The sequence below is a fragment of the Nycticebus coucang genome, chromosome 15, assembly GCF_027406575.1.
Source record: "Nycticebus coucang isolate mNycCou1 chromosome 15, mNycCou1.pri, whole genome shotgun sequence".
Classification (NCBI taxonomy): domain Eukaryota; kingdom Metazoa; phylum Chordata; class Mammalia; order Primates; family Lorisidae; genus Nycticebus; species Nycticebus coucang.
Genome location: NC_069794.1, coordinates 53073722 through 53650437, shown reverse-complemented (window position 1 = coordinate 53650437; position 576716 = coordinate 53073722). Strand labels below are relative to the sequence as shown.

The 576716-nt window shown below is 35.1% G+C and overlaps 1 non-coding gene and 1 pseudogene across 2 annotated transcripts; one reads left to right on the top strand and one right to left on the bottom strand.

Moving 5' to 3' along the window:
* Positions 1-19719: 19719 nt before the first annotated feature.
* Positions 19720-19855, bottom strand: LOC128567109 (small nucleolar RNA SNORA42/SNORA80 family). The gene has a single exon (XR_008374772.1). It is a non-coding gene; the product is annotated as a small nucleolar RNA SNORA42/SNORA80 family (small nucleolar RNA).
* A 476246-nt stretch (positions 19856-496101) lies between these two features.
* On the top strand, positions 496102-497041 carry LOC128566585 (60S ribosomal protein L7-like; annotated as a pseudogene). Its single transcript, XR_008374593.1, has 2 exons — positions 496102-496456; positions 496579-497041. The product of XR_008374593.1 is annotated as a 60S ribosomal protein L7-like (transcript).
* Positions 497042-576716: the final 79675 nt, after the last annotated feature.

Here is a 576716-nt window from a genome sequence, read left to right as displayed (position 1 = left end):
CAAAAAGCTTTCATTTGAATTTAAATTAGCATCATGTGACTAATATTCACTTGTAGAAAATGTTAGAGATAGAGGAATAGATTAAAAAAAAACCATAAGGAAACAATCAGATAAATCTAGCTTATAGGATATTTAAAGGTAACTGGCCTTTGCGCTTTAAAATTCAGTATCTTTCTTAAAAAAAATAATAAAATACAGTGTGATTGTTCCATCAAAAAGAGGCCAAAGAGAGAAAATAACCAAATGCACTGCAACTATTTTTTAGAACTTAATATGTATTTAGGGTTAAATATTAAGATGTCTGCAACTTATTAGGAATAGTTAATGTAGATGGGTAAGCAGGTAGGTAGATATTAGGAAAATAAGATATAATTTTAATTACTAAATGTAGGGATATGGGTGCTGAATATATATAATATTATATGAAATCTTCCAAATTAAATGCTTCAAAAACTTTTAAATTAAAAGTGGGAGGGAAAAGAGTAGATGGTAAGAAAATCAAAGATGATGTGCAAATATTCTCTCCCATTCTGAAGTTGTCTCTTCACTGGGTTTTTTTCTTTGCTGTGCAGAAGCTTTTTAGTTTGATGTACTTCTGAGGTCAAATTTAGAAAATTATTCCTCAGCCAATGTTAATGGAACTTTTCCATAAGTTTTCTTCTAGTAGTTTCATAGTTTTAGGTCTTACATTTACATCTTTAATCCATTTTGAGTTGATTTTTTGTATCTGGTGAGAGATAAGATTCTAATTTAATTCTTCTGATTGTGGATATTTAGTTATCCTAATACCAGTTATTGAAGTGCCTGCCCTTTCCCCATTTTGTGTTCTTGATTCCTTCTTCAAAAATTAGTTGGTTGGCTATAAATGTATGGATTTATGGCTGCACTATCTATTCCAAGTTCCATTGACATATGAGTCTGTTTATGATGCCAAAAAAAACCCCATACAATTTATATGTAAATTTTAAAAGTAAATACATAAATTTGAAAAATAAAACTGGACATAAGAAATTAGGTTAGTCAAATAATATGTGCAAGTCATGACTGGATGTTCCTTACTTGGTACTTTAATTTTTATGTATACAACCTTCTTTTATATTTATTTCATGAATAAGAAAAATTTTCTTCCTATTCTTTACAGAAACCATCAACCTTGGGAACTTGTATAGAAAGACAAAAAAAAAAAAAGCTGTAATTTTTGCTTTTTAAATGGATTTTGGAGAAATGGTGAGTTGAGTAAAAAAATAACTTGGTAAATACAAACAGTTTATTATTTAACAAAATACTTATATTATTCACTTTCCATAAAAATAAATCTTTGAAAGTATTTGGAAGAATAAAAAAGATGCATATTTATGCCACTAAAGTGGTGATTTAAAAAGGAACATTAGGTGCTAATGCTTTCTAGGGTATTGAGAATAATTGGTATTTTTGGAAAAAAAAATTCATAGCATTTAAGTTTTATAACTGGTTTCTTACATGCATCTATTTTTTAAAATAGAACAGACATAATGATTAACATGCTTTAAGCCTAGTAATCTTATAATATTATAATATAAACTATTTGTCCTCACAAACCCACTAGCTGTCTAGGTATACTGCATTGGAACTTCTGTTTCTTAAGTATTATGATAGAAAATAGAAAATGCTAAGCAAGGGATTACTACCGGCTATGTTAAAAGTTTTCTTTTTTTTACTTTTTACCTATGTAAGCCCCACAATATTCTTATATAGTTATGTATTATTTTTATTTTATTTGTACAGATGAGGAAACCGAAGTTCAGAGGTGCAATAACTTGCTCATGGATATACAGACAGCAAAGATGGAACCACAATCCAATCCTACCAGTGAGACTGTAGGTCATGCCCTTCATCACTGTACACTCACCACTTTTATGGAAGGAGAGACAATATAAGATTTACTTCATAATAACTATTTTAGACGAACCGGCAAATCAAAGGAAATGCTATATAATTTGGAAGATTTTTGGAATTTGGAAGAGATTTCTATCAGATTCTGTGCTTGTAGCAACAGTGGAGAATAAGAATGAAGTTGGGCAATTAAGCAAAGGTGCGGAGGACAGCGCAGCAGGGCCTCTGAACTCAGTAGGGGGAGCTGCCAAGTCTGGTACCATTGCATTATCGTCTGATGTGAATGACCCATGTCACCTACATTCAAAAGTTTATTGTGCAATTTCACATCAGAAGGGTAAATTTTTCTGCCCTTGAAGAACCGAGCCTCAAAGGCAATCCTTAAAGTAACTGCCTTGAACAGTGCAGTAGCAAGAGGACAGCAGGACCCACAGAGGAGCCGTCCACAAATTGTTATTTTTCACAACCTCTTGGTTTTCCATATGCAATTGATATTTAGAGTTGTGTTACTTTAAGATTAGCTGTGAAGTAGCATCCGAAATACTCTTCACTTTATCCTCCTTTCTTTCATTGAGATAAATGTAACACATAATAAGATTCAGCAAAGGTCAATTAACATTTTCTGACTTGTAATATTTTTGCTTTAAAATACTACAGGGATGTATTATCTGAAACAGCCAAATGTTGAAGCTAGTCTGAATAGTTCAGGTTAACCAGACTACCTTTCTTTAACAGCAGAATGTGTGTCAGCTATTTCTAATTTTGCAACAATCACTTCACCTCCACTTTGTGTATACACAGCCAGCATTAACTTTTATGGAGTGTGAAATCAAGCAAACTGGAACTAATTTAAATATTAGTCAACACTGTACTCAAGTTAAATAAAGCAAGATTAATATAGCTCAGGTAGTAATTGAGAGACACATCTCATTCCAGATAATCTCATCTTCAAGATAATCAACATATTTCTATATCATACCTAAGACATGAGGCAACTCTGCATATCTATCCATTGTGTACCTAATATATCTATTACATATAATTCTACAGATATACATTCATGTATGTACAAATGTAATAGCTAAAAAAATCTCATAACTACACCATAAGTCTGTCTATAATGCTATAGATAAGCAGTATTAACTATTATTAAATATGGATTTTTGAGTCAGACAAAATTGGGTTCAAATCTTAACTGTATGATTTCTGGTGATTTATTGTCTGCAAAACAGATATTAATATCTAATTTTTTTTTTTTTTTTTTTTTTGCGATAGAGCCTTACTCTGTTGCCCCAAGCTAGAGTGCAGTGGTGTAATATCTCACAGCAACATCCAACTCCTGGGCTGAAGTGATCCTCTTGCCACAGCCCCCTGAATAGGTGAGACTGCAGGTGCCCATCACAATACTCAGCTAATTTTTCTATTTTTAGTAGAAAGGGAATCTCACTGTTGCTCAAACTGGTCTCGAACTCCTGAGCTCAAGCAATCCACCTGCATCAGCCTCCCAGAGTGCTAGGATTACAATCATGAGCAGCCACACCCAGCCAGTGATACTGATTTTAGTGCTTAAAAAATTCTATGAATCAGTTAAAACAATGTCCAGACTAGACTTGAACTCAATAAATGGTGCCACATTAAGGAAGTAAAGAAATGACTCATAAAGTATGCAGTGTGGTATCTACAAAAACATCTTCAGTTATTCTACCTATCTTACTTCATTTTCTCATTTCCTTGTAGGCTGATCAATGAATTCTCAATAGTGGAAGATTGATTTTACTTTCCCGGGGGCATTTAGCAATGCTATTTTGCCTTGTCATGACTTCAGGGAGAGGAGTTGCTACTGGCATCTAGTGGGCAGAGGCCAGCAATGCTACTGAACATCGTCCAACTCACAGGACACTGACATGCAACAAACAATCATCCAGTCTAAAATGTCAGTACTGCAGATTTTGAGAAAACCTGGGCTAATCCTTTCATATTTGGAATTTATCATGATCATATTTAGTGCCAATTAATTATTCCTCCACCATATTTCTGTCTGTCTGAGTGCTGCAAATACCATGTGTCTACTTGTGCTGCTATCCTTTTCTTTCTTTCTTTCTTTCTTTCTTTCTTTCTTTCTTTCTTTCTTTCTTTCTTTCTTTCTTTCTTTCTTTCTTTCTTTCTACCTTTTGTTTGTTTGTTTGTTTGTTGCAGTTTGGCCCAGTGCTGGGTTTGAACCCACCACCCTCGGTATATGGGGCTGGCGCCCTACTCACTGAGCCACAGGCGCCACCTGCTGCTATTCTTTTCAGTGTCCCTCTCCCACCCTCAAATGCTGTTTCCACACAAGTTATAACCATATTATCAGAATATATGAAGGAGGATACCAGAAAAAAGTAAAGTCTAAAAAACAAAAACAATGGCTTTTCAGAAAAGCACAAGGACACTCCTGCAAGGTCCTGCCCAGGGTAAGCCAGCCATTTAGAATGTGTAAACTTAGCTTCCAGGTCCTTGAAACCAGTGTTTGGCACTTGCTTCCGCTTCTATAAACCTGCACATGATTGGACACCTCCAGGGAGGGTTATATGGTAATTCTGTTGTCTATCTACTTGAGAGTCCAACAAAAGGATGAGGACAGAGCGGATCAGGAAGCTCTGCCATTTTGGAATCCAGTCTGTGGTGGCTCCGCCAGCTGAAATAAAACCCCTTCCTCTTCCATCTCTGGTGTTCAGGTGACTCTTTTCCCCCACTAGGGTAAATTCCTGAAACATACCCACTAAGCCATTTGTGACTTCTCTAATCGTTACTGATCTTCTCTTTTCCAAATGTCCACAGTAATCGTTGTTGTATCACGCACTTTAGTATCTACTTACAAACAACACCGATGGTTCACCCACTGCCTTATGTGTACCAGTTTCATCTCCACAATTAAATTGTAATCAGGAATCACAGTGATTTCCCAAAATGCTTATTTACTGATTAATTTTCCTAACAAGCATAAAGTCTTCATTCAGACACTTTGATGTGTAACTTTCTTCTTCCTCTAACTCAAGTTAACTGTTTACCATGAACCATTTTATCTGGTGATGAAAAACTGGTGTCATCAGTTTAGGATAAACTCAGTAGCTTGAGGGTTTCTTTAGTTGTTCCAGGACAAATTTGATCGATGGTGGCTGCACATTCTCCCAACCTTTCTCTAGAAAGCCATCTAGGCTGGGGAACATTTATGTGGCCTGGGGAGTAGATATCTGAATGCCTCAAGGTTACTTTATCTTATCTGAAAGGACATTTACAGTTGCTAGCTCAGGCCACATTTAGAGGCCAAAAGGGCTCCATCATTCTCCCATGCAGGAGCAAATCACATGAGGCCATCCTAAGCCAGCCTCCACTCCCCTCCACTGTGCTGCGCCAGGCCTGCCTCTCAGCCAGGGGCGGTGGGCATGTGGGGTCTGCTTGGGGGCACTAAGCAGCACTTATCTACATTGCACACTTTACTTTCCACTTTAATTCTCTCACGATTTGAAAGGATTTTCATACAGTCTCCTTATGTCTTTTGTGTGTGTGTGTGTGTGTTGAGGAAGCAGGAAAGAAGGTATAGAAAAGGGGATTGGTAGCAAATGTTTGTTCTGCCTGATGATTTTCAAGTCTTTTCCTATACCTCAAATGTCACTTTTGAAAGCCAAGTTTTTCTCTACACCTGAAATGCCACTTTTAAAATCTAAAGTCCAAAAATGTACATATAGTGGGTCTGATTTGACAGTCTGCCTCTGAGTAAGTGAGTGAACCCAGTGTAATGAGAAGGATGAGGAAGATTGTATCTTTATATACCCCACTCCAGCCCCCTGCAGCACCTGGAGCCCGACAAAGCAACTTTATTATAGTTATTTCCAACGCCATCCCTCGTTTCTGATTATTCACCCAATTATTCTCTATGTTTTACCTTTGTAATATTCTGCATGCCTGGAATTTTTAGTTTGTCTTCTTTCCTGTAGACATTTTCTTTTTTCAAAACTTATTACAATGCACATTTCTTTATGCAGGAAATTACACATAAATATTCCACATCTAATAGAAACAATTGATAATTTTCCATCTAAAGCAAAAGCCTTACTTAGTTTCATTGTTTTCTCAGATTATAAATTTCTGAAATCAGAGCTCTTTATCTAACTGTAGAGTAGCAGTTAGCACACTGTGGGAATACACTAATCAATTGCATTTATGGTTATATATGCAATATATACAGGCATTTGTATTTCTAATATAGCCTGTTCTGTGAAACGGGAAAACACTTGAATTAATTTAATACACAAATTTAATACAGCTTGAGCAATATTGTAGTTTCTGCGTAAATATCCAGTACAAAAATAAAGTGGAATATGAAAGATGCAAGATAACAACATTTCTCTTATTTGAATATGTACTTTATGAGCATTCCATATTCTGCATCCTCACTACACCCACATAATGGTGTCATAAATATTTCAGTACTAATCTGAATCTGTTCATCCCTTTGTACAAGCAATTTCATTTTCCTTTGCTTCCTGGGATAGCACCAATTGCCCGTCTTTGCACCTTCAAACAAAAGCAATCCAATCTCCCACAATTTTTCACCTGATGCTAGTAATAAGCAGCCAGAAAAATGGGATCTTCCTGTTAATGTCATCATTTGCATAGCTATTAGTATTCTAGCGCAACATTGCATCAGAGACTGGGAGAAAAAGTAACATTGTACGTTATTCAATCAAGAAACAATCCGTGTCAGAAGCCTGATGTCCAAACCTAACCTTTTAATTATAGTTTCCTTCCATATGGGATTGTACTGCGAGGTACAAAGGCTTATCCTTCAATAAAAACAAGGAGAGCTTGCACTATACAGGAGAAATCCACAACAGTATAACAGTTGAATACAAGAATAGAAATTAGGTGCATGTTTCTCCAGGGAAACTTAGGTCCTGCACACTCCTGAAATCCAATATTTCTATGAGTATTCACTGAGGATGCGATTGCCTGTCTTACTGCTAGATTAGGTCAATGCTGCCATTGCAATCTGGTATCACTTCACCAGCAAGGCAATTTCCCGCAATTAATTTCCTTCGTTAAAGGAAGCAATAAAGGACAGGCAATTGGAAACCTCACAACTTATAACTAATATCCGATAGTAACTAGTGCACATGTTTACAAGTGCAATCATCCCTCTTAGTGTACAGTTAAACACACAGGTACATTCAATTTTTAAATGACAATGGGGTTTACGCAACCACCGTGAACTTTTTGCCAAGATGAAACAATGCTGTCCAAAGCAGAGAGCACAGGCTGACCAGACATCAGACACCTCTGAGTATTTCTGCTCACTTTGGGGATCTTAAGAGTGCAGTAGTGACTTCCCTCTTATGAAATGCAGAAAGGAGAGCACCAGAAAGTAACATTGTGTGAAGATAGAATCTCATATCTAATTTGGAGAGCTTGGCCAACATTGGATACATTGATTTCATAATTATTTTCCTTTTTTAAAGTTAAAAGTCCATTTAAAGTGCTGTAAGAATAACATAAGCTCTCTTTTTCTTGTGTGGACATACTTTGCTTTTGGACATCCTTTTACTGTCAATACTTACATCTGTTGTTTAAAAAGCTATTCGTGGTGCAATTGCTTTTTAAATGCAAACCCATATGTGTGATCTCTAGAGGAACTGGTAAATTTCACCAAATGGGCATTCCTAAATTACATGCCATCTGTAGCTAGTGAAGAGAGGACTGAACCTGCTCAGCTGTGATTTTGCACCAATGTTTCCATCATTTTGATTGGCTCTAGGGAAATCATCCGCTTTTGGCATGAACTTTCTAACCTCAACAGGTTATTATGGTCTGCTTGAGTTGTATTGGTACAACAATTATTATATATTTTTGGCAAATGTTAGAACCCATTTGGCTTTTTAATTTCTTTCTATACCACATTTTACCATGAGGGCCTAAATTCTTTTTTAAGCTTTCAAACTAATGAGGAAATGGTAAAGGTAACTCTATTAACTAAATAGAATTCTTTAAACTGCTGAAATAAATATAAATAAGACCCCAGACTGCACATTCTGAGAGACGAATTACCTTAGTAAAAAATATCTCATTACACAACTGAGGCTAAACAATCATGTTCGAAAAAAATGTAAGGCACAGGGTAAATCTTCAGGACAGAATTTGCTTGGTCCTTTACTAGAAATAAAAAAGGAGAGTACTCACTTTTTTCTTTCAGTTTACAAATGCAATTCCTCACACTGAATTTCTTTCTACCTATAGACTGTTTAAGGCTCATGTACGAACTGTGAATAAACTTCCAAAACATTAATGTACAGTAAAACACTCAACAGACATTCAAGTTATTTTTTTGTCTATTTTTTAAAATTATAAAACAATTCAAAGTTGAAGAATGCTGTCATATAGAGTTCATTACAACACTCTCATTCTTCTCTTGCTTTTAGCGAAGCCTAATACTTTTGTAAAAATGCTGAAACATGAACAAAATCAAACATTAACAAAATGAATGTTATAAGTGCATATCGCAGTCATAGGCATGATTCTCACAATAATTTCCTACTCTTTTCTTTCATCGTTCAATTATTTTTTTCTTGGCTCATCTCAAATTGGAACAGATGACTGATAGTTTCATGAAGGGGAAACAGAGGTCTGTGATGGAGGATTCAGGTGGTGTGGGAAGCTCAACTTGGAACAGAATGAGGAATGTCCACAACAGAACGTGGAAAATGAACCGATCGGGACTTGTGCATATAATCTCTGTGGCAAGATAACAATGAAGAGGAAAGTAGCAAACAGAAATGACTTTATGCATGAAGAGTTAAGAAATAAGAAGTACCATCAAGGACCATGACAAATATAGCTGTGAGATTCAACACTAACAGATCAAGTATTTATTTATTTATGCATGTATGTATGTATTTACTTATTTTATTGTTGGGGATTCTTTGAAGGTACAAGGAATCAGATTTCACTGATTGCATTTATTAGGTAAAGTCCCTCTTATAATTGTGACCCATCCCAAAGAAGTGTAACCTTGTGACCCCTCTGCCCCCTCCCTCCTTCCCTCACCCTGAACCCCCCCACCATACCCCACACCTGTACTAGGTCATCAATTGTCCTCATAACAAAATTAAATACATAGGATTCTTGCTTCTCCATTCTTGTAATGCTTTACTAAGAATAATGTGTTCTACTGCTATTCAGTTTACTACAAAGTCTGTAAATTCTCCATTTTTTAATGGCTGAATAGTATTCCATGATATACATATACCACAACTTGTTAATCCATTCTTAGTTCGGTGGGCAATTAGGCTGCTTCCACATTTTGGTGATTGTAAATTAAGCTACAATAAACAGTCTAGTGCAAATTTCCTTATGATAAAAGGAATTTTTTTCTTCTGGGTAGATGCCTAATGATAGATCAAATGGATCTAATGGATCCAAATAATGGATCCTAATTACAGGATCAAATGGAAGGTCTAGTTTAAGTTCTTTGAGGTTTCTCCATATTTCCTTCTGAAAAGGTTGTATTAGTTTGCAGTCTGTCTACCCCTCCTCTTGCCACTTTTACTTTCGGTTTTAAAAAGATCATCATGTAGGATCAGTTCAGAGGACTGGCTCACCAGAACTGTAGGAGAATAACATGGCATATGAAGAAAAAGCAAGCAGAGTCTCCTACTTCAAAAACCAACATTGAGAGCATGAATAGTACCAGAAATGTTCGGCAAGGTACATTTGGATCTTTCCAACTTTACTAGAATAGCATCACTACATGATATATAATACCGCTGTTCATATGTTTAATTCATGATATACAGGGCATAGACTGTTTTGATAGACTTTTGATTGAAAACTGGCAGTAGGAGAAACCACATTTTTACAAGATGTGCCAGAAACAGAGTAAAATTTTGAACCAAGACCTTTTTCCCTTAGGTATCAGTAATGGGTCAAAGACAGGGTCACTTTTCAGTCTGGAAATCTTGGATTCATAATGTACTCCAAACCCCTTTAATTTTTATTAAGAATTTAAGATCTTTTAGCAATGAGTAGCAAACCTCGCAATTTTGATTTGACACATGTATTACTCATTTTGTCAATGGAAAGCTCACACTGAATATTGTCTATGTATTGAGCAGAAAACCTCAGGTAAGGAAATGAACAGAGGATTTTTTCAATGGTTCCTGAATTATTATCCACACAGTTTTATTAAAAAGACGCTTGTTAGCCATTTTTCCTTATATACATTCACACCTGTGCACAAGGGGAATAGTATAGTAACACTATAGTATCCTATCTGATTTAAATACTGACGAAGCAATATAGAAGCTAGATACTCATGGCTAATGGAAAATAGAATAGGGAAATATGTAGAGGGAGAGTGTAATTGAGTGAAGATTCCCAAGGGAGAAATTCAGGAAGGAGATAGAAGCAGGATATTGCCCCTTCATCACATGTCATGTATCTGACTTCTCCGGAGCGTAACCAAAGGGGAAAACAAAAGAGGAAAAGAGCATGACGGTTTGGGGGGAACTTCTGAAATATGATATTTAGATTCTGTAACACAAGAACATTGACGAGTACTTTGTGTGGGTCTGCTTTATAATCTCTGCTAAATTACAGGCAGAGACCCCAAATGGCCTCATGTATATAAATAAGCAGTAAGAGACAAAATTGCTAGCTAGGATAGAGGAGGCGAAGTCACCAGCTTATTTTCTTGCTAAAGGAAATCATGGGCATAGTTGTAATCATTTAAATGTGTTTGCTATTCTTTGGGAAGGTTCATGGATGATTAATATTTGCAATGATAACACTGAAAAACAAGGATCTAAAAAAAGAAAAAAAGGAAAAACAGTAATCTAAGTAAAAGAACACCCATTCTTCTTTATATTTTTTTGTACCTATCTGCCATTATTTCTTTGGTTTGATTCTCTGGCCATTTTTATTATTAGAAAGCCCTAAGTTCAGTATAAAAGGGAACAGTTTACATGCGGTGCTAGAAATTTAAAAACATGCAAATATAAGTTATTGTGTGCAGTGTGTATGTGTGTGTGTGTGTGTGTGTATGTGTGAATATATTTGTGAGGTGTGGTCTTAAAATGCACTTTGACGACTAATAGTCTTTTTTAAGCTGAATGCTAGAATTCGTCTACAATAAATAGGATATAAGTCATTTTCTAATCTCCAGTGGCAAGACTATATCTGGGAAGTTATTTTCAGTCTGGACACAAACCATTAAAAATAATGTCAAAAATTGGAAAGCATCAAGAGGAAAATATTAAGGATGTTTCAGGAAAATAAAACTGTTTTTCAGAGTAATGTCTGAAGAAAGTGGGTACAGAAAGATGAGGAAAGATTAAATAACATCAAACTATTCTAACTTTTTGAAGAATTTAGACTAAAAACATTGTTTTATGTTGCCCCATTGGATAAAAATGAGAAAAACATAAGATCATATATAGACATGTATTTTAGTTCATTAAATGGAAGACATTTCTGACACTCAGAATTATTCAAGATAGAATGAAAGCTGAAGGTGAACGGAGGCATTTCAAACATAGAAATCTATTCATTGAATTTTTTAAAAATATGAAATGAATGGATATAATAAGCTAAATGTAAGACCCTTTTTAGGCCTGGGAAACTATAATATCATGAAACTGCATAAACCAGCATCATTCTGGAGGGTTCGTTTTTCATATCTTCAGTCCTGTACAATTACATCTTATCATACAAAAGACTTATTGAAGGAAGTAAATGTGACAGGGCTATAACTGAAAGCGTCTGGTCTATTAATTTGCTATATCTCATGTATTACAGAAATATTTGAGAGATTGTACTTGAATCATAAAACGGAAAAAAAAATTATAAAATTCACAGCCAGAATTTCATGAGCAGTGAAGTTTTTTCTTTAAGATTTTGCTAAACGTAGCATAATTTCTTTCCTTTTAAGAAAATGAGTAGAGTTCAATATTAAATTATTTTCTAAGCAATGTAATTTTTATCTAGGCCATTTTTACGTATGTGAAGACAATCCCTTGCAACTGATTTTCCAAGGAATACCCATCCCCCCCACCCCGTGTGTTAGCATGATGATATACACGATGATTCTCAGAGAGTTTTGTCCCATTATTTTTTGCTTATTATCCTTACAGAAATGTTTATCATTGATGTTTAGGATTCTTATTATCTGCAGCTGCAGGCTCCTAGTGATTGACATTTTCAGGCTATTTCATAGCACTACCACTTAAAATATACGGAATTTGAGATCAAAATTAAAAATACATTAGCTTAAAATGAGAACTTTACAAATAATTATTGTAATATATATATAATACCAAACATAGACCCTTTATAGTAGGCTCACACTTGTTTGCACCAGCTGGTAATAGCCGATTTTGCACATTTCTTGCAAGTTGCATGCACAATGACATCATATTGATAGCTTGACATCAATCACTGTGGGAGCATTTACTCAATGAAAATTGACCAGTGGTACAAATCAGGACTTTCTTCACTCCTGGAAAGCTAGTTGTTAAACATTTAATAAACATGCCACTAGTAAAATCTAATCTTATCAGGAAAGATGCATATATATTTTGAAGTTTCAATCCCAGGCAATAATATTGTCTCATTTTAATTAATATGTCTTCTTGTTAGTAACAGCATATTATCTATTTGAAAGTTGAGTGGTTATATAATTTATCTAAATTGTTGAAGAAAGTGTTTAATAATTCTTCTGTTTATTCACTAGATTATATTTGTAATGCTTTTAAAATTATATACAATACTATCAGAAAAAATCAACTGAAAGAAGTGAGATCACCTGGACAAAGCTTGGGTTCAATAGAAAATAACAGGGTAAAACCAGTCAGTTCTGGTAACACTCTGGAGACAGACACTATTTCCTAGTAAAAAGAATAAATATTTGAAGAAGATATAAATGGCCATATATTTAGTTGAAAGAACGATCATCATATTTATTTAAGAAATCTAACACCTTAGCTGTTTGTAGTAAAGAATCCAAGCTGTGCCCACCAAAGCAAATCCAAAGTGCCTATTCTTGTCTTAAGGATTTATAGAGTATACTACCCAGAAGTCCTTTTGCATTTCTCCAACTCCAAGAAAAAAGATTCCTAAAGCCAAGAGGCTAGGTAGAAAAGCTAGCAGAGTAACAAAAGGCATTCATCAAAAAGGATTGATTCTAAACATAGCTTGGTGTATCTGGCACTCAACTTGTATTTGGGCCCATGGCTGGGTCCTAAGACATCAGGAAAATCTGAGAAAGTAGTTCCTGGAATTCCAAAGTAGTGGAGCGCATGGGAGGACAGCTGCATTTATCCTCTAAGTTAGTGTATCATAAAAAGGAAACCATTTCCCCCTCTTCAGCACAATAATAAAAATCTGAAACTGGGATGACGTGTTTGCATTAATCACAGAGAGCATCCACTGAACAGGTGGTAAGTAAATGCACTTTCCTGGAAGCAAATTTGAAACCTCTGCTGAATCCCAGAGATTCCCCAAATCACACACAGGATTTGACAAGGAAGTTAGAGCCCCACAGGAATAAGTGAGGAAGAGCCCCTGAACAAGGGTCACAACAGCATAGCAACACATACTACCAGCTTAATGAAAATATTCATTCACATTTTTTAGCAATTTTCCAATTTTATTCGTTAATATTGTGGCTATATAAACAGAAATGTTCATTTTTACTTGATTAAATCACTAAGTCAAAACAACTAAGCCAGCTAAATAAAAAATAAATGTTAAAAAAATCAGAAACAAAATATATATATTTAAATTTACTGAGTTTTTCATCATTTAACTAGAGCCTATACATTCTATGAGTAAGGACAAATTAGGCAATGGCTAACTGCTCCTTTACAGGGCATAAAGATTATTATCACTGTGTTTATGGCTAAAGCTCCAAACCAACCAAAAATTGGGTGTGTATGTGTGTGCATTTGTTCATAGGAATATTGGTTTCATAATTCTTTACATGATCAAACTTGTATGTCTGAGTAAATATCAGCATCCCTAATGAAATTTTAAAACCCCACATATAAATACATAAACTATATATACATAAATGTATTACATAGATAGATAAAATATAACTAAACATATTATATTTGGAATAATTTACTAGAAGATCATTATTTGATGATATTATGGATGAGAAGAGGTTTTGCCTTATATTTTTGTGTAGACCTTCTTTGGAAGGAAGAAAGAGTCAAAGTTGAAAACCTCATATTTCTGTCTCTCTGGTTGTCCTTTGAGACTGAGGCAAAAGGAGGTGATACAAACAACATTTTTATTTTACCAAAGAAGAATTTACAAGCCTTATTTTGTAATCTGAAAAACTGGTAAGACACCAGTGTATAATAAAACAAGGATAATCATATTATGAAGGATTTTATGATATGTTATCTTTTGACTTTTTCTCTTAATTATTATGTGTACCAGGGTCCATGCACTGTGTGTGTGTATGTGTGTGTGTGTTTTGTTTTCCTTTTCATCATGGGGACCATCAGGAAGAATAACATCTGTACAACACAGTGCATACAAACACAAAGATACATATATAATATGTTTTCTCCCTTCTTGTCCCATGTGGAATAAGAGCTGTTCCTCAGAGATATTCTCTACCTGGTTTTCTCAATCCAGTGTAAAAAAAGGTAATTCTTCACCACACTGCTGAACTTAAAATCTGAGAATCTGCTGAATCGTGCTTTGTTCTTCTAGATGTTAGACCCACACAGTACTTCCAAAGGTATCTCCGGCTTGAAGCTTAAGATGATCTCACACTTACTGAATTATTATATCTATGGTTAAAATATACTTCAAATTTTATGTTTCTTTTTACTTTCTTCAGGTCTAGGATTTTAAATCACCTTAAATAATGAGTGATCCACATTTTATTCACACTCAAACTAAAGTAAGACTTACATTAAAGTGATAAAAAATTAGACTGGAGATGTTAGTAGAATTTTATTTCTGCTAATAACATGAGACTATATTAAGATATTTTGCAGGGAAAAAGATCCTTGTACAAAATATAGTTAAAATTTAAATCTCAAATAATTAGCCAGGTAGTTTGGTTTCATAATAACAAGTACCAGATTTGAATAACTTGAAATGTCTGTACATTTAAACTTTAATAATTTTTCATATTTATGTCAATGTAGGAGAATGATTGAAAAAAGGCTATTGAAAACTTAGTTACTTATAGCATATGTATAAACTTCACAGCTTTATAAAAAATATATAAATAAAATTTTCCTAAAAGATGAAGACTTGACCAGAAATTTATGATTAGATTCTCAAATTTTTCAAGATCACGTAGATTCAATATTTGCATTTTCTTGGTTTGTTCTTTCATTTCGACTTTCTTGATCCATTCTTTTTTTTTTAATTTATTTATTATCAAATCATAGCTGTGTACATTAATGTAATAATGGGGCACCATACACTGATTTTATATACTTTTCGACATATTTTCATCATACTGGTTAACATAGCCTTCCTGGCATTTTCTTAGTTATTGTGTTGAGACATTTACACTCTACATCCAGTTAGTTTCACATGTACCCTTGTAAGATGCACCGCAGGTGTAATCCCACCAATCACCCTCCCTCTGCCCATCCTTCTTTCTCTCCTCCCTTCCCTCTCCCCCTTACCCATATTCTTAGGTTATAACTGGGTTATAGCTTTCATAAGAAAGCCATAAATTAGTTTCATAGTAGGGCTGAGTACATTGGATACTTTTTCTTCCATTCTTGAGATACTTTGCTAAGAAGAATCTGTTCCAGCTCCATCCATGTAAACATGAAAAAGGTAAAGTCTCCATTTTTCTTTAAGATTGCATAATATTCCATGGTGTACATATACCACAATTCATTAATCTTGTGTGCAATTATAAGTCCTTCAGTTTAACAAATACAGAAAAAACTTGCCACCTAGCCTAATATTTTTGAATATTTGAGCAATAAGAGGCATTCATTAAGTAGAGAGGGTGGGAGGTCACAAACACATGCTTTTTTGTATTATGATTATCTGCTTCTTAAGATAAATCAAGTATAAGACATGATTTATATTTTATCCAACGATTGTTTTCTTAGAAAGTCCATCTAAATCCTGAAACAGTTATTAATATCTTCGTTTTTCCTGATTAGAAAAGAGTACATGTGCATTTTGAAAAGTTTGGGGCGGCGCCTGTGGCTCAGTGAGTAAGGGTGCCGGCCCCATATACCGAGGGTGGCGGGTTCAAACCCAGCTCCGGCCAAACTGCAACAAAAAAATAGCCGGGCGTTGTGGCGGGCGCCTGTAGTCCCAGCTGCTCAGGAGGCCGAGGCAAGAGAATCACATAAGCCCAAGAGCTGGAGGTTGCTGTGAGCCGTGTGACGCCACGGCACTCTACCGAGGGCAGTAAAGTGAGACTCTGTCTCTACAAAAAAAAAAAGAAAAGTTTGCAGCGTGAAAAATTATTATCTTAGGCTTTATGTTGTTATAAAGTTAAGGTTGCAAAAGTATTACAAGGTGTTAGAAGGTCTTTCATAATCTAGTCTAATATTGAAATTTATGGACTCAGATTTCACAGTTTTCAATCAAGTATGTTTCGTCCCAGTCTTATTACACTTCCAGGGAATGATTTTTTTTCTGACACCATTATTTTCCACCTTTTTATTCAGTGAATCATGGTTGCCATTATATCCTAGTCTATTGTAGAGTGTCTCATACAAAGGAAAATTTTGGTCTGTCATAGAAAATTTACTTCATAAATATCTGTGAAATGACTAAAAGTAACATAATGCTCCTGAAGAGTCTCCTATCTCCCAAAGTAAAGTAGATCTCAGATGTTATTATACAATGTTACTTCCCTTAAATCCCCATTACAGAACTTATTATGTTTTATTATAATCATGATGTTCTTTTTCAATCTCTAATAATAATTTGAGTTATTTAATTCAAGGACTATAAGAGATGGCAAAGTCATGAGTTAGTGAGTTAAGTAGAGTGAGGATAGGGAACACTTGATGAAATCTAGAGATAGTAAATAAAACTGGCGTGATTTGGTGAGTAGTTAGATATACAGAAAATCATCTAGGAGAATTTCCTGGCTTTTATCCTTCCGTGACCATCATTGACAAAGAAAATTTAGGAAGATAACCATGGTTGCAGTAATAAAATCACCACATCAATTAGGTAAATAATAGGTTTGAAGCTCATATTAGGTATTTGTATTTGTGTTTGAAATTCAATAGAGGAATGTTGATTAGGAATTAATATTCATCTAAAGTGCAGTTGATAGCTGAAGCCATAAAATTAAAAAAAGGGCAGTAGGGAGCAAGTAGCCTGAGATTACAAATGATCCCTGAATACTAACACCATTTGAAAGACAGGAATAAGATGACTAAAGGAAGAAGGATTTACCAAAAAAGCCATTCTTTTATTTATTTATTTATTTAATTTTTTTTTTTTTTTTTTAGATAGTTTCACTGTGTCGCCCTTGCTAGAGTGCTATTGCATCATAGCTCACAAAAACCTCAAACTCTTGGGCATAAAGCGATTCTCTCGCGTCAGCCTCCCAAGTAGCTAGGACTACATACCCCACCACAACGCCCAGCTACTTTTTTTGTTGAAATTGTCTTTGTTTAGCAGGCCTGAGCCATGTTCCAACCTGCCTGCCTTGGTGTATGTCACAGGTGCCCTAACCACTGAGCTATGGTCACTGAGCCCAAAGAAGCAAATTTTATATAAATATTTTTTAAAATTTGAAACCAGGTAATCTTTTATGGGAGTTGATTTTGTCTTTGTGAGAGATTAGTCTAAGCAACTGGAAATTCAACCCTGCTGTGTAGAGAAAAGTAGAAAACCTGTGACCAGTATCGCTGACTGCAAGAGGTCTCTCTTATCACCAAACATTCAGATTGCTGTCTTTTACAAACAAAATTTTCCTCACTCTTGCACAAAGAAAATAAGCCAGATTTTCCAACCAGGGATGGCAGCAAGCTCAAAGTGCTCAGTGTTCAACATCTCTGTTAATGTATGTGTTTTTATCAGGGATGATGTACAACAGTCTCTAAATAATCCCTTAAGAATTATAAAGAAAAAGGCAAGTGGTCCATCTCACAATGGTTAAATATAGGACAATCACAATGAGAGCTCATGCACAGAAAGGAGACCAGGAAACACACAATAGCAATCCTAGTTCTAAGACCCTGCAAGGAAGATGATGCGAGGGCCCCTACTCTGGAGAAGCTGGACGCTTTCTGACTATAGCCAATTCCTGGGAAGGGTGGTTCTCATTTCATTTTTGGGGGACGGTCTTCATCTCCTATTACTCTCCTTGATGACCACAACTGAATTGAATGTTGGGGATTGTACCCTCACGGAGAACCAAACATCCTTTTGGCTATTGAATGCTGAAGGCCCAATAATCGCTTTACTGTAAAAATTCACAATCTTTTAGCTTGGGCTAGTGCTCTTTTGATGGAATGATTGTCTAAAACACTTTTTTCACTTCTTATCTACTTAATTCAAGGCAGGTCTTGTAACAATTACTACATCCTGATTTTTATTGATATGCTTAATACATTTGCTATCAGTTTCTTGCATTTTCCCCTTACTGTTCTGCAAACTCTCATTCTCATGCTCCCAAAATAATTGTGGGTATTTATGTCCTGTTTAGCTTTGGGGGGCGAGGCATGGCCTTTGTCTTTGTACCTAGAACCACTTTGTCCACATGAAAAGATTTGCTTTATACGTTACCGCTAAGATTCTATTTTCCAACCTCTTTCCTTAGATCAACATTCTTTACCTTAAAAATTTTGATGGGGAATTATGTGACTAATGGTTCCACCACTGCATAGATGTGCTAGATGCCTTTATTTCTAGATTTCTACATCAGCTTCCTTGTCACCCTAAGCAAACGGTACATATTTTACATTTTGCTTGGCAATATCATATATCTGCATAGAAATTTTTTTATACCAATCACCTCAGGCCTATTAGGCTATAGTTTAAAAACAATTAGAGTCTTCTGACAACAATAACTCAAATTATGGGCAACAAATCATTTGTGTAAGTCAAGGGGTTTCCTACTTTTCATTATAAACAAAATTAAAGAAGGAGCAAGCAACTTAAGTTACCAGGTAATAGATCATTTAAAATGATGTTTAAAGACAGGTCACTACATATTTTATGGAAAATATTCAAAAGTATTTCATAGCATGCTAATTTATAGTCAAACCTTCCTTCTAAATGAGAATATAACTTCAGAGAGAGGAACAAAGTCAATCTAGGTCCACAGTGTAACTGTTACTAATGTGAACGTAACTCATGAAATTGATTAAGTAACATGACTACCTGAATACACTCCAAATTATATACTAATTGTGGATGCTACGAAGCATATCAAATAGTAACATTATTTTTGCTTGGAAGAATGTTCACAAATTTAACCTTGAAAAAATTAATACCTTCATAGTCTTCTATCGTCCATTTTACCTTCTAGAATAGGTTAATAATGCTAAAAATTAATAGCGATGGGAATTTTAATGTATATTTCCAGTCTTGTTCCTATTTCATTTGCATTTATACACTGAGCTTGAATAAAGATCAATGATACCTGAAGATAAATAGCGTCTTTATATGTGGCATTATAAACCTAGCCTCTTGATGAACTAACCTGGTAGGGAAAAAATGTGCCTTGGTAAAATCACCCAAAATAATGTCATGCAATGATTATGCTAATTATTATTTGTTTATAATGTCTGCTAGGTGCCTACCAGTACTCAAATGTCATTTATAACACACTTTCTTTTTTTTTTTTTTTTCCTCTGTGCAACCCACTTCAGTGCCAGCAGCCTATGGACACGGAGGCCAGGCAATGGTTCAGGGCCACAGTTTGCTCTGGCATGGGGCACTATGAGAGGCCCAGGGGAACGGGCCTGCCATAAATCCAAACCCATGCATTATAACACACTTTCAAAAATCACCTAATGAAGACACTTTACCTTTTCATAGTTGTTTGACTTTCAACGCTGCTTCTCATAGGTAATTTTCTCTACACTCATAAGAGTCTCATGAGATGTACGGACATTTAGCTACATTACTTATCTGAATGGTGATAAGGCTGAAGTACAATGAAATCCCAAAGATGATCCAAGGCCATTCAGGTGTTTGAAAGAAAATATTCTCCTCTTGCAACTTTGTTCTTTATGATAGATTAAACTTTTTTTAAATATAGGCTTACTCAATAAGCCAAAATACAGTTGTAAAAAAAATATATATATATGTGTGAAACATATACACACTTATGACTGCACTAAATTTTTGTCATTAACTTGTGACTCTACTATTGATGATACATTAGTTAAATATTACTGCATTAGAAAACTCCTACTTTACCCCAATACTCTGGTTGAAAACAACACACACTTACCATCTTACAGTTCCTCAAGAACAGAAATGTGATCTTCGCATTTCTCCAAAACTTAGTTTGGTCCCTTTAGCTGAAGGACTCTCAAGAGGTGGTAGTCAAGTTGTTGGGTCTTCAATTAAATACAATGCCGAGTAATATAATCACTTAATGGTGGATTAATCAGGCATATATCACTAGATCAAATGATACAAAGTAACATTTACCCAAAATGCCTCTTGATATAATACTCTGAGCATAATTTCTGTAGTATTTCTTTTTTTTTTTTGTAGAGACAGAGTCTCTACAAAAGAGAGACTCTTTTTGTTATTTTTTTAATTTTCTGACTTTTAAAAACTCTTTACCTATTTCAAGCTCTAACTATATTGTGTACTCAAGCAGTTCACTGCTTTTAACTCTACATGTATTCTACTATAAGCATCTAAAATCATTTTTAATCCATTCTTCTAGTGATGGACAACTAGGTTGCCTTCAATTTTCAATTGATATAGAAAAATCTGTGATGTGTGGGAGTTTCAAAGATTGGGATCCCTGAATTATAAGATGCAATATATACGTTATTTCTAAATATTAACAAACTATTTTTCCAAAATAGATATAACAACAATCTCTTGTTGGTTTTAAAGTTGCTGATATGGGGGAGTGGGGTGGGGGTGGGAGGGTGAGGAGGGGAGCAAAAAAAAAAAATTGCTGATATCTTCTTATATGTCAACCTTGTCTATAATGTACTACATTATACTGATACGTGATTTCTATATTTATATCAATTAACTTTAAACTTTTAAAGTAAATGTGGACTTTCTTTAGGTAACATTTCTTTTTTTAAGTTACAAAGCATTATTCTGTACTTTTTTCATTTTAAATTATTAGTATTTACAATAATACCTTAAATAATTCGGAATACTCATTTATATGCAATGAAAGTTAGGGATTCAAATTCAGATATTTTCATCACCATCCCAGAAACTCAACAGATTTCAAATAAAAAGTACCATAGGACTTATCAACACAAACTAAAAATGGATATATTTTAGCAAAATGTTAATTAAAAGATCAATGAGGGGCTGGCGCTGTGGCTCATGCCTGTAATCCTAGCACTCTGGAAGGCTGAGGAGGGTGGATTGCCTGTGTTCACAGGTTTGAGACCAGGCTGAGCCACAGAGCAAGATCTTGTCTCTAAAAAAAAAATAATTGGGTGCTGTGGCAGGCATCTGTAGACCTAACTACTTGGGAGATTGAGGACAAAGACTCGCTTGAGCCCAAAAGTTTGAGGTTGCTGTGAGCAATGAAGCCACAGCACTCTACCGAGTGTGGCAGAGTGAGACTGTCTCAAAAAAAGAAAAGAAAAAAAAATAAATAACTATAGCTTGCAGCTGGCTATTGTGCTCATCTGTGCTGGCGGATGTCACAAAAATTATACCTGGTCCTATGTTTGCTTAACAGCATTCATGAGTGTTTGTGTACTTAATGTTTGACCCAAGACCGCTTTTAGACAAGCATTAATAGCTAACCAGGGGCCCCAGTTGGTAGATCATGGTAGAACTTGGAAACAATGACATAAGATAAAAATTAAATATTATAACAAGAATAAATATTTAATAAGAAGAAAAGTTACTCAGCTTCGATATGGTTTACACATAGAATATCTAATGATAATTAAAAATCTATTGAAACAAAAAATAGTATTACCAGACATAAAATAAATTTATAAAACCATCAGCTTTATTTATGTTAACAAAAGGCAGCAGTGGTGATAAAAAAATCCTTGGCAAATTAGAGGAGAAATTAAGAAATACACATATGTAATTACTTAGAGTTAGTCAATCCACCATATATTAATACATATGTACTTCAAAACAATATATTTTGTATTGTAAATACATATAATTTTATCTTTCATTTAAAAAATAATAATGACCTATATGAAAAAATTCACTTTTAAAGCACCATATTTAAATTCATTTCTGTTTTAATATTACCTTCATTTTTAAGAACATTGGAGATTTTTAACAGTTCTTATTTTATTTAACCATTTTAATCTTTCATACTTCATTTCACTGTAGTTTGAGTATCACAACTATATGGTAAGTTTAAAAATTTAACAAACGTCTATATCTTTGTTTTCTTTATCTCTAAATTCACCAATTTGCCAAATTTTAGACATAAAGATATACTGCACATTTGTGGTCAGTATAACCATAAGGCCATTCCATTTGTACTTTCTTCCCCTCTTGTGTCATTTTCCACACTAGTTAGCCCTTTCAAATAGCTCCTACAGATACGCATTGGATTCATTCTGTAGATACTTTAACATTCCTTTTGCTTGTGTGAGGGAAGCAGATCCAAAAATACTGGAATAAATGTGCCCTGTGTTGTCTCTTATTTTCAGCTTTTAAGGGAGTAACAACTTTTATGAAAGCAATAATAATTGTTGCTTCATTTATGCAACAGATTATTTTTAGGAATTGCCGGAAGAACTATTGTCAAGTTACTTGTTCAACGTCATCACATCTTGTGTGAAATTTGTGTATAGTGATACATTTTTTAAAAGATTTTTTAACATATTATGGATATCAATTTACAGCTATGAAGTATGGAATATATTTGAAAGATGTTTTAATTAATACTATTTGTTGTGTTAATGTAGGCAGCACATTTTAACTGAAAATCTATTTGCAAAGTTCTGACCTAAAAAGAGACCCCTTAAAATTATTTACTATGGATTTCTTACAGAATTAAACACTCTTCTTTTCTGCCCTTGCCATCAATTTCTTTTCAGATTAGATTCAAAAATTTTATCTTGATTCTTTAAGGTTTGAATGAGGTAGATAGCTAGTTCCACCCTTTATTAAATTCTGCTTTTTACACGGCAGATCTTTTAAAAACAAACAAACACACAATTGTAGATATTTTTAAGTAATAAAAGTAGATGAATAATTCTTCTATTAAAATCTAATTTTATAACTTCATAGAAGCTTGCATAATTGTGACTTCTTACACTGTCTGATACGAAAGTATTCTGCTTTGTCATAAGAAACTGCATAACATTTCCTTACACCTTTTTTTTTTCCTTACTATTTGGGATTCATTGAGGGTACAAAGAATTAAGTTACACTGATTGAATTTGTTAATTAAAATCCCTCTTATAATTGTGTCCTGCCCCCAGAGGTGTGCCATACACTGGGACACCCATCCCCCCTCTCCCTGCTTCTTCACTCCTCTGCCAACCTTTTTTTTTTTTTTTTTGTAGAGACAGAGTCTCACTTTATGGCCCTCGGTAGAGTGCCGTGGCCTCACACAGCTCACAGCAACCTCCAACTCCTGGGCTTAAGCGATTCTCTTGCCTCAGCCTCCCGAGTAGCTGGGACTACAGGCGCCCGCCACAACGCCCGGCTATTTTTTGGTTGCAGTTTGGCCGGGGCCGGGTTTGAACCCGCCACCCTCGGTATATGGGGCCGGCGCCTTACCGACTGAGCCACAGGCGCTGCCCAGCCAACCCTTTTTATTAACTCATCTAAGTACATCGGATTCTTGCTTCTCCATTCTTGTGATACTTTACTAAGAAGAATGTGTTCCACCTTAATCCAGCTGAATACAGATGCTGTAAAGCCTCCATCTTTTTTAATGGCTGAATAGCATTCCATGGTGTACATATACCACAGCTTGTTAATCCTTTCCTGGGTTGGTGGGCATTTAGGCTGTTTCCACATTTCAGCAATTGTAAATTGACCTGCGATAAACAATCTAGTGCAAATGTCCTTGTGACCTTACACCTCAGTAATTTAATTTTAGCATAGCATTTTATGGATTTCAAAGTGCTTTAAACATACATCATTTCATTTTATAAATTATAAATTATCATTTCCTAAAACAACCTTAAATCTTCGGGAGGATTCCAAATCATTTTGACTAAAGTAAAACTGTGCTCCTTTAACTATATTTGTGCTCCTTTAGAGTCAGACTGACTCCATCAGGTGCTCTATATGAATACATATATTCTTGTCCTGTGGAGATCAAATGAAAAGTGAGAGCCACATCTTCATTAAAGCTCTCTATCATGTGCCCTAGATTACATAAAAGTGAGAGTCCATAAAATGCTACTACGATAACTCAAAATAATCAAATTGCATTCACAAAATCAAATAATTCCTTATGACCTGCACAAACATGTAATTGGAGGGGTAAAAGGACTTGAAGGCCCTTATTGAAAAATTATTAAGAATTTCAAGATAGTGACAACAAAACATTAAGTCGAGCATGCTATGGTTCCCTATGTGACTGCATAGCTCACAAACCCATGAAGCTGGTCTTCCTCACAACAGTGGATATGCCATAAATTAACAGTAATTAATAAAGGAAATGTAAAAACCACTCTCTGCCAGGCACATTGTTTGGCCCTTCTGCTTTGTATACATTTTAACTTCCAGAAAACTGGAATTGTGAGGACTACTGTTGTCCCATTCTAGGGAGGAAAATACATAGGCTAGAATTTTGCAAATTCACCCCGTCTTCTGAAATGTAAAATGTTTCTGGCCTTTTATTTTACCAGAGAGGAATTTTTAATTAATTATTGCATGGCTTGGTGCCTGTAGTTTAGCGGCCTGATGCCAGCCACATACACTGGATCTGACAGATCAAACCCAGCCCGGGCCTGCCAGACCACAATGACATCTACAATCAAAAAATAGCTGGGCGTTGTAGCGGGCATCTCTAGACCCAGCTACTTGGGTGGCTGAGGCAATCACTTAAGCCCAGGAGTTGGATGGCCTGTGATACCACCATACTCTACCCAGGGCGAAATAGTGAGACTCTGTCTAAAAAAAAAAAAAAAAAAAAAGTATATATATATATCAAATTATCATGGGCTAGAACTTAAAAGCACATAATCAAATCATAAAATTTCAACACTACACTAAGTTCAACTGAGAGGAAGATTTCTCTAGTTGAGCTTTCTACTCTGAGTATCAGGCTTGAGTTTATGGTATTCTTACATGATTCTTTGTCATCATTTTGGATATTTCCACAAGGTGGAACATTTTTCTTTTGCTTTCAAGCTTGAAGATTCTTTTGCTCTGTCTTTAGGTAGCACATGGTTAGACATACACTATGTAAATATTTTTTTTTTTAAATCTCTGAACCCAGGGCTTGGATGTGGGCCCAGTTTTCACTTCTTTCACATCTTTATTTTCATTTTTATATATTTTTTAGAGGTGAGGTCTCACTCTATCTGTTGCCCAGGCTGAAGTCCAGTGGCCAGAACATAGCTCATGGCAGCTTTAAATTCCCAAGCTCAAGAGATTTGTTTACTTCAGCCTTCACAGGTGCACACCACCACAGCTGGCTAATTAAAAAAAAAAGGTACAAGTGAGTTCTTGCTATGTTGCTCGGGCTGGTCTCAAACTTGTGGCATCAAGTCTTCCAAGGAGCTGGGATTACAGGTGTGAGCAGCCACTGCTGGCCCACATCTCCTACAAAGGCTTCTGAATTCTAGTGACAAAAGAAAAAGTGTTCTAAATAAGAAAGATGTTTCAATGTGAAGAAGACCTTACTTACACAAGTGTTGTCCAAATGGAGTCATTAGACCTGGTATAGAAACCTCAGTGTTAACACTTGTTTTACTTTTCAGCTTCATTTAAGCAATCAAATCATCTACACATCTACTACTCATTTTTGCTCATTACATACTAGGAAGCCATTATTCTTACCTATGATAAAACATGTTGCCAATCCCAGGGTCAGATTTTTAAATTATTTTTTGTAATCTGGATACTAAGTATCTGAAAAATCATTGTAAAGTTTTTATTTCAGTGAAGATTTAAATGAATGTTTATGCATACATTTTAGTCTTCCTAAGAATTATCTCACTGAATAAAATCTCAAAAAAGAAATTTGTGCTGAAAGTTTACTTACTTTACTATAGTAAACTTTAAACTATATTCTTGAGTATAAGAAGATTAAAGTTTTTTTAGGTGATTAAAAAATATATGACATAAGCTTAAACATCATCCCAATTACAATAAACAAAATTTTATTGTTAAAATTTTAGTCTTAAATTTTGGGCACATATGTATTTAGTCTTATCTCCCTGTCTCTCTCTCTCTCATCTGTCTGCTTGTGCAGGTATTATTGTATTTGAAATGTTTATTATGTTAATACTTTACATAAAGTTGTATATTGTGCTTTTAACAATTTAGCATTAGCTTTTCTTAGGACAATAAAAATATTCCTAAATAATAATTTTTAATATCTTTGCACTATTCCAGGAAAGGAATATACTGTCTATATTATAGACAGTGAAAGGATTATACTGTCTTTCTACCACTTAACCATTTACTCATCATTAAGATTTAATTTCATGATTGTGCTCATATAAGTAATGCTGTGATTAATATAATTTATGACTGTTTATGTCAAATTTTAAACAAATTATATACCAGATCAATATGTACTACCTTATTTTTGTTTTAATGTTGCCAGATAACTGCATAATTGCTGGTCTAATTGACACTCCCAACTAGAGTGTATGAGATTGTCTATTTTACTGTGACCTTTAGAATTCAGTGAGTTTTAAACCATTACCAATTCAATTTAGTATAAATAATTTCTCATTGTTTGTACTTGCTTGTCTTTGATTATGAGTGAATTTGAACAAGTGTTCATATGCCTATCAGCCATTTCGTTGCCAGTTATCTAGTGGGAGTTTGTAATTTTTTGAATGAACTCAGAGTATTTATATATTTATTTATTTATTTTTATAGCCTTCACCTCACTTATTAATTGTTGTGTTAAGACATTTATACTCTACTATTAACAAATTTGACATGTACACTTAGAATGTGCACAATAGGTTAGTATTTGTTGTTAAGTTAAAGACATTAAAATATTTAAAATATTCTACAGGTGTTTTCCTCTTATGTTAGCCAATTATTTTTAGATGTATGTGTTTATTTATTTATTTATTTTTTAGGCCAATGTCAGGCATTTTTTTTAGATGTTGAATTTTTTCTTTATTAAATCATAACTGTGAACATTGATGCATTTATGGGGTACAGTGTACTGATTTGATACACAATGTGAAATGCTTACATCAAACTGATTAACACATTCATCACCTCACTTAATTATTTGTTGTGGTAGGACAATTATACTCTTTTCTTAATAGTTTTGAAATGTACCATTGCATTATGCACATTAGGTGAGGTCCCTCCCAACCTCCCTTCTCCCCTTCCTTCTCTTTCCTCTTCCCTCTTATTTTCTGGACTATAGTTATGTTTTACTATTTATATGAATGTGTGGGTGATTACATATTGATTTCATAGTACTGTTGAGTACATTGGATACTCTTTTCACATTCTTGAGATACTTTACTAAGAAGAATATGTTCCAGCTCCATCAGGTAAACATAAAAGATGGGAACTCTCCATCTCTTTTTATGGCTGCATTGTTTTCCATAGTGTATATCACCACAATTTGTTAAACCATTCATGGATTGATGGGCACTTGGGCTGTTTCCATGTCTTGGCAATTATGCATTGGGCTCAATAAAAACATTCTGGTGCAAATGTCTTTGTCATAAAATTATTTTTGATCATCTGGGTATATATCTAGTAGAAGAATTGCAGGATCGAATGGCAGGTATATTTTTATTTTGTTCGGTTTTCTCCAAACTTCTTTCCAAAAAGGCCATATTAACTAGCATTTCCACCAGCAGTGTAGAAATGTTCCCTTCTCTTGTTTATTTATTTGTTTTAAGATCTTCAACTTACAGAAATTGGAAAGAAGTCAGGGAAAAACAACATATTTCTAGATGGATCTGAGCCTTGGCATCACCTACTAGACAAATTGATTGAAGATGGACCATTGATGAGAGGGTGTTACTTGAGTGGAAAAGAGTATTAACATTAAATTGAAGCGTTCACTCTCAGCTCTGCACTTTTCTGTTTTCTTTCCATCTTTCTGTTTTTTCTTCACTAAAGTGATAATGCCTAATTACTACCATTAATTCATCTTATTTTCTACCCATTTGATTCTGTTGTAGTTTTAAATAAAAATTATGGGGTTTGCTATTCATCAAATGTATTTTTGGCATTTCTGCAGAAAACCATATGGTTTTTCCACCTTTGACTCACTAGCACAGTGATTATATTGCCAGATTTTCTAGAATAAAGTTAAATAATTGAATGAAATTCTATTGGTTACACCTCGTATATTTTGGCTAGATTTCCCTGTAGTTTATTTAGAATACTTATAAAATTAGTGAGATTAGTGTTTCATTTTGCACTTTTTTTTTGTCTTTTTGATCATAGCCATTCTAACTGGAATGAGATAACAGATAATTGTGGTTTTGATTTTCCTTTCCCTATTGATTAATGATATTAAACATTTTTTCATATATTTGTTGACCATTTTCGTGTCTTTTGAGAAATGTCTGCTCAATTCAATTGTCCAGTTTTTAATCATTTTTTTTATTATTGAGATATTTGAATTCCTTGTATATTCTGGGATATAAATCCCTTCGTATATGAGTAATTTTCAAATATTTTCTCCCATTCTGTAGGTTTTCTTTTCACTCTGTTCATTGTTTCTTTTAATGCATAAAAGGTTTTAATTTGGTATAATTCCATTTGTTTCTTTTTGCTCTCCCAGAACCATTTTTTGAAGAGCCCATCCTTTTCCCAGTGAGTACTCTTACAACTTTTTCAAAAGAGAACTACTCATGAATATGCCTGATGAACAGAAGTGCACAAATCCTCAATATAATACTAGCAAACCAAATCAACAGCACTTCAAAAAGATAATACAACATAAGCAATTGGGTTTTATCCCAGGCATACAAGGATGGTTCAATATATGCAGTTAAATAAATGGTCTTATATAGAAAAATATAAAATAGAATAAATAGAATTGAAAAGAAAAAAAACATATGATTATCTCAATAGAAGCACAGAAAGTATTTGATAAAATTTAGAAAGTGAATTATCTCTGCTTGCTGGTGATATAATCATGTATATAGAAATCCCTATATGTTTCAACAAAAGACTCCTTAGATTTGATAAATGAATTCAGTAAAGTGTCATGTTACCAAATCAACCTACCCAAACCACTAGTATTTCTATATACTGGTAAAGATGCAGCTTGAAACCAAATAAAGAACTCAATCTTATTTACAATAGCTGCAAAACACACACACAAATGCACAGACACACACACATACACATACCTGGGAGTATGTGTAGCCAAGGAGGTGAAAGCTCTGTATTAGAAAAATTGTAGAACACTGAATAAAGAAATTACATATGATGCAGACAAATAAAAAAACATACTATGTGTTTAGTTTGGAAGAACCAACACCACGCTGTTAAAATATTACTGCTGAAAGTGATTGAGAAATTCAATGCAATTCCTATGAAAATACCAATTTTTTGAGACTTTGGAAAAAAAATAATAAGTTAATTGATGACTCCATACTGAACCTCAGAATCAAAACATTCTATAACAGACATACTCTTATTTGACAATGTGATTGTTACTTTCTTTGCATTAAACTATTACTATTGCTTAATATTTCATTGCAGCAATCGTCTGATTTCTTTTCTGAATGTATTTATCTTTGTTCGTTCTTTACGAGGTTTTTGTTTCTAGTCCTTATCTTAAACATTGTTATTGTTGTTAAATTTTAAGCCTTTTTAATTTTGTCAAGGCAAAAGTGGAAACTTAATAAACACATGTATATGTAAAAAAAACAAAATACCAAAGTCATTTGTCACAGACCTCTCTTCTGAGCATGACTGTTCAAGATGTCAGGCTTATCCAAAGGGATTTATGTTCAAGATGTCAGGTTTATTTAAAGGGATTTAAAATTTGTACTTTTATACAGTTTATGATTGTATAAACAATATGTACAGCAAGCAATAATAAACAATGTTTTTGCTTAGCCTTATCATTTACATTAGCCTTTTCCAAGGCCAACCTCCCCTTATTCTACTTACTTATTTTATGTTACTTATTCTAAAAATAACATTAGTGAAGTTTTGCCTTGCTTAGTCTCTGCCTGGATGTACCACAAAACTAATTCTCAGTACTTAATATTAAGAACTGCTTGCACATTTAAATACTCAGTTCAGTGATCCAAGAAACTGAGCAGTGAGAACAAGGATCCTAACATAACAAGATACATTTATTCCAGCATTACTGTCACAGTGATGCTGTGAGATAGATTTTAAAAATCCATTTAAATCTATTTTCAATTTAGTCGAGGCTCTCCTATAAAAACTTTTGCCTGATTCTACTTTCTTCTGTTTAACAGAAGTGATGATAACCTCGGAGAAAGGACCCACCACCTCTTCTCTTCATGTGGTTGATAGAAATTTTGGGAATTCTCCTGAAGCTGTTACCAAAAGCTTTTTTTTTTTTCTTACTGGGAAATGGATTCCAAATGGAGATTCTATTTGTCCAATGACCATTCCAATTTCAGTCACTTATGTCACAAAATTGGGAAAGGGGCTGGTGTGATTCTGCTATACTTTAGTTTTAAAAGCTCCTTATAGATTTCCATTTAAAAATTATAAAATAATACATTTGTTAAGGATGTAAGTAATTTTTAGTTCATCTATATAAAAAACTAATCTTATTTTTAGGCACTTGTTCAGCACAGCACAATCCTCTTTGGTATTTTTTCTTATTCCCCTAAGACTTATGTCTATTTCTGATGCTGTTCTCTAAGCCCTCTGTGAGAATAGAAAGCCAATGAACTCATTTGATTTTTGTTTTAGCAATGCCTGTCTTTTCAGTCAGTAAATTGCTCTGACCATCTGTAAGAAACTCCACTCTTTCTGTCACTGACCTTTTGTTCCTTCTATGTTTGAAAAATGTCTTATTATTTGTTTTTACGTCTTCTGCAATCTCCTTTTCGTTTGTCACCTTTCCTGTTCTTACTGTATTTTACTTTTACATGTCAAGCTTCAAAATCATTTCTGTATTCATATATTTTGCATGAGTTTTTCTTTCCCTGATAGTACTTATTGTGTTTGGTATTGCTAGTGCAAAAATTGCCTCAGTGTTTCTGTGTTCTTATGCAGTACTTTACTATGGTGATTCAATATGAATGTAAGAAGCTTGATTACTTTTAGCTTTTCTTTATTTCTATTTTAACTTCAAAATGAAGTACTAAAAACAGTACTTTTTTACTACTTCACTTAATCAGTCATTAAACACATTATACTAAATACGTAGTGTCCTATAAAATAGTTATAATTTGTCTTAACTTCCATTTAAGAAAAAGTGCACACACATACACCTTTCCTGGTTCTCAATACAATGTATTTTGATTTGTTTTTACTTAAGTTTCAGTACTTTGGGATGCATATAGAGTTTAAAAATATGTTAAAATCTAAGACCCCCCCAACTCAAGGTTCTCTATGCGAGATGCTTCTGCTTTTGAATACATTATATTCAAAAATGATAAATGGCATAGTTTTTTAAAACATCCAAAAACTTTCCCAATGCCATCTGTTTGCACAAGGGATTTTTTTCAATTATAAAGGTTCTATAATGACTTTGTACATGACAACATGTGTTCATTGGTGCAGTGCTGGTTGAGATAGGACCAGGGAAGGTCAGGTTTTCTGCTCCCTCCAGAAAGGGTATGAACTCAGAAATGTACTATGTTTAAAACATGCTTATATGATATGATGTTTATAGAAGATCAAGACCAAATAAGCAAACCATGAGTTTAAAGTCAAATAAATGTAGAATTCTGCCTTGGGACAAATAAAGGACAGAGAGATTCTGTTTCCTGAGGTCTACTCCCAAGTCAAACATGCCCAACATTTAACAAAAGACTATAAGAAGGGATATGGGAGGTCTGAGCCAGGACCAGAGCATAAACAGCAGGACTCTACTGTTCCCCCAGCAGTCCAATAAAGGGCCACAAGACCCTCATTCCAGAGAGCGTCCTGCCCCCATACCTTGAACGCTAATCAAATTTTCACACGTTTGCTCATAAAAACCCAAGACAACTGAATTCAGAGAACTAAACACCTCAGGGGGTGGCAGAAAAAAATGTATCATGAGGTCATACTTAAAATTTTTTTAACATGGTGTGTATATATTACACACCACAAATGGAAAAAGGAGAAACTAATGTATACATTGAGTTGTCATTATTTGTTTATAATTAATTTTCCCCTAATTGTATTTACCCATTATACTTTAAGATATCTACTTTTCCATGTTTGTAGAAATAGTCAAATACTTTTTGATTAATCCTGTTTTCCATAGGAGATAGTAATCTTCTTTTTTAAAAGTAGACTCTTCTTTCTAATCAGAGTGATGAAATGTATTCTCATAATGTTCTTTGAGAAAATAATGCAAAATATTTAAAGAAGAAAGTAGCAAAACAGTTGTAGCTTCATTCTTTTTTATTCATTATTTTTAGATTTTCGGATGTTGGCTCTCCTATGACATTACTTATGAAGAATACATGGTAATTTGCTTTCTAGTTACACATGAGTAAACTATCAGACCTAACCATTGTGCTGCTAAAGTAATCTAGCTTGTTCCTGTTAAGCATAAATTAGGCAGGCCCAGGTAATTGGGCAATTAACATTAAGGAAAATGTGGCTTAAAGAGATCCTCCAATTCAATTCAAATCAGCATAAAATATTGTTAATTCAACATTAAATTGTACTTATGTTTTATATATACTAGGCTTTGTATTGATCCTTGGTGGTTCTAGGGCTCATTTTTCTTTATATCTTTCTAAAAATTTTTTTTGTTTAGATGAAACCACATTAAATGTTAAGTTTTGGTTACTTTATCTACAGCTAACATTTCTAATTATAACAAGAATTTATAACAACAGCCTAGAAAATATGAAAATCCAAAACAGATCCTAGGCACTGGAGAAAATGAAATTATTTTCATGAAGATTTTATAAACTTTGACTAATTTCTCCACTATTGTAATGTGGTGCTTTTATTATATGATTGATCTTTTTTAGTGGTACATTAAATCTGAATTGTTTATGCATGATTCATGTTATTCTGATACTTAAAATAATAGGCATATAAATGTATACCTACAGTGTATATTATTTTCTATGTGTAATTTTCTGATTCTGTAACTTTAAAAGAAACAATTCTGTTGTATTTAACTAACCTTAGGAAACATCCCTAACCTGTTTGTTTTCCCATTTTTATGTTTTATTTTTGTGTTCTTCCTCCCTCTGTCCTTCTAGCTAGAGCATTCACCGTTGGTACCTCTGATACATTGTCCAAGGCTAAAGACTCATTCATTGGTAGTAAACAACTGAAGTAATTCTGCATATCTCTATTCCTGGCAATGAGTACATGATATCTTCATAAGCAATTACTTTGATATTCTAAAGACAGAACCTTTCATTTCCTGGGATCATTCAATTTAAAGTGACAGTAGTATGGATCACATTTGGTGTTGTGGGTTTCTGCATTGTATTACTATTGGAATCTTCTATTCTGTGTTTGAAAGACCTCATCACACTGGGTAAGAATATTGCTCTGTTTAGGACTTCAAAGGCAATGGAAAAGATAAATCAAGGACAGAGAAGAAAGAGAACTTATCATTTGCTTGGAAGTTTGACTTCACTATTTTTGTACTTTTCTAAATATGAAGATGGTGTTTTAATTGTTGAAAGGCTAGCAATTACAATCAGTGTGTGAGTTCATATAATTTCGCTTTGTGTACTACCCCATAATCCGTATTTGTCTGTATATCACACTTGCTGGCTTTCTTTAGTTTATGCAGACATTTTCATGATATTCTTGATCCTGTTGGTAGAGATGATACATTTTGTGATCCAGTAAGAGAAGCCAATGCAGGAAAACATTATTGCTGGGAATATGCAGTCATCAACATTTTCTATGTAACCATGGAAAAGATAAGAAAATATCAAACTACTGATTACCAAAATAGTTTATATATATGGAGAAGGGACAGAGGAAGGGGCTCTGAGGGGATGAAAGTAAAACCTGGCCTGAATAAGGAAGTCTGGAGGGACCATAGAAATACTCTGGGAACACCATGATGAGTGCTCAGCAATTCTTGCCAAAAAAGAGAAATGAATGTGGATATGAGGTAACCTAGATAATCAATGACCAGTAGAAAAGGGTAATAATCAATGACCAGTAGGAAAGGGCAAAGGTGCCTGAAGGAGCAGAGACACCAATGAAAGAGTTACCAACAATTGAAAATGGAGAGAAAGAGGATATTTATACTGCCTTTGTATCTCAATCTCTCTCTTCTCACTCATGAGAGGAACCCACTTCCAACTCACTCTTTGGAAATGCTCTAAGTTTTGTCTTTGTTCTTAAATAAATTTCTCACTGTTATACTAAAGCCTGTGTGGAGTTACTTTTGCTTTCTGTTCACACTGCCTGTGCTGCTCCAGTATGACTTTGTGTGCTGTGCTTTGATTTCACTTTCAATCTGTGCTGTGCCTTGGTTGAACTTCCTAGTTCCACTAAGTAATCAAACCAGGTCAACTAGATTCAGGGAACTGGAAACCTCAGCCCCCAGTACCTGTCATAAGTTTTGGACAATTGACTTTGACCGACTTTTTAGTGTGAAGGCACACATTTAATAAGCATGAGGAATGCATGTGGCAATCTCAACCAAAAAAGTAGCAAATCCAGTGTTGAAAGTATTTTGTAAATATGGATCTGAAATTTAATGCTAAACTGAAAATTAAGCATTACATTATTCAATGATAACTAAAGATGTTTGGAACCAAAAGTTGTTCCCATAGCTTTTTGCAAAGGTGATGGAGGCTCACATCAAATGACAAGCTAATAATTTATACTATGAAGGCTTCATGCTTAACTTCTTTCATGTCACTGTTATTAGTTCATTCTTTTTAATGTGATCTCTAGTGGAAAGACAAAATAGAGAGAAAGTGTCTGAAGGCAGAATTAGATAAAAGCCAGGGTTTTGGTCAAAACTCTCCTCTACACATGTGCTGATGCAGATATCAGAGCATAGTATCGAAGTGAAGCAATGTGCAATATCATATACTTAACTGAACATTTTTAGTGACAAGTAAAGATCAGCAGCAACTAAGATTTAAAACATTGCTATGAAATGTGTGGCTGATGGATCAACAGTGAGAAAAACAAAATAGTTCATAGCAGTCTGAGCTATGTGAACTATGCAGAATTTATTAGGCCCAGAGAGATCTCAATGTGGAACTTCAGTCAGGGCCCCAATCACCTATGTCTGGGGGCAATGGTTTGTTCCTGATGAGCTACTTCACTTATTATCTTTGTTTTTCTGGAATATGTGACACAAAGAACAGTGGATAGCCCATCAACAGCTTATGTTATTTTAATGTAAGTTACTGATAAATTAACTCAGAAACTGTCTCTTCTTTTCCTTTAAAAACATACTTCCACCTGCTACTACTCAAAGTGTATGCTTAGGTCAACTTGAATCTATGCTCCAGATTTCCACTCTTCAAAATTGGCTCAAATGAACTCTCTACTTATATTAATTATGCTTCAGCTTCTCCCCTTTTAGTAGACAACAGCATCAACATTATATACCTGGGAACAACAAAGAAATGTAAAATCTTAGGCACTGCCATCAACCTGCTGACTCAGAATTTGCATTTTAGAAGCCCGTCAGGTGATTTGTGTGTACAGTGAACTTTAATTGCACTTGTCTAAAATACCCTTAGTTTACCACAAGTACTTTTAATCGTCACCCAATATTGCTGCTTTCTCTGGGTTCCAAGAAAATGATAAAGGGCATATCAGTGAGATACCCAACTAGCATGGCCTGGCACCTGTCCCCCAAACCCCACACAAAGGGACAATAACAATGAATAAACAACTGTATATGTATTTCAATTGGAGTGGCTGAGGAAATACTTTGGATAGTACCACGGTACTGATGAAATCTCTGTGGAACATGGCAGCCAAAGACAGCAGGAGTAGCTATCCTTTTATCAGATAAAATGAACTCTAATTCCAAAATGCTAAGAAAGAGACAAAGAAGGTAGTTATATAATGACAAATGGATTGATTCAAGAAGAGGATATAACATTGCAAATGTGTATCTGCCAATAAAGGAGTACTCAGATAAACACAGCAAATGTGATGAGACTTAAAGGGAGAGAGAGAATAAAATACAATTATAGTAGGAGTCTTCAATTCCTCACTTCTATTTTTTTATTTTTTGAGATAGAGTTTCACTTTGTTACCTTTGGTAGAGTGCCATAGCCTCATAGCTCACAGCAACCTCAAACACTTGGGCTCAAACAATTCTCTTGCCTCAGCCTCCTGAGTAGCTGGGACTACAGGTACCCACCATAGAGACCAGCTATTTTTTATTTTTATTTATTTATTTGTTTGTTTTTATTGTTTGGAATTCATTGTGGTTACAAAGAATTAGGTTACACTGATTGCATTTCTTAGGGAAAAGTCCTCTTATAATTGTGTCTTGCTCCCAATTGTGTATTGCTTGCCATACATTGTGATCACCCCATTTCTCTCCCTTCTCCCATCTCCCCGCTCCCTCATTCCCCTACCTCCCACCTTGTATTAGATCATCTACTACCTTCATATTAGAATTGAGCACATTGGATTCTTGCTTCTCCATTCTTGTGATGCTTTACTATGAAGAATGTGTTCTACCTCCAACCAGGGTAATATAAAAGATGTAAAGTCTCCATCTTTTTTAGTGGCTGAATAGTAGTCCATGGTATATACATACCACAGCTTGTTAGTCCATTCCTGAGTTGGTGGGCATTTAGGTTGTTTGCCCATTTTGGCAATTGTAGATTGAGCTGCAATAAACAGTCTAGTGCAAATATCCTTATGACAAAATAAGTTTTATTCTTCTGAGCAGATGCCCAGTAATGGGATTGCAGGATCAAATGGGAGGTCTAATTTGAGTTCTTTGATGATTCACCATACTTCCTTCCAAAAAGGTTGCATTAGTTTGCAGTCCCACTGGCTATTTTTTAGAGATGAGGTTTTGCTTTTGCTCAGGCTGGTCTCAAATTCATGAACTCATGTTGATCAACCCACCTCGGCCTCATAGAGTGCTGGGTTTACAGGCATGAGCCACTGCACCCGGCCAATTCCCCACTTAAAACAATGAATAGATTGAGATGATCCTCTACTACTTTTCTTTCCTTTTTTGGGGGTGGGAGGAGGCAAAGTCTCACTATATGGCCCTTGGTAGAGTGCTGTGGCATCACAGTTCACAGCAACCTCCTATTCTTGGGCTTAAGTGATTCTTTTATCTCAGCCTCCTGAGTAGCTGGGACCACAAGTGCCCACCACAATGCCTGGCTACTTTTTGGTTCACTTGTCATTTTTGTATAGCAGGCCCTGGCCGGGCTCAGACCCACCAGCCTCTGTATATATGGCTGGCGCCCTACTCACTGAGCTATGGACACAAGCCCTCTACTACTTTTCTTAATAGACAGAGAATCAACCAAGAAATATTAGACTTAAATGGAACCATAGGCCAAATGAAACTAACAGAATATTCCATTCAACCACTGTCAAATGCATATTCTTCTGAACTGCACATGAAACATTCTCTGGGATAGGTGATAGGTGAGGCCACAAAACAAGTCTTACCAAATTTAAGAACATCAGCATCATATCAAGTACCTTTTCTGAACATAGTGCTATAAAACTAAAAATCAAAACCAACAAAAACTTCAGAAATTTTACACATACATGAAATTGCATAGCATGCTCCTAAACAATGAATAGATCTATGGAGAAATTAAGATGGAAATAGTAAAAATTTACTGAGATAAATGAAAATGTAAAGACATGATAGCGAAGCCTATAGAACATAGCAAAGGAAATTCTAAGAGGGAAGTTTATAGCAATAAACATCTGCACCAGAATTAGTGTGTTTAATAAACAGCCTAATGATGTACCTCAAAACAGTAGAAAAACAAAAAACAACTCAACTCACATTTGGTAGAAGAAAATAATAAAGCTTAGACCAAAAATAAAATAAATTTAAAATATCAATGACACAATTCTGTTGTACAGACATATCTATCTGGTCTTCGCAGTTTTTTTTTTTTTTTTTGGCTGGGGTTGGGTTTGAACCCGCCACCTCCAGTATATGGGGCCAGTGCCCTACTCTTTTGAGCCATAGGAACCACCCTCTGTCTGGTCTTATTCATCTTACTAATAACTCTAACCCTGCACTGTTCAACAACAAAAAATACACCTTTGCAATTTAATATTTTCTGGTAATTATATTAAAAAATTAATTTATTGTCACATATCTAATTTAACCCAATATTTTGGTTCAGAATTCAATTTTCAACATGTAATCAATAAATAAAAAGTATAGATGATTTTTTTAAAAAACATCAGTGAAACAAATAATTGGTTTTTACATAATCAACAAACATTTAGTTAGACTTAATAGAAAAAAGAAGGCTACAATCAATAAAGTCAGATAATAAAAAAGAGGCATTACTAACACCATAGAAATACAAAGCAATACAAGAGACTATGATGAAGAATTATACATTAATAAATTTGATAACGTAGGAAAAGTAAATTCCCAGACACATTACAGACTACTAACATTAAATTATGAAGAAATAGAAAATCTTAGTAAAATAATAACAAGAGATAAAATTGAATCAGGAATAAAAGTCTTATATTAAAGAAAATCTCAAATCCTGATTACTTTTCTACTGAATTCTACCAAACATTTAAAGCATAACTAATATCAATTCGAACCATATTCCAGAAATTTGAAGGGGAAGCATACATTACAAGGCTAGCAATACATTGATTTCAAAATTGAACAAGCCTCCAACAACAACATAAAAACTATAAGCCAGTACCCCTGATGAATATAAACATAAAAATTCACAATAAAATACTAACCAACCACATTCAAATGGATATTAAAAAGATCATTCATCATGATCAAGAGGGATTGATTCTAGGGAGGAAAGGATGATTTAACACATCCAAATCAATTAATATGATGTACTACATTAACAGAAAGACAAAACCCATATGATCAATTCAATAGAAGCTGATAAAGTATTTGACAAAATTTAGCATCCCTTCATAAAAAAAGCCTTCAAAAATTATGGAAAGAAAACATGTATCACAGCACACTAAAAACTATATATAAAAACTTATAGCTAACATCACACAGAATGGGGAAAAATTGAAAACATTTCTTCTAAGATCTGGAACAAGGCAACGATGTCCATTTTTGCCACTTGTAATCAACATAGTGCGGTAAGCACTGACCAGAATAATTAGGTAGGAGAATGAACTAAAAGGCATTAAAATTAAAAATGCATAGTCAACGTGTCCTAATTTGTAGACAATACGATCTTATATATGAAAATCTTTCTAAGGACTTCATTAAAACATAAAAAAGTTAGAATTAATAAATAAATTTTGTAGTTGCACACTACAAAATCAGCATATAAAAATTAGTACTGTTTCTGTAACCTAACACTTTTTTTTTTCTTTTTTTTGAGACAGAGTCTCACTATGTTGCTCTCAGTAGAGTACTGTAGTGTCACAGCTCACAGAAACCTCAAACTCCTGGGCTCAAGCCATTCTCTTGCCTCAGCCTCCCAAGTATGTGGGACAACAAGTGCCCACCACAAAGTCTGGCCATTTTTTGTTGCAGTTTTCATTGTTGTTTAGCTGGCCTGGTTGATTTTGAACCCACCACCCTTGGTGTATGTGGCTGGTGCCGTAACCATTGTGCTTTGGGTGCCAAACCTGTAACCTAACATCTTAAAAAAAAAAAAAATCAATGAAATAATTCCATTTTCAATAGCTACCAAAAAAACACAAATACTTAGCAATAAACTTAACCAGAAAGATGTAAGTTCTCTACATTGAAAACTACAAACCACTGGGGAAAGAAATTGAGGACACAAATAAATGGAAAGTTACCTCTTATTTATAGATTGCAGGAATTAACCATATTAAATGGTTATACTACTCAAATCAATCTACAGATTCAGTGTAACTCCCTATCAAAATACCAATGGCATTGTTCACAGAAATTTAGAAAAATGTAAAATTCACATGAAACCAGACCTGACTATCTAAAGAAGAACTGAGAAAAAAGAACAAAGCTGGAAGCATCACACCACCTGACTTCAAAATATACTGAAAGGTTATAGGGAGGCTCCTGAGGCTCAAAGGTAGGACGCCGGCCCCATATGCCGGAGGGGGCAGCTTCAAACCTAGCCATGGCCAAAAACTGCAAAGAAAAAAAAGGTTATCGTGACCAATGCAGCAGCATGGCGCTGGCTAAAAAATAGACAAATAAACCAATGAAATAGAATAGAGAGCCTAGAAATAAATTTGCCTAAAATATAGATCTTTAGGTGTGCAGCCAACTGATTTTGACAAAGGTGCCAAGAACACACATTGAGGAGTAGATAAGAAATAGATAGTCTCTTTTATAAATGGTTCTGGGAAAATTGAGTACCCACATGGCGGAAGAATGAGGTGAGATGCCTACCTCTGACCATGTATAAGAATCTACTTGAAATTGATTATAGTGTTAAATGTAAACCCCAAAACTAAGAACATATAGGAAATACTTCATAATGTGTGGCTGGGCAAGGATTTTTTTAATAAAATCTCAAAAGCACAGGCAACAAAAGCAAAAATAGACAAATGTGATGATTCCAAACTCATAATCTTTTGTACAGCAAAGGAGACTATCAACAAAGTGGAGGCAACCTACAAAATGAGGGAGACTATTTGCCAGCTATCCATCTGATAAGGGATTTATTTACAGAATAAAGAACTTAATAGCAAAAAAATTAAAACAATTGGATTAAAAATTGTCAAAAGATTTTAGTAGATATTTATCAAAAGAAGACATATAAATGTTCAATACATATATGAAAAAATACCCAACAGCACTAATCAGCAAGGAAATAAAAATCAAAACTATGATAAGATACCACATCACTCTTGTTATAATGGGTGTTATCAGAAAGAAAAAAGAAAACAATTATTGGTGAGGATGTGGAGAAAAGTGAATACTTGCACACTGGTGAGATGTAAACATAAAGACATCATGGAAAACAGTATGAAGTTTCCTCAAAAAATTAAAAATAGAACTACCATGTGCTCTCACCATCCCACTGCAGGGGATATATCGCAAGGAAATAAAATCAGGAAGTTGAAGACATGCTGCACTTCCATGTTCATTGCAGCACTATTTACGGTAGCCAAGGGATGGAACTAAGTCTCCCAAAATAGATGAATGAATAAACAAAATGTGCTACATATATTCAATCATAAAAAAAGAATAAAATCTCTTCATTTGTGGTACATAGATGTACCTGGAGGACATTACATTAAGTTTAAGCTAGGCATAGAAATAAAAATATCATAAGATCTTATTCACATATAGAGTAAATACATTGAAGAAATAGAGGGTAAGACAGTGGTTACCAGAGTTGGAGAAGGAGGAGGAAGGAGTGAGAAACAGTAAGATGGGGAGGAGTTAAGCCAATGTATATAATGTTACAATTAGGTAGAAGGAAAATTTTCTGAGGTTCTATTACACACTAAGTGACTAACCATGAAGTATTGCATATTACAAAATGCGTGGTAGGTAGAAAAGAAGCTTTTGAATGTTCTTACCCCCAAAGAATGAGAAGTGTATGAATGTACTAACGGCAATCCTTGGATCATCATACAACACATATATGCATTGAATCATCGAATTTGCCCCCACAAATGTGTACAATTACAATGCATCGATTAAATAATTGACATTGTAAAAGAGCTGCAAAAGCAAAAGTCACAAATATTACATAAGGGCCTGAAGTATAGCCACAGAACATAAGTAGATGAGAAGACATATGTTATGGCTTCACACTTCAAAGTTCTAACTTCTATAACAGGAATATGGAGTTCTTGGAGAAGTACCACAGAGGATATATATCAACTGTAGTAATTAGTTCACTGGAAGGACCTAGTGTTAGCTTGTACAGAATTTTAAAAAGTTATTTTGTTGTATAATATTTTTAATTGTTATAGTACAATTAAAAGATTGTACTGGGGCGGTGCCTGTGGCTCAAGGAGTAGGGCACTGGTCCCATATGCCGGAGGTGGCGGGTTCAAAACTAGCCCCGGCCAAAAACCAAAAAAAAAAAAATAAAAATAAAAAAAAAAATAAAAGATTGTACTATAAATCTTACCTTCATCTAAAAGATGAGCCTAAAGCTTTAATAATTGTTACATAAAATGAGTCTGTCATCATTTTCTGTTATCTAAAGCACTTTAAAAATATTTATATCAAGTATTTTCCCAAGTGATTTATTGTTATTACCTTATTGCATACAAATATTTCCATGCTTAAGATAGTTCTTTGGGTATGCTTGTTTTTTACGTTCATAAATATAGGTTTTCTTTAAAAGGTTTTTTTTTTTTCCAAATGTTATTGAATTTAGAATTTCCTTTGCTCGTGTATTCTAACTGGCATCAGTCCTTTAAAAATTCCCCTTGGACATTAATTCATAGTGTTCATTTCTGTTTTTGAAAGCAAGTGTATATTTATGCCTTGCTGACGTATTAAGCCATGTTACCATTACAAGTCAAAATCAGATTTTTTCCCAGGTTTTAGTGACACCCAAAGGTCAGTATTAATAAGAAAAAAAAAATTGTTTTCTTATTTTTTAGGGGTTTCAGGGAACTGTGAAACTCACACCACAAAATTATTTGCAGTTCTTGGAAACAAAGTGTATTACAAATACAAAAGATGATATTGGAATTTTCCAGACTTAAACATTTAAATTTCTGCCATTTTCATGAGAATTAAATGAGGGGGATAAGATGCTTCACTTGGTCTCTAAGTTGTTTTGAATTATATTAATTCTTGTTATGGTATTTCATGATGATCTGGATATTGTCTGGCAAAGATATATTTGAGATACTGCAAGATGATTCTGCAGGAGGTCAAAAGAATTAATGACAGAAAGAGTTCATTTTATTTCTAAAAGAGCCTTATGGAGCTAGAAAGTAGCTGAGACTACTGGGATAATCTGAGTCAATTATACTGAATTCACATAGGGTGATTATGTAGTTCTCAGCGCTTCCCTTTACCAGATGTTCTTAATCAGTCCTGATTCCTTTCTTCAACTAATGCCCCCTACAATGCTGACTCTGGGTTGCTCAAGCAAGACTCCTTAATAATTGCTCACTCATTTGGATCAATCTCCTCCATCACTGGCCTTTTTACTTTTTGCTTCCTCTCAGTTATTTCTGACTTCTTTACATTAAATATTAATGATTTCTTATTGTTTTCCTTTGCCAGAACTTCACATAAAATGTGAAATTCACAATGCCCAACTGATATTTTTAAATAGCAGAGTGAAAGTTTAGAGAAGTGTAAGAGCTTTCTTTATTCAAAAGCTATGGCTAATTGCTGGACCTAAAAACATTAAAAAGCAGGCATGTATATTTCCATTTTATAATAATTTCTGGAACTTTATCTGTCATCTGTGATAGTGTCTGTTTACCCAGCTGTCTTAAAGGTTAGTTAGAATTGAGTGTGATTCGTTAACTATGGAAATGAAAGAATTTATTTATAACTATCATATTTTGACTTTTGCTAGCATCAAATTTTAGAGAATCATTGAAAACCAGAACTGACTCTTACATCTTCTGAAATCCCATTCCTACCATTTGCATAGTACTTTAAAATGAGTCAGACAATGTTTAACAATTGTATGGAGGGAGATTTCTTTATTAATCATGAAATTTAAAATTGCTATAAATTATGCCTCCATAAATAATATTACAAATTATTAATATTTGTGTATAAAATATAAACTATAAATACAATGGTGTCTCCTTAGAAATAAATGAAACCCACCTCTAGAAGCTGAATCCTCAAGGCATCCTAACAGCAAGTCCAAGTTAGAGACTGCCATCTTTAAAGCCAAGTGTTTTAGAAACTTAATTCAATTCTTATAGTAATATATTTTCAGCATCAAAACCTGCAAAATATGTTTGATTTTCAGTATATAGTTAAAATATTCAACACCAAATTCATGAGTAGGATTGTCCCAGAATTAATTATTCTGGACTTCCACTTTGGGAACTAAATAAGTCCTTCTTCATTAGTTTGATTTCTTGCTGTTCTGACCTTCCCAGCTGTTTTAGCATCGCATAAGTAAAGTGTTCATATCCAACATGCTAACCACAGTCTTTATTTATCCATTACTATGTCTATAGTTTCCTCATTACTCCAGCGATCCAGTCTCGTTCACATAGATATTTCTATACGTTTCAATATTTCTTTCTTCTCCCCATCTGCAAAACCTCATATTTTAGTGAGAAACTTAAAGGAGTTACCAGGGAAGCAAAATATGCAATTAATAATTTTATGCTAATGTATTAATAATTCATTTAAGTTGATGTGTTTCTCTTCCCAAGAGTAACAACATTTAGAGAGGAAATAAAAATCCTATACTTATTCTAAGCCACTTCCAATAATGGCATTTCCAATGATGAGACAGTACCTCTCGGTGAGCGCAATTTTCTTCCATTTTTATTGCAGGTATCCGTGAGGAATGGTATTCTGGATCTGGCTAAACAACTTTTTGAGAACCGATCATTAATGGTAAAAAACATTGTCCCGATCTCTCTTGCATTTCAGTGAATAACAACAAAAAATCCTAACCAAAAAATGTTAAAACAAGAAACATGTGTAAAATATATTTTAAAGAGATGACTAGAGAAATTCTCATTGAGAAGGTGACATGTGAATTGAGACTTAAAGGAAGAACACAGGGGATATCTAGGCCAGAGCATTCCCAGGAAAGAATGGCGAGTGCAAAGACCCTCTGGCAGGAGTACACCTTGTGTGCCTGAGTAAAGTCAGGGTTGTGTTGCTAAAGCCAATTTAGGGTTGGGTAAGGAGACAGAAATGAGAGTAGAAAAATAAGAAGCAAGCCAGTTCATGGAAGGCCATGTGGTTATAGCAAGGACTGTGGCTTTTAATCTGGGTGAAAGAAGGTGGCTTTCAAGCATTTTGAGTAAAGTAGTGACATATAAACTTGTTTATAAGTGGGAGGTGTTGCTTCCTATGATGAGTATAGATTGTGGGAAAACAGAGAAAATGCAAGAAAGCTCTCTGAAAGTTATAATATCCATGTGACTTGGACTACCAAGGTTGCAGTAGTGATGGTTAAAACCAAGTGCTATTATTTGATAATGTAGGCCAAAAGAGATCTTGTTTATGGGAGAAAGGAGTTTAGAATGAGTCTAAGATATTTGTCTGAGCAGCTAGATATGTAGACCTTTACAGAAAGAAAACATTTGGAAGAAATCAGGAACTAAGATAGTGGCTGAGTAGCAGCTTCTAAGCGGCTGGGTGCAGTGAGAGTGGGGAGAGAAGACTCCAGGCATCTCTGCCCAGTAGGTTTTGCCCAGAGGCTTCCCTTTGGTGACACAGGAAGTCAATGGGAGACTTCCGGACCCCATGAGGAGGACAGAAGCAGTGCAAAACTGGCAAGTGATGGGTATGTTTGTTCAGTTGGAGGCTGCCCTCAGCTGTAACCATTGCAACAGCAAGGCTGTAAGCAGGAAAAGCTTTACTTGTGGGGTGTTTTGGGTTTTTGGACTTGGGCACTCCATTGAACTGTCCTGGGAGATCTTGGGCAGGTGTGCAGATGACTTTGGGCGTTGTCTGGGGCCCTGGGCTGAGCTGCTGAGCCAGAGGGGAGCTAATATTATTCAGCTGTGGGCTGCCTGCACAGTTACTGTGAGGGAGCTGCCCCTGCATGTGCAGCTTAGGGGCCAGGAGACCTTGGCTGAGCAATTTGGTGACTGAGCTGCTCAAAGGCTGGGACTGAGATGCTGGGGAAGATCCAAGTGTTTAGCAGATTAACAGCCTCGACTCTCAGGGGCATAGAGGGAGTCTGGATTTGGTGCACTGGGTAAGTGGGCAGCCACGCCAGGAGAGATCCCAGTGATAAGTGCTCTCCTTGGAAAGCTTCTGCTTGGGCAAGGTTTATAGTTTGCAGTGTCTTTTAAGTGGACTAAGAAGACTTTCTGCTCCCAAGCCTGCAGGGTCTGAGAGACCAGCAGAGGCCTCCAGGCTCCATCTCGAACAGCTGTATTAATATTGCAATCAACATCTCATACCTCAGAAGATCACCTGTTGCCCAGACAATATTCAGCAGGGTATATATACTGTTTGGTTGTTTTGTTTGGGGTATTGTTTTTTTGTTTGTTTGTTTGTTTTGTTTGTTTTCTTCTTCTTAATTTCAACATTTTTCCTTGACACTTTTTTCCTTTTTGCTCTTTTTTCTCCTTTTTCCATTATTCTAGTTTAAATACAATCTTCCATTTTTTGCCTTCTTTAACAATTATAATTTCATTTTTGTCAGTGCTTCTGCCCCTATTATTTGTTTTTTTTCTCTCCAATTTTTTCTCATAAGGATTTTTCCTTATTTGTTTGATTTGATTTATAGTATTTTTGTCTTTCCTCTATACCTGGTGGAGGTGGGGTACTGTGTCTGATTCAGCTGGCAAAGAGCTGTTGACCTAGAGGGAACCACCCATCCTAGCACCCCCCAGAGATTGGAGGTTTTTAAGGTTGGGTCATAGTACCCTACTATACACCTATATTACCCCTGTTTCCTTCTTTCGGTGCCTTTCTTCTTGTTGCTAATATTTCCTTTTATTCACCCCTTTTTCTTTCTCTTTTAAATTTCTGTTTAAAATCTTTTTTCCCTACTTGCTCTTCAATCTTCTTATCCTTCTGGTCCTGTACCAAAAGGACTCATTAAAACTTTAGGCCAGAGGCACAGTAACTTAAAGAGCAAGAAGAAGTGAAAGGAAAGTTAGGCTAAGGAAACAGATACAAGAAAGCACTCATGAAGAAGAATCAGCAGAAAAATCCTGGCAACATGAAATACCAGTCCAGAGTAGCCCCTTCTAGGGATCATGAGGTAGCTACAGCAGAGGATTCCTCCTATAAAGAAATGTTAGAAATGACAGAAGGGGAATAAAATACATATGATGAAAACAATGAAGGAAATCATTGAGAAAGTGGAAAATAACCAAAAGGAAATCCAAAAACAGAATCAAATAAGACATGAACAATATGAGGATTATAGAAAGGACATAGCAGAGCTGAAGGAACTGAAGCAGTCAATTAGGGAACTTAAGGATGCAATAGAAGGTATCAACAATAGATTAGATTATGCAGAAGAAAGAATCTCAGAGGTAGAGGACAAAGCTCTGTAGATTACTCCGATAGTTAAAGAGGCAGAAAAAAAGAGAGATAAAGCAGAACATTCACTGACAGAATTATGGTACTCTGAATGTTTCATTTCAAAAAAAAGAAAGAAAGAAAGAAAGAAACATTCAAATATAGGAGTTATAGGTATCCCTGAGGGGGGAGAGAAAGCCCCAGAGGAATGAGAGTCATTCTAGAGAATATTATAAATGAAAACTTCCCAAATATCACCAAAGATTCTGACATACTCCTTTCAGAGGTATATCGGTTCCCTGGTCACCTCAACTCAAATAGGGCTTCTCCAAGGCACATTGTGATGAAACTATCTAAAGTCAGGACAAAAGAAAAGATTTTGCAAGCTGCCAGGAATAAGTGCCAACTGGCCTACAGGGGCAAATCTATCAGGGTGACCTTGGATTTCTCTAACGAAACTTTTCAAGCCAGAAGACAGTGGTCATCTATCTTTAATTTCCTTAACAGAACAATTTCCAGTCCAGAATTCTATATCCCCCTAAGCTAAGCTTTAAAATTGACAGAGAAATCAAATCTTTTGTTGACATGCAAGCATTGAGAAAATTTTTCACAACAAGACCAGCTTTACAGGAAATTCTTCAACCTGTTCTGCACACTGACCATCACAATGGACCTTCAGTAAAGTAAACATCCAGAAATTAAAAGACAGAACCTAGGGCGGCACCTGTGGCTCAAGGAGTAGGGCGCCGGTCCCACATGCCAGAGGTGGCGGGTTCAAACCCAGCCCTGGCCAAAAACCACACACACACACACACAAAAAAAAGACAGAACCTAGTTTCCACAATGATGCAGAAGAAAAAACTAAGCAATGGACTTTCACAAAATAAGCTGAATGTATCACTACCACACCTATCAATTATCTCAATAAAAGTCAATGGCTTGAATTCCCCACTGACGAGACATAGATTGGCTGACTGGATTAAAAAACACAAGCCATCTATTTGCTGTCTGCAGGAAATACACCTCATATCAAAAGACAATTAAAACTCAGAGTTGGGCAGTGCCTGTGGCTCAACGGAGTATGGCGCCAGCCCCATATGCCAGAGGTGGTGGGTTTAAACCCAGCCCAGCCAAAAACTGCAAAAACAAACAAACAAACAAAAAAATAACAACTCAGAGTTAAGGGTTGGCAGTCAATTTTCAGGCAAATGGAATTCAGAAGAAAAGAGGGGTTTCAATCTTATTTTCAGATACATGTGGATTTAAAGCAACCAAAGTCAAAAAAGACAATGATGGTCACTTCATATTGGTCAAAGGAAAATTACAACAAGAAGACATTTCAATTTTAAGTATTTATGCACCCAATTTAAATGCTCCCAGATTCTTAAAACAGAACTTGCTTAGTCTGAGCAATATGATATCCTATAACATCATAATAACAGGGGACTTTAACACCTCTCTCTCAGGGCTGGACAGATCCTCTAAACAGAAATTAAACAAAGATATTAGAGATTTAAATGAGACCCTAGAACAACTGTGCTTGCTAGACGTATATAGAACACTCCATCTCAAAGATAAAGAATATACATTCTTCTCATTGGCCCATGGAATATTTTCCAAAATTTATCATATCCTAGGACACAAAACAAACCTCAAGAGAATCAAAAGAATTGAAATTCTACCTTGTTTCTTCTCAGATCACAAGACACTAAAAATGGAACTCAACTCCAACAAAAATGTTCAACCTCACACAAAGGCATGGAAGTTAATCAGCCTTATGCTGAATGACAGTTGGGTGTGGGAAGAAATAAAAAAAGAAATCATTAACTTCCTTAAGCATAACAACAATGAAGACACAAGATACCAAAACCTATGGGATACAGCAAAAGGAGTCCTGAGAGGAAAACTTATCGCCTTAGAAGCCTACATTCAAAAAACAGAAAGAGAGCATATCAACAAACTCACAAACCATCCGATGGAACTGGAAAAAGAAAAAAAATCTAAGCCTAAATCCAGCAGAAGAAAAGAATATCCAAAATTAAATCAGAGATTCATGAAATTGAAAACAAAAGAATTGTTCAGAAAATTAATGAAACAAGGAGTTGGTTTTTTGAAAACACGAATAAAATAGATAAACCATTGGCCAGTCTAGCTAGAAATAAAAAGGTAAAATCTCTAGTAACCTCAATCAGAAATGACAAAGGGGAAATAACAACAGATGCCACAGAGATGCAAGATATTATCTCTGAACACTACCAGAAACTTTATGCCCAGAAACTTGACAATGTGAAGGAAATGGATCAATATTTGGAATCACACCCTCTCCCAAGACATAGCCAAAATGAAATAGATCTCCTGAGCAGACCAATTTCAAGCACTAAGATCAAAGAAACAATAAAAAATCTCCCAAGAAAAAAAATGCCCTGGTCCGGATGGCTTCACATCAGAATTTTATCAAACCTTCAAAGAAGAGCTTATTCCTATACTGCAGAAATTATTCAAAAAGATTGAGGAGGAAGGAATCTTCCCCAACATGTTCTATGAAGCAAACATCACCCTGATACCAAAACCAGGAGAAGATCCATCTAAAAAGGAGAATGTCAGACTGATTTTACTACTGAATATGGATGCAAAATATCTCAACAAAATCTTAGCCAATAAATTACAGCTTATCATCAAAAAAATCATACATCATGATCAAGTAGGTTTCATCCCAGGGATGCAAGGCTGGTTTAATATATGCAATTCTATAAATGTTATTCACCTTATCAACAGAAGTAAAACCAAAGACTATACGACCCTCTCAATAGATTCAGAAAAAGCATTTGGTAAAATCCAGCATCCTTTTCTAATTAGAACACTGAGGAGTATAGGCATAGGTGGCACATTTCTGAAACTGATCGAAGCTATCTATGACAAACCCACAGCTAATTTTACTGAATGAAGTAAAACTGAAACCTTTTCCTCTTAGAACTGAAACCAGACAAGGTTGTCCTCTGTCACCATTACTATTCAACATAGTTCTGGAAGTTCTAGCCAATACAATTAGACAAGACAAGAAAATTAAAGGCATCCAAATCAGAGCAGAGGAAGTCAAACTCTCCTTCTTCGCTGTTGATATGATCTTATACTTAGAGAACCCTGAAGACTCAACCACAAGATTCTTGGAAGTCATTAAAAAATATAGTAATGTTTCAGGATATAAAATCAATGTCCACAATTCAGTTGCTTTTGTATATGCCAACAACAGCCAACATGAGAGGTTAATTAAGGACACAACTCCCTTCACCATAGCCCTAATGAGAATGAAATACTTAGGAACATACCTAACAAAAGAGGTGAAGGATCTCTATAAAGAAAATTTTGAAACCCTAAGAAAGGAAATAGTAGAGGACATTAACAAATGGAAGAACATACCATGCTCATGGGTGGGAAGAATCAACATTGTTAAAATGTCTATACTTCCCAGAGCAATTTAACAATTCAATACCTCCCTGTTAAAATACCAACATCCTATTTTCAAGACTTGGCAAAAATGATTCTGCATTTTGTATGGAACCAGAAAAAACCTGTATAGCTAAGGCAGTTCTTAGTAATAAAAACAAAGCCAGGGGTATCACCATACCAGACTTTAGTCTGTATACAAGGCCATAGAGGTCAAGACAGCATGGTACTGGCACAAAAACAGAGACATAGACATTTGGAATAGAACAGAAAACCAGGGAATGAAACCAGCAACTTAAAGCCACCTAACCTTCGATAAACCTAACAAGAACATCCACTGGGCAAAAGACTCTCTATTCAATAAATGGTGCTGGGAGAATTGGATATCCACATGTAAAAGACTGAAACTGGACACTCACCTTTCTCCACTCACAAAAATTGATTCAAGATGGATAAATGACTTAAATATAATGCATGAAACAATAAAAATCCTCAAAGAAAGAATAGGAAAAACACTGAAAGATATCAGCCTGGGGAAAGACTTTATGAAGAAGACAGCCATGGCAATAGCAAAAACAGCAACAATAAACGAATGGGATTTAATTACATTGAAAAGCTTCTGTACAGCCAAGGAGACAACAACCAAAGCAAATAGACAACCTACCCAATGGGAAAGGATATTTGCATATTTTGAATCAGACAAAAGCTTAGTAACTAGTACCTATACAGAACTTCAATTAATCCACAAGAAAAAACCAACAATCACATACATCAATGAGGAAGAGAGATGAATAGAAACTTTTCTAAAGAAGACAGACGAATGGCCAGCAAACACATGAAAAAATGCTCATCATCCCTAATTATTAGAGAAATGCAAATTAAAACCACCCTGAGATATCATCTAACCCCAGTGAGAATGGACTATATCACAAATCTCAAAACTTCAGATGCTGGAGCGGATATGGAGAGAAAGGAACACTTTTACACTGCTAGTGGGACTGCAAACTAATACAACTTTTTTGGAAGGAAGTTTGGAGAAACCCTAAAGAACTCAACCTAGACCTCCCATTTGATCCTGAAATCCCATTACTGGGCATCTATCTAAAAGGAAAAAAAAAAAAAACTTTTATTATAAGGATACTTCTCCTAGGCCCAATTTACAATTGCTAAAATGTGGAAACAGCCTAAATGCCCTTCAACCCAGGAATGGATTGGCAAGCTGTGTTATACGTATACGATGGAATATTATTCAGCTATTAAAGAAAATGGAGATTTTGCAGCATTTGTCCTAACCTGGATGGAGGTGGAACACATTATCCTTAGTGAAGCATCACAGGAATGGAGAAGTATGAATCCTATGTGTTCAACTCTGATATGAGGACAATTAGTAACAATTAATGACATGGTGGGGCATGGGGGAAGGGGCGAGCAGACAGAGAAAGAGGGAGGGGTGTGGGTAAGGAAAAGAAAAAAGAAAAAGAAGAAAGAAAATAGTGATTAATTCTCACATAAATTGGATTAGATTTTGACTAAAGTACATTACTTAAACATTAATTTTTACTCCGACTTGTTAATGTGTTGTTTAGGATACAGGATACTGCATCCTCATTTATAAGTGAATTATGTTTGTAATTTCCCCTTTATAATAATATATTTTTTCTAATTTTAATATCAGGTGTATCCAGATTAAGTAGAATGATTTTGAAGTATTTCTTCTTTTTCTATTGTCTATAAGATTTGGCATGATCTTTTTTTTGAAATTATCTTTTACTTTTATTTATAAATATCATTTGAAATTATCTTTTATCTTTATTTATAAATATTAGTTGTCTGTTCTTTGATACTTTGGGAAAAAAATAATAAGAAGTAGTTAATTGATGACTCCGTACTGAACCTCAGAGTCAAAGCATTCTATAATAGACATACTCTTATTTGACAATGTGAATGTTACTTTCTTTGCATTATTATTATTATTATTGCTTAATACTTCATTACAGCAATCGTCTGATTTCTTTTCTGAATGTATTTATCTTCATTCGTTCTTTGTGAGGTTTTGGTTTCTGGTCCCTATCTTAAACATTCTTATTGTTGTTAATTTTAAGCCTTTTTAATTTTGTGAAGGCAAAAGTGGAAGCCTAATGAACACATGTATATGTGAAAATAAAAAAAACCATTAAAAAATAGGTTAAAAAGGGAAAATATTTGGAAGAGAATCATGTATTTTAATTTTGGACATAATATACTTGAGATGCATGTTAGACTTCTTTTTTTTTTTTTTTTTTTTTTTTGTGGTTTTTGGCCAGGGCTGGGTTTGAACCTGCCACCTCCGGCATATGGGACCCCTGCACTACTCCTTGAGCCATAGACTTCTAAATGGAGATGCTGAGTCAGCAGTTGGATATATGCAAGGCTGAAGTTTGGTGAAGAAATACAGACTACAGCTATAAAATGGGGTATCAGCAGATAATGATATTTAAAATTATGGTGTAGAATGAGATAACTTAATATTGCGATATATTGATAGAAACAAGTCTAATTAATATGACAGACCTTAAGTACACTAGTGTAGTAAAATTGCTACTTACATATTCTTTCTCCTTTCCTCTACCTCTGTACATATATTGCATATAAATTAAACACTTTTTTGTGTGAACTTTATAAAAATACGATGAACTCTTACTAATGATTTAAGGTTGAGTTTATGTATCTCATTCAACATATATATACAAAATGGATCAGTTGTCACTTTAACGAGGAATCATATTATCAAGAATTAATCCCCCTTTAACTTAAACTTCTATACTGATATTGTCTTCTGTACCACTTTTCTCACTTACTATAGCATAAACTTCCTTAAGGAAGAATCACACATTTTCAATACCCAGTACTATACTTGAAAAATTGAAGACAATTAGTATATTAATGAATAAAATAAGACATAATAATAGAGGGGAAGAAGGATAATGACAGTTTTCAGAGTAAGCAGTGGAAAGAGGTGTGGAGGAGGGAGACCAATATTTATTTTATCTAGCATGTAAGCCTGTTTCTAAAAATCTACTACCAATTTTTTAAATACATAGAATTCATACTATATAATTGAAGAGAACATGATTCAATTTTCTCTCCTGTGAAATGAGAGTGTTGATCTAAGTCTTTTTCAGCTTTAAAATGCAAAGGTTTTATGACTCTTGGCTTCCCAAGTGAAATATGATCTGTGATTTGTGTACATTTCTTCTGTCTCGTGTTTGGTCATGTGTAGTGTTCTGAAACCCCCACACTGGTCTTGGATGCCCTCGACATCACTGCTTAGTTTCACTTTCTGGCTTGGTGGATGTCAATTCCCTTATTACATCACATTTTATTATTGCTTGCAAAAGGAAATCATCTGTGATGGCTTTGCAGTATTTGTATTTGCTCTAGATTGCTCTACTTTCCTTCTTTATATAGAGAAAAAAAAATTCCCTGTTTCTCCTTGTTTCTTTGTGTGCATGTGTGTGTTTGATTTTTGACATTAGAAAAGGAAATTATCATTAAATGCTTTCATTTAAAAAGTGTTATGAAAGACATCGGGTGAAAAAAGTTTGACTCTGCAGTGATTGTAATTTATTCACTCTTGGTTCTTCAGAAAAGTTTGCCATTGTTTCCTAGTGCTTCATATTTTGACATGTATCATTAACTATTTGTGAATAAAGACTCATCCTTATCATTTTGCCATTTTTTCTGTTTCATTCAAAAGTCTCTTCTAAAATATGAACACATAGCACAAGCATCATATGGATTTCACTAAAGTGGATCCATTTAATTCTACTTTCAATGGTGGACTGTTTCTGAAATCAGGCACTTTTATATCAAAACCTTCTTCCTCTTCTTATGTTATAGACAATTCCATGGAGAGAATTATTCCTTTTAGAATTTGTTTACAGTGAGTTGAAACAGAACCCTGAGTCTAAAATTCATAAACTAAAACATATTAGGTCAACATTAAATTCTGTCCTTGCTTAGTGCTTAGGAAATATACAGCATGGTGACTATAGCAAATGATGATGTATTGTATTCTTGAAAAGTGGATGTTAAATATTCCTACAACAAAAATGATAGCTATGTGAGGTAAGGCATATTTTATTTAGCTACATTTAACCATTTCACTATGTGCCTATACTTCAAAACATCATGTTTTGATATATAATATTTTATATTATGTTGTACACAGTACATAGACACAATTTTATCTGTCAATTTAAATGAATAAATGAAAAAAAAGAATGCAGGACCATTAGTCACTCTAGTCTTGCCAACTACAGAAGCTGGAACTGATTTTTTCATTAGGAAATAAATTTGAAAACAAGAATAATGCCTGCTTTTTAGTTTTAAATAATTAGAGAAATGATCTTTTACTATGGCAGTTGCCATGACTGTCCCCACCACCACTGTAGCCCAGCATGCGCAGGAGCATCTAAGGTACTGGGCATTAAAGCTCTATCTATACTCCCCAACCCTTAGATCGCCCTCATGGTTACTGAGAAAATTGCTGTCTTCCATGACACTTAGGAACTCACCCCACAGCTTTATCAGTATTTACGGCCACAATTATTGTAAGAATGTAATCTTTTTTTCTAAAATTGGGCCTAATTTTCTATCATTATTTATATGTGTTGAGTGTCATTTCAACCAATCAAAAGTCAGATGCCTAATGAGTTTTCATAATGTGAACAATTCTGTGATTAGTTCTATAGAATAGTAATTCACACTTAAAATTAAGATTCATAGTTTAAAAATTATTTTATATTTTGAACCAATATTCATGTATACTTTGAACAGAAACAAATTTTCAAAAGACAAAACTTATGTTTATATTTGTAAAGTACTCTGATGCAGTCTTTGCTATCTATTCTACTATAACTTATTCTGTTTTTATGTTATTTTACTGTATTTCTTTAAAGAATGTTGATTGGGAACCATGACTGGCAGATGGGAAAAAGCTGTTGTAGAGTACATAAGAACTCTATGTCTTCCAGCTGATTATACCTAAGTCAGGAGGGAAGAATAATATGAAACAAAATATAGTTTAACATGAGTCAGTGAGATTTCATTCAAAGAAGTGAGACTTGAGCCAGATGCTAAGAAAAAGGAAGAAAGTTGCAAATGAAGGTTAAAATAACAAAGGCCAAGAGAAAGAACCCAACCTGGTCTCCCAACACTGAGGACAAGTGCCTGGTTGAAGTGCCACTGTGCTTTTGGGACAAAGAAATTATAAAGGTAGAGAAATCGTCTAATTAGTTGCATAAAAGCTACAAGAATAAAAGTAAAAGCTATACCTAATATTAAAGAAAGCAGAGAACAATTTGAGTGTTTTGATCGTTAAAAATGTGTTGGTGCAATGATATCAAGGAAGGTTATAATATGATAGACATATACAGAATAGATAATGAGAAAATGACCTCAGAGAGAGATCTACTGTTGGTTCTTCCAGTACTTCTGATGCTATGTGACTAGAATCCAGACTGGGTGGTAGCAATAAGGAAATATATGAAATAAAGTCAAAGGAACGGCTTATGAATTCCCTGCTTACTGGTGTGACATATATTATAAATTTGTTATAGGACTGTCCTTTTAAGTTTTACATCTTAACAATGTAATGAAATAGAATAAAATTTAATAGATATTATTCATTCATTAAATAAATTCTTCTTAAGTACCTTTGGTAATAATTAGTGTATTGTTCAGTGTCCCTGTTTTGTAAAACTTACTTTCTAGTGGGGATAGAAACATAATATTTATAAAGAACAAGTAAAATAATTTTAGCTAATTAAATATAATTATGAAGTGTCTAAGAGTTGGTTATTTTATCTACAAGCAAGTAGAGAAAGAAATAGAGCCCATGCCAGGACTTTTAATTTTGTATGTGAACTTTGCAGGACACAATAAAAAATGTATAGACTACATATGTGGACCAAGGACCTAGACCATGAAAGCACAAATGCTCTTTAGATATAACAGTATCACAAAGAGATTACTCAGGATCAGTTTTGTGGTCAGACGAGCTCTCCACCTTCCATTGGCCATGCAATCAGATTGATTCTAAGTCAACTGTTTATAGATCTCTACATGGATATGTAATCAAGAACCATAATGGGTTACATTAGGATTTCTGAGTTTTAATAAAAGTCATAACAGGGAAAATAGAACCAGAATCTCTAGGGATTATTGTTCAAAATACAAATGATTGAATGTCTTTCTGGATTTACTTGATAAAGAAATTCAGGACCTGCTAAGCAATCTGCATTTATAACAAATACTCCAAAGAAGTGCTAAAATTACTAAAACTTTGTAATCACTGAAGTTCTTTTATTTAATAATTGGGTTCATCTGAAGGTTGAAAGATTAAGTGATAGTCATGGTTATTCTATCAGGAATAAAGCTAAAACTAGGATTTCAGTTTTCCATTTATTCTTAAAGAGTATAGTTTTTATATTTCAAAACATATTGGTTTAGTTTTAGTTTTTTTTATGAGTTATGGACCCATAGCACATAGATTAAGTTCTCAGACCTCTTGTTTTTTTGTTTTGTTTTGTTTTTGTTAAATTAGGGACAATTCTACGTACCATAAACATGCTATTTAGGTTGTTTGTAGGATTCAGAATAACTTCTGTTGAGCAACAGCGCCTGGAGTGAAGAGCCTGTATGAGCTATTATCACTGTTCCTGATGTATTGAGGTTAGTAGACCTACTGTTCAATTATGTGAGGTCTGGAGTTACACAACATCTGCTTAGACATCAACCCTGTCATTTACTAGCTGTGTGACTTTGGGAAAGTGTAAACTCATCCTGCTGGGTTCCTTTGGTCCAATGGTGAATGGAGGATAACGTGTTAAAGTGTTGGGATTAAATGAGTTAATACAAATAAAGCACTTTTAACAAGGCACAGAACCTTATGAGTTCTCAATATGCTGTTGTTGATATGTCATTACATGGGGAAAAAAAAAAAGAAAAGAAATAGCCTCAGGCAGGTCAACGCTCATCGAGTATCTGGGATAGTCAGACAATTTTAGTTACAGAAGAACGAATGTGAAATCTGGAGCTTTTAAAAGAAATCAATGTAACCTGAAGAGTCAGGAATGCTTGGATACCTATTTCCCCTGTATATGGAGTTGTCTCCTTGGATATTTCATGTTTAAGTAATGCTGAAAATTTGGGAGAGCACATTCCCCCTGGGTGTCCTTGTTCTCATGTTTACTTTTCTCAACTGTCTTTCTCCTGACTAGTTGTCTTACTTCTTTACTCTCGGTAACTTTGTTTTTAGAGGGGGTAGTGGTTCCAGAAATCTAGTGAAATGAAAATTTGGTTTTTACATTTGAAAATATTTTATAGCTTCATAGGTGTTCAATATTTTATTGAAACTTCCAAGTAAGTTATTATCCCCAAGGAGGAGAAATTAAGCTTGAATTAACATTCTTGCCAATTGAAATGTTTGTGTCACAGCAACTAATTAAGTTGCTTATATAACAAATTAAATAATATAATTAGCTACTTTTATTTTAAAACATACCTTCATTATGAAAGAGTAGGTTAAAAGAGTGAATCATATTTATATAGGAACATAAAAGCAGTCTATCAGTAAGTCTTGATGCTGATGATTATACTTTCAAAGACAATCTCAAACCTATTATCTGTGTGTCATAGATCTTTAATTTTGCTGTAATAATATTATTACAGGCAATTTTTTTCTTTTTATTTATTTGTTTGTTTATTTATTTATTTTTGTAGAGACAGGATCTCACTGTTTCCCACACTGGGCTAAAATTCCTGGCCTTTAGTGATCCTCCCACCTCAGCCTCCCAAAATGCTGGGATTACACCCATGAGGCATCCATCACACGTGACCTATAGGTAGTTCTTTCTAAAGGAATATTGCAATAGCCTTTTGCTTAGGATCCGAAAATATATCCCCATAAACAAACGCAGCAATCTTTTAAAACCTCAAATCTCTTCATATCACTCCTCTGCTTCAAACAATTAGATGGCTTTCTCTTGCTCTGAGGATAAAACAAAAAATCTTCTAAAAGGCCTTCCTGGTTTGGCAGGCATCCCCCTCGTGCTTCATATCTAAGCCCTTTTAATTAGCTCCCTATAGAGTCATGCATCCACCCTCTCCTCAGGCCTTTCCCCTGTCTTTGTCAGCTAGAAAACGCTTGCTCTCCATCTATTACCAACACATGCGGAGCACTTACTCCTTATTCAGATCTTAGGTTTTAAAACTCATTTCTTCAAAAACCACTACCGATTCCATAGACTATTCTACTTTTGACAGTTACATACCATCCTTGCACCCTATGGTATGTTTTTTATGTAATACTACTTATCACAATTGAGGTCAAATAATAAAATAATATGTGTGGTTCGCATTGTGCCTACACCTCATGATGCCAAGGACCATGCAAGTATTATTGAATATTAACATCCCCAGTCTTGGAAAAGTGCCAAGCACAGAGTAATAACCCAGCAAAAATTTTGTAAAGTGAACAAATGCATGTGTGAGTAACATCAAAGATTGAGATTTAAATATTGGAAACATATTTCCTCTAATGAGAGGCACTACCTATAATGACTATGCAGACTTTAATTCTAACAAATATTTAGAGTCGATCACCCAAATATGCACATGCCAACAATGAAGTGATCCTACCTTATTTCTTCTTATTTTCCGAGCATGCTTGCCTTTGCCTTATTGTGATAGACAGGCTTTAGTGGGATGTATGTACAAATTTGAATTAATAAAGAGTTAAGGGACAACTTGAAATATCTTTCATTAGTACTAAATAAAGCTGTGAATATAATTTCCCTCTTTTAGTTTTTAGTCTGCAAAAAAATCATCTTTTAATTCTGATAACATACCTCCTCCATTCACTGGGACTATCAACCAAATGGCCCGAATGACTCTGACTCAGACCTGGGTATCTATCCATCAAGACCTTGCTGTGGATAAATAGTTGCTTGTGGAGTTGGTACAAGATAGGAGCAGCACCAAAGTTGAGTTAGAGTAATTTATATGTACAGTTAGAGAGAGGGTCTTCCTCTTTTTGATATTCTGACTACTTATTCTTGAAAGTTGGTCATCTTTCCTATAAAATAGACAGTTTGCTTAAAAATAAAGCAAGGATAAAGAAATGCAGAGATGACAGAGAAAGAAGCCATCCAGATCTGGCTGTCTTTTGGAATTTAAATTTATGTAATGAAGTAAAGTTGTTTTACTCAAAAAAATGTTTACATTCTAGGTGCACTGATAGTTTATAGAGATAAAGTTTTCTTTGACCCTTCCTTTAATGATATGTGAGTGCAGATAGTGATATAGTTTGAATAATCAGATTTGTGTATATGCCCCCCTAAAAAACAAACATTGGAGGTGAAAGAAATCTAGAATAATAAAAAGATTTTACTCTAAATTTTTGAGTATGGGGAGAGCATTATGCATAGTAATGTGTCCCATATTAAGAAATATCTCTCTAAACTTATGTGTACAGGAGTTATTACAAAAGTTTTGAGATACATGAAAATTAAGATAAGTAAAATCTGTGCAGAGGGAAATAAATGAAGCCCTCCCAGCAGCAGCACCAGCAAGCTGATCAAGTTGAAACTTGCTGGGTGAATCAGAAAGGATGCTGTTGACTGCATTTCTTGGAAATGATATAATGGACCGTAAAACAGTCTGTCTCAAAATTTCTGTAGTGACCTACATACAAAGGAGAAGACACAGAATAACGAGGAATTTAGAAATCATGTGGCATCAACAGAACATCCAACTTAGGGAAGTAAAGACTAAAAGAAAACAGGATTTAGTTTTTCCAGTACATCTATTTCTAGGGTTTTTGTGAACCAGTGGGGCTATACATGTTGCTTTTTTTTTTCTGCTTTAAAGAAAAAGATACACACCACATGTAGTGCATAAAAGATTGAAATACATTAGCGATGCCAAATTCGTAGATCAATATCAGGAATTAACCTAGAAATGTATATAGTACTGGAGAAGTCATTCTTGCAAATAGTTCCCAGACACTGAAATTTTTGAACAAAAGTCAACTAATGTTTATCAGAAATATTGTAGAAAAGATATTAAAGGTGGCAGAATAAAGTTTATGGTTTCTCACTCTATGAACCATTGCTTACAATGATCAGCAAAGTAGTGGCCCAGTGTCGACGTATTAAAAAGAAACTTTAGAAACAAACATTATAATATCATTTTCTTTATCTTTTTACTTTCTTTGCCTCAAGATACTTTTCTTTCATTACCCTTTGTTTTCAATACTTCATTCTAGATAGTCTACAATTATAAAGATTATTTTTCCATTTTACTCAATGTGAAAGTTAATGTGATAAGAGATTATCTGCAAGCAAATCTCAAAGTGTCTAAATCATTTACAGATATGTGCACCATAAACCAACCTCCTGACTCGTAATCACTGAGCTGATACAGAATGCCTGTGAGCGGTATGGCAAGTGTGAAGGGGATAAACTGCACATGGCGCTAAGCTAAGAATGTATAATCTCATTGTGAGTGGAAAAAACAAAACAAAACAAAAAAACAAAACTAACTATAAAGTTGAATACTCATTCTTAAAAATAGAAGAGGGGCCATTAAAAGGTATGTGCATCAAAAACTCATCTCTCCCTGTCTAGAAAAACTGCTCTGTTGTTTGTTTTTAAGCAGCAAAATGCTCAGAATTAAGAATAAAGTGGATAGCCCAAGATATTTGTTGTTTAGTTGCTAATGAGTAAACAGTGCTATTCAATAACATCTGTCTTCTCTTAAAAAATCCTATTAAGAACAATCATTGAATTTAAAGCTGGAAGCAACCTTAGTTATAAAATCTCGTCCAAGTTCTGAGTTTTATAAGTAATGTGAAAAATGAGGCAGATAAAAGTAGTAACAACATTACGAGATACATCACAACTGTCTCGCTTCCCCAAGGGAAAAAGTGTTGAAAATCATAACTGTATTTATTCTGAAAAGCTATAAGCATCAAAATACTTTCACGTAATATAAAAATTTAAAAAGTTAAAAATCATAGGTTATACTCTATCTAATGAATATAATTTTGATGGCAGATTGTGACTCTTCCATCATGAGGCCTTCTATTGACCATGTAAGGTTGTAAGCTGTAAAATGGGGAAGAGATCCTGTATGTCCTATATGTAGTAACTTACATATCTGCTGATACATCTTTTCTGGCAAAGAACCCAGAATAATAGATAATATAATTCTCTCCCTCTACCCCTTCCCTCCCTCCTTTCCTTCCTTCCTTCTCTTCTTTCTTTCTCTCCTTCTTCTCTCTCTCTTTCCCAGAGTTGGTATCTCTCTAAGTTGCTCAGGCTGGATTCAAACTCCTGGGCTCAAGCTGCCTTAGCCTCCCAAAAAGCTGGGAATATCGGTGTGCATCACCAGAATTTCTTATCACAGTATCTAAGACACAGTTAAATTCAATAAACTTTCATTGCTTGTGTATTTTTGAAGTGTCTTGACTACAACTCTAATGCTCTTACCTAGAAATTCACTTATGAAGTGGAAAAACACAAGGTATGCCATGAATCATTAAAATTAATGAAACTATAGAAAATCAAGAAGTAGGTTTTATTTATAAAGTGATGTTATAGTTTGACAGTAAACTAAGCTTATAGCTGAGACAAGCGAAGTTTTTCTTACAGGCCAGATATTAAATATTTTGGTTCTCCAAATCGCATGGTCTATGTGAAAAAAATAGTTACCTTGGACACAGTAGCACAGAAGCAGTCCTAGGAATATATAATTGCATGACAGTGTGAGAACAAAACTTTACTTCTAAAAAAGATGATGGGCTATATTTGACATAAAGTTCACAGTTTGCTAATCAGCGATTTATATCATACTCTTCAATATTACCCTCCAACATACAAACTGTCAAAAATTCTTTCTGTCCTTGCAATGACTATAAAATATTCCTGAATTTTGAACTTATATTGAGGTTATAAACATTTATAGAAGAATTATTATTTTTTTAATCCATGGTCGTCAATTGCAGCAGCCAGAAATATGTTAGACAGAAGATTTTACAACTTTTAAGACGGCTTTAAATATTAACAGTTGAAGCCTAAAAAAACTCAAAACACAAAGATTATCTCACAGACATGTAATAGGAAAAAATGCATTTCTTTTCTTTTCTACCCCAAATTATGTGAGATCTTAATTAAGTAGTAAAACAAAAGATAAAAAATTAGAAGAGACACAATGTATGTGATTGGAATTTAGATCCTGGTTCGTTCCTAAAATGATCTAGTGCCTTACTCTCCTCTTCTGGGTCAACTTCCAAGGCATGTAGAGAACAGGAGAAAACAATCTAAGTTTTAAGTTTCCCGAGACCGTCTTTCTCCATAATACTGGTGAAGTAACTGAGCGCTATGGCTGGTCAGTTGAAGCTTCTTAGTTGAGGAGACGAAGAAGCAAAGTGTGTAAACATAACATGGGAGGACAGTGTGGGGCCAAGAACACCTACAAGTAAAATGATCTCCCAAATGTACAATGCCATAATTATACTTAAATCTCCATCCTAATGTAACCCCCTTGCTAATTAGAAAAAAGAGACAAAGAAAAGGAAGGTGGGAAATCCAGAATTGACTAAATAATTACCAAAGGAAATTCTTTTAAACTGGAAGTAGTTAATTATCAGACTTGATAATCTTAGTATTTCAGCTATAGAAGTCTGAGTCTGGTTGGTCGAGCTAGGCTAAATTAGACATTATAAAGAAATAAATACTCTTTCATCATTTAAAAACCTCTATTCCTGTGGTTGTCTAAGTATGACTCATGAAATATGCCAGATGCCAATACTGTGTAACATAGAATGCACTCGTATTCCACCTTCCTTTAAATACAAGAGAAGAACATCAGAATACTATGGGGAAATGGCAATAATACTTAGGCACAGAGAAAAACAGAAGTTGCTTTTGAACTCTACTCAGGGTCAGTTTTGAAAAAGCGGTAATAGGCACTATTATTTTAGAGATGCTGGGGATGTCTTGAATAACTTTAGGTAGCAATATCTCACCAGCTTTGTGGAAAAAAGACCATCTGGCACTAAAAAGATCGAATCGCAATGGCTACTAAAATTTGTGTAGTCAATTAATACTATCAACTCTTACATTCTTTTATTTAATTAGCACTATATACATGACAGGATAACCATGAATTGACAACCGTGGAACCATGATACCTACCTTTGCTGAATCAAGGATTCTGATGCTCAAACTACTAAATTATTCTGATACAAATAGTACTTGACAAAGTCACAGCATCAAGGTTCATGTTTATTCTTCATAAACTAATGAATGAGTAAACTTAAATAATTTTAAAAACTTTGTGAGAAACCATGGATGACGATAATATTGGATATTTCTGCAGGCATGTAAACCAAACAAAATCATGTTGTAAAGGTCAGCCTAATTTATGTCCTTTCTGTGGTAGCTGTGCTTATTAGTTTGTTTCAGCCTTTCCTTCAATTCTGTGAGCTGGCACATATTCTCTCAATATAATTCTCCTTAGGCAGCTAGAATCAGTTTATATTGCCGCTAAATGAGGCCTACATTATGCAATCATAATGGTGAAATATTAGGAGCCAGTCATACTCCTTGAAGATGCGCTACCAAATGCCATAATTCTTTTTTTTTTAATTTTTCAATTAACATTTAATTAAAAACTAAAATTTAAAATTCTCATGCATAACTAACAAATGCTAAAAAATATGTCGTCTAGATCTCTGTTTAAGAAACACTAGCCTAAATCATTCTGCATTTCATGATGTAATGTTTCTGAGTTTTACGAGTAATTATTTTTCATGCAGCATCCTTAATAAAGGCACACAATTGTGCTTCAACTAATTATTCTATAGGGAAAGTTCTGTAATTCTGAATGTTGAAATTCTGTAAGATTAAAATTCTGAAAAAATAATTCAAGAAGTTACCATAAAGATATTTATGTTCATTTTTAAAAGGAAATTTCTTTGAGGGACATATTAAAACATGACAGAATGCTGCATAGACCACACTACACAATAAAACAGGCAATAATCACAAGCGTATTTTTGCTGGCCTAAACACAAATGACGGTCGTATGGGAATAACAATTACGAGCAGATGGACCATATTCATAAAGAAATAGGTCAAAATGGAGATATATAAATGCATATCACTATGGTTAGCAATTATGCGCACCCTATTTTATAACTGCCATCATCTGAAATACTATGAAGAACATCTTAAGTCTTTTGATGATATTGATTAAAAACCAGGATGAGTCACAACCGTCCAGGCAGTCATCCAAAGAGTCAAGATCTTGAGGTATTTTATTGTTCACAAATGCAAATTTAGAAAAAAGCATCTCTTCACTTGTGGGGGAAGTTTAAACATTTTTTATGTACAAGCATGGTACTTACAAAATCATTATGAAACTGCACTTTTGTGAAGTTGAATTTGCAAAAGATGGATAAAACAAATTAGAACTCTCTAAAAGAGTTTGCACGATTTATACTGCCAGTGTTAGAGATGATGCAAAGAAGAAATACGTAGCACAGTCAATTGTAAAAAATAGTGTTGACAATTTAAAACAAGGGGGGAAATCCTATAAAAAAGAAAAAACTATTAATGAAAAAATTCAACATACGAAAAGTGTTTTACAGGAATAGATTATGAACAACTGTATGGAGGTAGTAAGAAGCGGCTGACTTTCAGAATCATTGACTGTAATTTGATGTTATGATGAATAACCACTTTTTTCTTTTATGACATGCTTCTCCTTGGAGGACACGTTCACATTCATTTTCTACACTTTGCTGCTTTTTAAGAAATTCTTCTGTGATTCAATGTACAGCAACACAAACATTCCCTGCTAAAATTTTCTATCTTCTGTACCATGTTTCTAAGTAGAAATCCAGGCCGCATGCATTGAGAAAGATATTAGAAATTTGTCAGAAACAAAACTGGTGATCAAACAGCAACACTGTTGCCCTGTCGTGTGAGTGTCCTTTTATCCTACCATGCACAAAATTATTTCCTGAACCAATGGCTTCTTCAGGCAAATGCAGCTTAAATTTATTAAAATCTTCTGAAATGTCATCAACGGTAAGGAGTCCCACTGCAGGCAAATGAAATTTTAAATTGAAGTTTTTGTTGTTGCCTTACGGTGTAGCCAAACCCCTCATGTGAATTTTTCTGCCAAAGCAAAAAAGACATTAACAAGGTAATGAATGGTTCCACCTAAATTGATGCAACTGTCCTGTGACTGTGCTTTGAGGGACGTTAGCTGTTTGGTGTTTTAGACTTTAAGGATTTCAATCATTTGGGATTTTAAAAGTTGGGATTATGGACCTCAGGATTACAACTTTTAGGTGTATGATCCAAATCCTAATTATCTATTGTAGGTAATAGTATACGATGGCCTACCAGTTGTGAATGTCAAAACTTGAAACGGATTTTTCCAAGAGCACTCATTAAACTACATTAAATGGAATGCTATTTTACAGTGCAATTATTTACTCTTAGTGTTCAATTTCCCAAGCATTTTGAAACTACAGATTCTAGAAGCCAGCCTGCTAATAGTAGAAAAACTTTGGTCTGGGCACCATGGCTCACGCCTCTATTCCTAGTCTTCTGGGAGGCCAAGTCAGAAGGATCTTTCCAGGTCAGAAATTCAAGATCAGTCTAAATAAAAGTTAGCCTTCCATCTTTACCAAAAAATAGGAAAACTTAGTTGGGCATGGAGTTATATGTCTATAGTCCAGGCTACTTGGGAGGCTGAGGCAGGAGGATCACTTGAGCCCCAGAGTTTGAGATTGCAGTGAGCTATGATGATGTCACTGCACTCTATACTGAGATTTTGCCTCAAAAAAAAAAAAAAAAAGAAAGGAAAAAAGAAAGAAAAAGAAAAGAAAAGTTACTCTCAATCTTTACTTTTTTATTGCTACTCTATAAATAGGCCATTATTCACAAACAGCCATAGAACTAAAAAGCTTCAGAAGACAGCTACCATGTGGCCACATTTCTTCAGTCTCACCCTTTTTCAGGGTCTAAGGACACAGGAGTGAACAAGAGTGCGGTGTGGCCAGTCTGGGTGGAACTTAACATTCAACTAGAAGACAAAAAGGGACAATTACAGGTAGAGAAAAATAAGGTATCTGATAATAATAAGTGCTGTGCAGATAATTGAGACAGGCAATATCACAGTGTGTATTTGGGTAGCTACCTGAGATCAGGTAGAGCCTGGAGAAATTGGAGAAATTACATTCAAGTGGATGCCTTAAAAAGGCCAATGCTATAAAATCAGAAAGAAACCTTTCCAGGCAGATGGAACAGTTTTTGTGAAGATGGTAAATTCAAAAAACAAAGTCATATTATTAAATAAACAGAAAAAAATCAGTGTGACTTAAAAATAGCATTGAAAGGAGAATGATATTGGATAAGGTTGGAAGAAAGGTATAATCCTGGTCTATGAGACTTTGTAGGCAGGGTGAAAAGTCAGGGTTTACGTCAAGTACAGTTAGTCAATGATAAACTTTAAGTAGGGAGTACTTGCATCTGCTTTACATATTTAGAAGATGGCTGTGGATACTATGATTTTGAGAATGTGATGGTGGCAAGTGTTGAAGCAAGTGTTGAAAAGCCAGGTGACAAATATGGACTAGACAATAGAAATAGAGAGGAGAGAAAGAGATGACTTCACTAAATGATTTTGGATATACGAGGTGGCCATAAAATTTGTGTACCACCCTGTAGATTGCACACAAACCTTATGGCCACCCTGTAGTTCAAAATATTTGCTGATGAAGTGTGGTAGAGGACAAAGAAATTATTAAAGATATTCTTTAGATTTTTTATTTAAGCACTAAGAAGGTGGATGGATGATTTCACGGTTCCATAAAATTAGAAAAATTAGGGGGATAAATTGGTGAGGAGACAAAAATCAAATGTTCTTCTGCTCTGCATGATGTTAAGTTTGAGATCACACAAAATTACATGTTTATTACATGAATGACTGAATGATCTCCTTTTATTCAAAAGTCTTGATGTCTAATAACTTTTAGTTGAATTTTGTTGTTGTTTGGAAAGACTATATATCTCTCCCCACATATTACAGACATGTTCATACACGGCATAAGAGTTAAAAAGGAATCATATCAAGATAAATAACATCCTAGGAAGAAAAGATAATAAGAACTCATTTAATCAAATCTTTATTCATTTTTCTAAATGATGAAGTATATGTCCATGGAGATAAGTGATTTCTTTTCACAAGTACAATCAGTGACTTAGAAAGCCAGAGTACATGAGGTTTCTTAACTATCAATCCAGGGCTGTCTTTGTTTCTGGATGCTGTCCCGTTCCTCTCAGATCTTTTCCCTTCTGTATGGAAGATAAAAACCACTTTAGAATACAGTGGCCAAATAAATCATCATCATATGCTCATTATTCATATAATGGGATCTTATGCGACAAAAACTGATGAGGAAAATTTCAATCAAGGATTTAGGATCCAGCATTCTTTGTGATGAATGCTGACATTTATTTACCTCCAGAAACAAATATGAAAATACTGATTTTCCATGTACTATCCACTTGTCCATGTAACTAAAGCATTGACATGGTGTGAAAACAAACTAAAGGAACTCACTTCTTTCTACTGACATTTATTTCATCATTTAGAAAACTGAGTAAAGATTTGATTAAGTAAGCTCTGACAATTTTATGACTCTCTCACATTTGTGCCCCACTGCACTCTCATACTATACTTTAAAATCTGTGTTTTCTCATTCATTCTCTCAGTCTACCACTAAATTCAGGACTCCTATTCCTTGCTACACTAGAAATTCCAAAATTATGTATTTCACCTTAAAATCGCCCAAGTTTGACTAATACTGGAAATCTTATCTACAAAGTTCTGCTGAATATCAGAACCTTTTTGTATTTCGTCTATATATTTTACACTAGAGTGTCGTTGTACACCAACAAAAGATGGGCTTCGATTAACCAACCAATTGATTGTTGGTTAATCCTAGCACTCTTTCTGTCTCTCCCTCTTCCTTTCTTTTTTTTTTTTTTTTGCAATACTTGGCCTCTACTATGGTTTGGGTTTGATTTGTTTGTCCTGACAAAATCTCACATTAAAATTTGATCCCTGAGCTGGCTATGTTGGGAGGTAGGGTACAGTGGAGGTGTTTAGGACATTGGAGCAAGTCCCTTATGCATGGCTAGGTGTCAGTCTAGTGATAGTTGGGGAGTTTTCACTCCTGTGAGAGTGAATTGGTTCTCAGGAGAATGCATTAGTTTTTGAAAGAGCAGGATGTTGTAAAGCCAGGACACATCTTGGATTTGGGCCCTCTTCACGTGTGCTCACCTCCCTCTTTGCCCTTTTCTGCCATGTTGTAATGAAGCACAAAAGCCCTAACCTAAGAAGATGCTGGGGCCATGCTTCCTGTATAACCCGCCAAAGTGTGAGGTAAATAAACCTCAATCGTACAGCCTTGGGTGTCCCCTTATAGCAACAATAAACTAAATAAGACAAATAATTGGTACTGAGGTGTGGAGTATAGTTATAAAAACGCTGAAAATTTGGACACAGCTTTAGAACTGGGTAAGGAAGAGTTTGGAACGCTAAGAAAAAGACAAAAAAAATTAATGAAAGTTTGGAACTTCTAAGACATATGTTAAATAGTCATCTACCAAAATGCTCATAGAAATGTAAAGACTAGACACTTGCACTCAAATGTTTATTACAGCAAAATTCATAATCACAAAGATGTGGAATTAACCCATGTGCCCATGAATCCAAGGGTGGATTAATAAAATGTGGTATATGTACACCATGGAGTACTACTTAGCCATCAAAGAAAATCGTCAACTAACACCTTTTGTAACAACCTGAGTAGAACTAGAGACCATTCTTCTAAGTGAAGTATCACAGAACAGAAAAACAAACACCATATGTACTCAGTATTAAATTGGAAGTAATCAACATCTAAGTTTACATATGATAGTAAAACTCAAAGGAAAGCTAGCTAGGGCAGGTAGAGAGGGGTAAATTCATACCTAAAGGGTACACTGGTCACTACTGGGGTGACAGTCTCACTTATAACTTTGACTCAAACTGTATATTGTCGAAATTTAGAGACTTATTGCCCTACAGTTAATCCACAGTGTTGTGATCAACTTGTGGAACCAGCATAGACTTCCCAACCAATATTTGGTTCAGATATTAAGACTGATTATATCATACCTGAATTTAAAATGGAAGCAAAGATTTAATTCTCTTATAATTTTTTGGAGGATAATAGAGGAGGATGATCTAAAGACCTCTATTTGGATATTGGTCTAAAGATGGCTTGGACACCAATTGGGGATTTTATTGTGGTTTGGGGGTAAGACGGGGGAGGGTTGTTACCCAAAGCTAAAAGTGCATGATTCAATTTTTCCATGGACATCAAAGAAAGGAATATCTGTGATTTTGTGTCTCATCCGGATATGAGAAAGAACAGGAAGAAAGTGATGGTGCTTAAAAAATGTCAATAATGAAATTGTTGACAAAAATTGTCAGACAGGTAGTTTGCAAATACTTTTACAAAATTGATCCAAACAATTATATTGTCCTATCAAAAGAGCAAAGTAAAAAATGCATATGATCATTTCAACTGATGCTGAGAATGTATTCAATAAGGTTCAACATCACATTATTATTAAAAGTCTCAAAGAACTGTCACAGAAGGAACTTATCTTTACATGATAAAAGCCTCATATGACAGACCCAGAGTGGATATCATACTGAATGTGGGAAAAGGAAAGCCTTTCCTCTAAGCTCTGAAACAAGAACTACTTTCACCACTTTTATTTAACATAGTACTCTAAGTCTTATCTAAAGCAGTCAGACAAGAGAAAGAAAAAAAAGGACACCAAAATTTGAAATGAGTAAGTCAAAGTATCCTTCTTTGTAGTCTATATCGTCTTATTTTTAGGGAAACTTAAATACCAAGAAAATGTTAGTACTGATGAACAAATTTAGTGAAGTTGCAAAATACAAAAATCAACACACAAAAATCAGTAACATTTATTTGTGTCACCAGTAAACAATGTGAAAAATGAACCAAGAAAGTAATCCCATTTACGATAGCTAAAAATAAAATAAAATACCTAGGCACAAATTAACCAAAGTAGTGAAAGATCTCTGTAATGAAAACTATAAAACATGGATGAAAAAAGTTAAAAAGGATACAAAAAACAAAAAATATTCCATGCTTATGCATTATGAAGAATTAATATTATTTAAATGACCATATTACCCCAAACAATCTATAGGTGCAATGCAATCCATATTGAAATACCAATGATATTCTTCACAGAAATAGAGAAAATCCCCAAATTTATATGAAACCACAAAAGATCTAGAATTCCCTAAGCCATCCTTAGCAAAAAGAACAAAACTGTATGAATAACAATATTGACTTCAAATTATACTACAGAGCTGTAATAACCAAAACAACCTGGTACTGGCATAAAAACATACACATAGACTGGTGGAACAGAACATAGAATGCAGAAATAAATCTAAAAGTTAACAGTGAACTTATTTTTGACACAGGTGCCAAAAACATATGGTGGGAAAAGGGCAGTCTCTTTAATACTGGGAAAACTGGATATCCATGTGCAGAAGAATGAAACTAAACCCTTATCTCTTGCCATACAAAAAAGTCAAATAAAAAAAGGAATAAAGACTTAAATCTGAGACCTTAAAGTATGAAACTATTAAATGAAAACACTTGGGAAAATGTTTCAGGCTATTAGTTTGGGCAAGGCTTCTTGAGTAATTCCCCTAACATACAAGCAAAATTGGACAAATGGAATGACATCAAGCTAGAGGGCTTCTGCATAGCAAAGGGAGCAATGTGAAATGACAACCCACAGAAGATGAGAAAATACTTGCAAACTACCTGACAAGGGATTAAAAACTAGAAAATGTAAGTGCTTCAACAACTCAATAGAAACATAATCAAATAATTAATTAAAAAACAGGCAAAGGATCTGAATAGACATTTCTCAGAAGAAGATATGCAAAAGGCTAAGAGGTACATTTAAAAAAAACTCTCAACAGCGTAAGTCATCAGAGAAGTGCAAATCAAAACTACAATGAGATGCCATCTTTATCAGTTAAAATGGCTTCTATAAAAAAGACAGGCAGTAACAAGTGTTGGTGAGGATGTGGAGAAAGAGGAATCCCCAGAATACTGTGGGTGGGAATGCACATTAGTGCCACCACCATGGAAAACTCTACAGAGTTTCCTCCAAATACTAAAAATAGAACTATCATATGATCCAGAAATCTCGTGGCTAGGTATATATCCAAAATATGTGTATTCAGTATATTGAAAAGATATCTGCATTCCCATGCGTATTGTAGCACTATTCACAGCAGCCAAGGTATGGAATCAGCCTAAGTGTTCATCATTGGATGAATGGATGAAGAAATTGTGCTACATATACATAATGGAATATTATACATATGTCTAGCCACAAAAAAATGAAATACCGTCACACCCATATCGCAACAATATGGATGGAGCTGAGGAACATTAAGTGAAATAAGCCAACCACTGAAAGTTAAATCTTTCACATATTCTCACGCTTTCACGTGTGGAGCTAAATACTAAAAACAAATGATCTTAAGGAGCAAGAGAACATAATAATGGTTCCTGGTGGCTGGGAACAGTAGTAGGAAAAGTGTGGATAAAGAGGGGATGGTTAACAAGTGCAAAAATATAGTTAGTTTGGTTGGGCACCCATCTCTCAGTGGTTAGGGCGCCAGCCACATACACTGGGACTGGTGGGTTCAAACCTGGCCGGGGCTTGCTAAACAATAATGACAACTACAAAAAAAAAAAAAAAAAAAAGCTGGGCATTGTGGTGGGCACACTGTAGTCCCAGATACTTGGGAGGCTGAGGCAAGACAATCATTTAAACCCAAGAGTTTGATGTTGCTGTGAGCTGTGACTCCATAGCACTCTACCAAAGGTGACATAGTGAGACTTGTGTCTTAAAAAAAAATACACACACACACACACACACATATATGTAGTTAGTTAGAAATAGGAATAATTTGACAACACAATGAAGTGACTATAATCAATGGTAAGTTAAGGTATACTTTAAAATAACTAAGAGAGTTGAATTGGAGTGTTCCTAACCCAAAGAAATGATAAATTCCTGAGGTGACAGATACTCTAATTACTCTGATTTGATGAATTCACATTGTATGGTTGTATCAAAATATCACTTGTACCCTAGAAAGATAAACAAGACTATGTATCCTTTATAATTAAAAATTAAATACAAAACCCCTGAAAATATTGAGTTAAAGTCTTTATTATACACAATTACATCACAGTGCCTATAAAATAAAGGATATTACCAAACAGTGCCACTCAAATCTTGCTTTTGAAACTTCTAGTTATGGGGGGAAATCTTACAAAAATGGAGAATAAATTAAATAGATTTTATTTTTGTTTTTAATTTTCATTTTGGAAGAGAGTTCTTTGAAACTCTTATGGTCCAGTTTTGCTCACTGGCGACAAGCATTCTGATAGTGGAATTTATTCCGATAATGCTAAAGTATAATTGATTTCTGAAGGAAGTGAAATTGTCCAAATAATATAAAACAGGGGGCTATATACCTGTTTCTCCTTTTTCATTACCAAGAGATTGACTTGTTTCTATCTAAATTTGTGGAGCGATCACATGTTAATGATTTATTTTCTTCTTATCTTTTATTTATTTAGTTAGTTTTTTTGAGTCAGGGTCTCACTCTGTAGTCTGGGACAGAATGAAGTGGTGTCATCATGGCTCTCTGCAATGTCAGACTCCTGGTCTCAAACAGTCCTCCTGCCTCAGCCTCCTGAGTAGCTATGTGTACAGGCATGTGGAACCAGGCCTAATTAATTTTTCTACTTTTTATATAGATGGTATCTCATTATGTTGTTCAGGTTTGTCCTGAACGCCCCTGGCCTCAAGTGATCCTCCCACCTTGGCTTCACAAAATGCTAGGATTACAGGTGTGATTCACTACATCCAACCAATTCCATCATTTTGTAAAAATTCTGGTTTGATGTTCATGTTAATCTAGTTGATGATTTTTTGGTAGTGGATGAAAGAGTTTCTGCTCCCTTACTTTGAACATAAAAGATTTTTTTCCCTTGAAAATAACTGTTAGATTCCTGGCAAACAATGAAAGAATGAAGTGCAGAATAATTTTATGAAATATTACAGATTATTGCTATCCAGGCTGGACCAAACTATAATAATAATAAATTAAAATATTTAATAAATATCCCCTAATTTTTCAGCTATGTGCCAGAAACCATGAGGAATACAGAATATTATCAGATTATGTCACATTCATAAAATGTATATTATAAAGGGATAGCAATTCTAAAATGAAATTTATTAATATAGATTATTTGCACTAAATATAATTGACAAATATAATAACAGCAAAGATAACATGACTGCTAGACGTGGGGTTTTCATTTTGGTTGACCTTACATGGAAAGGTAAGTACTGGCTGGTTAAAGGTGAAATTATTTTGGCCTAATGGGGTAAGACTTTAACAGAAATGTGAGACTTGTTTATCATAGAAAAAAAGGGAGATGTATTCTCAGAAAGGCCAAAATCAACAAATACAGGCAAGTGGAAAAACACTACTTATACCATCAATTGGTTAATCATACTTCATGGTTTACCTGAGAGAGTACTGGTTTAATCACATCATTCTAAGACATTGTTAATAACACACTTTTTTTTTTTTTACTTTAAAATGTGGCTATATTTGGAAAATTAATCTTACAGTCATCTAATCTATGGGCATATCAAGGAGACAGATCATTCACTAAGAGTTGAAGAGATGACTGGGATGGGCAAAGAGTTTGTGGAGGAGGTGATCTCTATGGCATGTAATTTTATCTGAATTTTGTTCATGAAGAAGTTAAGACCAAGAGAGGTGAAGTGACTTTTCAGAAATGTCTCAGCAAAGAAAAGGCAAAGTTGACACACAAACCAGGATTAACCTGACTCCCAAGTCCATAATGTTCTAGGGAAACAAAATCAGGACAGTGCCATGGAAGTTAAGGTAGGGCAATTTACAAATGGAATGATGTCTTTAAATATGACTGTGTTCATTGACTACTTTTAAGAAAAAAGAATCCACAACATGACAGTGGGGAAACGTAGATAACTTCTGCTAAGGAATTCATAACTAATCAGATGAAGACATCTTTTAAAAAGTCTTACCTTCTGAGAAAACAGTGTAGCTAGTAAAGCTACAAATTTTGTTTAGAAGCATGACAGGTTTGAGAGACGGGATTTTGCTAATCATTGAAAAGAATGCTGTTAATAATTTGAAGACATAGAAACTAGGATTTTAAAAGTGAGTGATCAAAGTGGGAAAAATCAAAAGGCAGAGAGAGAAAATAATTTCTAGGACAAAGTCCTAGAATAGTTTGCAGGGTTGTGGTAAAATGTACAAGTGAAGGAAATGCAAGTACAAGAGCTATAGGAAGCCAGTGTCCCAAGTAAAATGTTTTACAACATAAATAGCAATGAATGACAATGAAGTTGCAATTGGGTTTACTATGATTTTTTCCATTCGAAAGTGGAAAGGATATTTTTCTTTAAATTGAGAAATTTACTGGCCAAGGCTGACCAAGGTCAAAGTCATTAGTTTAGTCGAAACAGTAGGTGAAAGGATCGAGAGAACTCAGCCCAATGCTGGTATCTAGGAAGCCTAGGTACCTGGAGAAGAATTAATTGGTGACCCAGCACTAATTGGAGAGCAGCACAGACAAGATCATTAAACATCTGATTTTCTGAAATGTATCTATTCCTTCCAATTAACATTACAGAATCTCAGGATTAGTTCCCTGTTGTTCAGAAATGAATGGAGTAAAATTTTTAGTACAATGTTGGACAAAGAAAGATTACAGTGTACTGATTTAAGCAGACATTTTATGTAGATACAACTTAAATACATACATCACAATTAGTCCAAGCAGCCATTAAGTGTTCATGCTGTTTATTTATAGAACAAATATTCGTATAACGTAAACTGCGTACTATATTTTCATTAGATTGGTTGATATTTTCATGTCCATAATAAAATTTAACAGAATTGTTTTAATCAAAGGTAGAATCAGCTTACCATTATGTTCATCAAGTTCTGAACAAGTACGATTTTATTTGAAACTGCTATCTTTTACTACAGACTAAATCTACAAATGTTTATATTTGTGTGGGTTTATTGTGTCCACATATGCTTGTGAATATTCACACATCTGCTCTAAATGGATAAATGTGGGAAGTTGATAACTTCTCAGATATTATTAATTTAAAAGAGCATTCCCATTTACCTCAATGGCTTCATGACCTTCAGTTTGGCAAATACTCCCTGAAATCCTAAATTATCATCAAACAGCAAAATAATCACTTGGTATTTGCCCTATAATATAATTATATAATAACAGTTTTTAGTTCAAGGAGGTAAAATAACTTAGAGAAAACATCAGGACGTTAGAAGATGTTTGTTTAATTCAAAAGAAATTTACAGAATAATAACTATATTCCAGGCCATGTACTAGGCATATATTTAAACAAACAAAAGCATTTCTTCCATCACAGAACTCCCAATCTAGGATGGGAGACAGTCATGTAAACAATTGCACTACAACAGAATATGATAAATAGCCTGTACTGTCCTAATCAGTTGAATTTAGTGCTATAGAATTATAAAAAATGGATAGAGAGATTCAGATTATGGAGGAGAACCAATGAGTTTTTGGCAAGGCCTTCAAAGAAGAGTTGACATTTCAACTAGCCCTTGAAAAAGCATTAGATCAGGCGGCGCCTGTGGCTCAAGGAGTAGGGCGCCGGTCCCATATGCCGGAGGTGGTGGGTTCAAACCCAGCCCCGGCCAAAAAAAATAAATAAATAAAAAAAAATTAAAAAAAAAAGAAAAAGCATTAGATCTCTGCCAGGCTGTGGGTGGAACGTGTGGAAAAGGAAGGCAATGCATTTGCAAAATATGTCATGTGGTTATTTGGGGGATCAGCAAAGCACCCCAGATTCTAGTTAAGGTCCTGATACTGAGAGTATGACCGTGGCACGTTGCCAACCTTAGATATGCTCCCAGTCCTTCAAACATGGTACGGTAGTAAAGAAGGGAATTTAGGTTCAGCAGTGAAGGACATGAGTCTCATCCATAGATCTCCCATCATTTTACAAATGTTCCCTCTGGGAACTATGATCCTTACTTCACAGCTGGAGGGAGTGAAGTGAAGAGAAGAAAAGTGGCTTCCTTAATAGACGTCACAGAACCCAACAGCCACACAGGACCCATGAGCAATGGCCCCCAACTCCTCATTCAGCCCCATCCACTGGACCACACAGTTTTCATAATGGAGTTTGTCCTTTGATAGCAAGAGGGTGAACTAATTTACTAATTGTATTTATATATGCATAGTCAGATTTCTATGAAGATTTATAGAATTATCTTAAAAATATGAAACATGTATAAATGATAGTTATTGTATGTATATTTCTGAATTCTTTAAAGTTTATTTCATAAGTATAGGCTAGCCTAAACTAGACAGAATGCACACATAATATTTATTAAGGATTTATTATGAGATAGTTTAGCTATTTTATATAGTTTTCTCATGTCATAAATAACAACTCCATGAGATAGGGACAGTGATTTTATGTTTATTTCATAGTTAAGAAATATGAAAATCAAAGAGGTAGAGCAATTTGTTCAAAGTTACATCAATGACGTTGTTTGACTATAAAGTCTCTGTTCTTTTCACTAGGTCACAATACTGTAGTCATATTAGTTTAGGTAAAATAACGTAGTTCAAGTCCTTCCATGCCCTTAACATCAAAGGTACGTCCTACTCATTTTCTACATTTAACCTTAGGTTGGTTTAGAAGCAAGTGATGAAATCACCTGGGTGTTAGTGATAAGGGTGGTGATGACAATAGCTTATACTATAGTGAGAACATATACAATATTGTTTTAGATGCTCTTCTAAGCTTTTTATATGGATTAACAAGTTCGATCCTTGTAATAACCCAATGGCTATATAATTCTATTATTCTCATTTTAATGTGAATATAATATAAAAAAAGTTTAAGTAACTTGTCAAAGTTGGCTTGGCTAGTGACTTGAAAATCCAGGCATCCAGCCCCACTGTCTGCACAGTTACATGGTAGTAATATTCTAGTGGTATAGCCAAAATATGAATAAATAAACAATATTATATTGTTTGCCTAACAGGTGCCTGAAACTTGGCTAGGTAAATTTTTCTGTATATCTCAGTTGTTTCTCAGAAAGGCATGGTGTTTAAGCAAAATAGTGCAGTGATTAAGAGCACAGGATATGAAGTAGACTGGGAACACGGAGAAAGCATATATGATTTTTTTATTATCATCATCCTATTTTATGAATTAAAGACAATATCCTAAAATTCAGGGAAGTGGTTGGCACAAAGTAGCACAAGTAGTATGTGCTATAGTCATGATTTGGACAAAGGAACAAGCTATTCACCCATCGTTTCTTTAAAATAAATTTTATTGTATGTATTTGAGGTTTACAACTTGCTGTTATGGGATACATATAGACAGCGTCTTGGTCCATTTATGCTGCTATAAAGGAATACCTGAGGCTAAGACATTTATAAAGAAAAGAGGTTATTTAGATCCTAGTTCTGCAGGCTGCACAGAAAGCAGGAACCAGTTTCTGCTTCTGGCGAGGGACTCAGACTGCTTCCACTCATGGCAAAAGACGAAAGGGAGCCAGCGTGTCCCAAGCCGAGATCACCTAATGAGACAGGGAGTGAGAGAGAGAGGAGGAGATTCCAGGCTCTTTTTAACAACAAAATATGACAGGAAATCACAGTGAGGATTCACTCAGTACTAAAAGAACGGCACCCACTCCTCTCATGACGGATCATCTTTAGCAAACCAATCATCTCACCCCAGGCACCATTTCCAACATGGGAATCAAATTGCAACATAAGATTTGGCAGGGCCAAACAAATCATACCAGGTAGGGTAGTAAATGGTTATAATAGTGAAGCAAATTAACACATTTGTTATGTCACATACTTACTTTTTGTGAGAAGAGCTGCTAAAGTCTGCTTATTTAACAAAAATACCTGATACAATAGAATTTTACTAATTATAGTCCTCACGGTGTACATAGACATTCAGAATCGTTCTTCTTACAGATTTGCTGTTTTTTATGCTTTGAATTACATTTTCCCACTTACCCCCTTCCCTGACCCTAAAAAAGTATAATTTTATTTGCTGTTTGCATATTTGACATTTTAAAAATTTAGATCGCACATATGTGAGATCATGCAGTGATGGTCTTTCCGTGCCTAACTTACTTCATTTAGCATAATGTGTTCCAGGTTCACCCACACTGTAACCCATGGCAATCTCTCTTCTTTTGTAAGCCTAATAACATTCCATTGTATTTGATCCATTGTGAACACTCACACATCACATTTTCTTTGTCCCTTAGTCCATCGATGGACACTTAAGTTGTTTCCGTGTTTTGTCTACTGTGAATAATGCTCAATGAATATGAGAATGCAAATGTCTTTATCAAGTGCTAATTTCATCTCTTTGTGAATATGCTCAGAAGAATTTCTATGTCATATGGTAGTTTTATTTCCAATAGCTTTGTTGGTATTGTTATTTTCTTTTTTCTTAACATACTTTACACAAAGGATTCTTTTCAAGTTCTTTAGGAATCTCCATACAGCTTTGCGTAATGGCTGCACCATTCTACATTCCCACCAACAGTACAGTAGAGCTCTCTTTTCTCCACATCTTTGTCAATATTTGTTATCTCCTGTTCTTTTGATAATAGTCATAGTGATGGATGTAAGGTAATATCTCCTTACATAGGGGTTATTTACTCATAAATTTTAAATACATGGTTTTAGAGCCCAAAAAAGTGATAATTAGGCATGTATTCTTTTTTTCTTATTAAATGTAGACAGACTATGGAAAAAAGTTAAAGTAGGGATAAAAAGGACACTTGAGAGAAGGGTATATCCCACTTTTGGAGATAAAAAAGTAATTTTTATTTTATTATAAAAATGTTCTCAAGTTAATCATCTAAATTATCATGTATATTCTAGTATAGTGCCTGTTGTTTTAGAAATTCAAAATATATGTAAGTTGGATAAATGATTAATGAAGGAAAGGATTAATTAGTAAGTAAATGGATAGATAATTGCAGAACATTTCAAGTTCAAAGTAATTTGAACCCATCATAGCCCAACCTTATTATTAAAAAAAAATAAGAAAATGACCAGGAATGTTCTTTCCTTTTATGTTTTCTGACACCCTTTTAGTAAAGTTCCTTTATGTTCACAAATCCTGAGCTCTTGTTTTTTATAATTAAAGTAGTCATTTATTTTCCAGAAAAAATACCTGAGATTGGTTTCAAGACCCTTGATCTATGGTGCCTAAAGCAGTAGCCACTAGCCATAGGTGATTACTTAAATTTAAATTAATTAATTTAAAAATGGAAATTACTTTCTTGAATATGAAAAGTGACATTTCTAGTGCTTAATAACCTCATGTTTTTTTTTCCTTTTGCGGTTTTTGGCCAGGGCTGGATTTGAACCTGCCACCTCCAACATATGGGGCTGGCGCCCTACTCCTTTGAGCCACAGGTGCCACCCTCAATAACCTCATGTTACTAGTGGCTACCATATCAGACAGTGCAGATACAGAACATTTATATTACTCAGAAAGTTGTAGTTGGGCAGTGCTGTGCTGCAGCAAGGCCATGTAAGTTCTTAAATAACAAGCACAGGCAAAGTAAGTTGGAGCTCAGAAGTAGTTTCCCGGGGTTGTGCCAAGTGGATGCTCTTACTATAAAGTCAATCTGAAGGGCTTCAACAAGATAATAAAATGAAGCTATCATTTAAACACAAAAAAGTAAAACCTGGAAAGAGTTACTAAAGTGTAACAAGTTTGCCTCAGGGACGTGCTACACTTTGTTCATTGGTCACCACAGGACAGAGAATTCTCTTTGTAAAATAAGAATGATTATTCTGTAGAATTGCAGCAGTGCACACCAACAACTTTGGCAATTAGGGAAAGCTTATTGGTGGAATTGGTGCCTGGGTGTTATTATTTAGGATGACAGGAAATATTCAAATAAAAATTGGGAGGAAGAAAGGGAGACAAGAAAATGGGTTTCATTATGGGGGGCTAAAAGTACAAAATCTTAGATGTTTCTTAGAAAAACTCTCTTTACAAAAAGTTAATACAGGGTGGATACAGGTTGAGCAGCCCTAATCCAAAAATCTAAAAAACAAAATGCTCACAATTTTAGAACGTTTTGTGCACCAACATGATACCACACGTGAAAAATTCCACACGTAAATTCTTAACACAAATTTTGCCTCATACACAGTGTTATTTTAAAAATCGCATAAAATTATCTTTAGGCTATGTGTCTAAGGTGTATACGAAATATAAATGAAGTTTATGTTTAGACTTGGTCCCATCCCAAAGATATCTCATTATGTATATGCAAGTATTTAAAAATAGAAAATATCCAAAATCTGCAATATTGCAGGGTCCAAGAATTTCAAATAAAAGACACTAAACCTTTATGGGATATTAGTAGAAGAGTGTTAAAAAGAGGCTCAGAGAAAGAAGCAGCATTCAGATAAGGACTTAAGAAAGAAATCAACACAATTGTAGCACTCCGGTTAAGTGACTTTACATAGACATGAAAACAAGTGACGGATTCCTACTCAGCGTACACTAGGAGAGGAATGAGAGGGTAGAATTTTAGGAGGACACTGAAAAACAACTTTGATGCTCAATAATAGAAAATAAATATCCAATTAGTCAATGTGAACTAAAAGAATAATTCAACTCACAATAACATCTGTAGGAAAAAAATATTAAGGAACATTAGACCAAAGGTAACAAAAACATATTTTGTTCCATGTACCATTTTCCCTACCCAATGAACACCTAAATAGTATACCATCATAGATCTTATAGTTACTTAGAATCTATTTCATGATACCATTGGATACCATTATGTAATTGAATCAACTATATGAACAATTTAGTGAAATTTATCTTAATATCATATACTGAAATAAATAAGGCTAACGATACTGCTTGACATGCTTAGAATTTTTTAAAATCTGGCTTTAATCTTCGAATTTTTTTTTTCTTTTTAAGATTTATCTCCTTTACCTTTCTGTCCTCCTACCTTTCTTTTGTGTGTATCCCTGGGATGATGTTGATGATGATGATGATGCAAAATAACCACGTTGGGGCTACCATAGGTTATCTGCAAAATTTTATGTTTGAGATTCTGGCTCTTTTCATAGTGTCATGTTGGTAAGCTATACTGGAAACATAGTGGCCATGTGCTCCCGATCCTTTCTACATATAAGTTTCATTTTTATTTTAATTTTTAACACCTTACATGAAAATCTTAAAGAAATGGGAAACTAAAACAATTTCCTTAACCTAAATGAAAAAGCCTTTCCCTAACTAGCACTAGAAATCCCCACCTGTTTTGTTAATAACCCTGTTTTGTTAATCTCTCCTTTTGATAATGTGAAACTGCTGTACTTAATATGTACCAGGTCCTCATTTTCTGTTATAGCTAAAGAAATATTAATTCATTTCTAAGAGCTATATTTATATGTTAAACTTATATGCCTGGAAAAAATCCAGATTTTTTTAAAATAATAGACTAAAAATGTATGCATTGTGTTTTATTTTGGCAGGTGTATGAGGCTGACTGTAGTAAATTAGCATACTGAAAAATATTCACATACGTTCAGCAATTGAACAGTCCTATTTGTGGTATTCATTTCAAGATAGAAAATAATCAACATGTGTCAGGGAAGTTATTTTCCCCAAAGGATCCTTTGATCAGTATATTAAAGAAAGAAAAAAAATTATTAAAGCTTCATTCTTAAATATTGTGTCCAGTATTTGGCAGATCTCAAGAAAGATCATTAGTGATGTTTATAATGCTATAGTAATGATCACAAGCAATTTTCTCTGTCAAGGAATGAGTCATTTTTCATCATTGTTTTGAGAATGAGTCAACTTTCAATTCCTATATATTTCCTCGTCAGTAAACTTCTTTAATGGAAATGCAAGTGTAGTCAATAGTTTCTTTAACATTGAAAATCTAGCAATCCAAACAAATAATTTTCATATGCTGCAGTGCTGTCTATTGGAATGAAAAATGCACTTTGATGTTCTTTTAATTAAAGTTTCTGTTAAATTATTTAGTATGCTGTAAAGAGATAATCCTATCAATTCCAGAAAGTTTCAATGACCACTTGGTTCTGTGTTTTCAGTATTTTCACTGTGGCAAGTACAAAACAAACTAGGAAGTGCTGTTTTCTCTTTTAATTCAAAGTTGGCCACAACATTAAATTTTACTTTGTACAGCAGAGTTTAGAGAAATTATAAACACTCAAAGTCTCACCCCAGGAAGTTTTAGAATCCAGCTACAGTGGTTTCTCTTTGATATTCATTTACATTTTTCAAGAAGTAAATGATCTCTTTGAAATAAAAACAAAACATTATTACTTTCCTTTATTAAGACTTATCTGAGCCTATTAATATTTGTGGTAAAAAATAACCATAATGAACTAATATTCTAAAATCTGGGATAGGCTTCTGGCTGTGTTCCTTACTGGTTACAAGATCTTCAGTAAATAGATTTCTTTCTTCGGGTTTCAATTTGCTCATTCACAAATCCAATAAACTGCGATTTTAAAGCATCTGCGAGCCGGGCACTGAGCAGACAATGATTATTGTCTGATGATAAACAAGATACAGGCTGTGTCCCATGGCAGTTCAGCTTGATAAAATGACGTCCACTGTCTCGCTGAACTCTGTAACTGTGTCGGTTTATGAAGACACACACACTAACACACACAAAGGAAAGAAACAATTGTATTGTTACTTGCATAAAGTGACAATTTCCATTTTTAAAACAGAAACGTGTCCTTCAGGTCATCTATAAGTCTAAATAAAGTTAGATTATAATAAAAAAGGAATAAGAGAAAGTCTGAAATTTATAATCATGTTAATATTTCTTCCTTATGAATATTAAAATAATATTTCATATTTGAAGCATTCAGGGGGTAATGGTTAATTACATTTGGAGAAAATAGTTGTCTGGGACACTGAGTATGTTTTTGACTGCCTCAATTATATTGTAGAATATAATTCTTTATAATTATAATTATAAAGACAAATGATATATTTGCTTTGATAAAATTACTCTGAAGTCTACAGTAATACTATGGCCTAACTAAAGAGATTATTTTACCCAAAAAGGAATTTTTTTAATATTTAAAAAATTGTATTTTTTTGTAATTATTTGAAAATATGGAGGGAATTCTAAGATATTCTGAACTCCATCTACTCCATTATGCCAAACACTTCCTAGAATGTCCCTTAGAGTGATCATTTAACACTGTAACACTGTCTCTCATACTGTACCCTGTACTCAAAGAGCGAAGCAATCACCAGAGCAGTGATTATTTAGATTATAACTTAATAACACCAGTACTGAAAGACTAGATTTGAATATTAGGAATTTCACTAACCACTGCTTGTGGTAAGTGACCACAATTGAGTCAGCAGCAAAAATGTCTCTCCTTTTTTTCTTCTGAGACAGAGGTGGGTTTTATGTGTGAAATTATGTACACACTGGTGGTATCTGCTATATTAAAAAATACCTTCATGGAGCTTATGTTCTAGAACTGTTCTGAAAATCTATTTTATATCAGCTCTTTATATCAATGACCAATTATACATCTTCAGTCAATATCATCCATATAAAAAATAAAAAATAATTTAACCAATATTCTCCAGCTTTTACTATGTAAGTCACAGATAAATTTGTGTTAAATATAGTATAGATATCATTGTGATAGAATTCATAATCAGAATAATTATTGAGGACACTAGCTGAAAAGTTTCCCTTGACCGCACAGAATTTTATTTTATGATTTGAAGCATGGAGACTGTTAGAAAACTAAAACCATCAAATACATTCTTCCAGCCTTTCAATAGTGTTGGATCACCTGAGGAACAACAGGAAAGGGAACTATGGGTGGAAATTTACAAAAAAAAATAAAATACAAAAGAGCACTTTGATATAATATTTTAGGATATGTCAAAATATATTCAAATACCACATATGTTTTCAGGTGACTGAATGAAGAAAAACTATTGTATCACCTAGCTTTTGTAAGGAAAAAATGAATATTTTCTCATTATTGGAGAAGGTACTATCTTGAATTTGTTATATTTATAGATAAAGATTATTGTACTCTTCTAAATGTCATTTCTGAATGAACTTGAGTGGTACATATACAGTCATTATGATTTTTAATGACCTGCGGGGATGAAAATCAGATATTGAAGCTAGATAAACTTTTGTTCAATAAGAAATTCTTACTGGAGTTCCTACATTGTCACTTATTACATGGTCTCATATGATGTTTGGCTTCTTTCATCATCAGTAATCTTACCTACAAAGTAGGAAAAATAACATCCTATGAGTTTTGTTAGGATTAATGGAGATAATATTTGTGCAATATTTAGCATAAAGGGAGATAATAGAGAGGGCACCAAAAAAAAAAAAAAGTACACATTTTAAGAAAGGAAAAAACTTTATTAAAATTGTAATACTATAGTCACATTTGACTTCTGCAATTACAAGACATACAATATACAATATATATTTCCTTTCTTAAAATATCTATACTTTTTTGGTCCCCTTCTGTAAATGTTCAATGATTGCACATAATTACTGGAAAATTTAAAGTACTACAGGTGTACCTCACAGATATTGCAGACTGGGTTCTAGAACACTGCAATAAGCAAACCACAAAAAAGTGAGTTACACAATATTTTTATTTCTAGGGCATATGAAAGTTATGTTTACACTATACAGAATTAAGGGTGCAATAGCAAGTCTAAAAACATACATCTTAGTTAAATACATTTTATTCCCAAAGAAATGCTAACTGTTGCCAGCATATTCAGAAAGTCACAATTTTTTGGTCATGGAGTGTTTCACATTGATGTCGGTGGGTGCTGATTAATCAGGGTGGTAGTTACGGAATGTTGGGGTGGCTGTGGCAAAATTTTAAATATGACAACAATAAAGTTTGCTTCATCAATTGACACCCCCTATCAGGAAAGATTTCTATGTAGCATGTGATGCTGTTAGATAGCATTTGACTCAAAGTAAAATTTCTTTCAAAATGAAGTCAATCCTCTCAAAACTTATGACTGCCTTATCAACTAAGTTTTATATAATACTCCAAATCCTTCATTGTCATTTCAAAAATGTTCACAGCATTATTACTAGTACTTGAATCTGTACAAAAAAGACCCATCATCTTTGCTCCTCCAAAAGAAGGAACTTCTCAACCATTTAATTTTATCAACAGATTGCAGCAATTTAGTTCCATCTTTAAACTCCACTTCTAATTCTAGTTTTCCACTCTTCCTACTGCGTCTGCAGTTACTTCCTCTACTGAAGCCTTGACCTCGTCAAGCCACTCATAAAAATCATAGTCAACTTCTTCAAAATCCCAGTTAATCTGTTTTCATGAGTCAGATATGTTCTCAACAGTATCTATAATGATGAATCATTTCCAGATATTTTAAATTTACTTTGCCCAGATCCTTCAGAGGAATTATGATGTATGACAGCTATACCCTTATGAAATAAATTTCTTAAATAGTCAGACTTGAAAGTCAAAATTATTCCTTGATCCATGGACTGCAGAATCAGTATTGTATTAGCAATCGTGAAAACAACATTTGTATATCTCCATCAGAGCTTTTGGGTGACCCAGGTAAATTTCTAATGGCCAGAAATACTTTAAAAGAAAGTTTTTTTTTTTTTCCTGAGAAGTAGGTCTCAACAGCAGGCTTAAAAAATACAGTAATCCATGCTGTAAACAGATGTACTATTATCCAGGTTTGCTGTTTTATTTACAGAAGATAGGGTGATTAGATTTAGCACAAAAAAGGGCCCAAGGGTTTTTAAAATGGTAAATAAATATTGGTTTCAAGTAAAAGTTGCTAGGTGCATTAGCCCCTAAGAGCGTAAGCCTATCCTTTGAAGCTTCAAAGCCAAGTACTGATTTCTCCTCTCTAGTTATGAAAGTCTTAGATGGCATCTTTTTTCAATATAATCCTGTTTTGTCTACATTGATTATCTTCTGTTTAGTGTAGCCATCTTCATCAATTATCTTACCTTGGTATTCAGGATAACATGCTGCAGGTTCTAGATAGGCACTTGTTACTCCACCTACCACTTGTATATTGTGAACACAGCTTCTTTCCTTACACCTCATGAGCCAATCTCTGTTAGCTTCAAACTTCTCTTCTACATCTTTCTTACCTGTTTCAATTTTCGTGCAAGTGAAGAGACTTAGGGCCTCACTCTAGATTAACTAGGTTTTAGCTTAAGGGAGTATTATAGACAAATTGATCTTTCATCTAAGATGATTAAAATTTTCTCCATGTATGAAATAAGTGTGTTTTTGCTTTCTTATCAGTCATGTGGAAGACTTTCTATTTTATTTAAGGACTTTTCCTTTGCATTCACAATTTAGCTGTTCAGCTCAAAAGACCTATCTTTTAGCCAGTCTTGGCTTTCAACATTGCCTGTTTCATAAGCTTAATTGTTTCTAGTTTTCAATTTAAAGTAAGAGTTGAATAACTCTTCCTTTCACTTGAACACTTAGAGACCATTATGATTTCAATATTATTGTATGTCAAGGAACAGAGGGGAATGGTTAAAACACAGACACTTGCCAATTAAATGTATTGTCTTACATGGCACATTTCTTGGCTCTTCAAACAATTGCAACCAAAGGTGACAGATTACTGATAGCAAATTACAATAGCAAATATAATAGGGATAAACAAGTTTGAAATACTGTGAGAATTACCAAAATGTAACACAGAGACATGAAGAGAGCACATATTGTAGGAAAATGGTGTGAATAACTTGCTTGACATAGAGTTGCAAAAAACCTTCAATTAAAAAACAAATACTGCCTTTATGAGGTTGGAAAAAGCAAGCACTATAAAATGAGGTATTCTTTTACCTTATTCTGCTGTATATACCCAACTATTTTTCCTCAGTTTCATTTTCCCCTTTACATTCACAGATATAAGAAAAGTGGAAAAGAAATTTAGTATTCTTACTTTGACTTGAAACACTTAGAAGCAGTGTGTCTTCATATGCACCATAAAATATCCACTCTAGTAAGTAATTCTATAGCACTTATTAAGAATATCTGAGAGAAGACAGATCATTACCTACACTAAGGAGATTTTTTTTTTTTTTTTTTTGAGGAAAAGGAAAAGGAAATCTATTACTCTGCTGGTAAAGAGGAAAAATGGCAGACTGTTCATCTCAGAATTATTTGATTAATCCCATTAGATACTTCAATTTAGTCCATAGTTTCTATAGCCATCATCCTGTGGATTTTACTTCAAACATGATTAGCTTCCTTTAGTATGCAAAATTACTTCCATATAAAATATACCTTGCACCAATTTCTAACTTCAGAGGACTTTTCAAAACTTCTTTGCAACAAAATGTGTCTTTTACTTCTAAGGAATTTGAGCACCAATAAATAATTAAGAAAATAAATTTTTCTTCACTTATACTTCCTTAGTTCTGGTAATAATTATAGGTGATTCACAGCATCTAATTTTATAGAGTTTTTAGTTTTATAAAAATTCTAAACATATCAACAGGTAGCTATAATGTAACTTGGTTTTTTAAAAGATAAATGCACAACCTATTATGCTATATCACAACACAGGAAGGTGAATTACTATCTGTACATGATGAAGCAAGGAAATGATTTTGTTCAATTACTTCACGAAGGATGAGTAGGATATCTTCGAATTAAGAGTAAATGAGGGAATAGTCCAATTATATAATCATGGTTAACATCTGGAATGGCATTGAGTGTTAAAGAATAAAATTAAATCAGGTTAAATAGTTGGATTATTATCAAAGCAAAGTATTAGAAGTATGGAGGATTAGGTCACATTAGAAAAAGGTTAGAAGTAAGAGTAGTAATTAAGAAGGTTTGAAATATCTGGAAAATGAATGGTAATTGTCTTATCTAAGACTTTGACAATGATGATAAGAAATATGGGAGCAATTTGATTAATAATGTAAAATCAAAGGTTTTATTGATAGGAAACGGAGCATAAACATTGTACAGTAGAGGATCCCACATCACTAAGGCAGGTAATGTGGTAGTAATCCTAAGGACAAGGAGACATAGATGGGGTTTTGTGAAAGAACTTGCCAAGCTCGGTTTTAGACATTTTGAGGTAAATGTGTACAATCAAGTACAAGTGTCAGAACAAATCACTTAAAGACGTTGATTTGTTAGTATCTAAAAGATAGTAGAAGTTTGAAAGATAAATACATACAGGACATAAGAATAGCATTTATAAAGCAGTGACAAAGAAGCAGTATTCCTCAAGGGTGGCATAATAAAAATATCTAAAGAATTATTTTAGTCTACCTTTCTAGGAGTTTGAATATTGCCCATATCTACTCCCACATCCAACCTCAGAAAAAATGATATACTTCTGATAACAACTTCTTTTGGCAACTAAGTACCAGGGTAGAAAAAGATATGGAAAACTCTAGAGGAATTTAACAGAAATTAAATTCTGTTGCAAAATTTAATTACAAATAGAATGTGTGATAGACATTTTCTAATATGTTACCTTGCCTCAGTGCTCACATTTGTCACATGACAATGAAATTTTCTACTCCAAAGCCATGTCATGTGGATGAAATAAGATGGTTTATGTAAAATATTTAAAACAATGTCTGTTTTTAAAAATATGAAATATTATTTTCAGTACCTAGGAAAAGTAGCAATGATTGACAACAGCATTGATAAAACAAATCTACACCAAGGTAAGAAGGCACACCAATGGGTGAAGGAAAGTTGTATATATGTAGCAGCAAGGAGGAGAAGTCATGATGATTCCTTCATATAAAGAAGCCAAGAAAGAAATAATAAAGGGCACATTTGGACAGAAAATGAGAGTTAGTAACCCCATCTAGGATGACTCAAACTGATTTCTTTGAGGAATTTGTTTGAACATAGGGCATTTTTATGACTTAGTTTCTGGGCTATTATGAATAAGGTGTGAGACCCTTGGGTTAGTGTTAAGGTTAGGGGTTCATGTTCAGGTGATGGTCGTCATGGTTACGTAGCCAGGTTTGGGGCCTTTGGTCAAGGCTGAAGTTAGGGTTCTGGGTTGGGCAATGGGAAAGATTTGATGGCCGTCGAGGATGAATAAGTTGCAGGGTGTTTGGGTTGTGTTAGGGTTGGGGTTAGGGTTAGAGTTTGTGATTAGGTGATGGTTAGGGGTAGGCAGTCCCTGAGAATTGGGGACTTGGGGACCCTTAGGTTAGGACTAGGGTTAGGGTTCAGCTTGGGGTGATGATCAGGGTTAGGTGGCTCTTGGAGATCAATTGGGTTCAGAGTCCTTGGGTTAGGGTTCAGGTTAGGCTAGGGTTCTAGTGAAGGTAAAGATTAGGTAGCCCTTGGGAATGAATGGGGAGCTTGGGGCTCTTGGGCTACGGCTAGGGGAAGCGTTTGTGTTCAAGTGATATTTAGGTTTAGGAAGCCTTCAAGGAATAAATAGGGTTCAGGACCATTTGGTTAGGGTTTGGGTTCCAGTGATGGTTAGGTTTAGATAGTCTTGAGGATGAATAGGGCTCAGGGCCCTTGGGTTAGAGCTAGGTTAGTGTTTGGGTCCTGATGATGGCTAGGGTTAGGCAGCCCCTGGGGATGAACAGGACTCAGGACCCTTGGGTTAGAGCTAGGTTAGTGTTTGGGTCCTGATGATGGCTAGGGTTAAGGCAGCCCCTGGGGATGAACAGGGCTCAGGGACCTTGTGTTAGGACTAGGGTTAGGTTTCTGGTTTGGGTGATGGTTAAGGTTAGGCAGCTCTTAAGAATAATTAAGACTTAGGACCGTCGGTGCCTGTGGCTCAGTGAGTGGGGTGCCGGCCCCATATGCCGAGGGTGGAGGGTTCGAGCCCAGCCCTGGCCAAACTGCAACAACAACAAAAAATAGCCGGGCGTTGTGGCGGGCGCCTATAGTCCCAGCTACTCGGGAGGCTGAGGCAAGAGAATCATGTAAGCCCAAGAGTTAGAGGTTGCTGTGAGCGGTGTGACGCCACGGCACTCTACCCGAGGGTGGTACAGTGAGACTCTGTCTCTACAAAAAAAAAAAAAAAAAAGACTTAGGACCCTTGGGTTAGGGATAGGATTAATGTCTGCGTTCTGATGATGGTTAGACTAAGGCTTCTCTTGATGGTATATAGTGCTGGGGCTCTTGAATTAGGTCTAGGTTTAGGGTTGGGTTTGTATAATGGTTAAAGTTGGACCAACTATGGGGATAAATAGAGTTCAGGGCCCTTGGGTTAGGGCTGCAGCTATAGTTTGGGTTCAGTGTCTAGAGTTTTGGTTCAGTGTATGGTTAGAGTTAGGCAGCCCTTGGAAATTAGTATGGTTCAGGGCCATGAGCTTGTAGTAGGTTTAGTGTTCAGTTCAGGTGCTGGTTAGCCTTGGGCAGCCCTTCTGTATATATCACGTTCAGGGCCCTTGGGCTAGGACTGGAGTTGAGGTTTGGGTTCAGATGATGGTTAGGTCTAGGAAGCTCTTAGGGATGAAAAGGTTTTGTGGTCCTTGGGTTAGATGTGGATTAGGGTTTGGATTTGAGTGATGGTTAGGATTAATCGGTACTTGGGGATGACTAGAGCTCCAGGCTCTTGGAGTGCGCTAGGTTAAGGTTCGGGTCAGGTGATGTTTAGGTTTAGGCAGGCCATGGGTATGAATGGGGCTCAAGGTCTTCAGGTTAGCATGAGGATTACAGTTCAGGTTCTGGTGTTATTTAGGGTAAGGTGACTCTTAGAGATGAGTAGGATTTGACAAAATTTTTAAGGTGGATTTGCTTTTATTTTTTAGAGAATAAAATTACTAGGTATGAATTTCATGTTTTCACCCAGCAGCACTGGTATCTTGTATTAAACAAACCCCTTTTGTTTATTATTATTATTTTTTATCTTCTACTCAATTTATGGTAGCCTTCGGTGGGACTTGATAAATAAACACACTCAGGTGATGAAGAAAGAGAGTGCAAGATCATAGCAATCATGACACCCAACACCATAAAATGCACCCTCTGGTTAGGGCTGGGTCAAACACTTTTTATGCATGAACTCTCTTAATCTTCTTAGGTTAGGGCTTGGATTACAGTTCAGGTTTAGGTGATGGTTAGGGTTAAGCACCCCTTGGTGATGAATAGGGCTCAGGGCTCTTTCATTTGGACTAGGGTTAGGGTTTGGGTTGGAGCGATGGTTAGGTTTAGGCAGCCCTTAATCATGAATGGAGCTCAGGGCCCTTGGGTTAGACCTATGGTTAGTATTCTAGTTGGGGGGAAGGTCAGGTTAGACCACCCTTAAGAATGGATATAATTCAGGAACCTTGGGTTAGAGCTAGGGTTAGTGTTCACATTCGGGGAATAGGGTGAGCATCCCTTGTGAGGCTTAACACTTGAGTTCAGGTGGTGGTAAGTATTATATGGCCCTTGAGGATGAATAGCTATCAGTTCCTCTTTTTTAGGGCTTGGGTTAGGGTTCAGGTTCAGGTGCTTACAATTAGCCAACACTTGGGAATGAATAGGATTTAGGAAATTAGGTTAGCTCTAGGGTTAGGGTTAGGATTTGAGTGTTTTTTAGGGTGAGGCAGCCCTTAGTGATGAATACCTCTCAGGGCTCTTTTGTTTTGGCTAGGGTTGGGGTTCAGGTATGGGCGACTGGTTTAAGCGGCCCTTAAGTATGAATAGTGCTCATGGTCCTTGGGTTAGACCTAAGATTAGAGTTATAGTTTGGGGGATGGTCAGGGTTAGCCCATCCGTGGGGATGAATATTTCTTGGGGTCCGTGGGTTAGGGATAGAGTCAGGAATCAGGTTTGGGTGATGGGTAGGCCTAGGGCTTTGGGCCCTTGAATTAGAACTAGGGTTAGTGTTTGGGCTTGGGTGATGGTGAGGGTTAGGCTGCTCTTGTGCATGATTAAGACTTGGGACCTTTGACATAGGTCTGGGGTTAGGTGTCAGGTTTCGGTGATGGTTAGGGTTAGGTGACTTTTAGGCATGAGGAGGGCCTTGGTCCTTGGGTTAGGGCTAGTTAGGGTTCAGGTTTGAATGATGCTTAAAGTTAGGGTAGATTTGGTGATGAATGGGACTTGAGACCCTTGGGTTAGTGTTAGGGATAAGGTTCAGGTAGAGGACAGCATTAGGGTGGATGGCCATTGGGGATAAATATGGTTCAGGGCCTTGGGTCAGGGGTAAGATTAGGGTTCAGGTTTGGGTGAAGGTCCGTGTTAGTTGGCCCTTGTGGATGAAGAGATTTCAAGAACCTTGTGTTAGTGCATTAATTAGGGTGCTGTTTCAGGTGATAGTCAGAGTTACACGGCCCATGGAAATGAATAGGATTCAGGGCCCTTAATTTGGGGATAGATATCTAGTTTGGGTTTCTATGATCATTAGTGTTGGGCTGCCCTTTTGTAAATTGAGTTTGGGGATGGTGGGATAGGGGTATGGTTAGAGTTTGGATTCTGGTGATAGAGTTAGGTTACCCTTGGGGCTTGAGGGTTGGGGCTAGGGCTAGAGCTTGGGTTTAAATAATAATTAGGGTTCAGTGGTCCTTAAAAATGAATAGTACTCGGTGCCCTTGACTTAGGCTTAGAGTTAGGGTTTGGATTGACTTGATGTTTGGGTTAAGAGGTTTCAGGGGCTGCATATCACTTGTGGATCTGGGTTAGAGCTTGGATTAGGGTTACAGTTTGTGTTATGGATAGGATTAGTCTGCTTTAGTGGATAAATAGGGATAATGATCTTTGTTTAGGGCCAGGGTGGTGTTCAAGTTTGGGTGATAGTTAGATTTAAGTGTCGCTTGGGGATGAATGGGGCATAGGACCTTTGGGTTAGAGGTAGGGTTAGAGTTCATGATTGGGTCATCATTAGAATTAGGCACCCCTTGCGGATGAATAGGGTGCAGGACCCTTAGGTTAGAGCGAGGATATGTCTCAGGTTTGAGTGATGGGTGGGGTTAGGAGGCCCTTGGAGATGAATGGGGCTCAGAGCCCTTGGGTTAGGGGCTAGTATTAAGGTTCACATTCAGATGATGGTCAGAGTTATGTGGCCTTTGGGGATAAATAGATTTCAGGGCCCCTGGATCAGTGTTACCGTAAGATTCAGGTTTGGGTCATGGTCAGTTTTAGGTGGCCCTTCAGAGTGAATAGAACTTGGGGCTTTGGGGTCTTGGGCTATGGTTGGGGATAGTGTTTGGGTTACAGTGATGATCAGGCTTAGGTGGTCTTTGCAGATGAATAGGGCTTGGAATCCCTGAGTTAGGGCTAACATTAAGGTTTGGGATCAGGTGATGGTTAAAGTCAGGTAATCCTGGGCATGCATGGGCCTCAGGATCCTTGGGTTAAGGCTAGGTACCAGTTTGGTGATGTTTCCGGTTAGAGGGTCCTTGGGGATGAATAAGCCTCAGGATACTTCAGTTATGGCTAGGTTAAAGTTCAGGTCAGGGGATGGATGGAGTTAGGCAGCCCATCTATTTAGGGATGAATAGAATTCAGGGGCCTTGGGTCATGGCTAGGTTTAGGATTCAGGATCAGTTGATAGTGTTAGGCAGCCTTAGTAGACAAATATGGCTCAGGGTCCTTGGGTTAGGGAAAGAGTTAGGGTTCAGCTTAGAGTGATGGTCAGGTTTAGAAGGCTTATGGAAATTAATATGGTTTGGCATCCTTGGGTTAGGGCTAGGTTTAAGATTTGGATTCAGGTAATGGTTAGTATTAGACATCCTTTGGGGACGAATAGGGTCTAGAGCCTTTGAGTTGGTTCTGGGGTTAGCATTATATTTGGGGTTATGTGATGTCTACGGTTAGGCAGCCCTTTGGGAATAAATAGGATTTAGCACCTTGGCCTACGGCGAGGGTTAGTGTTTAGATTTGTGTGATGGTTAGGGTTAATTGGCCCTGGATTAGGACTAGGTTAAGGTTTTGATTTGGGTGATAATTAGTGTGAATACTGAAGTGGGCCTTAGGGATAAATAGGGCTCAAGGTCTTTGGGTTAGCATGTGGTTTAGGGTTCAGGTTTGGTAGTTAGTGCTAGCAGCCTTTGGTGATTAATAGTGTTAGGGTTAGGTTTCAGATTCAGGTGATCATTAGGTTAGGCAGTCTTTGGTGATAAAAAGGGCTTGGTGCTCTTGGGTTAGGGCTAGCGTTAGCATTTGGATTAGCGTGATTGTTAGGATTAGGTAGCCCTTGGGTGATGAATAGGATTTAGGGCCCTTGGGTTAGGTCTAGGATTAGGGCTCAAGGTCAAGTGATGTTAGGATTAGGTGGTTCTTTAGGACTAGTGGGGTTTGGGGCCTTTGGTTTATGGCTAGGGTTAAAGTTTTGGTTTTGGTAATGTTTAGGGTTAGGTGACTTTTGGAAATGAATAGTGCTGGGAACCCTTGAGATAGGGCTAGCATTAAGAATGCCTTGCAGGGGTCCTCGAACTTTTTAAACAGGGGGCCAGTTCACTGTCCCTCAGACCGTTGGAAGGCCAGACTATAATTTTTTTTAAAAAAAACTATGAACAAATTCCTATGCACACTGCACATATCTTATTTTTAAGTAAAAAAAACAGAATGGGAACAAATACAATCACACCGCCTCATGTGGCCGGCGGGCCATAGTTTGAGGACCCCTGCAAGGAAACTCTTCTGCAATTAACATTGAAGAGAAACTAATTTGTGGGTTGATATTTTATGAATACATAAATACAATGAATCAGAAGTATTTATTTAGCTTAATATGTACAACCACTCTATAGTCAGTAGAGATTTTAGAGATATCACTGATTCAATAAATTTAGTATCCCCCATATAAAGTTTGTAGGTGACATACCATTTTCCTTAAAGCTTCATGCTCCTCTTTGTTCAAGTATGTAGACACAAAAAATGAACTTTATTTATTCAGAACCTTTCAGTTCTATTCTTTCCAACTGTGATTGACAATGAACCAATATCATAACTCAGTTGGGCAGGAGTTTTCAAAGCTAGAAAAATGGGACTTAAGCACAGATTTAAAACTACAATACCACCAGGATACAAAATGAGAATGAACAAGTAAATCTTGGAATCTCAACAAATGAAAGCTCTGAAATCAAAAAGCAATCAGCAAGAATTGCTGTCATCAGAAACTACAAGTAAAATTATAATTGTCCCATGATTTTGACTTCCAAATGATGATCATCAAATGTGATTTTCTCTCAGGTAAATGTCATTTTTGTTGTTATAAAAGTTTTCCTGGCTATCCCTAGCAAAGTACGTGATTTTTTTTTTTATGTATAAATTTGTTCTTCATGGACTGTTTAAAGCTGGTTTTCTTTTCTGAATAAGAAAAAGTTCATAAATGTCTCTAAGAGAACATTATAATTTCTCTTGACCTTGAAATAATAGGGCATTCAATTACACTGTTTCAAAGTCAAATGCTATTTTTTTTAGGATAAATGAAAACATAACGTTTCAGACCAGGCCTTGTGGTTCATGCCTATAATTGCAGCACTCTGGGAGGCCATGGTGTGAGAATTACTTGAGCTTAGGAGATTGATACCAGCCTGAGCAAGAGAGAGACCTTGTCTCTACAGAAAAAAATTAGCCAGGCATTTTGGTGGACACCTCTAGTCCCAGCTACTGGGGAAGCTGAGGCAGGAGATTCTCTTGAACCCAGGAGTTTGATGTTGCTATGACTATGAGTTGGGCTAAAGCCATGACACTCCAGTCTGACAATAGATCGAAACTCTGTCTTGGGGAAAAAATATAATATTTCAGCAAGCTTATATTCAAAAGTAATCAAATTAAGCATAACATTGGTTTTTTTTTTCAAGCTTCTGGATTTGCAATGTTGGGAGGATAAGGATATGCTTATACTGATTTTTTTCCCCAATTATCTTTTAAGATAACTAGTATGGTGTCTCCATATTGAGAGCTCTATAGTGAAATATAGATAGGTTTTCTATACATCACATGTGTGACATAAAGTACCATATGTGGAAGTCCCAAGCATGGTGTATTTAATCTTTAAAAAAAGAAAATTATGTTTTAAAAAATAAAATGGTACTAATATTTCTTTCTATGCAGAAAGTTGTGAATTCTTAACACATAGTAGGTGCCTAGTCAGTTTCCTTCTGTTGTTCTTTCTCCTTATTTCCTTCACTTACATATGCACATAAACAAACACTTCACTAATCAACCCTTATTGAAGGAGTTACTGTATTCAAAATATCAAACCCTTGCTCCAGATAAAAGAGTTCTTGACTGCTATGTATTGTACTATACACATTTTATTATTGGAAGTAAGTGGAAGTCCCAGAACAAAACATATGCTGTTGTGAATAGACTCTCCAAATTCTAAATCTCTCTCTCTCTCTTTTTTATATACACATGTGTTTATTTGAATTCCATTTTTTTTTGCCTTCACAAAATTAAAAAGGCTTAAAATTTAATAACAATAACAATGTTTAAGATAAGGACTAGAAACAAAAACCTTGTAAGGAACGAACAAAGATAAATACATTCAGAACAGAAATCAGATGATTGCTACAATAAAATATTGAGCAGTGATAATAATAATAATGATGCAAAAAAGGTAACATTCACCTTGTGACATAAGAGTATGTCTATCATAGAATGGTTTGACTTTTACATTCAATATGGAGTCATCAGTTAACTTGTTCTTATTTTTTTCCAAAGTCTCAAAAAATAGACAACCAATATTTATAAATGAAAATAGAAGATAATTTCAAAAAACATATCATGTCAAATCTTATAGACAATAGAAAAAAGAAGAAATACTTCAAATTCTAAATCTCTTTAAAAATTTTTACAAACAAGAGACTAGTAGTTAGTGAAAGACCTGAAATTTAATGTATTAGGATATTCAATATTATTCTTTTCTATTTAAAAATTTTTACAGCTGCTTTCACATGGCCAATAACTTTTAAGTTTTCTCTTGGACTTTGGTTCATTTTCTGTATTGTGAGAACCATATTCAACATGTCTTCAAGTCATTCCAACATCTGACACTCCAACTGAGGAACCAAGTCTTAATTAATCAGTAATGAATTGCATTTTTCAGCATACATTTTTTCTTCTTTTTCTACTGCTTTTATTATTGGCTTGTAGTTGATAAAATATAAATTATCAATGTTGGGCCTGGAAAAAATAGATTTTGAAATATTTATATAGATTTCATCCCAAAATGATGTTTGATATTAAACAAACTTTCATGGGTTATCATTATTTAAGGATAAGATCAAATGAGTCTTGAAGATAATATGAAAAAATTGATTTTTTTAAATGGATGAAGCAATTCTAGGTTGAATATTACGAACAATGGCAATTTATTATTAAGAGTGAATAATAAATTATTTTTCTCAATGCCCAAGATTTAATGAAGCAATACTGTTTAGTGCTAATCTAGTAAGTTAGTTCTATATAAGCAAATACACGTGAAACATAAGATTAAATGGGTGAAATAACTGGGGGGAAAGTCAGATACTCAAAATCTTATGTCTCAACCTCTCCTTCAAAGTTTACATTACTGTGTTTCAAGTAATGCCCTATGATAATGGAGAAAATGAAGCAATCAAAGTGGATTTATTTCAGTCAATTCGTCATAGGCATTTTTAGTTGTAATGGTAAAAGACAGTAGTGTCTTACTGAATTAAAATAAAGCTTTCTCTTGTTAAATCAGTGAAAAATCATTAAACAGGCTTTAAGAAGTGAATGAAAGCTGGTTTGCTTGTCCAGTTCTAAGTAGTGAAGAGGATAAATGCAAGAGTTTATTTTAAATTTAAAACTTTATCAAATACCCCTCTTTGAGTAGAAATAATACAAATAAAACCTTAAACTCATGGTCATAATGGATCACACTGGTGTTAGTTATTCCCCAGCCGGAACTTCAGCTGTGTTATTTGCATTTAGCCTTTGCTATCAATTCTGCTTATATTCTTGTCAGAGTTATTATACTGCCTTCTGCAAAGAAAGGCAATATCTGTAATTCCAACCTTCTAGAACATAACAAAAGAGAAAATAATTCAGCACAAAGCCTCTTTGAGCTATTTAATTTACGTATTGACAAAAAGGGAGTGACACTGAGTACTGGGCACAGAACAAAAGCATTTTTTATGCCATAAAATACAAATGTTAATTTAATCATTAATAGAAATACCATTGTCATAAATGCAAAAAAATCTTATCCTTTATATTTTTTATACACCTCATACAGCCTTATCCCATGATGTCTTAAACATAAACAAATTATTTTACATAGAAAATGGTGAACAAAAACTTCATTCTAAATTAAACCAGAAGTAAAAGTTAATTCACTACCTTCTTGATAACTTTCTTTTCATTATATATGCCCTTTCATTCCTCTAATTTGAGAAAATATATGAAGATCTTTATTAAAGTTTTCTAATAATACTACTAACTAAATAAATAGATATGAGTAGTTCATAAAATTACTAGATTACCAGGCAATTTGAAATGATCACTCAAGTAGTACATGTAATATATTAATTCCTAAACTGAAAATTACTAAAGGTGAAAATAATATATTTTATATATCACTTAAAATAAATACCAGCTTATAGAAAACCTATGTATTATAAAGGAAACATTATTATTTCCTCTTGATGATGATCTGCTTTGTTTTTTTTTCCTTAAATGTACTTTCTCAGTGTAATATTTTCATAAGAATTCCATAAAATATTAAGTAATACCCTACATCCCAAAAGATTTACAATTTCAGTGACTATAAACATGCAATAGTGAAAGAACCCTCCAAATTTGAAGACGGCTTCACATTTTAAGTCACACCATCTTGTGCAAATCTAGAGTAGATAATCCACGGGCTTTCCGGTTGATTAATGGGACAGTGCCTCCTTTCTTTGTTCATAAACATACACCATGCAAAGGCAATAGCCCCAACATTTCTTGCATCAAAAATACTTGGGATATCCCATCCATATTGTCCTGCATCTCTTTTGACTTACCTTTGTGACCAAAGAAACAACCTTATTCTCAACCTGAAATATGACGGAGATGGATAGTTCCTCTAAATACGTTTTCATCCTTTATACCTGATTCTTCTTTCCTGTAATGCATTATTCGATGCATTTAAAACTGAGCTTACTGTCTTTCCTGTTCGAGTTATGCTTTATTTTTATTTCAAAATATTAAGGGGTTACTAATATTTTTCTTATATGGATTCATCATATAATGCTTAAGTTGGGGCTTTTTAATGTGTCCATCACCAGAATAGTGTACGTTGAAATTGATAGGTAAGTTTTTACCCTTTCTCCTTTTCTTATCTCTCCCTGACCTGTACATTTCTTTGTGTCATGTTTGTGCAGCATTTAGCTCCCAGTTATTGGAGAGTACCTGTGGTTTGTTTTGCTACTCCTGAGCTACTTCACTTAGATAATAGGCTCCATTACATCAAAGTTCCTACAAAAGACATTATTTCATTCCTTTCATACTCTGGGGTAAATGGATATATGTATATATATGTGTGTGTGTATATCACATTTTCTTAATGCACTCACAAATTGATGGGTATTTAGGTTAACTCCCTATCTTTGCAATTGTGAATTGTGCTGCAATAAACATTCAAGTGCAGGTGTCTTTTTTGTAAAATGATTTCTTTTACGTTGGGTATACCCAATAGTGGGATTGCTGAATCAAATGGTAAGTCTGCATTTATTTCTTTGAGGAATTTCCATACTGTTATCCACAGAAGATGGAGTTTGCAGTTCCACCAACAGTGTATAAGGATTCCTTTCTCTCTGCATCCACACCAGCATTTATCGGTTTTGACTTTTTAATACTGGCCCTCCTGATAGAGGTATATCATTGCGATTTCAATTTGCATTTAGCCGATGATTAGTGAGGTTCAGCTTTTTTTTTTCATGTTTGTTAATCATTTCTCCATCTTGTTTTGAATAACTTCTATGTATATATTTTGCCTATTTTTTATGAGGTTGCTCATTGTTTTTCTATCTGATATGTTTGATTTTTTTTTGTAGATTCTGGATACTAACCATTTCCTGGATGTATACGTATAGTTTGTGGATATCTTCCCCCATTCTGTAGATTGTCATTTATTTTGTTGAGTTTTACTATTTCTTTTCTTCTGCTGCCTTTGTGTTGGGTTTGCTCTTCTTTCTCTGGTGCTTTCTCTGGTGCCTTGAGATGTGACATGAGGTTATTAAGATGATATTTGTATTTCTGTGGTATAAGTTGTGATGTCTCCTTTTTTATTTCTGATTAAGCTTACTTGAATCCTTTCTCTTTTATTTTTGAATAACCTAGCCAATGGTCAATTAATTTTTTTTTTACCTTTTCAACCAACCACATATTTGTTTCATTGACCTCTGTATTTTTTATTGTTGTTTCTTTCCCTTTCTTTTAGTTCTGTTCTTGTCTTTGTTATTTCTTCTGATAGCTTTGGGGTAGGTTACTTCTTTTTCTAATTCCTTGAGGTGTGATTTTGGATTGTCAATTTGTGATCTTTCTTTTTCATGTAAGCATTTAAGGCTATGAACTTAAGACTGATTTTTTGTATCTTACAATTTTGATACCTGTGTCTCCTTTGTTATTGAGTTTGGGATATCTTTTGATTTCCATCTTAATTTCATCTTTGAGCCAAGAATCATTCAGTAGTACATTTTTTAATTTCCATGACTTTTTTGCAGAATTGAGTAGTCATCTTGGAATTGATTTTAGTTTTATTCTACCATAATCTGAGAAGATACTACACACAAGGTATGATTTTGATTATTTTTTTCATTTACTGTGACTTATTTTGTGGCTTAAGATATGATCAATCTTGACCAATGTCCCGTGTGGCTATAAGAAGCATGTGTATTTAGTTTTGGGGTAGAATGTTCTGAAAATGTCTGTTAGGTTTATTTGCTCCAGAATCTTATTTAAGTCCAGTGTTTATTTACTGTTTTTTTTTTTGTTTGTTTGTTTGTTTGTTTTTTCCTGATGATTTATCCTAGTTAGTGGGATGTTGACTTTCCTGGCAATTATGATGTTTGTTAACATGAAATTGCATATAATGATTCTTAATAACTTTTAGTCTTTGCATTGTTATTTATTTATTATCACTTCATGGTTTTTGATTAGTTGTGTCATTTTTCTTTTATCTTGCTTTGATCATCTAAAAAATGTGTATTTTATTGATATTTTCAAAGGATCAGTTTTAATTTTACATATTCCATTTTTAAAAGCTCCCTTTATTGACAAATTAGTCATATTATTTATGGAATATAAAGTGATGTTATGATACACACTTATACACACACATATATGGTGTGTGGAATGATTGAATAAGCTAATTAACATATTGATCACCTTCCATAGTTGTCATTATTTCCTTATTTTCCTACCTTTTGGAGAGTAACCCTATCACCTCCACCCCCATCTTCTGTTGACCACCATTCTCCTTTTGCTTCTGTGAGTTTGATTGTTTTGAATTCAAAATATAAATGAGAGTGTGTGTTACTTGTCTTTCTGTGCCTGGCTTATTTCACTTAGCATAATATTCTGCAGTTTCATCCATGATGTCACAATGACAGAATTCTTTTCTTTATATAAGTTGAATAATATTCCATTGTGTATATATACCAGATTTTCTTTATTAATTTAGTGATGAACTCTTAGGTTGATTTCATAACTTTCCACTGTAAATAACGATACTATTGTAGTTCAGATATCTCTTCTACATGCTGATTTCAAATTTGTAGTATATATACCCAGATGCAAGATTGCTGGATAACACTATAATCCTATTTTTTAGATTTTTAAGAAAACTCCGTACAGTTTTCCAGAATGGCTGTACTAATTTATATTTCCTCCAATAGTCTATAGGGGTTACCTTTTATTTACAACCTTACCAACACATGTTATCATTTGCTTTTTTGATAATATTCATTCTGGCAGGTGTAAGGTGATATCTCATTGTGGTTTTAATTTGCATTTCCCTAACAACTATTAATATTGGGCATTTTCTTCATATACCTGTTGTCCATTTGTATGTTTTCTTTTGAGAAATGTTTATTCAGGTCTCCTGTCCATTTTTAAATTTGCTTTTTTGTTTCCTTGCTCTTGAGTTGTTTGAGTACCTTATGTTATTTAGATATCAATTAACCTACCACCAAATTGTATGGCTTGCAATTTTTTCCCATTCTGTAGATTGTTGCTTCACTCTCCTCTTTCTTTTGATGTGCAGAAAAATTTTAGTTAGATCTAATTCTGATACAGGATTCCACCACTCAGGGCTAGACAGGGAGTTCCCCATTCTCTATGCCCAGGTGAACTCAGAGCTCACACCCCCATTTCCAAGCACAAGTAGAGTGCCTTTTTGGGGACACACCCTCTGGACTCTGATAAGATCATGAACAAAGCAGCTTGTGATGGTTTTTTGGGTGGTTTCACCTTGGATAGGAGCACACACCCTAATCCCATCTCAGGGACAAAGACTGTAAAGGACTAACTGCCAGCCAGGTGTAATTCTCTAGACTTAAAACCCTTAGATAAAGAGCCCACGTGGAGACTCCCAAGGGAGTTCTTCAGTTCTTTCCCCCTTCCAGAAGCTCTAGGGCCTTTTACTTCTTCTGTATTCCTTTCTAACTTCTAATAAAAGTCCCATCTTACCACTGATCTGTGGTCTGTGGGTTAATTCTTCGAATCCCCAAGACCAAGGACCTACTCCAGTATCAATTCCATCTGAATATTTTTGCATGTGTTGGCTTTTAATTATCTCTATATTTTATGTAGATATATAATATCTACATAAATGTATGATACTTTATTATTTATAATGGATATATTCCTATATAATATTTTATTATTATATTAATTTTCATCAATGTATACGCTATATATAGTGTATATATATGAATTCTTAAAATTTATTTTTTAAAGTGTTTGTATTATATCTCAGGGATTTTGAACTGATTACAGAATAAAATCCAAACACTTTATGTCACATTCAAGAAAGATTTTAGTCTGATCACAGAGTATTTTCTAGCTTCACTATCAATATGGGGTTTCTTTTGGAAGTTGACTTATTTTCCCAATGATTTCTTGCCTTCTGTTACAAGCCACTGTTACTTCCTTCCTGTATTTATACACTAACTCCTGACTTCTGTGCTTAGAAACTTGTCTCTTGCTTTTGTTTATTCTCAATGTATCTGCTATTGATCCTGATAATACTTAAATCAGTTGATTTTAGTCTTTTGCTTTAAAGTCCTTCAAAGGCTACCATTTTCTTTTATAATAAAACGAAAGTCATCATAAAAGTCTAGAAAGCTAGTTCTTCTGACCCTTCCAACCTCTTTGGCTTTATCCCCTACCAGGCTTCCCAAGTCACTTCCTGCTCAGACTCCAGGAATCTATATGTTGTTTCTCTAACAGAATGTTTTTTAAACTCATATTTCCAGGTACCTAACAGTATTTCCTTGATAATGAACATTTCTTTATAACTTATATAATAATGCCTTGTGCTTCTCCTGTCCCATCCTGCTAGTTCAGAAAATTTTTGAAAATGGAGAACAATATAATGTGTTTTACACTTTGCACCTGGCCCCATTAATATCTGAATGCTAAGACAAATATGTGTCAAATGTGGCAATAATTATATGTTGATTCATAATAAGTCAAATTTGACTCATTTGATTAATTGTGGACAGAAAATGGTATTTTAAAATTCTAATTTCATAAATTTATGTGTTTTTTCTATAAGATTTTTATTTAATAAATAATTTAAATATGCACAGTCTATTTCAATATGTGAATGTAGACCCCAAACTACTACAATTCTTGATATGTCCTCAGCCTTTAATAATTTCCTGACACTTTTAGGTTGAGGATGTATTTATATGTCTATACCAAGCTAAAAAATTACAGAGAATAACAGCCTTCTCTCAGATCATTCTGCTCAGATCTCTGAGTCTGGCAATGTAATGAACAGATACTTAGATCAGTCCTGCTTATACTTTGTGGATAAGCCTGGCATTGATCAGAGTGGCTAAAAAATAAATCTGGGCTGTTTTTATTACTGAACAACACAACTCAAGTCTGTGAGCCTCTATAGGTCATTAATTTCCTGTAGAATGTACCACAGAACAATTTCTGCAAAGGAATATATGTCCAATTGAAGGGTGAATCCAGTTTCGTCACATTGCATGAAAGTACATTTATTTATTTGCATGTTATTTTTAGAAAACATTTCTGCAGAAAATTTAGTAAGCCTTTTTTTTTTTCATTTTTTTCTCTGAAGAGTGAGAATGTTTTGAAAGAAACATTTTGCAAAAATTATTTGGTGCAGTTTTCTTTGATTGGTCTTAAATTGGTCTTTTGGGGCTCCAAATGCAGACAGAAATGCAGACAGAAATGTATCCCCAGTGTTTATTTCAGTTTTAAGGGTTTTATCTTTGCATAATGATAAGTACTTTAGAAAAACTAAGGAAGGATTTGCCTTGGCATGTTTCTCAGAGAGCCCCTCCTTTTAAATATGTCTTTTATGATGGAGAGAGAGAGAAAGAAAAATTCCTGTCTCACATTTTGTGATTTTAGATCTTTACCATAGGTTAGTGGGGTATAGAAACTTCAGCATTAGGAAGCTTTGGTGCCCCAATTCTGCAACTAGCAGTTAGCAAACTGTGTTATCTCCTAGTCAAATTTTCAAATTGTTAGGAAACTGTGTCAGTGCTACATGCCATCCTGTGCAAATTACTTAAACTACAAGAAATTCCATTTTCTTAGAGTTAAAACAGCAATACTAACAACAGCACATCTCTCAAAGCAATGCTGTATTAAGTGAAATTAACATATTTAATAGATTTAGCTCAGGGGCTGGCCTAAAGTAAGGCCTGGTATAAAGTAGGAGACTGATAATTTTGTTTTAAATATTCTCCTGTTTTTAATTCCTCCCTTGCTTCCCCCCACCATCTAATATTATTCACCAAGGGGCAGCTTTACCCCCACAAGGGAACATCTGGTAATGTCTGGGCACATTTTTGGCGGTCACCACTAAGGAAGGATGGCTACTCGCATCTCATGAGTGTCAGTACCATACATTGCACTGGACAACCCCCTCCCCCAAAGGTAAAAATGATACAGACCAAATTGACATCGAGTCTAGATTCAAATATCTGTGTAATGTCGAGAAACTCTGTCCTCATCTGTCTTTCTTTAGCATCTGACTTTTACTTGTCCTTGTTATTTCTCTACTTTCACCTGCATTTTCTTCTTATTATTATATTTTTGTTTCTCTTTCCTCACAGCAATGCTTAAATAAACATTGATACTTGGATTTTATTCCATTTTTCATATCTTCAGAGCACTCCTATAAAAAATGAGCCACATTGCTTGAACACTGCTGTTGACATAGTCCACTATGGGCTCTGAGCACCTGTAAACGTCCTTGCTGAGTGTGCTTGATGACAAGAGCTATCATCCCCCGATACCAAGCAGTTCTAGCAGCTGGACTTGTAAGTAACTATTCAGGTCAAAGTGAACAGGGCACATCAATATTGCAAGGACTTTTTCCAAAGGATAGGTGGACTGGCTTGTTAGCTGCCTTCCACAGAAGATGCTAGACCCTGGGCCCTGTATTTCTTTTTTTTTTTTCCTGTTTATTTATTTATTTTTTTTTTGTAGAGACAGAGTCTCACTGTACCGCCCTCAGGTAGAGTGCCGTGGCGTCACACAGCTCACAGCAACCTCTAACTCTTGGGCTTACGCGATTGTCCTGCCTCAGCCTCCCGAGCAGCTGGGACTACAGGCGCCTGCCACAACGCCCGGCTATTGGCCCTGTATTTCTTAACTGAATATTTTAATCTAGACTTGTTGTCAATTTGGTCCATATCATTTTTACTTTGGGGTGGGTCGTCCAGTGCAATGTATGATACTGCCACTCACTTTCTACACATAGCCAAAAGGTAATTTTATATAATATGCTTAATAATTTGGGGTAGGAAACACATGTGAATATATGTATGCATAAGTATTGATGCCAGGACATAATTGCACCCACAATTATTTCCTTCTTGAGGGCAAGAAGAGTTAGCATTACCATGCCCATACTCAGACCCTTTACTCAACTGTGATGAATAAAAATGCCCTGCTCTCATTCACCAAATCTCATTGTCTGCTTTGGCTCCCTGGGAGTTAGGGCAGGTTACTTCTCCTCGTCAATGGTTGAGATTGAGATTTTCCTCTGGCAAATGCACACCTGGGTATTCCATGCAATTGAGAGTGACTTGTAGCCTCAGTTTGTAAAATTCCTTTTTTCTTTGTTTCTGTTCTCATTCCAGCCCTACAGTTATTTATCCTAACAGGTTCATGTCACCGTCATTATCATCCATCATTAATCATTATCACATAAATCATTATCATCTATGCCAGGATTAGCATAAATATCTCTGCCTCCAGACTCCTGACCCTCTTCTGTTTCAGGTGTGGATCCTTTCATTAAAAGGATCTTCATTCCTTTTAACCCACATACAGAAACATTTTCTAATTTTAGATTTGCTGCTTCCTCTGTCTCGTAATGGTCCTTCCAATATGTAGTTGGGTTTTTACTCTACAGGCATTTCCATTCCTCAGAGTCTGTGTTGGACTCATTTTTGGATTAGTATGCTATAAACTAGAACTACCTCAAACATAGCAAGCTCTTCGTGTTTAGTAAAAATGAAACACGTGTGTATCTTATTCTTAGACTTGTGATCATGTTATCTTTAGACACAGTTTTGATACATACACATTATGATTTTTGTGGCCATGAAAATTAAATAAAATTGTTTCATGGATGGGCGGTGCCTGTGGCTCAAAGGGGTAGGGCGCAAGTCCCATATGCCGGAGGTGGCGGGTTCAAACCCAGCCCCGGCCAGAAACTGCAAAAAACCCCCCAAAACAAAAATTGTTTCATGGATATTATTTGGAATATATCTTAGTAATATATTCTTCCATGAATGCTTGGAATTATCAAGTCTGAGATCCCAGCCTCAACCCCTGTGTTAATAAGGCTGCTGAAAGGACTCATTATCTGTGAGCCATCTCAGAACATACGATATGCTCCTATGCCCAAAGGTTGGTCCTCTCAAAACATGAGGAAAAATAATTAGATGTTTTAATTTTTTTCTTAGGGCTGTTTTGCTAGTTGTAGCCATTATTAAACTCATTTACCTCTTTATTTCATTCTTCGTTTTCATATTTCCCTCACTTTGGCTATAGTATATGAAGTATTTTATTCTTTTTTTTAACTTAAGTATGTTTGACAGCTCATTTGACATTCAACTGCAGTAACGGTGATGTTGCATCACAAACCAAATGGAAAAACAATGTTTTTACTTTGATTGATAGCAGAATTAGTGACTTCCTGTGTGATATTCAAATTCTTCACTTTCTTTAACTCAATGTAACAAGGAAGAACACAGCAGGATCCTAGACCCCATTTCAATGTTGGTGCCATTCTCCAACATAGTTCATACATTAATTCTTTTTAAGAATAAATATTTTGTATTTTTCAGAAGTGAATTTTTTTTTATTAAGACAGTGTGAATTGCTTTACCGCTTTTTAGGGCAAATTCTTGGGCAGTTCTGCTAAATGACCCTTCTATCACAGCTGTGCACTAAACAGCATTTTCTCTGTCTTAACAGGTTGCACAATTTAAATTAATGTCTTTTTTCAAGCTTACAGTTAATTCAGAACCAGAAAGCATGAAATAAATGTTTTAAATAATGTTCCTATTGAAAATCAATATTTTCCAGTTTTTATGAGCACTGTACGTAACATAATGAATGGATTAACATTCACATTACATATTCTTCAAGGACTCTTTATACAGCCACACATAGTATGGAACTAGTTATCTCATATCCTGTTCCCTTACCATAGGTTAAAAAAATTCATATGCAGTATCACATATTTTACAAACAGTGCATTTGCCAAAACACATAAATACCTGGAACAATATAATATTAATTTTAATATGGAAAACAAGCAAATAGAATCAGAGAGTAAATTTATAAATGCTACCTCTGGTTTTTGAATATTGGTGCTACACTTTATCCCCTTTGAATGTTCTACAAATGCATTATCTGGGATCATTGCAGGGCTCTGAAAGCTCTATTGAACTCCTATAATTATCAGGAGCAAAGAGGACTAATGTAAAGCTTCTTCTTTTTCCTGCATTGAATTATGTGCAATGGTTAGACTTCAAGTTATATTTCTCAAACGTTAGAAAACTTTAGGTAATAACTCCGCAGTACAGGAACTCTAATGCTTAAGACATTGGAGAGAACATGGCTATCACAAAAATCTTTAAGCCATACTTTTTTTTCCCTCACTGTCTCTGGCATTGGTTTCCAACTCCCACGCCTCCACCGTGTTTGTTTAACTTGGAGTTTGAAGCCATTAAAATGACTGTATGTGTTCTGCCATGTCTAGTACATTGAGGGATAAATTGGCTCTAATCAGCTGGATTCTTCCAGTGTGCTAATGACTTCCTGGGAAGAAGTTAGCACATGGGGTACTGCATTTACTCTTTCTGATCACTAGAGTATCGTTTAGCAAATTGCTGCTGTAATGGGCTCAATGATACCCCAGTGCTCTGAGAAAGTAAACTGTAGATTCTAAGGTACCTAACTTCCTCCTATGACCTAACTGAAAACAGGAATGTGGGCAATTCAGTTTGCCTCTCAGCACTAACCTGATGATATATTAAGTGCTCTGCACCTCCTAGAACTTCTATGTAAATGATAGGGTTTTTCAGCTTTATTTGCACTTTTACTCTTGGAGGTATCCCCCCAACCACTCAGGGGCAGAAGAGACAAAACTATTTCTCTACTTGTCTCAGTCTTTGGAGAATCTGCCTTTTCCATTGCTGGCAAAGGCTCCCTCTTCCCTTCCTTTCATGATTGAAGAAAGCTGCAGCCAGGTTTGGGAAAGCTCTCACTGTCATCTCAGTTTTGAGGCTGAAATGGGGATTCTATACAGCGCCTTGATTTTTCCATGTCTCCTGAGATTCTTTTAAGCACTTCAGTAAATAAATTCATGGTGCTTACAATCTAGTTAGGGGTGAAGGAAATCAATATGTCCAGTGTCTTTTTCTAACATATTTCTAGAACTAGAACATCCAGTTCAAGGCACAATTGGATTCTTCTGTTGTTTGCTACAGAAAATGAATTTTTAGCAAGGGTAAAGTTCAAATGGAAACAGACCAGACCAGTACTGCTGCCATCTTTCCTGGCTGCCATCCTGGCCTTTGAGAAATGTGAATTAACATTTTCTATTTTAACATAAATTCTTTTCTTCGTTAGACAACATTATGACTCCAGAGCCAAATTCGATGATATAACTGAGATATTGGGGCACAGGGGACAAAATAAGTGAACACTTTTAAAATAACTCAAGCAGGGAAAGAAAGAGCTCCCTGGGACTAGAATGATTATCTACCTCAAACTGGAGAAGCTGGCATGCACCAGAAGCTTCCCCCAACCTTGATCGAAATTATTGTCCTGTTTTCCATTTATGAGAAAGATTACTGCTTTATGAGAACTCTAAAGTAAAATAAATAAATGTAAGTTTTTTTCTGTACATTTTAAAGAAAAAAGGAACATGCGTTATTTTGCAGGAACTTTGGACTCTATATTGCCCATTAATATTTGCTGTGCCTCTGGGATGTGTGAATGTTTAGCCAAAGTATAATTTTAACAGAAATGATTGCCTATTAAAAATTATGGAATTTTGAATTTGCCTCACTTGAAACACTGTGAAAAATAAATTTATTGTGCACATCTAACTATATTAAACAATTGAATACATACTTAGGTATGTACATACATAAATCTTCTATCTATCTATCTATCTATATTGTGTACAGGTAGAACATTCCTTATTCTAATGTTTGAGACCAGCTGTTTTGGATTTTTTTTTTTTATGTTCCAACAAAATTTTATTTATAGACACAGAAATTTGAATTTCATATAATTTTCTTGTGTCACAAAATATTATTCTTTTGATTGTTTTCAACCAGTTAAATGTGTAAGAACTGTTGTCAAAACCACAAGGGGTTTTCGGTGTAGGTCCAGTTGCTCATGGCACAATGATACAATTATTGAGATAAGGAGGATGGCCAAGGAAGAAAAGAACCTTTAATATGACAGATGTCTTGCCAGAAGAATGGGAGAAATTGCCTCAAATCCCTTTCTATGGCTAAGGGAGATCATGGACTTTAAAAAATGTTTTTTTCTTTTTTTTTTTTTTATTAAATCATAGCTGTGTACATTGATAAAATCATGGGGCATCATTTACTAGCTTCACAGACCGTTTACCAAGTTTCACATATAGCCTTGTAAGATGCACCGCTGGTGTAATCCCACCAATCCCCTTCCCTCTACCCATCTCCCCCCTCCCTCACTTCCCTTTTCCCCTTCCCCCTATTCTTAGGTTATAACTGGGTTATAGCTTTCATGTGAAAACCCTAAATTAGTTTCATAGTAGGGCTGAGTACATTGGGTCGGTGCAGACTCTGGGGTACGGCAGCGGAGAGAGGACGGTTGGCCGAAAGGGAGCTACACTGGAGCAGCAGTTGCTTGAGCCATAAAACAGCAGCCCTCTTGCTAGCAATATGGCTCGCTACTGAATATTCTGAAGCCACACCCTCTGTCTCCCTGGGCAACCAGAGACTCTGAGTATAGGATTTGCCTGAGGCTACTCCAGCTTGCAAACCGGGGAAACTCCCAAGGCAGGGCTGACCCAGAGGTCCGCTTTAGTAAACCTAAGATGCACCTGGCCCTCAGGGGATCATCAGCCTATAGACAATACAAGAGCAAAGACAAGCTGATTTGGAACTCAATTCAGCTTCTCTTCTGCAGGGGAACCACAGAGTTGTTCTTTTCTGTTCTGTCAGTAACATTAATTGGGGCGAGACTGGACCTGAGTGAAAACCCCCCAACCTTCATCAAGCGCCCGAGGTTGTCAGGCCTCACCTCCTTCTGCTAGAGAGAGGCAGAGCGCAGCGGCCTGGCAGACTTCCTTGTGATTCAGGCAGGTGCAAACTCCTGGAGTACCGATTCACTACAGGCAACTGGGTCAGCCAACTGCAGGGCTATCAGTGACTGGGCATGACAGTGGTGCAAAGTGGGGAAGGAGGCAGCAACCTTCCCAGACTGATCTGTTGGATTTTGAAATATTGTATCTACATAATGAGATATCTTGGGAATGAGACCCATGTCTAAATACAAAACTCATTTGTTTCATATACATAGTACACTTTCTACACATAGCCTAAAGGTAATTTGATATAGTATTTTCCATAATTTGGGTTAGGAAATGAAGTCTGTGTTAAGTACTTACATGTGGAATTTTCCACTTGTGGTGTGATGTCAGTGCCCAAAAATTTTTCAGATTTTGGAACATTTCAGACTTAATATTTTCGGATTAGTGATGCTCAACTTGTATATATATTCTTATCTGTGTCTATGTGTGAATATATGTACGCATAAGTATTGATGCTGGGAAATCATTGCACCACACAATAACAATGTATACTTCTCAATAAATTCTTTAGCTTAGCTAAATATGTTTATAGGGTGCTTATGATATTTCAGAATTTATTCTTTATTCCTTTTTCTTCTTTAAAGGTATACTCCTTTAAAGAAAGAATCTCTTTTATCTCCTGATTAAAAGGAAATATATTGTGCTACGTTTTGAAAAGAATGAGATCTGTCATTCATTTTTGTATGACTATTGGGAGCCTGTTTTCCTCTCCAAGATTGGTGTTTATAAATCACTTGCTTTCTGAGCAAGCATTTAACTGACATCATATCTCAAAACATCACAATATTCCTGTAATGGTGAAAAGGATCAAATATCATTATTCTCACTGATCTGAATCTGAGGGCTTTGGCTGAACTGACACATGACAATGCCTGGTTCAAATCACACAGTGACCTTAGAGCAAGAATTATGACCAAGGGCACCGTGTTCTCATTGCTGTGGTTGCAACTGTTTCTTCAATGCAGTTGAATATTTTCCTCTTCTAAGAGTGTATGCGAGGTGGAACATTTATGATGAAAGAAGCAGGTATGTAGTTTCTCTAGTGATACCCTTATACGTTAATGTGAATTTCATTTGCATGCAACAATCCACCAATCAGACTGAAGCAGCTCACAGACTAACCAAAAAAAGAAAAACATAAAATTCACCATATTTATGCTTGAATTTTACCTTTTTTTTTTACTATGCTAAGGCCTTCTCTTTCTTTTTTTTTTTTTTTTTTGTAGAGACAGAGTCTCACTGTACCGCCCTCGGGTAGAGTGCAGTGGCGTCACACGGCTCACAGCAACCTCTAACTCTTGGGCTTACGCGATTCTCTTGCCTCAGCCTCCCGACCAGCTGGGACTACAGGCGCCCGCCACAATGCCCGGCTATTTTTTGGTTGCAGTTTGGCCGGGGCTGGGTTTGAACCCACCACCCTCGGCATATGGGGCTGGCGCCCTACTCACTGAGCCACAGGCGCCGCCCAGGCCTTCTCTTTCTATCTGAGTCAGCTGTTTTTTTTTTTTTTTTTTTTTTTTGAGTCAGCTGTTGACAACCAAGATGACAAATTATTTTTCTTTTGTTTGGCTAGAGTCGATATATACCCATAATCATGTACAGAGTTTTTCCAGAACATTATGACATTTCCATGTGATTTGTTTCATAGGTAAAAGAACTCTTTTATTATGAAAAGGGTTACTACCAGGGTTGGCAATATTAATGCATAATTTCACATGTGGTTGTTTGGACATTACAATGAAGGCTTCTTACGGCTGCCCCTGTTGTTTATTGTTGGCTGTGAATTAATCTGCTGTTATAATCTGACATGTTCACTGAAATGGCATGGATCATTGCCTGGTTCAAGGTCTCCTCTAAAACAGTATAAAGTAAATAAAACATAATTCTTCCTACTTTGAAATGTTACTAAGCATTGTCTATATCAAAATAAATGGAGCATTGACTCAAATTCCACTTATTTATTTATTATCATGATATTAATATTTAACACTTGTTAAAGCTTATTGCTAATGACTTCTCCACACTGGGAAGAATGTCATTTTTTTGTACCTTATAAGGCCTGGTATCTAGAGGAAACATTTTTAATGGGATCAGTGTAAAGTCTTTGTATCTTTTCCAGAATTTCATTAAGTTGGAGATAATGTGTGTGAGTGTGCAAGCTTATTTATTTCTATTTATTACTTTAACAAACTCAGCTTACATGTCGGATTTAGCTTGTATCATTAACAATAACACAGGTTATTAGATATAAACATTATTTAAAACATTAGTCTATAATTTGACTCTGAGGCACTCCCTTAGAAATAGGCATGAGCATTAGATGGGGGCAAACGGATTGAGTTCAGTGCTCTCCAGACTTCTTAGGACAATGCTCCCAAAACTCCTTAGGAGGACAAGTTTGACCCTTAATAACACGACCTCATTTATTAAAATTTTATTTGATGAAAGAGCTTTGTGAATATTGGGAGAAAAAAAAATGCAAACTCAGCTCCAGTCACCCTAGCCTGGGATGCTTAATCTTTGTTAAGGCAGTCTGAATAATTTGTATCCAAGTGAGAAATTGCTGTATTTTTATTATAAGACATTCAGGTATGATGAACATATTACTCTGAATGTTGTCAGGATAACCAAATGAGAAAAAAAAAAAAAACCTTTGCAAAGGTCACTATGACTTCATAAGTGTTTGTTATATGAAGATAATTGCTTACTAATAAACTTAGATTATATGGTAGTCATTTGTAAGAATTCTAAAATGCAAATATTTGAACTTACATACTTGATAAAGTAAAATCAGTTAAATTGTAGTAACTCGTTTTCTGAGAACATTTGATCATATAGGTCCTTCACCACAGTACCTTTTCTAAGCTGCGACTTCCCTGTAGGGAGGTGGGAACATATTCACCTCAGGGGTGAATTTGAGTATAAAATGGCACGAAAACAGTGGAGAAAGGAACACAGTGCCTGGTGCAACAAGTAAGCTGAAGTGCTCCATAAATACCTGTTTTGTTACTATTATTGGCACTTGCATTCCTCTTGTAATTCTGTCAGTAGGGTATTATTGCGGAAAATAAGAAAATAATTTGAACAGAGGAGAAGTAAAAAAAAAAAAGACTTTGAAAGGACCCAGTCTTTTTCTTTTTTTGTGGTTTTTGGCCAGGGCTGAGTTTGAACCCACCACCTCCAGCATATGGGACCAGAGCCCTACTCCTTGAGCCATAGGCAAAGCCTGAAAGGACCCACTCTTACTGATACTTTCTCTCTCTCTCTTGCTCTCTCAAACTTCTACTAAGATCATCATAAACTCATCTGATTCGTTATAATTACATGACAAATATGAGATGCTTCCATTGAAATGCCACTGAAAAATCTTAATGCAGCAACCATTATGGTTCTTCCATTGAAATCATAATCATATGTTCTGAAGTCACGCGGTGTCGCATGTCAATGCATTCTAAGGGAGCCCTCGTGCACAGACCATTGACGTGATAGACTATAATGGCTCTTTTCAGAGCTGCCATGGTCCACTGTGTCAATGCATATTGAGGGAGCCTTTAATTCACTGATCTGAGCCTGCAGAGTACTTCTCCACTATATGAAGAGGAGTCATTCTTATGAATGTTTTCATGAACAGCTAGTCGCTTGATTTTCATTCATTTTTAATAAGTCTCACAGTGATACAGTGATTAGTATGCATCAAAATGCTGTAAGTTTCAGGTTTTATTTAAGAATATGTAGTAGTTGTCATGTTCCCAACATGCAAGACAATTTACTCCAAAAAGCAACTGTCTGTATCAAGGACAAGAGCACCTTGTGGGGGGTTCATTGGTACATGCGTCTGTGTAACCTCCCAAGCTAATCATCTCAGAATCATTGCTGATCACTAATGAAAGCCACAGACAGCATCTCCTCATTAGTTCTAAGTGATAAATATGTGCTTGTGATTTACTACAGAGAATTTAACTTATAAAAATAAAATGTTTTTCTAAAATCATTTCTAAATGGGGAATAGAAATTCAGATACATTTGTAGAAAACAGTAAGTGAAAACTTTAAAGAAAAACCGTATGTTCACTTTACTGTCTTAATTATTCATCCATGACCATTTGAATTATTTTCTTCAGTATGGAAGAAAGTAAATGATGGTTTGCATAGATAGTCACTCATATTACGCTGGTTTTTATATTTGCTTGCTTAAATAAAAGCTATAGCTGGCCCCTTTAAGTATTTGCAATTAACAAAATTTATTAAACAATTAGGGAATCTAATTTACAAGATAATTCTAAGAATAAATGTTCCATAAAAGTTAGAAAAATAAATACTCTGTAAATTTTTAACTCTAGTCACTTCTAACTTCTCTTACCAAAATTTTCCACTAACTTCCATTACTTTGTACACACACACACATATATATAATTTTTTTCATTTTCTTCCTCTTCCAGGAAAGTGGAAGATTTTTGTTTACTTGTTTTTCCCTTAGCTGAATGTGAGATCATTTCTTTTAAAGTAGTAGCTGCAGTTATCTATGTATGACTGACTTTGTTACTAACACTTCAAATAATACAGTACTGTTGTATAAAAATAAACTCTTGACTTTAATGACAAATAATTTTTAATCAGGAAAGCTCTTTGTTTTCAACCACACTGAAGAATAAGTTTTATTTTTATTAAAAATTGTGACCATAATATGTTTCATCAGTGATGAAGAAGCAGTAGAAATGAGACTGAAGATAGATTTATAGTAAAATTCATAAAAATAGCTAATCATCTGCCCAAGAAAATCTATTCTGTCCTTTCTCTGCCCTGCTGTGTGTCTTAGTTGCTTGAGGACTAAGACTTTTATTATTTTGGCTTCTTGAGCTGGTTGAAGCCCATAAGTGGCATTAAAAAAAAGTCACAAAGTATGAGAAGGGAGAAATATACTTGGATTTTTGGGATTGGCATTTTCATATACCTGAGGAACATAAAAGGGACCTCTTTGCCGATTGGAAAGTCAGCTATTTCTTTCTCTGTTCCTTAGGTGTTTAAGTGCAACATTTTGACAGTGGCTGCATCCCCCCGAAGGACTAGAGCAGTGATTTTCAACTGTTGTGTGCTGTCCGAGGGTCTTAAGTTCCTGTGAAAAATTTTAAAGATCACTAATTAAATTATTTTCACAAGAAGTTCAATGCGCAGTTAAGTATATTCTTTTTTTAAACTCTTTTTTTTTTTTGATCAACATAATTTAAGTGTGCCATGGAAGTTTAACTATAGGTTTAAGTGTGCCGTGTGATAAAAAATGTTGAAAACACTGCACTAGAGAGTTCACAGCTTCAGCTCTCAGGCTCTAAGAACAATATCTGGCCTATTGGTGAACATGGCTCCTTGCTACTGCTAGTCAGTGGGGTATTCAAACATGGGTTGTTGGTTCCTGCGTTTTGGCACACATACCAGAAAAGGCTCCCATTATTAAGATTTATCTCATTTAAATCCTATAAGTAAAATTATCTTTCCTATCGAGATTATTTATATAATAATGGCACAAGGATGCAAGAAATATACTTGGATTTTTGGGATTGGCATTTTCATATACCTGAGGAACATAAAAGGGACCTCTTTGCCGATTGGTGAGTAGGTAAGTAACAGAATGCCGGAATTCTTAGTAAACTGTGACATCACATTACCCAAAATTTATATGAAAGTTATGACCTGGAATGTATTGTTGGGGGGAGAGCTAGACTGTGGTTATGATCTCTATTATGAAGATGATGAGTACATGGTTATAACAATGGGAGGACAAATTTTGATGGTGGCAAGTGAAAGAAAAAGGTAAGGTTGGTGCCTTAACATTTCAATACATGGCATAAATTAACAAACATAAAATTCTTTGGTACTTGATTAGATGTTTTATTTTAGGTTTCTCCTAAAGAAGACTAAGACAAGGATTTGGATTTAGATAAACTCTTTACTCTTTTATTAGTGATATGTTACCTCTTTTATAGGTAACCCCAGCAAGTACAATAAGAAAGTGTGTTTCCAGGAGTGGTGGGTCACGCCTATAATCCTAGCACTCTGGGAGGCCGAGGTGGGTGAATCACTTCATCTCCTGAGTTCGAGACCAACCTGAACAAGAGCGAGACCTCATCTCTAAAAATAGCCAGGTGTTATGACAGATGCCCGAAGTCCCAGCTACTTGGGAGGCTGAAGCAAAAGAATCACTTGAGCAATAACACTTCAGCACTCAGCCTCAGAGCAACTGAGTAAAACTCTGTATCAAAAAAAAAAAAAAAAAAAGAAGAAGAAGAAGAAAGTGTGAAAGTAACACATATAATAAAAAAATAAATAAAAGGGTATAAAATGTAGGTAAATGAGCAGGTTACCATGTGAACAACTCAGCTTAAATGATTAGGAATTCTGTGGAAAACTGTACAGAATATTATCCATATAATCCAGATAGAATTATCTATCTGAAGAAAAAAGAATTCTGGAAAATTGATCTACATGCTCTCGTCACTTATGCGGGGGGTGTTAAGTTTTCTTTTACTTCTAGTTTACCTCTCATGGAAACCCATTCTAGGGTAGAATGTACTTAATATTTGAGTTAAGAAGTAGCAGGTAAAAGAACTTCCACGGGAGTTGCAGGTAATCTCTGTAATGTGCTCAGAGCAACTAGGGCAGCACCCTGCTAGCATCTGCTGTAGTTAAGTTAAACACAATCTTCATGTAGCCATAAACCAGACTGAAGTAATGATTAGGACCAAGTTTTAATTTTATGGCTTGTAGAGTTATAACTCTAATTAAATACACAATCTACTAAATATTTTGTGCCACTATGAGAGTGCTGGTTGGAAATGAAGGTGATCCCAAGCCACAAACTGCTGGATACATAGGAAGCCTAAACCAGCTTTTTGGGGCGAGAAATAATCTTCTTTTGACAAAAGCTCTTTCAATTACTGTATCTTCACACAACCTACAACCACTACATTTAATTACTTCTAAATCCATAATGAAGTTAAGTGTTAACACTTCTCAGAGAAAACTGTAAAGTCTTTTCCAGAAATGGTTATCTAGGAAAAGTTAGTTTGCCAACTTGTATGGCATGATCTAAAAGAATGTGTGTGGTAATGAGCTCTATGGAGGAGGATTAAATATAACATTCATTTGGTAACTTATCCTATAAGGTTTTATCCATTAGGAATTAGTCATTATTATGCTGGCTTCATGATCACAAAATAGTGCTAATAATTTGCTTTTTTGGTCCCCTAAAACTATACTTTCAAGTATCCTAGCGTCAGTAAGGTTGAAACTCAAGAGTATCCTTGGGAGGCTGTGAAAGAGTAAGGACACTTTGGGCAGGGAGATGGTTCTGAGGATATCATTCTGATTTTATTAAGAGCAACAATCTCAGCCATTGCCTGTGCATACCTGCTGCCACAGGACAGAAATGTTCCTTTCACCAGGTCACCCTAAGAAATGCAATGTTGAGAGAAGCACCAACATATTTTGCCTAACTCTTCCTTGACTGTATTTTGTAAGTTAGAGATGGTGGTGGTATATGCTGCCAGGGAAAGTGCTCTTGATTTCAATAATCAGTTAATAATCAATAATCAGTTCCCTGATAGAGAAGGAGAGAGAGAAAGAGAGTTCAGTCCCCAATAATCAGACACAAGGTGGAGACAATTGCTCCAATAAGCCCTAGGGGTCACATGGCAAAGAACTTTTCAATTCCAGGATCATTGGCAATGACTACTTTATGTCATTGGAGTGAAATTGTTGGTCAACCAGAAAGGTGCTATTTCTTTTCTATAATGAAAATGATTCTTGGTCTGAGTAGAGCTGCAGTAACAAATATTCAGGGACTACTACTTAATTCTTAAACTTCTGGTGGTTCCCAGAAGTAAACTCCTGTCATGGAGAGGGAGGCTAAATCCCTTTAAGAAAGGTCTCTCAAATTAAGCAACTATACCTCATAAATATTAAACCACTAATTTTCTGAAGAATGACTGGTCATTTGTCCAAGATAACCGTACATTGAGTAAAAGGCAATTCCTAGATTTTGTTAGGGTGTCAGATACTGGCCCTGAGTAGATACTGGTCTCCAAAGAACACAACGTGCTACTGTGACGGGTCAGAAAGAAAACTCGTGGTGATCACCAAAAGCTTAAATGGACTCCTGACATTTTTCTCTTTCATGGTAGAACCTATGGATCCCTGTACATTTTCCAAATCACCATCAAAATAGTAAATTAAAAGAAAACATATCACTGAGGGAGGGATGACAGATATTAATGCCACCAATATAGTTATGAAACATGTACCATTGAAAATTCTTTTTTTTTTTCCTATTTTCTTTCTTTTTTTTTTATTGTTGGGGATTCATTGAGGGTACAATAAGCCAGGTTACATAATTTGTTTTTTAGTTTATGAAAAACTGAAATGGGTCTTAGAAAATAGCTGTAAATTATAAACCTAAGCAGACCATGATGATAATTAAAGCTGCTATTTTCAGGTGGGGAATGTGTAATGGGTACCATTGGTGTCCCACTTAGATTCTCTGTACCAGGCCCATGCATCCACAACTGCTTCTCCTTCAAAGAATTCTCCTTTACTGAACATGTCACTTTCTCCTGGGAGCATATGCCTCTCTTTTTATCCTAGGGGTACCATATCATAGGGTTACAAAAGTTTGGCTACCTTACCAAGGGAATAATTCTGTGGCATAATGATCCAGCGCTCTAAGATGGATCACAATGAAGGTAGTAGACTCAAGCTGAGATCAATCCCTACCTAGCTCAGTCCCCCATGTTATCCTATTTGCCTTACTTCTTTTCTCCAAAGAGTACTGGTTTAATTACTCACATGCTCTTGAACCCCTATCTCAGGCTTTGATTTGAGAGAACTTCCCTTAAAACAGTTTGCTTACTGACAAATAAATGTAGACTATTACCTCTATTATAGGAAAGAGTTTTTTTTTGTTTGTTTGTTTGTTTTTTTGTTTGAGGCAGAGTCTCACTCTGTAACCCTGGATAGAGTGCTATGGTGTCATAGCTTACAGCACCCTCAAACTCTTGGGTTTGAGCAATCTTCTTGCCTCAGCCTCCCGAGTAGCTAGCTGGGACTATAGGCACCTGCCACAATGCCTGGATATTTTTTGTTTTGTTTTGTTTCTATTTTTAATAAAGACTGGATCTCACTCTTGCTCAGGCTAGTCTTGAACTCCTGAGCTCAAGGGATGCCCACGCACTGAGGACTCCCAGAGGGCTAGCATTATAGGTGTGAACCATTGGACCCAGCTGAAGGATTTTCTTAGTTCCAGTCAGTAAAGGCAGTTCAAAGCAGTTTGCCTTCACCTTCTAAGAAAAGTACACGTTTACTATCTTACATCACAATAGAGTTCAGAGAGACCTTCAAAAACCAGGTTAAGTACAATATAGCCTTGTCTCCAGCTAAAAAAATCTTATTTTATAGAGGAAGAGGTAGAGCAATAAACTTAAGTTTGTAAAAATCACTAGTCTTGGAATATACCCCATCATGCAAAAGTAGGTGGCTTGAAACATGCTATGATGGTAGAATGTCTAATAAATGATTGGTTATGGTGCCAATTAGGGGAAAAATCTTGTAGAGGTGCTCTTCTATAAGATTCAGAATAGTCTTAAAATTAAAACCAGCACATGATGATATACTTTTCATAGCCAGAGAGCAGAGAGAGCAGAGGTCTGGCAAGCAAGAGATGGAGAGATGCACATGTGTGTGTGTGTGTATATATATATACATATGTGTGTGTGTATATATATATGTGTGTATATATATACATATATAATTTTATATATATATAAAATTTTTTGTGTGTGTGATTTTTGGCCAGGGTGGGGTTTGAACACGCCACCTCTGGCATATGGGACTGGCGCCCTACCCCTTTGAGCCACAGGCACTGCCCAGAGGTATATTTTTATACCATGACACTTACAGAATTCTACTCCTCTCTTTCCATAATCTTAAGTGTGGCAGGTCTGGGAGTCCTAGCAAAGAAAAGTTACTTTCACTAAGGAGCATACTCATGATTCCAGTACATTGGAAGCTAAGATTGTCTCTGGCCATGGAAGCTTCCTTTGCGACTGTACTGCAAATAGAGAAGGTGGCTACTGATTTGACAGGGGTGAATAATCCCTTTGTCAAAAGGAAATTGGGTGATTGCTATAAAAATGGGTCAAAGAGGACTGTCTTTTCAAAGAAGAAAACACTCTGAGGCACATTTTAGCAAACCATGTCCAATAACCATGCCCATAGCACAAATTTGTTGAAATTTTTTCTTGATTCTTTCCTCTGGATTCCCTTGTTCTATATATTGCTAAACTATGTCCTAGTTCCATACCATAATGCAAATTATTGGAGTTTCTTTCTTTATCTCTAGTCTCTGTTTTTCTGTCATTTCTTGTCCCCTCTCTTCTCTTTCATTTTTCATTTTAAATTTTGCATTAGTTTATCTCGCAAGTTATGTTCATTTGCAGAGAGCCATATGCATAAAAGCTAATAGCTAGCATGGATTTACCTAGTTGATTAGGTCTGGACATGTCTGATTGGTTGATTTTTATATATTAACATCTGAAATTGTATGAATAAGATTGTGTGATAAAGTTATCAGTAAGTAGGGAGCATGATATTAAAAACAAAAATGAAATAGTGGAGCTGAGTTAGGAACTGAGAGCACTGAGGTCTACCATCTACCAGGCATACAGCTGTAATTCACCTGTTTCCATCTGTAAAGCCTGCACATGGGCTAACTCTATGTTTCTAAGTGGTTTCCATTTCTCTTGATATCTTATTTTTCTACTGGAGAAATAATGTAATAAAGATCAGCTTTCATATTAACATGTATCCCAACAAAGTAATTTTAACATGTTCAATTAAGTTTGGGGAATAATGCACAATATATTGTTATTCAGTGATTTGCAACCTAGGCAAATTAATATTTATAAAAAAAATTTTAAACTTTGGCAATCTTTTAAACCAAAGAACATTAGTTTACATAGAGAGTCAATGTGTGATGAGTAGTACATTTTCTTTTTTTTTTTTATTAAATCATAGCTGTGTACATTGATATAATCATGGGGCATCATTCGCTAGCTTCACAGACCATTTCCCAAGTTTCACATATACCCTTGTAAGATGCACCGCTGGTGTAATCCCACGAATCCCCTTCCCTCTATCCACCTCCCCCCTCCCTCCCCTCCCTCTCCCCCTTCCCCCTATTCTTGGGTTGTAACTGGGTTATAGCTTTCATGTGAAAACCCTAAATTAGTTTCATAGTAGGGCTGAGTACATTGGGTACTTTTTCTTCCATTCTTGAGATACTTTACTAAGAAGAATATGTTCCAGCTCCATCTATGTAAACATGAAAGAGGTAAAGTCTTCATCATTCTTTAAGGCTGCATAATATTCCATGGTGTATATATACCACAATTTATTAATCCATTCGTGGATCGATGGGCACTTGGGCTTCTTCCATGACTTAGCAATTATGAATTGGGCTGCAATAAACATTCTGGTACAAATATCTTTGTTATAATGTGATTTTTGGTCTTCTGGGTATATGCCCAGTAGAGGGATTACAGGGTTGAATGGCAGATCTATTTTTAGATCTCTAAGTGTTCTCCATATCTCTTTCCAAAAGGAATGTATTAATTTGCATTCCCACCAGCAGTGCAAAATTGTTCCCTTTTCTCCACATCCGCGCCAACATCTCTGGTCTTGGGATTTTGTGATATAGGCTAGTCTCACTGGAGTTAGATGGTATCTCAAAGTAGTTTTGATTTGCATTTCTCTGATGATTAAAGATGATGAGCATTTTTTCATATGTCTGAAGGCCGTGCACCTGTCTTCTTCAGAGAAGTTTCTCTTCAAATCCCTTGCCCAGCCTGCGATGGGATCCCAAAGGACCATGTTGTACTATGATTAAAACCCTCATTGCATATAACACAGAGGGCTATCTGAACACAATATGAACTTGGAAAATTGTAAGAAGACAAAGTCACTATATGAGTAGTGCTTTTAATATCCAGATTATCCCACATAACATTATATTTGTTTTAAAGCAATTCCACAAGGGGCAGAAAACTCGTCACTGTGTAATAATGAAAGTCATAAAACAATTGTTGCTTTTTATGAAAAAATAATGTCATTCAAAAGGTCAATTCTTTTGGCATGAACAAAATCCCTATTTTTAAAGTCTTCTAAAAATCGTGTCTATGTAGGGTTAGGGACAGGCTGAAAACATTTCAGAGAGAAGAAGTGAGTCACAGTAATGCGTTTTTGCTTACTATAGAGTTGAAAATGGTCTGCTCAAACTCATTCTTAGTTGAAGCTAGGGTATCACACAAGCATCTTTTGAAGCTGAATCTCTGCTAAATAATATTCCACGGACAATATCTCTTATACAATACAAATAAAGTAAGCATTAGTGATTGAGATGGATACCCAGTTCTTACTATAAGTAAAGATTGCAATAAGTAAGATTTTGAGACAGGATGAATATTCCAGTATAATTGGGTGTATTTTTTACAAAACTATACAATGACTCATTCAGCATGATTCTAAGATAGGCAGTTGAAGGTGGACTTAAGGAGAGGGACAAGGGAAAAATGTGAGAAGCCTTCCATCACAGAACATCATTTTTTCTCTTTCCTCTGGCAGTCCACTCTTTTCTTTGTTCTTTCTCCAGTTTCACCTTTATCATAATTTCTCCACACCTCACTCTGCTTTTTCTCTGACCTCTTCCCTTAAACATTATTTGATCTTCCTTATTCTCACTCATCCAATTTCCTTTCCAACTCCTTTCTCCTGATCTCTTTTATCTCATTTCCTTTAATTTCTGAAACTTTATTTTGACTACACTTTGGGAAAGACAGGATAAACTTTTTTTTTTTTATTGTTGGGGATTCATTGAGGGTACAATAAGCCAGGTTACACTTATTGCATTTGTTAGATAAAGTCCCTCTTGCAATCATGTTTTGCCCCACAATGCTTTATCTAACTGAGGAATACATTTTTTGTATGGGAAACATATATATTAATGTTCACATTTGTTTCAAATATTATAGGTTTTTACTCAATTAAAGCAAAATCATTTTAAGCTTTTTAACATGAGACCTATCTTTTGAAGTAATTATGTGGCTGTCTAGCTAAAGGGTGGAATGGAGTTTGGTAGGAGAGAGCTGTGCCAAAGATCAAGCTGGCTCATTTCTCAGTATGGCCTTGCCTGAGCAAATTGGCAACTCACAAATGCTTTGGTTGATGATGCGCACAGAAATACGTACATAGGAGGCCAGTAGGCCTGCTGCTATGTGTGGCCAAAGAGTTGCTCTGCCAGCTGTCGAGTCCAGTGGCAGAGTTGCTCCTGGCAAATAGAGGCTTCCTTGGAGCAGGAGATACTGAAAGACTTCCCTGTGCATATGGCAGGGCATGTTGATAACTATTGCTCTAGAAATAAAGAGAGGAACATTTCTAATAAGCTTTCCATTCGGAAACATCAGTGTCTGGGGGGAGAAAAGCATTGATACATATGTCAGGATTTAGAGTGTATCTCCCCGAAGCCCCTCTGCTATACACTTGATCTTAGACAAAAGGCCAAGAAACAATGCACCTCTACTATAGAAATAGTTAAAATACTGAGCAAGGGCGGACCCTGTGGCTCAAAGGAGTTAGGCACTAGCCTCATATGCCGGAGGTGGTGGGTTCAAACCCAGCCCTGGCCAAAAACTGCAAAAAAAAAAAAAAAAATTACTGAGAAAGGAAAGAATAAAGTCAAAGGGAATTTTACAGGTATCGACTCAGAGAGATGTATACGATATATATGTGGGACACCTATGGAAGGATTCTACGGCATTTGTACTGATTTTAGTGTGTATTTGCAGCTTGATTTATGTGTGGAGAAGGTACACATTTAATTTCCAATGTGCCAGTAAGCACTTAGTAACTTATCTACCCTCCGATGAAAATAATAACCCAATTGTCTATACTCTAGATGCAGTTTTGTTTCTTCTTTTCATCCCAGTTCTCATGTTTTTCTTCCTTATCCTTTCCCTGAAGCATTCAAAGCTACTTAATTACACTGAGCATCTGAGGAAGGATGAAGTAGTTCACGAAAGTCTTAACTAGAGAAACAGTTGCAGGGGTTAAAACCCATGTAGTGGAGGCGGGATTGGTTCTGACAAAGAAAACATTTTTTTGATGTGAAAACAATGTCATTGTCTACTTAATAAAGTTAAAACACGTCTTTAATCTTATCAAATATAAAGTATGTAAAAAATTTCCCTGATTTTCCCACAAAAACATTTTTTAAAAAGGTTTATGTGTGTTAGGTTGGCTCTTATATTACTTAAGTCAGATAATTGCAATATATCCCTTAATTAAAGCTGATAATAAAAATAGAATCCTAACATTTTTATAATATTGTGTTTGGTTGAATATTTCTGAATTACTTGCTACGTGATTTGTGCATTAGAAACAATACACTGTTATGTATAATGTGGGAGATATTGATTGAACTTACACAGAAAAGGATTTGGGAGAAAATATAGATATTACGCAAATTATTTTAAGTTTTCAATTCTCAAATATACTTTAAAAGAAAATGTGTATATGTATTTATATAGGTTTATATACATTTAAAACATAAAATGCCATCTCTTATTATTAGAGGCAAAATGGCTAATGGTACATATTAAATATTAAATAATCCAACACTGAATTTAGATGTATATATATATAGAAAGTTATATCAAAAAATACAATGGTGGAGAGATTAAAGATGGTGGCCAAGTAACAGCTTCCCTGCAACTGGGAACAGCGAGTCTGAGGAGACAAGACTCCAGGCATCTCTGGCCGGTGGGATCTGCCTATAATCATCCCTTTGAGGATACAGGGAGCCAGCAAGGGACTTCTGGACCCCAAGAGTAGGACAAAAACAGTGGAAAACTGGCAAGTGGTTGCATGTGTTTGATCGACCTAATCACTCTGGCAACTGTAAGTACAAGCAGCAGTGAGACTGCAAACCGGAAAGGCCTTACCTGTGAACTGTTTCCGTGTTCTTGGACTTGGCACTCAGTTGATCTGCCCTGGGGAGAGCTTGAGCAGGAGTGTGGAGAACTTTGGGCATTGTCTGGGGCCCCAGACTGAGCCACTGAGCTGGGCGCAGGAAGCCATTGTGAAAGAACTGCCCCGGCAAGCTCCGCCCTCAGGGTCTCAGAGCAAGGATTGGGCGGGTCAAAGTAACCTACTGACTGAGCAGCCTAAAGGCGGGGACTGAGCTGCCTTACAGCCTTAATCCTTAGGGGCAGAGGGAGATGGTTTTGGCACACTGGAGCCTTGGGTTGTTGCCCTGGGTAGAGTGCCGTGACATCACAGCTCATAGTAACCTCAAACTCCTGGGCCTGGAGCCACCTTGACCTCCATAAGAGCTGTGCAGTGACCCCCTACCGGTGACCCGCACCCACCGGGCCTCCACATTCCCTGACCAGAAACTGCGGGAGCCATGGAACCCTGCATCCTCCCTCCTGTGTCCTACAGCCTCCACACTAGCCCTGTCATCTGGACAGGGACTCTGGTAGCTGCGTGCCCTTTGGAGGCCTCCCTGCCTCTGTGCAGAGCTCTTCTCCTGGCCAGAGACTGCTGGAGCCTTGGGCTCTCTGTGCCAAAGTCACTGGGTGCCTGGCACTCCCAGAGCTGTGCGCACCACCCCCAGCCCTGTTGATGGATCCGAGGGTGTCACAAACCAGAGCTGCTTCCACAACCAGAACTCCCTAGCTAGAGCAGCCCCAGAGGAACTACACAGGGTCATTCCCTACAAAGATCCAGCAACAAAAGAGTGATCCCGCTGGGGTCTAATCTTGGAGAGACACCTCCCCAACTCTGAGGATGGCCAGAGGCAACGGTGAAAAACAATGATGAGGCAAAACCAACAGAAAAACTCTGGCAATATGAATAATCAGAGTAGATCAACTTCCCCAAGGATCAATGGGGCAGAAACAGCACAAGACCCCATGCACAAACAAATAGCTGAGATGTCAGAAATTGAATTCAGGATCTGGATAGCAAATAAGATCGAATTAGAATTCCAAAAGTTATCTCAAGAATTCAATGGATTCAAAGACCAAATGACCAAAGATTTTGACACATTGAGACAAGAAGTTGCATCCCTCAAAGATCTGAGAAACACAGTAGAATCCCTCAGTAACAGAATGGAGCAAGCAAAAGAAAGGATTTCTGACATTGAAGACAAAGCTTTCGAACGCTCCCAAACCCTCAAAGAAGAAGAGAAATGGAGAGCAAAAACAGACCACTCTTTCAGAGAGCTCTTGGATAATTTGAAGAAAACCAATATTCATCTTATAGGGATCCCCAAAAGTGACGAAGTGGCTTCACAAGGCACAGAGTCTCTTCTCCATGAGATTATGAAGGAGAACTTTCCAGACATGCCAAAAGATTCCGAAATTCAGATAGCAGACAGTTTCAGAACTCCAGCATGACTCAACCCAAATAAAACATCCCCCAGACACATCATAATCAATTTCACTAAAGTTAATATGATGGAGAAAATTCTGAAAGCTGCCAGACGAAAGAAAACCATTACCTACAAGGGGAAGAATATCAGAATAACTGCAGATCTCTCTGCTGAAACCTTTCAAGCTAGAAGAAGATGGTCATCGACTTTTAATCTCCTAAAACAAAATAACTTTCAACCCAGGATCCTGTACCCAGCTAAACGGAGCTTCATTTATGACAGAGAAATAAAATACTTCAACAACATTCACATATTGAGGAAATTTGCCACAACTAAACGAGATCTCCAGGACATTCTTAGACCTATCCTCCATAAAGACCAGCATAATTCTCCACCATAAAAGTAAAGCCACCCAAAAAATTTTTTATCAAATTCCAACTTCCACAGTTGCAAAAGGATTAAAAATGTCCACCAGTCTCTCAAAAGGCCTATCAATACTCTCAATTAATGTGAATGGTTTAAATTGTCCTCTAAAGAGGCATAGGTTGGCGGACTGGATACAAAAACTCAAGCCAGATATCTGCTGCATCCAAGAATCGCATCTTACATTAAAAGACAGATATAGACTCAAGGTGAAGGGATGGTCATCTATATTCCAGGCAAATGGAAAGCAGAAAAAAGCAGGCATTGCAATCCTGTTCGCAGACGCAATAGGCTTTAAACCAACCAAAATAATTAAGGATAAGGATGGACACTTCATATTTGTTAAAGGTAATACTCAATATAATGAGATCTCAATTATTAATATTTATGCACCCAACCATAACGCACCTCAATTTATAAGAGAAACTCTAACAGACATGAGCAACTCGATTTCCTCCACTTCCATAGTAGTTGGAGATTTTAACACCCCTTTAGCAGTCCTGGATAGATCCTCCAAAAAGAAGCTAAGCAAAGAAATTTTAGATTTAAACTCAACCATTCAACATCTGGACTTAACAGACATCTACAGAACATTTCATCCCCAAAAAACTGAATACACATTCTTCTCATCAGCCCACGGAACATACTCCAAAATCGACCACATCCTAGGCCACAAAGCTAACCTCAGCAAATTTAAAAAAATAGAAATTATTCCTTGCATCTTCTCAGACCATCATGGAATAAAAGTTGAACTAAATAACAACAGGAACATGCATACCCATACAAAAACATGGAAGCTAAACAACCTTATGCTGAAGGATACATGGGTTATAGACGAGATTAAGAAGGAAATCACCATATTTTTGGAACAAAACAACAATCAAGACACGAATTACCAGAACCTCTGGGATACTGCAAAGGCAGTCCTAAGAGGGAAATTTATAGCACTGCAAGCCTTCCTCAAGAAAACAGAAAGAGAGGAAGTCAATAACCTAATTTAAAATCTCAAGCAACTGGAGAAAGAAGAACACTTCAACCCCAAATGCAGCAGAAGAAAAGAAATAACCAAAATCAGAGCAGAATTAAACAAAATTGAAATCAAAAGAATTATACAACAGATCAATAAATCCAAAAGCTGGTTTTTAGAAAAGATCAATAAAATAGATAAACCTTTGGCCAACCTAACCAGGAAAAAAAGAGTAAAATCTCTAATTTCGTCAATCAGAAATGGTAATGACGAAATAACAACAGATGCCTCAGAAATTCAAAAAATCCTTAAAGAATACTACAAGAAACTCTATTCTCACAAATATGAAAATCTGAAAGAAATTGACCAATACCTGGAAGCACGCCACCTACCAAGACTTAGCCAGAACGAAGTGGAAATGTTGAGCAGGCCTATATCAAGTTCTGAAATAGCATCAAATATACAAAATCTCCCTAAAAAGAAAAGCCCAGGACCAGATGGCTTTACATCAGAATTCTACCAAACATTTAAAGAAGAACTAGTACCTATGCTACTAAACCTCTTCCAAAATTTAGAAAAAGAAGGAATATTACCCAGCACATTCTATGAAGCAAACATCACCTTGATCCCCAAACCAGGGAAAGACCCAACAAGAAAAGAAAATTATAGACCAATATCACTAATGAATATAGATGCTAAAATACTCAAGAAGATCCTACCGAACAGAATCCAACAACACATCAAAAAAATCATACACCACGACCAAGTTGGATTTATCCCAGGGTCTCAAGGCTGGTTCAATATATGTAAATCTATAAATGTAATTCAACACATAAACAAACTTAAAAATAAAGACCATATGATTCTTTCACTTGATGCAGAAAAAGATTTTGATAATATCCAGCATCCCTTCATGATCAGAACACTTAAGAAAATTGGTATAGAAGGGACATTTCTTAAACTAATAGAAGCCATCTACAGCAAACCCATAGCCAATATTGTATTGAATGGAGTTAAATTGAAATCATTTCCACTTAGATCAGGAACCAGGCAAGGTTGCCCATTGTCTCCATTGCTCTTTAACATTGTAATGGAAGTTTTAGCCACTGCAATTAGGGAAGAAAAGGCAATCAAGGGTATCCACATAGGGTCAGAAGAGATCACACTTTCACTCTTCGCAGATGATATGATCGTGTATCTGGAAAACACTAGGGATTCTACTACAAAACTCTTAGAAGTGATCAAGGAATACAGCAGCGTCTCAGGTTACAAAATCAACATTCTTAAATTGGTAGCCTTTATATATACCAACAATAGTCAAGTTGAAAAAACAGGTAAGGACTCTATCCCATTCACAGTAGTGCCAAAGATGATGAAATATTTGGGAATTTATCTAACAAAGGACGTGAAAGATCTCTATAAAGAGAACTATGAAACTATTTAACAAATGGTGCTGGGTAAACTGGCTGGCAACCTGTAGAAGATTGAAACTGGACCCACACCTTTCACCATTAACTAAGAAAGACTCTCACTGGATAAGAAGATTTAAACTTAAGACATGAAACTATAAAAATACTTGAAGAAAGTGCAGGGAAAACTCTTGAAGGAATCGGCCTGGGTGAATATTTTATGAGGAGGACGCCCCAGGCAATTGAAGCAGTATCAAAAATACACTACTAGGACCTGATCAAACTAAAAAGCTTCTACACAGCCAAGAAAATAGTGAGTAAAGCAAGCAGACAGCCCTCAGAATGGGAGAAAATATTTGCAGGTTATACCTCCGATAAAGGTCTAATAACCAGAATCCACAGAGAACTCAAACGTATTAACAAGAAAAGAACACATGCCCCATCTCAGGGTGGGCAAGGGACTTGAAGAGAAACTTCTCTAAAGAAGACTGACGCAAGATCTACAAACACATGAAAAAAAGCTCATCATCTTTAATCATCAGAGAAATGCAAATCAAAACTACTTTGAGATATCACCTAACCCCAGTAAGAGTAGCCCACATAACAAAATCCCCAAACCAGAAATTTTGGTGTGGATGTGGATGAAAGGGCCCACTTCTACACTGCTGGTGAGAATGCCCACTAATACGTTCCTTCTGGAAAGATGTTTGGAGAATACTTAGAGACCTAAAAATAGACCTGCCATTCGATCCTATAATTCCTTTACTAGGTTTATACCCAGAAGAGCAAAAGTCACAATATAACAAAGACATCTGTACCAGAATGTTTATTGCAGCCCAATTCATAATTGCTAAGTCATGGAAGAAGCCCAAGTGCCCATCGACCCACGAATGGACTAGCAAATTGTGGTACATGTATACCATGGAATAGTATGCAGCCTTAAAGATAGATGGAGACTTTATCTCTTTCATGTTTACATGGATGGAGCTGGAACATATTCTTCTTAGCAAAGTATCTCAGGAATGGAAGAAAAAGTATCCAATGTACTCAGCCCTACTATGAAGCTAAATTATAGCTTTCACATGAAGACTATAACCCAACTATAGCACAAGACTATGGGGAAAGGGCCAAGGAAGGGGAAGGGTAGGGGGAGGTCTTGGTGGAGGGAGGGTAATGGGTGGGGCCACATCTATGGTGCATCTTAGAATGGGTACAGGCAATTGCACTAATGTACACAGGTATGATTTAACAATAAAAAAAAAAGAAAAAAAATAAAATTAAATTAAAGCCAAAAAAAAAAAAATACAGTGGTAACCCTTAGAATAATATAAAACCGATGCAAATATGCAAGAATTTAGGGTTTAGGAAAACTAAAAATAACTCAATTTCATTAATAAATATGTCAACCTAATTATTTTTTTTCTTTTTTATGCAACATAGTCTTTATAACAAAGGCTCTACAATCTCCTTTTCTTCCTAACAATATGGTTTGGTTCATCCCAAAAGAAACCAAAGTGGGATAAGATTAACCATAGAGACTTGATATTGGGTAATGTGAGTGATTCTCAGAATTGTTTTAAAAACAGTTTTGCATGAATCAGTATGACTACCTGAGTTATTAGTTTAGTCCCTTGAAATAAAGAAGTGTGTCATCTAAATTGAATTGGTATAAAATTTCCTCCTGCCATCTCTGAGGGCTATAAAGAATAAAAGTTTGTGTTATTTTTTTTTAAAAAGACATTTTGATCTGAAAAGTCTTGCAACAATCGTTGTAGAGAAAATTTATAAACTTCGTAACCACTACATCATACCATCATTATTAGTTTTATAGTTACTACTATTACTATTAACAGGAGTCAAAGATTATCCTGAGATTAAAATCTAGCAAATTGGGAAAAGATTATTTTAGGAACAGTTATGCTAAGGGTGTATATATACGTCTGTGTATCTTAGTTTGAAATTTGGTCTTCAAATTTTTGAGCTAACAATAAAGCACTTAGGAAATGGCAGCTGGAAAGAGGTAGAAAGAGTCTAATGATTAGTGTAAAGAAGGAACTGGAGATACACTGGCATACAACAAAAATCCTCTCCTGGTGTCCAGTATAGTCGCATGGAAGTACATGACTAATAATGGACCCAACATAGAGCCACGTCACCATAAACAACTTAGTGCAAGAAGAAGCTATGCCATTCCTCTGCATTTTCTTAATAGGAGGTGAAAATAAATATTTTAAAAACACCAAATATACACAGTCTTTTTTCTACATTTAATACAAAAATATTATTACCTTTGATTTTCTTTGATTTTTTTTTTTTTTTTTTTGCTCTGAACTCATATTTAAATCTCTCCAGGACTATATGACATCAGCAAGATGGCAGAATAGAAAGCTATGGACCCTCTTTTCCCTCACAAGTAAACTTTTTCAATAACAGAATACAGACCAATTCCCTTTATGAGAAATAGAAAAACCTACTTGAAAGGCTTCTTAAGCAAGATGAACCTAGCCAAATGGAAATCAGTATAAGCCACCCTCTCACCAAAAGTCCTGTCCTTGGCATAGTACCACAAAAGTTTGATAAAACCACTAGATCCCAACTTCTCTTTGAGGAGGGAAAGAAACGACAGGAACATCTGTGAAATGTCTTAGTTTTCTTTCTCTTGGGCTTCAAGAGGCTTTTTTCTTACCTGTCTTGGATTGCTAATGAGCCATGACATATTATAAATACCCAGGAGCCACTGAGGACAAAGAGGTAGGTTTGAATTATCAAAGAAGTATGAGAGGCCCCCAGAATCTCTGTAGGGGCTCAGTGGTGAGGGCTTTCTCCTGTGCAAGGCCAGTCTATAAAGACTAGGAGAGCTGGATATTTTATCTAATCTGTAGACAAACAGAAAAATATGTTCCAAACAATGAACCAAGGTAAATTCTTCATAACCAACTGTAATGAAACACATAAATGGTTTACCTGAAAAAAATTCACAACAGCCATCATAAAGATGCTCAACAATATTAAGAGGACAATGTGTGAGAAAAGTAAAATTATCAACAGACGGGTGAAACATTAAAAGTACATATAAAACAGCAATCATGAGACTAAAAACTACAATCACTGAACTAAAAAATTAACTGAGATGGTTTCAATAGCAAAGCAGGTGAAACAGAAGAAAAGATGAACAGACTCAAAGCTAGGTCATCATAAATTATCTAATCGTAAGATCAAAAAGAAAAAAAAAGACTAAAAATGATGACATAAACATGGGCACTGACTAGTGGACTAATAATGGGTGCAGAGAAGAAGATAGAAAGAGAAAGGGGCAGAAATTTTATCAAAGAAAAGGTAGATGATCCTGGGTAAGTAATTGACATCCAGATTCAGATAAGCTCAATTAACCCTAAATAACATGAGTTCAAAAATCCACACAGAAATTCATTGTAATTACATTGTCAAAAATAAGATACAAAAATCAAAATTTGAGAGCAGCAAGAAAAATGTCTTGTGATATACAAGGGAAATTTCAGGATATAAATAGCATATTTCTCAGCAGAAATATTATAGATAAGAAGAGGGTTAGACGATACATTCAAAGTGCTGAAAGAAAAAAAAATAAAAGTACCAAGTAAAAATATTACATAAGGCAAAACTGTCCTCCAAAAATGCAAGAGATATAAAGCCTTCCTGAAAACCGAAAGCTTCATCCCTAGATTTGTCTTATGGGAAATACTAAAGGGAGGTTTTCAACTTGAAATGAAATGGCAATGGCAATTTTATCTTCTAATACTAGAAGATAAAATTACTGGTTATAGACACACATAGTATACTGTATTACTGTGATGCTGGTGGGTAAAAGACTTTTAATTCTAGAATAAAAGCTTAAAAAGAAAAACATTAAAAATATATAAAAGATGTTAAGAAATATAAAATATTCAAAAAAATGTAAACTGCAATATTGACAATGTTAAGTTTTGGAAGGTGCAGTAAAAATGTACAGTATTATGTGTGATTGAAGTTGTTATCTGCTTAAATAGCCTTCTGTAACTATTAATTGTTGTATAACAGCCTCATAACAACCCATAACAATCACAAAGAAAATACTTACAGAAGATACACAAAATAAAGGAGGAAGGAATCAAAGTGCATCAATACAAAAAACAATAAAACAAAAAGGAAGATAGAAAGAGAAGGAGAGAGAAACCTAAGAATTACAAGTCAAAAAGAAATGAACAAAATGGCAATAGTAAGGCCTTTTCTATCAATAATTTAATTAAATGTAAATGAATTAAACTCCCCAGACAAAAGACAAAGAATGTCTGAATGGATTTAAGAAAACAAGATCCAAGGAGTACAAGAGACTCCTTTTAGACTTAGGGCACACATAAGCTGATACTGAAGGGATGGATAATGATATTCCATGCAAAAGGTAACCAGCAGAAAACAGAGATGATCACACTCATATTAGGTTCACTCATTTTTTAGGATCTCTAAAAAATTTTGCACTTCCAGAGCACAATTCATAATAACCGAGAAGTTGAAACAACTTACATGCCCTTCAACAGGTGATAGGGTAAAGAAAATATTGTATGTACATTAAAAGAAATGCTATTCAATCTTTAAAAAGACGGAAATCCTGCCTTATGCAACAGCATGGAAGAACATTGGAAATTTTATACTGAGTGAAATAAGACAGTCACAGAAGGACAAACACTATGTGATTTTACTTATATGGGGTATATAAAAGAGTTAAGCACCAAAACGTAGATGGTAAAATGGTTTCTAGGCCATGAAAGGAAGGGAAAATAAGGAATTGCTATTTGGAAAAGATTAAGTTTAGTTACACAAGATGATGAGGTTGGAGAGATCTATTATAGAACATCAGACATGTAGTTAACAGTACTGTACTGCAAACTTAAAAATTTAAGAAAATAGATCAAATGTTAATTGTTTTAACCACAGTAGGAAAACATAATAATTTCTCTATGACTAAAGACCTTTCAGCATTAAGAAAAAAATTATGCCATAATTGGATTACTGCCTCAATTAAATTTGGTTTGCCCATTCAGATGGCTGAGGTTAAATATTGGTCAAAATTTTAATTGAGGCTTGAGATCAAGATAGCTAGATAAATTTTCCTCATGACCCAATTACAGTGTACTAGTCCATAAAAGGTGACTAAATCCAAATCTTGAAAAAACAGAGTTGTAAGTTGACATTTAAGTAGTTATTTAGTAGCTTCCTTCAACTTTCTTGAAATGTCATTATGAATAAAACTCCTTAACACTCCTCAAGTTTGTTTTACATCAGATTGGTTTCAAGTAAGCAATTTATTCCTTTGTTTTGAATTAATTTCATATTCTTTCTCTATTATAGGGAAAACCTGAGAGATCTTTGAATGGATTTTGATCATAACTGCATGATCCTATAAATTTCCTTTTTTGCTTAAGCCAGTTTAAACTCAACTTAAACGTAATTTCTGTAACTTAGAATTAATCGATCCCTCATCCAGGAGAAAGAGCAATCAGTGAAGTGAATTTACAAGAAGAGGTTTTAGCTGTAAGATGAGAACCAGAAAATTATAGTATTTGGGGAGCCAAAGGAAAAATAATACCTTTCTCGACTTTTGCTTTCCTTCTCAACTCCCCTACACAAACATATCTGTAGAATAACATTTTGGAGAAACTTAAAGATTTCATATTTTTATTTATTTCAGGTTAGAGGTTATGATGAAATCTAGTCTCATGATTCCAGAGTAATTTTTAAAAGCAGCCATTAAGCTATGTTTTAGTTAATATTTCACTTCTATGTATGTGTTTCTGGGTTTTTGATTTATCTTTACACTTGTCAGTCAAACGTTTTGTTTTTAGTCCTGATTAGCAATTTGCTTCTTAGCTCAGGACATTTAAGTTATAGTCACAGCAAGTTCTTAACAATTCATCATTGTTTGGAATTAAAAACATAAAAACATGTAATTAGTTTACTGGTTATACATGTACAGACCGAATTTCCAATTACTTTCTTAATTTTAGTCCCATGTTAGCTTTGGTTCGCTTTGCGAGCAGAAAAGGAATCTTTATTGTGCACTTAAAATTTCATTCTTACGAAAAGTGTTTAAAACATTTATTATCTTGCCTTTTAATTTTTTTACTAGCAGTATTGTTAGCCAATAAATATTTCTATAGAAAGAAGAGCCCCAGCCCCCATTTTTCTTTTATAGTAACATTTTCCTTCTAAGTTTTCTGCACTCTGTAGCTTCCAAAAACCTTAAACAGTATCCAACTCCATTTCACAGTATCAAGCACTCAAACCTCAAACCCACTTTTGTTTAGTGATCTCCATAGTTGTTGGTATAGGAATTTTTTAAAATACTATTTATAAAATTATGTTACCTTGTGATAAGTTTATCCAATAATATGTTTTTTTTTTTTTTTTTTTTTTGTAGAGACAGAGTCTCACTGTACCGCCCTCGGATAAAGTGCCGTGGCATCACACGGCTCACAGCAACCTCTAACTCTTGGGCTTACGCGATTCTCTTGCCTCAGCCTCCCGAGCAGCTGGGACTACAGGCGCCCGCCACAACGCCCGGCTATTTTTTTGTTGCAGTTTGGTCGGGGCTGGGTTTGAACCCGCCACCCTCGGCATATGGAGCCAGCGCCCTACTCACTGAGCCACAGGCGCCGCCCATATCTTTTTTCATTTTAAAATATAATTCATAAGATATTATTGAAAAAAGGTACGTTTCAGACTTTTTTTTTCTTTTATTGTTGGGGATTCATTGAGGGTACAATAAGCCAGGTTACACTGATTGCAATTGTTAGGTAAAGTCCCTCTTGCAATCATGTCTTGCCTCCATAAAGTGTGACACACACCAAGGCCCCACCCCCCTCCCTCCGTCCCACGTTTCAGATTTTTAATCATGACAGAGTTATATCACAAGCATGGTTATAAAAATGTTCTATTGGCTAATCTACACAATATATTTTCACTATGAAAAGGTAAAGCATAAAGTGCTTTTCTTGGTGATAGATAACATTTGTCCCCATATTCAGATTTCCCTATTTTCATCTTAGAATCCCAAAAAGCATAGTATTACCACTATATGGCACCAAAATACAATAAATATTTATTTAAGATTGTTTAATGCTTTTTTTTTAATTTCAAAATATTACTGGATACAAATGTTTTTGTTTACATGTATTGTTTTTGTAATCTTTGAGTCATGGCTATGAGTGCCCATCACTCAAATAGTGGTCATTGTATCCATCAGGTAGTTTTTCACCCATCCCCTCCCATTTAATTTCCACTGTGTTTTACTTCCCTATGTGCATTCTCATATGTTAGTTACAAATAATAGCAAGTACGTGTGGTATCAGTTTTTGCTTCCTTGTGATATGTTACTTAGGGTAATGATCTCCAGTTCCAACCAAATTGCTGCAAAAGACATTAATTCATCCATTTTCATGGCTGAGTAGTACTCCATGGCATGTGTGTGCGTGTGTATCATATTTTGTTAATCCAGTAATGAATTAATAGACACTGGATTGATGCTACATCTTTACAATTGTTAATTGTGCTGCAATAATAAATGGTTGTGTGTAGCTGTCTTCTTGGATAAAATGACTTCTTTTCCTTTTGGTATATAGTCAGCAATGAAATTGCTAGATTGAATGGTAAGTCTACTTTTAGTTCTTTGAAGAATATCCATACTGTTTTCCACAGAGTTTGCACTAATAATGTAGTCTCCCACCAATAGTATATACGTGTTCCTTTCTTTCTGCAGTCACATCAAGGTGAAAGTCAAATTAAAGACTCTATCAATCACAATAGCTACAAAGAAAATAATATACTTAGGAATATGCTTATTCTAAGAGGTAAAAGATTTCTATAATGGGAGCTAAAAAACACTGAGGAAAGAAATTGTAGATTACACAACAAATGGAAAAACATATCATGCTCAAGAATTGGTAGGATCAGCACTGCCAAAATACCATGCTATACAAAGTGATTTACAGATTAAATGCAATCCTCATCAGAATACCAAGGACATATTTCACAGACCTAACAAAATAAATTTATACTTCATTTGTAACTAGAAATATCCCAAATAGCCAGAGAAATCTTAACGATGGAGAACTAATCTGGAAGTGTCACAATCCCAGACTTCAAACTGTACTACAAAGCTGCAGTAAACAAAGCAGCATGGTATTGTCATAATAATAGAATTATAGACCAATAGAGAAAAACAGAGAACCCAGATATAAAATTATCCACATGTGGCCAACCGATCTTTGACAAAATAGTCAACAATATACACTGGGAAAAATAAACCTTATTAAATAATTGGTGCTGGGAAAATTGAATAGCTACATGCAGAAGAATGAAATTGCATTCATCTCTCTCACCCCTCACAAAAATTAATTCAAGATGGTTGAAAGACATAAATTAAAATCTTGAAACCATAAGACTTCTAAAAGAAAATATGAAAATAACTTTTTTAGGTATCAGCCTAGGCAAAAAATTTGTGACGAAGACCCCAATGTCAATTAACAGAAACAACAAAAATAAATAAGCAGGATTTGCTTAAATTAAACAGCTTTTTGCACAACTGAGGAAATAATCAACAGAACAAAAGGACAACATGCAGAATGAGAGAAAATATTCACAAACTGTACATTCACTAAAGGGCTAATATACAGAATCTACACAAACTCGAACAGAAAATCAAGAAAAATGAAACAACCCCATTAAAAAGTATGCAGAAGAGATGAACAGAAGCTTTTCAAAAGATAGATGAATGGCCAATAAACATATGAAAAAATGTTCATCATCACCAGTCATGAGGAAAATGTAAGTTAAAACCACAATTAGATGTTTACCTTATCCTTATTAGAATTTTTTAAGTCCATGAATATTTAGTTTAAACAATATTATTTGGTTTAAAATTTGTCAAAGATTTGTGAACACTGTCTTAGGCTGCCTACTGTCTTAGGCTGCCTACTGTCTTAGGCTTAGGCTATAATCAACAAAAATTATTGGGTGAGGATAAGAGGGATATGACTTACATGGAGAGGTAGGTCTCACAGAAGACAAATTTTAATTAAAAACCTTCATTATTAAGTAACTGAGGTCAATCATTTTGAAATAGTTTTATTTTAATAAGAAAATATGACAAATATATGTTCAGTTACATTGTCATTCTTTAAATCATATCAATAGACACCTACAACCAAAAGCAACAATATTTTTGTTCTAGTGTGTGAAAGTATTTCCAGGGGAGATTGCCATGAGAGTCAGTGGACTGAGTGGAAGTCCTTCCTTCAGAATGGATGGGCGCCATCCGAAGAGCTCCAGGCACTGCAGGAACAAAGCCAGGATGAAGGACATTCAGTTTGCTTTGCTTATGTCTCCCCTTTCTACCCCATCCTACTGTCCCCTGGAACAAAATGCTTTTTCTCCTCCCACCCCAGAATCCAGGTTCTTTTGCCTTTGGCCTCTGGGATTTCACTAGTGGCCACCTGGGGTTTTCACTGTGGGATTCCTTGGTTTTGAGACCTTCAGAGTTGCACTAAGCCACACTACTAGCTTCCCTGAGAGACTTGCTACTTCTCTGGGAGCCACACTACTATTTTTTCTCATTCTCCAACTAGCAGATAGCCTGCTGTGGGACTTCACCTTTATAATCATGGGAGCCTATTCCCCTTCATAAATTTCCTTCTGTGCATGAAAAGAAATTGTATATGCATTTGCATATACATATGCAATATATATATATATGAGAAAATTAAGCAAATGGCCAAAATAGATTAATTTTGTACTAATGTAGAAAAAGTTAAAGTTTCTCTAGTTCACCTAAGACCAAATTTTAGGAACATGTTTACATTTTTAATAAAACCATTCCCTATGTGACCATTGTATCATTTCATGTTTCATTTACTATTCATGGTGCTTCAGAAAAGTAACAAAATATCACTTTTTAAATAACATTATAACTCAAATATTTAAAAAATATCAGAGTATCCTAATTATTGATTTGACTTGAACCTTATTTATTCTGAAAATTTTTATTGATTACCTTCATAAATTTTCAATTTTGTGCTAGAGTCTAGTTAAAATTTTCTATGTTTATAATGGCTATATTTTTACCCTAGGTAGTTCTGTGTGTGTGTGTGTGTGAGAGAGAGAGAGAGAGAAACATGAAATACTTGGGATTTCCTGTTTTTATTATCAAAAACTACAATTTATTCGCCAGTCAAATGTTCACAATTTTTTTGTGGAATATAATTATACAATTGTGTCCTTTGTTTGATTTTCAAATAACTGAAGTTATTTAAAAAAATACAACAGACCAGGAGGTAAAATATCAAACAAAGCAGCAAAAGACTCAAGCAATGACAAGTGACGCTCTCATGCTGATAATATCAAACTATTTCAACATGGCCTGGTGGGCAGAACATCTGGTGAAATTAAAGAATCCTAACAGGAATGACAGTGTTTAAATTTTTTTCTTCTTGATATCAATGAACTTGACAATTTGTGGTATTTGTGAATAGAGGAAGCTGTAGTCTTTGTTTCTTAATTTGTATAGGTAATTTTAATAACATTTCACAGATAATTTTTTAACGTTACAGTTGTACTTTCTTTAATATACTTTCAAAAGACAGTTTTTTAGAAATGATCTGTTATAAGTGATCTTTGATGTTACTATTGCTCTTGTTTTGGGGCTCCATGAACCTTTCCCTGTATAATGGCAAACTTACTTGGTTAATGTGGGATGCGTTCTGACTGTACCACTGACCAGCCATTCCTCCGTCTTCTTCTCCTTGAACCTCACTATTCTCTTAGGCACAACAATATTAAAATTAGGCCAAATAACAACCCTCCGGTGGCTATTAAGTATTTAAGTGAAAGAAAGTGTCTCATTTAGCTTTTTAAATCAAAAGCTAAAAATGATAGTTTAGAGAGGAAAGCAATTCTAAAAACCAGGAGAGGTTGAAAGATGTGTCTTTTACATTAAATACCCAAGCTGTGAATTAAAAGAAAAAGTTCTTGAAGGAAATCAAAAGTGCTACTTCAAGGAACACAGGAATGATAAGAAAGTGAAACAGGCTTACTGCTAATATGAAGAAAGACAGATTTAGTGGTCTGGATAGAAAAATCAACTGTCCATGACATTTCCTTAAGTCAAAGCATAATAGAGTGTGAAGTTTTAACTTTTTAAAATTCTATAAGGCTGAGAGAGGCAAGGAAGTTTCAGAGGAGAAGCTTGGATCTAGTAGAAGGCAGTTCATGAGGTTCATCAAAGAAAGATGATGTCCCCCCACCATAAAAGAGTAAGGTGAAACAGCAAGGGCTGATACAAAAGCAGCAGCAAGTTACCTGAAAGATCTAAGATAATTGAGGAAAATGAGTACACTAAATAATAGATTTTCAATGTAGATGAAACAGCTTTATTTTGGAAAATGATACCATTTAGGACTTCCATAGCTAGAGAGAAGTCAAGACATGGCTTGAAAACTTAAAAGGTCAGGCTGACTCTCCAGTCACAGGCTAACATACTCGGAGAGATTAAGTTGAAGCTAATGTTTATTTGCCTTTTTAAAAATCCTTGGGCCTTTAAGAATTATGCTAACTTTACTCATCCTGTGCTTTATAAATAGAACACCAAAGCCTACATAATAGTACATCTACTTACAGCATGGTTACTAAATAAATATTTAAAGCCCACTGTTGAGATCTACTGCTCAGAAGAAAAACAAAAAAAAATTCTTTGAAAGTGTTCCTGGCCAATGGCAATACCCTGAGGGCACTAAAAAACTCTGATGGGGATATACAAGGACAAAAATGTTTTTATGCTCCCTAACTCAACATTGATTCTTTAGCCAAGAATTTTGACTTTTAAGTCTTATTATTTTAGAAATAAATTGTGTAAAGCACAGTGACCGTAAGTAGTGATTTCTCTGATGGATCTGGGCAAGGTAAATTAGAAAATTTCTGGAAAAAATTTACCATTCAAAACATTACAAAATATTCCTTACATGTTGGCCACTTCTTTGTAAAATTTTATAATGAGTGTTTTGTAAAGGTGCATTTAGCTACAATTTCCCATTTTCCCTGCAAATAGTGACTTTTGGGGTAACCTTTCGGACACCCTGTAAATGTCATTAAGAATAGTATCATTAACAGGAATTTGAAAGAAATTGAATCCAACCCTCCTGGATGACTTTGAAAGGCTCAAGACTTCAGTACAGGAAGTAATTGCAGAGATAGTGGGGGCAACAATGAACCCAGACAACTAGTAATAGAAGGGGAACTTAAGTACGTGACTGAATTACTGGAATCTATTAGAATGAGTTGATGAGAAGTTGTTTCTTAAGGATAAGCCAACAAAGTGATTTTATAAGATAGAACCCACACCAGGTGAAGATGCTGTGAACATTGATAAAATCTCAACAAAAATGTTAGAACATTCCAGAAACATATTTGATAAATCAGCAGCAGGGTTTCAGTGATTGAGTAATTTTGAAGGAAGTCCCTTGTGGGTCAAATGCTATCAAACAAAATGCTATCAAACACAATCAGAGAAATCTTTCATGAAAGGAAGAGTCAATTGATGTGGCAAACTTCATTGTTGTCCTATTTTAAAAAATTGCTGTAGCCACCCTACCCTTCAGTTATCACCACCCTGAACAGTCAGCAGCCATCAACACTGAGGCAAGACCCACCACTAACAAAAAGATTATAAGGCCAAGATGACCATCAGCCTTTTAAAACCATAAAGTATTTTTTTTACTTTGTACCTTATTTCTTAGTTACAATGTGATTGCATATTTAATAGTCTATAGTGTAGTATAAACACAACCTTTATAAATACCAGCAAATCAAAAAAAAAATTTGTGTTACTCACTTCATTGGGATATTTCCTTAATTGCTGTGGTATGGAATTTAACTTGCAGTATCTCCAATGTATGCCCCTACATTTTCCCCATTATCGTAATCTGAGAAGAAAAGTATGATCACATTATAGGTACACCATAGGGCTATTATATAAGCAAAGCTTTAGAGAGTTTATTTTCAGATTGTTGCATCAAACTCTTTTGTGTGCTGTTAGATTTCTTAAAATTAATTGGCTAATTGACTGATCAATGATGACTTTAGGTCAGTGAAATGTCTTTCTAAGGGACCTTTGCATAAGAGATGGCTCTTTTTGGTTTGATCAAGTCTCAGTAGTGTATTTTTGAAGCTGCTTCAATTGCCCGGGGGGTCCCCCTCATAAAATACTCGCCCAGACCAATTTCTTCAAGGGTTTTCCCTGCACTCTCTTCTAGTATTTTTATAGTTTCATGTCTTAAGTATAAATATTTAATCCAGTGAGAGTCTATCTTAGTTAATGGTGAAAGGTGTGGGTCAAGTTTCAGTCTTCTACAGGTTGCTAGCCAGTTCACCCAGCACCATTTGTTAAATAGGGAATCATTTCCCCACTGAATGTGTTTAACTGGGTTGTCAAAGATCAAATAACGGTAAGTAGCTGGATTCATCTCTTGGTTCTCTATTCTGTTCCAGACATCTACTTCTCTGCTTTTGTGCCAGTACCATGCTGCTTTGACCACTATGGATTTATGGTATAGTCTGAGGTCTGGTAGCGTGATTCCTCCTGCTTTGTTTTTATTTCTGAGTAATGTCTTGGCTATTCGAGGTTTTTTTCTGATTCCATATAAAATGAAGTATTACTTTTTCAAGATCTTTAAAGCATGACAGTGGAGCTTTAATAGGGATTGCATTAAAAGTGTATATTGCTTTGGGTAGTATGGACATTTTAACAATGTTGATTCTTCCCAGCCATGAGTATGGTATGTTTTTCCATTTGTTAACATCTTCAGCTGTTTCTTTTCTTAGAGTTTCATAGTTCTCTTTTTTAGAGATCTTTCATGTCCTTTGTTAGATAAACTCCCAAATATTTCATCTCCTTTGGCACTACTGTGAATGGAATAGAGTCCTTAACTGTTTTTTCAGCTTGACTATTGTTGGAATATATAAAGGCTACCGATTTATGAATGTTGATTTCATAACCTGAGACACTGCTGTATTCCTTGATCACTTCTAAGAATTTTGTAGTAGAATCCCTCATGTTTTCCAGATATACAATCATATCATCTGCAAAGAGAGAAAGTTTGATCTCTTCTGACCCTATATGGATACCCTTGATCGCCTTTACTTTCCTAATTGTGATGGTTAAAACTTCCTTTACAATGTTAAAGAGCAATGGAGACAATGGGCAGACTTGTCTGGTTCCTGATCTGAGTGGAATGATTGCAATTTAACTCCATTCAATACGGTATTGGCTGTGGGTTTGCTGTAGATGGCCTCTATCAGTTTAGGAAATGTCACCTGCTATACCAATTTTCTTAAGTGTTCTGATCATGAAGGGATGCTGGATATTATCAAAAGGTTTTTCTGCATCAATTGAGAAAATCATATGGTCTTTGTTTTTTAGTTTGTTTATGTGCTGAATTATACTTATAGATTTATGTATATTGAACCAGCCTTGAGAGCCTGGGATAAAACCGACTTGGTCATGATGTATAATTTGTTTGATGTCTTGCTGGATTCTGTTTGTTAGGATCTTGTTGAATATTTTTGCATCAACTTTCCTTAGTGATATTGGTCTATAATTTTCTTTTCTTGTTGGGTCTTTTCCTGGTTTGGGGGATCAGGGTGATGTTTGCTTTGTAGAATGCGTTGGGTAGTCTTCCTTCTTATTTATTTATTTATTTTTTTATTGTTGGGGATTCATTGAGGGTACAATAAGCCAGGTTACACTGATTGCAATTGTTAGGTGAAGTCCCCCTTGCAATCATGTCTTCCCCCATAAAGTGTGACACACACCAAGGCCCCACCCCCCTCCCTCCATCCCTCTTTCTGCTTTTCCTCCCCTCCCCCCATAACCTTAATTGTCATTAATTGTCCTCATATCAAAATTGAGTACATAGGGTTCATGCTTCTCCATTCTTGTGATGCTTTACTAAGAATAATGTCTTCCACTACCATCTAGGTTAATACGAAGGATGTAAAGTCTCCATTTTTTTTTTTAATAGCTGAATAGTATTCCATGGTGTACATATACCACAGCTTGCTAATCCATTCCTGGGTCGGTGGGCATTTAGGCTGTTTCCACATTTTGGCGATTGTAAATTGAGCTGCAATAAACAGTCTAGTACAAGTGTCCTTATGATAATAGGATTTTTTTCCTTCTGGGTAGATGCCAAGTAATGGGATTGCAGGATCAAATGGGAGGTCTAGCTTGAGTGCTTTGAGGTTTCTCCATACTTCCTTCCAGAAAGGTTGTACTAGTTTGCAGTCCCACCAGCAGTGTAAAAGTGTTCCCTTCTCTCCACATTCACGCCAGCATCTGCATTTTAGAGATTTTGTGATGTGGGCCATTCTCACTGAGGTTAGATGATATCTCAGGGTTGTTTTCATTTGCATTTCTCTAATATATAGAGATGATGAACATTTTTTCATGTGTTTGTTAGCCATTCGTCTGTCATCTTTAGAGAAGGTTCTTTTCATGTGGCTTAATTTGAGTTCTCTAAAGATCCTAGTTATCAAGCTTTTGTCTGATTGAAAATATGCAAATATCCTTTCCCATTGTGTAGGTTGTCTCTTTGCTTTGGTTATTGTCTCCTTAGCTGTACAGAAGCTTTTCAGTTTCATGAAGTCCCATTTGTTTATTTTTCTTGTTGTTGCAATTGCCATGGCAGTCTTCTTCATGAAGTCTTTCCCCAGGCCAATATCTTCCAGTGTTTTTCCTATGCTTTCTTGGAGGATTTTTATTGTTTCATGCCTTAAGTTTAAGTCCTTTATCCATCTTGAATCAATTTTTGTGAGTGGGGAAAGGTCTGGGTCCAGTTTCAGTCTTTTACATGTAGACATCCAGTTCTCCCAACACCATTTATTGAATAGGGAGTCTTTCCCCAAGGTATGTTCTTGTTTGGTTTATCGAAGATTAGGTGGTTGTAAAATGTTAGTTTCATTTCTTGGTTTTCAATTCAATTCCAAGTGTCTATGTCTCTTCCAAGTGTCTATTCTTGTGCCAGTACCATCCTGTCTTGACCACTATGGCTTTTTAGTACGGACTAAAATCTGGTATGCTAGTGCCCCCAGCTTTATTTTTATTACTAAGAACTGCCTTAGCTATACGGGGTTTTTTCCAGTTCCATACAAAATGCAGAATCATTTTCTCCAAATCTTGAAAGTACAATGTTGGTATTTTGATAGGAATGGCATTGAATAGGTAGATTGCTTTGGGAAGTATAGACATTTTAACAATGTTGATTCTTCCCATCCATGAGCATGGTATGTTCTTCATTTGTTAATATCCTCTGCTATTTCCTTTCTGAGGATTTCATAGTTTTCTTTATAGAGGTCCTTCACCTCCTTCGTTATGTATATTCCTAGGTATTTCATTTTCTTTGAGACTATGGTGAAGGGAGTTGTGTCCTTAATTAGCTTCTCATCTTGACTGTTATTGGTGTATATAAAGGCTACTGACTTGTGGACATTGATTTTATATCCTGAAACATTACTGTATTTTTTGATGACTTCTAGGAGTCTTGTGGTTGAGTCTTTGGGGTTCTCTAAGTATAAGATCATGTCATCAGCAAAGAGGGAGCATTTGACCTCCTGTGCTCCCATTTCAATTCCCTTTATTTCCTTGTCTTGCCTAATTATATTGGCTAGACCTTCCAACATTATGTTGAATAGTAAAGGTGACAGAGGACAACCTTGTCTGGTTCCAGTTCTAAGAGGAAAAGCTTTCAGTTTTACTCCATTCAGTAAAATATTAGCTGTGGGTTTGTCATAGATAGCTTCAATCAGTTTTAGAAATGTGCCACCTATGCCTATACTCTTCAGTGTTCTAATTAGAAAAGGATGCTGGATTTTATCAAATGCTTTTTCTGCCTCTTTTGAGAGGATCATGTGATCTTTATTTTTGACACTGTTAATATGGTGGATAACGTTTATGGACTTGTGTATGTTCAACCATCCCTGGGATGAAGCCTACTTGATCATGGTGAATGACGTTTTTGATGATAAGCTGTAATCTATTGGCTAGGATTTTGTTGAGAATTTTTCCATCTATATTCATGAGTGAGATTGGTCTGAAATTCTCCTTTTTGTTTGGGTCTTTTCCTGGTTTTTCTATCGTGGTGATGTTTGCTTCATACAATGTGTTGGGGAGGATTCCTTCTTCCTCAACTTTTTGGAATAATTTCTGCAGTACAGGAATAAGCTCTTCCTTGAAGGTTTGCTAGATCTGGTGTGAAGCCATCTGGACCAGGGCATTTTTTGGTAGGAAGCTTTTTTATTGTTTCTTTGATCTCAGTGCTTGAAATTGGTCTGTTCAGGAGCTCTATTTCTTCCTGGCTGAGTCTAGGGAGAGGGTGTGATTCCAAATATTGATCCATTTCCTTCACATTGTCAAATTTCTGGGCATAGAGTTTCTGGTAGTATTCAGAGATGATCTCTTGTATCTCTGTAGGATCAGTTGTTATTTCTCCTTTATCATTTCTGATTGAGGTTACTAGAGATTTTACTTTTCTATTTCTCGTTAGTCTGGCCAATGATTTATCTATTTTATTTATTTATTCAAAAAACCAACTCCTTCTTTCATTAATTTTCTGAATGATTTTTTTGTTTTCAATTTCATTGATCTCTGATTTGATTTTGGATATTTCTTTTCTTCTACTGAGTTTAGGCTTAGATTGCTTTTCTTTTTCCAATTCCATAAGATGGCTTGTGAGATTGTTGATGCTCTCTCTTTCTGTTTTTCGAATGTAGGCATCTAAAGCGATGAATTTTTACCTCAAAACTCCTTTTGCAGTATCCCACAGGTTTTGGTAGCTTGTATCTTCATTGTTGTTATGCTCAAGGAAGTTAATGATTTCCTGTTTCATTTCTTCCTGCACCCATCTGTTATTCAACGGAAGATTGTTTAATTTCCATGCCTTTGTGTGGGGTCGAGCGTTTTTGTTAGAGCTGAGTTCCACCTTTAGTGCCTTATGGTCTGAGAAGATACAAGGTAAAATTTCAATTCTTTTGATTCTGTTGATATTTGTTTTGTGTCCCAGGATATGATCAATTTTGGAGAATGTTCCATGGGTGATGAGAAGAATGTATAATCTTTATTTTTGGGATGGAGTGTTCTATATGCATCTATCAAGCACAGTTGTTCTAGGGTCTCATTTAAATCTCTGATATCTTTGTTTAATTTCTGTTCAGAGGATCTGTCCAACTCTGTACGAGGAGTCTTAAAGTCCCCTGTTATGATGATATTATCAGATATGATATTGCTCAGACTGAGTAAGGTCTGTTTCAAGAATCTGGGAGCATTTACATTGGGTGCATAAATATTTTTGCGCTTACTCTTGGTAGCTTGCAGAATCTTTTCTTTTGCCTTGACTTTGGACAGGTTCATCACAATGTGTCTTGGAGAAGCTTGTTTAAAGTTGAGACAACCTGGCGTCCGATATCCCTCTGAAAGCAGTGTGTCAGAATCTTTGGTGATTTTGGGAAATTTTCTTTTTTTTTTTTTTGTAGAGACAGAGTCTCATTTTATGGCCCTCAGTAGAGTGCCATGGCCTTACACAGCTCACAGCAACCTCCAACTCCTGGGCTTAAGTGATTCTCTTGCCTCAGCCTCCCAAGCAGCTGGGACTACAGGCGCCCGCCACAAGGGAAATTTTCTTTTATAATATTCTCTAGTATGGCTTCCATTCCTCTGGGGCATTCTTCTTCCCCTTCTGGGATTCCTATAAGTTGTATGTTGGAACACTTCATAAAGTCCCATAATTCTGACAGTGAACATTCTGCTTTCTCTCTCTTCTTTTCTGCCTCTTTTACTATCTGAGTTATCTCAAGAACTTTGTTTTCTGCCTCTGAAATTCTTTCTTCTGCATGGTCTAACCTGTTGCTGATACTTTCCATTGCATCTTTAAGTTCCCTAATTGATTGTTTCAGTTCCTTCAGCTCTGCTATATTCTTTTTATATTCTTCATAGCATTCATCTCTTACTTGATTCTGTTTTTGGATTTCCTTTTGGTTATTTTCCACTTTATTAGCAGTTTCCTTCATTGTTTCCATCATGTTTTTCATTGTTATCATCATGTGTATTCTAAATTCCCTTTCTGTCATTCCTAACATTTCTTTATAGGTGGAATCCTCTGCAGTAGCTACCTCATGGTCCCTTGGCGGGGTTGTTCTTGATTGGTTCTTCATGTTGCCTGGAGTTTTCTGCTGATTCTTCTTCATGAGTGATTTCTTTTATCTGTTTCCTTGCCCTAATTTTCCTTTCACTTCCTCTTGCTCTTTAAGTTCTCATGCCTATGGACTAAGGGTTCAGTGAGTCCTTTTGGTACAGGACCAGAAGGGTGAGAAGGTTGAAGAGTAAGAAAGGGATGAAAGAAAGGAGGACCGAGTGAAAAGAAAAAAAAATAGAGAAAGGAGAGGGGGTGGGTAAAAGGAATATTGAAAAAAAGAAGAGAGGCACAGAAAGAGGGAGACAGAGCAATATAGGTGTACAGTAGGGTTCTTTGCCACAACTTTAAAAAAAAAACAGCTTCTGGGGGTGCCCAGTTCGGTGGTTGCCTTGAGGTCAGCAGCTCTTTGCTAACCTGATCAGACACAGTACCCCACCTCCACCAAGACAGGTGGAGGAAAGACAAAAATGCTATAAAACAAACCAAAACAAGCAAACAGAAAACTTTACGGGATAAAATTGGATGAAAAATCAAATAATAGCGGTAGAAACACTAGCAAAAATGAAGTTCTAGTTATTGAAAAAGGCAGCAATGGGAAATTATAATTAAACTAGAAAAATTGAGAAAGAAAAAGATCTGTGTGGAAAAGGTTAAAATGGAAAAACAAAACATCATCAACAACATCAAAATAAACAATAAAAACAACCAAACCAAAAAAAAAAAAAAAAAACCACACACAACCAAAAACAAAGCAGTATGTATATGTTGTTGAATATTGTCTGGGCAACACGTGGTCTTCTGGGGTATGAGATGGTAATCACAGTTCTGATACAACTGGAGGCTGCTGATTTCTCAAATCCCAGCAGGTAGACACCGTAAATCTATCTTCAGCCCACTTAAAAGGCACTTTGAACTTGTAAACTTGCTGAGCACAGGCTTTCCCAGGAAAGTGCTTGTCTCTGGAATCACTGCTGAAGTGGCTATCCACTTACCCAGTGTGCCAAAACCAGTCTCACTCTGCCCCTGAGTGTTAGGGCTGCAAGGCGGCTCAGACCCCACCCTTAGGCTACTCAGTTGCTAGGTTACAAGCTCCCACCCGGATTCTAGCTCTGTGACCCTGAGGGTGGAGCTTGCCGGGACAGATCACTCACAATGGCTTCCTGTGGCCCATAGCCAAACACTATTAGCTCCGTCTGGTTTCAGCAACTCAGACTGGGGCCCTAGACAACGGCCAAAGTTCTCCACACTCCCACTCAGGCTCTCCCCAAGGCAGTTGAACTGAGTGCCAAGTCCAAAGACACCAAAATAGTTCACAGGTAAGGTTTTTTCGGTTTGCAGTCTCACTGCTAATGCATTTACAGTTGCGGGTGGGTTTAGACAGATTGAACATATGCGACCACTTGCCATTTCTCCACTGTTTTAGTTCTCCTCTTGGGGTCCAGAAGTCTCTCGCTGACTACCTGTATCCTCACAGGGATGATGATAGGCAGAACCCACCAGCCAGAGGTGCCTGGAGTCCTGTCTCCCCAGACTCACGGTGCCCAGATGCAAGGAAGCTGTTACTCGGCCACCATCTTGCTCTCTCTCCCGTCCTCCTTCTTTTTCTATATTTTGGAACAGGTTGAGTAATATAGGTACTAGATCTTATTTAAAGGTTTGGTAGAATTCTGACGTGAAGCCATCTGGTCCTGCGCTTTTCTTTTTAGGGAGATTTTGTGTGGTTGATGCTATTTCAGAACTTGATATTGGCCTGTTCAACATTTCCACTTGATTCTGGCTAAGTCTTGGAAGGTAACGTGCTTCCAATATTGGTCAATTTCCTTCAGATTTTCATATTTCTGAGAATAAAGTTTCTTGTAACATTCATTAAGGATTTTTTGAATTTCTGAGGAGTCTGTTGTTATTTCGTCTTAAACACAGTAAGTAAAACAAGCAAACCACCCTCAGAATGGGAGAAGATATTTGCAGGTTATGTCTCCGACAAAGGTTTAATAACCAGAATCCACAGAGAACTCAAACGTATAAGCAAGAAAAGAACAAATGATCCTATCGCAGGCTGGGCAATGTACTTGAAGAGAAACTTCTCTGAAGAAGATAGGCACACGGCCTACAGACATATGAAAAAATGCTCATCATCTTTGATCATTAGAGAAATGCAAATCAAAACTACTTTGAGATATCATCTAATTCCAGTAAGATTAGCCCATATCACAAAATCCCAAGACCAGAGATGTAGGCGTGGATGTGGAGAAAAGGGAATACTTCTACACTGCTGGTGGGAATGCAAATTAATACATTCCTTTTGGAAAGATGTTTGGAGAATACTTAGAGATCTAAAAATAGATCTGCCATTCAATCCTATAATTCCTCTACTAGGTATATACCCAAAAGACCAAAAATCACATTATAACAAAGATATTTGTACAAAAATGTTCATTGCAGCCCAATTCATAATTGCTAAGTCATGGAAAAAGCCCAAGTGCCCATCAATCCACGAATGGATTAATAAATTGTGGTATGCGTACACCATGGAATATTATGCAGCCTTAAAGAAAGATGGAGACTTTACCTCTTTCATGTTTACATGGATGGAGCTGGAACATATTCTTCTTAGTAAAGTATCTCAAGAGTGGAAGAAAAAGTATCTAATGTACTCAGCCCTACTATGAAACTAATCTATGGTTTTCATATGAAAGCCATAACCCAGTATAATCAAAGAATAGGGGGAAGGGGGAGAGGGAGGGGAGGGAGGGGGAGGATAGTGGAGAGAGGGTGTTTGGTGGGATTACAGCTGTGGTGCATCTTACAAGGGTACATGTGAAACTTAGTAAATTTAGAATATAAATGTCTTAACACAATACCTAAGAAAATGCCAGGAAGGCTATGTTAACCAGTGTGATGAAAATGTGTCAAACGGTCTATAAAACCAGTGTATGGTGCCCCATGATCGCATTAATGTCCACAGCTATGATTTAATAATAAAAAAAGAAAAAAAGATATAATATCATATAGAAAAAAAAGAGATGGCTGTTTTTGAAAAGTTCTCTTGATGCTACATAGGGAGTGAATGCTTTCCCCTGAACAGGTAATTGACTTGGAGGGAGAAGGAAGAATGATAGCAATTAGGGTAAAAAATGACCAAGTCTAGACAAGATACATTGCAGATGCCCTTTCAAATAAGAAAGACAACTGACGTACCAGTGTTAGCTGATTTAAGTGAATTCTGAATGAAGAGAAACAAACTCAGCACCAGTCTTGGGGCTCAGGAGAACTGGAACATTCCTTGTGTCTTCGGTGTTCCACTCTGTGAGCTTTCGATCCATCAGTCAGAATTATCATACCCGTTAAATGTTGACTTTCCATTAAGGTCCATCTTCTTCAAACTTAGATGAAGGCTCCTGACAGAAAGTATGATCCACAAAACTCAGGAATATGTTTTCCTAAAAAGGCTATAAGTTAGTAGAAAATGACAGCCATCAACTCAATGACAACACATTCATCTCTCTCACTAAATAAATGTCAATAAAAATTCAATTTTACCTGGCCAGTGTGTGTTAAAAAAGATAAATAATATTGAGCTATTAATTAAAAATAAAAAAATCCAAACTTCTAGACTCCTAAATACCTGCACGGTAAAAATGCTCAGACTTTAATCTTTTTGAAGTGTGCTTTGTAAAACTCTTTTACTTAAAAAAAAATTTTTTTTTTTAAAGGCATGATTAGTATTGCTTGTAGTCTCTGCTTGTTGGGAGGCTTAGGACAGAAGGTTGCTTGAGCTCAAAAGTTCCAATTTGGCCTGGCCAGATAGCAACATCTGTTAACAAAAAGAAAAAGGAGACTCAAACTTTTCCTTTTTAGTTATAATTCTAAACATTCTACGGAGCAAAATTCATGGACATACTCATGATGTACTTGAGAATTTCCTTCTACTGTATGGACATTCATCTCCCAGCTTGCTGAGGGAATTCAGATATTTTATGAACAGGCTTAACATATAATAAGCAATTTTTTTTTTTTTTGTCTCATAATACCAATAAGAAGCTAACAAAGCTCGTAAGTTCGTTCATAATGGAATGAATGACTCTTGTATTATAATTGCAAACAAAGCTGCAGATGCAATTCAAAATTCTTTTTATACTTGCAAATATGTTGCTCATTGTTCCTTGTTTTAGAAACAACCTTATTCTGCACTGAAAATTCTGTTAGCATTGTATTTTTATTAGACCGTGTGTCTTTTAACATGAATCTATTTTTTCCTACTGGTGAATGCCGTTCCTGGGAAAGTATTTACTAAATTCATGAGACCATCACTATTCCTGCTGCCATAATTAAGGTACAGTGCTTATACATAACTCAACCATGAAAATGCTCATTCCAATATCATCTCATGGGCAAATTTTTAGCTTGCAGCAATCCAAAAAAGTTTGGGGGCATATTTTATTTATATATCCATGAGAAATGTGTTCAAGATACTTTTTTTAAGTGTCTTTTTTTCTGGGAGACATAAGGCATTTAATTTTTTTTTCAAAAAAATACTTGTAGGAACAATACCAGAGACCTGATAAATGTATTTTGTTGATGGATTATATTAAAAGTTTGTAATTTTTTTAAATTTTAAATTGTTATGGATGGCTTTTTGTGTAAAATTATAAATCATCATAAGGGAATTTTGAGGAGACATATTAGGCATACTCAAATATTTTTGTATTTTCTTAAATGCATTAGAGATTTGAACAAAATAATATTATTAATAATATTCATATTTTCTTGATCACTTATAATATTTTAGGCGTAGAATTCTTGTTACTTTAACGGTATTAACAAGTATAGTTATCATAATAACCCTCTATGGTGAAGGATATTACTATTTTTAAGATGAGAAAGTGAGACACAGAGATTTATTTACTTGTTCAATGCCATACAGCTAGTGAGTTGTAAAACCACTAGTGGATCCTCTGCTGTTTAAATTTAGAGTTAATATTTCTATAGCAAAATCTAGTCACATTGCTAATTCTGATCAACCCAAAAGATTGATTTTCTCTCCACCATAACTTTCTACTCATTAAAAAGAAAACATGCTTTTCAGATGCAGAATATTCCTGTATGTGATCTTCTAATTCATTGCAAAGGGCCAATTCATATTTTTCAAATATAATTACCACTGTTAATTACAATGAGAAAACTACCTTAAATAATTCAATTAGAAATAATGTCTTTGTGTTTGAAATTAGCACAATATCAGAAAATGATTATGAATCCATCAGTTGAGGGACTTATATATCCCATGATTACCATTTTAAGTTGTCCCAGGGAGAAGGGATTGGAGTCTGCTAACAGATATAGAGAAAAGTAGGAAGTTATTTTTCCAGCCATGTTTCCAAGAGAAACCAAGTGAAACCCATTAAATGCTTTGCTTATAATTACCTTTGGTTGTTTTGGTGGCAGAGCTGAAATGGCAATCAGCTAAAAAAAAAAAAGCAAAATATCCTAGGAATAACAATACGGGAAATCTCTTTATGGTTATAGCCAGAAATTTTTTTAGCACATTTTTTTAGCTCATTTGTGGACTTTTTTAAAGAATGCTAAATTATATACTTCTCTGTTTCAAGCCAGAGGCTGTCCAGTAGATTAACATTCCTTACTGCGGATTCCAGAATTGTAGAATTTTAAAACTGTCTTCAAATCCAGCACCATCCTTCTTTCTTGGTGCTCACCTTCCTAATCCGGCTGCAAGAACTTGTAAAGAAAGCTGAAGGCAGCAATATTCTTGTCGTCTGAGGAATTTGCATGTAGGAAAGCAAGTAAATGCATATTCGCCGTGTGCATAGTTCGTGGAATGATGAGGACAATATGAGCCTCAGAGGGAATGATTGTTTCACAACAAGGAACTCATGCATTTCAAATTGCTCGACACCTGGGCTTGAAATAAGTCCATACTCCTGTTGGTTAATGCTACTGCCGGAGTCCTGGCAAGAAGACTGACAGCTTGAAGGGGCATTCACAAAGTCATACAGCACGTTAATTCTGGGAATGTGTCCTTTTTTCCTGATTGGCATGACTACAAGAAAGAAATTGGCCATATCTTCCCTGTTCCGCATCTGGTTACATGGCACCATGAGAATAGAGACTCTGCATTGAGTTTATGAATTTTAATTCTTATCATTTTTGCTCCTACACGTGTATTTTGCTGAAAATGTATAAAACATTGACTATGTCTGGCTTAGGATTTCTTTTATGTCCCTATAACTGGAGTATTATTCACACCCTTCTTTTTTCTTTTGCCTTTTCTTTGACTCTCCCTAATGCCTGGTCTTTGTCTCATATAGCATTATAGATTGTAGGACAGAGAGGACAAAAATATGACTGCTCTTTGGTCTGTGCCCAAATATGGCTTTAAATTGATTTATTGTTTATATTGAGCATAAACTACTTAAAATAGCATTAAGAATTCTGCTATTTTCATTCTCTGCATTATTATCAATTATACACACAGGTATAATAAGGGTTCACATGGATACACACGGAATATATAGTTCTAGGGCTCTCAGATCCCATTTTCCATCCCAATCATCCTTCTTAGCTTACGCTCTATACACTGTATTTAAGGTTTATTTTGGATTTTTTTAAATTGCAGCTACACACATTGTCTTTATAGCTACTGGAAAAAAGGGGATTGAATCAGCTAATCATAGCTCTGGGAGAAAAAAGAAAAAAAGACAATTGTTCCTCTGAAACCTTAGAGAAAAATGTGACAGCCCTCCCTGTAGTGTGATTCATTTCACTTTTTTGAAAACAAGCCCTGCCTTTAATCTGTTATTTGGTTTCAAACCTGTTTTTAATTCATTATTCACTTTGAAATTCAACCTTTGTTCAAACATTCACTTTAGCCATATATTCTAAAATTGTACCCACAGTTCAGAAAGATGGCATCTGGCAGCAGCATTATTTCCTTAATTCCCTGTATCAGAAATATTACACATACAAACTACCAAATTGCCAACTCCTCTTAGCTGGCTACAGCTCTCAGAAGCAGAATAACTTGGATCTGAATTTTTTTTTTGTATTTTAGTTACAGACATCCATAATGTAAATTAATAACTAACCAAACTTTCAATTAACAGTACAATTCTAAGTGTTTAGCATCGCATCTGAATGAGTTGGTTTGACCTGGTCAGGGCATTAGATAGCACTTTTCTTTACTGCCTGAAAACTATTAGGAAAATAATATAAAACAATGATGTAGACCTGCCAAATAACTGTTTATTACTTAAAATGGCTACGTAGAGGACACAGCATGTGACAGCATGTTGGGCTGCTCCTTAATGACAAGATTGCCCAGTCTTTGGGGGTGCAGGATGGATTCAGACCTCTCTGGTGAGCTGAGGTCATCCTTGGGCCTGGCTTGCCCTGTGGTGTGACTCTGTCCAAGTTTTTCAATCAGTTAATTAACCTTTCTACTTAGAGATAATGTGAATGAAGGGACAAAGAGAAGCCAAAAGTACTGCTGGGAAAAATTCCTCCTCATACGTTCCCGAAGTGGGCAAAAGGTATTTATATTAAACAGTATGAAAAATTACAGTTTGAAAACACATTGCTTTCCTAAATGATTTTACCTCCTCCAATAATCTTTTTTAAATGTTTTATTTGATCAGTGAATGCTTTTTTCAGGGCATGAAAAACTTTAATTTTTAAAGAATTCTTAAAAATTGTGATTACACCTGTTCCAAATCATCTGGTATTGATTCGCAAAGTATCTGTAATAAATACCTGGGTTTTTGGCAAGTGGTGATTAATTCCAAGCTGCTGAAATTGTATTAATACATTTCAATTATAATTCAATTGTCCTCACACAGAAACCACAACCCTTAATATTGTTTTATTTTGAAAAAAAAATTCCTGTTTTATTGGTTCATGATTAACCGTATTTTTGATTAGCCTTCACAGAATTAAACCATTTATAATGGAAGTTTCAGATTTACATAGTAATATGAGATTTAAATTATATTTATTTTTCATAATGTTTATGAATTTTTAACCAAATATTTGAATCTCATTATTTTATACTACATATTTTTGGTACACATTATGAGTCCTAGTATTTATACTCCTTTAAAATATTTACTAAAATTGCTTTTCTCACTTGTTCAAACTTATTTTCTCACTGCCATTTCTGTATGGAGTATCCTGCTTTTTAAAAATGTTTTTTTCTCACAAAATTTTCATTAATGTGTATAATAAATATATAATTCAAGGTTTGGAGCATATTAATTTCTGTAACAGAAAGTATAGCTTAAAGACAACTCACAAGTTATTATTATACTCTTCAGCATCACTATTGAGAAACATGCATTCATGTACAAACTGTTGCTTAATTTCACATCTATCTCTACCAAGTCTGAAGGGTTAATCATTTCAACACGGCTACTACAAGTTCCCTTATGGCTCAGTCTTCTACCCCATTCATCCTGCCAACATCAACTCTTGCTTTCACTCTAACGTTGTTCTTGAGCTTGCAGAAGTTACTTAACCCTCAAGACTGAGTTGACGGATTACCCCTTCAAAGACCTTTTCTACTCCCAGGGTTAGAATTTTTTAATAGCTCTCTTAGACACTTGGTTCAGACGGTTCCTTGCTTGCTGGCTTCGTGTCTCATTTTTCAGAATGAGTAAAGGGACTTTGCCTGCTGGAGAATCAAACTCAGGCCCATTAAATGAAAGAATCTCACTGATTCTTTCCATCTGATAGCATGCGCTCACCATCCTGTCTCCATCTCACACATAACTAGACAACTAATACAATCAGAATTGACAACTAGGTCTTTTCCTATGTTTCTCAATATTTGGAGATATACTTCAAATATACACACATATATATATATACACACATGTATATATATGGATCAAGTACCATAAGAGAAATAGATCACATCTATTATCTATTACATGATATAACATTATTAATGAGTTTAGCATTTCTTTTTTTTTTTTTTTTATTGTTGGGGATTCATTGAGAGTAATATAAGCCAGGTTACACTGATTGCAATCGTTAGGTAAAGTCCCTCTTGCAATCATGTCTTGCCCCCATAAAGTGTGACACACACTAAGGCCCCACCCCCCTCCCTCCATCCCTCTTTCTGCTTCCCCCCCATAACCTTAATTGTCATTAATTGTCCTCATATCAAAATTGAGTACATAGGATTCATGCTTCTCCATTCTTGTGATGCTTTACTAAGAATAATGTCTTCCACTTCCATCCAGGTTAATACGAAGGATGTAAAGTCTCCATTTCTTTTAATGGCTAAATAGTATTCCATGGTATACATATACCACAGCTTGTTAATCCATTCCTGGGTTGGTGGGCATTTAGGCTGTTTCCACATTTTGGCGATTGTAAATTGAGCTGCAATAAACAGTCTAGTACAAGTGTCCTTATGATAAAAGGATTTCTTTCCTTCTGGGTAGATGCCCAGTAATGGGATTGCAGGATCAAATGGGAGGTCTAGCTTGAGTACTTTGAGGTTTCTCCATACTTCCTTCCAGAAAGGTTGTACTAGTTTGCAGTCCCACCAGCAGTGTAAAAGTGTTCCCTTCTCTCCACATCCATGCCAGCATCTGCAGTTTTGAGATTTTGTGATGTGGGCCATTCTCACTGGGGTTAGATGATATCTCAGGGATGTTTTGATTTGCATTTCTCTAATATATAGAGATGATGAACATTTTTTCATGTGTTTGTTAGCCATTCATCTGTCGTCTTTAGAGAAAGTTCTATTCATGTCTCTTGCCCATTGATATAAAGGATTGTTGGCTTTTTTCATATGGATTAATTTGAGTTCTCTATAGATTCTAGTTATCAAGCTTTTGTCTGATTGAAAATATGCAAATATCCTTTCCCATTGTGTAGGTTGTCTCTTTGCTTTGGTTATTGTCTCCTTAGCTGTACAGAAGCTTTTCAGTTTCATGAAGTCCCATTTGTTTATTTTTCTTGTTGTTGCAATTGCCATGGCAGTCTTCTTCATGAAGTCTTTCCCCAGGCCAATATCTTCCAGTGTTTTTCCTATGCTTTCTTGGAGGATTTTTATTGTTTCATGCCTTAAGTTTAAGTCCTTTATCCATCTTGAATCAATTTTTGTGAGTGGGGAAAGGTCTGGGTCCAGTTTCAGTCTTTTACATGTAGACATCCAGTTCTCCCAACACCATTTATTGAATAGGGAGTCTTTCCCCAAGGTATGTTCTTGTTTGGTTTATCGAAGATTAGGTGGTTGTAAAATGTTAGTTTCATTTCTTGGTTTTCAATTCGATTCCAAGTGTCTATGTCTCTGTTTTTGTGCCAGTACCATGCCGTCTTGAGCACTATGGATTTGTAGTACAGACTAAAATCTGGTATGCTGATGCCCCCAGCTTTATTTTTGTTACAGAGAACTGCCTTAGCTATACGGGTTTTTTTCCGGTTCCATACAAAACGCGGAATCATTTTTTCCAAGTCTTGAAAGTACAATGTTGGTATTTTGATAGGAATGGCATTGAATAGGTAGATTGCTTTGGGAAGTATAGACATTTTAACAATGTTGATTCTTCCCATCCATGAGCATGGTATGTTCTTCCATTTGTTAATATCCTCTGCTATTTCCTTTCTGAGGATTTCATAGTTTTCTTTATAGAGGTCCTTCACCTCCTTCGTTATGTATATTCCTAGGTATTTCATTTTCTTTGAGACTATGGTGAAGGGAGTTGTGTCCTTAATTAGCTTCTCATCTTGACTGTTATTGGTGTACACAAAGGCTACTGACTTGTGGACATTGATTTTATATCCTGAAACATACTGTGTTTTTTGATGACTTCTAGGAGTCTTGTGGTTGAGTCTTTGGGGTTCTCTAAGTATAAGATCATGTCCTCAGCAAAGAGGGAGAGTTTGACCTCCTCTGCTCCCATTTGGATTCCCTTTATTTCCTTGTCTTGCCTAGTTGTATTGGCTAGAACTTCCAGCACTACGTTGAATAGTAAAGGTGACAGAGGACAACCTTGTCTGGTTCCAGTTCTAAGAGGAAAAGCTTTCAGTATTACTCCATTCAGTAAAATATTAGCTGTGGGTTTGTCATAGATAGCTTCAATCAGTTTTAGAAATGTGCCCCCTATGCCTATACTCTTCAGTGTTCTAATTAGAAAAGGATGCTGGATTTTGTCAAATGATTTTTCTGCATCTATTGAGAGGATCATGTGATCTTTATTTTTGCCTCTGTTAATATGATGGATAACGTTTATAGACTTGCGTATGTTCAGCCAGCCTTGCATCCCTGGGATGAAGCCTACTTGATCATGATGAATGACTTTTTTGATGATAAGCTGTAATCTATTGGCTAGGATTTTGTTAAGAATTTTTGAGTCTATGTTCATGAGTGAGATTGGTCTGAAATTCTCCTTTTTGTTTGGGTCTTTTCCTGGTTTTGGTATCAGGGTGATGTTTGCTTCATAGAAAGTGTTGGGGAAGATTCCTTCTTCCTCAATTTTTTGGAATAATTTCTGCAGTACAGGAATAAGCTCTTCCTTGAAGGTTTGATAGAATTCTGGAGTGAAGCCATCTGGACTAGGACATTTTTTGGTTGGAAGCTTTTTTATTGTTTCTTTGATCTCAGTTCTTGAAATTGGTCTGTTCAGGAGCTCTATTTCTTCCTGGCTGAGTCTAGGGAGAGGGTGTGATTCCAAATATTGATCCATTTCTTTCACATTGTCAAATTTCTGGGCATAGAGTTTCTGGTAGTATTCAGAGATGATCTCTTGTATCTCTGTGGGATCGGTTGTTATTTCCCCTTTATCATTTCTGATTGAGGTTACTAGAGATTTTACTTTTCTATTCCTCGTTAGTCTGGCCAATGGTTTATCTATTTTATTTATTTTTTCAAAAAACCAACTCCTTGTTTCATTAATTTTCTGAATGATTCTTTTGTTTTCAATTTCATTGATCTCTGATTTGATTTTGGATATTTCTTTTCTTCTACTGAGTTTAGGCTTGGATTGTTCTTCTTTTTCCAATTCCATAAGATCTCTTGTGAGATTGTTGATGTGCTCTCTTTCTGTTTTTCAAATGTAGGCATCTAAAGCGATGAATTTTCCTCTCAAAACTGCTTTTGCAGTATCCCACAGTTTTTGGTAGCTTGTGTCTTCATTGTTGTTATGCTCAAGGAAGTTAATGATTTACTGTTTTATTTCTTCCTTTACCCATCTGTTATTCAACAGAAGATTGTTTAGTTTCCATGCCTTTGGGTGGGGTAGAGACTCCACCCAAAGGCAACTCTCATTTTTGTGAGAGTTGAGTTCCACCTTTAGTGCCTTATGGTCTGAGAAGATACAAGGCAAAATTTCAATTCTTTTGATTCTGTTGATATTTGTTTTGTGTCCCAGGATATGATCAATTTTGGAGAATGTTCCATGGGGTGATGAGAAGAATGTATATTCTTTATCTTTGGGATGGAGTGTTCTATATGCGTCTATCAAGCACAGTTGTTCTAGGGTCTCATTTAAGTCTCTTATATCCTTGCTTAATTTCTGTTTAGAGGATCTGTCCAGCTCTGTAAGAGGAGTGTTAAGGTCCCCTGTTATATGGTATTATCAGATATCATATTGCTCAGACTGGTAAGGTCTGTTTCAAGAATCTGGGAGCATTTAAATTGGGTGCATAGATATTTAGAATTGAAATGTCTTCTTGTTGTATTTTTCCCTTGACTAATATAAAGTGACCATCTTTGTCTTTTTTGACTTTAGTTGCTTTAAATCCACATTTATCTGAAAATAAGATTGCAACTCCTCTTTTCTTCTGAATTCCATTTGCCTGAAAAATTGTCTTCCAACCCTTGACTCAGAGCTTTAATTTGTCTTTTGAAGCCAGGTGTGTTTCTTGCAGACAGCAAATGGATGGCTTGTGTTTTTTAATCCAGTCAACTAATCTATGTCTCTTCAGTGGGGAATTCAAGCCATTAACATTTATTGAGATAATTGATAAGTGTGGTAGTATTCTATTCGTCTTATTTTGTGAGAGTCCATTGCTTAGTTTTATCTTTTGCATCAGTGTGGAGGTTTGGTTCTGTCCTTTAATTTCTGAGTTCTTACTTTGCTGCTGATCCATTGTGGTGGTCAGTGTGCAGAACAGGTTGAAGTATTCCTGTAGACCTGGTCTTGTTGTGGTGAATTTCCTCAATGTTTGTCTATCTGTAAAGGATTTGATTTCTCTGTCAGTTTTGAAGCTTAGCTTAGCAGGGTACAGAATTCTGGGCTGGAAAGTGTTCTGTTTAAGTAGATTAAAGGTAGATGACCATTGTCTTCTTGCTTGAAAGTTTCATTAGTGAAGTCTGCGGTCACTCTGATGGATTTGCCCCTGTAGGTCAACTGGCGCTTACTCCTGGCAGCTTGCAGAATCTTTTCTTTTGTCTTGACTTTGGACAGGTTCATCACAATGTGTCTTGGAGAGGCTCGGTTAGAGTTGAGGCGACCTGGGGTCCGATATCCCTCTGAAAGCAGTGTGTCAGAATCTTTGGTGATATTTGGGAAATTTTCTTTTATAATATTCTCTAGTATGGCTTCCATTCCTCTGGGGCATTCTTCTTCCCCTTCTGGAATTCCTATAACTCGTATGTTGGAACGCTTCATAAAGTCCCATAATTCTGACAGTGAACGTTCTGCTTTCTCTCTCTTCTTTTCTGCCTCTTTTACTATCTGAGTTATCTCAAAAACTTTGTCTTCTACCTCTGAAATTCTTTCTTCTGCATGGTCTAACCTGTTGCTGATACTTTCCATTGCATCTTTAAGTTCCCTGATTGACTGTTTCATTTCCTTCAGCTCTGCTATATTCTTTTTATATTCTTCATATCGTTCATCTCTGATTTGATTCTGTTTTTGGATTTCCTTTTGGTTATTTTCCACTTTATTAGCAGTTTCCTTCATTGTTTCCATCATTTCTTTCATTGTTTTCAACATGTGTATTCTAAATTCCCTTTCTGTCATTCCTAACATTTCTTTACAGGTGGAATCACATGCAGTAGGTACCTCATGGTCCCTTGTTGGGGTTGTTGTAGACTGGTTCTTCATGTTGCCTGGAGTTTTCTGCTGATTCTTCCTCATGGGTGATTTCTTTTATCTGTTTCCTTGCCCTAATTTTCCTTTTACTTCCTCTTGCTCTTTAAGTTCTCGTGCCTGTGGACTAAGGGTTACAGGACCAGAAGGGTGAGAAGTTTTAAGAGCAAAAAAGGGATGAAAGAAAGGAGGACTGAGTGATAAGAAAAAAAAAAAGAAAAATAGAGAAAGGAGAGGGGGTGGGTAAAAGGAATATTGACAAAAAGAAGAGAGGCACAGAAAGAGGGAGACAGAGCAATACAGGTGTACAGTAGGGTACTTTGATACAACCTTAGAAGAAAACCACCTTCTGGGTGTGCCCAGTTGTGTGGTTCCCTTGAGGTCAGCAGCTCTTTGCTAACCTGATCAGACACAGTACCCCACCTCCACCAAGTAGAGAGGAAAGACAAAAATGCTATAAATCAAACCAAAACAAGCAAACAGATAACTTTACGGGATAAAATTGGCTGGAAAAACCAAATAATAGCGGTAGAAACACTAACAAAAATGAAGTTCTAATTATTGAAATAGGCAGCAATGGGAAATTATAATTAAACTAGAAAAATTGAGAAAGAAAAAGGATCTGTATGGAAAAGGTTGAACTTAAAAAAAAAACAACAATCCACAACATCAAAATAAACAAAAAACAACCAAACCAAAAAAAAAAAAAAAAAAAAAAACACAACCAATAACAAAGCAGTTATGTATATGTTATTGAATATTGTCTGGGCAACATGTGGTCTTCTGGGGTATGAGATGTTAATCACAGTTCTGATACAACTGGAGGCTGCTAGTTTCTCAAACCCCAGCAGGTAGACATCCTAAATCTCTCTTCAGCCCACTTAAAAGGCACTTTGAACTTGTTCACTTACTGAGCAGAAGCTTTCTCAGGGAAGTGCTTGTCACTGGAATCACTGCTGAAGTGGCTATCCACTTACCCTATGTGTCAAAACTGGTCTCCCTCTGCCCCCAAGGGTTAGGGCTCCAAGGTGGCTCAGACCCGCCCTTAGGCTACTTGGTCGCTGGGTTACCAGCTCCCACCCAATTCCAGCTCTGCGACCCTGAGGGCGGAGCTTGCCAGGGCAGATCGCTCACAATGTCTGCCTGTGACCCAGAGCCAAACACTATTAGCTCCGTCTGGCTCAGCGGCTCAGACTGGGGCCCTAGACAAAGGCCAAAGTTCTCCGCACTCCCGCTCAGGCTCTCCCCAAGGCAGTTCAGCTGAGTGCCAAGTCCAAAGACACCAAAACAGTTCACAGGTAAGGCCTTTCTGGTTTGCAGTCTCGCTGCTACTGAACTTACAGTTGCGGGCGGGTTTAGATGGATTGAACACACGCGACCACTTGCCGGTTTTCCACTGTTTTAGTCCTCCTCTTGGGGTCCAGAAGTCTCTCGCTGACTCCCTGTATCCTCTCAGGGGTGATGATAGGCAGATCCCACCAGCCAGAGATGCCTGGAGTCCTATATCCCCAGACTCATGGTGCCCAGATGCAAGGAAGCTGTTACTCGGCTGACATCTTGCTCCACCTCCTGAGTTTAGCATTTCAATTGATACCAAGAGAAACCTACATATTTTGTGTAGGTTCCTAGGATTTAATAAATTGCTTTATTTGATGCATTTGTATAATTAGAAACAAAATAACAAAGAAAAGCCTTCTCACTAGGGTACCTTCAGTCAAAGACTTATATTCAAATTCCAATTTTCATTTATCTTTATATAAATTTAGTTTAGAAAGAAATGGATTTATACAAATTTAGTTTAGAAAGAAATGGATTATTCAAATTAAGGAAAACTAAAACCTTTGATACATTAGCTTTGAAAGATAAAGACACATTTATAATCATATAATACAAAAATGACCACTAAGAATTACAATTTAAGAGGAGAAACTTTTAATAAGCTAAGCAGAAAGTTAATGTCTACTCTAATCACTCAGGTACGATTTGATATCAAAATACCCAAAGTAAAATTTTGTTTTCTGTATTTTACAACTATGTTAGTAGATTCAGAAAAAAAAATAAATTTTTATATGGGTTCAGCTGAGAACAGTTGCCCCTTGAAACATTTCCTTGAAGAAACCTGTCTGTTCGTCTTTGGTTGTCTTTACAATTTTTTTGTGTGTATATGTTCTGGAGTTTTAGATGAGTTTATTTTACTGACCCTGTTTGAGATTTCTTGGACTTTTATTGAACATGTGGTTTGATTAAATATGTGCTTTATTGATTGTGGTGATTTATGTCAGTTTTGGAGCATTTTCATTCAATCTTATTTAAATTACTTCTGTTCCTATTTCCTCCCCTTCTACGTCTTTATATTTTGTAAGATGTTCCACTTTATCTTTCAGAATTTTATTTATTTATTTATTTATTTAGACAGAGACACACTTTGTTGGCCTTGGTAGAGTGCTGTGGCATCATAGTTCACAGCAACCTCAAACTCTTGGGCTCAAACGATTCTCTTACTTCAGCCTCCCAAGTAGCCAGGACTACAGGTGACCCACCACAACGCCCAGCTATTTTTAGAGACAAGGTCTCACTCTGGCTCAGGCTGGTCTCAATCTTTCAGAATTTTAAACAGTTCTATTTTCTATCTCATTGTTTCTCTATATTGTATTCTGAATAGTTGCTTCTGACATACTTTCTAGTTCATTAATTCTTTACTCAGCAAAGTCTAATCTGTAGTCAAATAAATCAAATGCTCATATCAGTTAATTTTTATTCCAATTTCTAGAAGTATATGTGTATTATTTTTCAAATCTGCTAAATTTATTAATATTTGTCAATAATTCATTTTAGCAGCTATGAACAAAGTGACGTTATAGATCTTGAAATCCACACATTTTGCAACCATATAAAATGAGATAATTCTTCATCCTTCAAACACTTAATAAATGTGTTATTTTTAAGCTGCTTGTCCAGATCCTATGTGAGGTCGTCATTTATTTCTTATCCAGATGTTCTGTTGAACTATTCCAATTCAGTCATGCCTCTTGCTAGCCTGTGATAATAGTTTCTAAACCTAGCTTTCTAGACCCAGAATTTCTGGTTATCACTTCGTGTTTTTTTCACCAAAACACCTAACATTAATATAAAAAAAATTATTAATAAATTCTCTATCTTTTCTCACACTTTCTTTTTTTTTTTTTCTATTTTGATGAGTGATCATACAACCTAGGGAGAATCTTTAACTGAATCCATGAATTTTCTTTAATTTCCTCAGCTCAATGAATTATTGTAGTATTCTTTTTAAGATATCTCAGGCACATTCTTCCTTTTTGTCCTCTTTGCTATTGCCTCATTTTAGGCTTTTAATTTCTCTGTTCATAATGTCTATAGCGCTAATCCCTCACTGGTCTCCCTAGTTCTATTTTACCTTCTACCAATCTTTTGTCTATTTTGCTTCTGGAAACAATCTTCCTGAAAATGAAATCGCTGCATGAATCTCTTGTTAGTCATTCACTAACAGTTTGCTCATTTCTTACGGAATAAATCTCAAATTTCTTTTCACATAACATAAATTCTTCAGGTTTTGATTTACTCTTTTTGATTCTATTGAATGTTCTGGCCTTTACCCCTTTCCCTTTTCCATCACACCAATGAAATATGGTAAAAACATTACAATTTTCTACTTTTCAGAAAATCACAAAACTTTATATTTTGCTGGGAATATCTACCTTCTTGGCATTTCCTTATTTATTTATTTTTTCAGAACCCAGTTCAAACTTTCATGCCTATTTGAGGACTTGATTACCACACAAATTTACTCATTTCCCCTATCTTCATTTATACATTCTGTACACTTTCCATAATTTTACTTAACACTCAGTACTAATACTATAAGTCTTTACAGATAAATTTATTCTTAAGGAGTGAAGCCATATTTCATTTCCTCATAATTCTAGAACTTATTACATTGTCTAATATATTTTAGGTGATCAACAAGTATTTTGAATATATGTGTAGTCTCATGCTTTGGAGGTTTTTCTTCTTACTGTAAATGCTATCTCTATCAGATGTTCACCCTCTGCAAGAAGTATAAGTCTTAAGTTAGGCTATAAATATATTCAATTAATTTTTTTTCTAACTAATTCATACATGTGTCTCTGATCTCTGGAAGTAGAAGACAAGATGGGAGTGGCAGGTATGCTAATAGACCAACCACTACTCTCATTTACTACAATACATCATCCTCTTTTGGAGAAATGACAATTTGTTATTATTTGGAAAATGATAATAAATAATGTGACCAAATTTTTAAGCTAAAATTTAATTGATATCGTTCTAATTTAAAATAATATTTTCAATTAAGCTAATATTGAAAATTTTCTTAAGACCAATTTATCCATGATAAATCACCACAAATGACTAATGAGCATGAGATGTGATAACATTTTATCTCTGTTCCTTTGACTTGCTGTGTTAGTTATTTTTCTATTTCTGTGTAACATATTAACACAGATTTAGAAACTTAAATCAGCACATACTTATTTTCTCACCATTTCTATGGGCCAAAACCCAGCATGGTTTACTGAGTCTGTTCATTGTCTCACCAGGTGGAAACCACAATCTCAGGAGACACCATGATCTCACTTGTGGCTTGTGGACCTCTTCCATGCTCATTGGTTTGTTATCAAAATTCAGTACCCTGTCATGGTAGGGCTGAGATGGTTGATTCTCATTTTTCATTAACCACCTTCTGGAATTCTCAGATACTACCACAGAACATTCCTTGCAACATGGCCCTCTCCACTGTCTTCAGTTTGCTCCTGTAAGACTAGCAGAAAATCTCTGCTACTACTTCTTGACTTTGTTAAGGGCTTATTAACTCATCTTATTACATTCATATCTACTGCCATACTCAAAGGGAAAGAATTACTGAAGGTGTGTACACAAGAAATATAAATCTCAGAATCTATCACACTTGCTAAATGGTATTGTGTAAATACTTGCAGCCTTAATTTTCAAAATTAAAACATGCAAATATAAAGAATGGTCCTATATAGTGTGTAAGTATAAAATCCATCCAAATCTTAAAATTGGTTATATTGGAAAACACATAAGTATATTCCTCTCTATTTTAGAATTATTTTTTCTTCCAAAAAGCTCAATGTGTAATTTGCCCTCCGTCACGAAGGACATTTGTTGAACTAAACCAGTCAACCCAAAGAACAGACCTCTTTTAAATGAGTAACATATAAGATATACATTTGGGGACCAAAATTATTGCTCCATTAGTGATGAGGACAAAGGAAAAAGTAATAACATTTTGGTATTTTGAAATACAATGCACAATGATAAAAATAAGTTTAAATATAGTATTGTATTCAATTGTCAAGTGATCAGACATCGACTATTACAATCTGTCTGGTTTGACTATTCTGAAATGAATAAAAGAGAAAAATAACTTACAGGGTATGTATAGAAATCAGCAAAGTCAGGCTATTCAATTTTGATCTGTCATGTGAAAAGTATATGATATACTAACTTCTTGACAGGATCTGTCACCTGTAGGATAAAGCCATTCTTGTTTATGGAACTTGTATGCACTCTCTGGAACTCATGATGTCTGTCAAGTCAAATATGAGTAAAGGTAGAATACAGAAGGGTTTAATTTATCACAGAACCATTTTAATCTTGATTATAAAAGAATACAAAAGCTATCATATTTTCTTGTAAAGATACAACTGGGAGGTTTTCTCTGTTTTTCATTAGACTCCTTATGTTGTCAAGAATCTATTCAACTGCTTTTATTAAACCAGCGTAAGAGGTGACTAAGTGTACTTCCATTTTTGTGATTCATTTTATAATTAAATAAAATTCTTTTTTATTTAAACATGTTTTTCATAGATGATATACTTACCAGTATATTTGTCAGTTTCAAACTTAATTTAAGGAACTAATGAGAAGGGAAGAAAAATTCTTTTTTCTTCTGAGATATTTACCAGTTGAATGTTCTTGTACTTATGTAAAACAATAACCATTGTTTCAGAATAATAATAGTTACTTTATAGAGTTTATGTTTAAGCGTAAAATGATCTTTCTGAACACAAGAATATTTTGAAGTTAGTTAACTTTGTCAATCTGTTGTACAGCAGAGGTGTGTATATTTCTGATTTTCTGTTTCTGGTACCAGCAAGTTAGAATATTAGGATTACATCTCCCCCTAAAGAAAGTAATAACTTCAGGATGAAATATATTATTGAATTTCTTAAGAATACTTCAAATTAACAAGTTAATAAGGAAACATCACAAGGAAAAGAAAACTCAGAGAAACAAATGTATTCCAAATCCACTTTTGCCTTCAGGGTGTTTGAGAGTTTCAGGAAATTTAAATTTGCCACTGGTAAGGGTCATCAGATGTGAAGCACAAGACAACTGAAAGTAGTGAATAAAAAAAACAAAGCAAGCCAAGCTGTTGCCACAGTGTGCTGGAATCTTAAAGAATAATACTTTGGGGACAATACTGAGAAATAGAGTATCTCTCTCTCCTACAGAATTTTACTTTGACAATCTAGGAAATCTGAGACTATGAAATTGGTTTGCATATTTTTAGTAGATACAAGTGCCTATATATTCTGAAAGAAAAAAAAAAGAAACCTCAACCTAGGCCTCAAATTATTGCAATAGATAATATGTCAAGTTTTATGTTCATCACATAGTTAATGATAATCGGACACAAAGGAAATAACACTGGGACACTGTGAGTGAGAACTGCAGAAGAAATAAAGAGTAAATAAAAACAGATCATTAAAGGCTTCTTCAATTATTCTATGTAACAAACATGGATAATAAAAAAAACTATGTCTAAGGAAATGCTTATAAAACATCAACAAGCTTGATGATAACTACAAGGAAGATAAAACTATAAGAAGACTCAGAACATTTAAGATAGAAATATCAGCATTCTCAGAGTGAAACTTGTGATAACTGAAAGACTGTAAGAAACAGCTAAAGAAAAAATTAGTAAATGGAACGATGGAATAAAAAAATTATCAGGACCAAGAAAGGAAAATACATAAAGAGATTATTCACCAAGTAATAACAGTGCCATCTATCCAAGACACTTCTCAAATTAGTTAAGAGACAAGATTTTCTTCCCTGCAGTCTTCCAGGATCATAATTCTGTGATCTCAGTGATGGCGACTAAAGAAAGTTACTTAAGTTTTTGTGCCTTAGTTTTCTTATGTATATAATTTATTTCTTAGATGTATTTCTCAAAAGCCTCTTTAATATCAAAAGTCCTATAACATTCGATACTTTTATGTGAATGCTGTTAACATATTTTCAGAAGAAAATTGGGGTTTGATCTCTATAATGAAGCAAATAAAGGAAAAATTATTATCACTACTGGAATAACAAAATTTTCTAGTGGGAATCAACGACTAAATCTTATAATTCCCTTTTTAAAAGACAGAAAAACAAGCTTTATACAAATTTTCTAGTGGACTATAATAGGAACAGTGAAAAGGATTTGTTTGATCATTGAAGAGAGTTAAAAGAGGACTTGGATCTTTTTTCTTTAATACTGGATTTATTTTTTTCTCTGTTGCTAGGCCTATAAAAGCTAAAGGAACAAAGTAGAGATGAGGTTGGATTCCATTTCAATTCAATTCTGAAAATATTCTGTAATAAATAAATTGATGTGAATATGAAAGTCGAAAGAAGTCAATACTATTAACTCATGGAAAGCATAATTATAATCAGGTCAATTCTCACTCAGGAGTATCATTTATTTTGCCACATAAAAGAAATGTAAGACAATTAACAGATTCCAAATTAGCTTGATGGGGGAAAACTTACAATAGAGCAATCCATTACTTGCTAATGAAGTTACATTCCATAAAGGAGTTCCTCCAAGGAATTTCCTTTTGAAATAATATTAATGTACAGTTTAATAGAGGTGAGCATTGATTGCTTATCTCAATTGCAAATTTAGCAAGTTCCCCAGAGGAAAAAGCACACAGATTGTTTGACTGAATTGTTGTGGGTGGTTTAAAATCACAATGAAAGGCAATATATAAATAGAAACCATGTGGGTTCTTTATTTTGCTTGTAAGGAATGCTACTGGTTTATTTTTATATAAAAAGTCAATGAAATCAGAATTTACATTTTGCTTCTAAATTGACAATGAAGAAGGTTAATTAAATAATCAGCTTGTCATATTTATTAGTTATATATTGCTCATTTTAACCCAGTCACGAAATATGAATGCTGACTCCATGGCAGAAAATACTTGATAAAGAGAAATAAATGAGAAAAATGATATAAAAGAATGTGGGTTATTGGCTCTATGTATGCATATGAATTTAGAACAATCAATAAAGATTTAGTTACAATACGTATAACACAGCTAGATTCCTTAAAAAAAAAAAAAAAACAGGAAAACATATACTATCTCTAACTCTAGACACTTACCAATGAAGCTGATGATATAGTTATTTCAAATCCATAATAGCCTATCACTTATTCATACATATGGTAAACAAATTCTAGTACATACTTGATTCTGAAATAAGAAATAATTCTTGACTTCAAGAAATTTACTGTATAATGAGGAAGATAGAACATTAGCATGTAAACAAATAACTTTAGAATGACACATGTATTCTCTGAAGAAATTACATAGAGTTCAGTGATAGATATGAATAGCTGGGGGGTTCTGATTAGCTGGAGAGGGAAATGCACTGCATTTAAGAAGCGGCATAGCTTAAAAAGTGACAACTGTGTAATAAATCCAAATAATGACTTCCAGGCAACGCAAATGGCTTGGGCTGAGGTGGGAAAGGACTTGGTATACTTAAAGGCTGAAAAGAAACCAGTGTGATTGGAACACAGAATATTAGATTTAGAGTTGTTTAAAAAGTGGTCGAAAATGTACATGCAGCCAGGGTTTTCAGGGCATGTGTGGGACTTAGATATTTAAGTCAGTGGAAGAGCTTTGTGAGGTATGACAAGGTCTGATTATGGCTTAAAGAAAAAGAAAAAAAGATGACCAGGACCACTTTATGTTTTAAAGATTATTAGCAGTTGAAATTGTGGAGGGCAATAGTGGAAAAGAGGAAATCAGTAACAATTCAGCCAAGATGTGGCCTGAAATATCATAGCAGCCCTGAAGAGGAAGACAAGGAGATGAATATGAGATTCATTTTGATGGTGGCATTAACAGCACTTCCTGGTATTTTTCATGGAGGTGGATAGAGGAGCAAGATAATAAAGCCCTCCAGAGGTTTTTGCTTGAGAAGCTGTGTGAATGATGGCGTCATTTACTGAGATAAGAAATACATTTAAGTTTCTTTGGGTAAGGAAAGACTGTCATGTGGACTATGGATATGTTACTTTTGCCATTTGTATACACAAGAAAGTTGGCATTAAAATTGGCAGAAAAGAGATCCAGTGAGAAATTTAGGAGTCATTAGCAGCCATAGGAAGACCATGTGGGGAGAAAAGTCCAATGGGTCAAATACCAAGCTGTGGAGGCTCCAATATGAAGCTGTCAGGAAGGTTATTGGAAAGGTTATTAGAAAACCCAAGATAAGATCCATGTTCTTGAAGCTACAAGAGGAGAAAGTTTCCAGAAGAATAGAACACTAAGCTGTGATAAATGCTGCGGAGAAGTCAAATGAGAACAGAAAATGATTACAGAATTTGACAAAAGTAGAGCTTCTAGGGATAAGGACAAAAAACATTTTAATGTACTAAAGGAGAAAGAAGTTAAGCTGTAGAGCAGTAAATGGAAGTGAGAGAGTACAGCCTGTGCAGCTAGTTCTTTCTGAAAGTTTATCTATATAGGGGAGCCTAGAAATGGAGCAGTAACTGGAAAAAATTATGGAGAAGAAGAATTTTTTTTTTTTTTTTGGAGAATATGAAGTATCAAGAATATGAAGCATCAGTATTTTATGCTGTTATAAATATTCAATGAGAGAAGAAGAAAATGATGGTTGAAGAGTGGCGGGAATGGAGTAAGCTATGGGAGAAATAGCTTAAGATAGTAAACAAAACGGTATTTAAAATAAATGTTATGGAACAAGAAGGAGGCACAAACTTTGAATTTAATATAAGGGAAGAGGAATAAAACAAATGCACACTTATGTAGGTTAGAAGTTAAGTATGAATTTTAGGGAATTGTAAATGGATAATTTCTTTATTCCCAATGCGTTGGAGGCAAGTTTATCATCTGAAAGTGACTAATCAGATAGGTGGTTGAAGAACACTAAGGTGTTTGAGAAGAAAAGATAATACATGAAATTATTGTTTTAGGACAGTATATAGCTTTCCACAGAAAGTTTTTTGAATTGCCATAAAATGTTGGGTCCTCTTTACATCTGACATCATAAATTTAACTTACATCTTCACTTTATGTCAACCTAACTGGTTGTGGGACTTTCCTTTTCACCTGTTCATGCTTGCTTTAGAAAAGACCTTGTTAATTCCTTGTAATACTGAGGTTCTTCCAGCTGAGCAGGACAGAAGATGAGTGGACTGGGGGTTAAATATTTTGCAAAAGAGCATTTATTTTTAAGGGTCATGAAATTTAAACTGGATGTAAGAGAAGACAGAGGTATTGTTAGTGAGACAATGGGTTTGATATCTTGGAGATAATGGTGGAGATCTACTTCAAAGGTGAGCAGGAAGAGGAAAAGATTGGCACAAGTGACTGGTATTTGAAATCTTGGTATTAGACATTTTGGAATTGATAAGGTGGGGAGTGTATGATGGAGAAGGAGAGGACAGGCGCCTAGACATATGTACGGGTAAAGAAACAGGTAAGATGTATTTCTGGGAATAATAATAGGAAGTGCAGTAGAATTATAGTCTAAGTCTTCAGTTAGCATTGGAACTGATTAGAAGTTTGAGAAATGATAGTAATATTGAGCATCCTCAATTTTAGTTTTCAGGTATATAATTTAATATCTCTAACAGTGTGTTTTAACTGATACTTATTTGGTTGATTTTAGATAGGGCTGTTTGGCTTCCTGCTGAGGGAAGAAGATGTTGTTGTTCTTAGTTACAGTGAATATAGTTTACCTTGTTTAAAATCTCTCCAAGGTCTCAGAACAGTTTTGTTTCACTAGTGCACCCCAGTAGGCCTTAAAGTGGTTGAATATTGAAATATACCCCAAAGTCCAGCAGCTGTATTAGGTACTAGGTAGATGTGAGTGGGTGTACGACGGATGCCGTCAGGCTATTTTGTACCAGTCTGGGTCAGACTGACCTGGGCTATTGTGGGAAGGAATGAGGCTGATTAAGACCTTGCAGGTGGGTTGTTTTCAAGAGCTTGCAGATGGGGTATTTTGAAGTTTCCTAGACACTTCAAGATGCAGTTGATTCTTCTCAAAGTTGTGTATAAAACCCAGAAGATTGTATATGAAGCCAGCACATTGTACCCCTTGATTGCACTAATGTACACAGCTATGATTTAACAATAAAAAATAATAATAATAAAAATAAAATAAAATAAATAAAAATAAAACCCAGAGGCCATGCTTTCCACAGTGCTGGTAGTGACTAGGACAAGGCCTAACTTGCTCAGCAGATTGTTAATATACTCTCTATCTTTTTTTTTTTTTTTTTTACTGAAACCTTACTTGTTTTCTTCAACTATTTTGGCAACTGCCTCAAGGCACCATGCCACTTTAACTGCTGCGCTGCTTCCCAGGTCTGGGGGTGGGGGAGGAGGAGGTCAGAGAGGGTGAGATGGGGGTGGGGGGGTGTCCTGTGAACACTCCTCCCACATCTGCTGGCACAGAGAGCTTCCAGCACTGTGCTCTAGCACAACACGTGATGTGTAGGCACATGCTGCGTGGTCTAACTAGCTGTGACACTTAAGTTTACTTAAATATACCCTGGTAATAACTTTATTCTAAGTTTCTTGACAGGTCACTGTTCCATTATCAAACAACATATTTTAAATCCTCAGTTTTAAATACCATTCACTATAAAATATCTCTTGATTCTTTCCAGGGTTTTTCAACCTGTGACCCACGGGCTACATTTTGACTTTGTGAGGACTTTTTTGGCTTCTCTGTTAGTGTTGAATGTCGTGAACCTTTTTTTGCTAATCAGCTTTCAGCAGTGTTTGTGTATTTAATATGTGTCCCAAGATAACTTATGTTTTTCCAATGTGCAGCAGAAAAGAAAAAAAATGTTGCATACCCTTGCTCATTATGATTAGCCTTTAGCATCCCTACTCTTCTGCTCACCTGTTTTTCTTTGCCTTTTGTCCTGTCATGTGTAGATCCTACTTTTATTAAGATCATAATATAATATCAATATATCACTAATACAGCATGAAATACTATCCACACAAATCAATGGTCAAAATAGAAAACATTATCTAGTAATTCCTATGGGCCACACTATCCCATATCATGAGAATGATTGGAAAATTACTTATAATTATATTTTTCCCACTTATTTTGGCTAAAGAAGAAAAGGGGATTTGTCTGACTGACTGGTTCTCTATAACATGTTCTCCAGCTGGCATTGGCAAATAGCTTGGTGAGCTAGTTATTACAAAGGGGAAAATTCACTTTGAAAGTTTGCACAGACTATAATTGAGTGAGAAAATGAAATTCAACAATTGCTAGGAAGCCATTCCAATTTTTGTGAAGTCCATCACTCTCCATTCAAATGTGGCCTTTTCTTGGTAGTACATGTATTTTGTTCTTGGATAATGACTTTTTTGGTGCAGTTTCATTCCTCGCCCTGTCTTCTCATCATGTCATCATGTATTTCTCTACTCTCAACAATACTAGATAGACTCTTCAGTCTACTTCTTTCCCAAAGGAAGTGTTATTCAAACTTGCAAAAACAATGATATGGAGAATAACCAGTCTTTCCACCCGCCAGCTAAGACATAAAGGGTACAAACAGAGCTATGTATTTTTGAATTTCACTAGCTTTGTTCCAACCCTTGTACTCCTATTGACCATTTGTCTGAGCTAATTGTAATTATGAATCATGTGTAATTGATTTCCTGCATTTCTCAATCGTATACACATATGCATATTATAGATATGAGATAAGTGTTAGACATGCACACACATATATATGAATATGTCACCATGTATGTGTATATTCCTAAATACCATATAGCATGTTTTTATGTACTAATATGTTTTAAGAGCATCTGTCTGTGCTATATTTTGTTTCAGATCATTCATTTCTGCAGCTGCACAGTATTTTATTCTATGAATTTACCAGAACTTATTTATTCATTCCAAAGTTGAAGTGTGTTTAAGAATTTTCTCTCTCTCTTTTTTTCTCTTTTAAATAATGTTGCAACAGATATTTATGTATGTGGATTTTGAGTCTCAGGAAGGTTCTCATATATATTATTACTATGTTATATATATGAGACTGATTGTTGAGCCATAGCCATATCTTTGATTTTACTAGATACTGCCAAATTACTTACCAAATTGATTTCAACAATTTATATTCTCACCAACCAACTTATTATTGCTACAAATTTTTGCAAGCAGCTGAAGCTGTCAGACATATAAAATCTTCTGAAACGGCTGAATTAGAAATATTTTTGTTGCTCGATTTGCATACGCATGATTTGCAGCATTATTTGAGTTTCCTTTTGCACAAATGTCTTTTTAATATGTAGTCAGATTTCTAGCGAATTCAGTCATTTTTAATTGACTTGTTAAGCAAAATACATAAGAATAAGTATATATTTGATTTTTATACATTCCCAATATACGACTTTTTTTGCACTTACTTAAAGCAGATTTTTGATGGGGAGAAGTTTTTTAAATATAGTTTTTAATATGTAATGCAATTTCTTGAAGGGTTTATGCTTTTTTCTATGTTTCTTAAGGAATCTCCCACTTTGAAGTTAAAAATTTTTCATTGATTTTCTTTTAAAAGTTAAACAATTTTTCATTTCACACTGAATCCCCTAGTATAGATTTTTTGTGACTGAAAGAAATAAGAGCATAATTTTATTTGCTTTTAGAAGATTAATGAGTTAATTCTGACAGCGCTACTTGTTGACCGTTTCCCCAGTGAATTTTACTGTTGCTGTTCTCCGCATGGTCCCGTCTGGTTTTATGGCTATCTTGATTGGCTGCAGAGCTTTCATTGTGAACTTTCTTTTTTATTCCTTGGAATCAGATCCACATCTTTCAGTTTCTTCCTAACAAAGCAAGGGAGAGAAATGAAATATTTTAATCTTTGTATGGCCAAGTCCTACTATCAAGGCAGATCTTGAAAACTATATCTCAGACACGTAGTGGTACGAACTTTGATTCTCGAGGAATATTGCCAAGATTTGTATCCTGGCTCTTCTGCTTACTACCTATGTGGTGATCATGCTAGTCTTCATATTGGGTCCGTGGAAAGCTTAGAATGGGTATGAGAACATAAATAGTTCAAAGGAATTAATTTTTATATTGTCAAACTATGTGTGTATACACACATATACACACACATGCGTATGTATACACACTTACCACAAACATATACACACATAGATACATGTATACACATACCACACATATGTGCACTTTTCCAAAATTTATCTGACCTTGTTTAACCAAGCTTTTGTTCTTCCTCCCTACTTATCTCTTCACAATCACCTTTCTACTGTTTTACCAAAGAAGTATACACCTCAAACTCATCCTCCATCTAGTAACAGTGTACAATCTACTATTCATGGGTAAAATCATTCAGGCAACTAACCACTGGACAATTCACAATATTGTTCATAGGCAATTCTAACAACTGAGTAGTGAAGACTTCTGCAAAATGGGAGCTAAACATTTTGCACATGTAAATTTGAAAATATGCTTTCAACTTAATGGAAAGATGACTTGATCCAGTCATCAGTGGAAAGATCATTAGATGTTAGATTGATATCTGATATTTAGCAAATAATACGGTAAGGGGTCTGGTTCCTAGTTAAAAATCTATGTGAGATTGTTTCATGCCTGACAATATGCGATGCCAAAGGCTTTATCTGGCAGGTTTAGAAGAGAAAGCTGCCCTCCCCACATGAGACTTGTGTCACAGCCAGTGCATTTGCATTGCAATCTCTGAAGGGAACAGCAATCAAGACTCAGGCTCGCCAGGCTGGTCATGTTCCATGTATAATTGAATTTGCTTCTGAAGCCTTGTGCTCTTGTACTTCCCGACACTGCTGAGGCCTCTATGTGGAAGAAGAGTGAAAACCTTAAGGACATCTTTATCCATTCTGTCTCAGTACTAGAGACCTTTCTAATCCTCATCTTCTCCTGTAGCTCTACCTTCTTCCATCCCCAGAGCCGATAAAAATGCCAGAGTCTGTCATTTGGGGTTCCCTCAAGAGTGAGGCAATCCCCACATCTGTATTCATCTACCTGACCTTTTTACAGGCGCACTGGTCCCTGGGAGAGACGGAGCCAGCACTTTCCCTCGTTTGAAGCTCTTCCTACCATCATTACTGTAGGTGATTGAAGCCATAACTCTTTCTTTCTTTGGCTTGTTACTCTAATGGCTACTCCAACATCCAGCCTTTCAGTTCTCTTTCTCTCATTTTGGCTGCCACTTAAGAGTTAACAAACGTGAATAGCATTGATGTAACAAAGTTCTTATTTCCTTAATGGTTAAAGTGAACACATTCTCTCTAAGTTGGAATCTATGAATAAAACAAAAAACTAACATGTCTTAGAATTATTGAGCATAAATTATTTTTCTTTCTATATACAATATACTTATATACAAAATAATCGAGACAAAGAAAACATATTCATTTCATTAATAAATGTATGAAGTAATTAAACATCTTATTTTTTATGCTTAATAATGATTTGTTAAAAGTTGTAATGTATTTTGGTTATTTGCAAAAATTTGAAGTATAAAGGAGAAACAAATTTAACACATAGAGCCTATTAGCATGTTACGTTATATGTGTGTGTGTGTTACACATATAAATACACACACACACATAAATATGTGTATGTATTTTTCTTCAGTGCAGTGTGAAAGGGGAGCTTAAAAGACTTTCATAAATAAAATTATCCTATGTTAAGGTATAACCCTTTGTGGAGAGTAAAATGGAAATCTGAATACAAAGAGAAGAGAAAATTGATGTAAAACTCCCATTTATTGATGATGTTTTTTGCCAGTAAGTTTTAAATTGGATGATGATTATATCAACATGGTTCTGTGGTAATATTGAACATATATCATTGAATGATGTAAAAATACTTCAAAATATCTACAATTTTAGATAGAAATAGAATAGAAATAACCTTTCCATCCATATTTAAATACCAAATATGTTTTAGATGTCAAGCTAAATATGATGTAAAGTACATTGCCTTTGAAAATTATTTGAGGGGTACATGATCAAAATATTTGCTTACCACTTATCAAAGAAATTATAATATTTTGTTACACATGAGAAACAGCCAAGGGGGGGAAAAATCAACTTATCTAGGTACAGTCTCTTTGGGAAAATAAAGCTTACCAAAATAAGACAAAATCTTTGATGGCCTCTTAAACAGATATTCAGGAGGAGTTACAAAATTATATTGGAGACCTAGAGAAAAAAATTAAACATACAACTTCTCAGGAATCTTTTTCAAAATTGCTCAGAGCAAAAGTACAAACTTGTACACTTTAGAAGATTAATCCCCTCAGGGTTATCCCACAATACACTGATCCCTCAGAAGAGTTTACTGTAGAAATAATGGATAGAGCATACATAGGGTACTCTCTTTGTCAGTCAAGGTTCTGGCAGGAAACAGATGGTAAATTCAAACAGGTAACTGAAGAGAATTTAATGAAGGGCTCTTTACCAAAGTGTAGCCAAGGTTAAAGGAGCAAGAAATGATGAAGTGCTAACGCAGATGGGAAGCCTTTGCAGCCAGAGTCTCTTCCAGACCCCACAGAGAGAATCACAGGTATAAAATAGAGGCTGCTTTTTGGCAGCTATGGCCTTAGGCAGAAAAGCACAGCCAAAGTCAAACTGAGATTGACAGGGAAAGAAACAAAGAAACCAATGCCCAGCATCTCTCTCCTTCTTCCTCTGATCACCTATCACTGTCTCTCTCATATTGGCTGAATGAAACTGAAAGCCAGTGGGAGAGGGATCCTGGTGAGGCAGCCTGGGAGAAATCTGACCCCCAGGTGATGGCAGGGAGGAGAAGCTGACAGTGGTAGGGGAAATAGAGACAATCCAATGCAGTTTTTAAAAATATTAGTGACTACTTTTAAGTTAATTCATAGTTTATCAAAAATGTAGTAAACTCTTGCATATTAATTCAAAAGTTAAACCCAATAGAATAGAGATACTATTCATTCAGACTTTATAATGAAATATATGAATGGACAAGATGATGGATAGATAATAGGTTTAAAATATGTACACTTGTCAGCGACTCCATTTAAATGTGTGAGGCTTTCTTTGCCCTATAGATAAATGCATTTGTTCACTCCGAAAAGTGACTGCAATAAGTGTCGCCCATATATTTTAAAATTTATTTAGTTAAGAATGACGTTCAGACATCTCAGGTAGCAAGAATAGTTGTCAGCATGAGAAAATAGCCTCCTAACCAGCACTGATCAATACAAATAGAGTCACACTCACTTAACGGTGGGAATATGTTCTGAGGAATGAGCCATTAGGCACTTAGCTATTGTGTGAGCATCGTGGAACGTACTTACACAAACCTGAATGGGCTAGCCCATTACACAAACCCTTACAGCATGTTACTGTATTGAATACTGTACACATCTGGAGCACAATGATTGATATTTGTGTATCCAAACATAGAAAATATACAGTAATAATACGATATTATAATCTTACAGGACCTCCATCATGTATACAGTCAGCTTTTTATGGAAATATTGTTATGCAGCTCATGCCTGTATCATAGAAGTCACATACCTCATAGGTAATTTTTAATTTTCCAGTAGCCACATTTAAGGAAGGATACATGTATAATGTTTTATTTAATACACTCTATAAAATGTTATCATTTCAATATACTGAATTAAAATTATCCATGAGATATTTTATGTTTCTTATTTTATATTATTTTTAAAAGTCAGTGTATTTATTTACACATATGCTACATTTCAAGTGATTAAGAGCTAGGCATGGGGATTCATGACCATTCTCGTCAGTTTAGTTCTAAAATTCAATTAAAAAGCCCTTGATGGAAACCAAGGGACACTTACTGGTAATAGTGTGAAGAGGCAACTGTATTTGAATAATCTTACTGAATGTATTTTTGTATTTCTACGCAGATAGGCAGGAAAATTATGCATGTGAATTTTATGAGGCTAAAAATCATGTGAATTAAACTCGTTTAAATCCAATAACTGTACCTATCACTTTCCCTCTCTCTGGCTCTCTCTCTTCTTCTAGCATAATTTTGATATCCACTTGGAAATTTAACCCTGGACTGGCAAGAACAATCCATGGCTGAATAGAATAATAAAAAAATTTGTGAATGGCACTTTGTTGAAATAGAATTCACATATTTAACATTTTAAATATACAATTAAGATTAAAGAACATTCACAAAACTATGCAACTATCACCACTGTCAAATTTGAGAACACTTACATGTTTCATTACATGCAAAATAGCAATCATTCCCCCATTTTTCCCTCATCTCAGCCTCTAGTAAACACATCTATTTTGTGTCTCTATGGATTTGCCTGTTATAGACATTGCGTCTAAATTGAATCATATGGCATACAGCTTTTTGTGTTTGAACTCTTAACATTTACTGTAATGATTTCAAGGTTCACAAATGTCGTAGCATATTTAAATACATCATTCACATTTTTCATGGGATAATATTTCATTATATTAATATATCCCACTTTCCTTATCCATTCATCAGTTGATAGACATTTGTGGAATTTTTACATTTTACATTTTGCAAATAATGCTTCTATGAACATTTATGAACAATTTTATGTCACCCTCTGTGTTTTATTCTCTTAGGTGTATATGAGAAATAGAACCACTAAGTCATAGTGTAAACCCATGTTAAACTTCTTGATTAACTGTCACTTTGTTTTCTAAGAAGTTGTACCATTTTACATTTTACCCATGGTTGCATTTTCATCATACTCTTGCCAATAATTTTCACCATCTAATTTTTTTTTTTTTTTTTGTAGAGACAGAGTCTCACTTTATGGCCCTCGGTAGAGTGCCGTGGCCTCACACAGCTCACAGCAACCTCCAACTCCTGGGCTTAAGCGATTCTCTTGCCTCAGCCTCCCAAGTAGCCACCATCTAATTTTTTAATAGTTCTCCTAGTAGGTAAGAAGTGGCATTTTATCATGGTTTTAGGTTACATTTCACTGAAAATTACTTATCTTAAGCATCTTTAAATGCGCTTATTGACCATTTTTATATCTTCTTTGGAGAAATGTTTACTCAACTACATTGGCCATTTTTAAAGTGGGTTATTTCATTTTTAATTGTTGGATTATAATAGTTTGCTTAAAAATAGAGTCTGAGGGTAGTATGTCAGCAGGTAAATGGTTTTCAAATATTCGACCCCATTCCGTACCATAAATTTCACTGTTTTGATGCTGATTCTGTGTCTTTACTGTTGTGAAGAAAGCTGTGGTAACCATCCAATTGCAAATGTCTCTTTGAATACTCATTTCCTTTGGATAGATACCTAGTAGTGGATTTTCTGGATTATATGGTAGTTCTATTTTTAGATTATTGAGAAATTTCCACACTGTTTTCCATAGTGGTGTTACTAATTTACACTTCCACTAATAGTACATGTGTTCCCTTTCCTCCACATGCTTGCCACCATTTGTTATTTGTGTCTTTTTAATAGTAGTCATTCTATTACTAAATAGAAATGTGGAGAGACAATATCTCATGAGGTTTTGATTTGCATTTCTCTAATCATTAGTGTGTTGAGCATTTTCTGTCTCTCTTTTCTTTTATTGATTGGCCTTTGATGTCATATGTAAAAAAAAAAGCTATTGCTTACTCCATATCACAGATTTATACTCGTGTTCTTTAAGGGTTTTATACTTTTGCTTTCCTACATTTAGGTCTTCCATACATTTTGAGTTAACATTTGTACATGATATGAGGTAGGGTCCTGATTCATTCCTTGAGCATGGATATCAGTCGTCCCAAAATCATTTGTTGAGTACTATTATTCTCCCATTTGATTATCTTAGACATACTTGTTGAAAATCAATTGACCATAACATAAGGCTTTATTTTCCTTTCTCTTTTTTTAAATTTCAAAATATTATAGGATACAATTTTTTTTTTGTTATATGCATCAATTTTGTTACACCTGAGTCAGGGTTATAAGTGTGCCCATCACCCAAGCAGTGTTCATTGTACTTATTAGGTACGTTTTCACCCACCCCCTCCTCTCACTTTTGCCTCATATCTGTAGCATTTTACTTCCCTCTGTGTACATGTGTACTCATTTGTTAGTTCCAATTTAATAGCATATACAGGTTGTGTTTGTTTTTCTATTCTTTAGATACTTCCTTTAGGATGATGGTCTCCAGTTGCATCTAAATTATTGCAGAAGGCATTAAGTCATCTTTCTTCATGGCTGAGTAATACTCCACAGTCATATCTAATTTTGTCCATTTGCTTGGAGACTTTGTCTTTATTTTCATTAATTTCCTGGGACTTTTTTTTTACTTCTCATTCCTGGTTTTCCACTTTCCATTCAAGTCCCTCCATTGTGTTTTCCATCCATAATCTGAATTCCATTTCTGTCATTCCACAATTTCTTGATAGTTGGAATGTTCTGCTGTAGCTCCATGGTAATCCTTTGAGGAAGTTGATCTGTTCTGGCTCTTCATGGTATCAGAGTATTTTTGCTGATTTCTCTCATGGGTGGTTTCTTCTTTTTTATTTCCTTACCTTACTTTCTTCTCTCTTTTCCTCCTTCCGCTTGTTCTGCTTTAACTCTTGGCTTTTTTGGTTAAAATTACTTTGTAGTCTGAAGTCCAAAATTTGCAGGATAGGAGGCTGGAGACCCAGTACAAACCTAATGTTTATTTATTTTATTAAATCACAGCTGTGTACATTGATATGATCTTGGGGCCTCATTCACTAGCTTCACAGACCGTTTGACACACTTTCATCACACTGGTTAACATAGCCTTCCTGGCATTCTCTCAGTTACTGTGCCAAGACACTTACATTCCACATTTACCAAGTTTCACACATACCCTTGTAAGATGCCAGGAGAAAGAAAACCATTACCTTCAAAGGGAAAAATATTAGAATGACTGCAGATCTCTCTTCTGAAAATTTTCAAACCTAATGTTTAATCCAACGTCCACACGTGCCTCACTGAGAACCAGTCATTGCATACTCTTTCTCCTCCCTCTCCAGTATTCCTTCTCTGTTGGGCTTATCTGGACATAGCACAGCATTTTACAGCTTTCTCCCTTTGCAATTCCTAGCACCTGCAGGTACAGGGTGACAAGGACTGTTACTGAGTAATCTCATTACTTTTAGAGATGGAACAGTGGAGAAGGACCCCTGACCAGTTTCTTTTTTTTTTTTTATGTATATCAAATTGATAAAATCCAAGTGATTTTGTATGATATATAGATAGATAGATGATTGATAGATCAGTAGATGTTTCACATGCATATATACAGTGAAGGGAACACAAAGTCTGACTCAGACAGAAGATTCTTCTATTTACATATAAGTAGAATTAATGTATGTGTAGAAAGGGTCTGACAATTAAGTTAGCAAATTTATCCTTAAAAAGGTACTACATACTTCATTGATGAATATCACCACAGTCACCTTTGGTACTGCCCCCATGAAGTTATGCACTGATGGCAACACCCAGCCCACCTTTCAAAATGGTTTTGGAAGGTTTTTTATGGAATGCTGTCACAGTTGTTACCATGTTACCCTTGATGTCCTGAATGATCAAATATAGCCCTCTCAGTATTTCCTGACTTGTGACCTCCTTTGGGACCATTTTTGCACATAACTTACTTGGTCTGCTATGCTTCCCACAGTCAGCCAAAGATTTTGACACATAATTTGGTGAATTTTTGCAATGTTTTTGTCAGTTCTGCTCGTTATTAACTGCCATGACCTTTCTTCAGCAGTGCCCTGATGCTTTCTCTCCCCTCAGAAAAATGTTTTATCCATTTATACACTGCTGTTTTCCTCATGGTATTATTTCCGCAAACATGGACCAATGTGTCCCTGATTTTTCTTCCACTGTTGCCAAGTTCAACAAGAAATTTAATGTTTATTTATTCCTCTAATGCAAACTCCAACATTCTCACAATGGCACACAAAAAAGCAACAGTAATGAACACCACTCAGTAAGACACTGCCACACATAGACCCAAACATAGATGTGAGACACTGATATATCAAGGTTATGAACCATTACCCAGTTGTTTGTACAGTGCTGCCAGCATAAGCACATGGTGGCAAGATTATGAACTAAATTGTTTAGATACCATATGTGCTACAACTTCAGGACAATGAATAAGACGCTTAGGCCCTCCAATAAACTGTCATTACTTTCTTGTTGATGATGCCTGAAACTTTGAAATTAATGATTTATTAATTTAGAGTACGATTCCATTACAGTTGAAATTGGTAGTGTAAATTAAGGTGTAAAACCATTTTAGTATAGTGTTAAAATGCTTTATAGTAGATTTTGTTTGCAGTAGAAGGCAATAATGAGAATTCAAGTCATCTTATGGAATAGAGGAGGATCCTAACTAAAAGACAGAGATGCACAGTGTGGAAATGTAAGATGAATGACAAACGACAGACTTTCCCATGAAACAATTCTCCCCAGAATCCAATCTTGTTAGAACAATGAGTAAAATGGTGACATTGATATCCATGAATTGCCAAGGACTGTCAAGTGTATTACTGCTGCAAGTCTGATGTCAGAGCATATTCATCCCCGGGCTTCAACTAATCCTTGCTTAAATGTACCATAGTCAATTTTACCAGTGTGGAGAGAGGAATGAAGAGACACAGGGAATGATCTCAGTAAATTAAACCAAATTGTCATCTACAGTTAGCCTCTGTCATGGCATCATGATTAACATTGTCATGACAATATTTGAAAAAGAGCAAAGATCAAAAGAGATATTCTTTTTGGTTTGAAAGACATTCTGAGAAGAAAAGGATTGGATTGTGAGATAGCTTTTGCAGCCATCTTCAGTTTTAATAACTTATTTTCTAAGTGAGTTTTATTTTTATGAAGTAAGTACTACTCATATGTATCTGTAAGAAACCTAGGAATTATTTTTATTTTATTGAATATTTGTTATATACTAACTATTTGCTCAGGATATGTCATAGACTTAGGAGACATAAAGATGAATTAACCAAATTCCTGGCCTCATGAAACAATCTACACTGGACAATTGTTATCTTTACTGTACAGATAATTATAATGTAATATTATGGTACAGCTACACACAAATTTTTAAGAAAGCGAAGTAGGGACAAAAGACATTAATTCTGCTTGAAAACCAAGCAGTCTTAAAAAATATGGTTTTATAATCGCAATTTTAAGAATAAACAGATTTTTGAATCTGTTAGAATAGCTGAGCTATGTGTGTGATATCAGAAACTTCACTGGAGTTGTTCACACTACGGGTCAAAATAAACATTCTGAAGGATATATGCTGGGAAAACTAATATTTCTATAATGAAGAATGCATAAATGAGATGATTTGGGAAGCATGAAAAATTAGTCAGAGATAAGATTTAATTCTTCTATTTTCCTTTAGGCCCTCTTAACAGTCATTTCACCAATACTTATCAAAATATACTTGATAGGCATCATGTAGAAATCAATTCTCATTATTAGACACCACCATATCACAAATACAGTGGTGTACTCAACAATGTGTATACACAAACAATCCAAGTTTGGTAACTTAGGCAAACGTACGATCAAAGGTTTATTGATATTTTATTAAAAAGTATGGTGAAATGAATTTATATATGTTTTCAGATTACATAGCCATGCTATAGCAGCGTAAAATAAAAAGAGTACTGAAAGAAAGAACACGGTAGCCTGGATCTGTTCTCTGTGTAGGATATTGGAGGTCAGTGAGTACATGAGTTTAAGGAGCTAAATAATGATTGCAAAACTATTCTGTTTTATGCACTTAAAATACATTATACATTATTGTACAAATACATAAACAGTAATTGTCAGTCCTAGCTACATCCAATGCATCTTGGAAAACCAAGAGATAGAGGACAGCAAGAAAGAAAAAATAATAAACAGCAGCATGTCCTAAGGCAGTAGTTCTCAACCTCCCTAATGCTGCCACCCTTTAATGAAGTTCCTGTAGCTCACGATCCACACAAGTTAAGAACCACTGTCCTAAAGAGTATCTTATAACAGCAATGATAATCGGTACAACAAATTATCAGTATCAGAGCACACTAAGGGATCTGAAGGCATGCACTGGCATAAAAATAGTTCACATTTGTATAGACTTTGCAAATTATTTTGACACCTATTTTTACATTTGTTTCTTTCAATAGTTTTTTTGTAGTAGAATGGGTAGGAAGACTTATGTTTATTGTGTAAATGAGAAGACAGAATTATTAAGAGGCTAAGTGGTTTGCCATATTAATGGGAAATCCCTGAAATGTATTCTCTTTATACAGTGTTGTGCCCATCCACATGAGTAAAGTAAATAGAAATAATTATAGCAAGTTTTTAAACTTAAAATTTAGCCAGTCGAGTATTTATTTCAATTACAGGAAGACTTCAGAGTGATTTACCTTGAACTAAGAATGGATTCAACTTATAGTATCATGGTCTCCATTTTTTCTTCTTGTTTTGAATAAATCAGAAGTATCAAGTCTGTTTTAAAAAACAAACAAAACCCTAATTAATCCAATTGACTGTGTGTAAAACACTATCTTACCAAGGTGATGAACCCTAAGGATTAGCCATATTCTTTTGGAAAGAAGATAGATACAAATTAATGCAAAACATTCAAAAATAAAGTTGCTGAATGGTTCAGACAGTTATTACATATTAATAGGAGTTGTTTTCAACAGCTGTAGTCAACAAAGGTTCACAGAGGCCAGAGACTTGGACATATACGATTGAATAGGTGTGACAAATATTTTGTTAAATTTGACAAAAATCATAGAGAAAGTAGGCAAGAGAAACGTTATGATCAATTTAATGAATAAAAAAATGTGGACTAGTATGGAATACTTATCAGGCTAAAAATATAGTTTGTGCTGAGATTGTGAGAAGATTTGAGGGGAACAACTTTACTTGAAATTTGTAGATTAAGAAGGTTATATGGCAGAATAAATTGTAAAGGAAACAATTATTGCAAGAATTAAAATAAGAGTACTCATAAGAGGCTGACAGGCAAGACTAAAAAGGAAGGCCAGGAGTTTTAGACTTTGGTAAGCTAGGAGTAAGAATGCAAAGACACTTTTTAGCATATCAAGATTTTGTAACGAAGAGAATTTCCTTAAAGGACTCTTCCTTAGAGCACATATGTATCTTCCAAAGTTATTTTCTGTGAGAACTCTTCTGTAATTAATACAGAAAAAGTTCTGGGAAGCACATAGGAGATTGCAGATCGGGTGGAAACAAGAGTTTTCTTTAGGATAAATGGTTCATTTGAAAAGGAAACTTTTCATGTGCAAACCTGCAAAAAAGGCCTGTAAGACTTGGGCATATATAGCTTCTACCACTTTCCCTCTAGCATTTGAGATTTTTTTTTTTTTTTTTTAATTCAGTGATTACTCTCAATGTTTCCCAGCATTTCTTTTGCATACCTGTTCTTTCACAAATGCATACATTTTCCTAGAAGGGTAACAGACCCTTTAGTCAGCAAACATTACAAGCTTCCTTTGTACAAAGCACCCATGTTCCTTCATTTCCATGAGAATGGGGAATTACTTTGCTTATTAGGTACAGTGTAATGTCACATGCATTTCTCTCCCTCCTCTCTTCTTAAATTGACATTCAGACAGTAATTATTCACTTTCACAAATTTCTTAACACATACACTCTCCCATCACCCACACCCTTCTTCATTCTTTCATCTTTGTTGCTAAGCTTCCTTGCTGCTTATTTGATGAGTTCTGATAATAGTGCAAAATCTCTATTATTTGGCATATTGTTTCTTTTTGATGTTGATGTACAAAAGCAAAGTTTATTTGGGTGTTCGGAGTGAAATGTTGATCAAAGGGTACAAATTTTCAGTTATAAGATGAATAAGTTCTGAGGATCCAGTGGGCAGCTGGGTGGCAATGGATTAATTAATTTGATTGCAGTAGTTGTTACCCAACATATATGTATATCCGACCACGTCACACAACTTGAATATTTACAGTTGTTTTTTGTCCATTAAATATTTTTCAGAATAAAATAGAAAAATCGCCCTAAAGGCAATATATAAAACAATTAAATTTTTAAAGGAAACTATAGAAAAAAGACAATTATCAGAAGTCAGTGTGATTGTTAAATTTGATTTAATTCTAAAAGATACTTAAAAAGAAGCTTCTTACTTTTATTATGCTGAAGCACCTCTTTCCATGCCACCAATTTTACAGTATATATAGCTTTCACTAAATTTTGCAGACACCACAAAAAACTGTGGAAGTTTTCTGTAAATATAACACTCACATAATTAATTCATATCCAGAGCACACGTCATCATATTCATTCGCCATTTTCATGGTGGTTTGTCCTTTCTACATTTTATTATTCATTTATGATAGCTATTATAGGCCTTTCAGATTCTATATTGCTCTCCTGAGGAATATTTATGACTATTATAGGGCTCTTACGAGGATACCCAAAGATAGTTAATACAGAAACCCTGTGAAATGTTACATCAGTACCAGGATTGGCTAGCAGTAAAAGTTCTTAAGTTATTTCAGAGTCCCCCTTGGTGAAGATCAAAAAGCAGGGGACCCCTAGTAAGACTTCCTTTTCCCCTAAGACAACCAAGTTATTTTTCACATGGATGTTAGAAAGCATAAAGTATTGCCGTTCTACAAATAAGAGTTCTTTTGGAAAGCTCACCAGGAGGAAAACAACAAGGGATTCAGGGGACATATGCAAACGAATTTGTGAATGTAGCTTATTACTCAAATGCAGAATTTATCAGAGAGTATACTAATGGAAAGAGGTGAGGTACATGGAAAAGAAGTGATAACATCTAAGCCAGCAAAAGTAGAGATTTTAGTCTCTCATTAGCCGAACAACATTGCCATACACCTTAGAAGGTAAGCTCCTCACAAAAGGCCTCTTGAACATTCCATTCACGTGTGTATCTTTAAACAGCTAGAACAGTGCTGGGCACCTAATAGACAATGTATTTTCTTTCATTTTAATTTTTTAATTCTTATGGTCACATAATAGTTGTGTGCTGGAGAACATTGTATTAAGTGAAATAAGCCATGCACATTAAGGTAAATCTTTCATGTTCTAACTTATACGTGGGAGTGAAATATTAAAACAATTGATCTTGTGCAGACAGAGTAGGATGATGGTTCTCAAATAATGTTTGATGAATCAATATATGAATATTGGTTAAGGTTATTATTATTTATAGTTAATTATTTTTTTATGTTTTCGAGACAGAGCCTCAAGCTGTCACCCTGGGTAGAGTGCTGTGGCATCAGAGCTCACAGCAATCTCCAACTCCTGGGCTCACGAGATTCTCCTGCCTCTGCCTCCCAAGTAGCTGGGACTACAGGTGCCCACCACAACACCCAGCTATTTTTTGGTTGCAGCCATCGTTGTTTGGCAGCCCCAGGTTGGATTTGAACCCACCAGCTCATGTGTATTTGTTTGGCGCCTTAGCCGCTTGAACCACAGGCAGGGAGCCTAATTATTATTTTAAACTGAAGGGTAATTTTTGTTTTTGTTGCTCATTTGGAAAATTGACTTGTCATAATAGATTGGTATTTATTTTATTCTACACCAAAACACTTATCATTCAAAATATCTCCGATCTCTTACGTAGCCACAGTTGCTTTTATTCTCAAAAGTTATTAAAATGATTTCTATGAAAATAATGTATTCTCTTCATTGCTTTCTCTAAATTCCTGTAACTGATTATATGATCTAAAAAACTAAGAAATTAGTTTAATTCTGGATTCTTCACAAAGTCCTTGGTGTTAAATGTAATGTTCCATAGTCTTCCAGTTAAACAACTTTAATCTTTTTTAATTTCAAAATATGAAGAGGGTACAAATATTTTAGGCTATAATGACATATCACAATAACTCATTTAAAATGAGTTTTATTAAAAATTCTAAAAACAATAAATTCAGTACTATTCAGCAATTCAGTACTACCCTTATGGAAAACAATACAGAAAACTAAAAGTAAACCACTTGAATCTTGATGGAAGGTAACCAAAGGAGATGAGGTATGTCTCAATATATTTCAATCTCCACTTACGTGAAGAAAAGTTTGCATGAAGTTTTCCTATCTATCCTTTTCTTGTGAGCAGTTACAAAGGTGAGACAGGGCTGAATATGGAGACTTAACTCTTATACATAACTTGAAGTCAAATCGCTGCAAGTGTCACATTACTGCCAAAAATGTGTCAACTACACTCGCAATTTTAACTCTATTAAAAATAACTCATAAATAATTCACATGGGTACTAAAGAGGAAAGAATATTGTAGATTTTGACAAAAAGATGAATTCTGCTTGAAACCCATTGCTAATTACTAGCTTTTTAATCTTACTCTAATTTGCCCTAATGTTCCTCATGTGACACAGAAATAAAAAAGAAAACGAATTTGCAGGTTTATTGTGAGAATTAAGTAAAAAATATTAAGGACACAAAGGAAGATGACAGCATTATAGATTTTATTCTAGAATATTTCTGTATTCTGCATTTATATGTGACAAATGCTTTTTGGGAGATAACTACTGTAAAATGGTGTGGCCTATGTACAAAAGGAAGTGGCATAGCTTAGGAGTTGGGAGCAGGTGATTCTTGCCAGTTGTTTGTTTTATGGTCCCGAGATCTTAGACATGCCATTTCCTTTTTTTTTTTTTTTAACTCCAGTCACTTTATTTACAAAACATTGATACTTGTCCATCATACTGAATTCTTGTGAGAACGTCAATAAAGAGTAGATTTCAAAGTCATTTTCACATTATGTAAGTGCTAAATATATATAAAGCATCATTGCAACTAATCAACCATTATGTCTGTGATCCTTCTTTATAATTGGAGATTTTCATGTAATGTTAAAACCATGAAGTGTTTATTTTGCATTATTCCCTGTATGCTCATATGTTTCTGGCCATGTCTTGCTCTCCCGGTATTTTTAGCCATCTGGTCAGTGGCACGTTGCAATGTCCTCAAGGGCAATGAGGAAACAAATGGAACTGACTCCTTAAGGATCACATCACTGTGAACGTCAAAAGACCAAAAGAAAAAAGCAAAACAGACCTAGAAATGAATTTTCTGTGTGATGATGTGTGTGTGAACGCAGAATATTGCTTCTTCCTCTCTCACTTTTCTGTGAGCGCTTACGTTCATTTTGGTTATTGTCAGAGTATTGGCAAAGAAGCTCATCCGTATCCAAGAATACAGGCACCTCATAATGTGCTTGGGGACAGCTGAGTTTTGTTTCTTCTATCTGCTGTTTGTGGATAATATGAGACACAGACAAGGCTTTGGAATTTCATTTCAGCTCAGCACAAAGCTCTCTCTTACACCATGCTTGTTCTGGTGATGTGTTCACTGGCCAGGTATCCAGCAGCTCGTGTCAGTCCTCTTCGTTGTATTAGCTACCTGTAAACGCAGCTCCCTGCAGGATGAAATGACCTGGGACCAATTAATTGAAAATGAAAAAAAAAAAATGTAGGAAATGCCGTTGGGAGTGATTAACAAAACTAGCTATGCATCAATTGCAGATGGTCAGCGATACTACTTGCCAAATGGAGTTGGCTACATAAAAAGGAGAACATATTGTTCAAGCAGCGGGACTTGTGAAAGATGTAGAAATTCCAGCAAAATGGGCATGAACAGATGCAACCTTACCTAGATGCAATGCACGTGAAGTATTCTCTTATTGCTGAGTGCCGTTGCTTCAAATAAGACTGTGTGTGTGTGTGTATGTGTGTGTAAATAATGGGGCCAGGTACATTAAACCTCATATGTAATTTCCTGAAGTCATTAAGCCTAGAGCCTTGTAGAGCTGTTGGCTACCAATCATCCCATTCACTTGGCACTTACAATCTACTTTTCTGGTCATTTTTTAATTAAATAAGAATTTCTCTGATTATAGATATATGGCTAACAATTTAATTTGCCAGCTTTTTCTTTCTTGGTCAATAGTAAGACTTGTTAGTTACTCAAAGACAAACTCAAAGACAAAGAGTTTATATGTGAGAAAACTGTTTTCCGTTCTTTAAATAACGTTTCTTCTCCAAATTGGAAGGGTCTGAATCTATCAATCTTTACCCTTAAAACATTAAATTATGAATTTAAGAATGCGGAAATTCCCTCAATGAGAATACCTGACTTTTAGGGCTTCTGTGAGACTATGAGTGACCCAATATAATGACCTCTGTCCTGGCTTTACAAACTTAACTTTATTGAAGGTTTCTGACAACTTGTTTTTGCTTTTGGATATCCTGTTATGAGGAATTTCTGAATAATGCATCAATGGCCACATGGAATCCATACCTGAACACTGAATTTAGAGACAACCTTTAAGAAGTGAGGACAAGTAGGCCGAAGGTAAAATTTTGAAGAGCAAATAAAACCATCACACACTACTTTTATTTCATTTTTACCACTCAGAACCTGACTATAATCCCCCAAGGTGATTTGCTAATTAGGCCTCAGTTACAAGATCTACTTGTTCATTATGGTTAACAAATAGTTTATGTTACTCAGTGATCATGTTATTTTAAGCCAGTGTCTCTTAATGTTACGAAGTTTAGAATTTTCTGAAATAATTGTTACTAAAATAGTCAGTATTCCTACAGTGACTCAAAGATTGGAAAAATCCACATGGAAATGTATTTTTCAGTTTATCTGGGTTATGCTTTCTGAAACTTACAGGAATGATATGAAAAGATAGTTTATAGAGTTAGCCAGGCGTTGTGGCGGGCGCCTGTAGTCCCAGCTGCTCAGGAGGCTGAGGCAAGAGAATCGCGTAAGCCCAGGAGTTAGAGGTTGCTGTGAGCCTTGTGACGCCACGGCACTCTACCGAGGGCGGTACAGTGAGACTCTGTCTCTACAAAAAAAAAAAAAAAAAAAGATAGTTTATAGAGTTGCAAAATTGTTTTCTGGGATAGTTAATCTAAACTAGCGCTTAACCCTTCCAACCTGATCATGGGACATTCACAAACTACTGGCTGCTTCATGGCAGCTCACAGAAAGACATATACCCCATTGAAAATGGTCATTTGTGTCTAATTTTTCACTATGGGTTGCCAGTTAAAATTTAACTTAGGACAAATGAAATATGCAATCAATATATAGTAATTCCATTTACTATATCAGGTTCCAAAACAAACAAATGTGATACTCCTAAGTCCAAAAAGACTCTATCTATATTCCTTTGAAAAATATGTCTTTGGCAACTTTACATGAAAGAGAGCATACATCTTGATACTATACTAAAATAAAAGGTATCATAACATATGCATGTAAAAATTGAGCGTTGTCTAATTTCTGTGTTAAGGCTCCATCCTATTAAGCTAGTTCAGAAATTAATTTCAAAATTGTCCTGGTTTTCCTCATCAACTTGTGTCATCTTCACGGGGTACTAAATCATTCATTTTGAAGGACTTGGACCCAAACTCCTAGTCTTATTTGTTCATGGGTATTTCTAGAAACATCTATTTTTCTCTTGTAACATTAGCAGTCCAGCAGCTCTCTGTGTTTCTCTGCTACCCCTGGGTTACCAGAATCTTTGTGATAGTGAGTTGATGCACTGCATCACCATCCTGTCAGGAGCCCTTTGCTCTGTTTACTTTGCAGATTTCTGTGTGGTTTTATTGCCTGTCTGTACAGTGAAAAAATGGAGACAGACCTCTTACTTTCGGTCTCGTTTTCTTTTCTTTTTTTTTTTTTTCCCTGACAGGATTATTGCTGTCTAATCTCTTTTAGTAGGTTAAGAATGAGTTAGACACACAATTTTTCCTAATGCTTCTGGGAAAGATATTTTCAATATATGCAAATTCTCTTCTAGCTCTGAGGAATATTTTTAGGCTTTGTCTTATTTCTAACTTCACACATCTCTTTTTTGAGACAATACACAATGAGATGAGAATCTACTTGGTAGTAGGAAGGGAGAAAAGGAACAAGGGAATTAAAAAGGGAAAATGGAATGAGTGAACATTTCTAATTTTTATCTCACTATACCAGTATATTTAGTATTGGTCAACAAATATATATGAAGTATCAGCTAGGTGGAATACACCTATTTAGGTCCAGAATAAAGAGCAAAACAGCCTCTATTCTCAAAACTTTCAGATGGAGGAAAAAACATGAGAGTAAAGTATTTACTATGCTATTAATTATGTGAAGAGTGAAGTGAAAATGAATTTCTGAGAAGAGTTCCAGGGCATTTAGCTTAGTCTGGATGAGGGTGAGGAGTCCAGAAAGGAAGATATTTTAAAGGAAATTAGAAGACATTTTTAATAATAATAATAAAGCTTGAAAGAAGCTACCAAGAGAGACAAATGAAAATACCCATTAGAAAATAAATCTGATAATAACATTTAAATAATTTTTTCTACTTTGCAAAACACTTAAGGATGCATTTGCTATAAAAATTCATGTACGAAATTTTGTGTAACCAATTATCTGTTCCTTTAAATAGTGATACCTAAGAGCAGAATTATAGGGTCACGTAATAAGTATGTTTGAAACTTCATAAGAAACTACCACACATCTCTCATTGTCAACCTTTAGACCAACTGCTTTTGTCAAAAGCGATGCAAGAGAGATTCAGTTATTACATATCCATGCTAATAATTGGTACTTTTAATATTTTAATTATATCATTTAACATGTCAAGAAACAGTTCACTGTGTGTATGAAAATTTCTAGATTTTCTATAATTGTCTATATTTCTATATTATTCTATTCTATGTTGTCTTGATCACTGTAGTTTTAAAATAAAAATTCCTTAATTATGGTAGTGATATCTTCTTTTTCTAAGTTATTTTAAGTGCTTTAGGCTCTTTCCAATTTTGAATATACTTTAAATTCAGATTTTTAATTTATGCAAACAATCTTGCTGAAATTTTCATTTTGATAGTTTTGAATTTGTAAATTACTTTAAAAGGAATTGACATCTTAACAGGATTGAATTTCAAATTCATGAACATTGATTTAAGCTTTATTTAATTTGGTTAGCAATTTTATTTGTTTCCACTGCAAAATTTTTGAGATATTTCATTACATTTATCTATAAGAATTTTATGTTTATGATACTTCTATAAATAATATTATTTATTGAACTTTTGTTTATTCTCATTGTATACACATATAGTTACTTTTGGGATATTAGGCTATATGTTGTGATCTTGCTGATAGTTAATTCTAGTAGATTCTTCTATATATTCCTTATAATAGTCTACAATTTCTCTATTCTAATGATATTTTGTCTATTACTTATAGCATTCTATACCATGTTATCAGCAAACAATGGCAATTTTATTTCTTTTTTTTCAATATGTATAGCTGCAGGTTCTCTTTGGTGATTTTTTTTTTCAAATTCTCATTTTCCTATTTCACTATCAATTTTTATTATTCATGGGCATTGAAATTTTCAATTTTCTTCTTCATCTATGAATATGGTCATATTTGTTATTCCTATTATCTGTGACATATATTCATTTAATTCCATTGACTCCTGGTTAATTGTCATCTTTTCTTGCTTTTCGTCATTTCTAGTAATTTTAGATTGAATACTGGATATTGTGAGCATTACTTTCTTGATGTTTTGATTTATTACTTTTTAAAAGATTCTGGGGCTCCTTTTGACAAGCAGTTAAGTCTCTTACAGACTAGTCTGGTGCTTTTAAGGGTCATTTTTAAGCATAGTTATTGAAGTTTTAAAGTATCCCTTACTCGAAAAATTGTAGATATCCATTTTTAAGGTGTAATCCATCTGATGTCTCTTCCAAATACTTTTTTTTTTATTAAGTCATATATACATAGATCATGAATACATTTATGCCTTTGTGGGATTCAATGTGTTGATTATTTGTACAAATTGGAGTGCTTACAACCCACTAATTAACATAGCTTTCACCTCATTTACTTAATCACAGTGTTGAGACATTTATGTTCAATACTTGATAGATTTGACTTGTACCCGTGCAATATGGTCCCACCATTAACCCTCCCTCTACTGAATCACCCCCCTCCCTTGGCATCTCCTCCCCTTCCCTTCTTCATCCTGGGCTACAGTTGTGATTCATCTCTCATATGAATGTGTGAGTGATTATAAATTGGTTTTATAGTAGTACTGAGCACATTGGATTTTTTTTCCATTCCTGAGATACTTTACTAAGAAGAATATTTTCCAGTTCCATCCATGTAAACATAAAAGAGGTAAAGTCTCCATCATTTTTTGTTTTATTTTTTAAGAACTTTTTATTTGCAGTAATAAAAAAATTATGCATTCCAATAATTAAAATCATTTGAACGAAAAAAAAAGAAGGCACTCAGATTAAACTGCATTTTACAGCCTGCAAGAAACCCTGGGGCCAGCTTAGTTTTAACTATAGATTTCACTGTCGTCCCACCCCAATTCTTTCTTCACCAACATGCAAGTTCTTTTCCTTCCCTGCCAGCCAGACAGGCAGATGGTAGAGGCAGGCGTGGCCTTTGTTGTCAGTAGTTCTGGATACTTTGATGTGAAAGGGGCAGCACAGTCATTTAAACTTGATCCAACCTCTCTGCAGAATGTACAGTGCATATCGGCGGCGCTCGCCTCATTACGACTCGCCCGCTTGCTTCTCCTGTTCAATCCTTTGTTTGGAAGGCAGTGGATTCTTCTCTTGCGTTTCCTCTTCTTCAATTTCGACTTAGCGAATTTCTTGATCTCAGCCGTATCAGGTTTGTCGGACCTGGTAGGGGAGGAAGCGGAGCGAGGTGCCAGAGCTAGAAGAGTCTGATCTGCGCAGTGGCAACCGACGAATCCTGTTTTCATCTTTTTTAATGCTGCATAGTATTCCATGGTATACATATACCACAATTTATTAATCCATTCATGTGTTGATGGGCACTTGGGCTCTGCTAAATGCTTTAAGTGATTACTGAGTATTCTACTCTGCCTGGTAGGAACATAAACAATTCTGAGCCATAGTATTAAGCTTTTGGAATTTTTTTTTAGCTTATAGATCATTTTTTGGCCTGTCTTCCAATTCATCTATGGATTGGCATTTAGCCAATGACTCAAGAGAATCATATGCAGATTTCTTGAGTTTTTTCTTTTCTATGTAGCCCTCTCTTTTTCAGCATTTCAACTTGCAAAATTCCAGACACCTCAACTCAACTAGTTCTATGTTGTCCTCTACTTAGAGAGTCTATCATGCCTTCCGTGAACTTCTCTTTCCTGTACCATTATACAAAAACTGCCAATAGTTAGAAAGGCCAGGAAATTACGAAGCATACCTTTTTTGCTTTTTTCTGTTCTAAGGTTCCTAATTCTGCACTATCATCCCACATCTGAAAACAGGTTTTTCATATATTTTCTTCAGTTTCCCATAAAGGACAAGTCTGGTAATATTTGCTCTTTTACTACAGAGGGAGCAGTATGGTTTTTTGCTTTTTAACCATGGGAGAAAGAGTTTCCAATAACTGGCTTTGGAACAATTGGATATTTAAACAGAAAATATCAACCTTTATCTTTCTTCTTACCCAACGTACACACACAAACACACAAAGATAATGATAATTCAAGATGCATAACAGTCATTGATATGAAAGTTAAATTATATGTATTCTAGCATATAAAATATTATCAAGATTTTGCAAAAACAAATTTGTTTTCCAACTATGACATAAAAACATTACACATGTACATAGCAAACTAATAATTGATGAATTGAACTTTAGGAAAATGCAAAATTTCTGCTTATTAAAGACACTATTGGAAGCTAAAGGAGAAGCCATAAAATAAGAAAATCATTTGCAATATATACATATCAAGAACTTGTACAAAATTATATCAAATTACTAATGCAAATTAATGATAAAACTAAATTTTATTAAATGTGATAAATTTGAAGAGATGCTCATAAAAATGATACATGAATGACTAATAAGCCTATGAAAAATGTTTCTGTTTTTCATTAGCGTCCATCAGACAATTTCATAAATATATTTTGAAGTTACTGTACTCTGGTGCTGGAAAGTGAAATTTTGGTCATGGGAGAATTTGAAGAGGCAGAGAAAGTTTCTTCCTCATCTCAAAACAAATGTTTCATTCCAGAATAGAACATAACAGACAGATTAGCTGACTTGGGGTCTTCCTTGCAAGAATTTTCCTGCAATTTTGAGATTATGATAGAAATATAGTATTATGATAGAAATATTATATATGTACAATTATGATAGAAATGTAATATATATAAATGTATATATAAAAAAATCACAAAATCACAGTTTTATAATTCTATCATTTATTGTCATTATACTGTATCATTATTTAATACAGTAGAATGTGTATTCTAGTAGAACTGTGTCCTTAACAAGTAATTGAATGAAAGTAGCAATGTATTAACTATTGCATGACAACCCATAGAGATAGGATTTTAAGTCTCAGTGAGATCCAAATTAAAAGTTATTGTTATTTACACTGACTTTGGAAACATGATTATAGATATCACTAAATGAAATTTAGAAGTTAGAAATGGTTATATTTATATCACATATAACCATTCTGGCATCTTATTGGCGAGATACGGATAATTTAAAGAGAAGGTTGTACATACTCTTGTTTTAACTTACGGCAACGGAGTAATAACAAGATCCTGGATCTTACAGAAAATATTTACAGGTGAGTACTTGTGCTACATATTCAGAAATGATAAATGCATTGCAATACTGATACCATGTCTTACTTCAGTACATAGCCCACCTTAAAAACGGTTTCTTTCGGGTTCAAAGTCAGAAGGCATAATGCAAAACAGCCTCCTAACAGCTAAGCATCAAGTACAAGTTGAAACTTTAAAAATCTCATAGGCCACCTTGAAGGTAACTGCAAACACGAATCACAGCTATCAAGGAGTGTTCAAAAAGTGTTTTGCACTTAGGATACTATATGCCAATCTGTAAAGATATCTTGTGAAGTCAGATTCCCTCCAGCAAGTGCATTTCTAGTAATATATGAATGTGATCTGCTACCTCGTATGGGATTTTAAATAGCTTTAAATGAAAGACAAAAGAGATAGCATTTTTTAAAGCATTTCTGAAACAGAATGAAACATTAAGTTTGGCTGCATAGAACTCAGCATAGTCTTTTTGGTACACTATACTAATATTACTTGGAATTAACACTGACTTAGTTTAATAGAATACAAAAATATAAAAGTCTTGTTTTAATCTATTGATGTCCCTCCTCCTCATTATTCTGTTATTGCCACAAATTATATTTTATATGTTGAGCGCCCATCAATATAGATTTATAATTTTTGGACATTTGTCTTTTTAATTATTTAGGAAATGAAGGAAGAATGAAGAACACAAAACACACTAATACAGTCTTTATATGTTACAGTTTAGATTTATATCTATGTACTTACCTTTACCGTAGTTCTCTGTTTCCACATGTGTGTCAGGATACTGCCTAGTTTTCTTTTATTCTTTCTGCCTGAAAGATTTCCAATAAGAAAGGACTAGTAACTGACTTGTTTGGCTGTTTTTGTTTATTCTTAATTTTCTTTTTGAAGAATAATTTGACAAGATATGGAAGTCTTGGTGGATAGGATCTTTTATTCAGTATTTTAAAATCATCCCTTTCCTTTACAACTGAAAAAAAATTCTTTCTTTGTCTTTCACCTTTAATAATTTAATTATGATATGACCCTTGGTGTGGATCTCTTTACATGGTCTTCTTTGAGCTTTTTGAGTGCTTAGATTTCTGTCTTTATTCAAATTGGGGGAAATTTTGACCATTATTTCTTCAAATACGGTATTCTTTGATCCCCTTTCTCTGTCTTCTGTTCTGTGATTTCTCTTATGAATTTATTGGTGGGCTTCGTGTCTTCTTTGAGCTTTTGAGTGCTTAGATTTGTGTCTTTATTCAAATTTGGGGAAATTTTGACCATTATTTCTTCAAATATAGTATTCTTTAATCTTTTTCTGTCTTCTGTTCTGTGATTTCTCTTATGAATTTATTGGCGGGCTTGGTGGTGTACCGCAGTCTCTTGAACTCTGTTCTCTCTATATGTTCCTCAGACTGAATAATTTCAATTTGCTTCTCTTCAAATTAACTGATTATTTCTTTACCTGCTCAAACCTGTTATTAAAAACGCTCTAGTGAGTTTTTACTTTAGATTTTATAATTTTTATAAAATTCCAGATTTGTGTTTGGTTTCTTTTTATTATTTCATTTTTTTGTTGATGTTCTTTATTTTTTTTTGTCATTTATAAGTTCTTTAGCTCTCTGAATATATTTAAGATAATTGATTTAAAATCTTTTGCTGACAAGCCCAATATCTGTGCTGTTTCCGTTAAATTCTTCCTTTGATGGGTTAGACTTTCTTGTTGCACGCTTCATAATTTTTTGGTAAAGCCTGCACATTTTGAATATTATAATGTGACAACTGTAGTAATCATATTTTTCCCCCTCTACATGATTTGTTTTTATTGCTTGCTATGGACTGTAACTGTTTACTTAGTGACTTTTCTAAGCTTTTATGTAAGGTCTACTTTATTTGTTACATGAAGTCTCTGAAATCTCTTTAGTTTTTGTGCATCTAGTGTGGTGATTCTCAACCTGGGGGTTGTGACCCCTTATTTATGGAATTTCCTGTGATTTTCATGTACATTGAGTTTACAATATTGACAATAACCTTGTTTGAAATGTTAACGTGCCCTGTTAATGGAATCATTAGGAGAGTTATAAAAAGTCTCAAGGTCAAACAAAGAGCATGGGCAGGGTTTCATTCTAATATGCAGTGATACTCATAATAGAAAATAATTTGGATAGTTTTTGAACTCTGAATTTGAATTGTGTCAGTTTTCAATGGACAAGTACGTTTCTCATGTGAATTTTACAAGTACTGAGTAGTGATGCAAATCAAACTAGAATTCAACAAATGAAGGCTACTGTGAGAACATTTTGAACTTGTCAGTTATGTTCTTGGGTTACATTGTCCTTGAGATGATTAGTCTTTAATGTTACTTTGAACTACAAGGAAGTGTGTATCTCATTTCATGTATTTTTATTGATAAAATTCAGGCAGGGTATGCTGTTCTTGAATAACTATTTAAAGTATATTAAGAGAATAAAGGTCCTAGGAAAAAAAATAGTAATTTCTAAAAACTCAATCATGTAACATATATATATATATGTATTGCTGTCAAGCGATAATTCTTTTGTATTTCTTTTAATTTTCATCTATTTCTTGCCTTCTCATTACTTAATTACATATACATAAGTGCTTCAGAAATATTTTAACTATGTCCTATAGAAATAAATTACTTATGCACCACATAATGACATGTTGGTCAATGATGGACAGAATACACAAAGACGGTCCTATAAGATTTTTTATTTTCTATGTTCAGGTATGTTTAGATACATGAATACTTACCATTGTGTTACAATTGCCTACAATATTCAGTACAGTAATATGTGGTATATGTTTATAGCCTAAAGCAATAGGTTATACCATATAGCCTAAGTGTGCTCTAGACTGTACCATCTAGGCTTGTGTAAGTATGTTCTGATGCTTGCACCAGGACAAAATGACGTCACAATACATTTCTCAGAACATATCCTTTTGTTAAATAACACACGATTATATATGTGTCTTGTGGGGATAAAATTACTACATATGCTTATCTTTTTAAAAAATAAAACTCAAACTATAATTAAATATTAATTCCTACTTAAGGGTAATTGAGCATATTCTTTCTTCCATAAGGTATGTAGGATAAATATTTTTATATGTAAAATATATGGTTTAATTGTCATGAAGCAGTAGTCATTAAAACAATTTTTCATGTAATTTCAATACTGTTTATTAATTTTACCAAACATTACTTTATTGGTTCTGGTAGGGATTATCAAGATTTTAGTTGGCCAAATTAAATAATTCCATATACCAAGCATTTTTGCTCACACTTCTGAGGTTATACATGTATATTGCAGTTAACTTAGGAAGCCTGTCAAAATTAAACATTTTACAGGACCTTAACTGAACCTTTTTAATGGTTTGAGGATAATATACAATTTTAGGAAATTTAGCATTTCTTTTCCTCTTGGACAGTGTTTGGATTCCAATGTGTAGGCATTCTTCTCCAGGCTTTTAGATAGAAGAGTACTGATACGATTATTACTGGCATTAAGGATAAAGGTCTCAGCAAAATAACCAAGAAAATGCTATGAAAGCTATGTTAACCAGTGTGATGAAAATGTGTCAAACGATCTATGAACCAAGGGTATGGTGCCCCATGATCATATTAATGTACACAGCTATGATTTAATAAAAATAAAAAAAAGGGAAAAAAAAGGGATAAGTCGTGATTCACCCCAGTGTTCTAAAGGAATACATACACAAAAGGTGAAAAGTGGTAGGTGCCTAGAATTTTACTAATATCTAAACTAATGCCAGATATTTATAACTTATCTCTTTGGGGTAAATGTAAATTGAGAAAAGAACTTAAGACTCCAAGAAGAAGAGTTTCTGCTTTTCACTCTAAATCAAGCACTACAATAGTCCACTGAGATGCAGGGGCAAATTGGAAGAGTGATGTGGATCACCTGAGGTAAGAGGCTGGTTTCTGAGTCAGTGCAAAGGGGAGATGGAGATTGCTGAATTCGTGCCTATCAGGTGCAGTAGTCTTTGCCATTAATGCAATATTACATCATGAATATTTTTAGCTTTGGCATATTAAAATAGGAATTCCTCTTCATTTTTGTAAGTTAGGAATAGTTGTAGAAATAACCCTTATAGGGAAGGAGGGATTAAAAGAATCTCTCTCTTATTTAATACTGGATGAGAATTTGATCTTTCTCTGAATAAATTACAGTAAAAAAGGCATTTGGAAAAGAATCCATTTCAAAAGAAACAAACCTTATTAATAATTCAGAGTACACATGTCTTTCCATGAATAGCAATAGTTTTAACACCTATTACAAAATGTTAGATTTATAAATTCTAATATTTAAGTTATTCATAACATAATTTCTTTATAATTAAATCAGGCAAACATTTAGAGAAAACCATTCCAGAATAGTATTATAAAAATTCCAGAAGATGGGACATACTATAAATTATTCAAGAAAAGAACACTGCTATGAGAAGAAAAAAAAATTACAGTAATAATATATTTCTTAAGTAGAAGATATATTTTAATATTTAAATCAAGAGGATTAGTGGATTATCAAGAAAAATATTGAAAAGTATAGTACTTAAACACTTACTGATGATTTTGAAGGATGAAGGAAAAAATCCTGCAATATCCATAAAGAAAATTTAATTCCTTATCAATGAATTAAATTTTGTTAACACATATTAGCCTTTTATATTTCATTACTTTAAGGGCAGAGATAGTGCTTAACACTGTCTGACTATTATAATTTTGAGGCCAAAATATTACTAATTAAGAATTATTTGCTTAACTTATTTTTGTTTATAAACAATGACCTGCAAGTTGTACCCCATAGTACTTAAAAAAAATACAAAAAAGAACACCAGCTACTCATATATTCTCTAATAGACTGAAAGGTGACCGATCAGACTATAGAAATCTAATGCAGCAAAGTGATAGCTTAAACAACATGTCGTAAAAAACATGCTGCAGAATTATATCTAGGTAATTTTTGTAAACAGGGTTTAGACAACTTACTAAATGTGCCAAAAATAATTCTTGATACTAGAAAGCAAATAATGAAGTATTTCACTAAATGAGACAAAAGCTAAAAAAGCAAATGGAAAACAACAAAAAAGGGAAAATGTTTTGGTTTGGATTTCAGGTATTAGTATAAACTCATGTGTTTTTTTACTCATGTAGTCTATTTACCTACACAGGTAGGTAAATACATACACACACACACACACACACACACATATATACGCCAGGTCTAGTACATATTGATTGCCTAGCCATATGAGTTAAGAAAGCCTAGAAGCCTCATGTCTCTTGCCCATTGATATATGGGATTGTTGGCTTTTTTCATGTGGATTAATTTGAGTTCTCTATAGATCCTAGTTATCAAGCTTTTGTCTGATTGAAAATATGCAAATATCCTTTCCCATTGTGTAGGTTGTCTCTTTGCTTTGGTTATTGTCTCCTTAGCTGTACAGAAGCTTTTCAGTTTAATGAAGTCCCATTTGTTTATTTTTGTTGTTGTTGCAATTACCATGGCAGTCTTCTTCATGAAGTCTTTCCCCAGGCCAATATCTTCCAGTGTTTTTCCTATGCTTTCTTTGAGGATTTTTATTGTTTCATGCCTTATGGGCAAGAGGCATGAATAGAACCTTCTCTAAAGATGACAGACGAATGGCTAACAAACACATGAAAAAATGTTCATCATCTCTATATATTAGAGAAATGCAAATCAAAACAACCCTGAGATATCATCTAACCCCAGTGAGAATGGCCCACATCACAAAATCTCAAAACTGCAGATGCTGGCGTGGATGTGGAGAGAAGGGAACACTTTTACACTGCTGGTGGGACTGCAAACTAGTACAACCTTTCTGGAAGGAAGTATGGAGAAACCTCAAAGCACTCAAGCTAGACCTCCCATTTGATCCTGCAATCCCATTACTGGGCATCTACCCAGAAGGAAAAAAATCCTATTATCATAAGGACACTTGTACTAGACTGTTTATTGCAGCTCAATTTACAATCGCCAAAATGTGGAAACAGCCTAAATGCCCACTAACCCAGGAATGGATTAACAAGCTGTGGTGTATGTATACCATGGAATACTATTCAGCTATTAAAAAAAATGGACACTTTACATCCTTCGTATTAACTTGGATGGAAGTGGAAGACATTATTCTTAGTAAATCATCACAAGAATGGAGAAGCATGAATCCTATGTACTCAATTTTGATATGAGGACAATTAATGACATTTAAGGTTATGGGGGGAGGAGCAGAAAGAGGGATGGAGGGAGGGGGGTGGAGCCTTGGTGTGTGTCACACTTTATGGGGGCAAGACATGATTGCAAGAGGGACTTTACCTAACAATTGCAATCAGTGTATCCTGGCTTATTGTACCCTCAATGAATCCCCAACAATTAAAAAAAAAAAAAAAAAAAGAAAGCCTAGAAGCCTCCGTGCTCCAGTAGCGATGATTACACCCAACACCCAGATCTTGATTCATAAATATGTCATTCTCTGACAAATGGTAGTAGAGCTCATTAAGGAAATGGGTGGTTGTGGAGTTGAAGCACGTAAAACAAAAGATAAAACTGAACTATCTTAACTGTTTAAGCAACTAAGTGAAAACCACACTGGATTATGACTGTTAACAAAAGGATACCTATATTTATATATCTACATATCAAACCTTCTGGAATATATTTTGGGGACAGTAAAGTTGAGAGATTCATCACAGAATTTCTAGACTTGTTTTCTTCATACTTTTTAAGTGTTTTAGGATTGTTTTCAATTTGTAGATGACTGCCTCACAATAAATAGGATACTTAAACTTATGAACTAAGATTATACCAAAATTTGCAGCAAGTATATAAGAGAAAATTAAATTTAAAAAGTCTTTAACCTTAATTTCAGTGTGTCTGAAATATTTTAGCTAAGTACAAGTAGTATGAAAATATAACATGCACAATTTACATAAAGCTTCATATAATGATTTAATTTAAATTTAATTAAGATAGTTATTGCAGGTTAATTAAATACCACTTGATGATCAAAAGCATATTTATTTAGATTAACAGCTATTAAATGATCTTATCACACCTTTTATAGTTAATTTTGTTTTAAATGTATTTTACATTATTCAGGATTTCAGCTTCCACCCACTTCTCTTTAAAACAGTGCCTTTAAAATTTAAAGTTAAAACCTTTCCCTTTTTAATCAGTCTGTAATCATTGCAAATTAATTTATTATTACTATTAAATAAATAGAAAACATTTACTGTAAGGTAAGTGAGCATGGAGACAGTTAAAAGGATCAACAGACAAAGGAAGGTGAAATGGGTGGAAGTAGATTAATTAGGCAGATTAATTTTTCAATGGAGTATTCTCACTTTTAATACTTTTTAAATTAAGATTCCTTTATAAATTTCAATATTGGCACATTTAATAATAATAATAGCAAATGTTCATTAAGCAAATTTGTGTCTAGTAAGTTTTTAAGAGCATTGCCTTTGAAAAAAATTTCATTTCATATTAAATACAATCCAATTAGATAGGTGTTATTATTATCTTCATTTTTTATATAAGGAAACTCCAGAACAGAGATATTAAACTTTTTTTTTTTTTTTTTTTTTTTTTGGCCAGGGCCGGGTTTGAACCCACCACCTCCGGCATATGGGACCTGCGCCCTACTCCTTGAGCCACAGGCGCCGCCCGAGATATTAAACTTTTTAAAGAGATAGAATTAGGAATTGGCAAACTCAATTCTGTCACCAAACACCACTTTTCTAACCAGTAAGCTATGTGATCTGACTCTAAGGTCGAAATGATCTTTCTGAGAATTTTTTAAATTTTAATTTTGTAATTATAAATTGATAAATTATAGTAATATGTATTTATGGCATACAAAGTGATGTTATGATTATTAATATAATGTGGAATAATTAAATTAAGCTAACAACCTATTTATCACCTCAAATACATGTCTTTTTGTGGTGACAGAATTTGAAATGTATTCTCTTAGTAATTTTGAAATGTAGAAATATTAAATTATTAAGTATGAAATGTTCGATTTTTTTTTTTTTTTTTTTGTGGTTTTTGGCCGGGGCTGGGTTTGAACCAGCCACCTCTGGCATATGGGACCGGCGCCCTACTCCTTGAGCCACAGGGGCCGCCCGATTTTCTTAAGTACTAAGTTTGACATTCCACTTGGACACTGCTTGTTTTACTTTTACTGCGAAGGTGCATCCTTATTTTTTCAAACACACATTTTGGCTTTTGAATATCTTTCAAATTCTTTTTAGAACAATTTTTGTTAAACCATAAATAAAAATTTGTGTTATTTTTGAATATGAGGGTTTTTGTTTTCATTTTTGTTTGTTTGTTTTTGTGGACCCAATGCAGCACAGACAGCTCGAAATATCAATGAAGTGACTGAGAAGGATGTGGCTTAAGAAAGCACAGTCGATGGGTGGTTTGAGAAGTTCCATTATTGTGATAATTTATAGTACATAAAGTGATAAAAGTGCTACCAAAAATAAAATTCCAGGAGCTCTCAGTCACTTTGATAACTAGAAAATTGCTTCTCCAAAATTAAAAACATCTCTCCTAGAAGTTGGATGAAAACAGCAAAGAACGATTGTGAAATGGTGAAATGGATTGTTTTGGAGATGAAGAAATAAATGAGTTAAGAGTTTCTATGACCAATCGTTCATAAACAGGAAAGTCTTTAACTCTTTTTATTGTCCACCATGAGCATATATAAAACAGATTTAGTGGCTATTAGGTCTTTTGGATTCTTCCTTTTTAAGAAATTTTGCTGTGCCTGAAATAAAAAGGATATTGCTCCTTACTTCCCTTGCCTGATTTCACAGTGTGATGGTTTTAAAATCACGGAAGCTATCATTAAACTGCCTGGAATAAATTCTAGTTCTGCTATTTAATAACTGTATGATTTTTTGTGATTTATACTCTCTGGTCTCAGTTTACTTACCTGTAATTTGGGCTAATAATAGCATCACTTTTGTGGAGATTTTGTGAAGATAAAAAGTTATAAATTTTAAAACATTAAACATTTAAAATTGATTGTTAAATTGATTTTACTAATAGTATTTCAAAGTGATTTTAACTTGATGGTTTCATGCATAACTGTTCATTGGTTTTATTAATAAAAACAGAATTGTCACGCAATAGGCTGGCAGGATCATTTCCCATCATTTCAGCCAAGTCATCCATTAATATAAAGAAATGTCATACTAAATTCAGTATGTATTTATTTGGTAGTCATGGCTTATGCTGTTTAAGAAGTCAGCTTCTAAACGTGGCCAATAACCCAGTTATCTCATAGACTCAGTCATAGTGTAATCATTTTTTGACTTACACTATTATTAAATCTAGAAAAAATAAACAGCTTTAAAGTCTAGACTTATGTTTTTGATTAGAGAAAATTGTATAAGTTAGAAGCTTTCCTGGCTCATCACAGTAAAGGATTCCTGTTCATGGCTTACTGTGACCAGTCTCTACTGAAATAAGCCCTCTATTTCCCCCAACTCTGTGTATACGCAGTGTTGGAAAGAGAAATTTATCATTTGCCTGAGTGATATATAAATAATGCAGAAAATTAAATTAACCAGTATATTTTAATAAGCATTTTCAAGCATAAGAATCAGTAATTTAGATAAAAGTAAACACAAAAATACAGTATCTACACTTACATCCTCTTTGGAAAAACCAGGTAACAATGGTTCTGTGATTAATAATGCCATAATACAAACTAATAATTTTATTATGGATTATCAGAAGTGAAGACTTACAGACACTATTTCACATATTGGTTTGGTTTCTCTATCCCTGCTCTGGTCTCCATTCCCTAACCTGCTTTCACCTTTACTAGAGACTATCCTATATATATGAAGAGTTTTCTATTTCATAAATCCCAGCGAACTTGCTCACTGCAATTTTCACATGCACTAATGCAACTTGTTTTCACTATTATAAATAGAAAAATGTTTTAAAAAAAATAGAAACAGTTGATTCTCATTGTATTTTGCTTATGAATAAATACATTTTTTTAAATTTTGAGGTTGGATTGTTTGTTATTTAGCATCTATAGTACGTAAAAGTAAACAGATCCGATGGAAGGTTTCCTCTCTCTCCAGAGGTTAGTTTTAAGTCTACATAACATCTTTTCTCACCAGATTTTTTTTTTTTTTAATTTCAGTGAAGAGTATTGTTTGGCCAAACATGTTTTTCTACTCTGGTATCAGTACTGATAGAAGAGAATTAAAGATAAGGCTGTGTGGGAAAGGAATCCATTGCTTGATTATCAGTAGGCTTGTGCCTGTGAACCTGACCAGGAATGAATCACAGAAGCCATTTCAGCAGAGCTCTCCCAGACATGGTGGAAGGGAATCTTTTGAAATAGTAGTACAATAGAGATAGAAATTTATTCCCACAGTAAGCCTCTAACAACCCAACCTCCATTCCCAAGTAACATTTTATTCCAAATCCAAATTTTTGTTTGTGAAGGTACCATACTAAAACAACATATCTCAATGTACTAGTTCTTATGGTCTAAAAGAAATCAGAATTGGCTACTTTGACATTTTTGAAAAAGATTACAGTAAGTTTGAGAGCACTCTCACACATATGAATAAATTAATACTGAAATTTTCTTTCCCTGATTAGGCTTTATTTTCTCAACTTACAGACACAGACTGTGGAACACAAGAAAGTTCAAGAGGTTGTTCAAAGTGGATATGAGTCTGCGACACACAGGCATTACTGCATTGACTCAAGGAAGTTGAATGTATTCCTACAGGTGTAATTCAATTCTTTCTTCTTTATGACTCAATTTTATATTTTTCCTGTCTCCCCCCCATTTTAAAAGGGAGAGGAACATATATCTTGTTATATTCCATATCATAAAAGGGCAATTGATATTAATTATTTGATTTAATAGGAAGAATTATATCTGAATAAGAAACTGCTAGCAAATATTATTTATTTAAAATAAATTTATTTTAAAATAAATTTTGAACAAGTTATTTAAAAATTTATTGAGTTTCTGCTGTAATAGACATAGGAACAAAAAATTAATCAAAAAAGACATAAAAAATAAAAAAGATTGCCCTCATGGGACTTATATTCAAGTAGAATTAAATCCCAAATTTTTGTATAATACTAATGAGCATAAAGATATTTTATGTATCAGAATAAAATATCAGAAAGATAAAAATACAATATTGTAAATGGTAATATCATATTTTGGTAATTTCAATGAGATTTTTTATTATTATAGTAATAAAATATTCATTAATTTGAAAATAGGGAAAAAAAGAAAACATTGGTTAAATGTGGCTAGTAAAAAAGAAAATTATGACACTAGAGGTCAAAAATATATACCTAAGAAAATTAAAATAAATCTTACTTCAGTATTGAGCTCATGTTACAATAAGTAATCAAATTTATTTTTCCTATTTTATTTATTTTATTTGAGATAGAGTCTAACTATGTTGCCCTGAGTAGAGTGCTGTGGTAACATAGTTCACAGCATCCTCAACCTCTTGGGCTCAAGTGATCCTCTTACCTCAGTCTCCCAAAAAGCTGGTACTATAGGCATCTGCTACAATGCCGGGCTAGTTTTTCCATTTTTAGTAGAGATGGGGTCTTGCCCTTTCTCAAGAGGGTCTCGAACTCCTGAGCTCAATCTACCGTATTGCCTTGGCCTCCCAGAATGCTAGGGTTACAGGCATGACCCTCCACACTCAGTCATATTCAAACATTTTAAAATAGTATTTACAACGTATGTAATATTTTGCTCCTTTAATAGACTGTTTTAAAGTCCATCTCATTTCATATTCATTAGAGAGATGTGATTTTTACATTACTATCAAGCGGAAAATTACTTTTTCTTTCTAAGACCCAATTTTATCATTTATAAAGCTGAATTGATAATGGCATCTACACTACAGGGTGGTCAAAAGTATTAAACAATGAGCTACATAAAGCACTTACCGTCATACCTCACTCTAACCCCCAATAAGTGATAGATAGATATTATTACTATTTTTAGAATCCTATATAGGAGATATTCAAATATGCTTTTATAATTTATGTAAAATGTTCAGAACATGAAATGGATTCTCTTCATAAAATTATACATCATTTATATTCAGAAGCTGGGAAAATACTTGATGCTCTTAATTTAATGGGAACATTTTACTGTATTTTTATATCATTTACACTGAAATCAAAAAAACTTTTTATTATTTTATCTATTGACATGGTCAATATTACAGAATTCAATCCTTTAACTACTTTCCAGGGCCAAGGATGTTTTTTCTTCTCTGCAAACATGTTATAAAACCTGGTCATATGTTTGTTACATACCATTTATTTACAGACGTAAGACTTTTGTTGATCACTAATTTGCTGATCCTTCTAGTTTTGTTTAATTTGGATAAGATTTAAGATTTTTTCCCTAAGGATGTTATACAGATGGTAGATACTGTCAGCCCCTGAAGTGTTATGATTATGTTAAGGTAGAGCCAGCAAGGATGAGAATCAGGATTCTAGCCCACCTGTGTTGTGGGTGCTTCCTGGAGACTTTAACTTCACATTTTGGATGTGAGTTTCACAGATCCAGGACAATCAGGCAATTTAAATAAATCCTGCCTAATAGCAATCCTTATATTTTTGATTGTGTAACCAGCCTCTATTTTGATATTTAGAGAATATTTAGGAAAATAAAAATTGTGTTGTTTTTTATGTTATTTGTTTTTAAATTGATAGATTTTTGAAGATGCTAATATGTTTTAAAATTTTTATTTATTTTTATTTATCTATTTATTTTTTACTTCTGCTTAATATGAGGGTACAGATGATTAGATTATATTGCTTGCTCTTGTCAGGTGAAGTCCAAGTTATAGTTGTGCCCCTCACCCAGGAGGTGTGCCATGAACCCTTACATGGTACCTGTCAGGTGAAAACACACCAATCCCCTTCTCTCCTTCCTCCCCCCTCCACTTGATTTTAATTGTGTTTTTCTCTTGTGTAGGCATGTATTTGTTCATCTACTGGTTTCATTAAAATATTTTTTTAGATACCCAAATGCCACTGATAAAATTGCAGTCAGGTTGACTTCATAGACGTGTGAGACACTGATGGAATTTCTTTGTTCTTACTCTGTTTGTGATCCTTAAAATAAATATTTGGAGAAGAGAACATGTTGCCCATGCCACGCCTGATTGTGTACTATTCTTTTGGATCTGAGATGCTTAAATAATAGATAAGTTACGTTTGTTCTAAATGTGGGTCATTCTACCTGCCCCAAAAAGGAATCCATCACTTCTCGAAGCAGTAGAACTTCTGATTCCCGGAACAGCAATAATGGACAAGCCTTGCAAGACCCTTTTTCTTAAATGAATTTGTAAATGGATGATATCAAAGAGGATTTCATCATAAAAGGAGTTAAGTGACAAAAAATGAGCAATGAAGTTAAGCAAGACAAATAAAAAAAGGCCTAACCCTTAAGGGTCTGGGAGTTTAGCATTAATCTATTAGAAAAACGTAGGAGCAGAATCTTTAATGTATTCTTAAAGAAGTTAGGAGTAAGGACTTGAAGTAAAGGGCTTTAGTTCAAATCCTGGTTTCTACAATTTTCTAAATGTATGATCTTAACTAGACAAATTACATAACCTGCCTGTGACTCATTTTTCCCAACTCTAACATGTTACCTGTCTAAAAGAGTTTTTGAACATTAAATGAGTTGGTATGTGTAAAGCAGTATGTCAGCTTTGAATATTTGTATTGCCATTGTTGTTCTGCAAATAGAACTGCTTTCGAATGATAGGATCCTTTGGGTGTAGGGACACTTGTGTGACTAGTACTGTTTTTCTTGTTTTTCAGACTGCTGAGTTCTATTGTCTTCTTGACATGATCTGTGGAGATCACATCTGCAGCACTCTTGATGCTAGAATGAAATTTTCAGGTCCAGAAGTAGTAACATAGTTCCATGTTTTCATATTCTGTATTACCTTTGATGTGCTATTTATATGTTTATCTTCTGATCATTTGAAATACCCAAGGTTGGTAGTATAATGAATGACACAGGATAAATTCATGGATTATATATGAAAAACATACCCATAATATTGATGAGAACATGAGTACAAACATTTGTATTAGAAAACATGGTAACTGGGAGTTGATAAAAAGAGAGGAAAGTGATTATACCCTTGGTTAAATGAAAAGGGGTGAGTCAAAAGCTCAAGGCCTAGTACTTACATTTCTAGCTAGTGGGGCTGGAAGTCTGGGTGAGTAAGATGTGAATGATAGACTTGGAGCCAGGTCAAAGTCACCATTTAAAAAAGAGTTACCTTGGGCCAAACTATCCTGTACCATCCTGTGAAAAATAAAGAAGAGCTGGAAAAACTTTTGTTTGGCTTTTGAAGTCATCCTTTAATAAAGTTCAAATGGGTTAACAAATGATTATTGTGATATAAATGTGTTCATCCAAAATTCATATGGTAAAATTTTAAACTCTAGGTGATGGTATTAGCAGGTGGGATTTGGGGCGGCGCCTGTGACTCAGTGAGTAGGGCGCCGGCCCCATATGCCGAGGGTGGCGGGTTCAAACCCAGCCCTGGCCAAACTGCAAAATAAAAAAAAATAGCCGGGCATTGTGGCGGGCGCCTGTAGTCCCAGCTTCTTGGGAGGCTGAGGCAAGAGAATCGCTTGGGCCCAGGAGTTGGAGGTTGCTGTGAGCTGTGTGAGGCTACGGCACTCTACCCGAGGGCGCTACAGTGAGACTCTGTCTCTACAAAAAAAAAAAAAAAGGAGGTGGGATTTGGGGAGATGATTAGTTCTCAGGGTGGAGCCCTTTTAAAAAAGGTGAAGAGAATTAGCTCAATCCTTCCAAAAGGTGAGGACACAGCAATAAGACATTATTTCAAGAACCAGAAAGTAAGTTCTCACCAAACAATAAATCTGCATATATGTGTGTGTGTGTGTGTGTGTGTGTGTGTGTGTGTATGTATATACTTTTTCTTTTTTTTTGAGACAGAGTCTCAAGCTGTCACCCTGGGTAGAGTGCCATGGCATCACAGCTCACAGCAACCTCCAACTCTCGGGTTTAAGCGATTCTCTTTCCTCAACCTCCCAAGTAGCTGGGACTACAGGCGCCCGTCACAACACCCAGCTATATTTTTTAGTTGCAGTTGTCATTATTGTTTAGCAGACCCAGACCAGGTTTGAACCCGCCAGCCTTGGTGTATGTGGCCAGCACACTACCCATAGTGAGCTATGGGCACCACTAAATCTGCCAACATTTTGATCTTAAATTTCCCAGTCTCCAGAGCGAGAAATGCAATTCTTTTATTTATAAGCTACCCAGTTTATGGTATTTTGTCATAGTAGACTAAATGGATGAAAACAACTAGTTACCCTAATCAATTTCTACCTTTATCAGAATAATCAAAATACCCTAATCATCTTAACCTGATGATAGATATTTGGATAGGTGATTAATTTACCAGCCACAGAACTATTACAGAGATCACCATTCAACCCAGTCTTTCTCCTTCTCTCTCTCTCTTCTCTCCCTCCCCACACTTCTTTTTTTTTTTTTTTTTTGTAGAGACAGAGTTTCACTTTATTGCCCTCGGTAGAGTGCCGTGGCGTCACACAGCTCACAGCAACCTCCAACTCCTGGGCTTAGACGATTCTCTTGCCTCAGCCTCCCGAGTAGCTGGGACTACAGGCGCCTGCCACAACGCCCGGCTATTTTTTTTTTTGTTGTTGCAGTTTGGCCAGGGCTGGGTTTGAACCCGCCACCCTCGGTATATGGGGCCGGCGCCCTACTCACTGAGCCACAGGGGCCAAAAAAAAAAGGTAAAAGGAAAACTAATAAGTGATCTGATGCCCAGAGGTTTGCATAACCAGGATCTCTCCTCCGTTATTGTCTAGAATACAACTTTGAGAATTTCCAGGTATCTGTTACTTTCACTATACAAAACAGTATGATTTTCTACAATGCTTTTGTGTGACACTTAACTAATATTTTCAAAGCATAATAATAACAAGTGTTAATGCTAATTGTAAAAAATGAGATAAAACGATGAGATTCTCATCTCTTCTGATGATGAGAATAGTTTGGGAATGAAATCACAGAGTGCCAATTTAAAAATTTCACTTATTTTCATTTATATATTTAGTTTAATTTACTTTAATTTTATTTTTCAGGATTTACTCCCACAGCATATGATGAAATCTTAATCAAAATGGTAATAAATATTATTAATTTAGTTCCTGCATTTACATGCCAAGATAGTTTAAGGCTTTTCTCCTTTTAACATGTTTTTATATAATGATTTTATTCCAGTGGCCATAAAAAACATTCATATCATCTTTTGTGTGAAGCCATCATCATTCCTTTCTGAATAAATTTCTCATTAATTGAATTGTATTTTCTATGAAATATTGGTCTAAGTATGACTGCAGAATTCTTCATTTGCTTAGCTATGTTTGAACACTATTATTTTGAGCCCAGTCACACTTTAATAGAGTCTAAAACAAATATAAGAAAATATTTGTAGAATATAGATGGCTTTACATGACTAACATTTCCTTCATATTTGTTATATGCTTGTAATTTTTATAATAATATGTTTGTAAAAGACATGATATAGACACATCCTTGGTGAAGTATGGAATATTCTAGAGCAACAGTATATAAACTAATTTTTACTGGCTCTGGAATGCTTTTTATTGCTACCACTACACATCTTTAAAAACAATGTCAGCATTAGAAACATCAGTGAGTAGGCTCAGCATCTGTAGCTCAAGCGGCTAAGGCACCAGTCACATACACGGGAGCTGGCGGGTTCGAATCCAGCCCAGGCCTGAAAAACAAGGACAACTATACCCCCAAAATAGTGGGCATTGTGGCAGATGCCTGTAGTCCCAGCTACTTTGGAGGCTGAGGCAAGAGAATCACTTAAGCCCAAGATTTGGAGGTTGTTGTGAGCTGTGATGCCACAGCACTCTACCCAGGTGATAGCTTGAGACTCTGTCTCAAAAAAAAAAAAAAAAAAAATCATTGGTGAGTGATATTTTCACTTAAAGCATTTAGTTTGGAATTTAGCAAATAATACATGTAGAATATTTAGATTTATAATACTATTTTCTCTTTGTCACAAAGCGACTTCAGGTAATTTTACTTGGTAGATGTTTAAATTCTTACTGTGTGCCGAGCACAGTGGCTCATTGCAGTGAGGCAGGTGGATTGCTTGAGCTCACGAGTTCAGACCACCCTAAACAAAAGCGAGACCCTGTTTCTACTAAAAAATAGAAAAAACGACTCATGTGTTGTGCAGGCACCGATAATCTCAGCTACTCCAGAGGCTAAGGCACGGGGATTCTCCGAGCCTCAGAGTTTGAGGTTGCTGTAAGCTATAATACCATGGCACTCTACCCAGGGCTACAGAATGAGACTCTGTCCCAAACAAACAAACAAAAACAAATTAAAAAAAAAAAAAAAACTCTTACTGTGTAGGTTTGAATTCAAAATTACCTAAGGGCAAGAGTATGTATATTGGGTATCTATTCTCCAAAATTTAACACGGAACCTAATGTGCCAGATTCTGATCCAGAATTTGTGAAATTTTAATTTGTAGATAAAAATATCTCTTTCCTAATCATGTATCAAGATATTTAATACCTACCATGTTACATGGCATAGAATAGGTACATCATTAAATGCCGGATAATGGAAGAAATAGAGAAACAGGGAGACAGTCAAGAAAGAAAGGAATTAGAGGAGAAGGGTTAGAGGAAGGAGGAATAGCTCTTTGCTTTTATTTGGCTAATGTCTAACTGGGAAAACTAGTTTATTCCCTGCTGTGTATTCCCTCTCAATATAAACTGCTATTAAAAATCAAATTAAAAAAAACAGTTTTATTTCAATTTCTTAATTCTATTTAACAGTCTATGCTTTCCTCATGCTTCATATGTTGTCCTAGATGAGAGAGAAAGGAAGAGTCATCAGTGAGCCAGCATTTGTGCAATACTGGGGTGTACAAGAGAGAGGGCGATTTCAGGAGGAATCCCCAATTAGTGGTGGTGTGAATTGCTTTTTTGACTAGCACGCTAGCAGTGAGTTTCAGTGAACGATTTTAGAACTGATACATTACATATTTTTTGGTGATGTTTAAAAGTATTATTAACAGTTTTCTACCTGCCTTTTCTAATATCTAGTTCCTATAACAATCTATCCTGGCTAAAGTGACCACATTGAAATTTAAGTCAATGCAACCAATTGTGGGAAGTCCCCTTCTATAGGCAATGTGTTTGGACTGCGTGCTATTAAAAAATACAACAGGAAGGAAAAAAGCAAGCTTCTGTTTAGGTTATTATTTTAGAAATTAAATGGTTAAAGAATAATAAAAATAGGACTCAGCACTGGGAATCTTTTATAATAATTAGACAGAAGGACAAGGAAGGGATGGGCATAGCGCGCCTACCTTACTGATAGCCATCTGTGTCCTCAAAATCACTCCTCACCTCCCCACTCCACTGCTCACACAGTTTCTTGTTCTACTTTTGTCATGTTTGTAAAACAAATTAAAATCTTTAGCTGTGAATGCTGTGGTTGGCAGAGTTAGAGCAGTGATAGTTCAAAGAATCCCATCTGGCAAGCAAGCTCTAAAAACAAAAATAAACCTTTTTCCAGCTCATGGAAGTCCGGAGAGAGAGATTAATTAAAGTCAATAGAGAAAAAAATAATACAAAACACTTCCTCGTATTCTGATGTTGGTGATATTTTTCTCTCCCGTTTGCTGACAAAAGTCTTTCTCCTTTACAATAACATTCTTTGATAAAACAACAGTCTCTTCAAGTAAAATTCAAAACCGTATAGTAATTATAAATAAATCTCCTTGCTGAGTCTATATTTTCGGAAGCTTAAAAGAGTTGGTAATAAAGTGGTGCCATATTTACATATGATGATCTGTCTCGTCCACTTTTAACTTCTCACTGTTATTAATCTTTAAGGTTGGGTTTATTTTTATGTAAGGTTACCGTTCTCTTGTTCTCTTCACATGGTGTACCATTTGCTAACCACATTTTACCCTTTGAACTCCTCAAGTCCTTATTTTAAATGGTATGAATAGCTCTAGATTTCTCTTGCACTGCGAGATAATTTGTATAAGCATCCTGAAGAGTCTCTGAAGCTCTCTTGGTGAACACATTTCTCCGGATAATAGGATGCCTGGATGATGGTTTGTCCTTTGAATTCTGACTTTTAGTTGTGGTTTCATGGTCTCTTTAGAAGACCCTGAACTTGCTTTAGGTTTTTGTTTCTGTGAGGAGGAAAAAAAAATACTAAATCAAAGCTTTATAGTGTGCTTTCAATTCTACATTTTAACAGACACTAAAAGCTAAAGAACGAAGCTCTCTCTGAAGCATTGTTGGGTACGATAGCTAGGGAGGAGGAAAAACTGGCTGCTTTGTGGTTAAAAAAAGAAATCCAAGGATTCTTTGTGCTGAATGAGATAACACAGCCATCGCATGCTCTCTTACATAGCTGGTGAAAATGACTTTCTTCCCTATTTCTTTTCCACCTCTTCCCTTACCTCGACTTATTGGCTCATTTACTCAGTAGGAGAAAGAGTAGCTGTTAAGCAAACTGTACAATGTAGTGAGGAGAAATCTTGAAGTTATATTGTATTTTGTAAGGTGATTTTATATCACCAAATGATGCACAACTGGGCAAAATAATTCCAGTCAAAAATGTATTTCTACTGTTCAGTTATAGGAGTTCAGAATACTAATGGTACTTTAACAGCATGTGGGTTAATATATTTATTTCTTGGTTTTATACATTTGTTTTGATTCAGGCTTTATTTTCATTTTAAACTATTAAGATATTGTTGGAGTATTCTTTACCTTTTTATTCCTGTTATTTCCAGCTTAAGTCCTCAGTGGCTATTATAAAACTATAAACATAGTTCAAGTCACAAAGGTGTTTGGTACACCTCAAATTATATACCAGTACTTTAGTGATTTCTGCTAGCACCGAAACATGGATTAAAATCATGGATCAATTAAAGTTCAGCTAACTGCCAAAATATATCATATTAAGACTTTCAAGATGCTTATGATTTTAGGAGAGAGCTAGTAGTTCAGTATAGTTCATCCCTTTGCTTTCTTTTTTCTGATTTCTCAGTTTGAAATTAAACAGACTGCTTTACAGAAGCAAAGTTTATTGTTTTGATAGTTAATGGAATAGAAATGGCATTCTAACACTTGAACTTTATGAAATGTCAAGCTGTTGTATTAGGAAGAACCTAGAATCAAGTTTGAAAAACTACAAAATCTATGAATAACTATGTGTGACTTAAATTAAGTCATATTACCTTTTATCCATTAGTTTCAATATACAGAATATATTACTGTGATTAGGCAGGTAGCTAGATAGGAGCCAGGCAGATGATGTATGTGATTAGGCTAATTTGGATTGGATTGATTTGACCGTTACCCATTGTATTCATGTGTCAGGCTGACTGGGAAGGTAGCTGAGTAAGATCCCTTGCAGATGGGTTGTTTTCAAGACCTTGCAGGCAGGTTGATTAAAGAACAGAGTTAATTAAGACTCTGGGAGACTTCCAAAAAGCAGCTGATACACTTCAGAGTTGTGTATAAACACAAAACTGTGCTTTCCATGGAGCGTAAAGTCCAGTGGTTCTCAACCTTCCAAATGCTGCAATGTATTTTCATTGTTAAAAAGGGGTCGCAACCCACAAGTTGAGAACTGCTGCTGAAGTCACTAGGATGGGCCCAGCTGGCTGAGCAGGTCATTAATAAATGTTCTTTTCCTTGCCAAAACTTTACTTGCTCTTTTGAGTTATTTTGGCAACTACGTTGAACCACTACACCACTCTAACATACTTATACATTTATTTGGAAGAAAGATGGAGCTATTAGTGTTCCATAGTATGGACCCAATGGAATCTCCCATGACACTCACAACAAATCATAAGCACATATGTGCCTGTGTACACACACACACACACACACACACACACACACACACACACACACACACACACATATATATGTTCTTGTTTTAACAGCTTAGGTAAACTACAGTGATCTAAAAAGGTCATGAATTACTCCATTTATCCTGCATGTTAACTAGCTGTAAAGGACTAATAGATAACGTGACAATGAGAAGTAAAAATTAGATATGGTTTCTCTATTAGAATAAAAACGTCTAAGAAATGCTTCAGGAGATTGATCTGAAGAAAGATTTTTTTGAGTGAGAATTTGAAAGCACAGACAATGAGTAAAAATTAAAAAATAAGATTATATCAAGCTAAAATTCTTCTATACAGGAAAGGAAACAACAAAGTGGAGACAACCTACAGAAGGGAGAAAACATTTGAAAACTAGCCATCTGACAAGAGATATCCAGAATATATAAGGAAGTCAATAGTTCAAAAGTAAAAAGAAAATAATCCAAAAAAGTATACAAAAATATGAATAAGTATTTCCCCAAAGAAGACATATAAATGGCCAATAAGAATGTGAAAAAATATTCAGTATTGCTAATCATCAGGAAAATGCAAATCGAAATGACAGCAAGTTATCATTTCACCCTCATTAAAACAGCCGTTCTCAAAAAGGCTAAGTAAAATGACGGATGTTGGTGAAGATGTGGAAAAAGGAGAATGCTCATACACTGTTGGTGGGGATGTAAATTAATACAGCAACTAAAGAAAATAGTCTATAGATGTCTCAAAAAATGTTAAAATTAGAGCTGCTATATGATTCCGCAATCCTTTGGCTCTACCTATGTTGGGTACATATCCAAAGGAAAGGAAATCAGTATGTGCAGTATATGCAAAAATACCTGCATGCTCATGTTTACTGATTACATTACTCACAAGGTCAAAGGTGTGGAATCACCTGTGTCCATCACTGTGAAGAAAATGTGGAATACATACAACAGAATATTAATCAGCCATAAAAAGTGAAATCCTGTTACTTGAGGCAGCATGGACGTAACTGGAGAATCTTTTTTCAAGTGAAATAAGCCAGGCAGAGGAAGACAAATATATTTATATCTCACTCATACATGGGAGTTAAAAAATGATGAACTCATGAAGGTAGTGAGTAAAATGGTCATTACTAGAATAGAGGGGATGGAAGTTGAAGAGAGATTACCTAGTGTATGATACCGAGATTGATTAATTCAATTGATTTTAATATGGTGCCATTAGATATGAATATGGCTTGCAGTATGTAGGAGTCAAGCCTTTTTTTTAAATAAAAATACAATTCTGCATAATTTCTAAAGAGCCCATCGCTATTCTGGGTCAGCTTTATTAATCCAGCAGCCATTCTTTTTTAATTCACAAGTGAAGAGAGTATTTCAGTATAACCTATTGTTACACCTTGGAACAAACATCTGCATATTTTACAAGAATATTATCTTATTACTGGAGGCAAGATCCCAAGTACCTGAGTGTAATCACTAAGTGTTGGCTGAAATGCCAATTTAATTTTCTGAATGTATTAATGTTGCTTTTCTTCGCCTAACTCAATGTAGCTGAGTTTGCAATAAATATATTCCATAAACTCTTCCAGAAGCAACTCTGCATTATTGGGTTTTGTCTTAAAAAAGTGAATTTTTTTTCATAATGTCAACTAATTAACATTCAGTTTAAGTATACACTTTGGTCAATAGAGGACAGAAGCTAATTGAAAACTTATTTCTATGCCATTATATCACTATTATTTTAGTGGCAGTATAGATGTTCATATGAAAATATAATAACCCCTAAAGTATTACAGTTATATCTAAATAAAATATTTAGATGAGTTATTGTGTTAAATACTGTCTAAATTTTTATTTTTCAATTTTTTTTTTCCATTTCGGGTTAACGTGAGGGTACAAACAAGTAGGTTATAATATTTGTTTTGTTAGGTAGAGTTCATCTTGTAGTAGAGTCCCACACCCAAAAAGCTTGCAATATACCCTTACATTGTGCCCATTAAGTGGGAGCACACAATTCCCTCCCCTCCTCCTCCTGCCACCCTTCCTTGTTCCCCTTCCCCCTAACTTGAGATTTTTCTCTTATGTAGACATGAATTAGATCATCTACTGGCTTCATATTAGTATTGAGTTCATTGGATATTTGCTTTTCCATTCCTGTGATACTTTACTTAGAAGAATGTGCTTTAACTCCATCTGGGTTAATACAAAATATATAAAGTTTCCATCTTTTTTTTTTTTTTTTTGTGGTTTTTTGGCCAGGGCTGGGTTTGAACCCGCCACCTCCAGCATATGGGACCGGCGCCCTACTCCTTGAGCCACAGGAGCCGCCCAAGTTTGCATCTTTTTTAATGGCTCACTGGTATTTCACGGTATACACATACCACAGTTTGCTAATCCATTCCTGGATTGATGGGCACTTAAGTTATTTCCACATCTTGGTGATCAAAAATTGAGCTGCAATCAACAATCTAGTGCAAATGTCTTTATGGTGAAATAATTTTTTTTCTTCTGGGTAGATGCCTAATAATGGGATTGTGTGATCAAATGAAAGGTCTAGTTTGAGCTCTTTGAGGATTCTCCAATACTTCCATTCAAAGGGGCTGTATGAGTTTGCAATACCAACAACAGTGTAAAATTGTTCCCCTCTCTCCACATCTGTGCCAACATCTGGAACTCTGGGACTTTGTGATATCAGCTTTTCTCACTGAACTTAGGTGATAACTCAAAAGTGGTTTTGATTTGCATTTCTCTGATGATTAGTCATGAGCAGTTTTTCATATGTTTGTTGGTCATTCATCTGTCTTCCTCTGAGAAGATTCTGTTCAAGTCTCTTTCCCAGTGTTAGAAGGGATTGTTTGCTCTTTTTTCTGTTGATTGATTTTTAGTTCTTTATAGATCATAGTTATCAAGCCTTTATTAAATTCCTAACATTTAAATCTTTTCCAATTCTGAAGGTTGTCTATTTGCTTCAATTCACAGTCCTTAGCTATGAAGAAGGCTAATTTTTTATTTTAAATTTAGCAACTATATCTACTATGACTGGAATTGTTACTATTGTTATTTCTATTATCTTACTTCATACTTAAATTTATCATGAAGAACATGGGAAAAAATTAACACAGAAGTCACAAATGTGTTCATATTGCCTGGGAAACACACTTAGCTAAACACATGTTTGGAACATCTGTTTAATGTCTCTAATAGTTTTTGCTTATAGTAAGCTGTCAATAAAAAGAATCATTCAGAGAAAACATAACCAACATTTACATTTGAATATACTTTGAAAGAATTCAATATATCACATCTAAAAAGCTTTCTCATAATGTAATATTTGCACTTATACTAGAAATGCATAAAATTATAGAACAGACAACTGATGTGGGGGAAAATGTTTCACCTGAAAGGCCATATTTTTATAGTTGAAGTGATTTTCCAATGCAAGTATAATCTTTGCAACTGTCTGTCTAGTAGTCAGAATACTTATGGTATCTTGCTGCAAAATTTCTTCCCTCCTTTAGTTAATTCTTCATTATTTAAATTTCTAAATCTGTGTTGATAATTCTCCTTCATTTCAGTGTTTCCGTATCTTCTACACTTCAATTTCTTATTCATCTCTGGTGTTTCAAGTCACTTTAAAATATTAATGAACACAATAACATAACATAACTGATGTTTAAATATTGACTGTGGACCATATATTAATACTATTTGTCTGAATTCTTGAAATCACAGTTAATCTTCCCAGTATTATAGTTAGTATTTTATTATATTCATTTTATAAATAAGAAAATAGAGGCCTAGAGAGGTGCTGACTTTTCCAAGTTAAAATAAGGGACAAAGGTAGATTTAAATTTTGGTCTCTTTAAGTCAAAGATCATGTCTTTCCATGAAACTACATAATCTCACTCGACTTTTTTGAGGACTAGGTCTTCCTCACATAGATGGAGGGCCAGATATAAGACAGGATTGGTTGCACTAGTGGATTTCTTTCTCTCTCTCCTTGTGTATTGCTAAGTGTTGTAAGTTATCTATGATGAGAAAACAATATACGAAATCTAAGATAAAGAAGAAAAATGGATAAACTTGTCACTTGTATATTTTGGATGAGAAATTTTCCTTTTTAATGAGACCAGATTGAATGTATAAACTCAAATTGCATTTCCAAACATTTCAACTTACTTGACAGATGATTACCCAAAACATTTATGGTAAATTAAAATCAGTTTATTCAAAATATTCATCTTTTAGTAATGAATTTTAGGCTCAAAAGTGATAAATGAGTTGCTTACAATCTATATAAGCCATATTTTAATGTCAATGAAGTTTTAAATTATTTAATTGATATCTTTTGTTGTGAAATTTTTCTTTTGAATTTACTAAACTATAAGATACACAAAATGGAACTAGTTTTATATAAAAAGAACTGAAAAAACTTCAAAAATGTCAGTATAAATTATTTGTATATTGAAATGTGGCCCATGCTAACTTACATTGTCACTTAACATTTGGTGAGCCATATTTTACGATATCTTAATTTTAATATTAATCTATTCATTTTTATTTATTCAATCATGACCTTCAATAGTATGTAAAGTGTGATATAGTGGAGGGATGTGTGTTTTAGTATCATAAAATTCTTTCTGCTTTGGTATTATCTATTGTATACTATATAAGTTATGTAACATTTCTAAGCTTCATTTTCATATGTAAATTATAATGTTATAAGAACTAAATATGATAACTGACATAAAACTCCAATCACTCCTGTGATTCCTGTATCCCCAGTATTTGGTGACCTATTCTTATGCATAGTTGCTATAACTCTAACTCCTGGAGTCAGCCTTGACCCATGATGGCTGAGAGGATAGGATGTGTTCCCCTGCTAAGCAGTAATTTTAAGTGCTTATGATGACTTATGTTCTGGAATAGTTTTGGAGCAAGGTGAAAAAGGCATAGCCACCTCTGATGGAAACTTTAACACCACTGAGATTGTGGAATGTTTGTTGTTGGTGATGAGGTGGTTGTTGTTAAAGCAACACAATCTAGATTATTTCAAATGATCCAGAAATAATTTTTAAATGACAGTTATTCTGTTAGATATTTGTGGTTTATTCTTCAATGTTCTTTCCTCTCTTCCCAAAAGTGCCTGAATTCCATTGTGTCATCTAACTTAATTTCATTCTGTCTACTACTGAGGAAGAGCACTTAAGACTAAGTATTCCAATGTACTTCATCATTTCTTTTCAAAAGATACCCTTTCAATTGTTGGACTCCAACACAAGTTAGTTGATACTCTCTTTTCGAATTACGTCTATTAAGATATAGTCAATGCTAGTAAAGACAAGAAGTGTTAAATTGAGTTTAAAAAAACATGAGGTCTTGATACCCTCTTTACCAAATACATATGTGCACGCATGTGCACACACATACACACACAGAGAACTCGCTGAAAACTTTACCAAACAAAAGAGAAAATAACCCTAACTTCACTGATGAATTCAGAGCATATACACCAGCTGTGAATTATTGGTGCTTCACTATCCCAGTTTATCGTTTCAAATTGTTGCTAGATGGAAGATTATACGGAGTCAGTTGAAAGCTACAAAGGTACTGAGTACTATGAAGGCACAGAGTACATGCACTAAAGCTATGGAATAGACTTTCGTAGGTCCCTTTGGGCTGAAACATGAGTAGGCAAAAATTTCAGCTCTGGATTCCAGCCTAGCTTCACAGTTAGAAGCTAAGAAGTTATATTGCTAGATATAAGTAAAAGAAAGTCAATTGTTGGTCTTTTCATAATTTTAGGTCTTTAGATCTTTATAAATTGGAAGCAGGTTTAACTAGAGGAGGCCTTCAATGTTTTCCAATGTTCTTCTCAAGTGTGTCAGTGGAAAATGGCGGCCAGTAGAGACTCTCCCAGTGAATGGAACCAAGACAACAACTTTGATTCTGACAACAAATATACTGTGTTTTCTTCCTTTGGGTAGAAAATAGATGCACTTAACATAATAATGACCATTTTTAATAAATAATGTTTCTTAAAACAGGTGCATAGAAACATTGGTTAACTAAGATAGTGGAGTCTGGGGGACTTTTGTTAAGCTCTGCCAGGATTTATTTTCTCTTCCATCTGTACTCTTTGTTGGAGGAGAGAGTGGGAAACAGGAGATTCAAATGCTTTGAAGAAAGCTAAATCCAATGACAAACCATGTGGCCAGATCCTTTTGTCTGGACATAACCATTTATTAAAGAAGGGCATATGATTTAAATAGTATTATAGATTAAAAGCATTTTTATGGGAAATCTGGGGAAATAAACAGTTTTCTCTTGCTCCAGGTAATTTTTTGTGCTTTTGTAATGTCTTAAACTACTGCTGTCATTTTGCTTTCAGAATAGAAGCATCTTGAGGAGGAAATTGGCATTTAATCTGAGCATCATAAAGAAAGAAAAATAAGAAAGAAAGAGCTCAGATAAAAAAAATCTAATGTAACTTCAAAAAACCAAAAATAGAAGAACAAATTAAGCCTAAAGTTAGCCAAAGGAAGACAATAGTAAAGTAAGAGCAGAAATAAAGAAAATAAGACTAGAAAAATAATACAAAGATCAACAATACTAAAAATTTCTTTTAGGTAAGCAAAATTAACAAACCTCAGATTATACTAAGAAAAAAAATAAGGCTCAAATAAGTAAAATGAGAGATGAAAGAAGACATACTACTACTGATCGCAGATATAGAAAGTTGTTCTAACTATTTGAACAACTATATGCCAACAAAGTAGATAACCAGGAAGAAATGAATAAATTCTGAGATATAGACCACCTACCAAGATTGGGTTATGAAGAAATAGAAAATCTGAAAAGAACAATAGCAAGTTAGGAAATCAAGTAGTAAAACATTTCTCATCTAAGAAGAACCCCGGACCTGATGATTTCACTGCTGAGTTCTACTAAACATTGAAAGAACTAACACCAATCGGTCTCAAACTCATCCAAAAATGTGAAAAGGAAAGAAAACTCTCAAACTTTTTTAAAAGTTCAGCTTAAACCTGATATAAAACCCAAAAAGTACATTATAAGAAAAGAAAATTACAGGCCAATATCCTTCATGATTATAGATATGAAATTTCTCAACAAAATACTAGGAAACCAAATTCAACAACACATTAAAAAAAATCACACACCATAGTTAGGATTTATTCCTGGGATGCAAGATGTTTCAACATATGCAAAACAATAAGTGTGATGTATCACATTAACAGAATGAAGGACGAAAAATGATATAATCATCTCATTAGATGCAGAAAAAGCATTTGACAAAATGTAACATCTTTTCATGATAAAAACTCTTACCAAATTAGGTATAGAAAGAATGTGACTCAACATATTAAAGGACATATGTGAGATGTCCACAGCTAACATTACAAAGATAAAAGGTTTGAATTCTTTTCTCTAAGATCTGGAACAGTACAAGGATGCCACTCCCACTACTTCTATTTAACATAATATTGGAAGCCCTTGCCAGAGCAATTAGGCAAAGGAAAGAAACAAAACATAGCCAAATATAATAGGAAGAATTGAAATGGTTATTGTTTGCTAATGATATGATCTTATTTTTTGAAAACCCTACAGTCACTACAATAAAATAAAATAAACTATTAGAACTAAGAAACATATTAGTGAAGTTTCAGGATACAAACTCCACAGACAAAAATCCATAGTCTTTCTATGAACCATTTATAACTAGCTGAAAAAGAAATCAAGGAAGTAATTCCATTTGCAATAGCTATTTTAAAAGGCCAAAGAATAAATGTAAATTTAAATGCTACAATGAAAACCATAAAACACTGGTGAATGAAACTGAAGTCAACACATAAAAAAAAAGAAAAAAAATCCTATATTCATGGATTAGAAGAATTTAATATTATTAAAATGCTCATATCACCCAAAGCAATCTACAGGTTTAATGCAATTGTTATCAAATGCAAATGACATTCTTTAAAGAATTAGAATTTTTTTTTTTAATTTCTAAGATGCCACAAAATTAACACAAGTATCTATAGCTCTCCTGAGCAAAAGAACAAAGCTGAAGGCTCTTATTACCACACTTTAAAATATACTACAAAATGACAGTGACCGTGATCTACAGAGCATGGTACTGGTAGAAAACAAACGTATAAACTGATGGAATAGAATAGAGAACCCAGAAATAAATCCACACATTTACAGCCAATACATTGGGGAAAGAAAAGCTCTTCAATAAACCGTGCTGGAAAAACGAGTTGTCTATATCCCGAAGAATGAAACTGATGCAAGTCCCTTTCACCTGGGGTTGAACACAGACCCCATTTTCTGGGCCCAACCAAGCTCATAAGCCAGTTTGATCAATGTTCCACCGAACATCCACTCCCAGGGAGGAGTGGAACTCCATAAACAAGACCACATTCCTACACCATGGCAATTTTTTTTTTTTTTTTTTGTAGAGACAGAGTCTCACTTTATGGCCCTCGGTAGAGTGCCGTGGCCTCACACAGCTCACAGCAACCTCCAACTCCTGGGCTTAAGCGATTCTCTTGCCTCAGCCTCCCGAATAGCTGGGACCACAGGCGCCCGCCACAACGCCCGGCTATTTTTTGATTGCAGTTTGGCCGGGGCTGGGTTTGAACCCGCCACCCTCGGTATATGGGGCCGGCGCCCTACCGACTGAGCCACAGGCACCGCCCACACCATGGCAATTTTAAAATTATCTTCTGCCCACTGCCCTCTGCACCATATTTTAGACATACATTCCATTTTCCCAAACTCTCCCGTCATATGGAAAGAGAAGGTACATAGAAATCTGGAGACAGAGACTCTTGGGACTCCCCTCTGTTGTGCTGGAGGCTTTGTTCCCCTCTTTTGCTTACCCATAATCTCCTTATATAAAATAAAATCTGTCCTATAGTGGTTTGTGAATTCAATCTTAGATTCTCAGAGACCAAGGACCAGGCAGAGAAATTTTAGTAAGAAAACTATACCCCTATTTCTAAACCCCTATTTCTCATCATATGCAAAAACCAACTCCAAATAGATTAAATATTTAAATGCAACACCTGAAACTACAAAACTGACAAAATTAAATCTAGGAGAAATGTCACAGAAGATTCATTTAGGCCAAGATTTTTATGGTAAGACTTCAAAAGCCCAGGAAGCAAACTAAATATAGACTGATGGCACTATTTCAAAGTAAAGGCCTTCGCACAAAACAGAAAGCAATTGACAGAGTGAAGAGACAACACACAGAAAGGGGGAAAATATTTACAAATGAGTATTCTGACAAGGGATTGAAGTCCAGAATATAAAAGAACCTCAAACAACTCAGTTGAAAAAAAGAAAAAATCCAGTTAAGAAAATGGGCAGAGGATTCCTATAGGTATTTCTCAAATGAACAAATACAAATAGCCAACAACCACATGAAAAAATTCTCCGATCACCGATAATCACAGAAATGTAAACTAAAACCACAGGAGTTATCCCCTGTTAGAATTGCTTTTATCAAAAAGACAAAAAAAAAAAAAAATAAATAAAATATGGTAAGGAGATAGAGAAAAGGAACTCTTATACACTATCAGTTGTATAGTAAATTAGTATAACTATTATGAAAAACACTGTGGAGAGTCCTCAAAAAACTAAAATTGAAACTACCACCTGATCCCCTAATCCCACTACTGAGTATACATCCAGTGGAAGGGAAATCAGTATATCAAAGAGATATCTGGGCCCTCATGATTATTGAAGTACTAGTCACAATAGGCAGAGCATGAGATCATCCTAAGTGTCAATCAACAGATGAATGCATAAAGAAGTCATGGTGTGTGTGTGTGTGTGAGTGTGTATGTGTGTGAGTGTGTGTGCATTATTCAAAGATAAAGATGAAGCAAATCATGTGTTTTGGGACAACATGGATAAGCCTAGAAGACACTGGGTTAAGTGAAATAAATCAGGCACAGAAAGATAAATACTGCACGTCTTCACTCATCTGTGGGAGCTAACATAGTTGAACTCATAGAAGTAGAGAATAGAATTATGATTATTAGAGGTTGGGAAAGGTAGGGACAAAGGAGAATAGAGAGAGGCTGGCAAATGGTTATACAATCACAGTTAGCTAAAAACAATATGTGCTAGGGGTTCTATAGCTCTCCAAGTTGTATACAGCTAACAACATTATATTGTATATTGTCTAATAGGTAGAAGAAAGGATTTTGAATGTTTCCAACATAAGGGAACAAATGTTTGAAGTCATAGATATAATAATTATCCGGCTTCAATTGTTACATGTGTATTTATCCGGCTTCAATCGTTACATGTGTATACATGTATCAAAATATCACTGTATACCTTTGACTACATGTATGCAAATATTAAGCCTCAATTAAAAGTAAAAAAATATATATAGCAGTATGATATCCAAAATCTTATACATGTAATGTAAATTTACTGTTTGAACTGGCTAGTTTTTAACTAATAACTTCAAGTTGAATCTTGTTCCAGTTTATTCACATTTAAGTGTACAGTGAGTACAAATGTTACAGCTTACTAAGAGATTTTAATTTTACAGATGTAAGAAGTATATTAGAATTTATTTTTATTCATCAACTTAAATATAGCAATTATATAGTCACAGGTAACAAACTGCAAATGGTCTATTAATAGCTATGAATTTAATTACTTTAAAGATTTTTACTGGGGTCTTTGCTAATAGAGAATTTAAGATTATGGGTTCAAAGTCTGCAATTCACAATGAATGAATGAGAAATTTTACCCCACATGAATTTCAAAAACAAAAGTAAACTCACTAAAACTGTTTGCTATGTGGCTATTACTATATTTCATATTCAGGACATTAGGATATTTGGTTTTGGCTGAATAAATTTATTTCACATTTTTAAATACAGTAATGCTTAATATAAATAAAAATACCACCAACTTTAACTAAGGTGTATTCACATAATTTTCTTCAATATGTACATACTTCTATCAACAATATACATTATTCTATGAGTAAATATTTACATAAATGAGCTATAAAAATCAAAATCTTTATTCATAGGTCTAAAAATAACACATTTACAAACAAAATTTTACTATTATTATTGGTCTGAATAATGGCATAAATATTCAGTCTGGCGATCATGTAGTGTGTGTGTACAGTGATTGACATGTAATATTTGGTATGCCCTTAGCTATAATAATGAAATGTAGATGTTAATATTTTATATAAATTCTTCTTGGTTTTAACATATTAATTAACTAAACAAAAGTCTTATTCATCTGAGAATTATTGGTATAATGTCGAGTCTCAAATGAGAGTAAAAATAGACAATATATTCCACTCATTTTAAACTTAAAATCTTAAATCAGATATTTGAAAGAATCTAACATGCGTGTTAGAGAATCATAGAGAATATAATATAAAGCTTGTTCTTATAATGTAGGGTGTGTTTTATTGTGGTTTTGTCATATAAGTAATTGAAGAATTGCTGTGCATCAAGAAATAAATTGTGTTCTTTATTAGTGTGGTAATAGCTACAGACCAAGATCGCCAGATTCAGAAATGCTAAGTATCATGTAATTAACCAACCATGAAATCATTTGGCTGGCATCACCCAAGTCTACTTGACTTCCAAATGATAATGCCAATATTCAGCTTTGAAGTGGAGAATGTTTGTTTGTATTTCAACTCTAAGAAATTGTATTGTCTATATTATCATGAAAAGCAGCAGCCCAGAGTTAAAGACAAAATTTTAAAATTTTTGGAAATCCTGGAGCTTCTATATTCTTATAATATAAAATGGTTACTTATGAAAATTTTTTGAATTGTTGATAAAAACAATTGTTTATGCATTATGTGTTATCCTCAAAAACATTCCAGAAATAGGTCATAAAAATTCAAGAAATAACAAAGTTTAGACAAATTAAAAGCTATGATTTCAATAAACTTGAAATGTTGGCCCTAATTCATTTAAGGGATGAATATCATATAAGTTTATGAGAAATATTAGTCTTCAGTTTTACTTTTTTCTAAAATCTTTGTCTGTTTAGTGGCATTAGGTTAATTCTGTTCTCATAGAATGAGTTAGGAAATATTCCCTCTACTCATGTCTTCTAGGAGAAATTGTAGAGAATTGATATAATTTTTGTTACATATTTGGTAAAATGCATCAGTCAGTGAACACATCTGAGCCTTGTATTTCCTGTTTGGAAAGGTTATTAATTATTGATTCATTTTTTTAAATACATACAAGCCTATCCAAATTGTCAATTCTTTTCCTGTATTATTTGTTTCAACTTTTGTCTTTTTAATTTTTTTTTATTAAATCATAGCTGCATACATTAATGCATTTATGGGATATAATGTGCTAGTTTTATATACAATTCGGAATGCTTACATCAAACTGGTTAACATAGCCTTCACCTCACTTGCTTAATTATTGTGTTAAGACATTTACATTTACAGGGTACATGTCAAATCTATTAAGTTATTAAATGTAGAGTATAAATGTCTTGACACAATTTGTGTCTTTTAAAGAATAAGTCCATTTCACTTAGGTTATCAAATTTGTAAGTGTAAACTTGTACCTATTAGACTTTTATTATGCTTTTAATTTCCATGCAAATATACTGACATCTTCTCTTATTTCTGATATTTGTAACTCGTGTCCTCTCTTTTTTTCTTAGCCTTGCCAGATGCTTACCTATTTTACTGATCTTTTCAAATAAACTGTTTTTGTTTCAATGATTTTTTTCTATTGATTTTGTCTTATGTTATTGATTTTTCTCTCTCGTACTTTAAATTTAATTTGCTCTTTTCTTCTAATTTTTAAAGTTGAAGCTTTAGATTTTTGATTTTAGGTCTTTCATACTTTCTAATATATGCATCAGATGCTATAAATTTCCCTTTAACACTGTTTTCACTAATCTCACCAATTTTTATAGGTTGTATTTCCATTTTTAGATTGTTATATTTATCTTGATAGTTTTTTGGGCCTACATATTTTAGAAATATGTTATTTAATTTCTAGTATGTAAGGATTTTATAACAACTATCTTTCTGTTACTGATTTCTAATTTCATTCTATTCTGTCTAGGGATAGACATTGTATGAATCCTATTCTTTCAAATTCATTAAGGAGTTATTTGTGGCCCAGATGTGCTCTGTCTTACTGAATGTACCATGAGATCTAAAGAATAATATGTAATTTTGGATAGTCTATAGACTTCAGTTATATCTAGTAAGTAAATGTACTTACTAATTTTCTGCCTGCTGAATTTGTTTTGTTCTGATAAAGCAGTGGTTTTTTTATTTTGAAATTTAATTTTTGAATTTTTTAATTTTTTTTAGACAGTTTCATCTGTGCTAAAGTTTTCAACCATAACTCTGAACTTAAGTATTTCTCCTTACAGTTCTATCAGTATTTGTCTCACGTATTTTTATGCTCCTTTGAGGGGTGCATACACTTAAGGATTGGACTCCTTTATCATTACGTAATAACCTCTTTATCACTGATATCCTTTCCTGTTCTGAGGTCTGCATTTGTCTGAAATTAATACAGCTACATATATGTTCTTTTGTAGTTTTAGCATGATATAACTTTATCCCATTTCCTTTAATCTATATATGTCTTTATAGTTAAAATGAGTTTTCTATAGACACAATATTTTTGGGTCTTATTTTCTGATTTACTCTGAAAATCTCTGTCATGTAATTGGCATATTTAGATCATTGACCTATAAAATAATTATTATATGGTTGGATTAATATTTACTAAATTTGTTTCCCTTGTTCTTTGTTTCTATTTTTTTTCCACAATAGTTCTGGCTTTTGTGATTTTAACATTTTGTATGATTCCATTATTCTTGGCTAATCAGTTATACATTTTACACCTAATCTAGATCCACTTTCAAATATCGCTATACCACGTCACAAGTAGTGACAGTACCTTACACTAGGAAAATATTTCTAATTCTTCCCTCTTACCTCTTAATATTATTGCTATCAATAGTTTCTTTTACATATAAGCATGTATACAAATACGTATGTGAAATGCACACATGATGAAATGCATTGTCACTACTAATGTTTTGGACTAATTCTGCTAGGTAATTAATAAGAAAAATAAAAGTTTTCTTTTTTAAAAAAAAAACCTTTCCTTTTTCTTGCTTCAATTCACTTCTTTATAAAGACCTAAGTTTCTGTACTACACAATTACAATTTCTCTGTAGAAGTTCTATTAATACTTTTTTGTAAGGCTAGTCTAGCTTCAAAAGAGTCCCCCAATATTTATTTGTTTGTAAAAGTGTTTATTTTTCCTTCATTTCTGAAGGATGATTTCATGCCACACAGAAATCTCTATTCTTTTCTTCTCTCTATGGTTTATGAGAAGGTGTATCTAATTGTTGTCTTTGCTCTTCCGTAGGCAAGGTATTTTTCTCCTTGGTTTCTTTCAAGGTATTTTGTCACTTTTGACTGTCTGAAGTGGGTTTCTTTTTTTTTTTTTAATTTATTTTTGCTTTGTTTTTGTTTTGTATTTTGCTTTGTATTTTCTGGCTTCCCTGGATCTATGTTGTGGTGTCTGACATTAATTTGGGTGAAATTCTCAATTATTATTGCTGCAAATACGTTTTTTGTTCTCTTCCCTCTTTTCTTCTTCTTCTGGTAGTCTCATTATGTGTGTGTTACTCCTTTGTATTTGTCACACAGTTGTTTTCAATCTTTTTCTCTGTGGGTTTCAGTTTTGAAAGTTTCTACTGTTAGCTCCTCAACACTGGGATTTTTCCTTCTGCTGTGTCCAGAATACTAATGAGTTCATGAAGTCCTTCTTCATTTCTATTACAATTTGTTTGATCCCAAGTATGTGGTTTTTGGTTCTTTTCTAGAATATTAATCCCTCAGGCTACATTTTTCTGGTTGTACTTACACTTTATTATTTTTCATTCAATCTGTTAACATATTGTCGATTTAAAAAAAATAACAATATTGGTGTGATTATTCCATTATCCCTGTCATATCTAACTGTATTCTGATGCATGCTGAAATCTCTTCACTGTGTTTCTTTTTTTTTCTTTTTTCTTTTTTAGAGACAGAGTCTCACTTTATTGCTGTAGGTAGAGTGCCCTTGGCATCACGGCTCACAGCATCCTCTAGCTCTTGGGCTTAGGCGATTCTCTTGCCTCAGCCTCCCAAGTAGCTGGGACTACAGGCACCTGCCACAACGCCTGGCTATTTTTTTTTTTTTCTGTTGCAGTTTGGCTGGGGCTGGGTTTGAACCTGCCACCCTCAGTATATGGGGTCGGAGCCCTACTCACTGAGCCACAGGCCCCACCCTTCACTGTGTTTCTTGCATTTTAATATGCCTTGTAATTTTCAGTTATCAGGTAGATATGATTTTGGGGGGATTAAATAAATTGCAACAAAGAGTCCTTTGTGATGTTGTAAGGTGTGGAGGGAGGTAAAGCACTCTACTGTCCCAGGAGTGGTCTCCATCTTTTGGTGAGCTGTGCCATGGACTGTGAAGTGCATTAGTGCTGGTGAATATGTTCTTCCACCTTTGGGTCATGAAGTATGACTAAAGGGGGAATAATGGGAGCATTTTCCTTTCCCCACATGCCACGCTAAAACCAGCTAATGTTGGGTAGTTCCCTTGCCCCAGGTAGGTCAGACTCTGATTAACCCCAGCAGGTTGGGCTCTGGTAAAATAGTTTCTCCTACAGGATTTGTTAAGAAGAATAGAATACTGTTATGCATTTCAAAGTGATTCTTTTTCCTTTCTGTTTTCAGAGAGTAAGAGGGGATTTTCCTTTGATACTTACTGGAAAGACCTAGTGGAGCTCCAGGAAGTAAAACTCAAAAGAGTGTGGGTTCTCCTCCTCTATGACTGTGTTGCCCCGGAGTTTTTAACTCTCAGAATTATAATTCATTAATCATTTACAATTTAAGTTTCCTTTCTCCAGCATCGGTTCTCCTAGAAGTTTTTGTTTATGGGTTTCTGCTGCAGTAAGTTCTCATTCTCTGTATCCGGGTGTCTCTCTGGTTGGAGGTGGGCAACAGTTTGTTTTGCTCTTAGAAGAGTTGCTTATTTCCAGTTTACTTAGCTTTTGTAAAGCTGGATATGAAAAACTTAAGAGTGGAAGTTTTTGATGAAAGACGACATGAAGATGGTGGAGGAAGATGGTGGGATGTAGCGTTAAGCAAGGTACAAATGATGAGAATAACGGGGAGATGCTATATAGGCCAATGTTTCTGGACAGCTGAAGAGGTAGAATCTCAGGCAGTAGCTGGGAACATTGGAAATAACAGGCTGAGACATCCTGTATTCTATATATGAATGTTAAAGGGTCATTGTGGGAGACTCTTAAGACAGCAGTGTTTCTATTCAGTTCCGAAATATCTACTGGGATATTTTATCAGATTGCTTGCTTGTCTTTTTTGCAGCTTTTATGGAGAGTCTTATAGTAGCACAGTATCAGCCACTGAGCCTGCATCATCATGACATTTCTCATATGCCAGGGGGTTTATATTGCCAGAGTCCATATTGATCCACTTTATCTGGTTTACCTTTCACATCTTTGCATTTCACATCTTTGTTGACAACGCTAACTGAGTTGCTGAAAAACTGAAAGACTGTTCACAGTATATTGCAGTAATGATTGTAAAGTGTCTTTAGAATGCAGTGAAATTGACAAGAAGAAGAGCTTATGATTCTGACTGCATCGACAATGGGCCCTTAAGATGATTATCTCCAATGTACAGAGTATATTTAGTCTAAATCCAATCTGAAAATTTTTGAACTACTGTCTCAGTCACACTATATGTTGTAATGTTTCAGAAATCATTCTCCAGTAAAAGCATGCAGTTGTATCTTTTCTGTTTCTATGGTTAATAAAATTTCAAATTTCCCTATGGGCAGTATTCTTCTGTTTTGCTAGGTAGACTGTAGCTTTTTTCACCCGCTGAGCTTCAAAATCTGCATTTGTCAGCTTTGTTCAGCTACTGTTATCAAGCAAATACTTGTACTTTGATTTTTTTAAACACAAATTATCTATCATCTATATGACAGTCTATAGTACTGTCCTCTACTCTAGAAATATGCCAATCTTTAGTAATACTATTCCATTATTCACTTCTGGCTAGGGGTATATACCATTTTAACATATAATTACATCATTATCTGAAATTTCTATGTATAATTTAGAGTCAAATATATCTATAGAACTTGTTTCTATTTAGAGGATAGAGCTTTTGAACTCTTTTAGCTATGTATTTTGGGACATAATGCTAAATAAAATGCTTATAATTATGTTAATATTACTTTAATCTTATAGATAACCTTTCTCTGTGGAAAATAAAAGGTGTTTTTATTTGCTTTGCCTACACCACTCTACCACAGGTGCATAATTTTCTAGCTTTAGTATCCTCAAAATGTAGTTATTTATTTGTGTTGATTAGATTAAGTTTTAGAGCTTATGACAGTGTAACAATTTACATGTTGTAAATCAAAATTATAATTTTTTTCTTGTACTCTTGTTTTCTTTAAAAGTAATACTCTGTTTGCTGTCTTCATATTCTGTGCATTTAGCATGAATTCAGCTCCAAATTCTATTCTATTTCTATTCTATTTTTTTTGAGACAGAGTCTTACTTTATCGCCCTTAGTAGAGAGCTATGGCATCACAGCTCACAGCAACCTCCAAGGACTGGGCTCAAATGATTCTTTTGCCTCAGCCTCCCAAGTATCTGGGACTAAAGGTGCCTGCCACAACGCCCAGCTATTTTATGTTGCAATTTGGCTGGGGCCTGGTTCAAACCCACCACCATTGGTATATGGGGCCGGAGTCCCACCCACTGAGCCACAGGAGCCACCTTCTCCAAATTCATCAGCTTTTATCTCTTTCCATTTTTTTCCTTCCACTCCCTATAAAATGTTATTATTAAGATAGTCTTCCTTGAAACTGATCCTAAAATTGCCTTTTCATTGTGATTATACATTTATCTATCTTTGACATTGTATATTACAAGATAGCTTCTCAATATTTTTGTTCATCAGTTTCATTGACGTTTTCCAATTTCTGATTGTATTTCTATTTTTATTTATTTATTTATTTATTTATTTATTTTTTTGTAGAGACAGAGTCTCACTTTATGGCCCTCGGTAGAGTGCCGTGGCCTCACACAGCTCATAGCAACCTTCAACTCCTGGGCTTGCCTCAGCCTCCCGAGTAGCTGGGACTACAGGCGCTTTCCACAATGCCCGGCTACTTTTTTGGTTGCAGTTCAGCCGGGGCCGGGTTTGAACCCGCCACCCTCGGTATATGGGGCCAGCGCCCTACCGACTGAGCCACAGGTGCCACCCGTATTTCTATTTTTAAAGAGCTCTTTTTTATTATCATCAAATTCCATTTTTTACAGCATTCTATTTTTATTAATGCAATATCTGCTCAAATTCCTTTTAGGTGAATAATAAAATATTTTTTAGAAAAGTAATTTCTTACTGCATAATATCAAATTCCTTTGAATTGTTTTTTTCCTTGATGATTGTTTTGTTTCTTTCATATTAGATTTTTGTTTAACTAAAATTTAACTCAACTAGGATTGAGGAAGAAACTATTTTGCATATTAGGCACTGGAAGGTAGCATTACAATGTTTTTCTATCACTCTCACAGAGAATTGCTTGGAAAATTAACTGGGCCTAAGTTATTTTGATTTTTAATATAACATTATAAAGACAGCATGGGAAATGCCTTCATTTGTTGTAGTAGATTCAGAACTTCTTCCAAATGATGCCTGAGGATTGTGTTCTCTTGTTCTCATGAACTTCCTGAGAGTTTTCAAAAAAGTTGAGTACCCAAATTAGACTTTTCATTTGTCAACATATATACTGATTTCTTACTACTTAATCTTCTTTTGTCTTAAAAAACAAGTTTATCATAAGTGATGGTATAAATTATAAGAGAACATCATTTACAGCACAACTTCAAATAGCTACGTATTCAATTCCATGAAAAATGTTATTGACAAAAAGAATATTCACCAAAGATTTACATGTATGCTGTCTCTCCAACGTTTTATAATATAAATTATCTTCTTTAAATGCAGTTATTTGATCACATTAATTTGCTGACAGATTTGTCTTATGGGGAATATGCACTAATATTCCCCCTTGGCAACAAGAAAAGACCACATAAAGTCATATTTGGAAGGCAATATAAATGTTTAATATACTGTTCAATGTATTATTTACCATTCTCTCTCTACATAAACCACATATGAGATTTTTTTTAAACAATTGAGTCCTTGAGGAACTATCATGAATGTTGTAAGAAAGTATCATGAAGTCTTATCCAGTGCCCTATCTTCATTGCTTATTATAATGTACATACTATATACATATCATTTGGAACAAAAATAGAAGAATTTTATTGTCTGCATTTTGTTTGGAATTGTTTCAGTCTTAATGTCAAAAAGGAAGACCTAGATAAATAAGATTTCGATCTAATTGAAGAAAAGATTGGGAAGAAGAGAGAGAAAGGAAACTTCAAAAAAATGTTAATTCACTCTTACAATTATGGTGGGGACAGATTTCAGATTACTATGAGCCCGCACTTGCCAGCTCTCAGAAATGTGTCTATGATTTAGCATCATCTGATAAATTTACGAATTAGCCTTATTATACAACCATGTCCATCATTTAGTGGTAGTTCATAAGTTATTTTCAAAGTTTTATTTTGTATACTCACTTGAAACTCTACTATTTTAAGGCATGTTAAGCTACACGTTTTTCTCATATACCTTGCTAAACTCTGAATCCCCTTACGTATATTAATTCAAAGAATAAAACATTTTACCGCCATTTCCCATTTGAAAAAGGGAGAAAAAGTATCTAAAAATATACTAAATATCTGTGGTGATGTGTCTTTAATCAGCCAGCTATCTGTTTGTTTATTATTAAAAAAAAGGTAGTCTTCCCAAGTATGCAAGTTAAACAAAATGGGACATATTTTAGTTTAGAAATCCTTTATCAATGTTTATAATTTCTGCATTTTGCCATATATTTTTATTCAGAATGCATCATTGATTTGAATGAGCAATTCTGTGTATGGATTGATAGTGGGATATGGTGAATAGCACTAAAAGGAGCCTAAATACAAAATAGCTTCTGGCTAAATGCCTTATCTAAAACATTAATCCATCTGTTCAAATTAAGCCAATATATGTCTCAAGAAAATAAACTACAAGTAAATAAAACTGAATGATGAAATAATGTGTATATGCTCTCTAGGACAAATGTGTTCTGGATGTAAAAAACATCATTGCTGGGTTTTTAGCCTATTCTGAAAGGCTGTTTCTATGGTTTTCCACATTTAAAATGGCTGTCTTGAGATAAACGAGTCCGTCATGATAAAGTCGATCTGAATTATTTTAACTTTATATTTTTCTATAAAGTGGGCCATAAATATATACAAATTTATTCTGCAACACATTCCATATGAATCTTAGAAGTTATCAGCAGTACACATCACATCCTATTCTCCTCCTCCGTGATGAGTGGGCAATTGGCACGCACAGACCGAGCAGGTGGCAGTGAAGGGAGTGGGAAGTCGGAGTGTAGAGCATTTGTAGAAATCTGCTTTGCTTTCCTGAACCTTGGGTCACTGATAAGAAATAAATTAAGTCATTCTCCGACTTTTTGAAGCCACTAAATGTGGCTTTTAAAACTTGAAGTCATATCCTGGGTACAATTTGCAAACGTGAAAGGATTTCTATAATTTAAGTTGCATATGTAATGGATGATACAAGATAACACATTTCCCCAGATATATAAATTTAGGAAGTGGAAATTTGAAGGAGATCTAACTAGAACGGTGATTTTCAACCAGTGTGCCGTGGCACTCTGGTGTGCTTTAGGAGGATTTTAGGTGTGCTGCAAAGATTTTTAAAGATCATTAATTAGATTATTTTCCAAAGAAGGTCAAAGCTCAGTAGTATATTCTTTTTTTTTTTTAATTCCTTTTATCCTTTGATCAACATAATTTAAGCATGCTATGGAAGTTTAGCTGCAAGTTCAAGTGTGCTGTGAGATTTAAGAAGATCGAAAAACACTGAAATAGAGAGTAAAGTTCAGATCTTTGACTGACACCTTGAAAATTATCTCACAGGAGAGTTAAGGGCTTAGAGGAATGGTCAACTTTGCTCAGAGTTTCCCTGTTTTTCTTTGTATCTGAGACACTGTCACTGTCTTCCAGTGCTTATCTTTCTGAGATCACAATTAAGATCTCTCTCCTGCTCTCTCCTCTCTCTCTCTCCCCCCACTCTCCCCCCTCCCTCCCCTCTTCCGTCTAATCCTCACACTTTTATCCTTGGTCATTTTCTTTTCTCATTTTCCTGATTGAGGGGGCTTTTGTCTGTCTTACAGTAGTGTCTATACTTGTAATGTCTAAAATTTTATCTAGGGCCTTGAAAATCCTTCTATTTCTGGCGTATGAATTTAGGCTAAATGTAAATAGAGAATCATTTTTTGCAATTTATGCCCTGTAGGTAATTTCAGGTTCAAACTGGCCAATCATACAATGTATCAATTTCTTTCCCCAAATCTATTTCTAGTCTTACTTTTCCTATTATAAGAGTATTATCATTTATACATTTACTAAAGCAAAAAAAATTATCTTCCAAACGTATCAGTTTTTAAATTAATACGATTGCTCAGTTACCCATGTTCTGTGACTAAACCATTTCTTGCAGAGGTTTTCTCGCCTTTCAGCATCTCTCAACATCTTTAGCAGAAATTTTTTTCTCACAAATAATCTCAACATAATCGTCTTACAGCTTTCAGTATTTTTTTTTTTTTTTTTTTGAGACTCACTATGTTGCCCTGGGTAGAGTGTTGTGGCGTCACAGCTCACAGCAACCTCAAACTCTTGGGTTTAAGCGATTCTCTTACCTCAGCTTCCCAAGGAGCTGGAAGTAGTTTGGACTACAGGTGCCCACCACAACATGCAGCTATTTTTCTATTGCAGTTGTCATTGTTGCTTAGCTGACCCAGGCCAGGTTCGAACCCGCCAGCCTCGGTGTATGTGGCTGGCGCGGTAACCATTGTGCTGTGGGTGCTGAGCCGGCTTTCAGTAATTTCTTTGTCTCTTCTTTTCAATCCCTTCATCATAGATTGCTGCCAGAATTTTCACTGGAAAACACCAGATCTAATGTACTTTTCTGCCTCAAATCATTTTGTTTTTCTCAAATATTTTTGAATAAATTCAAAGCACTCTCCATAACATAGCTTAAATTATTTTCGTTTTTTTCTCTAAATCTTATCATTTAAAATACAGCCAAACTGAATTAATAGTCGCTGTCTCACATGTGTTATGTTTTACGCATCTTATGAGTCCTTTGTCTTTTCTTGATACACCTCTTTAAATCAGGTAAATCTGATGGACACATCTGATAAACATCTACTTCACATTCAAATTTAAGTACCGTGTCTCCTCTGAAGCTTTCTCAATAGCACAGTAGAAATTCAGTTCTGCATATTTATTCCCCACAAAGTTAGGGAAACCTCCAATCTTCATAGGGGATTGTAACTGTATGCTTATATGACAGCAAAATTGTAGGCACTGATAAGTATTAGTAATTAAAAAAAAAAAACTGAACTTGTGACTTTTCCTGTTGAATTAGGGGAAAAAGGATGCCAAGCATCTTTCCAGAAAACTGTAAAGAATGTGCTTGAGATCAAAGCCAACATGCTACCTATCAACAAAATGGGCTGTAATATCCAAAGGCAAACTTTTGTCTGTGCACAGAAATCACTAACAGCTTTAGAATTACCCCAGCTGATACTTACCTCCATTACAGAGCACTTTAAGGGATGCCTATGGCCAAAAATAGACAGTAAATGCAAAATCCTCGTCTCTTCACTGTGGGTAACTCAGTGATAAGTGGACTATTAGAAAGAAAACATTCTGTGTGTTTTTTGACTAAGTTTTCTGTGTCTTTTCTTGTGCCTTTTCAAAGTAATTTTAACCCTGAGGAGGGAGCAGAAGCAACAATCGCCAGGCTAGGATCAAAATTAATAGGCTCGGTATTGTTCAAACACAGCTCTTGCTGCCAAGTTCTTTCCAGAGTCAAATGTAACATTTCTTCACTTCTACCTTTGATTGTCTACAGAGACTCACTAAAAGATGTGTGTGCTCCACAGTGTTAGTGATCTCATTTAGCCCATCAAAAATGGCAGAACAGTGTGTGGGGTAATTGAAAAGAGCATCCTGAGATTTGAACAGAAAAATTCTTAAAGAATAATAAAGAAAAGAGCTAAATAGGGAGAAAAGAGGAAAACTTACAATTTACCATTTACTGTCCATGACTACAACTATTATTACTAGCTATCACACTTTTTGTTTATTTGTAAGTACAGTAACAAAGTAATAAATTGATCTTCTTAGTTACCAATTTATAATACTAATAATCGTGGTTTAATTTTTTCATGTCTTCCTCCTTTAAGTCAAGAGCAAGATTTACATATACCATGTTTATTATTTTATTTTTTGTTCAGTATTTTAAAAATGTTTAATTTGTACACTATAATCATACTTATTATGGGGGTACAATTTGCTATTTCAATACACATAAATGTTGTATAATATATAATGTATAGGGTAAATAAGCATATATGTTGTCTCATCCATTTATCATTTCTTTAAGAACATTAAAAAATCTCTACTCTAGATATTTTGTAATATACATTACTATTAACCATGGTCACCCCATTGTGCAGTAGAACACTGGAACTTATCACCTGTCCATGTTTTAAAAAAACTTCAGAGTATGTCGAGCTCAGTGGCTCATGCCTGTAATGTCTGGGAGTTCAAAGTGGATGAATTGCTTGAGCTTAGGAGTTTGATACCAGCCAGAGCCAGAGCAAGACTCTGTCTCTAAAAATAGGTGAGCATTGTGGTGGGAGCTTGTAGTCCCAGCTACTTGGGAGGCTGAGGCAAGAGGATTGCTTGAGCCCAAGAGTTTGAGGTTGCTATGAGTTATGACACCACGGCACTCAACGAATGGTAACAGGTGAGACTGTCTCAAAAAAAAAGAAAAATCTTCAGAGTATTATGGGGCTGCCAAAGTTTTGGTTACATAAATTGCTTTTGTGCTGTTTAAGACAAAGTTATAAGATAGCATCACCTAGATAGCATGCACTGTGCCTGTTACATGTGATTTTACCCAATTCTTCTTCCCCCTACCACCTGCTTGGTCTCTGTTGGGTTTTACTACCATCTGTGCATGTGGGTGTTCATCAATTAGTTCCAATTTAAGGATGAACACGTGTGTTTTTTTTTTTTTTTCCTCCCAGCCTTGTGATACTTTATCAAGAAGAATGGTGCCCGGTTCTAACCAAGTTGTTATAAAAAATATTAGTTCACCATTTATTTTAATGGCTAAGTAGTATTCCAATGTACATATGCCGTATTTTATTAATCCACTTGTATATTGGTGGGCACATGTGTTGATTCCACATCTTTGCAATTGTGAATTGAGCTGCAATAAACACTCACGTGTGTGTGTCTTTCTGATGAAATGACTTTTTTTCCCCCTATGGGTAAATACCCATGAGTGGGATTGCTCTATCAAATAGTAGGCATACTTTTAATTCTTTGAGGTATCTCCACACTGTTTTTCATAGAGATTATACTAGTTTTCATCCCATCAACATTGTATAAGCTCTTCTTTTCTCTCTGTAATCATGCCAACACCTGTTGTTTTGGGACTTTGGTAAAAGTCTCATTCTCATTGGAGTTAGGTCATTCCTCATTGTGTTTTTTTTTTTTTTTCTTTTTTTAGCATCAATATTAAAACCTTTTATGTATCAAAGGACACTATCAAAAGAGTTAAAAGAAAAGTCACAGGATGGGGGAAAGTATTTGAAAATCATATATCTGATAAGGGATTAATATCTAGAATATGTAAATAACTCGTATAACTCAATAACAAAAATGACCAAATAACTCAATTAAAAAATGAGCAAAGGATTTAAATAGTTTCTCCAAAGATGATATAGAAATGGCCAGTGAGGACATGGAAAGATGCTCAATATTATCAATCACTAGGAAAATATAAATCAAAAGTGCAGTCAGATGCCACTTCATACCCACTAGGACAGCTATTATTAAAAAAAAAAAACATGAAAAATAACATATGTTGGCAAGGATATAGAGGAATTGGAACTCTTGTGCATTGCTAGAGGGAATAAAAAATGATGCAGCTGCTGTGGAAAACTGTTAGGGTGTTCCCCCAAAAGTTAAACATAAAGTTACAATATGATGTAGCAGTTCCACCCCTAGGTATGTACCCAAAATATTATAAACAGGGACTCAAACAGATATTTGTACACCATTGTTCATAGCAACATTATTCTCAATAGCCAATGGGTGGAAATAACCCCAGTGTCCATCAACAGATTAATAAACAAAATGTGGCATATACAGTAATCCCCCCTTGTCTGCAAGGGATACATTCCAATATCTGCAGTGAATGTCTAAAACTAAAGATAGTGCTGAACACTATCTATACGTGGTTTTTTTCTTATACATACTTAGTGCATAGCAATGTAGACGTGCTGGACAAAAGGATGATTCACTGCCTAGCCCAGACCAAGCAGAATGGTGTAAGATTTCGTCATGGCTATCAAAGTGTAATGCAATTTAAAACTTACGAATTGTTTATTTCTGGAATTTTCCATTTAATATTTTGAACTATAGTTAACTGCAGGTGACTGAAGTCATGCAAAGTGGAACTGCAGATAAGGAGGAATCACTCTATGTACAAAGAAATATTATTCAGCCTTAAAAAGAAATGACATTCTTTTTTTTTTAGTTTGCAATTTTTTTGTTTTTTTGTATTTTGTTTTTTTTAATTAATTAATTAATTTTTTATTATTAAATCATAGATGTGTACATTTGTGCAATCAAGGGGTACAATGTGCTGGTTTCATATACAATCTGAAATATTCTCATCAAACTGTTCAACCTTAGCCTTCATGGCATTTTCTTAGTTACTGTATGCAGACATTTGTATTCTGCATTTAGTAGGTTTCACCTGTACCCATTCTAAGATGATCCTTAGGTGTAGCCCCACCCATTATCCTCCCTCCACCCTGACCACCCCCCTGCCTTACCCTCCCTTGGACCTTTCCCCATATTCTTGTGCTATAGTTGGGTTATAGCCTTCATATGAAAGCTGTAAATTAGCTTCATAGTAGGGCTGAGTACATTGGATAATTTTTCTTCCATTCTTGAGATACTTTTCTAAGAAGAATATGTTCCAGCTACATCCATGTAAACATGAAAAAGGTAAAGTCTCCATCTTTCTTTAAGGCTGCTTAATATTCCATGGTATACATGTACCACAATTTGCTAGTCCATTCGTGAGTCAATGGGCACTTGGGCTTCTTCTATGACTTAGCAATTATGAATTAGGCTGCAATAAACATTCTGGTACAGATGTCTTTGCTATATTGTTATTTTTGGTCTTCTAGGTATATACCTAGTAAAGGAATTATAGGATCAAATGGCAGGTCTATTTTTAAGTCTCTAAATATTCTCCAAACATCCTTCCAGAAGGAAAGTATTAGTGTGCATTCCCACCAGCAGTGTAGAAGTGTGCCCTTTCCTCCACATCCACGCCAACATCTCTGGTTTTGGGATTTTGTTATGTGGGCTACTCTTACTGGGGTTAGGCGATATCTCAAAGTAGTTTTGATTTGCATTTCTCTGATGATTAAGGATGATGAGCTTTTTTTCATGTGTCTGTAGACCGTGCATCTGTCAAATTTAGAGAAGTTTATCTTCAAGTCCTTTGCGCACCCTGAGATGTGATCACTTGTTCTTTTCTTGCTAATATATTTGAGTTCTCTGTGGATTTTGGTTATTAAACCTTTATCGGAGGTATAACCTGCAAATATTTTCTCCCATTCTGAGGGCTATCTGCTTGCTTTACTTACTATGTTCTTGGCTGTGCAGAAGCTTTTCAATTTGATCAGGTCTCAGTAATGTATTTTTGATACTGCTTCAATTGCTTGGGGAGTTCTCCTCATAAAATATTCACCGAGGCTGATTCCCTCAAGAGTTTTCCCTGCACATTTTTCAAGTATTTTTATAGTTTTATGTCTTAAGTTTAAATCTTTTATCCAGTGAGAGTCTATCTTAGTTAATGGTGAAAGGTGTGGGTCCAGTTTCAGTCTTTTATAGATCACCAGCCAGTTCACCCAGCACCATTTGTTAAATAGGGAATCTTTTCCCCACTGAATGTTTTTAACTGGCTTGTCAAAGATCAAATAACGGTAAGTAGCTGGACTCATCTCTTGGTTCTCTATTCTGTACTAAACATCTACTTCTCTGTTTTTGTGCCAGTACCATGCTGTTGTGATCACTATGGATTTATAGTACAGTCTCAGGTCTGGTAGAGTGACTCCTCCTGCTTTGTTTTTATTGCTGAGTAATGTTTTGGCTATTCGAGATTTTTTCTGATTCCATATAAAATGAAGTAGTATTTTTTCAAGATATTTAAAATATGACAATGGAGCTTTGGTAGGAATTGCATTAAAATTATATATTGCTTTGGGTAGTATAGACATTTTAACGATGTTGATTCTTCCCTGCCATGAGCATGGTATGTTTTTCCATTTGTTAACATCTTCAGCTATTTCTTATCTTAACATTTCATAGTTCTCTTTATAGAGATCTTTCACATCCTTTGTTAGATAAACTCACAAATATTTCATCATCTTTGGCGCTACTGTGAAAGGAATAGAGTCCTTGACTGTTTTTTCAGCTTGGTTATTATCAGTATATATAAAGGCTACAGATTTATGGGTGTTGATTTTGTAGCCTGAGACATTGCTGTATTCCTTGATCACTTCTAAAAGTTTTGTAGTAGAATCCCTAGTGTTTTCCAGATATACAATCATATCATCTGCGAAGAGTGAAAGTTTGATCTCTTCTGACCCTATGTGGATACCCTTGATCACCTTTTCTTCCCTAATTGCGATGGATAAAACTTCCATTACAATGTTAAAGAGCAATGGAGACAATGGGCAACCTTGCCTGGTTTTTGATCAAAGTGGAAATGATTTCATTTAACTCCATTCAATACGATATTGGCTGTGGGTTTGCTGTAGATGGCCTCTATCAGTTTAAGAAATGTCCCTTCTCCAACAGTTCATCTTACAAGGGTATATGTGAAACTTGGTAAATGGTCTGTGAAGCTAGTGAATGATGCCCCATGAATATATCAATGTACACAGCTATGATTTAATAAAAAAAAAAAAAGAAATGTCCCTTCTATACCAATTTTCTTAAGTGTTCTGATCATGAAGGGATACGGGATATTATCAAAAGCTTTTTCTGTGTCAATTGAGAAAATTGTGTGGTCTTTATTTTTTAGTTTGTTTGTGTGCTGAAATACATTTATAGATTTACTTATATTGAACCAGCCTTGAGACCCTGGGATAAATCCAACTTGTTTTTTTTTTGATGTGTTGTTGGATTCTGTTCATTAGGATCTTATTGAGTATTTTTGCATCAATATCCATTAGTGATATTGGTCTATAATTTTCTTTTCTTGTTGGGTCTTTCCCTGGTTTGGGGATCAAGGTGATGTTTGCTTTGTAGAATGTGTTGGGTAATATTCCTTTTTCTTTCTATATTTTGGAAGAGATTTAGCAATATATGTACTAGTTCTTTAAAATTTGGCAGAATTCTGACGTAAAGCCATCTGGTCCTGGGCTTTTCTTTTGAGGGAAATTTTGTATAGTTGAATGCTATTTCAGAACTTGATATAGGCCTGCTCAACATTTCCACTTCGTTCTGGTTAAATCTTGGTAGGTGGCATACTTCCAGGTATTGGTCGATTTCTTTTAGATTTTCATATTTCTGAGAGTAGAGTTTCTTGGAGTATTCATTAAGGATTTTTTGAATTTCTGAGGGGTCTGTTGTTATTTCATCTTTACCATTTCTGATTGATGAAATTAGGGATTTTACTCTTTTTTTTCCTGATAAGGTTGGCCAAAGGTTTATCTGTTTTATTGATCTTTTCAAAAACCAACTTTTGGATATATTGATCTGTTGTATAATTCTTTTGATTTCAATTTCATTTAATTCTGCTCTAATTTTGGTTATTTCTTTTCTTCTGCTGGGTTTGGGGTTGGAATGTTCTTCCTTCTCCAGTTGCCTGAGATGTCCCATTAAGTTATAAACTTCCTCTCTTTCCATTTTCTTGAGGAAGGCTATAAATTTCCCTCTTAGGATTGCCTTTGAAGTATCCCAGAGGTTCTGATAATTCGTGTCTTGATTGTTGTTTTGTTCCAAAATTTGATGATTTCCTTCTTAATCTTATCTATAACCCATCTATCCTTCAGCATAAGGTTATTTAGGTTCCATGTTCTTGTAAGGGTATGCAGATTTCTGTTGTTATTGAGTTCCACTTTTATTCCATGATGATCTGAGAAGATGCAAGGAATAATTTTTATTTATTTTTTTAAAATTTGCTGAGGTTAGATTTGTGGCCTAGGATATGGTCGATTTCAGAGTATGTTCCATGAGCTAATGAGAAGAATGTGTATTTAGTTTTGTTTGGATGAAATTTTCTGTGGATGTCTGTTAAGTCCAGATGTTGAATGGTTAAGTTTAAATCTAAGATTTATTTGTTTAGCTACTTTTTGGAGTATCTATCCAGCTCTGCTAAAGGGGTGTTAAAATCTCCAACTACTATGGAACTTGAGGAAATCAAGTTGCTCATGTCTGTTAGATTTTTCTCTTATAAATTGAGGCGTGTTCTGGTTGGGTGCATAAATATCAATAATTGAAATCTCATCATATTGAGTATTATCTTTAACAAATATGAAGTATCCATCCTTATCCTTCCTTATTTTGGTTGGTTTAAAGCCTATTGCATCTGTGAATAGGATTGCAATGCCTGCTTTTTTCTGTTTTCCATTTACCTGGAGTATAGATGACCATCCCTTCACCTTGAGTCTATATTTGTCTTTTAATGTAAGATGAGTTTCTTGTATGCAGCAATTATCTGGCTTGAGTTTTTGTATCCAGTCAGCCAACCTGTGCCTCTTTAGAGGACAATTTAAACCATTCACATTAATTGAGAATACTGATAAGCCTTTCGAGAGTTCGGTGGACATTTTTAATCCTTTTGCGACTGTGGAAGTTGGAATTTGATCAAAATTGTCTGGGTGGGTTTACTTTTGCAGTGGAGGATTACGCTGGTCTTTGTGGAGGATAGGTCTGAGAATATCCTGGAGAGCTGGTTTAGTTATGGCAAATTTCTTCAACATGTGAATTTCATTGAAGTATTTAATTTCTCCATCATAAATGAAACTCAGTTTAGCTGGGTACAGGATCCTGGGTTGAAAGCTACTTTGTTTTAGGAGATTAAAAGTCGATGACCATCCTCTTCTAGCTTTGAAGGTTTCAGCGAGAGATCTGCAGTAATTCTAATATTCTTCCCCGTGTAGGTAATGGTTTTCTTTTATCTGGCTGCTTTCAGAATTTTCTCCTTCATATTAACTTTAACGAAATTGATTATGATGTGTCTGGGGGATGTCTTATTCGTGTTGAGTTGTGCTGGAGTTCTGAAACTGTCAGCTATCTGAAATTCAGAATCTCTTGGCATGTCTGGAAAGTTCTTCTTCATAATCTCATGGAGAAGAGACTCTGTGCCTTGTGAAGCCACTTCATCACTTTTGGAGATCCCTATAAGACCAATATTATTATTATTTTTTTTAATTATCCCAGAGGTTTCTGAGAAAGTGATCTGTTTTTGCCCTCCATTTCTCTTCCTCTGTGAGAGTTTGGGAGCATTTGAAAGCTTTGTCTTTGATGTCAGAAATCCTTTCTTCTGCTTGCTCCATTACTGAGGGATTCTACTGTGTTTTTCAGATCTTTGAGGGCTGCAACTTCTTGTCTCAATGTGTCAAAATCTTTGGTCATTTGGTCTTTGAATTTGTTGAATTCTTGAGACATCTTTTGGGTTACTGCTTGGAATTCTAATTTGATCTTATTTGCTATCCAGATTCTGAATTTGATTTCTGACATCTCAGCTATTTTTTGGTGCATGGGATCTTATGCTGTGTCTGCCCCATTGTTCCTTAGGGGAGTTGATGTACTCTGATTATTTATATTGCCAGTGTTTTTTTTTTAATCTCATGATTGTTTTTCATCGTTGCCTCTGGCCATCCTCAGAGTTGGGGTGGTGTCTCTCTGAGATTAGACCCCAGGGGGATCACTCTATTGTTGCCTGTGTAGGGAGGCACAGGGAGTGACCCTGTGTAGTTCTTCTGGGGCTACCCCAGCCAGGGAGTTCTGGTTGTGGGAGCAGCTCCAGAGTGTGGCACTCCCGATCCATCAACAGGGCTGGGGTGTTGCACACGGTTCTGGGACTGCCTGGCACCTAGTGACTTTGGCACAGAGGACCCAAGGCTCCAGCTGTCTCTGGCCAGGAGAAGAGGCAGGGAGGGCTCCAGAGGGCACACGGCTACCAGAGTCCCTGGCCAGACAAGCAGGCTGGTGGGGAGGTTGGGAGGGTACCGGAGGGAGGATGTGGGGTTGTGCGGCTTCCGGAGTTCCTGGTCAGGGCATGGTGGGGCCTGGCAGAGGGGTGCGGCCCGGTGCAGCTGTTACCAGGGTCTGGACAGGCACAGATCTTCCGGAGGTCCTGGAGGATGCCGATGGTGGGTCCTGGCACAGGTCTTCCAGAGTTCCGGGAGGGTCCCATCACGGCTCTTTCAGAGGTCCAAGAGGGTCCCATCACAGCTCTTTCAGAGGTCCAGGAGGGTGCCAATGGCGGGCCATGGCACAGTTCTTCTGGAGGCCTGGGAGGGTCCCGGCACAGCTCTTCCAGAGGCCCCGGATGGTGCCAATAGTGGGTCCTGGTGAAGCTCTTCTGGAGGTCTGGACCTCTTCCAGAGGTCATTGTGGTTTTGATTTGCATTTTCCTAATGATTAGGAACATTGAACATTTTCTCGTGTTTATTTCCATTAGTATATCTTCTTTGGGAAATCTTCTGTTCATCCCTTTTGCCCTTGTTTTTCATCGGTCGTTTAACGTTTTCTTGCTGATCTGTTTGAGTTCTTTATGGATTTTGGTTTTCAACCCTTTATTGAATGCTCTGTCCTACAAACACTTTCTTCCCATTCTGTAACTTGTGTATTCACTCTATTGTTTCTTTGTCTGTATGGTAGTTTTTAAAATTTAATCAAGTCTCATTTGATAATTTTTGTTGTTGCTGTGATTGCTTTTGAGCTCTTCTTCATAAATCCTTTGCTTAGGCTGATAAATATAAGAACTTTCCCAAAATTTTCTTCTTGAATGCTTACAGTTTCACATCTTAAGTATAAGTCTGCTATCCCTAGTGAATTAATTTCTATGAGTGGTAACAGGTGTGGATCATTTTTCAGTCTTCTACATACAGCTATCCAATTATTTATTGAATAAGGATTTTTTTCCCCATTTTGTGTGTTTGTCTGCTTTGTCAAAGATCAGATGGCAATATGAGAAGGGTTTTATATCTGGGTGCACTATTCTGATCCATAGATACACATCTACACCATCTTTAACACTGTCTACATGCATTTATGGAAGCAACTGTGTTAGATATTTCACTTCATGGCTTATTTCCTTATGCAAATATTTGTATTTATGTCAAAAAATATGAAAAAGGACACACAATTTTTCTCAAGGGATTTTTTTTAATATATTTTTGTAAGAGTTTAGTTTTGTTGTTAAATTTAGATTAATAACATTAAGGTAAAAATCAGAAATTTTATCCAGTGAGCAAGAAGTTTTATCCAGAAAGTAGAAATGTACTTGCTTTCATTTTTATGAATAAATGAGGAATATAAATACAATAATAACTCTGTAAGGAACTGAAATAAAAAAAATTTATTCAAGACTTATATTACTTAATAATAGTTGTTATTTCCTTTGGTGTGAATGTTAGAATCTCAAATGTTAGAATCTCATCTCCATCCTTCTGATACTGATTTACTTTAGTTATATGTGGATAATGCTTACACTTAACTCTTATTTACAAATTTATTATTGTCTCTTCCAATATCCAGTCTCTGAGCTTTTTTTTTTTTTTATGTGACAGTCTTTGACATTAACCTTTCTTCAGAGCCAAATTGTTCTTTCACTGGTTTACAAACAGAAAATTTCTATTTTCACCATTGCATGACCAAAATTCAGCAAGCTTACAGTGGACATTATCTCTTTTATCTCCTCTTGCCTGTGAATACCATTATAATACCTGCATTCTGCCAGTCAACTTATTCACTTGAGTGTACAGAAATATATTTAGGTTTGAGAGCACAATTGAATGCCAAACATGTTTCTGATGTGAAAGAATTTAGTAATGTAATAGAGGATATAATTCAACATAAAAATTACCATGATGTAAGCAGAATGTAATAAAACATGAAACTGAGAATTATATACAAAATACAACAAGAATTCACATCTCTGGAGAATTGAACTGATGCCTACCTTTCATGTTTCTGATAAATATGACTCAGAAAGAATTTATTAAGGACCTACAAATAAATCTTTTGAAAATTCTCTTAGAATCTTATTTTCTTTTCATCCTCATTTCTAGTGCTCTACCCTGGGACATTTATCTTGTCCCACACAGTAAGGTTATTTCCTTCATTCAAAACCTACTAATGTAATTGGTTTCATAATACAATTTTTAAATTTTATACTGATCCTCCTTTCTCTTATAAATATATTTAAAAGTAACCATTATAGAGTTCAGGATCTTTCTTTAAGCAATACCCCTTCCCTTATCTTCCTACTACTTGAATAAAATATCTGCTTCAACAGGCCATGAATTTAACCACAACCACCGTTCCTTGTTTTGTTTTTCTTTTTTATATACTTGACATTATAGTATTTGAAAAAAGTCATAGTTTACATTGACTATGAAGCCTACCAAAATATCTCAATATATACACATGCTATACCTATGTTGTCTATAATTGAGCACATAGTTTTAGATTTCTCCTCTACCAGTTTCATGATCATGTAAACTTTTGACTTATGAAGCTATATTGTAAACTCAAAATTAGCTGCCATATCTTCCAATAATTTTTGTCTCCTTCAGAGAATTTTTAAAAAGAGTAGACTTTCAAAATGTTTATAATCAACGTTCTCTATATAATTTAATAAACAGTTATCATATTAAGACAATCATACATAATTAACATTTTTAAATATTTTATTTGCAGTAAGAATACAAAGATGTGAAATGCAAGACATTGCTGTATTTTAAAATATACAGAGAACTGATGAAAAGGAAATTCTGGGTTTAATGTTTCCAGATAATTACACCTGTTCTCTATTTAACTTTAAATAGATGCATAATTCATATTCAAGCATATTTTCCTAGTGTTTAAAAGATTCCTTATTTTAAATTAGACACAATTGGAAGATGAACTTATACTTTTAGTAGTATTTAAGAAACAAATCATGTTAAAAGAACATCATTTCTCATCTATAGTTTTATCTTCATGGTAATTTTACACTGGGGGGAATTAATATAAAGAATATAAGCAATAAAACACCTTTAATTTTGATTTTGGAATTGTAAGACACAAAGATTTTAAAAGCTTTACTTAATAAATTTTACAATTTTGCAAATTGTGGCATCTTTCTTATAAAAAAAGATTGCTCACTTTTTTCACATCAGAATACCAAAAAATGAGGACCAAAATAAGGAAGAAATGAGAGCTATAATAAACTAACGAGTTCAATAATTATCCCATGGAAACGTTTTTTTCCTAACATAAAGTTGCTAATGTATTTATTGGGAATTCTTTTTCTTTTTAGCAAATACATGTCCAGTGCTTGCAGTATGCAAACATCCATGCTTTGAATGCATGTAATACTGAATGGCACATGGTAGATACTAAATACATATTTGTGGAATGTATGATGAATTAATATGTGAAGATTGCTGATACAGACATAAAACTTAAGTGGAATAATTAAGGAAATTATCTCCACAGTAATCCATTTGCTGGAAAAGTCATTCAACAAGTCATTATTGAGTACCCACCATTTGTCATGAGAGCAGGGAGAACTTGGTGGATAAGATGAATTACTTATTTTCATGAAGTTTATATGTTAATAAGAGGAGAGAGAAAAAGAACTAACATAATTTTAGATACGACAAGCATAATCAATATAAAAAAACATTAATTAAATATTAGAAGACTGATTTAAGGAATGACAGGTTAGTGAGGTTACATAGGCATTTTTAGCAGGGGCCTACCTGAAGAAGTAATAAAAAATAAACAAAAATAAAGAAAACAAAAAAGAATTAAAATACTACTTGCCTTTTGATAGTTGAGAGGCTACCAAAGAAATACTAGCCAGAATTCCCCTTACGTCTGATATGTCCTTTTAGTAATTTTTATCCACTGATAGCCACCCTGCTTCTTGATGATAAATTCCAACTTGACCATTCTGTATTTGAACTTGAGCTCAATTTCTTTCCTCCACTTCAAAGTCCTTTGCAATGGTACCTATACCTATTACAATGGTCATGAACAAAGTCTTTTTTTTTTTTTTTTAGCCAGGCTTTAACAACTATCATTGAGTACATTTTTTTTTTTTTTTTAAATAAACCATAGCTGTGTACATTAATGCGATCATGGGGCTCCATACACTGGTTTTAAAGATCGTTTGGCACATTTTCATCACACTGGTTAACATAGCCTTCCTGGCATTTTCTTAGTTATTGTGTTAAGACATTTATATTCTACATTTACTAAGTTTCACATGTACCCTTGTAAGATGCACCACAGCTGTAATCCCACCAATCACCCTCCCTCTGCCCATGCTCCCCCCTCCATCTCCCCCTTCCCCATATTCTTAGGTTATAACTGGGTTTAGCTTTCATATGAAAGCCATAGATTAGTTTCATAGTAGGGCTGAGTACATTGGATACTTTTTCTTCCATTCTTGAGATACTTTACTAAGAAGAATATGTTCCAGCTCCATCCATGTAAACATGAAAGAGGTAAAGTCTCCATCTTTCTTTAAGGCTGCATAATATTCCATGGTATACATATACCACAATTTATTAATCCATTTGTTGATCGATGGGTACTTGAGCTTTTTCCATGACTTAGCAATTATGAATTGGGCTGCAATAAACATTCTAATACAAATATCTTTGTTATAATGATATTTTTGGTCTTCTGGGTATATACCTAGTAGAGGAATTATAGGATTGAATGGCATATCTATTTTTAGATCTCTGAGTGTTCTCCAAACATCCTTCCAAAAGGAATGTATTAATTCACATTCCCACCAGCAGTGTAGAAGTGTTCCCTTTTCTCCACATCCATGCTAACATCTCTGTTCTTGGGATTTTGTGATATAGGCTAGTCTCACTGGAGTTAGATGATATCTCAAAGTAGTTTTGATTTTCATTTCTCTGATGATTAAAGATGATGAGCATTTTTTCATATGTGTGTAGGCCGTGTGCCTGTCTTCTTCAGAGAAGTTTCTCTTCAAGTCCCTTGCCCAGTCTGAGATGGGATCACTTGTTCTTTTCTTGCTTATACATTGGAGTTCTCTGTGGATTCTGGTTATTAAACCTTTGTCGAGACATAACCTGCAAATATCTTCTCTCAGTCTGAGAACTGTTTGCTTGCTTTACTTACTGTGTTCTAGGCTGTGCAGAAGCTTTTTAGTTTGATCAGGTCCCAGTAGTGTATTTTTGAAGCTGCTTCAATTGCCCCGGGGGGTCCTCCTCATAAGATACTCGCCCAAATCGATTTCTTCAAGGGTTTCCTCTGCACTCTCTTCTAGTATTTTTATAGTTTCATGTCCTAAGTTTAAATCTTTAATCCAGTGAGAGTTTATCTTAGTTAATGGTGAAAGGTGTGGGTCCAGTTTCAGTCTTCTACAGGTTGCCAACCAGTTCACCCAGCAGCATTTGTTAAATAGGGAATCTTTTCCCCACTGAATGTTTTTAATTGGCTTGTCAAAGATCAAATAACAGTAAGTAGCTGGATCCATCTCTTGGTTCTCTATTCTGTTCCAGACATCTACTTCTCTGCTTTTGTGCCAGTACCATGCTGTTTTGATCACTATCGATTTATAGTATAGTCTGAGGTCTGGTAGTGTGATGCCTCCTTCTTTGTTTTTATTTCTGAGTAATGTCTTGGCTATTCGAGGTTTTTTATGATTCCATATGAAATGAAGTATTATTTTTTCAAGATTGTTAAAGTATGACAGTGGAGCTTCAATAGGGATTGCATTAAAATTGTGTATTGCTTTGGGTATTATGAACATTTTAACAATGTTGATTCTTCCCAGCCATGAGCATGGTATGTTTTTCCATTTGTTAATATTTTCAGCTATTTCTTTTCTTGGAGTTTCATAATTCTCTTTATAGAGATCTTTCACGTCCTTTGTTAGATAAACTCCCAAATATTCATCTTCTTTGGCACTACTGTGAATGGAATAGAGTCCTTAACTCTTTTTTCAGCTTGACTATTGTTGGTATATATAAAGGCTACTGATTTATGAATGTTGATTTTGTAACCTGAGATGCTGCTGTGTTCCTTGATCACTTCTAAGAGTTTTGTAGTAGAATCCCTGGTGTTTTCCAGATATACAATCATATCATCTGCGAAGAGAGGAAGTTTGATTTCTTCTGACGCTTTATGGATACCCTTGATCGCCTTTTCTTCCCTAATTGCAACGGCTAAAACTTCCAGTACACTGTTAAAGAGCAGTGAAGACAATGGGCACCCTTGTCTGGTTCCTGATCTGAGTGGAAATGATTTCAGTTTAACTCCATTCAATACAATATTGGCTGCGGGTTTACTGTAGATGGCCTCTATTAGTTTAAGAAATGTCCCTTCTATATCAATTTTCTTAAGTGTTCTGATCATGAAGGGATGCTGGATATTATCAAAAGCTTTTTCTGCATCAATTAAGAGAATCATACAGTCTTTGTTTTTTAGTTTGTTTAAGTGCTGAATTATACTTACAGATTTACATATATTGAACCAGCCTTGAAACCCTGGGATAAAACTGACTTGGTCATGATGTATGATTTGTTTGATGTGTTGCTGAATTCTGTTTGTTCGGATCTTGTTGAATATTTTTGCATCTGTATTCATTAGTGATATTGGTCTATAATTTTCTTTTCTTGTAGGGTCTTTTCCTGGTTTGGGGATGATGGTGATGTTCGCTTCATAGAATGTGTTGGGTAGTCTTCCTTCTTTTTCTACATTTTGGAACAAGTTGAGTACTATAGGTACTAGTTCCTCTTTAAAGGTTTGGTAGAATTCTGACGTGAAGCCATCTGGTCCCAGGCTTTTCTTTTTAGGGAGATCTCATATGGTTGATGCTATTTCCGAACTTGATATGGGCCTGTTCAACATTTCCACTTGATTCTGGCTAAGTCTTGGAAGTAGATGTGTTTCCAAGTATTGATCAACTTCCTTCAGATTTTTATATTTCTTAGAATAAAGTTTCTTGTAAAATTCATTAAGGATTTTTTGAATTTCTGAGGAGTCTGTAGTTATTTCATCTTTATCGTTTCTGATTGATGACATTATAGATTTTACTCTTTTTTTCCTGGTTAGTTTAGCCAGATGTTTATCTATTTTATTGACCTTTTCAAAAACCAACTTTTTGATTTATTGATCTGTTGTATAATTCTTTTTTTTTTCAATTTAATTTAATTCTGCTCTAATTTTGGTTCTTTCTTTTCTTCTACTGGGTTTGGGGTTGGAATGTTCTTCCTTTTCCAGTTGCTTGAGATGTCCCATTAAGTTGTTAACTTCCTCTCTTTCCATTCTCTTAAGGAAGGCTTGCAGTGCTATAAGTTTCCCTCTTAGAACTGCTTTTGCAGTATCCCAGAGGTTCTGATAATTCGTGTCTTTATTGTCGTTTTGTTCCCAAAATTTGGCAATTTCCTTCTTAATCTCATCTCTGACCCAGCTATCATTCAGCATAAGGTTATTTAACTTCCATGTTTTTGTATGAGTATGCAGATTCCTGTTGTTACTCAGCTCAACTTTTATTCCATGATGGTCTGAGAAGATGGAAGGAATAATTTCTATTCCTTTAAATTTACTGAGGTTAGACTTGTGACCTAAGATGTGATCGATTTTGGAGTAAGTTCCATGGGCTGATGATAAGTATGTGCATTCAGTTTTTTGGGGATGAAATGTTCTGTAGATGTCTGCTAAATCCAAATGTTGAATGGTTAGGTTTAAATCTAAAATTTCTTTGCTCAGCTTCTTATTGGAGGATGGAGTCAACACTGCCAAAGGAGTGTTGAAATCTGTGACTATTATGGTGCTGGAGGAAATCAAGTTGCTCATGTCTGTTAGAGTTTCTCTTATAAGTTGAGGCACATTCTGGTTGGTTGCATAAATATTAATAATTGAAATCTCATCATATTGAATATTACCCTTAACAAATATGAAGTGAGCATTCCTATCCTTCCTTACTTTTGTTGGTTTAAAGCCTTTTTTTTTTTTTTTTTTTCTTTAACAGTTACAGTGCCAAGATTTGGCTAGTATCAGATTCATTGTTGGGTCAGGCTGACCTGGGCTAGTATGAGGATGAGACTAATTAAGACCTTGCAAGTGGTTTATTTTAGGAACTGAGTTAATAAAACTCTCAAAGACTTCCAAGAAGTAGCTAATACTTTTGAAAGTTGTGAATAAAACTCCAGACTGCACTTTCCATGTCCAGTGCCTACAGCCGGGTGAGACCCGGCTTACTGTGAACGTTGTTACTAAACATCCTTTTCCTTGATAAAACTTTACTTAATATTTTCAATTATTTCAGGTGACTACCTCGAGCTACCATGCTGCTCTAACAATAACAAAGTAATTTATAAAATTTCTTTAAGGAGTTCTATTTGAAATGTTCTATTTAAATTGGTCAAAATATAAATGAGCACTCTTATAAATTAAGTACACCTAAAATACAAATTGACCCCAATTTTTTTTTTAAATTCACATGATCTTAGTCCTTTCTGAATAATATTTAGTTTCAAAATTGCTGGCAAAATAAAAATAGAAATATCTTTGGAACTGTTAGCATTAAATGTTAATATAATATGGACACGCATTTTTGACTAAGTTTGCTGATCACAAAGATTTATGTTGTGTGTGTGGAATATTTGAGGTCATAAAACTGTAATCCAACTGGAAAGCATGATCCACAGTAAAAAAGATTTCTTAATTGTTTTATGAATGTTAGTCATGGAGGTAAGAGAGAGTGTGAAGAGTGCATGTGGGAATACTTAAGGGAAGAGTCGTTATCTTGATGTGCTTGCATTGCTAGTAATAATGGTTTTATAAGTTTAAAACCAACATTCAATTTTTAATTGTTAGTAAATTAGAAATATTATTAGGAATAGGGAAGAGAGTCTGGACAAAGGGAAACAGTAATAGAGGATTGTTTCAGACACAATTTCCTGACTTTGAGTGCAATGCTTGAGACTGCGACTTTGAGATTCTCAAACTTGGCCTGTTGAGTATCCCCCCGCCCCTCACAGCTGCTACACAGCAGCTAGCTGGAGGCCTTGAGGCCATTTTCTGCCAGGGCAGGACTGTGTGCTCTGGGAGAGTGCTTTCTTTAAACTTTGTCCAATAAGGAAGACTTGCTACCGACCAGATAAGAGAAGAAACATCTTTTTTCTTCTATCATCTTAATTGGGCCAGAGGAGTCTATCTGTTTGGACATAAGACTGTCAGAGTATTAAAACATCACATCTGTGGGTCAGCTAGTGTTTAGCCCTTGAGTCAGCCTCTAATTGGCTGCCTTATCAACTCTGTTTGTATTAAGACCATATACCTTAAAACAGGAAAAAGAAGCAAGTAAATTCATGAAGTTAATGTAATTAGTTGTAGAGTTAGTCTATCAGGGGTCCTTAAACTTTTTAAATAGGGGGCCAGTTCACTGTCCCTCAGACCGTTGGAGGGCCTAACTATAGTTTAAAAAAAAACTATGAACAAATTCCTATGTACACTGCATATATCTTATTTTGAAGTAAAAATACAAAACAGGAACAAATAAAATCACATCGCCTCATGTGGCCCACAGGCCATGGTTTGAGGACCCCTGGTAGACATGCAAGTGCAGTAGAACCATGACAGGATTGTTTGCTTTGCCTTCATAAGAGTTATGATTGTAACCCTGATGTAGGAAATAAACACAGAGCTAGCCTGATACTCAAGGCGGCATACTGGAAGACTCACGAAGAACGGTATGCCAGCTTCCGAATCCCCATTGCTCTTAAAACTCTCTTTGTCTCTGTCCATTATTTTTCTATGTTAATGCTGTATTACTCTCATTAATAGTTATTTTCAGATGGTCTCCCACACCATCAGGCCACTAGGAAGTAAACTCACAGCATGTCGAGGCTGTCCCTGACAAGAGTGTTTGCATGTGTGTGTGTGTAAGAGAGAAAGAGAGAAAGATAGAGAGAGGAAAGGGCCCTGGTTAACTTTTTAATTTCTTTTCTTTTTCTTTTCTTTTTTTTTTTTAGACAGAATCTCACTTTGTCATCCTTGGTAGAGTGCTGTGACATCATAGCTCACAGCAACATCAAACTCTTTGGCTCAAGGCATTTTCTTGCCCCAACCTCCAGAATAGCGCCTGCCACAACACCTTCTTTTAGAAATGAAGTCTCGCTCTGGATCAGGCTGGTCTTGAACCTGTGAATCCAGGCAATCCATCTGCCTCAGATTCCCAGAGTGCCAGGATTACAGGTGTAAGCCACTATGCCCAGACTTAGTTTCCTTTCTTTTGAGACATTTTGATAGTGTCCTGATTTTTCAACAGGAAAAATAATCTAAAATGGTGGAATTGTTTAATGTTTCATATAATTTTTCATAAGCAGTTTAAATGTGACTATTGAAAATAAATGATGGAGTTTAATCATTTGGATTTAAAAGAGATAAATTTTATAAGTAAACTATTTAGAATAATTAAGTTTTAAAATTCCTCCTTAAATATAGTTTCACAAATCTTTCTTTTTGATAACTTGAAACCTTAAACATGTGCTAAGAAAACTTGAACAATAGATATTCATTAAAGACCCAACCATGGAAAAGTCCTCATATCTTATGTGGTCAAAGCTGGCTATAATTAGATGGATTTACGTATAAGGTTTTATTAAAAAAATATAAAATTGTCTTTTCCTGACAAATGCAATTAGTATAATCTGGATCTTTGTACCCTCAAAGAATCCCCATCAATAAAAAACAAAATAAAATAAAATAAATAAAAATTAGTTTAGGTAGTACAGTTGGCCTTTGGAGAACATGGATTTGAACTATGTAGGTCTATTTATATGTGGATTTTTTCAAAACATATATTGGAAATATTTTTGGAGATTCGCCACAATTTGAAAAAACTCAGAAATGAACCACATAGCCTAGAAATGCTGAAAAAATTAAGAAAAGTTAAGTATGTCATGAATGTATAACATATATATAGACAATAGTCTGTTTTGCCATTTACTATCATAAAATCTACATAAATATTATAAAAAGTTAAAATTAACAAAACTTACACAAATAACTTACAAAACACACATGACACTATTAACAGTTGAGAGAAAACTAAATACAGTTAAAGATACAATACTGAATATTGCATAACTGTAGGAAACTAACTATACTGCTCTAATAATTTTATAACCACCTCTGCAGCTACTGCCCTGAGTTTGAGAATTGTGAAGGCTCACTTGAAACACTGTGTGACACTAACCATCTCCACGTGAAAAGTTCATCTCCCCAGTAAATTGCATGTCACTGTAAGGTGTGATCTCTCATGGCTTGAGGGTATATTTCATAATATTTAGTACAATACTTGAAACCCTGAATAACACATACAAAAAACCACCAGTGATGTTGAAAGTGCTCCCAAGAAACATAAACAAGTCATGACATTACAAAAAATAGATACATACATACATACAATGGATTGAGGTCTGCAGCTCACAATTGCTCACCATTTCAGACAGATGGCTCATCATGTAAACAGATGATGTTAATTTATAGAGGAACACAGTAGAGAATTATAAAGGTATTTTCTCTTCCTTATTATTTTTGCAATAAAATTTTATTTCCTTCAGTTTATTGTAAGAATACAGTATATAATACAGATTCAAAATTTATGTTAATTCAATGCTTATATTATTGATAAAGCTTCCAATAAATAATAATTTATTAGTAGTTAAGCTTGGGAGGCATAAACAGCTTTACCCAAATTTTTGACTGTGAAGGGGCTTGTTACCTCTCACCACCCCGTTATTCAAGGGTCACTGGTGAACATCAATGTAGAAGTAGAATTCAGATTTTATTAAAATGACAAAGTTTTATTGGAATATTGGTCTGAGCATGTTATTTTTTTTCTTTTAAATAATTGGCCTAGGAAATAAAGATTTTGTGTTTTATCAAGATAATTTCTTATGCTTATTGTTGCCTTTTATTAGGTTTTTGATTGTGTAATAAAAATGAGTCTTCTCAATATTAAAAGAGCTATGTTTTCATTCTGCATTGCCTTTAAACCATTTTATTTTCATTTTTATTAAATAGATAACCAATATCATAATCAATTGTTTAAAAACTGTTTGAGATTTTTAGTGAACTTCCTAACATAAAATTCTAGATTAGATTTTTTGATCTCAAATTCACTTTGGGACACTCCAGAAGGTCCCTGAAAGTTTTAAATGATCTATAAATGAAAGACTTTAAACTAATTTGATGTGTTAATTCATATGGGAAGCATTGCAAACAAGAAAAAATGTCTAACATTTCTCGAATTAAATGTGAATAGACATTAATTGGTACTTTGGAAATTTATGAAATTCTTAGAAATCTGGTATTTTTCCAGTCATAATTTTTATTATTATGTTAAAATATTATATAGCACAGAAATAACCACATTTCCTTGTCATTCATGTCAATATTAGAATAAACACTTGGGAAATACGTAACTGTGGCCATTTTAAATGTTTGTCATCCGTAGACATTTACTGTCTACTTTAATTCTTTCCCAATAAAAGCTTACAATCAGATGCAGTCTAAAATATTTTTTTCTTCAAATAGATTTAAGAAAGTGCTCTGATAATTGCAGGTTTTTGATAACTTTGAGACATATCATAGGATTTGGCGAAAACTTTCAGAACACTAATGAAACTGATGGATTTGTGATATTACTATCCTAAGAACAGGAAGAACAAAAATTAATTACATGGGAGTAATGAATTGATGAGTAATTTTTAGAATAACTTTTTATTTGAAACATAGCTGTTGTTTAATTTTTTCCCAACTTAAGGGAACTTACTTTAAACGTTTTATAGTTTACAACAATTTGATAAAGTATACTTTATAGTGCATACCTCAATGCTGATATCACTGCAGTAAACTCTTAAAGTACCCTCCTTTGTAAGTTTTGTACTGATGTCCACCTAGTCCACCCTTCATGGTAATTTTGGAAGTCTTTTTCTGGCATGGCCCTCAGAGCTGTCATGTTACCCTTGATATCTTGAATATCATCAAAATGTCTTCCTTTCAATACTTTTTTTTATCTTCAGGTAAATAAAGAGTCATCATGGGCCAGATCAGTTGAGTAGCAAGGGAGTTCCAATACAGTTATTTGTTCACTGGCTATAAATTCTCTCACAGACGGTGCCCTGTGAGCCGGAGCTCTGTTGTGATACAAGAGCCATACCGTTGTCATGCCAAGATTTTCGGTTAAGATTTTTCTCACTGTTTCTCTATCGATATTTACTTTGTCTGCTATGCTTCTCACAGTCAGCCAACAATTTTGAAACACAATTTGAGAATTTTTGCAATGTTTTCATCAGTTGTACTCATTACTGGATGCCTTGACATCTCTTCATCAGTGATGCTTTCCTCTCCCCTCAAAAAATTGTTTTATCCATTTCTACACTGCTGTTTTCTTCCTGGCATTATCCCCATAAACTTGAACTAACCTGTCCCTGACTTTGCTTCCATTCTTGCCAAGTTTCACAAGAAATTTACAAATGTTTGTTGCTCCAATTCAAACTCAGACATTCTCGGATGGCACACAAAAATATACATTAACAATAACAAATGACATTCAGCAAGGTACTGCCACATTTTGATATGAATGCAACTTGATACAGTGATATACCAAGGCTATGAAACCTCACTGAAGTTTTTGCACAGTGCTGCTAGCATGACCACATGGTGGCAAGTTCCTGAACTTAATTGTCAGACCTCATGATTATTCATATACATTTAATAAGAATCTGTTCTCCTTATAACAGAATATATTTGGAAATACTAAATATATTACCAAGGTTTTCACTGAAATGTCAAGTTTTTAGATATGACCAAACAGCTTTAAAGAACTAAGTGTGATTTTACAGATCCCACAAAACTTCCCCTTGGATAACCTGGCTTGGGGGGCCTAGCTTACTGATATCAGTGCCTACTCACTGATAATCTTATCAGTAGGTAAAGAATGTTATGATACTTCCTGGTAGTCCCAAAAGCCTTATGAAATTTTGGAGAACTTGAAAAGAGAATTCACTACACTCTATAGGTGTTACTGTTGAAGACTGATGACACGTCTTTGGTTTGGCTCTCCAGCCACAAGTGGCTTTTACAAGTCCAATCCGAGATTTCCTTATGAAAAGTTTTGGCAAAGTAAACATAAAAATACCTAATTTGTCAATCACTCGTCTCGCTGGACTTACATAAATAACCAGGCCAAATTTAATGAAACTATACTTATTTTACAAATAGATCGGTCTTAGGTTGCTATTCTTTGGTAGAAATAGGGGACAACTGCAAAGAGAAAAATTGTTCAGGGAAAACTATAGTGTACCCAATATTCAAGCATTACTCTTTTTTTTTATTTTATTTTATTACCTACCTTCAGTCTAGACTGGATCCTGAATTCTTCTAATTTTTCTGTAATATCTGGCTATGGCTTTCCAAACGAATGTTTACAGTTTATTATCCTTTATTATATCCTTCACTAAGATCAATACCACTCTTTTCCTGAGTCTTGCACACCAAGATTTGATGTAAGCTTCAGAAAAATCACTAGAATATCTTACGTATGGACAACCTTCAAGACGTTAAAACCGCAAATCAGGAAAATGTCAGATTGGCACTGGCTGTCCTTACTCCAACTGAAGATACTTTAAGCCCAACCTCTAGAAATCTTGACTGGCTACCCTCTGGACTCAGACACTGCATTCATAGTTTACTCTATTAATCTTAGTTTTAGTTTTATTTTCATAGAAACTAAATCTCCTCATTAAAAAGGCCCAGTGGGTCCCACCATCCAAGAGATATCTAAATGCACCAAGTTGCAACAGATGATTAGATAGATGATTCGTTACATGAATAAAAAGCAACTGAGCAAAAAACTAGACTTATCATTCAAAGGAAAGAGGAGTATTTTTGCCTTTCTTGAACCAGAGAAAATGCTGAGTCATTTATTAGAAACAGACATCAGAGAGAAAATAAGTGTATCAACATGAAGCTGCAATGGAAAGGGGGTTGTAGAGATGAGACAGTTCAGATTCTAGAGACAGAAACTGCAAAGAAACAATATATTTAGAACAATATAATGAGGAGAACAGCAAATTGAGTCATTGGAGCCAGAGGCCACTGCTGAATCTGTGGGTTATAACGCTGATGATCATTTAGTTGATTTGAGAGGAAAATTGGCCCAGGCTAATTTGCATACCCCTTTTGAAACACAATCATATAGTCTCCTTAGTGAAACCTCTACTATTATTTTTCTGGTGACAATACTGGGGACAGCATATGATGCTAATTATTAGACCACATATCAAACAAGCTTTACTTATTATACAGAATATTTAAAAAAATCACTCCTCCTTCAGGGAAACGTGGTGAAAAGTTTTTGCCCAAGGGGAATCAGACTCTTTATTGCTAAGGCAGAGCTGTTTGCCAAGCTATTTGGAGGAAGCTTGTATAACAAAACATCTATCTGCCCTTTGACTGATTTAAGACTGTGTGAACATTCTATTTACCTAATATATGAGAAAAATGTGTAAAGGAAAACCTGTGTAAATTGAATTGGAGTTTCAAACCAAGATGTAGTTGTCAATTATAATAAAACTGTGAGTGCTATGTGACCTTAGCTTGCAGCAATGAGCAGCTCTTACAGTGATTCTAGAAGAAAAATGAAAAAAACAAATCATTATCTTTCATAAATATAAGGTCATAATGTTAGTGCAGATCAAGATCTCTAAATAGCTTAGGGAAAAGGTGAATTTTAATAAATATTGCTCCATGATGATCTTTATAGGCATGGGTTGTTAGACAACGAAATAGAAAATATCTTATGTTATATATTGCATTATTTTACCATAATTGGAAAAGATAGAAAATGTGACATTAAATATGTTCAATAAACAGGAACAATAAAGAAGACAAAGACATCATTTAGAAAGAAATGGCCCCTAATCTGAAATTCCTCTTTTTTCTCTGCCTTTTTTTTTTTCTTTTCCTTAAAAAGAAATTTCCTTAAGGAAACCTTACTCATCTTTTCAGGTCCAGGATAATTTGTCATTAGTTCAAGCTAAATATCAAATGAAGGATGCCAAATTTGAACAGTCAGCAAGGCTACTAAGAAATTTAATGTAGTGTGGGCAGAGCTGAAAGTAAGTTGTCAAATTGAGCAGGAGGGAGAGAACTTCATTAAGCTTCAAACAAGGATCTGGGACTTGAATATAAAAAAGTCCTTGTTTGAATCATAGAGCATAGATATGTCAAAAAGATCCCTTTTTAAAGAAGGGACTCAATTGAACCTTAAATCTTTCCAAATAAAAAAGGTTAATCAATTACGCTTAAATATTTTACTCTTTTACCTAAAAGTTGAACATGTAGCATGTATTTTTTTTTTCCAAAAGAGTACTACTTTCTTCGATCAGTTTAAAAAAAAAAAAAATCACCAGGGGGACTGACGATGGCTGACCAGTGACACCAGTTGCCAGATTATCTTAGAAAGAAGGAAAAGTTCTAGTTATAAAAGAAACAAGAAAACAAACAAACAAAATTGGTATAATTCAGGAGAGAAGTGGTAGAACCCCCGAGATATTCGGAGCAGAATAGGAAGGAGCAAGACAGCAGAGATCAATTCCGGAGAGGCTTGGAGCCCAGCTCCAGGTGTAGTGGGATGTTTGTTTTCCCAGTCTCACACCTGGGCAGTCAGGAGCCTCCTGAGCTGCTGGAGAGCCTTTCTACCTCCCAATCCCCAAAGCTGCTGCTGTCAATGAAATGGGAGCTTCTTGAGGACAAAGCACCAGGCTGCCAGCCCCTTAGGGTCATTTCTCATCACCACAGACCTGAACCAAGACAACAGGCACTATATTGCTTCTCCTCTGACCATGCACCTTTGTTCTCTCCAGGTGACTTCAGCCTTTCATTTGTTTGTCTCACTCCCACACAAACAATTCCCAACTCTGGTCCAGACTAGAAGAGCCACATGGGCTGGGGTCTCTGGTGTGATCCCAGAGCCTGACCAGTCTCAGTGGGCTGCCTTCTAGAGAGGGGAACAGAAATGGCCAGAGTGTTAGTGCATTTATCACACTGCAACTTCTGCAAAAAGTGGGGCTCAAACCTATCCTCTTAAAGAATTGCAGCAGGCTAAGGGATGTGTAAACTGTGAGGTGCTGCTGGCCTATCAGAGAAGGGCATACCTTGAAGCAGAGGGACATCGAACCTGCTTGAGCACCCCATGGACAACTTGGAACCTGAACACTTCTACCTAGCACAGTCGAAGAGTGATCTTCAGCGACCTGTATATGGGCCCACAGGCCAGCTCTATAGTCCCAGGACTGAATCATGTTAGTTGGGAGCCTGAAGAGGAGAGGAGATTTTTTTTTAGACAGAGTTTCACTTTGTTGCCCTTGGTAGAGTGCCGGTGGTGTCACAGCTCACAGCCACCTCAAACTCTTGGGCTCAAGTGATTCTTTTGCCTCACTCGCCTGAGTAGCTGAGACTACAGGCACTTGACACAATGCCGGGCTATTTTTACAGACAAGTTTTTGCTGTGCCTCAGGCTGGTCTTAAAACTGCAAGCTCAGGCAATCTACCCACCTCGGCTTCCCAGAGTACTGGTATTACAGGCATGAGACACCACACTAGGCCTACTAAGAGAGGAGATTTTTAAATTAATCTTAGGATGCAAGGGTGCTCGCCTGTGCAGAAATGGAAAGAGAGTGCAGTGTGGGTCCCAGTCACAGCACATTTTTGAAATACCTGTCCCTACACAAGAAGGCTGTGCCTTCAACCAAGGGCAGGATCCTGGAAAGGAAGCTCATATCCCACAGTATCTTGTAATTTGAGCTCCTGCCTTCTGGTGGATGCTATGGGGAGATCGCGGACCTGGGGTGGGGGAAGAAGAAAGAAACTTCCTGCCTTCTCTTCTATTCATCAGTGGTTCTTTTTCTCTCCTAAGAAAAATGTTCCATCCGTTTGTACACTGCTATTTTCCTCATGGCATTATCCCCATTAACTTGGATGAACATGTCTCTGATTTCATTTCCATTTTTGCTAAGTTTAACAAGAAATTTACAAACATTTGTTCATTGCTCTAATTCAAGCCAACATACTTGTGACAGCATTCAAAAAACATGCAATAGCAATAATGAACACCACTCAGCGAGACACAGTCACACATCAACAAGAGCACAACTGATAACATCAAGGTTATGAAACCTCACTAAGTTGTTCATAGTGCCTCCAACATAAGTATAGAGTGGCAAGTTTGTGAACTCAATTGTCAGTCCTCGCGTTGAATGGGGAAACTGGAGAACATCCCCATTGAGAACTGGAACACTGAAATCACTGTCACCACTTCTGCTCAACACAGTGCTGGAAGTCCTAAACAGAGAAATCAGGCAAGAGAAAGAAACAAAAGCTTCCAATGTGGGAAACTGAAGGTCAACCTTTTCCTTTTTTTCTGATGGTATGATCTTATATCTAGAAAACCTCAAAGATTTCACCAGAGACTCCTGGAATTGATCAATAAAATCAGCGAAGTCTCAGATTACAAAGCCAATGAACACAAATCAGTGGATTCCTATACACCAGTAACACTCAAGCTTAGTGTCAAATAAAGGGCTCAAAACCTTTCACAGTAACTACAAAGAAAACAAAACACTTAGGAATGTAATTGACTAAGGAAATGAATGATCTCTACAAAGGGAACTATGAAACACTGAGTATTTTCCACGGTAAACTTTAGCAATAAAGCTCTGAACAATATACACCGGGGCAGGGGGAAGGAGAGACCTATTCAATAAATAGTGCTGGGAAAATTGGGCAGAAGGCTGAAACAGGATTCACACCTCTCACCACTTGCAAAAATTAACTCATAATGGATAACAGACTTAAATGTAAGCCACAATACCATAAGAATTCTAAGAAAAAATGAAGGAAAAACCCTTCTAGATAGTTCCCCAGGCAAAGTATTGTTGACAAAGACTCTAGTGACAATTATAGCAACAATAAAAATAAATAAGTGGGACTTGCTTAAATGAAAAGGTTCTGAACAGCTAAGGAAATAATCAACACAACAAATAGATAATCTATCTACAAAATGGGATAAAATATTCACAAGCTCTACACCTGATAAAGGGTTATAGAGTTTCCTAATAACTTAACCAAATCATCAAGAAAAAAAAAAACAAAAACAACCCTATTAAAAAGTGTGTAAAGGACATGTAGGGAAGCTTCTCAAAGGAAGATATAGACAAATAGCTAATAAACTTATGAAAATAATATTCATTTCACTAAGTTTATGAAAATAATATTCATTGTCACTAATCATGAGGGAGATGTAAATTAAAACCACAATGAGATATCACCTTATCCCAGTTAGAATGGCTTTTATTAAAAGTGCATAAGAAATAGACAGTGAAATGCATGCAGAGAGAAAGGAATGTTTATACACTGGTGGTGGGATTGTAAATTAGTATAACATCTATGGGAAACAGTATGAAGAGGCAGCAAAGAACCAAAAGTAGACCTACCCTTTGATCTAGCAATCCCCTACTGAGTTTTTACCTCAAGGCAGGGGGGGGGGGCATAAAGACATTTTTTATCAAAAAGACCCTTCTCCTTGAATAATTTTTGTGGCACAATTCACAATCAAGAGATGTGGAATCAACTCAAATGCCCATGAATACATGAGTGGGTTAATAAAATATGATATTTGTACATCATGGAGTACAGTACTCAGCCATAAAAATATGGTGAACTTCCTTCACTATTTTGAAAGTTATTATTGAAAAATATTTCTCCAGTAGTGGTGCTTGCTTAGATCATGCCACATATATAGAAAGTTTAAAGCATAGTTATATTATCTTACAATAAAATATTTTGAAAATTATTAGCTTTCAATAAATTGATCATACTGTCACTGTACTACCTGAATCATATACGTGTAAATAAATTTATTTCACATAATTCTTGGAAAGGAATTATTTTTTCTTTCAGGAATTAAGAATCAAGATAAAAAAGAGAGTGGAAATATCTAAAACAATACCAGAAACATAAAACTATACTTACTTTCCACTCAATGTCTGAAAACTGCAAACATTCTTATTCCTAAAGATACAATGTTATATTTTGAGGTTAAGTTATTAAAATCTATTTTACATGTTAGGAATCACAACATTTATTATGAGAACAAAAATATTACAACTATATGAATGAAAGTACTTTTAAAAAATATGCTCTTTTGAAGGAATTTTTAGCACAGTCTACACATAAATATATTTGTTAACATTAGCTCAGTAAACTCAGTATTGGGGAAAAATTTCAGTTCTTCAAGCTTGTTAAATTTATATTTAAAATTGGAGTTCTCACATAGGGACATTTTTGTGCACTGCTAAACGTATTTGCATGTATTAAAAGTCTTTGGCTGATTAACTCTGGGGTGTTTTTCCCTGACAGGTGTTACACATCTGTCTCAGATTATAGCCTTTTCCTTCATTATTTCAGCTAATGTTTTTGGAATATTCTTTGGTGATTTTAGCTTTCTTCTGCGTTTTGATGATATACCTGCTAATTGTCTTTCCATTCACAGATGTGCAATCATTTTTCTTGTCACTATCGATTCAACTTCGTTTAATATTATTCACTTGATGCGGCATGAGTAATGATGTCACCATTGATGCAACAATCAGAAAATTGTCAATATGAGATAGAGTCACTGCTGTGGGCTTTACCATTACAGGAAGGCTTCAAACCCTGGGAAAAGCACATTTTCTATACATAGGGTGTCCATAGAGTAAACTATAATAAACTATTTTAAATTGCACACAAACATTATGAGCACCCTGTATTTCTTCTAGTAGGGAAGTAAGTTGAATTTTTTTTTAAAAAAGGGTATTTTCTAAGATCTTTCAGAATAGTCTTATTTCTCAGCACATTTTTTTCAAATTGCATTTTGTTTACTTCTCTTGTTTTGATTTCAATTTTACCTTGTCATATGGAAAATCAATTAGGTTATTTTTATCAAGAAAAATTTTGCCCTTAAAAGGTGACACAACTTTATCCCTCTCTCCAGCCTCGGCTTGATTAGTAGTATGTTTTACTGGGAAGAGAAATACAGATAAAACCAAACTGAAGGTATTGATTTTCCCTAACAATATACTACTTTGACACTCCAGAAATACTTACAGTTTCTGAGTGATCATATCAAGCAAATTTATTATTTAATGATATATTGGAAATATGCAGACTTCCAAATTGGATGAGAATGCTATGCTATTTTTACTCACTGTAACAGCATTGATCCACAATATTCTAACATTTTGTAATTTACAAAACACTTACCCACATTATTTCACTTGATGAAAACCACAATCAACTACTTTTCACTTCTCTCTTACTTCAGGTACTGTGCCAAGAAAAACATCACACATGAAATTATAAATTTTGGGGGGGTCAAGAAGAAGAAGCTTGTACACACCTCTGAAAGAGAGCTTCCAACATTTTAAACAAATAAGTGGAAGGAATATTTTTAAAAATGGCACGTACGGTGCATCTTAGAATAGGTACAGGTAAAACCTACTAAATGCAGAATACAAATGTCTACATACAATAACTAAGAAAATGCCATGAAGGCTACGTTGAACAGTTTGATGAGAATATTTTAGATTGTGTATGAAACAGCACATTGTACTCCTTGATTGAACAAATGTACACAGCTATGATTTAACAATAAAATATAAATAAAAAAAGAATGCCAAAATGTATAGAATGCTGTGACAATTATTTTGAAAAAATATAGTATTCAAATTTTTATGTTTCTTAAATTTTGCATTTCTCAAAACATTTGTAGTGTCCTTCACATCTCAGGAAGTTTAGCCAGGTGGTTGGCAGTCGGATCGCCAGTGGATGGCAAAGAGACAAGAGAGAATGTGATTCCTTCCATTTAGAAATCTATATACTATCTTCATAATTGGTAATATAGATACCCAAATCTGGGCGTTATTATCATCTTTAGTTTAAAATACAATATAGCTAATAATAATAATATTCCTTAGGAAATATCTAGGGCTCTAATACAAGTTTTTCTTCTATAAAACGAGTTCAAAAAAGAGTGAAACACAGTTTTACACACACAATGATTTAAGAAGCATTCTATAATTTTAAGAAATGTTGGGCGGCGGCTGTGGCTCAGTGAGCAGGGCACCGGCCCCATATACCGAGGGTGGTGGGTTCAAACCCGGCCCTGGTCAAACTGCAACAAAAAAATAGCTGGGCGTTGTGGCGGGCGCCTGTAGTCCCAGCTACTTGGGAGGCTGAGGCAGGAGAATCACCTTAGCCCAGGAGTTGGAGTTTGCTGTGAGCTGTGTGATGCCACGGCACTCTACCGAGGGCAATAAAGTGAAACTCTGTCTCTACAAAAAAAAAAAAAAATGTTGATGTATTTCAATTAAAAGATCCAATATCAGTGTTTTTACTATCTATTTCAATGTCACATTGAATTAGTAGAGGAGAAATGAAGAAAAAGTCCATAGGGGGTTTCAAAAGATCTGATTTTGTGTTCAGTGCCTCAAAAGTGATGGACTAAAAGTTATAAATAATATATATATAATTTCTATAACAATAGAGGATGTTGCTTTATTGTAGAATAAATACCAAGTCTGAGTCAGATAATTGCCAATAATGTGTATTCCAATCTTAATTTGGCAATAATATTATTATTTAAGAATATAGTATTTATTGAGATTAAAGTCTTTTATCATTTGTCATTCCTTCAGGTATCTCTTAGATACTACTGGGGCTCAGAAAACAATACCTCAAAAGAAAGGCCCAGAGACAAAAATTGTCCTTCCCTCCTGTCTTAGTCCCATTCTCCCCCAAGGCTAGCTACAGAAACTAGAAACCTTCTTCCCCAAGGTGAGTCAGAAAAAGCAGCAATCTTCTTCCCCAAAGCCAGCCATATAACCTAAAAATACTACTCTTAACTTTCCCTTTGTTTTCCTATGAAATTAATTCAATCTACCTTGTGTGATTGTAGGTCATAAGACTCTCATTACAGAGAGGGTCTTGCTCAATCCTGAGAAGAAAGAAATGCCTGCTCAGTGAAACCAGGAGAATTTGACAGAAAGGCCTTGTTGGGTTTCCCAATTCAGTCTGTTACCATTAGATCAAACAATCTTTGCCCAGTCATATTTCTACGTGGCTGTCTCTACTTTGTTGAACCTAAGCATAAAAATGGACAATTTACTTGTATCTTAAGTTTTTCATTCTGAAGATTCCTATGTGTACGCATTAATTAAATTTGAATGCCTTTTATACAATAAATTTGCCTTTTGTGGATTGATTTTTAAGCAAACTTTCAAAGGAAGAAGGGGAAATTCCCTTAGCCTGTACAATATTAAAATTGATAGATATTGCATTCAATTACCACATTATCTTGAAAATTGAACACAAAACATATCTATCTTACTTATATAGCTCAAAAATTTTATTATCTATTATAGATAAAGGAAAATATATGTGAGTAAGCCATGAGACTAAGCAAGGATAGAAAATTCCTTGAGGTATCACCTAACCACAGTAAGATTAACACACATCCGATGGTCCCAAAACTATAGATGTTGGTGTGGATATGGAAAGAAGGGAACACTTCTGCACTGCTTTTGGGATTGCAAATGAATACAGCCTTTTCTGGAAAGAAGTATGGAGAATCCTAAAGAACTAAAAGTAGATCATCCATTTGATCCTGTAATCCCAATACTAGGTATTATCTCAAAGAACAAAAATCATTTTAACACAAATACATTTGCACCGGAATGTTACTGTGGATGAATTCATAATTTTCAAGTTGTGGAAGCAATCCAAATGCCCATCAACCCATGAATGGATCAACAAACTGTGATATATGTATACCATGGAATACTATTCAGCCATTAAAAATGATGGAGACTTTACATCTTTTACATTTGTCTGGATGGAGTTGAAATACATTCTTCTTAGTAAATATCACAAGAATGGAAAAATAATAAATAAATATCATAATATTGATACTCATAATAAAAAATACATATATTAATATGTATTGATAACATATTAATACATGTATATTATTACTGCATAACATTAATACATATATTAATTCTCATAATAAAATAAATATCCAAGGAACCCTATACTAATATGAAACCAATATATAAATAATTATATGCTCACATGAACAATGAAACACAAATATAGTCTGGTACGGGGGGAGAGGGAGAAAGTAGTGGGGAGGGGGAGAACAATTGGGAGAAGGAGGGAGAGCATGTGTTGGGATCTCACCCATGGTGCACATTGTGAGGGTGTACGGTATGCTCCCTGAGTGAGGGGCTCTTTTACAATTGCAAATTTACCCTGGATTACTCTATAATCTAAAAATTTGTACCCTCATATTAATTAAGATAAAGAAAACAAAACAAAATAATTCATCCCGTCCCTCAGAAAAAAAAAATAAAAATAGAAATAGAAAAACCAACTGGGTAAAAAAAAAATAGTATTTCCATTACATATTTAAATTATTTCAAAGAGGATTCTAAAGGTCTCACACTTTGAAATGGTATTGACAGCTGTACCACACCCCCCCCCAAAAAAAAACTCCACTTAGAATCTAAATAAATATAAATCGCTTTATTAGTAAGCAAAATACTTTGTTGCCCAGGGGTAATGCTAATCATTAAGTACAAAGACTAACAAAAATGTCACTCTTTACTCTTATAAAAGGCCTGTACAAGTTTAGTAAAATGCCTTTTTTATCCTAGAGAGACCAGCGATCAAGTATCTCTCTATATAATATACAATATATAAGACTACATAAAATAAACAACAAATATTGTATTAATCTATTTTCTACATACAGACACACAAACACACTCACTCCTAAGAATCTAACTGATCTAATATAGTGACATTATTTTTCATGAAAATCTCTAGCCTAGACTTCCTCATTATTTTTATTTTTATTTTTAATGTTAGTGACTACCAATGATGTTCTCATTCTTAATTTTCCTACACTCTATGTTATCTTCTTGGGACACCTCAATTACTGTCATTTAGAACAGCCAAGTTATTCAAACAGATCTACAATCTCAGAACTCCTAGGGGAAGTATTCAATTCTGCATTTTTAACAAGCACCATAGTACCTCCTAGGATGATATTTTCCAAATGTCTATTCAGAAATGCCAAATTCTGTACTCAATATTTCTCAATAAATTTGCACTTGCACCTAGAGGTGATTTGGGGAATCCTTCAGAGGGATAACAAATCCTCAATAAGTACCTATTATATCATTTCCTAAACAAAGTCTGCCTTATGTTTTGTAAAGCAGATGTCAATACTAGCATCTCTATTCTCCCCAGAATAGAAACCTAAAATTCATCCATAGCTTAGCCCTCCTCTCTCACATTTAACTATGTGTCATTGATAGTGAATGTTCAATATTTCTTGAATCAGTCCCATCAAGCAATCTTTACTACGACCATCTCTTTCAAGACTCCTATGTATTTCACTAGTTTTCTACTCTCCATTCCCATCTGGCTTAGTTCTATTTCTTTTATATTTACCTTGACCATACCCACCAAAGTACTCACCTTAAAATAAAAGTTAATTGTATTTTATAATATCAGTTCAAATCCCTTGTTTTCTCTCCTCTCCATAACAACATTTTCCAGGACCCATGTTCACTCCTCTATGTAGTTATTACCTGCCATTAATCTCATTTAAAAAAATCAAGATTGTTCTTAATTCTTTGCAAAAGCCTAAAGGTAAGATCGAAAATTATTTTCTTCTCCATATTTTTGCTTAGGCTAATTTGAAATGTCCTCGTCTGTGGCATTACTTTTCCTTTAACCTTGATAATTCTTATTCTTCAGGCTTTCAAATTCAGTTCTAATGACACTGCTTCCAAGAATCTTCCTTGAGCTCTTCTCCTAGGATTTTAATTACCTTTGTTCTTTGAACTTCCAAATATGCTATTGTCCCCATATGACTTCCAAATATCTGTTATCTCAATGACATGTACTTGTTTGATATCCTTCATTGTTAGTGTGACTGACTATCTGGTGTCATGGTGGTCTGTGACTTCACATATTTTAGCATATGTTTGATCTTTTATTCTTGAATACTAGCAGAACACCTACCTAGAAGAGGTTCTCAAGAAATAGTCAATGAATGAATGAAGAAGTTGTGAGCCTAAACTCTATTGAAAATCATGATCTTGTATTGGCAAATTCATGTTTAGTAGCTCACCTATAATTTTTCTTTTATTTTCATGAGCTAAAAGAGGAAAGTAGTCAGAAACTAAGGCATGTATAATTTATTTCTGACAGAAAACTAGTTGTATCTTTTCTTGAAAAATCATATCTTCTCTTCTTAGTTTAATACTTTTGGAATATTCTACTTGATTATAACCTGTGAGGTTTTTTTTCCCCCTATCTCTATTGGAAGTCTCTCACATTATCATTTAAAAATAGAAAAATCCTTTCACATTAAACATTTATTTTATGGTACTTATTCCGATAATAAATAAATGTAAACAACAAAATTTACTTTTTATTTAATGAGTGTTGTGTTATAAATTACTTAAATCATATTGTTTAAATGTGCCCTTTATCTGATAAAATGTCAATGGAACTGAATTATTGTCATAAAAAATAAGCATATCACTTTCACTTTAAGTGATCTTTGGGGGGATGTTCTTGAAAAATTAATATAAAATAATTTATCATACAATTACTATTTGTTTTAATTTACTTTGTTCTCTAAAATATTATTATAATATTGAGATCAAAAAATACCTTCAAAATTATAAACATCATATAAATCCATTTTCATAATTAAAGTAGCTTAACTCTAGCATTTGCGATATAAGATGAACTAGGCTTCTTTTTCTTCCTTTTCTTTTCTTTTCTTTTTTTTTTTTTTTTTGAGACGGGGTCTTACTTTGTCGTCCCCTGTAAAGTAATGTAATGCTATGATAGCATTACATTACTTTACTCACAGCAACCTCAAACTCTTGGACTTAAGCCATCCTCTTGCCTCAGCCTCCAGAGTAGCTGGGACTATAGGTGTCTGTCACAATGCTCGGCTATTTTTAGAGACAAGGTCTCGCTCTGGCTCGGGCTGGTCTCCAACTCCTGAGCTCAGGGGATTCACCAGCCTTGGCCTCCCAGAGTGCTGGGATTACAGGCCTGAGCCACCTTGGCCGGCCCTGAACTAGGTTTTTGAGAACAGCTATCCAAGTGTATCTTTAGTGCGCTCTTATATAACTCACTTAGTTAATACTGAATTTGGTGACAAGTGTTTGGGCTTAAGGCCTTGTTCTCCCACATACTGGTTGAATGAATTTAACAAGTTAGAGGTCTTTGTAAGATTGCAAGATTCACATCCACATCCATTAAACGGGGATGAAAATCACTGCACTTAAAGGCTTACTTTTAAAATCAAGTGAAATGATGTAAGTTAAAGCCCTGGGTAAATAATAAAGTACTAAGTAGTGCAGCGTATACTTTTTCTTATGATACTTTTTATTCTAAAGTTCATAAATTCTTTATCATAAGAGAGATCTTGTTTAGAAAGAATATATAAAAATTGAGATTTTTTTATATTGCCTACAAGCAAGTTAAGTTTCAACAAGCATCCTTAGAAAACAGAGATGGTGTGACAATAAACTCAGTGTGTCACGGTAAACTCAGTGACAAGTCAAACTTCAAGTTGTATAAAATTACAGATGATAAACTCAGTGACAAGTCAAACTGCAAGTTGTTGTATAAAATTACAGATGACGTGCTTTGCAGTAATCCTCTTTATGGCTTCAAAGAAAAACGATAATGTCAAGGTCTTGGGTGGCTCTAGGGCATTGATTGCCAAACTAAACCATTCTTCCAAATATTAGTAAACTAAGGACAGCAGGCGCCTGCAAGCTATTTTTCAGCCAAAAGGATTAGATTTGTCTCTTCGATGGGTCTGACATGTGATATAGATTTCCAATGGGTTGAGGTTTTCCCAGTTACAGGGTGACTTTCTCAGGTGGAGAATAGCTCCTATTGGGGGCCTGACATTCAATATTTTGCATCTGAACGCCTTCCTCTGTGAGGAATTCTCTTTTGAGTTTTGTCCCTGACAGCCTCTTAGATACTTAACTGTATGCCTAATCCTTGGCAACATTTGGGATATATAATAAATGGGAATGTTTCCATTCCTTCTGCACAGAACTGTTGCCTCAATATTCTTGTAATAATGATTAATAATATTTCAACAGCCATTGCTGTGTGCCAAATCCTGGTCTAAGCACATAACATATATTAATGCTTATAATTCTCACAGCAACCATGTGAAGTAACTATTATTATCATCCTCATTAGAACTGAAGAGACTAAGACATAGAAATTTAAGTCATTTGTCCAGGTTCTCATAGCCAGCAAGTGACAGAGTAGGGATTAAAACCCAAGCAAGCTGTCTGATTCTGGAAGCTGAGCCCAGGAAGACTGTCTTCTACCGCCACACAGGGTCCGAAAGAAGAGAGGAAGTGATACAAGTTAAAAATTTCAGTTTTATAAGTATATTTTTCCACGTCTTTTCCTTTTCTTCTGGATTCAGAGGAAGAATAAATTAAATGATCCCTATCCATATATAGTTATGGTTTTTGAGGTACATATAATCTAGAAATTTTATGAGGAATACCTCTGCACTTGAATGCTGTGGGTATATGATGTGACCATCCTAATTCTTCCTAAAGCTCCCAAAGACAGTTCTCTGCAAGGTGATAATCCAGGAAGTCTCTTCCCTGTATAACCGCAGGGAAAGAACATGAGAGCGTTTTCTATTCCCTAGTCTATCCTTCAGACTCTATGCTAAGAAATTGAGAGAAAATATTTATAATTAAGTAAAACCAATAAGACATTTACTCCAGTTTTGAAATTTAATTTTGACTTGTTTCTCTAACGATGTCACCATTATTTATACAAATAACACCCAAGTGCCTCTGCTATTTAGTTTTGTGTGAGATTTTTCCATAGCACTGAGGTTCAGGGAATACCACTTAGGGGAAAAAAGCAATTTTAAGGTTATCATATAAGTGACAAAGACATTAATCTGACAAGATATGCTCAGGAGACCCAAGAGGCAGCTGTAGAATTCCTTTTGGCTTTCTCCCCCATAATTTCACGGAGCTTGGTATAATTAACACACTTAATGGGATTTAAGTAACATTTGTTGCTTCTCGATCAGAATGCAAATTTGAGAATGATACGGATCTGCACAGGAGACGGGAACAACTGTTCTTGAGGTAATACCTTGTGTACTACTTCCCAATGCAGAAAGAGGTGACAGATACAGCATCACTCAGGTTTTATTAGGGAGTTAACATATGTTTTATTGCAGCTATAAAGGCTAAAACCAGATATGTCATAAAATTAACTAAAATTAAATGGTTTATTGTCGTTTTCAAATTCTTAGTCTCCATTTTTAAAAATTCTGTATTAAATACTAGCGCCTGCTGTTCTCTGAGGAGTATACATATGTAGGTAAATGGGAATACAACAGTACAAGTTTTCACTGGGTCAGCAGCTTGCTTCTATTTAGACAGGAGGAAATTATCTCAACAATAGGAAATAATTAGTGGTGGGAGCATGTGTGTGTGCCTGCGTGTGTGTGTGTGTGTGTGTACATTGAATAGGGACAATGCAGTCAAACTTTCTTATTATGGGACTCATTTCCTTTAATAATAACTTGCAGTATTGAATGTAAGTATTAATTACAGAAATGGTTTATTTTCCTGTCCTATCTTCATGAAAATGAAAGCTACGTAACCCAAACTTCTCATATAAAGATGAGGTAGGCTGATTTACTTACTTTTTTTCCTAATTCTGAAATTTGCTTGAAAATAAAAAAAAAAAAAAGAATCCATTAGGAAAAATTATTCTCTAGTGTAAGATAAATCTTTTGAAAGGATACTTTCATATAGAAACATAATTCAAGGTATGCATTGTATTTACTTACCATAAAATGGAGTGCAAAAAATAAATGTATAAATAATGCATTATCTTATATATGTACAATATATGTGTGCCTTTATATACATATGATATGTATAAATAGAAAGAATGTTGTATATATTACCTAGTGTTTTCTGTTTTGTTTTTGTTTTTTAAGTGCTTTAAGCTCACTGTCTACAGGAATTCTACTGATCAGGATTGTTCACACCTGTTGTTCTCTTATCTAAGGCAAAAATAAATAATCATATAAATCCAGAAACATGCTACAAGTCAAATATTCCTTAATGTGCTTGGATTTGGCAGAATCCTGATCCAAGAGATGCTCCTGTGCTTTTATATGCATGAAACGATATTGAAGGCTCATTTATCCCATATGTCTCTTATTTTTATTTAACTACAGACAAGTTATTTTAAGCTTTTAAGATCATTTTAGGGTACTACAGCAGTGCTTCTTTATATTAATGGGACATTTCAAAAATAAATTATGAGAAATATAGTGGCTAAGCTAGTAGGAACAGCAAACTGAATAAAATCAAAGTCTCATTATCATACCACATAAAAAGAAGCTAAGAGCCCCTAAGTAGAATTGGGGCTTTTGAATTCTAAACTTTACTCTATAGACTATATATCAAAGCGTATTGAAAAGGAAAAATCTACTAGAAAGAATAAGAAATGAAGTCTATGTAGAAGTAAGGTTCCTTGCAAGTTGTCAAAGGGAAGTACACCATTACTGAAGTAAGTAGAGTGGGAGGAAAAAAAGGGAAGGATCACATACAGTTCTACTCGAAGTGCAGAACTTACAAAGAGAAAAGTTCAAACTAGCATGTCATCAATGTACTGCTTCCTTCATCGAGAATATCTTTCTAAACATAGGGAAATAAAGGTCTGGTAAATTACTGACATTTACGTGGTACCATTAACTCTTTTAACAGCTCATAGGTTACTAACAAAATCTGGGATGGGTAGCCAATCAACAAACATACTTTCACTAACTGCAAATATATATTAAGTTTCAAATGATTAAACTATGGTGTTAAAAGAAATATTTCTTGTAATTATATGATTAAAATAAGATATAACATAAAATCTTAGAATTTAAGAGTATAAGAACATTTTAAATAACAAATGATTATTTATTTATAATGTATATATGTTTTCTTTGGAGATAGTCTTCTCTTTTAATGCTGAAGTAGAATTGTTCCAAATAAATTCATTTCACATATACTCTGACAGCAAAAGCTGAACTCAGATCAATTTTTCCAAAGTGATATGGAATGTATTTCTTCTATGATTTTTTTTTTTTTTGCAGTTTTTTGGCCGGGGCTGGGTTTGAACCCGCCACCTCCGGCATATGGGGCCGGCGCCCTACTCCTTTGAGTCACAGGTGCCGCCCCCTCTTCTATGATTTTTAACCCAATATTTTTTATGTGAATATTTCAGCTATTAGTTCTAGGTCATTCCATATGAAATCACACAGTGTCAAGCACTTAGTGATAACTAAGTGATATTTTTCTCAGATAAAATTCTGAGAAAATGTATTTTTATTGTAATATGTTTCTTAAATCACACATCTTAAGTGTATCTATTGTTATAACCTCTCAAAATTATTCCTGCAATAGTTAGCAGCTGTGTTATCCTTTACATAACTTTGTGTTTCCCAGACATTCATTTCCACATTTGTCTCTTGGATTGCCTACATCTAACCTGGGTTAGACCTTGGCTCAGGTTGCCACTTTAACTGGTACCATTACACAAATTCCAATTACATGTAAATATTTAAGAATAAGTCTAAGAGGTGTGAATAGTGCATTGGTGAAGGCAAGAATAGTGCATTGGTGACTATTGGCCCTTCCAATTTCAATGTGGAGTTTTCCTGTAGTTATGCTATCCTAATCTTGTCTGCCTGAGAACTCTTTTAAAAAGAATATTACCTTGCAGATTAAATTTTTGAAAATTAGGTTGCCATGTTTTAAGATAGATTAAAAGTTTGATGTTTGAAATATCAAGTAAATGATCCTGGAAAAGAAGGGAACAACTCTTATTGTAGCGTGATCTCAGATTGATTCACTCTACAGACGGTCCAGGGTGGCATGTGTCTAGGCACCAGGGAGATTAGTGGTGAGCCTTCCTGCCCCCTTCCCAGACTTTTTATTTTTATAAAAGGGAATAAGGGCCTCTGGACATCTGTATCACTTAGAAATGATTGCATAGGCACAAGTGTACTTTAAACACAGTTTCTACATAAATACATTTTTAAAAGAAGGGGTGTTGGGCAATGCCTGTGGCTCAAAGGAGTAGGGTGCTGGCTCCATATGCTGGAGATGGTGGGGTCAAGCCCAGCCCAAGCCAAAAACTGAAAAAAAAAAAAAAAAAAAGAGTCTTAAGACATCACAGTGCTTATCAGTTAGATTTTTATGTGTGAATGTGTTGAAGTCACAAACTGGTCTTAAATTGAGATGCCCACAGAAAGGGGGGAAAATTGTTTTTACACCCCAGTGTACGTTTTGTGCAACTGTGAGAAAGCAAAGTGTGTCAGAATTTCTTCAAATTTTTGCAGCAAAAAATGTTCAGTGCATTCAACTTCATCACGATCAGAAGATAACACCCAGGACTGTTGCTAGCTCCTTTCACACCATCCGACACTGTTGATAGACAGTAACAGCCACTAATGAGACTGATAAGAACCTCAGTGGGCACCGGCTCGTGAGTTGTTCAGACATTGTCTTTAATGGACACCAGAAAGAGTGAGGAATGGGAAGATTTAGGGACTTTCCAAAATTATATTATTGCATCAGAGAAAAACATACCTATTTCTACTGTGAGTGACTTACCCTTACCATTCACCAATTCCCACTTTTTATCTTTCCAAAGTACCTGGTTGAGCAAACAAATGGTGCATCATTATAATATTGCTGGAAACAGCAGATGAAATTGAAAGTGTTATACTTTGTGGCTTCAGTTTGGTTCAACCTACATTTTATTGGTTCAAATGTGATTGTAGTAATATTACTCTAAAGTATAAATCGTATAGATGTTATAATTGTTATTGCTATTATCCCAGTGAAAATATAAATATCCTGAATGTTTAGAGTCTCCTATTATGTAAATGTAGGGGCGACATTCCATAATGAGACATTATCCTCAAATATTCTTAAGATATACATCATGCATTGTAGCCAGTAGGAGAAAGCTCAAAACATGAATAAACGAAAAAGCTCTGTTGTGTCTTCTGAGCAACCCAAGCAATTATTAACAATGTGCTAAGTTAGCATAGTCTGTTGTTAAATTTCATTTTTAAAATGCTGATTCAATAGCACATTCATTTAATACTTGGTAGGTAGCAGGTTTTTAATACCTTTTCATAATAACATCCTCCTAATGGATAACACCAAGGTCTTCCAGTCTGCAATGAGCATAATCCACATTTTTGGCTTTCATTTATTTTAATTAAACATATTTTTGTTTCTCCCATAAACCCAAATAACAAATCTCTGACGTATCAACTTTTAGTAACAAAAATGCTCTCCCATATGGGGAGATGAGAAAACTTGTGCCATTTCCTTTCTCTGTAACCCTCCCCACCTACAGGCTTCTGTTTCCAAAACAACTATCTGCCGTCAAAACTCAGTAATTATTGAGCAACTAGTTTTTAATTATAAGGTACATGTCTTTGAATTCTGCTAAGCATGCTATTTGTTTAGTAGTCCTTAATCATAATTTCAGGACTCAGCGCACTGAATTTAATTTACTCTTTAAAGATGAGAACAGATTGCCCAACAGTAAAGTAAAACTTTAAACTTTTTAAAAGAAGCTTAAACTGCTCACAAGGCATTGATAAACTCTTAGGAGAAAAAGAGAGAAAAAAGAAGAGAAATTTTTTCTCTACAAAGGAAAAAAATCATTCTGATAAATTAAATGCATATCATGAACATATGACATATTTTTGATGATTCTTTATTACATAAATTTGAAATTTTTTTCTGTTTCACCCATATACAGAATGATGGAATTATGTCTGTGGCTTGTGCAATCTTACAAAGATGAAAACAAAATGCTCCTCTTTGATTTGATGTTTTAATCTTTTATCTAGGCACCTATATGACACTCATGCACATGTATTTATTTAATTTTGAACCCCATAATCAACAATGAAATTATGTTACCTTTTCATCTTTCCTTTTGATTCATGATTCCCTCTAGTATCTCAAAATGTTTTCATTTTCCTAACACACGATAGGAGCTATGGAACTCACCAAACATGTAATCATAATATGTAATTTTCTACCACCTTTTTAACTTGATAATGATTTCCATTCAGTTCCAAAGCATTTGAATGAGTGATGTGTTTTATTCATATGTAATATGCCATTATTATAAACCTCTAGCTATTTTCACCTTTATAATTATTATTATTATTATTATTTTTTCAGTTTTTGGCCGGGTCTGGGTTTGAACCCCCCACCTCCAGCATATGGGGCTGGCACCCTACCCCCTTGAGATACAGGTGCCGCCCCCCTTTATTATTATTTTTATCACATTTCCCCATGGAAACCCTTTTTTTCCCCATAACAATCTCCAACCAGTTTGGTTACTTGGATTGAAATTTCTCTCAGAAACCTCCTAGCTGATACGTAGTTCAATTGTATGGATCTTATAGTTTTACTCACCTTGTTTACAGTAGCTGCATAATAAATACATGCTTTTGAGATATATAATTCTTTTCAGTATGTCCTATGATAAAAGTCTTTATATAATTTAATAAGATGTAGTAAAACTATCTTCCCTATAACTAATGAATAAAAATCAGACATTATAAATAATAATTTTAAAGGGATATAACTGAGACAGAAATTGAAGAAAAATCCAGTGAAAGCTTTGCAGAATATTAAAGTTTATCTAGACTTTCTGTAATCAAGTGTGCTATGGCTTATTACTCATATCACTTGACTATCTCCAATGGAAAGAAGGGAGGGTATATGTTTTACCTGGAAGAGCATTTTCCAAAATCACAACCATCTTCAGGGCAATTCATCTTGACTATAACAACAATTATTGGCTTAAACTGCTTTTAAAAATATTGTTGCTCATCATAGAACTTGCTCTTATAATTTCTGCTCAAATTACATGTAATATACATCCATAAGTATTAAAAAGTTTGAGAGACCGCATATAAGATAGACATAAGAGACTAAACGCATGATATATTTTATAAAAATAATAAATTAAACTTTATCAAAATGAAAAACTTCTGCAGAAAACATTATTGAAAAAATTAAAGATAAACCACAGAGTTGAAAAAAATATTTCCTATCCCAAGATATATATTTCATATCTATCCATATATTCATATGCATACAAAGATATATGATAAGTAGCCTGTATCTATAATTTGTAAGTAATTTTCACAACTCAATAAAAAGGAAAAAAAATCCTAATTTTTTAAACAAATATGTGAGCAGACACCTTACCAAAGAAGATATACAGATGGCAGCTGAACCCACAAAAGGATGTTCAATATTAGGGGTTCAATGGGTCAGATGATAATGAAAAACGTGATGAGATAGATAGATACCAGTACGTACTTATGGAATGGCTCCAATCAAAAAGGATTGATGATACAAAGCTCTTCAAAGATCAGAACAACTGTAACTCATACATGTGCCTGGTGAGAATGCAATATGTTAAAGTCACATTGGAAAACATTTGGACAATTGCCTACAAAGTTAAACATATACTTACCAAATGGCCTTAGCATATCAATCTAAGAATAACAAAATGTTAGGGTTAGGCATAAATTGAACACATATATTTATAGCACCTTTATTCATAATTTCTCCAAACTGAAGTAAACTTAAATGTCCTTCACTGTTGAACAGATAAACAAAAACCAAAACAAAAGTCCTCTGGTCAATATGATGAACTTGGCATTAAACAGGGATAATCAAGTGATACATACAATAATAGGGATGAATCCCAAATATGTGATGCTGAGTAAAGGAACCCAGACACAAAAAAGCAGGGTTTAATAATGTATTTCTTTTATATGACATTCTGAACAAGGTAATACAGGAAACATTTGCCAATAGATAAGGATAAGAGGATAAGGGGGTATGGACTACAGTACATTTCAGGGGAATTGTGTGGAGTAAGGGAACTCTTCTATATCATGACCATAGTCATTCTAACTCAATTATCTATGTTAAAATTCATAGAAAAAATACCCCCCCAATGAGTTCATTTTATATAGAGAAAAAATAATGGAAATAATAATTACACTAGGTAGAGTGACAGCAACTACACATAGGCATAAAACCTAGATTCAGTATGGGTGGGCTCCAATTTGTAAAAATATTGTAAATTGAAGGTACATTTAAATCTTTGCTTATAATTTAGAACACATTATCCTATTAAAATGATGTTAGAAATGTAGTTAGTTTCTCAGATCGTCCCACCAGTGTCTGAATTTTAATAATCTTCTTCTTTAATCTATGTATAATATTTAACCATCATCTTTCTGTGGAGAAATATGTATTAAAATCTACTTTGAGAGCTCAGAACTAATCATTGTACTGCTAGCAGCAGTTCCCTACTGGGTGTCAGGGTCATAGACTCAGTTAGAGAAATAATATTAAATGTCAAAAAGTGTTATGTTCTTCATCTGTATCTACACAAGTTAATTTTCTAAGTCAATCAAGTTTCAAATATGTATAATCATGGGACCAGAATGACTGCAGCAGCTGACGGGAACTGATGAACCTACGATATGGACATCCTAGAGGGTGAGTCTGGAAATAGTAGAATCTTGAAACTGGGACTCTCCAAAACACACCTCTCCAAGGTGTGTGCCTGTGTGTATATGTGTGTGTGAGTGTGCATGTGTGTGCCAAATGCAGCTATTTAATGTTTTGTTGAAAAGCACCAATGTGCAAAACCATCCCTACATCTCCACACAGGTTGTAGCATTTAGGAACAAAAGAGACTCTTTTGGGTATATTCTATATTCACAAAGAGAAACTATTTCATTTCCTTCAAATAACTTGAAGAGCAAGACCACAAAATTTAGGGATTTCTGCAAGACTAAAAGTTGAGATTTTCTGATTTTCCTTTGTGAAATTATGATGGGAAAAATAAGTATCAAGTACAAAGAATGACAGTGATGACTGCTAGAAAATAAGGCACCTGGTTCCCCATTGCACAAGTTGATCAAGTTCTATTTTTTCAGAGGGAAACTCATCTGCCTATGAGATAGCTGCACAGGAAGTTGACGTCTATTTCCTTAGCTGGGAACACTAAAGCTTGGAACAAAATAAGCATACACAGTGTGCTATAGCATTGATTTCCAGATAATATTTGCCAAGGATATGACTTAGCTTCCTTAGAAATCACAGATGTCCAGATGAGTTTCATGGGTGGGAGTCCCAATTCACCAAATCCCATTGAAGCTATCAGCTATATACACTCAACCCATAGACCATAATTAAGGATAGGAATAATGGCCTACCAAAAAAAGGACTGCAACCTGACCACAGTAGTCAGTTCATGAGATGTCTTATGTTTTAGTCTTTAATTTTTGACCAACTTGGACCAAGAAAAACTAGTATAGATAGTTGTAGAAAGTGGGTAGGACACCTAGGACTTCAGTCACTAAAGCTCCAGGTCTAGTCTGGAATCATGTGGGCTTTAGATAAAGTATGAGAAAAGTTTTTGAAAATGAATAAGACTGAGGTTTTTGGAACTGAAATGAGATTATTCTTAAAATAAAGCAAAAAAAATAATAATAAAATGAAAAATTATAAAGTTAGAATCAGTTGTTATTCAGGAAACCTTCTCTCCAGTGAAAATGTGGTAGAGTTAACTGCAATTACTAGAAAAGTCTAACTTGCATGTTTGGACCCAAGGAGTTACGAAGTCTTTAAAAATGACAACATATATGATCCTATCTTCAAGATAATGCACATAGTTAAGAAAATCATGGCTCAATATAAGTATAATTGTAGTCATGTGGAAGAATAAAAGAAAAAGTTCATTGAAATACAGTATTTGAGGAGTCATAACAAGAAGGTCCAATAATTATGGAATATTACCAATAAAACTTTATGTCCTAGAAGAATTTTCACAGGATCCGTTCATTTACATTGATTATTCGTGGGCAAGAAATGTTTATATCCTCAATATAAATATTTAAAAGGAAGTAAATCTAAGAAGTAGATAAATACAGTGAAGACATTTCTGTAGCTCAGATACATGTGAGATCCAATGGGAGCAGAGAGGAAGCAATTCTAAATAATACTTGATGTCAAGAAATGTTCTAAAATCTATAATACAATTACAGAATATTCCATAATGCAGACAACCTCAAAAATGCTGCAAATATTAAGAGTATCATTTATATTTCTTGATTAAATTTTAATAAATGATTTATCTTTTATCTCAGGTTGCAGAGTGGTTCTAGAGGAAACAAAACAGTTTTGTTCAATCCACTAATGTTCATATTATAATCATCCATGGAGCTGTAAACTTAGATGTATTTGGTAACAAAGTAATATGAAAAAAGGATGTCAACCACTTTTATTATAAGGACATAAGCGGATAGTTGTTTTTTGTTTTTTTTTGTAGAGACAGAGTCTCACTTTACCTCCCTCGGTAGAGGGCCATGATGTCACAGGACTCTCAGCAACCTCCAGCTCCTGGGCTTAAGCGATTCTCTTGCCTCAGCCTCCCAAGCAGCTGGGACTACAGGTGCCCGCCACAACGCCCGGCTACTTTTTTGTTGCAGTTTGACCGGGGCTGGGTTTGAACCTGCCACCCTCGGTATATGGGGCTGGCACCCTACTCACTGAGCCACAGGCGCCGCCATAAGTTTTGTGTTTATAAAAATGTTATAAATCATAGTAGAGATGTTCAGATTTTTGACCATTCTGCTTTGATCACTAAATTACTTTTAGCAACTTAACACATTTTTAATACGATATTAAAATTTTGTCTTTGTCTATGTGACACATTCAGTTGAATAAAAACGTATTAAGTAACTTCTGTAAGATGGGGCGTGGGTTAGCTCCTAAGAAGACAATGATAAACAATATAGGCTCAGTTGAGGAGACAGCAAAGCAAGCATGAACTACCAAACTTAGCATTATCACTATAACAAAGATAAGTGAATTCTAGACGCTATAGGATTTTATAGAAGAAATGAACTAAGTAATAAATAAAAGGGGGTGTCAGAGAAGAAATCCACACAGCCACATAAAAAATAATCCACAAATATTTCATTTTATCTGTGAACTCTACCTTTGTGGAAGAACCGTGACATTTCTCATACTACGACTGATCGTCGCTTTACTACCTGATAATTCATAACATTTTTCTTCAGAAAGATCAAATATCTCATCCCTTGTAGCCTTTTCTGACCCTAGCTCTTGATTTCTAAAAAAGGCTGATACGCTGAACAGGTGGATGTGGTTTTCATTTCATAAGATTTCTCTTTGGAATCTTTATCATAATTACATCCTCGAGCGTATTTGGTTTTAAATACTTGATCTCATAGAAAAGAATTTAGATCATTCAATGATCATAATTTCAATAGAAAAGTATAAAATAATCTGTATTATAGGTTCAGTGTCATATCAAAGTGTTAAATTTAAGTTTTTAATTGTATACTATAATTTATAATGTAATATACAATTTCCATTTCTGTCTAAATGCAGTCTGCATTGGGGCAAGCCTGCTCCTTGGTTGTGGATGTGAGCAGGTGCCATGCCCTCATGCTAGAGTGTAGGTATTCACAAACACATTCATCGCATGGTTCAGGTAATACATGTATATACCTGATACATTATTTTTATTTACGTCTCACAACATAACACGCTGCATACAATATTGACAGCAATTAATTTCTTTTTTTTTTTTATTGTTGGGGATTCATTGAGGGTACAATAAGCCAGGTTACACTGATTGCAAAAGTCCCTCTTGCAATCATGTCTTGCCCCCATAAAGTGTGACACACACCAAGGCCACACCCCCCTCTCTCCGTCCCTCTTTCTGCTTCCCCCCCATAACCTTAATTGTCATTAATTGTCCTCATATCAAAATTGAGTACATAGGATTCATGCTTCTCCATTCTTGTGATGCTTTACTAAGAATAATGTCTTCCACTTCCATCCAGGTTAATACGAAGGATGTAAAGTCTCCATTTTTTTAATGGCTGAATAGTATTCCATGGTATACATATACCACAGCTTGTTAATCCATTCCTGGGTTGGTGGGCATTTAGGCTGTTTCCACATTTTGGCGATTGTAAATTGAGCTGTCTAGTACAAGTGTCCTTATGATAAAAGGATTTTTTTCCTTCTGGGTAGATGCCCAGTAATGGGATTGCAGGATCAAATGGGAGGTCTAGCTTGAGTGCTTTGAGGTTTCTCCATACTTCCTTCCAGAAAGGTTGTACTAGTTTGCAGTCCCACCAGCAGAGTAAAAGTGATCCCTTCTCTCCACATCCACGCCAGCATCTGCAGTTTTGAGATTTTGTGATGTGGGCCATTCTCACTGGGGTTAGATGATATCTCAGGGTTGTTTTGATTTGCATCTCTAATATATAGAGATGATGAACATTTTTTCATGTGTTTGTTAGCCATTCTCCTGTCATCTTTAGAGGACAGCAATTAATTTCAACTGCAAGTGAATTTGATTTATCTTTTTTTCCTCTTCCTGTTTACCTCTGTGTGATATTTATTCAAATAAAAATTAACTTGGAAACCTGGAAACCTCACTCTTTTTATAGACTTGATTTAACTTATTTGATTTATTTGACTACCTTGCTTTCACTTTTAGTGAAAAGTGAAAAGGTAGACAGATGAAAGACACTGAGGATTGTTGTTCAATCTCCAGTCTGCCACCTGATTTCCTGAAATAATCGCACTTACTGTTATAGTCTCTTGATGAAGAGGGGCAGGGTTTCCCATTTCTAGCCAGTTACACACAGAAGTATAGGACAGTAAAAATCCCTCAGAGGTCACTTGATTCTTTAGTTTGCTATAAAGATTATTTTTCTTCAGATATTTCAGGACTAGAGAGCAACAACATATATGCTTAAATCAACTGTGGGTCACATATACATAAAAGTCAATTGCCCTTTTTTCATCACAATATATGGAAGGTTTAGTACAGCATCTCAGTGCTAAGGAGAAGTGTCAACATGCCCACATAAGCTGAAAAACTTGGCAAGAATTGAATGATATAGAATCTAGAGGAGCATGGCATGAAAACTAATTGAATGGGTATTAAGTTAACTGAATACATTTTCTGGAAAAGTGATATAGCTGGATCAAATTATTAGGGTTCAATGTAATAATATAATGTAATAATAAGACATTTATTTCCCTAATAGTTAACAAATACAGCATAGAATTTTCAAACATTCAGCCTTTCTTTTTCTTTTGTTGAGTAGCTTTTGAGACTAGGTCATGATTGAAAAAAGAAATTAAATCGTATAAATCTAGATATGAAAGGGATACTGGGAATAGTCCTATTCATTGTCTTTTACTAACAGATGATAAAATTAAGTTCTGAAGTTGATTGATACACACTTCAACAAAAGTCACCTGTATAACTAATCAGGAATACCAGGATGCAGACATTAAGAGGTAGGCTGATACCTTTCAAAGAACAAATTAAACTTGGTGAAAATAAGTAAGATGATTGCAAGATGCTTCTAAATTTGTTGTGAAATACACAAAATAGTAAAAACAAATAATTTAACAATAAGCTCTGGCTTGTAAGAATGATGACTGAACAATTACAATAATTTCTGAAACATTTGAATTCTTCATGGTTGATTGAAAGGGTTGTGGCTGCTCATCAGGGAGATGAACAGGGAATATGACCAGACAGACATACAAAAGGCCAATAAGCATATAAAAAATACTCACCATTCCTAATTATCAGAGAAATGCTAATTAAAACCAGTGGGAGATATCATCTTATACGAGTCAGAATGGATAATATTAAAAGATAGCAAATAATTGATTTTGGTGAGCATGCAAAGAAAATGGAACTCTTGTACATGGCTGGAAGCTATGTATATAGGTACAACCTCTATGGAAAATAGTACAGAGATTTCTCTAAGGACTAAAGATGGAATGACCATTGCATATAGCAATTCCACTACTGGGTATGTACTAAAAGTAAAAGAAATATTTTGAGTAAATATACTTGTACTCATATGTTTATCACAGCACTATTCACAATAGCAAACATGTGGAATCAACCTAATTGTCCTTCAATGGGCAACTGGATAAAGAAAATATGGCATATATGCACAACTGAATACTATTCAGCCATTAAAAAAGAAAGAAAGAAATCATGGCTTTTGCAGTAATCTGGATAGAACAGGGTGTTTCTTAAGTGAAACAACTCAGACACAGAAATACAAATACCAGATATTCTCATAAGTTGGAGCTAAATAATGTGCATACATTCATGGATATGAAAATGGAAGGGCAGACAATGGAAACTCAGAAGTGTGGCTGAAGGAGTTGGAGGAACGTGGATGATTAAAATTATCTAATGGGTGAATGCACATTATCCTGGTGATGTAGACATTAAGAGCCCTGAGTATAACACTATGCAACACATCCATATAACAAAATTACATTTGTACCCCATGAATTATTGCAAATAAAAATTAAACATAAAACAAATTAAAAACACAAAATAAATAATTTTGCTTAAGAAAAGCAATCAAAATTAACTGAATTCCTATTGAATACCAGGTTAATATAGTGAGAAGTAGTAAGGTGGAAGGCCTTTAAAGTTAAGCAGACCTCGATTCAAACTGTCTCGCCTTTAATTCCCTGGAAAACACTTAATCCCTGTCAATCTGTTGTTTCTAACTCTGGAGAATGTGAATAATCACTTCCCCAAGTAATAAATACACTACATGAGTTACTTATTCTTTTTTGTTTGGTCATTTATTCATCATGACATGCCCTAATGCCTAGGACAATACCTTGTCCAGTAGTCAATCAAAGAATATTTGTTGAATAGAGTTTGGGGAAAGATAAAATGATAAGCACTTCGTTTAAAGTGCTTATGCACTGGAAGCAGCACATATAAATGTCAACAAATGTTTATTATTTCAAAAATAAAAATTCAGCTTAGAAGTGATAAAACATTACTGGCTCTCAGCTATTGAATTTCTTACTTGTGAAGAAGAAAGAAATGTTTTGAGAAAATATGCCCGGGCAATATTCAGTGAGAAAGTGTTTATATTCATTCTATACTTTAAGCATCTCAATTACCAATCAGAACAACAACAACTAAAATAAAATAAAATAAAACTAATCCATCAGTTCAAATGATTTTTCCTCAGTTTATAAAAGCTTGCAATATATAAATTCTCAGGGAAAAATAGTTACATTGTTTTTCAAAGAACCCTTTAATGAACTTAAAAAAAATGTCTGTCTTTTCCATTATGCCTTTGGGCAAGGAGTTAATAGACATGGAGTCACAATCATAATTCTAAGAACCAACACATTTTTTAGATGCTTAAGGTTTCGTTTACTGATACCCTTTTGTTTTCAGATAAATTGTTTAACCAATCCAAAGATAAGATAACTCACATGAGGCCCACAACTTTGCATGTTAATCTGTTACATAAATAAGGAAAAAACACCAAACACAAAATAAGATCAACTATGTGTTCCTCGGGAGCAGTTTACTTATTTTAAGCAGATGGTGAAGATTGAATTAAAAGTAATGGTTATGATTTACGTTTATCTTAGAGTTGACAATGTTTATTATCCACCCTGAAATTCTAAAATCTTTCCACTACACCATGCTTTGCTTCCAAAAAGAAAATATTCTTGTTGTCTATTCTGAGTAAAATTTATATCAAAAATAGGCTTTGTTGATGGAAAGCATTACATTTTTTGCTCATTTTAACAGAAAATAACTAGTACAAGTATTTTCTTAGTAATTCATTATTAACAACTATTCTCAAGTTGTCATTTTCAGTTTCATTACTGATTATTAATATACATACTGAGGGTTACAATGAAGGAAGAAAATACAAAGACTGAGGAGAGAGTCTCAAATTCTTTTGTTGGTACTTAGTTCATTTATTTTGACAAGTGCAGTTTAATTTTAACAACTGGCTTAATCAGCCTTTATGCTAACTCACTCCAGGGAATACTGACAAGAGCCAGAATCAACCGGAAGGCAGAATAGGTCTTTCCAGCCTTGTGATAGCACTCAGAATGTTTACTGCTATTGATTATTTGATGATAGACTTTTTTATATTAATAATCAAAACACTACCGAGCATTTTCTATATCTGGAGTGCTCTAGGAATTGACATAAGAAATAACTTTAAGATTTTTTCCCTGATCCAAATAAAATTTTAGCTATCGGTGAAAACTTTTTAAAAAATTTCCCTCCAAGATTGGACAATTCCCTAGTCTATTTCTGAAATTTACTTTATTCTAGGTTTGATGAGTTCTCCAAGTCCATACTGAATCTATGATATTTACACCCTGTCTTTTTTGAATGACAAAATAGATTGTAATGCAATACTAAGGGAATCACCATTAAAGGTAATAGAAAAACAAGCTTGCCTGCATTTCCTCAAAGCACATATTGTCAATAAAGATGGAAATTTAAATTTAGAGGAAACACTGTTATAAAATGTCTCTGTTAAAAACTTTTTTACAAGGGGTTAAATTGTGTCCTAGGAATATGCACACATATATGTAAATAAATAAAGAAGGTTTTTTTTCTCAAGTTGGGGATAAAACATACCCGGAGGTGAATTTACCGTACAGCATAAAATGCATTAAATATATGATAATCCTTAAACTTAAAAGACCAAATTACATGCACCTGTCCAGGGCCTGGGTAGAGGTGGTGAAAGGGAGCTAATGATACAGTGAGGGGACTACACATTTTTCTAATATTTTTAGATTGAGTCAGTTAAATTTACTGCATTGTTCCACTTCTGTTTCATCTCCATCATATTGTCCTTTATATTGGTGGCCTTGGAGTGATTGTGGGCATTTTTGGAATCTGTATAAGGGAAGATGACTTGGAAATGACCTTTGTTTGACTTTAAAGAAACAGTTGTGTGGTTCAGTTGTTTTCTTATAAAGAAGCTGCTCTAATATATCAAAGCTTTCTGGAAGAACTTTTACCATCAACCACTTCAATTTATAAGATACATACCAACTTAGAATGCCTGGCACAAACCAGAAATTGAAGAACCAGGATACGTCATATTTTGTGTCTCGCATGCAAAATGTAGAGCCGTATAGGCAGTGAAGTAAAAACCAGATTTGACATGTACAATACAAGTAGCTGGTCTGTAGAAAATTCTTCCAGTGATTACCCCTACAAAATTAAAGCAGAGATTTTAAAATTTAGTGAAAACATAAATTCTCTTCTGTCATGAATATACTCAACAATGTATGTAGCACATACAATTATACATACTGCACAATAAACTTATTTCAAATTATTTCCCTGTGAAATTAACAGTAATTATTTTTGTACAAAGAAGAAAATATGACAAAATTTTCAAGGCACAACAATATCACTTAATCAAATGTTCGGAAAATAATAAATAGCTCAAATTGTTTAATGATACAATTTATGAAATGTGAATAAGTTCTAGAGTTCTGCTCTAGAACTAAAACATAATGCCTGTAGTTAACAATACTGTATTGTTTACCTCAAATATTATTGGGAAAGATCTTATGTTAAATATCCTTAAAATAAAAATACAAAAACAGAACACAAAGAAGCACAAGGAAATACTTACAGGTGACGAATATATCTGTTACTTTTTGATACTACTAAATACAAATAAAAATGACCTACTTAATGAGTTACATCAACTAGAAGTTTATTTAACATTTATTATTGTGCAAGAAAATTTTGAAAGCTTTAAAGTTTTATTTTAAATTTGATATGTATATGATAAAGGCTATTGATATTATGTATACACACATACACACACACATAATGTTGAACTATAGTCCTTAAAAAGCTTCTACACAGAAAAGGAAATAATCATCAGAATAAGTAGAAAAACTACAGAATGGGAGAAAATATTCACAAGCTGTACACACAACCAAGGGCTGATATCCAGAATCTGCATGTAAAAAAAAAATCAGTAAGGAAAAAAGAACAACCAACTCCACTCAAAAATGGGCAAAAGACATGAAGGTTTTCAAAATAAGATAGAGAAATGCCAAGAAATTTATGAAGAAATGTTCTACATCACTAATCATTGGAGAAATGCTAATTAAAACCACAATGAGATACACTTTACCCACATCAGAGGAGTCCTTACTAAAAAGTAAAAAAAAAAAAGATGTTGGTGCACATGTGGTGAAAATGGAACACTTATATACTGCTGATGAGAATATAAATTAATTCCACCTCTATGGGAAACAATATAGAGATTCCTCAAAAGGAATCTAAAAGGATACTTACCGTTCAATCCAGCTATCCACTACTAGATATCCATCCAAAAAAAGACATCTGTACATAAATGTTTATTGCAGCACAATTCACAATTACAAATATATGGAATCAGATTAATTCCTTAACGATTCATGAGTAGATAAAGAAAATGGGATATATATGTATACACACACCATGAAATACTACTCAGCCACGTAAACGAATGAAATAATGTCCTTTGCAGCAAATTGGATAGAATTAAAGACCATTATTCTAAGTGAAGTATTTCAGGAATGGAAAAACAAGCACCAAATGTCCTCTCTAATAATTGGGAGCCAAGCTATGGGCATAGAAAACCAAGAAGAGGGAATGTGAGGAAGGGAGGGGTAAAAACCTATCTATAAGGTACAATGGACACTATTCAAGTTGTGGCATTATAAAAGTCCCAACTTAAGCCTTATAAAAGGAATCCATGTATCAAAAACATTTGTACCCATTAATATTTTGAAATTTAAAAATTAAAATTTATGAAAGAAAAATTCTGCTTTTAGCTCTTAAGATTATGATTCGAATTTGGGCTAGTCTTTCATGAGTCAGTAGAATTTGTACTGGCAAAAAAGATGTAAGCAGGTGGCACCTGTGGCACAAAGGAGTAGGGCACCAGCCCCATATACCGGAGGTGGCAGTTTCAAACCCAGCCCCGGCCAGAAAATGCAAAAAAAAAAAAAAAGATATAAGCAAAGACAAAATTTTAGTAAAGGTCACAGTTGATTTTGAAGGGCAGAAATTTGGAGAAGACGATTTGTGGATGAAGTGTGTGTGTGTGATTGTGATATTAAGTAGTTTGACCCCAAATAGCTTATAATACATTATTTACAAAATGTGGAGCCATTGTTATTGAGAAAGAGAGTTACTTACATAGCATTAATGTTATTTTTTTCCTACTGAATACAGTACACATGGCTGACTGACAATCTGACATGAAAATGAGGGAAAACGTTTGTGTATTGGATGACTGAGAACACTGGGTCAATTTCAATGTCATTTTCCATTATTGGATTCTACTACCGAAATTGACTTAAATGACTTAAGCAACTGAATAAGATGTTTTAATTTTTGTCATCATTATTCAAGCCAAAATATTTCTTCCATAATTTATTTATAAAAATTAAATTTTCTCCTCTGACTCTTTAAATATCACGTATCCCATAAATAGTATTCATAATCTGTTAAAAATTGAAATTCAATTCCATTTTCCAATTCATTATCATTTGTGTATTGGACAGATGCCTGCAGAACCTTATATATGTGGATTTATCATGATAGTCTAGTCAATTTATAGACAGAGAGGATAAGCAAAGAGCCTCAATTTGCCATCAGACATAAGCCTTAAATTACTACGCACAACCAGCATGGGAACATATTGGTTATATCTCAGCAGTATTGATCCTTCACAACATTCCTTCTGTCAAAACTGAAGGAAAGGATGAAGCCTTCAGAATCAGGACTCCACATTGAACCACCTAAAAATGTAATTTTAACAAAATTAATTAAAGAAAATTTGACCAACAATGATCCAATAATTGAGTAATTGAATTTCTATTAGTATTACAGTTTATGTGTCCAATAAAATGAGCACCATTCGTGAGCTCTACCTATTCTGAACCCTTATTAAAAAGAAAAAAAAAAAAACCCTCTACCCAGGCTCCCTCCCCCTCAACAAATTTCTGTTTCTGTTGCCAAAAGTATCTAATAATAACTATGATTTTGAATATTATTTTTCTTTTCTTGTTTTGAGACAGAGTCTCACTCAGTTGCCCTGGTATTGAGTCCCTGGCGTTATAGCCCATAGCAACCTCAAATTCTTGGGCTCAATTGATCCTCTTGCCTCTGCCTCCACAGTACCTGGGACTACAGGCACCTGCCAAAATGTCCAGCTATATTTTAGAAACAGGGTCTTACTCTTGCTCAGGCTGGTCTCCAACTCCTAATCTCAGGCAATCCACCCACCGCGGCCTCCCAGAGGGCAAGGATTGTAGGCATGAGCCATCAAACCCAGCCTTATTATTCTTTCTTAATGTTGCATATTTGACTAACAGATTCAAAATATACACTTAAGACTACAGCTAGGTCTAGAGAAGCAGGCTGATATTGCCATAACCTATCATTATTTATACTTACTTATATTTGTTTTATTTATTTCCTTTTTTTCACATTTGCTCAAAACTAGGAGTCCCTATCTCTACTTATTCAAAGGCAAGACGTTTTTATATATTCCCCCTACATCTTCGCCATGGCTATTTGTACTCTCCAACCTTAAGTAATGAAGAAAATCAGTATGTTTCATTCCCAGATATAGAGGATTGTTAAATTAAAGACACTGGAAATGCTGGGAACACTGCCTCAGCTTCTGTTTGCCTGATGGCAGGGCATAAATCCTTACTGTCTCTTTACTGGAGACAGCACTTGTTTATAGGCCCAGAGAGGCCACTGGCAGACACCCGAGGAATCTGGGAACAGATTTTACTAACTTCTCACATTTTCCTGTCTTTCCAAAGACTTGAACTGCTCTCTCATTTGTCTTGTCACTATGTAGGATTTAAGGCTCTTTGTTAAAATGCTACTTAAGCAAGACCCTTAAACCTTGAGAGAGAAATACCTTTGACCTGAGGCCTCTCCCTGGTGGTGGGGACAGCATGTGTCAATAAACTTCTGCTTGTTTTTCCCTTTGTTAATCAAACTTGTGTTTTCAGGAAAGTGTCTTAACTAGAGACCCAAAAAGCAAAAGAAAATTAATTGTTTCCATCCCTACAATAGTACAGAATTAATACTGTGCTTCCTAAATAAATGCCATTATTTTTCATTATTTCTGTATAACACTAACTTAACAAGTTGAAAATGAAAGTATCTGTAATTTTTTGTAGGATTACAAACAACTATTTGAACTTATGCATTTTTTATCATAGTACCCTCTGGGTCAACGAATTCAAATAAAATGTCAGACTCATTGGATGTGGGCTTATTTAGCTTATAAATAATTTTTTTAAAGGGGTTAATCGCAAATGAATACAGTAAAACTTTACCCAAATGAATATAGCAAAACTTTACTATGAGATCAAAAAAGAGAAAAATCTTGATTTATTCCAGGAAGCATGAAGTTAGTTTTAGACAACATACTAAATTGACATTATCATTAAATAAACATAGTTCCAAAAATAAAAAAATTCTCAAATATTTAATTTTGAAAATCTACCTTCCTGAATGTGTGGTAGTAAACACACAATGGAATTTCTATAATTTAGTTTTTCTCATTACAAAGTGGCAAAACATTATTACTTTATTGATCATTATTTTGGGGGCAAGCTATACCAAATTACATATTTTCCATTTCTTCCTTTTTCTTAAGAAATATTAATATTAAGAATATTATTAACAATAGTTTAAAATTTGACTTTGCTACATGTAATGTGGAATGTCAATTTACATTTTAGTCTACATGCAACAAATAGCATTTATTTTCTATGAATCTTTCATACCTACAAATATTCCATTAGCCTAAATCGTCTGTATTCCTGTAACCCCAAATTACGTGGACACAGGAAGCCAGGTGAAAAACAATGCAATGACATGAAGACTAGTCTCTGTGACATATCTGTAAACACTGTTTCCACCGTGTACTTCTCCTGATGTTAATACTCTGCTTAGTGCATATTATTAAACACTGAATCTGGTTTCTAATCTGAATCTCACTCATGGTCAGTGACTTCAAAAAGTTCACAATTTAAAACTGAATATAAAACTCACATGAATCACCAATAAATTAGAAAAAAATTAGCTTATTGTCTATAACAAAATGAATAAGTTAATTTCTTCAAATGAAGACAGAGGCATTCATATAGTGCAAAATACTAAAAACAAAAAATAGTAAACTGATGACAAAAGGCTTGTTGACAAAGTTTGTTGAAACAAATTTTATATATTGGAACTGTTTCGGGGAAACTCACAAAATATTTAATTATTTTAAATAATACCAAATAAGTTAGAACATATATATTTAAAATACGATCTTATGAACTATTCATATTTACAACAGTATCCATTGCCTGATGACCGATCTCCTGATAGGAGATTATGCATCCTCTTTTGCACTTCTCTATTACTTTTGAGTGTATGGATTTTAAAACTAATCTTTCTTTCCTTTCTTCCCATTAAATAAAGAAAGCAGTGATGGTTCAGTGTCACCTGAATAAATATTACTAACCTAAAGGTGAATAAAGAATCTTAATTTTGAGTCTAGGAAATAAATGAAAATGTGAACACATGCTTTATAATATTTTCTAAATGATTCTATTGTTTACTTATTTTGACAGCTTTACTATTGAATTAATCTTATTTTTATTACACTAAAACAAAAATGTATATAGATCTCAAAAACTTATTTTTAAAGCATGGGTTTTAAGAATGCATGTTGTGTAACTAAAGAGCACTCCATAGCCCCTTTATGGAGGAAGGAACTTGACCTCACCTAAAGGGAGGTCTGGCCTTGTCCCTGGCTAACTTCTAAACCCTTAGAATTCCCCAAGAGAAAGGAGCATCTCTTATTATTCAGGGTGGGTACCTGAAATTATTTATAACTTGTGTTTATGTTCACAAGGTAACTCACGTGAGCCTCTGAAGCCGCCACATATGTCAATCCTCTTGGGTGGGGAAGGGAGTTGGATTAGAGGCAGAGTACAGTAAAGTGGTCCATGGGTCAATAAATCATCTTAGGTAATGATGTGTTGATAAGAACTCAGAAGCTGAGGTGAGCTTTCCTGATGGACAAAAGATTGGGCATATTGTCACCTGTTATACTTAAAAGAAGTTACGGTGTGTGACTCCACAGGGAGAAAACATACAGAGCTGCAGGTTTGGATCCAGATACTAGTCTATGCACTTCTTCTTTTGGTTGGTTTTAATTTGTATCTTTTTCCTTGTAATAAACTAACAGTGAATACAACTGTCAGTTAGTTCTGCGAGTCTTTCTAGTGAATTATCAAACCACCTTAGTACGGTTTTAGGAAAATCCTGAACCTAAGGGTTGTTATTAGAAGTTTTGGACTGACTAGGCAGCCTTCACCTCGTGGTCTGGTTAACTCTGATTCTCATAAGGCAATAAATTAAACTGTTATAGAGCAATTCTTTTACTCAGCAAAGTCTGAGTGTCAAAGGATGGATCTAATTCTGAATTTTCATTTCTATGTACCAAACAGGTAGCCCCTAGTAAGAAACAATTCAAAATTTTCAATTAATTGATTTCTGGAATAATGTACTTGGTTTTCCTTTACTCAAAATATTTGCACATGTTAGAAAAAAATCCAGTTTTTAAATATATGTGTAAATATATAATTTATATATTTAAAAAATAATACACAGGTAACACTTTTGATTAATACAACTTTTAAAATTTAAAATATCTATGTAGTCAATGAATGGTTTTCATTTACGTTTGATTCACTAGGTATTATTGATTGTGATCTGCTGTGTTTTCACTAATACTCGCACGAGACTCATTCTTGTCAGATGTCTAATGGTGATTAAGGGCACACATATTCTGATAATATCAAAACAGATATATTTAATTCTAATAGATAGCATTTTAAAAGGGAAATATTAAAAAACATAATTTTAAGTGAAATATATAAAGTATTTCATACATATTAACTGATACCCTAACAACATTAGTTAAACACCAGGACAATGCATTCTAAAAGCTTCTTGAAAGAATAGTATAGTCAGCTGTGCTTTGGTGGCCATCTTAGTAGATTTTAAGAGACAATTTCAAAACACTAGAAAATAAGAAAATTTTTTATTCTTTTTTATTTCACTTTTGAACTCAAAGCTGGCCCACTTTCCCTACAGGTGAAGCAAAATACTCATTTTTATTTTTGAATGATCAAATTTTCCATTCCCTACTGGCTTTTTCAGTCTGGATAATGATCTTCAAATCTTTGCAGTGAGAAAAAGATAAATTGCTTAGATGGGAAATGTTCCAGAAAGTAAGCTCCAATACTTGACCCAGTGTCAAACTGGAGTCTGGCTGCTTATTTTCTCACTTTAATGATGCTAACCTGCAGTTATGATGGAGAAACGGAATATATTTCTTTATGGAGACCTGTTGTTCAGTATCACAAAGCCTACATGTTATGCAAGAGGATTAATGACTTGGCAGGAAAGAGTTGAACCCTGCTGGCTTGTAGCCAAAGAGTTGACTGATTGATTAACACCAACAATGTATAAGTCTGATTTCTAAAGTGAGAAAAAATAATACTAATCAGAAGTACTTTTAAGAACAAACAGAATTCTTTTCCAAAGTCACATGAAATTACTAGAAAGCAAATATTTTATTTTTAATATGTGAAATAAAATGTTTCCTTTTAAAACTAGAGTACCCAAATATCAATAGTACGGTGAAGTATTAATGATTTTTGTTTAGTTAAACTTAGTACTTAAAAAATCTTGCCAAATATGGCAGGAACAAGAGCAGATGGAGTTAAGATGATTAAGAAACTTCTGCCTAAGCACTTGGATACATTAGCAAATAATCAAACATTTTTGAAAAAATTGAAATATGTTCTGGTAAGAGATGTGGAAGAATGCCAGTTTGTAAGGAGCAACTGGGTTCTTTAAAAAGAAAAATATATTATGAGAAAATTATCATGGTGTTCCACTTGGCACACATTATTTTAAAAATGTATTTCCTCATACTATAATAAAACAACATAATAAAATAGAAAATAGAAATATAGCAGACTAAAAAATAGAAAATAAAACATGATACTTTATGCAATGGCCTTTTTATTAATAAATATTTCTAATACCCATAATTCCTATAATATTTTATATATTATAATACATATAATGTTACATATTATGATATATAATATATTATAATACATACAATGTTACATATTATGATATATAATATATTATAAATTACTCCAAAACTATAATTTTACATGCAAAATTTCATAAAGAATTGAAGGTACTTTTTAAAAGCTGTCTCCACGAGGTAGTTTGTATACCTGCTATTATCTATGTTGCTTTTCTTATTGAATATACCAGATTTTCCTTCAATATTGACAATAGAATATTTTTAAGTAGTTATTTCTGTGTGTAGTTTCTGTTTTCTGGTAATTTTTAATTGATGTTTTTCTCTTTTGTTTTTTTTTAAGCTAGTGGTATGCTGTCAATTATTTCTGTTTGTTTCTTTCCAAATGATGAAGTTATTTCCAGTCCAAAAAAATTACTCTTTTTTTTTTTTTTTTTAATTGTTGGGGATTCATTGAGGGTGCACAAAACCAGGCTACAGTGATTGCTTTTGTTAGATAAGTATCCTCTTATAATTGTGACCTGCCTCCAGGACTGTGACAAGGTCTACACCCCTTGTCCCTCCACCTTCTCTCTCCTTCCCTTTCTCAGATCTTTCCATCTCCCACGGTATCCAGGCCATTAATTGTCCTCATATCAGAATCAAGTACATAGGATTCTTATTTCACCATTCTTGTGAAGCTTTACTAAGAATTATGTGTTCCACATCCATCCAGGTTAATATGAAAGATGTAAAGTCTCCGTCTTTTTTAATGGCTGAATAATATTCCATGGTATACACATACCACAGCTTGTTCATCCATTCCTGAGTTGGTGGGCATTTAGGCTGTTTCCAGATTTTGGAAATTGTAAATTGAGCTGCAGTAAACAGTCTAGTGCAAGTGGCCCAGTAATAAAGGATTTTTTTTTTTTTTTCTGGGTAGATGCCTAGCAATGGGATTAAAGGAACAAATGGGAGGTCTAGCTTGAGTTCTTGGAGGTTTCTCCATACTTCCTTTCAAAAGGCTGGATTAGTTTGCAATCCCACCAGCAGTGTAAAAGTGTTCTCTACCCTCTACATCCATAGCAGCATCTGCAGTTTTGAGATTTTGTGATGTGGGCCATTCTCACTGGGGTTAAATGGTATCTCAGAGTGGTTTTAATTTGCATTTCTCTAATAATTAGGGACGATGAACATTTTTGCATACGTTTGTTAGCCATTCGTCTGTCTTCTCTATAGAAAGTTCTATTCATCTCTCATGCCCAGTGATTTGAGAGATTGTTGGCTCTTTTTATGTTGATTAATTTGGGTTCTCCCTAGATCCTAGTTATCACGTAAAAGACAGAAACTTGACCACACTTTTCTCCACTCACAAAAATTGATTCAAGATGGATAAAAGACCTAAATTTAAGGCATGAAACTGTAAAAATCCTTGAAGAAAGTATGGGAAAAACACTTGAAGATATTGGCCTGGGGGAAGACTTCATGAAGAAAACTTCTGTGGCAATTGCAACAACAAAAATAACCAAATGGGACTTAATTAAACTGAAACTCTTCTGTACAGTTAAGGAGACAACAACCAAAGCAAATAGACAACCTACAGAATGGGTTCTCTATAGATCCTAGTTATCAAGTGTTTGTACAATTCATAATATACAAATATCTTTTCCCATTCTGAATGTTGTCTCTTGCTTAGGTTGTTGTTTCCTTCCTTGTACAGAAGCTTTTCAGTTTAATTAAGTCCCATTTGGTTATTTTTGTTGTTGTAATTGCCACAGAAGTCTTCTTCATAAAATCTTTCCCCAGGCTGGTATCTTCAAGTGTTTCCCCCACACTTTCTTCAAGGATTTTTATTGTTTCATGCCTTAGATTTAAATCTTTTATCCATCTCGTGTCAATTTTTGTAAGTTGTGAGAGATGTGGGGCCCCTTTCAGTCTTTTACATGTGATTATCCAATTCTCCAAACACCATTTTTTGAACAGGGATTCTTTTCCCCAGTGTATGTCCATTTTTGGTTTATCATCAATCAGGTGGCTGTAAGATATTAGTTTCATCTCATGGTTTTCTATTTGGTTCCAAATGTCAATGTTTCCACTTTTGTGCCAATACCATGCTGTTTTGATCACTATGGCCTTGTAGTATAGTCAAAAGTCTGATAGGTGATAGCCCTGGCTTTGGTTTTATTACTAAGCATTGTCTCAGCTATATGGGGCTTCTTCTGGTTCCATACAAAACAAAGAATTGCTTTTTCTAAAATTGAAAGTATGATAATGGCATTTTAATGGAGATGGCATTGAACATGTACTTAGTTTCAGATAGTATAGACATTTTCACAATGTTGATTGTCTTCCCAGCCATGAGCATGGTATGTTCTTCCATTTGTTAATATCTTCTGCTATTTCTTTTCTTAGGGTTTTGTAATTTTCCTTGTAGACATCCTATGCTTCCTTTGTTATGTATATTCCTAGATATTTTATTATTATTGAAGCTACTGTGAAAGGAATTGTGTCCTTTAAAAGGCATCCAAATGGGTGCAGAGGAGGTCAAACCTTTGTTCTTTGCTGATAACATAATCTTATATTTAGAGAACCCCAAAGACTCAACTGCAAGACTCTTGGAAGTGATCAAAAAATACAGTGATGTCTCAGGATATAGAATCAATGTCCACAAATCAGTAGCCTTTGTATACGCCAATAACAGCCAAGCTGAGAAGGAAATCAAGGGCACAATACCCTTCTCAGTAGCATCAAAGAAAATGAAATATCTAGAAATACACCTCACAAAAGAGGTGAAGGACCTCTATTAAAAAAAACCAACTGTAGACTCCTAAGAAAAGAAATAGCAGAAGATATGAACAAATGGAGAATATACCATGCTCATGGTTGGGAAGAATCAACATTGTTAAATGTCTATACTTCCCCAAGCAATCTACAGATTCAGTGTTATCCCTATTAAAATACCAACATCATACTTTCAACACTTGGGAAAAATATTTCTTCATTTTGTATGGAATCGTAAAAAAACCCATATAGCCAATGCAATTCTTAGTAATAAAAACAAAGCCAGGGGCATCAGCCTACCAGACTGTAGGCTGTACTACAAGGCCATAGTGATCAAAATAGCATGGTACTGGCACAAAAATAGAGACATAGACATCTGGAACCGAATAGAAAACCAGGAGATGAAACAAACATCTTATAGCCACCTAATGTTTGATAAAGCAAACAAGAACATACGCTGGGGAAAGAATCCCTATTCAACAAATAGTGCTAGAAGAACTGGATGTCCACATGTAAAAGACTAAAACTGGACCCGCACCTTTCTCCACTCACAAAAATTGATTCAAGATGGATAAAAGACCTAAATCTAAGGCACGAAACAATTAAAATCCTCAAAGAAAGTGTGGGGAGAACACTGGAAGCTATCGGCCTGGGGAAGGACTTTATGAGGAAGACTTCCAGCAATCACAACAATAACAAAAATAAGCAAATGGGATTTAATGAAACTGAAAAGTTTCTGTAAAGGTAAGGCAACAGCAACCAATGCAAATAGACAACCTAAACATTGGTAAAGGATATTTGCATATTTCGAATCAGGCAAAAGCTTGATAACTAGGATCTACAGAGAACTCAAATTAATAGACATAAAAAGAGCCAACAATCCCCTATATCACTGGGCAAGAGAGATGAATAGAACCTTCTCTAAAGCAGACAGTTGAATGGCTATCAAACATATGAAAAAAATTTATTCTTATAACACCAAATATAGTACCTTTATCCCATGAGTTTTTATGACAGAGTACATGATAAATGTAAACACTAATAACAAATAATTTTCTCTCACAAGCAATATGATACATATGAAGAAATGATTGTATTTTATACTGAAGTATTTTAAAAGCCTGATGAGTTTTCAGGGGACTAGACTAAAAGTGACACGAATGAAATCCTTCCCTAATTTACTCACTAACACTTCTTATTACATTAATGCTTTGTCTTTATCAAACTTAGAATCTTTTGGCATCATTGGGAAAAAATACCAACCTTACTATACAAACACATTACTTGAAGAACCAAACCAAGTTTGGATTATTAAAAGATTTGAAAAGGAGCCCTAAGAACAGATTTGAAAACAGGAAGCCAAATTAGAAGGAATATGTTTTTTCCAAATTCTCAAAATGTTTGCAAAATGGCAATAACCATTTTTAATTTCCAGTGAGGATTCTGGATCTTGGTTTTCACTGGGGAAAAGCTCCCAGTTTGGAGGAAACTAAAGACAACATGTAAAGTATAATTTTTAGTATTGCTAAATTGTAAAATGTGTAAAGTTTGGATTTTCGAACTGTTATAAATTAATGTCTTTCATCTATTTTAAAACACTTATTTTAATTACAGTGATATCTAATTTTCCTGAGTCATTTCTTCTGGATAAACTGTCATCATTAACGTTTTACTTACTCAGTATTTCAGACAATACCCACATTTTAGACAGTTTATATGATAATTGGAATTTTAGACATAATTTTATTGGCATTTTTCCATCATACTTAACCTATTTCTACTTGTATCTTCACCAAACCAAAAAAAGGAAATAATTTATATTTATAAAGTTCTTTAACTGTTCAAAAAAAATGTGAGAAAACACTCAAAACATCAGAAAATAAAAAATATTTTCATGACAAAAAATAAGAAGAAACAATACATATGATTTTGAAACCAACAGAGAATAGTTAGTGTGATTAGGTTTCTAAGAAGCAGAACATAGGTACTGAGATACTGTTCTTTAGAAAATAAAATAGACTGGCGTGGATGTGGAGAGAAGGGAACACTTTTACACTGCTGGTGGGACTGCAAACTAGTACAACCTTTCTGGAAGGAAGTATGGAGAAACCTCAAAGCACTCAAGCTAGACCTCCCATTTGATCCTGTAATCCCATTACTGGGCATCTACCCAGAAGGAAAGAAATCCTTTTATCATAAGGACACTTGTACTAGACTGTTTATTGCAGCTCAATTTACAATTGCCAAAATGTGGAAACAGCCTAAATGCCCACCAACCCAGGAATGGATTAACAAGCTGTGGTTTATGTGTACCATGGAATACTATTCAGCCATTAAAAAAAATGGAGACTTTACATCCTTCGTATTAACCTGGATGGAAGTGGAAGACATTATTCTTAGTAAAGCATCACAAGAATGGAGAAGCATGAATCCTATGTACTCAATTTTGATATGAGGACAATTAATGACAATTAAGGTTATGGGGAGGAAAGCAGAAAGAGGGACGGAGGGTGGGGGGTGCGGCCTTGGTGTGTGTCACACTTTATGGGGTCAAGACATGATTGCAAGAGGGACTTTACCTAACAATTTCAATCAGTGTAACCTGGCTTATTGTACCCTCAATGAATCCCCAACAATAAAAAAAAAAAAGAAAACAAAATAGATTTCTAAATTTTCTCACACAGTTTTCACAAATTGCTTTTAGCTGATAAGCAGCAGGTAAGTTCTTCATATTTTAGATGAGAATATATCTAGTGTTTTTTCTTCATAAAGCATATTATTGTAACTTACAGGGAGAAGAAATATACACAAATAGTAAATGAACCTGGAAGCCCTCATTATAACTCGAATACTAAAAAAGAATTCTTATTAATGACTTTCAAGTTTATAAATTTCCTTAAACAGAAAATTTCTTCCCACACGAGGCCTGATAAATTAGTGACTGTCTAAAGACTTGTTGGCCTTGACTTCCTGGCACTTTTCTTCCTTTCTACAGTACCCAATGTTCTTGGAGGGAATTGAGTCCCTTCCCCTGCATGTAGTCTTTTTAGAAGGGTACTATCTAATTCCCTGTGATCACTGTTTGCCTTTCACCTTACAAGCTTATTGGACCAGGTCCTTTTTCCAACCTCTGCTTGACATACTCATGTTTGGCATGTGACCAGCTGATAATGGATTGATTATTATAATGTTATCATTATTAGTGGTCACAGCTGCAGGTGAGGAGGTGTTAACAAAAAACACCTGTTCAGGTAAACTGACCAGTCATTACCTACTCTTTGCTTCTTAATTTTTAGAAGTTTTCTCAAACAGTCCACAAAATTGGATTCCCAGAGTCCATTTGATTCTCAAGTTTCTTAATCCATCACCAATTTCTTATTTGAAAGATCTCTATTTCCTTTAAGTCATTTAGCGTTGATTCCTGTCACTACAAACAGTAACTATTGACACTGTCTTCCTACTAATAACATGTACCCTGGAAAATTAATTCATCTATTAAGATTTTTTAAAAATAATCAATACCAATCTATTTTATGAGACCTGAATCATTTGGCCTATAATTCTACATTTTGGTATATTCAAGTTGATGTGCCAAGACTAGTGATTAAACATAATATCACATACATTTTGAACATAATTTTAAAATTTTTAATATGCTAACACATAAATTGTTTCATTCAATCCTTAAAAAATCTATGTTTAAAGAGAATAAATACTACTCTCCTGTTTTATAAATGAGCTACTATTCAGTGAGCATGCAAAATTCCCGGCTATTGATCATAATAAGTGGTAGAACTTTAAACCAACTATTAAAGTCCATTTTTATTGCTTTTTATCATATAGCACACTGCATCCAAACAGTCAGTAAATCAATCAAAAAACAAGAGAGATAAGCTATTATAAAATTAAAAAATATGAAAAAAATAGAAGAATTAATAAATAGTCATTGTTCTGGTTTAAAACATATAGAATAATGTCTATAGTTAATGGTAATGTCATATTTCACTGACACCAGTCATAAGAAATCTATATCCACATCATCAGATTATTTGTCTTATAATTTAAGAGGACTTTTAGAAATTTCACTGGTCTCTAGGAATATTCTTCTGCCTTTTTCCAGAACACCTCCTCTGGAAAACTGTAGGAAATCCAAGAGGCCTGCATATTTGCTTAAGCTTCTTCCTTTCTGCAGATGACCTCAGGCCAAGGACCCTACTCCCTGTGCCAAGAATGGAATTTCTGAGTATTGATAGAGAATAGTTGACACCGAGAAGTATATTTGTTTATAATTGGCACGTATTTGCAAGCTCTCAAAGAATATTCAAATAAAAATACCTCATAACTTGTGTTGTCAAAGCATCTTCCTTCCTGAACCATGGCTGATAGCCATAAGGAGAAATGAAGGGTGTAACAATATATATGTGACCCAGAATTATATTTAGATTTCAGAGGTCAATTATTCAGCTGATATTTCTATTTGAATAAGCTTACACAGGAAAATGTAGGGATAAGTTGAATTTATGGTGATGAGCTGCAGAGCAGGTAGGGTCAGGAAAAGCAGAGTGATCCATGGTGGTAAAGAGCCAACAGGTCCCAAAGGCTAATGGATCAAAAGCAGCTGATCACATTATGTATCCAGCACCACGCTCCTGAGACCTTGCACACTGTGTGAAAGGTGACTGAATCACTGGATGAAATTCCAAATAGAGCAGAATTCACTGACTTTCTTAAGGGAACAGTTGAGCTTTTGGTCAAAAAGCAGTTCAGTGAATTCTGAAGAAAAAGAGAACAAACTATATCAGAGTACTTTTGTTCTAAAGAATATACAGTCATATTGTCTTGTGCCTGGTCCTCTTACATTTTTCATAATATTTATACTATGTGATTTGCTATGTGAGTGCTGTTTTTGTCTCTGAAATATGGAAAACTTGGATCTTTGTTGACCAAATAACTGTAAACAATGACAGACTTATTACATGATGACATTCAAACAGAACAAAATCCAGCTCCATGTGAGGAATATGAACACTTGCAACAGACAAAACAGAAAAACTTAATTTTTCCTCCTGCCTGAGTCATCTATCCCCACAGTGCTCAGACCACATGTATCTTCTCTCCTGGGTTGAACTTATCTTCTTGTTCCATGTTTACTTGCTGCTAATATAATGCTTAAACAGTAGGTCACTAAAAAGAGTCAAGAAAATGTTCAAACAGTACCCACATCATGTTTACTTACAATAGTCTTAGTGTAACATAAAGCAGATCTATGGAACTGTATAATTTTTAATATGGTCTTAAATATGACACGATGTAATCTCTTTGCTTCTATCTTATGGTGAGCTCTAGTGTCAGGAAAGGACTTTCTCCCTCTGTTTCCTTTTTCTTCTTAACCTGTTTATCTAAGTAACATAAGCATAAACTAAAAAAAGGGTATTACTAGAGACAAAATTTTGAGTATTTATTCATGCTTTCATAGTCACATCTACAGGGAATTAAAGAATAATGTTATTTACAATTTACTTTTTTTATTACTATATGATTCAGCCGATAGGTCCAATCTTGACTAACAATTAGAGTAGTAGAAAATTATCTGTCACAAGAAAATTTCCTAGGAAGGATCATAATGCAGGTTCGGGAGACTCTGGCTGATACCTTGTAGCAGTTAAAATAGGCCTTCTGGATTTTACTAAAACCAAAGAACACAAGTTCAGATGTTGCCACAGCAGTATGGACATGTTAAGTGGTATTCTTGAGATTTGTGACACTATGAGAGGGTATTTTTGTCAGTGGGCCAATGGATAACTAAATAACCATTTTGTCTGTTTCTTGAATTATGAAGGAACTGTACTTAATAGACCATGGCTGAAAAGAAGTAAATATTGTTTCACTTTAGCCATCTTAGCAGAAAAGTCTCTATTGATAAACAGAGTACATGTTCTAAAGGCAAAATCTTGATTAGTAGACATTTTGATCAACATGAACTTAACACTAAATATCTTGCCACCTGCTGCCAGACAGATTCAGAATAAAGGTCACAGCCCTGAGCAAATAAGAATTTACATTAAAGATTAAAAAAAAGAGTGAAACTATGTTTAAATATTATTATTATTTTTTTTTTTGTAGAGACAGAGTCTTACTTTATGGCCCTCGGTAGAGTGCCGTGGCCTCACACAGCTCGCAGCAACCTCCAACTCCTGGGCTTAAGCGATTCTCTTGCCTCAGCCTCCCAAGTAGCTGAGACTACAGGCGCCTGCCACAACGCCCGGCTATTTTTTGGTTGCAGTTTGGCTGGGGCCGGGTTTGAACCTGCCACCCTCAGTATATGAAGCCGGCGCCTTACCGACTGAGCCATAGGCGCTGCCCATGTTTAAATATTATTACATTTAAAGAGTATACCATGAACTACTTGTGGGAGTCTATATGTAAATGGGAAAGAGTAGGGAAAAAAAGAGTGTAGAGGAAAAACACCTTAGCACACTATGGCCTTCACTACAAAAGCATAGCCAGATCAAGGTCATGGAATGAGATCAATCTGATTAGCAATTCCTTCTCCAAGGATTTAGTCAATTAAGTGGATAACTGCATTACGATTTCATTTATTGAACGAGTATTGATTTTAAAATCTAATAATTCTAGCCTAAATTCTTTTTATGTTTGCTTCTTTTTATGCTTTTTTACTGAAGGGTGACATAAGTGAAGAAAACTGTATTACTCAGAAAAATGCCATATGATATGCTTTGCAAAGTTAATACATTCATATAGGTATGGTAACTAAGATTAAACAAAGAGGATGTTTCCTGGACTCAAGAAACCTCCAATGCGTCTCTATACTGTCAAAAATATTTTTCTCATGGGTAACAGCTATTTTGACTTTGAATGGTATAAAACAATTTTACTTGTTATTGATCTTAATAAATTAAATTACAAATATGCTGAAGTTTCTACCTTTCATTAATCATTAGTATGTGGAATTCTTACAAAAAATCAGTTACAGAACAGATTATAGGTGCACAAGAAAGTTTATTCATTTTCATCACTGTGTATTATTCTGCCTTATTAGTGTATCATAATTGCTTTCTTTATTTCACAGCTCATGAACACGTGGGCAGAACCCAGACTGAGTTAATTAAAAACGCTGCTGTTGTAAACACATTTATACATTTCTTTGGGGTTCAGATGGACTAATTTCTATTATGTAAAATACAAAAAAGTAAAATTTCTAGAAGTGGAATTATGAATATGTATAACTTTAGTATTATTAGCAAATAAGTTTCTAAAGAATTAAGTCTAAGCCGTATACCCAGCAGTAGCATATGAAAGTTCAGCCTTGGTGCGTGCCACACCTTTTGGGGGCAAGACATGATTGCAAGAGAGACTTTACCTAACAAATGCAATCAGTGTAACCTGGCTTATTGTACCCTCAATGAATCCCCAACAATAAAAAACAAACAAACAAAAAAAAAAGAAAGAAAGTTCATCAGTCGCTTTACCTTAACACCACTTCTTAATTTCTTAATTTTATGTCATTTTTGTGCATGTGTATTCTGTGATTTAATATTAAGATATTTTTGTCACTATTTTTTACAATATTTTTCTCAAAGAGTTATTATTTTACATTTCTACCTTAGTTCATTAATTCATGTCAAATTGAATCTTATATGATTGAAGAGATAAGGGTCAAGGTTATTATTTTTTTGAATGCTGATGCCAACTTGACCCAGTACTGTTAATTTAAAATCCCACACTTTCTTCACTGTATACATTATTGAATATTTCATAATTTTTCTTGACACTAGTTTGTTAATTCAGTCTATTTTGCTTCCCTGTGATAACCATATTACTTTGCTATCTTAATTTCCTTGGCATTATAATAATTCATGATACATAGTATATGGTAGAACAACTTTGTTGGAATCCTCCAAGACGTTTTTGCCTATTCTTGGTTATTTACAATCTATATACAAATTTAAGAGTTATTTTCTCAAATTTGGAAAACACTGATCATATTTTGATTGTTTTTTCATTGAAATAATTTATTAATTTTAGGGAATTTAACATCTTTATTAACATATTGTGGACATTGATAAATAGATGTCTTACATTCTTAGGTAGCTGATGTTTATTAGATTAAATGCTAAGTATTAGATGCATATTATTTTTTAAATGTTTTAACTGATAGTATGTACAACTATAAGAGTCCTATTTGTATATTGGTCTTTTGTGAATAAAATTCTCAAATTCTACTATTTACTCTCTAGTTTACCAGTAGATTATTTTGAGTTTTCTTCCTAAACAATATTTTCTCCAAAAAATATGTCTTCTTTCTTAATCCTTGAGCGACTTATTATCTTTTCCTAATGCATTAGCAGTATTTCCCCAGTACAGTTATAAAGGTGTTAATAAAGTTATCTTGGCCCAGTGCAGTGGTTCACACCTATAATCCTAGCACTCTGGGAGGCTGGGGAGGGAGCTTAGGAGTTCAAGACCAGCCTGAGCAGGAGTGAAACCTCCGTCTTTATAAAAGACAGAAAAAAATTAGCCAGGCATCCCAGCTACTTGGAAGCCTGAGGCAGGAGGATAGGTTGAGCCCAGTAGTTTGAGATGCTATGAGCTAGGCTGAGGCCATGGCACTCTAGCCTGGGCAACAGAGAGAGATTCTATCAAAAAAAAAAAAAGGAAAAGAAGAAGAAGAAAGAGGAAGAGGAGGAGGAGGAGAAGAAGAAGAAGAAAAGGAGAAGGAGAAGGAGAAGGAGAAGGAGAAGGAGAAGGAGAAGGAGAAGGAGAAGGAGAAGGAGAAGGAGAAGGAGAAGAAGAAGAAGAAGAAGAAGAAGAAGAAGAAGAAGAAGAAGAAGAAGAAGAAGAAGAAGAAGAAGAAGAAGAAGAAGAAGAAGAAGAATTAGTAGTCATCTCAGTCTCACTTATAAAATCAGAAGTAAAATATTCATTACTTGGCTCAGTGGCTGTAGCACAGTGGTTAGGGCACCTGCCACATACACCAGGGCTGGTGGGTTCAAACCCAGACCGGGCTTGCTAAACAACAATGATAACAACAACAAAAATAGCTGAGTGTTGTGTCCCTATAGTCCCACCTACTTTGGAGGCAGAGGCAAGAGAATCGCTTAAGCCCAAGAGTTTGAGGTTGCTGTGAGCTGTGAAGCCACCGCACTCTGCCAAGGGTGACATAGTGAGACTCTGTCTCAAAAAATAACAAAAAAAAGTATTCATTACTTTACATAAAATATGATGTTTTATGAAAATTTTTTGTAGGTAATGTTTGTCAATTCAAAAATATTATTTTAATTTTTTTAAAAATTGAATAATTTTCATAGATTCATAAGCAGTGGAAGAATGGGATGGCAGGATGGTCAGCTACCCAAAAGTTAAAAAACAAACAAACAAACAAAAAAAATGATTAGTTAAGGAGTCAGACACCTAAAGCTTCTTGTGGATGAACTCAAAAAGTTGGACGGAAGTGTGATCATCTCTGCATTATATATTAATGCCCACCAGAACGCATTCACTGTAGAAAACTCATTAACTCATTACACAACAACATACAGCAAATGACCAAGCATGTTGTTATCCATTAGTTTTTATCTTTGTCCATCACCACTGGCATGATGAGCACAAAAATAGAGTGAAAATAGGCAGAAATGGAGTTGAAGCAAATGAACAGAAACATAAACAGTAAATGAATAACTCTGCTCTACTTGCTATCGTCATGGAATATCAAATGTGACATCAATAGTGAGTGCTTAATCCTCCAGCAAAAGCTCACATAATATCCCATATTACACTAGGAAATCTACTGATCAATAAAAGATCATGCAGGAGGGGGCCCAGGAACGCAGGAACCCTTAGTAGATCCTGCCTTTACACGACAAAAGTTTGCTGACTTGACAAAGTGCTGAGATAGCTAGTTGAAGACACGACTAAAAGACCAATGTGGGGCAACACTCTCTGAGGATATAGAGTCATCCTCCAGGATATGACTTTTTGAATTAAAAGTCTTTATAGGGCTCTGTGTGCCCAGTAAAAAAGAATACATGGGTGAGAGAACAAGCAATGGAAAGAAGAATAATTACGATTAACTTCACTTCCAGTGAGCCACTTGGGGCTCTGCAAGGTTGGAAGTCCTGGTCCAAGAGACACCAGAAGAACACAATGGAATCATGAACTTCTGCTGCCACCTGAGTACTTTGAGATTCTCATATTCATGGGCTAGCAGTCAGATAGTGAAGTCACTTTCCTAGCAGGAACAATTAACTCTAATCATCAGGAGGAGGGAAGGACCAAGATGATCCGATTGTTTGCCTCTTGAAAGAAAGATGCATAGCCCAGATCACCTTCCAGGAAGGACTTGCTCCTGAGCCATCAGGAGCGCTAACAGATTTCCTCTTGCTGTCAGTTCTTCTGGCATCTGCCTTTCCTACAGAAAGGTAGCAAACCCAAGGGCACACCCTTGCCAAAGCATGTTATGTTTGGTGACTAAGCCATACAGAAGTATTTGACTTGAGGATGAATTTAATTAACAGTCATTTCTTACTCCAGAGCTTTCTACAAGGTTGACCAATGCTTTGTTTAGATTGTGTTGCAGTTTAACTGTTTCCTCTGACATATTTTGTTTACACCACTTTCTTTTCACATACATCAATCCTTTTTCTTTTTTCCTTCTTTTTCTTTCATTCCTTCTTTCTTCTCTCTCTCTTAAAGAAATGAGGTCTCTCTCTGTCACTCAGGCTGGAGTGCAGTGGCCTGATCACAGCTCACTTGAGCCTGGAATTCCTCAGCTCAAACTATCTTTCCTGCCTCACTTATCTCAATTATCTCGAACTACAGGCATGCACCATGATGCCCAGGTAGTGTGTGTGTGTGTGTGTGTGTGTGTGTGTGTGTGCGTGCGCGCGTGTGCGTGTGCATGTGTGTGCGTGTGCGTGTGTGTGTTGCCATGTTGTCCAGACTTGTCTTAAACTACTAAATTCAAGTAATTCTCCAATCTCAGTTTCCAAAAGTCCTGAGACTATGGACGTGAGCAACTGTACCCAGACGTCATCCTTATAAATATCTTGCACCCCAAATTCTGTTTCAGTGTCTGTCAAGGAAGAACTCCAAGCTACAATGATTTTAACCAAAAAATGAAATTGCCAATACTTCATGCCCCTGGCTCATCTTGAATTTTCTCTTTGCCTCTTACACAAGTACATTGAATACAGGTAGAAACTGTCAGCTTCACCACAAAGAATTTACCTTCTCTCTAGGATCTTGTTCCCTCAAGGGCTGACTTGTCAGACTGCTTTTCAATACTCCCCAACACATACTTTTGTATTTTTATTGAGCTGATGGGGAGGTTGTATTGGAATACAAATGATGTTTTTGTCTCAGTCAGCTCAGGCTGCCATACAAAATGCCCTAAACTGAGTGGCTTAAACAAAATGAATTTATTTTCTCAGAGTTCTAGAGACTGGAAGTCCAAGGTCAGGACTGGGTTGGGTCCAACCAGGTCCAGCAGGGTTGGGTTCTGGTAAAGGCTGCCTTTTGGGGTTGCAGATAGTCACCTTCTCACTGTGTCCTCAGTGAGGTGGGGCGAGACAGCAAACCCTTTGTTATCTATTTTTGTAAGAGTACTAATCTCATCAGGAGAAACCCAATAGCATCATGACTTCATATAAACCTAGTTACTGCCCAATGGTCTATTTTCAAATTTTTTTCTTTTTTTTTGAGACAGAGTCTCACTATGTCCCCTGGGTAGAGTGCTGTAACATTCCAGCTCACAGCAATCTCAAACTTTTGGGCTTAAGTGATTCTCTGGCCTCAGCCTCCCAAGTAGCTGGGATTTACAGGCACCCACCACATGCCCACCTATTCTTTTGTTGCAGTTGTCATTGTTGTTTAGCTGGCCTGGCTGGGTTCGAGCCCTCCAGCCTCAGTGCATGTGGCTGACACCCTACCCACCGAGCTACGGGTAAATGGGGTTTAAATGGAGGATTTAACATATACATTTTGGGGGAGATACAACACAATCCATAGCATATGTCATAGTCACAAGTAGGTAGATGTTGACAGTTTTATTCTACTTAACATCATATGAAAATAATTTTGTGTCACAAGGAAATAATTTAAACAATAAAAGTATGTATATATTTTTTAAAGTTCAATATTAAAATTTTTTAAAGTTTAGAAGTTAAACTTTAAAAAATTACCAAAGCTTTTCATTCTAAATTATTTCTAAGAAAAGCAGAATTTTAGTTTTTTTCACCGGTTATTTATTTTCATACTCTGAAGCTTATGTCAAGCTATTATATGAACATTTCTATCCAGGATGTCCAGTCTATAGTCCATGGGCCTTATGTGGCCTAGAATGGCTATGCAAGAATCCAACACAAAATTGTAACCTTACTCAAAACGTTATGTGTTTTTTGGTTATTATTATTATTTTTTTTTAGAAACTCAATCATGAGGTTCTCAAGTATGACCTTTGGCAGATGACAACACTGTGTTGTGAAGTCACGTAAAATAAACATCCATATGACTCACTATCTGTACGCATGTGTGGTTTCAGGTTTATGGCGGCATGTAGCTTCCAGGGTGTTATCTTCCAAGGGCAGACAGTATAATTCACACCATCAGATATTACACGCATTTGTGGTCACCTAGTGAAACAGCAGTTATCAATAATATTTCATCTTAGACATTTAATGTTGTTTAGAAGTCAGGTGAGCATTCTTTTTTTTGAGACAGATTCTCACAATGTCACCCTCAGTAGAGTGCTTTGGCATCACAGCTCACAGCAACCTCAAACTCTTAAGATTAAGCAATTTTCTTGCCTCAGCCTTCCAAGTAGCTGGGACTACAGGTGCCCACAACAACACTCGGCTATTTTTTGGTTGTAGTTGTCTTTGTTGTTTGGCAGACCAGGGCTGGGTTAGAACCTGCCAACTCCAGTATGTGGCTGGTGCCCTAGCCACCGAGCTACAGGTGCTGAGCCAGAACTCAGGATATCTGCACACCTCAGTCATGCCTCACGCATCTCCCCCTGTGCTTTATAATTGACCCTCAACCTCACCTTGCATCCAGCAGCCGAAATGTGGACGAGCCCAAAGCTTGCTTTCTATTTTCCTGCCAATTATTTTCACAATGAATCTAAATACAGTCTCTTATCTATTATTTTTTTTTAATCCTAGCATGGCTTCCACAATGTCTCAAAGAAAACAGAACCCTCCAAAAGAAAAATTGTGCATGAGTCAAGATTATTCAATAAATGTGGACAGATGACATTTTTGTTGAGTCACTCTGCTTAAGTTGCAGGGAATATGTGTAAGTTTTCAAAGACTATTATTTGAAAAGATATTATGTGTAAAAACAGCCTGACAAATTCTATGCACATGAAGGATGGTATAAGGAAAAAATAGCAGAACTGAAAAAAAAAATCTGTCTTCTAACTAAGTTCTTTTTTAAGTTACACCTCATACTGATTCCATTGTAAAAGCTAATTATGCGGTAGCATATTTGATAGCAAAACAATCAAAACCATTTACTGACAATGATTTTATTAAGTAATGTATGGCAGACGTAACTTGCCCTGAAAAAAAGGGGGATATTTCTAAATTCTTTTCATCTTATCAGACTATAGGCAAGTGAATTGGAGAAATTAGAAAATCTATCTATAGGCAAGTGAATTGGAGAAATTAGAAAATCTATCAACAGAATTTTGGAAAGTAAAGTTGCTAATTTTAAATTTTATGTTTTGGCAATAGGTGATAGCACTAATGCTACAAGTACTATCTACAAATGACTCAACTTGCCGTTTTTATTAAAGGTAGTAATGGCTTCTTCAGTGCCATTAAAAGACACAACTAAATTAAGAGATTTATACAAAGCAGTAAATAAATGTGTTAAAGCATTCTTCTTTCTCCATTGTCAACATATCTAGTATAGTTACCGATGGTGCCCTGGTGCTGGGTACCATCACTAACTATACCAGGTATGTTGGTAATGAGAGGCAAAACAGAGGTACTTGTAAAATTAATAGAAGACCATGCAATTGTTGTCCAAAGCTCACATTTATTGAAATATCATTGCATATTATATCAAGAAAATTTATGTGCAGAAGCTTTAAAAATGGATAATGTTATGCAAATTGTCTAGACTGAAATTCATATGATGCAAGAGATTGAATCATCACCAATTCCAGGAATTCCTTAAAAGTATTGATGCTGATTATGGCAACATCATTTACTTTTCAGAAATTAAAATGGTTAAGTAGAAGCCACATGTCGAAAAGATTTTATGATTTGCAACATATTATCAAGTCCTTTATGGTATAGAAAACAAAATTTGTACCAGAACTTGATGATGAAAACTGGGTTACATATTTAGCATTTTTTAATGAGTTAGACATGCATCTTCAAGGTGAAAACCAATTTATCAATACAACGTTTCAAACTATAACAGCATTCCAAATGAAACTGAAATTATAGTGAGCTCAAATTAAGCAAACAATTTTATGCATCTCAACATGTTGGCTAAACAGTCCTGTGAACAGCAAAAAAAAAAAAATGCAGTCTTTATTTTTCATTTCATACAAGAATTTGAAAACAGGTTCTAAGATTTCTGGGAAAATAATCAATATTTTGTTGCATTTGCGACTGCATTTTCAGTTGATATAAAAATGTTACCTGCCAATTTTCAAGTGGAAATACATAGAGCTGCAATCTGACATTCAACTTAGAGAAAAATTTGATCATGTCTCTTTAGTAGACTTTTATAGGTCCTCCCTTCCCTGAGAAAAATATCCCTTGCTTCGCAATCACACCTTATTCATGTTATCATTTTTCAGCAGCACTTATATTTACAAACAACTATTTTCAAGAATGAAGCACATGAAGATCAAAATTAGAATAGATAGAAAAATATCTGATGAGCACATGATAATTCACTGAGAATTAAAAATACTTCCATTGAACCAGTTATCAATGTGTTAGTTTCTCAAATACATGTCAATTATCTCACCAGTTTTATGTTCCCCTCTTTTTTTAATAATGAAATATATCAAATAAGAAATGTTTTGTTACTTAGGTATGTAATTTATATATTAGTGATTGGAATCTGGGGACCTGCTCAATGATTTTAAAAGACTTTGTAAACAGGTCACTGCATAATTATGATTCTGTGAGGACCTTTTTGCTTATCTGTGGCAGTGGATGTCACAAAAATTAGGCCCAGAACTTCTTTTTGCTTATCAGCTTTTGTGACAGTTTGTGTATTTCATGTGTGGCCCAAAACAATTCTTCTACCAATGTGTGATAGAAAAGAAAAAAATTTAGACTGCTCTGGCCAATGACTTCAACACATTATCTGTGAGTTGACAAATTGTCAACCAAGTCATCTTAATTCTGTTTCATGTAGTTTTACAAACTCCAGTAGGAGAGCTGGAGTGTTTACCTGGTGGTCCCAAAGTTACAAATACAACACAAGAACAGGCCATACTGTGCATTAAATTCTGACACCTCTATTTCTTTTGTATTCATTTAATTCAATTTGGCCAAAATAATTCTTAAAATCATCGCTGAATGAAAAGGTCATTTGAATGGGAGAGAAGAATTTATTACCCCAATTGCAGTCTATGACTCTATCTTCCATGACAGTGCATTTCCTACCTAATTTATAAATCTAAGTTCAAAACTTAATGAATTGCTGTGATATTATCTATGTATCATCTAAGTATGTATGCACTGATGTACTTACCCACCCTCTATCATGTATTTATTTATGTATTTAAAAATAGTTCCTAATAGCTTATAATTTACCAGAAAGTTTTCAAAATCTGATATGATCACTTACCACTCAATCCTAACATACCTAGGCAGTCGACTGTTTATATTCCTAAATAATAGATGAAGAACGTATGGCCCAGGAGGGTAAAGAGCAGGCCCAATAGTGGAAGTGGGATTTGAAGACACCAAGTCCAGGTGTTGAATTCATGTTCTCCACTGTGGTTCTCAAGTTTGTGTTTTTTGGCCGGGCCACTATGCTGCCTGTTGTAAGTGTATTGACTGTCTGATTTTTCCTTTGAAAATTCTATCTTTGATATGTATTTATTACTTCTTTCTTTTATGTATCAACTGCATTTTTCTTTTAGAAAGCTACAAACTCATGATTAATCTCATAACTGTTCCCTAGTAATTCACAGTATCTAGTATTTTCCCTTCCTTCATAGGACATGACTTTTCTCAATTTCCTTGTTGTGTACTTACCCATGATTCTAACCTTTCTTCCAAGTTCTTGACCTATGAAAAGCAGCTTATAGCCTCTCAAAATTTATTCCATATTTCCAGGATCAAGACTTTTTAATTTTTACAAGGCCTTCTCTGATATTCCAGTTTATTTATACTTTCATCTCTGTAGGAATGCTATGAAACTGTATCAATAAATACTGCCTTTGACCAATCATTTTAATCTTGATAATTATTTTTGGTTGTACAACTATAGTTTTTTCAAAATAAAATTTAAATTTATATCATCAAAATTCTCTCTTTGTTTATTGAGCATTTCCTCTTTGCTGAACATTATAAAAAGAAGTTATAGAGAAACTGTGTTCTAGGGCCTCATGTTCAAACAAAGATATGAAACAGGCTATCTTGAAAAAAAGTACATGTAATACATGAAATTGTGAGTACTGATGTAAACTAAAAGCACAGCCTTATTAACAAAATTTCACACTAGCAGTTGACATGGAAAAAGTGGATTTCAAATCTAGGTCCTGTGGAGAGCTACTAAAAATAATTTCAGAAAATTATTATAATTTCTAACTTTGTCTGAAGATAAAGACAAATGTGTGATTCATTGAAAGGATAATATTATTCTAGGATTAAGGGAACATAGTGAGAAAAGCTTCAAAGCTGTGCTTAGGCAAATTGTAACCAGGGTGGTGAATAGTGAAATAGATAGAAAGAGAGAAAGGAAAAGGTCACGCAGTGGGACATATACTAAGTAGCCTTGGTCTAAAGACAGGTCAAATTAAAAGTATAGTGACGGCTGTGTTAATCCGTAATTATTTCTGACTTGCCAACAGAATCCCTTCTGCTGCAAGTAGGAGAAATAGATATATTTAGTTTTAAAGAGCCATGAAAACTGATCTAATAAATAGAACAAGCCTCATTTAAACTTCATGAGAAATGTGATGCCCTAATTTTCAAGACTTTATTTATTTATTTATTTTTTGAGAAACAAAGAAATCCCTAATCTACTCAAGTAACTTATATAATGCATTTATCTTATAAAATTCTGGTTAACCTTTATTTTGCCAGTTTCATATTCCCATAGCTTTCCTTCTTAGTCTAGGATTTATAATTAAATGATCACAAAAGGTACTGCTGTAGCAGTTTAATCAACAAGTCAATATTGTAAAGAAACAAGACCCACTATCTGGCAGACATGACTCAGTGTTGAGAGGTTCAGAAGTCATACAGATATATTATAGCAGACTTACACTATACCTGACTGCATAATACATTAGAAGAGATATTGATAATGTAGTTGTAATTTGGGATGAAAAATAGTCAAATATATATTCCTCCTTTTACTTAGCTATAAGAGCTCCAACAAATAACTTTTATTCTCTAAGCCTAAATATTCTTGTATGCAAAATTTGAAAATGAAAATGATATTACCTGTCACATGGGAAAATTGCGGTTATTGGGAGTAATTAACTGTTAAAATATTTAATGTGTGTTAATCATAGTGGACATTGTGTTATGTTCCTAATTCTCCTTCAGGAGTTAAAGATTTATTCATTTTTTAATTTTTTATGGTGTACAATGTGCTGACATTTTGGAATGCTTACATCCAACTGGTTAACACAACTTTCACCTCACTTAATTGTTGTGTTAAGACATTTATACTCTACTCTTAATAAATTTGATGTGTACCCTTGCAATATGCACAATAGGTGAGGTCCCACCCATTACCCTCCCTCCACCCACACCACCCTCGCCCTCCTCTTCCCTCCTTCATTCTGGGCTATAGCTGTGTTTTATCATTTGTATGAAAGTGTGGGTGATTATCTATTGGTTTGATAATAGTACTGAGTACATTGGATACTTTTTCTATCATTCTCGAGATATTTTAATAAGAAAAATATGTTCCAGGAGTTAAAGATTTAATCTTCCAACTACCAAAGGTACTGCCAGATGACAGTCCTTGGGGTTAGAATTGATCAGGAATTTCCCCAAGCTAAAAGAACTACCTCAACCTTATCCAAGATCATACGCCTCCTAGGAAAGTCATCATCTGATGACTGGAAAAGATGGGGTATAAATGCTATAATAATGGTAATACCTTTTACTCAGTGTCAAAATATTTGCTTAATTTTTATTCCTGAGTAATTTTGTCTGTAGATGATTTGTTACATAAATCTGTATCTCTGAGTGGTGAGAAACTAAAATAGATTGTTAGCTATAGCCATCGATTTTTGTTGGAAAGACATTACAGAAAGCTTTATTATTGGAGTTGTGTAAATACAGATCTTTTTCACATTTCTACTATTGGCATAGTTACATCCATTCTTTCTAGGCCATCTTTAACTTTCAAATGTTTGATTCTGTTGGTCTAAATCAACACCATATTCTCCTTTCATCTTCCAAAATATATTAGGTGTTTGTTTTTACCAAGAAATCAGACATGTTGTGAAGAAACAGGAAATTTGCTTGAAAGAGAGGTACATTTGAAACTAAAAGTTTTGAATTAAAATCTCAGTTCTACTTTCATACATTATTGGGAAAATCCTAGAACCGTTCTAATCTTTAGTTTCGTCATCTTCTAAATGGGGAAAATGATTTCTACATTTACACATTTTAAAAAGATTGGAAAATAAAAATTAATTGCAAGTGCTTAATCACTATGTAACATATTAAAAATGTTGAATCTATCTATGTATGATAGAACAATACATTCATTCATTCTTTTTCCATTCAAACCTTTGTCAGACAGAAGCTCCTACCTGGCCACTCAGTCTCCATTTCCTCCTCATCTACTTCTTGAAATCATTTTATGTGAAATATACTCAATATTACTAGGCAAAGAGCTCACATATCATTTTATTTATGATATACCTTTGAATTCAATGGCTTTTTTTTTTTTTTTTTTGAGACAGAGTCTCACCTTATTGCCCTTGGTAGGGTACTGTGGCATCATAGCTCACAGCAACCTCAAACTCTTGGGCTTAAGTGATTCTCTTGCTTCAGCCTCTCAGCCTCCTAAGTAGCTGGGGCTACAGGTGCCTGCAACAATGTCTGCTATTTTTAGTGATGAGATCTTGCCCTTGCTCTTGCTCAGGCTTGTCTGGAACCCATGAACTCAGGCAATCCACCTGCCTCGACCTCCCAGAGTGAATTCAATGGCTTTTAATTGACCAACCTTCTTATCATACAGACTTTCATTCAAACTAACTTTTCTCTGATCTTCAATAGTTATCCTCTATTCCAGTAAGGATTTCCTGCTCAGTTTTCCCCCCAGTAATTTTGTTAGTTCCTATACACTGTAAATTCTCCCTTTTTTTTGGCTTATGTAAATTATATCAATATTTTAAAGTTCAGTCAATATCTACTCAATAAGATTCTCCCAGATTAAATCATGTTTTGCTAACCTTTCTCGTCTCTGACAGTATAATACATCTACTCAATTGTTCTCAAACTATTTGATATAGCTAGTTAGATACTAATTTACCTGAGGAGAGGAAACTTAAATTCAATTATTTTATATCCTCCCAGGGACATGAAAGAAAGCCAGCAAAACATTAAATTCTGAAATAGTTTTACTGACCTGTAGTTTATTTTTTTTCTTGAAGTCAAAATTCACTAAGATTTTACATACAACATTATATTTACTTTATTCAAACTTGACATCTGGGTGGTACCTGTGGCTCAAGCAGTAGGATGCCAGCCCCATACACCAGAGGTGGTGGTTTCAAACCTGGCCCTGGCCAAAAACTGCCAAAAAAAGGAAAAAAGTTGACAGCGACATATAAAAATTCTAGTTGATTTTAGTTGGGTTTTATTTTCACATTAAAAAATAAAAACTTATCCTTAGGTATATAAAACTAGAAATGCAATTATTCTGTTTAGGACATTTTTAATTTAAATTATCACAAATTATATTTGACACAGAATATTTAAGTTCAAGAGTTGCTATGATCTTTCCTTTTACCTCATGTGATTGAATTGATATGTAAGATTTGCCATGAAATAAGTTGAAAATTGTTTTCTCATAAATTCCACAGTTATGTTTTTTCATTTCAACTTTTTAAAACCCAACACCTTGGGGAAAAAAATAAGTTGATCATTTAAATAATTAGGATACAAAGCGGCTGTGATTTTCTTTCACATAAATTATTCTGACAATTGTAGAAATTATTCTGTCTCTCTGCAGGAAAGACAGCATCTTACACAACTTTGCTATGCGCCTAATTCTGTGTCTCTATTAGTATGATTGTTCCTATTGACAGATCAAATATAAAACAATAACTATATGTACTTTTTAGTCTTAAGAAGAATTTCTCTAAATATGAAATATATAGAGACTTCTAGTTGTCTATAGCATTATGAAAACATGCAAAAAGCATTTCAGCTATTTTCCATTCTTTGGCACATAAATTTACTGAAATAGAATATTCGATTAGCTTCTATTCTGGCAAGTGTTTTACATTTTACAATGTGTCCTCATCTCCATTGCATTTTTCCAACTTCACATCAACCCCAGGGAGAGAAAATCTATAGAAAAAAATTAACCCCAATAAGGTTAAATGGTTGGTTGAGCACATAACTAGTAATTGAACCTCAAAATTAAAATCAGGTATCTACTTCAAGAAGAAAATTTTGTGTTGACCACTCTGTCTTCTTCATAAGATTTCTTTGATGTCCATATACCTCCAGTTTATTTATAACATTTAAATGTTCGCTAGTGCAGGAAAAGTGAGTTCTCTATTTTTATATATTTACGGTTAATTCTAAATGTACATATTAAGTCCTATATTCAAGTAACTATTTTATCTGGTTTGTTCAGGATTTGAAGATTTTTTTCCACCTTAAATATTTTTAATGAGCGAGACTTCAGATTCTGCATATTGAAGCAATATCTGAAGGTGGGGAAAAGTTGTTTACAAAATTGCGTAGGAGGAGAGCATAATCCCTAATTGTAAATATTTTGTTTAGATAATGCTTTACATATAAGCCAGCTATTCTCAAAGAAACAAATAAAGATATTGAGTTCATTTATGAAAATAAAATACTTATGAAATCTAGCCAGCTAATGGGTAAGTCAAAAAGGCAAATTCTGAAATATGGAAGCCATGGTACAAGTATGGTGAGCAATACCCAGCAATCTATTCAATTATCCATTTAATCTGTCCATCCATCCAACCATCCATCCACCCATGCATCCAGGGTAAACATTTAACAATCATATGGAAACAAGAGCAAAAGTCATTGACTAGGTAAAAATTAGAAAAAAGGTATGATCTACGTTTCATATCTTTCCTATTATTGAAAAAGACACGTTTTTTATCATGGAATCCATAGTTTACGGTAGTAGTGATTATAGAGTTATTTTTTCTCTGTCTTGCAGAGGAAATAGAGAAAATAATGTAATTAGTTTGAAGTAAGAATTATATTTCAGTAATCCTTTCAAGTTTTCTGTCATTTTTGGTAGTTGTTTACATTTAATCAAACTTAAATTCAAAAATATTCACTCAAAATGAGAATATTACAATTTTTTAAACTATATTTTGTATACATTTCATCCTCCTACCTCTTTATTTTTCTATTTTAAAATGTCATTAGCATGTCCACATAAATTGATGATCTTTAAATGTTAATAAAGGTAATTTCTTGGTGATAGGCATTTTATGTGGTACAAAAACTGCTTTCCTTCATGCTTTGCATATACCTTATTTTTATAGAACATAGTGTATGTTATTTACAATTTAATAATGCTAAATTGTTATGTGAAGGATAAACTATAAATTCAAGTAAAAAATTGATAGAACAAGTAGTCCTAAAGGACTATATTTTATTCTTAGTAAAGTATCACAAGAATGAAAAAGCAAGTATCCAATGTACTCGGTACCCATATGAAGCCAGTAGACTATCTAATACATGCCCACATAAGAGAAAAACTCAATTTATTTCAAGTTGAGAGGAGGGAGCAGAAGAGGTGGGTAAGGGGGGAGGGAAGGGGATTGGCGTGCTTCCACTTAATGGACACAATGTCAGGGTGTATGACACACATCCTGGGTGTGGGACACAACTTCAAGAGGGACCCAACCCAGAAAATGCAAACACTATAACCTAGTTGTTGTACCCTCACATTAATCTGAAATAAAAAAAAGAAGATGTTATAGTTTATTTGAACTTCCAGTTATCATCTTGTTTGATTGGATTTTTTACTTATGGAAGATTTTGTCAAGGCACTCTAATCAAGAGAAATAAATGATAAAAAGAATTTCCTAAAGCTGGAAAATTGACTATGGTGTGACAACAGATGCAATGAAGAGACTAGGTTAAGGTATAGAATGGCTAAGGTTAGGAGACAATTTTATTCATAGTTTATTTATTCTATTCATTCCTTCAACATATATGCAGGTTGCCTTAGTGAGCCATGCATTATTTTTGCACCACAGTGAACATACACAGACAAAATTCTTTCTGTCTTATATTTTTCATTTTGGGGTGCTGGAGACTGTGATTGTTTGATGGGGGTATGTTGAGTGGGTCTCTATTACAGTAGTGATATTAATATTGAATTTATATACAAATTAGAATATAGAAGAGATGAATGAGACATATCAGTAACATTGCATATGACCACCAGAGATTTAGGAAAATGCTGCTCCCAGTACAGGTGTCCGGCACATTTGTGCTATCACTTGTTTATGAATTACCATGGATTCCCTGTGAAGGTAATAATCCCTCATCCTTGATCTTGTTTTTGTTTACTTACAACTGTGTTCTGAGAGGACTTAAAGCACCTCATAGAACTGTGTGCACTAAAAGAGGAAAATCTCTGTACTCTTTGTTTTCAAATTCTCTGGAATTGAGTTTTTCTAACAAGAGTAATCCTCTTATCAAGATCACATAACTATTTATAAAACCAAGAGGGCCCCTAGAAAATACTTTTTGGATCGCAAAATAATTATTTTGAAGATTACATGCCTCCGTAATTCTTACTCCATTGGAATTTAAGGATTGATAAGCTCAGAATCTGTTAAGGATTTAGAGCTTTTCAAGGAAATGATCTATATAAATACAGGGTTTTACATTACAATATTTTTTCTTTTCTACTGCCATGTCAAGGTGGGGCTCTCTCAGAGAGCAGCTTAGGCGGCATTTACGCTATAAGCTGCTGATTATGTTCTTTAATGTCTGTGAAGCCCAGTTTCTCACAGATGGTACCTGCTATACTCACAACTTGGCATGATTTGCCAGTCATCACTGATCTCTTTTCAGGTTCTGGGGTACATCGTTTCTGACAGCTATAATCTTTGCTTGCTAGAGTGTTGATGACAAAGTTTTTGTAATTTTCATTTCACTGACTCCATTTACAACTTAAAGTAGAATTAATTTCTGCTTATGAGAGAAAAATAAATTTGCAGCAAGTTGGCAAATTGCAATAATTTTCTAATTAACTAAAACAAATTTTTTTTTTTTATTTTTGGGGATTCATTGAGGGTACAATAAGCCAGGTTACACTGATTGCAACAAAATTCAAAACAAAAAATACCTTCAATTACCAGCAAATTTCAAAAAACAAAACAAAACTGTGAATTTCTTAATTTACTTGGATAGTATAAGTTTGACATTTTCTCCTTTATTTTTTCTTTATAGCTTTAAAGAAAACTATTTTTCCCTATAATTTTATTGTCTGAAATTACTTGGGATTTGGGCCAATATCCTGTAATAATAATACCAAAAAATTATATTTCCAAGCTATATGCTATGTGTGTGGTCTGACTGTACAGACCGCTAAGGTGAGGAGGAAGTGAGGAGTCCACACAGAAAATCAAGGTGGTACAATTACCTCTGTGTGAAGGGCAGGCACAGGGATAATCTAAGTTAATTGAGTAAGACAGAAAATGAAAACTTTATTTTATATGAGAAGTTTAAAGTTTCCTCTTGGATATTCCATTTGTTTTAGGCTTTCATGGTAATACTTATGTTATGGCCAGAGATCAGATCTCACAGACATGCCAGTGACCAGTGCTCTTAATGGTCCCCACAGTTGGACTAAATTAAATGAAATTGAAGTGATTATATCTTTTATGTATTTGTAATTTAAATATTGTATTATTTTTCTGTCACAGAGTTACACTTGTTGCCCAAGCGACAGTGTTGTGGCATCAGCCTAGCTCACAGCAACATCAAACTCCTAGGTTCAACTGATCCTCCTGCCTCAGCCTCTGCAGTAGCTAGGACTATAGGTGCTTCCACCATATCAGGCTAATTTTCCTGTTTTTAGTAAAGACTGGGTCTCTTGCACCTCTATCAACAGCTTCTCTTTTCAATAGTGTTCTCTGTCAGGCGGCACCTGTGGTTCATTGGGTAGGGTGCTGGCCCCATATACCAAGGGCCTAGCCAAACTGCAACAAAAAAAATAGCCAGGCGTTGTGGTGGGAGTCTGTAGTCCCACCTACTCAGGAGGCTGAGGTAAGAGAATCACCTAAGCCCAGGAGTTAAAGGTTGTTGTGAGCTGTGACACCATGACACTACTGAAGGCGATAAAGTGAGACTCTGTCTCTACAAAAATAAATAAATATAATAATAAAAATAATAATAATAAAATAGTGTTCTCTCTCTCTCTCCCTCTCTCTTTTCTCTCTTTTAGGAGATAAAGTCTTGCTATGTTACCCAGGCTGTTCTCAAACTTCTGGGCTCAAGTGAGCCTCCTTGTCTCAGCTTCTCAGAGTCCTAGGATTACAGGCATGAGCCACTGAGCCAAAACATAAATTTTAGAGAGATATTTTCCTTTAGAGAGATATTTACTGAGGGCCTCCTAAGTAAAGGTTTTGGTCTTCTTTCTTCAAGAAAACTTGCAATTACCTGTATATATTCTTTATCTGCCTCTTTGCGATGTAAATCACCCCCTTGCCTTTTGTTTCTTTTACAACCCTTTTTTCTTTCTTGCTAACCTGGGAGCTACCCCTGTGAAATACAATCACCAAAAAGACTATATCTCTATATCCCAGTCTCTGTGGGAAGACGGGAGCCTACTTTAATGTATACTAGTTTGCAAACCCAGGCACCCTAATCCCACTAACCAATTACCTTCCTTACACCCTGCAGTGTTTTTACACTGACTAATCTCAGAACTAAAAACGTTCCTGACTTTTTTTTCCCTTAGTGAAGTTGAGTTCAGTCTCTCTTTCCTATTGCAATGGTCTTAACTCCTACAGAATAGCTCAAATAAAGTCTTCCTTTAACGGGTCCGGTGTAATTTTTCTTTTGCATCATTTTTGAGGTAAATGGTATGACTCCTATCACATCTGAATCTTTATAATTATGATCTGTATTTTAATTAAGTGTGCGTAAATTGTAGAGAGTTACTAATGTGGTGAATTGACTTTAAAACTGAAATAGTACTAATCAGCCATAAAAAAGCAATAAAAAAGGTGGAGACTTTACATATTTTGTATTAATCTGGATGGAGTAGAAACACATTCTTCTTAGTAAAGTATCACAAGAATGGAAAAGCAAGTATACCATGTACTCAATACTAATATGAAGGCAGTAGAAGATTTAACACACGCCCACACAAGAGAAAAACTTCATTCAGTTCAAGACAAGGGAGGGGTAAAGAAGGAGAAGGAAGAAGGGGTAGAGGAAGGAAATTGGCACTCCCTGGGCAGAATTAAGGGTATATGACACACCTACTGGGTGCAGGACACAACTACAACATGGACTCTATCTAACATAATTGTACCTTCACATTCATCTGAAATTAAAAAAAAAAAAGGAATAATACTGATAACATCAAGAAACAATAGAGAAAGCTCCTCTAATCAGCCGACATTTTCATGTTCTCCATCTTTTATATTGTAGCTGACTCTACGTTGGGTTGGGTCATTGTATTTTGGAATTGGCCTGCCTAGAGAGATCTTTAAAAAAAGAAATGCATCTAAGGGAGACAGACAGCTATGGGTGTTGTAGTACTATCATGGTGATTTTCAACCAATGTGCTGGGCACACGAGTGTACCACGTGAAGATCTTAAGTGTACCACAAACATTTTAAACATCATTTTTTTTTTTTTGGAAAGGGAGGGGAGGGGAGAGGGGAAGATGGTTGGAGGGAGGGTAATTGGGTGGACCACACCTACAGTGCATCTTACAAGGGTATATGTGAAACTTACTAAATGTAGAATGTAAATGTCTTAACACAATAACTAAGAAAATGCCAGGAAGGCTATGTTGACCAGTGGGATGAAAATATGTCAAATGGTATACAAAACCAGTGTATGGTGCCTCATGATTGCATTAATGTACAGAGCTATGATTTAATAAAAAATAAATAAATAAATAAAACATTAAGTCAATTATTTTCAAAAGACGTTCAAAGCACAGTAAGTATATTGATTGTATATTGATTTCCTTACTCTTTTTTTGGTCAACATAAGTATGTTGTGTCACGGAAGTTTTACTATAGATTCAAGTGTGCCGTGAGATAAAAAAAAGGTCGATAAACACTGCTGTAAAAGGCACTTCTGATGTCATCTTAGAATCTCAGTTCTACTCTGTATCTCCTTCAGTAACATATGGTGACACACACACAAAAAGAAAAAAAGTATTATTTTTATTTTATCTATTATATATTTTTTCCTCAAAATTGAAGAGCTTTCTCAGAAATTTGAGTGGAAAAAAATACATTTTCCACATTGTTTGGTTCTGTTTAAACGACATGAATTGTTCTTGAAAATATTCAAATTATGTTCATTTAACTTAAAATGCAGATCTTTTATGTGTGTCGTGTATAAATATATTCCTTAGTATTTAAACAGATGTCTTTATCAGTAATAATTGATGTTAATATTTATCTATAGCATGAACACAAATATATTTTATATTTAGAGCTGGATTTCATCCTATATGATAAACGTATATTTTGACCTGCATAGTGTAAAGTTTTTCTAAGCAGAGAGGTTATAGTAAAGAGACTAAAGACTATATGCCTTTATATATCATATAATTATATTGATCCATATGTGTATGTTTACATTATATTATATACATGCACAGTAGCCAGTTTACAAAACAAACACAATTTATGAATACTACAGTAATACACTGATTTGAAAAAAATTCTACAGTGCATGTTGCAAGAAGTAGTTTCTTAGATAAAAATGTATGCTTTTATTTACATTTCTTTAAATATAAGATGATCTTTTATAAATTTATTTTACTTTTTCTTTAATTTTGTTCTACTTTTCTGATAGGCAGAATCAAAACACTCAGCTGGGACCCTCTGATGGGCTTTATACCTTCTAAGATCAATGGGCACTATAAAGATTTCCTTTATTTGACTTCTAGTTAGTTTGTCATTGATTTCTCAGGATGTCTGTTTGAGTATAATCTTAAGAAAGACTGCAGAACTGGTTTATCAATATGCCATTACTCTTCATGAATTTTGTTGATTATCCACTGACTTTATTGGATATTTGGTACAGCCTAACAGTACAGTTCCTGAACAGTAACTTTTGTTAAAGCTAAAAATCTAGCTAATCTTGAGTTTGAGCAAACATTAAACATAATAGTGACCTTGTTCCACATGACTTCAGTTCTCTCAGAGATTCTACAGTTGCAATTTAAGTTTAATTAACATGAAAATACTTTGCCTTAAAAACCTTAGCCTTCCTCCTTGAGTAAATATGATTCAAAGAACCATTAAGTAAAGTGGCAACTCCATTTTAATGGGGATTAAATTTTCTGTGACTATGTAATGAAAGGTAACGAGAACTACATTTTACTACTATGGAAATATTTAGTTTTAAAATAGAGTAATTTGAGGGTCAATAGCTGAGGTAATGAAGGGCACCTCAAAACAAGAATAGTTCTTGGAATCATTTTGTAAAAGATAGTCTTAGCCTGGTTTTTATGTGTGGAAACCAGGAATTTGGCTGCAAACAGCTGTTAAATTCACCCTGTTAAACTATTTCACATTGATCTCACCTGATAGAGAGTTCTAGTCACTCAAAAACTTATAACAAAAATAATTTTTTTGAAAATATTTGAGGGCGGCGCCTGTGGCTCAAAGGAGTAGGGCGCAGGCTCCATATGCCGGAGGTGGTAGGTTCAAACCCAGCCCCGGCCAAAATCCGTAAAAAAAGAAAAGAAAAAAAGAAAATATTTGAACTGACATCATGGTATAAATTGTAAATATGCATTAATATACAGTTTGCCTACCTTCAGCAACTAGAACTAATATTCACAGAAATTAGCACAATTTCTATAAGAGGAAACAGAGGCTTGGAATGTGTAAAGAACTTGGCAGAGTTTACAGAGCAAATATAGAATGTAGAAACAGGAAGAGTGAATGTGACATTTGTTTGTCTGTTTATCATTATGCTGTCTACCTAATATCATTATGGTATCCATTGTTTTCAGAAAACTTTCAGAATTGATTCTGGTTAGGGTTCTTTTTTTAAACGGAGGTTAGTTTTGGGTTCCTATGCTAATATAAGGCAGACAAAGCACTTCATTTCACCATACATGTTATAATTCTACAAAGTTCTTCATTTCCATGAATGGATTTATCAATCCTCACAAACCCCAGAGACCACTGGCCCACAAAGATGCCCATTTTTGTGAACTGGTGAGTTGCTCCTTGTTCTAATCTCCCATGATTCTCAAAGTTTCCTCCGGCTTTGCATTTTGTCATCTAATTTTCCTTCAAGTTTGTTTGCCTTTAGGATCCCTCAGTACTTGTTCTCAGAATTCTTCTGGAATTCAGCATTGGACACCTGCACAACTTCTCTAAAAGGGGGAGACCCATCTACCTTTTTTTGTTCTGACACCATGAAAAAATGAACTCTGGGTCAGCCCCACTCAACAGCTCCTGCCTAAGGAATAAATCACATGCTATCTGTACTTAGGTAGTTAGATAACTTAGGGTTGCTGAGGCATCATCTCTCCACTAAATGTAAACCTGTTGTTAACAGTTATTTTTCTGACAAATTTGCTGCTTCACATGTCTGTAAAAAGGCTGGACTTGTAGGTCTGTCTACTTTTCACAAAAAGCTATTGTTTCCTGTGGTTACCCATGAGTGCCATCTGTGGCTTCGATTAGAGAGGATCTGTAAACCTTACAGAGGACCTGTAAACCTCACAGAGGACCTGTAAATAGTCATTGGGAGAAGATAACCTATCCCCATCAAAATGACTCACTTATGACTAAAACCTGAAATTCTGTAATTTCTTTCTATTTTCAAAACAACCACCTGCCCTAACCTTTGGTATGTGTGGTAACACACTCATTTGACTGAACTAGATATAGAAATTGCTTCCAATTTGAAGCACATTTTTTTCTGTCAATTTTAATTCCGAATTTCAATCTTTAATCTCTAATTCAAAATCTTTCATTCCTAATTATAGGTGAAACACTAAACTATCCAAATGAGGTAGAATGAGAAGAAGTAAATAATAGAGCAGTATAATACAGAAAAAAAAAAACTAAAAAATAGTAAGACAATGACATAAATGCCATTTAAAACTAATAAAGTTAGAAAGCATATCCTTTCAGGTATTCAGAGAAAAACTGTGTGTTAGGACTTGGATTAGATATTGAGAGATGCCAAAGCTCAGCAGGCATAGACTTTCATCTCAAGAAAACTGAAATTTAACAAAAGAAAATGAATATGAACACATAATGACTGTGCCAGTTGTGTGTGTTCTATCAAAGAACATCAAAGAACAAGGGGAAATTCTCCAGCAAAGTCTTCAAACATTTCCTTGCTTTAAGAGTGAGGCCATATTTTCCAAATGGGAAAAAAGGATGCCTAGACAGTTAGAATAACATGTACTAAAACTTTAGCCATGAAAGAATATTGGCAAAGATCAGAACTTGCAGAACCAGAGAGTGTTGATAAAGGTAGATTTTAATTAAGAGATGAAGAGATGAAATTAGTGCAAGAAGTATTTTCCACTTTAGGAATTTAAGGGTAGAGGATTTAATATAAGACATGAGATGTTTACAAATTCATCAAGAAGGCTGGAGAAGTTTGTGTCTTCCCAGGAGATACCAATGTCCAGAGCAAACTATTTTGCTGAAGTCGTGCTTCAGAAGTAAAGGAGCCACTACCCATACCTTGACCTTTCCATACCCACAAAACAGTTGCTACATACCGGAATGCTGAATTCAACTTCAGAAATTTCCTCTTAAAAGTGACCTTTCTGTGGCTTCCACTGCCAGCTGAAAAAAGCAGCAGGAAGAAAGTTCTATTCATCTCTCTTCCTCAATGATAAATGGGATTGTTGGGTCTTTTTTGTTGTTGATGTTGTTGTTGATTAATTTGAGTTCTCTTTAGATACTAGTTATCAAGTTTTTGTCCAATTCATAATATGCAAATATTTTTTCCCATTCTTAATGCTGTCTGTTGCTGTGGTTGTTATTTCCTTAGTTGTACAGAAGCATTTTAGTTTATTTAAGTTCCATTTGTTTATTTTTGTTGTTGTTGTAATTGCCACAAAAGTCTTCTTCATAAAAACTTTTCCCAGGCTGATATCTCTAAATGTTTTCTCCACACATTCTTCAAGGATTTTTATTGTTTCATGCTTTAGATTAATCTTTTATCCATCTTGACTCATTTTCTGTAAGTGGTGAAAGGTCTGAGGCCAGTTTCAGTCTTTTACATGTGGTTATTTAGTTCTCCAAACACCATTTATTACGTAGGGATTCTTTTCTCGGTGTATGTTCTTGTTTGTTTATTGTAAATCAGGTGGCTGTAAGGTATTAGTTTCATCTCACGGTTTTCTATACAGTCTCTACTTTTGTGCTAATACCATGTTGTTTTGATCACTATGGCCTTGTAGTATAACCAAAAATTTGATAGGGTGAAACTACTGGTTTTGTTTTTATTACTAAGAATTGCCTGGCTACAAGGGAATTCTTCTGGTTCCATACAAAATAATTATTTTTTTCCAAATCTTATAAGTATGATAATGGCATTTTAATGGAGATGGCGCTGAATATGTAGATTGTTCTGGACAGTATAGACATTATCACACTGTTGATTCTCTTCCCAGCCATGAGCATGGTATGTTCTTCCATTCGTTAATATCTTCTGCTATTTCTTTACTTAGGGTTTTGTAATTTTCCTTGTAGAGGTCCTTTACCTCTTTTGTTATGTATATTCCTAGATATTTTATTTTTATTGAAGCTACTGTGAAGGGAATTGTGCCCTTTAAATGGGTGCAGAGGAGGTCAAACTCTCACTCTTTGCTGATGATATGATCTTATGCTGAGAAACCCCCAAAGAGTCAATCACAAGACTCCTGGAAGTGATCAAAAATTCAGCAACATCTTAGGATGTAAAATCAATGCCCACAAACCAGTACCTTTGTATATGCCAATGGAGAATCTAATTTAAAGACAATTACTCTTCAGTATGAGAAGAAATCCTAGAGAATTACATAAATCCACAGTATTCTCCAGTGATCATTTCTTTGAGTATTCAATATCCACATATACACTTCTACATGTACTTTTACTTCTAAAATATATCAATAATATCAACATAATATTGTGAACATTAGGAAACCATCCACTTGGTAAAAAATGATTTACTCACCCCTCCTTCCTTACTCACAATAAGAACTCAAATTCCACCTTCTGGGGGCAAGATATGATTGCAAGAGGGACTTTACCTAACAAATGCAATCAGTGTAACCTGGCTTATTGAATCCCCAACAATAAAAAAAAAGAACTCAAATCCCTATCAGTCACCTTATACACTCTGGATGATATTCATTCCTCTTCAAATTTAGTCAAATTCAAGTTTAGTATAGTATCTATACTATAACAAAATTAGGTCATTTATTAAATAATAGGGGATAGAAGAATAAAATTACTAATTTTTTATGCATTTACATCTCTGTGGAACAACTACAATAATCAGTTATTATTTCCACAAATTATTATGAAATCACAGTTAATATTGATAACTTCACAGTTTATCTAAACAGATGAACACCACTGCTTTGTAGCCTACATAAGCTGGTCTTTTGTTTTAACTCTTACAGATAACTCAATGAATGAGTCAGAGAAACACAACAAATGTTCAATACTGTCTTTAACATCCAGAATCTTATATAAACTATTTTATCTCTATGAGGTAGGAAGAGCAAGGCACAAGAATTTTGTTTCTCTTTCAGAGAGTTATTTGCACCAGAACACAATAGACCTAGTAAATTCACTGAAATATGAAGTTCCTAAACATTTACATATTTTTCTCTCTAGTGTGCCTGTATTTTGTCAAGACATTTGTGATCCCCTCTCCTCCTTTTCACTCGAAAAGGCAATTGGCACAATGGGAACCAGGTGATGATAACCATAAAGCAACATAGTAAAGATGTACTTGAGTTTTTATTAGATGGAAACAAACTATTTCTGGTTTATTGTTTTATTCACATAGGGAAATGATAACCACTTGTTAGGTAGATAACCATATAATGGATGGACACCAGTGTCAGTGTCAAGTTCTCTCAGCATTAAGCCCATATCCTGAACAGCCTTTGTAATATGAGTTGTTAGATGGATATTTTTACCATATCCCATTGTCATTTTCCAAGACCTGCCTTGGCATAATCATAATTAATAAGACTGATCATAATAAATATTGATGAGAATACAGCATGACTTAAACTCTTATACACCTCTGATGGGAATGTAAAATGGTCCAATTGCTTTGGAAAAAAATGAAAATGACTTAAAGGCTTAAACACATTTCTAACATATGACCCAGATATCTTGCTCTTAATATTCGCCTCGGAAAAATAAATGCTAATATCTGAGCAAAAGCTTACATGTTAGTGTTCTTGGCAGTTTATTGGTACTAGCCAAAGCTGGGAACAAAGCAATGTCTATTACCAAGTGCATGAATAAGCAAATTGTGTTATATAAATATAATGGAATTCTATTCAACGATAAAAAGGAATGAACTAAAACACAGCAACATGAATGAAACAATTATTCTGAGTAGAAATCAGAAAAAATAATATGAAGCATAAAAACACTATATGCTTCTATTGGTATGAAATTCTATAAAATATAAATGAATGTATAGTCATAAGAAATAAACAGATGTCTGGAATTGTAGGCAGGCATAAACAAGGTGGAGAGAGAGAGAGTAACTGATTACCAGTGGGCACAGAATCTTTAGGAGTGATGAGTGTACTTATTATTTTTAACAGTTTTACAGAGGTATAATTGAATACAAAATAATTGCACATGCCTCACTACAATCAATATAATAAACCTAAACCACTACTTCTAAAGCTTTTTTATGTCCTGTTATGGGTGTGTATGAGTGTGTGGTAAGAACACTTCACAGGATACCTATCCTATGACAAATCTATACAGCAGATTTCTAGAATTTATTCAACTTAAATAATCAAAATTTGTATCCATTGAACAATAACATTCCACTTCTCCCATTTCTGCCCAGCCCCTGTCAACCATCAGTTTATTCCTTGCTGTTTTGAGTTTGACTATTTCAGATAAGTCATATATGGTTAATCATATACGGTGGCTGGCTTCCTGAGACTGGCCTATTTCACTTATCACAATGTCTTCCAGGTTTATCTGTGGTAGAAATTATTTTTAAGGATCAATAATATTTCATTGTGTTTGTGTGTGTATTTACCTCGTTTTCTTTATTCATTGATCAATATGTGCTTAGATAATTTACATATGTTGACTACTGTGAATAACACTGCACTGAATGTGGGAGTATAGATTTTAAAATCACAATGAGTTGTTCATCTTACACCTGTTAATATTGGCATTATTAAAAAAAAAAGACTAAATTTTTGGCAAGGATATGGAGAAATTGGAACTTTTGTACATTGTGGAAATATAAAATGGCATGGCTGCTGTGGAAAATAGTATGAAAGTTCCTTAAAAATTAAAAATAGAAATACTGTATGATCCAATAATTACACTTTGGGTGTGTATGTTCGAAGGAATAGAAAGCAGGATCTTGAAGAGATAGCTGCTCTGTGCAGATATCCTGAATATTTTGATTGTGATATTACACAGGTGTACACGTAAATTAAAACATAAAATGTTATACTTTAAACATGCACAATTTGTTGTACATCAATTATGCCTCAATAAACTCATTCTAAAACATAACCAACTTTGGGTGGTGCCTGTGGCTCAAAGGAGTAGGGTGCTGGACCCGTGTGCCAGAGGTGGCAAGTTCAAACCCAGCCCCGGCCAAACACTGCAAACCACCCCCCCAAAACCCCTAACTTTTAGTCATATTTATTTGTTTTCCTATTTGTCAATTTCACTAAGTTCTAGTCTTATCTTCAGTATTTCCTTTCTTCTACTTGCTTTGGGTACACTTTGCTGTCATTTATCTCAAGGTTCATAAGGTAGAAATCAGGGTATTGACTGAGAGCCTTTTTTTCTTACATAATATTTAATGCTATACATTTCTCTTTAATTATTGTTTTATCTGTTCCTCAAATATTTTAATTTTTATAATTAAAACTATTTTCTCAATTATTATGTGACTTTTTCTTTGGCCTATCATTTTTTAGAACTGCACTTTTAAATTTTCAAATACTTGGGGATTTTCCACTTATTTCTTTCATATTGATTTCTATTCTCTAGAGATTCTATTCTTTCGTGGCTAGTCATACTCTAGTCATTCAGTATAGAGTTTATTTAAATTCTACACTGTATACTGCCCAGGTCTATCCCTCATATGCTGTGCCACTAATAAGCCAGTGGTCACATTCTATCTCCCCATGGAGGTATCCATTTCTCCTTGGATTATTGACTACTTAGTCATCTTTCTTTTACAAGTTTATGTGCCCAGCCAACAAACTGATTTGGGCTTTTATTGCCAAGAGAGAAAAAGATGCCAGAAATTTAGAGACATTTGGCTTCTGTTCTTCATAATTCACTAATACATTTGAAAAGGAGACCTTAAGAGTATATATCTTGACATTGCAATCCTTGCAAAACATGCAAACAACCAAAAAAATATAAAAATACATCTTTTGCTTATTAATATGAATGTTTTAGTATGTGAACATCTTATATGAATGTATTTAATATATGTTTATGTGTTTTTTATGATGTTTTAATACATTTAGTATGTTTATAATGTTGGGGTTAGAGTTTTATAATAAAAGCAAATATAATATAACCTCCATAGTTGACCACCTCGCTACCTTGCCTGTCTCCTTAAATTGACCTAATTTCATAGACTGGACATGCACCAAATATACATATCAGTATAGTCAGCCTAGTTCCTTATGTTAACCACGTCCATATGTTAACCAGTTTTTTAATAGTACCCAGGGTGGCCAAATTACAGTATGCTTACAGGTATACTGTATTATACCAACAGGTAATTCATTCTTGCACTGTGCTTTTTGTATTGGAGCCATTACTCATGATTTTATAGAAAGCCATTATTACCTTTTTAAATATATAAATATTAAATAATCAAATTTGTCAATAATTTCAGTAAAGGCCAACATTTTATCATGGTAATTGCAAAGACACCTTTTTGGTTGTTAATGCAGTATTCATACATATTACATGAATGCGTTATTTTGCAGAGTTTTGTTTTTAATGATACAATTTTTTGTTCACTTTCTATAGTCATTTGGAGGGAAGGAAACATAAATAAAAAATAGAAATAGAAGTATATGATGAAGAATTGACCTATAATGTCAAATAGTCTGTGTCATATAAGATGTAAGACCAATACAATTCATTGTTATTTTTAGCAAATGATTTGATTCTTGCTGGTCATCTGAAGGAAACAGACATCTATTTTGTTTTATTGCTAATTCAGAACGTGTTATGTTTAGACATCTGATATACAACCAGCAAATAAAAAAGCTTTGTAAAATAAAAGTAATTTATGGTAATGTAAGTAGGTCTTTCAGTCCATGCTGTTAGAATGAGTTAAAACATATTTGATTCATATAGCTAGACAACTACAATAATAAACACTTTACAAAATTATGTATGGTGAGTTGTTCTTTTTTGAGATGCTGGCTGATCTTCAAAAAGGCACGTAGCTAGAAAATATGCATATGAGCATCATAGCAGGATTGTGTCCTAGGATCTAATTTTAAAAAGTATTTGATGATAGACAGTTAGAAATATAATGACAAGCAAGAATCAAGAGTAGAAGTATGGATGATCTTTTTAAATATTTAAACATGTTTTAACATAATGAATAAAGTTATACATCAACCTGAAGCAGACACATTTAGATCGCAAACCTATTTAGAAAATGTTTTAACTTCAGTCAGTTTTTACTTCTCTTTATTGTTAAGTCAAAAGCACTACAGTTGAAATGAATTAGAAAGGACAAAAGAAATTTAATGATTAAAAACAAAGCGATTATACCAATGCTTGCTATGCTCAATTATAAAGGAAGCCTTTGAAAAATACATGATATGAAACCCAAAAAGCATTGAGATGGATTGTATTATGTTGCCCAGTTTTTTAAAGATGATATAAATTTCCAGATTTTTGTGTGTTGCTGATAGGACTGAGCTCTGATATTTTAGGTGTGTGTTAAGCTTTGTGCTTTCATTATCTTATTTAATCATCAAAAAGGCCCACTGTATTTCATCAACTGAAGCCATTATTTCTTTTTCTTTCTTTAAATTTTAATATCTCTAAAATAGGGATTCACATTAAAATTGATCGAATGCCACATAGCATTCTTATTAACTTTTTTTTGCTTAATGGTACATAAAATGTCAATGTCTTACAATTTATGGCATATTAAGGTACTTGAAATATGACAGTGCCAATTTTCTATTTATAGAAAAAGATCAGAGAACCCAATAGGCCTAATCAAAGTGAAATAAGTACAATCATTAGAATGAAGATTCCAACACAGGACACTTTGATATCTGTACACACTTAACCAATTATTGTACAAGGTTTCCCACAAGTTATATTTGCATAATATTTTTGACATTAAAGCTCATTTAATGTTTACAAGAAGTACTTTTATCATTATTTTCCTTATAGTCAAATAATTAATTCTAATAATGTTTACTATTACAGTAAAAATAAATTAACATTTATATTCTCTCTCTTGAATCAATTATATGTATTATTTTAGTGCTAGTCTTCGAAATTGAAAGAGTAATAGTAATGACCATAGACAAAAACCATAGAAGGAAAAATTCTTATTGCTATTACAATGTCCATCAACATACTGATAACCTTTAAATGTTTGTGTGAGAAGGACTTTGCTTTTTGCAAAGCAATAAGAAGTGCTTTTTGATTATCAGCATTTACCTATAAACAAATAATCTGTTGTCATACTTTATAGCAAACTGACCTAAAATCGTATATGCTGTGAAGATGTAAAGATAATTAATTATATTATAAATATATTTATACCTGCCTTTCCTCTTCTTCATGGAGATTAAGGTAAAATATAATCATTATAAAAGTGATTTGTTTATTAATTCAACAAATATTCATTAATCACTCATTAAATTCCAAACCCAGTTATTGGTGCAGTGGGTATATTATTAAAAGAAAAAGATATCTGCCCTCCAGAATTTTTAAACTATGGCTTGGCACCTGTAGCACAGTGGTTACGGCGCCAGCCACATACACCCAGGGTGGCGGGTCCAAACCCGGCTTGGGCCAGCTAAACAAACAATGACAACTGCAATAAAAAATAGGCTGGTGTTGTGGTGGGTGCCTATTGTCCCTGCTACTTGGGAGGCTGAGGCAAGAGAATCGCTTAAGCCCAAGAGTTTGAGGTAGCTATGAGCTGTGGCACCATGGCACTCTACCAAGGGCGACATAGTGAGATTCTGTCTCAAAAAAAAAAAAAAGAATTTTTAAACTAAAGAATGAGTTTTATATTCAATAAATATTTTTACAAAGGCACACATCAATAAAAATTTTGATGTGTGCTGCATACAGGAGAGGACATAATGACCTGTGAAAATTTAGCCATTAGATCTCCTATAAAGGAAGATGGGAGAGTCATGGAAGACCTCTTTAAGAAAGTAATATTTACAATGAATCTCAAACCATGAGGATTAGCCAGTATAAAACGCAGTTTTGAGTGAACAAACCACAGAGTGATGACAAAGTGTCCCTTGTGCGTTATTTCAGCTTCTCTTGGCTTCATCAACTTCTTGACCCACTGTCCCTGTAGGGAGCAGCAGGTGCACTTGGGTTCTGCCTGGCCTTATGCAGGCACAGCCTGATGGTGATGGCACTCACCTGCTGTAAGACCCAACTGTTCCACTTCCAACTTTCCAACCCTCTGCTTCTCTTTCCATGTGGCTAGATTCTACTTGAGACTAACATAATTGTCAGAGAATTCAGCACTTTCTGAAAGAAAGCTTTCATCACTGGAAACAAAAAAGGTTGTGATTGAATTTCTTCTCCTTTCATTTCTTACCATGAGTGATCCTAAAGCACAGTTATAATTGCTTCTTAAATGTTGTCATGTAAGTTGAGTCAATGTTACACATGTAAGTGTGTCCTTCTCTCCGAAAGTGCGCACTGTACCCAACAGGTGTGAATTTCCCCATCCCCTTCTCCTCCCAGCTTGATCTTCACTGAGATTTGTTTCCATATGTGCACTTAAGTGTCTATCAAGTAGTTCCAGTTTGGTAGTGAGGACATGTGTTTCTCCATTCTTACCATGTTTCTTTTAGAAGAATGGTTTCCAGTTTCCTCCAGGTTGTTCAAAAAGATACTAGATTGCCATTATTTATGGCTGCGTAGTACTCCATAGAATTCATATACCCAATTTTGTACAAAAAAAACACAGTATGTAAACAGAACATCTCTACTCCCAACATTCTGAAATAAAATAGAGATAAATAAACTACCCCCTGAGACTGCTAAAAACAAATTTTTAAAAAAGATTGTTCCATAGGATCAAGAAATCAGTCACAATAAATAAAAAACTATCTCACTAATAAATCTGCATAATTTCTCCTTCTTACCTCCTTTACTCTCTCTATCCTGTCCCTGAGGCCTGAACTCCCTACAAAGCAGTTCTACAAATTCTTCTACCTTTGTTTTTAGATAGCCCAGGTTAAAACAGTCTTGAACCAGGGATTGCTACTGTGTTGATAACTGGTCAAATGGAAGAAAATAGAATTTATTTTATCAGGTTTTAGCAGAATGGAATTTATTACCTTAAACTAAATGGCTAACCATCAAGTCTTCATAAATCTATATCGCATGGAATATTTAGGCTTCTTATATCCAAGCAGGACCATCTCAGGAATTCCGACCTGCTCTCACAGGCCCAAATCAGTTGTCCAGTGAATGCGAAAAATCAATATTTTGGCATCCATAACTCATTTGGTTTTTGCACATATAAATATCATGCCATAGCCCTTCACTTGTAAAGCTCTAGCTGACAGATTCACTGGGAGAGCTGCAGAAACAGATTTAATAATAAGCACTCAAGATGACTCCTATGGCCACACATGAAAATTACCACCAAAGAAGCTACTATTTCTGCCAGGATCAGAAACTGCTTCAAAAACGTATCACCATAGTTGCTATTTCTAGAACCAGTTGTAGAACAATGCCAATGTTGAAAACTAAAGAAACTATCTTTACTCAGAATACTGCTGCTGAGATTATCAATTATCCTCTTCAGAATGACTTCAGTTATGATCATCTATAAAAGAATAAGTGTGCTTTCAGCCTTCTTTTTCCCTACCTCCCTCAGTTTCGATGACAGGTGTTGACCAATATATGATTCACAAAATGCAAATCATATCGACAACCCAAGAAGCAAAGGAATATGAACTATGAAATATATATGTATTTGCATATACATATATTTTTTTAACTTGGTTACTTTGTTACTTATATAGGTAATGAGACTTGCCATTCTCTTCAAATGCAATTATTATAAGTTATTTATGTAAGTCCCCATTAGGAAAGGAGAGATGCCTTCTTCTGTTAATGGCCAAAAAATTCCAAACATAGAGCTTGGTGTGGTGGGTATGTTATTAAAGAAGAAAGATCTCTGCCCTCAAGGATTTTCAAAGGTCGCTACTTTGAGGACTGATTATTCTTCTCATTATGGGTCATGTTTCACCACTTCTCCAAGTGCCTGGCAATTTTGATTGAAAATCGGACATTGTGAATTTTACTTTCTTGAGTGCCAAATATTTTCATATACCTATAATTCTTGAGCTTTCTCCAGGGATGCACTTAGTTTCTTAGAAAGAATTTCATGTATGTGAATGTCGCTTTAATGATTTGTTAGTTGGGCTTGGAAAAGTCCTCTGTCTACTGGAGAAATACTTTTCTGAGTCCATAATAGAAGTCCTATGAATTATAAGTATTTTTTTCAGTCTGACTGGTGGAAACAGGCACTGTGCCAGCACTGGGCACTGCTTCTGCTAATCATTTTAGATGATTCCTTCCCTGGCTTCAAGTAATTTTTTTCTATGCATGTACTGATCAGAACACTGAGATTCTTTAACTAGGCAGCTCTCTTCTCTCTAGTACTCTATCCTATGGAAGGTCCTCAGCTTTCAGCTTCATCTTCTCAATTTTGAAGTCTGTTGAGCTCCAACACAGGTTCCTTTATGAATCCTGACTGATTTTTCAAGGCACTGAGCTAGAACAGCCATAGGATCTCCTTTGTCTTCCATCTCTCAAGGATCAGTCTCCCTCATTGTCAGATGTCTAGTGTCTTCAAAAGCACTATTTTATATATTTCGTGTTTTGTTTTGAGGAAGCTTCTTTCAAGCAAAAAGGTGAATGCGTTTCTTGTTATCACATTCTAAATAAAAGTGGAAGTGCTCATGCAACTGATTTTAACTCCTAAAAGGCTCAGCCTATATGTTTTATAAATAATAAATTAATGTTTTACAAAAATGGAAGCAGAGAGATCAGTTTAGAGTCTATTCTGTAAGAAAAGGGGAAATCAGATGCTGACAAAAACTAGAAAGTTGTCTAAGTAGTAACGTGGCATGTATTTTAAAAGTAGATTATCATGAGAGCCATGCAAAGTAATTTTAATTTATTAAATTGCACATTACTAGAAAGTATTATAAATAATATGTACTTTGAAAGTATAAGCCAAAGGTTTATAAACCATAATTATTAGTAAGTTCTATTCGACAAAAAAATTAAGGAGTTTTTTTTTATTAAATAGTAAGATTCACCACTATTAAACTTGAGCACTTATTATAATAGAAGATTTGCTCTGCTTTCAGAGATACATGGAAAAGTGAGAAATAATGGGATTTCAAAACATTTCTTAGAATAATTTAAGAAAATTTACTAAATTTGTAAACATATTTAAATGAGTTATAATCCATGCCATTATTCTCAAATAATAATGTATGCATTTGTAATGATGCTGGATTCCAGTTAATTTAATAGATTTAATTTTCAAGCTTCTTATTCACCTCTCCAGAGAACTTCACTTAGAGTTAGACCATAATGAGAGTGACAATAATTTATTTGATTGCATGGTTCTCCAAGCCATACCACCTAGTGAGAGATGAAAACATGGGAAATATTTCACAATTTGACACTGTATGGATTATGTAAACTATTTTAATCTAAGAAAAATCATTTCAGTATAACTGGGAAAGTCCTATATTTTAAAATGCTTAAAAAGTAGGTAGAAAGACATATTTATATATGAAAGAATGTGTAGTTTTCTAATAAATATGCTTAAGTATACAACTGTCCTTCGATATTATTTACCACTTGTGACTGACCATTTTATCATACTTCATAGCCTTTTAAAAATAATTCATTAAAATATTTTTTCTACTTTCTGAACTTCTCATAACTCTTGAGCTAAGCAATGAAAATTCTATAATTTCTGTGTAATTTTTGCTGCAATTTGGTTATCAAGAGTTCTTTTCTTTCTTTAGGTTTTTCCTTAAGCAAATATTGTCTCTGCCTTATAATTATTTTGTGTCCCCTGTATGCCCAGCCTAAGATATAGTGTTGCATTGTCTTAAAAGTTCCTTTTAAGGAACTAGGAACACTAGAACATATAGTGTTGCATTGTCTTAAAAGTTCCTTTTATTCCGTATTTTCATATTTTTGAGGATAGAGTTTTTTATAGTGATCACTGAGGATTTTTTTGAAATTCTGTGGCATCTGTTGCAATTTCCCTTTTATCATTTCTGACCGAAGTTATTAGAAATTTTACTTTTCTGTTTCTTATTAGTCTAGTCAAAGGTTTATCAATGTTATTAATCTTTTGAAAGAACCAACTTTTTGCTTCGTTGATCTTCCGAATGATTCTTTTGTCTTCAATATCATTTAATTCTCTGCTAACGTTGGTGATTTCTTGTCTTCTGCTGGGTTTGGAGTTGGATTGATCTCCCTTTTCCAGTTGGTTAAGATGGCCTCTTATGTTGCTGATTTGCTTTCTTTCTGCTTCCTTGATGAAACCTTCTAATGCTGTAAATTTCCCTCTTAGCACTGTTTTTACAATATCCCACTGGTTTTGAATGTTTGTGTCTTTATTGTCGGTGTGTTCCAAAAATCTGATGATTTCCTTCTTAATCTTGTTTTTTGACCCAGCTACCATTCAACCTAAGATTATTTAGTTTCCATGACTTTGTTTGAGTATGAAGATTTCTGTTGCTGTTGAGTTCAACTTTTATTAACAGTCTGAGAAGATCCATTCAACAAATTTAAAAGAATAGGAATTAGTTCTTGAAGAAGTATCTCAAGAATAGAAAAAAATATCCAATATATTCAGTAATATTATTATGAAATAATATATTATTTATTAATTATTAATATATTGTTATGAAACCAATGTATAAACACTTACTCATATGAATGATATAACACAAATATAGTCTAGCAAGGGGGAGGAGAGAAGAGCAAGAGGGAGCGGGGAGGGCAATTGGTGGGAGGAGGGACGGCATTCAGCGAGATCTCACCTAATGTGCACAATGCAAGTGTATATTTCAAAATAATTAAGAGTAAATTTTAAATGTCTTACCACAAAAAAAAGTAAGTGAGGTGATGGTTATGTTAATTAGTTTAAATACACAACATTGTATATTAAATCATCACATTATATCCCATAAATGTATACAGTTACAATTTAGATTAACAATTAAGGTAAAAAATTACTTTAAAAAGTTCCCTTGAGTTCTCGTTTTATTTTAAAGAAAAATACCTAATAATAAGTGATTTATAATGGATTTTTTTTCTGTAACTACTAGACCCATTAAAATATGAGTGAATTAAAAGGCATATATATATATTTTAAATTAAAATATCATCTAAAAAATTATTGTTTTTATTCTTTGCTTCAACTCCATTAATTGACCAGCTAATGGTCCCAATCTTATGGGAGAAGTGAAGTTCTACTAATTGAGAAAGAGATAATTTATAAAATAAAATTTTAAGGTACACGTAATCCAGAATAGAGATATTAAGAATTATTTCCAATGTGATACATTCAATTATCAATGGCATATATATATATATGGCACCCAGAATTCATTGTCTCTTTTCACTTCCACTTCCACTAATGTCTTAGGATATTAAGAAGTCAATTAGTTTAATAACCCTTGATTATTCAAAATGATAAATTGAAAGTTTAATATATACTTCAAAATTTACATGTTCTGGCTCCTAGTGATAATTTATAATAATTATCTCTGATTTTGAAATAATGATATTAAATATTCTCTCTTTTAAATTGAATTAATATGTATTGGATGTCAGTTCTGTAGGAAAAAAAAGTCCCTATAAGAATCAATATACATAAAATTTATGTGTCCTCACAGTGTATAATCTATCAGGGATTTTATTGACTCTTAGCCATGAACTATACTTATCCATTGTTGTTCTGTGCAAATATGTACATTTCCACCTATGCACTATGAAAAGCTCCTAACTCTACTGCAATGAATGAGAGGTTTTCTCAACCAATATTGTTTTCTGCATCATCCACAACTTCTCAATGTCCTACTAAGCATTTATGAGGGTGAAAATGTGCATATATGATTAGAATTTAGAATGTGACTCTGTTTAACATGTGAACATCAATAGTTTTTACAAGGCGGCTACTCACTACCTTTAACCAGAATGTAACTGACTACTGTTAATCTGAGAAAAGACTGTGTTGAAGGCTGACAGCAGCCCTGAACATGGTACTCCAATTGTTGATAAAATCTACCTAAAGTAGGTCTTATTAGTAGCTGCCACATTTGTGGTTACTGAAAGTATATGTGCTGATTATTCATCTGTCTTCTATGGTAGTCATTCCAGATCATTTATGTATTAAAATATATTTCTATAAATTACTTTTCTTTTGTTTCTCCTTTAGGCTATGAATTGGAAACTATATTTATATTAACATTTAAAAATTTATTTACAAGCAGGTTATATTTTTATATTACAGATTTTCAAATTTCAGAATGGTAAGGAGTATTACAAATGTTTCTATGATTATAGGGTGGTGGGATCAGTTGAGAAGCATTGCCCAAGGTGATCTTATCCAAGCTTTCATTTTCTAGGACTGTCTATATCTGCACTGTTCAAACATGGTAGCTATTAGCATGTGTACCTATTTAAATGTAAAATTGAAGTTAAATAAAAAGTTAAAATTTGCTTCTTCTGTTGAAGTAGCCACTTTCCACGTGATCAATAGCCACATGTGTGCCATATTGGAAAACACAGAATAGAATATTGCCATTATAACAAATCATTTAAATAATTTTACTAATATTTAATGATTCCCAAATATTTATTTAGCCATTTGTCCTGCTCTGGATTCTGACTCATATATGTGCTTAACAATTTTGCATTCCTCCCTAAAACATTTTTCCTAGTCATGAGTTGACCTTGAGATTCAGGAGTTCAATCTGTTCCTCTTGCAATTTTTCCCATCTCATTAAATATCAACTACATGCTCACCATTGCTTAGACAGCATACCTTGGGAATATCTTGGCTCTTCTCATTCACATTCCACAACCAGGTTACATATTTAAAAGTGTATTATCATTTTACAATTAAGACTGATCTAAAATCCAACCTCTTTTATTTATTTCATCCAAGCAGCACCATCTCTTACCAAGAAAATTGCAAGTCTCCTTTTCTCCGCTTCTGCCTTTGTCCTCCACAATGTATTCAAACAACAGCCAGAAGGCTCCTGCTAAAGTTAACCTAGATCAACATACTCTTCTCTTAAGTCTTATTATGGCTTCTCATCTTACTCAGAAAAATTTAAAGTCCTCACTGTGCCCTAAAAATGTCATATAATTCACCTTCTGCTATTCTTTCCCTGTGGTTCCCTTGACCTCTAGTTCACATGCATTTCCACACCATAAGCTGTGGTATATGTATACTATGAAATACTATTCAGCCATTAAAAAATATGGAGACTTTACATCTTTTGTATTAACCTGGGTGGAGGTGGAACATATTCTTCTTATTAAGGCATCCTAAGAATGGTGAAGCAAGAATCCAATGTTCTCAATTCTAATATGAAGGCAGTAGATGATCTGATATAATGGGTGGGGTGGGAGAATGAGTGATTGGGCAAAGGGGAGGATGGAAAGGACTAAGGGGTGTATGGCACACCTCTTGGGGGCAGGACACAATTACAAGAGGGACTTTACCTAACAGCTGCAATCAGTGTGACCTAATTTTTTGTAACCTCAATGAATTCCAAACAATAATAAAAAACAAAAGAATAAGAACTATATATATAATCTAGTAGAAGAATGTAAAATAAAACTAAAGTCAAAGTATATAAGATCTGCTTTCTTCTACCCGAAAATTGTATTATTAAAAGGTAAATTGTTATAAAAATAAAACATTGACTTAAAAAAATATCAAGCAGAATGCCAAATCAGTTGTGATTGATTAATTGGATAAAATTATTTTGGTGTTTTTAGTTAAAAATAAATCCATAGTATAGCCTGGTACAGTTATTTAAAAACACCTTTCTTTCCAGGTATCAGAACATAAATTAAATCTCTCAATGGTATTTCCTAAGGGACAGAAAAATAAAAATAAAAGAACAGGATAAAGAATCTGGAAAATGAGCTCAAGATATATTTTAATTTATTATGTGACAAAGGTGGTTTCAAGTCAGTTAGAAGAGGTTATATTCTTAATAACAGGTAAAAGTACAAATTTAAATTTACTGAGAAAAGACAAAAATTGTACCCACAATTTTACCATAAATGAAAATGGCTCACATATATATTACGTGATTGAATGTTAAAACATAAAATAAAAGAAGGACACCGTGTGAACAGCAAAGCTGTTGGTGAGCGCTTCTTGACCTAGACAGAAAAATCAGAAAGTAAAGAAAGAAAAGATAGGCATATTTTATTTTTAAAAATGTAGGCATGGAACAAGATAACATGAACAAAATCCATGGATAGAAAATAAATTATAAAAATTTTTGTAACGCTGAAGATAGAGTTGTTATTTTTAATTTATAACAGTCCTTGTTAGATGACAAGAAGAGTACTAAATATTAGAAAATGTGCAAATTACATGAAGAGGCAATTAATAGAAGAACAAATTCTAATGAAAAGATGCTCAATCTCATTAGTTTTTGGGGTAATGAAATAAAAAAGGAACAATGAGCTATAATATTATAGGAATCAGAATGTCAAAATTAAAAACTGCTCAACATCTTTCTACTGAAAAAATGTGTTCAAGAGTTTTGTAATATACTGTTTACATAAATATAAATTGTTACAGCCTTTGCCAAATTATTTGGGGGATATATACATATATGTGTGTGTGTGTGTGTTGTGTGTGTGCGTGTGTGTCTTGTGTAACCCATTCACTCCATTCTGTGTGATTTATCCAACAAGTACAAAAGCATCCATCTATAAGGACATGGAGTGATTACGTAATGGAAACATTGCTCAGAGTGACAAAGGATCATGAAATGAAATGGATTTCTATCAATAAAGAAATAATTGTGTAATTATGATATCACTTCAGAGGCCTACAGGGTCCCCACACTGCTTCATCTACAAAGACCAACTGATTCACTCTCTTCTCAAATGTAATCAAACTTCTCATCTGTCCATGTGTTTCTACCATCCTTTATGTTGTGGGGACATTATGAATGATACTTATTGTATCACCGGAAGTTTACTGCGTGTGGTCTACCATCTCTAATTCATCAGCTTAGTAAAATGCTCATTCACTTCCATTTCCTCCATGAAAGCCTTACCTATATAATTATTTACTTGGATGAATGCATACGTATCATACTATTTATATATATATATATATAAATATTACTATCTAGCATATAATGTTATATATACATATAGTATACTAATACTATATACTAATATTATGTATAATACTATATGTATGTACAATATATTGTATATACACACACATATATATATTATTTGTGTGTGTGAATTTTATTAATTTTCTTTTTCTTTGTCTTTTTCTTCCTTCCCTTTTTACACCCTTCCCCACAACCAACATATGAACATGAGGTCATGCCAGAAAATCCTAGTAGGTGGTATTTTCTTCCATATTTTTATTTAAGCTTCTATAATTGTCCTTGGGGAACCAATGTTCATTAATCATTTTTTACATTTTCATGCCTCAGTTTGGCAAGACTTTCCACCTGCTACAAATGATGATGAGAAGATATGAATGAAACTCTTACAGAAAATGTTTGAAGGAACTAAAAGTGCTTATACAGAAAAATAGTTCCCGAGAAACCACAGTTTTGTCAATCTATTGGAATGGCTGCCCTGTAGACTAATTATTTGACTTCCAGCTTTCACATATTGGTTCTACAAAACAGCTAGCAATTGTATAGAAATAGCTTGGTCAAGAAAGCACATTTAGAGCCAATAACTCCACAGAGGTAGAAAACGATGTAAGCATTTGTCCTCAGAACTAGTATGCATTTGATTTCCATCACTTTACCATCAATATCCTATGACTACAATAATTTTAATCTTTTTCTTCACTTAGTGAAACTAAGAGAACAAATCAACTGCCTATATATTCTTAAAATATTCACACAATTCATTGAAGATGTTAAATAAACGTTTTACTACAAATATCTTTGAAATAATCATAATAAAAACATATTTAAAATTTATATTTACAGAAATCATGCATATTTTAAAATCATGAATGGACAGTCTTGTCTAAGTGAGGCATAAAAAATTTTTTATGAGGACTAATAAATATTGCTCCCCCAAGGACAAAGTGAGAATTGAAATAATTCTCCCCAATGTCTTAGGATTTTTAGGATCTGGTTGGGAATATCACTATGATTAGACGACATTCATTTCTTTGCATTAGGGCAAGGACAGGGGTTGAAAAATTAATTAAAAGGGTAGAAATCAATATATGTATCTCATACTTTATCAAAAATGGATAAATAGGTGAGTTTTAATTGCTACATTATTACAAATCCCATTTAAGATGTGAATTCATATTTACAAATATATATAAATATAGGCTAAGATAATGTAGGAAAGGATAGCTTTTTTTTAAAGTGGCAGACTGAACAAATGCATTTAAAAAGCAAATCTGCTTTTTAATTTTAATATCGATCATCCAGTTATTTGCAATGTAATTACTAAGAAGTGAGGACTTTGTGGAGATCATTTACTTACCATCTAAAATAAATACTAAGATATGCTAGAAAGAGAAGAATTTGTGGCCAGGCTTAAAAGATTTTGATCATATTTATAATGATCTATTTTCTTGGTTTTGCCTTAGATTAACTTTTATCTCTCCACTCATATGTGAGTCCATGAAGATAAAGCCTCTATACGCTCTGCTCAGTGTTTTATTTCCCCCTCACCTAGCACATGGCCTAGCCCAAGTTGATACTTAATTTGTACATAGAAAATCAATTAATAAAGAAGCTGTAATAATGGTCTATTCCAATAGGATAAGTACAAACCATATTTAAATCAATGATCAGCATTAGATGATTTATACCAATATTATTGGAATGCTAATAGGTAGACATTTAAATATGGCTACATGATTACTCCCTTATGCTATGTATTTATTCAAATAACCATATAAAAAGTAAGAGATTATTCAGCTTAACTAAATTAAAGTTATTTTAAATTAAAGATGAATATATACAGAAGGCTAAAAAGGGATATATACAGAAGGCTAAGGAGGACGATGGGGGAGTCTCTGAAGATGTAGAACTCAACTTTGAAGTTTGCAAATAATGTGATAAAATGGTAAAATAAAAACCAGAAACTAAAATAAAAGGGTGTGAAGTTGATATTTATGATACAAAATACAGTGATTTGGCTATGTTACTCTAGATAATTTATTAGAAATAAGCTACATTCAGGGACACTGTCCTTCCTGATACTCATTTCTTGAGAATATAGAAGAAATTTTGGCACGCAATAGGTACAGAATAAATATTTATTGAGTCATTTAATTAAATTTTACAGTCCCACAAACTTTATTAGTTGGATTTCCTCAATTACAAAAGGAAGCTTAAATATATAATAGATATTTAATAAGGATATACATATATGTATCTTTTATATACATATAGGAATACATAGCTTTATACAATGCATAAAGCTTAAAATTATAGCATAATAATATGACTCATTTTCTTAATGTAAGTTTTAAAATCAATACATTTAAATTTTATTTCTCTATTTAATTTTTGATACACTAATTTTATGCTTTCAGCATTGCCAATTTTGTTTACTTCTCTATGGATAAACTATGTAAGTCAGTTAATCCCTTTTCCTACAAATATTTTTGCTCCCTTGGGCAATGAAAGGGGTTAATGATGTATGCTAAGAAGATATCAAGCTATGAATTCCAATTTGAATTACACATTAACAAAACAAATATAAAATGTGCCTATCATAAAATAGCAAATTTTATCCCATGAATGTTTCCATAATATGCACATTTCTCCAAGTAAGTCAATAATGACTTCTTTTACAGGTACAGTGTTTCCATAGTAGACTAATCTCATTATTTGTAACAGCATCAACCTTCATTTTCCATTAATCCAGAACGTAAGTAAAGGATGTTAAAAATAGAAGACTTTTTAAGCCTTATAAGATTACTATTATATTTTATAAACATTTAAGATATTAGGAAAGAAGTCATTCATATTTAAAGAAGTTTACGTATTTTGAATCAAAATTCAAATTGCTTGAAACTAATCTATTCTAAGAGTATGGGTTACTTTTCTTGCTCTCTTTTTTTAACCCTTTCTTTTTTTAAATGTCCCTTATTACAGATAGTTTTGTGAAGGAGGAGTAAGTTGTGAGATTATATTCTTGGAGATTCCCGGAGCTCTCTATAACGACATTATGTTCAACAACTTCTGCCAAGATAGCTGGAGTGACATCTCTGTGTTTCGAGTTCAATCTTCCAAACTCCATGCTATGAATTTTGGCCCTAACATTCAAATCTATAGATGTTCCTTGCTTGCTTCATTTCTGTTTTAGCAACTTCTTCAGCTCTATGTATTTTTATTTATTAAATATATTTTGTGTGAACTACCTCTAGGTATACTAAGTACTGTGTTCAGTGTTAATTCACCAAAACAGGAAAGAAAAAACAAATAACAGCCATCAAAACACAAGAATCATATGGACTGGCAGTAGGGAAATAAGAAAGTAGAAAGTTATAAGACTCTGTAAAAGTTAGTGTTGAGTCACTCAGAATTGGTTTTATTGTTGTTTTGTTTATTTGTTTATTTTAGGAATCTAATAGAAAATGATGTACTTCAAATTGGTAGAGTTAGGAAAAGAGGGAAGATGAGAAGTTTGAAAACCCAAAACCCAAACTAAGACTTAAGGAATGAGCAGGAAATTAATTTGGAGAAAGAGGAGGTAGAAAGGATTTATAGGAACAATAAATTGAATGAATGAAAAAGAAACAACGTGATATGGGTGTACACTGGTGAGCAATGTTCGGAAGCATGCATCTAGGTAATGTCCAAATATTAAACACAAAGGAATGGCAATGAGTGAGAAGCAAGTAGTGGAAAGTTATTAAAATGGTAAAATTTTTAATTATTCAATGTGATGTTGACTGAATTTACATCTTCAGCTATTTGCATTACTTGTTTTTAATATACTATCATGGCAAAATTTATAATTCATTTATCCTTTCTCATTTAGTCTAGATTTACTGACTATATCTTTGACCATCATATATTGCTAACACTAACATTCTGTTTTGACTTATTCCATCAAATGAGGGAATGCCACCATGTCCTTTACAATATGTTGTAGTACATGATTAAATCTACCTTAAGATGTCAGATGACTCTATGTTTAGATAAAATGCTTTAAGCAAGTCTAAAAAGTCAACCTTGAAGTAATTGTTTACCTTTTCCCCACCATTTGGCACGGTGTGAATGCTCTCTGCTCTTCCATCTCTCTCCTGTGCCTTATTCGTACTATATTCATTCTGAATATGAGGCCCCAAATTCAAATACCAGAAACTGAGCAATGTAACATACTTATAGGCAGGAAGAAAAAAATCCTTCTTGTTTTATTCTTGTATCTCCTTTTCCATAAGCTAAAAAGTACTCTACCTTCACTCTAAGGTATCTAGATAGCTTGACCCATGTCTCACTCCCTGGGTGCCAGGAAATGTTGTGTTCTTATATGCTGATAAAGAGGAATCTTCAGTAGAAACTCGTGAAATAAAAAGTTAATGTTTCCATCATTATTAACAACAAGGGTAATTTATGAAGAGAGAAAACAGAAAACAGATGTATAGAAACTTTCATGAAGGAAAAATTTCAAAACATATTAAGTTTATATTTTTAAATAGTTTTTTAAATAAGTTAAAATTAGATAGCATGCCATTCATCAGTTTTGAATATATATTTTCGTGAATGCTGACAAGTATGTACAATCACATGTAATTACTATCATACATTTCCATCTTCTTGAAATGGTTCTTCATATCCCTTTGCAATTAGTGAATCTTCCTCCTTCCACCCAGCTTCAGTCATGTAAATAAACGTTTAACTTTGTAAGAATCTGCTAACCTGTTTTCCAGAGGGACCATGAGATTTTGCAATTCTATTGGCAATGCATGAGAGTTTTAGTTGCTCTACAGCTACATACCAGCACATATTATTTTCAGACAAAGTAGCAAATTATACAATATTGCCTCCTAGCCTATCATTCATATTATTTGCTGAAGTGTTCATTCATATCCTTTACCCATATATTTATGGAGTTTGCTGTTCATTTAGTTTGCTAGGGATGATGTAACATGGTACCACAAACTTAGTGGCTTAAACAAAAGAAAGGTAATCTCTCAGTTAGGGGGATTAGAAGTTTGACATCCAAATGTCATCAGGTTTTGTTCACTCCGAGGCTATGTAGAAAGATATACTTACTGTATGCCTCTCCCTTAGTTGCTGATGCTTGGCCAGCAATATGTGGTGTTTCTTATCTTATAGAGATATCACCCCAATCTCTATCTTCACCCTCACATATCATTCTTATCTGTGCATGTCTACATCCAATTTTCCCCCTTTTTTAAATATAACAATCATATTGGATTAGGTGTTAATGACACTAGTGACCTTATTTGAAATTGATTTTCTCTGTAAAGATTTTGTTTTCAAATAAGGTCATATTCTGAAGTATTGGGGTTTTAGGAATCAAACATACTAATTTTGGTAAGAAACTTGTAACAGTGATGACTTGTGACTTGGAGGTTCCTCCTGCTACAGTATTATGCCCCAGTGAAGGGGATTATAGACAGGTATATACGTGAGTCATGAAATCCAAACCAGGCAAATACTTGAAGGAGTTATCAGAACTTACATGAAAATAGAATCCGTGAATGTGGGTAAAATGGTCAAGGGTGATGGCAGGGTAAGACAGGAATCTGGGCTAGAAAATGGAGGGGGGTGTAATTATTTAATGAATAATTAAATAATTGATACAAATAAGAAACACAAATTTTTTAAAATAACACATATTCTTTTCCTAATACGTCAAACCTACATATGAGGAAAAGAATAAGAATAAACCAAAGACTAAGAACAACAACAACAACCAATTCTTCAAGGGCATAGTTCATTATGCCTAACCCCTGCTAAAAGATTAAATGATTCATTGGGAATTTCTATTTCTTTGCATTCAAGGTTGTTTGTCTTGGGGTCCTGCCCCAGGAGCAGGTTCCACTAAGACCTGTGGAAACTTGGGTGATCAACTGAAGAAATATAGAATTAGAAACAATGGTAAAGAAAGAGACACAAGACATAGAGTGGAATTGAAAATGTGAGCTCAGGGTTCATTGCCTATTTGTGGGATTCCAGCAATGGCCCAAAGTGTTTGCTCCATTCTGCTTTTATTGAGATCTATTTGCCCAGAGGGTAAGACGAGGGAGGGAACAAAGATGCCAGCAGTTTCTCTGATGGAGTATATCAGCTCCTATTGTTATCATTATTAACCTTAAGAGTAGCCTTGAGAAATCTGAAATCTGAGCCTTGTATTGGGAGAGGCTTCCACTTGAGATCACACACACAGATTTCTAGGGAGGTGTTAAAATCCACTAGTTCCTTGTGGAATAAAACACCACTGGTGTTAATCTCCTCTGAGGAATCAGTGGGAGGGAGGAATTTTCCCACCACAAGGATCTTCCCACCACAAGGATCTTCCTCTGCCGTAAGGGATATAAGCTCTTCTGACAATATCTCAGGGCTCAAGCTACTCCCTTTATCTCTGCCCCAGGCAAATGCAAATCTCCACAATGGGTATCTGCTTTGCCTGTTTACTAGGCAGGAAATGACCCAGTTAATGTATCTTTCTAGGTTTCTGTCATAGCCTATTCTATGACCACTTTTTCCTCAGAGTGCTCACAGATCCAGCCAGGTGTTTGTAAGCTATATCCCCAACAGGCTAGAATTTCAGAAAAGGCAAGAAGCTTGCTAGCAATGGCTAGCTTAAATGTAAACCAGTTGACTTTTCTTTGTTCTGACTCACTCAGCTTCCTTTTTAATTTTCCTCTTTTTCTTGGGATGATTTCCCTTGCCAAGAATGGGGTCTTCAATCCCCATTCTCCCAGTCATTTGTTTCCCCCAATTTTTCCATTTCCTTTGGGTCTTTCAGGTCATGTGCATAGATGTTTTCATAGTACTCTTGGGTGATATTTTGTATTTTTGTGGCAACAATTACAATGTGACCTTTTTCATTTCTGATTGAAATTATTTGAGTCCACGCTCTTTTATTTCTGGTTATGCTAGCTTCTGGTCATATGACTTTGGGTTTTACTTCTACAATCCAGAGAGAAGCTCAAACATAACTTGTATTTTTCTTTTGTTATTAGTACATATTAAGTACCATTTGTTTACTTCCTTAAAATATGTCTACATTTTTTGTCTCTCTTTCTTTTCTATTTTTCTCTGTGTATGTGTGCTTGTACACACACTGGAATAATACCCAGTCATAAAAAGAAATGAAATAATGTCTTTTGCAGCAACATGGGTAGAATTGAGACTGTTATTATAAGTGTAGTATCTCAGAAATGGCAGAACTAATACCATCTGTTCTCATTTAAAAGTGGGAGTTAAATAAGGTCCATAAATGATCATAAAATGGTGTAATGGACATTTAAACCATGAAGAGGGGAGAATGGGAGTGGGGTGAAGGGAAAAAGCCTGACTGTTTGGTACAATGTACATTGTTCTGCTGATGAGTACACTGAAAGCCCTGACTTGAGCATTATATAATTCATCCAGATAACAAAAAACATTTGAATCCTCTAAAGTTACTGAATTTAAAAAAAATATATTAAATGAAATGAAAGCAAGAGATATCCCCTGGTTAGTATGCATAATAAAAGTACTTTTGGCAAAAGAGTGGGGATGGGATTACAATTTGCTGGAAGAGTTCTTATGCTGGAAAACTCATGGTGTCATCTCCTTACTGCATAGAGTTTGAAATATCACTAGATCAAGGAACCCAGAGGACGAGGTACATCAAGAATTACAGGAAAACATTCCCATTTTCTGATATTTTCTTCTTTTTCCCTTTAAGTGTGTTTTCAATAATCAGGCAAGATTTGTGATTGCTTTTGTGGGAACACAAAATTCTACCCAACTAGTCTGATACTAAAAATTGACAGCAATGACAACACTAAATCATAGACATGGTATAATTTATGGGAGTATCTGGTGCCTGGAGTCTTTGGTGCTTGACAAATAAGCAGCAGTGCCTGTTTCTTCAATGTCAAATCAACATATTAGAAACATCTAAAATAATACTTAGATACGTTCTGATCATTCCTTTCTAGAAGCTACATAATAATAATTGTCTTTATATTCATTTCTAAATTTACAAAAGTTCTATGTAGCTTTCCTTTCATCTAAAGACCAATTTGCTTTCTTGTATGATTAAAACTGCATTTATTTTGGGTTATCCCAAATTAAAATTATACTTTGGTGTTTTATTATGAAAGTCTCTTTTTTGCTTATGTCTCCTCCCAGATCAGATTTATTGAAATAGTCAAAGCCAGATTTCTCTCCTTCAATCTGCACATGCAATTAATTACTAAATAAGTTACCAGTGACCCTACATCCCACTCAGTCCAAGTCCCACACATTCGGTGGAGCACCACCTGATTCAAAGTGCCATCCACTTAGTTATTTTTACATTATTACACAGTATAATTGTTAATTATCTAAGGCAAAAGTGATTATAGCTTTTAAAAAATAATAGTAAGAAATAGGACATCTGTGATTTGGATCATAGAGATAGACAGTATGAATTCCTTCCTTTCGAAACTCACTTACAACATTAATTTGAAGATGATTTTAGAGTTTTATAGCTCATGACACATAGTTCATTACTAGACCCTAAATACTAAATACAAACTTGTTAATTAATATCATATTTGAGGGAATGGATGACATAAAATCTTTCATTAGAAGACATTTATTTTACATTAATGAATTCTACCTTTTGTCACTCTGAGGGAAAATGAAAGGTTTTTCTTCCCAATTAAAAGATAAATGTCAGATAAATTGGTAGCATTTATAAAATTATCCACTAATCAAATTATTATGTATAGATGTTCACAGTGGATGCATTCATCTTACCTACATTTATGGAGTGCCTACTTGGAATAAGACCCTGTGCTAGCAGTGTGATTAAAGTACTAAGTAAGACTGACAAGTTCCTGCCATGTGGGAGCTTGCATTGCAGACAGTGACAGATAACACAACAAACAACTGATTCAATCCTATTTAATGGGAGTGGAGGCTCCTTTGATTCGGCGATACATGCTGCACTTTGAGAAACCTGCCAAACTAAGAGAAGAGGAATACTTCCATCATCAAAAGGACAAACAAAAGCCCTAAGGCATCAATTTCCTGTATTAATATGGTGCTCGGATTTTATCACATATCAATATCACATGGAGGACTTTTTAAAATCCAGTTTTATGGCCCCACACCTAGACTTTCTAAATCAGTAGACTTTGGGCAGTACTTGAGATTTTCATTTCTATAATTTCCCAGGTGGTAGTTATGCTGCTGCTTCAGGGATCATACTTTTAGAACCACTGGTTTAGAGGTATTAGTGGAGATCAGTGTGACTAATGTATGGAGGACAATTCTGCTGTATCAAAAGATTGAGATTAACCTGTGAATGAAAACAGCATGCAGGAGTCAATCACAGACTTCCACTGACCACAGTAAGAAGTTTGAATGTATCCTAAGTGCCAGGAGAAGACATTGAAGGGTTTTCAACAAAGAAATATTATGATCTGATTTGCATTTTAAAAGTATCACTCTGGTTATTAATAAAATGAACTGTAGTGTTGAAAGGGAGGAAACAGATTTGTACAAGTTCTTTGTAGTAGCTAGAAGAGAGAGAATAATGTTCTGTATAAGGAATATGTCAGCAGTAATGGATTTGCTGAGAGAACAAATGTGGGGATTGATCAAAGAGAGAAATTAGGGATGACTTTTAAGATTTTAGACTGAGCACCTAAATGCCTCTATTACCAGGTGGAAAATAAGAACACAGATCAAGACAAGTTGCTCTTACATTGTTAATACGGCTGGGCCTTGAACAATATTTTGAATAGCACTGATGTAGAGTCAGTGTAACAGAATATAGAGAAGATTGGTACTATGTATCTTTGACAGGAGGAGCTTAGTTTAGAGATGTGGATAGAAGCTTGATTTTAATGTTACAAAGAAAAAAATGGGAGAGGTAAGTAACTGGAAGTGACATATAATGACAGAACTTTCCAGATGATTTTTAAGACAAAAATATTTGTGCCAGTAAATAGAGGAAATTGTAAATTCACTGCAAATGTTTAAGTTAAGAGATACAAAATTTAATTTACATATTTGTAGAAATCATCAACAAAGCAAGAAAAGGTGCTGAGTGGGATAAAAGAGAGAATTAACTGCTGGTAGAATATTTTGAAGAAAGAAATCCAAACATCAGAAGACTAGCCTTTGGTTGGACAAAAGCCGGGAGAATATTTTGAAGAAAGAAATCCTAACATCAGAAGACTGGCCTTTGGTTTGGTTTACCAGAATCCCAGTAAAGAATATGGTACAGGATGATGCTGGTAGAGCAGAGGTAAAGTTCTTCATACAGCTTTTGTTTTCTTGGTAGAATATGATACAAGAGTATCAGCTGGAGGAGGTGAAAAAAGAGGAGTCTGAAATGATTATCTTGGATATTTGGATCTTCTTAGGATTTCATGGCAGTTTTGACCATTTCATGTTTGGGATCATGAATTTAATTTGAACACATGTAGCCAGCATTCAATGTTACTGACGTTCCAAATATTGAGATGAAGGCCCAGTGAGAAGGATAATTAGTTTAAATCAGAATAAGTGTATTGCTTATAGCAGAAAGGAAAATATAAAGGGGAAAGGGTTGACATGTTCAGAAGGAATAATTATATCATTATACCAAGGAAGATAAGCTGACAAGGTGAAAAATGATGACTAGAGTAAGTAATTAATCGTAAAAGTGAGGTCAGTGGATGATTCGTCTACAGGCAGTTGAACAATTGTCACAGTAAAGGTGTAGAGGTAGTGAGCCAGAAGGACACACTTTTCATGAAATATGCTGTCCATATGATTATGCAGTTTGTTTTAAAATTGTGCTCTTTCTCAAAGTTCTATTAAAATGTGACAGTCTCTAATTCTAATGTAGTATACAAACCATGATTCAGTGGGGATGGATATCAGGGATGGATTAGTGCTAAAGAGAGAAGAAAACAGTAAAGAAAGAGAAAACAGAGATAAAAACAAGGAAAGACTTATTAATATTTTCATACTTTTCATTTATAAAATTGTATTCTATAAATTCATATTTACTATTTTGACTACTCCAGATAAATGTTTTATCGCTTAGTATAGACAGGGAATAAATGTTAGAATATACTATAGATATATAGATATATCTGTTCATTATTTATCACTTATTGTACATGGAACTGTACTCATTTGTTAGATAGTGAAAGTCAAATTCATCTTGATAAAAGGTCTTACTTGCCTCTCTTGAGTTCTAAGATAAAAGATCCTTTGTGCTTTTTAATTAAAATTCCTGAAAAACCTAAATATCACTAATAACGTGTTAGTGAGTAATGCTGTTAAACCTTTATTATTGAGCACTTTCAATCACTAAAACTGATATTGCAGAAGTGTAATAATTTACATGAAAATGTCATAATGCCTTGTTGAGAGACAGAGCTGATAGATTCAGCAAACATGGCAGCAGTATAATTTCAATATTGAAATATTTTAATATACTACTGGGTAGGAATGTACATATGTTTGTAAGAAATAATCTAGATGGAAGGTGGAGCAAGACAGTGGCTGAGTAACAGCTTCCCTGCAACTGGGGAGATTAGACTCCAGGCATCTCTGGCTGGTGGGATCTGCCTATAATCATCCCTTTGAGGATACAGGGAGTCAGCAAGGGACTTCTGGATCCCAAGAGGAGGACAAAAACAGTGGGAAACTGGCAAGTGGTTCCATGTGTTCAATCAACCTAATCCTGCCGGCAGCCATAAGTACAAGCAGCAGTAAGACTGTAAACCAGAAAGGCCTTACCTGTGAACTGTTTCGGTGTTTTTTGACTGGGCACTCAGTTGAACTGCCTTGTGGAGAGCTTGGGCAGGAGTGTGGAGAACTTTGGGCATTGTCTAGGGCCCCAGACTGAGCTGCAGAGCCAGACGGAGCTAATAGTGTTTGACTGTGGGCCGTAGGGAGCCATTGTGAGAGATCTTCCCTGGCAAGCTCTGCCCTCAGCATTTCAGAACAAGGATGGGGCAAGAGCTAGCCAAAGGTGGGGACTGAGCTGCCTTACAGTCTTAACACTCAGGGGCACAGTGAGGCTGGTTTTGGCACACTGGAGCCAGAGCTGTTGCCCTGGGTAGAGTGCTGTGGCATCACAGCTCATAGCAACCTCAAACTCCTGGGCTTGGCACTGCCTGGACATTCATAAGAGCTATGCCATGACCCCGGACCCAAGACCCACACCTGCCAGACCTCCACATGCCCTGACCAGGAACTGCAGGAGCCACGCAACCCTGTGTCCTCCCTCCTGTACCCTACCTGCCTCCACACGGGCCCGCTCGTCTGGCCAGAAACTCTGGTAGCCGTGTGCCCTCTGGAGCCCTCCCTGCCTCTACGTAGAGCCCTTCTCCTGGCCAGAGACTGCTGGAGTCTTGGGCTCCAGCCCAAGACTGGAGTCTCTTGTGCCAAAGTTACTGGGTGCCAGGCACTTCCAGAACCATGTGCACAATCTCCCGCCCTGTAGCTGGACCCGGGTGTGTCTCACTCCGGAGCTGCTTCCACAACCAGAACTCCCTGGCTGGGGCAGCCCCAGAGGAACTACACAGGGTCACTCCATACAAAGATCCAGCAACAATAGAGGGATCCTGCTTGGGTCTAATCTTAAAGAGACACCTCCCGAATTCTGAGGACAGCCAGAGGCAACGGTGAAAAACAATCATGAGGCAAAATCAACAGAAAAAAATCTGGCAATATGAATAATCAGAGTAAATCAACTCAGCACAAGATCCCATGCACAAACAAATAGCTGAGATGTCAGAAATCGAATTCAGAATCTGGATAGCAAACATGATCGAATTAGAATTCCAAGCAGCAAGCCAAAAGATTATCTCAAGAATTCAACAAATTCAAAGACCAAATGAACAAAGATTTTGAAACATTGAGACAAGAAGTTGCAGCCCTCAAAGATCTGAGAAACAAAGTAGAATCCCTCAGTAACAGAATGGATCAAGCAGAAGAAAGGATTTCTGACATTGAAGACAAAGCTATGAAATGCTCCCAAACTCTCACAGAGGAAGAGAAATGGAGACCAAAAACAGGTCTCTCTTAGAGACCTCTGGGATAATTTGAAGAAAACTAATATTGGTCTTATAGGAATCCCTGAAAATGATGAAGTAGATTCACAAGGCACAGAGTCTCTTCTCCATGAGATTATGAATGAGAACTTTCTAGACATGCCAAGAGATTCTGAACTTCAGGTAGCTGACAGTTTCAGAACTCCAGCACAACTCAACATGAATAAGACATCCCCCAGACACATCATAATCAATTTCACTAAAGTTAAAATGAAAAATAAAATTCTGAAAGCAGATGAAAGAAAACCATCACCTACAAAGGCAGGAATATGAGAATAACTGCAGATCTTCCTGCTGAAACCTTTCAAGCCAGAAGAGGATGGTCATTGACTTTTAATCTGCTAAAACAAAATAACTTTCAACCCAGGATCCTATATCCAGCTAAACTGAGTTTCATTTATGATGAGGAAATTAAATACTTCAAAGACATTCACATGTTGAAGAAATTGCCATAACTAAACCAGCTCTCCAGGATATTCTCAGACCTATCCTCCATAAAGACCAGCATAATCCTCCACCAGAAAAGTAAACACGCCCAGAAAATTTTGATCAAATTCAAACTTCCACAGTCGCAAAAGGATTAAGAATGTCCACTGGACTCTCGAAACGCTTATCAATACTCTCAATTAATGTGAATGGTTTAAATTGTCCTCAAAAGAGTCACAGTTTAGCTGACTGGATACAAAATCTCAAGCCAGATATCTGCTGCATAGAAGAATAGCATCTTACATTAAAAGAAAAATATAAGCGCAAGGTGAAGGGATGGTCATCTATATTCCAGGCAAATGGAAAGCAGGCATTGCAATCCTATTCACAGATGCAATAGGCTTTAAACCAACAGAAATAAGGAAGGATAAGGATGGACACTTCATATTTGTTAAAGGTAATACTCAATATGATGAGATTTCAATTATTCATACTTATGCACCCAACCAGAATGCACCTCAATTTACAAGAGAAACTCTAACAGATATGAGCAACTTGATTTCCTCCAGTTTCATAGTAGTTGGAGATTTTAACACCCCTTTAGCAGTGCTGGATAGGTCCTCCAAAAAGAAGCTAAGCAAAGCAATTTTAGATTTAAAATTAACCAATGTCTGTTAAGTCAACATCTAGACTTAACAGACATCTACAGAACATTTCATCACAACAAAACTGAATACACATTCTTCTCATCAGCGCATGGAACATACTCTAAAGTTGACCACACCCTAGGCCACAAATCTAACCTCAGCAAATTTAAAAAAATAGAAATTATTCCTTGCATTTTCTCAGACATCATGGAATAAAAGTTGATGTCAATAACAACAGGAACCTGCATACCCATACAAAAACATGGAAGCTAAACAACCTTATGCTGAAGGATAGATGGATTATAGACGAGATTAAGAAGGAAATCACCAAATTTTTGGAACAAAACAACAATCAAGACATGAATGACCAGAACCTCTGAGATACTGCAAAGGCAGTCCTAAGAGGGAAATTTATAGCACTGCAAGCCTTCTTCAAGAAAACGGAAAGAGAGTAAGTTAATAACTTAATGGGACATCTCAAGCAACTGGAGAAGGAAGAACACTCCAACCCCAAACCCAGTAGAAGAAAAGAAATGACCAAAATCAGAGCAGAATTAAATGAAATTGAAAACAAAAGAATTATACAACAGATCAATAAATCCAGAAGTTGGTTTTTTGAAAAGATCAATAAAATACATAAACCTTTGGCCAACCTATCCAGGAAAAAAAGTAAAATCTCTAATTTCATCAATCAGAAATAGTAACGATGAAATAACAACAGACCTTTCAGAAATTCAAGAAATCCTTAACGAATACTACAAGAAAGTCTACTCTAGGGATTCTACTACAAAACTTTTAGAAGTGATCAAGGAATACAGCAATGTCTCAGGCTACAAAATCAATGCCCACAAATCTGTAGCTTTTATATATACCAACAATAACCAAGCCGAAAAAACAGTCAAGGACTCTATTCCTTTCACAGTAGGGCCAAAGAAAATGAAATATTTGTGAGTATACCTAACAAAGGACATGAAAGATCTCTACAAAGAGAACTATGAAATGTTAAGAAAAGAAATAGCTGAAGATGTTAACAAATGGAAAATCATACCATGCTCATGGCTGGGAAGAATCAACATTGTTAAAATGTCTATACCACCCAAAGCAAGATATGATTTTAATGCAATTCCTATTAAAGCTCCATTGTCATATTTTAAAGATCTTGAAAAAATAATACTTCATATTATATGAAATCAGAAAAAACCTCAAATACCAAAAACATTACTCAGCAATAAAAACACAGCAGGAGGAATCATTTTACCAGACCTGAGACTGTACTATAAATCGATAGTGATCAAAACAGCATGGTATTGGCACAGAGAAGTAGATGTCTGGAACAGAATAGAGAACCAAGAGATGAACCCAGCTACTTACCGTTATTTGATCTTTGACAAGCCAATTAAAAACATTCAGTGGGGAAAAGATTCCCTATTTAACAAATGGTGCTGGGTGAACTGGCTGGCAACCTGTAGAAGATTGAAACTGGACCCACACCTTTCACCACTAACTTAGATAGACTCTCACTGGATAAAAGATTTAAACTTAAGACGTGAAACTATAAAAATACTTGAAGAAAGTGCAGGGAAAACTCTTGAAGGAATCGGCCTGGGTGAATATTTTATGAGGAGGACTCCCCAGGCAATTGAAGCAGTATCAAAAATATACTACCGGGACCTGATCAAACTTAAAAGCTTCTGCACAGCCAAGAACATAGTAAGTAAAGCAAGCAGACAGCCCTCAGAATGGGAGAAAATATTTGCAGGTTATATGTCCCATAAAGGTCTAATAGCCAGAATCCACAGAGAACTCAAACATATTAGCAAGAAAAGAACATGTGACCCCATCTCAGGGTGGGCAAGAAGAGAAACTTCTCTAAAGAAGACAGATGCATGATCTACAAACACATGAAAAAAAGCTCATCAACCTTAATCATCAGAGAAATGCAAATCAAAACTACTTTGAGATATCACCTAACCCCAGTAAGAGTAGCCCACATAACAAAATCCCAAAACTAGAGATGTTGGCGTGGATGTGGAGAAAAGGGCACACTTCTACACTGTTGGTGGGAATGCCCACTAATATGTTCCTTCTGGAAGGATATTTGGAGAATACTTAGAGACCTAAAAAATAGACCTGCCGTTCGATCCTATAATTCCTTTACTAGGTTTATACCCAGAAGACCAAAAATCACAATATAACAAAGACATCTGTACCAGAATGTTTATTGCAGCCCAATTCATAATTGCTAAGTCATGGAAGAAGCCCAAATGCCCATCGACCCACGAATGGACTAGCAAATTGTGGTACATGTATACCATGAAATATTATGCAGTCTTAAAGAAAGATGGAGACTTTATCTCTTTCATGTTTACATGGATGGAGCTAGAACATATTCTTGTTCGCAAAGTATCTCAGGAATGGAAGAAAAAGTATCCAGTGTACTCAGCCCTACTATGAAGCTAAATGATAGCTTTCACATGAAGGCTATAACCCAACTATAGCACAAGACTATGAGGAAAGGGCCAAGGAAGAGGAAGGGAGGGGGGAGGTTAAGGTGAAGGGAGGGTAATGGGTGGGGCCACACCTAAGGTGCATCTTAGATGGGTACAGGCAAAACTTACTAAAGGCAGAATACAAATGTCTACATACAATAACTAAGACAATGCCATGAAGGCTATGTTGAACTGATTGATGAGAATATTTCAGATTGTACATGAAACCAGCACATTGTACCCCTTGATTGCACTAATATACACAGCTATGAGTTAACAATAAAAAAAAAATTGAAAAAAAGAAAAAGAAACAATCTGGATATACAGACATATAATCAAAAGCAATTATTTCTAGGTAATGATAATTTATTATTTAATTATTCTTCTATATTTTCTATTTTCTCCAATGAACATGTTTAACTTAAACAGTGTTGAAGGTACATTTTTTAAAACTGAAAAACAAAGTCCCTATACTTGAGAAGCAGTCTAGTTCTCCCTTTCACAGGACACATTCACTTCCCCTCACTGTGCTCTCCATTGATTAGATTAGATTCTTGGCTCCCCAAGCTATGCTTACCAACAGCACTGACAGCCACGCTGAAAAATTCTATAAAATTTAAAAGTGTAAACTTATGTATTTCTCTAGTAAAGAGTAATTCTTTTTTGTTCCATATTTCTTATTGAAGAACGGGATTATCGTTTTCATTGCTCTCTGAAAGATAAAATTAAATCACAATCACTGAGGAAAAATAATTGGTAACCTGAAAAGATTCTCTGATCTATAAAAAAACAAAACAAAACAAAACACGTCTCTCTGTTCTAAAAAATAACGTATCTTGGCAAACTCTACTACATAACTAAAATTTCCTTTTATTCTGATATTTTTCTTTTCCCTTAATGAGTATTTTCAGTTCTTTTTCTTTCTCCTTTCCCACCATGTCTTATTGTCATTACAAGTTTTCTCTTAACTGGTACTCTATAGACAGTTATTCTGTAAAGATCAATAATCATTCTTTATCTTCTTAATTTCTCAGTATCAACTGTGACATATTTTATACTACTTCAATGTCCACTTTCAGTCATTATTTTCTCCCATCATACCTAGCAAGTTAAGCCAACACGTTCTGATTTCCTCAAACCATCCAAATAATTTAAACCACTTGAAAATACTATAATTACCATAAAATATATACAACTTTATCTAGGAAACGTAAAAGGAAGAAACACTTCCCAATTTATTTTATAAGGGCAATCTTACCCTGATACCAAATCAAATAAGAATTGTTCCCCTCACACATTCAAAAATAACTATAGGCCAATGCAGCTAATGAGCTTGATGCAAATTCCTCAACAAAATATTAGCAAATCCTATCAATCAATATTTAAAAATAGTAATAGACCGTGATAAATCAAATTCATTCCTGGTATATGGGCCAGCCTCAATATTTTTAAAAATGATCACTGTAGCCTATCACAAAACCAGGCTAAAACATTATATGATCATCTCAACTGATTTAGAAATCTTCTTTGACAAGGTACAACAACCACTCATGATGAAAAGTTCTTATTACACTGGAATAAAAGAAAAATGTCAGCTTGATAAAGACCATTTATTAAAATAAAAACACAAATGCACAAATAACATGCAGCTATAAATATAGTTCATGATGAAATTTGAAAGTTTCCCTCTAAAATCCAGAGCAAGACATAGATGCCTACCCTACCACTCTTATTTAAAATAGTAATTCTAGTCACTGCAAAGGAATAAAAATCACATATATTTTAAAAGAAGAAATAGAGTTACTTCTCTTTGCAGGTGACATGACTCTCTATGAAGAAATTCTCAAGGAATCTACAAAACTCTTAAAAATAAGTTATTTCAATGAGGTTGCAGGATACAACATCAACACATAAAAATCAATTATGATCCCATATTATATTGCAATATAATTTGGGCCAGGCATGGTGGCTCATGCCTGTAATCCTAGCACTCTGGGTGGCCGAAGGAGGTAGATTGCTTGAGCTCACGAGTTTGACTGAGCAATGGTGAGACTCCATCACTACTAAAAATAGAAAAACTGAGGCAATAAGCTTGCTTAAGCCCAGGAGTTGGAGGTTGCTGTGAGCCATGATGCCACAGCACTCTACCTAGGGTGACAGCTTAAGACTCTGTCTCAAAAAAAATAAACAAATTAAAAAAATAATAATTTAAAATTAAATTTAAAAATTCGTATGTATATATATATGAGAGGAAGATTAAGAATGAAAGACATCTTCATAAAAGATGAAAGATATCAAATAAGATTTAAATATTTGGAAAGACATATTGTAGTGATCATAAATTGGAAGACCCAACATTATAAAATTATGAATTCTTCTCAAATTTCTTTTTGTTTTATTTCAGATTAATATAGGAATATAAATGATTAGGTTACCTTGTTTGCATTTGTTAGGTGAAGTTCAAGTTGTAGTTGAGCCCTTCATCCAAGAGGTGTGGTGCTTACCCTTACATTGTGCCCCTTAGGTGAGAGCTTACTCAATCCCTTTCTCTCCTTTCCTCTCCCCTTTTCTTCCTCCTCTTTCTCTCACTTTAATTTTATTTTTCTCTACATGTGGATGTGTAGTTGTCTATCTATTGGTTGCAGTCAGTATTGCATGTATGGATACTTGCTTTTCCATTCTTGTGATACTTTACTATGAAGAATGTTTTTCAACTGCATCCAGGTAGATACAAGCAATGCACAGTCTCCATCTTTTTTATTCTTGAAGAGTATTTCATGGTGTACTTATACTACAGTTTGTTAATCCATTCAAGAGTTGAAGGGAACTTGGGTTGGTTGCATGTCTCAGCGATTGTGAATTGAACTGCAATGAAATTCTAGTGTAAATTTCTTTCAAAATATCATCAATAGTTTTTGTAGGACTATAGAAGCTTAATCTAAATTTTATATGTAAAGGGAAAGAGGCTGGAATAAACAATGCAATTTTGAAAAATAATAAAGTGGGTAGAACCACTCCTCTAAACGTTTATGGATAATATATAGCTATAGTATTTAAGACAGCAGGGTACATAATGTTTAGAAATAAGTTAAAGAAACAGAATAGTGTAGCCAAAAATGATCAATATTAATATTCCCAATTGATTTTGGACAAAGAGCAAAAGAAATTTAATTGAAGAGGACTAACCATTTAAACAATTGTTCATTCATGGCAAAATGTCCAATTGGATATTACATAAGAGTAATTGGATGTTCATACATAAAAACAAAATAAGCCTTAACAAAAGTCTCACACTTTATACAAAAACTAAAAAAGAATTGTGTACTTTACCATGTACATAAAGTTACACAACTCTTAGAAAAAAATAGAAGAAAAATTTTAGTATGTGGGACTAGAAAAGGGGTTCTAACACTTTACACTAACCTATTGTCCACAAAAAGAAGAATTAAAAAGTTTGATTCTGTGAAAGAAACTGCTAAGATGATTACAAGTTACAGTTTGGAAAAATATTGTATTTGTATATCTGACCAAGTTCTTATAATCACAATGAAGAACTCTTAAAACTCAACAAATAGTGAAAAATCCAAATAGAAATGTGTAAAAAATATAGCAGAACACTTCATAGTAGAATATACAGATCCCAAATAATTATATAAAAAGATATTTAAAATTGTTAGCCATTATTAAAATGTAAAATAAAACCACAATTATCTATTCTATATATCTATAGGAATGGCTAAAATTAAAAATAATGACAACATAAAATCCTGGCAAAGGTACATAAAAAGTCAATCACTCATTTTTTTTTTTAGTGCTGGTGGGAATGTCAAATGGCACAGTTGCTCTCAAAAACAGTTTGGCAGGGTTTTTTTGTTTATTTGTTAAAAAAAAAAAGTCTCCATGCAGATACCATGTGACCCAGCATTTGCCCTCTTGGCATTTATCTCAGAGAAATAAAAATTTCATTCAGTCAAAAACCTTTGCCTGAATGTTTATAGTAGCTTTATTCTTTAATAAAATAATTTCAGTATCCATTATGGTGTATGAATTCTATCACTAATTAGACAAAATGGGGAATATTTTTCCATTTGCATTTTGAAAGCATTGAAGCCAAGGATCAGAGTAAGGCACTTAAAGTCTCATAGTTGACAAGTATAATAGCAGAGACTAGGAGAATTTTCAATACTCTTTCCATTAAATCTTACCCTTCATAAAATCAACTATAATGAAATAAAGAGAAATAGAGAATTACAGGTACTTCTTTCAACCTCAATAGCTACTACATTACAACAACAACAACAAAAAAGGCAAAATTTGCAAGTTCAAAGACTTTAAGGTATTTGACCTCTCCCTCCACTGACTACCTCATTAAGTTGACCTAATTTTATAGATCTGAAATACACGGCACATGCTTATCAGTGCAGTAGGCCTAGTTCTTATTACAGAGCTGTCCTCCTCTGTCTGTTGACCCATTTGCTACAGTCCCTTTAACAGCTGACTTACAGAGGTTCTACTGTACTTGTTTATTGTAATTAAATATGGATACAAAAGACTGATTAACCACATGACTAAAAATGTTCAACAAAATATAGTATCTCTGCTAGCATAAGGAAATCTGACATGGCCAGAAAAACAGAATAACATAATTAAAAACAGCATAACTAAAAATCACACCAAAATGTCATTCTGTTGACTTCCACTCAGGCTAGTTAATGTAATGCTGAATTGACTATATGTAATTTCCCAGTGTTGGTAATGATTGTCTTGTGTTTATGTAACTCTCTTTCAAAGGAGGACAAAGCTCTTCAGACTTTAATTAAGTCACTTATAAATCAGCACGTATTTGCATATGCTGTAATAGAACAGGTGGCTCATGTAAAATAATATTAATTATTTTAATGTTCACTTTTCTACCATCTTTGGTGAATCTGTCATACATACTATGACTCACATGAAGCTACGGATACAGTTCCCTTGTCAGATACTACTCTCATTATGAACTGAGATAAAACCGCCAGAAGAGGGGAAAAATGAGTCTCACAAAATTGGTTGACTTGTAAAAAAGTTTGAAAAAATTATCAAAAATGTACTTATTAGTGATTACAAGGCACCTATCATTTAACCTGGAAAACTTTATTTATTAATTTATTTTTAATTTATTTTTCTTTTTGGAACAGAGTCTCACTGTTGCCCTCGGTAGAATGCCATGGTCTGGACAGTGTGAACTTACGTGATCCGCCAGCCTCAGCCTCCCAGACTGCTTGGATGACAGCTGCAAGCCACGGTGCCCAGCCTAATCTGGGAAACTTTAATTTTTATAACCAGGCTAGAGAAGCCAGCAAATAAATTTAGAGTTCCTATATTCTTCTCAAATCATAAAACCATAATAGATCTTAATAAATATATACTGTATCACAGTGGTTTTTTTTTTTTTTTTTTTTTAAAGAACGCATTCACTCTGGTCACAGAGCTTACCATGAGCTTTTAGGAAGAACTGTGATGGTAACTTAATGGCAACATACTATTACTATGATTATTATAGTGTTCTGAAGTTCTTACGTAGAAGGTTGAAGAAAGCATATATGATGGAACATTTACCTCTCTAGCAATTTTACTAGAACACTGAGGTCTCTTTTTAAAGGGCCTTAACAACGGTTATGAAAAAAGAAGTTCAAGGAAATGTCATTCTTTCAAAATCCATTTCCTCAAGTTGCCATTCTGCAAGGAAATTAGTCTTACTTACTTGCTCTTTCCCCTTCCATTTTACATAAAGTACTGTAAACCTGTATGCTAATGGTCATCAGTTATATAAATGATAAAATGATAAGCCATTATGTGACAAACAAATAGCAGCGGTAGTAGCTGGTAAATAATATCAGCCATTATACTCTAAGAGGTAACCTCCTAAGAGGACTCTTGGAATTATGTTATCACTTGGGAGGTTAATCACATGCTAAAAGCAATCCTTGGCAGAAAACATAATTTTTGGCACTTCAGCATTTTATGTTTCAAAAATCTCAAAAGTATTATAAATTCAATGTGAAATTACACAGGGCTAGGAATTATCATTACCATTGGATCTCTTGAATTCTAAAACATAGTCCATTTTCAGTGTGACACAGGCAATAATTCTTGCATTTTTTGAGGCATTTTCTTGTCTGTCAATTTGCCATGAACAGCTAATTCTTAGCTACAATGGTTTACCAAGGAAATGTTGCTTCATTTTTCCTGGCTATGCCTACGTAGACTTCTTTTAAAATGAGCGTATTTGCCCTCTCATACATATTACACTCCACTACACCATCCCAAAGAGGATTAAATTCAGCACATTCCAATACATTCAAATACATAGAAAAAAAGACCACATTTATTATCTTTGACATCAGTAATGTTCAGTGATCAATAGGAAACAAATTGAAGAATGTCAAACTTTGACCGAGGAAGTAGAAAAAAAGCAGATAACTTAAATCAAAATAATGCTTTTACTATGAGAAAGAAAATATGAAACATTTTAAAAGACTGGGAGCAAGAACTCAAGATTAGGTAATCGGGACATGGAGACTTGAAAATCCTCGACTTCAATTTCTTCACTGGTGTTAGGTAAGATTAGTGGAACTCAATAACTCTATCAATATTTCCAGTGTTAGATAACACTACTAAGATTCTTTGTGGAAAGGGTGTATATCCTTGAAAAAGTAGTTGGGTCCTTTTGCCACTTACTGTGGATAATCTAAATCCACAATCTGAGCCTCCCTCCAAGATTTATTAATTCAGACGTACATGTTTTATACATAGCAAAACATAAAAGTGTGAATGGCTAATACAGAACATTTAAGAAGAAAGTGACAATAAAATTTTTTAAAAAGTAGTAATCATTTCTCCCTGTCTTGCAAGGGTAACGTGTTACTACCTCTTGGTGCAGAAACTCACGTAGCAGAATTAGATAATAAACATCCCTCAACGTTCAGAACCCAAGTTTCAAGGAAAAGCAGAAATTAGAGTAATATGTCATCATGTCTGAAGAGAATTTACATGACTCATAAAATCTAACAGTGTAAGTTCCTTTTATATAGATCATGAGATCAAATCTTAATTTATTCATATTTAGTAATCTTGGAATTCAAATTTAAACTTTTTTTGGAAAAGGGAAAGAACGAAAAGAAATGCATGCTTAATAAGAAAGTATAGATACTCAATTTGCTATATTGTCAATAAATAAATCTAGTTGAAAAGCCAGTTGATTTATATATCTTAAAAATTTTATAAAAATACCAAAACTAAATTGACCCATTAAGTCTAAACCAGTGTTTTTCAACCTTTTCTGCCTCACAACACATTTGAACAATTTATCCTTCTGTAGCACACTTAAATTATGCTGATCAAAAAAAAAAAAGAGAGAGAGAGCTAAAAAAGAATATATTTCTTGTGCTTTGAATTCCTTTCAAAAATATTTTAATTATTATTAAAAGTTTTTTTGGCACACCTAAGATCCTATCACGGCGTTCTACTAGTTTAAACTGATAAACAGATCTTTTCCATACTATCAGACATATTATTCAAATCTTGACTTATATTTATTAAATTTGTCAAGAAGAAAATAATTAAGTAGGCTGAGAATTCTGAGATGCCAGCTTGTAGTGAAATGAAAGAGTCATAAAAATGTGACCTTTTAGGGCTATTTCATTTGAATTAACATTAAAGATGAGATTGTTCTGCTTTTGTTCTTTTCTTCCAATACACTTATTTTGTACTTTCCATGTGTAAAACACTGTGCTATTTATATTTCTTCCCTCATCAAGTTTACACTGTAATGAGTGATACAGAAGAATTAAGATAAGGTTGAATCACAGAATGTTAGGCTATTGTAATAATGACACTATGGACTTGGAGGATTAGGGATGGCCACCTAACATAATAAACTCCAATACCAAAGATGAGCAATATTAGACAGATGATAAGAATGGTGCTTTTAGTTTAGTTTTGTTGTTGTTAGAATGAAGATAAAATGTATAAAGAACAACTGGGAACAGACAGAGTTCCAAACTAAACAAGTTCTTAAAAGGGAGGGACAGACAGGGCTGGGGCAAACTAAGCAGGTAAGCACAGTGTTGGCGATGCCAAGCCTTGTGACTAAGAACGCAGGTTTAGACATTTTCCTAAAAGCAATTTGAGTCTGCTACAACTTTTTAAACAAGGAAGTAGCATGATTAAATGTGTTGTTATTGTTGTTGCAATTGTTGAAAGATTATTTCTTATCTGTAGAAGTAATCAATTTCAAAAGTAAAAAACAAAACCATTTACATACTAGTACTATAAAAGTAGTTTAGGAAAAAGATGATGTTTGTCTTAGGGAAAGGGCACTGGGGGATAGGACAAAAAGATTGCATCTGAGTCACAGTCTGGAGTCACGTGTCTGTGATGAATTGAATTTCATATATGAGGATATCAGAGAAAAAAGTATGTCCAGGTTTCTGGTCTCAGAACCATTATTGATATAAAATTAATATAAAATATTACTAATACTGATATAAAATGCATTAATTGTGGTAACTATAAACGCATTTTGAAGGTTTAATAAATACACTGAATATTGGAATTTTAAATAACTTAAGAATATTCTTCAAAATTGTCCACTCATAGAAATAATAGACTTCTTTATTTAACACAAAACAAATTAGCTATCACAAACACACATGATCTTTCTAATAAGACAGCCTAATATTATCTTCTTGAGTGCTTAATTGAAAAAAAAAAGTTTCTTTTTTTCCTCTGGACAATTTTCAAGATCAACCAAATTGATCAGAAGAGAGCAAAATATATTTATAAATATAGTAAGACTTTGATTTTGTTTTTGAATTCACTCTAGGGTATTTTTTTCCTAAGATTTTTCAAGAATAAATAAATGAGAGAGATATACTTAAGAATAGTTTGATGCCAGCTACGCTTCTTTTGTTTCTATGTGATGCCCCATTGCACTTACCCTATGATGGTAACAAATACCATAATCATCCTTCCGGGTCTCCCATTATATTGTAAGCCTCAGTAGGGCAGAGTCTGCCTCCTCCATTATTGCATTTTCAGTATCAGACCAATAATGTGTTCAATGTACAAGTATTGAAATAAATGTAATTGATTAAAATGTGGTTTACTCTGTCTTTCAAATTCACTTATCATATTAATAATAATTAGAAATTCATATTTTTACTTAGAAATTCTAAGCACTACATGAAAGACTTTCAGATTTTAGTAATAAATTGGTAGATAAATTCCCAATAGAATTTTTGCATTAAGAACAAAACTTAGAAGGCAGCTAGTCCAACCAGCACTGGGTACTCGAGCTTACTTTCTATACTGCATAGAACATGCTATGCTTTCTATAGCTTTCTGACTGATGCTGTTTGACCCTTCAACTTCTCTATTTGTTTTACAGTGAAAGATACCGCAGCAGTAGCCTCTTATATTACTTTAAATTTTCACTACTTGAATTTGTTTTCTAATATAAATTTTACCCAAAAGAATTACTTAATTTTCTACCTTCTTTTAAACAAGAGCTCCTTTCTTCCTTTAAATCTTCACATTTTAATGGTTTGTTGACATTTCGTTAATTAAAACTTCCATTTTCTGTATGTTTGCCATAGTCAATACAAGTGTCTATACTCTAAAAGTAAAGAAATATGTGTATATACGTAATGTGCATATCTGTGTGTATGTTTACGACAAATTCACACATAGGCCTACTAAATATTTCTGTTCTCTGTTATGTTCTCTTAATTTTTTAACAGAATTTTAATATTTGCTAAGCTCTTTTGTTTATCTTGATTCCACAGTGTCGAGTCTAATTACCAATAAAAGTAATATATTATTACAAAATAGGACCACATCAGATCTTCTCCAAGTTAACAGAAATTGATCATGCTTTACTATAAGTTATGTACCCAACTACATTATCCTAGTTATTTTTTGTCTTCGAGAACAGAGAAATGTTATCATGTGCCTTGTGAAACTGGGAAATATTTATAATTGTGATTCTCATTTACTCTCTCATTTAAAAAAAACAAATAAGTCAGATATAAACTGAGAATTAAATGCAAGATTATTGTAAAATCTTTTTTTTTTTTGAGTACATCATAGTTGGGATAGCTGTAAAAGTTGTAAATCCCTGTGAAGTTTGGATTATAAATATATTTAAATGAACTTGTTTCTGAAAATTTTTTCTACAAGGGAATATTTTCCTGTTTAGGTGGGAAAGCCCACCAAATTGGGTGTGTCTCGGTATAAGACAGCCTGGCATTCCCAATATAGTAGTTTTGATGTTTTTATATATCTTCATCTGACATCCCTCCTTCATATGCTTTATAAGCTTTTGACAATCCCTACAGAGCATTTCCAAGACACAAACTTTATAATCATTTATGAAACCTTGCCCAAACTGTTGCATGGATTCTGCAGCCACCTTCTTGCCTTTGTCTTCTCACCTCCAACAGCAGCCAACACAAGAACTTTGCCAAATTTGTCTTACATTTGAAGGGGGAATTCCCTCAGTTATGGTTTTGAATTCTGAAAATCTACAGAGAAATAGTCCTTCCATGCAATTCAACACACACACACAAATACACAAAAATACCCAGAAACACACAATACACCCAGCAACACACAAACCACCTCGATTCTAGTTACATCACTAGTAGTGATTCAATAGACAGATGAATGACTTGAGTAAGGCAGAGTGTTTCTCCTCAGAAAATTACTTGGAAATTACCTGGTAAGTCTTTTAATACTGCTGAAATCAACGTTTTAGCGCTATGGTTGTTATGTACTGTTTTCTTAGTGACCTGTTATTTCTCATTCTCTGGTAGGCCCTTGCAATACAAGGCTATAGAATAAAGTTGCTGGGACAACACAGATGGGTAGGCTGATGTTTTAAAGGTGTAGTATGACTTTGGCATTATCAGGTACATTCTCTCAGCTTACCCATCATCTGATTTTAAGGTTAATATACAATATCTTTGATGGAAATGTCAGCCACTGCTGGAGAAAGTATTATTTCTTCTGTGGATGGGTAAAAATCTTCAAAAAAGGGACAATAAAAAGATTGTTAAAAATACAAGGAATATGAAAACCAAACACTAACATCTCCCTAGTACATAAAGGTGCTAGTGGAGCTAAAAAGGCAAAATTCCAGAGTCCTCACATTGCTGTAGAGGAACCGCTGATTCTTGAGATTAAAGTGACACTCACTTGCTTCCAGCTAGCTTTAATTTATATGATGACTACTCATTTTGTTTTTGTGAGTAGTCAATACATGTATTTGTGAAATAAGAGTATATTGAAATGCATAGGAATAAATAACACCAATTTCTAACTGTTACTTGATAAAATGTTAACACCTCTAGATTTATAGAGGTTCTTCCTTTTATATAAATGCTAAGTGGTAACATTACTTTGAAAAAGATTTATCTTAGTTAATCAGCAATAAAGCAGGCTTGAGATAGCATAAATAAGTGTGGATAAATGTGACACATTGTTACTACCTACCATGCTTCACAGTGTAAGCGTAAGCTTCCCTCTGCATGTTAAGCGTCTCTATTTAATATCTTTACTATTTAACTTAGGTTTGACTCTCTCCAACCCAATTTTATGGCTTAATATTCTACTTGTCATTATGAATAACAGTGAATGGTCGATTGAAGTAATGCTAAAAAGAGAAAAAGAAAAAAAAAAAACAGTAAAGTCCCACCTACTAAAGAAAAATGTCGTGTTAATTTGAGTTCACATGCTAGACAGGTACACAAATGTAACAGAATTGCAAGGTAGAAAAATTATATGCCAAATTCTCATCTCATGAAATTTTTTTGGCAACTGCATTTAAGAAGAATCTAGATTAAATAGAAAACAATATTTAAGAAATGAGAGGGCGGATAGTTCATGAATGAATGATTATCATATTTCTTCAAAGGCAATTATAGATTGTGAATATTAGCTGAGGATAGCTAGATGATTATAAAATATCCTGAGGATATCAAGGTAATACTTAAATGCTGAATAACAGTAGCATAAAGGTTACAATAATAACAAAAAGATGGCTGGTAACTTCAGTATTCTTAGTTTCCTATTGTAATCAGTTTTAAAGCTTTTATTGGGTAATTTTATGTGCTTCTGCGGTGAAAAATTAGGGAATCTAGGCAACAGAGAGGCCATTAAGAGGAAATTCTCTGAAAGGAAGAAACATCAATGACTGTTGAAGAATCAGAAAATACCACCTGGAAAAAAAAAAAAAATGATGACCTTAGAATTACTTATCCTTGAACGGAAACTCTGAAGATGACTTAATAGCTTCTTTTGAGCGCAGTAAAGGGTTTCATTATTAAAAAAAAAAAAACTATCACATTCACTACAAATAAATCTTATTCTCCTGCTTAGATACATTTTTGATGATCAGAGATGTGAAACAATGGACAGGAATAAGACATTATCAAACTAGAATAATTGTAAAAAAGTACTTGTCCAAGAGCATTTGAGATTTCGCACCAATAAATTCAGAGTATATTCCTATGATCCAGTGGACCCAGTCTATCATGCCATTAAGATGCTGTAAGTTTTGTAACCGTGAAAAGAGTTAAATATGACATAAGCTGAACTTTGAATATGCATTGTTTTGAAAATGTTTACTAAATATTGAGTATACAATATTAATAGTTCAAGTGCAAAGATAAAATTTCTTTAACACAATTTATCTATACATTTATCTATATCTATATCGATTTATCTATATACATGTATCTATGTATTTAGATGTATAGATAAATTGACAAATAGAAGTATAACACTCCATAATATAGAAATAAGATATAAATATTGGTTCCTTACACATCTGTACATATTCTGAGTTAGGCATGTACAATTTTCTCTATAGTATTATATATAGGTTCATGGACAAGTTATGCCCTTCTTAATGAGACAACTTAAAAAATTCAGTAAGTTAATTTTTAAATATAAGTGCAAATAAAATGAATCATTAATGTGAACACATTCATATTCTAGAAATTTTTTAAATAGTGATTTCTCTGTAATTATCACTGAGAATGACAGAATAAAAACAAGGGCAATACCGTATTCTGGAATCCTTCACAAAAGAACTGAGGTCTGGATTTCAAACAATTTGATTCTGTCAATTTTATAGAATATGTTTATAACTCGACTCCTCCATATTTGTTTAGATGTTTACAAAGAATAACCCATAATAACTTTGTCTTCAAATTCATCTCTACTGTCTCTTAATTCATATGAAGGATTTTGGTTGTGATATACATGTATTGCCAAAATGTCATACAAAATCTGAATCCATCCTGAGTTTTTCACTACTCTTGGTATAAATCACACATTCATAACATTGTGATCTCAGGCCTGATCGAGCTGGTCACTCTTTTCTCATTTCTCAAGAAAAGCCCCTGTCTTACAGAATTGGGTTATGATGCAGGAAGAAATTTGATATTACATATTCAATTAATTATAAAAATGTTGTTTGAAATATATAATTTTAAAGATATCAGAATATCAAAATAGTCTCACAGGATTCTATCAGTCAGATCAGTTTCTATATTACACCAGGAACAGATTTAGTCTCAGGTTTAGAAACATTCTGGCACTGACTCAAATGGCTCCAACACTAAGCATAGTGACAAAAGTAGCAATAATAGCAAACAGGGAAAAATCTGATCTCTAAGCAACCATGGGCACACAAATAACAACGTGAATTCAGCAATAGATTGCAAGAACTCAGTGTCAATCCAATGTACTACAAGGTGTTGATTTTTCAGTGGAAGAAAATGTATGATCTATTTGGCTGAATAGGCTTATATTAAACCAACATTTTCAACCTGGTTTATGTTCTTTGAGTAAAGTGACACAAGACAGGAAACTCAAGAAAGTAGAAAAACCTAGCAAACAAAACTGAATCAAAGAGAAAGTGGCGAAAGTATTGAGAACACAGTGCTAGAAGTATCTGTGAGGACAAATTAGAGTACTATCATTAAAACTGCACTGATCTCTGTGATAAATAGAGATTACAAATAAAAGCAAACATCATGAGCTATAGCAGATAAGAAGACAGACAATGGCGGAGAGAAGAGAGGGCAAAACTTCACCTAACCTCTCAATATGTGTTACAACTTGTGTGCTAATCAGAACATGTGGCCACAATGTATGTAGAGGTGTACCCCATAGTTCACATGAAGATATTCCTGGACCATACAGTCCTTCCTAATTTGGCTTAAATTTAGAATCACCTAAATAACATTTAAAAAATGTCAATTCTAAATGTCAATTCTGGGCTGTGTCTGTGGCTCAGTGAGTAGGGCGCTGGCCCCATATGCTGAGTGTGGCGGGTTCAAACCCAGCCCCGGCCAAACTGCAACAAAAAAATAGCCGGGCGTAGTGGCGGGCGCCTGTAGTCCCAGCTGCTCGGGAGGCTGAGGCAAGAGAACCGCGTAAGCCCAAGAGTTAGAGGTTGCTGTGAGTCATGTGAAGTCATGGCACTCTACCCGAGGATGGTACAGTAAGACTCTGTCTCTACAAAAAAAAAAAAAAAGAAAAAAAAATGTCAATTCTTATGTCCTAATTCCAGAAATTCAAATTTAATTAAACAGCGATTGTTCTTCATGTCATTCCCAAATATAGTCAATGAGAACAAGTAGATAAGGATTTGGATATGTCTCTACAGCTACAACCACAACATGCTTTAATAAATTATGATAATAAATTAAGTTGATAGAAATTTTTAAATTTCTATAATTTTTGTGCTATAATTTTTAAAAAGACATTTATTAAAAATATTTGAAGTATGCAGGGCATTTCTTCCAATTTTTTTTCAACAACTTATTTTTGGCTAACTGTCTTAATTATACTTTAAATCATATTTGAATGCATTACTTATATTTATCTTGCTTATCTGTCTTTGGAATTATCATTTTATTGATGGATCAGAAAAGTTCAAAAAATGGACTCCTTATTTAAAAACAAATACTAAGAACAAAGCAAAGTTTCCATTCCTTTTTTTTCCTTTAATATCTTTTAGTTATTCATATCCTATATTACCATTTTCTTAATATTCTTTTTAAATAAATTATTTTAGAATAGTTTTTTATTAACAAAAAGTTGTGAAGAGCTGTCATATACCCCAAATCTGATTTCCTTTTTATTAACATCTTACATTAATGTGATATATTTGTTATGATTAGCCAATCAAGTGATACATTATTATTATTAAATGAAGTACAAAAGTTACCTAGTTTTCTTTTATTTGTACTTATCATCTTTTTTGTGTTTCAGGGTCCCATCCAGAATACCATTTCGTTTTCATATCTCCAGCAGTCCCTCTCAGTAGTAATAGTTCTCAGACTTTCCTGGTTTTTGATGATCCTGACAATTTGTGAATTATTGGTCAGTCATCTGACTAATCTTCCACACGGGGGTTTGTCTGCTATTTTCCTGAAGAGTAAATTTGTCTTGTGGATTTTTAAGAGGAAGATCAAATAGGTAAAGCACCATTCTCATAGGTCGATATCATAAACAGTGTATCACGCCTGTAATCCTAGCACTCTGGGAAAACCAGGAGGTTACTAGAACTCAGGAGTTTGAGACCAGCCTTAGCAAGAGCAAGGGAGTATCTCTTCTCAATACAAAAAAATTATCTGGGCATAGTGGCATGTGCCTGCACCTGTAGGCCCAGCTATTTGGGAGGATGAGGGAAGAAGAATGCTTCAGCCCAGGAGTTTGTGGTTGCAGTGAGCTACAATGATGCCACTGTATGCACTCTAGCGGAGGACACACTTTCTCAAAAAAACAAACAAAACACTGCAAGCAACAACAGCAAAATGTGTAAACATGACTTCTCACTCTTGATCTTAATATAGTTTGAAGTAGTGTTTGTTACCTTTCCCCACCACAAAGTTTCTCTTTGTTTCCTCTCCCGTTTTGTGCACTGTACTATTTGGAACAAATTTGCCATGGGTTAGCAAACCCAAAGGAGAAAGAAGCAAAAATAAAAACATAATGCTAGGTGAATGTCAAAGGGACATAGGACCCAATTGCAAGAACTCCTAATGGCAAAAGCTTGAACAACTTGAATAAAAATATTAAGAAAGTAGTATGGATTTTAATTTAAAATAAAGAACAAATGTTGATGAGTCCCTACTGATATAAGTAAGTGATTGAATACATAAATAAATGATGATTACAGATAAATCTGCTGAATAGAAGTACTCCAAGGAATTTATGAGATATACTATTTTTAGGGAGAGGCACAAATGGCCTTCTACTTAAACATGGGCTTCACATAATACTGTTATTTTTTAAACTCCTTATTGAAGCAAAATTTTTCAGACTTTTTATAGTTTAACAGTCTATGCATGTAAACTAAATGCATTATTATTTCAAGTGGTCATAGATATTTGCTTTTATTTATTTATTTTTTGAGACAGAGTCTTACTTTCTTGCCCCAGGCTACGTTGTCATGAACTTCTCACAGCGACCACAAACTCTTGAGCTCAAGTGATCTTCTTGCCTCAGCCCCCCTTGTAGCTGGGACTATAGCAGGCACTCACTACAACACCTAGCCTGGGTTTTTTTGTTTTTATTTTTTTTTTATTTAGAGGCAGGATCTTGTTCTTGCTTAGGGTGGTCAACAATTCATGAGCTCAGGCATTCCACCTGCCACAGACTCCCAGAGTGCTGGAATTACAAGCATGCCCAGAAAAATATTTGCTTTTAAAATGTAATGGATGTCTAGAGGCACCGAATAAATGTTAATCAAACAAATGTTAGTTTATATAACACATTTTACCTACCTAAAACAGAAAAATAAGGAAACGTGGTATCCGAGTGTATGCACAATGAAATATCACTCAGTCATAAATGGATGAAATTATGTCATTTGCAGGAACATGGATGTCATCATGTTAAGTGAAACAAAGCAAGCGCAGAAAGACAACGGTCACATGTTCTCACTCATACACAAAAGGGATCTCAAGAAGATAAGAATAGATTAGTGGTTACTGAAATCTGGGCAGTATGAAGGGATAGAAAATAGGTGGATTATTTGTACAAATATGCACTTTCGTGAAAAAAACAAGACCTGGTGCTCAATAGACCTGCAGGGTAACTGTATTTAACATTAATTGTATAATTAATAGTATATTTCAAAATAGCCAGTAGAAAATAATTGAATGTTCCTAGCATAAAAAAGGTAAATATGGTGATGGATATCACAATTACCCTGCCTTAATTGTATGTATCTACCAAATTGCTACATGTATTGTAAAAAAGACATATAGCTATTATGTACCAATGAAAAGTTGAAAAGAAAATAAATGAATATGTCTGAGGCACTGGTCAAATACACTCATAAAACAAATATTAATTTCTTTAACATTTTCACTTATGTAAAAACAGAATTCAGAAATCTTAGAGAGTTAAAAATATGTAGCAAACAATAAGAAAATACTAACATATCAATTTATTTCTACACTTTATGTAAAATAGTGAACAAACACCAAAAGTAATAAAACTTTGTTTATTTGGGGAGTTTTTTTATTCTAGAATTCTGTTCATAATAAATGTAGCTAAACAAAATGTCATTTAAAAACTAAATTGGATTATCCAGCTTGAAAAATTGGATTTTTCATCTAAATTATTTCACTAGCCAACATTAATTAATACAACTAAACTCTTTCAGAAACTAGATAAGCAGCCACATTCCTTAGGAAACTGCACTATTTTAGAACTGGGATTCAGACCTACTTCTGTCTTCTGGTGTAATGCCTCTTTATTTTCCTTTTGCATTACTTTTTGTTTAAATATTCAGCTCATATCATACAATTCTTGGTTATTTTTGTAGAAGACATAAGAAATAATGTTTCTCTCCTATATATTTTGGAAATTTGTAATTAAATGTAATACTTTATTGAATGAATTGCACTGAAGGATGGAAGGGGAAAGCAATTTTATCATTTTTCACAAATATTCCATTAAATTTATTCTGTGGACTCTATATTTCCATTGTAAAATAAAATCACAAATAAATTCTATTTTTTGCCATTTTCAGGTAATAAATAGTTTAAGCACATATAAAAAAATTTCAAGCTAGTATAATATTAAAGTTCAAAAATTTCAGATAGTTTTCCCTTCTTCAGATTAGGCTGAGAAAGCTGCCCTGGGTAAGTAGTACGTAGTTGTTTTTTAATATCATTTTACTCCACTGCCTCCCTAAATTTTTGCATACTACTTTAGGCTCCTATAAATTTGAAAGTAGGAGGATGTGGGGAGGTAAATAAAAGTAAGAGTTTATCTTGTTAGTATGGATTTAAACTGACCAAGTTGTCCTTGCAGGGAGTCTATTTCACACAGGATTCTCTCTCTCCATGGTGCTTCTGTAGGTTCTTAGGAGATCCTCATGCCTTGAGGTCTCTCAAAAACAGGTAAAAAAAAAAAAAATTAAAATTAAAAAACTGAGATTTAACTCTATTTTATGGTGCCAGTACTCCTGTTGAGATCACCCAAATTCTCAAAGAAGCTTTTTAAATATTATTCTTCTCAAAAAAATGCAGTCCCAATGTTTTCTATGAGGCCCAGAACTGACCTGGAGAGCCCCCCACATCCTCACACTCTTCAGCTATTCGCTATTGCAAAGGCAGCCACTACCCACTCTGCTTCCAAGCTGACCAGCCTTGACCTCCCACATAAATCTGACCACTTCATGTCTCCTTCAAAGGAGGCTTGATACAAACGTCCTAAGCTTGTTTAGTATTTGTTCTCAATCTATCCTCACGTGATTAAATGAGCTGGTAGTAATTCATCCCCTCTAGTTTTGGGGTCACAGCTGCAGAATGCATAGCACATCAACTCTCTTGTAGGGAGAAGGGGAATGAAGGCCTAACACTAGCAGAGCACAGGTTGGTTCACTGCTGTGCAAATCTTGCAGAAGTGATCTGGGATTTCACTTTGAGAAGTGAGAGTAAGTATTACCTAATGAATTCAGTCCCATTAACATCCTGTTCTTATACAAGACGCAAATATGTGTTATTCATTGATATTATTGTTGAAGTTCTACAAGGTTTGCAAATGTATTTTATATAATAGTATTACACATATGGTAGCCTACATGTGTATTAAGTAAGGAAATAATCTAGCAGCAACTAATGTGTTTACTTTTTTCAACAAACTTGGCTTTACAAGCTTATAAGTAAGTCTAGAGGTCAAAGCAATAGACTTCACTAAGGCAAAGTCTCATGTGATTCAGTATAACTTTAAAGGCAGTGATGAATTTATCTGAGGCATATTTAAGGTTCATGTGATTCACCACCATGTTTTGTTCACTTATTTTACTAATTGATAATGTCTGAAGTGTATGTGGTCTGTGCACAGACAAGCATATATTTATATATGTTTTGGGGTAAGAGAGTTTGTGGTAGGGAAAATATTAATATAGATGTTCACATAAGCTCTTTGCCCATTTCTATAATTATAGCAAACTCATCTTTGATAAATTCCTGGGTTTTAGTAGCACATAATCAGGTTATTAGAGTAAGAAGAACCACCTTGAGCCTCCATGGGACAGAGTACTGGTGGAAGGGATCTTAACAGAGAGAATACACTGCGCATTTCCAGGAGCCTTAAAGACTTAAAATGATTTTATATCACAGAAATATTTTGATGTTATTTTAGGAATGTCAGAATTTTTTATTAAATTATAGCTGTGTACATTAATGCATTTAAGGAGTACAATGTGCTGATTTTATATACAATTTGGAATACTTAAATCAGTATCCAATGTGCTCAATACTATTGTGAAAACAGTATCTAATCATCTAAACTTTCATCTGAATGAAATGTCAGAATTGTTTGATGTGATTAGTTTGTAATTGTTTGATGTAGTTAGTCCGTGCCAGACTAACTACAAAGAAGTTAAATTTAACATGGGTTGTATTTTATATCTAAACCCTTCCTTTTTTTCTCATTTCCAAAACTTTTCTATTAAGAACATTATATACGGGCGGCGCCTGTGGCTCGGTGAGCAGGGCGCCGGCCCCATATACCGAGGGTGGCGGGTTCATACCCGCCCCGGCCAAATTGCAACAAAAAAATAGCCGGGCATTGTAGCGGGCGCGCCTGTGGTCCCAGCTACTCAGGAGGCTGAGGCAGGAGAATCGCCTAAGCCCAGGAGTTGGAGGTTGCTGTGAGCTGTGTGATGCCACAGCACTCTACTGAGGGCCATAAAGTGAAACTCTGTCTCTACAAAAAAATATATATATATAAAAAAAAGAACATTATATACTAGGGCCTATAGGAAATAGCAAAGTAAGTAAATGGATAAATCGTTTTCTTCTTTGTAAACATTTGATACTTATTTTCATCAAAATATAATTTTGACAAGTGTGTGAACAGTATTTTAAAATTAAAAAATAATATTTCTTTTCCTTTCCCTTGTCACTAGCTGGCAATTTTTAAAGAAACTTCTGTGAAATCAACTGTCACTTAATGTTAGTTTTCTAAGCCTATGAAGAGCTTCTACAAATCACATTTTAGATTGCTTTAATTTTTGCCCAATGTAATCAATTGAAGAGGGAACTTATTCATCTCCTTTTTGAAAAAAGGGACCAAAGTAGGGTTGCTACTGTCTGGATTTTGAAAAGTAAATGGTAAAATAGAGTTATAAAAGTTTCCAATTGCTTTCTTTGCCTAAATGTATTGAATCAGACTCCTCTTCACTTGATTGTACAGCAGCTCTGAAAGGTGTGCCAATTGTAATTTTTTTTCTTTTTTCCCTTTAAAGACACTCTGCAAGCCAATCTTCTTATCTTCCAACTACAATCAAGAGTTGAGAAAACTATTATCTCAGCCTGATTCTTGATACTTTATCTTTTCATTCCTTATTTTCAACTGTACCTTTTGGCATATCTAGAGCACCACAACTATCACCTAGTTTACAAAAGACAATAAATAATAAAAATTGATAATAAATAACGTAGGTCATTGTATAGATCTAAATGTAAATAAATGTATTTGAAGAGTATCAACCCACGTAATTAATCATTTTATATTTAAATTTATATTATATTTAAATTGCATATGATTAAGTTGCATATGTCAATTATTATTCACTATATCATGCTATTTTCCCGTATTTCCCGTAATTGCACTTTTACATTTTAACCATTTACACTTCTATAAGGTTTATATTCCATTATACATGATTAAACATTTTTTAATAAAATATGTAAAATTTTATTATCATTGTATTAAGAAATAAATAGTAAGAGGTAAGATTTTTTTCTACTTTCTTCATGTAAATTATCATAAAATAGTCTTTCTTTTCTTTTGCCTGAATCATTGTTCACACATGGACTGACCTCGCATGCATTTTCTAACCAAACACTTCTTTAATTAACTTTTCTAGAAAAACCAAAGATAAAATTTATAAAATTCATGAAATTTCCTTTTAAAAGAAGTTCTATGGTATTAAATTTGATTATTGTCTGGATTATGATTTATATCTTAGTAATTATGCCTTACGTTATCCATTAGTTTTAGTAATATGGCCCATATATCTTTTCCATTCTATCTGATGGCTAAAATTTTGATATTTCTAAGAATACAGTTAAGAAATTTTTTTGTCATGTCATTTTGAAAGGCAAAATTAAGCATTTATATCTCAATTTTTTATTATTTAGTACTGAAAATGACATAAATGGGAATAAAATAATTAAATGCTTGTAAGACTTGGTATATAGTTTGCATATAACCTTTATGTAGTTATGAAATAACTGACGTACTATCATATATTATAGTTAATTAATGAAAACAACGCTTTGAGAAAGTGCTCAGAACCTGGCACTCTATAATATTATAAATATCTTACAGTCTTTTTTTGTTAATCCGAATGCATAAATAGTGGTCAAAAATATTTGCATTTTTAGTTCTAGTTTGTTCATCTGCTTTCAGTCTTAAAGCCTGGCTACCAACATTATAATACATAGACTAATCACATGTGTAATCTCTGTCAGAGCATACACTATTTATGCTGCTACTGTAGTTAAATGTGATTAGTCAGTATGATCCTGCAATATGTGCTGTGTTTTATTAGTTCTAATCTTATTTAACTTTTATCTAACTACATTGCTAAGAACTGAATTTAGTAATAATGTATACCATTGAACATTTCTAAGAGTGTAGTTTTGAAGTGTTCTCACCATAAAACAAAATAAAGTAAAATAAATATATGAGGTAGCACATGTTAATTTGCTTTATTTTGCATTCCACAGTATATACATGTTTCAGAACATGTTGTAGATAATAAATATATGTAAATTATATCTTTCAATTAAAATATATTTAGAAATTGAAATTTAAAAATACTCAAACTTGCTATGGTAGAATAATTCAGAAAGTAAGCTCAGTTTAATTAAGCACATAGCGAAAATGAAAAGTCCTAAAAAGCCTAATAAGTACAATTTCAGACTAAAGATTATTAGATCTTCTAAGGAAATAGGAAAGGCTTTGGAGTAAAAAGCATAGAGAAAAGATAGATAGTGAACTTTTTGAAATATAAATAACACCCTCAATTAAAAGAGGGGAAATGTGGCTAAGGTATATACTTTGTTATAAAATAAAGTATGTTTATTACAAAACACATAAGCAAAAGTACACTTAAGCAAAAAGAAGAAAACAAAAAATGTGCACAATGCCACTACTCTCAAATAATAAACAATAAATTTATATTGACAGACTATCCACTATAGACATAGGTGGATAGATATACATTTCACTTTTGATAACCTGCCAATTTTATAGCTGAAGTAACAACTTGTTGCTATTTTGATTTAAATTATTTCCTTCTTGTTAAAACAAAGAAATTAATTTTTATAGCAATATCCAGAATGTAAATATAAAAAAAATCCCCAAATCTGGAGTAGAGCTGGTTATAGCAGACCACAGCAATTTGTCAGGCCATATGGGAATAAACATTGAGTTTACTGGTATAAATTAATAGTAATAATAATACAATAATAGAATACAAATAAAACTAGTATAATTAAAATGTATCTTCTTAGATTCCTAAATTTGATTATATAGGGCCCCCCAGTACTTCCTGCATCCTTCCAAGAAACAGGGTGCCTTGAGCCCTCTGTGACTCAGCCAGCTGCAGATCTTTCTTGACTTGGTTCAAGCTGGGCTTTAAATATACCCAGGCCCTGATAAAGGTGTCTAAATTGTTGCTCAAAACACTGAAAGAAAATGTCCCCTTTAGCCCTCAATCAAATTCCTTAAACTCTCATATTAAATATAAACTCCATATCCTGAACCTGTCTTTAGGCTCTCCCTGTCCATAATGAGTAGACTACTGCCCATTGTATTAATAAATTTTTCTAATAAATACTGTAGGCTGATCACCCTAGCATTTAGTGATTCTTTCTTTAACCCAGCAGGCTGCATCTCTGGAAAGTTTCCCACTCCCATATGGGAACTCCCTTGCCACTGTCTTTGGGGCAAATCTGGCTGGGAGTTAGAGGAAGGAATGGAAACAAGATAGTATAAGGTCATGTTGTAAAAAGTTTGAAACAGAAAAGGTCCTTTAGCTGAGCCAAGGTTTACAAAAACTTTTTCAATGGAAAAAAAATTTTTTAATGTTCTAAAACAGTCATAAATCAACAGATCATAGAAGACAAAAATGAAATCAGATACATCATTTGAGTATTAAAGTGATATCAAAATAGTCACTTTGTTAGAATAGATTTAATTTGAAAGAAAGTAGCATGTCGAACTTGTGATCCACTTGAAAGAGTAATTCAGTAAGTAGTATTTGATTTGCTTAGTTGCAATCAGTTGCCAGTGATAATGTTTTGTAGGGCGCTGCCTTATGACTTTCCACTATATAATGTTAAACACAATTCATGTGATCCAAATATTTGTGATAATGAGGACACTATGGCTATTTTAAAGCCCCCCATAATATTCTGAAATAACACTTTTAAAAAGGAAATCAAAAGAAAATAAAATTTAAAAACAAAAAAAAATTAAGGTCAATGAGAATGAATGGATTTTCATTACGTGTATTTAAGATTCACTTTCAAGGTAGGAATTTTGCTATATTTTGCATATAGCAATAATTTCTGGTACTGACAATGTTTCATTGATTTAATATTTATGCTCTTCTTACTAAATTTAATTTTATATTCTAAGAGTCATTGTAAATGAATTCATATGCTCACCTTGTGAACTCTGGAATGTTAGAGTGAGACCTTAGTAGTTTTATTTGCATACAGAGAATGACTAAGATGACTGGGGCCCCCTATTAGATGCCAGCATGACAGATTTCAGAATCTAACATAAAATAACTTTAAAAGTATGCCCCATCCATGTATGAACTACTCTATACAAACAATGAAGCAAGTTTACTAAATTGTTAGAGAGAGTTGAGATCCATAAAGCATCCAAAATAGATTTTGGGAAAATAAAGACAATGCATTTTAATATGATAATTTGAAGTGCTATTCATATTTCTCTTTTCCTTGAGAGAACTCAAGTTCCTCATGAGAAAGCCTTTAAGAAAACTTAATTGGTAAAGAACATCCCCCGGATACACAGTAAACTTTTCAGAGTCACTAGGGAAGGGCCAGCTATTCCTCACCTTGATTGCTAAAGAGATGAGAGGAGGGCGTGAGTAAAAGAAGATGATGCTGAACAAAGTGGTTCATTTGGAATGTAGAGAGCAATGGGGTGACAGAACAAAAAGTCAAAACTGGCGTCTAAGTGGATGTCTCCCATAGAAGATTCTGACTGATGAAGGAGGAAGCTAAGAAGCTCTATAAATACACTGATTTGGGGGATACAAATGAGTAAAAAACTATAGTTCTCAAATCATTTGTAATTTTTTGCTTTTCATTTCCATTCCTTGAACTACTAGTAACTAGATAATTAAGAGTTATATGCAAACACATTTATTCTGCACTGGATAAGTGACACTGCAGATGTATAAAAATAAATATGTAAAATTAGTATATTTTTTAAATGAGATATAATGACCATTCAGATATAAACACTAGAAATAAAATACATACACATATTTCTTAGGCAGTAGTAGAGGTTCATTATATTGAATATTTTATTAGAGGAATACAGGAAAACCTGTTCTAAGCGAGGCAATCATAACAGATATGATGGGGCATGATATTTAAATGAATAATTAGTGTGTAGTTGTTAATAATAATTGCGAATATGGATTAGTGCTTTCTGCATAGCAGTCATTGTTCCAAAAGTTTCACGTATGTAATTTAGGATATGATCACAATTGCCCTATGAAATATATATGTTCACACCCTTTTACAGGTGAGGAAATGGAGGCACATACAAGGCTTTATAAAAGTTTAGAGATATCTAAAAAAGAGATTCTGGATTTTAAGTGAAATTCTGTCTCTTACATGAATTAGCAGTACAGCTTACCTAATGTGCTGATGAAACTATTACATGACAATTTAGATACAAGGAGTTTAGAACAATTCCTCATGCACTATAAAATTTTAACAAATATAGGATATTTTTATTATCTTTATAATTCCTTTATGTTCTAGGATTTGTGTTTGTTTGGACTTGAACACTGGATAGCCCAAGTGAGGGAAAACAATCACCAGTACATGAAAGGGCATGACATGTGGAGGAGAAAGTGGCGTGATGAAGCCCCGCAAGGTGGGACTCTCAGGTTCATGACAACGCTTGAAGGAACTGAGAAGTATGGAAACATTTGTATGATTCCAATAAGGGACGAGGAGCCTATTGAGAGATTTAAGGAGTTTAGACATAGTTATTTCAATGTTTTAAAATATAAGCCCAATGTCATTTTGGGGAGTGAATAAGTGAAGATAGAAATTAAAGAGATAAATTATGTCAGATATTATTGAAATAATTCATGTGCAGATTGAGTGACTGCATGAGAAAAACTTTGTGAATGTAGAATAGTAACAGCAAAAAAAGTCAAATTTTAAAAATTTTAAAAACAAAAAAGTTTTAGGTAAAGTGCGAACTAGAAAAGACTAGTTAAATAGTCTTTTCTTTTACCTTTACTTATGATAATATCTTCAACTACCCGCTTATACTTATTATATTATATATATAATATATAATAATGGTGATTCTTTTAAATTTAATAATTAAATTGAAATTAAATAAACAAATTAGATAACTTATAAATTCATGTATTTATATACATATATTATATTGCAACAAATCACCCAGTAACATTCATTAATTCATTCTTTTCAACTGACATATATCCATATATAGTGTATATACAAGGTGCTGTAGCATATACAAATTTGGGTTTGGTTCTTAAGAAGCCAAAAAATTATTATGTAAAGAGGAGGTAAAATGCGATGAAGTGTCCAGAACCAGTTTAGGTTTCTGTAAAATAGTAAAGAAAATGAAAAACAAAAAAGTTTCTGGACTATAAAAAGCATATATGCCAACACTTATGCTAATATGTCAGATGTAAACAGATAATCGGCCCTTCACTTGAAGTAGATAGTTCAGCTGAAACTTGTGAGTTAAATCAAAACCTCTATCTTATATTTAATTCTATCTTCCCTGTCAAAAATGATAGAAAATCGTAGAGGATATTGTTAAAAGAATACAGAAATACAGTGTAATTTGGCTACTGTAACAAACTTTACAGTGTAAGTTGGGACTGTAACAAACCTTTCAATGTAGGGAGATGGTGAACACAAGCAGGGAGCAGATCTACTGTACTGATATGTACATGTGGTGCATGTCCAGTCTGCGAAAATTAGGTCAATTTAAGAAGGTGGTCGATGTAGGAAGATGGTCAACTATGCAGATAAATGAAGAGATGGTATAAATTATATTGTAGCTCTATATGATTTCAAATTATAGAGCCTAGTTGAAGTATACAGTAAGAAGTTGACAGAACTTGCAAAGTGGTACAAAACCAACATTGACACTGTTTGTAAAACTAGAAAGAACAAGACAATCACTTGAAAAGTAAAGACTATGAAGTCTTCCTATCTGCAAGAAACTAAAATTTTTGCCATAGATAATTCAATAGATGGTTTGTCAATCTCTAGCAATAACAATTTTGGCCATTAGCAACCAGTGTATATGGATTTACACAGGAAAGAAGGCAACTTACCTTTTTATCTTTTAAAATCCTAAGTTTGACAGTATTTTAGGCATGGACCATCAGAATTTAATTAACTGATATTGCCAAAATCTCTCCTCGTGCTTTTTGAGAAAAATAGGAAAATTGATCAAGGACTGATTGTATATTAACATGGTTTTGAATATAGATTGAGTTAGTGAGAACATTTCTAAGTTAAGTTATTAAGTTTTTTTCTTTTCCTACTTAAAATTTTTAATGACATTATTGTAAAATGTATAGCTAATTGTTTTTGTGTAAGAATCAGAATATGAAAATAGTCAAACACAGTAGATTAACATCATATAAGTAATTAGATAACTGTAAACTAATAGACTTATTGTCATACACAAAACTAAACTAGTTATGATTAGTAGGACTTACTTAAAGTGGTATGTGTGTCTATTGCAAGGTTTAGCTTACAGTTCAGGAAACTGTAACTTAATGATTTTATATCAATGTTTATTTAATATCAATGTTTTCTCCTGATCTTTTCAGTAGAAGGCATCAGATCCTCTTTCTGCAAAATTATTGTTTGGATTCTTTTAAACCAAAGTTGTGCATAGAAATAAAGTTGACCATAGCATCATACAACTCACAATTCAGTTACATATGTGTATGTGCAACACACACACACTAATCACAAGATTACTTACAGGTATAACATTTTCTCCAAGTAAGCAATCATTTCCAGGCTAGTGTAACTTCTGCAAGAAATGGAGTTTCTTGTTAATTGTCAATTTTTATATGGATAGATGATACATTGAAATATATGAAACTACAATTTTTATATGGATAGATCATACATTGAAACTGAATATGAAACTACAGTCGAATATTTCAAAACATGTAGAATTTTATACCAAAAAAATGAATAGAATGATAGAGAATTTTTGAATTGCAGGCAAAGTCTTTACAAATGGAAATCTGGCTATTTAAACCAATAAGCTTTTGAAGCAAAAACAATAAAATGATTACGTGCTGCGCACCTTCAAAGAGACCAACTTGAATATCAAAGATCTAAAAGAGGATCCTTGAATAATTGATGGAATGTACTACTGTCTCAAAAATAATCTTCTGTATAATCATATTTTCAAAGTCAAACATGAACAGAAAAATATCATGTTATGCTATTATAAAATTTTGCTTAAAAAATTACATACACACCCAAGTATCCAAAACCTGACGTGTGTACTAAGTTAGGTGATTTATGTAATTTAAAATTTGTTGACTGTCAGATAAAATCTCTACTTAAATAATGTTAGTTTTCAGACAAAATCCCAATAAATTCTTTTTCTCATTTTTGTATAAAATTTTATTTCCTTTTTAGAGTAAAATTATTTCAACTTCCTTTTTCTGACACTAGTTATACCTAGCAGAAATCTCATCTGCTACCTGCTGAGAAACCTACCTCATTCTGTATTTCAAAGGATTAGACTTTTATATTTTATTACCTATACATTCATTAATGTATTAAATATATTCGTTGGGATCCTTCAGTGGGCTAGGATTTGTTGTAAAAGCTCGTGGACTGGCAGTGAATAAAAGAGGTAAAAAAGGTCTTTTCGTACTTTTCTTACATTGAGTCAACATCTTGACTGATTTTCTTTATATCTTCTTTCCACCCTGCCTTTTGTAATAATATTTTAAAAATCACATCTTAAACATAATACCATTCAAATATTTGAAGAAGTTGTCATGTTTCCCTTTTTTCTTCTTTTCTTTTGGTTAGAAATACCTATGTCTCTTACTTGTATTTTGTTTGACAGTTTGGAAGCCCATCACCAATCGTGACATCCACCCAAGGCTCCATAAGATCTAGATGACTCCTTTATCCTTCTTTCACCTCCTTTAGTATTTTCCTAAAACTTGTCAGACAAAATTGTACATGTAGCTTATGAAATGTAAATATGTTTATGTAAATATGTAAATAATGTTATACAATATGTAAATGTATAATTGAGAAGAACTCTTATCCAGGACGTTGTATGTGTCTATCCATGTATACAGCCAAAAATGAGTCCGTAGTGTTTTCCAAGACACATCAGAGCACCAAGTCATCCACAATGGTTTTATATACAAATATTTCAGTCAGATATTTTCAACCTACATTTCTTTGAGGTGTTTGTTTATTTTTTCACTGTAGGAAATCATATTTATCTCTGCTCAATTTTGTCTTGTTGATTTCAGCCTATTGTTTTGGGTTTTTAAGGTGATGTCCAGTTTTAATTCTATCCCAACAATATTTCCCAGTTTTGTGTTAATGATGAATTTAATAAGCATATTTTTTCACTCACCATCTATTAACAAATAAAAAATGATGAACCACACATAAGTGTATCCTTGTGGCAGCCGGCTGGAGATTGCCATTGGCTAATGCTCTGTAAGAGGATGTTAAACCAGTTGTTAATTTACATTTCTCTGATATCACTCAATTTAAATTCCACAAGTTTGTAGTCAAACAGTCATGAATGCGTTTATTATCCTTTTGTGAAACCGGAACCCACCATAGTTACAGTAGGCTCAGTAATTTCGCCCAGAAGAATTGCATAGAAATCCTTCCTCTGTGCACTTCTTACACTTCGTACATACCTACAGGATAATACTTACTTAAATTATATGAGCCATTTGTTTGCACCGCAGGTCAAACAATAGTACTCAATATTTATTAATTGAACGAATAAATGAATGGTAGATAAATTTGTGCTAATGTCTTAGTCAAGCACCCTAACAGAAAATGGCACAAGGCTGTTGTCAGTAAACTCTGAATAACTCTTGGGAATACCTAAGGTCTAAGCTAACAAGATTCAGTATATTAAGACCACTGCATGGCTATAAGTTGTACAGATGACAGGAATTTCTACTTGCATTGAGAGCTGGAGAAACTGGAGGAAGGAAAAATTATGACCTTTCCAGGGTCTGTGACAAAGCAATTTAAACTAGGATTCACACATCCTGCTTTATGGGAATATTTCACTCAAGTCAGGGAGAATCTGTCAAATCAAAGAATCTCCTTGGGGTGTATCATGTTTTGCTAGTGCAGATTAATGTAGGGGCTTAGAATTAATATTTTCTTTTGTTACATGATTTCTTTGCTGATTTTAACCATGATTTTTATTATTAAATGTTTACCATGCATCAGCTATGCAATAGGCATTGCGCTGTGTATGCATAGCACTGTTGTACACTCTACGAGACACAATACATATAAGGTATTTAATTTGCTAGTTATAATGCATAGATGTATAAAAAATTTCTCCTTGTTGTTGGGTACTCACTATGTATTTGAGGAAGATAAGCATGGATAGGAAAATTAAACAGCAAATAGGCATATGATTAAGTTTAACCAATAATTTTGTAATATAACAATAATAGTATTTTATATTTTAATCAATTAATAATATAACATATATTAAATGCATGATTACTATGTATCGGTTATGAAATCACTCCAAGGCAATGAAATTATGATTCTGTATGTTATCAACCTACAGCTTAGTAATAGAAACAATGCAAAAGTTTAGGGAAGAGAGATTTAGTTCGGCTATTTGGGCAGTAGAAAAATCATGAAGAAATTAAATTTTGAAGCTGCATATTAAAAACTAAATAGTTATAGAATAGGAGAAGGCTCAATTTCAGGGTAGAGAATAATTAACTTTGCAAATGGCAAAAAAAGTAATGACAAATATAGAGGTTGCTTCTTACGAGAAGCTGTGGGCTTTTTTTTTTCTTTTTCTTCTTTTGTTCAATCTTTTAGATATATCAAATAAATAAAGATAATGGTACACATTTCAATTGGCAGAGACCAAGGCTTGCACTGGGGAAAGATGAGGATAAAATTCAACCTGATTAAGCGAGTCTTAGTGTCCCTTGAAAAAGTAAAATATTTACTGCACTAGTGCACGAAGGATTTATTTTAAGTTCAAAACCTGAAGATTTCGTTTATACCCTCCGAATCTAAATGCCAAACCTGGTGTGAAGACTAAAATAAAACATGACTTAAAAAAGAGAAAACTCTCACGCCACCAGCTTCCAACTCACCTAGAAAAGGCCAATGCAATGTATTTTCAATGCCGCCTGTCATTCAATTTGTAAATTACAAATCTTCCACTGAACATTGATGATCCATCACTGCCATGACAACAAAAGCGCTGCCTTAGCGACACTCACTGCTGCTGAGAGGCTGACACGCTGCTTACAAACACTGTAGTTGGAAGATTAGGGTAAATTCCGAACAAAGCAACATAGTGAGTCTTGCTTCGGAAATGAAATTGAACTATGTCAGTTTATTTGTGTGAAAATGTATTGCAAACTTCTATGTAGTAAGAGTTAACAAGTTCAAAACAAATGTTTAAATGTACATATAGGAACTTAAAATGTTTACTTAGCAATCTTTTTCAATAGATGGTATACCACCTCTCATTTTTAACCAGAATACAGAACAAAAAATATGAAACATAAAAACTTGTCAAATTAAACATAGTTTGAGCAACTGTTTAATAAAAGGCAGATTTACTATATGATGCATCAAAAACTTTGCCCATCCATTATTATCTTATCATATTCATAGATAGAAATGACAATTTCATAATTACTTAAATTTATCTGCTTTCAGGGATATTTGTTCATTAAATATATTTCAGCTTTTATGAGAAAATAAAGGAGAGTTTTGTCACACTATGTCAGGGAAAAGAAGAAAATACGTGCCTCTTTTCAAAAAATATAATAATAAAACAAAGCTAAAGCACATTTATCTTTCCTTAGTTTTAGATTACATAAGTACAAAATATGAATAGAATATGAAATACGTAACTATCCAATTTGTTAAATTGTCTATAAATTTTTTACTGTCAAGATTTGTGACATCATAAAATTTATTTTTTGAGTGGATTCTTAGATGAGTAATTGGAAATACTGACACTTCTATGACTCACCACAAGGATAATAGCAGCTTTGAGGCAACAGCGTGAGGGAGGCAGTTTTATTTTTTTATTGGAATGCTAGTCTTATAATGTTTATATTGTTATATGTTTACTATATATTTTTTTATTTCTCCAATAAGCTTGAGGAACCATCTTTCATCTTTGTTCATTGTATCCCTGGATGGTGCTTAGGGCACCAGTGAACACATCATAGGCATTGAATATAGATTAGCTAAATTCAGCAATTGACTTATAATAGTTCTTAATAGTTCATGATTTATGGGGAATATAGCTTCGAAAACAGAATGTTTTGTCTTAGTAACAAAGCCTTTTGTTTCATCAGAATTACTGTGTTGGAAGCCATCTTAGCTATTTGAGTTCACTTTCCATTCAGTTCTGCTGCCACAACTTCCTCACCAAACCTTAAACTCTTTAGGCTGTCCATTCTACACTAGAAATCATGCTACAAATTCTTTATATTTAACTGTTTACCGGAAGCTTTTATCATTTGGTCCTAAATTATGGGCTCAAGAATACATCAAATATAGGTAGTTTTCTAAGGTAGCATTTTAGAGTTTTCTATCAATCAGAAAATTTCTTAGTAAATGGATAGGGATACAGAGAAGACTAAAAAATCGCCTCAACTCTCTAAGGGTTTAAAGTGACAATGCTCCAATGCCCCATTTATATACACATGCACACATGAATATACTTAATCATGTACATATATGTGCATAAATGTGTATACATAAATATCACACATGTGCACACATGCATAGATATATGTTTTTCAGGTTATAAAATAATCACATCCTAATAGTGAAAAATAGAACAAAACTTGTAATATGATTGAAATATTTATAATTTGTGTGGGTATATGTGTATATATATAGATGCCTTTACATTGTATGCTATTTTTTACACTTTTATAAACTATTTTGAAGTACTTTTCTATTAACAGGTTGTTGTAAAAATAGTTGAGATGTGCTTAAAGGTAATATTTTAAAGATTCATTCCAAAAAAAGAGCAATGGACAGTGGTAAAATACATAAACCTTATTCAGATTTCAGTAGTTTTACATATACTTATTTGTTTATGTGAGGTCTACGCCACTTTTTCACATGTGTAGAATTGTGTGACTATCACTACAGTCAAGATCTAGAGTTGTTCTATCGCCACAAGACCTGCATGCTACTCCTTTTTGTCCCAAACACCTCTCCACCTCACCCACATCTAAAGCTCGGCAACCATAAAACTTTTTCCATCTTTATGTTGTTATTTTGAGAGGGCTATAGTATAAATGGAACTGTACAGTGTTTAGTCCTTTGAGATTGTTTCTTCCCACTCAGTATAATTCCTTTGATATACATTCAAATCATCATACATCTGCGTGGTTTAGCCCAGGTTATTGCTGAGTAGACTTTCATGATGTGAACACAGCATAGTTGCTTGAATCAATCACCCATGGAAAGACATTTTCTTTTCAGTTTGGGCTGCTACAGATAAAGCTGCTGTAAGCATTTGTGTGCAGGTTTTTGTATGACTGTAAGTTTTTGTGTTTATAGGACAAATGCCTCTGAGTATGGTCCTAGGATATATTTTAAGTGTAGGTTTAGGTAGCTTTAGTTTTGTTAGAAGCTAGAAATACTACTTTTCAGAGCAACTGAACCATTTTATGTTCCTAACAATAGTGCATGAGAGATCTATAACTATGTTCTCTGCCTTAGACATCATGTGCCTTTAATTTTATTTTCTGTTATATATATAACTTTTACATAATATGTGTATATTTATTTAATACAAGCTTATGATATACAAAAATACCCTTCTTGAAATAATCATTCAAAGGACAAAGCACATACACAAGTATACATATAATAATATGTATATTCAGCTTGGAAGTCTCTTTTACTTAATATTTTACTGTGTTTCCTGTTATGTCCATATAATTTGATTGTTTGTTTTAAATTTCAGATTCATATGAGGGTACAAACAAGTAGATTACATTATTTGTATTTGTTTGGTAAAGTGCTTGTTGTAGTTGTGTCTTGCCTCCTGGAGGTCTGCCATAGTGCCTGTTAGGTGAGAGCGCCCCAGTTCTCCTCACTCCTCCTTTCTCCCTGCTCCCTCTTTTCTTCAACATGAATTACATTGAGTTTTTCTCTCGTGTGGGCATGTATTAGTTCTCAATTAAAAAAAGAGCAAACAGTCCCTTCTATCACATGGCAAGAGACAGGAGCAGAACCTTCTCTGAAGAAGACAGATGAATGGCCAACAAACACATGAAAAAAGGCTCATATTCCCCAATCATCAGAGAAATGCACATCAAAACCACCCTAAGATATCATCTAAACCTAGTAAGAATGTCCCAAATCACAAAGTCTCAAAGCTGCAGATGCTGGCGCAGATGTGGAGAGAAGAGAACACTTTTACACTGTTGGTGAGATTACAAATCACCTAGCCTGTTTGGAAAGAATTTTGAAGAATCCTTAAAGAACTCAAAAAATACCTTCTATTTGATCCCACAATTCCATTACTAGACTTCTACCCTTATAATAAGGGTGTTTGCACTAGACTGCTTATCAAAGCTCAATTCATAATTGCCAGGATGTGGCAAATGCCCATCAACCCATATGCATATCATGGAATACTATTCAGCCATAAGAAGATGGAGACTTCACATCTTTTGTATTAACCTGGATGGAGTTGAAGCACATATAATCCTATTTTTCACATTTTATTTTATTGTGACATCTGAAAGTCCTATACTATGGTGAACCATTTTGTTGTTGTTAGACAATTTATGCTTTTAATATTAGAAGGAAACTCACATCTCTGAACTGTTTTATTTACAGACAAAAACTCATATCTTGAATAACTTCAATAATTTTAAGTTCTTCATTTCTTTCTTTAAGTAACATTTATTTCTTGATTTACCAAATGCATGTATAACATGAAATCATTTAATATTCAGAGCAAATGTAGCAAATATGAACTATCATCCCCATTGCAGAAACCAAGGCACAAAATGTTTGTTTTTTCAATCGTTTTTTTAAATTTCAAATTAATATAAGGGTACAGATTTTTACATTATGTTGTTCTCACTTCCAATTAAAGTTCGAGTTGTAGAAGAGCTCCTCACCTATGGGATGTGCTGAATACCCACATTGTGCACATTGTGCACATTGAGATTCCACCAAATGCCTTGCATTGTGCACATTGAGATTCCACCAAATGCCTTCCCTCCTCCAGCGAATCACCCTCCCCCATCCTCCTATCCTCTCCCCCTTGCTAGACTCTATTTGTGTTTTATTGTTCTCATGAGTGTGCAATTGTCGATATATTGGTCTCATGTTAGTATTGAATATACTGGATTTTTTTTTTCCATTTTTGAAATACCTTACTAAGACAAATGTATTTCTACTCCATCCAGGTAAACATAAAAGATGGAAAGTCTCCATGTTTTTTCATGAATAATATTCTTTGAATAATATTTATTATTCCGTGGTACACATATACCACAATTTGTTAATTCATTCATGGGTTGGTGGGCATCTGGGTTGCTTCCCTGACATGGCAAGTATGAACTGAGCTGCAATGAACATCCTGGTGCAAATGTCTTTGTGGTAAAATGATTTTTGTTCTTCTGGGTAGATACCTAGTAACGGGATTGTGGAACAAATGGAGGCTCAACTTTTAGTTCTTTGAAAATACTCCATACTTTTTTCCATAAAGATTGTATTGGTTTACAGTCCCACCAACATTATGGAAGTATTTCCTTCTCTCTACATCCATGCCAACAATCTGCAGTGTGGGGACTTTGTGATGTGAGCTAAACTTACTGGAGCTAGGTGATATCTCAGAGTGGTTTTGATTTGCATTTCTCTGATGATTAAAGAAGATGAGCATTTTTTCATCAGAAAGTTGAAGTAACTTGTTCATGAATGAGTACTTACTTAAGTAGCTGACCCAGGATTCAAACTCTGATTGTGTGGTCTTAGAATCTCTCCTCTATAACACTGGCTATAGCATATCAGAGAAGTTTAATCATGAGCAAAATAATAAGGTCCCAATTGAGGAACATTTTACAAAATGCTTGAACAGTAAACCTCAACGCTGACAATGTCATTAAAAACAAGGAAAATCTGAGAAACTTTCACAGACAGCAGCAGTTTAGAGAGGCATGAGTACTAAATGTATCGTAGTATGCTAGATGGAAATGATGCAACAGGAAGGGGACATTAGGGGAAAAAATGAAAAAAAATTGGAGTAAAGTGTGGACTTTAGTTAATGATAATGTATCAGTTATGGTTCATTAGTTGTAAAAATGTACCATCCTAATTTAAGATGTTAATAACAGGGGAAAGTGAAAGTGAGATGTTTGGGAAAGTCTTTGTACTTTCTTTGGGATAGCTCTGTGAATCTAAGACTATGCTGGAATAAGGATTTTTCTTTAAAAAATTGCAGCGTACTTTTATAGTATCACCCTTTTGTTAAAGTAAATCAGAATAATTTAAACATTTACCATTTACTATATGGATGCATACATGCATGCATTTTATTTTGGGGAAAAATGCATAGAATGAAAGAGTCTGGGATATGAACATTCACTTCCCCATTGGAAGTCCTTGGGGAATGGAGTGGAGAGGTGCTGGAAGAAAAGTGATAATTTTTCTCTTACCCTGTGATTTGGGAATTTACTAAACTCACTGTATACCTTTCCTGTCTGAGTCAGAGCTGTCTATGATTCTAAATACAGGAATTCAGGTTATGAACAAGATAGGATCTGTACGTTGGTTCTTAATTTGAATTTGTATGTAAGTTGGTACAGGTATATTTACCTGTAATAGCCACCTTCATAAATGTGAGTCACATGTAAGCCAGATGTTTATAACTTGGGGACTGCTGCTACCAAGAGAGAGATCCAGATCTATGGATTAATATACTTTTTATTTTTTGTCAAATGTGATTGCCAGACAATATGCAATCTTTCCCATCCAAGGTGTCTTGGATGTCTGAAGTCAGCAATGAAGTACCCCATAGACCTGTGTTAAATGTTGTCTACAGTGCAAAATCCCTGATCTAACATATGTAATAATTGCCAGGAGAACAGTGCTCTTGTTGAGCTTGTATTCAGTCAGGTTAAAACAATGGACAATAAAAGAATGAACACATTCCTCACCAAAAAAAGAAAAAAAAAAGACTTAGACCTGAGCTTCTACAAACTCTACAGCCTTACATGGAAGGTTGAAAGGAGGAAAGAAGAAAGGAAGGAAGGGAGAGAGGGAGGGAAGAAGAAAAGAAGAAAAAAAAGGAGAGAGGGGAAGGGAAGAAGGCAGGAGGGAAAAAGAAGTTGGTGTTTTACTACCTGCCTTCCCTGGAATATACATATTTTTTTTTTCTGTCACCTTCCTTACCTACATTTGAAAGGTCTTGGAAATTTAAATTACAACCCATTTTGGCTGTATTTGAGGTAAAGTATAATAATCTCCATACTCTATATACGAAAACTTAAAAATCAACAATACAAGACAAAATGATATCTATACACAAAAGAATTTTTACCAAGTAGTTTATTAGATAATATTTTGGACAGTCCTTGGAGCCCAGCTTCATAATGGTGAATGGATTCTGGCCCACTATCCTTTGATAAAACGTCAAGATCTACTAGTCAGAATCACACATAAGAAGAAAACATTTTTATATTACAGTGTGTCAGGAATTTTAGTCCCTATTTGAAGTTTCTAAAGATTATGATGACAATGTATTGACAGTCACACTACTTACAATGATCACATATCATTTTATGGCTATAAATGTAAAGTAATATATTAAAAGAAAGAGGAAGGCTTTATACAACTATGAACTGCTTGAATAGTGCGACCTTAAATAGGAGAGATGTGATAGTATCTGTGTCAGTTTCTGAAAATACTATTTCAGACTCTCTCTATCCCCATCATTCTTTACATTTGTAGATAATGTTTAAAGAAGTATTTTCAATTAAAAAACATTGACAAGTGACAATTTGCCCTTCATCAGGCAATACACTAATACTCTTCCCAATAATCACAATTTCCCCCCTATTTAGCAAAACAACTCACAATAACAGAAAGACTCTAATGGAAAAGAAAAAGCAATTTACCTCCTATTTTTAGGAATTTAAGAAAGTAAAAAAAAACCCACAGTGTTGTATCTGGTACTCTAACTTTTATTACTTTAATAAAATTAATAATTAAAATAAAAAAATAAAATTAATAATTTCAAAGAAATATGTAAAAATTAAGATAATTTAGTGATCATGTGTGTACAATAGTTTGATTTGTTGAAGCCATTAGGATTAGGAAGTTCCCTAAAAAGTACAAACAGTCTTGAGTATTGTTTTGCAAGATTTTCAAAGAAACAATCATCGCTTAAGTCCAACAGTCTGAGGTTGCTGACAGCTGTGAAGCCACGGCACTCTACCCAGGGCAACAGCTTGAGACTCTGTCTCAAAAATATATATGTATATATAAATAATCTAAAATATGTAAATATGACATCGAGGGGGAAAAAGAGAAGGAAAAGGGGAGAAAATGTTGCTGAACAGGTATTACTAATGAAAAATAAATGCCTACACATTATACAATCTGAAGTAGTTTATCCATACAGCCTTTTTCTTATTTCAAAATATCAATTTTCTAATTTGTATTGCATACATGGGACGCTTTTCTCCATTCTTAAGATACTTGACTAAAGAGAATGTTCTTACAATGTAGAAGTAAACTGTGATGTATTTGTTGAAAATTAAAATTAGCAGCCAAAATATAAAAAGATTATACAAATTAAAGATTTTATTATACAAATAAAATTATCAGCTTAAATTAAAACAATATCATTTTTCTAATCTACCGAAAATTTTAAAGCCTGCAACTATTCGCATATTACTTATTTTCAATTTCCTTCATGTATGTTGCTTTTCTTATTCTTTTTGTGTTATTTTCAATGACTCTTTTGAAAATGTTATTGGGGTTGGAAAGTATCCAATTCTGTTGTATACATAATTTTGCTTTTCTCAAATGTTTGTATAAGACATGGTCATCACTTATTTCTTTGAAAAATTCTATTGAACACATTGTCTGTTATAATATTAAATTATGTTTGCATAAGCACTCACAGGATAGCACTGCTCTTTGAATTAACTTCCAGGAAGTCATTTATCTTTTCAGATGAAAGACATTTCTTTTTATCAGATCATGAAATCAATATGGTCTCATCACCTGATTCTTTTATGGTTTAGCTGTTAAGAAACTCAGAGAAAATTTAATGGCCATTTGCAATGACTGTGTCTGGGAAATATTTTCAAACTATCAGGAATGATTTTAGTTAAACTTCCATTGTATATTTAAATGCCTTTGTGGTAATCTTAAATTGGTCAAACTTCTTTGCTTCCTCTTTATCTGTACTTAATCCTGTTATTTATATACATATGGCTTGAACAAAGAACTGTCCTAGGGTGGTGCCTGTGGCTCAGTCAGTAAGGCGCCGGCCCCATATACCGAGGGTGACGGGTTCAAACCCAACCCCGGCCAAACTGCAACCGAAAAATAGCCGGGTGTTGTGGCGGGCACCTGTAGTCCCAGCTACTCGGGAGGCTGAGGCAAGAGAATCGCTTAAGCCCGGGAGTTGGAGGTTGCTGTGAGCTGTGTGAGGCCACGGCACTCTACCGAGGGCCATAAAGTGGAACTCTGTCTCTACAAAAAAAAAAAAAAGAACTGTCCTAAATAGTTAACTAGAAAAGTTTCTCGTTTAAATGAATAGCTTGAATAATATATAGATATTATATATAATATATAAATATTATATATCATATAAACATAGAGATTATATATTTATATATAAATATATCACATATAAATATGTTATTTATTTAATATACATTTATTATAAATTATAATAAATTAAATAATTGGAACTACATTTCAAGAGAGTAACATATTATTTTAGATATATTAAAGTATCACCATGAGATTACCAAGTACATATTGCAGGCAGTGTTAACATTGCTGATAATAGATTTGAAAGACATTCACAAGTAGTTATCTCTATTTCAGCTTCAAGTTAGTAGTGGGAGACAGTTGCCTTTCTCCACTGTTACAAACACAATGGCTGCTTAATGGGATGGACACCAGCAGCGAGCTATTAAAAAGAGGTAGAATTTTAAAGTAGTTGGGAGAAAAGATTTGGATTGCTTTTAACATTTTCACTCCTCTCCTATTTGGATTTTTCTCTGTTTTGTTTTGTTTTCAGCTTTAATTTTTATATGGAAGGAATGAGTCTCCTGGAGAGTAAATGTCTGAGAACCAGAGCAAGGGTACACAGTTTGATACATGGAATAAACCTCTAGTGAGGTCCCTCATTGTTGGCATCCTTTCCATGGATGTACTTCATAACATCTATGTCTGTTGCTATTATTTTACATATGGCAGTAATAATACTAATAGAATTAGCTATAATTTCTCAACTATTTTTATAACGTAGATCTCTAATAATTACAATATATGTACAAGGTGGTTAATATTGTTTTCACTTTTCAAATGAAAAAATAAATATCAGAATGGTTAAGTCACATGAAACTTTCTCCCAACTATGAAATGTCAGAATCAGTATTTTAATCAGGTGAGATTTCAAAACCACTTTTTCCCACTGTAATACATCTTTCTTCTTAGCCTTCAAGGCTAAGATTTAAACTAGATTTATGCTAACCATGGGTAAATTCTGGAAGCAAAGAGAGGTTTCCCCTTGACAAAGTCCCTTTGACCATGACTTTCCACATATTTTATAGTACTCATTACCTAATAATTGAATTCAATTGACTGCATTGGTCAGGAAATTTTCTGCTACAATACATGGATTCACTATATGCTTGAATTAGTATGTTTCCTTTTTGTGGAGTACCAAGACATTCCCAGTCGAAAAAGACATACCATTAAACATTTTATTTATTACTTTTGGCAGTCAGATCTGTAGCCAACTGCCTGTACTGTCTTTTTGTTTCATTTATAATATGACAGAAAGGACAATGGGGCACCTGGGCAGGCTCCCACATTGCGGGATTCTGTCCTATGCACAGCTTTTCTGCTGCCATTTTGGAGAAAGAAAAGGACCTCTGAAAATGGTTGTGACAGCAGATGTGATTTTTATGTGGTGCCAGCATTTTTTCCTCAGTAGAAATAAGTAATATCTAAGGCTGGTGTTAAAAATATAGAGTAGCATGCCAGTAGAATGCACCATTCCTAAAATTCCTTCTGCCCCATTGTACAGGAGGCTTTCTAGAATTAGAATTTTACAATTAGAATTTTAAAAATACATTTAATTAGAAAATAATATTTGCATTTATAGTTAACTAAGTAGAAATTCAATGCCCCAAACATGTAGAGAATAAAGCAAACAGAGTATAGTAGTCCCCACATCATCTGCGGTTTTTCTTTTTGTGGTTTGTTACCCATAGTCAATCACAGTCTGCAAATATCACACATAATAAGATATTTTAAGAGACAGATTCCATTCACATTGCTTTTATTACAATTTGCAATTATAACTGTTCTGTCCTATTATTATGTCATTACTCTCTTATTGTGCCTAATTTATAAATTGAAGTTATCAGAGGTAGAGGTAGAGAGGAGGAAGCACAGTACATACATGGTTTTGTATTATCTGTAATCTTAGGTATCCGCTGAGGATCTTGGAATATATCCCTTGTAAATAAAGAAGGATTATTGAATTTATGTATGACTTCATTTTCAGTGTATTCTTTTCTCAGTAGAAGCAATAGAAGTTTCTACCATTTTGGTTTTGTTTTCTATTAATTCATCAATTATTTTTTGGACATACTATGTAAAAGTCACGATGCTGAAAGTGGTGAGGATCAAGTCTTAGGTGTGATTCAGCTTCCTCTCAAGGAATAGTATGGTTTGCATTCTACAATAGAACTTGGATATCCATTACTTTATAACAGGATGAGCAATGCATTGTAATACAATGGCAAATATCACAGGACCACCTTAGAAAGAGAATTGAGAAGACCGTTTTCCAGTTTGTTCTTTGAAATATGGATAGATGTAATCCTAGCACTCTGGGAGGCTGAGGTAATTGGGTGTCCTGAGCTCAGGAGTTCTAGACCAACCTAAGCTAGAGTGAGATCTCATCTCTATTAAAAAATAAGGAAACCACTTGGGCATGGTGGCACACTGGGGAGCTGGGGCAAGAGGATCACTTGAGCCCAAGAATTTGAGGTTTCTGTGAGCTATGGGTAATGTAGTGTCTGCTGAGGGTGACAGAGTGACTCTCTGAATCCCCCCACCCAAGAAAGAAATATGAATATAATTTGATAAGTAGAAGAATATGGAGTTAGGAGAAGTAAGAAATATGTTCAGATACGGGAATGAGGAGTGAGATAACTAGTCAACTATTTGAGCAGTTGAGAGAAAAAATATGAATGGGAAGAGTGAGGAGTGAACAGAAGGTGAAATTGGAAGAGTAAGTTTGAACCACCATAGACAAATTTGAACATCAGGGTAAATTATTTCTTATGTAGCATTTAAGAGGTATTAAATATGTTAGAGAAGTTGACATAATTAGGGTTGTATCTGAAGAAATAGCAGTAATAATGTAGTAGGCACTAGAGCAATCCAGTTAAGAAGGGAGCCCTGAGGTCATTTCACCTGGGTTCATATATTCACTTTCTACCTGCTAGCTATGTAATCTGGGAAACTTGCCATTTCTTTTCCTTTCCTTTTTTGTGTTTTGAAAAATTAAGAAAATAATAATGATGTACCTATCTCATGCTACCCTTGTGAGAAGTAAATGTGATATGAAAGAATTAACCCAGGGTGAGACACAGAATAAGTACTCCAAAAACATTAGCTACAACCAGTTCCTTTGATGTAATGCTGCCCTGGGGTTTCTAGAGATATTGAAATAATATGAATGGGAAATACTGGGAAGGAGACTGAGAAGGTCTAAGTCCCAGATGTGGCCCCCTGATTCCATTCAAACTTCACAGAACAAATCCCTTTGGAAAGAATTTGTTCTTATAAAATTTGGATTCAGTCAAAAGGCCACGAATCCCATAAGTCACATGTGTCTCCAAGGTCATAGGTTCCTCACCCCTGGGGAACTTTCTGAAAGGAAGACATGGACTATGAAAAGAAGTTGGAGAGGCTGTGGCCACGGTAGCTTCGACTGTCCACAAAGACCATCCAGTTGGGAAAGTGTGAAGCAATCAGAGCTGAATCCAATGAGGTTAGAAAGAACAGAAGACCAGTACATGGAGAGTGTTTTGAGTGGGTTCTGAGCACAAGATAGTAAGTTCATTTTCCCTGTCAGTGACAAATTTACACTGAATCCCCATTCCCATTTTACACTGAAATCTCGATCTTCAAAATTTTTGTACAACAAAATGTTTTCAATCAGCTGTTCTAGACAATAGTTCCTAATGTGAATTTAATCTTTTGGAAGTAATAATAAATGAGTAAGAAGGATTAGAGTAGTTATCAGAGAATAAAAAGGCAAGAAGAATACTCTTTAAGCTAAAGAATGTGAATTAAAAGAAACAATATAGAAATAAAAGGAAAGGGCATAAATGGTAATTTTAAACTACCAACGAATTTCAATAGTATTGATTTGGGACATGTATGCAGTGATTCGAAATTTTCAGTATCAAATTGTGCTCCTTACTGAATACATTTCTTACCAGAATACTGTGAATTAGGCTGGGTACAAGTTGGAGTTTGAAGGTACCCAATAAATCACATCCCTGATCTCTGCCAATATTTAGGAAAAAAAGAGAGATGGACACAGAAATTAGAAAGATATTCATTGGCCAGGCACAGTGGCTTAAACCTCTAATCCTAGCACTCTGGGAGGCCGAGGAGGGCAGATCACTGGAGCTCAGGAGTTTAAGACCAGCCTGAGAAAGAGGGAGACCCCATTGCTACTAAAAATAAAAAAAAAAAAAAATAGCCAGGAGTTGTGCCAGGTGCCTGTAGTTCCAGCTATTTGGGAGACTGAGGCAAAAAGTTCACTCGTGTCCAGGAGCTGTTTGAAATTACTGTGAGCTATGATGCCATGACACTCTTCCCAGGGCAACAGAGTAAGACTCTGTCAAGGGAAGGGAAGGGAAGGGAAGGAAAGGGGAGGGGAGGGGAGGGGAGGGGAGGGGAGGGGAGGGGAGGGGAGGGGAAAGGAGGAAGGAAGGAAGGAAGGAAGGAAGGAAGGAAGGAAGGAAGGAAGGAAGGAAGGAAGGAAGGAAGGAAGGAAGGAAGGAAGGAAATCATTTATCTATTCAATAAATATTTATCTAACTCCTACTCATACATGGGCAATACAGCAGTCCATGAAACAAAAATACCTGCCTTAATAAAAATTATATTCATAGCGGGAAGAATTATATCAGATGTGAGATGCACCTTTCAAAACCTACTTTGAGGTAGGACACGCTGCACACTGCCCAGCTATAACTATAGTTAGATGCCAGTCCCTGCAATAACTCATTTAAGTTAATGTAGCTTCAGCTTTATTTATTTTTTACTTTTTATTTTATTTATTTATTTTTGAGACAAGAGTCTCACTTGTCACCCTTGGTAGAATGCTCTGGCGTCACAGCTCACAGCAACCTCAAACTCTTGGGCTCAAGCAATTTTCTTGTCTCAGCCTCCTGGGTAGTTGGGATTATAGGCGCTTGCCATAACATCTGGATATTTTGTTTTTTTAAAGAGGGGGTCTCCCTCTTGCTCAGTCTGGTATTGAACTTGTGAGCTCAGGAAATCTACCTGCTTCCGCCTCCCAGAGTGTTAGGATTATAGGTGTAAACCACCACGACTGGTGTAATTTAAGCTTTGAAACAAAGTTAACACTTAGAAGAGCATAGCCCAGCCATATCTAAACAAAGACCTAGCTATTTCTGCCCAGTGTGTGTGTGATTTCTCTAATAGACTTCTTTTGAGGTTTCAGAGACTGTGACAGGTCTGAATCACAGTGAGACTGCTCCTTCTGCCAAACCCTTCTTCTTAATCTCTTTCAGAATTATTATTTCTCCCCAAACCTGCTTTATTCTTAATTCTGTGACAACAGCCCTTTCCTGGAGAGATATCATGTTATCATTAGAAGAGAAAAAGCCTACCAGTGAATGTCACTTTAAATCTGGGGCCAAGGAGGCCTGCTCACTCTTTACCTGTGAAGTGTAAACTCTTAGCTACGTAGTCACAGGCAATACGGCATCGGCAAGGAGGTCTCTTACCACAGCGTAGGTAATACATACTCTGTGTGCATAGATTAATAAAATAAATATAACAACAGACTCGCCACCGTTACTCTTCACTCCATAGAGATGAGTGAGGGAGGGACAGGCAAAGAAGTCTCACTCCAGCTGAACTATTAATTCCACATAGAAACATGTCATGGAAAAGAAAACTGCCCATTTAAAGATATAGTAGTATTACAGTTCCCATATCACAGACAACAAAAATAAAGTTTGGAAATATTAAGTTGGTTAGAGGAAATAATAAAAGAAGTAAATTTTGGAGCTTAGGTTGAAGTCTTTTTTTAATCCCATGTTTTCCATACAACACCACAAAGGACAGGGTATCCAGATGTGGGTTAATACCTTCACCTCTAAAATATTCCTATCAACCTAGGGAGTCACAAATTGAGGGTAATTTTAGGGCAGTATTATCTAGATGATATGTGGTTGATGATACCAAGAATGGACTGACAGTGGTCTTTGTCAAGACTGGGTTGATGAAAGGTCCTGGGTATGTTCCCAGAGGAGGTGATAGTGGAGTGGAATCCTGTGGGGTAGTAAAAAAGGCAGATCAGTAGCATAGGGGATGAGAGAAGTCAGGCACCTCTGAGAAGAAGGAGCTGCAGGCCAGGAAGAGGGAGAACATAAAGGTGAGGGATGGAAAGTGGGTCCAAATGACTGGGGTAGTTGGCCTGAAGGAGGGGATGTTAGAATGTGAACGATATGTGTGTGCATTGGCTCTTACTATCGGTGAAGGATAGAGTACCTGCCAGACACAGTACTGTGTGCTCAGAGTAAAATCGCAATGAAGAAGATAAATGATATTTGGATTCCCAAATAACACCAAGTAGTGAGTACCCTGACTAGAGAAGGGTATGCTGTTTAGTACTACAGGTGGGAGCTCCTACTTCGTCCCCGTGCCGGTGTGATTATGCCAACAGTTTCCTAACAAAAGGAACATTCAGCCTGAAGGATAAACTATAATCAGGATTTTACCAGAAAGAAGGTAAGAAAAAAAAATCCCAAGGAGAGAAAATAGGCTGTGCAAAAAAACAAAGGCAGAATAGGAGAGAGAAATTTATGAACTGAAGAATACTAAAGAACAAAACATTAAATAAGGACATCCATTCAGCTAAAAAGTTAATAACATCCTAAGAAAAAAAAAACACACAGTACATCAGCACTTTAGTCACTATTAATTTTATAAATCACTTGTTCAAATTTGTGATAATTTGAAAACTTCTCTTCCTGTATTTCAGGCCAAAAGAGCACAAGAAGGATTAATTACGTGACTATACATATAGCTGTTGACAGGCTGCTAAATCACCCGAATTTAACAGTGATCATATAAACTCCTCAAATTTCATGACTGTATTTTCATTTCATTGACTCATCCTAAGACTTTCTCTTAGTTGGCAAAATGCAAATTCATCCATTACTCTAGCATTTTTACCTTTGCTGATATTAATAGCAAAGTAGGAACAAACTATTCATGTTTGATGACAATAAATGGAAACAACACTTGACATGGAGCACCTGCTCTAGATTGGCAGAGTTGACTGATTTTATATTTCTTCATAAAATAGGATTGATAACAGGGCTATTTACATTAGGGTTTTATAAATCACCTTATAAGCATGAGGATCTTAAAAGTAATCTCCAGGATATAGGCCTTTTATATGGTTTCAGTGTCTTCTCATAGATGCATATGGAAAACTTACATCAACATTTTATCAAATCATATATAATTTTTGATATCTCAGTATCTAATTAGAAATTTCACACACATTTAGTGTATTTTAGCAGTTTGCTATTTTAATATGCATACGTCCAATAGACATTTGAAGAAGAAATAATGTTAGCTTTCGAGTATTTTATAATTTATATGTGGTCATACTTTCACGTGGTATGCTTAAAGGGGAGCGAAATCTCATAAATAAAATGGTCCATGAGGTAAAACTACAATTTAACAATAGGACAGAGGGAATAAAATATGGCACATGAAAAAAAAAATTCTAATGATTTAAAAATATCTAAAAAAACACAATTTTACATTTTAGAGGAAAGCCATCACAAATAAAAGAATTGTCAGCACTGTACATTCACTGTCTATCAGCCATACTTAATTTTTAATGATGCTAACAATAGCGGCAATCAAGCTTCTTGCTTTGTTTTGTTTACGTGATGTTGTTATTTTGCCATTACTTTGACAAGTGGAGTTCAGGGGGAGTTCACTTCCAGATGCCACATCTTTTGGAAGATGCACGGCGGGCCCTGGAAGCCACCAGGGACTCTCTGTTTCACATTGTAGATATGAACACGCTTAGAACAATTTGGAATTTTCTATTTCATGCCCTGCCCCTAGCTATCCTATTTTTTGGAATCTGTGATCAGATTACAAAGAGATTACACTTTAACCTACGTTTAATCTAAACTAAACAGATATCAGAAGGCACGTGAAGAAATTCAATTTTGTTGCTTTTAAGAGCCAGGTGCAGGGTGGTGTTGTATTTTGGTATATGAAATGTTGCTGAGCAACATAAATTGTTTTCAATATAGTTTACATCAGTGAAGGGCAAATGTAAGTTGTTCCTTCATTTCAAGGGGATACTATCTATAAAATCTTCTCTACAGACACCAGCATCTTCGTGGACAAGAGGTCAGGAAGAATTCTAACAAAATGTATATTGGAGCAAATCTTGGGGGGAGGGGGGGATATGACTCCCAAATGGCATTTCAAAGTCTTAGACACTGAAGCTTTGTCCTTTTGTACACAGTGGTTACATTTTTTTTTTTTTTTTTTTTGTTAATGGAAAAGCACAGCCTGTCATTCTATCCTTTTCAATTATTGTTCTTTTTATTGCTATTTGAGGCCAGTAACTTTACAATCCATTTTAAGCTCATCTTTAATAAGCATTTACAGTTGAGTAGACCTGGGTTATTTTCTTTATTACTTCCAGGCTTCGTCAGAGTCCAGGCAGTATCGTAAGACTTTCCTTATGCACTATAAAGATGAACAAGACTTCAGGGACTTGGTAATGCCTTTTTTTAATTATGTGCATGACTCACTTTTGTTGTACAGGTGACAATGCCACCTTTAATCTGACTTACATATTATCTAAGAATTACTTAGAGCAACATAACATTTATTTAAAAACGTAGAATATCTTGGGGAGTTCTAAGAATGCAACTTGTTCACTAACCATGAAATGTTACAGGTCTTACAGGAAAATACAAAGTTTACGAGATTTGTTTTTTGTTTTTTTGTTTTTTTTTTGTAGAGACAGAGTCTCACTTTATGGCCCTGGGTAGAGTGCCGTGGCCTCACACAGCTCACAGCAACCTCCAACTCCTGGGCTTAAGCGATTCTCTTGCCTCAGCCTCCCGAGTAGCTGGGACTACAGGTGCCCGCCACAACGCCCGGCTATTTTTTTGGTTGCAATTCAGCTGGGGCCGGGTTTGAACCCGCCACCCTCAGTATATGTGGCCGGTGCCTTACTGACTGAGCCACAGGTGCCGCCCTACGAGATTTGTTTTAATTTATTACTCAGAGGAAAATCAAATAATCCATGTCACAAAGAAAAAAAAAGAACAGCCATAAAACTGCACAAAAGCCTGCCACAACTCTGAGAGGAAATCTTTTCCACTTTAAACTGCTAGCAAAATTTTATTTTGTTTCTTTGAGGAAGTAAATGAAGTGAAATGTCAATAAAATTTAATTAACTACACTATCAGGTGTCTTTACCATCTATTCTTGAATAATTTCTTTTTTTTTTAAACATGTTACGTTTTTTCATTTGTTTGGAACAAGGGAGAGTAATTAATCTTTCCTTTCCAAACAAAGAGGTCTACAAAAACTTTGAAACTTTGAAGAATTGTTTGGAATTTTCTATTTCACTCCCTGCCCCTAGCAATCCTATTTGTACTGGGATAGGAAAGGTTGGCTTGTTTTATTGTTGTCGTTGCTGTTGTTAGGGAAACCACCTAAATTTTAAACTGATACTTGCAAGATTCCTCTGCTTGGGCTGTTGGAATCCGATTCATGGCTGCTTTTTTTGAGAGGACATAAAACTAACATCGTCGTGTAGTTTCACTGACAGAGGCGCATTCATGCAAAGCAAGATGGATGGAATACTGGTTTTCTCTATCCTGGGACCTCCATTTAGTGACTCAGATGAGGACTGAGTGAACTTGTCACACACGCATGACAGGGCCCAGATACCACTTTAAATGAAGCTCCAAATCTCATATAGATTTGAAGTTGCTGCTAGAGCACAAAATTTGTCATAAAACACTTGTCAGTACAGAGTTCATTAAGGTAAAGGATGATGGTACTTTATCTGGACACAACTGAGCTCTCCTCTGGCTGCCTGATATTCAGCTAAAAGGGAATTGTGTTTTGTTTTGTTTCTCCTCTTAATGACTTTTTGAAAGATTTCATTGAATGTTTCCTTGTTCTTTAATCTCATCCTAAACGTTTCTTGTAAAATTGCCCCTCCCTAAAATTTTACTCTTGTTTTCCTCCTTTATTAAATTTGGAGGTGTGTTTGTGATATCAATTTACAGTCACTTGGGACCTGACTGAGTCTTGAGGTGAGGAGTTAAACCTCTGGGCTGGATTGTAGCACTTAAGATGAAAGACAAGGCTCTTAATCACTGGTGATTGCCATGCTAGAAATTCTATGGCTGCCACTAAATGGTCTTTTCTTTAGGGTCCAGAGATAAATAAAAGTATTCACCATCTCCAGGCTGTCCAGGGTTTAACTGAAATCCTGATGTTATAATGTCACAAAAGGTTTAATACCCAATTGCAAATAGGTTTCTAAAGAAGCATGTGTGATGTTTTAGAATATATCATTTTGATAGCAATTTATTACTGCTAATCTCCATATAAACTGGGTATATATGTCTTCCTCAAAGTCCTTTCAATGTGTTTTGCTCTCCACACCTGTACCCTCTTAATCCAAAGAATATACCCATGGGTTGTTAGGGTCGCAACTCCTATTATCTTCATTTTATGTGAGACAAACAAAGGACAAGAGGAGCAAAGTTATCTTATTCTTATTTCAGAAAACAAGAAAATCGTGAGTAATTTACTTTGCACTCCTGAGTCCCAGCTTATTGTATTTAGCCTGAACTGTGACGGAGTGTTAAATAACAGATGAGGGATGTGCTGATGCTGCAGCCAGTACCTGTTAGGACTGAAGGATTTCGTCAGCCAGATGCTTGGCCTCAGCTGACAGCCTCTTCTTGGAATGATCTGCAATTTAAGAGAGTTACCTGCATCCAAATAATGTTCTCCACAGGAGAGAGAAAGATTTGGACTCTTGGTCCGAGGTCAGGACATCTTTGAATGTCACCTCAGTTTTAGAACTTAATGGAGGGCTAGCTGAGGTTCTGGCTGAGAATATACTAAAAGGGAACTTCTCAACTTGCCCCCACAGATCCTGATTTTTCCCCTTTTCTCAGAAACTTTTATCCCAAGAGCATTGTAGAATAAACATGCTGCATCCATATTTTTGTCTTAGAGTCTTCTTTTCAAGAACTCTGATGAATGACAATGCATTTGAAGCATATTAGAAAAATAAATAAATAATCTTTAACATTTGAATTTTTTTCTGTCATTATAGCTACTGTACTTTAAATTTCTTGATTACATTGTATTCAAATAACTTTTGATATAAAAAACATAAGCATCTTCTTTATTTTGTTTGTTTTTGCTTTTAAGTTATTTTTTATTAAATCATAACTTCGTACATTGATGCTTTTATGGGGTTCAGGGTACTGCTTTGATATTATAATGTGAAATTCTTACATTGAACTAAGTAACACATCCATCACAATTATACTCATTTTGTAATAGTTTTTTTTTTTGGCCATGGCTGGGTTTGAATCCGCCACCTCCGGCATATGGGACTGGCGCCCTACTCCTTGAGCCACAGGCGCCGCCCATTTTGTAATAGTTTTGAAATGTACCATTGCATCATGCATGTTAGGTGAGGTCCCCCCAAATACCCTCCCTCCCCCCATATCTCCCCTCCCCACTCCTCTCTCTCCTCTTCCCTTCTACTTTCTGGACTATAGTTACGTTTTGCCATTTATATGAGTGTGTAGGTGTTTATATATTGATTTCATAGTAGTATTGAGTACATTGGATACTTTTTTTTCCATTCTTGAGATACTTTACTAAGAAGAATATGTTCCATCTCCATCCATGTAAACATAAAAGATGTGAAGTTTCCATCCTTTTTATGGCTGCATAGTATTCCATGGTGTACTTGTACCACAATTTGTTCATCCATTCATGGGCCCATGGGCACTTGGGCTGTTTCCATGTCTTGGCTATTATGAATTGGGCTGTAATAAACATTCTGGTGCAAATGTCTTTGTTGTAAAATGGTTTTTGATCATCTGGGTAGATAGTAGAGGAATTGCAAGATTGAACAGAAGATGTACTTTTAGTTCTTTCAAGGTTCTTCAAACTTCTTTCCAAAAAGGTCGTATTAGCTTGCATTCCCACCAGCAGTGTAGAAGTGTTCCCTTCTCTCCACATCCACGCCAACATCTGTATTTTGGGATTTTGTGATGTGGGCTAATCTTACTGGAGTTAGATGATATCTCAAAGTGGTTTTGATTTGCATTTCTCTGATGATTAAGGGTGATGAGCATTTTTTCATGTGTCTGTAGGCCATGTGCCTGTCTTCATCAGAGTTTCTGTTCAAGTCTCTTGCCCACATAGAAATGGGTTTTTTTTTTCTTATTGATTAGTTTGAATTCTCTGTAGATTCTAGTTATCAGACCTTTGTCAGAAGCATAACCTGCAAAAATCTTCTCCCTTCTGAAGCTTGTCCATTTGCTTTAATTGCTGTTCTCTTGGCTGTGCAAAACCTTTTTATTTTGGTCAGATCCCAGTAATGTATTTTTGGTTCAAAATACAATTGAACCGGGGCGGGGGGGAGGGGAGACCTCCTCATAAAATATTCTCCCAGGCCAATTTCTTCAAGTTTTTACCATGTGCTCTCTTCTAGTATTTTTATAGTTTCATGTCTTAAGTTTAAATCTTTTATCCAGTGAGATTCAATTTTTGTTAATGGTGAAAGGTAGGGGTCCAGTTTCAATCTTCTACAGGTCACCAGCCAGTTCACCCAGCACCATTTGTTAAATAGGGAGTCTTTCCCCACTGAATGTTTTTGATAGGGTTGTTGAAGATCAAATGGTGATAAGTAGCTGGATTCATCTCTTCATTCTCTATTCTGTTCCATAAATATACCACTCTGTTTTTTTTTTTTGTGTGTGTGTGTGTGTATGTGCCAGTACCATGCTGTTTTGATCACTATAAATTTAAAGTATAGTCTGAGGTCTGGTAATGTGATACCTCTTGATTTGTTCTTATTTCTGAGTAATGTATTTGCTATTTGAGGTTTTTCCTGATTCCATATAAAACGGAGTACTATTTTTTCAAGTTCTTTAAAGTCTGACAATGGTGCTTTAATAGGGATTGCATTAAATCTGTATATTGCTCTGGGTAGTATTGACACTTTAACAATGTTGATTCTTCCCAGCCATGAACATAGTATGTTTTTTCATTTCTTAACATCTTCAGCTATTTCTTTTCTCAGTTTCATAGTTCTCCTTATAGAGATCTTTCACGTCCTTTGTCAGATATTTCATCTTCTTTGGTACTATTGTAAAAGGAATAGAGTCCCTGATTGTTTTTTCAGCTTGACTATTGTTGACATATATAAAAGTTACTGACTTGTAAGTATTGATTTTGTATCCTGAGATGTTGATGTATTCCTTGATCACTTCTAAGAGTTTTGAAGTTGGGTCCCTGGGATTTTCCAGGTATAGGATCATATCATAAGAGAAGAGTTAAGAGTTTGTTCTCCTCTGACCCTATTTGGATACCCTTGCTCACCTTCTCTTGCCTGATGATGATGGCTAAGACTTCCATTGCTATGTTGAAAAGCAGTGGAGACAGTGGGTATCCTTGCCTCATTTCTGATCTGAGTGGAAATGTTTACAATTTTACACCATTCAATATGATATTGGCTGTGGGTTTGCTGTAGATGGTCTCTATTAGTTTGAGAAATGTCCCTTCTATGCCTATTTTCTTAAGAATTCTGATCATGAAAGAATGCTGTACATTATCAAAGGTTTTTTCTGCATCAATTGAGAGAATCATATGGTCTTTTTTATTTTATTGATGTGATGTATTATATTTATAGATTTGCAAAAACCAACTTGATTATGGTGTATAAGTTTTTTGATGTGTTGTTAAATTCTGTTTGTTAAGATCTTATTGAATATTTTTGCATCAAAATTCATTAATGATATTGGTCTATAATTTTCTTTCTTTGTTGGATCCTTTCCTCGTTTGGGTATCAGGGTGATATTTGCTTCATAGAATGTGTTGGGAAGTATTCCTTCTTTTGTATGCTTTGGAAAACACTGCATAATATATGTACTAGTTCCTCTTGAAAGGTTTGATAGAATTCAAATGTGAAGCCATCTGGTCCTGGACTTTTCTTTTTAGGGAGATTTCATATTGTTGATGCTATTTCAGTGGTTGATATAGGTGTAGTCAAGATTTCTAATTCTTTCTGGTTGAGTCTAGGAAAGTGGCGTCCTTTGAGATATTGGTCCATGTCCTTCAGATTTTCATATTTCTGGGAATAGAGATTTTTGTAGTAATCATTGAGGATTTTTTTAATTTCTAAAGTGTCTATTGTTATTTCTCCTTTATCATTTCTGATAGACGATATTAGAGATTTTACTTTTCTATTTCTGGTTAGGTTGGCCAGATGTTTATCAATTTTGTTAATCTTCTCAAAAAACCAACTTTTTGTTTTGCTGATCTTATGAATGATTCTTTTGTTTTCAATTTCATTTAGTTCTGCCCTCATTTGGGTTATTTCTTTTCTTCTGCTGAGTTTGTTGTTGCAATGTTCTTCCTTTTCCAGTTGCTTGAGATGATCCATTAAGTTGTTGGCTTCCTCTCTTTCTATTTTCTTGATGAAGACTTCCAATGCTATAAATTTCCCTCTTAGGACTGCCTTTGCAGTATCCCATAGGTTTTGATAATTTTTGTCTTCATTATCATTTTGTTCCAAAAGTTTGATGATTTCCTTCTTAATTTCATCTTTCACCCAGCTATCATTCAGCCTAAGATTATTTAGCTTCCATGACTTTGTTTGAGTATGAAGAGTCCCGTTGCTGTTGAGTTTAACTTTTATTCCATGGTGGTCCGAGAAGATACAAGGAATAATTTCTACACTTTTAAATTTGCTGAGGTTACGCCTGTAATCCCAGCACTAAAGGAGGCTGAGGAGGGAGAATTGCTTGAGCTCATGAGTTCGAGACTCTCCTGAGCGACAGTGAAACCCCGACTCATGAAAAAAATGGAAAAACCAAGCTGGTTGCCACGGCGAGCACCTGTAATCCCAGTGGCTTCCAGAGGCTGAGGCAGCAGGGTGCCCACAGCCTGAGTCTGAGGTTGTGGTGAGCTACCACACCCATTGCACTCTGCTCAGGGGCATAGGGTGGGACCCTGTCTCAACAACAACAACAAAAAAAGGTAAAGAAATAAATTTGCTGAGGTTAGACTTGTGTCCCAGGTTATGGTCTATTTTGATGAATGACCCGTGGGCTGATGAAAAGAATGTATATTCAGTTTTATTAGGGTGAAATGTTCTGTAGAGGTCTGTAAAGTTCATTTGTTCTAGGGTCAGGTTTACGTCTAATATTTCTTTTTTTAGTTTCTTCTTGTAGGATCTATCCAATACTGTCAAAGGGGTGTTAAAATCTCCAACTATTATAGTGCAGGAGGATATCAAGTGGTTCATATCCATTAGTGCCTGCTTTATGAATTGAGGCACATTCTGGTAACATGCATAAATGTTATAGAAATCTCTTCATTGGGTGTTTCCCAATTCGTTGGGTGTTTCCCTTGATTAATATGTAGTGACCTTCCTTATCTTTCTTGTTTATCTTTCTTGTTATCTTTCTTATCTTTCTTGTTCTTTCTATCTTTGTTGTTTTAAAACCAATTCTATCTGCTACTAAAATTGCAACCCCTGCTTTTTTCTGGTTTCCTTTTGCCTGTATTATACAAGTCCATCTATTGACCCTGAGTCTATTTTTAACCTTTAAGGTAAGGTGAGATTCTTGTATACAGCAGATATCCGGTCTGAGTTTATGTATACAGTCAGTCAGCCTGTGTCTTTTTAGAGGACAATTAGAACCATTCACATTAATTGAGAGAATTGATAAGCCTGCTTGTGCTTTGGGTGTCATGATTTTCAGATGTCTAGTGGACATTTTTAATCCTTTTACCACTGTGGAAGTTGGGTTTTATTCAAAAAATTTTGGGTGAGTTTACATTGGAGGGAGAGCATTGCACTGGTCATTGTGGAGGATGGGTCTGCAAATATCCTGGAGACCTGGTTTAGTTATGGAAAAATTCTTCAACATGACTGTTATTAAAGTATTTGATTTCTCCATCATGAATGAAACTCAGTTTAGCTGAATAGAGGAACCTGGGCTGGAAGTTGTTTTGTTTTAGGACACTGAAGGTTGATGACCATCTTCTTCTGGCTTTAAATGTTTCCACTGAGAGATCTGCAGTCATTCTGATATTTCTCCCTTTGTAGGTGGTTCTTTTCTTACATCTGGCTGCTTGCAGAATTTTCTCCTTCATCTTAACTTTGGCAAAGTTAGTCACAATGTGTCTAGGAGATGCTTTATTTTGTTTGAATTTTGCTGGGGTTCTGAAACTGTCTGCTATCTGAAGTTCTGTGTCTCTTGCAATGCTTGGGAAATTCTCCTCCAAAATCTCTCAGAAGTAGAGCATCTGTACCTTTAGGACCATCCTATTCTCCTTTGGGAATTCCTAAAAGACAAATATTTGATGTTTTGGAGTGATTCCATAGCTCTCTCAGGGAATGATCAGTTTTTGTTCTTCATTTGTCTGCCTCTTTGAGTGTTTGGGAATGTTCAAAAGCTTTGTCCTCATTTTCAGAGATCCTTTCTTCTGCCTGGTGAACTCTATTAATGAGGGATTCTACTGTATTTTGGAGCTCTGCAACTAACATTTTTGTTTCCTTGAGGTCTGCTATCTCTTTTTTCATTATGTCCATATCTTTAGTGACTTGGACTTTGAATTCATTAATTTCTTGAGACAATTTTAGAACTACTCTTAGGAATTCAATTTCTATCTTTTCTTCCATTCTACTTATCTTGTTTGCTGTCCATATTCTGAATTCAACTTCTGACATTGCTGCCATTTGTCTATGCATGGCATCTTCAGTTGTATCTCCTCTGTCATTTCTTGGAGGGGTAGATCTACTCTGCTTATTCATGTTGCTAGAGTTCTTCTGTTGGGTCCACACCATATTTAGTTTCCACCATTTGGTTATTAGAACTGGTAGGGTGAGACTGAATTGGGGTTCCAAGGTAGTAGAGATAGACCCGTACCAAAGTGCTAGGCTTTGTAATTGTGACTTATCTCCCACAACCTTACAAAGGCCCCTTTCAGAATTTTAGCTGGAGACTCTGAGGACTTACTTGGTGAGATAGCACAAGCAAGCTCTGTTTTGATATCAGTCAACGTCTACCCTATCCTAAGAAACCACAGTATTAGTTTTAAATCTCAACTGTGAAGAGATATAAATAGCTGCAGTGCCCAGCCCCCATCCATTGGTTCTTTTCTGTTACAGAACTTCAAAGGTCAACCTCAGAATGTCCCCGAGTGGACAACCCAGACATGGGTTCCAACCAAATTGTCCCAGGCAGTGCAAACCCTGCCCAATAGAGAGGTATTCAAGGGTCTCCAACAACACAGTTGGAGCCAGGTATCCTCACTCCCGCCCACCAGACTCAGTCCACACTGCTGTCTGCTTCTGTACTCATAGGCCCAGCTGGAGCCAGGGGCCATGCCCCCAGACAATAATCTCAGTCCACATCCAGCTAGCCTCTGCTTTCCAGACCAGTTGGAGTCAGGGGACCATGCCCCCACCTGCCAGTCTCAGTCCACTGCCCAGGAAGCCTCTGTTTGCAGGCTCTGTTGTAGTCAAGGCACCACGCCCAGCCCTCTGGTCTCAGTCCACACACAGCTAGCCTCTGCTTGCCAGACCAGTTGGAGTCAGGGTAACATGCCCCCACCTGCCAGTCTCAGTCCACTGCCTGGCAAGCCTCTATTCTAACAGGCTCTGTTAGAGTCAGGGCACCACACTCAGCCCACAGGTCTCACTCCTCACCTGGTAAGCCTCTGCTCACCAGCCCTGCTGGAGACAGTGGACCATGCCCTAGCCCTCAGGTCTTGGTTTACACCCAGATAGCCACTGCTCGAGGCTTCTTTTGGAATTGGGGGACCACACCCTTGCTCTCAGGTTACAGTCCACACCTATCAAGAGTCCACTCGCAGGCCCTACAGGGGCTGGGACCAGACCTGTATGCTAAACTCAGTCAACATGGGGCAACCATTTTCCCACTGTGGGTGCCATCAGAGCCGGGGGTTCTGCACCCCATACTGCCAGACACAGCCTGAACCAAAGCTCAATACTATTACTGGCCAGGCATAGTCATAACCAGGGGACTGCTCCTCCTGCTGAGTGTCCCTTTCTTCCCACACCTTCTTTCTTCCCTGTTAGTCACAGATTCCATCCTGATGTTTGGCGGGCCACACTATGCCCAGTTCTCTCAGGACAAGACCAAACACTCTGTGCTCTGCAAGGGGCAGGATTTCAGACCACCATTTGAGGGGGAAAAGGGTGGACTGGGAGTTTGGACTTGTGGAGGGAAATATCTGTTCAATTTTATGCTTGGCGAGGTGGTATCTAGGTTCATAAGTGGGACCTCCCTGGAGAAAGAGATCTGGAGTTTAGCAGCTCTCTCCAGCGAGGTAAAATGAGAGGTCTTTTGTTCGTTGCTCATTTACAGATAGCCTGCAGCAGGCCCCCTGCTTTGGGGAGAAGTCTCCCATCCTCTAGTTGATAATTTGTTTTCTTGGATGCTCTTCCTTGAAGTTACAGCTTGCCAAACTTCTTTCTTGGCTCAGGTCCCCATCTTTGGCTTCACAGAGTCTGATTCCATACAGTTTTTCCTCCTCTGCTCAGGAGCCTCTGCCGAGGGTTGCTACTAGTCAGCCATCTTCCCCGAATTCCCCATAAGTGTCTCCTTAAATATGCTAATAAAAATAATAAAATCAATTCATAGATAGGGAAATGATAATGTTTTGTCCTGTGTCATTTGGAATGTTAGTTCATATTGAATTTCGAAAAGTAATCATATAAAGGGAACATTGGAAAAGATCAAGGAGCCTCACCAGCTAGACAGAATAAAGATTCAGGCTTTGCTCTAAAAACATGGATGTGGTCTCCATTTCTGCCTATTATCCCCAAGTGGTAATGGTTCCTCTTATCTGAGGCACATTACTAAGTGTTTTTTACTTTTTTTTTTTTTTTTGGTTTTTGGCCGGGGCTAGGTTTGAACCCACCACCTCTGGCATATGGGACCAGCGCCCTACTCCTTGAGCCACAGGCACCACCCACTAAGTGTTTTTTAAAGCACACTTTTATCCATGTTGTTTTATTTCAGCGCAATGTGTCAGTTTTCTATTTGATATGCAACAATCTATTCCAAATGTAAAGGCTTAAAACATGATGAATTACTATTATTCTCTTTATTATATTTTTAACTTGAAACTTCAGTGAGTGAAGAAGTCTGCTTAACTGAGTTTTTGCTCAGGTTCTCAGCAAGGCAGCAGTCAAAGTATCACAGGCTATACTCTCTTCTGGAAGCTCAAAGTATCACAGGCTGTGTTTTCTGGAGCTCAGCTAGAGAAGAATCAGTCTCTTAGCTCTCTCACATTGTCAGCACATTGTCAGTAGAATTCATTTCTTTCTATTTTTTTTTTCAGTTTTTGGCTGGGGCCAGATTTGAACCCGCCACTTTTGGTATATGGAGCCAGCACCCTACTGCTTGAGCCACAGGCAGGATGCACATTTCAATTTAGGAATAATCCCAGAATTGGTATCTTGCTGCCCTGACATTGGAGTCCAACTAAATACTAGTTTAGGACTTCCTTGCCTGAATCTGACTTTCTGTTTCAATTCTTACATGTTTGTACTACCATTGCAGATGAAGCCACCACATTTGCTTCTTTAAGTAATACATTCATTTTACTTTTGTATCTCAAATTAATATAATCACTTTAATCTCTTTTTTTCAGATGACTAATTGCTTTACTTAATTGTTGGTTCAGCGTCAATCATTCTTTTCAGGAAAACTGACAGTTTCTTTTTTTTCTCCTTCTTTCTTAAAAATGACTATGCAGGGTGTACATAAACTTTGTGTGCAATCTATTTTAAATTGCATATGAATATTATGGACACCCTGTATACGAACATAAATTTCATGTGCAATTTAAATTAGTTTACTATTTTATGTATAGTAACTATAGTTACTATGTTATATGGAGTGTGTGCATATACACACACGTTTATGATTTACTGGACTGAGGTGTGTTCCTCCTCATTAGAGAGTGTGGAGTGCTCCTCGTAGTTAGGATTGGGCACATGACTTATGCTGGCCAATGGAGAGTTAGTGCATGTGAAAGAAGCAGAATCCTTTCAACTGGCCCTTGACTTCCTGTCATTCAGAGTGGGAAGAATTTGCCTTGATAACCACTGGTCCAAGGTGCACAAGAGAAAACTGAAACAGGCTAGAACCTCCCTGCACTATGGAGCTGGTCCTAGTTGATTTGCACCTCAGTCAGAACCACCCAGCAGAGCCTAGCCAAGACTAGCTTCACTATCAATGGCCCATAGCTGGTAAGCATGTGAATAAAAGTGTGTCGTTTAAGCTGCTGAATTTTACAGAGGTTTCTTAGCATCTCTGCAGCAATGATCAAGTGAAATATTATCACATACGTATACATTTACATATAGCTACATGAAGTTCACGTAATATAATCAATAAATTATAATATAAAAGCAATAATTAATGATTGCTCACCTACTAGTCTAATGCTAACAGCAGGTGGTAATGCTTTTATTTACAGTATAGATGACTTACTGAATACAATATTTGCCCCTCAATAAACTCTACTAAACTCTTAAATCTAAACTCGAGTTTTACTTTGTGTGCTATTCTTTCACTGACTATTTAAACTCAAGTTTTACCTTTTTGGTTAATCTTCTGCTGCCTATTTTTCTTTCCAGGAACTACCTTTGGAACCCTGTATGATTTATGACTTTTCTAAGTGTTTCAGATTAATGTATATTATGTTTGTTCAGTCAGGCTGAGTTTCCTCCTGTGTTTGTGGTTAACCATGGTATTAGGGCTAGTATTGTTGTTTCCTATCCTTGTTCCTCTAGTAGGACACTCCTGCAATGAGTGCTATTCATTCTTTCATCAAATATTTATGGAAAGTCCACTGTTGACAAGGCATCTTGCCAAGTTAAGAGTTACCACTTACTATTCAAAGATTACAGAATTGCTCTACTTAAAACATTATAGTTAATAATCCTAAATCCATCTTTACCGTAAAGGAGAAACTGTTATTGGCTATGATAATTCATTTTCAAAGGTTTTGAATATTCTACATAATATTTTAATAATATTCATGCAATAATAATATAAAAAATTTTAAATATGCTATTGGCCTAGAAATAATGATCTATTAAAATAGCAAATAACTAAGTAATTATTTAGATATATTGTTATTAATAATGAGTGATATACTTGATTTATTTCAAGCATTTGTTTTTCAAATCATCATAATTTTCTTTTCTTTCTTTTTTTTTTTATTGTTGGGGATTCGTTGAGGGTACAATAACCCAGGTTAAAGTGATTGCATTTGTTAGATCAAGTCCCTCTTGCAATCATGTCTTGCCCCCAAAAGGTGTGGCACACACCAAGGTCCCACCCCTCTCCTTCCTTCCCTCTCTCTGCTCTTCCTTTCCCCACCCCTCCCTTCTTCTTTCTCTCTCTCCTCTCTCCTACCCCCAACCCCACCGTGACCTTAATTGTCATTAATTCTTCTCGTATCAAAATTGAGTACATAGGGTTCATGCTTCTCCATTTTTGTGACGCTTTACTAAGAATAATGTCTTCCACTTCCATCCAGGTTAATATGAAGGATGTAAAATCTCCATTTTTTTTTAATAGCTGAATAGTATTCCATGGTGTACATATACCACAGGTTGTTAATCCATTCCTGGGTTGGTGGGCATTTAGGCTGTTTCCACATTTTGGCGATTGTAAATTGAGCTGTGATAAACAGTCTAGTGCAAGTGTCCTTATGATAAAAGGATTTTTTTTCCTTCTGGGTAGATGCCCAGTAACAGGATTGCAGGATCAAATGGGAGGTCTAGCTTGAGTGCTTTGAGGTTTCTCCATACTTCCTTCCAAAAAGATTGTACTAGTTTGCAGTCCCACCAGCAGTGTAAAAGTGTTCCCTTCTCTCCACATCCACTCCAGCATCTGTAGTTTTGAGATTTTGTGATGTGGGCCATTCTTGCTGGGGTTAGATGATATCTCAGGGTGGTTTTGATTTGCATTTCTCTAATAGATGGGGAAGATGAACATTTTTTCATATGTTTGTTAGCCATTTGTCTGTCTTCTTTAGAGAAGGTTCTAGTCATGTCTCTGCCCATTGATATATGGGATTGTTGGCTTTTTTCATGTGGATTAATTTGAGTTCTCTGTAGATCCTAGTTATCAAACTTTTGTCTGATTCAAAATATGCAAATATCCTTTCCCATTGTGTGGTTGTCTATTTTCTTTGCTTGTTGTCTCCTTAGCTGTGCAGAAGCTTTTCAGTTTAATGAAGTCCCATTTGTTTATTTTTGTTGTTGTTACAATTGCCATGGCAGTCTTCTTCATGAAGTCTTTCCCCAGGCCAATATCTTCCAGTGTTTTTCCTATGCTTTCTTTGAGGATTTTTAATATCATGCCTTAAATTTAAGCCCTTTATCCATCTTGAATCAATTTTTGTGAGTGGGGAAAGGTGTGGGTCCAGTTTTAGTCTTTTACATGTGGATATCCAGTTCTCCCCAAACCATTTATTGAATAGGGAATCTTTCCCCCAAGGTATGTTCTTGTTTGGTTTATCAAAGATTAGGTGATTGTAAGATGTTAGTTACTTTTCCTGGTTTTCTATTTGATCCCAAGTGTCTATGTCTGTATTTTTGTGCCACTACCATGCTGTCTTGACCACTATGATGTGGATATCCAGTTCTCCCCAAACCATTTATTGAATAGGGAATCTTTCCCCCAAGGTATGTTCTTGTTTGGTTTATCAAAGATTAGGTGATTGTAAGATGTTAGTTACTTTTCCTGGTTTTCTATTTGATCCCAAGTGTCTATGTCTGTATTTTTGTGCCACTACCATGCTGTCTTGACCACTATGACTTTGTAGTACAGCCTAAAATCTGGTATGGTGATGCCCCTAACTTAATTTTTATTATTAAGAACTGCCTTAGCTATACGGGGTTTTCTCTGGCTCCATACAAAAAGCAGAATCATTTTTTTAGAAATCTTGAAAGTACCATGTTGGTATTTTAATAGGAATGGCATTGAATAGGTAGATTGCTTTGGGAAGTATAGATATTTTAACAATGTTGATTCTTCCCATCCATGAGCATGGTATGTTCTTCCATTTGTTAAAGTCCTCTGCTATTTCCTTTCTGAGAATTTCATAATTTTCTTTATAGAGGTCCTTCACCTCCTTCGTTAGGTATACTCCTAGGTATTTCATTTCCTTTGCAACTATGGTGAAGGGAGTTGTGTCCTTAATTAGCTTCTCATCTTGACTGTTATTGGTGTATACAAAGGCTACTGACTTGTGGACATTGATTTTATATCCTGAAACATTACTGTATGTTTTGATGTCTTCTAGGAGTCTTGTGGTTGAGTCTTTGGGATTCTCTAAGTATAAGATCATGTCATCAGCAAAGAGGGAGAGTTTGACCTCCTCTGCTCCCATTTGGATTCTCTTTATTTCCTTGTCTTGCCTAATTGTATTGGCTAGAACTTCCAGCACTATGTTGAATAATAAAGTGACAGAGGACAACCTTGTCTGGTTCCAGTTCTAAGAGAAAAAGCTTTCAGTTTTACTCCATTCAGTAAAATATTAGCTGTGGGTTTGTCATAGATAGCTTCAATCAGTTTTAGAAAGGTGCCACTTATGCCTATACTCTTCAGTGTTCTAATTAGAAAGGATGCTGGATTTTATCGAATGCTTTTTCTGCATCTATTGAGAGGATCATATGGTCTTTATTTTTACCTGTGTTAATATGGTGGATAACATTTATGGACTTGCGTATGTTAAACCAGCCTTGCATCCCTGGGATGAAACCTACTTGATCATGATGTATGACTTTTTTGATGATAAACTATAATCTATTGGCTAGGATTTTGTTGAGAATTTTTGCATCTATATTCATGAGTGAAATTGGTCTGAAATTCTTTTTTTTTAGTTGGGTCTAGTTTTTGTATCAGGGTGATGTTTGCTTCATAGAACGTGTTGGGGAAGATTCCTTCCTCCTCAATTTTTTGGAATATGTTCTGCAGTACAGGAATAAGCTCTTCCTTGAAGGTTTGATAGAATTCTGGTGTGAAGCCATCTGGACCAGGGCATTTTTTGGTTGGAAGCTTTTTTATTGTTTCTTTAATCTCAGTGCTTGAAATTGGTCTTTTCAGGAGCTCTATTTCTTCCTGGCTAAGTCTAGGGAGAGGGTGTGATTCCAAATATTGATCCATTTCCTTCACATTATCAAATTTCCGGGCATGGAGTTTCTGGTAGTATTCAGAGATGATCTCTTGTATCTCTGTGGGATCAGTTGTTATTTCCCCTTTATCATTTCTGATTGAGGTTACTAGAGATATTACTTTTCGTTTTCTCATTAGTCTGGTCAATGGTTTATCTATTTTACTTACTTTTTCAAAAAACCAACTCCTTGTTTCATTAATTTTCTGAATGATTCTTTTGTTTTCAATTTCATTAATCTCTGGTTTGATTTTGGAGATTTCTTTTCTTCTACTGGGTTTAGGCTTAGATTGTTCTTCTTTTTTTCCAATTCCATAAGATGGCTTGTGAGTTTGTTGATGCGCTCTCTTTCTGTTTTTCGAATGTAGGCATCTAAAGTCATAAATTTTCCTCTCAAAACTGCTTTTGCAGTATCCCACAGGTTTTGGTAGCTTGTGTCTTCATTGTTGTTATTCTCAAGGAAGTTAATGATTTTCTGTTTTATTTTTTCCTGCACCCATCTGTCGTTCAACAGAAGGTTGTTTAATTTCCATGCCTTTGTGTGGGGTCGAATGTTTTTGTTGGAGCTGAGTTCCACCTTTTTAGTGCTTTATGGTCTGAGAAGATACAAGGTAAAATTTCAGTTCTTTGGATTCTGTTGAGGTTTGTTTTGTGTCCTAGGATATGATCAATTTTGGATATTTCAAGCTTTTTTAAAAACAATTTATATGCATCTGCCCATTTAACTTTTATAAAACCTGTGAGGTTGTTAATAGCCTAATCCTTGTACAACTATAAAGTTAATTAAGAACACAAAATGAATATACCATGGATCCAGGTTCAAATCTTAATCTAGAATAAGGAAAAAACATAAAAATACATACGAAATATATAAATTATAAAGTTGTCAACATTAACATGCTGGTAAAGAATTTAGAATATAGTTTCTCTACTTGTTGCTTTGTGATCATGACCAAGTTAAGTCAGTTAAGCTTAATTATGTCATCTGTCAAATGAGAAGAATTTCAGTACCTATTTAAGGCTTTATGTAAAAATTAAATAAGATATAAGGCTCTTAGATTATTGCCTGTAAAACAACAACAAGAAGTCTCAAATAAATGCAAGTGGTTGCTATTACTTGATGGTACTCACAGAATTGATTGGGTGATTCAATGGTCTTTATAGTCAAAGTAAATAGACATGTCCATGTGAGAAATTAATCAATCACAGAGCACTGCTTGTAATTGCTCTCATGACTGTTCAATCTAACATCTGCTGTATGTGGTACTTCCTTGTGAAATCAGGATTGTATTGTCTGGCTATAGAATTTCATATCTATGACGTGTTTCCCTGATACTTACATGACTTTCTCATTCTACTTCACTTTTATTTGCTTTCAAGAATAATAGTACTAATAATGATGATGAACTTACTGTACACCGGGCACTCTTCTAGCTGTAGTCCTAAACAATCTTATAACAATCTTATAATACAATCTTATAAGATAGTATTATTACCCCATTTTGTAGAAAGAAAACCGAGACAAAATGATAAAATGATCTACCCATGTAACATAAATGAATTTGGATAGAATCTTTTATGCTTTTTTTTTTTTTTGCAGTTTGTTTTTTGGCCGGGGCTGCGTTTGAACCTGCCACCTCTGGCATATGGGACCAGTGCCCTACTCCTTTGAGCCATAGGTGCTACCCTATGCTTATATTTTAGGAGATCCATCACTAAGTTTCCTTGAAGTAAATTTTTTAAGTTAATTAATTTCATTTTTCAGAACAGTTTTAGATTTATGGAAAGAATTAAGCAGAAAGTATAGAGTTGGTATACATACTCCTCTGCCCCTTCACCTGCCTCATTAACAATCTTCCCTGTTATTAACATTTTGTATCACAGTGGAATATTTGCTACAAATGAACCAGATTTGATACATTAGTATTAATGAAGTATATAATTTTTCTGTGATAAATTTATAATCACATATATCCACCATTACGATATCACAAAGAATAGTTTGATTACCCTAAAAGAAGCTCTTGTACCTTACCTAAATTACTCTTCTTTCACTCCTCCCAAACCACTGGCAACCACTAATATTTTACTATCTCTGAAGTTTTCCTTTTACAACTGTCATATAGCTGGAATGTGGGCTTTTCAGATTTACTTCTTTCACGTAGCAAAATACATTTAAGTTTCCTCCATGTCTTTTGATATTTTGATATCTTATTTCACTTTGTGGCTGAGTAATATTACATGGTGTGGATATTGGCTATTTAGTCACCTATTGAAAAGCATGTGGGCCATTTTGAGTTTTGGCCAATTGTAGCAACCTATGTAATAAGATATGTAGCAGCTTATGTAACAACATATTTAGGGAATCTATATAACAACTTATGTAGCAACCTATGTAGAAAGATATGTAGGAACTGGGCTGGCAGGTTTGAAGAGACAAAGAGGAGGTTGACCAGGACAGCAGGCTTGCAGAGACAAAGTGGCAGTTACTGGACATTAAGAAACAGATATTGGCAGTTGGAAATTGATTAGCTGTGGAACTCCAGTGAAGCGGGTGTGGCTCGGGTGAGGAGGTGCGTGCTCTCAATAAATAGCAGCTGCGGAGGTTGCTTGGGGCCTTTTCCCTGCAGGTATGGGAAGGCCCACCACCTGCAAGCTTCCAGCTTACAATCCATTGTCCAGCCTGCTTCCTTGGTGAAGGCACCAACAGCCAATTGTAAATAATAAAGCTATAAATATGGGCGGCGCCTGTGGCTCAGTGAGTAGGGCACCGGCCCCATATGCTGAGTGTGGCAGGTTCAAACCCAGCCCCGGCCAAACTGCAACAAAAAAATAGCTGGGCGTTATGGCGGGTGCCTGTAGTCCCAGCTACTTGGGAGGCTGAGGCAGGAGAATCGCCTACGCCCAGGAGTTGGAGGTTGCTGTGAGCCGTGTGACGCCACGGCACTCTACCCGAGGGCGGTACAGTGAGACTCTGTCTCTACAAAAAAAAAAAAAAAAAAAAAAAAGGCTATAAATATTTGTGTGCAGGTTTTTGAGGAGATGTAGATTTCCAACTCATTTAGGTAAATGCTCAGGAGCATGATTGCTGGATTACATGGTAGGAGTATGTTTAGCTTTATAAGAAACTGCCAGACTGGCGGCGCCTGTGGTTCAGTGAGTAGGGCGCCGACCCCATATGCCGAGGGTGGCGGGTTCAAACCCAGCCCTGGCCAAACTGTAACAAAAAATAGCCGGGCGTTGCGGTGGGCGCCTGTACTCCCAGCTACTGGGGAGTCTGAGGCAAGAGAATCACCTAAGCCCAAAAGCTGGAGGTTGCTGTGAGCTGTGATGCCAGACACTCTACCAAGGGCGATAAAGTGAGACTCTGTCTCTACAGAAAAAAAGAAACTGCAGACTGTCTTTAAAAGGGTTGTACCATTTTCTGTTACCACTCGCAATAAGCACTTAATGAGAGTTGTGCTGTACATCTTCAACATTTGGCATTCTCGGTGTTTCAGATTTCTGTCATTCTAATAGGTATATCGTGATGTATCATTGCTTTAATTTTTAATTCCCTAATAACACATGTGATTTTGAGTATATTTTCATATGCTTGCCTTCTTTAGCAAATCGTTTTGCTAAACATATCTTTTGTCCATTTTTAAGTGTAGTTTTAAAAATGTTCTTGTTTACATTTACGAGTTCTCTATATTCTCAGATAACAGTATTTTTTTTTTAAGGGAGGACAGAGTCTCACTCAGTTCCCCTGGGGTTGAGTGCTATGGTATCATAGCTCACAGCAACCTCAAACTCTTGGGCTCAAGAGATTCTTTTGCCTCAGCTTTCCTAGCCGCAACAACACTCAGATTTTTTTTTTTTTTTTTTTGAGACAGGATCTCGCTCTTGATCAGGCTGGTTTCAAACTTCTGAGCTCAGGCAATCTACTCCCCTGGGCCTCCTGGAGTGCTAGGGATTAGGCACAGTCACGACCCACTGCACTCAGCCTCAAATAACAGTATTTTATTAGACATGCATTTTGCAAATTTTTCTCTCAGTCTATGGTTTGTCTTATTATTGTCTTAAAATGGACCACATACAGGATGATTATCTCATAAAACTATAATATTATATTCATAAGAGAATATTATTAATTCTAAACAATAAGAATATTTTTTAAACTACATTTAAAAATATACAAAAGATATGAATAAACAATTTGTTAATAAAGGCTTTTGGCCGAGGAAAAAATGGTTGATTTTGTTGAAGCCCAACTTACCGTTTTTTTCTTTCATGGATGGTCCTTCTGAGAGTATTAAAGAGTCATCACCAAACCCAGGGTTGCCTAGACTTTCTTCTATCTTCTGGAGGTTTTATTGTTTTGCATTTTAAATTCAGGTATATGATACTTTGGGAAGTAATTTTCCTGAAAATTGTAAAGTTTCTGATCAGATTCTTTTTCTTTTCTTTTCTTTCTTTCTTTTCTTTCTTCTTTTTTTTTTTTTTTTGGCATATGGCTGTTCAGTTATTCTAGCACCATTTGTTGAAAATATTGTTTTCTCCATTGAATTCCCTTTGCTCCTTTTAAATTAAATTTTCTATAGCATATACGCATTATCCTTTAATTTAAAACAAGTAAAATACTTTTTAAAGTATTGAATGTCCATCCAACTATTTTTACATGATGTGGTAACAAAAATCACATAACTCATATCAGTTTTTAAATGTGAAGACAGTATGAATGCTTAACATATAGCCAGGTACCACTTATCCATGGAAGTACTTTCTGAAAAAACATATTTGTAGGTAATTTCATTCTTGTGCAAACTTCATAGAGTATGCCAACACAAACCTAATTGGTATAGCCTACTACACATCCATGCTACAAATCTACATGGCATGTAACTCTGTGAAATACCTTAGGCAACCTAAAAACAATGGTAAGTATTTGTACTTTTCAACTTACCTAAACATAAAAAAGGTAAAGTAAAAATATAACATTATAGTTTCATGAGACGATCTTCCTATATGTGGTGCACTGATCATGGAAAAACTCTTATGTAAAAACTTTATTTCTATTATGTATGAATAAACAATTAGTTCTGAGTTCTAACTCTAGGAGGTTGATCAATATATTTTGATAGTATTCTCTTATGAAAAGTTGAGACAGGTCTTTTTGTTGTTGTTCTTTTAACATTGTTGATTATAAATACCTTCTTGTGTTATCAAATATCGTTCATTCTAATTATCTAAGTGTATTTTTGTACCTGTGAACCATCCCCACTTAATCCTTTCTTTCGTACTACTTCTCCCAGACTCTGCTAACCATCCTTCTACTCTGTTTCCATTATATTAATTATTTTTATTATTTATTTCCTGTGAGTGAGAACATGCAAGATTTGTCTTTTTGTGCTTGCCTCATTTCACTTCCTGTTCTCCAGTTCTACCCACGTTGTTGTACATAGTAGGATTTCATTCTTTTTGTGGCTATATAATATTTAATTGTGTATATGTGCTGTGATTTCTTTATTCATTCATCCATTGGTAATCACTGAGGTTGACCCTAAGTCTTTGTTATTGTGAATAGTACTGCACTAACCATGGATTGCAGATATCTTTTTGATCTACTTTGGATTTATACTCAGAAATAGGATTGCTGGGTCATTTTGAGGCCAGACTTTTCCATTCCTGGTGGGGTTCTTGGTCTGGGTAATGGAAGAAAGAATTCAGGGAGGACAGGCAAGCAGAAGCAACAGAGCAATCATTTATTAGAAGACAAGAAAGCTAGCCGGGCGTTGTGGCGGGCGCCTGTAGTCCCAGCTACTAGGGAGGCTGAGGCAAGAGAATCGCTTAAGCCCAGGAGTTGGAGGTTGCTGTGAGCTGTGTGAGGCCACGGCACTCTACCGAGGGCCATAAAGTGAGACTCTGTCTCTACAAAAAAAAAAAAAAAGAAGAAGACAAGAAAGCTTCCAGCACAATGGAAGGAATTGCCAGTGGGTTGCAGTCTACCATGGCTAGATTTGGGCTTTTGTGCCTAGTTTGCCCACCCAAACCTGAAAACACCGGTAAAGTCCTTCAAACCTTGCTAGTTTACTTGGACTGGTTTGTTTAAACCTTAACTGACTGGCTTCTGTCTACTGGGCCTTTATTTGTGCTGGTGTGCTTTCCTCCCCTCCCACACCACCGTGGGAATTCCTTCCCCAGCATTGCTCTTCCCAGAAACAGCCAGTGACCAATGGTTGCACATGTCTCCCTAAAGGACTCCCTCCCCTTCTACATTCCCGGTTCCGGGTCCCTGCATAAAACCTTCTAAGTTTTATCTATATGGTAGTTCTATTTTCAATTTTCTGAGGAAACTGCATACTATTGTGCCAGTTTACATTTTCACCAATAGTATATGAGTGTCCCCCTTTTTCCACATCCTTGACAGCATTCTTTATTATCTACCTTTTGGTAAAAATCATTTTAACTGGGGTAAGATGATAGCTCATAGCCGATTGAATTTTTGATTTGCATTTCTCTGATGACTGATGCTGTTGAGCATTTTTTCATATACCTATTGGCCATTTTTTAATGTTTTCTTTTAAGAAATGTTTGTTCAGATCCTTTGCCCATTTTTAAATCAAACTATTTGATTTTTTTCCTATTAAATTCTTATGTCTCCTTATATATTTCTGTTATTAATCCTTTGTCATATGGGCAGTTTGAAAATGTTTTACCCGTTCTGTGAGTTGTCTTTTCCCTTTGTTAATGGTTTTCGTTACTATGCAGAAGTGTTTTTACTTGATGCTATAATTTGTCCAATTTTGCTTTGGATGCTTGTGTTTTGGAGGAATCACTTGAATTCCTTTCCAGGCTCGGTGCCTGTAGCTCAGTGGCTAGGGCGCCAGCCACCTACACTGGGGCTGGAGGGGTCAAACCTGACCTGGGCCTGCCAAACAACAGTGACAACTACAAAAAAAAAAAAAAAGAAAAATAGTCAGGCATTGTGGCAGGCACCTGTAGTCCCAGCTTCTTGGGAGGCTGAGGCAAGAGAATCGCTTAAGCCCAAGAGTTTGAGGTTGCTGTGAGCTGTGACAGCATAGCACTCTACCTGGGGTGACATGTGACACAGTGAGACTAAAGAAAAAAAAAGAATTTCTCTCCAAGACTAATAGCCTGAAACATTTCCTCAATGCTTTCTTTTAATAGTTTTATTGTTTTGAAACTTAAATTTAAGTCTTTAATCCATTTTATTTGATTTTTGTATATGGTGAGAGACAAGTGTTTAGTTTCGTTTTTCTGCATATGGATATCCAGTTTTTCCAGCACCACAGGCCATCTTTTCCACACTATATAATCTTAACCACTTTGTCAAAGATAAGTTCACTATAGATTTGTGGCTTTATTTCTGGGTTCTGTATTCTGTTCAATTGGTTTGTGTGTCTGTTTTTATGCCATTACTATGTTGTTTTTGTTACTACCCCTCTATAGTATAATTTGAAGTAAAATAATGGGATTTTTCAAATTTATTCTTTTTACTCTTATTATCTACCAGCTGTATACCTAAGTAAGGTGGCTCTGGCTATTCTGGGTGTTTTTTTTGTTTGTTTGGTTTGGTTTGGTTTTATGTACATTCTAGGATTACTTTGTTTCTGTGAAGAATGTCATGGATATTTTGATGGATGTTGCATTGACTGTAGATTTCTTTGGGTGGTATGGACATTTTAAAAATACTGGTTCTTCCGACCCAATAGCATGGAATATCTTTCCATTTATTCAGTGTCTTCTTCAATTTCTTTCATCCATGTTTCATTTTGTTCACTAGGGAGATCTTTTAGTTCTTTAGTTAAGCTTTTTCATAGGTACTTTATTTGTAGCTATTGTAAATAGGGTTACTATCTATCTTTCAAAAAGTTTTAGTTAATTTGATAGGGTTGTCTTTTAAGCTTCCTACTCAAAATATACGTGGTTTACACACCTCCATAACAGCAATAGAGTATTCTGTATTTGAATACTTACTGTTATCTACCAGCTGTATACCTTCAGATGATTTCTTACTGTTCATTAATGTTCTTTTCTTTCAGAATGAAAAACTGTTTTTAGCATTTCTTGGGGGTACAGGTCTGGTGTTGCTGAAATCCCTCATCTTGTGTCTGCCTGAGAAAGTATTTATTTCTCCTTCATGTTTGAAGGATACTCTTGCTTTAGTATTAAGTAATTTTTCCTTCAGCATTTTGAATATGCCATGCCTTTCTTCCTTGCCTGTAGGGTTTCCACTGTGAGAATGCGGCCAGATGTATTAGAGTGCCTTCATTTTCTTTCTTTCTCTTTTCTGGCTTCTCTTAACTCCTCCTTTATAAGTCACCTTTGAGAATTCAATTGTTAAATGACTTGATGTAGCCTTGTTTGAGTTAAAACTGCATGGTGTTCTAAGACTTTCTTGAACCTGAATACTGACATCTTTGTGTGGGTTTGGAAAATTCTGTGTTATTATTTCTTTGAACATTCTTCCTATCCCAAACTCTTTCCTCTGCCTCCTCTCTAAGAACCAGAACTCTTGAATTTGCCCATTTGAGGCTATTTTCTAGATTGTGAATATGCTTCATTCTTTTATGTTATATCTTTCCTTCTGACTATGTATTCTTAAATAACCAAGGCTGCTTTTTTTAAAACCTCGATATTTCATATCCAAGGTATCTATGATCTTTTTTAAAGTGTTATTTAAAGGCATCAGTTTATATAATTTTTGATTGTCTACCTTGTAAGCCAGAAAAATAACACTTGTGGGTCACTCAACACTTCTCTATATTAGTAATGATAAGTTGCCCCCAAAAGACCCCAAATCATAACACAAGAAATTTAGCAACATCGGAGTTCTTTAGGTGTCTGGTAAAAAACAAACAGAAGAATCATCCCTTACTTAGCTCCTAACAGTTTAGATTAATGAATGATAGTTTTTGCATTTCCTAAGACTAGTGAAATATGTTGACATTAAGGACTACATTCTTAGGCCGGGTGTGCTCATACTTGTAATCTTAGCCCTCTGGGAAGACAAGAGGGGTGGATTGCCTGAGCCAAGGAGCTCAAGACCAACCTGAACAAGATCGAAACCCCCTGTCTAAAAAATAGCCAGGTGCTCTGGTGGGCATCTGTATTCCCAGCTACTTGGGAGTTGGAGGCAAGAGGACCATTTGTGCCCAAGAAATTCAGGTTGCTCACTAAAACCATATCACTCTACGGAGGTCAACAAAGTGAGACTCTGTCTCAGAAAAAAAAAAAAAAAAGACTACATTCTTTCCCTTAAAAATGTTAACTATAGTGTCTGTGGTCAAAAGTTACCTATTAAAAAATACCTTTCTGTTGCTTCAACATTTTACTGGACAGTTTTTAGGAAATTGATGCTTTGGTATGCTGTATTGGTAATCATGACTGAAAGAGTTAAGAAAACTTTCAGAAAATGAAAATCTCATTTCAAGGGCGGCGCCTGTGGCTCAGTGAGTAGGGCGCCGGCCCCATATGCCGAGGGTGGCGGGTTCAAACCTCAGCCCCGGCCAAACTGCAACCAAAAAATAGCCGGGCGTTGTGGCAGGCGCCTGTAGTCCCAGCTGCTCGGGAGGCTGAGGCAAGAGAATCGCTTAAGCCCAGGAGTTGGAGGTTGCTGTGAGCCGTGTGACGCCACGGCACTCTACCCGAGGGCGGTACAGTGAGACTCTGTCTCTACAAAAAAAAAAAAAAGAAAATCTCATTTCAAGAGCAGCGCCTGTGGCTCAGTGAGTAGGGCGCCAGCTACAAAGTGAGACTCTGTCTAAAAAAAAAAAAAAAAAAAAAAAAAACTCATTTCAAGATGGAATCTGTGTACTAGAACACTATAGCTTTTTTTTTAAAAAAAAGTGTAAATATACATAATCTTTTGTAATTCTTAATTACCTTAATTTGAATTTAACATTTTCCTCAGTGCCCCATTACTGCTAAACTTTTTCAGAAGGCAAAACGTATCATAATTAACAGTCTTATTCATGCATTTCCTGTGTTTTCATTGTGGGAATAAAAAGTTCCTAATTAGATGAACACAGTCTTTGAAAGTGGTAAATTAGGGATGGCTATCCTATTTGAGATAGCATTATTATTCCTAATAATAATATTAGCTATAATCACCATATTATTCAATACCAGCATGTGACTCTTTTTGACATCAAATAGTCTAACTCTTCCAATTTTGTTTCTATATAAAAACATTTATATTTTACTGCCAACCATATTAGACCATGCATTTGTACCAGTGCTCTGCTAGGACTGATGCCTGCATGTCATTATCATCTAATGTCCTTGTCCCTAATAAATATTTCCCTATGGGAGCCACATGGCACTCAAAGCTGCCTGCAGTCTTTCCAGGAGGCAAATAATTAGCCACAGAAATAATTCAGTTCCAGGGGGAATTCAAATGAGCTACATTTCTCACGAATCTCTCCTTTATGGGAATGAACTTCATGTAAGTTAAGTCAAACTGCTTCCATTTGTAGTTAGTCCTGACATTTCTTTTACTGTCACTAGAAAAGCTCCAGGCACAGAGGATGGTCTTACCCTGGGATTAGATGGTTCTTTGCAGAATTAGTGATTTTTTTGTCTTAAAAACTATATTAAATTAAAGGAATTATGTTGGTCCTTTAAATTAGAGAGTACATCAGACTAACCCATGAATGTATTGTGGATATAATTATTTTTACAAAGTGGTCAAATTAAAGACCTAAATATGAGTTATAGATGTAAGTAAATTCTCAAATGTAAGTTGATATTTTCCCATCTTACCTGTGGCATAACATGATACCTTAAATTTATATTCTTTGTCCCATTTCATAAGGTGATCTATATATATAAATGTATATGTATCATTTATAAATATTTATAAATACACATATAAATATACATTTATGTGTATATATAAATATTTAGAAATATACATATATATTTATGTGTGTATATATGTATATGTACATATATATATTACCAATTTTACTGGACAAGTTGAGCTTATCTCTTGCAGTAACTCGGGGGCACCTGTGGCTCAAGGAGTAGGGTGCTGGTCCCATATACCAGGGGGTGGCAGGTTCAAGCCCGGCCCTGGCCAAAAAAAAAAAAAAAAAGAATCTTGCAGAGCCTCTGCCTATGGTAGCATAAATTGTAGACATTTTATACCTTCTCTTTGAAGATGAATGATTAGGTATTCATTATTATTATTATTATAAGACTTGCAGTGCTTGGTCAAAACTTCAACAACCCATTATCCTCATATGTTTTTTTCTTGCTTCCCTTTAAATGTTTCTTCTTTCTTCTGAATCTCAATTTTTCCTATCCTCTGCTATCTGTCCACCACATATTCTCTACTACCTTCACCCTTGCTGTTCTTATTAAGCACTTGCATTCCCTTTTGCTGTTTAGGATCTTATATCATGTACATGACTTTTTTCTTATATCGTTAGCTTCATTGGTCAGGATAAACTTGGTTTATGATGCATTTTGATGCCTTGTGTCTTTCCAAAGCACACGCTCTCACTCTCTCCCTTCATGTTATAGAAATTACTTGTCTATCCCACATGAAAATCTATTTTGGGGTTAGGAAACAACTTCTCTGTAGTTCCACAGAGGAAACGGTTCTCATCAAGAAACTAAGAAAAACCTTTATTTATATGCTCTCTGTTTGTTTAAATCAAAGTATCCATATATCAAAGGCTGTTGGCTAGCAAGGAACAGAAGAAACACTCTCTCAGCATTTTTATCATTAACTCATTATTGCCCACTAAATGAGTCATGCAATTATAATGTAAGCCATAACAGTACGAATCATCATAAGTGGACAGGAATAAAATAGATCAAACTTTACAAAAATGAAGTAGTGGGTCTAAAAATTCAGTATTTGCCAACATACTTTCAGTAGCTTTCTTTTGCTTCATTTTTGATGAGTTTTGATTTCTTAGGTGAACCTGCAAGTAAGACACTAGTAGTGTCTCAATAACAAGCTTAGCTAATAAAAAAAAATCAGTGAATGAGTTACAATTATCACAAAAGGAATGAACTATCAATAAAGAATATTCTTTAATGGAAATGTGTTATTTTCTCTTTCTATCTGTCTCTGTCTCCCCCACTTGTAAGTGTAACAGCCCTTAATGCTTTTTAATACTTCCAGAGCACTTTTCTTCCAGGCATAGGCAAGGCAGGGTGGCTTGTCTTCATGTCCTTTGAAATTAACCATGTCTAACTTCTGGACATAAGCACAAAGAGCCAATGGTTTACCTAATCTCTGTTAGTGCAATTGGGAACAGAAACACTCAACATGGTAGTTTATCCATAAGCCCAGGCCATGGACTGATGACAATGACTTGATGCAGATATCCCAATCAATGTCCACATTCAATGGTTGAACATCAAGACAATTAAAATAATTAATAATGTAAGCACCAGAAATAGCTATTATTAATAATAGAATATAGAACCCTTATATGTGTACTTTACTAATCTTCCTCTATATAAATGTACATATATATCCATCACATCTATATCATATATCTGACCCAAAGTAAAATAATAATATGGAGTGCTTTTTTATTTAATAAAAATATTTTACAAAAAAAAGTAAACATTCTTTTGTCATATAATGCTAATAAATAAAATTCAGTGGGAATCAAATAAATGAGGGGGGGAGGAGAAGGTTGGGTCAATCCTCCCTCAACATAGAAAGCACATATCCTGGGTGAGGGCACACTTATAACTTTGATTCATAATGTACAAAACATGTTATGTAACCAAAACTTGTGTACTCTTGTAATATTCTGAAATTTAAAAGCGTAAGGTTTTTCATCACATGAGTGTATCCTTTTATATTTTAATAATTACATGTTCTTGGTTTATAATTCTAACTTAATTGTTGTTTCCAAATACTTGTTATGATAAACAATATCTAATAAGCATTCTGGATTCAGAACATTTGGACAAAACATCATTATTTTTTACTAAGAATAAGTATCTAAATGTAGAATTTCTGAGGCATTCATTGCAAAATTGTACATTCTTATGATAAAATAAGTAGGCATAAACATACTTTTAAAATGTGATAATGTATCTTTGTATTAATTGCATGGCATTTTAAGCTTCCTACGTTCTTATTAAACAAAAATTATTTTTTCTTAACTATTTGCCAACTTTTCTAATGAAATAATTTTAGATAATTAAATTTCTAGTATTTACTTAATAGCTTGTTTATTTTCACATAATTATTTCTCATTTGTTTATGTACTTTTTCTACTAAGTGTGATGCGACTATAGATGTATTTTCTGTTTTGATAAGTATTATAATGTATATCACAATTTTCCTGCAATAAGCCAGAAAGAGAAAAACTTTCATGCTTTGAGAAAGAAAAATATTGAACTTCTCTGGATATAAACATACCTAGTCATATAAAACTGTATGCTGATATAACATAACTTTCCCTTAGGAAAAGTGTAAATTGTGTTATCACTAAGATTTCTTTTAACCGCCTCTAAGAGATTTTTCTGAAGACGAAAGTAGTTTACATCTTTATGATACTTCTTAAGATACGCCATATTTTATTTGGTCAAAATTAATATTAAATTTATCTAGGAAAACTGAATTTATTTGAACTCTTCATGATAAATGTGATTTGCTTAATTTTTGTAATTCAATTTTAGTAATGCTATTTTTTTCTCTAGAGAATATAACAGCAACTATAGATCTCCAACTGTGTCATTTAGTAAACTGCAATGAAGTTCATTTTCACTATACCAGTAGGCATAAGATCAAATAAGTCATCAGAGTAACCAATTTCTGACAATGATTTTTAGAACTTTAAGTTGTAATTATCTGATTCCTTTTTATTTTTAGACGTAATTTAGAAAAGGAAGTGTTAATGTGAAAAAAAATGCTGAGGTAAATTTGGGTAACTGCAAATGTGTTTCGAAAACTATTTTGAAAATATGGATGAAACAAAGCATAAGTAATTAAAAATTTGGTTTGACCTATGGATAGAAGAAAATGGAGAAAAGAGAGGCGAATCTCAGATATGTATCTTGATCAAGCAATCACAATTCCAAAATCAAAATTAAGGGTAAAACAACTATTTATTTACTTGATTTAATTAGATTTCATGAGTGAGAGATAGAGACACAAATACATATGTATGTGTGTGTATGTGTGTTTTTGCATGTGTGTATAGTACACATATACCACAGTTTGTTGATCCATTCCTGGGTTAATGGGCATTTAGGTTCTTCCTACATCTTCACAGTTGTAAATTGAGCTGCAATAAATAATCTAATGTAAATATATTTACGATAAAATATTTTGCTTTTCTTCTGGGTAGATGCCTAGTAGTGGGATTGCAGGGTCAAATGAGAGGTTTCATTTGAGTTCTTTGAGGATTCTCCATACTACTTTCCAAAGAGGCTATATTAGTTTGCAGTCCCATCATTGGTGTAAAAGTGCCCTTCTCTCTCCAAATTTGTGCCAGCGTCTGCAATTCTGGGACTTTATGATGTGGGATATTCTCACCGAGCTTAAGTATTATCTCAGGGTGAATTTGATTTGCATTTAACTGATGATTAGAGATAATGAGCATTTTTTTCGTGTTCGTTAGTCCTTCATCTGTCTTCCTTAAAGAAGGTTCTTTTCATGTTTCTTGTCTAGTGATAGATAGGATTATTTGCTCTTTTTGTTGATCAGTTTGAGTTCTCTGTAGATTCTAGTTATCAAGCCTTTGTCAGACTCATGACATGAAAAAATTTTTTCCTATTCTGAAGGTTGTTAATTTGCTTTAGTTATTGTGTCCTTAGTTGTACAAAATCTTTTCAGTTTAATTTAGTCCCATTTGTTTATTTTTATTTATTTATTTTTTTGAGATAAAGTCTCACTTCACAGCCCTCAGTAGAGTATTGTGGCATCACACCTCACAACAACCTCAAACTCTCGGGCTTAAGAGATTCTCTTGTCTTAGGCTCCTAAGTAGCTGGGACTACAGGTGCCTACCACAATGCCTGGCTATTTTTTGGTTGTTCTTGTCATTGTTATTTGGCAGGCCTGGGCTGGATTTGAACTCACCAGCTCCGGTGTATATGGCTGGCCCCCTAGCTCCTGAGATACAGGTGCAGAGCCCCATTTGTTTATTTTTGTGGTTATTCCTATTGCCACTGAAGCTTCATGAACTCTTTCCCCAGGTCAACATCCTCAAGAGTCTTTCCCACGCTTTCTTCTAGGATTTCTGTGTTTCATGTCTCAGATTTAAATCTTTTATCCATCTTCAGTCAACTTTACAAGTGGTGAAATGTGTGGGTCTAATTTCAGTCTTTTACATGAGATTATTCATTTTTCCTAGCATCATTTATTAAAGAAGGGTTCTTTTCCCCAGTATAAGTTTTGGTTTGGTTTATTAAAAATCAAATGGCTTTAGGAAACTGATTTTATCTCCTAGTTTTTTATTCAGTTCCATATGTGTATATCTCCATTGTGTGCCAGTACCATGGAGTTTTGATCACTGTGGACTTGTAATATAACATAAAGTCTTATAGAGTGATGCCTCCAGCTTTGTTTTTATTACTAAGAATTGCCTTGACTACACGAGTTTTTTTCTGGTTCTATACAAAACGAAGAACTATTTTTTCCAGTTCTTCAAAGTATGATATTGCCATTTTAATGAAGAATGCATTGAATCTGTAGATTACTTTGTGTAGAGTAGACATTTTAACAATGTTGATTCTTCTCAGCCCAAGAGCGTGGTATGTTCTTTTGTTTGTTTATGTCTTTTGCTATTTCTTTTTTCAGGGCTTTATAATTCTGTTCGTTAATGTCATTCACCTCTTTTTTTATGTATATTCTTAGGCATTTCATTTTATTTGAAGCTACTGTGAATAGGATTGTATCTTGGATTAGCTTCTCAAGGCTGTTATTGGCATATACAAGGCTGATTGGTGGAGATTGATTTTATACCTTGATATTACTCTATTTCTTGAACACTTCCAGTAGTCGGGGGGTGAGTCTCTCAAAGTTTTCTAAGCTTGTCAGCAAAGAGTGAGAGTTTCACCTCATCTGCCCTGATTTGGATGTCCTTTATATCCTTCTCTTGCGTGATTGCATTGGTGAGAACTTCCATCACTATGTTGAATATTAGTGGTGATAGAGGATAGCTTTGTCTGGTTCCTGTTCTAAGTGGAAAAGCTTTTCGTTTTACTTTATCCAGTATTATATGTAGCTGAGGGTTTGCTGTAAATGGCATCAATAGTTTAAGAAATGTTCCATCTATATCTATTTTCTTAAGTGTTCTTATTAGAAAAGGATGCTGAATTTTATCAAATGCTTTTTTTGTATCTATTCAGAGGATCATATAGTCTTGGTTTCTCATTCTGTTTTATCTGGTGAATTACATTCATAAATTTGCATGTGTTAAACCAGACTTGCATTCATTGGATGAAGCCTACCTTATGATGTATAATTGTTTTAATGTGTAGCTATAATCTATTGGGGCTAAGATTTTATTGAGTATTTTTGCATCGATATTCATTAGTGAAATTGGTCTATAGTTCTCCTTTTCAGTTGGGTCCTTTTCTTCTATTGATATTAGGATGATTTTTGCTTCATAGAACATGTTAAGGAAGATGACTTCCTTCTCAGTATTTTGGAGGAGGATTTTATGCTATAGGTAAAAGCTCATCTTTGAAGGTTTGATAAAATTCTGATGTTAAGCCATCTAGTACAGGGCTTTCTTTTGTTGGAAGCTTTTTTATTATTTCTTCAATCTCAGTGTTTGATGTTGGTCTGTTCAAGAGATCTATTTCTTCCTCTATAAGTCTAGAGAGATAGTGTGATCCTAGGTATTGGTCCATTTCCTCCACATTGTTGAATTTCTGGGCTTAAAGTTTCTTGTAGTAGTCAGTGATAATCTCTTCTGTCTCAGTGATATATGTTGTTATTTCCCCTTTTTTGTTTCTGGTTGAGATTTGTAGAGATTTTACTTTTTTATTTTTAGTTAATCTGGCCAAAGGTTTATGGACTTTAGCTATCTTTTCAAAGAAGCTCTTTTTTCTTTCATTCATTTTCTGAATTTTTTTTTTTTTTTGCTTTCAATGTCATGTATTCCTGATTTAATTTTTCTATTATTTTCTTCTGCTAGATTTTCAATTTCATTGCTCTTCCTTTTCCATTTCCTTAAGTGGATTCATTAGGTTGTTGATGTGGTCTCTCTGTTTTTCAAATGTAGGCAGCTAAAGTAATAAATTTCCCTCTTGGGACTGCTTTTGCAGTATCTTACATGTTTTGGTACTTCCAGCTCCACTATTGTTATGTTTGAGAAACTTAATAATTTCCTCCTTTAACTCTTCCTTAACCTAGCTGTCATTCAGCAAAAGGTTGTTTAATTTCCTGCCACTGTGTGGGGATAATAATTTATGTAGGAGTTGAGTTCCACCTTTATTGGCTTGTGGTCTGAGAAGATCCAAGGTATAATTTCTGTTTGTTAAATTTTTCTGAGGTTTGATTTGTGACTTCAGATATGATCTATTTTGGAGTATGTTCCATGGGTTGACAATAAGAATAAATATTCCTTAGCTTTGTGATGGTGTGTTCCATACATGTCCATTAAGCCCTTTCGTTCTAGGATTTTACAACCCTTGGATCCTTGTTTAGTTTCTGTTTAGATGATTGTCCAGTTCTTTAAAGTCCCCAGCTATTATAGTGTTATAGGCTATCATATTGCTCAGACCAATTAGGTCCATTTTCTTTTTTGTTTTTGTTTTTGTTTTTTTTTTATTGTTGGGGATTCATTGGGGGTACAATAAGCCAGGTTACACTGATTGCAATTGTTAGGTAAAGTCACTCTTGCAATCATGTCTTGCCCCCATAAAGTGTGACACACACCAAGGCTCCACCCCCCTCCCTCCTTCCCTCTTTCTATTTCCCCCCCATAACCATAATTGTCATTAACTGTCCTCATATCAAAATTGAGTACATAGGATTCATGCTTCTCCATTCTTCTGATGCTTTACTAAGAATAATGTCTTCCACCTCCATCCAGGTTAATACAAAGGATGTAAAGTCTCAATTTTTTTTAATGGCTGAATAGTACTCAATGGTATACATATACCACAGCTTGTTAATCCATTCCTGGGTTTGTGGGCATTTAGGCTGTTTCCACATTTTGGCAATTGTAAATTGAGCTGCAATAAACAGTCCAGTACAAGTGTCCTTATGATAAAAGGATTTTTTTCCTTCTGGGTAGATACCCAGTAATGGGATTGCAGGAACAAATGGGAGGTCTAGCTTGAGTGCTTTGAGGTTTCTCCATACTTCGTTCCAGAAAGGTTGTACTAGTTTGCAGTCCCACCAGCAGTGTAAAAGTGTTCCATTCTGTCCACATCCACACCAGCATCTGCAGTTTTGAGATTTTGTGATGTGGGCCATTCTCACTAGGGTTAGATGATATCTCAGGGTTGTTTTGATTTGCATTTCTCTAATATATAGAGATGATGAACATTTTTTCATGTGTTTGTTAGCCATTCATCTGTCGTCTTTAGAGAAAGTTCTATTCATGTCTCTTACCCATTGACATATGGGATTGTTGGTTTTTTCATGGGGATTAATTTGAGTTCTCTATAGATCCTAGTTATCAAGCTTTTGTCTGATTGAAAATATGCAAATATCCTTTCCCATTGTGTAGGTTGTCTCTTTGCTTTGGTTATTGTCTCCTTAGCTGTATAGAAGCTTTTCAGTTTAATGAAGTCCCATTTGTTTATTTTTGTTGTTGTTGCAATTGCCATGGCAGTCTTCTTCATGAAGTCTTTCCCCAGGCCAATATCTTCCAGTGTTTTTCCTATGCTTTCTTGGAGGATTTTTATTGTTTCATGCCTTAAATTTAAGTGCTTTATCCATCTTGAATCAATTTTTGTGAGTGGGGAAATGTGTGGGTCCAGTTTCAGACTTTTTTTTTTTTTTTTTATTGTTGGGGATTCATTGAGGGTACAATAAGCCAGGTTCCAGTTTCAGTCTTTTACATGTAGACATCCAGTTCTCCCAACACCATTTATTGAATAGGGAGTCTTTCCGTCTTTCCCCCAAGGTATGTTCTTGTTTGGTTTATCAAAGATTAGGTGGTTGTAAATTGTTAGTTTCACTTCTTGGTTTTCAATTCGATTCCAAGTGTCTATGTCTCTGTTTTTGTGCCAGTACCATGATATCTTGAGCACTATGGCTTTGTAGTACAGACTAAAATCTGGTATGCTGATGCCCCCAGCTCTATTTTTGTTACTAAGAACTGCCTTAGCTATACGGGGTTTTTTCCGGTTCCATAAAAAACACAGAATCATTTTTTCCAAATCTTGAAAGTACGATATTGGTATTTTGATAGAAATGGCATTGAATAGGTAGATTGCTTTGGGAAGTATAGACATATTTTTTTTTTTTTTTATTGTTGGGGATTCATTGAGGGTACAATAAGCCAGGTTACACTGATTGCAATTGTTAGGTAAAGTCACTATTGCAATCATGTCTTGCCCCCATAAAGTGTGACACACAAGAAGGCCCCACCCACCTCCTTCCTTACCTCTTTCTGTTCCCCCCCAATAACCATAATTGTCATCAATTGTCCTCATATCAAAATTGAGTACATAGGATTCATGCTTCTCAATTCTTGTGATGCTTTACTAAGAATAATGTCTTCCACGTCCATCCAGGTTAATACGAAGGATGTACAGTCTCCATTTCTTTAAATGGCTGAATAGTATTCCATGTATACATATACCACAGCTTGTTAATCCATTCCTGGGTTGGTGGGCATTTAGGCTGTTTCCACATTTTGGCGATTGTAAATTGAGCTGCAATAAACAGTCTAGTACAAGTGTCCTTATGATAAAAGGATTTCTTTCCTTCTGGGTAGATGCCCAGTAATGGGATTGCAGGATCAAATGGGAGGTCTAGCTTGAGGGCTTTGAGGTTTCTCCATACTTCCTTCCAGAAAGGTTGTACTAGTTTGCAGTCCCACCAGCAGTGTAAAAGTGTTCCCTTCTCTCCACATCCAGGCCAGCATCTGCAGTTTTGAGATTTTGTGATGTGGGCCATTCTCACTGGGGTTAGATGATATCTCAGGGTTGTTTTGATTTGCATTTCTCTAATATATAGAGATGATGAACATTTTTTCATATGTTTGTTAGCCATTTGTCTGTCGTCTTTAGAGAAGTTCTATTCATGTCTCTTGCCGATTGATATAAGGGATTGTTGGCTTTTTTCATGGGGATTAATTTGAGTTGTCTATAGATCCTAGTTATCAAGCTTTTGTCTGATTGAAAATATGCAAATATCCTTTCCCATTGTGTAGGTTGTCTCTTTGCTTTGGTTATTGTCTCCTTAGCTGTACAGAAGCTTTTCAGTTTAATGAAGTCCCATTTGTTTATTTTTGTTGTTGTTGCAATTTGCCATGGCAGTATTCTTCATGAAGTCTTTCCCCAGGCCAATATCTTCCAGTGTTTTTCCTATGCTTTCTTTGAAAGCTTTCTTTTTTTGTTTCATGCCTTAAGTTTAAGTCCTTTATCCATCTTGAATCAATTTTTGTGAGTGGGGAAATGTGTGGTCCAGTTTCAGTCTTTTACATGTAGACATCCAGTTCTCCCAACACCATTTATTGAATAGGGAGTCTTTCCCCCAAGGTATGTTCTTGTTTGGTTTATCAAAGATTAGGTGGTTGTAAAATGTTAGTTTCATTTCTTGGTTTTCAATTCGATTCCAAGTGTCTATGTCTCTGTTTTTGTGCCAGTACCATGCTGTCTTGAGCACTATGGCTTTGTAGTACAGACTAAAATCTGGTATGCTTATGCCCCCAGATTTATTTTTGTTACAGAGAACTCCCTTAGCTATATGGGGTTTTTTCTGGTTCCATATAAAACGCAGAATCATGTTTTCCAAATCTTGAAAGTACGATGTTGGTATTTTGATAGGAATGGCATTGATTGCTTTGGGAAGTATAGACATTTTAACAATGTTGATTCTTCCCATCCATGAGCATGGTATGTTCTTCCATTTGTTAATATCCTCTGCTATTTCCTTTCTGAGGATTTCATAGTTTTCTTTATAGAGGTCCTTCACCTCCTTCGTTAGGTATATTCCTAGGTATTTCATTTTCTTTGAGACTATGGTGAAGGGAGTTGTGTCCTTAATTAGCTTCTCATCTTGACTGTTATTGGTGTACATAAAGGCTACTGACTTGCGGACATTGATTTTATATCCTGAAACATTACTGTATTTTTTGATGACTTCTAGGAGTCTTGTGGTTGAGTCTTTGGGGTTCTCTAAGTATAAGATCATGTTGTCAGCAAAGAGGGAGAGTTTGACCTCCTCTGTTCCCATTTGAATTCCCTTTATTTCCTTTTCTTGCCTAATTGTATTGGCTAGAACTTCCAGCGCTACGTTGAATAGTAAAGGTGACAGAGGACAACCTTGTCTGGTTCCAGTTCTAAGAGGAAAAACTTTCAGTTTTACTCCATTCAGTAAAATATTGGCTGTGGGTTTGTCATAGATAGCTTCAATCAGTTTTAGAAATGTGCCACCTATGCCTATACTCTTCAGTGTTCTAATTAGAAAAGGATGCTGGATTTTATCAAATGCTTTTTCTGCATCTATTGAGAGGATCATGTGATCTTCATTTTTGCCTCTGTTAATATGGTGGATAACGTTTATAGACTTGCGTATGTTAAACCAGCCTTGCATCCCTGGGATGAAGCCTACTTGATCATGATGAATGACTTTTTTGATGATAAGCTGTAATCTATTGGCTAGGATTTTGTTGAGAATTTTTGCGCCTATATGCATGAGTGATATTGGTCTGAAATTCTCCTTTTTGTTGGGTCTTTTCCTGCTTTTGGTATCAGGGTGATGTTTGCTTCATAGAATGTGTTGGGGAAGATTCCTTCTTCCTCAATTTTTTGGAATAATTTTTGCAGTACAAGAATAAGCTCTTCTTGAAGGTTTGATAGAATTCTGGAGTGAAGCCATCTGGACCAGGGCATTTTTTGGTTGGAAGATTTTGTATTGTTTCTTTGATCTCAGTACTTGAAATTGGTCTGTTCAGGAGCTCTATTTCTTCCTGGCTGAGTCTAGGGAGAGGGTGTGATTCCAAATATTGATCCATTTCTTTCACATTGTCAAATTTCTGGACATAGAGTTTCTGGTACTATTCAGAGATGATCTCTTGTATCTCTGTGGGATCAGTTGTTATTTCCCCTTTATCATTTCTGATTGAGGTTACTAGAGATTTTACTTTTCTATTCCTCGTTAGTCTGGCCGATGGTTTATCTATTTTATTTATTTTTTCAAAAAAACCAACTCCTTGTTTCATTAATTTTCTGAATGATTCTTTTGTTTTCAATTTCATTGATCTCTGATTTGATTTTGGATATTTCTTTTCTTCTATTGAGTTTAGGCTTAGATTGTTCTTCTTTTTCCAATTCTATAAGATCTCTTGTGAGATTGTTTTTGTGCTCTCTTTCTGTTTTTCGAATGTAGGCATCTAAAGCGATGAATTTTCCTCTCAAAACTGCTTTTGCAGTATCCCACAGGTTTTGGTAACTTGTGTCTTCATTGTTGTTATGCTCAAGGAATTTAATGATTTCCTGTTTTATTTCTTCCTGCACCCATCTGTTACTCAAAAGAAGATTGTTTAATTTCTATGCCTTTGGGTGGGGTTGAGCGTTTTTGTTAGAGTTGAGTTCCACTCTTAGTGCCTTATGGTCTGAGAAGATGCAAGGTAAAATTTCAATTCTTTTGATTCTGTTGATATTTGTTTTGTGTCCCAGGATATGATCAATTTTGGAGAATGTTCCATGGGGTGGTGAGAAGAATGTATATTCTTTATCTTTGGGATGGAGTGTTCTATATGCATCTATCAAGCACAGTTGTTCTAGGGTCTCATTTAAATCTCTTATATCCTTGTTTAATTTCTGTTTAGAGGATCTGTCCAGCTCCGTAAGAGGAGTGTTAAGGTCCCCTGATATTATGGCATTATCAGATATCATATTGCTCAGACTGAGTAAGGTCTGTTTCAAGAATCTGGGAGCATTTAAATTGGGTGCATAGATATTTAGAATTGAAATGTCTTCTTCTTGTATTTTTCCCTTGACTAATATAAAGTGACCATCTTTGTCTTTTTTGACTTTAATTGCTATAAATCTACATGTATCTGAAAATAAGATTGCAACTCCTCTTTTCTTCTGAATTCCATTTGCCTGAAAAATTGTGTTCCAACCCTTGACTCGGAGCTTTAATTTGTCTTTTGAAGCCAGGTGTGTTTCTTCCAGACAGCAAATGGATGGCTTGTGTTTTTTAATCCAGTCAACCAATCTATGTCTCTTCAGTGGGGAATTCAAGCCATTAACATTTATTGAGATAATTGATAAGTGTGGTACTATTCTATTCATCTTATTTTGTGAGAGTCCATTGCTTAGTTTTATCTTTAGCATCAGTGTGGAGGTTAGGTTCTGTCCTTTAATTTCTGAGTTCTTACTTTGCTGCTGATCCATTGTGGTGGTCAGTGTGCAGAACAGGTTGAAGTATTTCCTGTAGAGCTGGTCTTGTTGTGGTGAATTTCCTCAATGTTTGTATATCCGTAAATGATTTGATTTCTCTGTGCATTTTGAAGCTTAGCTTAGCAGGGTACAGAATTCTGGGCTGGAAATTGTTCTGTTTAAATAGATTAAAGGTAGATGACCATTGTCTTCTTGCTTGGAAAGTTTCATCAGAGAAGTCTGTGGTCAATCTGATGGATTTGCCCCTGTAGGTCAACTGGTGCTTACTCCTGGCAGCTTGCAGAATCTTTTCTTTTGTCTTGACTTTGGACAGGTTCATCACAATGTGTCTTGGAGAAGCACGGTTAGAGTTGAAGTGACCTGGGGTCCAATATCCCTCTGAAAGCAGTGTTTCAGAATCTTTGGTGATATTTGGGAAATTTTCTTTTATAATATTCTCTAGTATGGCTTCCATTCCTCTGGGGCATTCTTCTTCCCCTTCTGGAATTCCTATAACTCATATGTTGGAACGCTTCGTAAAGTCCCATAATTCTGACAGTGAACGTTCTGCTTTCTCTCTCTTCTTTTCTGCCTCTTTTACTATCTGAGTTATCTCAAAAACTTTGTCTTCTACCTCTGAAATTCTTTCTTCTGCATGGTGTAACCTGTTGCTGATACTTTCCATTGAATCTTTAAGTTCCCTAATTGACTGTTTCATTTCCTTCAGCTCTGCTATATCCTTTTTATATTCTTCATGTTGTTCATCTCTTATTTGATTCTGTTTTTGGATTTCCTTTTGGTTATTTTCCACTTTATTAGCAGTTTCCTTCATTGTTTCCATCATTTCTTTCATTGTTTTCAACATGTGTATTCTAAATTCCCTTTCTATCATTCCTAACATTTCTTTATAGGTGGAATCATCTGCAGGAGCTACCTCATGGTCCCTTGGCGGGGTTGTTCTGGACTGGTTCTTCATGTTGCCTGGAGTTTTCTGCTGATTCTTCCTCATGAGTGATTTCTTTTATCTGTTTCCTTGCCCTAATTTACCTTTCACTTCCTCTTGCTCTTTAAGTGCTCGTGCCTGTGGACTAAGGGTTACAGGACCAGAGGGGTGAGAAGGTTGAAGAGCAAAAAAGGGATGAAAGAATGGAGGACCGAGTGATAAGAAAAAAAAAAAGAAAAATAGAGAAAGGAGAGGGGGTGGGTAAAAGGAATATTGACAAAAAGAAGAGAGACACAGAAAGAGGGAGACAGAGCAATATAGGTGTACAGTAGGGTACTTTGATACAACCTTAAAAAAAAAACACCTTCTGGGGGTGCCCATTTGGGTGGTTCCCTTGAGGTCAGCACCTCTTTGCTAACCTGATCAGACACAGTACCCCACCTCCACCAAGTAGAGAGGAAAGACAAAAATGGTATAAATCAAAGCAAAACAAGCAAACAGAAAACTTTATGGGATAAAATTGTGTGGAAAACCAAATAATAGTGGTAGAAACACTAACAAAAATGAAGTTCTAATTATTTAAATAGGCAGCAATGGGAAATTATAATTAAATTAGACAAATTGAGAAAGAAAAAGGATCTGTATGGAAAAGGTTGAACTTAAAAAATAAAACAACAATCAACATCATCAAAATAAACAAAAAAAAACAACCAAACCAAAAAAAAAAAAAAAAAAAAAAACAACCAAAAACAAAGCAGTATGTATATGTCATTGAATATTTTCTGGGAAACACGTGGTCTTCTGGGGTATGAGATGTTAATCAGTTCTGATACGACTGGAGGCTGCTAGTTTCTCAAACCCCAGCAGGTAGACACCCTAAATCTCTCTTCAGCCCACTTAAAAGGCACTTTGTACTTGTTCACTTGCTGAGCAGAAGCTTTCCCAGGGAAGTGTTTGTCGCTGGAATCACTGCTGAAGTGGCTATCCACTTACTCTGTGTGCCAAAACTGGTCTCCCTCTGCCCCCGAGGGTTAGGGCTGCAAGGCAGCTCAGACCCCGCCCTTAGGCTACTTGGTCGCTGGGTTACCAGCTCCCACCTAATTCTAGCTCTGCAACCCTGAGGGCGGAGCTTGCTGGGGCAGATCGCTCACAATGTCTGCCTGTGACCCAGAGCCAAACACTATTAGCTCCGTCTGGCTCAGCGGCTCAGACTGGGGCCCCAGACAAAGGCCAAAGTTCTCTGCACTCCTGCTCAGGCTCTCCCCAAGGCAGTTCAGCTGAGTGCCAAGTCCAAAGACACCAAAATAGTTCACAGGTAAGGTCTTTATGGTTTGCAGTCTCACTGCTACTGAACTTACAGTTGTGGGCTGGTTTAGACGGATTGAACACACGCGACCACTTGCCGATTTTCCACTGTTTTAGTCCTCCTCTTGGGGTCCAGAAGTCTCTCGCTGACTCCCTGTATCTTCATAGGAGTGATGATAGGCAGATCCCACCAGCCAGAGATGCCTGGAGTCCTATCTCCCCAGACTCACGGTGCCCAGATGCAAGGAAGCTGTTACTCGGCTGCCATCTTGCTCCGCCTCACCTAGGTCTATTTTCTAAATCTGAGAGCATTTAATTTGACTACATAAATATTTAGAATTGAAGTGTCCTTTTGCTATATTTTTACCTTGATATGAAGTGACCATCTTTGTCTTTCCTAACTTTAGCTGCTAAAAATAAAATTGTGATCCTTCTTGTCTTCTGGTTTTATTTGCCTGAAATATGGTTTTCCAGCACTTTACTCTGAGTCTTCTTTTGTCTTTCAACAATCAGCCAGCCTGTGCCTCTTCACTGGGGAATTCAAGCCATTAACATTTATTGAGAGAATTGACAATTGTGGTGAAATTCTATTGATGTTATTTTGTAAAGTTCGTTGCTAAGTTTTATCTTTTGTGTCATTGTAGAAGGTAGGTTTTGTACTTTGGTTTGTGGGTTTTTACTTTTCTTGTTGTCCATTTTGATGATCAGTGTGGAGAATTGGTCTAAGTATTTACTGTAGAGCTGGTCTTGTCGTAGGGAATTTCCTCAATGTTTGCATATCACTAAAAGATTTGATTTCTCCATTGATTCAGAATCTTAGTCTAGCAGGATAAAGAATTCTGGGCTGAAAATTGTTTTCTTTAAGAATGTTAAAAGTAGGTGACTATTCTCTTCTGCCTTGGAGTGTTTCAGCAGAGATGTCTACTGTAACCCTCATGGATCTGAACCTATAGGTCAATTGGCATTTATTCTTGCATGCTTGCCGAATTTCCTCTTTTGTCTTGACTTTGAACAGGTCTTTACAATGTGTATTGGAGATGCTCTATTTGTGTTGAGATGGCCTAGAGTTCATTAGCCCTCTACATGGAGTGTTTAAGAATTTTTAGTGATTCTTGGAAAGTTTGCATTTATAATATCCTTCAGTAGAATTTTCATTATTTTTGGATATTCTTCTTCCCCTTAATTAATACTTATAATTCATATGTTTGAAAATGCATGAAATCCCATCATTCTGTCAGTGAATGTTCTGCTCTCTGTCTCTTCTCTTCTGCCCCTTTAACTGCCTGGGTTAGCTCAAGAATTTTATTGTCTAGCTCTGCAATTCTGTCTTCTCCATCCTTTAATTTGTTATTGATACTTCCTACTGAATCTTTAAATTTCCTGCTTAACTTCTTTAAGTCCTTAAGCTCCGTCATATCCTTCTTATATTCTTCATATTTTTTATCCATTTTTTTTTCTGCTTTTCTATGTTTTCATCAATTCATTTATCTGTTTTTGCCATCCATATTTTAAATTATCTTTCTCTTACAAGAGTACATGTGAAACTTAGTGAATGTAGAATATGATTGTCTTAACACAATAACTAAGAAAATGCCAGGAATGCTATGTTAACCAGTGTGATGAAAATGTGTCGAACTGTTTATAAAACCAGTGTATGGTGCCCCATGATTGCATTACTGTACACAGCTATGATCTAATACTAATAAAAAAATAATAAAATAAATTACCTTTCTGTTATTTCCATTAATTTTTTTTTTTTTTTGAACCTCACCCGGTGATCACCCATGGCCACTGGACACTGTTTGTACTTGCGCACTGTTCTAGCTAGAAGCTCAGTCCAAAATCAAAAAACTGCAAGACAGCCCTTTTAGGCTCTAGTGCTCTGCGGGAAAACTGGCTAAATGGCTGGCCTCTGCACATACCAAGCACTTGCCTTCTGTGTCAGCTTTCTTCAAATCCAGACCTCTTCCTTAGCTCCCAAAGTCTTCCACTGTTTCATTCCATCCCCATGGTGGTGTTTCTGGGTAGATTCCCCTAGCCAGAGGTAGATGATGTCCACTTTACCCTGTCTCACTGCAAGGAGTTAGTAAGATGTCTCTAGTCCACCATCTTGCTCTGTCCCCAATCTGTATGTTAAAATATTGACCACAATTTCTCAATTAAAAATTATTTTGACTTCTTTTCTTGTACTTGAGCTATTTTTGCACAGTATTTACAAAAATTTTAATAACAAATGAGTTTAACTATACAAACAAATAGAAAGTGCTTATATATTTATGTATAAATATATATATATATAGAGAGAGAGAGAGTGAGTGAGAGAGAGAGAATATCTTATTGTCCTGATTTAAATTGTTAAATATAAATTTGAGCATATTGTCTGCATATCATTCTTTGTTTTATCCTGGAAAATTGCCTTTCAAACACAAGTTTATAAAAATTGCAATAAAAACCTACTTGTTATTTTGATTTGTCCAGCTAATAATTATACATGTCTTCTGGTCCTAGGCACTGTTTCAGTACTTAGGATTTAACAAGGAGGAAAAAATTTAGGAGTCCTTGTGGAATTTATATTCTAGGGAAAGAAAGACATAAAGTAAATGAGAATGATCAGTAAAGCACATAGCATGTTGAAAGTGCTTTCGAAAGAAGTAAAGCAGGTAACAGAAGCAGAGGGATGGTAGAGTGAGAAAATTTAATCTTAAATAGTTAAAAAATCTTTACATTAAGTTGATCTCTGAGTAAAAAATTTAAAAGATGATGAAGAAGTCAGCAATGTAGATGTCTCCAAGGAGACCATTCCAAACAGAGAAACCAACAACAAAAAGTAAAATAAATCCTGTAGCAGAATGCAAGAAGGTGTTCAAGGAATAGGAATGAGGCCAATGAGGCCAGAGAATCAGAGAAGTAAAGGACAGAGAGGTCAGGCATGTGGCAACGTATTCTCTGGGATCTCGTAAGCTGTGGCTATAAATTTTGCTTTTTGAAGTGGAAAGTCATGGGAGTTTTTTAAAGCAGAGGAAGAGATAATATGTATTCTACTGACTTCCTCTAGCTTTTAAGTGGAAATACATGTTAAAGAGGGCCAAGAATAGAACCAGAATGATACAAAAGTGATGTCCACAAATCAGTAGCCTTTATATACTCCGGTAAAGTCAAGCTGAGAATCAAGGAAACAATACCCTTCCCAATAGTTTAAAAGAAAATGAAATATGTGGGAATATACTTCATAAAGAACATAAAATATATTTACAGAGATAATTTCAAAACTCTGAGAAAAGAAATGGAAAAAGACATTAACAAGTAGAAAAACACACCATGCTTGTAGCTGAGAAGAATCAACATTGTTAAAACGTTCATACTGCCAAAAGAAATCTATAGACTTAATATAGTCCTCATCAAAGTACTTTCATACTTTGAAGAACATGAAAAAATAGTACTTTGTTTCGTATGGTACCAGGAAAAAAACCAAATAGACAATGCAACTCTAAGAAATAAAAACATATCCGAAGGCATCACATTTCCAGATGTCAGGTTATACTACAAATCTACAGTGATCAAAACAGCATGATAATGACACAAAAAGAAAGATATAGATCTATGGAATAGAATAGAGAATGTAAAGATGAACTCAGAGACATATCAAGTTCTGGTTTTCAATAAAATAGGAGGTACAGTTTGAGTTCTTTGAGGGTTCTCCACACTTCCTTCTAAAAATGTCGTATTAGTTTGCAGTCCCACCAGCAGTGTAAAAGTGTTCCCTTCTCTCCACATCTACACTTGCATCTGCAGTTTTGAGATTTTGTAATGTAGGCCATTCTCACTGGGGTTAGATGATATCTCGGGGTGGTTTTGATTTGCATTTCTCTAATAATTAGGGATGATGAGAATTTTTGCATGTTTGTTAGCCATTCATCTGTCTTTTTTAGAGAAGATTCATACAGTGGGGAAAATAATCCCCATTTAATAAATGGTGCTAAGAGAACTAGTTAGCTGCATGTAGAAGACTGAAACTGGACTTGCCCTTTCACCACTTACAAAATTGACTCTCAGTGGATAAAAGCTTTCAATTTAAGATGTGAAATAATAAAAATCCTGGAAGAAAGAGTTGGAAATACTCTTAATGACATTGGGCTGAGAAATGATTTTATGAGGAAGATGCCCTTGGCAATTGCAGCAACAACAAAGATCAAAGAATGGGACATGAACAAGCCAAAAAGCTTTGCACAGCTAAGGATACAATAACTAAAGCATGCAAACAACCTTCAGCATGGGAGAAGATATTTGCATGATATGCTATGGCCTGATAACTAGAATCTACAAAGAATTCAAATTCATAACAAGGAAAAAACAAGCACTTCTTTTATAAGTGGGCAAGAGATATGAATAGACCCTTGTCCGAAGAAGGCAGATGAAAGGCGAACAAATACATGAAAAAATGCTCATTGTCCCTAATCATTAGGTAAATAAATGCGAATCAAAACCACCCTGAGATAATCTCGTAACCTCAGTGAGAATAGCCCACATCACAAAGTTCCAAAGCTACAGATGCTGGCATAGGTATGTAGAGAAGGAAACACTTTTATACTGCTGATGGGATTGCAAACTAATATAGCCTCTTTGGAAAAAATATGGAGAATCCTCAAAGAGCTAAAAGTAAACCCTTTACTAGATATCTATGGAAAAGTTAAAAAAGTCATTTTAACATAAGGGCATTTATACTAGATGTTTATTGCAGGTAAATTCACAATTATCAAGACCTGGAATCAAGCCAAGTGCCCATCAAATCATGAACATCAAATCATGAATGAATTAATAAACTGTGATATATTATACCATGGAGTACTATTCAGTCATAAATGATGGAGACTTTACATCTTTTGTATTTACCTGGATGGAGTTGAAGGGCATTCTTACTAGTAAAGCATCACAAGAATGGAAAAACAAGTATCCAATGTGAAGTATATTAACTTGAAATATTAATATGAAATACATAATACTAATATGAAACCATTAGATAAACAATTACATCCACACAGGAGAAACAAACACAATTAAATTCAAGTGGTAGAGAAGAGAGAAGATAAAGGAAAGAGGAGAGGAAGAAGGAGGACTGGTAAACTCTCACCTAATTGGCACAATGTAAAGGTGTTCAGCCCACTCCCAGGGTGAAGGGCTCAACTACAACTTGAACTTTATAGAATAAAGACAAATGATGTAACCTAATCATTTGTACCCTCATAATAATATTAAATAACAGAATAGAAGTTAAGATATCATTAAGAAGTGAAAATTCAGTTAGGAAGTAATTCCTACTCCTACTAGAGTGATAGCAATGAAAGTTGTGAGAAATATTCAGATTATTCATTCATTTTGAAGGCAAAGTCAAACAGATTTGCTGACAGTTCAAATTTAGAATATGTGAGAAAAACTTGTAAGAAAGAACATTCCTCCTTTACTTAATAGGTAAAACTTTGAGGTGAGTTTTGAGGCACAATATCAGAAGGTATTCTGTATGTTTCGTTTGTAGTTCTTATGAAAGCCAAGTGAAAAACAACTAAAAACAACTGTACAAAATATTGTAACACAGTTGTCTGTACTCTCACATTCACATGAAAAAAAAAAAAACTGGGCAAGAGAGATGAATAGAACTTTCTCTAAAAAAGACAGATGAATGGCTAACAAACATATGCAAAAATGCTCATCGTCCCTAATTATTAGAGAAATGCAAATCAAAACTACCCTGAGATATCACCTAATTCCAGTTAGAATGGCCCACATCACAAAATCTCAAAACTGCAGATGCTGGTGTGGATGTGGAGAGAAGGGAACACTTTTACACTGCTAGTGGGACTGCATACTAACAACATTTTTAGAAGGAAGTGTGGAGAACCCTCAAAGAACTCAAACTGCACCTCCTATTTTGTCTTGCAATCCTATTACTGTGCATCTCCCCAGAAGAAAATAAAAAATTGTTTTATCATAAGAAAATCTGAACTAGACTGTTTATTGTAGCTCAATTTACAATCGCCAAAAATCTAGAAACAGCCTAAATGCCCACAAACCCAGGAATGGATTAATAAACTCTGGTATATGTATACCATGGTATATGTAAACTCTGGTATATGTATACCATATACCTCTGGTATATGTATTTAGCCATTAAAAAAGATAGAGATTGGGCAGCACCTGTGGCTCAGTGAGTAGGGTGCTAGCCCCGTATATTGAGGGCTGTGGGTTCAAATCCAGCCCCAGCCAAACTGCAACAAAAAAATTGCTGGGTGCTGTGGCAGGCACCTGTAGTTCCAGCTACTCGGATGGCTGAGGCAAGAGAATCACCTAAGCCCAGGAGCTGAAGGTTTCTGTGAGCTGTGATGCCATGTCACTCTACCAAGGGTGACAAAGTGAGACTCTGTCTCTAAGAAAAAAAAAAAAAAGATGGAGACTTTACATCTTTTGTATTAACCCGGATGGAAGTGGAACACAAGAACACATTATTCTTAGTAAAGCATCACAAGAATGGAGAAACAAGAATCCTATGTACTTGACTGTAATATGAGGACAATTAATGACCTAGAACACAGTGTAGGTGGGGGAAGGGGAGAATTAAGAGAGGGAGGAGGCTGGGGGGATCACAGTGTGTGACATGCCTTTGGGGGTGGGACACAATTATAAGAGAGACTGTACCTAACAAATGCAAGCAATGCAAACTGGTTTACAAAACTAAAAAAAAAAAAAAAAAACAGGTTATTCACCCTATAAAATAGTATATCACAGGACCCCTCCTTGCACCAGGGACCCTGAGAGAGCTGGAAGAAACAAAATTTACTAACTTACTAACCAACTAATGCCACTGGGAAAAAATACGGAAATAAAGATTTCAGAATGGGTGAATGATAGATATTCTGTTTATCACCCCTAGTCCATCCCCACTCTCCAGGTAAATAGGTGTGGATTAAAGATTAGAACCTGAGCCTGTTGAACCCATGGAGAAAAGTTCCCTATTTGGTGATCCTGTCCACACCAACAACAGTGAAGGTGAATGGCATCCCTGCCTGGGTAGAACTTTCACGTGTGAAACCAGCCACTGATGGGGAGTGGACGGTCCAGTGACACCTAGAGCTTCCCCATTGTCTTAACCTGAAAAAAAACAACAACAAAAAACAGATGACTACACCCTGCCCCAGTAACATACCAGGAGCTGACTGGTCTATGCATGGCAGAAGCTTGAGGATGAGCAGCAGTGGTGTGGGACTGATTTCTGATTCTTTGCTTTGGACTTTTTCACCTTCCTTCTTTAATCTTAGGTGTAAGACATAATGAAGCTTATAAAAAATGTATCCAAACTAGAAAAACTGCCAAAATTGTGTTATGGGTTTACTCTTATTATGAATATACAGGAAAGCCTGAAGTTATTTGTATATATATAACACCCAATATCAGATACGTGTGCCCCCCAGAGGGGCAGATCTTTGCTACAATACTTCCTAACCCCCAGAGCAAACTGAATTTGCTATGTGGTATAGTGATGTCCCTAAAAAGACAATAACTCAAGTTATAACAGAAGGAATACCTAAACAAATAAAAAAATTAATAAAAAAAATGTACATAGTAGTCTGCCTTTCAGTAGAAGACAGTGTGCTAAAATTAAAATAATAGTTTGCATGATAGTGTACTATTCATTGTGTCCCAGGGACTGTTTTGTCTATGTCTAAGTTGTTTAATTCATACAAAATTCCTATTAGATAGGAACCTTCATTATCAATATTTTAAAGTGAAGGGACTGAGACACAAAGAAATATTTGATCCAAGGACTAAGATCTGTGAATGGGTAGAGCGAATGTCTGCTCTGTTAACACTTTTCATAGTCTCTCTTGGTCTGTCTTGGTAACTAATTCTTGGATAGCTAGTATTGAAAGCCATAAAATTGGGTGACATCATGAAAGGGGTCAGGAAAGAATGGAAAATCCAAGGACTGAGCCATGAGGCACTCTAGACTTAAGAGTTACAGGAGTTAGGGCACTGCCTGTGGCTCAAAGAAGTAGGGCGCCAGCCCCATATGCTGGAGGTGGCAGGTTCAAACCCAGCCCTGGCCAAAAACTGCCAAAAAAAAAAAAAAAAGTTACAGGAGTTGAGGAAAAACTCAGCCACAGAAGGTGGGGAAAAAAAGTATCATATAAGAAAGACAACAAGTAAAAAATTTCCTACATTAACCATATTGCTTGGGAAGCAAAGATAGTGTATTAAGGAGGGTGTGTTCACTTATTTAAAGTTATGCTGAATTTTACAAGGTGGAGGATCAGACCTAGTTGAGGCAGAAAAGTGAAACTTAGGGAAATCAAAGGCAGGGAATTTTTTAAAGAGTTATTTTTAAACAGTAAAATAGAAAACTAGGGAGAAAGGGAGAGGTAATAGAGGGATAAAAAAGATTTGTTTAAGTTGTAAGAACATGCCATTTTTTTTGCACTCTTCTGAGGTAGGGTGTATAAATAGATATAAAGAGGTGTGCTGGTGGAGGAAATTATCACTATTTTCTCTATTGGATTAGTGAATGAGAAGGAATCAAAGTTTTGAAGATATAGAAGGGGAATGAATGTGAAAGATGGGTGACATTTAGGGTTAATTTCTCTCATAACAGGAGCAATACAGATACTACTCTGAGTTCACCACCTAAACATATAACTCAAAACTGAAAACTCAAAATTTCAGACTGCAATTTTTTTAGGGGGAAGTATGCCTTACATTGCCATTGCCAATTTAAAAGAAAAAGCATACCGGAAGTAGAGAGAAATTTAACAATGTCTAGAAAAATGATGACTCATTTAGCTTTTGACCCCATGAGACCACTTCTATGAAACATTATCAAAATATGAAATTGATATACCACCAAAAGTACAATTACATTGTTAGCATGGCAAACAAACTGCATGAGGAAGTATTTTTTCACCAATTAGAAATAATTCCTACATTGAGGATGACTTATAATGATTGTATATAACATGTCAAAGGAATTTGTTCTGGAGAAAACAAATTAGTACATGTGAACTTTCATGTCCTTTATGATATTGTGTGATAATGAGGAAAACATTTTAAAACATTTTAAGAGGTGTGACAAAAAGAGAATATTTGAACACTTTTTATACTGTGAAAAAGTATGGGAATGCTTAAGCATAAGTTTATACAGAGTGGTATAATTTATTATTACAAATATTTGAAAGATTCAAATGTCTATGAGTGTGGAACTAGTTGAATAACCTCTAGTTACACTACATATTCTATCCCCTTCAAATGAAGGAAGAACATTTATACATTTATTGGTAATGATCTGCAGGGTGGAACGTGGAATATAAAACGACGAAAAGAGCAAAGTGCAGATCAATAAATGCTGCATGCTACTTTCTGCTTAAGGAAAAGGAAGGAGGGTGGCGCCTGTGGCTCAAGGAGTAGGGTGCTGGTCCCATATACCGGAGGTGGTGGGTTCAAACCTGGCCCTGGTCAAAAAAAAAAAAAAAGAATAAAACAAGAAAAAGGAAGGGAAATGCATATATGTTCACTCATGTATATATACATTTGTTAAAAGTGTGTATGCACAAATGTCTTTTTGATTTTTTAATGTGATATAATTATTTGTTCCTTTTGCCTGTTTTCTGTCATATGTAATATTCTTGATTTTTAGTAGTATTTTTATATCAGTGATATTAACCTTCTGACTGATTTAAAGAATTATTTTCCACAGGCAGAAGATTGTTTGATTGTTTATTTATAACTTTGCTTATTATTTTTGTAATGCAAAATGACTCTATGTTGTTGAAGTGTACTATAAAGATTTATTGCTTCAGAATTTTGAGTCATACTTATTTAGGAAAGTTTTTTCCTGCCTATAATTAATTCCCATAGTGATTAACTTATATGCTCTCCCAATTTCTGTGTTCTCTTCCCCTTCCCAACTTTCATTCATTTTCTCTCTCTCTCCTTGCATCCTTTAAACAGCCAAAGCAAAAATTGTACAAAGTAATGTAATTAAGGAAGATTTTATTCAAAGTTATTACAGTATTCCAACAGGAGAAAGTGGTTCACTTTTCCTGAAACAAAGGGCTGGAGTGTTGTTAAGGCAAAACAGAGGGTTGGGTGGTGAATCATAGGCTATTTACGCTTCTAATTGGCTTTGCCCGAAGGAAAAAGCAACATTTCCATTTTTATGACAGGAGGCTGTTTTCCAACTTCCAGCAGGGCACCACAGAAGTTAGGCTCCTACTGATACCGGAATTTCACTCTTCAGTAGGTCCTTGGTCTCAGGGATTCGAGGAATGAAACTATGGACCACAGATCAGTGGCAGGGTAGAATTTTTATTAGAAGTTAGAAAGGAATGCAGAAGAAGTAAAAAGCATAAGCACTTCTGTAAGGGGGAAAGCACTGAACTAACTGGAGAGTCTCTATGTGGGCTCCTTATCTAGGGGTATTAGAGAATTACATGTGGCCAGGAGGTGGTAGATGTAAAAACAACTTTTCAAAGTTAGTGTGTTAACAAATGAATGAATGTAGTTCTTCCTCCACTAGGGTGAGGTTATCAGGTCCTTTACAGTCTTTGTCTCTGAGAAGGGCATGGGGTGTGTGCTCCTACTCAAGGCAGAACCACCCAAAAAACCATCTCAGGCTGCTTTGTTCATGATCTTATCAGAGCCCAGAGGGTGTGTCCCAAAAAAGGCAGTCTGCTTGTGCCTGGGAATGGGGGTCTGACCTCTGAGCTCACCTGGCCCTAGAGAATGGGGGGCTCCCTGTCCAGCCCTGACTGGTGGAATCCTGTATCAATAGTACACCTATTTTCCAATTTCCCTGTGAAAGTAGTAATACAGGATTCCACCACTCAGGGCTGGACAGGGAGCCCCCCATGATAACCTTACCCTAGTGGAGGAGGAACTACATTCATTCATTTGTTAATGCACTCATTTGAAAAGATGTTTTTTCCACCTACTAAGTTGTGGCCAAGTGTAATTCTCAAGACCTAATACCCCTAGATAAAGAGCCCACTAGAGACTCCTCAGTTAGTTCTTTACCCCTTCCTGAAGCCTGGTGCTTTTTACTTCTTCTGTTTTCCTTTCTGTCTAATAAAAATTCTGTCTTCCCACTGATCTGTGGTCTGTGAGTTCATCCTTCCAATCCCAGAGACCAAGGACCTACTGAAGTAGAAATTCTGGTATCACTATGTTTTCCTTCATGATTGCAAAGAGATGGCTGCCAATCTTTGAGGGGAAAAAAAATCCTAAGTAGTAAATCTAGCAAAAGGCTTTACATTTCAAAGAGGCAGAGGAAAAAAAGTTACTAGTAAATGCTGTAAGAAAAGGGTGGGCCCAGAGTCAGGAAGAAGCCTCTCTGAAGTTTAGTCTTAGCTGAGGGGAACATTAAGGCTCTGGGTTACTTCCTGCCCTGCTTCCTTCCTACCTTCCTTGTTTCTTCCTTTCAACATTTAGTATGTAATCCTTTTGTAATTTATCCTGATGTGCACAGAGATGACTTTTGACTACTGCATCTGGTGCTCATCTGGGATCTAAAGGCAGATATCTGAGAATCTATATTAATGGAAGCTTTTGCGTGACCTCCATGAAATGAGCTGCTGCCAGCACATGTGAACACCGCTCTCCTACACAGGGCTGATGTTAAAATCTGGAAGAGATGAAAGAAATGCTCCTCATTCTTTTTCTTTGAAGAATAAAGAAAAAAAGACAAGGAGCTGCCCTTATTTTTATTTGAATGTGTATTTTTATTGAAAAAAAAAGGTATGTTTATTGTATTCAAATAACTTTATAATTCTGAGATTTGTTTAGAAGTTTTAAGAATCATTTTACCCATTTCTTTCATTATAGATATCTAAACATCTATAATGAGATGGATGGGTGAGGTTGTGAGTTTCTTTAGTATTTATTTTAAAATTCAGCAATATACTCTGATATTTTTTTCTTAGGCTATATGCTCTAAAAGAATTCTGCATTTATTAGAATAAAATCATCCAGGTAGAACACAGAATACGATATCCATTATATAAAGCCATCCCAAATTTACAAAATTTTAAATAATAAAATGATTGAGTGAGCTTACTTTTTAAACTAATTAACTTATTTTTCTCTTCTTAAGCGCATTCATACCATTGCTATCATGCAAATTGTTAACAGATATGTCAAAGCATCATCACCCCATATGCTTTCATCATAAGGGTCAGCACAAAATATATAAATCACTCAAATGTGGAATTTATTTTTGTTTCTGAAAAATAAAATTGCTGAGAATTCATAATATTATATTTTATATCTGCCCTACTAGTTTTTTATTGCTTTAAGTACCACTCAAAATATTAAGAATGTAGTAGCTTTTCTGTTTCATATTGAAATGACTTTACCTGAATAAGAGAGGCAATCCCCTATCTTTCTCCATAACCATAGCTGATTTGAAGAGAAGGTTCAGAAAAAAAGAAATTTGGAGAACAAAGTAAATATGGGTAGACTATTATGTAGAATATAAATGTCTTAACACAATAACTAAGAAAATGCCAGGAAGGGTATGTTAACCAGTGTGATGAAAATGTGTCAAATGGTATATAAAGCCAGTGTATAGTGCCCCATGATTGCATTAATGTACACAGCTATGATTTAACAATAATAATTTTTAAAAATGCCTGTTTATACAGAGAAATATAGAAAGCCACAAGGCATGGCCCACAGTAGTCCTGAGAAAACTCCAAGCTTTTCAATCTAATTGTTCTCTGTGTCAGTGAAAGCAGGGAATGAGGATTAGGCCAGGTTATAAGCAGCCTTGCTGAGTGTTGATAGCAGCCTCATCACAGACATTATACTGTATAATATACAGTATAATACAGTATAGACATTATACTGTATAATTTAAAGGCAGCCCATTAAACTGTAATCAATTTACAGGTATTAAGTACTGCGATAGTATTCAATAGATAAAATTGACATATTGTCAAACAATATAAAAATAACAAGAGGAGGTCAACTTCACTGTATGTAGCTATAATATTGGTTTGTTTTACCCTGTCTCCAAATAAAAATTAGCTAATATTGACAAATATGAGCAGCAGATGTGTTAATAGGTTTTAATACTTTAAGAAAGTAACAGAGGAAAACCCTGTAGGGCACTTACGGAATATAATTTTTAGTGTTTAGAAATTACATACATTGAAAGATACATACACTTAAATAAGAGAGTACCAATTGGAAAGAATAAACAACTCAAGCATCAAATATAATAAATTCAATTGATTGAAACACACTGACTATATAAAAAGCTATGATATTAATTCAAAAATAGACTGAAACTTATAAACTATAAAAACAAGGCATTATAATTTTCTTGCCTTTCCAAATAGCCCTTGTTGATGAGGGGATTACACCTACAGTGCATCTTACAAGGGTACATGTGAAACTTAGTAAATGTAGAATATAAATGTCTTAACATAATAACTAAGAAAATGCCAGGAAGGATATGTTAACCAGTGTGATGAAAATGTGTCAAATGGTATATAAAACCAGTGTATAGTGCCCCATGATTGCATTAATGTACACAGCTATGATTTAACAATAATAATTTTTAAAAAATGCCTGTTTATATGGGGAAATATAGAAAGCCACAAGGCATGGCCCTCAGTAGTCCTGAGAAAACTCCAAGCTTTTCAATCTAATTGTTCTCTGTGTCAGTGAAAGCAGGGAATGAGGATTAGGCCAGGTTATGAGCAGCCTTGCTGAGTGTTGATAGCAGCCTCATCACAGACAGGATAAGCAAAGAAAAGGATAACTTTCTATATTTTTGTTTTTGCTTTCTTCTTCTTTTTTCTTCTCTATCTTTCTTTCTTTTTTTTTACTCTTGTTGCTTAAGGACATCTGTTAAAAACAAATTGGAGACAAATTAAAAAAAATACAGACCTCAAAAACATGCCAGTAAATGCAGGCTCTATTAAAAAAAAAAACCTGTGTAAGAACTGCCTTAGCTATACAGGTTTATTTCTGGTTCCATACAAAACCCAGAACCATTTTTTCCAAATCTTGAAAGTACGATGTTGGTATTTAAATAGGAATGGCATTAAATAGGTAGATTGCTTTGGGAAGTATACACATTTTAACAATGTTGATTCTGCCCATGCATGAGCATGGTGTGTTCTTCCATTTGTTAAAATCCTCTGCTATTTCCTTTCTGAGGATTTCATAATTTTCTTTATAGAGGTCCTTCACCTCCTTCGTTAGGTATATTCCTAGGTATTTCACTTTCTTTGAAACTATGGTGAAGGGAATTGTGTCTTTAATTAGCTTCTCATCTTCACTGTTATTGGTGTGTACAAAGGCTACTGACTTGTGGACATTGATTTTAAGTCCTGAAACATTACTGTATTTTTTTGATGACTTCTAGGAGTCTTATTCCTGTACTGCAGAAAATATTCCAAAAAATTGAGGAAGAAGGAATCTTCCCCAACACATTCTATGAAGCAAACATCACCCTGATACCAAAACCAGGAAAAGACCCAAACAAAAAGGAGAATTTCAGACCAATCTCACTCATGAATATAGATGCAAAAATTCTGAACAAAATCCTAGCCAATAGATTACAGCTTATCATCAAAAAAGTCATACATCATGATCAAGTCATCCTTCATCCCAGGGATGCAAGGCTGGTATAACATACGCAAGTCCATAAATGTTATCCACCAAATTAACAGAGGCAAAAATAAAGATCATATGATCCTCTCAATAGATGCAGAAAAAGCATTTGATAAAATCCAGCATCCTTTTCTAATTAGAACACTGAAGAGTATAGGCATAGGTGGCACATTTCTAAAACTGATTGAAGCTATCTATGACAAACCCACAGCCAATATTTTACTGAATGGAGTAAAACTGAAAGCTTTTCCTCTTAGAACTGGAACCAGACAAGGTTGTCCTCTGTTACCTTTATTATTCAACATAGTGCTGGAAGTTCTAGCCAATACAATTAGGCAAGACAAGGAAATAAAGGGAATCCAAATGGAAGCAGAGGAGGTCAAACTCTCCCTCTTTGCTGATGACATGATCTTATACTTAGAGAATCCCAAAGAGTCAACCACAAGACTCCTAGAAGTCATCAAAAAATACAGTAATGTTTCAGGATATAAAATCAATGTCCACAAGTCAGTAGCCTTTGTATACTCCAATAACAGTGATGATGAGAAGCTAATTATGGACATAACTCCCTTCACCATAGTTTCAAAGAAAATGAAATACCTAGGAATATACCTAATGAAGGAGGTGAAGGACCTCTATAAAGAAAACTATGAAATCCTCAGAAAGGAAATAGCAGAGGATATTAACAAATGGAAGAACACACCAATCTCATGCATGGGCAGAATCAACATTGTTAAAACGTCTATACTTCCCAAAGCAATCTACCTATTCAATGCCATTCCTATCAAAATACCAACATCGTACTTTCAAGATTTGGAAAAAATGATTCTGTGTTTTGTATGGAATCAGAAAAAAAAACATATAGCTAAGGTAGTTCTTAGTAATAAAAATAAAGCTAGGGGCATCAGCATACCAGATTTTAGTCTGTACTACAAAGCCATAGTGGCCAAGACAGCATGGTACTGGCACAAAAATAGAGACATAGACACTTGGAATCAAATATAAAAACAAGAAATGAAACTAACATCTTACAAACACCTAATCTTCAATAAACCAAACAAGAACATACCTCGGGGGAAAGACTCCCTATTCAATAAATGGTGTTGGGAGAACTGGATATCCACATGTAAAAGACCGAAACTGGACTCACACCTTTCCCTACTCACAAAAATTGATTCAAGATGGATAAAGGACTTAAATTTAAGGCATGAAACAATAAAAATCCTCAAAGAAAGTATAGGAAAAATACTGGAAGATATTGGCCTGGGGAAAGACTTCATGAAGAAGACTGCCATGGCAATTGCAACAACAAAAATAAACAAATGGGACTTCATTAAACTGAAAAGCTTCCTTACAGCCAAGGAGACAACAACCAAAGCAAAGAGACAACCTGCACAATGGGAAAGGATATTTGCATATTTTCAATCAGACAAAAGCTTGATAACTAGGATCTATAGAGCACTTAAATTAATCCACATGAAACAAGCCAACAATCCCATATATCAATGGGCAAGAGACATGAATAGAACCTTCTCTAAAGAAGACAGACAAATGGCTAACAAACATATGAAAAAATGTTCATCATCCCTATCTATTAGAGAAATGCAAATCTAAACCACCCTGAGATACCATCTAACCCCAGTGAGAATGGCCCACATCACAAAATCTCAAAACTGCAGATGCTGGGCGGCACCTGTGGCTCAGTGAGTAGGGTGCCGGCCCCATATGCTGAGGGTGGCGGGTTCAAACCCAGCCCCGGCCAAACTGCAACAAAAAAATAGCCGGGCGTTGTGGCGGGCGCCTGTAGTCCCAGCTGCTTGGGAGACTGAGGCAAGAGAATCGCATGAGCCCAAGAGTTAGAGGTTGCTGTGAGCCGTGTGATGCCACGGCACTCTACCCGAGGGTGGTACAGTGAGACTCCGTCTCTACAAAAAAAAAAACAAACAAAAAAAAACTGCAGATGCTGGTGTGAATGTGGAGAGAAGGGAACACTTTTACACTGCTGGTGGGACTGCAAACTAGTACAACCTTTTTGGAAGGAAGTATGGAGAATCCTCAAAGCACTCAAGCTAGACCTCCCATTTGATCCAGCAATCCCGTTACTGGGCATCTACCCAGAAGGAAAAAAATCCTTTTATCATAAAGACACTTGTACTAGACTGTTTATTGCAGCTCAATTTACAATCGCCAAAATGTGGAAACAGCCTAAATGCCCACCAACCCAGGAATGGATTAACAAGCTGTGGTGTATGTACACCATGGAATACTATTCAGCCATTAAAAAAAATGGAGACTTTACATCCTTCGTATTAACCTGGATGGAAGTGGAAGACATTATTCTTAGTAAAGCATCACAAGAATGGAGAAGCATGAATCCTATGTACTCAATTTTGATATGAGGACAATTAATGACAATTAAGGTCATGGGGGGGAGGAAAAGCAAAGAGAGGGAAGGAGGGAGAGGGGTGTGGCCTTGGTGCGTGCTACACCTTCTGGGGCAAGACATGATTGCAAGAGGGACTTTACCTAACAAATGCAATCAGTGTAACCTGGCTTATTGTACCCTCAATGAATCCCCAACAATAAAAAAAAAAAAAACCTAAAAAAAAAGGAAGTGGCTAAACAAGTAAACATCTACAACATACAGAAATAAACAACATATCCCGAGGAAGAAGAAGAATCTGAATTAACACATTGTAATACTGAAATTGTTCACTTAAGAAAAATACGTAAAAAGAAATAACAGAGTCCAAGGCATGAAAGAAAATAAGAAAGGTGTTGCCTATTCACAAAAGAAGTTAACAGAAACTTTCCTTGAGAAAGCACAGTCTTTGGACTTACTAGACAAAGTCTCTAAATCAGTTTCCTTAAAATATTTTCAAAGAGCTAAGAGAAGGCATGGATAAAGAGAGAAAACCACAGCGTATGAACAAATAAAGAATATTATCAAGAGACTGAAATTACAAGAAAGAAACAAAGCAGAAATTCTAAAGATGGATATTTTTATAACATAAATGAAAACCACACCATAGGGTTCCAATAATTAAAGTAAGCACTTAGAAGAATCTGAGAAGTTGAAGACCACACAATAAAAATTCATGAGTCTGAGGACTAAAAAGAAAAAAGGAGTGAAGAAAAGGAAACAGAAACAACAATAACAAAATTACAGGGGTCCATTTTTAAATCAGTAATTTGTTTAAAATTAAGTACATTAAACTTTCTAATCACAATGCAGACATTGGCAGAATTGATACTTTAAAATGGTCTTCAAAAGGCTCAGCACTTATAGCTCAAGGGGCTAAAGTGCCAGCCACATACTCCAGAGCTGGAGGGTTCAAATCCAGCCTGGGCCTACCAAAAAATGACAACTATAACCAAAAAACAGCCGGGCATTGTGGCGGGTGTCTGTAGTCCTAGCTACTTGGGAGGCTGAGGCAAGAGGATTGCTTAAGCCCAAGAGTTTGAGGTTGCTTTGAGCAGTGACGTCACGGCACTCTACCCAGGGTCACAGCTTGAGACTCTGTCTCAAAAACAAAAAATAAATAAAATGCTCTTCAAAAAAAATTAAAAATAAAATAAATAAGTAAATAAATGGTCTTATTTATTTTAGGTTTAAAAACAAATAATTTGAAGGTGAAAATATGGATATTAGATATTTTGTGAAATAATAAAGGCAACAGGTGTCATACAGAATAAACTTTAAGTCAAAAGTTATTTCAGGAAACAAAGAAGAACAGTATGAATAGGCAAAATGATTAATTATCAAGATAATGTAATATTTATAAACATATATCCACCAAACAATAACCCCCCCCAAAATATGCATAGCAAAGATTGACAGAATTCAAGGAGAAAGTCAGTTTTACAAAAATTATTGAGAATTCAATACACCACTTTCAAGGATAGATAGAGATCAATAAGGAAGAATATGAAGAATGTGAAAAGCGCTATAAACTAATGAGACCCAATAGGTTTATTCAGGACACTTTCTGCAATACACCAGAGAACACATTCTTCTCAAGTATATATGGGTGTATTCACCAGCATATTTTAGGCCACATAATTAATCTCAATAAATGTAAAAAATTTAAATCACATTAAGAATTAAAAACAAAAACATATCATATAGAAATGTATGGGAGTCAGCAAAAGCAGAGCTTCAGAAAAATTTAGAGCAGTAATCATTAATTTTAAAAGAAGAAATACATTAATGACTCACTTTTGTACCACAGGTATTAGAAAAAGAAGTAGAAAGTAAAGCTAAAGCTAGTAGAATAATGGAATGTTAAATATTAAAGCAGAGATAAAACAAAGGTTAAAAAGAAACAGAAAATAAGATACAAAGCTGGTTCTTTGAAAAGATTAGCATAATAGAAACCTTTTACCTTTGCATACAGAAAACAAAATAGAATACACAAAACTAAATTCAGAAACAAACATGGAAACATTACTACTACCCTTGTAGATATAAGAAGGATTATAAGAAAAATAGCAGGGTGGCGCCTGTGGCTCAGTGAGCAGGGCGCCGGCCCCATGTGCCGAGGGTGGTGGGTTCAAACCCAGCCCCGGCCAAACTGCAACAAAAAAATAGCCGGGCGTTGTGGCTGGCGCCTGTAGTCCCAGCTACTCGGGAGGCTGAGGCAGGAGAATCGCCTAAGCCCAGGAGTTGGAGGTTGCTGTGAGCTGTGTGATGCCACGGCACTCTACCGAGGGCCATAAGGTGAGACTCTGTCTCTACAAAAAAAAAAAAAAAAGAAAAATAGCATGAAATTAACTGTATCTCAACAAATTAGATAAGAGGAAATGAACAAATTACTAGAAACAATCTATCCAGGCTCTATTTTAAAGAAATAGAAAATCTGAACACAGATCTGTAACAAGAAATATTTATAGATTAAACCAGCAGTAGAAATAATAATAACAATTATAATAACTTCCAATGATGAAAAATCAAAAATAAGATTGCTTTTTTGTGATTTCTATAAAAAAACATTCAAAGATATATTTCCAACATCCTCAATCTTTCAAAAATTAAGGATGAGGTAACACTTTATAACCTCTTCTATAATATTAGTATTATCCTTATACTCAAGCCAGACAAAAATATTATAATAAAAGACTACAGGCCAATAGCCTTTATCAACGTGATGTCAAAATCTTTAACAGAATGGGGGCAAACAGAAATCAACATCATACTTAAAGTATTATATACCTCAAAATATGGGACTTATCCCAGGAACAAGGGTGGTTTTATCTGACAAAATGAATCTACATAAAACATTAGTAGAACTAAAGAAAATTTTAAAAATAAAAATAATAATTTGATAAAATCCAACAAATTTTCATGATTAAAAATAAACTCAATAATCCAGTAAAAGGAAAGAATTTCTCCAATATGAAAAAGGATGTTTATGAAAAGGTCACTCTTAACATTTTGCATACAAGTTGAAGATAGAGAGCTATCTATCCTCCCATGATCAGGAACAAGACAAAGATAACCTTTTTCACCATCAGTATTTAACATTTTATTGTAAGTTCTATGTAGAGAAAGTAGACAAGAAAAAGAAAGAAAAGGCATCCTAATTAAAACAAAAGAAATTCAGCTATTTCTACTCATGAATGACATAATCCTATGCCAAAATTCCAATAAATCACCAAAAATGCTACTAGAGCTAGTTATCAAATACCAGGTCAGCAAGCAAAAATCAGTTGTGTTTTTATATGGCAGCAACCAACAACCTAAAAAGGAAGTTAAGAAAGCAATATTTATAATATTTTGCAACAACAACAACAACAAAAATATACCTAGGAGCAAATTTAACCAAGGAAAGGAAAACTTATTTTCTGTTAACATTACTGAAAAAAATTAAAGACATAAATAAATAGAACAGCATATAGCATTCATAAATTAGAAGAATTAATAGTATTTAAATGGCAATACTATTCAAATTGACCTACAGGAGAGAGACAAGATGGCGGACTGAAGCCAGCTTTCAACAGAGGCTCCCGTCCAGAAGGAGAGTTAAGGGACAGGAATTTAGTAAGTATCCTGGTGGACTTGAGCCTCACCAAGAGAGAAGGTTGAAGAATGCACATCAACACCGCTGAGGCAAGCTGCGATCACAAGGACGCAAACAAAAGGTACAAAATCCACCACCAATTGGACGGGAGTCCCCCTCCCCCATGGGACCAGCTCAAGAACCCCACAATTAAACAAGCGGGCAGAAATAAAAGGCCCTCCCACTACACTCCACGGGAGAGACCTTCTAAAAACTTGACATACCCCCCCTACTGGGGTGCCGTGGTGTTCTCCTGCCAGGCATAAAACGGAATAAAACTTTGGGAATCCTTCGCCGGCAACACTCCCAGCGCTGCCCTCCTGCCCACTGAGGTCTGGAGGCCTGTCCCCCAGGAGTTCGGATCCTTGGGTGATTTCTCAAGGGGAGTGGACAGTCCCCGAGTTGCGACTGGTCAGCATTGACTCTGAGGCGCGCGAGTGAGGAGAGGGCACCGGGCTGAGGGGGAGTCACGCCTCGCGGCACTTCCCTGCGGTGCAGTGCAGCAACCCTCCCCGGGCACAAGACTGAATAAGACTCTAGCTTCCCCGCTGAGAGCTGAGAGCCCCTACTCTCACTCGGGGTCTGAGGGCCCATCCCCCAGGAGTTCAGATCCTTGGGTGATTTCTCGAGGGGAGTGCACAGTGCCTGAGCTGCGACAGGTCAGCGCTGACTCTGGGACACGTGAGCGAGGAGAGGGCACTCTGCTGAGGGGAAATCAAGCCTTGGCGGCACTTCCCTGCGGTGCAGTGCAGGAGCCCTCCCCGGCTGTATTGTTGCCTAAAACTGAATGAAAATCTAGCTTCCGCCCCACAACTCCCATTAGGGGTCTGGGGGCCTATCCCCCAAGAGTTCTGATTCTTGGGGGATCTCTTGAGGGGTGTGGACCCAGCACAAACTGCGCCCGCTCAGTGCTGACTTTGGGGCGCGAGACAGAAGAGAAAAGGGTCGCCTGAGTGCCCACACCAGAGCAGCAGTTCCCTGGAGGTAGATCAACAGCCGTTTTTTCTTTAACGGCAGAACGCTCAATTCTGGATATTCTGAGGCCACACCCCCTGTCTCCCTGGGCAACCAGAGGAGGCCACCAGTGAGCGGGGGATTTCCTGACACGGCTCACAAACCCGGGAAGATTCCAGGGCGGGGCCGACCCAGAGAGGTGTTCGGACGCAAATCTCCAGCAGCAAAGACATTTGAACTCAAAACAGCACGTCTTCTGTAGGCGATTTCGACAGGAACAGAGACAGAACCCCGCAAAGTTGTCTGTTCTGTTCTGTTCTGTTCTGTTCTGTTAGCAGCATCCATCAGGGACGGGGCTAAGCCTGAGTGAACACCTCCCTCCCATCACCTGCATCAAACACTCATAGATGTCAGGCCCCATCTCCTCCTGCTAGATAGTGGCAGTCTGCGGGGGCCTGGCAGACTTCCTTGCGATTCAGGCAGGTGCAAACCCCTGGAGTGTCTGTTCACTGCAGGCAACTGGGTTAGCCATCTGCAGAGATACCAGTGACTGGGTCCGACGGAGGGGCAAAGTGGGGAAGGAGACGTCAACCTTCCTAGACTGCTCTGTTTGCTGGGTGGCTCCTCCTGACTCCACGCTGCACTGGGGTGAGCCGTGTCAGAGGAGTCACCAGGACCCTGTGATCCAGTTCCCAGAGACCTCTTGAACTCTCTCACCCGAGACAAGTGCCGATTGAGACAGTAGATTCGGACCTTTTGAACTGGGCTAATAGATTGAGGACTTTTCTGGCGGTGCCCAGGGTGTATGGTTGTAGGAAGGTTGATTCTACTTTTCCAAATGGAGCCAGAGGTGGGCAGGCGGGGTGACTTAATTGCTGATTTTTCCACACAGCTGAGACTTCAAGCCAGAGTAGAAGTTGCAATAGGATCGAACAGAAACCAGCTGAAAATAAGACAGAACCACTTTGCTCCACCACACCAGACAGGGCCCCAGTTTCTCAGGCCACAACACTGTACGGGCCCTCGATAAAACCCCAGGGGAAAAACCAAAGGGAGTAAAATAACCATGGGGTGGAATCAGCGGAAAAACTCTGGTAACATGAATAACCAGAATAGATAAACCCCCTCAAGAAAAGATACGGCAGATGTGATTGAAGATCCCATTCATAAACAACTAGCTGAGATGTAAAAAATCGAATTCAGAATTTGGAAGGCAGACAAGATTAATAAAATGGAATTAGGAATCTGAGGAGAAATTCAAAAATTGTCTCAAGAATTTAACGAATTTAAAGACAAAACCACCAAAGACTTAGACACACTGAAGCAAGAACTTACAGCCCTCAAAGATATGAAAAATATAGTAGAATCCCTCAGTAACAGAATGGAGCAAGCAGAAGAAAGGATTTCTGACATTGAAGATAAAGTCTTCGAACGCTCCCAATCTATCAAAGAGGAAGAGAAATGGAGAGCAAAAACGGATCACTCACTCAGAGAACTCTCAGATAATTCGAAAAAAAGCAACATAAGGATTATAGGAATTTCTGAGAACGATGATGTGGCCTCCAAGGGCACAGAAGCCCTTCTGCATGAAATTATGAAAGAAAATTTTCCAGACATGCCTAGAGAATCTGAAATTCAGATAGCAGACAGCTTCAGAACCCCAGCACGATTCAACCCCAATAAGTCATCCCCCAGACATATCATAATTAGCTTCACTAAAGTTAACATGAAAGAGAAGATTCTCAAAGCAGCCCGGCGAAAGAAAACTATAACGTACAAAGGTAAGAATATTAGAATAACTGCAGATCTCTCTGCTGAAACTTTTCAAGCAAGAAGAGGGTGGTCATCAACTTTTAATCTCCTAAAGCAAAAAAACTTTCAACCCAGGATCTTGTATCCAGCTAAACTGAGTTTCATCTATGATGGAGAAATTAAATACTTCAATGACATTCATATGTTGAAAAAATTTGCCATAAGTAAACCAGCTCTTCAGGATGTTCTCAGACCTATCCTCCACAATGACCAACCCAATCCTATACCACAAAAGTAAACTCACTCAGAAACTTCAGATCAAACTCCAACTTCCACACTGGCGAAAGGATTAAAAATGTCCACTGGACCTTTGAAAAACTCGATACCCAAAATTCCACCAGACTTATCAATACTCTCCATCAATGTGAATGGCTTAAACTGTCCTCTAAAGAGGCATAGGTTAGCTGACTGGATACAAAAACTCAAGCCAGATATTTGTTGCATACAAGAGTCACATCTCAACTTAAAAGACAAATACAGACTCAGGGTGAAAGGATGGTCATCCATATTTCAGGCAAATGGTAATCAGAAAAAAGCAGGTGTTGCAATTTTATTTGCAGATACAGTAGGCTTTAAACCATCAAAAGTAAGGAAGGACAAGAATGGTCACTTCATATTTGTTAAGGGTAATACTCAATATGATGAGATCTCAATTATTAATATCTATGCACCCAACCAGAATGCACCTCAATTTATAAGAGAAACTCTAACAGACATGAGTAACTTGATTTCCTCCAGCTCCATAATCGTTGGAGATTTCAACACTCCCTTGGCAGTGTTGGATCGATCCTCCAGAAAGAAGCTGAGCAAAGAAATCTTAGATTTAAACCTAACCATCCAATATTTAGATTTAGCAGACATCTACAGAACATTTCATCCCAACAAAACTGAATACACATACTTCTCATCAGCGCACGGAACTTACTCCAAAATTGACCACATTTTAGGTCACAAGTCTAACCTCAGTAAATTTAAAGGAATAGAAATCATTCCATGCATCTTCTCGGACCATCATGGAATAAAACTTGAATTGAGTAACAACAGGAATCTGCACACCCATACAAAAACATGGAAGTTAAATAACCTTATGCTGAATGATAGCTGGGTCAGAGATGAGATTAAGAAAGAAATTGCCAATTTTTTGGAACAAAACGACAATGAAGACACAAACTATCAGAACCTCTGGGACACCGCAAATTCAGTTCTCAGAGTGAAATTTATAGCACTGCAAGCCTTCCTCAAGAGAACAGAAAGAGAGGAAGTTAACAACTTAATGGGACATCTCACGCAACTGGAAAAGGAAGAACATTCCAACCCCAAACCCAGTAGAAGAAAAAAATAACCAAAATTAGAGCAGAATTAAATGAAATTGAAAACAAAAGAATAATACAACAGATCAATAAATCAAAAAGCTGGTTTTTTGAAAAGGTCAATAAAATAGATAAACCTCTGGCCAACCTAATCAGGAAAAAAAGAGTAAAATCTCTAATATCATCAATCAGAAACAACAAAGACGAAATAACCACAGACTCATCAGAAATCCAAACAATCCTTAATGAATATTACAACAAACTTTATTCTCAGAAATATGAAAATCTGAAGGAAATAGACCGATACTTGGAAGCACGCCACCTTCCAAGACTTAACCAGAATCAAGTAGAAATTTTGAACAGACCCATATCAAGTTCAGAAATAGCATCAACTATACAAAACCTCCCTAAAAAGAAAAGCCCAGGACCAGATGGTTTCACGTCAGAATTCTACCAAACCTTTAAAGAGGAATTAGTACCTATATTACTCAACCTGTTCCAAAATGTAGAAAAAGAAGGAAGACTACCCAACACGTTCTATGAAGCAAACATCACCCTGATCCCCAAACCAGGAAAAGACCCAACGAGAAAAGAAAATTATAGACCAATATCACTAATGAATATAGATGCAAAAATATTCAACAAGATCCTAACAAACAGAATCCAGCAACACATCAAACAAATTATACATCATGACCAAGTTGGTTTTATCCCAGGGTCTCAAGGCTGGTTCAATATACGTAAATCTATAAATGTAATTCAGCACATAAACAAATTAAAAAACAAAGACCATATGATTCTCTCAATTGATGCAGAAAAAGCTTTTGATAATATCCAGCATCCCTTCATGATCAGAACACTCAAGAAAATTGGTCTAGAAGGGACTTTTCTTAAACTAATAGAGGCTATCTACAGCAAACCCACAGCCAATATCATATTGAATGGAGTTAAATTAGAATCATTTTCACTCAGATCAGGAACCAGACAAGGCTGCCCATTGTCTCCATTGCTTTTCAACATTGTAATGGAAGTTTTAGCCACCACAATTAGGGAAGAAAAGGCGATCAAGGGTATCCGTATAGGGTCAGAAGAGATCAAACTTTCGCTCTTCGCAGATGATATGATTGTGTATCTGGAAAACACTAGGGACTCTACTACAAAACTCCTAGAAGTGATCAAGGAATACAGCAGTGTCTCAGGTTACAAAATCAACATTCATAAATCGGTAGCCTTTATATACACCAACAACAGTCAAATTGAAAAAGCAGTTAAGGACTTTATCCCATTCACAGTAGTACCAAAGAAGATGAAATATTTGGGAATTTACCTAACAAAAGATGTGAAAGATCTCTATAAAGAGAACTATGAAACTCTAAGAAAAGAAATAGCTGAAAATGTTAACAAATGGAAAAACATACCATGCTCATGGCTAGGAAGAATCAACATTATCAAAATGTCCATACTACCCAAAGCAATATATAATTTCAACGCACTCCCTATTAAAGCTCCACTGTCATATTTTAAAGATCTTGAAAAAACATTACTTCGTTTTATATGGAATCAGAAAAAACCTCGAATAGCCAAGACATTACTCAGAAATAAAAACAAAACAGGAGGAATCACACTACCAGACCTCAGACTTTACTACAAATCGATAGTAATCAAAACAGCATGGTATTGGCACAAAAACAGAGAAGTAGATATCTGGAACAGAATAGAGAACCAAGAGATGAATCCAGCTACTTACCGCTATTTGATTTTTGACAAGCCAATTAAAAACATTCAGTGGGGAAAAGATTCCCTATTTAACAAATGGTGCTGGGTGAACTGGCTGGCAACCTGGAGAAGACTGAAATTGGACCCACACCTTTCACCATTAACTAAGATAGACTCTCATTGGATTAAAGATTTAAACTTAAGACAAGAAACTATAAAAATACTAGAGGAGAATGCAGGGAAAACCCTTGAAGAAATTGGTCTGGGTGAGTATTTCATGAGGAGAACCCCCCGGGCAATTGAAGCAGCTTCAAAAATACACTACTGGGACTTGATCAAACTAAAAATCTTCTGCACAGCTAAGAACACAGTAAGTAAACAAACAGCCCTCAGAATGGGAGAAAATATTTGCAGGGTATAACTCTGACAAAGGTTTAATAACCAGAATCCACAGAGAACTCAAACGCATCAGCAAGAGAAAAACAAGGGATCCCATCACAGGCTGGGCAAGGGATTTGAAGAGAAACTTCTCTGAAGAAGACAGGTGCACGGCCTTCAGACATATCAAAAGATGCTCATCATCTTTAATCATCAGAGAAATGCAAATCAAAACTACTTTGAGATATCATCTAACTCCAATGAGACTAGCCTATATCACAAAATCTCAAGACCAGAGATGTTGGCGTGGATGCGGAGAAAAGGGAACACTTCTGCACTGCTGGTGGGAATGCAAATTAATACATTCCTTTTGGAAAGATATATGGAGAACACTCAGAGATCTAAAAATAGATCTGCCATTCAATCCTGTAATTCCTCTGCTGGGCATATACCCAGAAGACCAAAAATCACAACATAACAAAGATATTTGTACCAGAATGTTTATTGCAGCCCAATTCATAATAGCTAAGTCATGGAAAAAGCCCAAGTGCCCATCGATCCACGAATGGATTAATAAATTGTGGTATATGTATACCATGGAATACTATGCAGCCTTAAAGAAAGATGGAGACTTTACCTCTTTCATGTTTACATGGATGGAGCTGGAACATATACTTCTTAGTAAAGTATCTCAAGAATGGAAGAAAAAGTACCCAATGTACACAGCCCTACTATGAAACTAATTTGGGACTCTCACATGAAAGCTATAACCCAGCTACAACTTAACAATAGGGTTAAGTGGGAAAGGGGGGGGTGGGTAGAGGGAGGGGGATCGGTGGGAATCACACCTGTGGTGCATATTACAGGGGTATTTGCGAAACTTGGTAAATGTAGAATGTAAATGTTTTGGCACAGTAACTGAGATAACGCCGGAAAGGCTATGTTAACCACTGTGATAAAAATGTGTCAAATGGTTTATGAAGCGAGTGTATGATACCCCATGATCATATCAATGTATACAGTTATGATTTAATAAAAAAAAATTGACCTACAGATTCAATGTAATCCCTGTCATAATTCAAATCATATTTTTTTCAAAAATGTAAAATCTGCTTTTGAAATTTATATGGAATTACAAGTGACTCCAAATAACCAAAACATTAGTAAATAACAAAAGTTAGGGTACTCATAATTCCCTGATTTCAAAATTTCAATAAAACTATAGTCAACAAAACACTGTTGTATTAACATAAAAATGGACATCTACACTAAAAGAATAAAATGGAGAGTCCAGAAATAAACTATATGTCTACAGCCAATTGATTTTTGACAAGACCGCCAAAACTATTCAAAGGAGAGAGAACTATATATTCAAAAAGTATTGCTGAAACAATATCCACTTGCAAAAGAATAAAATTGAACCCTTTTTCATATATATTAAAGTAACTTAAAATGACCTAAGTATAAAAGCTAAAACCATAAAAATATTAGAAAAAAATCATTGGAAAGGGGGATAAATCTTTATGATTTTAAATTAGATATGATACCAAAACCACAAACAACCACAAAAAAAGATAAATATGACTTTATCAAAATTAAAAATATTGACCATCACAGGGTATTATCAAGATGATGAAACATCGCCCTATAGAATGGGAGAAAATCTTTTCCAATCATATGTTTTTTCATACAAAGAGTTAAATAAGGAATTCTTACAACTCAGTAGCATGGCTAAAGGCAACTTAATTAAAATATGAGGAAAGACCTTTTATAAACATGTCTCTGAAAAAGATATGACAACAATCAAGAAGGGCATGAAAAAAGTGGTCTATATCCACTTTCTATTCATGCCACATGTGGACGAACCTCTTAAACAGCATGCTAATTGAAAGAAGCCAATTACACAAAACATTCACACCTTGTATGATTCCATTTATGTGAACTACACAGAATTGGTAAATGAAAAGAGAGAGCAGATTGGTGATCACTAGGAAGTGACTTTGATAAGTAACCGCTCAATGGACATAAGATTTCCCTTTGAGGTGATACAAATACATTGGAACTAAGTAGAGGTGATGATTGTACAACACTGTGAATGTATTACATGTCACTAGATTGTTCACTTTAAAATGGTTAATTTTATGCCACATGAATAGTAACTCAAAGAAATAACATTATTTGTAGTGACACATTGGGTCAGTGGTGATAGTGTACGCATAGGACTACTACATTACCATCTAATAGAGTATATGTGGGTGCACACTCCAGAATGAAAAAAAAAGCAGTATTCTAACAAAGCTGAGCAACAAAGCTAAAAAACAAACTAATAAAACCTCTAAGACAGTGAAAATATTTCAGACTGTATGTGGAACCAGCACCTTGTACCTCATGATTGCATTATTGTACACAGCTATGATTTAATAAAAAAAGATATAAGGTTAATTTTCTAATAATGAGCAATATGTGCATTTTTTATAGGCATGCATCTTTAAAGAAAGAGCCAAAGTAGTATTTTTTTTTTTGTTTTAGAGACAGAGTTTCACTTTATGGCCCTCGGTAGAGTGCCGTGGCCTCACACAGCTCAAAGCAACCTCCAACTAATGGGCTTAAGCGATTCTCTTGCCTCAGCCTCCCAAGTAGCTGGGACTACAGGCGCCCGCCACAACGCCTGGCTATTTTTTGGTTGCAGTTTGGCTGGGGCCGGGTTTGAACCCGCCACCCTCGGTATATGGGGCGGCGCCTTACCGACTGAGCCACAGGCACTGCCCCAAAGTAGTATTTTTAAAGTAGTGCGTGTGTAAAATTTTCGTAAGTGTCATTAAACCTATTTTTTTTTTTTTTGCCACTTAGACTCTTATTATATGTGGAATTTCCATTTCAGTCATAGCATTGTGTTGGCATTTTAGTTCGCCAATATATAACCCTTCTATTTCTCTTCCAGTTGATCAATAGATACCATCAAGGTTGGTTGGGTGAGTAATGTTTGCCTCCCGGTAAGGCTTGCTAAATATGCACACTCTAATCCCTGGAACTTATAAACTTATTGTTTTACTTAGTAAAAGGGACATTGCAGATCTGATTAAACTAAGTATATAAACTTGGTCATGTCCACACAAAGATTTATACTGAATGTTCAAAGCAATTTATTCATAAATGCTAAAAGCTAAAAACAACCTAAATATCAACTAGTGAATGCTTATTTAAATAAGCACAATGTAGTATTTTCATATACTGAAATATTCACCATTTAAATGGAACAAATAATAGAAAAAAATTAAAGATTAGTAAACCTTGCAAACAGTACATTAGCTGAAAGAAGCCAGAAACAACAGTTTATATACTGTATAATGTTATTTATATGAACTTGTAAGAAAAAAATATAAGGAGACAAAAGGCAAACCAGTTTCCATGTGGCTGGAGATTATAGTGAGATTGACTGTAAGTGGCCGCAAATGAAAAGTTGGGGATACTAAAAATATTTTAATACATGATTATTATGATGATTGCATGACTCTATAAACTTATAAAAATTACCAAACTTAAAATACCTGAATTGTATGACATGAAATTCTCATTATTTTTAAAATAAATAAATGGAATAATAATAAATCACAATATTTGTATAAAAATAATTCCTAATGATGGTGAGAACAGGGGAAAGAGGTTTTTTAAACTCGAGAGTGTCATAACATATTGAAGGCCATAACATAAAATAAATTATAAAACTAGAAAATAGATCTTTTGTAACTTTTATAGAATATTCGATTCAGGCAAAGATAACCAATGTATATTAAAATTCATTGAATGGATGTTTGGCAGAAAACTAAAAGCTACATGGTTTAAATATCCACAAACACTAGTACCATCCTGCCATAAAAACAAAATGGTGATTTAGCAACTTTTGTAGTACCGTGGATGAAACTGGACACCATTCTTCATAGTGAAGTATCACAAAATCGGAGAAACAGATACCACATGTACTCAATGCAAAATTGAAAATGGTTGGTTAACATTTCTGTGCGCACATGGAAGTAAAACTCAACAAAAATCAAGGATGGACGGGGAGGAGAGGTTAGGTTAATTCACACCTAATGGGTACAAGAAACACATTCTGGGGGAAAGCAACACTTATAACTTTGACCTAATGTGCACAAAAGCAAATTATATGATCAAAATATGTGTACCCTTGTTTTTCCCAGACTGGAACCATAAAGGGTATAGAAGAGAAGAAAAAGAAGGTTCCTGCTGTGCCAGAAATCCTTAAGAAAAAGTGAAAATATTTCTCAGAGTTGAAGATCAAGTGTCTGAGAATGAAGTATGCCCCAAAGATGCTTCCAAAGGCAAGGAGGTAGCTTACCCATGAAAAAGCTAAGTGTTATCATAAGGAGTACGGGCAGATGTCCAGAACTGAAATTCGGATGGCTGGGATGGCAAGAAAATCTGGCAACTTCTATGTACATGCAGAATCCAAATTGGCATATGTGATAAGGATCAGCGGTATCAACTACGTGGGTAAAAAGGTCCAAGAGGTGTTGCAGCTTCTTTGCCTGCAACAGATCTGGAACTAAAGTTATAAAAGAGCTATTTTGTAGTTTTATAATTTATTTTATGTTATGGCCTTCCGTATGTTATAACACTCTTGAGTTTAAAAAACCTCTTTCCCCCTGTTTTCAGAATCATTAGGAATGCAGCTTCTGTTAAGCTCAACAAGGCTTCAGTTAACATGCTGAAGATTGTAGAACCACATAGTGCATGGGGGTACCCAAATATGAAGTCAGTAAATGAATTAATCTACAAGCATGGTTATGGCAAAATCAATAAGAAACGAATTGCATTGACTGATAACAGTTTTATTGTGAAATCTCTTGATAAATATGGCATCATCTGTATGGATGATCTGATTCATGAGATCTATACTGTTGTAAAACACTTCAAAGAAGCAAATAACTTCTTGTGGCCCTTCAAGTTATCATCTCCCTGGGGTGGAATGAAGAAAAAGACAACCCACTTTGTAGAAGGTAGAGATGCTGGTAACAGGGAAGACCAAATCAATAGACTTATTAGAAGAATGAGCTAAGGTATCTTCCCTGATTATTTTTGTAATCTGGTCAGTTAATAAACAGTGACTGCATTCAAATTGAAAAAAAAAAAAAACACCATGTGTTTCCCTTGTAATATTCTGAAATTTAAAAAAAGAAAAACAAAAACAATAAAAGATTAAGAAAGTTGGCAGTAAAAAAAAAAAAAAAGAGGATTAACCACAATGGACATCAGATAGAAACAGGGGAACAAAAAAAGAGCCTTAATACCTCTGATGCAGCTTAATGCCTCTGATGTGATATAATGGGAAGTTTACAATATTGTCTAATAGTATTCTTAACCAAATGTTTCATCTACTACTTAGAAGACAAATAGACAAATTCAGACTACTAACAATAATTAAAAAATGAGGAGCATCTCTAAGGACACAAGAAAAAAGACAACCTTCAGAAACAGAAAAAAATATTTGCAGGATATCAATCTGGACAAAGGCTTGATAACTAGAATATACAGAGAGCTCAAATTAATCAATAGAAAAAGAGTAAACAATCTCATCTATGAACAGAACCACCTCTGAAGAAGACAGAAAAATGGCTAACAAACATTTGAAAAAATGTTCATCTTCCCTGATCATCAGAGAAATGCAAATCAAAACCACTCTGCGATATCACCTAACCCCAGTGAGAATGGCCCACATCACAAAGTCTCAAAGCTGCAGATGCTGGCACGGATGTGGAGAAAAAGGAACACTTTTACACTGCTGGTGGGACTGCAAACTAATACAACCTTTTTTGGATGGAAGTATGGAAAATTCTCAAAGCACTCAAGCTAGACCTCCCATTTGATCCTGTAATCCCATTACTGGGCATCTACCCCAAAGGAAAAAAATCCTTTTACCATAAGGACATTTGCACCAGACTGTTTATTGCAGCTCAATTTACAATCGCCAAAATGTGGAAACAGCCTAAATGCCCACCAACCTAAAAATGGATTAACAAGATGTGGTATATATATACCATGGAATACTATTCAGCCATTAAAAAGATGGAGACTTTACATTTTTCATATTAACCTGGATGGAAGTGGAACACATTATTCTTAGTAAAGCATAACAAGAATGGAGAAGCAAGAGTCCTATGTACTCAATTCTGATACGAGGACAATTAATGACTTAGTCTCCATTTTTTCAAATAGGCAGTTTTCTCAGTTCTTATTCAGAGACTGTTTTTTTTTCTGAACAAATCCTCATCTTTTCTGGACTACTTAGGTTTGGATGTGATTCATTATGATAGGTGATAAGGATAACCAACCCAACTGTAAATAGTAGAATCCAGTATATAAAATACAATGGACTGTGAGGATTCATAAAACACTATTTGTCATTACACATTTCTGCTTTTTTTTTTTTTTCCATGTATGGCTTACTTTTACCTGGTATTTATTCAATTTGTTACTTTTTCTTTTTCTTTTCTTTTTTTTTTTTTTTTTATTGTTGGGGATTCATTGAGGGTACAATAAGCCAGGATACACTGATTGCAATTGTTAGGTAAAGTCCCTCTTGCAATCATGTCTTGCCCCCATAAAGTGTGACACACACTAAGGACCCACCCTCCTCCCTCCATCCCTCTTTCTGCTTCCCCCCCCATAAACTTAATTGTCATTAATTGTCCTCATATCAAGATTGAGTACATAGGATTCATGCTTCTCCATTTTTGTGATGCTTTACTAAGAATAATGGCTTCCACTTCCATCCAGGTTAATATGAAGGATGTAAAGTCTCCATTTTTTTTAATAGCTGAATAGTAGTCCATGGTATACATATACCAGAGCTTGTTAATCCATTCCTGGGTTGGTGGGCATTTAGGCTGTTTCCACATTTTGGCAATGGTAAATTGAGCTGCCATAAACAGTCTAGTACAAGTGTCCTTATGATAAAAGGATTTTTTTCCTTCTGGGTAGATGCCCAGTAATGGGATTGCAGGATCAAATGGGAGGTCTAGGTTGAGTGCTTTGAGGTTTCTCCATACTTCCTTCCAGAAAGGTTGTACTAGTTTGCAGTCCCACCAGCAGTGTAAAAGTGTTCCCTTCTCTCCACATCCACGCCAGCATCTGCAGTTTTGAGATTTTGTGATGTGGGCCATTCTCACTGGGGTTAGATGATATCTCAGGGTTGTTTTGATTTGCATTTCTCTAATATATAGAGATGATGAACATTTTTTCATATGTTTGTTAGCCATTCATCTGTCATCTTTAGAGAAAGTTCTATTCATGTCTCTTGCCCATTGATATAAGGGATTGTTGGCTTTTTTCATGTGGATTAATTTGAGTTCTCTATAGATCCTGGTTATCAAGCTTTTGTCTGATTGAAAATATGCAAATATCCTTCCCCATTGTGTAGGTTGTCTCTTTGCTTTGGTTATTGTGTCCTTAGCTGTACAGAAGCTTTTCAGTTTAATGAAGTCCCATTTGTTTATTTTTGTTGTTGTTGCAATTGCCATGGCAGTCTTCTTCATGAAGTCTTCCCCCAGGCCAATATCTTCCAGTGTTTTTCCTATGCTTTCTTTGAGGATTTTTATTGTTTCATGCCTTAAATTTCAGTCCTTTATCCATCTTGAATCAATTTTTGTGAGTGGGGAAAGGTGTGGGTTCAGTTTCAGTCTTTTACATGTAGACATCCAGTTCTCCCAACACCATTTATTGAATAGGGAGTCTTTCCCCCAAGGTAAGTTCTTGTTTGGTTTATCAAAGATTAGGTGGTTGTAAGATGTTAGTTTCATTTCTTGGTGTTCAATTCGATTCCAAGTGTCTAGGTCTCTGTTTTTGTGCCAGTACCATGCTGTCTTGAGCACTATGGCTTTGTAGTACAGACTAAAATCTGGTATGCTGATGCCCCCAGCTTTATTTTTGTTACTAAGAACTGCCTTAGCTATACGGGGTTTTTTCCGGTTCCATACAAAACGCAGAATCATTTTTTCCAAATCTTGAAAGTACGATGTAGGTACTTTGATAGGAATGGCATTGAATAGGTAGATTGCTTTGGGAAGTATAGACATTTTAACAATGTTGATTCTTCCCATCCATGAGCATGGTATGTTCTTCCATTTGTTAATGTCCTCTGCTATTTCCTTTCTGAGGATTTCGTAGTTTTCTTTATAGAGTTCCTTCACCTCCTTCGTTAGGTACATTCCTAGGTATTTCATTTTCTTTCAAACTATGGTGAAAGGAGTTGTGTCCTTAATTAGCTTCTCATCTTGACTGTTATTGGTGTATACAAAGGCTACTGACTTCTGGACATTGATTTTATATCCTGAAACATTACTGTATTTTTTGATGACTTCTAGGAGTCTTGTGGTTGAGTCTTTGGGGTTCTCTAAGTATAAGATCATGTCGTCAGCAAAGAGGGAGAGTTTGACCTCCTCTGCTCCCATTTGGATTCCCTTTATTTCCTTGTCTTGCCTAATTGTATTGGCTAGAACTTCCAGCACTACGTTGAATAGAAAAGATGACAGAGGACAACCTTGTCTGGTTCCAGTTCTAAGAGGAAAAGCTTTCAGTTTTACTCCATTCAGTAAAATATTGGCTGTGGGTTTGTCATAGATAGCTTCAATCAGTTTTAGAAATGTGCCACCTATGCCTATACTCTTCAGAGTTCTAATTAGAAAAGGATGCTGGATTTTATCAAATGCTTTTTCTGCATCTATCGAGAGGATCATGTGATCTTTATTTTTGCCTCTGTTAATATGGTGGATAACGTTTATAGACTTGCGTATGTTAAACCAGCCTTGCATCCCTGGGATGAAGCCTACTTGATCATGATGAATGACTGTTTTGATGATAAGCTGTAATCTATTGGCTAGGATTTTGTTGAGAATTTTTGCGTCTATGTTCATGAGTGAGATTGGTCTGAAATTCTTCTTTTTGTTTGGGTCTTTTCCTGGTTTTGGTATCAGGGTGATGTTTGCTTCATAGAATGTGTTGGGGAAGATTCCTTCTTCCTCAGTTTTTTGGAATAATTTCTGCAGTACAGGAATAAGCTCTTCCTTGAAGGTTTAATAAAATTCTGGAGTGAAGCCATCTGGACCAGGGCATTTTTTAGTTGGAAGATTTTTTATTGTTTCTTTGATCTCAGTGCTTGAAATTGGTCTGTTCAGGAGGTCTATTTCATCCTGGCTAAGTCTAGGGAGAGGGTGTGATTCCAAATATTGATCCATTGCCTTCACATTGTCAAATTTCTGGGCATAGAGTTTCTGGTAGTATTCAGAGATGATCTCTTGTATCTCTGTGGGATCCGTTGTTATTTCCCCTTTATCGTTTCTGCTTGAGGTTATTAGAGATTTTACTTTTCTATTTCTAGTTAGTCTGGCTAATGGTTTATCTATTTTATTTATTTTTTCAAAAAACCAACTCCTTGTTTCATTAATTTTCTGAATGATTCTTTTGTTTTCAATTTCATTGATCTCTGATTTGATTTTGGAGATTTCTTTTCTTCTACTGAGTTTAGGCTTAGATTGTTCTTCTTTTTCCAATTCCATAAGATCTCTTGTGAGATTGTTGATGTGCTCTCTTTCTGTTTTTCGAATGTAGGCATCTAAAGCGATGAATTTTCCTCTCAAAACTACTTTTGCAGTATCCCACAGGTTTTGGTAGCTTGTGTCTTCATTGTTGTTATGCTCAAGGAAGTTAATGATTTCCTGTTTTATTTCTTCCTGCACCCATCTGTTATTCAACAGAAGATTGTTTAATTTCCATGCCTTTGGGTGGGCTGGAGCATTTTTGTTAGAGTTGAGTTCCACCTTTAGTGCCTTATGGTCTGAGAAGATACAAGGTAAAATTTCAATTCTTTTGATTCTGTTGATATTTGTTTTGTGTCACAGGATATGATCAATTTTGGAGAATGTTCCATGGGGTGATGAGAAGAATGTATATTCTTTATCTTTGGGGTGGAGTATTCTATATGCATCTATCAAGCATAGTTGTTCTAGGGTCTCATTTAAATCTCTTACATCTTTGTTTAATTTCTGTTTAGAGGATCTGTCCAGCTCTGTAAGAGGAGTGTTAAAGTCCCCTGTTATGATGGTATTATCAGATATCATATTGCTCAGACTGAGTAAGGTGTGCTTCAAGAATCTGGGAGCATTTAAATTGGGTGCATAAATATTTAGAATAGAAATGTCTTCTTGTTGTAGTTTTCCCTTGACCAATATAAAGTGACCATCTTTGTCTTTTTTGACTTTAGTTGCTTTAAATCCACATGTATCTGAAAATAAGATTGCAACTCCTCTTTTCTTCTGAATTCCGTTTGCCTGAAAAATTGTCTTCCAACCCTTGACTCGGAGCTTTAATTTGTCTTTTGAGGCCAGGTGTGTTTCTTGCAGACAGCAAATGGATGGCTTGTGTTTTTTAATCCAGTCAGCCAATCTATGTCTCTTCAGTGGGGAATTCAAGCCATTAACATTTATTGAGATAATTGATAAGTGTGGTAGTATTCTATTCGTCTTATTTGGTGAGAGTCCATTGCTTAGTTTTATCTTTTGCATCAGTGTGGAGGTTAGGTTTTGTCCTTTGATTTCTGAGTTCTTACTTTGCTGCTGATCCATTGTGGTGGTCATTGTGCAGAACAGGTTGAAGTATTTCCTGTAGAGCTGGTCTTGTTGTGGCGAATTTCCTCAATGTTTGTATATCCGTGAATGATTTGATTTCTCCGTCAATTTTGAAGCTTAGCTTAGCAGGGTACAGAATTCTGGGCTGAAAATTGTTCTGTTTAAGTAGATTAAAGGTAGATGACCATTGTCTTCTTGCTTGGAAAGTTTCATTAGAGAAGTCTGCGGTAACTCTGATGGATTTGCCCCTGTAGGTCAACTGGCGCTTACTCCTGGCAGCTTGCAGAATCTTTTCTTTTGTCTTGACTTTGGACAGGTTCATCACAATGTGTCTTGGAGAAGCTCGGTTAGAGTTGAGGCGACCTGGGGTCCGATAGCCCTCTGATAGCAGTGTGTCAGACTCTTTGGTGATGTTTGGGAAATTTTCTTTTATAATATTCTCTAGTATGGCTTCCATTCCTCTGGGGCATTCTTCTTCCCCTTCTGGAATTCCTATAACTCGTATGTTGGAACGCTTCATAAAGTCCCATAATTCTGACAGTGAACGTTCTGCTTTCTCTCTCTTCTTTTCTGCCTCTTTTACTGTCTGAGTTATCTCAAGAACTTTGTCTTCTACCTCTGAAATTCTTTCTTCTGCATGGTCTAACCTGTTGCTGATACTTTCCATTGTATCTTTAAATTCCCTAATTGACTGTTTCAGTTCCTTCAGGTCTGCTATATCCTTTTTATATTCTTCATATCGTTCATCTCTTATTTGATTCTGTTTTTGGATTTCCTTTTGGTTATTTTCCACTTTATTAGCAATTTCCTTCATTGTTTCCATCATTTCTTTCATTGTTTTCAACATGTGTATTCTAAATTCCCTTTCTGTCATTCCTAACATTTCTATACTGGTGGAATCATCTGCAGTAGCTACCTCATGGTCCCTTGGTCGGGTTGTTCTAGACTGGTTCTTCATGTTGCCTGGAGTTTTCTGCTGATTCTTCCTCATGAGTGATTTCTTTTATCTGTTTCCTTGCCCTAATTTTCCTTTCTCTTCCTCTTGCTCTTTAAGTTCTTGTTCCTGTGGACTAAGGGTTACAGGACCAGAAGGGTGAGAAGGTTGAAGAGCAAAAAAAGGGGATGAAAGAAAGGAGGACCGAGTGATAAGAAAAAAAGAAAGATAGAGAAAGGAGAGGGGGTGGGTATAAGGAATATTGACAAAAAGAAGAGAGGCACAGAAAGAGGGAGACAGGGCAATATAGGTGTACAGTAGGGTACTTTGACACAACCTTAAAAAACCCCACCTTCTGCGGGTGCCCAGTTGCGTGGTTCCCTTGAGGTCAGCAGCTCTTTGCTAACCTGATCAGACACAGTACCCCACCTCCACCAAGTAGAGAGGAAAGACAAAAATGCTATAAATCAAACCAAAAGAAGCAAACAGAAAACTTTACGGGGATAAAATTGGGTGAAAAACCAAATTATATCGGTAGAAACACTAGCAAAAATGAAGTTGAAGTTATTAAAAAAGGCAGCAATGGGAAATTATAATTAAACTAGGAAAATTGAGAAAGAAAAAGGGATCTGTGTGGAAAAGATTGAAATTAAAAAAACAAAAGAACATCAGCAACGTCAAAATAAGCAAACAAAAAAAACAACCAAACCAAAAAAAAAAAAGAAGAAAAAAATACACAACCAAAAACAAAGCAGTTTGTATATGTTATTGAATATTGTCTGGGCAACACGTGGTCTTCTGGGGTATGAGATGTTAGTCACAGTTCTGATACGACTGGAGGCTGCTGATTTCTCAAACCCCAGCAGGTAGACACCCTAAATCTCTCTTCAGCCTACTTAAAAGGCACTTTGAACTTGTAAACTTGCTGAGCAGAAGCTTTCCCAGCTTTCTCGCTGGAATCGCTGCTGAAGTGGCTATCCACTTACTCAGTGTGCCAAAACCGGTCTCACTCTGCCCCTGAGGGTTAGGGCTGCAAGGCGGCTCAGACCCCACCCTTAGGCTACTTGGTTGCTGGGTTACCAGCTCCCACCCGTTTCTAGCTCTGCGACCCTGAGGGCGGAGCTTGCCAGGGCAGATCACTGACAATGGATCCGTGTGACCCACCGCCAAACACTATTAGCTCCGTGTGGCTCAGTGGCTCAGACTGGGGCCCTAGACAATGGCCAAAGTTCTCCGCACTCCCGCTCAGGCCTTCCCCAAGGCAGTTCAACTCAGTGCCAAGTCCAAGGACATCAAAACAGTTCACAGGTAAGGCCTTTCTGGTTTGCAGTCTCGCTGCTACTGAACTTACAGTTGTGGGCGGGTTTAGACGGATTGAACACACGCGACCACTTGCCGGTTTTCCACTGTTTTAGTCCTCCTCTTGGGGTCCAGAAGTCTCTCGCTGACTCCCTGTATCTTCATAGGAGTGATGATAGGCAGTTCCCACCAGCCAGAGATGCCTGGAGTCCTATCTCCCCCGACTCACGGTGCCCAGATGCAAGGAAGCTGTTATTTGGCTGCCATCTTGCTCCTCCTCCCTCCTTTCTTTTTTTTTTTTTGAATTCAAATTAATATGAGCGTACACATTTTTTGGTTACATTGTTTTCAATTGTGAGGTATAGTTCAAGTTGTAGTTGAGCCCTTCACCCAGGGGCCATGGTGAACACCCTCAAATTGTGCAAATCAGGTGAGATCCCACAAATTGCCCTCCTCCTCTCCCTCTTCTACCTTTCCCCTCACCCTTTACTAGGCTATATTTGTTTTTCATTATTGGCATCAGTGTGCAGTTGTCTATATATTGATTTCATATTAATACTGAGTATATTGGATATTGTTTTTACAATTCTTGAGATACTTTGCTAAGAAGAATGTTTTTTAACTCTATCTAAATAAACTTAAAATATTTAAAGTCTTCATCTTTTCTTATAATTGAATACTATTCCATGGTATACAAATACCATAGTTTGTTAATCTATTCATGGTTGATTGACATTTGGATTACTTCCACGATTTGGCAATTTTAATTTGAGCTGCAATAAACAATCTGGTGAAAATGTCTTTGCAGTAAAATGATTTTTGTTCTTCTGGGTAGATAACTAATAATGGAATTGTGGGATCAAATGGAAGGTCAACTTTTATTTCTTTAAGAATTCTTCATACTTCTTTCTCTAAAGGTTGCATTAGTTTGCAATCACACCAGAAGTGTAGAAGTGTTTCCTTCTGCCCACATCCACTCCAGCATCTGCAGATTTGGGACTGTATGATATGGGTTAATCTCACTGAAGTCAGGTGATGTCTCACAGTGGTTGTGATTTGCATTTCTCTAATGATTAGAGATGATGAGCATTTTTTCATGTGTTTGTTGGCCATTCATCTGTCATCTTCAGAAAAGTTTCTATTCAAGTCTCTTGCCAATTATAAATGGGGTTGTTTGCTCTTTTCTTGTTGATTACCTTGAGTTCTCAATAGATTGTAGGTATCAGCCCTTAGGTGTATACCTAGGAGTGAAATTATTGGATTGGAAGCTATGCTTATGTTCAACTTTAAGGTAGAGTGTCAAACAGATGTGGTTGTACTAATTTACACTCACATCAGTAATGCGTATGAGAACCGAGGGATCCACATCCTTTCCAGTACTTGGTATTATCAGACTTTTTAAACTTTTGTTGATCAATTACAGACAAAATAGCACTTTATTCTGGCCTTTGGTTTCACAGGTAGAAATTTCTTTGTATGTGATTGGCCACATATGTCTTCTTTATTTCTCTGACAAGCATCTGTTCACGGTTTTGTCCAGTTTTCTACAATTGTTTGGTTGTGGAGCCTAAAAGCCAACATCAGGGAGTCATCAGGAAGTAAGATCCTAGGGAGTGGATTGTAGTGAACAGTAGATGAAGCATCTGGCTTCTACTCCTACTTCAGCTACACACTACCAGAGGGCACTCTTCCTCTTCCTCTCAAAGTCTTGGGTTTTCATCCATAAAATGAATACTGGGACTGAAAGATCTTAAGGTCTTTTTCCAATTTGTGCCTGTGGTTTAGGAATTCTGGGTTATCAGGACCTAGAGTAATCCCTGTCTTGACAATCTAGGAATCAGGAGACTTAGAAAGCACCAAGTTTCATGGTCATAGCGAAGAGCAAGAGTTCAGAAGGCCTGGTCTGCATTGCCACAGTTAAGATTTTGTACTGGTTTCCAGATTGTAATTCATTCATATCTTCTATAGATCTTTATGGAAAGGTAAAAGAGACAAAAGCTAAGTAAGACAGAGTCCATCTGTAAGTCCATCTGTAAGACAGTCATCAGAAATCACATAGACTCCCAGGAGAAGGGGAAATGAACAAACTGTAATATAAAACAGAATAAAATGTGTTAGTTACTAGCTGTATGATCTTGGTCAAATCACTTTTTGAAAAAAGCATGATGCATGGTGCCCATATCACAGTGGTTACAGCATCAGCCACATGCACTGAAGTTGGTGAGCTCGAACCCAGCCCGGGCCAGGTAAGAAAAATGACAACTGCAACAACAACAACAAAAAAAAATAGCTGGCCATTGTGGTAGGCTCCTGTAGTCCTGGCTACTAGGGAGGCTGAGGCAAGAGTATCGCTTAAGCTCAAGAGTTTGAGGTTGCTGTGAGCAGTGATGCCATGGTACTCTACCAAGGGCAACATAGTGAAACTGTGTCTCAAAAAAAAGAAAGAAAGAAAGTAAAGAAAAGAAAAGAAAGAAAAAATAAAGCATGAATTATAAAAGAGTGATACATTTTGCTATGTAATAACTGTGTTCACCAAAAAATACCTTAAAGAAAGTGAAAAGAAATGCAACAAACAAGTGAAGGGTTAGCAGTCAAAATATATTAAGAACTACTTTTAATTACAAAGCACATGTCTACATTTTACCTCAATTTTATTAAAATATTGTGAGTCAATAAAAACCCACAGTTGTAGGGCAAAAGGATATGACCTTATCAAGCAACATTAGGCACTGCCAATCTGATGTCCACTCAAGTTTTATATGTTGTGTTACACAATCATTAGTCACTGGAATTCACCTAGAGAAAACAATTGCAAATAAAAAAATTAAGACATACATAATAGAATTAATTGAAAGGAAGTGCCCTATTTTGACTTTTTTGGCAAGAGAGGTAGATTAGTCCCTGACAAAAGCAAAGCACTATATTAGAAAGAAAAAAAAATAAAGATCTGAATGGTCTTAATTATTGAAGGAAAGGAAATCATCCAGAACAAATACTTTGAAGAAATTTGCAAGGGTAATTGAGTCAATTGAAAAATTAATCTTTAATTGTAATCAACACATGATCATTTATTATTAAAAATTTTCTCATAAAATACATGGTGTAGCTTCTAAAATGGTCTATCAACTTACGCATACAATACATATTTATTCATTTATGATGTTTAGCACATGCAAACACACTTATTCATATAGGTGCTATTTTACCTTCCAGTGACGATAATACAAGTGTTTTATGGTAGTGATAGACAGACATTATCCATTTATCAGTATTACAGTAGCAAGTGATGAGAACTGACTGGAGTCAAGATGAGAGTACACAGCTACTAAAACAATTCACTGAAATAACCTTGCTAGATGCCAAGCTTTTATGTGGGCAAATAAATGATGCACTGGATATACAATTATTCTATAAGTGTGATTTGGAAGAGAAATATATAGAGTTAGTGTGCTGGTAGAAGACTGAAAATTATGACAGTAGTGGATATAGGCCTAACTGCATGATATCAAATCAGCATACATATCAGGTGTGGGCTCGACGTGTAAACCAATGGAACAGAATAGAGAGCAGAGAAATTAACCCAGGCACAAGCACATACAGTAAATGGATGTTTGACAAGGGCACTAAATGTTATATGATATCCTACATAGGAGTCTTGAACAGGAAAAGAACATTATCTAAAAAAGTAAGACAATTTGAATAAACTATATATTTTAGTTAATAATAACTTATCAAGATCAATAAAAAACTGTGACAAATGTGCTATAGTAATGTAAGATATGAATATTGATTCAATAATTTACACTATTTCTGTACTATCTTTACAGCCTTTTATCCATGTAAACATATTCTGAAATAAAATTTTAGTTAAAAAATAAGACAAAAATTATTATAAATGAATATTATAATATTCATCACCTAAATCAATGTTTATGTCTTTTGTTGTTATTTTTGTTGTACTTAAAAATTATAAGGTTATTCTAGTGAGAATGTAATAGGAATGTTGAAATATAATAATTTTAAAATGTAAATTATAAATGACTATATAAAGATTTTGATATAGAGGGGAAACACAATTCTCTGTTGCCATATTAGAAAGAAAATAGCACCTTCTCCAGATGTAGTTATGAAACTAACTTAGCATTAACTCTGAAAATAAGTGGAGAAAGCATATTTTAACCAAGTGTTAAAAATACAGGCATTCTTTTGTAGCTTGCAAATCTTTTGCTCCCAGACCTACAATGAAGGAAATGCCATGGAGTTGCAGTAATTGATTTGAATCTGAAATAGCAATTATGAAATATTATTGCTGAAATGCATTTATATTAAAATGAAGTAAGGTCTTATTTTTCTTTTACTAATGATTAATTTTTCTGTTGAAGGAAAGCTGAGACATAAAGTATAACAATATCTGGTAAAAAAAAAAAACTATGGTAGCTAATATATTTTGTAAATGCTTGAACAAACTCTACAGGTTTATATTTAAGTCATGATGTTCTATGTTATAGCACTCAAGTTATTTGCAAGCGTGTCAGCAATGTTTACAGCAAGATAAAAAATTGGAGAGAAAAATATTGTTTATGTTTGATTCTGAGTGATTATTACTATTGATGTGTCTTTAGAATATTGATTATTTTTTTAAATATCGCTTTCTCATCTGCTAAGTGGTGATAATAGCATCTGCTTTTTCTATCTCATAGAGTGTTATCAAATTGAAAGAGATCTTGTATGTGCATGGATGTGAATTATGAACTGAAAAAACACTGAATTAATCATTTTTGTCTTTTTGGACTGTAAAAAGGGGAACTTGAAATTCAGAAATGTAAATAATTACTAGAAGAATAACAAATGGTTCTCCCTTTTTGTTGTGGAATTTAAAATACTTTGCTAATGTAGCATGACTCTATCCTGTCCCAGTCTTTTCAGTTTGATTTAGTGGAATGGCAGAGCTTTGCTCTCCAGTGCAACCTAGTACTTGGGAATGGAATATGAGGTGGGGTTGCCAGATATTCAGTGACTGGGTAGGACAAAGGACATAGCAGCTAATTATTATATGTTGAGTAGAGATGGATGAGTATAAAACTGTATTTACTGGAATTGCAACACTTTCTATCATTTTATAACCAAGAAAATGATCTATTGGTTTATTGCAAATGATATCTGAACTCTTGATATCTAAAGTATAACATGATTTACATTTTAAAAAATACTAATATTTACTATACATTGGAATATACAATATCTACCATATGATATACATTGTAAAGATAAACTGATACAGATAAAAAAGAAAATTATATATATATTTTCTTACACATATACATACTATCTCATGTATATATCTCTATGTATAATTATGTACTAGGGATAAATAAGTTGCCCACCATATTTGTGAACTTTATCCCTAATATATTTTTGATAAGCCTTTCGGGGGAAAAAATTTGGCATTTTAGATGCCTACTGAGAAAATGAGGAATAACGATTATACTTACAGTAAAGTAAGTATAGGTAAAAATTAATTAGTAATAATATTTTATAAACCTTTACAGATTAAAGCTACTTTGTAGACCCAAAGTCTTATCATAAAACATGTTCATTACACAGATGTCCCTTTTTAAAAAGTGCTATTAAACATGAATCATTTGATGCCACATTCAGGATCCAATTATTTAAAAATAATTTAAGACCAATCTGTAGTGAATTTTCCATGTAGAAATTTTAGATAGTTAACCAAATGATTTTGTATCCTTTATCTATTTTACACAGTGTTAGGCTTAATGTCAATAATCATTGAGGTAGTTTCTCCTAAAGTATAAATGATTCATTTGAAAGAGGTTAAGTGCTTTGGGGAAACTTTATTAACTTTTCCAGGAGCCAAGGGTATCATTTAACAAACGGTTACTGCTTCTTCCCATCAAGAATGGCCCATTACACCCAAGTCATGTATCATATGTCAGATAAATATAGTTCTTTGTTGATTAAGCCAGAAAAATAAAGAACCTTTCCAAAAGAGAAAAAAAATGAAGCTGTAAAGAACTGAGACCAAAAAATGACACTATTCCACCCTGTAGCACTTAGTAAGTCATTAGCTCACATTCCCTTCACATTAGCAGACTTCACTCCAGCACCGTACCACATTTCACAGCATTTATCAATCCACAAAGAGAGTCAAAGCAGTAAGAAACGTGCTCTTCATTGTCGATCAGAGGAGCCAATTACAACTTCTATTAAATCCCTGTCTAAGTCAGTGAAATGCAAGGCAAGCAAAAAAGTCACTTCTCCAGGGTATGCCTTTTCAGCAAGATTTGACAACTTACAAAGAGTTATCTGAAATGGATGATCACAGTCGTTATGTGTCTATCATACAAGTGTTAAATGGTTGTGTATTACATACATGCTATAAGAACGAGGAAGACACTTTAAAGACACTGGATTAAAATGAATTTAGTAGCTTGTAACCTCATAAGCAGATATTCTAGCTGATTCTGTCTTTTAACTTAACCTATGCAAACAAAAGTACAGAGAAGAATTGTATCATTTTTTAGCCTCTATAGTATAGTCATCTATATTGTAACAAACTGATTTTGAACAAAACTTTAATTTTAGTTTTTAAACACAAATACATGAGGAAGTTCAGAAACTCTAGAATTCCACCATTTCTAATAGAAAAAAGACAGTGTCTTGATGATTTGTTTTCTAATGATTATATTGTCATTAAATCGTGTAACAGACTGCGTTGGTGAAATGAAATGATTTAATTATTTGCATGTAACATTGAAATGAAAAGAAAGAATGATGGTGGATATCTATTTTATTATTGTAGCATATTTGTTTAAATAATACACTTCTAAAAAATTAAATTCACTCTATTTTAAATTATATTTTCTATAGATAACCAGGACAAGCATGATTTTAACCTTATGAATGACAAAATCCTGATTCTGACAGATTTTTTTAGTGGGTAGTAATTCAATAGTGACAAATGACTTAAATAGAAATAATAGAAAACTTGATCTCTAAGTTGCAGTTCAATTTTATCTCTAAAGAGCAACGATTCTCTTTCCTATGAAATTTATTGCTTTTTAAAAATTATTTTAGAGAAGGTCTCTTACAGTCAAGGCAAATTTTACTCTCAAGGCTAAAGACCATGACAGGATTTATAGAACAAAAAGTTTATCATAATGCTCTTGAAAGTAAGTTATAAAATTTAAATGAGTATAAATGTGTAACAACTTGAATGTGAGTCCAAAAAAATTTTATCAGACCAACTTATCACTATCCCATATCAAAGGAGAATCTTGAAAGTTATAGTCACATGTGTCAATTGTAACTAAAATACCTTTCTAGAACTAGTTATGAGAAATTTTAATCAGAGATAATTCTCATTCTCTATTGAGAATTATCTACGATAATTCTCTCATAGCTACAGAGTTACACAGTTAAATTTAAAAAATGTGTGGCATATATTTAAGTTCTCTCCATGTTCTGGTGTCTTAAAAGAAATAACAGTTTAGTAGCAAAGAGCACACTTAGTACCCAGATCTTAGTTTCCAATATCATCCTTTATGATGAAAGAATCAGGGATCTTTGGAGAACTGACTGATTCTAAGCTGCAAAAAAATATATAGAGGAGTCAGGAGCATTTTGTAGTGCCAGAAAGTAAGGATATGCTGTAAAGAAATAAAGAAAATCACTTAAGTGGGGATATGTCAAAAGACCACAGGAGCCAAACAAAATAGCTCTCAATTGCCAAACCTGAAATTTTTGAGCAACAAAATAAAATAGTATTGAGTTGTAACTCAAAGCATAAAAAATAGCCCAGGGTGATGGATTATCCCTGTAATTCTAGCACTTTGGAAGGCTGAGATAGCAGGATAGCTTGAAGCCAGGAGTTCTAGACCAGTCTGGACAACATAGTAAGACCTGGTCTCTATAAAAAAATTAAAAAATTAGCCAGGTATGATGGCATGCAATCCTAGCTATTTGAGAGGTTAAGCCAACAGGGTCACTATAGCTCAAGCTCAGGAGTTTGAAATGGTGAAGTATGAACACACCAGTGTACTCTATTGTAGGTGACAGAGTAAGACTCTGACTCAAAAAAAAAAAAAAGAAAAAAACATATACGTGTGTGTGTGTATTCTCTCTCTCTCTCTCTCTCTCTATATATATATATATATATATATATACACACACATACTAATATACATACTGATATAAATTAAGGTTTGAATACCTTAATGGAAGTGAAGGGACATATTTATATTTCCTATAGAGAACAATGTGGGTTGAACAGAGACTTCCAAAAATACAGTATGGAAAGAAAGAAGAAAAAAAAAAAGAATGACTTTACAGTGAATAAACTTGACCACACTATCTCAGTCAGATAACCCAGGTCAACATCAACTGTCAGAAATCACGTTGTTAGAATATACCCAGATAAAGTGTGATGCAAACGGTACTTTACCTCTGTGGTCTTCTATACTAGAATGTGTAACCCCAGTGTTATGAGGAGTAAACTTTAAACAAATTCCAACAGTGAGGAAATCTACAAAATAGCTGGCATTCTTCAAAACTGTCAAAGCCACCAAAAATAGGGAGTCTAAGAAATGCCACAGCAAAGAGGAGTCTAAGGAGACATGACAACTGAATGTGATGTGGGATCTTGGATAGAATTCTGGAACATAAAAAGGTGGGGTATATGAGACCTCTTTGTGCTAACTTTTAAAATATTTCTGTAAATCTAGAAATGTTTTAATAAAAGAAGTCTATCAAAAAGCAGAAAAATAATAACAGAGGAGGTATGACAATTAAGTTAACCAACTCATCCTAGAAAAAAAATAGTATGTACCTCCTTGCTGAACATCACTGCAGTCACTGTCAAAATATTTGCCTTGGGAATGAATCTATGCACCAAAGCCAATGTGTAGTCTACCCTTCAAAAAAATTTTGAAACTCTTTTTTCTGGAATGGCCTTCAGAGCTATTATATTACACTTGATGTCCTGAAAGTGATTCAAAATGTCTTCCTTTTTATATTTCCTTTATCTTCAGGTAAAGAAAAAAAGTCATTGGGGGCCAGCTCAGGTTAGTAGGTAGGGTGTTCCAATATAGTTATTTGTTTACTGACTAAAACCTCCCTCACAGAGCGGGCCATGTGAGGTCCTGCATTGTTGTGATGCAAGAGCCATGAGTTGTTGGGTGAAAGACGCAGGTTGTTTTCATCTAACTTTTCCATGTAGCATTTTCAGTACTTTTTTTTTTTTTTAGAGAGACAGAGTCCCACTTTGTCGCCCTCCGTAGAGTGTCATGGCATCATGGCTCACAGCAACCTCCAGCTCTTGGGCTTAGGCTATTCTCTTGCCTCAGACTCCCGAGTAGCTGGGACTATAGGTGCCACAATGCCTCGCTATTTTTTTGTTGCAGTTTGGCAGGGGCCAGGTTCAAATCCACCACCCTTTTTATATGGGGCCGGCTCCCTACTCACTGAGCCACATGGGCTGTCCACTTTTTCAGTACTTCAAATAGTAAACTTAGCTAACTGTACCATTGGAAGAAATTCATAAAGAATAATCTCTCTGATGTTATAAAAGTTTAGCAATATCATTTTGACTCTTGGACTGATGACACTTTTTTGATTGTAGAGATTGAACAGCTTCCATTGTGCATTTCAACTCTTTGTTTCAGAGTCATATTGGCACACACATATTTCATCACCAGAGATAACACAGCCCAAATCATTGTCTTGCCTATCCAAAAGGTCCTGGTAAATTTTGACTCTCTTTTGCTTTCGTTCATTGTCCTTCAGGACCATTTTTGCAGACACCTTCTTCATGCCAAGATTTTCAGTTAATATTTTCATAACCATTTTTCTATTGATGTTTATGTGGTCTACTATACTTCTCACAGTCAGACAACAATTTTGGCACACATTCTGATGAATTCTTGAAATGTTTACATCAGTTCTGCTTGTTACTGGCTGCCCTGACCTCTTTTCATCAGCGACATCTTCTTTCTCTTCAGAAAAGAAAACATTTAATCCAGTGGTACACTGCTATTTTCTTCAGGGACTAACATGTCCCTGATTTAACGTCCACTCTTGCCAAGCTTAATGAGACATTTAATGTGTGTGCATTGTTCTAATACAAACTCTGACATTCTTGTGATGACACACAAAAATGTGCAACAACAATAATGAACACCACTCAGCAACACACCGTCACATGTCAACATGAACACAGCTCTGAGACACTGATATACCAAAGTAATGAAATCTTATTGAGCTGTTTGTACAGTGCTGCCAATGCAAGTGCATGGTGTCCAGTTCACAAACTTAATTGTCAGACCCTGTATGAAATTTTTCAGCCTAGGAGTTTCGTAAAATAAGTTCACGAGACTAGAGATTTCCACTGTTCTACTTTCAATAATTTCAGTGGTTATCATCTAGAAAATAGTTACCACAAAAAATAATTGAGCTTGGGAATGACTTAGTCAAGAAATTACTTTAATAATTTTTATATCAGTCTACATAAACTGGATTATTATACGGAGTTATCATTTAAAGTCTGAACACATTTAATTGACTCCATGCTTCATCAAATCTCATTCAGATACCAGTAAAGGCTTAAAAAGCAAAAGAAAACAGTAACCAGGAAACCAGAAAAGTTAGTAGATTAGGGGCTTCGATAAAACTATGCAAAGCTTGGTGGTAAGTAGCAGAAACTGTCCTCTTAGCAGATAAGTGGGGAAACTAAGAGTAGAGTGGAGAAAACCTCCACCTTTTCCAATCAGCGAATAATAAAAAGAAGAGTGAAAAGATAGCAGAAATCAGATGAAAAACTGTCTGGATAATAGATTCTGCTTATGGAATTGTTAAACTGACCCTTTCTCCTCTCAAATACAAAGCAATCACAAATGATTTACTTAGTTTACTCATGCTACAACTTGAGACCACGCTCTATGAAATGGTGATTATAAACTCCAAATAGAATTAAGGTTTCCACCGTGGCTATTAGAGTCACAGAGTAGTATCCTCATGTTTTGCTCTGGGGTGAGAGGAGCAACAATGGGTTTGCAGGTTGTCCCTCGCTCCCTTACGTAATGCAAATTCCATCCAGTGAGCACCCACATATGCACATGCAGTATGTAGAGCCAAATCTTGCTTTCAGCTAAGATCCTATTGAGGAGATATGTCTACTAAATGGCAACTTCAGCCAACCCCATAGATTAATTAACATGGTCCTTCACGCAGAATTATTTTTTTAAAAAGAGATTAGGAGGGAAGGTACAGAAAATAAGGACCAAATAATAAACATGATTGAAATAAATGAAAACATAAAAAAAAAAGAAAACTCCAGCTGACCCTCAAGGGAACATAGGTAAGTGAAAGGGCCGAAAATAATCATTGAATCTATTGTTTTTCTAACTATTTTATTGAGAGATCTTAGGAGACAATGATGAAAATGGGAAAACATACACATTCATACAGTGCTAATGGTAGTAAATTCTAGTATATTAGGTAGGGAGTAGTATTTGGCAGTATAGTCATGAGTCAGTTCACAATGGGATGTGTTCTGAGAAATGCATCTTTAGGCTATTTCACCCCTGTGGGAACATCATAGACTGTACTTACACAAACCTACATGGTATAACTAAGAAGCACCTGACTAAATGGTATCTCCCATTGCTGTCAACGTGACACACTTCTATAACATGTTACACATATAACTGTACTGAGTTCTATAGGTAATTGTAGCATAGTGGTAGGTATTTGTGTATCCAAACATATCTAAACACAGAAAAGGTACTGTGAAAATGGAGTTTAAAAAATAGTACTCTGTAATAATGCATTTCCCATGTGTTTGCAGGAATAGAAGTTGCTCCGAATGAGTCAGTGAGTGCTGGGTGAGTGTGGAGGCCTAGGGTATTATTTCATACGACTGTAGACTTTGTAAGCATTGTACATGTAGACTGTACTACGTTTATTTTTAAAAAATTCTTTCTTCAACAATAATTAACCTAACCTTACTGATTTATTTACCTTATAAACTTTTAAAATTGTTAACTTTTTGACTCCTTTTAAATAGCCCTTAGTTTAAAACACAAACACATCACAGAGCTGTACTAAAATATTTTCATTATTCTATAAATATATTTTCGGTTTTTAATTTTTCTTTTTACTATCTAAATTTATTTTTTGTTTAAAATTAAGACAAAAATAAAGAGATTAGCCCAGGCCTACACACGTTTCAGCTCATCAATATTGGTATCTTGCATCTCCACACCTTGTCCCACTGGAAGGTTTTCAGAAGTAGGAACACCGCCTGAAAAGTCATTTCCCATAGTGACCAATGCCTTCCTCTGAAATATTTTCTGAAGAATCTTCCTGAGGTTGTTTAACAGCCAATATTTTTTCAAAGGAGAAGCAATACACTCAAAAATAACAATAAAATTACAATATGCTAAATACATAAACCATTAACATAATCTATTATTATTTATTGTATGTAATTATATGTGCTATACTTTTATGTGACTGGTAGTGCAGTTGGTTTGTTTATATGAGCATCACCACAAATATGTGAGTAATACGTTGTGCTACAACATTAAGTCAGCTACTATTATACTTGGTGATAGGAATTTTTCAGCTCCATTATGATATTTTGGGACCATTATCATAGACCAAACTGTCATGTGGTGACTGATGATACATAGAAAATTACATAAATATTTACCTTTTGACTGAGAAATTATACTTCTAGGAGACAAAGACATACGAGAGACAATCACAAAATTCTTTGTTATTAATACATTATTCGCAATTGCAAAAGGCTGGGAAAAAAAAACATTTGGCTCTTAATAGGAGTCATTTTAAATGAACGTCACATTACAAAGAAATGTACTGAAAAAGTTCTAAGATATAGTTCTCTCACCTTCTCTGTAATAGTCTCCAGGACATATTATTAAGTCAAAAAAGAACAACAAAAAAAGAAAGCTCTAAAACATATAGTAGGCGAATGTTACATAATAAATTGAGAATATAATATATGAACACATATATTTATACACATGTATGCACACACAATAATATGTTTGCACATGTATATATACTTTTTTAAAAAGACAATTTTAAAATTGTCAGGGTCTGACAATTAAGTTTGTCATATATACGTTAAAAAGAAATAATTAAAGGATAACAAGAATATTTACAAAAGGTATCCCTCCAATAGGAAGAGCAAGAAAGCATGAGGATGGGTGTGAGGATGGAAGTTAGAGCTCTTGAACTTATAATTTTTACTTTGAAGCCAAATAAGTGTTTACATAATTAAAGTGATTTAAAAAAAATCATCCCTAAGATTAACTTTCAAAAATAATTTTATCTACATGTGTGTTCAAGTTGTTGTCACATTCCCACAGAGAATAATTACATGTTTTTTAAAACAAATAATGTTCATAGTATTTTTCTAGGAAGAGGTATTCTAAGGATCAAAAAAGAAACAGAAAAAAACTTAAACAAACCTTTATATATGAAAAAAGAAATAAAAATTATGTTAAGATCATTAGGAACGAACAAAAGTTTTCAACATAAACACAAATAAATACAAAGTAAAATGAAAGAAAATAAGCTTAACCATCAGACTTTTTTAAAAAATTCATTTTCACATATACATGTGTTCATTAGGCTTCCACTTTTTGCCTTCGCAAAATTAAAAAGGCTTAAAATTTAACAATAATAACAATGTTTAAGAAAGGGACCAGAAACAAAAACCTCACAAAGAACGAACGAAGATAAATACTGAGATTTATCATTGTCACATTGTCAAATAGGAGGTTCAGTAAGGAGTCATCAATTAACTACTTCTTTTTATTTTTTTCCTAAAGTGTCAAAGAATAGACAACTAATATTTATAAATAAAGATAAAAGATAATTTCAAAAATTAGATCATGCCAAATTTTATAGACAATAGAAAAAGAAGAAATACTTCAAAATCATCCTACTTAATCTGGATACATCTGATATTAAAATTAGAAAAAATATATTAATATAAAATGGAAATTAAAAACACAATTCACTTATAAATGAGGATGCAGTACCCTGTATCCTAAACAACATATTAACAAGTTGAAGTAAAAATTAATGTTTAAGTAATATATTTTAGTCAAAATCGAATCCAATTTATGTGAAAATTAGTCACTATAGTCTTTCACAGAACTGAAGAAAATAGTGACTTACCCATCAAATTTTTAATTCGATTTAAAAACATTACTAAAAACTGATATTTTACTTTCTTAAAAAATATTTTTTCTAGTTATTTTCAATGAGTAGATACAGAAGCAATGAAAACTTAATAGCAATGATCATCCCTAATGTCCAAATTGCACATGCTAAATATTATTTGCAGTTAAATAAACTAAGGCTTTTTAGAGAAAGTGATGATTCCAAATCTGTGCAGGAATTAGGCAGGATGAGTCTGAGACATAGTGTTATACCTAAAAGCAAAGAAGCTACTATGTGTAAATGACATATGAAAAACCCCAATATAAAATAATTTGAGCATAAAAAGAGTAATAATTGTAATGGATTGAAACACATCAAATATGTAAAGTATTAATGAGATTATAATGATACTCCCCTTTGTTAATTGTTAAGGTGCCAAATCATTATTTTAAAAATGGATGAATTAAGGAAAGAAGCATTTATCATGCTCTTCCTATACAGACTACCTTCAATGTATCTAAGTAGTTGGGCTCAGAAATTTCTTCTTTTATATCCAAGAAGTTAGTTTGAAAAATGTCTTCATCAATAATTTATCATAGCTATTAAATGCAGAAGAAATAATAGAATTAGAGTTACCATTTTGCCACACCTCAGGAAATTATGAGACCATGTTCAGCCATCGCTGGCTATTATAACCATTAGGTGAAAGTTGAAGTAGACCTTTATAATAGATGAATCGTGTGACAGTGTGAAAGCAGATGACAGGCCAATGGCACTTGCAATCACTGATTACTTTTAGAATCACACACACACACACACACACACAAAAAAAAAAAAAAAAAAGAGAAGAAAAAAAAAAAAGGGACAACCAGACATTATCTGGCCTTCTTACATGATAGAAATACACAATAATATATAGCAAGTAATTTTGTCAAAACAAAAGCAAAAAATAGACTCTATAGCTATTTAAGCCTTTGAGCTAACTATCAAATTTATAGCACCTTAGGTAAATAAATAATGAGTAGCAACTTCAGAATGCAATTATCGAATTTGAAAATATGGGAGATTTCACCAGATAAGTGAAAATAATCCAGTTTTTCAGCAAATAAATGGCAAAATTTAAAGCAAAAGAAGGAAAATATTACAGATTACAAGAATCTTATTTTGTATGAGACATATGTACTGAATGCAATGTGTGGGCATTGCATTTCAATCCTAGATCAAGCAGAAGAACAATATATGGAGATATTTTGAGGTCTGGCAGTACAAGCTGATTATTAATATTTTTTAAAATTTTTGTTAATTTTAGGGAATGATTATTATGTAGTTTTGTTTATGTAATTCTTTGTTAAAGATGCTTACAAAAGTCATTTTCAGTGGAATGGTAAATTTATCTATTTAGAATTCTCTTTAATATAGTCCCACCCCTCAAAAAAAATCCCAACAAGCACAATAAATACACAGCATTGGAATATGGAATAAAAAACAGCAAAATGTTTAAGCTGAGTAATGAATAGATGTGGGTTAATTTTATTACTCATTCTACTGTTAAGAATTTTCCATCATAATATGATACAAAGCAAAAACTAAGCAAACAGTAGAAGTGCCCCTCAAGAAACATGGATTCATGGCATGCCACATAACCTGCACATTTTCTAATTAACTCCCTCAGAGAGATTCGCAAAGGTATTTTATTTGAAAAATGCAAAACAAAAAGAAAACAATGGAAAACACAAGAGTAAACTTAAGATCATGAGGGATCAAAATCTAGTAGTTATAATATCTCTCAAATTAGAGTATTCTAAAGTGATAAAGGATAAATATGCCAAACAGTATTGATTGCCCATCCAACAAGCTACTCTATTATTTCTACAATTAATAAAAATATAATAAAAGGGATTCTGTGACTTAATAAAAGACAGAAGTTTGTAAGTTGTTGGTGAATAAGAACCAAAAGTATCTATGAGAAAAAGAAAAAAAAAACAGGTACAGATATAGGCAGATGACAGTTTTGAACACAAAGGATAAAGACAGGATCACAAATTATTGTAAAGAGAAAAATAACACATTTACATTCAATACATAATGAGATTGGCATCTGACCTTTGATTAGTAATACAGAATGCTATAAGAAATGGGAGTGATGGCTCCAAATAGGAGACAAAATAATTTTGAATCTAGAATTGTCTCATATTTAATAACAAAATTTAAATTTTCTTATACATACAGATACTGAAGAATGCTACTTCCCCTGAATTCTTGATTTAAAAAATGTGAAAATATATTTCAGTAAAATGAAAAAGAAAATCAAGAAAGTGTAAAAATGTACTAACTTAGAAGTACAATGAAGAATTTTAGGGTGACAACTCTATAGCAAGAAATATCTAAAAAAAAAAATTTTTTTTCAAATTAGTGCAGAGCATCAAAGCGCTCTAAGAAGATTATCTCCAAGGAGTTTGATTACGACATAGGGTCAAACACGAAGCATATGGAAGGACACTATTTTTCTCACTCAATAACCAAATACACACATATCCACAAACACCCTGCAAACATAATCCATAATAAGGAATAATTAGGGCAAAGATAAAGCCAAAGTGAATGTGTTATTATTGTGAGGAATTATTAAAACGTAGAGGAAGATCATTTGTGCCATTGATTCTCATTCGTACTCCTGCTCCCACTTGATCCTTTTTCTGCTTTCTTCTTTCATGTTCTGTATTCCAGGAAGCAAAAGTCATGGACTGCATTATCCAAATGAACATTTTGCTGATTGAATTCCAGATGAACTTGGCAAATAGAAGACCACAACAGGACATGGAAGCCAGGAGGATAAAAAGGGCTCTTTCTTTTCTGCATTCTCAATGGCCTGGGTTGTAACTTCTGGAAAATGTTACATTTCCTACAAAAAGAGTTCCTATCATACTGCTCTTCCCCCATAGCTGAAGTTAGTAATAGTAATGATATTACTGCTCAAGCAACACTATTTCCACTCACTGGATCCTAATAGCTTCCCACTAGTCTCTGGGAGCTTCAACATCCTTTCTTACTCCCCTTAACCTGGCTCACCATTCTCTAAGCGATTGTTAAAGAATTTATATTTATCCTGCATAGATTTTTTTTCTTGCTAGACCATTAAATAATACAAGGTTTAGTATCAGCATGGCCTCAAAGAGTCCCTCAAGATAAAACATTGGCCCTGGATTACTCATATATTTTATGCTCCTAAACGACTTCCTTGCAGGAGAAAAAATGGCTTCCTAGTTACGTTTTGACATGTTGAATCACAATTACTCAATGTCTCCCCACTGGTGGGAAGGAATGGAGTCCATTTTGGGGCTAGTCTTCCTTTGGTTGATTTATTAACTGCAGTATCAAAATCATTAGAATTACCGTAGGGTATGCTGGCTCTTTCTAAATGTTTGAAAGCTTATGAAAATGTAAAAATAATTTTAAGGTCTTAAACTCCTAATCCAAGATAAAAGTAGTAATGTAAAAAGTTTCCATGACACCATTAGGGAGAAAAAATATATATATATTTATATTTATCTATAAATATGTATTTTTAAATATATATATTTAAATATCTATCTATACATATATAGATAGATATATATACAAATATATATCTTTTTCCCACCCAAAAACTGGTAGGCAAATATGGTTAAAGATGAATTCCCAAATCTGATTTGGAATGTAGCAAAGGTGTAAAGCTTGTTAAAGGAACAAACTCACTAACATTCTTACACCGATGTAAGATATTGGTTCTGAAGAATGAAGATACTCAGATTTGTAACTGGAAATTTTTTTAGAAATAGACTAAGCTTAACTATAAATCCCATGCAAATTTCTATGTATCTGGGATCAATCTCTCCTTCCCTTTCTGAAGAAACCAGCTCAATTTAGCATGAAGATCTTTCAAGAATTTCATCAAGAATACTAACTTGCAGTATTTTCCCATTCTCTAAGACCCAAATTCCATCACCTGTTTGCCTCAAAGCCCCTAGTGATAAGTTAATCCTATCTCGTCCAGAATGAAAATTACCATGTCAGTACTGAGAGGAGGCAGAGTATTCCAAGTTCCTACACAGTTTGTTTCATCAGATTCTAGTGTGAAAATGGGTTTTATAGATACCAGATCTAGGAAGATTAAATATAGGACTGGGTTACATATTCAGCTGGGATTTGGAATTGAATTTTTAAGCATACGGGGATGATTCTAAGAGCATGTTTGGTTAAATTGAAGCTTACATACACAAGTAATCCTACAGTTAATAATTGTTAAATGCAGGACTTCCCTAGAAATAATTTTTTTTTTTCAGAAAGAGGTAGATCATGTACCTCAAATACATTATTGCATTTATGGTGTACAATGTGCTGATTTCATATACAATTTGGAATGCTTACATTGTACTGGTTAATATATCCCTCACATCATTTACTTATTTTGTTAAGACATTTATACTCTATACTTAATAGATTAGAAATGTACCCTTGCAATTTGTACCATCGGTGTGATCCCACCATTCACCCTCCCTCCTCCAAAACCTCCCTCCTACCCTCCCATTCCCCCCTCCTTCATCCTAGGCCATAGTTGTGATCTATTCTTCATATGAAAGTGTGAGTGATTGTAAATTGGTTTCATAATAGTACTGAGTACATTGGATACTTTTTCCTCCATTCTTGAGATACTTTACTAAGTAGGATATGTTCCAGCTCCATCCATATAAACATAAAAGAGGTAAAGTCTCCATCTTTTTAAGGCTGCATAATATTCCTTAGTATACATATACCACAATTTTTTTTTTTACCACAATTTATTAATCCATTCATGGGTCAATGGGCACTTGGGCTTCTTCCATGACTTGGCTATTATGAATTGAGCTGCAATGAACAATCTAGTGCAAATGTCTTCGTTATAAAGTGGTTTTTGATCTTTTGGCTATATACCTAGTAGAGGAATTGCAGGATCAAATGGCAGGTCTACCTTTAGATCCCTGAGTATTCTCCAAACTTCTTTCCAAAAGGGACATATTAGCTTGCATCCCCACCAACAGTGCAGAAGTGTGCCCTTTTCTCTACAACCATGCCAACATCTGTGGTTTGGGGATTTTGTTATGTGAGCTACTCTCACTGGAATTAGATGATATCTCAAAATGGTTTTGATTTGCATTTCTCTGATCATTAAAGATGATGAGCATTTTTTCATGTGCCTATAGGCCATGTGCCTATCTTCTTCGGAGAAGCTTCTGTTCAAGTCCCTTGCACACGATGAAATGGGATTACTTGTTCTTTTCTTATGAATAAGTTTGAGTTCTCTGTGGATTCTGATTATTAAACTTTTATCAGAAACATAACCTGCAAATATTCTCCCCCATTCTGAGGGCTGTCTGTTTGCTTTACCTACTGTGTTCTTGGCTGTGCAGAAGCTTTTTAGTTTCATCAGATCCCAGCAATGTATTTTTGGTGTTGCTTCAATTGCCTGGGGGTTCCTCCTCATACAGTATTCTCCCAGGCCAATTTCTTCAAGTGTTTCCCTGCACTCTCTCCAAGAATCTGTATAGTTTCATGTACTAAGTTTAAATATTTTATCCAGTGAGAGTCAATGTTTGTTAGTGGTGAAAGTTGTGGGTCCAGTTTCAGTCTTTTATAAGTCACCAGCCGGTTTTTCCAGCACCATTTGTCAAATAGGGAATCTTTCCCCCAATTTATATTTTTGATAGGCTTATCAAAGATCAAATTACAATAAGTATCTGGGTTCATCTCTTGGTTCTTAATTCTGTTCCATACATCTACCTCTCTATTTTTGTGCAGGTACCATGCTATTTTCATCACTATAGAATTACAGTATAGTTTGAAGTCTGGTAGCATGATTCCTCCTGATTTGTTTTTATTCTGAGTAATGTCTTGGCTATTTGAGGTTTTTTTTCTGGTTCTATATAAAATGAAGTACTATTTTTCCCAGATCTTTAAAGTATAACAGTGGTGCTCTGAAAAGATTTCCACTTGAATTAGGAACCAGGCAAGGTTGCCCATTGTCTTCACTGCGTATTAACATTGTAATGGAAGTCTTAGCCATTGCAATCAGGCAAAAGAAGGCAGTCAAGGTTATCCAAATAGGGTCAGAGGAGATCAGACTTTCACTCTTCGCAGATGATATGATTTTACATCTGGAAAACCCCAGGGACTCAACTACAAAACTCTTAGAAGTCATGAAGGAATACAATAGTGTCTCAGGATACAAAGTCAATACTCACAAATCAGTAGCTTTTGTATATACCAACAATAGTCAAGCCGAAAAAACAGTTAAGGACTCCATTCCTTTTACAGTAGGGCCAAAGAAGATGAAATATTTAGGAATTTACCTAAATATTTACCTAACAAAGGATGTGAAAGATCTCTACAAAGAGAATTACAAAACTCTGAGAAAAGAAATAGCTGAATATGTTAACAAATGGAAAAACATACCATGCTCATGGCTGAGAAGAATCAACATTGTTAAAATGTCCATATTACCCTAGAAATAATTTTTTTTTTTTTATTGTTGGGGATTCATTGAGGGTACAATAAGCCAGGATACACTGATTGCAATTGTTAGGTAAAGTCCCTCTTGCAATCATGTCTTGCCCCCATAAAGTGTGACACACACCAAGGCCCCGCCCACCTCCCTCCTTCCCTCTTTCTGTTTCCCCCCACATAACCATAATTGTCATTAATTGTCCTCATATCAAAATTGAGTACATAGGATTCATGCTTCTCCATTCTTGTGATGCTTTACTAAGAATAATGTCTTCCACATCCATCCAGGTTAATACGAAGGATGTAAAGTCTCCATTTTTTTTAACGGCTGAATAGTATTCCATGGTATACATATACCACAGCTTGTTAATCCATTCCTGGGTTGGTGGGCATTTAGGCTGTTTCCACATTTTGGCGATTGTAAATTGAGCTGCAATAAACAGTCTAGTACAAGTGTCCTTATGATAAAAGGATTTTTTTCCTTCTGGATAGATGCCCAGTAATGGGATTGCAGGATCAAATGGGAGGTCTAGCTTGAGTGCTTTGAGATTTCTCCATACTTCCTTCCAGAAAGGTTGTACTAGTTTGCAGTCCCACCAGCAGTGTAAAAGTGTTCCCTTCTCTCCACATCCACACCAGCATCTGCAGTTTTGAGATTTTGTGATGTGGGCCATTCTCACTGGGGTTAGATGATATCTCAGGGTTGTTTTGATTTGCATTTCTCTAATATATAGAGATGATGAACACTTTTTCATGTGTTTGTTAGCCATTCGTCTGTCGTCTTTAGAGAAAGTTCTATTCATGTCTCTTGCCCATTGATATACGGGATTGTTGGCTTTTTTCATGTGGATTAATTTGAGTTCTCTATAGATCCTAGTTATCAAGCTTTTGTCTGATTGAAAATATGCAAATATCCTTTCCCATTGTGTAGGTTGTCTCTTTGCTTTGGTTATTGTCTCCTTAGCTGTACAGAAGCTTTTCAGTTTAATGAAGTCCCATTTGTTTATTTTTGTTGTTGTTGCAATTGCCATGGCAGTCTTCTTCATGAAGTCTTTCCCCAGCCCAATATCTTCCAGTGTTTTTCCTATGCTTTCTTTGAGGATTTTTATTGTTTCATGCCTTAAGTTTAAGTCCTTTATCCATCTTGAATCAATTTTTGTGAGTGGAGATAGGTGTGGGTCCAGTTTCAGTCTTTTAAATTTTAATGTAAATTTTAATGCCTCAACGAAGGATCAGAAAGTCCTTGAAAAGCTGTGATGTGCATGTTTTCTTTAGGCAGGGAATGATGGGAGAGGTGATGTTGTGGGTTGTGTGCTGTCTGATCTCCATGGTCCCCTGCAATAGCAAAGAGCAAGTAGAATAACTTAGCTTTCCAGAAATTATCAGTTAGGCTGCAGTTACTTCTGTAGTCAAAGGCACAGAAGTGTCATAGAGTTAAGTGTCAGTGGGCAAATCTTGAGAGTCTAGGATTCCTAAATCCAACTCAAATGGGATTTCAGGGCCTCTTTGGCAGCTGCCAAACCATTTCACAGAACCCATGACTAATTTCAAGTTTCTGTAAACCTGCTGGAAGGGAGTTGAATACTCACACATAGTGATGATGGAAATATCAACTTGTATGTCATATTTAAAAGAAGGATTTGAAAACATTTCTAGAAGTTAAAGATATTCATAGAGCACACAATCAATGATTCTCCTTGGACATATACTTGTGTACAGTATTACAGTTTCAAAAGGCAATAACCTTGGCCGGGTATGGTGGCCCTTGCTGATAATCCCAGCAATTGATGAGGCTGAAGTGACAGTTCAACTCCTTGAACTCAGGAGTTGAGGCCAGCCTAGCCAATATGGTGAGACTTCCGTCTCAACAAAAAATTTAAAAAATATATCCCGGGGCATAGTGGTGCACATCTGTAGTCTCAGCTACTCAAGAAGCAAAGTTCTCTGCTACTCAAAAGCCATCGCTTGAGCCCAGGAGTTGAAAGATGCAGTGAGCTATGAAAATACACCAGCCTGGGCATGTAACTACACTTCTACACTTTGAGTATAACTACATTTTTAATTAATACAGAAAATATATGCATGTATATTTTAACAAGCAAAAGTGCTAATGATCTTTTATCCATACCTACATTTAGTTATACTAAATGTACAAAATTCCTGGATGTAACTGATACAAATTTACTGCCAGAAAGGGAAAGTAGAGGAGGAGAAACTAGAGAGGTGGAGTCAAGTATATCAATAGCACTGTCTTTCTTTAAAAATCATCAGGCGTCAAGAAGAAAAACTTAATCCTTGGTTAATCTGGTTAGTAGCAAATCAGTGTCTTTTGTGTTTGTCGTTTCTTATCTTACCTTTTTCTTTTCAACTAGAGCCACCCTGTTTAATACTTCTGTACCATTGAGGTGTTCTCATAATCATATGAGGTTCAAATCCTTCTCTTTCAGCCCATCCAAAAATATACAACTAAGTTTCATTTAGGAGAATAAACCCTTTCTTTGCCATTCTTTAAAAAAAGTTGGTATTGGCACTGTTGATTTTTAAAGGAAAATCTAATCAATTAACCAGACTTCAATATTTGTTTGTTTTAACAGAGCAATTATTTACCAAAAAGACAATTGGGATTAAATAAAAGAAAAGATTGTGACTCCTTCATAAATAGTTTTTATTTATTTATTTTTTTAATTCTCATTCTTCTTCAAATCCCTATACTTTGAGAAGTGAGAGGGAAAGAAAAGGGCAGACAGAATGAATATAGGAGAGTATATGCTATAGTTTTTTTTGTTTGTTTTGTGTGTGTGTGTATGTGTGTGTGTATTAATGTAAAGAAGGAAACAAACTTTTGAGAAACCAGACTTCTTCACTGGAAAAGCAGACAGCAGATATTTGAATTAGAATGTCTATGGAAATGACCTAACTTTCAGTAATTTGGTCAGAGTACTTTTTTCTCCCTAATTACATGACATACTGAGTAGTCTGGTTTCCGGTTAAAGACCCAATTGTGATTTTTCAGGCTTAACCAAAGATAATGACCAAGGCCTTACCTGGCAGGATTGATTTATGAGAGAAAGCCGCCCTCCTCCCACCATGCCAGATGCACAGCCTGTCCATTGCAATCCCTGAAAGCTGTTGCAGCCAAGCACTCAGGCCCTGCCCAGCCATGGTCTTTCTTGCACATTTACACTCTTAGTCTCTGTGCCTTCATTCCGAGGTCTCTTTACCTGAGGCCTAGCACTTAGTTCTCCTTTAGGCCCATCAGTTGAGGCTTCCTCATCAAGGAGGTTTCTTCATTTCCTGTCAATATCCAGCAATTTTTTGCTCCCAGCTCTCCACCCTGTTTACCCATCTCCAGACTTCAAAGTCCAGAACCTTTCATTTGGGCCTCCCTCAGCAGGGAGAAAACCTCCCCATCTGTGATCCACATGACACCCCCACACACACACCAGGTATGCCTTTCCATGGGGTAAAGGAACCCATGTTTTCTTTGGTTTAGCTTCTTGCTTACACCATGGCAGTAAGTCTCAAAGGGTTAATGCTTTCATTTATGGCTTTTTGCTTTAATCAGCTTCTCTGAACCTGACAACTCAGCTGAGCCCCTGAAGGAGTAGGGGGAGTGGAAAATGTATTATCCTCTTCTTCCTCAGGGCCTATATCCTCACTTTTCTTCTTTTATTCTTAGTCCCCTTAAAAGAACAGTCATATTATTTTTTTATTAGTCTGCACATTATTCACCTTTGGGCTCTTTCTTAAATCTCTAATTTGCAGAATAATTTTGCAATGTTTTGGTCAAGTTTCCTTTATGCTGACATGTTGTATTATTTACTAAAATTTTGTTATATCTCATTTACTTCATTTTCTAACTACTATACAAAACTTTTTTTTTTTTTTTTTTTAAGACCGAAACTCACTCTGTTGCCTAGGCTAGAGTGCTGTGCTGTCAGCTTAGCTCATAGCAACCTCAAATTCCTGGATTCCTCAAAATCCTCCTCCCTCAGCCTACCGAGTAGCTGGGACTACAGGCATCCACCACAGTTTCCAGCTAATTTTTCTATGTTTAGTAGGGGCAAGGTCTCACTCTTGCTCAGGCTGGTCTGGAACTCCTGAGCTCAATTGATCCTCTTGCCTCAGCCTACCAGAGAGCTAGGATTGTAGACATGAGCCACTGTGCCCAGCCACAGTTTTTCATTTTTATTTTCAAATAACTGGTATCTTCACATATAATAATCCCTAATCATAACCAATAATGCCTTAGCAATTCAAAACTCCAAATAGAATCCATATTCACATGGTTTTGTAAGTTGAAAAACCAGTCCCTATATAAAATATATTGCTTGAGAATATATTTTTCAGTGTATTTTTCTCATTTCCTACAGAATTAACTACAAAATCTTCTACCTGGAATTTTAGAAATATTATAATGTGATCCCAGTCCAACTTTTCCAGTTATATCTTATAATTGCCTGTTATATGTAACTTAGCCTTTGACAAAACTGAATTATATTTGGGCTCTGTTTGTTCCCATTCTTTACCAATTGAAATTATAGCAGAACTTTAAGATGTAACTCTAATATGTCTTTTTTTATAAGCATATTCTATTTCAATATGAAATCCTACAGAATATTTTATATGTGTTATAAAACTTATAACCTGAATTGTGTCTTCATTATTTTGACACTTCACAAATTCCTTCCACTGGATTTTAATTTCTTTAGGGCTGAACCTAGATCTCACCTTTCTTTCTGCTGCATAGTCAGGCACAATGTCTGTTATGTTGTAGATGTTCAATATTTTCCTTGAAGAACAAAGGAAACACTAATGATAAAGGAAATATCAAGTAGAAAGTATTAATAATAATGTTTCTCAATTGTCGTTTTTTCATACCATGGTTGAATTTTTCTAGGTAAAGGGAGATATTTTTTCAACAAGTAGCTTGTGAAAGGTTAAAAAAATTAAATTATGGAATTATAGCTTAATTTCAGCTCATAATTAAATCAAGTGATTACTATGTGAATTTGGTCAAAATGTTATTAAACATTTTCAATCTGTTTTAGATATTAATAATATCACATCATCTCTATTATATAGGGGACATTGTGATATATGTAATTTTCCTGTATTTAATGAAGTGGATCTTGATTCCCAGATGGCTTATTTTTGAAAAGTCAAATACTGAATAAAGACATAGGTGTCTAAGATCTTAGAACTCTAGCAGATGGTAGGTAACTTATGACTGTGTGGATGGGTGGCCATTTCTTTGTCAGAATAATGATACTCTGTAAAATCACAACATGAAAAAAAAGCTGAAGGGAGGTTGTGGATGTATTAGAGAATAAAAGCTTTTATGACCGCTATTCTCTAACAGTGTATGGAAGAAAAGGGATTGAGCATGAAGGTGGAAATTTTGGCTGTTTCTAGGTTAGGCACCAAAAGGACTTCTACAGAGTATGAAGATTAGCCTGAAAATAGATATGATCTGCTTCAAGGGTTTCTAATTCTGTTTTCAATGGCTTTGTCTTTTCCAGTTCTTTCTTATCTAGTCCAGCTGTTCTCTTCCTTCCTTCTTTGTTCTTGGCTCCTCCTCCAATTAGAGAGAGGTCATTGGATAACAGACAACCTGAACAAATCAGTATGGAGCCTTTATGGTTTCCTGGGAAACCTTTCATGTCCTTTGATTTCAGGCAAAACTTTTCTGTGGGGCATTTTAAAAGACAATTTGAAGTCTATTTTCTCTATTTGTGAAGCCTGAACCAACATGTACAACAGTCTCTCAAAGTAAAGTTTCATTAAGTGTTAGGTATTAAGACATTAGTTAATAGTCTTGAAGAATTGCACTAATAGCATTCCACCAGAGCTAAGTGAGTAGATTTGGATAAGAAGGGAGGCATTAACAGGAGCATAACTAATTTACACTTTCTCATAACAGGATCCAGTTGAGCATAGAGCAATCTTTCACATAGCAAGAAAACTTGATTAAAATTCAATACTGAATTTTACCAACCAGTAAATAGCAATATATTCATTCTCCCACATTTCAAAATTAGTTCAAAACTTCTTTCAAATTTACACCAATTTAACAGGAAAAAAGTGATAATAATAGTTCACAATTTCTAGGCTTGTTCAGACTCTGAGAAATGAAACTGAATAGAAACATGATAGATTAAATTCAGTAAGCATAATCTTAATCCCATAAAACTATTGCTTTTAATGAACAAATTATTGTTCTTAAAATTCATCTTTTATTTGAAATAGTCCATCTTATTTTAAGATATAAATTATGATTTCTTCAGTGTATGATACCTATAATATGGTTACAATTTTCTTGAAAATAAATACACAATATGTAAATAATAAAATTGAACTAAATCCAACATGTGTGGCCATGATTGTGGAGTGATTAGGCATATAAAATGAAATACTCATTGTAAATGTTTAAGAACTTTTAATCTCATTAGGAAGATAACTCATAAATTTGGGAAACAATTATTTTTAAATTTTACTTGCTAAACCTCTCTCTAATACAGTATTAGAGAGAAACCTCTAACTAAAGATACTAGCTGGCTAGGCACCTTTATAAGTTTGATGACAAAATGAAAGTTTTATACAATCACAATGGTTTTGCAAGTTGTAATTAAAAATAAATTTGGACTTTTATTTTGATTCAAAATATATTTTATAAATTCAGAATCAGAGAGAACCTAGTTAACTTCACATCACTTGAAAACTAGATAACATTTTTATGTATAAAAGAATTATAATGGGATGCAAATACTGAAATAAGCTAAGATATTCTTAGATGTTTCATTTATTCACACATTCCTCCAACAATATTTTCAAGGGCCTAGTATATGCCAAGTGTTTTAAAAAGGAGTAAAATATAACTTCTATCATAAAAAAGTTGTGGCTGTTGAAAATACGAAAATACAAAAATAATTATATTGCAATTTAAAAGGATGTTTGATACATTTAAATGGATATGAACCAAGTAAATCCAGATAAAGTTTGTGTTTATAGTACCGAATTTATAAGATAAAGAAGATAATCATTCCCCATTTCAGACCAGATATGAATATCAAAATTATTTTTAGTTACATTTTAAGGGGGGAATCCTAACACACTGAGATTTATACAGTAAGAGGTAACTAGGATGCCAAATTAATCTAGAAATTGTGTAATAGGAACAACTAAAGAAAGGCACAGGGAATAATTATTCCAGAAACGAATAACTTTACTAATGAAATATATTGATTAAGAAAGATAAGTCTTTTAAAGGTTAAAAATGTTGTTATAAAGAAGAGAGAGCACTTATTTTCAGAGATGTTTCATAAAAATAACCCTAGACTCAATTATTTTATGTCAGAGAGAGTTTCACAGTAAAAAGAATGATATTCTGTTAATTTTACCAGCTCAACAATGAAAGAAACTCATATAAAGTGTACAAGAAAAAACAGAGAGTCAGAAATTACAAAGAAAAAAAAGTCTTGCATGGGGTTTGATTATGTTCTACCCAAGTACAATACATAATTTTATAATCCTGCTTTATGATACATTTTTATACTTCTAAATAAGAGCCTGATAATGCCAGGTTATAAATAACTCTTATTTATGTATCTTGATTATCATTATTCATGTTAATTTTGGCATCAGGGTCTACAAAGTGATATATTCAGAAGCTTGTAAGACATCTCGAAGTATTTTCAGTACACAGACAGATCACTAACGGTGAAGCGCCTGTCTTATCTCATGCTTCTTTATTATAGCTCAATGTGTTAAGCTATCAGGGAAACTTCTAATCTGCTGTCAGAGGCAACAAACCAGACAGCCCATCTTGGTAAATCAATAAGCTTAACTATGCATACAGTTCTGAGTCAGTAGTTTCTCTTCTGAGTGAGGTCAATTAAAGTGAGAGAACTTTAGGACAGGTACTTGATAAGCTAAGAACCCATGTTCTAATTTTTGAGATATTGGTGATTACGATCCAAATCAGGAGCCATTCAAGAGCTTTCATGAATGTAGGGTGAGAATGGAGGAAATACAGAAATTTTCATGAAGGATTTTTCTAAGAAATAATTAGAAAATGTATTGCCAGCTTATAAATAACTCTTATTTCTGTACCTTGATTATCATTATTAATGTTAATTTTGGCATCAGGGTCTATAAAGTGCAGAAATAAGTGAAGGTTTAATTCTGGTAAGAGGAGTGGTTGCAAGTTATTTTAGGCCAGAAGAAACAATTGGTAAGAGGCAGGAAGAAACAGCAAAGCCATGTAAATAAATAACGAGCAGTCTATCCCAAAGTGAAAAGTTAATTTAAGTAGAAAAATGTAGGATGGATAAACTGAGGAGTTAAAACTATTGGAAAGGTTTTTAATGCCAGGTGAAATAAAAGTTTTAGAAACATTAACATACATGCACATTGGTAGCTAGACATACACACATAGTCAAACACTGGTTTCATTCTCACTTACTGTGTTTTCTACTTAAGAAGATAATATGCAAATTAGCCGGGCGTTGTGGCGGGCGCCTGTGGTCCCAGCTACTCTGGAGGCTGAGGCAAGAGAATCACGTAAGCCCAAGAGCTGGAGGTTGCTGTGAGCTGTGTGACGCCATGGCACTCTACCGAGGGCGGTACAGTGAGACTCTGTCTCTACAAAAAAAAAAAAAAAAAAGGAAGATAATATGCAATTGACAATAAACATTATTAATGTTTAAAGTTGAAATCCACATTTGGGTCATTATTACTATTAACTTCTAAAAATATGCATACTAATAGTGAAAATCAGTTACACCAGTATTTCTCAGTCTTGAATGATTTGAGGAGCCTGGCGAGGCATCATTTAACCTACCTGTGCCAGGAAAGTATCATTTACACACTAGGATTACACTATGATTCTTCTTTTTGCTTCTGGTATGAATTTCAGTCATAAACAATGGATAAAATTAAAAATATTAGGTCAAACTTCATGGCAATATTTGGTCATTAGCAAATGAATACACATATTAATATTTTGGCCAAAATGAAAAAGGCATAATTTTAATATACATCATTTAAAATCTGGGCTTTAAGAAACCAGTTTCAAAAATACTATATACTTACAGAATCAATAACATTGAAATGTTTTTTTTTCTCAGCAGCTAGGATATCTTTGATGCTGGAGTCTGTCTAGAACTTCTGTTTTACTAAAAGAAGAAATGAACTAAGAAAAGTTACAGAGTTTTGGAAAGAGTTCTTCAATTTTTGTTGCTCCAGGCAATCCAGAACCAAAAATATGGTATGTGAAGGCAAGGAAGGAGAGAGCCAGAGATAAAACCACCAGAGCATGAGTAGCTGCAGAAAGATTTGGGGAGTCAGGAGAATGTGAAAAAGGCATTCATCTACTCAACAGTGAGAGAGAGGGAGTGTTTTAAGAAGTATAGTGGCTGATAGCTTTAATTACATTTATTTTTTTGTTTATTCGAAGACATTTTAGATTTTTTTCCTTTAGGGAGTTTGAATGCTGTCTTAAAATTTGTCATGTATTGTTAGACTTCTATGAGTCTAGTTTTACACAGGATATATACATATATATTTACATATCGCATTATACATGTGTTACATTGTATGGATTGTATATAACACAATGTGTGTGTGTGTGTATCTATATTACATTGATTGAGATACATACGTAACCATTTCTTCCAGTTACCAGTAAATGTTTACTTGTACTCTATATACATTCATACATTGCCCAAATCACCAATGTGCCACCACGTTGACTTCCACCTGCAGCTCATGTGTCAATTCCACAGTTCTGTGTACTCATCTCATTGTAATCTATTCTTTCTGTTTTCATACAGGACACTCTCATAGCAGTGTTAGTTCTTACTACACTGAACACAACTCTAGTACCTATAAATATCTTATTGTTATATCTTCACTGTTTTTTAAAGTTAGCATTCTCTCCTGATTTATTATGTTTTATGTAGGTGTCACTAGCAATACCATTTATGATATAAATTTCCTCTTTTTCCTTAAGCTGAAGCCATAAGAAATAGGATAGATAATAAAATGTTTTTCTTTCTCCTTAAGCCCAAGCTATAACATTTCCTAGCCACATACATATGCATACCAATAATTTCACTGCAGGGATGTTTTAAATACTTTGACTGGACAGTTGGTGCTTCGTTCATCTTTATGGCTTACATCTAGCTAGTTCACACATGGAAAATAGAAACACTCAATCATTATTTGCCCATAAAGAAATGAAATTTTTCTAAGTTGGCTACTATGAGCAATAGGCTTTTTACATTATTCATTGACTGTTAATATCTTTGTTGCTAAGTCTATTCATAGAATGATTGTTTTAATACGGTGCTATTTCTACATGCCCAATTTTAAATATCTATAGGATTTCAGGAATTAATGTAATTGCTGAAGGATCTTTTAGAAAAGATGTTTTTAATCCATCTTATTCCTTAAAACAATGAAGAATAGAAGTAAAACTTCGTATTGGACAAGAATGAATTCAAAGTAATAAAATACATCTCTTAACCTGTGAAATCTGGCCCCAAACTGGGAGACTGTCAATGGGCTGCTGGTATTTTCCCAGATCTCAATTCAACTGCCTTTATTCTTGGATGTAGACTCTCTGCTGTGGGATACTGCCCTGGGTAGGTAGAACATGAATTTGGTGACTGCCACATCCTAACAGTAGGGTCAATAACCTAAGAGGAACACATAGATTGTTTGAAAAACTGAGGTGACAGTCCCAGAACACACACACTGATAGAAAAGGGAAGAAAACAGAAAAATATTAAAGATGCAGATGGCTCCAGCTTGTCAAAATCTCTTTCTTAGTTCTTCATCTTCTGGCTAAACACTACTCAACAACAAATATTCGTCACAAAGCAATTCATGGTGCCTAGGCATAGATGTATAGTAATAAAGGAAGAAATGGATATGAGCAGAATACAGCTGGAACACAAAGCCAAAGAATGACATCAAGAGATACAGGATGGTATCAGACAAAGAACTCTCCAGACTTTCAGAGAAAGCACAGCTAACTTGTCTTGCTTTTATAAAGTATATAAAAAAAGATACATAGTTTAAAGGAATGAATTAAAGGAACGTAAAAGATTCAAAATAAGTCTAACCTCAGGAAAGAAAGATAAATACAATTGTAAACATCAGCACATTGCAGAAATGTTTAATGAAATAGAATAAAAACTCGTGTCTACAAATATATTAGAAAAGTTATTTACAGAAATATGTCTGAAAACATTTTGAAGACTTGGTGCACAAGACAGAGGAAAATTTGAAAACAATAAAATCAAAATGAACATAGTGAATATAAAAGTTGTGAGGGGGGAAAAGAGGTAAGTACATAACCTACCGGTGTTCTTGAAAAGGTTTAAAAATACAACATTGTGGCCTCTTTGGTTTTTAGTAATATTTCTTAATCTTGACAATATAATTTAGGAATTAATATCATTTGCAAAAAATAGTCTCATTGGGTTTTTCAGTTAAAGTAAATATTTATTATAATATGAATTTAAGGATGATTTTAATTTTGATTTAGGTGTTAATCAATATGTAGAGCTAGTTAAAAATCTATTCTTTGATCTTTATAGAGCTTATTTTTAAACAGCTTGAATTTTAACAATTTTAAGCATTCCTTCCAGTTTTATCACTTGAAAAGTATAAGGAATTTAATATTCATTAGTAATGAGTAGTAATACTTCTTTTAAAGTAAGCGGTAAGTTCTTTAAAATGAATTGCTAGCACAATGAATAATGTTTAGAAGTTAGGCAATTATGTTCTGTTACGATTTCAGGAAAATCTTAAGCTTTTATTTAAACTTTCTAGGTGATTTGATTGGAGTCTTTAAGAAGACTTAACCCTTTTGTATTTAGTTGTTTGCTCTTGTCATACCTATACAATACATTATAAAACATTTTCAAATAATGTAAAATCCATAAATATTTATAATTTTCGTTTTGTGGTTAAGGAGTAGAGAAATATACTCTAGATAAATGAATAATATTTAATAGCACAACAAAGTGACTGTAGTGAACCGTAAGTTATAGTATTCTTTAAAATAGTAGAATTGGAATAAAGTTCCTAACACAAAGAAATGTAAGTGCTTGAGGCTGTGGATAGCCCAATTACCCTGAAATTTCATTATTGCACATTGTATGACTGTGTCAAACCATCACATGTGCCCTATAAATATGTACAACTATTATATACCCATAATAATTAAAAATAAAAGTCAAGAAGAAAATTTTTATCCAAATGTCAGGCACCTTGAGACCCAGTCAAGTTGACACATTAGAATTAATCAAATTATTACACCAGCATTAAAAAATTAAGAATAAGAAGGTATGAATGGAGAAGGGTGGAGCAAGATGGCAGCCTAGTAACAGCTTCCTTGCATCTGGGCACCGTGAGTCTGGGGAGATAGGACTCCAGGCATCTCTGGCTGGTGGGATCTGCCTATCATCACCCCTGAGAGGATACAGGGAGTCAGCGAGAAACTTCTGGACTCCAAGAGGAGGACTAAAACAGTGGAAAACCAGCAAGTGGTCGCGTGTGTTCAATCCGTCTAAACCCGCCCGTAAGTTCAGTAGCAGTGAGACTGCAAACCAGAAAGGCCTTACCTGTGAACTGTTTTGGTGTCTTTGGACTTGGCACTCAGTTGAACTGCCTTGGGGAGAGCCTGAGCGGGAGTGCGGAGAACTTTGACCTTTGTCTAGGGCCCCAGTCTGAGCCGCTGAGCCAGACGGAGCTAATAGTGTTTGGCTGTGGGTCACAAAGAGCCATTGTGAGCGATCTTCCCCGGCAAGTTCCGCCCTTAGGGTCGCAGAGCTAGAATTGGGTGGGAGCTGTTAACCCAGCAACCAACTAGCCTAAGGGCTGGGTCTGAGCCACCTTTCAGCCCTAACCCTCAGGGGCAGAGTGAGACCAGTTTTGGCACACTGGGTAAGTGGATAGCACTTCAGCAGTGATTCCAGTGACAAGCACTTTCCTGGGAAAGCTTCTGCTCAGCAAGTGAACAAGTTCAAAGTGCCTTTTAAGTGGGCTGAAGAGAGATTTAGGGTGTCTACCTGCTGGGGTTTGAGAAATCAGCAGCCTCCAGTCGTATCAGAACTGTGATTAACATCTCATACCCCAGAAGACCACGGGTTGCACAGAAAATACTCAATAACATATACATAGTGCTTTGTTTTTGGTTGTGGTTTTTTTTTTTTTTTTTTGGTTTGGTTGTTCTTTTTGTTTATTTTGATGTTGTTGATGTTGTTTTGTTTTTTAAGTTCAACCTTTTCCATACAGATCCTTTATCTTTCTCCATTTTTCTAGTTTAATTATAATTTCCCATTGCTGCCTTTTTTAATATTAGAACTTCATTTTTGCTAGTGATTCTATTCCTATTATTTGGTTTTCCACCCAATTTTATACCGTAAAGTTTTCTGTTTGCTTGTTTTGGTTTGATTTATAGCATTTTTGTCTTTCCTCTCTACTTGGTGGAGGTGGGGTACTGTGTCTGATCAGGTTAGCAAAGAGCTACTGACCTCAAGGGAACCACCCAACTAGGCACCCCCAGAAGGTGGGTTTTCTTTAAGGTTGTGTCAAAGTACCCTACTGTACACCTATATTGCTCTGTCTCCCTCTTTCTGTGCCTCTCTTCTTTTTGTCAATATTCCTTTAACCCTCCCCCTCTCCTTTCTCTATTTTTCCTTATTTTTCTTATCACTCGGTCCTCCTTTCTTTCATCCCTTTTTTGCTCTTCAACCTTCTCACCCCTCTGGTCCTGTAACCCTTAGTCCACAGGCACGAGAACTTAAAGAGCAAGAGGAAGTGAAAGGAAAATTAGGGCAAGGAAACAGATAAAAAAAATCACTCATGAGGAAGAATCAGCAGAAAACTCCAGGCAACATGAAGAACCAGTCCAGAACAACCCCGCCAAGGGACCATGAGGTAGCTACTGCAGAGGATTCCACCTATACAGAAATATTAGGAATGACAGAAAGGGAAGTTAGAATATACATGTTGAAAAAAATGAAAGAAATGATGGAAACAATGAAGGAAACTGCTAATAAAGTGGAAAATAACCAAAAGGAAATCCAAAAACAGAATCAAATCAGAGATGAACAATAGGAAGAATATAAAAAGGATATAGCAGAGCTGAAGGAACTGAAACAGTCAATCAGGGAACTTAAAGATGCAATGGAAAGTACCAGCAACAGGTTAGACCATGCAGAAGAAAGAATTTCAGAGGTAGAAGACAAAGTTTTTGAGATAACTCAGATAGTAAAAGAGGCAGAAAAGAAGAGAGAGAAAGCAGAACATTCACTGTCAGAATTATGGGACTTTATGAAGCGTTCCAACATACGAGTTATAGGAATTCCAGAAGGGGAAGAAGAATGCTCGAGAGGAATGGAAGCCATACTAGAGAATATTATAAAAGAAAATTTCCCAAAGATCCCGAAAGATTCTGACACACTGCTTTCAGAGGGCTATCGGACCCCAGGTCACCTCAACTCTAACCGAGCTTCTCCAAGACACATTGTGATGAACCTGTCCAAAGTCAAGACAAAAGAAAAGATTCTGCAAGCTACCAAGAGTAAGCGCCAGTTGACCTATAGAGGCAAATCCATCAGAGTGACCGCAGACTTCTCTAATGAAACTTTCCAAGCAAGAAGACAATTGTCATCTACCTTTAATCTACTTAAACAGAACAATTTCCAGCCCAGAATTCTGTACCCTGCTAAGCTAAGCTTCAAAATTGACGGAGAAATCAAATCATTTACGGATATACAAACATTGAGGAAATTCGCCACAACAAGACCAGCTCTACAGGAAATACTTCAACCTGTTCTGCACACTGACCACCACAATGGATCAGCAGCAAAGAAAGAACTCAGAAATTAAAGGACAGAACCTAACCTCCACACTGATGCAAAAGATAAAACTAAGCAATGGCCTCTCACAAAATAAGACGAATAGAATACTACCACACTTATCAATTATCTCAATAAATGTTAATGGCTTGAATTCCCCACTGAAGAGACATAGATTGGTTGACTGGATTAAAAAACACAACCCATCCGTTTGCTGTCTGCAAGAAACACACCTGGCTTGAAAAGACAAATTAAAGCTCTGAGTCAAGCATTGGAAGACAATTTCTCAGGCAAATGGAATTCAGAAGAAAAGAGGAGTTGCAATCTTATTTTCAGATACATGTGGATTTCAAGCAACTAAAGTAAAAAAAGACAAAGATGGTCACTTTATATTAGTCAAGGGAAAAATACAACAAGAAGACATTTCAATTCTAAATATTTATGCACCCAGATTCTTGAAACAGACCTTAGTCAGTCTGAGCAATATGATATCTGATAATACCATAATTATAGGGGACTTTAACACTCCTCTTACAGAGCTGGACAGATCCTCTAAACAGAAATTAAACAAAGATATAAGAGATTTAAATGAGACCCTAGAACAACTATGCTTGATAGACGCATATAGAACACTCCATCCCAAATATAAAGAATATACGTTCTTCTCATCACACCATGGAACATTCTACAAAATTGATCATATCCTGGGACACAAAACAAATATCAACAGAATCAAAAGAATTGAAATTTTACCTTGTATCTTCTCAGACCATAAGGCACTAAAGGTGGAACTCAACTCTAACAAAAACGCTCGACCCCACCCAAAGGCATGGAAATTAAACAATCTTCTGTTGAATAACAGATGGGTGAAGGAAGAAATAAAACAGGAAATCATTAACTTCCTTGAGCATAACAACAATGAAGACACAAGCTACCAAAACCTGTGGGATACTGCAAAAGCAGTTTTGAGAGGAAAATTCATCGCTTTAGATGCCTACATTCAAAAAACACAAAGAGAGCGCATCAACAATCTCACAAGAGATCTTATAGAATTGGAAAAAGAAGAACAATCTAAGCCTAAACTCAGTAGAAGAAAAGAAATATCCAAAATCAAATCAGAGATCAATGAAATTGAAAACAAAAGAATCATTCAGAAAATTAATGAAACAAGGAGTTGGTTTTTTGAAAAAATAAATAAAATAGATAAACCATTGGCCAGACTAACGAGGAATAGAAAAGTAAAATCTCTAGTAACCTCAATCAGAAATGATAAAGGGGAAATAACAACTGATCCCACAGAGATACAAGAGATCAACTCTGAATACTACCAGAAACTCTATGCCCAGAAATTTGACAATGTGAAGGAAATGGATCAATATTTGGAATCACAGCCTCTCCCTAGACTCAGCCAGGAAGAAATAGAGCTCCTGAACAGACCAATTTCAAGCACTGAGATCAAAGAAACAATAAAAATCTTCCAACCAAAAAATGCCCTGGTCCAGATGGCTTCACTCCAGAATTCTATCAAACCTTCAAGGAATAGCTTATTCCTGTACTGCAGAAATTATTCCAAAACATTGAGGAAGAAGGAATCTTCCCCAACACATTCTATGAAGCAAACAGCACCCTGATACCAAAACCAGGAAAAGACCCAACCAAAAAGGAGAATTTCAGACCAATCTCACTCATGAATATAGATGCGAAAATTCTCAACAAAATCCTAGCCAATAGATTATAGCTTATCATCAAAAATGTTATTCATCATGATGAAGTAGGCTTCATCCCAGGGATGCAAGGCTGGTTTAACATACGCAAGTCCATTAACGTTATCCACCATATTAACAGAGGCAAAAATAAAGATCATAAGATCCTCTCAATAGTTGCACAAAAAGCATTTGATAAAATCCAGCATCCTTTTCTAATTAGAACATTGAAGAGTATAGGCATAGGTGGCACATTTCTAAAACTCATTGAAGCTATCTATGACAAACCCACAGCCAATATTTTACTGAATGGAGTAAAACTCAAAGCTTTTCCTCTTAGAACTGGAACCAAACAAGGTTGTCCTCTGTCACCTTTACTATTCAACGTAGTGCTGGAAGTTCTAGCCAATACAATTAGGCAAGACAAGGAAATAAAGGGAATCCAAATGGGAGCAGAGGAGGTCAAACTCTCCCTCTTTGCTGACGACATGATCTTATACTTAGAGAACCCCAAAGACTCAACCACAAGACTCCTAGAAGTCATCAAAAAATACAGTAATGTTTCAGGATATAAAATCAATGTCCACAAGTCAGTAGCCTTTGTATACACCAAGGACAGTCAAGATGAGAAGCTAATTAAGTACACAACTCCCTTCACCATAGTTTCAAAGAAAATGAAATACCTAGGAATATACCTAACGAAGGAGGTGAAGGCCCTCTATAAAGAAAACTATGAAATCCTCAGAAAGGAAATAGCAGAGGATATTAACAAATGGAAGAACATAACATGCTCATGGATGGGAAGAATCAACATTGTTAAAATGTCTATACTTCCCAAAACAATCTACCTATTCAATGCCATTCCTATCAAAATACCAACATCGTACTTTCAAGATTTGGAAAAAATGATTCTGCGTTTTGTATGGAACCGGAAAAAACCCTGTATAGCTAAGGCATTTCTCTGTAACAAAAATAAAGCTGGGGGCATCAGCATACCAGATTTTAGTCTGTACTACAAAGCCATAGTGCTCAAGACAGCATGGTACTGGCACAAAAACAGAGACATAGACACTTGGAATCGAATTGAAAACCAAGAAATGAAACTAACATCTTACAACCACCTAATCTTTGATAAACTAAACAAGAACATACCTTGGCGGAAAGACTCCCTATTCAATAAATGGTGTTGGGAGAACTGGATGTCTACATGTAAAAGACTGAAACTGGACCCACACCTTTCCCCACTCAAAAATTGATTCAAGATGGATAAAGGACTTAAATTTAAGGCATGAAACAATACAAATCCTCAAAGAAAGTATAGGAAAAACACTGGAAGATATTGGCCTGGGGAAAGACTTCATGAAGAAGACTTCCATGGCAATTGCAACAATAACAAAAATAAACAAAAGGGACTTCATTGAACTGAAAAGCTTCTGTACAGCTAAGGAGACAATAACCAAAGCAAAGAGACAACCTACACAATGGGAAAGGATATTTGCATATTTTCAACCAGACAAAAGCTTGATAACTAGGATCTATAGAGAACTCAAATTAATCCACATGAAACAAGCCAACAATCCCTTATATCAATGGGCAAGAGACATGAATAGAACCTTCTCTAAAGATGACAGACGAATGGCTAACAAACACATGAAAAAATGTTCATCATCTCTATATATTAGAGAAATGCAAATCAAAACAACTCTGAGATGCCATCTAACCCCAGTGAGAATAGCCCACATCACAAAATCTCAAAACTGCAGATGCTGGCGTGGATGTGGAAAGAAGGGAACACTTTTACACTGCTGGTGGGACTGCAAACTAGTACAACCTTTCTGGAAGGAAGTATGGAGAAACCTCAAAGCACTCAAGCTAGACCTCCCATTTGATCCTGCAATCCCATTACTGGGCATCTATCCAGAAGGAAAAAAATCCTTTTATCATAAGGACACTTGTACTAGACTTTTTATTGCAGCTCAATTTACAATCACCAAAATGTGGAAACAGCCTAAATGCCCACCAACCCAGGAATGGATTAACAAGCTGTGGTATATGTATACCATGGAATACTATTCAACCATTTAAAAAAATGGTGACTTTACATCCTTTGTATTAACCTGGATGGAAGTGGAAGACATTATTCTTAGTAAAGCATCACAAGAATGGAGATGCATGAATCCTATGTACTCAATTTTGATATGAGGATAATAAAGGACAATTAAGGCTATGGGGGGAAGCAGAAAGAGGGATGGAGGGAGGGGGGTGGGGCCTTGGTGTGTGTCACACTTTATGGGGGCAAGACATGATTGCAAGAGGGACTTTACCTAACAATTGCAATCAGTATAACCTGGCTTATTGTACCCTCAATGAATCCCCAACAATAAAAAAAAAAAAAAAAACACTTAAAAAAAAAAAGAAGGTATGAATTTACTGCATGCAGAAAGATGAAAGCAAAACTAATCATTATTTGTCTAAGGTAAAGCAGATATCTCATAGTTCTTTCTTGAAAAATTGTTGTCAAATTTATTTCACCTAGTTTTAGTTCACAATGCTCAATGTTTCTATATTTTCTCATTTCCTTTCCTATCTACATGCTGTCTTTCTCTCTTCATTTGCAGACTTCACACAATATGAGAACTGTCATACATAAGATGGTTCTGCCTAGAAACAAAGAGAACTAATCATAAAGTAACAAACACTTCAATTTAATTGAATTTAACATTAAAAAGTTGGAAAAAATTATTTTTTCTAATGGTAGAATGATCTTAATCTTTCATTTTCTTTTGTTTTACTAAAGAATTAACTTCCGTATTTGAAGTGGAAAGTAATTTTTGGATTTCCAAGTCATAATTAGAAATACTGGCATTTTATTTGAATAAAAACACTCTGAAATGGGCCTTCGTTATCTTGGAAATCTGAGAAACTGTACCTTATTATTATTTCATTGTTATTTTTCTGTCTGTTTCTGATAATTTCACTCAAATACCATGTATAAAAGCAATATGTATTTTGAAAACATAGAACATTTTATGAACAGTGAAAGTTTATTTTTTCTTCATAATATTTTAAAGGACTCCCCTCCTAATGAATTGAAGACTGTATGTATTAAGTTTTCATAATGAAATTCAAAATGGAATATAAAACCATTGAAGTGTATCTTTCTACCAACTACCAGTCATGTATGGACCATTTTATATTTGCCAGTAAAAGTCTTGTTGGTAGTAAAATTCACATTGAATAAAGCCATATCAATAAAGGATTACAGTCTCTTAAGGTAGCAAAAATGTCTCAAAGATACAAGAACATATCATTTTACCATTTTTAATAGTCACTTTCCTGACTCTTACTAAATTTTAATTATAATAGAGTTAGATATTCCTCAAGGCTCAATGATCCCATTTGAATTAAAAATTCATTAAAGACAAGTTCTAAAATGTCACTTGCTTTCAAATTTCAATCTGTATGCTGTGGGGTTAACAGAGGTATACAATATACTCAGTGCAGTAACTTTTGCAAATACAAATATACCTATATTGCTAATTTTTAACTACTTCTCAATTTTCCTGAGAAGTAGTTCTGCTTTGAATATATAGTTCTGCTTTGAATATCATATTTCATCATCAATTGTATTTTCATTAAAATATAATTATAAGCTTAATAGGTGTTCAGGTAAACTACGAATATGTTAGCACATTCTCCAAATATGATAGATTTCAAATCCATCATGAAGTTCACTGCTACGTTATAAAATAAAAGTGATAAAAGAAAGGTGCATAGTAATGGCTGGTCAGAAGAAAGGTGCGTAAGTATAGGGGAATTGCAATTTAACCAGTAAAGGACAAACAATAATTTTGAAATGCTATTTATTTTGAAACAAGATTTTTAAAACAAATTATATTCATTCTCAAATAACTAACTTTTCACTCCTAGTTTGGGAAGGATTAATGACACCTGAATATACCTAGAGGAAACAATCTCTTTTTAATTCTATAATTATATTATTAAATACTTTATTCCCTGCTTCTTACATTCTATAGATATTTAAGACTTTGCTTCCTGTATGAGGTCTTGTTTCCCATCTACTTCTTACTGTAATCTTTTTCTTAAATAACATCCTTCATTTCCAACCTGTATTATGTATAAGTATCATTTCCAACCACTCCATTAACCTTGATCCTTTCTAATCTGTCACCAGGCATATTTCCAGGGAGTTCTTTCACTGGCACACTTCTTAAATGTCTAATGTGAAACTTAATCACATTTTACAGAGACTAAACAAAATCTCCACTTTGTATTTACTCAATTAATTTTCAGGTTAGCCAGTGGAACTAAATATTTCAAGTGTATAGATAAATATTTCACAATAGGTAAACTTGTAAATATAGTTACCTTTACATGTGAATAGAGCACTACTCAAGTATTGTGTAATATCCATGTTACATTTAGCCCTAAACTTTCAAATGATCATATTTCAAAGAAAAACAAACAAAAGTTCTTCAAGTATAAATCTAATTATTTGTTCATTTTTAATTTTAAAATTGCTTCTGCAAATCTGTCTTTTTCCCCCAGAGACAGAAAATTTTGTCAGAATTTTCTTTATTTTCTTCTTTTTAATGACTGTCACTATAAATACAGTACTTCTTCAGTGCTATGGTTTGAATGTTCTTATCCCATCTAAAAGTTCATGTTGAAACTTAACCAAGGCAACAATATGAGGATGTGGGGCCTAATGGAGAGTGTTAAGGTTTTAAGAGCTTCAACCTCATGAATGGATTAATCCTGCCTCAAAAAGGTCTTGTGGGAGTGAGTTCACTCTATTCTGCTCTTCTGCCATGTAAGGATATAGTTTTCTTCTTTCTGCTTCTGTCTTTCTGCAGAACTCTAATACATTCAGTCATTTAAATTAATTCCACCTTAAATTTAGATGAAAATTAATTATGGGAGTCTATAGAAGAAATTTGTATGGGGTACAATGGTCAGAAAAAGATTTGATTTTCCCTGGATGGCAATGAGGACAGGAAATATTACCTGATTTGTACTCATTAAATTTAGGAACATAGAAATAATTAAAAATACATCAATTTAACTCTTCTTTTCTGGTACTTCTGAGCCAAGGGTAAATCAGTGATTAGATTATTCATTTTAAGAAATTATCTGAACCATCATTCACTTAATTTTACAGCTGTATATTTTTAGAGTATATACATATATATGATTAAAACTCATGAAATGTTTTCTAACTGATAAATAAAACGTATTTTTTAAACAATGTATTATTACCATGACACATAGATTAAGTGGACTGTACTTTCATGGATTTTGTGATCCAGAGAATTCTCATTTCCTTAAGGTCTAGTACTCAAAAGTCTTTCAGATTTTTATGGTGGATAAAATAAAAACAAGAGAGAGAGAGAATTTCAAAAAATGTATACACATTTTAAGAAAGGAAAAATCTGTATTAAATTTTTGATACTCAAGTCACATTGGACTTCTGCCCTTACAAAAGGTGCTCAATGTGACTTTTGTGATCAAAATATATTGAGTACTACAATATTAATAGGGTTTTTTTTCTTAAAATGTGTATACACTTTGGAGTCTTCTGTGTATATATATTTGTATTAATTTGCCAAAGATAACGTATCCAGAATATACATAATCAGCTGGATTCTCAGCATACGATCTAACATGTTACTTCACTCTGAGGAAAAAGTCCTAAAACTGTCCAGTGTACTTTATCTTTCTCACATTATCAGTCAGTATAAGACATGTGCCTGATTATGCCTTATCCCAGTCAAGAACTGGAAAATGTAAAGAATTTTTATATCACTTTCTGCCAATACATTTTATATTCACCTTATTCTCAGGTTCGTTTACTTAATTTTCTGTATCAGCTTACTTTCATCTCTCATTGCTTAAATAGTCTAAAGTAAACTTGTGATTAAAACAGTGTCCTAAAAATGCAGATCAGTAAGTATATGAATAATTCACTTTTTCTGGGCGTGGGGACCCAATGAAAGTTCAGAGTCCTTCATGCATTTTTCCCTTTCAGTTTTGCAGTAAGTTTTATATATCATTTCAAATAAATCAAAATCACAAAGAAAAGCTCTAGCTTGAAGAGAAATTTCAGTAGTGTCATTTCATACCCATCATCTATGAAATATTTTTTCTTTGCATACTAGAAGAAAGAACTGAACCCTAAATCTAATGCCTAATCACCCCAAAAGTTTGAGGTTGGCATTCAGATAAATCTGGGGACAGAATAGACTAGAGGAAGAAAAACCCATGTTCTTACATTGTTGTGGTGGTCTGTGTTTTTCACGCGTGATGTGATTTAGATTCCTTCTGAGCCATTTACAGAGACCTACTTCTAACTGTGTATGTTTAATACTTTTGAAATACGGTGATTTTTTTTTCAATTAAAACAAAAAAATTCATTTTAATGAAATTGTGGAGTGTCCCCAACAAATGTAGCTCTCCAGCATGCATACGTGGAAAAAAAATGCACATTACTAAAATATCCACTAAAAATATGTATATATATTCTTTTTTATTTTATTGTATTATTATTATTATTATTTTTTTTTTTTTTTTTGCAGTTTCTGGCCAGGGCTGGGTTTGAACCCACCACCTCTGGCATATGGGGCCGGTGTCCTACTCCTTTGAGGCACAGGCACTGCCCCAAAATATGTATATATATATTCTTCAAGGCAAATTTCGGTCTGTATTTTTATTATGTGGAAAAAAAGTGAAGCAATTCAAGATAATTCATCTTTGCACATAGTTGAACTATATAGCATATAGGAAGGCTTTGCTGTTGAATAGATATAATTAAAACATATCTTGTTTCTTCCTTTGGTATTAAAACTGTGTTCTATGGAAAACTTGAATTTAGAGTTACTATTACTTGATGTTCCTTTAAATTTTAGTTGTAAAGTAATTACTTTTTAATTATAAACCTCATCAATAGTGGAATGACTCCGATTTCCTGATTTGCTAACTACCTATAAGTAAAGAAGATAAGATGCCAAATAATTTAGTAAAGTTGAATTCACTGCAACAATCAGTGAAGGAGATGCAATGACCAAAAAGAGAAGGTCCGGCTTCCTAAACATCCTTACATAAAAATAACACATGATTTGATCCAAGGAATGTCTAATTTGACACATGTCATTTTATTCTCAGTGTGACTTCTTTATAAAGGAGAATTACATTTTCCCAAAACATTTTGTATCATTTCTTTCAGTGAGAACCAAATTCTGTCATGAGTAAATTATAGCATTCATAAAAACACAAGTTTGAAGTATGTCGTATTAGAATTTCTAAAATTTTTCATTTTCAGCTTTTTATCTCACACAAAACAGAAAATTAATTTTCTCACTCTATGAAATAATCATTTGGCCTATTTGAGACAACAAATCATAATAATTTTTTGAACAACAAAGTTTAACTATTATAACATTATGCACAAGCAGCACAATTTTCTTCATGTAGTTTCATAAAGAATTAGATATTGTCATTATACTTAGTAATTATGTTGGAAAAATATAATTACACATTATAATGCATTTTCAGCATTATAAGTAATTGAACTAAAAACAATTATTCTATGAATAATTCAATTTAATTTTTTTTTAGAAAACCAACTGTTATTCAAAAAATTGTTAGACAAAGAACCAAGCAGTGCCTCTACTAAAACTACAAAATTTTCATAGTTTTGCAGAGGTAATTATATATGTATATACACATATATGTGTGTTTATATGTCATATGACATATAACTTAAGAATTGCTATTCTTTTTTTTTATTATTAAATCATAACTGTATACAATGATATCATTATGGGGCATCATACACTCACTTCATAAACCATTTGACACATTTTTATCACAGTGGTTAACATAGCCTTTCCGGCGTTATCTCAGTTACTGTGCCAAAACATTTACATTCTACATTTACGAAGTTTCGCAAATACCCCTGTAATATGCACCACAGGTGTGATCCCACCGATTCCCCTCCCTCTACCCACCCCCCCTTTTCCCACTTCTCCCTATTGTTAAGTTGTAGCTGGGTTATAGCTTTCATGTGAGAGTCCCAAATTAGTTTCATAGTAGGGCTGTGTACATTGGGTATTTTTTCTTCCATTCTTGGGATACTTTACTAAGAAGAATATGTTCCAGCTCCATCCATGTAAACATGAAAGAGGTAAAGTCTCCATCTTTCTTTAAGGCTGCATAGTATTCCATGGTATACATATACCACAATTTATTACTCCATTCGTGGATTGATGGGCACTTGGGCTTTTTCCATGACTTAGCTATTATGAATTGGGCTGCAATAAACATTCTGGTACAAATATCTTTGTTATGTTGTGATTTTTGGTCTTCTGGGTATATGCCCAGCAGAGGAATTACAGGATTGAATGGCAGATCTATTTTTAGATCTCTGAGTGTTCTCCATATATCTTTCCAAAAGGAATGAATTAATTTGCATTCCCACCAGCAGTGCAGAAGTGTTCCCTTTTCTCCGCATCCACGCCAACATCTCTGGTCTTGAGATTTTGTGATATAGGCTAGTCTCATTGGAGTTAGATGATATCTCAAAGTAGTTTTGATTTGCATTTCTCTGATGATTAAAGATGATGAGCATTTTTTCATATGTCTGAAGGCCGTGCGCCTGTCTTCTTCAGAGAAGTTTCTCTTCAAATCCCTTGCCCAGCCTGCGATGGGATCCCTTGTTTTTTTCTTGCTGATGCGTTTGAGTTCTCTGTGGATTCTGGTTATAAAACCTTTGTCAGAGATGTACCCTGCAAATATCTTCTCCCATTCTGAGGGCTGTCTGCTTGCTCTGCTTACTGTGTTCTTAGCTGTGCAGAAGCTTTTTAGTTTGATCAAGTCCCAGTAGTGTATTTTTGAAGCTGCTTCAATTGCCCGGGGGGTTCTCCTCATGAAATACTCACCCAGACCAATTTCTTCAAGGGTTTTCCCTGCATTCTCCTCTAGTATTTTTATAGTTTCATGTCTTAAGTTTAGATCTTTAATCCAATGAGAGTCTATCTTCGTTAATGGTGAAAGGTGTGGGTCCAATTTCAGTCTTCTGCAGGTTGCCAGCCAGTTCACCCAGCACCATTTGTTAAATAGGAATCTTTTCCCCACTGAATGTTTTTAATTGGCTTGTCAAAAATCAAATAGTGGTAAGTAGCTGGATTCATCTCTTGGTTCTCTATTCTGTTCCAGATATCTACTTCTCTGTTTTTGTGCCAATACCATGCTGTTTTGATCACTATCGATTTGTAGTAAAGTCTGAGGTCTGGTAGTGTGATTCCTCCTGTTTTGTTTTTATTTCTGAGTAATGTCTTGGCTATTCGAGGTTTTTTCTGATTCCATATAAAACGAAGTAATGTTTTTTCAAGATCTTTAAAATACGACAGTGGAGCTTTAATAGGGAGTGCGTTGAAATTATATATTGCTTTGGGTAGTATGGACATTTTGATAATATTGATTCTTCCTAGCCATGAGCATGGTATGTTTTTCCATTTGTTAACATTTTCAGCTATTTCATTTCTTAGAGTTTCATAGTTCTCTTTATAGAGATCTTTCACGTCTTTTGTTAGGTAAATTCCCAAATATTTCATCTTCTTTGGCGCTACTGTGAATGGGATAGAGTCCTTAACTGCTTTTTCAATTTGACTGTTGTTGGTGTATATAAAGGCTACCGATTTATGAATGTTGATTTTGTAACCTGAGACGCTGCTGTATTCCTTGATCACTTCTAGGAGTTTTGTAGTAGAGTCCCTAGTGTTTTCCAGATACACAATCATATCATCTGCGAAGAGCGAGAGTTTGATCTCTTCTGACCCTATATGGATATCCTTGATCGCCTTTTCTTCCCTAATTGCGGTGGCTAAAACTTCCATTACAATGTTGAAAAGCAATGGAGACAATGGGCAGCCTTGTCTGGTTCCTGATCTGAGTGGAAATGATTCCAATTTAACTCCATTCAATATGATATTGGCTATGGGTTTGCTGTAGATAGCCTCTATCAGTTTAAGAAAAGTCCCTTCTAGACCAATTTTCTTGAGTGTTCTGATCATGAAGGGATGCTGGATATTATCAAAAGCTTTTTCTGCATCGATTGAGAGAATCATATGGTCTTTGTTTTTTAATTTGTTTATGTGCTGAATTACATTTATAGATTTACGTATATTGAACCAGCCTTGAGACCCTGGGATAAAACCAACTTGGTCATGATGTATAATTTGTTTGATGTGTTGCTGGATTCTGTTTGTTAGGATCTTGTTGAATATTTTTGCATCTATATTCATTAGTGATATTGGTCTATAATTTTCTTTTCTCGTTGGGTCTTTTCCTGGTTTGGGGATCAGGGTGATGTTTGCTTCATAGAACGTGTTGGGTAGTCTTCCTTCTTTTTCTACATTTTGGAACAGGTTGAGTAATATAGGTACTAATTCCTCTTTAAAGGTTTGGTAGAATTCTGACGTGAAACCATCTGGTCCTGGGCTTTTCTTTTTAGGGAGATTTTGTATAGTTGATGCTATTTCTGAACTTGATATGGGTCTGTTCAACATTTCCACTTGATTCTGGTTAAGTCTTGGGAGGTGGCGTGCTTCCAAGTATCGGTCTATTTCCTTCAGATTTTCATATTTCTGAAAATAAAGTTTCTTGTAATATTCATTAAGGATTTTTTGGATTTCTGATGAGTCTGTGGTTATTTCGTCTTTGTTGTTTCTGATTGATGATATTAGGGATTTTACTCTTTTTTTCCTGATTAGGTTGGCCAGAGGTTTATCTATTTTATTGACCTTTTCAAAAAACCAGCTTTTTGATTTATTGATCTGTTGTATTATTCTTTTGTTTTCAATTTCATTTAATTCTGCTCTAATTTTGGTTATTTCTTTTCTTCTACTGGGTTTGGGGTTGGAATGTTCTTCCTTTTCCAGTTGCGTGAGATGTCCCATTAAGTTGTTAACTTCCTCTCTTTCCGTTCTCTTGAGGAAGGCTTGCAGTGCTATAAATTTCCCTCTTAGAACTGCCTTTGCAGTGTCCCAGAGGTTCTGATAGTTTGTGTCTTCATTGTCATTTTGTTCCAAAAAATTGGTGATTTCTTTCTTAATCTCGTCTCTGACCCAGCTATCATTCAGCATAAGGTTATTTAACTTCCATGTTTTTGTATGGGTATGCAGATTCCTGTTGTTACTCAATTCAAGTTTTATTCCATGATGGTCTGAGAAGATGCATGGAATAATTTCTATTCCTTTAAATTTACTGAGGTTAGACTTGTGACCTAAAATGTGATCAATTTTGGAGTAAGTTCCGTGGGCTGATGAGAAGTATGTGTATTCAGTTTCGTTGGGATGAAATGTTCTGTAGATGTCTGCTAAATCTAAATATTGGATGGTTAGGTTTAAATCTAAGATTTCTTTGCTCAGCTTCTTTCTGGAGGATCGATCCAACACTGCCAAGGGAGTGTTGAAATCTCCAATGATTATGGAGCTGGAGGAAATCAAGTTACTCATGTCTGTTAGAGTTTCTCTTATAAATTGAGGTGCATTCTGGTTGGGTGCATAGATATTAATAATTGAGATCTCGTCATATTGAGTATTACCCTTAACAAATATGAAGTAACCATTCTTGTCCTTCCTTACTTTTGATGGTTTAAAGCCTACTGTATCTGCAAATAAAATTGCAACACCTGCTTTTTTCTGATTACCATTTGCCTGAAATATGGATGACCATCCTTTCACCCTGAGTCTGTATTTGTCTTTTAAGTTGGGATGTGACTCTTGTATGCAACAAATATCTGGCTTGAGTTTTTGTATCCAGTCAGCTAACCTATGCCTGTTTAGAGGACAGTTTAAGCCATTCACATTGATGGAGAGTATTGAGAAGTCTGGTGGAATTTTGTGTGTCGAGTTTTTCAAAGGTCCAGTGGACATTTTTAATCCTTTCGCCAGTGTGGAAGTTGGAGTTTGATCCGAAGTTTCTGAGTGAGTTTACTTTTGTGGTATAGGATTGGGTTGGTCATTGTGGAGGATAGGTCTGAGAACATCCTGAAGAGCTGGTTTACTTATGGCAATTTTTTTCAACATATGAATGTCATTGAAGTATTTAATTTCTCCATCATAGATGAAACTCAATTTAGCTGGATACAAGATCCTGGGTTGAAAGTTTTTTTGCTTTAGGAGATTAAAAGTTGATGACCAGCCTCTTCTTGCTTGAAAAGTTTCAGCAGAGAGATCTGCAGTTATTCTAATATTCTTACCTTTGTACGTTATAGTTTTCTTTCGCCGGGTTGCTTTGAGAATCTTCTCTTTCATGTTAACTTTAGTGAAGCTAATTATGATATGTCTGGGAGATGGCTTATTGGGGTTGAATCGTGCTGGGGTTCTGAAGCTGTCTGCTATCTGAATTTCAGATTCTCTGGGCATGTCTGGAAAATTTTCTTTCATAATTTCATGTAGAAGGGCCTCTGTGCCCTTGGCAGCCACTTCATCATTCTCCGGAATTCCTATAACCCTTACGTTGTTTTTTTTCGAATTATCTGAGAGTTCTCTGAGTGAGTGATCCATTTTTGCTCTCCATTTCTCTTCCTCTTTGAGAGATTGGGAGCGTTCGAAGACTTTATCTTCAATGTCAGAAATCCTTTCTTCTGCTTGTTCCATTCTGTTACTGAGGGATTCTACTGTATTTTTCATATCTTTGAGGGCTGTAAGTTCTTGTTTCAGTGTGTCTAAGTCTTTGGTGGTTTTGTCTTTAAATTCGTTAAATTCTTGAGACAATTTTTGAATTTCTCCTCGAATTCCTAATTCCATTTTATTAATCTTGTCTGCAAACCAAATTCTGAATTCGACTTCTGACATCTCAGCCAGTTGTTTATGAATGGGATCTTCAATCACATCTGCCGTATCTTTTCTTGGGGGGGTTGATCTATTCTGGTTATTCATGTTACCAGAGTTTTTCCGCTGATTCCGCCCCATGGTTTACTCCCTTTGGTTTTTCCCCTGGGGTTTTATCGAGGGCCCGTACAGTGTTGTGGCCTGAGAAACTGGGGCCCTGTCTGGTGTGGTGGAGCAAAGTGGTTCTGTCTTGTTTTCAGCTGGTTTCTGTTCGATCCTATTGCAACTTCTACTCTGGCTTGAAGTCTCAGCTGTGTGGAAAAATCAGCAATTAAGTCACCCCGCCTGCCCACCTCTGGCCCCAGTTGGAAAAGGAGAATCAAACCTTCCTACAATCGCACACCCAGGGCACCGCCTGAAAAGTCCTCAGTCTATTAGCCCAGTTCAAAAGGTCCAAATCAACTGTCTCATTCGGCACTTGTCTCGGGTGGAAGGGTTCAAGAGGTCTCTGGGAACTGGATCACAGGGGCCTGGTGACTCCTCTGACACAGTTCACCCCAGTGCAGCGTGGAGTCAGGAGGAGCCACCCAGCAAACAGAGCAGTCTAGGAAGGTTGACGTCTCCTTCCCCACTTTGCCCCTCCGTCGGACCCAGTCACTGGTATCTCTGCAGATGGCTAACCCAGTTGCCTGCAGTGAACAGACACTCCAGGGATTTGCACCTGCCTGAATCGCAAGGAAGTGTGCCAGGCCCCCGCAGACTGCCGCTATCTAGCAGGAGGAGATGGGGCCTGACATCTTTGAGTGTTTGATGCAGGTGATGGGAAGGAGGTGTTCACTCAGGCTTAGCCCCGTCCGTGATGGATGCTGCTAACAGAACAGAACCGAACAGACAACTTTGTGAGGTTGTGTCTCTGTTCCTGTCGTCGCCTACAGAAGACGGGCTGTTTTGAGTTCAAACGTCTTTGCTGCTGGAGAATTGAGTCTGAACACCTCTCTGGGTAGGCCCCGCCCTGGAAGCTTCCCGGGTTTGTGAGCCGTGTCGCCGGTGGCCTCCTCTGGTTGCCCAGGGAGACAGGGGGTGTGGCCTCAGAATATCCAGAAGTGAGCGTTCTGCCGTTAAAGAAAAAACGGCTGTTGATCTACCTCCAGGGAACTGCTGCTCTGGTGTGGGCGCTCAGGCGACCCTTTTCTCCTCTGTCCCGCGCCCCAGAGTCAGCACTGAGCGGCCACAGTTTGTGCTGGGTTCACACCCCTTAAGAGATCCCCCAAGAATCAGAACTCTTGGGGGATGGGCCCCCAGACCCCGATTGGGAGTGGGGCGGGGGGAAGCTAGAGTTTCATTCAGTTTTACGCAATACTATGGTCCGGGGAGGGCTCCTGCACTGCACCGCAGGGAAGTGCTGCCAAGGCTTGATTTCCCCTCAGCAGAGTGCCCTCTCCTCGCTCACGTATCCCAGAGTCAGCGCTGACCTGACGCAGCTCAGGCACTGTGCTCTCCCCTCGAGATATCACCCAAGAAGCCGAACTCCTGGGGGATAGGCCCTCAGACCCCGAGTGAGAGTAGGGGTTCTCAGCTCTCAGCGGGGAGGCCAGAGTCTTATTCAGTCTTGGGCCCGTATGCCCGGGGAGGGTTGCTGTACTGCACCGCAGGGAAGTGCCGCGAGGCGTGACTCCCCCTCAGCCCGGTGCCCTCTCCTCACTCGCGCGCCTCAGAGTCAATGCTGACCAGTCGCAACTCGGGGACTGTCCACTCCCCTTGAGAAATCACCCAAGGATTCGAACTCCTGGGGGATAGTCGTTCAGACCCCGAGTGAGAGTAGGGGCTCTCAGCTCCCAGCGGGGAGGCTAGAGTCTTATTCAGTCTTGTGCCCGGGGAGGGTTGCTGCACTGCACTGCAGGGAAGTGCCGCGAGGCGTGACTCCCCCTCAGCCCGGTGCCCTCTCCTCACTCGCGCGCCTCAGAGTCAATGCTGACCAGTCGCAACTCGGGGACTGTCCACTCCCCTTGAGAAATCACCCAAGGATCCGAAGTCCTAGGGGACAGGCCTCCAGACCTCAGTGGGCGGGAGGGGAGCGCCGGGGATTCAGGGTTGCCGGCAAAGGATTCCCAAAGTTTTATTCAGCCCTATGTCCGGCAGGAGAATGCCACGGCACCCCAGTAGGGGAGGTAGGTCCAGTTTTTAGAAGGTCTCTCCCGTGGAGTGTAGTGGGAGGGCCTTTAATTTCTTCCCGCTTGTTCAATTATGGGGCTCTCGAGCCGGTCTCATGGGGGAGGGGGACTCCCGTCCGCTTGGTGGTGGATTTTGTACCTTTTGTTTGCGTCCTTGTGATCACAGCTTGCCTCAGCGGTGTTGATGTGCGTTCTTCAGCCTTCTCTCTTGGTGAGGCTCAAGTCCACCAGGATACTTACTAAATTCCTGTCCCTTAACTCTCCTTCTGGACGGGAGCCTTTGTTGAAAGCTGGCTTCAGTCCGCCATCTTGTCTCCTCAGCCTCAAGAATTGCTATTCTTAACAGATATGGAAGTCTTGCTTCCACACTTCCAGACCAACATGTTGATTATGAGAATGTCATTGGCAGAGAAGAGGATGTATAGAAAATGAATATAAATTGCATGCATTAGATTTACATGTAGATAGATAGCTTTATCATTGCTAGAAAAAAAGATTCATTCATCTTCTGCATCCTCTGACTTTCACAACTACTACTCCTATTCAAGAAAAATGATTTTAGCTATAATGGGTATCCAGACATTTCACCACTTGCCTTAATTTCTATATAATCACTTTTTTTTTTTAACTCAACTGTATTAGAGTATTTCTGGTAATGTGTAATCTTTCACTAATTGGATAGATTCAAATTCACTTTGGTTAAATTGAATAAACACTCCAAAATATAGCTAGAAATTTTAGATATTTAAAATCTAATTTGATTATAATACCTAACATATATTTCCTGCATCCCATGTCCCAGGTAGGATGGCTCTTACACATCAAATTACTTTCATTCTTACAAAATAGCTAACAGACAGTTAACATGTACAGTACATTTTACAGATGAGACTAGATTTAGAGAAATTAAATTAATTGCTGAAGTTACTTGCAAATGATCAAATGGAATTTGAACCCAGGTGATGCAATATGAGAGAATGATATTTTAACTCCTATATTATAGAATGACCTAAGGTTATATCAAATATTCATGAAATTCATTGAGCTTAATAAAAACAAATACTACACTTGGAAGTATCGTGTATCTTTAAACTTTTTATGATGCACACCCATGATACACTTTCCATTCTGATGACTGCATATATTAAGCCAAATCTAATTCAGTGGCTTTCCAATAACCTCATTATGGGTCAAAAATCTCCACTTTCTTGTAATACAGTATAAAGGTGATGGACTTGGAAGTTCTGTAGATCCAAGTTCAGTTCTTAATTCTGCTTTTGCTACCTCTATATGCTTAACAATTGCTTAAATTTCTTCTATGTAAAAAGGCAACCTCCCCAAAGTTTAATTTACTAATTTTTAAAATGTTGACAATATCAACCACTGCATATGAAATATATATAGGGATATGTTGAAAGTTCAATAGGTAGCAGGTGATAAATAAAGTAAGAAGCATTAGTGCAAAAAAAGAAAAAAAAGCATCAGCTATGTCTTGAGATACATGTTTGAATGGACATATTCTCTTTGGTGGAACAATGAAGTATGATGTACAGTTTTCCAAACAACAAAAACATCTATTAAGATAATATATATAATTGCTCAAGTTTTGGTTCGTGGAATGATGAAATAAAATAACACTGTTTAATATGCAAAGATTTTTGGAAAATTTGTGGAATTCTCACTTTCCCATCAGAAAAATCTCAATAGTACTTTTGAGCATAGATTTCTAGAAAATTATTTGCAATTGTGAAATATACTTAATTAACTTTGTGTAATTTCATTCAAAAGAAAATTGGTCTTGATATGAAAGAAAAAAGATTGATGTCCTTGGAGAACATTGAAAATTATGAAACCAAGAGAATGAATAAAAGGAAAAAAAAATTACCATAAAAGAAGGTATGCATACAAAATAGAATTTAATTTTTACTATTATGGGCAAAAAGAGTTTTCCATTTATCTCAATTGCTCAATTGGCTACCATTCAAGATCTTTATATTTAGCTATCAATCTCTCTTTAGTTTTAGTGGAGAATCTTTCTGGGGTGATTAAATTCCACTTAGTTTCTATCTGTGTTCATCATGTAACAAGTCCTAGATTGATACTTGTTGGACAGCAGCAATAAAACTTTCCATATAAATTGTGCAATTATCTTTTCAAATTTTTTTTTAGTCTGTACAAATGGAAAAGCCCTGACTTTAAAATATAAATTAACATCTGTTTGGGAGTAAATCTGTTAGTATTGCAATGAAGATCCACAGGTGTGCCACCAAATTTTAGCATAACCGATTCTGAAAAACACTGAACTCAACTCAGTCAAAATGTTTGTTTATTCTACCATTCTACAAGTGATTAGTCAAAATTACATACTTACTATCTAAAGCATTTCCTGTATGGAGAATTTGTAGCAACGTCTCCTTTTATTAATGAATTCAATAGCCTGGGCCTTCAAGAAGGAAACTTCTAATTTTATCTACATGGGCTGCACAATTACTGAGGTGAAGTGTAAAATAAAACATGGGGTCTTTGTTCAAAAATTACCACGAATTTTAAGATAGTGACAGGGTATAGCTAGGTCAGAGACTGTGTGTGGTTGTACAGGTTGTAAGCCCATAAAGTGGGTCTTGAATTTACCTTAATTCACCAGGGTTACCTAAGAAGTGCTAGAAATTTGAAATAAATTACAGTTTGAACAGTTACTTATTCCTGGATTAGGTTCTTTGATAGCAACCCAGCATTCAAATCAGGACTGTAGCAACATAGGAGAGAGAGAAAAGGAGGGGTGAGGGGAGAAAGAGAAAGGAAGGAAGAGAAAGAGAGAAAGAAATATTTCCCGCAATCATTTAGTTAATGCGAGTCTTAAAGTTTTACTTTTTGAAATATATGGAAACAAAATGAAGATTGTTAATTGAACTATTTAAGACATTATGGAATTTTATAGTCCAGGTTTCACTTATAAAATATTATATAAGTCAATTAAAGCAAACATTTATAATCCACATCCATTGTTCAACAGTTTTATTATCTTTGTTGCTAATACTTGAACTTTCTTCTAATTGTCTAATAATATTATTAACTTAACTTTTAGGGTGTTAACAGCATATTTGTCAGTTTGTTATGTGCTCTATATGCATTTGCTAATAGATGGGAAGACAAATGGACAGATTGATACGGATAGATGGATATGTAATCCAAACTGGATTTATTCCAGCCCTTGAGATCAAGATAAGAATGCTTCACATTTCCTTATCCCGTGAGAAGCAATACACCTCCAAAAGATTTTTGCTTTCCTTTTAGGAACCCTTTGACTCCAGGCATTTTTATTCTGCAAGACACCACTCACCTATTGCTTTTTTTTTTTTTTTTTGTTAGAATTTTATTATTTTATTTTATTTTATTTTTTGCAGTGTTTGGCTGGGGCTGGGCTTGAACCCGCCACCTCCGGCATATGGGGGCGGCACCCTACTCCTTTGAGCCACAGGAGCCTCACACTCACTTATTCTTGCAGGTCAGTACAATTTGACTCTGCCAAGTCCAAAATAAATAAATAAATAAATAAATAAATAAAATAATAACAATTACATAGAAAAGTAGCATTAATGTTGATTTCTACTCTGTTCATAACAGAATTACTGGAATTTATTTACCTGGTACCATAAACAAAAGAACACAGGGTAAAAGGCCTTCAAAGACTGAACAGGAAGTGCGGGGCGGAGATCCCTGAGAGAAGGAAATGAATGAATTGAGTGTACTGGGCTGAAAGGGCAGAAAGAGGGAAACTGATGCCAGATCAGTGTTGTTGAGCAGTGTTGGGGCTTTTCAGTTCTTCGTTACAGTTGTCAGTATGTTGCTGAGTTTAGTCTTCATTGGTATGGTCTTGACAATAGCCTTCTCCTCCCACTGTTGGAGCCAAACTCTGCCCACACTTCTCACTGTCCTCCTGCCATAGCACTTTACTTTTCAGGACCACAGCAGTATCCTGTGGCAAAAAGCTTTCCTACCTTTCCTGTACACATCAAGGCTATTCCCCACCTCTGCCATCTTCTGCCATCCCCCGCCCCCCACTCCAAATGCTCCGCCTACTTTAGACTGTGGAGACGTTCAGTCTCTGCCCTTTCACTTTAATGCTTTTGCTTGTTAGTAGAAAAAGGTCTGGGAAAATGGGTTTTGATCGTCCCAAGACGTAACTAATCACCTTTAGATAAATGCCCTCACTGTTGGGGAACTCTGTCTCTCCTGCTCATGATCACACTGGCCCACAGTAATCCTTTAGAAATTTGCTATCAGCGGGTGTAGTGGCTCACCCCTGTAATCCTAGAACTTTAAGAGGAAAGCTGAAGGATCACTTGAGAACAGCAGTTTAGTCTGAGGTTGCTCTATGATGATGCCACCCCACTGCACTATAGTCCAGGTGATAGAACTAGACTTGGTCTAGGATTAAACAAGAGAGAGAGAGAATAAAGAAATTTGTTAGAACTGTAACTAACTTCTAACTTCTCCTTACTTCCTTTTACCCCCTTTTAATGGAGATCACTTCTTAAACCACTTAGTCCCATGCTCTGGCAAAGGAGAAATACTTTTTGCTCTCCCTGAGAGGCTTGTTGCTCCTCAAAATTTATTTCACTCAGTTGTCTTACAATCTCAGCTCTCAGATGGGCTCAGGAAAAGTTACGATTTTGTGAATTGCTTGACTTTTCTTTTTTTGTTTATAGAGCTAGAACAATGTACTTTCACACTTCGCAACATCACATGCAGAAGTAAAACTTCTCTCATAAGATTTTGATTTGTTTTCTTTCTAAAGGCTGCTTTTCCTTTGTCTTATCTCTTTTGATTCATTTTTTGTTTTTTCGTTTAGTTTGCTTTGGTATGTGTCGTTCCTGTACAGAATTGTTCTTTTAAAATTTGTGTTGCTCTTCGTTGAAATCTCTATGGTCAAAGTTAGGCAGCTCCACTGGTGGGCCCTGCAGTGGAGTGTTTCATTGAGAGACCCCTCTTCAGTGTCTATACCTAATATGAGTTAACACACACAAAAATGCTTCTATTTTTAGCAGTTTGTGCATTTGTGACAGGATGGCAGGGAGTGTTCTAAGAATCAACGGTAAACAAAAAGTAGAGGTCTCTTTATGTAATTATTTGGTTTTTGGAAATTCTCTGGTCCAGAGTCTAAGTAAATTTCTTTTAATCTTCTTGAGATGGTGATCTCTTCATCGTCTACTATGCTGCGTTAAACACAGTATCCTGAATGTACAGGCTGAGGAAACTGATTGTGCAAGTGTTCATTAGAGAGTTAAAATATTTTCCTTTTTCAGATCCTCCTTATAATCTCATCTTAAAAAGAAATGTTGCCTGAAATTTCCAAGTCATTCTGGGTTTCTGTGTTATGAATGGGGTTCTATCATCTTGTTTTAACCTTTCAGATTAGAATAATGAGGAAAGGCAAATCTCATTATTTACTTTTTAAAGTCACTATTTATCCTTTGCAATTCTATTAAGGTCTATCCACTTTGCCTGCCTTCACTGGTCTTCTAGCTACTTTTTCTTCCTTTTCTGTTGTTTCACTTTGGATTATGGAAGATGTGAAGTACACATCTACACACATTGCACATATAAATCTGTCACATTTAGCTAGACATACTTTGTTCTAATTCTTCATTGGCCAGAGTCAGATTATCATTTGATTGTCTTTATTTTTTTATATGCATTTTCCTTTATTATATTCAAGTGTACTTCAGTTAGCCTCCAATCTACATTTCAATTTTTTTTCTGGTCCACCTATTGTCATACAAGCATTTTCAATTCTTTATTAAAGCAATAGTCGAAAGCAGCCAGTTGACACTTTTTATGACAAACACCACCACCATTACCACGGTCTTCAGTTTTCTCTATGCCAGTCTCTTTTTTACCTATGTTTAGGCATCATTCATTTGAAACTAGGAAAAACTCTATAAAGTAGTTACTATTGACATCCAAATGTAAAAAAATATGGAACTAAGGTTTTGAGTGGTAAAGCCAATTTAAATATATACAATCTAACAAGAGACCCACCCTTTACCACAATGCTATCACTGGCACCATAAAATTATTATTAATTAAACACAAATAACTTGTTGATATGCCAAGAAGTGTCATTATCAGTTATTTTTCACCTCATACACTGTAAGTTACCCATGGTTTGCAAAGCTGCTACTAAATTTTTCCAGTAGTCTTTACAGTCATTCCAAATTTACTAACATTGATCAAATAAACTAATTTTAAAAATTATAGAACTGTATATGAAAAGGGGGGTACTTGACCAGCAGAGATCTCATAGACCACCAAGGCTTGTACTAAAGGTCTTTATTGGTGAGGGGGAGATGTTGCAGGAGAACACCAAGGAGGAGTGAGAAAAGAAAGAGAGACGGGAGAAAAAGAGAGAGAGAGAGGAAAGGGGGGAGAGATGGAGACCAAGAGAAACAGAGAGAGAGGAGAGAGAGAGAGAGCACATGTGCGAGGGAGTTATATAGGTTCGGTTAGGGGACGCCTTAGAATGGTGATGGGAAGGTAGACTAGCCAATAAGGAGTTACTGCCCTGGCCAGAAGAGGTGTCAGGGGCAGGCCATAGTTAATCTTTGTATGTAGAAAGTAGGAGGGGCTTTTCTGGGGCAATTATCTAACATTCCTCCCTTCTTGATTTATTAAAAATGGGGGTTGGCCTTGGGATAGGGGATGTAGAGTTCTCTCTTCTGTAGTTTCTTCCAGCTGAGAGGGGCTCATAGTTTCAATTGGCCAACTAGAGGATGATTATGATTTTTTTTGTTGGGAGGATGTAAGTTTTTTCTTTCAGACTGTTCTTTTAGCAGTGGTTGTTTAGGAAAATCTTGTGGTTCGGAATAGCGTAATCCATTTACGAACAGTTTCTCTTGTTGTAGGTTTGGAATACTGAGTACCTGTTGAGATAAGTTTGAGAGTTGAGTTTGAATAAAATGTGTTATTGAGTAGAAAATGTTAGCTGTTCCTGTGTCTATGTTAGTCGTGATTCCCACCGCTGCCAGTAAGGGAAGTATGGTAACTTGGGCAGCCTGTTTCATATGCATTGTTGGATAGAGAGAAAGAGGAGGCAATAGAATGGATTTATTTTCTGTAATAATTTTAAAATTAGGTAGTAACATAACTACGGAACAGAGATTCTGAATGTGGATGGGTGAATTGGGTATAATTTTTTCCTGCAGAGAAACTGGAAGGAAGGATGGCACTTTCTGTGTAACTTCTTTTTTGGTTTGAAAGGAAAAGTGACTATATTAGAGCACTTTGATGAGTTTAGGCCCAAGAGGGGAGTGGTGCCGGTAAAGTTGAAGTAAAGAGGGTATGACTGGATGAATTGATTGAATGAGGGTATAAAAGGTTTAGTTTCATGTGTGTAAGTTGTTAAATTAAGAGATGTGGGGTCTGAAAGGTTGAGAGATAAAATGTTAGGAATTATGACTGGGACCATTTGAAGTTTAGTGTGTAAGAGACCTTGAAGATTTAATCTAATTCAGTAGCCCAGTTTATATTTAGGGCGATGTTTTAAAAGAGACTATGTCCCTAAAATGGAATTATAGGTTAGATTAAGATTTAGTTCAGGTGTGAGGGTGGAGAGATTGAAATTTTAGATTTGATTTTGGCTAATTTCTTCTTTTAAAATTTGAGAATGAGTTTTAATGATTTTGATAATATCTGTTAAAGGAGAGGGGATAAATTTTTGTTTTAGTACTGTTATGGTGAGTTCGTAAAAGTATGGCCAAGGGCATGAAAAAGTAGTTGTTGACAGTTGTATATAGGAATCAGTGACCTTCCAGGGGGCTATGGATTCACAGTACCAATAGGCACATCCTTTTCTACATTTTGAGTTAGGATTTTGAGTACTGCAAGCATATATTTGGAGGGTGTAATTTAGATAACAAAAGAGACTAAGGTATATGAATCACCTTTAAATAATTTACATAAGGTGACATTAAATAATATATTAGAATGATTTGATTATTTAATTAATGTTTTGTTAATAGAGTTGCAATATGATTTTCAGGTGTTAGACCACGAATTGATGTGTAATTTTCATGTTTTTTCTCAGTGGCCAGAAAGTGAAAGAAGTTGAGGGTTTTGTAATTGAGACCTATTAAGTATTAGGAGAGGTTATTAGGAATAAGAAAATTATGAGAGGCATTTTAGGAAGATAAGAGAATACTTTATGAATATGGGGTAAAGGGATAGAGAGTATTTTGTTTTTGTGATTATTATGGTGGAGTAATTATGATTGGATTAATCTTAAAGAGTAATATTAGGAGTATAAGTATTATTACTATGAAGATGTCTATTGGTGAGTGTTAAGGGAAGTCATGATTGAAATTTTTTGTATTTGTATTTTTTAGAGCATTGGGACTTCAGGTGGAGGATAAATTTCAGTTTCCTGGACCTCTGGAATCTAAGTGAGTTTAAGCTTTGGGGGGCCTGTTTCTTGATCCAAGTATGAGGGAAGATTTTTAGGTGTCGTCTTTTGACCTGTAGTAAATAATATTTGGATTAAGGAAAGGCTTAGTGCAAGATATATGAAATTATCTAGGAAATGAGGCTAATTTTACTGCTGTGGGTGTTGATAAAATTATTCCATGAGGTCCTTGCCATTTTGGCTTAAGTGGTTTTTTGGGACGATTAGGTACTAGAACTCGATCTTCTGGGTGAAAGGAGGTGGGTAATGAAGGTATTGGAATAGGAAGAAGTGTGTCTGTTTGTTTCTATAAAAGGGATCAGATATACTGAAGAAGAAAGGATAAGATGGAGGAAGATAATGGGCTATCTGATGGTGTAAGTCTTGGAGGCAGAATGGGTCTACCAAACATTAATTCAAAAGGAGAGAGGTTGGAGGTTTTTGTTTTTTTTTTTTTTGGAAGAGAATGTAGGTGTAGAAGTGCCAGGGGTAGAAGAGTAATTCAGTCTAAGTGAAGTCTAAGGGAAAGTTTGGTTAATATAGATTTAGCGATCTGTTAGACCTTTCAAGTTTCTCTGAAGATTGAGGATTGAAAGGAATATGGAAATGTCAGGGGATACCTAAGGCTTTAGTTAAGGTTTGAGAAACAGTGGAGGTGAATTTAGGTTCATTGTTGGACTTTAAAGAATAGGGGATTTCAAAGTGGGGAATAATGTCTTGGAGTATGATAGAAGCAACAGTGGTAGTCCTTTTGTTTATAGTAGGATAGGCTTTAATTTAATCTGAGAAGGTATTTATTAATACTAAGAGGTATTTATAATGTTTGATTTTAGGTATGTGTGTGAAATCAAGTTGTTAGTCTGTTCCAGGAAAAAGTCTCCTAGCCTGGTGAGTTGGAAAGTGTGGGAGGCGAGACTTTGCTTATGGGTTAGAGCACTGGTAGATTTCATAGGATGATGTAAGTTGATTCAGAAATTCTGAATCTATTTGTGAGAAAGGAAAGAAAGTTTTAAAAAATTGTAGTAAAGTTTGAGAGTTGGGGTGAAATAATTTGTGGAGATAGATGAGGAGGTTATGAGTGGGAGGTTGATTTGTTTTTTCTATTGTAGTAGTAATAGGAGTAGAAATATGGAGGTGTTAGGAGATGATTGTTGGAGAGTAGCCATACATACTGTACGGTTGGCTCGGTTATTACCCTTTGATATAGGTGAGTGGTTAGATTGATGTGAATGGTAATGAACAATGCTTATAGTCTTAGGTAATTTAGAAGCTTTTAGTAGTTTGATAATAAAGTGAGAGTGAAGAGGTCTTTCTTGTATGTTGGAGAGGTAAGGGAGAAGAGTGTCTAGTGTTTGAAGGTAATTGTGAGTGGGTGACGAGTCAGAGGGAGTAAGTAAGAGGGATGTAGGATTTAGTGTGGATATGTGTTAAAAGATAATGATGGGTTAGATAAGAGAGGTTTGAAGGTTAAGAATGCGGTATGGTGGTAGGGTTTGAAGATTTTTATATGTTAAAAGATCAGATAGAGAATGAGGGGATAAGACAGTAGTAAGGGAATTAAAAATGAGTTTCTTGGATTCTTATATTAGAGTAATTGTGACTGCCAATGTCTTGAAATAAGGGGTTTAACTTTGAACAGTGTGATCTGTTTTGAAAGATAAGTAGTTGGAGTAAAGGGGGGCCTAGTTGATGTTTAAGTATGTTGAGAGAAAATATATGGTTTTTTGTAATATATAGGAGAAAGTGGTGAGAAAGATTAGGAAGCACACTGTAGAGGTTAAAAGAAGTGGAAATGGAGGTTAGGAGAGGCTTATTAGGGTTATTTTGAGTAGTATTATATAAAGGAGTAGTTAGGAGAAAAAAGTTGGGAATCCATGCTGTGAGGTATCCAGCTAATCCTAAAAAGGAGAGGAGTTCTTGTTTTGTGGTGGGTAGAGGAAAGTTGTGAAGAAGACTTTTTTGTCTATGGTAATAGTTTTGAAGTTTGGGGATAAAAGGATATTAAGGTATGTGACTTTCTGTTGGAATAATTGAACTTTTGAGGGAGAGATTTGATATCTCCTATTTGCAAGGAAATTAAGGAAGGAACAGGTGTTTTGCTTAGAGTCATGTAAGGTGGGGTTGTAGAGTAGGAGGTTATCAATATACTGAATTCAGGTTGAAGGAGAGGGATTATAGGATTGAGGGTCTCGTGCTAAGGTTTGGCCAAATAGGTGGGGGCTTCTATGAAATCCCTGGGGGAGTATAGTTTAAGTAAGTTGAGAAGAAGTTTAACTTACTTTTGGAGATTTTGTATAATAGGTGGGAGTTCCAGGAGATTAGATTGGGAAGTAGATATTGATGTTGAGAAGGAAAAATAGAGGGGTTTTTTAGTTTAATAAGAATTGGAGAGTAGGAGGCAATTGATGGGGTTTTAGTATCTTAAATTTTAGGATTTACTTGCTCTGGTGGAATGGGCTAGGGCGACAAGTCTTTTATAGCTTGGGAAAGGATGAGGCAGAGTGAGGCAGAGGGAGATGGGTCAGCATTTATCAATTTAAGATTAAAAGTTAGGGTGGTACTTAATTTGGAAAGTATGTCACGTTCCAGTAGGGGAACTGGATAGGAAGGTAACATTAAAAAGGAATGTATAAATGAGAAATTGCCAATGATGCAGTGTAAAAAAGGAGTTTCATGTAGACAGTGGGAAAAAACCTTTACTCCGACAATAGAGGTGGGTGACAGGGAGGTAGGACCACTGAACTCTTTAAGAACTGAGATGCTAGTTTCTGTGTTTAATGGAAAGGCAATGAACCTACCTGCCACCATCAGGGTTACTCTTGGCTCCATAGAGGTAATCTTTGTTGGGTGAGAGAAGGCAGGGTCCCTTTAGTCTTCAGAAGAGGCAACTCTCAAGTCTGCTTATAGGTGCTATAGGTTGGCTGGCCCCATGTCCTCTCTGAGCCAAGGGGCAGCCAGCCTTCCAGTGACCCTTTTTTTTTGCAGAGAGGGAATGGCCATGGTGGAGGTTTGGGATTGGGCAACGTATTACCCAGTGGCCTTCTCCATCGCATTTGTAGAATGATTCAGGTGGTTGAGTCATGAAGCTGTCATTTGCCCCTGATTACTTAGGTAGGTTAGGAATGATGGCCTTAGAGATATTGTAATGTTTTGAGCTAGCATTTGATAATTTTGGGTTTGAGATTTTTTATTTTCCCTTCAGAAAATATCATCTCGTCCTGTGTAAATTTTAAGGTTGTGTTTAAAATTACAGTCTGGGTGTCAGGGATCCCTGCGCCAAGTGCTTTAGCTTAAGTTTGATGTCGGGGTAACTTTGGTTGAAGGAATAAGTTATGAGAATATTTTTCCCATCTATTATTTCAGGATTTAAGTTAGTATATTTAATAAAAGCCTCGGTAAGGCATTGGAGGAAAGCTGAAAGATTTTTTTTTTTTTTTTTTGTAGAGACAGAGTTTCACTTTATTGCCCTTGGTAGAGTGCCGTGGCGTCACACAGCTCACAGCAACCTGCAACTCCTGGGCTTAGGCGATTCTCCTGCCTCAGCCTCCCGAGTAGCTGGGACTACAGGCTCCCACCACAGTGCCCGGCTATTTTTTTGTTGCAGTTTGGCCGGGGCTGGGTTTGAACCCGCCACCCTCGGTATATGGGGCCGGCGCCCTGCTCAGTGAGCCATAGGTGCCGCCCAAGCTGAAGGATTTTTAGACTTCTCTTGTATGATTTCCTGTAATTTATTATAATTGATAATCTTTTGGTGGAAGCTTTAAGTCCGCAAAGACTGTAGGTAATAAAAATGTTTTTATTTTTCTTAGTATTATTATTATAATTCTAATTTGGTTGGGAGTTAGGGACTGTAGTGTCACCTGTAGGATGCTTATTGTTTGATATATGAAATTGATTTGTTGCCTCTTTTGCCCTCTCCCATACTCATTTGCACTCGTCAGAGGTTAGGGTATTGGTTAAAATAATAAAAACATTATGCTAGGTAAGTTGATAGGACATAGTAATACATTGTTATACGGTGGTACTGTAGGATTATTATATGGAGCTGAAGGGAGAAAGGAATAAAGAAGTCTGGAAGAGTTTCTTGGAGCAGTCGGAAGTGGACTGAGAGACCATACGGAAGAACTGAGTGCTAGTTGGGGGGAGGAGTTAGGAGATGAGCTCAGATTGGTTGACAGGGAAGTAGGAGCGACAGAGGGTGGAGGCAACTGTGTGGTTGAGGGAGGAATCAAATATGGCTGGCAGAACAAAAATTACTAGGAATCGGTGGCCATTCGTCTGCATAGCGGAGGTTTATTTACTGGGTCAAATAGGTTTGATTTAGGGAGATAGAGTAGGAGAGTCCTTTGTTATGAGAGTTTTGGAATTATCTGAACATAAATTGGGCTTGGTTTTAAGATATAAGAAGTTCTGAACATAGAGGACCTCGCTCCATTTGCCAAGGCGCTTACAATAATTATATAAGTTTTGAATTAAAGAAAAATTAAATAAAGTGGTTAAACCTGAGTACAGAGTTTCTTAATTCTACCAGGTGGCATCATAAGGAGCACCCCAGGGGGAGTTAGGTGAGCTAGAATGGCTTACACTCATGGCGATTCGTGGCAGAAATAAAGCATGAATAGAATCAACTCGAGGACCAGGACAAAGAACAAACGTCTTTGTTACTTTGTTGCTGGCTGAGAAAATGAGAACACAGTCTAGGCTGGTCATCACCATACACTAGAGCAGTGTCAGGCCCTTGAGGCCACGGAGAGCTTGAGACCTGGCGCCAGGAATTTTCCTGCGAAGGCGTGGAAGCTCTGCACTAAGCCAAGCAAGGTCAAGGGAAATAGGGAACTCAAGCCTCCAGAAACGGGTGAATCGCCAGGAATGTAAGCAACCCAGCCCACAATTAGGGAAAATTTACTTCCATAGGGGTACTTATCAAGTCTGGATGGGGCGGTGGTGGGTGTTGGTTAGAGTGCTTTGGCGAATGGACACAAGCCAATGTGGTGGTGAGCGCCGGGAGTGAGAAAGGAGGATAGGGAGCTCCCGGGACCTAATATCCCATGGAAGAGATGGAAGCTACCCTTGGGAGCGTTCCCTAATTACATCCGCTTCTGACACCAGATGAAGGGGGGGGGGCACTTGACCAGCAGAGATCTCATAGACCACCAAGTCTTGTAGGAAAGGTCTTTATTGGTGAGGGGGGGATGTTGCAGGATAACACCAAGGAGGAGTGAGGAAAGAAAGAGAGAAAGGGGACAAAAGAGAGAGAGAGGAAAGGGGGGAGAGATGGAGGCCAAGAGAGACAGAGAGAGAGGAGAGAGAGAGCACATGTGTGAGAGAGAGTTATATAGGTTCAGTTAGGGGAAGTCTTACAATGGTGATGGGAGGGTAGAACAGCCAATAGGAGTTACTGCCCTGGCCGGAAGAGGTGTTAGGGGCAGGCCATAGTTAATCTTTGTCTGTAGAAAGTAGGAGGGGCTTTTCTGGGGCAATTATCTAACAGTATATGCATATTTTAGGGCCATTGGAATATGGGAGTAGAAACTGCTTTTTCTGTAAGGTCTCCATTTTAGCAGGACTACTGATGCTAAACATGTGCTCATTTCACGTGACCTACTATCCCCAATGTGCAACCACTTTTACTATTTCTGTACGACATCTTTGTGTAGTGAACACTTTGCTCCAATTTGTGCAGTCCTTTCCTATCTTACCACTGAAAGTTCCCAATTCTAGAGACTCTCTGTCGCAAGAAAACCAGAATGATTTGTTACCCTAAATATTTATTACATTTTTCTTAGCATTTAAGGAAATCAAAGTTAGTCTGCACATAAAGAAATTCCACATACAAGCTTGAAAATACTTTAAAGTATTTAAAGCTTTAAAGACTTTAAAGCTTTAGAGTAAAATATCCTTGATTTTATCGCAAAGTTTGAAGGTCACGAGATGTATCTTCACAGTACTTGTTTTTTCTTTATTGCAGTAATAATATTAATGGCTGTCTAAAATTATTCAACATTTTCATATTTGGAGTTCATAGGAATAGATGTCCACTTTAAACATTGAAATGTTTTTTTCTTTGAGAGATTAATCATTTTAGAATGAAAATGTCCAAACTCACAGTTCAACTTGAAGGGTAGGAGGGACACAGAATAGATGTAGGCACAGTGGGCAAGAGCAATAGTGGGAGGGAAATGCTAAGGAGAAATTTGTGTAGATAAAATAAGATATCGGTGTCTGCTCATGTTGTCCTTTAAGACTTTGTCAAGAGTTCAAACATTTTTGGATATCTGAAAGCAAGATCAGTTTATGAAATGATGAAAATAATCTCTAGAAAACTATGATATAGGAATTTGGTTCTTCTAGACTTGTGGCCCCCAGTGCCCAGGCTGCCGACCAGTACTGGCCTCGCCCATGGCCTGGTCAGAACTGCGCCACACAGCAGGAGGTGAGTCTTGGACCAATGAGAAAAGCTTCACCTGTATTTACAGCCACTCCTCATTGCTCACATCACTTCCTGAGCTCACCTCCTGTCAGATAAGCTGTAGCATTATATTCTCACACCACCGTGAACCCTACTGTAAACTGCCCATGTAAGGGATCTAGGTTGCACTCTCTTTATGAGAATCTAATGCCTGATGATGTCAGATGGAGCTGCAGCAGTAATGCTAATACTGAGATTCCCTTGTTGCAAGAGAAAAAGCTCAGGGCTCCCACTGATTCTGCATTACAGTGAGTTGCATAATTATTTTAATATATATTAGAAAGGAATAATAATAGAAACAAAGTGTACGATAATTGTTATGCCCTTGAATCATTCTGATCTCCCCAACCCTTTTGGAGCATGGAAAAATTATCATCCATGAAACTGATCCCTAATCCTGGTGCCAAAAAAGGTTGGGGACTGCTATTATAAATCCTGGATAGTTTTGAACAAAGAGAAGAAGAATTAACATATTTGGGGCCTTAAATAGGCCTAGTCAAAAAAGAAACAGTTTCTCATGACTCTAATCTTCTCTTATTCCCTTGTAATTGCCATTTTTCTCCTTTGTCAGAAATGAGACTCTGTCAGGGCTATGCCTGAAACATTGTTGTCTAATATAGTTTGTTTCATAAATAATAAAAACAAAATAATGCCAAATATATACTGTTCAGAAAGCCTATGAGCCTAGTTAAGTATGTTTTTGAATTCTTGATGTTACCTATTATGTTTCCACACTCCATTCTAATTATTTTTATTAAGTTTTTGGTCTCTGTGAACAATGACAATTCTCAGTTCTACACATCTATGGAAGGATGTTGACTCAACAGTACTTCAGAGCAAACTAGTCAAATGAAAGTAGCCAAATGAGAAAGTTATATAAGATAGATAACACTCAGAATTTGAAGCTTTCTATTCCTTTTCCTTTAGTTTGTCTATACAGTTATTAGTAATAAAGTTTCATTCAATCTTGAAGATAAAGTATCATTAGGACAAATTATTTTTCTCTCATAGAGTTGTAGAATTTTCTTTCCCTTGTTAAATATTAATGGAGAGTCTTATTTTTAACTATGTACCTCTCTGAATCTTGAGGACTGAGTAAGTTTTATCTAACCATTAACTCAGTATGATCATATTTCAATACAAGAAGGCAAAAGAATATCTCCTATATTTCAATATAATGACCTATAACCAGTAAACTACTGGGTCTGCACTTTTTTTATTTTCTAAGCTAATTTGCTCATTATTTCTCCCCTTATTTCTCCTAATATCTTCATAATGATACATTGTGTTCACTATTCAATGTCTTTGCATTCCATCTTACCACAGCATCCTTGTTTAGGCATTATTCTATATTATTCCACAGACTGAATCATTTAATTCAGTAACTATTTTTGGAAAAAAAAAAAAAAAAGCTTAAGATGTCAAATTAAAAAAAAAAAAAAAAACAACCACCATTGTATTTAGATGGAAGCTTGGCGTTGAGTCTCATCTATTCACAGCAGTTAACAGGTGTGAATTGCTTCTTCACTGGCATAAATTTCCTGCTGTGCAGCCCGTTGTTCACTTCCTGCTGCTTTCCTGCTCTATTCTGACTTCCAAAATACCTGATTCTACCTTAATGTCATTTTAAATGCTTTACTGTCTTGAATAATGTTTATTTGTAAGGCCTTTCCAGAAATAACACTGAATACTGTAAAGCAAGTAAACACCACATTCCGTAAGTAACTGTAACACTGATTCTAAAAGAAGACGTGACTGCCCTGTCGGGGTTCGGGGGTTCAGGCTTCTGGAGCCTTGTTGACCTGGTTTGATGAACTTGGCTGCGCTAGAAAGTTCAACGGAGGCAGAAATCGAAAGCAAAGGTGGGTAAAACCTGAAAATAAAACTGGAGCAGGGCAAGCAGCATGAATGGAAAGTAAAAGGAACCTGCACGAGTTTCAGTGTGACAAAGACAAATTTCAGGAACAAAGGGAAAGTTCAGAGCCCTTCTAAAGAGGGTTGGAAGTGGGTCCCTCTCGTGAAGGGGCAGAGGTGAAAGACGTGCACAAGGGCAGTGCGGAGGTACAAACGCCGCTTCTTGTCAGTTTGAAGCAGGTTGTAAGTCTGTCATTGGTGTCCTTGCACGCCAGACACAATTGCCCTTTTCTATTGGTCATTGATTACCTGGGTTACCTCGTGACCGCATTCTTTTTCGGGGGTGGGGGGTGGAGGTGGAGAACTGTTGAGTGGTGAAGGATCCTACGGGGCCTTCCAGGCTTTCTGGTTCCCCAGGCCAGGTTTTCCTCCCATCCCCTGAGGGCCCTTTCTCTGTGTCCCTTCTCATACCATATACACATAAGCATATGCAAGTTATACACGAATATATACATGCATATATTCAAATATATATGTACAATAGTGCTTTAGTCCTTCTGGAATCAGATATGTGTGTTTTTTTGTGTATACATTCACTGTTCAGGACTCAATACAGATATAGCTCATTGTCTTCTCTAAATTAGAATTTTAAAGAGTCATGTAGGGCAGCGCCTGTGGCTGAATGAGTAGGGCGCCAGCCCCTTATACCCAGGGTGGTGGGTTCAAACCTGACCCAGCCAAACGGCAACAAAAAATAGCCAGGTGTTGTGGTGGGCGCCTGTAGTCCCAGCTGCTTGGGAGGCTGAGGCAAGGGAATCATTTAAGCCCAAGACCTGGAGGTTGCTGGGAGCTATGACACACCGCACTCTACAAAGGGCAACAAAATTAGACTCTTGTCTCTAAAGAAAAGAAAAAAAAAAGTCATGTAAAATAGAAGAAAAAATATTTCTGGTAACTTATGGATGCCTAGGGCCAATAGTAAAGAAATGTATTGATAAATTCCAACTATGAATGTGATTATTAAATGACTTCTATCAGGAAAATTAGTATTCATCCATGGATCACTGAGCTTTGTGTGTCACTTTCTGGGTCTGCCTTGACTTTCACTGTGATGCACTCTGCAGAAAAGGTATTTGTTTAAAAATATATGACTTTACCACCAAAGTAAACCTACCAAAGTGTATAATTGTTTTTATTTTCCAAAGAGTATAATTGTTTAAAAAAAAATTCTGACGCTACTAGTTAAATTGTGATAGGTGTCAATAATATCACAACAGGGGAGAGAGACTGAGTGCAATTCCAAATACAAAAAAGATAAAAAGGGGATTAATAGCCAAAGAGCAGAGTGAAGGAGTCAGTGGACACCAAATTGCTAAGAGAAGACATCAAGTCTACATGAATTCCTGCTAAACTGACCTAACAGCATTCTTGTTACAAGTAGGCCAAGGTGATCAGATATCACCCATATATGGTATGGGGTGAGGAATTTGAGGGCATTTTCGGGGTAAGAGGATTGATTCTCTCTAAACTGAGTTAGCATGATTCTCACTATGGAAATGGAAGCCCAAGAATGAGTTCTAGTTGAAAAGAGAACTCAAAGGAACCAGACAAGGGTTTGGCCAAGGAGAACCTTGGTCATAACCTCGTGGTAGAGCATCATCCACTTGAGAGGTTGCAGAAGCAATAGGCAACAAATAATGGCCTGTGTTGAGTGAGTGCTAATGGCAAAGGTAGTAGCATCAGCTGCCGTCCCACCTCAGGTTTGACTGAGAGTGCTAGACAGAACTATAGAGACAGCCCATCTGAAGGCTACAGGAGAGCTCTGGGCAGGCTGGCTGACAGTGGCAGCACAGCTCAAGCATAGCAAACATCAAGTGAGAACCTGGAGGGAAAAGCAGAAGTAGGCAGTGTAAGAAGCAACCAGGTTTATAAAAGACATCAGATAAGCCATATCCTAAAAGGCACATGGACATTGCAAACAGAAAAGGAAACATAAATATGAATCTAAGATGCTTTTATCCCACAGGTGGGGGCTTATGAGATAGTGATATCTAATCAAGTTGATTTTATTTGCACCCACGGGCTATTGAAGCCTAGGGACCTTCAGCTACTGAAATGATAATTCAGAACAAACAAAAGACATAAATGCACACACAATAAAAATGTGAATAAAATAAAAATAAGCTCATCTTTTATGTATTTTACCAACTTGCACTTATCTGAATTGTGAATGAAGGTGATAAAGTCTTCAAAGACTATGGCAAATGCAAGTGAGAAAATTAAAGATTGCACAGATTGAAAAGACAAATAAATAATAACAATGCAAAGTATTTCCTCTTCAAATAAGTTATATAGCATTTTCACCTGTAGTACACAGTCTAACTGATCAATAAAGGATATTACAACAGATACAACTTGGCATTCATTCACTCCTCTTTCAATGAGATGGCTCTTGTGTGACTGGAATAACACACAGCCCCATTCAGCTATCAGAAATCTCTGAGTCAGTACCTGGAGTGCTTTGGCAGATGAATGGCTAAGAACACATTTCAAATATTGGCAAGGGCAGTGTGCCTCTTAGAAATAAAGTTGAAACTAAACAAGACAGAGCATAACACGTGACACATTATGTCCCCCTGAAGCCCCCTGTTACAGGCAGGCAGGTTCAGGTGGGTGGAGGGGCTTCATAGGAGTCTTCCTGTGCTCAGCCCACTTCTGCTGAGAAGAGAAGGTGTTGTTCCTCCTGGGGTTGCTCCTCCTGCAGCTGAATTCCCTGAAATTTCTTCACTTGGCTTGGCTTTTTCTTACATGCATTCAATTATCAATGAGCAAGATATTGGTACTTATTCTGTGCCT